The sequence below is a fragment of the Lissotriton vulgaris genome, chromosome 6, assembly GCF_964263255.1.
Source record: "Lissotriton vulgaris chromosome 6, aLisVul1.2, whole genome shotgun sequence".
In the NCBI taxonomy this organism is placed as follows: Eukaryota; Metazoa; Chordata; class Amphibia; order Caudata; family Salamandridae; genus Lissotriton; species Lissotriton vulgaris.
In genome coordinates this window covers 1800386711-1800886416 of record NC_141694.1, presented here as the reverse complement: position 1 = coordinate 1800886416, position 499706 = coordinate 1800386711, and the positions used below count along the sequence as shown (strand labels likewise).

Genomic DNA, 499706 nt, shown 5'->3' with positions numbered 1-499706 from the left:
ATTCTAAGTCCTCTACACACTGCTTCTTCCTGCTTCTCTTATATCATCAATAATTCATAATTCTAAATCATCTATACAGTACTGCATCTTCTTCAGAACCAACTTCCTCATTCTATATGCTCTACCAATACTACAACAATGTGTCTATTCACACATCCACTACTCTCCAAAACAAAACACAAATATAAAAACACATCATCAGTTACAGTGCCAATACCTCTAACTTGCAACAATAGCTCTAACTCTAAAACAACAAAACCTATTGCATATCAACTCCAAAACACAATCAGCTAGATTCATCAAAGACCCGTTTTGCGAGTCTTTAATAGCGATTCATAAGGAATCGCTATTAAGGACTTGCAAAACGGGATTCATGTAGGAATTGCAAAAAATATTGCGATTCCTACATCTTCCTTATTTGCGATTAGCAAATTGCTAATCGCAAATAAGATAGCGATTTCAAGGGTGCCAGGGGTGTCCAAAGGACACCCTGTAGCACCCCTGAAATGCAAATTTACACAGGTGTTGCGCACACACATGTCCAAAGGACATGTGTGTGTGTGTAACATGCAACAGAGAAAAATGCACTAAAGTGCTTTTTTCTATATTCTCGCTATTTACCACGAAGTCAGACTTTGTGGTAAATAGCGACCAAATATTGCGAATTCGCAATTTCTTTTTTTTTTTTGTCCTCATTGGCCACCCAAATTCTAAACAAGCAATCTGTTGAGTTTAAAAAGCTTTGTGCTGCCACAGTTATATCAACTGGAGGGGACAATAGTGGAACCTGAACCTAGTCCCTCAGCAACTAAGCTTCAACCACAACGATCACACCGGGATAAGAGCCATACAGAGGTAACCGTAGTACAGCCAGAATGTTGGTGTAAGCATTTATATACAGCTTTGCCATATTTCTGGGCTTAGTGGCTTAATCATTGGACCTGGGAAAAAAAAACCAGATACTCAATGATCCCATTTCAACAAACGCCAGAAGGATGTTTTCTCTGGGTTACATGCTCTGTCCAAGTCCAACTTAGAGACCTGCAAGGTGGCATTATACCAGTCAGTGATAGTAGGGGGAGAAGGGTCTTTCCATTTCGTGCATATCTCCCTCCTAGCAAGCAAAATAGAGTAAAAAATGAACTTCCTCTCAGAAGGGGGAACTCCTTCCACAAGACCAAAAATTACTGATACAAGACTCAGGGCAATATTGGAGCCAACCGATGCAGAAAGACAGCTGCTTATATCATTCCAAAAAAGAGACAGATGAGGGCAGTCGAAAAACATATGAGTGTCCGAGGCGGACAATAGCCCACATCTCACACAAGCCACTGTACTTCCAGATGAAAATTTTGACAACCTAAGTGGTAAATAGTAAGCTCGATAAATGGTAAAAAAGATGGTTCCTGCGAAGCCATGCAGGTTTCACAATGTCCCACATCATTCTACATGACGTGCTCCAAAGATCTTGCAAGTTAACGTTGAGCAGAAACTGGGACCAAAGTGTATCCGGCAGTATGAATTCACCGTCTATTTATTCCAGAATTAAATTATACCAGACTGAGATCTCCATTTTGATTGGAGGTTTATCAACTAATAGTGTTACAAGATAACTATATGCTCCCAAAGGGGATTTATTTCTCTGCTGATTCTAAGCAGAATATGCACGAGACCAGCTGGAAATTTGCAAGTATTTAAGCCTGGAGAAATTCGAGCCAATTCTATTGCTTAAACTGTCCCAGGGGAGCAGATTGCCTTCATGGAATAATTAGCCCCAGACCTCCAAGCCTGCCTCTCTTATTGGTATAGCAAGGGCGTCATCTTGCCAGGAAGGGCCAACTGGGAGGTCCCAAAGAGGTGTTCTACTGCCATAATAGCCTAATTTGATTGCCTTAGCTATCTGGGCCCAAGTTCTAGCCATACCTTGCAAGATTTTTAGTTTTAATTTTTTAAAGAACTTGGGATCCCCAAATTTAAAAAGAAATTCGGACTGAGCCACACCTTCTGCCTTCAGCAACATTAGATAAAGGGACCCTACTCCATAACCTGCTGGTTTTTTTAATAACACCCTGGCGTGAGATAGCTGAAAAGCCCAGGCGTAAGCCTGAAGATCGGGGGCAGCAAGACCTCCCTTTTCCCTACGTCTCCTGAGTTTCTTCCAGGAAATTCTTGGGAGACGTTTGTTCCAAATAAAGATACTAATATCAGACTGAAGTTTTTTAATAAGGGAAGTATCAAAATATAGCGGGATAGTATTAAACAAAAATGAAATTTTTGGCAAAATGGACATTTTGACAAGGTTAACTCTTACTCAGCCCAGTAAAGAAAGTGGCAAATGAGCCCATGATTGAAGCAGCTTGCGGCATTCCATCGCCACTTTTGAGAAGTTTATAGAAGCGATCTGATCTAAATCGGTTACAATATCCAGTCCCAAATACCTCAGTCCTTTACCCGGCCGAATGCTACAGCATAAAGAGCTCTGGTCGATGTTCCAAATCAGCATTTCGGTCTTTAGTGTATTAATTTCATACCCAGACACCTCCCCGAATTCTGAAGCCAACTTAAATATTTCAGGAAGGGTCAACGATGGGTCAGAGGTGTAAATGAGAATATCATCGCCATAGAGTGCCACCTTTCTCTCCCACCCCCTGTGTGCGAACATCTTGATGTCAAAGTTACCCCTCAAAGTCCGGGCGAAAGGTTCGGCATACAAGTCAAACAGGAGTGGAGAGAGCGGGCAACCCTGCCGCGTTCCCCTGGTGATGGTAAAAGAATCCGATAATGCACCATTGACCAAGACAGAGGCACTAGGATTCTGGTAGAGAAGGCGAATGGCCTGTCAAACCTTCTCGCCTACGTTGAACTTGGCCAAGGCCTCCGACAGGTAAAGCCAATTGACCCTGTCGAAGGCCTTAGCGGCATCCAACGTGAGCACCGCCAGTGGGAGAGAATGTAATACTGCAAGATCTATTGCTCCAACTAGATCAAAAGTTAACTCATAGAGCTGCCTTCCCTTGACAAATCCTTTCTGATCACTATGTAAGATGGAAAGAGCGACCAGTGCCAATCTCTTAGCCAAGATTGAAGAGAATATTTTATAATCCCCAGAACGCTGTTACAGTATCTTCGAGATTCAGATGCACATTTGATTCAAGCTGAGATTGATGTTTTACTGAAGGCGAATAAATGGATCGATTTTGCAATATCAACATCGCAGTCTCTGACCTCTAGAGGAGTTTCTCTCCTGTTTAAGAAGCAACTTAGGGTTAGAGTTTTGGATTCGATGGTGGATCCATTAGGAAGATGGGTTATTGCCTCTTTGTTAATTTTGGGCGCTCAACTGACTATTGTCGGGTACTATGGACCCAATCAAGATGACCCATCATCCTTGGAAGGCATATTCTCGCATCTCTTGTCGTTTCCTGAGCCAGTGATATTTGCTGGTGATTTTAATATTGTCTTAGACCCACTCCTAGACAAATCACATAATAACAGATCCCGGATACCATCTAAATCAAGGTCTTATCTGTTGGATCCTATGAAGCAATATGGCTATGTGGACATTTGGAGGTTAAGAGCAGGGCAACAGCAGGTTATCTCCTTTAGAAATTATAGATATCATCACCAGTCCAGGATCGATTTTATATTAATTAATCAGAGATTAGTAGATGCTGTTAAAGACATCCAATATCCCCCGCAGCATTTATCAGATCATTCTGCAGTCTTGTTGGATCGCACGATCACTTCCTTTACTACGATTAGGTCTTGGTCATTTGACCGTACTCTCCTATCTCATCCTGAAGATGTTACCTTTCTAAAGACTGAGGTGGCCTTTTTTCTAGAAACAAACATAGGCTCATCTGGCATGGCAGTAGTATGGGACTCTTTGAAGGCATTCTTGAGAGGCCTTATAACTGTTAAAATGTCCTATAGGAGGCGGGTGTACAGGGAGGCTTTGGCTTCAGTAGAGGCAAATATAGTTAGGACTCAGTTGGAAATTGATGCCAGCTCTGCCTCTGCCTCTGTGGAGGTTGATCAAACTCCCTTGCGGGGCAGGCTACTTACTTTAAAGGCTCAACTAGCTTCGATACTCAATCAACGAGTACAAGAAAGGTGGGATGCCAGTAAAATTGCACATTTTGAATATGGGGAGGGAGCTGGGAAGTTACTGGCGTGGAAAACAAAAACGGATCAAGTCCGTAACAACATAGACCTGATCAAGGTTAATGGGCTCCCTCTTTCGTTAGACGTCGATATTAGGTCAGCCTGTAGGGACTTTTACCAATCCATTTATTTAGAGGACAAGAGGCCTGAATTAGGTAACATCAAGAACTGGCTTAGTAAAATAACCCTCCCGAGTCTCTCAGAAGATCAAAGTGCTATGTTGGAAAGTAGAATCACTGAGGATGAAGTGAGGGAAGGGGAAGGCATCAGGGCCGGATGGTCTTCCGGCTGAACTATATAAAGTTTTGGAACAGGAGTTTGTCCCCTTTCTAGAAACTTTGTTTAATGAGATCTTACTGAATGGTATGCGACCTCCAGTCTCATGGAATAACGCTTCCATAACAATAATTTTAAAACCTGGGAAGTCGTCATCTGCTTGTGCCTCATATCGACCTATTTTGATATTAAAAGCTAATTCGCAATTTCAAATTGGAGAATGAATTGCATTTAAGGAATCTCTAATAGAGATTCCTTAAATCCAATTCCTCGCAAATATGTGATTTCGCAAATAGCGATTTTTGCATTTGGGATGATGAATCCCAAATGCAAAAAATTGCACTCGCAAAGGGCCAGATTCTCAGAATCTGGCCCTTTGCGAGCGCAATTTAGCTTGATGAATCTGGCTGAATGCTCCACTCAATACACCCCAATATACAACAATACATCCCCGTATAATCCAAAAGAACATACCACTACCTAAAAACACTAAAATAATTACCAACATATTTCACCCTATTACAATCAAATGTGCTTCACATGGGACGCCAAATGATAGGTTTTCTAGAAACTCAGAGTTTCGTTTCCTAGTCCCTCTGGCACTAAGGACTAAGTCAACATGCCAGTCCAAAATAGAAAAACAGTTGTACTACAACTATCCCACAAGCTGCTAAGAAATGTTTGTTATGAGCTAATGATCAATTCAATGGGACATTACAGGTATAATTTGTGACACCCGAAGCCTAACCATCATGAGCAATAGACCATGAGCGATACATTTTAAAGATTTATTTTAAATTACACACTAATTGAACTGTAACTACAACGAAGACAAATAAAATGGCAACAGCAACATTTTAGTTAGATGAATGATTCCAAGAGGATTGCTGTTAAACATTTATAGCAATTCTACCCTCATTCTTCCACGCCTATGCTCTTCGCTAATTCCATCACAGCAGAAAAACAAACATATTTCAAGTTTCACAGCCAGGGCACACTTGCATTCCTGTATGAACAATAGGGCTTATGTTTGGATAAAACCAGTTGCACTCATTAGTTAGCGAGCAAATGATAAGTGCATCCCTTCCAGGAGATAGGATTCTGCATGGCATGTCTGTTGTCACCTGATGCAAAGACCTCTTGTATAATCTTTCTTTCACTTGTTCAGCTTTTATAACATTATTTCACTGTTAAACTCTCAAAGTAAACAATTCAACAACAGAGAGTGGTGAGATGCCCTTTCACTCATTTTCATTCTGCAAGACTGTGTTCTTTTGAGCAATAACAGTAAACAAGACACCTAGTTATCAACCCTCTGCCAACTTGTCAAAAATGGATTACAAATAATAGGAGACCAAACAGTCAAAATTAAATATTGTGAGTATATGCAAGAAAAACGAGATTATCACGGTGTAGAACATAATACCATATGCTAAAGTGGATGACCTGAAGGAGGGAGCAGACAGGGGGTACACACAGGCATTGGTATTGTTCGACTTGTCCACTGTGTTAAATACCGTGGATCACATCATAATAGCGGATAGAACTGCAGCGATTTCATTCTAGGGGACCGCACCCAGTCGGTTAGGCTAGCATCCATTAATTTAGCCAGGGTCAATACCATCTATGGTGTACCTCAGGGCTCATCCCTCTCCCCCCACCTGTTCAACATTTATATCTGCCCTCTGATTCCTTCCTTCCAAACCAGGGGAGTAAAGGTATATAACTATGCAGATGATATTTGCGATTGACAAGACGGAGGGGTCTAAGGCCTTCTTCCAAAATACCATGCTTTTTAATAAAGACTGGGTGAGCCACAACCATCTTAAATTAAACTCTGACAAAACAGAGATAGTCATTTCTAATAACAGACTCCATTACTAGACACCAGGGCACTGGCCAGCTGCATAGGGCACTTCACCTATCCCTAAGAACGTTGTCAAAAGTCTGGGGATCAAAATCAATGCTAACTTATCCATGCATGTACAGATCAGTCTGGTCACTTCCTCGTGCTTTTACCCTCTAAGGACTTTCAAGAAAATCAGGAGATTTTTTACTAGGGAGCCAAGCATGGTGATCATGCTGGCCTTGATCCTGTCCAGGCTGGATTATGCCAAGGAGATCTATTTGAGTCTCCTTGCCAATCAAACCCATAGCTTGCAGCTGATTCAAAATCAGGCGGCCAGATTAGTTTTTCAGCAACCGAGACACTGTCATGCTAAGCCACTAATGAAGCAGCTTCACTGGCTTACTGTGACCCAGCTGTCCATGATAAGACAGGCTGCATGATTTTCAATGCACTCCATGAGACGGGCCCTAAAATTATCTCCACAAAGATTTCACGGTACCTTCCCAACTGAATCTCAGATCAGCCTCTATGAACATTTGGACTATCCCTAGATTTAATCGTAGGAGAATGGGTGGTTCTCGTTTCTCTGTACTCAGCCCAAAACTCTGGAATTCCCTACCAATTGATATCAGACTAACGTCCGAGAACATCAGTTTCAGGAAAAAACTGAAAACTTGGCTGTACACCCAAGCCTACTGTAAGAGCATGCTTTAGGACGGTTCCCCTATCTCCAATAGCACCAAGAGACCTTTCAGAGAACGAGAGCTTAATAAATCCCCCAAACAAACATAATTTGTTTTTTTGTTGATCACATGTATTAATTTTTGATTAACTGACACATGCAGGGGAGAAAAGACATAATATTTATACCAATATTATGTGGTTTAAAAAATAAAGAAAATATAAAGCGAGAATATTTTGTTGAAATTTATCAAGCTTAAAACACTTGGAAATACAGGCATGGATTCAGGGAAAGCCACAAACTACCAAGCCAGTCCTGGGTGAACTTAGATTATTCCAGGAAGGCACTGAAGGGCTGGATGAGAGGCAGCAAAGTGAATGATTTTGTGAGTTCTGAGGGAACACATGCTCAATAGCTGTGTTACAGAGCTGCACCAAAACCTGGCAGATAGCAAGCTGACTGACCCCAAGAAGCTTGCTGAGGAAGCAGACCTCTGGGTCAGCACCAAAGTGTCCAAAAAGGCATCGGGAGAGGGGGGCTCTCTGAAAGGTGGTCAGGGTTCCCACCAGAAAAATGGTTTGGGGGAAACCCTGCAGAGAGGGGCAGGTGCAACAGTACTCAAACCAATGTCTACAAAAGCACTCAGTGTAAGTCATCTTCATACTTTGAGGAAATTCACAGAGAAGAAAAATTGTTCAGAAAGAGTCGTAGGGTAATTCTGTTACAAGGCAAGAAGACAATGAACATTTATCTACATGCACTGAATGAAGACATTTGTTGATTGTAAAAAGTCATTTGAAATTCAAACACATCATTGTAATATACATTGTTTGACAAATCAGTCTTCAAGCTAGATGGGCATTTTTTCTGCAAGCTTTGACTTTACTCGCTCGTACAACCCTAGTTATAAAAATCTGTTAGCAGATGCTCCATCTTGTCGCTATCCCAAGTCATCACTGAACAATAATCAGCATGCGATTCCTTTTTAGTGCATGGTTGGTGTTTTCCAATACTTTTTAAGACGAGGTCAAGACGGCTGGAGAACAGATAGATCCCAGAGAATTCGAACAGCATCTCAATGCTCTGTCTCATTGAAATGAACTCTATTAGTCAACAAGCAATCCTTTTTCCTAAAAGGGAATTACAAATGGATGTCATAAACATGTGTCATTATTAAGCAAATTCTGCTCGTAGAGGAGTTAAGACTAGATTGGACTTAGTTCCACAATCTTTTTGGTAGGCAACAGTTCATTCTAATGTGCAAGAATAGGACCTTGTCCAATACGGCTTCAGCATAATTCTCCACATTCTAACCTCTTTGAATATTTCTAATCATTACCAATGGCTTAGGAACCTTGGCTTACCATCTCTACAAATTTCATAATGGAACTTCCATCCCCAGTATATGGTGTGCTAATGTTTATGTAGCTAGCTCTTTAAAAATGTCTCACTGCTCTCCTGTGCCCACATTAATATCAGCTGGAGACATGGCCCATGTTTTGGACTTGCATTTTTTTATTCTATGGATTATCTAATGCTATCATATTGAAAGTACTCAACATCTTACACATGTTTAGAAAACTTTATGTAAGGCACGGTGAGTTGATCAAGCGCTTTCTTATGGTTACCATCCTCAAGCGAATGGGCTAATAGAGTGAACAATTCAAAGACAGAAACAATACCTACGTTGCTACTGTAGAGCTACTCAATATAACAAGCTCATACTTGCCCACTCTAGAATTTTATTGCAACAATCAACTGAGTGTTCTCAAGGTATCACCATTTATTCTGTAAGCAAGGATTTCATTCGAGTTTTCTATCATCTCCTTGTATTGATACTTTAGGTCCTGCTGTTGCTGATTATGTTAATTAGTTAAAGGAAATAGTTTGTCCCTGCAAGTTTTTGTCATGCAAAGGTGAAGATGAAGGTGTGCGCTAAATCAAGATCAGTTTCTGCTTTTATTATTCCTGCAAAGAACATTTGGTTTTCTTCTTGCCAATACCCATCTTACAAGTCAAGTTTCAACCAGGATTTAATGGTCCATTTATGATAACTCATCAGCTTATTCCTGTTATTTTTAAACTGAAGTTTCTCAAACATGGAATATCCACCCTGTATTGCATTCATCTAAATTAAAGCAACATGTATAAACAGCTTTCGTCTGCACCTCCACCAGTCATGATTCAAGGTGAACCTGAATATTAAGTTCACAAAATTTGTAATTCTAGGACGTTTCTAGGTTAAACCTCAACTCTTGATTACTGCAGTTTATTCTTCCAATGATTAATCTCAGTCCATGCTCCTTTGCAGACAGCCCGATAAGCCAGGAGGTTCTGGAGAAAGGCATACTGTTACATCCATTCCAAAGAGGGACTTAGAAGCTTACCAGTGGCACTGCGCAGGTTGTAAACAAAAATGTATTTTACGGGTTGGTAGCTGCCATATTCTGAGACTCCACCCAGTACATGGATGAGAGCCAGAGCTGCCCTGCTACTCAACCTGCTGCCAAAATGCAGCAGCCAAGATGGATATTCCCCAAACTTTTCAGAGCACAGATGATAGTAGTTTGATAGAGGAATGCAGCGCCAGGAGAAAGTGGTCTACCTAGGGCTTCTTCTTCACTTCCCAAGAAAACAGCAGGATTTCCACGAAGAGGCTGTGGTAAAGCCAAATAACAGACCCTTTCCAATAACTTGGTCAGTCAAAATGATGTTGTCCGAGGATCCTAATCTAAGCTGAAGTTTTTCCTGTGAATTCATTAGCTATCAGGTCATTTATAAGGAAGCAGTTCAAGAGAAAAATCGCACCGCAACACATTCACGGTTCCTTGACTCAATCTTTTGCCCTCATTTGGGCCCCTTGCAGCTAGATCTTCTGCTTCGTTATTCTCCTGAACTTGGTCAGTCAAAATGATGTTGTCCGAGGATCCTAATCTAAGCTGAAGTTTTTCCTGTGAATTCATTAGCTATCAGGTCATTTATAAGGAAGCAGTTCAAGAGAAAAATCGCACCGCAACACATTCACGGTTCCTTGACTCAATCTTTTGCCCTCATTTGGGCCCCTTGCAGCTAGATCTTCTGCTTCGTTATTCTCCTGATAGTTGATGTGTATTTTTTTTTCCTGCCTGCTCTTTCAGGAGTTTGGTGGCTGTCATTTTTCAACATTTCGGTTTATCTTTTAAACTTATGATTCATAAGATTGCACTTTGTGGGCTAGTCCTCCTAATTGGGACCCTCTTAAGGGAACACTAGACACCTTTCTTGTACAATATTCTCTGTAGAGTTCCACCTCAGCTTCTGGGAGGAGTTTCTCTTTGGTTGGGTAATGTAAAACTGTGCTTAGCAGACCATTTAGACCAAGGTTAAGTGGCTGACATCCTATTTGCTTACTCCAAGGATGAAGAGAGCAGACGTATTGTTAAATTTAACAAAGCCTGCCTAACCATTGCAGACTGATCCATGCAAAACCCATGTCTGGCAAGAGACCCAAGAGGGAAGCGGGAGAAACACGGAGAAAGTTTTGCAGCAGTTGGAAAAAAGCAGGACTTAGTATTTTGTTACCAGCACCAGAGGACTTGACAAGGTTATGAAGTTTGCCCAAGAAGGGCATATCTTTAGCAGGCAGGAAGAACAAGTTCCTTACCTTTGGTAAAGTTCTGTCTGGTAGAGGCTCTATCTAGCTGCAGACTCCAGATGTCAGAATGGATCAATAAACTTCTCAGCAGTACCTCTGTGCACTAGAGAATGCACTGTGCAGCTCTGCCCTAATGGAATTCAACTTTTGAAATGACAGATGAAGCCTATAAAGGTGCTACTGCTGCAGGCTATCCAGCCTGTCTGCATCACTAGACACAGCTCCAAAAGCCAATTAGCAGACATTGTACCGATTCCTAGACTTGGGATCTTAATTACTGGATAGAATTCAATCACAAAACGGGGAGGATGGGAGACTTCCAGCTGCAAATTTATCACCTTTTGAACAGATACCAAAGCAATAACTAATCTGAAGTGGGTCTGTGAATGGGCTTAAACCGTAAAGTCCTGCAGGACTAAGTGTTCAGGACAACCTGTTCAGGTATTAATTCTTGTGATCACTATGTGCGGCTCAAACGGAGTGCACATCAGAAAAGTTAGACCAGATTAAGGTCCGATTGGAACATGGTAAAGGAAGATGGGCAAAACGTGTTGCAGGTTAAAAAACAAAAATATACCCAAATAAATCGAATCAGCCCAAGTGACTTAAACAACTGGAGCTGATCTGGCAACAGTAAGGCGGCTTAAAAGGCCGCAAGTTAACCCTCAACTGTGCTCCAAGTAAAGCCTTCCGGGAAAGAGACAGAACAAACAAAAGAACACCAGAGAACTTGGCCTAGAAGGAGCCAATCTGCTGTGTGCCACACCAAACCATACATTTTTCCCAACGGTAGGCAAATAAAGTTTTCGTTTAGGGACGCCTGGCTGCCAAGATGACACCGACCAACTCTGGAGGAAGGTTGAAGGTGTTCAACTGTCACAGCTCAATCTCCATGCATGAAGGTGGAGATTGTAAAGGCCTCGATGCGGACCACTGACCTTCTGTCTCAAAGGGAAGCCTCATCGGAAGATACATGATTAAGCTCAGAAGTGCTGAAAACCATACTTTACGTGCCTAATCCGGAGCTACTAGGATGACTTTGTTCCGGTTGGCATACAGGAGTCTGGAGTTCACATTGAGGCATAACTTATCTTCGAGTGAGAGACACCTTGGAAACTCAAACACAAAGGAGTACTTTTAGGCAGTGGTGAACAGATTGAGCCAAGGTTGTCATCATTCGTGGACGAGACCTTGCACTGCTGGGTGTAACCGCCATTCATGATCAGCTAGGCAATGATGGCTGACCTCATCTGCTCGGCACTCAATGGTTCTGCCAGGTGGTTCACCACCAGGAAAATTCTGTGGTGCACCAGGCATTTGCAGAGGCATAAAGCCTCCCGGTAGAGGGTCCGTGACCCAAGCATACCCTGTTTGTTGCAGTACCACATGGTGGTGGTGATTGATCACCTGTACCAGCCTTTCTTTGATGGATAGAAGGAAGTTTGTCGCCAAACGAATGACCAGCAGCTCCAGATGGTTGATGGAGAACCGGGACATCACTGGACAGTGGCCTCTGATCTTCACCTCTCCCAGATGGCCACCCCCACGCAGAAGTAATGAAATGTTCACCACTGTCAGTTCCTGGTAGGAAGGTAAAGGGGTCTGCCGCTGACCCAATTGTGGCCCAGTAACCACCACTGCTGATCTTCTGCAATCTCCACCAAGATCTAGAAGTGGTCAGAGATCATCTTGATGTAGGGCCCAAAGGGACTTCGCATCCCACTAGTGACCCAGCATATGTCACCGGCAGCGCTCGACTAGCAAGATGCAGGAAGCCATCAGTCCCAGAAACCTAAAATTGAACCTCACTGAAAACTAGGAGTGAGGTTGAATAATCGGATTCATAGACTGAAGGTCCTACACTCTCTTGGTCAAGTTGATATTGATTACAAAATTGACAGGAGATTCACCGAAGCCTGGAGGCGGTTGACAACTGCCTCCAGGTGAGCAGGCCTTCAACAGCCAGTCATCAAGGTAGAGGAAGACTGGCACACATGGCCTCCAAAGGTGTGCTGCCACCACTTGTGGGGCACTGGTGAGACCAAACGGGAGCACAGTGAACTGAAAATGCTCCTGTGCCACCACAAACCGCAGGTAGTGCTGATGGGCCAGGAGGACAACAATATAGAATTTGGCATACTGCAGGTCCAATGTCACCATACAGTTTCCATGTTGGAGGGCAGGCAAGACTTGAACAAGAGGGAGCATTTAGAATTTCTCCTTCCAGAGGAAGGCGTTCAGATGACGCAGGCCTAGAACAGGCTGAAGACCTCCATCCTTACTGGGCATCAGAAAGTAGCAAGAGTAACAGCGTAGCAGGACTAGTAATCATGTCCTTCTTTTGTCGATGGCACTCTCTCAACGCTTCTTATGGTCAAAAGGTCTTCCACTTCCTGCTTCAAAATAGAGATGCTCCTTCGTCAGGCACCGGGGCAATGGTGGAAGGTGCGGTGGGGAAGAAAGGAAGGGTAAGGCATATTCCCTGCAAACAATCTGTAGGACCCGCTTGTTCGACGATCACTTATCATACCAGTAATCCAGCACCCCTCAAAGTCCTTACTCCCCATCAAACTCCTGCGGCACCGGTGTCTGACAACCACTCTTTGATAAACGTAGTGGTTACTAGGTGCCACAATTCTGCCCCTCAGAAGAGCTCTATGGCCATAGCATCCTGGAATATAGCAGGTTTGGCGTCCAAGGCTGTATCAGCCGACTGGTCTTCCTACATTGAAGGTGTAGACATTTGGGCATTTCAGGAAACATGGACAACTGTTCCTGTGTTTCACGCTGGCTATTTAAATTTCTTCAAACCAGCAATAAAGGGCCCATGGGGGAGATCTGTGGGAGGACTATCCTGTTGGGTAAGGCAAGTAGTGGGGTTAACCATTGAGGCGATCTATCTGGAGAAGTGTGGCTCACTGGTTAGAGCAGGCAGACCCTGAAGCAGAGGTCAGACCCGGGACCAGGGTTCAATTCCCGACGCGGCAGGGCCTTGAGCTCAAATGTCCACGGACTCGATAATTCTCGCTTCGGTGCCTGACCTAATCATGGGTTCACACTCTGCAACTCTGGGCATTAAGCTTGCTTAATCTCCACAACGGCCCCCCCGCGGCGGGATGCCTGGCTTTCACCTTGGGGATGCCCTGTAGGGGCTATCTCACAGGGAAAAACCAGGACGGGTTCCCAAGGCAAGCGCGGAGATACCCCTTCGGGGGTCGATTCTGGCGCTATATAAGAAATGCAATAACAATATCTAGACAACCCACATATCCTTGTCATTAAAGTTACATCTTCAAAAGGCCTTGACCAACTCCTACTTAATGTTTATGCAAGGGGACAACCGGGTGGTAGGTGCTCACAGGTCATAGCAGCCCTCGAGACCCACTTAGCTAAAGGAGCACACAATGCAATTCTATTAATTGCAGGTGACTTTAATACCTGCTTTGAACCCCTGGACATGGAAGATGGCAGGCTTACTGATGAGGTGGATACGCTCTGGGGAGTGCCACAGCTGGACCTCCAGCCTATTAAGAAATGGACTGAGGCAGCCCTACAAGTCAAAGGCTTGTGCCTCGATTGGGGTCTCAGGGCAGTGAACGGAAGGACAATGTCCGATGCTTTGGGTACTGCAACCTTTGACAATGGCCGCTCTAAAAGTTGTATCGATTACATATTAGTGAATCTGGAGACATGGCATTGAGTTCTAGATATGGAAGTCCAAGGTCACCCCGAAAGTGACCACAATCCTCTGGTTCTTAATCTGAATGACAGGAGCTTTTGTGGTAAACACCCATTGGAGGCTGTTACCTGCCCCAACCAAGTAATCCTGGGAAATGATATGAGAAGGGTCAGATGGCCCAAGGTGGCTCTTAATGAAAGGAAGGTGCTAGAGATTAGGGCACTAGTACAAGGGTCATTAAAGAAACTTAACGAATGTGGCTCACAAGAGGTCCTGAAGCCAAATTACCAGGGATCCACAATGAGCTCTTTAACAGGCTGAAAAGATTTTTCATTGACACCAAGCCAATTAAGAAGATAACCGTCCTTAAACCTAACTCATGGTATAACGAACCATGTACTATCCAAAGTCTAGAACTGCTTATAAAATCTCCCTAAAAAAGGCAAAAAGAGAATGGGACGAGGGCCGCTGGCAGGACCTGTTACTAGCATGTAAAGGCAGGAACATGACCCAGTTTTGGGACTTGATAAAATGGGGAAATGGGCAGAGGTCTATTATTCCAAATAACAACGTGGAACCACAGCAGTGGTTTGCCTTCTTTGAAACCCAATTCCAGAAGGGCACGGAAAGCGAAACGCCAGCCCTGCAATTGACCTCAGAAGTCCCCTTGCTATTTAGCACTAAAGAGGTTGAGGCTGTCCTGAAAATTATGAATTTAATTTATTCAATAGCAGGGGGCCCCGATCCCTGTATCTTGGCGCGGCTCGGAAATCATTCCGATCTACAAGAAAGGCGATTGTTCTGTGCCGGCCAACTACAGGCCCATAAGCCTTATCGATGCCTTGCTGCAAAAAATCGTAGCAAGAGTTATATTGGGAAGGATCCAGTGTTGGATGCTTGAAGCAAACATCCTATCCCCACTACAAGCAGGGTTTCGGGTCCACATGGGGACCCTGGATCAAGCCTTTAGACTTGTCCTGCTCTATTGGAAAAAGGTCCTCTTGGGTAAGGGTATGATCTTTGCTGCTTTCGTGGACCTAAAATCCGCGTTTGACCTAGTCCCAAGATCCAAACTGTGGGACGTCTTGCTAGGTCTGGGGATGCCCAAGGAACTGGTTGCCTTCGTGGTAAGACTACACAATTCTAATTATGTCCAGGTCCGTTGGGGGAAACCGGGGGAGGAAATTTGTAGTGGGGAAGGGCGTCCTCCAAGGGTGCGTGCTAGCACCCACCCTATTTTCATTATTCATAAATGGGGTGGTGCGGTACTTTGACAACCACCCTATGGACGCGCCTGTGCTAGCTGGCCAAAGGGTGCCCGTGCTCATGTTCGCAGACAACACCTTGATTTTATCTAAGACAAGACAGGGGCTCCAGCGGGCTCGGTCTTCGTTTGAGGAGTTCTGATGCTATCATGATCTGGTGGTCAATGTACAGAAGACCAAGTTCATGGTTCTCCACGGGGTTAGGCCCATTACTTCAAGTGTTTTCATGAGCGGGAAGCTCTTGGAGCAGACCAACGTATTCACCTACTTAGGGGTTACCTTTGGTGAAAAACTGAGCTGGGCTCCCCAACTGAAGTTACTGGCACTGAAACACTTTCAGCTAGCAGGTGCAATGATTAAGGCACATAGGCAGTCACAAACCAAGCCTATAGCCCCGGTTGTTAAAATGTTCTCCATGAAAACCATTCCTGCAACCTTATACGACGCTGAGATATGGGGAGCAAGTAATCTTTACCAACTAGCATTAGCCCAGAACACATTTTTAAGATCAATCGTGGGCCTCCTCAAATCGACCACGCATATCCCTATCCTGTTAGACCATGGCTGTCATGCAATTGAGGATATAGCAAGTTATAGGATACTGGCTTTATGGAGAAGGCTCTGGATTACTCCAGAATTACATTTATTTGCAAGCGGCCTGAAAGTAGTAAGGGGTCTGGACTGCTCGAACAAAATAACATGTTCGATTAGTATCAAATCTCTGCTCACTGGCATGGGGATGGGAGACCTGTGGGATAGTCCAGAGTCTGCAGAATTCCCACCTAAAATGACTTACAGAGCGGCATACTGGAAACTTATTAAAATCAGGAGGTACTCTGCTTTGACTAGCTCATCCCTGTCTAGAGACTTTTGTGCGCTCAAAGATGAACCCAGTATGGAATGTTATTGGGATCTAATAACAAAACCTAGAGATCGTAAGCTTTATCACCAGTTCCGAGTTGAGACACTCCCACTTAGGAAGTTCACATGTAAATGGATATCAGGCACCAGAGACAAATGCCCCGACCATATTGAAGACACTGCCCATCTCTTATACTTTTGCCCTGCCTACCTGCAACCCCGAAATATGTGGCTTAAACCGCTATGTAGAACTATGGGAACCATTTCCGCGATTGTCGCCAAAAGGTTATTGAAAACTGGTTGCAACGACATCGCAGTCATTGGGGTGGCTAAGTTCCTGAGTTGGTCTTGGGCCCTTCGGGAGAAAAACGGGGGTCCTTATAGTCTGTTGTAAGTTACCCTTGAGTATGGCATGGTTTGAAATAGAAATGTAGTGGTTTTTATTCCTTGCTGTTGTAGATGAAGGAAAAGTCTAACGTGTAACATATTTATTCAGTCTTAATTAAAGGTTTTAAAATAGTAAATATATGAATTTATATTCTTATTAGGATAGGCAAACTTCTTATTGTTAGTTTTATGGCGTAAACTCTGCTTGCGCCCACCTATATTATGTATTTCATTTTATTTGATGTCTTTTAAGATGAATAATCGAAATAAAGACTTTTCTGAACTGAACATACCAGTAAGAATCTGTGGATTCTGCCTCCCACCTGGTGGCTGTCTCTCTGCAAGAGCACGCTAAAGAGGTTTGACAGATGGGGCTGTGGGGGGGAGGGGACCATAGACACAGCGACACACTGACCTTTGCTGTGGAGGTGGCATGAACCTGAGCCTAAGCCACAAAGAAGCAATGGAACTGTTGCAGTTGTCGTGGTGGGGCATCATGACTTATCGAGCGAGCTGTAGCCCTGCTCTCCTTAAAACGCTCGAGAGTGGAATGAGCTCTGTCCCCATAGAGAAGAGCTCCATCAAAGGGCATGTCCAACAGGGAGGACTTGACATTGCTTGAGAACCCAGACGATGATAACTACATATTGTGGAGGCATAGACAACGGCGGTGCCTAGGGCTGATGGAAAGCCACAACCAATCGCAAACTTTGCTGCATCCAGATCATCTTTTTTCTTTATTGAAATTTTCATAGCCGGAGAATATTCCATAATATTACAGAGTAATGGATAATAGCATGACTGACAAGTACTGATATAACAACAAAAAGGCGAGGGGAACAAGGGGGATTGATACAAATCACATACGGTGGTTAATAACTCAACATCACAGATTAGTGAAAGATAAAAGCAGTCAGTAATAATATGAACAGAAATTCAATTTCTAACATCTCAGATTGCAGCAGTGAATTCTAAAATGGTTTCCATGACGCATGCACTTACCTGCAGCATACAACAATCACTGCATATGGCTGTGTTATGCCAGTTATCATGCTCAGCGTAAGGAGTAGTTAGCGTATGTGGTCAGAATGGCACTAAGGACGTTACAGGCGGAGTGGAGGCACCTGACCCTCTCTGTCGCAGCCAGTCTATGAATGGAGCCCAAATACCTTTGGGTCTGGACTTAGGATGCATTAGCTCCCGATATGTGGACAGTTGTTATTGGCAGAATGTGATATCATTTATCCATCATTTGGGGGGGGGGGGGGGGGCAAGGGTATGCCCAGATGTGGGTCCCTTGCTCGCTGGGACACTGGATTCAAGCTAGCCCGGCTGAGAGTTAATACCCAAAAACCAGTCCCGGGATGTTTGTTTCCGGTCCAGGGATGAACTGGCCTGGCATTTCAGGCAGGACTGTTCGCATGAGGAACAGGGTCAAGACTGATTTGATTATGGCTGGGTCTAAACTGGAGTGGCATAGTGAGTGGTTAGAAAGTTTCAGCAATGAGTCCCTCGTCTTGTGTTCATCATTTATCCATGTGTCAGTTGAGGCGGTGTAACATCTGCCCCAATTCATGGCCACTGTGTGTTTTGCCAACAAAAGCGCCATGCAAGAATGTGGTGATCTGCAGGAGGGGCATCTTTAACATAACCTAGCAAGCCCACCAGCGGTGTGTGTTTCGGCTCCGATCATGTGATATCCTAGATGTTGTACACCTTACCCCAAAATCTCGCTATTGGCGGGCACTGCCATGCTAAACGTTGGAATGTGACTTATGGTGTCTGACATTTCCAACATTTAGCATCTGCTATGAGACCCATGCGATAAAGCTGCGGTGCGGTACAGTAAATGTGATGCAGGAACTTGAAGTGAAAGAATCTTAGACTGTAGTTAGGGGAGAGGTGTCCTAACTGGCTGCAGCAGAATAACCACTGCTCGCCTGTGATAGGTGGTTCCAATTCTGATTTCCAGCTCTCCAGTGCCCTCAGGACGATTACTGGGGAAGTTTGTTGTGTGTTGCTATGAAGACGCATAATTAGTTTTTGCGGGGATAGGTCAGTTAACTTGTTCAAGTGCAGAAACAATGGAGGGAGGGGCCGGAAAAGTGTTGTGTAGCTCTCAACATGTGGGACGCAGTTGATAAAATAAAGAGTCTCTGAGAAATTGGGAGGAGTGTCCCCATCTGTTTGTGGAGGAGTGATAAATTCTTCTCCGGGGTATAGATCTGCAAAGAGTTTGATGCTGAGCTTATGTGCCCGCTTGACCGCCCGCTGTCTAATAATGGGGGAAGTTGCGGAGTATATGCTAGTGGAGCGTAGAGCATGGAAAGACCTGCCCTTTTACGTAATCCATCCCACGCCATCTCATGGTTTCCCCTGTGTCTATTTTCCTTCCCGGGTTCCTGTAGGCGTGGTAAGAGTAAAGTGTGTAAAGCACTAAGAGCGGCTCTGTCCAGTTCCACTGCAACGTGGGGCTGGCATGGGAAGGGATAGAGACAATAGTGTTGAAATTGGGCTTGCACGCAGTAATCATATGAAGTCAAATTGATTGCTGCTATGCCCCTTATTTCAGCGGAAGTGTATGTATCTCCAAGGATATTCTGGATTGCTTACCTGCCCAGACTAGTGTCACCATGTTGAATCGGACGCATTTGAAAAATGCGGAGTTGAGCAATATGGGTAGGTTAACAAATTGGTACATCAATTTAGGCAGAACAATCATTTTCGCTATAGCTATCCTGCTCTCTAGTGATATGGGTAGCTTAGACCAGATGGCCACTCTTTCCTCTAGCCATGTGAATGTCAGGCCATAGTTTATATTCCAGTGTTCCTGTGTGCCTCTGCTAAGCCAGATTCCAAGGTATTTGATCGCATCCCGACCATTTTTAATCACCTGGGGCACATAGCAAAGGGCTTCAGGCACACCAGGGAGAACTTGTGCCATGGAATGCCAAAGGGCATGGGAGGGCCGTCCCAACAGTTTCCGTTAACAGAGCTGGTGGCCAAGATCGTTGAAGAAAATATATTTTTTTAATGTTTCCCTTAGATTCCCCATCAGTAAGAGTGGTTGGAAATGTTTTTGGATTAGAGCAGCTCCTGAAAGCCTGAACTACTAGGTTTTCCAGTTAGGGGTGCTCCTAAAAAAAAAGTCAGGTTGCCTGGAGCAGGGTGAATATGCCTTACAATTTGTTGACTGACTAGTGGGCCGGAGCATGGTTTGGCCCAAGCCCCAAATAAGATTTCCATCAGTGCTTTGTTGAAAGGAAGGAGCTCCGAAGAGGTCTGCCGGGCAAAATGTTTGTCCTAATCACAAAGGTGGGGAGCTGGAGTTCAAGAACTTTGGCTGCCCTACGCATCACCATGCGGGGGACTGTGTACAACTGGTTTGAGTCCTTTCTTGCTGTCCGGTGTACAGCTGGTTTGAGTCCTTTCTTGCTGACTGCCGACAAACGGTCTGGGCCCCCCCTTTCTCTGCTGTAGTGCCATTGAGGTTCTGTAAATCCTATCTTGTCCCGTGAGGTTATGGTTCCGTCACGATTTTGGTGATGTCGTACCGTAGTTAGTAAGTTCGGCTAATATGGAGTGAATTCGTCATGTTAACTAGCGAGTTCATTACGTATTCAGAGATTTTGTCTCAAATAGGGGTTCCATTTTGTCGGTGCCTCCATTTTGCGTTGCCATCACGTAGGCCGATGAATGTGGTCGAACGAATAAAGCGACCTGGCCTTCTCGTACCGGTATACATTAACTAGGGTCCTTCTTGACTCTAAGGTGAATTGTGAGGTGACTCCTTCACCTGAAACTGACCCTGCTAAGCCAATTTCCTTGGTTGATCGTTGTCTGAGATTGCCAATCAATGTTCAGGACATCGTTAACTTTTAGTTTCTTTACACATGCCTTATCTTGCTCGTTATCTGTCATTGTTTCCTTTCTATGTTTCTTCATTTCATGCATTGTGCTTTCAATTATGGGTTTGTCCGGCTTGTGGAGATTGAATTTGGGACGTTCCTAATAATTAACTTTGGGTTGGGTTATTGCAAACTGAGTTTTCTGTCATGTGATACTTTGTTTGAAAATGTACCTTATTGGCTAGAATTTTATGCAGTGGGTGTCCATTTATAATGTGAATATTGGGTATAAAAAGGGATGTTTCGCCGTACAAAATGAGCAGTCTCCTGAGAATTTACACTGTGATGTATTTCTGGGATCACTGTTACTAGCTGCAGCTAATAAATTAGGTCTTTGACGCCACCCAGAAGTATTCCGTGTTTCTGTATACCAAGACAGGTGAATCCGAAGACTTTGGGCGTGCCCCTGGCACTGCTGGGTTTAAAACCCGGTTCTTCAACTGGCGCCCAACGTGGGGCGACTTCAGTGTACCGGTCCAAGCCCGAAGATTGTGAGGAGCTTTGTGAGGAAATTCTGGAGGAGGGCCCCCACTTCATCTTCCCCTGCATGTCGAACGTGGACTGAAGGTTTTTACTGCGAGGCTTCCCCTTTCCAACGGCTACGAAGGACTGCTGCCCTGACTGTCGCCCTGTCTTGGACCCTCTTATGATGATTTGTAAGGAGAGACATTAGACGGTCTTCTGGTGGCATGACAGACATTTTGGTTAAGTACAAGTGGGTCGCTCCCACGACTTTTTGTTTCTTGGGTTTCTTTGATTCAGTCTTTGCAAATACCGAAGCCGAGGGGCTCGTATATTTGCGAGTATATCGTTTTTGATAACCCCTTGAAGTTTGAAGCTAGATTAGTGAGCTATAAGATGCCTGGTCTTAGCAAATTTAGGAAATGGTTTTGTTGTAGTTGTAACAGGGATTCCCGATTGGAGGACTTGTGTCCGATACCTCCGGTTGGAACTCCGACTTATGAGCTCTATTCAAAGCATGGCGTCGGTCCCATTACGTTTAATGAAGTATGGGTCCGCTATAAGAAGAAAGATGGTGTCTTACGATGGCCCCAACATGGTAGTTTCGAATCAGATGTTTTAGACAATCTAGAAGTTGCGCTATTTAAGAAGAAAGCCCAGCCGGCGATGTTTGATGCTTTCCGCCTCTGGCGTAAGGAAGCCAAACAGTGAGAAATTAAGCAAGCTAAGAGAGATAGGAATGAAAAGAATATATCTAAAATAAAAGCTGCTAGGCAGTTTAAAGAAGACGAAGAAGATCGTGTGATTGAGGTGTCAGATAGACAACATTGCATGGCCATTGACAAATGTTACCCGGCTTTGCCACCTCTTCTTCCAAATGTGACTAATGACCCTGAAAAGGATCCCTTGATGTCGCATTTGTTGAGATTACCACCCCCTTATGTGCAGAGTGCTACGGCACCTCTGCGACCCCCAGCTGTTCAACCCCTTGGTGTTGTCCAGCCACCCGTTCCTCCACAGTTGGTTCTTCCTCCCCCTGCACAGCCCCCTCCAGGGCTGCAAGCTTTGCTAACAGTTCTGCCTCAAACTCCTAAGCCTTACTTTCCTTTAACTTCGACTTCCTTTGCTTCTGACCCTACGTCTCTATCACCTCAAAACACTTCGTGTTAGATCTCCTTGCTCGTAGATGGGTTTTGAATGCCTCCAAGTATAGTCCACAAATGGTTTTGGATGTCTTCCTGCAGTGGTGACGTAAATAATTAATTTACTCTCTTAATTTCTATGCAGGTAAGTACTTAATCAATAATAACTCAATCGGAAAGAAAGAAAACAGAGTCCGTGGTGTTAGAGTTCTTAGGGGTTTTTATTCCTTAAAAAGGAATGGTCTTGACCAGGATATCATGTTCTGACCACCACAGGGGTGTCAGAAGGGATAGAGCAATGCTTTATTACATTACATAGCTTATATACTTAATCTATGTCATAAGAAACAGTTGTAATGGGCGTAACAGCTGAGAGAAGACAAGATAACAGTATACACGTGTTACAAGTGCGTAATCAGAAGGCGTGAACTAGAGGTGTGTGCTAGAAACGTCACAGGTAGGTGTCACAAAAGGGGTGGCACTACCAGAAATGTTGCAGTGTCAGCAGAAATCGGAAGCTTGGATGCGCGCGCAGCTGTATGACGTGTGATTGACGTGAAGCTGGGGGTGCAGGGGACTTGACATTTACACTGACGGAAAGAGACAGAAGTCTGGCATGTCAGATCAACTTGTGCTTCTATCATATCGGATATCTGATGTTTAGGAACTAAGCTATCTGGGCGGAAAGGTCTCTAGGGCAGAAGCTATTCTATACTTGCTGTGAGTGCGTGTATAAGCGCCTGAGTGTCTGTATGAGAAGCGTGGGGGCATGGGCCTTCCATGGGAGCATGGCAACAAGGGCTATGAATTACTTGAATTACTTGCACAGAGACAGGCCGGCCCTTTGGCTCTGCAGCTGAGGGGAATGTTTACTGAAACTAGCAGGCAGGAATGTATTTTCGGGGAGCGGAACAGATAACTCGAAGGTTATAGTCAATCTTGGCAGGCAGCAGGCTGAGCTGAGCGCGAGGGGCCGCGCTGAAAGTAAGTCAGAGTTCACGGGTACAGAGGCAGCCTGGGCAGAGGCCCTTGGAGTCAGAAGCCAAGGAAGAGGCTCGGTGGCAGAAATTCAGGGCCTACTCAGCTAGAGCTGAAAAACGTAGAAGTACACTACAAAAAGACGTTGGCATAGCATACTTAGGAACGGACCATTCAAGGTGGGTCTGAAAGAGGACATGTTAACGTTGGACGCAAATGTATTTGCGTCTTCATAGCTGGTACAGGAGGGAAGTTACATGCACCTTAATTCGTACATGGAGACGGTGGGGTGCGCGCTAGGGAACACATCTTGACCATAAAATTTATATTTCCTCAGTGGGAGGCACCAAAACAAAGGTATGTTTTTGATGTTATGTGTACTTTCCTCCGTGAAGAATGGGCAGATAATGAATTGGGTCCAATTCCATTGGAACTACTTAATGTTCAGTCTGAATTTGCTAAAGGGACGATAGTGGGTCCCGATGTTGAGGAAGCGGTAGAGGCGCTTCTTGCATTTAGGTGTAGACTTCCTTCTCAGTGGTTGTTTGAACCTGATCCTTCTGTTAGGAGAAAAGTGAAGCAGTACCCGATGAGAGGTTCCCCCTGTATGGAGAGGCAGTTTTGGCTGATGTGTTATGAATTTAGCTGACATAGATATGTTGTTGGGTAATGTAGTCCCTCAACCTTTGTGGGCAAAGATCCGTCACAAGGATCATGCGGTAGAGTTAGGAGATACGTGGGTTAATATTGCTGCTGCAGATGGGCAGCAGGTAGGAGGGGCCAAACCCGAGCCTTTAGTTGCAGATCTACCCGGTAGGATTATTAATTTAATGAAAACCTTGATGCCTCCTATGCGAGTGAATTGGGACAAGTTAGCAGCATGCAAACAAAAGAAAGACAAGAGTGTGTCTGATTTCTTCACCAGGTTTGAGGAAACATTCATCGATCATAGTGGTCAGGACATGAGTACAGAAGGTGGTCAAAGGTTGTTCGTAGATAAGTTTGTCTTTAATTTGCTTCCTGAGCTTTCTAATAAGTTAAAGGACTCAGAGTTCATGGGCTGTTTCTTCTTCGGCCCAGATATTGGCTACTGCACAATATTATGAGAACAGAGATAAAGATGAGAAGGATAAAGCAGAGAAGAACACTAAAGAATTAAAAACAAAGGTTCTTCTACAACAGGCGTATCCGCCTCGCCCTAATCAGCGTCAGTTTCAGCAACCTTCCCAGTTTCAGCAGCCCTCACAGTTTCAGAGATTGTTGCAGAAGCCTGAGTCTTTTCCTCCGCGACTTCTGCTAGGCCCTAATCCGTGCGCTATTGTAGAGAGGAAGGTCACTTTAAGAATAGTTGCCAGATTCTGCTACAGCGTGCAAATGGTATTTCTGGGTTGAGAGGTCGTAGTGGTTTCCAGCAAGTACCTAGGGGTAGAGGATGTGTTGCGTTTCCCCAGAATGAACGTTCCCTTCCCCCTCAGAATTCTATGAATTATTTTGATCAACAGAACGTTCCGTCTGTTCAGTCTGCTCAATATTACACTGATGATTATTATGTTGAAAGCGAGAGGGCTGGTTTTAATGATAGCTAGGACAGCCAAGGACAAAGGGAGGGAGTAGTGTTAGTTCCAGTAGACCAGAGTGGACCTTATGTTGAAGTAATTACATCAGGTGTGGCAGAACCTTTTCTTTTGGATACTGGTGCAGCAAAGAGTTCGATCATGCACTCTAAACTCCCTGGCGCACCTTTGTCTGGCTTGATGAATGTCTCGGTAGGATTTTCTGGCACCCCAGTTCGTAATCCGGTTTATTGTCCTTTGCCTCTTTCTATTGGGCCTTGTGAATTGGAAGCACCCCTTATTCTAACGACAGGTTGTGGTGAGAATCTGTTGGGTTTGGATTTGTTTAAAAGATTGCATGCGACATTACATTGTTCTCCTTCGGGAGTACATCTTACGTTGGGTAAGAAAGTGATTTCTCTGATGTATTTGTCTAAAGATCAGCTTCCACTGGAATTGCGTTCTCTGCCTGATACTCTCTGGGCTACAGGTCCTAATGATGTTGGCCTTTTGCAGATTCCACCCTACGTTGTTACCCTCAAGTAGAATGCTAAGCTACCTCGCATTCCCCATTATAGGATCTCTAGTAATGGGGAAAGAGCTCTTTTAGCGATTATCTATGATTTGGTTGAGAAATGTGTGATTGAAGAAACGAGAGGTAATGTGTGTAACAGTCCTGTTCTGCCTGTTCTTAAGCGTATTCACTCTTCCCAGCCACCTGTGTATCGGTTTGTGATCGACCTTCGAGAGGTCAATAAGATTGATGTGCCACAGTTTCCTGTTGTCCCGGACATTACTTCCTTACTGACTATGATCCCTGCCTCAGCTGCTTGGTTTTCTGTTATCGATCTGAAGAACGCTTTCTTTAGTATTCCGATTGCTGAAGAAAGTAGGGATATTTTTGGCTTCTCTTTAGGAGGCCGAAGTTTCCGGTTTAAGCGCGCTCCTCAAGGTTATTGTGAAAGTCCCTCCATCTATAGTCAGGCTTTGAAAACTCAGCTTGATACTTTTGTCTTGCCTTCTGGTGCGACTCTTGTTCAGTACGTGGATGATTGTGTTGGTCGCTGCTGATGATGAAGAAATTTGTAAAGAAATTACTCTTTCTTTGTTACGACACTTGTCTGACCTTCACCATAAAGTGTCACCTTCAAAGTTGCAGTATTGCCGCCAAGAAGTGACCTACTTAGGTCATCTCTTGTCGAAGGAGGGAAGACGATTAACCCCAGAGCGTATACAAGCGATTGCTCAAATGACTGTACCATGCACACAGAGAGAGGTGCGTGCTTTCTTAGGTATCACCTCGTATTGTAGACAGTGGATTCCGAATTTTTCTTTGCTAGTGAGACCTTTTGTTGGCACTTACTCTTAAGGACACGCCAAACCCTCTTCCTTGGTCTGACGAATGTCAGAAGGGTTTTTCTGAATTGCGTGATGCGTTGTGTTCTGCTCCGGTGTTGGGTACTCCTGACTACAGTAAGCCTTTTACACTCTACGTACACGAGAGAGAAGGCTGTGCGTTGTCAGTGTTGACGCAACGATTTGGAGACAAGCAGCACCCATGTGCGTTCTTTTCAGCTACTTTACATCCGGTAGCTAAGGCGTTGCCTAGTAGTTTGAGAGCTACAGCGCAGCGGCTGTTTCTATCTGACAGTCTGCTGGTTTGGTATTGGATAATACATTGATTGTGATGGTCCCACATGCAGTGGATACCTTATTGAATAAAACAAAGACTCAACATCTTACTAGTGCCCGTTTGTCAGGTTATTAGTTGACGCTTTTGGCTAGTTATGTGCACATAAAGCGGTGCAACACATTGAATTCAGCTACATTGTTGCTGATTTCTGTAAAGACAGATGCTCAGGAACAGCATGATTGTTTTCTCCGGACAGAGGAGGAAACGAAGGGTAGAGTTGATCTGAAAGATACTCCTCTTTCGAATCCAGATGGTACCTTATGGGTAGAAAGTTCATGCTTTAAGCTTCTGAATGGCGATACGACTGCAGCGTATGCGGTTACGACTTTGCACACGATTGTTGAAACTGCACGTATTGCACAGAATTCAGCTCAAGCAGCAGAGTTGATTGCACTGACGAGAGCGTGTGTGTTGTCGAAAGGAAAGAGAGTGAATGTGTATACAGATTGCCAATATGCATTTGGCGTGGCTCATAGCTTTGGACGTTTGTGGAGAGAGAGAGGATTTCTTAATTCCCATGGTACGAAAATTCAGCATGGACAATTAGTGAATGAACTTCTTGAGTCACTTACTTTGCCGACACAAGTTGCGATTGTGAAATGCAGTGCACTTGGAAGGTTACGGATGATGTTGGTCGTGGCAATGCGTTTGCAGATGAAGTAGCGAGAGAAACGGCGAAAGATGCGACGAGCCGTATATATGTTGCAGGTCCTGCTAGATGGGTTATGGCAGGAGGAATGTGTGAAGACACAATAGAAAGTGTGAAATCGATTCAGGCAAAAGCTACTGAGAAAGAATTGAGTGTGTGGAGAGAGACTACGGGAAGGTTAGATTCAACTGGCAGTTGGGTTGACTTGTCACAACACCAGCAATGGTTGTTGCCTGATGCGTATGTGCTTCCAGTGGTTACGATGGCTCATGGATTGGCTCACATCAGTTCAAAAGGGATATGTAAGTTGTTGGCTCCAGTATGGCAGAATGCTGGAATTCCTAAATGTGCTGAGAATCTGGTTAAAAACTGCATGATTTGCTTGAAGCATAATCTGGCAAGGGAACCCAAACTCCAGCGGGTCATTTCGCTCCTCCACGGTATCCGTTGGAGGTGCTACAGTTACTTTATTCACATGGAAAGCTGCAATAACATGAAGTATGTCCTTGTGGTTGTTTGTGCCTTTTCCAGATGGCTAAAGGCCTACCCCCTCAAGGATAATACTGCTTTATCTACAGCCAAGGTTTTGCTCAAAGAGTTTTTCCCTAGGTATGGATTGCCAAGGATGGTATGGAGTGACAACGGAAGTGAATTTGTGGGTCAGATTATGAAGAAAGTGTGGGCGGGTTTTGGAATCAGGCAGGAATGTCATGCTGCGAATCACCGCCAGTCAGCTGGCTAGGTTGCTACAATGGCACTCTTAAACTTAAATTGGCCAACATACAAGCAAGCTCTGGTCTTACATGGCCAGATGCTGTACCACTGGCACTTTTGTCCACAAGAACGACAGTACATTCTCGTGTGGGACTTAGCCCATACGAGATTGTTGTTGGTCGCTCGGCAAATGTTTGGGGTGTGCCGAGGCCAAATAAATACAGTGATATCGAGTATCCTATGTTGGTTGATTACTTACATGACTTGACTGCTAAATTACGTGTTCTTCACCAACAGGTGCATGATACTTTACCTTCAGCCTCTGTGGATGCAGGTCACTCGATTCAACCTGGCGAGTGGACCCTCGTGAGAAACTTTCAAAGGACAAATAATCTGGAACCGAGGTGGACAGGCCCGGATCAAGTATTATTGGCGACTCGGACTGTCGTCAAGGTTTGTGGCAAGAAAAACTGGGTGCACGGCACCCATTGTAAAAGGGCACCCTTACCCTTACCATACGATCAGTGGGTCAAGGATGGTATGGCCGATTCTGTGACTGAAAGGGTTCCGAGATTTGTACATTTTAGTGATGCACATTTGAAATGGACTCAGTCGGAACGTGCGGATGACAACGTGTTGCAAGAAGCTGTGCCGCCGCATTTGAGACTTGATACTACGCATCCAGAGACACTCTTTCAGGATCAAACTGTGCCTGGTAAAGAACGCTACAACTTAAGGACCAGAATGGATAAATAAAATTTGATTTTTTTTATGACTTACACTCTTTCAGACAAGAGATTTTTTTTTCCCTTTTTCTTTTTCGAGCCACCATCCGGGTTCAGCTGCAGGGTCACGGTATAAGTTCTTAAGGGGTGACCCGAGTATTGATGTAAGGTCTGCGGTTCTAGGGACGTCTAGGACGCCTGGAAGCACACTTAAGTGAAGAAGGAAAATTGCCGTGAGCAGCACGTTAGAGGATGGAGTCTTTTGTAACTGAGTTGTTGAAAGAATTGATTTTAAGATAAGATTTTGTACATTGATCTATAACAAAAGTTTTATTATATTGTGTTCTTTTATGTTTTTAAGTATCACATTAACTTGTGTGGGTTGGATTGTTTATGCTACACCACTGATATCTGCACCCAACTCCCAACCTATGCTTTCCTCTACTGTTTCTTTACACCAATTTTATACGTTGCCTGAACATGAACAGACAAGGAGGTCAGAATTTGTCAACAATTCGTTCATACAGCCGTTGCATCAGCATCAGTTGGTAGTAAATACCACTAATTGTTGGGTTTGTGGTCTTATACCTCATACGACAGATAGAGGTATGCCTTATCTGGTTTTGCCTTTTTCTTTCAATGGGTCTGTATGGGCTTTTCAGACTATGTTCATCTATGCAAATGAGGTATATCCCTTACGTTCCGTGAAAGACAATCTGAGTAATATTGCCTTGATAAAGGGAATAGTGGATATGATCCGAGATATTGATGCATATAATGCTATCCCTAAGGATGAGGCACAGGCTTATGTTGGTTGGAACGTGACTGGATATAGTACCAGTTTAACAGAGAAGGAGAGACGAAAAAGGTCTCCCCCAATTTGGATTGTACCCCATCTAGGCCACTTTTGTTTGCAAGGTAGTGGTCAAAATTCGAGAGCTCAGCTAGGTAAGAGTGTGTGTGCTCAAACCTATGTCTATTCATCTCAGACTTCTCCTCCGTTCGTGCCAGCTAAAGGCACATATTTTGTTTGTCACGACAGAGCCTACACATGGTTGCCGCCTGATTTTTCAGGAACATGTTATGTGGCGTTTCTGCTTCCCCCTACATACACTACTACTTCGGACTATCATAGAACAAGATATGGTAGAGGTGTCTTCGATCAGGAAGATACTGCAGCACAAGAAGTAGACTTTTTCAAGGGTTTCCTACGGTTTTGGGGTTCTATGGCCAATAGCAGGAATATACATCAACTTACGAGAGTGGTTGAGGCCACTATAAATTAAACTGTAGGTGCCCTTAGTAATGTTACAGCTGAGCTTCAAGCGGACCGTCTTATGGCGTTGCAGAATCGTATGGTGTTAGACGTCATACTTGCAGATCGAGGAGGGGTATGTAAATTGATCCAATCTAGTTGCTGTGTTTTCATACCAGATAATGCCCCTACAGTGTACCAAGCCATCTCTAAATTGCATAAGATACCAGAGTCTATTCAAGATAGGTGAAGGAGACTGGTCATTGACTGGATGGTTTTGGGGACTACTGTCCAAATGGGGATGGAAGATTCTGATGTTCCTTGGTATGGCTTTAGCTATCCTCTTCTCTTTGCATCCAGTGTGGCCCCGCCATTTGTAGTCTTTGTGCTACAATGTGTGTGCGGAGAACTGTCTCGAGAGAAGTGGAGAGTAACAGGATGATGCTCCAACGACACCTTGCCTATCTAATGAATATTGATATAGACCTAGATTCAGATTAACGTGAGTTTAGGGCTATTACCTACGTAATGGCAAAAGGAGGGTCTGAGGTTCTGTAAATCCTATCTTGTCCCGTGAGGTTATGGTTCAGTCACAATTTTGGTGATGTCGTACCGTAGTTAGGCTAATATGAATTGAATTAGTCATGTTAACTAGCGAGTTCATTACGTATTCAGAGACTTTGTCTCGAATATGGGTTCCATTTTGTCCGTGCCTCCATTTTGTGTAGCAATCATGTAGGCCGATGAATGTTGTCAAACGAATAAAGCGACCTGGCCTTCTCGTACTGGTATACATTAACTAGGGTCCTTCTTGACACTAAGGTGAATTGTGAGGCGACTCCTTCACCTGAAACTGACCCGGCTAAGCCAATTTCCTTGGTTGATCGTGGTCTAAGATTGCCAATCAATGTTCAGGACATCGTTAACTTTTAGTTTCTTTACACATGCCTTATCTTGCTTGTTATCTGTCATTGTTTCCTTTCTATGTTTCTTCATTACATGCATTGTGCTTTCAATTATGGGTTTGTTCGGCTTGTGGAGATTGAATTTGGGACGTTCCTAATAATTAACTTTGAGTTGGGTTATTGCAGAGTTTTCTGTCATGTGATACTTTGTTTGAAAATGCACCTTATTGGCTAGAATTTTGTGCAGTGGGTGTCCATTATAATGTGAATATTGGGTATAAAAAGGGATGTTTCGCCTTACAAAATTGAGCAGTCTCCTGAGAATTTACACTGATGTATTTCTGGGATCACTGTTACAAGCTGCAGCGAATACATTTGGTCTTTGACGCCACCCAGAAGTATTCTGTGTCTCTGTATACCAAGACAGGTGAATCCGAAGACTTTGGGCGTGCCCCTGGCGCCGCTGGGTTTAAAACCCGGTTCTTCACCATCAATGGAGGTTGGAGTTCCCCAGGGCTCAATTCTGAGCCATAATCTTTTTAACATCTACTTAGCCCCTTTGGCGGCACTGGCGGAGTCCCACGGTGCCCAGATCGTTTCGTATGCGGACGACACCCAGCTCCTCTTCTCCTGTGATAAGAACTCAGACTTCAATGGAGAGAGCATCAGAAATTATCTTGGGGCGTTTTTTGACTGGTTTCAGCTCAACTGCCTCAAGTGCAATTCTGATAAATCAGAGGTGATTTTCTTTGGGTGCCCTTCTGACCCGAGATGGAAGTCTTGGTGGCCAGCGTCCATGTTTCCACCCTCTGCCGCCTCGTCGGCAGCCAAGAGACTTGGGGTGAAGGTAGACAATGGTCTTACCTTGAAACCACAGATCCTTGGCCTAGTCTGCAAATGTTTCGGTCTCCTAAAAATGCTTACGAAGTTCCTTCCATTATTATCTCTGGCCCATAGAAGAATTACTATGCAGGCGCTGATAGGTTCTCGCCTGGATTACGCCAATGGGCTTTATCTCGGCCTCCCGGAATTCCTTTTATCACGTCTGCAAATTGTCCAAAACTCTGCTGCACGTGCCATTTTAGGTCTTCATCAGAGATCCAGTGCTAGAGACCTTTTAAAAACACTCCATTGGCTTCCAATTCAGAAACGCATTGTTTTTAAAGCGCTCACTCTGGCCTTCACGGCACTTCATGGCTCTGGTGCCAAATACATAAGAAAACGGCTGGAATTTTATCTCCCATCTAGGTCGCTCAGGTCTTCCTCCCTGGCCTTGCCCTTTGTTCCAGCAATCAGGCGAGCCCGTATTGGAGGCCGCTCTTTCAAACGCCTGGCGCCACAATTGTGGAACGCCTTGCCTCTGTCTCTGAGGAAGAGCATTAATCTTTTAGCCTTCAGGAAAGACCTCAAATCGAAGCTTTTTGTTCAGTAAGTCTGTCCTCTCTCGCCTGCTCTGTACCGCTTTGGGTTTTTAGCGCTGGGACACTCTTCGGAGTAGCTGAGCGCTATATAAGACTCAAAATACCATAACATGTCATAGGAAGCGTATTCTTCTCTGGCTGGTCCAGGAGGAGCAAAAGAATACCTCTTTCGGGAGAGTTATCAAGGCCATTAGCCTTCTGTAAGTCTTTGTACCAATTGTCAACCTGGTATGGCTGAGCGAACTCATCACCTGCGTCACATTCATTATCCAAATCAGTCCAAATAGGGAATGCAGTGTTGCCAACCTTTTGGTAATTCAAGGTGGGGAAGCGGTGCCTCAGAGAGATTTAGGCGGTAAGTTGGTTGAGCTTGAATTACAAGGATAGTCAGACATTTTTGTACGATTGATTTATTTGCAACAGATATTGTACGATGAGATAAATATGTAAAAGGTAATAAAATGTTTAAAAAAAACGTTTGAGCTTGGACTGGCGCAGACGAGAACAATCGGGCTGCCTCCTCAAGCTGCGAAGTTGCCATGACAGTCCAAGTGCCAGATGCCCGAAAGTGGGGTCGAAACAAGAGCTGACTGCAAGACAGGCTCAAAGGATTCAGCTGATGTAGAGGGCGAACCTGCCGGTGGCATCCAAGGTGGAAGGCCTCTTGACTCCTCTTGGCCCAGAGGTGTGCCAAAGGAGTCAGTAGAGATCTAAAGAGTCTAGAGAGCATACCTGTGTGGAACTCTTCAATATGATGCTGAGTGGCTGGAGGCCCTGGACACTTTGTTGTGCAGCAACGCGCTGTAGGATTGGATCTGAAGTTGCCCAACTTCAGGAGTAAGATAGAGAAAGGTAGTAAAACCCCCATGCCTGGTCAGACAATTGAGAGATCTGTGAGGAAGTGAAATCTTGCTTCTATTTCTTGTTCTTCTTACACTTGCCTGAGGACTTGGAGAGTGACTAAGTTCGGCCTCTGGATCGGCTCCGTCAACTCTGGGAACACGACTTATCAAAACCTTGGAGGCGGAGTGCGACTTGCAACAGTACCTCAAGGCATTAAGTTTCACCTTGCCTTCCTCGATGGCCTGGGGTTTATTGATGCAGTCACTGCACGCCTTGAAGTCACAGCTCAACCCCAGGCACTAGAGTCACTGTGATGGATATCTGTTAGACATTTGTTTCTGATAGTCCTTAGTGGGATAAAAACTTGCTGTTTTAGGAAGTGACATCCTTTGCACACTGAAGAAAAGTTGTTGAAAATATCAATGATAAGTGTCTACGAGAAGATGGGGAGCTCCGGATCAGCGTCTTGTGGTGTGGAAAGAAAGAAATTGATGCCAGGGTGTGGGAGTGGACCCTGTATAGTCCCCGCACGTCATTTCTGAAGCGGAACGTTGTCAGTGTGGAGCTGTATGGCACCACCTCTGGGTGCACAGGGGTACTACTGAAAAGTTTCCGGATCCATGCTGCCTGGGGAATAGTCAAAAGGTGAGGAATCTGCGGCTAGAAGTCTCTCTTAGAAAACAAGTTTTTTCTTGATCAGGGCTTTTTGCCACTCTGAAAACTGGACCTCACAGTAAAGGTATCTGACCTTCCCAGACTACAGCTTTTATCCTTGCTCTGCTGGCGGATGCTGAGAACTAAAAACGTGACTAAGCTGAAGGTAAACCCTTGGATCGTGCTGAGGCAGCAAAACTACCCCAAAGGTGAACAGCTTCATCTGGAGCTCAATGACAACATATCACTGAGGGACCCTCGTATGCTTCAGCAAAAATGATAGTAATTCCCAAGGTACAAAACTTTGAGCTGTGATACCTAGTTAGCTCGTCTGACCTCTACTCCATCATGGTCGGCCTGAAATCAAATCTAGGTCCCAGTAAAATAAAAACGGATTATATTTACATTGCCTCTTCTTTTATTGAGGCACCTTTTGCCTTAAAAGTTCAAAAGTTCTTTGGCTCCAGTCATCTGACTTCATTGTTTTGGTACATTTCTGCTTATTCAATTTTCTCTATTTTTCTAAATTGATTTGAGAATTTTATTGAACTGTAGTCTGGACTTTAAAATGGTTGGGGGCGCTTGAACTTGACACACATTTCTCAGAGGAATTGCCTGATGCTTGTGCAACAGCTACAAATCGTTGAGCAAAGTTCATGAAGGCCTACCAGGGTATGTTGATTAAGTTGCTCAGAGTTCCACCTTTCTAAAATTATCTACTTTCTGACAACATATGACCACGAACGTGACAATAAGAGAGTTCTGCTGAAAAATATATTAGAGCAGGCTTCAAAGGCAGACTATAGTCTTGAGATTAAATGAACATTTTAGGAACCAGTTAGCCAGGCATTGCATCAAGACCCCACCCCAGAACGGGTGCACCATTTTAATGCCCCGCCCCCTTTCGGGGTGTGCGTAGGGGGTGTTTACCCAGAATCTGCTCCTGGGGGACAGAAAAGCAACTAGACACCAGGTATTTCAACATGGTACAAAAAAAAAACAGAAGGATGCAAGAGGCCATAGTGAACATTGAGCCATACCTACATCCCAGAATTAGCAGTAGAGTCATTCTGAGTTCCAACCAGGACGGATAAGAGGTTTGTCACAGGGATTCATAAGCTTTCTACCACTCTGCACTTCCCTACTTGTCCTGATAAAATCGCTACCCTTTGAGTGGCTGGTTGCAGTGCCCGAGACAGGAATGGATCAAACCAGTGAATGAGAGTCCCCCAAGCACTTTTCCCTCCATCTTTCACCAGACATTTAACTAAGTTTTGGCTATTTTCTCAGTCGCGCCCAGGGAAATTCCTGTACACTGGGTACCCCCAGGATTTTGGAAAAAAAGGACGCAAATATGGTGTGGATGCCTTATGTGAAGAAAACATTATTAAGGCATAAGCGAGAAGTAACCCAAATAGCAAAAAAGGGCTTAGCATTCTAGCGGTCTACCCTCCGTTTACTGAAAAGAGGAAAATGAATGCAAACAAAAAATTTACAGTAAACAGCAGGCTTAAAAGAGTTTATTTAGTCAGCATTGACAATACCTAAAAACGTATTAACAATTTCAGGATCATTTTTGTCTTTGTACACCTATCCTGTTTCAAAACCAAATGCTCCTGGTAAAGTTACAGACTTCATATGCCCTATGGCTCTAGCAACAATTTCAATAAGCTTCATCATACCAATGCCCCATCCTAAACATTTTATATTCATCAGGAATCTTCAGAAGCTTTATGACGGTACAACTTTGCAACAAAGTTTTAATTAGCAGCCAACGCTGGTTCACATTCACTGCGTGATTATGCTTCATTGTATGTGGAGGATAAATCTTAGTTCTACTGGCAAATCCAAGTATGGTTGTCTGTACTCTTTACAAAAAAAGAAAGTGTCACCAACAATGGTGGTTGAAACCTCTTCTGCTCTAAAAATACAATGCTACCACCATAGGAAATAGTTAAATATGTCTTTATAGCAATCCCCATATTGCTAATGGGATATTCCCTGCAGCTACATCGGTTCAGTCTGATGGAACAAAACACTGATGAAGTGTTCAACAAGAGCAACTTCTAGGTCACGTTCATGAGACTGTTTCTCATGTCACATTACATTACTTAGAAGGCTTCAATTACCTTGAGTGAAAGCAGAAGGTTTACTGGAATGGTATACTTAAGACATTCACTCTCATCCACATATAGATTTAAAGGAAATACATTTTACAGACACAATCTGTTTAGCATGATCTTTATCCAAGGCTTCTATACTAGTGGTGTCATACATTCCTGAAAGTGACCTCTCTCCTATTGTTCTTACAATAACACTTTAAACAACATATTTTTTAAGCAATCTGTTATGTGTGTTGAGATTATTTCTTAAGGTTATTAGTATGGACAGTCTATGATTCCAGTTCTAAGAGTGCCTTATATAACGTTCAACCAGCAATGAAGCATTATTTACTAGAAAAGTAATACAACAGAAGGTCACAGAAATCACTCGGAAATTATTAGACAATCAATTATTTTAATGTCCTCTAGGAAACGGACAAAGATTTGCCAAAAGGGTCCTATGAGATTTTTGCATTCATAAAATTTATCTTTAAAAAAGGTTCAAAGGTGTAACAATAGTGATTAGGAGTGCACCTTTAAAATCAACTAATAAGTAGAAGTACCTTGGTCCAATCACCAGGGGGCACAAATGCACCATGGATGAATAATAGATTGCTATATCAGAAAAAAAGATTGTACAGAGAAAACTGATATTCAACTCCCCTCTAAACAAGTGACTAAGAGAACCTAGGCTCTGGTTTACAGATTAGCAGATAGGTTGTTTCATAACAAACATTACTAATATGCTCTCTGCCTTATAACAAGTGCATTAGATTATTTGGCATTTATAATAAAGCAGACAGGATATCAAATCTGTGATGAAGTAACTCGACCATCAAACTCTAAATTAGGCACTTAGTTGAATTTTTGGGCATGCTACAACGTTCTTCTAAACGGGTCTGTGAAATAAAGACTTTATTTACATAAATAATTTAAAATGTTTTTTGTTATTTCAAGTTCTACTGTACCAGTGACCGCACACCCAAGTAAAACAATCAGTTCGGCATAAGAACCGAAGTCAATCAATCTGCTGTTGTGATAGGGCACAAATACCTGCACCTGCATTTAGGAAAAATGACATTTCAGAAGAATTAGAATACAATGTTTCTAACCAAAGCAGTATGGGGCCTCATTATGAAGGAAAACTTTTTCCTCTAAATTTCTCTCCAGTTTTACTATTGCCGTGTGAGAACTCTTCGTTTGTGCAATCATGTACAGAAGGCTAACATACTTGATGTTTAAAGGGTTTCTCCTTCCTCCAGAACCAGATTCAGAACTTCAGATCTGCTTAATTTACATTGTAAGCCGGTCTTATGTCCACTTCATACTAGAACTATATCTTTTTTACACATCACCTCTAAGTTAAACACAATCTACTGATGGTGGCAGCAGCAGATTTGAGGATGGCATAGGGTTAGTGTTAGTGCTGGATGAAGGACTACTGGATTGAGAGTGTCATAACTACAATTCATATCCTAAACATTATAAATAAGACTGTTTTTCACCTGACCACCATGCAGAAGACATTTGGGAAGAGTATTTTGGAGCTAGGCAAAACAGGATTGATTCAGAGTACTACATGATCAAATTTGGCATCTGCTTACTGCAAGGGCATGAAGTGCTAGCACATATGTTCAGGCGAATAAGCGGCCCACATTGCATATCTCAGAAAAGGTTATTTGTCCGGAAGGTTATGGATTCTAATATCTCTGGGATTATGTAATCACCTGGAAAACAGGGGACAACATTTTTGGATGCACATTTTACCACACAAGTCACGAAAGAGCTTTTTTTGGTGTAGCTGCGACGTGTTTCCATCACTGGAAAAAGAAAGGATATCTGTTTCAAAATCTGGTAGTTGATATTAACATCTGAATAAAATATCCAATAATAATTTTTTTTCTTTAGTTCTTATGATATTTAGAACATTGTTGTCATCGCGTCTTGTTCGTTGGACCTGCGCCAACACATGTTTCAGTAAAAGACCAGCGGATATGGTCACACCTTCTCAGGGCACTTAGAGGATCAAAACTTTGGGCAATAGTGAGGGGGCTAAACATCCACTGGTGTCTCTGGTTCCTGGCGTTCGATAAAATCAGGTAGGAACACTTTCACAGATGGAGAGAAAAAAGGGTCCGGACAAGCAGATTCGCCTCACTATGAGTGCAAAAATCCTGAAGTATGTCAACAAACGCGTACTCGAAAGAGACAGCGTGATGAGGTAAGAGAATGGCACAACTAGGCATCCATCAATTCTCTGGCGTGTAGACTCTGACTTGATTTAGATAAGTTGAACCAGAATGAAAGAATTAACATTTTGTCAGTATTCGCTGAAGAGTCCAGTATACAAGATTTCCATCGCCCTGTACCTGATGCATAATTGTGCCATTCACACCTCATCACACTTTCTCTTTCAAGTATGCGTTTGATGACAAGCTTGAGGATATTTGCGTTAATAGTGAGGCAAATCTGCTTGTCCACCCCCTCTTTTTTTCTCCATCTGTGAAAGTGTTCCTACCGGATTTCATCGAACGCCAGGAACCAGAGAAGTCAGTGGATGTATAGCCCCCCTCTCTGTTGTCCCAAGTTTTGATCCTCTAAACGTCCTGAAGGTGTGATCATATCTGCTAGTCTTTCACCAAAACACGCGTCAGCGTAGGTCCAATAAACAAGACGCAATAACACAGTTCTAAATGTCATATAAGCTAAAGAAAAAAACTTGAATTATTGAAAAAACTTACCTATGTAAAGGAATTGTATTTTGAAAGAGATTGTGCTGCTATCTTATGCATATATGTTATCTCATTAGTACTCATTGTCGTCAATAGTAGTTTTGTTCCCTTTGTCTTGTTCCGTGGTTGTACGCTGGTGTGATTGTAGAGTACGGTTTGAATGAATGTATGGGGATCAGGGGCACATTAAATCGCGTATGAATTAGGTATTCTTTTGATATATAGGGGCACTTTTTCCTTTTATGAATTTTAGTCACATTTCGGCAGGTTGATGTGTACAGATATAGGTATCTTTTATAGGACAATACGTATAATAAATCAACTATATATGTTTTGATATTATGAAATCATGTCCGATATCGGATTATTCATAGCCCTGGCGTCTAGATATGTACACTCATTAAGACTTCGTGGATGAGGCGGTAAGCATCCCCATTATATGGCGAGATAGTCTGCCAAGGTAAAGAAATTGTTTCAGGCAGTTTGATTTGTTTTCTAGATAAATGTAGTCACTTTCCCCTGAATCTCTGCCTATGCATTAACCCAGTGCCCCCTTTTTTTACTTGTTTAATGGGGTCTATTTTTTAACAATTCAGTCTGGATGAATGCACAGAAGCACATTGTTTTTTTTAAAGATTTGATGGGTGAGTATTCTCGCTGTAGCTTTTATGCAGAATACAGGATTGGCATGAATAAAGGTACTCGGCCAAGACCTAAATATTTGTAACTGGTAATCATTTTACACAGAACGATATGATGAGCCCACTGAATAGAGGGACATCACAAAATCTTTTTGGTAAGACCCCTTGGCTCTTTTTACATAAAACGTGGGGAACAACCGGACCTCTTAAGGGTGAAGTGAACCAACATTTTTACTGGATTACCATCCTTTCAAGTTAGCTGTTTAAGGAAAAAAGATTTAAAAATAAAAAACAGCAAAATAAGTAAATACTGGCACATACTCCATTTGATTATTTTCTGCTGCCTATAAAAAGTGCTATGTCATTTATTACAAGTTAATAAATGTTCAATGGACTATACTAACTGTATTAAATGTAGTAAATGATGGATTAGAAGCAACTGTCTAGGTTTGCATTAAATAATATGCCAAATGTAAAGAATTGAAACATAAATAAAGTGATATAATAGTTGTGCTGGGACATAATTTGCCATTGAAAACTTAAATGCAGTGTAAAACATTGCAGTGTTGTCACTCCATTTATTGGGGTTCTCTTCAGCCAGTGCATGACCATCATCAATGGGGAGTTTAGATTTTAACACCTTGGCTGCTTGGTGTTTTCCCCTCCTATGCTGACTTATCGTCAGGTCCATTGATCATGACGAGCTCAGCTCGTCATCAGCACAGCTCAACCGTGCATCATGACGAGCTGAGCTCGTCAAGAGCATGGAAAGGGTTAAGTAAAGACATATGGTGGTCTGGAACGACCCAAATAAAGGCTGAAGAGCATAACATTTACTAACATAAGTTCCAATCCCAGGCAAATAGAGGCTCAAGGACTTTAGAATGCCCGAGTGTTTTAATAAAAAGTTTTTAAAACTTCATCTGCCAGCATTTAGCTCCAGTAGCAATGTGCATAAACTAAGTGGAAAATGCAAGTTTTATATGAGCACAAATCATGTTTCTTGCTCAATGCAAATGATTATGCCTACTCATGTCACACATTTAGAAACTGCCATCTACACCATAATGCCCCATTAGACTGGAACAAACTGCTACAAGCGGTTGTAAAGACTGAAGTTTGTGAACCGGTTTCATACTAAAATGTTTTTACAAAAGAAAAAATATGTGGCGATGTCATGAAAAAGTTGATCTTAAAAAATAAAGGAAGTAAAAATTATTTTCCTATCATAGTTCACCTTACAAAAGCACATGCACTTCCACATTAATGTATTGTACTGCTACAAACATCTTTTGAAGTTCCAACACACCTCAGAATATAGTTGCAAATCTTTTCCTGAAGAAAAGTTGGTGAAGGTATATGAAAGTACACACAATACGCTTTGCGTCATACAGACATTAAGATTAATTACCTTCTGAATCATTTGTCAGCCAGGCAGTGCAATCAACATAAATAATCTACAAAATGTCATGTCATTTTCATAAATGAAAGGGGAGCACAACTGCACAATATTTATGAACATACACTTTTCTCACAGCTCCAACTCACTGAAGACTGAAAGCGCAGATAAATAACATTATTAACGTAAATCAATGATGACTGATCATCACTGGGAATTCTCTTTACTGAACCACAGATTGCACAGTTATCCGTAGCAGGCACATCAATGCACAGAGTAATATTTCAGGCATGTGCTTTCATTATATTATGAGTGTTTTAGTATAAGCAGTTTGTTGGGGTCACAGTACACTTTTATGCACATGTGGCATGATTCACCCTCATCCTCTTTTGATACAGTGCTAATCTAGCCCTTTAATAATGGACATAGCAGGCATCTGAGAGTTGAAGATATCAAAATGAACCTTATCAGACTATAGACCGAATTAAAAATGGTAACCACCATGAGCAGCAAACATTCATCTCATAAGGAAAGTCTATCACAAATACATTTAGGCTTAGGCTGTCTCAAACACAACACAAACTAATAATCTATACAGTATTCATTGCAACAACTGTGTAGAAACCAGGTGATCAGCTTCATAGGAACAGTACATTGTGCAAGCATAAAAGGTGCACACCACTAACAATATTATTGTTCCCTGATGAGTAAAAACACAGAGCAGGCCCACATAGACAAAGGGATATTGAATAGAAAAGGGTTCTAGCTTACACAATATAACATTTCAATGAATATGCTAATTAAGACTTCTATCGGGTAATAGTTCCACTTTTTTTTTATTTTACTGAAGAACAATACACATTTTTGAAAAGAGAATTATCATTTTTCAGTGCATTTCATGAACCATTGTAGCCCAAGGATATCCTGGAATCCTAACATTGACTAGCTATGTACTCTATATGGTGAAAGAACGGAAGAGCCGAGACTCACTGTAATCAAATTCCATCTTAAGCGTCTTTTCCTTAAAGTGGGAAATCATGCTAATCAACATCTGCCCAATGAATGTAGGTTCATAACTATTTTTTGCTGGGGTAGTGAACAAATCTACTCTTCAGCTTAACATTTATGGAAGAAGACACTTTTGCAGCAATACTCCTAAAAACTTTGCCCTACTCTTTTCAAAACACTATAGACCCTACGGACATTTTCAACAGTGGTGTAAGAAATTCCCACAGGGAAAGTGAAACAGGAATTTTTCCCTTTTTTCTGCCTGTGGAATGGAATTGGCTGCAACGACCTGAGCGGACAGCGCAGTTGCTTTTTGAAGCACTATGAGGGGATAGGTAATGTATTTACCTTAAAGCTTACTGCATTAAGGTAATTACATTGCCCAGATCCTCACAGAGCACTTCTGACCAACTTCCCCAGCAACAGCAAGTCTGTGTACAAGGTCTGCCTGTAGGATTGTCTTGGCATATTGGCGGCACACTCTTGCTCGCCTGCTGAGGAAGTTCTTTTCAAGAGCTCCGCCAGGGGCCAGCTATTACAGGCAACATAAAAAGATTTTCATTACGTAAAGAAGGCTGGCTGGTCCCCGACAGTCATGTGTGGTACAAGAAATCCTTGAACCTTGCATTCCTCAATGCCCAGAATGAGAAATATTTGTTTTGCAGGCATTTCTCTCGAATCCCTACCTCTTAGGAATCCACATAGCGCAGGTGGGAAAAAGGACATTTTGTTCACTCCTAATTTTCAACACAAACTAGCACAAATCTTGCCATGCAAGGATCGTTTTTCCTTTTCAAGGTGAAAAAAGTGACTTTCAGCCAAAGGCTACAACCGCAAGAAACATGCATTGCAATTCCATTTCCATTAGGTATAAACATGACTTCAGAAAATCTTTTTTTTTTAAATGAAATTAATGTAAGAAATGAGAGATGTACCTATTTAAAAATAATTGTGGGCTCGGCCATAGACTGTGCTGATGTAATGTTAATACATTTCAAGGAAGAGCCTGTGGTGGAGTGTAGAGGTGTTGACAAAAGCTAGCCAATTACCCCTTTGGGAACAATGAACCTCGGAAACAGCACAGACTCGTCAATTAATCATTTGATTTGAAAATAGCTACTATGTCCATGGCTTCTGAAATCCTTTCTGAAGGAAATGCAACCCTATTATATCAACATCTTGAAATACATTTTTAATTACACATTTAAACTATTTCAGGGATCACATTCATCTTTCCTATAAATGATGGAAAATCTAAAAAGAACAGCATCAGACTATTATTCTCAACATTGACGATGTTGACCAGGAAGAGCACTTCCAAAAAGGAAACCATACATGAAAGTGTTTTTCAAAATAAATGCTCTAAATACAAGTGTCTATTATACACCAAGTACGGTATTACTGTAATAAAAAGATCATTTGCAAAACCATATAAAGCTATTGATCTTTGTTTAATGAAGAAGTATTTATGAATACAATTAAATGAATCAAAATATTAATGATGTCTTGTCCTTAATATTAGATTTTCCAGATCTTCTCTGCCACTGAAACCTTGAAATGGACACATCTCCCCTCGATCTTGCTATGTTATTATGACTAGCATATTTCTACAGAATCTCTACTGTCAATAAAACAAAGGAATCATATTCTTAGCTTATGTTATATTTGTTTGCTTTGGTGCAAACAGGCTAAGGCACCAGTTTCTGAAACAGCAAAAGGCTTTTTCCATGTATGATTCCGTTTCCAAAAGAAAAGTACATTGAATTGTACAGAACAGATAAATGATAGTAATGTATAAAATAGAAGACAGACCAATAATCAGAATATAATTTATGTGTGCTGCTCTCTGTACAGATGAAAGAAAAACAAATAAATTAATGGTCTCCTACATATATTCGACTACACAAATGATCAAACTATTTTTTTTCGTTTTTTTTTCGTTTTTTACAGTTGATACTTTGTCTTCACAGAGTTCAAAGTGATAATGACTTATCCAGAGTCCAGCAGGTATTTCATATTACATTAGGTAATGCATCAAGTATCACAGAAGGCTCCTGGAATGGGGCAGCTTGAAAAAACTAAAGGATGCCTGTTCTATGTTAACAAGCAGGTGATACATAATTTTCTATTCAGACCCTTTACAATTTGCAGACAGACAATTTAGATCCACGAACAAAACCAGCCACATAACTGCAAAGCAGGAAGACCCTCAATATTTAAATGTGATTTTATGTAGGTGTAATGAAACACCATTTAAAAGATGCAAATGTAATCACTTACTTCTGAATCTCGATGGAGACAATAAAATGTTAGAAAAGAAATACAATTCCCGCCATTTGCAGCTAAATACAGATCATTTAGAAAATTAGTTTGATAACTTGCATTGCGCCGTTTGGACCAAGTTCCATTTAAAAAAAAAATAATATTTACAGTTATTTTGAAATCTGGCTTATGGATTTCATACCTGACAAACTTGAATACCAATGATTACAATTCCCCAAAAATACAACAAATATCAATTTAAATAGTACATACTGTCCTCTTGCATGTCTAATACGGCTGACAGGTCCACACCAGACGAGGGAACACTGTTTCAAACTAGCAAGTATTTGACAAAAAATATTAGTGGTCTGCATGTTAAATTATACGTAAAATACATTTCAGAACCGTGCTTGTTACCTCCAAGTGTACCCTGTCCAAAATTAAAAGGGTTTAGATACACTCTTCATTCAAGCTCGGGGAAAATACAAAAATAAAACTGAAGAAAGAAAAAATCGGCAAAAGATTTGCACCACCACCACCACAGCTACCAACCTTTTAACAGAACTAACATGAAGTTTAAAAAACTGCAAAACGTCTTATTACAGCAGCTTAGATAACTTGGCTTAAGACTCTAGTGTGCACTGACAAAAGCAAATATGACTGACAACTGAGAGAGAAAATGTGCATAACTGGTATTTTCTGCCATTTAGGAGAAATTATGGTTTATGCCATCTCCGTGAGTAAGAGCAAATATTTGAGAACATGTGAAATATCTAAAATGTGTTTTTCAAACATTCATGAACAGATCACAAGCTTAACAAAGTACTGGAATGATCCATGCTTCATGAAGTGCTTTTTTTTAACAAAAAGAACTTGAACTGGAATACCTGGAAACATGGACAATAGTCATACAAACAGATCTGTGTTTGGATCTCTGAGTAATTCAAATATAATTACATATTTTAGATCTGGTATGTAGATGTGTTTTCATAATCGGTCAGCCTGAAACACAGAGCTGAGAAGCACAAACTGATTTAAAAAATCCCCTAAAATAAAATCTTTAAAAGGTTGTCTCTTTAGATGCCAAAACATTGGAGGTGTTTGAGTAACATATTCAACCTTTGCTTTAATAATTTGAAATCAAAACCTTAATATTCAGAAGTATCGCACAGAAGATTAACAGTAACCGGACTATACAATTATTGATCATCCACGTACCGGTTTCCTCAAAAAGCACAACATGAGCATTCTCCTATTTTGCTTTCATTAGTGAGAAGCACAATGACAGAGAACATTAGTTGCTCTAGAATATACCTTCTACAGTGGTAATTTAAAAAAAAAAAAAACGTCGACTGGGTAACTGGCTATGGAAAGCACATTTGGGTTTACCTGTTGCACTCTTGAAGACACTGATAATAAACCTTCATCGATATGGGAGGATTGAATACTCCAGCTGTGAAATAGCACGTACGTGCAGGAGATAAGCGTGAGCGAAGAAGATTGTTTTTAGAAAACCACTGTATTTTTAGAGAGAATTCAGCTGCTGAAGAGCAGTGCAATGAATCCCATTTTGAATAGGAGAAACGCTGGGTAGTAAGAGATGGAACAAGATTCAGAAGCCAAGCCAGCCAACAAAGTGTTTTTTGTTTATAAGTAAAAAGGTTTTTCTACATCCCAGAAAATGCAATCTACTCTGATGACGAATAGAAATCAAGTATGTTTCTATTTTCAATCTGTCAAGAATTATTACAATTTGAGTTTTGGGAAACCACCCCTGACTTTCGATGAAGCAACACAAGGAAGGATCAACCAATGAGCCAGTTGAGACATGTACCTACCTCATACATCGCAAACTGAGAACGAACACCGTTTCTTAATTGATAAAGGTAAGTCCTTCATTAATGTCAAAGCGATTGGCTCGGTCTTGGAACTTGATTGAAGGTAAGCCATATAAGTCTTATAAATGTAAATTTCCTTTTCCTTTTTCTCAAAAATGATAACATTTCGTATTAGAAACTAATGTAGTTTTCAAGTAAACAACAGCTCAAAAACACAATACCTCAAGACCATATTAAATGACTACGTTTTTAAAACCATCAAATACTTCAGAAGACCTTTAAGGGTGTTTGATGACTGGGAGGTGGTTTCCTCTCAGCAGTACAAAAGGAAGGTGAAGAAAAAGTACAGATGGACAAGGCAACTGAAAGCCATACTTGTGCTTTGGAAATCCTCTATTTCATGAATTAAATTCTTCCTTTGGCTTCTGTTATATTATATATAATTCCAGTTTATGCTGCTGGTGGTGACTTAACTGGCACATGAAACACAACTATTCTGCACGCTGAACAATGAGCTTTGTTCCCAAACCTGCTTCATGAATAAAAGAAAAATAACTACACTAAGGAAAAATGCCCAAAATGAATCTTCAAGAGGACATTCAGTTGGTCTCGTACATACAGTAGTAATGTATCCTTTGAAGTTGCTCCCATCAACTAATTTTGCCAACAATTTTTCATCCTTTCAAGTCCAGTGTTCCAGTGGAGAAGTGTTTTGTGCACTGTAGACTAATGACTGTTTAGGGAGTATCTGGCATATGTGGTGATGGCGGAAGTATTTACAGGCATCTTCTTTTACACTTCTTCCGAAGTCTTTAGGCCGATTTTCTCCTCCTCCTCTAGTCAATCTGTGCTTGGTTTCTTGAGCGAGAAGGGTAGAATCTTGAAATGCTTACTTAATTGGTTCACCTGAAAATATATAAAGCAGGAGAGTCTTAAGTAAAGACAACTTGTCACAAGACAAAAAGTCACCAACTTCAAAGGCCTTCTATATTCTTTGGTCAGATTTAGGAATAAACTAGCATTTGCACAAAATGAGCGGCACGTTCACACACAAGAACTATCCCATCCTTGCCCAACCATGGTAGCAGTGTGTAGCCCCAGCCTCACGCTTTGCGCTCAAGGGTCAGGTTTATTTCTTAAAACAAATATCACGCCTTGCCCAGACAAGGGGAGTCTTTGTCCCCATCCTTCTATCCTCATCTTGTCGAGCAAGGGAATGTCCAGTTTTCAAAATAGCCCCATTTTTTAATGAGGGGAACAGTGTGACATCTTATGCCTAAAGCGGGTAGACTACGGAGAGGTTAGCTTACAGCTACCAAAGCACTTTGTTCAAAATGAAGACTAGATGATCTGAACAGATCTACATTACCCTGCTTCCCGTTCTTCTGCAGTATTTTGAGACTACTATACGGCATGCCAGGTGAACCTGCTTTGCTGTGGCTCAAGGAGCGTATGAGGGGGGCCGCCACAGGTTTTGAGGCTACTCTGTCCTACTGCCCATTTGCAAGGCAAGCGGAGTGGCGTGAACATAGTGAACCTCACCCTTAGGCAAGACAGTAGGTACAAATAATTGCCATCCTCAGTTTGGAGATGCAGTTGGGGAGGGTGATGGTTGAAGTAATAGCCTCCACCAGTACAGGTCTAAAGCTCGCCCTTCTGCCTTTGGGAAAGAAAGGACGAGATTTGGTAAATCTACCTCTCTCCAGCTCGTGGGCAAAGCTTGAAATGCTCAGAGCACCCCTTAGCAGATGACATACATATCTTAAAAAGAAAGCGGTCTGCCTAGAGCAGAACATGGTGAGGGCATGAGTTCTGGTGTGAACTGTGAACTATACACTATAAGAGGGGGCATTAACCGCTTTGTTTTCTGTGCTCGCTGAATCTATACCCATCCCTTATTAGGGTGGACAACTCTTGCTGCGCACTGCCTTCAAATGTGCATAGCGGAGGTCTGCTCCTGGGCCAAGTATCTGTTCAGGCCAAACATCCAACTCCCAATTAATGGCAAAATAATACTGCACCCAGCCAGGGGTGTAGCTTAGTCAATAATATTAGAGGGGCGCGAGTCTGAGATTTTCCAACTAGCAAAGCGGTGTACTCAACTAAATGGCAGAAAGGGTACGCTGGGAACATGGGGCTTGGTAATGGGTATGATTAGGGGCAGTTGTTTAGAGCTATATGGAAAAGAAAGGACATTCTCTGTAGCATTAATCTATACGAAGAGGCATTTGCAAAGTAGAGTATATTATGTCCTACACTGTATTTTTCTGCTCACAGGCATCATTCCTATATAGCCCTAATAGCTCAGCTGCCTGGTTTACTATTATTTCATAGATTGTGGTAAAAAGTATAAAAGAGGTTGGACACAGCTGTCAAACAGCCACAGGGCATGTGCAACACCCCAAGTCGATGCTGACTTTTTAGCCAGGTGCACTTTACTTTGCATGCCGGTGTTTTTAAGTCAAGTAACAGTAAAAATGAGATTACAAGCTGCAGGATGGGGCTTATGCTGGCTAAAAAGCCCCTTTATGTTCTAAGTGACACACGTCTTAGTACCAAATGTCAGCTACAGCTGAATAATGCAATGCCGCATCATGACACACTCAAGTACCATCTGAATTGTGTTCTAATTTCAGCAATACCTGTGGCATAACACATTGGTGATTGTACCAGGCGAAGAGAACTACAACCCACCATAATTACCAGTCACACATTATCAACCCTTATATTATGTATAACATACATGCAGTGAGCTAAAATAAATGCGGACCGTTAACATATTATGTAGAGCGTGTTCACTGAAACACATTTGTATATTTTTTAGTATAGTACAAATGGTAAAAATAAGATTATTACCACAATGGTGCTTAAAGGAGGTGAGAAAACATCTTTCTCTCACTGTATGTATACCAATAGTTCAAATTGAAAAATAACTCTGAGGCCATGTAAGATGTAGTTATGTGTGCGCTCTGGGGGGTGGGGGGGGGTGGGGGGGGGGGGGGGGGAAGGGATGTATTTAATCTTATGCCTTTGTATAGAGCACTCCCGCTATTTGCATACAGGCACATGCATCAACATTTTTTGCGAGCGCAAACGGTGCAATTCGCATAAATGGGCTGTTTGGGCCCGTAAAAAGGGCTTTTGTGATGCATCACAGTTTAAGGCACTTGCAATTTAAGAAATCATAATTTATTGAGATTTCTTAAATTTGCAATTGCATTTAAGGAATCGCAATTTGCGATTCCTTAAATGCAATGTATGTACCCCTTAGAAATCGCGAATTCGCCATTTGGGGCCGCAAAATACAGAGAAATTACTCTGGTCTGTATTTTGCAAAAACCTTGAAAAATGCACTAAAGTGCATTTTCCAAGGTTTCAGGTTACACACACGCGTGCACTTGGGGCATGTGTGTGCGCAACGGGTGCATATCACAATTTGAGGGGTGCAACAGAGTGTTATTTTAACACCTTTGCACCCTTGAAATTGGATGCGCAATTTACAAGTATCTATTAATACTCGCAAATTGCGCATGCAATTTCCCATTCATTCCTATGGGCCAGTAGGCCCATAAGAATGAACGGGAAGCCATTACTTAATTGCGAGTCGCAATTAAGGAATGTTTAGAAAACTCTATTTTAATAGCGATTTCTACATGCATAGCCTTCGGAAAGTCCCTAATTGCGATTCCTTAATAATCGCAATTAAGGACTCGCAAAAGCCTACTTTGATGCATGTGCCCCATAGTATCATAAAGTATTCAGAATATGGGTGGTGTTAGGAAAATGCACCTAACCCATGAAGACTCTTAGAACAAACTTGAGAAAAACACCTAACAGTTTCAAATGGATACTTCACGTAACAAAACAGGCTGCTTACTTCACTGAACAGATATTGAAGAGCAAGGTTAATGCAAGCCACTGAGCTAAGAATAACTAGTTTATTTTACAGTATTTAGCTCTCATCGTGTCATTTCAGATCACAGTCATAATGTAGCTTCCTCTAAATCTGGTCAGCGTCACATGATGGAACTTTTCTGTGATTACATCATAAATCCAAGGGTCATATTATGTGATCACTGGTAATTAATGAGCTAGTTCAATTTTTCTTTCTTTTAAAAGCTAAAATAAAAAAAAGAAAACATCAATTTTTTGGGTTACAGGATGTTGGGTATGCACACTCACATCAGGCATTTTATCTTTAAAACAGACCCTCTCACTAACATACCTAAACTACCGATGCCTTTCCCTCACAACCCCTATCAGCAGAATTTCACCCAAAGCACAGAAGGATAACGTTACTTACCAAGCAAGCATCTGTTCTTGGCATGTAGATTCACATTATTTGCATACCCCTGCCATCTAGTGTTGGGTCTGGATGTTTTCAAGTTGTTTTTCTTCAAAGAAATCTTTCCAGTCACGAGGTAAGGATCCTCCTCCTTTCGGTGATAGTGCGCATGGGCATCGACTCCATTGTTAGATTGTTTTCCCGCAAGAGGGTGAGAATGGAGTAAGTGAGTGTAGTAAAGAGATGTCCATGCGTAGTTGACGTGAATGAGAACTGCAACAACTACAGTTGCCCGGTGGGTAGGGTGGGGGCATGTGAATCTACATCTCTACATGCCTAGAACAGATGCTTACTGGGTAAGTAACATTATCCATTCGAGGCATGTGTGCAGTAGATACACATGCTTTGCATAGACTATATAGCAGTATTCTTCGAAAGCGGTGGCTAACCAGTAGATGTTGCAGTTGTCTAGAAAAGTATTTTTAGCACTGCCTGCCCTACCTACATTGACTTGTTGGCGTGCTAACACATCCAAACAATAGTGTTTGGTAAATGTGTGTGGTATAGACCAGGTTGCTACATTATAAATGCCAGCTAATCGAATGTTACCTAAAAAGGCCATAGATGCCCCTATTTTGTGAGTGGAATGCACTCTAGGGGTATAGATTAAGTTCTTTTGGGTTTTGCATAAGAAGTTGAAATGCGCTTAACAACCCATCTTGAAATGCCAGATTTAGAAATAGGATTGCCTTTGTGAGGTGGTATAAATAAAACAGTTGCTTTGTTGTACGAAAATCTTTTGTCCTTTCGATATAATACAATACAAAGTGTTTGAAGAGCTTGTTCTGCTTCTGAATCAGGTTGAGGAAAGAACACAGGTAACTCAACTGATCGGTTAATACGGAAATCAGAAACCACTTAGAGAAGGAGTTTGGGATTGGTGCGAAGCACTACCCTATCTTTATAGAGCTGATGCCTGTAGCTCACCAACTCTCCTTAATGAAGTGATTGCAATGAGGAATGCAACCTTCCAAGGGCACTTTATAATCCATACAGGACATATACTTATGTAGCGCTTCAAAGAGTGGACCCAAAAGTCTTGTAAGTACAACATTAAGATTCCACACTGGTGCCGGTGGAATTCTTAGTGGTAGAACTCTTTTTAAGCCCTCCATAAATGCTTTGATGACAGGAACTTTGAACAAAGACCTATTTTATCTGTTTTGCAAATACAAGCTACTGCTGCAAGGTGCAACCTAATAGATGTGTAAGCTAGACAACATTGCTGTAGGTTTAAAAGAAAACCGACAATGCTCTGAACAGAAGCATATAGAGGTTGAATTTTGTTGTTGCAGTAAACAACGAACCGTTTCCATTTTGCTGCATAGCAAGCTCTGGTAGTAGGTTGTATTGCTCATTTTAGAATAGTCATAAAGTCTGTGGTAAATTTGAATACCCATACTCTATAGATTCAGGAGCCAAATGGCTAATTTGAGCTTCTTGGGATTTGGATGCTTCATTTCTCCATGTTTCTGAGTGAGGTGACTGGAGGCGAGATGTAGCTTTTTGATGTTGAAATACTGAGCGCTCTGACAGGGTGGTGTACCACGGTGTCGGGCCCATGTGGGGGCAACTGGAATGGAGTCCGTTCCATCGGCAGAAGCCTGGCCCCATGCGGCAAGGGCCGACTTCTGCCCCCTATTTTTTTTTATCAAAAATTGAGAGTTTGTCGAGCGATCCGATACACGGAGAACACCGAAATGTGTGCAGAAATAATACCGTAGAGTGGATTTGGCACTGAGGGGAACCCAAAGAACGTTTTTCGAACCGGAGCACAGCAATACACGTCCGAACATGATGGTGGAAAATGGAGTCGATGCTCATGCGCACCATCACCGAAAAGGAGAAGTCACCTTACCTTGTGACTGGAAAGACTTCTTCGAAGAAAAACAACTTGCAAACATTCAGACCCAACACTAGATGACAGGAGTATGCAAAACGTGTATCTACAGCACACATGCCTCAAACACCACTTTACAAGAAATAGCAGAGGAGCTAGAACTATTGCTGGACAAAGAAGGTGCAGCGGCCATTACCCTCCTTGATTTGACGATTATTATTATTATTTAAAATTTTTATAGAGCGCATAGTCACCCTGAGGTATCCCAGCGCTAAAGATCCCTACACCTGTGGGTTCGGGGCTGAAAAAAAGGGGGGGGGACAACAAGTTTCAGACGGAAGAAGGTTAAAATTAAGGGAACAAGTGAGTTTTAAGCCGTTTCCTGAAGCGCAGGTAGTTGGGTTCTTTCCTCAGGTCTCGGGGGAGAGCGTTCCAGAGGCGTGCTGTGTGGATCGAGAAGCGTCTTCCACCCGTGCGGGCTTTCTTGAATCTGGGCAGGATGATAAGGGACTCCTTGTCCGATCGGAGGGATCTAGGGGCTTTGTAAGGTTTTATAAATTTCCTCAAAATAGGGGGGCCTTGATTCTGCAGTAGCTTATGGGCCAGGCATAAGGCTTTGAAAATTACTCGTTCCCTCACTGGGAGCCAGTGAAGGAGCTTCAGAGCAGGTTTGGCTGACGCTCTGGCAGGGGTGTTCGTGAGGATCCGGGCAGCCGCATTTTGGATTTTCTGGAGTTTGTTTAAGGTTGCTTCGGGTGCGCCAAGGTAGATAGCGTTGCTATAGTCGAGCCTGGACAGTATGAGGCCTTGGATGAGAAGTCTTTGCGATGTGGGTGGAAGTAGGGGCAGGATCTTTCTCATCGATTTGAGTAGCCCGAAGCAAGTACCGGCTACTTTTTTGGCTTGCGTGGTGAATGAAAGGTCTGTTTCAATCTATACTCTCAGGCTTTTTACTTCCTGTTTGGGGACAGGGGGGGGGGCCCAAACAGGGTGGCCAGATGTTCAAAGGGAAGGTGAGTCCTTTCTGACCCAGAAGGAGAATGTCTGTTTTAGAACCATTCAGCTTTAAGGCTGAGTTGTTCATCCACCCTTGGATCTGCGTCAAGCAGTTGAATAGGTCCGCAGGCTGTTGACTAGGGTGGGATAGGGAGACAACTAGTTGAGTGTCATCCGCATAACTGACAATGCTCACTCCGAACGGGGTGACGACCTCCTCCAATGGGGACATGTAGATGTTAAACAATGTGGGGCTCAGGGAAGGAGCGTTGGGCCAGAAAGGAGGAAAGCCAGGATAGAGCGGTGCCTTCCACTCCTACCTTCTTGAGCCGTTTGATCAGGAGTTGGTGGTTGACGGTGTCGAAGGCCGCGCTCAGGTCGAGGAGGATCACTGCCACTGATCCTCCCTCGTCTAAGAGTGCTCTGGCCTCCTCCACTGCTGCCAGGAGGGCGATGTCGGTGCCCTGTCCTGGGCGAAAACCTGTCTGCGAGTTTTTTAGCAGATTATTGGATTCAAGAAACTGGGAAAGTTTCTTGTTCACCAGTTTCTCGGCAATCTTGCTGGTCCCGGGGAGGAGGGATATTGGTCTGTAGTTGGCCAATTCCGCTGGATCCAGGGAGGGTTTTTTTAGAAGCGCTTTAACGACTGCCGCTTTCCAACTAGGGGGGACGACTCCCTGTTGAAAAGACGCGTTAATCAGATGGGTGAGGGGGGAGTGATGATGGGAGCAACTTCCTTGAGGATCCGTAGCGGTGCGGAGTCTCTAGGAGAACCGCTTTTGATGGATTTGAGCGCATTCTCGACTTCTTCGATGGTTATTTGTCCCCAGGAGGTTAGGTGAGGGGAGATCGGAGTGTCGGGGGGATCGTCAATCTCGCTCGGATTAGTAGAAGGGATGGAGTCTAGAATTTTTGGGATTTTTTCTTGGAAGAAGCTGGCTAGCTGATGGCATTTTTCCTGGTCTGCCTTTGGGTCTGGGGGTTTCTCGGGGCGGGGTCGGGGACCTTGAGAAGTTCTTTCAGGATGGTATAGGTTTCTTTGCTAGAGCAGGCAGCTTTTTCGATTCTTTCCTGAAAGAATAGACTTTTTGTCTTGCCGATTAAAGATTTGTATGCTGATAGGGAGGTGGAGTAGGCGTCCTTATTAGCATTGGATTTCTCCTTCCTCCAGGACCGTTCAGCTCTTTTACAGTCCTGCCGTAGCGACTTGAGCTCTGGAGTATACCACGGGGCTGAGGGTATACGTTTGGTGTCTGAGGGTGGCGGTTTTGGGGAGGAGTGTGTCCAAAGAGGATGTGATCCAGGAGCAAAACTGTTTATCGGCCGTTATAGCGTCAGAGGAAAGCGTTGGAGTAGAATTGGAGAGGATGTCGGACCATTCGGATGGTAGAAGTTTGTGCCACCGTTTGTCGGTGACTTTGATTTTCGCAGACTGGGTGGTAACAGTAGGAGCCTCCCAGGAAATGGGGATTAAAAGGTGATCAGTCCATGGCAGTGGCAAAGGTGGACTGGTGGTGATATTGGCGACATTAGTGAGAACGGGATCTAAGAGGTGACCCTTGTCGTGGGTAGGCTCGTTATTGACCAACCGAATATTAAGTAACAGAAGGTCCACTAGTAGGTCAGAGGCAGACCGGTCAGTGGGATCTGTGAAGTGGAGGTTAAGGTCGCCAACGATAAGAAAGTTGGAAACGGAGGCGGTTAGTTGGGAAGCCGTTTCGGTGACTGCGTTGAGGAATTTCCCAAGAGTACCCGGAGGGCGGTAGATAAGTAGTCCCGAAAGGGAGTGCGTCGGGGAGGTTTGGAGGGAAAAGTGACAGCTTTCGGAGTCTTCAATTTTGGCGTCATTGGTTCTGCAGGTGAGATGTTCCCTGTAGATTATAGCCAACCCACCTCCTCTTCCTCTGAGTCTATGAAGGGTTTGGATGAGGTAGCCTGGGGGAAGGGCGGTGACAACGTCCCCATCGGTGCTGTCAGAAAGCCAGGTTTCCGTAAGAAACAATGCGTCAAAGCCTTGATCTTGGATCATCTCATTGATTTCGAGTGCGTGCTTGGGGAGGAAGCGACAGTTGAGAAGACCCAGCTGTAATCTGGGGTTGGCTGGGGTCTGAGTGGTTGGGTAGCAGCGCGTGCAGCTTGTAAAGGGTTTACCTGTATCGTGAATGTAACGACAACCTAGGTTTTTTTCAGGTCGGAGATCCAGAAGCGTGTTTGCTGGGTACATCAGACGACTGGGGGGTGGATCTAGCAGAGTCCCTGGGCCTGGGTCCGTCCGGACCATGACATTCGATACGTTTGATTACAGACCCTTGCACCCTGGATTACTGAAACAGGAATAAAAAGTGATGCACTGAACTAGCTTACCTCATTTTTAAAAGAAAGATCTTTTCAAATCTGTACACTTCCCTGCTAATCAGATGTCTTCCCCTTGAAGTATGAGGTTCCGCAGGGATCTGCACTCAGCCACACACTTTTTAGGACGAGCCTAGACAGAGCTTAGCAACCTGTTTTATATGGTTTGTGAAGTTCAACTCCGCCCATTTGCTTGCATTCCTTTTCATTTGTCTACGTCACTGTCCTTTAAAAATCCTTGCTTGCTAGTGATCAGTCCTGCCTCTATTTCCTTCCTTTTTTTCATCCGTTCCCAGAGCAGGGACTAAGAACTGTTTCATTAGGTTGATTATATGTTCTTTGAAGGACTATTTTTTTGGTTGGTTTCCTGCTTTATTTCCGTTTGCCTGTGTTCATCTCCGGCGCCATATCGGTATACAGTTTAATATAATAATATAATATTCCTCCCTCCCACCTCCTGTTAATGCCACAGTTGTGTTAGTTCTGCCTCCTGCTCCGTTGCGTGCCTTTTTTTAGCCTGTTTTTGAAATTTCCGATGTCGATCGTAAGTTGGGCTTTATTTGGTCTGATTTTATTTAGTTTTGAGCTTCCTTTTAAGGGGGATTGGGCTTATTTTAGCCTTTTTTCACTTCTGGATGTCGACCTTGTTTCTTTTTCCTGTCCCAACATCGTAGTCCCATTTCTACAGGCCCAGTCAAAGAGGATATGTAAGGGTGAGCAATATTGCGGCCATTTCAAAAGCACAGACCGGTCCCATGTGGCTCATCCATACTCTTTGGGGTGCATGAAGAACTTAGCAGTTTCACTAACATAAATCTTGATTTTAGAATCAGCAGACACTACCATATGGGCAGTGTACCGAGGGACTTAAGGATGAATTAGACCAGCGCATTAATCAACCTGCTATGCACGTGTTTACCATTTAATCATTTTACTGACACTCCCATGTTTGTTCTAACTTCTAGCTTATGGTCGCGCAGTTTCAACATTCGTATTCGCCATAAGCAATATCATACGCCTCAGTAGCGTACTAAAACAGACGGGCGCACTTTAAGTTTTGCTTTTTTTCAACGTTTGAATGAACTGCTAGTTTCAAACACCACATTTGCTGAGTGATGTGCCCTTATGACGTTTTCACACACAAGCGGGCTTGATTTTATTAATACTATGAGTTAAATCACACATCAACTTCTTTCTTTCACCAGTGAGTTTAAGCTGACACTGTGGTGCACGTGTTATTTGTGCGCTTTACTACCTCAGCGTAGGTTTATCTACACACCCGCACCAACCGCGAGTTTATGGACATTTTGGCCAAAATCTACATATTACATCGCGTATTGACATAAATTGGAATATGTCAAGTTCTTCTGTATTTACACGTTTGCATGAACTACCAGTTCCAGACCCCGTATTAGCAATGAGTGTATCACCCCCACCCCCACCACCTGTGCATTTCAGCAGCGCGAAATACACTCACCTTGGGGAAACGATACAGATTAGTGTTGCTTGGCTACCATTATCCCACCCTCTTAAATCTTGATATATTTAAATACTTTTATTTGGTGATGTTTGACCTGCTAGAGCGGACACTCTGTAAAGCCATGAGCACCCACCATTCCACCGTGGAAAACTAGATTTTCCAGCCCGGAGCATCTCTGTTGAGGTAATGATGACAGTTCATTGCTATTGTTTTTTACGTAATACAGGGGGTGGCTCTAGTGCAGTCGTAAAGAATTGTTTCAGTGATTTAACAAAGTTGTGATGCTGAGGGCGGCTCCTGACAGCATCCTGTGTGCCTGTAATGTACAAGGCTCCTCTTTTCATCTTTCTCTATCCCACTTTGCGCCTTGTTCTAGAGAGGTTTCTTTGTCAGCTACTTTAAACTACCAGCATCAAGTTAAACAGATAAAATTCAGGCTCCGTCCACTAGCCTGATTCATTAGAAACAGTCAAACCCAGCCAACCTTGCACTGCATACCAAGTGTCAGTATGCAGTATGTATTGGCGCTCACAGGTACAGATTGTTGCTTCTTCCATTCACACCCCAGCCTTGCAATTAGGGCTTATCTCCTCCAGTGTCTCATGGTTGCAGCCGGGCCGCCTGCATTCCCGAGACAAGAGGAGAACTGGGACGCCATTGAAAATCCGTCATTTCTTGCGGACAGGAAATGTCTGGAACGGAACACAAAAGAAGGGCATGGCAGTCAAATGTCAGATGCCTGCTACAGCAGCGAAGATTGGATTGCGAACATCCAGCACGGGTTCTTTGGTTTGCTTCTGATAATTGGGAAAGATCAAAAATGAAACCGAATGTTCAGCATTTCAGAATTCTGAAATCAGATGTGCAGTTACTGAGCAACTTGCAAAGTGGCATGGCATTATTAAGAGCCTTTGTCCTGAATCACTGACTACAAACAATAAGACAAATTTATCCCGCATTTACTTGCGCATTTCAGAGAGAAGCTGCAAAAATAAGTAAGCTGCATCTTGTCACTACTGCCATTAATCAATATAGGCTTGTTTTCATTGCGTCACCATGTGATGCAGCTAGTGAGGGCATTATTGGATAACACATTCTTTTAAGTAGTAGACTTGTGTTTATTTTAATAAGATCTTGCTTGAGACAGTGCATACACTGTCACTTGCGAGAAAATTTGCTTAGCATAAGCTGGCTTTAGCTTCAATTTAAAGTCCCTACTTCTCTTTGGTCAGTAAGTACCAGCTCATTTTCTCTTCATGGGCTTGTCTCTCCCTTGGACAGTGACCAAGAACTGCTTTCTTACCAAGTTATATTCCACTGCTCACCCTTTCAGAGTTACTTTTTAAGTTTCGCCTAGCGGTGCAGCGCATGCGCTGCTCGCTTTGCGAGGCATGCAGTATACACTATAGGTGAGGGAAGCCCCGCCCTTTCCCCCACCCACTTTTTCATTGGCTTGGGGCTTTTTCCTTTCTAAATGCTGACTTCTAATTGGTTTAGAGGCTGCTAGTCCCGCCTTATGACAGCCATGTCTCCTTCCACGGCTATTGGCCCCTTTACTGCATGTTTCCTGAGCACTACTTCGCAGTCCATAAGCATTTAGGCTTCTTTTTGATAGGATGGTAGTTAGTTTTGGGCTTTGTTTTAAGGGGGATTGGGCTTGTTCCTCTTGTGACAGCTGCTGCTACAGCGCGCTCTGTGTACAGGCAGCATGCTTAAAAGGCACACGCACTGGGCACCTCGTGATTTGTAACTTTTAATTACTCCTCACGGCGCCCGCTTTCACTTTTAAATATTCAGCGTGAGGGCAGCCTTTACTTTAAAATAGTAAGTAAGAGCCCGCCTTCACTTCTACATCTAAACGCGGCGGCCGCCTTCACTTATCCCACATTCACTTTTGTTTCTAACTGTCACAGCTGCCTTCACTTTTAATTGTTAAGCACAACGCACTCCTTCACTTTTAATTTGTTAAAGCATCCGAGGCATTCTGCTTCTTAACTCACATTCCATTCAAACATGGCCGTGAGCTTTGCTGCCTCTAAGTCACACCCCCGTTTGCAGCTCCCAGTCTGTATGTGCTCCCCCCTTGTTTGTGCTCATGCTTAATATCAAAAGCATGCGCACGAAGTTTGGTCGTCCCGAGCCTCAGGGTGAAAACAAGTAAGACACTCCTCCCACAGAAGAGCAGCGTTAGTGCCGTGAAGTGCTTCTCGAGCTTCTTTGTGTTAATTTTACGGTCCATGTACTGTCTGCAATATAGATAGAGCAGCACCGTTGAGAAGTGCAGGTACTGTGCCATTATAATATTGCAGCTATATTAAGACGTGTCTAATGTGCGACTGTAGCCATTTGCATCTTAAGGTTCGAAGTCATAGGTACGGGAGCTTAGCTGGGGGATGCCAGTACTGTGATATAATTACAGCAGCACTGCTGTGAAGTTATGGTACTGTGCATTATAAACATAGCAGGATCACTAACTAGTTTCAGCGCGGCCCCCTTTCACGAGTGCCGTGCTGGTTTTGCTTTCCCTCTCAGGTCTCTCTTCCCTCGCTCCTTCACCACACTCGCTCTTCTGTCTCACCCCGCCCCCTCCAATCAATCATGGGGCTCTCTCAGGCAGTTACACATGAATAATTCTCAAAGCTTGCTCCTTTTGTGAGTTTGCACTCTTTTGTTATTCGCAGTCTGTACGTGTTTGTTTTGAGAATGTACTTGTTTCTGTGCCGCTGTTTTGTTACAGTTGGTTTTAAAATGCAGCCTGCACTTTTTTTTTTCAATGGTTTTCATTTGAAGTGCTGTAATATATTTAAGGAAAGTTCACGCTGCACCGCAGCAGAGCTTTGAAGTTAGCTCCCCTCACCTTCGGCGCGATGTTTTTGACGTGCCAAAAAACATGTCCTTTTCTAATATATGAAATAGACACGCAGCTCAGCTGTGTGTGCACAGCTTTGAAGTTAGCTCCCCACACCTTTTCCCCGATTTATTTTATTTTATTTATAAAGTTTTATATAGCGCGAACAAGATCCCGCACCGCAGCATGCATAGAACTTTACAGCCAGCTCCCCACACCTTCAGCGTGTTGCAATTCATTTGCAAAAAATGTCCTTTTGTTATACAAGTTGTACTTATATAAAGCGCTATACAATTGGTTTGCATATGAAGCGCTGTCATTTTTTTAGGTTAAGTGCACGCTAACGTCCTTTTGTAATACAATTGGTTTTCATATGAAGTGCTGTAATATCTGTAGGTTAAGTTCACTAACATATCCTTTTCTAATACACCTGATTTTGAGATGAAGCGCTGTAATACTAGTCCACACTATATAAAATTGATTTGCAGCACTGTGGCGTGTACAGTGCTTTAAAGCCAACTCACCACACCTTTGGCGCGATGTCATCCTTGCAAATTAAACAAGAGAATTATTTTGACAGGTGTCTTTAAGGCTATTTTAATGAGTTCCCTGTTCCCTAATCAGTTAATTTTGCATCTTTACTCATCTGGTCTAGGATCGAGAAGTAGCTGTTGTTGATGTATGTGGTCATAGTGTCTAACAAGCACTTAACATATAGATGCAGAACTTTATTACTTTTTATGTTTTCCTAAAATGCCTTATGCACGTTCTAAGCGATACAAAAGGGGATGATGGAAGGAGCGTTTGAGCAAATAAAACACTCACCCCCAGTCAACTGATCTGGGTTTAATCCATCACCATTCTTTAGCTCACTCAGCCACCCCAGTTCAGATATGGCCATATGCAAATCAGTCTGACCCTGTGCCTCATGGGAACAGTCCGGCCAGAACTGCCAAGCCATGTCTTCATGTCTTTGGGGTGAGTGATTGATTTGCTCAAACGCTCCGTCCATCATCCCCCTTTTGTATTACGTACGTTCTATCACTAAAAGAAATATTAAACGATGGTTTACATATTTTTCTACATCATCATACTGAACCTGCCTTTAGGGGGCGGCGCTTTGGTACTGAGAGTGCATAACAATAGCAAAAACAAGGCATTAGAAACGAAAATAACGTTTTCTATAGCCTGGTTTAAAAGAACAGAAGGTTTTCCTCGGGTTGGCAGTGGAAGATCATGGCATGTAGTTCGCAGGGTTCCTGGTGTACTTTTGGGAAGGTCATGCAACTTTTGTAAAGCTGTCTATTACCTCTGAGCTGAGTTTTCCACAGCTCAGAACGCATATGCACATTTCTTTTATCTACAAAGTGAAACATGTTTCCCCCATTGAAGAAGCTTTTCCCTTGCCCCCTGCCAAATCTGAAGGGGAGTGTTTACCTTCCAAACCTGGAAAGGCAGTTACTCCAGCCATTTGCTGGAGTACATGTTTGACCGTTTCCAGGGTGGTAGGAGGTCTAAGGGAAGTCTGAGGTTGCCCAGAAATATGCAAACTTCCAAGGCAGACCACCGTGGAATGCAGATTTCCACCCCTTATGAGTGATTAATTATTCTAAAGTTCTTTGGTAAATCTCCAGTAGTAAATCCATTTATGCCCGCCAGAAATTGCTTTTCTAATAATCTGTAAATTCAGTTCTGAACCTATGTTTACAATCAAATTTGCCATTTGGAATGGGGCCATTTGATCCTTATATTTAGACCACGGAGCTGTTATCAAAGGTGTGAGCTGTCTTTTTGTTTCATCAATGACACTCAAGGCCATATCTAAAATAAAATGCTGGATGTGACATTTCCTTTTGTAATACAACTGCATTTTATATAAAGCGATATACAATTGGTTTTCATATGGAGCACAGACAAACTTTAGGTCAAGCTTTCGCTACATGAAATTGACATGCAGCACCACGGCGCATGTAGAGCTTCTAAGCCAGCTCCCCACACACAGGCCCTGCTTGGAAACTGCATCTCCCTGCGGCTGCTGCTCCTATGTGCGTAGTGTTTGGGAGTATTGCATGTGTGGGGGAACGTTATGTGCTTCTTATGTAGGAACATATGTAATATGTGTGCATTCAGTTGGGGTATGTCTACGGAGGTTTTTGTGCTTACAGTTTTTTTCCTTTTATAATGCAACTGCTGTTCATCTGACAATGTCTAATACCTTCGGGTTAACTTGCTAAACGTGGGCGCAAAGATTTCCACATGTTTGTTTTCGGCCCACAAGCGTGGGTGTTCACCGTTAATACATTAATCACGTTTTTTGCAAGCCCATTCCAAAGCAATCTAAGGCCCACTTAGAGCACTGGACAATATAACCAAAAGATGCAAACTGAGTCCCGCAAGCAGATGGCTAATGCAGTCAACAAGCATTCAACTCCACATAATTCAAAACACACAATTAACTGCCATGCAATTCCATAACACACAAATGCACACCACATAATTACACTACACATCACATTTCAACATCCCACAACTCTACACCATGCAATTGAACTCCATGTCATGCAACATAATTACAATACATCAAATACAACTTCAAAAAGGTCTACTCTGCTCCATGACACATAATTCCACTTCACATACTAAAACTGCATGCAACATTACGCTCCACGCAACACAATTCAACTCCAGATAATTTCACTATCTATAATACACTCCAACCTACATAGTTACACTTCACACCACATAATTACACTGCACATATATACTCACAGCTCCAAAACACTTAATACTCAACAAAATTCACCTCCACAACGTGCCCCATATTTACACTCCACATAATTCCAAACAATGCCACACCACACAATTCAATACCACACAATACCATACCACACAACATAAATACACTCCACACCACATAATTTCTCACATAAATCAATTCCATCCCACATTCAAACACTCCACCTAAATACAATCCACACCATGCCATATAATTCTGCTTAACATAATTGCATTCAGTGCCACACAATTCAACTCAACACAATTCTATCCCTCAGTCACAAAATTCCACTCCACAACACATTATTCCTCTACACACCACATATATCCAATCCACCCCACATAATGCCACATAATTCAACACTGCGCCACATAACTCAGTACATGTCACTTCACCACACACAGTACCACTACACATAAGTCCACTCCACTTAATTACTATCTCCATAATTCCATTGCACACAAACGTACTAATCCAGCATTTCTCATATTGGTTCGCATCAGGTCTTTCAGCACAGTTTCTTTGCCATAACCTTTCAAAAAATCCAAATTTCAAACACACACTTCTCAGGCCTTCATTCTCTCTTTTTCACACACTCTTTCTACTACTCTATCTAGATTTCATGGTTGTAAGTCAGAACCCCCAGGCGTTAATCACACCTGCCTTAACTCTGTCTGAACAAGAAATGTGTCTTTACAATGCATTCCGCTACCACATAAATCGTTACAATGACTTGCCTTAGGGCAAGCACTGGAGTTACAATGGTATAATTTACTATTCCAACTCCAGTCTGTGCAACAGTAGGAAAAGTGTTGAACTTGAAGTCCAGCATCAATCCAGCGATGTTTTCCTTAAGGCAAGTCATACTAACTACTTGCGTAATAAAGGAATACGTTGGAAAGATGTATCTGTCGTTCAGGCCGCACTGTTTAAGGCACAGCATGGCTTGAGCTGTAGTAATAAAAAGGCTGTTTCCCAGATTTCATTCACGACTTCATACACAAACAACCTATCACTCTTAATCTTACTTTCTATCTATTGTATACAGCTCCCGACCCAATATATTCACCATACCACATATTTCCAAAACACAAATACACCACAAAATTCAACCCCACACAATTCTACAACTAACAATTCCAATTTCAGCCACATAATTCCACTACAAACAACATACAACTACTCCACTACAAACAAAAAACAATAACATTTACAATGCCAATAGCTCTTAACTTTAACAAATGCAAGAGCGATTGCATTGCAAATGCTTGTTCATTTAGTTTCAGCACTATATAAGATTGCATGGGTTTGCTGGTCATCACCCCATCCTGCTCTAAATTGCTGCTTACCCCGTCCCATTCGGTTGCTTGTTTTTACTTCTGTTACCCTACCAGAAAAAATAAATGCCTCTAAGAACTTTGTTACCCCAACCCCTTACCTTGCTTGCCTATTCCTTGCAGTGCTGGCGGCGTCATATCGCATTTTTTCGAACTTGACTTTTAGCCATGTGCTGAATTATATGACTAAGACCTTGGCAAAGCCAAAAGCTCTTGCATAGCTGAAACCTATCAGCTTTGCCAATGCTTGATGCTGCTTGTTAATACCCAGAGAGCAACAATTACCAACTGGTAAGGTTCCACTAGTATTTTGAAGTGTTTGGTCTTGGAATTATATTCTTTTTTCCCTCCTCATTTTGAACGTGTAAGCTTTTGTTTGCAGGCCCTCCTTGCTAAGGATTGAAATTGAAGAGATATTTGTGAATTTCTGACATTTGTAGTTGGACCCATAGTATTTTAGTTTTGTGAATTTGTGCGCAATGAAAGGCCACCTTTCTTTGTAACTATGGTTCATCATTTCTAGGCCGAGCCTAAGTCAGCGTGCATGCACCGCTCTGCGAGAATGATGCAGTGGAGTATGAAAAAGAAGCCCCGCCCACTCTCCGCCCAGATTTGTCATTGGCTTGTGCCTTTGGCCTTTGCAAATTCAGGCTTCTGATTGGTTAATAGGCTTGTTAGTCCCTCCTTAGTACCGCTTTGCATTAATTTGTAGCCTCCCATGACTACTGGCCCCTTACTTCGGCTGTTACACAGTAAGAGTTATTTAGTCTTGTAAGCACTATTTTCTTCATTGAGTTTCTCTTCCTGCAGGCACAACGTGCTTTACTTCCATTCAGCAGGCCATACGTGCTTTCACTTTTAATTTTATATTGTCTGCCCCCCACGACTTTCGCTGCATTATCCAGCATCCGCCCTGCTGCTCCTCTCCACGTCAGTACTGCTCTTTCCCCATTTAACATGCACGTCTCTGGCCTTCAGACTCTATTCCTAGCCAGCCTCGCCCATGCTTTCGTGGCATTTGCAGTGCTACTACCCTTTGCCAATGCTTTGCCCTCCCTCTCCCTTATGCCTCTCCCTCCCCAGACACTACTCTCTGTAATGAGGTACATTAGTAGATTGTCACTAGGGTTGTAGGAGCTGTCGGGGACACTGTTTATGTTCCTGTGTTGAGGCTTTTACTGGAATAAATATAAGGGCTCAACGGCTCGTATGGGGTAGAAAGCGCTATACAAGGAAAATGCTACTTACCAGTATTCATCTGTTCTTAGCATGTAGAACTGCAGAGTTACATACTGTGCATAGATGGCCACCTAGTGTTGGGCCCGGATGTTTGCAGTTTTTGTAATAAAAAAGTCTTTGGAAGTCACGGGATAGGTGGCTCCTCCTTTGGATGATACTATGCATGGACATCGGATCCATCCCCAGATTGTTCGCCATTAGGGAAGTGATGGAGCTGTACAAGAAGTAGTGATGTCCATGTGGTTTGTATCTAATTAAGATAATACTGGAACAGATAAAGACAGGTGGGCATGTGTAACTCTGCAGCTCTAATTGCCAAGAACAGATGAATACTGGAAAGTAGCATTTTCCGTTCGAGGCATATGAGCTGCAGATTACAGACTGTGCATAGATTGTATAGCAGTACCCACCATAGCGGCGACCACCCGTATCTATTGCAGTTGTTTGAAACAGAGTTTTTGGTACAGCCTGGCCCACAGTGGCTTGTTGCTTAGTTTGCACATCTACACAATAATGTTTTGTGAATGTGGGCGGTGTAGACCATGTAGCTGCTTTGCATATATCATCTAGGGGAATGCCATAGAAGCCCCTATTTTTCTTGTAGAATGGGCTTTTGGAGGAATTGTTAAAGTAAGTTTGGCTTTCTGGTAACATATTTGTATGCATTAAACAATCCAACTAGCTATCCCCGATATTGATATGGCGTTGCCTTTATGTGGTGGTGAAAAAGACACAAAAAGCGGTTTGGTTTTCCGAATATTTTGTGTTCTTTCGATGTGATACAGTAACCTCTTTTGAAATGTAAGGTGTGTAGAGCTCTTTCTGCGACTGTTTGTGGCTGCGAGAAAAATGCGGGCAGCTGAACAGATTGATTTAGATGAAATGGTGAAATGACTTTTGCAAGGAATTTAGGATTAGTGCGATGAACCACCTGGTTATGATGCATTTGCAGAAAAGGTTCTTGAATGGTAAATGCTTACAGTTCACTAACTCTTCTGAGAGAAGTAATGGCTACTAGGAAAGCTACTTTCCAAGTTAGGAATTGTAATTCACATTTATGTAAGGGTTCAAAGGGAGGTCCCATTAGCCGTGTGAGAACAATGTTTAAGTTTCACACTGGTGAAGGTGGTGTTCTGGGAGGGATTATTCTTTTAAGTCCTTCCATGAAAGCCTTTATAGCTGGTACTCTAAAAAGAGATAGATGTTGTCTACTCTGTAAGTATGCTGCAATGGCAGCAAGGTGTAGTCTGATAGAAGTGTAGGCTAAATTACACTTTTGAAGATGTAAGAGGTAATCTATGATGTGTTGAATTGACACATCTAGGAGATTTATGTGGTTGTTTTGACAGTTTATGACAAACCGTTTCCACTTAGCAGCATAACATCTAGCTTCTTTGATAACGTTCATACATTCTTGAGGAAGGTTAAGGTAACCAAACTATGACTGCAGGAGCCAGATCGCTAGGTTGAGCTGAGCTGGGTCCGGGTGTCTGATCTCTCGATCGTTCTGTGTTAAGAGACGTGGAGATAGGCCTAGTTTTTGGTGTGGTACCACAGATAGTTGCAGCAGCGTGGTGTACCACGGTTGTCTGGCCCAAGTTGGAGCAACTAGAATGAGTGTTAGGGAATGTTGCTGTAGTTTGCGTACCACTAGCGGAAGTAGTGGGAGAAGAGGAAAAGCGTACGCTAATTGTCCTGACCAGTTCATCCATATCGCATTGCCTTTGGACAATGGGTGTTGGTATCTGGCAGCAAAGTTTGGGCATTTTGCATTTTCATGGGTGGCGAAGAGTGCTATCTGAGGTTGTCCCCATGTTTGAAAAAACGGTTGAAGAACTTGCAGATGAAGTTCCCACTAGTGGATCTGCTGTGTTTGTGGACTTAGCAGATCTGTCATGGTGCTTTGTATTCCTGCGACATATTGGGCTAAGAGGAAGATCTTTAGTGGTATAGCTCATCTCCATATCGGCTGTGCTAACAGAGAGCTGCAGAGAGTGTGTTCCTCCTTCTTTGTTTATGTAGTACATGGCTGTCATATTGTCTGTGCGGACTAAGACAGCTTTGCCTGATATTTGTTTTTGGAATGCTTTTAGGGCTAGAACAACAGCTAGCAACTCCAAGTGGTTGATGTGGAGTAACTTTTGTTGCGCTGTCCACCTGCTTCGCATGGTATGATGCAGTAGGTGAGCTCCCCTGCTGGAGAACGATGCGTCCGCTGTCATGATTATTTGCGGAACTGGCTCTAGAAATGGTGGGCCCTTTGAAAGGTTTTTTTGTGCTCCACCATTGCAAGTCAAGTCAAGTCATAGAATTTATATAGCGCGCTACATACCCAGAGGGTCTCAAGGCGCTGGAAGAGGGGTGGGGAGTTACTGGTCAAATATCCACGTTTTAAGTTGCTTTCTGAATGCTAGGTGGTTCTGGGTAAGGCGAAGGTGAGTGGGAAGTGAGTTCCAGGTTTTAGCTGCCAGGTAGGAGAAGGATCTACCTCCCATGGTGGTTTTGTTGATGCGAGGTACAGTGGCCAGGGCTTGGTTGGATGATCGTAGCTGGCGTGAGGGGGTGTAGAAGGACAGTCTTGTGTTGAGGCATTCTGGTCCGATTTCGTAGAGTGCTTTGTGTGCGTGGGTTAGGAGCCGAAAAGTGATCCTCTTGTTGACGGGGAGCCAGTGGAGGTTTTTCAGGTGACCAGAGATATGTTCTTTGCGTGGGATGTCTAATATGAGCCTGGCTGAGGCGTTCTGGATTCGTTGGAGTTTTTTCTGGAGTTTAGCGGTAGTATCGGCGTAGAGGGTGTTTCCGTAGTCCAGTCGGCTTGTGACCAGAGCGTGGGTGACCGTTTTCCTAGTTTCGGTGGGGATCCAACGAAATGTTTTTTCCAGCATGCGAAGAATGTTGAAGCAGGATGAAGAGACGGCGTTGACTTGTCTATTCATTGAAAGTGAGGAATCCAGGATGACGCCCAGGTTCCGTGCGTGGTCCGTCGGGATGGGTGCTTTTCCAAGGGCTTCTGGCCACCAAGAGTCGTCCCAGGCGGAGGGGGAGGTGCCTAAGATAAGGACTTCTGTTTTATCTGAGTTCAGTTTCAGACGGCTGTGTTTCATCCATTCGGCTACTTCTTTCATTCCTTCGTGTAGGTTAGTTTTGGCGGTGCTAGGGTCATTGGTGAGTGAAAGGATCAGTTGAGTGTCATCCGCGTAGGAGATGATGTTGAGGTTGTGTTGGCGTGCGATGGCCGCGAGGGGGCTCATGTATACGTTGAAGAGGGTGGGACTGAGTGAGGATCCTTGGGGTACGCCGCAGATGACTTCAGTGGCCTCTGAGATGAATGGTGGGAGGCGGACTCTCTGGGTTCTTCCGGTGAGGAACGAGGTGATCCATTCCAGTGCTTTTCCTTGAATTCCGATGTTTTTGAGGCGCTGTAGAAGGGTGCTATGGCAGACTGTGTCGAAGGCTGCGGAGAGGTCAAGGAGGATGAGGGCGACTGTGTCTCCGTTGTCCAGGAGAGCCGGATTGTGATGAGTCGAGGGATTTGTTTGTTTCAAGGAAGGCGGCGAGCTGGTTGTTGACTGCTTTCTCGATGACTTTGGCCGGGAATGGGAGGAGTGAGATGGGGCGGTAGTTTTTGAGTTTGGTGGGGTCAGCTGTGGGTTTCTTCAGGAGGGCGCTGAGTTCGGCATGTTTCCAGCTTTCCGGGAAGGTGGCGGAGTTGAGGGAGCAGTTGATGACATCTCGGAGGTGTGGTGCTATGATGGAGTCTGCTTTGTTGAAGATGTGGTGAGGGCATGGGTCAGTTGGGGATCCTGAGTGGATGGAGTTCAACAGGCGGATGGTGTCCTCAGTGGAGATTGGGTTCCAGGCGTTGAGGGTGTTCAAGGGAGGTGGGGGTCCTGCAGGGGGTTGGGTGGGTTGGTCTTCGGGTTGGTTGTCGAAGCTGTTGTGGATGTCTGCAATTTTGTTGTGGAAGAAAGAGGCTAGGGAGTCGCAGAGGGCTTGGGAGGGGGTGATGTCGTTGGAGTTGGCCATGGGATTGGTAAATTCCTTGACGATATTGAATAGTTCTTTGCTGTTGTAGACGTGAGCCTGGTTCCATTGGCGCGCTAGTTACTCTTGAAGTGGACGCATTTGCAGTCTTGCGTGAGGTGCTATAAATATGCAAGATGCCATCATTCCTATGAGCTGCATGAACACTCTAGCTGGAAGCAAGTGTTGCGGTTTAAATTTTGTTAGGAGAGTTTGTACACTTGTTATCCTGGCTGGAGAGGGATAGGCTAGTGTTAATTGTTTGTTTATTGTAGCACTGAGGTATTGTTGTATGTGTGAGGGTTGCAGATGTGACTTGGTGTGATTTACTGTGAACCCCAAGTTGTGGAGCAGCTGAATTGTAGCGTGAGTGTGTTGTACACACTGTTTGTATGAGCTGGCTTTTATGAGCCTGCCGTCTAGGTATGGGAAGACGTGAATATGCTGTCTTCTTAAGTGTGCTGCTACCACTGCTAGGTATTTGGTAAACGCCCTTGGTGCTGTTGTGACTCTGAATGGGAGCACTTTGAACTGGTAGTGCTGCCCGTCTAGCACAAAACTGAGATATTTTCTGTGCGCTGTGTGGATGGGAATGTGGAAGTAGGCGTCCTTGAGATCTAGAGTGACAAGGAAGTCGTTTTGTAACAGGAGCGGAAGGACTTGTTGAAGTGTGACCATATGAAATTGATCCAACTGTATGTAAATGTTTAGAGGTCTGAGGTCTAGGATAGGTCTTAGAGATCCCTCCTTCTTTGGAATTAAGAAATATAGGGAGTATACTCCTTTGTTTTGCTGATGCCTTGGAACTATTTCACTCTCTCTCTGAGCAGTGTCAAATGTTCCTGTGACATAGGACGCGGTCTGCGTGGAATGTTTGGGGGGAGAGGGTGTTAGTTCTAGACAGTAACCTGACTGAATTATTTGAAGCTAACTCCTGTCTGATGTGATGTTTTCCCAGGCTGGTAGATATAGTTGTAGTCTTCCCCCGACAGGAGTGGAATGGGGCTGGGGAAGGGGAGGGGAGTCATTGGGCAGGGGTGGAGGCAGAGCGGGAGTTGTTTTTCTCTCTGACCTTGTTGTTGTTACCTCTGTAACCACCCCTTTGGTAGCCCCTACTATAGGTGGATTGTGTGGGGGCTTTATACGAGGTGGAAGGTGTATCTGAAGAGTATCCTCTGTTGGCGCCTCTATAAGATGAGTGTTGAAATGAGCATCAGGGAGCCTGCGACTGCAAGGCTCCCATAGATTTGGCTTTATCTGTATCCTCCTTAATTTTTTCAAGGGATACATCTACATTGGGTCCGAATAAGTGTTGCTCATCGAAGGGTTGGTCGAGCATAGCACTTTGGACTTCAGGTTTGAACCCTGATATGCGTAGCCAGGCATGTCTATGCAACAAAACACTGGTGTTAACTGCTCTGGAGGCAGTGTCTGCTGCATCAAGTGCACAACGATTGGAGGTGTTTGTAATACTTTTCCCTTCTTGGATAAGCTCATTTGCTCTATCTTTATACTTATCAGGGAGGTGCTGCATTAGTGATTCCAATTCATAATAATGTGCCCTGTCATATCTTGCCAATAATGCTTGTGTATTGGCAATACACCACATGTTTGCTGCTTGGGAGGCAGTTCTCTTCCCTGACGCGTCAAGGAGTTTAGACTCTTTATCTGGTGGGGGAGCCTCACCTGACGTTTGTGAGTTTGCTCTTTTGCGTGCATTTGAAACCAAAAGCGAGTATAGTGGAAATGGGCATTTAATGTATGCTGGATCTGAAGAGGCAGCCTTATATTTTTTCTCTATTTGTGGGTTAATGACCCGAGTTCTTTGAAGACTTCGGGAGCATGCTTAATCACTCCTTTGAGCATGGGTAAAATGGATGAGGACTTTTGTTCATTATCAAATGTATCCATTAGGAAGTCTTCATCTACAGGGTCTGTATGCATGTCCACCCCATGATACTGCGCAGCTCTGTGTACTAACTGATTAAAGCCCATAGTGTCTTCTGGTGGGGAAGGCCTAGAGGAGTATATGCCATCCTGAGGGACATTTGGGACGTCTGGGGTGTTCTAATCATCCCACGGGTCAGGTGAGCCTGGAGGAATAGATAGATCATCTGCATTACCCCCTACGTCATCAGAGCTATCATCCCTGTTGTCATTATCTGGTATGATAGAGGATGTAGGGGAATGTTGTGGTAGGGAACAGGCGGTGATGGCATAGGTGGAGGAGAAGGGGGAAGGAACTCTTAGCGGGGATGTAGCTATGTCCTTCATCTTTGGGTGAGGAGCCGGTGCAGGTTTATCCAGTGGTAGTTTTTTCTTAACTTAAAGTTAGTCGACCAGTGGTTGGATATTTAAACCAGAGTCTTTTGTGCAGGGTCTGGGTGAAATAAGTCCTCTGCAGGAGGCTGATCTTTTGGTGCGGAGGAAGGTTTTGGCACCGAAGTGGCTTCTTTTGGTTTTTTGACAATGTCTCTAACAGGAGAAGCAGGGGTCTTTTTTGTCTCCGATTGTTTTTTCGGCTCCAATGATTTTTTCAGTTCCGACAAAGTTTTCGGATCCGGTTGTTTTTTCGAATCCGAAGCATGTTTGATTGGTTCCGACCTTCGTTACGGTGCAGAGGGAGTAGCGGAATGCTTCGGTACCGATTGTTTTGATGTTGCTGTGGTAGCTTTTTGTCTTTTTCGGTGCCGGTAGGTGTGAGCCGGCACCGTGGGGAGGTCGATTCGAGCCCGAGTCGCCTGAAGCCTCAGGTAGCTTATAAGCCGGGCCCGAAGGTGGGGCAGTAGAAGCAGTGTCTCGGTGTGCACCCGAGCCCGAGGGTGAGGGTGTGACCGGAGCCTTTTTTGGGTGCGTCGAGGAAGGGTCGGGGTTGACGGTCCTACTTACGACCCACTGTGCTGGAGTGGCGTCCGCGACATCGGAATCTTCCTCCTCGGAGTTGCTGGCGACACTATGTTGTTCTGGGACATCGACGCCCTCTGCGAAGATGTCGTCTGGAAACACGTTTGAAACTAAATTCTAGAAGCTGGTGAGGATTGCGCGCCGAAGGAAATCTGTTCCAACACGGAGCACTGGAAACACATCCGAGCCCGGTGGCGGAAAAAAACTATCTGGGGATGGAGCCGATGCCCATGCGCAGTATCACCAATCAATCAATCAATCAAGAGTATTTGTAAAGCACGCTACTCACCCCCGCTAGGGTCTCAAGGCGCTGGGGGGGGAGGGGGGAAGAGGTTTACTACTGCTTGAAAAGCCAGGTCTTGAGTTGCTTCCTGAAGGAGAGATGGTCCTGGGTGAGTCGTAGGTGGGTGGGGAGGGTGTTCCAGGTCTTGGCTGCCAGGTAGGTGAAGGATCTTCCTCCGGTGGTAGTTCTGCGGATCCGTGGGACAGTGGCGAGGGCAAGGCTGTCGGAGCGGAGCTGGCGGGTTGGCGTGTAGAATGTGAGGCGGTTGTTGAGGTATTTGGGGCCCAAGTCGTGGAGAGCCTTGTGTGCGTGGGTGAGGAGTCTGAACGTGATCCTTTTGCTGATGGGGAGCCAGTGCAGGCCCCTCAGGTGGGCGGAGATGTGGCTGTGTCAGGGGATGTCCAAGACGAGTCATGCTGAGGCGTTCTGGATGCGGTGGAGTCTTTTCTGTAGTTTGGCGGTGGTCCCAGCGTAGAGGGCGTTCCCGTAGTCCAGATGGCTGGTGACAAGGGCCTGGGTGACCGCTTTCCTGGTTCCAGTGGGGATCCAGCGGAAGATCTTACGGAGCATGTGGAGAGTGTTGAAGCAGGAGGAGGTAACGGTGTTAACTTGCTTGGCCATCGTGAGGGAGGAGTCAAGGATGAAGCCCAGGTTGCGTGCGTGGTCCGTGGGCTCAGGTGGGGGCCCAGAGCAGGGGGCCAACCAGGAGTCGTCCCAGGCGGAGATGGATGGGCCGAGGATGAGGACTTTCGTCTTGTCTGAGTTCAGTTTCAGGCGGCTGAGCTTCATCCAGTCTGCGATGTCTATCATTCCGTTCTGGAAGCTGGCTCTGGCTGAGGTGGGATCATTGGTGAGGGAGAGGACCAGTTGGGTATCGTCAGCGTAGGAGATGATGTTGAGGTTGTGCTTGCGTGCGATGGCGGAGGGGGCTCATTTAGATGTTGAAGAGGGTGGGGCTGAGCGAGGAACCTTGAGGTACGCCGCAGATGATCTTGGTTGTTTCTTCGTTGAAGACTGACTTTTTGGGTTCTGTCGGAGAGGAAGGAGGTGATCCATTCCAGGACCTTTCCTTGGATCCCGGCGTGGCGGAGGCGGGTTGTCAGGGTGCGGTGGCAGACCATGTCGAACGCAGCCGAAAGGTCGAGCAGGATGAGAGCGGCGGTTTCTCCGTTGTCAGGCAGGGTCCGGATGTCGTCGGTGGCCGCGATGAGGGCGGTCTTGGTGCTGTGGTTCGCTCGGAATCCGGACTGTGATGGGTTGAGGGAGCCGTTCGTCTCCAGGAAGGCTGTCAGCTGTTTGTTGACGGTTTTCTCGATGACTTTTGCAGGGAAGAGGAGGAGTGAGTTGGGGCGGAAGTTCTTGAGGTCTGAGGGGTCTGCGGTGGGTTTCTTCAGGAGGGCGCTGATCTCTGCGTGCTTCCAGCTCTCCGGGAAGGTGACGGATATGAAGGAGCAGTTGATGATGTCCCGAAGTTTGGGTGCGATGATTGAGTCGGCTTTGTTGAAGATGTGGTGTGGGCAGGGATCGGCTGGGGAGCCCGAGTGGATGGTGTTCATCGTGTGGGTGGCATCTTCCGTGCTGACTTGAGTCTAGGCGCACATGGTGTATGTTCGGTGGTGGGGTACGTTTTCTGAGCGCTGAAGCTGTCGTGTATGTCGACGATCTTACGGTGAAAAAAGGTGGCCAGAGAGTTGCAGAGGTCTTGAGAAGGCGTGATGTCGTTGCTGGTGTTGGGGTTGAAGAGCTCTTTCACGACGTTAAAGAGTTCCTTGCTGTTGTGGGTGTTGTTGTCCAGTCGTTCTCTGAAGGATGACCTTTTGGTGGTGCGGATCAGCTAGTGGTGTTGGCGGGTGGCGTTCTTGAGGGTTGTCATGTTGTCAGTTGACTGGTTGTGGCGCCAGGCTTTCTCGAGGTCACGGCAGGATTTCTTGGAGTCTTTGAGATCGTTGGTGAACCACGCGGCTTTCTTGCGGTTGAGGTTGCTGGGAGGGTTTTTCAGTGGAGCAGGGGTGTCGGCGCAGTCGGTGATCCACTGTGTGAGGTTGCGGGCTCCTTCGTTGGGGTCCGTGGTGTTGGTGGGAGGGTTTAGGGGCAAGGAGGTGGTGAGTTAGTCGGTGGTGATCTTGCTCCAGCATCTTCGGGGGTTTGTTGAGGACGGTGGTGGGTCGTTGTTTTCCTGAAGTTGAAGTGTACGCAGCTGTGGTCGGTCCAGTGGAGCTCGGTGGTGTGGCTGAAGATGTGGTTGCTGGAGGAAAAGACCGGGTCGAGCGTGCGGCTGGCGTAATGGGTGGGGGTGTTGACCAGTTGCTTGAATCTGAGATTGGCGAGGTTGTCTAGTAGGGCGGTGGTGTTGTTGTCCTGGTCGTTCTCAGGTGGAAATTGAGGTCTCCTAGGAGGATGTAGTCGGGGGAGGCGAGGGCGAGCGGGCTGATGAAGTCTGCGATGGCCTCGCTGAAGTGGGAGCGTGGTCCCGGGGGTCTGTAGATGAGGGTTCATCGGAGGGTGGTCTTGGGGTCGGTGTGAATCTGGAAGTGCAGGTGCTCTGCAGTGGCGAGGGTGGCGTCTGTATTGGTCGTGATGCGGATAGTGTTTCTGTGGGCGATGGCGATGCCTCCTCCGGTCTGGTTGGTGCGGTCCCTCCGAATGATCTTGTATAGCGGCCCGAGATGGCAATGGCGATGTCGGGGGCTGAGGAGGCGTTCATCCAGGTTTCCGTGAGAAAGGCGACGTCTAGTGCCGTTTTGTCCAGGAGGTCCCATAGTTCGACGGCGTCCCTTTGGATGGAGCGGGTGTTGAGCAGGATGCACTTGAGGTGGTTGTTGTTGGCGGCTGTTTTGGCTGGCACGGTGCAGGACCCAGTGCAGGTGAAGTAGCAGGCGTGGCAGGTGAAGGCTCCGTGGGTGCGTTTCGGGGTGGCTTGGTAGCAGGCTGGATGTCGACCGGTGTTGAGTGCGTGGAGGGTGGCGGTGTCATAGCTCAGTCGGGTTGGATGGCTCTGGCGGGGTCCATGGGTTCTTGCACTGGGCACGGTCGGGCGTAGACGGACTTGCCTTTGGCGCACTTTTGGCGCGCAATCGGCACGTACGCGAGGTCCCCGCCGCCGAAGTGGGACGGAGGAGCAGCTGGGAGGCGGGAGCGGGCGGCGGATGGGGAGCGGGAGACAGGAGAATGGGCGGGCCGCAGGAGAGCAGCGGCGGGGAGCAGAGCGGGGGGGGGGTGGAAGAAGCAGGAAAGCGGAGCGGGGAGAGCGAGGGCAAGCCTGGAGAGCAGGGCCCCTAAGGAGAGGCGGCAGCAAGAGGCAGCAGAATCCGGGCACACGGGGGTCGTGCGATAGTAGAGTGACCGGGTCAAGGGTCATCCAAAGGAGGAGTCACCTATCCTGTGACTTCCAAAGACTTTTCTACAACAAAAACAAACTGAAAACATCCGGGACCAACACTAGGTGGCCATCTATGCACAGTGTGTAATCTGCAGCTCATATGCCTCGAACTTGCAATTTACAATTATACGACTGACACGTGTGAGACCCATCTTTACACTCCCCTCTATGGCTGCCACTATTATCCCAGCAGCTCTGCACAGCTTGCTCCAAGTACGTCTTACTTCACTCTAGTTCGTTGCTGCTCTCCCCGTAACCGAAACCTTCCTTTCTTTCTCAGCCGCTCCACAGCCCCCTGCACCGCCCCTTCCCTGCGGTGCTCTCTGGCCTCCTTTTTTTTGTTGCATTCTCCACCTCCTTCTTCTGTAATTGCGCCCAGCTTCCTATGCATTGCCTTCTACATATGTTTGATGCCAGCAATAAGAGAGTCATGGAAATGGGGTAGCAGTGCATAGGTTTCAGCAGGCATATTCAGTGTTAACACCGAACAAGCAAAATACCGGCCACTTACAAATCACTCGTGGAAACCATAAAGTTTTAACCTCAATTGGAGTTCACAAGTTGGAAGAAGTCCATCCCTTCATACCCTGTAACTTACTTCTGCAAAGGGGAAGCAGTACTGTTACCTGAATGCAGGCAGATGCCTGTGGCAAGGCCAACACTCCTGGATCTGAGCAAGGATGAATGCAGGAGGATTCGGCGTAAGTTGGGTAAAATAAAGCGTTTTATATTTTTTTAGCTGCTTACTGTTGGACATGTAACTCTTTGTACGCTCCTTGTCTCGGCTGTTTGTTGTAATTCAAGGGCAGCAATTGTATGTAATCTGAAGTGCCATGTTCCAGAAAAATCTGTTTCAATCCAATGTCATACACGAGTAGCTCACAATGCATTGTGTGCCTCTCCGCAGGTGTTACAATGAAAGAGTTTTGATAAGCCTTTGCCTGGTGTTTGGAATGGAATGCAAATTATTTTGTCATATCAACTCCACGGCCGTGGGTAGTTTTGTTTTTTTCGAGTTCCCTGCCAGTTAAATGAGCAAATACCTGGGGTGCAGGGCTGTGGTTGGGCATCCAACCTCTTGTAACCCCTTCCATGCTCATGACAAGCTCAGCTCGTCATGCAGTACAGTGCTCCTGTGCTCATGACGAACTGAGCTCGTCATGATCCCATCCATTGGCATTGACCTCCAGCACAGCAGAGGAATATCTCAAGCAGCGATGTGGTTAAAGCTTTGTATAAAACCTGGCTTCTGGCGCACTCAGACGATACGCAACTTTTGAAAATGGGATGTGTGTGTTAATAGAACTGGGGAAGAAATTTGCGAAATGCTTTGCAAGCAGGTGTTTTTGTATAGTACTAAAGGATATCTGGCTGCAAATCAGATTCCCACTGACTTACTTTAAGGTTATTTTAAGCATTGTTGATTGCCTAAAAGTTTCTGTAGCTTTTGAAACGCATGTTAGCTGCCTTAGGTTTGCACCAAGTTATGGGCTAGCAGCCCTTTTTCTGGATGCAGTTTGATATCAAATTGAACCTGCTGTAATTGAGTGAGTACGGTATTTGAACATTGGTGTTACTGATGCGCCTTCAAAGCTGTTTAATCGTGTTCTTGTGCACTTCTGTAATTGACCACTTCCTGTCAACATTATAGAATCTGTAACATGGTGCAACAATTTGAGGTGCATGTGTTTCGTTTTTTTATTTTTTGCTTTCAAAGTCAAAGGAGACAGAAGAACGATGAAAGACGTGGGTGTTGGGAAGAACCTATTCAACCATAAACTTATTGGCGGCTTACACTAGTCATGAACTGCTTATTTGTATACATTCCGTTAGAGAATCTTATTGGTGTCTTTGATTTCGGAAAAATTGGCAGGGCTCGTTGTCTTTGAAGATAGATATTTGCCTTTTAAGTTTTGTGTTACCTAGGACTTTTTTCTGAGTAGGCCACTAATGGCCAGTCGGGCACAAACAGATTTTTGGGCCACATTTTTTACATCAAATGCTCAAATTTTGTATTAACCACTGCAAAAATGAAATGATGCAGTGTGACAAAACTCCTCGTTCTGAGTTTTGTGACTTGCATAGTGTTAAAACATGAATAAAACTATAGGCACTTTCTTATGCATTCCTTGAGCATTTTGGTTGTTGTGTCAGCACCTGGCCCTAGGTATGTTTTTTACTAAGCATTTGCAATTAAATTGGTCTAGTATTGCCACTGTAAATTACAAATCCTTTTATCTAGGAGTTTTGCAAACCTGCACGTGGTGCATAAACGCACTTTGTACTTGTAGTCCTTGCTTATAAGAAGCAAGGCTGGCAGTAAAAGAGGCATAGTTACTGCCAGCCTAGCTTTGCATAAGCAATGACTAAGTACAAAGTACTTGTTTATGCACCCCTCGCAGGTTTTCAAAACACAAATAAAAGGCATTGCCATTTACAATGCCAATAGCTAATTCTCTAGCAAATACGAGACCTATTGCATTGCAAATGCTTGTTAAACTATGTAACAATCCACACAAATACACTACAGCATGCCACATAATTCCAATCTCATCGCTGAAAATCACACAACCACTTCGGTAGACACGAGCAAACCGCGTCCTGAGTTATTAAGAATTTGGACTGCAAAAAGGAATTAAGAGAATTTGATTTCTATTGGACTCATACAGAAAACCACTAAACAGACACTGCGCACAAAAGTAAAATGCAGCTTCTCAATTGAGGCGCTTGACGCCAAGAAGACCACAAGGAATACATGCCAGTATCCTTAAGAGAACATGCCGAATGACTGATAAGAGCTATTTGGTCCTGAAGAGGGTTCCTTTCCATAGGAATTCGAAACGCGTCGGCCACGTTTTTTGCTAGACCATTTTAAGAATTTTTTGTGTTGTAGTTTTAGATGTGAACAACAAGGAGGGACAGGGAAGGGACAATATTTAAAGGGGTCCAGTGTGCACGTCCCATCAAACACTATCCAAAAAGATGCACAAAGTTCCCCTAGGGAGTAGTATTAATATAGTGGAGTGGTATTGCTTCCTCTCTCCGAGTGTGGTTGTATGTGAAAGTCAGGGGCAGGTGTCCCTTGTCGGAACTAGGGATGCCTCACACAACAGGCTGGTTTAACGGCTGCTGTCATATCACCAGCCAATTGTAATTCTTTTGAGACGTGTCGCTTAGCAACTAGCAACTTGACACACCCCCACTTACGATCACGAACTCAGAGATATATATATCGCCAGAGAAGTCCCATCTACATCATGTCCATTCAGAACACTGAAGTCGGACCAGATCTACTTTGTACCGATAGAAACACATTATGCTTGCTTGCGTTCAAGGCTGTACGCTTCCTCACCAGTCATAAGAATTATATCTTTCAAAGCACTTTGCATTACACAACAGGCAGTACATGTGGCTTGCAGACTGTACAATCAAAATCAAATTGAGAATGTCCACACCAGATTCCTTTTTTTTTTAACTGCATAGACTAAAGCTCCTATGCTGTACAGACATTCAAGCTTTGGAATACACTCCCAAACAGACTTCAAGGCCATTTAGAATTTAAAGAAGCAAGTGACTTATAATACAACTTTGATGTGTTTTAAGCAGCATGCAAATTAAAACCCAAACTCCCTTTGACTGCAACTGCACGAGTAAGAGTCTCCGAAATTCTGCTGCAACAATCCTGGAGCACACATTCTGGTTTCTAAGATTGAATAAAGTGATTCACGTACCGATAACATTAGCCGCTGGTACCCCAGTGTGGGTTTCTAGTGAATGTATATATGGTGTATGTAGGAATGTGTGAATGAGTTGGAACACTAGTATGAATGGTGCGTCACTTGTGTGTCTGAGGAAGAGAATGTTGTTGTGAATTTATGAAGCCATGGATAAGAATGAGGTTCTTTGTATGTGTAAAGGTTTTCTGTGAGTATTCTTGTAATGTTTGTTGTGATGATTCTTGTAAAGGTTTTTTGAATTGAAATGATTTGAATTGCATTATGAAAAATAAATTGATAAACTCAAACTGAAAGAGTGGTTTAGAAGGGTCAGTTTTATTCTGTCTCATCGTGTTTCAATTTGCTAAACAAGCGGCAGTACTGGCAATTGGTAGTTGTTTTTTGCTATAGTGGCATGGCTTTACTGCAGAATAGCTAAACCCTCTCATTGTTAACTCTACATAATTCCAACAAGCATAATTTCACTCAACGCCACTTTCCATTCCACACCACATAATACAACAGTCCACATAATTCAGCTCAACACAATTACATAAACACTCTACATACATCCAATCCACACAACAGAATTCCACATCATGCAACAAAATTCAACAGCACACCACATAATTAAACTCCACTATATACCACTCCACAACATACCATTTTAGATGATTAAACTTCATGTCAGAAAATTCCAGTACTCTCAATACCACATAATTACTATCCACATCATTCCATTGCACACCATGCCAGATAATTCCACTACAAAACACTCCACAAAATTCCACCCCACACAGTTCCAGAACTAAGAAATCCAATTCAACCTACATAATTCCACTCCACACCACATACATCCACTCCAAACCAAAACACATGGGCAAAAGTTATCGTCATTTACAATGCCAAAAGCTCTAACTCTCACAAATGTGAGATCTATTGCATTGCAAATGCTTGTTTTCATTTATATGCGCTGACAGGCATTGTCAAAGAATTCAGAGTCTCGACTGTCTCATACGTTGACGACTCGCCACTGGTCATTTCTATCCCGCTGGGGACAGGTGCCCAATAACGACTGGCCCCCTACCCAGAGAAAGTTGCCTGGAGGATGGCTAACTGTTCGCCTAAATTGAACGGAGACAAAACTGAGCTGATGATTCTGGGGGAACAGGCCATCATGTGGTTCAGCTGGCACTTTATCAATCACTAGGCTTTCAGTTTTGTGATTATTAAATGTTACCAGAACCCTATGATAGCAATATAGGCCCATAAGAAAAAGTTAACCATTATGTATTCTTTACATATGTGTGTAGACCGCTAGATATAGACAGTAAAACAGGGAAATAGGAGACACATAATGTGTAACCATGTAATATGTTCCAATATTGCAATATATATTGGATCTGGTGCCATCAAACTGGTTGTGTGATGGAACCACATGTCTTTACCACGCATGTCTTTGCAACTAATTATGCGTTGTTAAGGCATGTATGGTAAAGGCATAGTTGTGGTTAAGACTTGGCAGGTAAGTCTTAATCCCCCGCCCCAAATCCTAAAACCACCCCCTCCCTCCTGAAAACCAACCCCCTACCCACGAGCCCTATAAACTTCCCTGCCTCCAGTCCTAAAAACGACCCGCACTCCCCTAAGCCCTACAAACTACCCGACCTCCCCAGAGCCTTAAAAACGACCCCACCTTAATTCCGAAAAAATTACCCCGCCGAGCCCTAAAAAGAACCCTGAGACCTAAAAAGTATTACAATCCCTGCCCCCTGCCCTGAGCCCTAAAACGCACTCCCAACCCCCTGCCCCAACACCTAAAACTATCCTATCCCTGCTAAAAAATAACCCCCTCCCCAGCCCTAAAAACTACCCCGACCCCCCCAGCCCTGAAAACTACTCCAAACCCCCTAACCCAGAAAACTACCCAGAACCCCAGAGCCCTGAAAACTACCCGAGCCCATGCCCCCCTCCTCCATCCCGGCCTGGAAAATTATCCGAAGACCCCAGCCCTGAAAACTATCCCGTACCCACCCCCCCAGCCTGAAAACTACTCCCAGCCCTGAAAACTACCCCACCTCTGAAAACTACCCCCCAACCCTGCCACAGTCCCACTTACCTCACCACGTCACGTCCTCTCCTGATAATTCCTGCTGCTTCCAGCAGCGAGACCGCGCACTGCCTTAACCATGCATATGTATGGTTAAGGCAAGCGTGGTAGCGCTTGTGTAGTCGGAACACACATAGCTGAGGCCACGTGTTCCGACTGTTTCCCCATCCAAGTATGAGGACCAATGATTTGTTAAAGTCATCAGATTTTGAGATAGCAATATAGGACCACATTGCACATTATTCATTACGTATTTTTATATTGCATGTTTATGAGGTAGTTAGCGTTCAACGCTTTTTTTTTTCAAAGAGTAATTAACAATGGTCACTGATTGGATTTAAAATGTTTACGTTTAGCTTTCATGAATAACTGTGGATAAAACAATGGACAATGTTGACTTTACTGTATAATTATGGATTTATGATCCTTGCCCCATAATTTTTAGATTTTACAAAAATGTTGTTTCTAGCTTAAAGGGATTACCACAATACTGCCAGAAAATATGCTGCATAATTAGCCCTTTTGCTACCTAAATTAGCTCACAACCATAGTAGCATTGATAAAAGAAAAACACTGTCCTCGGGGCTGTCCTTAGGACGATGAAACCCATATTTCCCAGGGATGACATATTTCCCAAAGAAATGTTGGTACTGCTTTGAAGTTTTCCGAAACTCTAACTTCTCAGTGAGTGTTCAAAGGTGAGGAATCTGCAGCTAGACAGTCTCTATCAAACAAGCATTTGCAATGCAATAAGTCTCGCATTTACACGAGTTTGAGCAATTGGCATAGTAAATGAAAATGCCTTTTATTTATGTTATGGTTTTCAAAACCTAAATAAAAGGCATTGTCATCTACAATGCCAATAGCCCAAACTCTCCTAAATGCAAAATCTATTGCATTGCAAATGCTCGTTTAAAAATGTGAGTGGGAACCCCTCCAAGCAGATGAAAGTAATTATACTTCTATTGTGATAGGATCACCTTTTTAGGTCTTGGCTTACGCGAGTTTAGGCTATTGGCGTTGTAAATGACAATGCGTTTTATTTATGTTTCAAAAACCAAAACATAAATAAAAGGCATTGTCATTTACAATGCCAATAACTCAAACTCGTGTAAATGAGAGACCCGTCGCACTGCAAATGCTTGTTTTAATTTAGATTTGGAAAAGTTTATTTTCCTCCGAAACGGACTTTGTGGGTTTAATGTTTTGAGATGTTTCCAAGCTCGGTGTGAAGGTTCCCAGACAGATTTAGGACCAATGGCTCGATGTTTGGTGCCAACACCATTCACATATGCCGTCTTGTTGGCTTACCCTTGCTGATATTTAAACAGTTTACAAACCTAAAACACAAACACACTCCTCCTTTCTACAATGTTAAAAAGCGGAATCTCGAGCAAAGCGCATTGTCCGTTACTTGGAGAGGTGTCTTCTATTTGTCATCTTTAAATGAATTAGTAACAAGTGCAGGTCAAATGTATTCTATTTTATTTGTGCACTTCTGGAACAGCTGGCAAACTTCAGCTAAGTCCTCTTAGTAAAGCCTGAAAATACCCCCCCCCCACCCACCTAGTGAACTATTGTCGAGAGTCACATGGAGCTGAGCTGGCGCCGGGATCGAACCAAGAGCCCTGCGCTCAGAGTCAGCCTTCTGGCCCGCCAACATACTTCACCATGTGTCTTTTTCACTGCTTCGATTGTCCATGATTTCGATCACTTCACTCCGCCTTTTCTTTGCTTGCCTTTCCTCTGTGCTCTTTCCCCTTGTTTTTGGGGTACCTCCTCCTTCAGTTTCCTTGCTTTCGCTGCCTTCTCCTCATTTTGCATCTCTTCATTTAAAGTCCTTCTCGTTGTTTCGCCCTTGCCCTTACAGCATGTGCATTCCTTCATTGCAACATGTGGGCAGTGCCACCATGTGCCGCATGTCTTGGGCGCTATGCTTTAAAGCAAGCCCTGCTGAAAGGATGTTTGGGGCTCCTTCACTTCCACAGAAACCTAATGCACATATTTAATACAGTTTATTTTCGACACCTGCTGGACGTTTTTTTAGGTGTTTATCTTCATATCACTTACATTTCTTATGAGAACCTTAGTGTAGGATACATTATACCATATAATCGTCCTAAATGGAGATGGCCAAGCTCAAATTGAATGGGTAACTGGAGTTAGAAAGTAAGAAATTGACTCTAGAAGAAATGAAAATGCAGTTTGAGCAGGACTTGATAATGAGGAAGCTTGAAATGGAGCTCGAGAGGCTTGAGGCCATGAGGGTCTCAGCCCAGCAACAAGAAATGTGTGTAACTCAGAGAGTGAGCTTTGCTGAGTTGGAGGTGGAATTCAGCTCAGATGGTGGCAGCAATATTCAGTTATATAGTGCTGGGAGAGGAGTACACACACCCAGACATGTGGTACCTGACTTGGAGGGGGTTAACATACACCAGGAGGTTCAAGGACATGAGGTAGCTCCAGTAGTACGCAGTGTCCCTGAGGGGAATAGGGTAACTGGCGTAGGGGTTCATGGTACTAGTAGTGGGAGGGACACTCTACTGACTCTAGATGAGAGTTGCAGGGAGAGGGGTTTCCCAAAAAGTTGAAGTCCTGGTATGAGATTGTAAAGACTGCCCAGAAGAGTGGGGGTTGTGTGACAGAGACAGTCAGATACTGTCTTGCCAGTCTCAGGAGAGTGGTGTGGAGTATGTATGTGAGGCACAGGATGGTGAGGTGAAGGTTAGTTTGGTTAACACTTGTAGGGGGCTGTGTGATCCAATTCTGGGCGAGCATATTGTAAGTCCCTGTTTTCCAGAGCTATGCCAACACCTGTTGGAGATGGAGTTCTCTGACCCCAAGGAGCTCACATTGGAGGCTGACCCTTTGGTGGATTCCAGAGGGTTTGAAGAAGCATTAGGGAGTGATTCCAACAAGAGAGGCTTAGGTATCTTCCAGTTCTGTGTGATGGAAGAGGTTCAGCGTAGCCCAGCTGGGTCCCAGTGTAGTGGGAGGTGTGTAGGGGCTCACATCCTGTCTTAGAAGGGGAGGAGTGAGTGTGGGTTCTGTCCCAAGGCACCTGAAACCCAGTCTCAGGGCCTGGATGGTTTAAGGGAACATCAGGTCGGGAGACTAGGCTGTACTTGTAGGCCATTTGAGGAGGATCTATCAGTGTCTAGAGAACGTGGAGCCTCTGTAAGCAGAGCTCTAGTAGTTCTGGTATCTGGCAGTGCCGCTCCAGTTGGGAGGGTGCAGAAGTCCAGATGGAGGGGCGAGATGGGGAAAGAGTCCCCAGTGGAAGAACCAGTGGGCCAGGGGCCAGCCAGAAGGGCTGTGTCACCAGTGAATGACCATGGTGACACCACTTCTGTCCTGGGGATCTTCGCGCACTGTCAGATGGACAGGGGTCAGGAGATCTGCGCCAGGCAGACTATCACACAACACAGGAGTTATGTGTTTCCCTCAGGGGGGCATGCGTGCTCTCAAAAAAGTCCTGGTGCGCCAGGCAAATGTTCAACTGCAGGGTTTGGTCCCTGAGTTGGGAAGGCAGGTACAGGGGTTATCTGACCAGGAGGGAGGGACATCTGTAATCAGTGTCCCTACTAGTCTGTCTTCTTGGTGTACCACTCTAGGTGGGAGGGTACAGCCTTCTGTAAGGGGGTGCAGAGGGAGGGAGTCCTCGCCTTTGACCCAGGTCCAGCCTGAGGGTTTAGATCCTAGGTTGGAGAGCCAGATTGAGGTGCGGTCTGGCCAGGAGGGAGGGACAACTGTAAACAGTGTCCTGACCGGTTGGACTTATAGGTGTACCACTCCAGTTGGGAGGGTGCCGTGCTCTGGAAGGGGGTGCAGAGGGAGGGAGTCCTCGCCTCTGACCCTGGTGCAGCCCGAGGGTCTAGACCCTGGGTTGGAAGGCCATGTTCAGGGTGCCCCCCGACCTGGTTGGCCAGTTGCAGAATAGAACCCCTGAACTGGTGGGCGAATTGTGCAGGACACCTGCCACAGGTGCCCTGACAATTCTGAAAAGGTTTACCGCTCCAGGTCGGAGGGTACAAAGCCCCAAGGAGGAGGACCTGGTGTGGGAGAGCCCACCCCAGTCTCTGGTCCAGCCGCTGGGTACAGGCCTAGGGCTGATAAGGTAAGTGCCAGGATGTCATGCCTGACCTGACAGGAGGGAGAGTGGACAAAGGGTGCCCAGCACCTGGGGCTACTGCCCCCCGCTCTCTGACGCCACAGAGGTTTGAGAGCCCTGAGAGGCATAAGGCCTGGGTCTCATCCCGGACTACTGTCAGTGGCCACTGTGACTTGCTGTCTGTCCGTTGGGGCACACCTGTGCAAGTTAAGGTTAGATGCTGCACAGGTGGTGTCCACAGGTGAGGAGAAGGATTACCCATGGATTAGCTTGGTGGGCCCCGAGAGTAAGGTCAGGGGAATTGAAATGGGTTCAGATTGGCGTAGAACTGGAATATGCCCCTGCTGTTGCGGGCCATGTCCATGTTCTATCGCCCTAAGCAGGGAAGCCCATCAAGGTAGTGATTGGTCTACCCTGCGTTTTGGCTGGAAGGGGCTGTATTGGACTTGGCCCTTTTTGCAGGGTCATCCCTGAACTTTTTGCCTTCCTCCTCTATTTGTTCTGACTGGTTGTTGGCTATTTTATGACTCTGGGCACTTTACCACAGCTGATAAGTGCTAAAGTGCATATGCTCTCCCTACTGTAAATGAATGTATTAATTGGTGATTCCATGATTGACTATTTGGTTTACTTGTCAGACCCTAGTACAGTGCACTGAGTGTGCCCAGGGCGTGTAAATCCAAATGCTGCTAGTGGGCTTGCAGCACTGGTTGTGCCACCCACAGACGCAGCCTTGTAAAACGTGTCTAAGGTCTGGCATTGCAGAGCCTGCGTGCAGTCTGGTACTGTCATGCTGACTGGGCAAGTGCACCCACTTGCCAGTCCCTAAACCTTCCCTTTTCTGCATATTAGTCACCCCAATGGTAGGCCCAAGGGCATGGTGCATTGTAAGTATAAGGTAGGACAAGACGTGATGTGTGTGGCATGTCCTAATAGTGAATTACAGCAATTTTCGTTTTTTTCACTATTGCAAGGCTACCTGTCCTCCATAGGCCAGAATGGGCTGTTAGAATTATTATATTTCATAATCCTAACTGACTCAGAGAACATGGTCGAAATTAGAGTGTAGTATGCCTGAACTCAGAATGATAAAATACATCTTTTAGTAAAGTGTATTTTAACATTCTGTGTTTGCAAATACCACTTTTAGAAAGTAGGTATTTGCTTGCCTAACCTTTCAAGCCTGCCTTCCACAATGCTGGCTTCCCCCTCCTGGGGAGCAGTTGATGTCTCTACCCTGAACATTGAAATAAGAGAAGGAATCCTGTCAAAGGGGCGCTCCAGGGTGTACTTGCCTTCCATAATGTTGGATCCACCTCCTGTGGGGCGTCTGATTGTTCTGCCCTGCACTGTGAAAGGAAAGGAGAAGTCTGGTAAACAGAGTGCTTCCGAATTGGTTTGTACTGGGCACAGGCCCCTGTCCTCTCAGAGAACAAAGGATTTTGGGGTATAAATATTGGGACCCTTATCCCAAGAAATTAGATCACTTTTGGACTACAAGAAGAAACCTTTGCTGAGGAGAGGAACCTGAAGAAACTGAGGAGAGACTATTCCCAAGCTGAAGTGCGGCCTGGGGGATTGGCCTGCAGTGGTTGCCTGACTGGCAACGAAAGGAGAAAAAACTTTGTGTACTTTGCTTTCAACTTGTGAAGGATCTCCCAAGGTCTTGGAAGAGAGCTTGCCCCCTGACCGAAGCCTCAGGACCAGTAGACTTCAGCCTTTGTGGATTGCTTCTGGAAACGCTCTTTCAGTGGCTACAGAGGCAGGGAGCTGCGACCGTCTCTCACGACCGGCCCGGTGTCCTGTAGGCACCGCATAAGGTCAGTCTCGAACAACGCAAGCTCTGAGTTCACCGACTCCGTCCTGACGCCGTCACCGAGCTGTTGCCTGTCCCGCACCTGGTGGACACCACGGTGTGCCACGCCTCGCTACACTGACTCGTACTGGTCTGACCGACGCGGTCACTGCTTCGACTCCTGTGACACACCAGAGTTGGGCACCGCCTCGCATGCTTCGCGACGCACCGCCTGATTCGCATCGCTATCCGGACTGATCGACGCCAGCTCCCAAACTCCGGCTCAGTCGCCGCACTGCAAGCTGGAAGCACCGCACTGAAACACCGTCTCCCCTGCAACGCACGCCTTGGATCCACCGACTCCGTTAACGGGCCGCTGCCTGCACCGAGGGACAACGCGTCCTGCAACTCTTTCTTTTCTGCACCGTGACGAACACCGGAACCGGCTCACACGTCCGTGCTGACCGCATCAAGTAAAAGGTACTGTGACTGAGTCTATTGACATTTGAGTGGGCCCGGACCAACGCGGTCCGCTGGATTTGTTAGACTCTGTTATTTCAGCAGCACTGTAGCCGGACAAGGCTACCGACTCGCACAGAACTGTGATTTCAGCCTTTTTAACCATATCTTGAATAGTATTGTGGATTATTTTTGTTGTTAATGATGTTGTGGTAACTATATAAAAGAAAACAATTTTTTATACAAAACCTTGTGTGGTGTCCTGGGTTACTGTATGTGTTCACAAATGCTTTACACACTGCCTTTGAGATGAGCCTGTCGGCTCGTGCCAAGCTACCAAGGGGGTGAGTAGGGGTTATTTTAGGAGTGTTCCCCCCATTACCCTGACTAGAGGAGTGGGTCCCTATTTGTCACAAGTACCTACCTGTGCCAACTAGAGACCCCCTATTCTAACACTCAGTGCAACGTCCTAAAAAAGGCATGCAGAGTCCCGCAGTCAGTTTACAGTTGGGACCAAGCTGCTGATGAGCCCACATCGGCTGAAATCAGTCTAAAAGCGCTTGTGTTCTGTTTTTAATAAGGTGAAAGTGTCTGGGATTAAGTCAAGCATTTCACCCAACTTGTTTGTGTATTCCATTGGCTATACACACCATGAAAGTACCTCAGTCCTTATACTTACCTTATTTTAGATAAAAAAAAGTTAGATAAAAAAATATATGTTATTTAAGAAGTACTTAGCGGATAAAAAAATATGTATACAGAAAATGATTTTCTGTACGTGTTCGCTGCGTGCACACAGTACATTTTAACCCCTTCGAGGCTATTGACGAGCTGGGCTCGTCATCGCGCTTACCTGTCCTGCGCGGATGACAAGGCCAGCTCGTCACGTAACGCGGTATTTTCGAATTTGCCGCGCACAGCGGGAAAAGCCGCCGCAGCGATGCGGTTAAGGAGTTACAAACCAGATTTTGGCAGTAAAGGAAGCACTGCAACCAAACAACACTACGTGACTTTTGAACCATTTACAGAAAACGTGTAGGTTTAGGTTAAAAATAAATCAACCCAAGAATACGCGGCTGAAAAGGACAGATTGCTTTAAAATGGATAGATAATATTTGTGCTATCTCTCAGACGTGCCTATACTGCTCTCTAGTGGTTTTACAAATAATTACATGATTACTAGTATTACATAAAATGAAAAATGTTTTTTAGAAAGAAAGAACATTGCATACTATTGGTTTAAGTATTGCCAGTAGTGGTCAATCAGAAACTAAACGTTTGAAATACCCCGTATTAAACAAGGCATTTCCTAAGTAAATACATTACAATGTAATCCATACTAATATAATAAAGAGAGAGCCCAAACCTTTGAGGCGGGTAATCTCAGGAACCACAGCACCAATCACAACACCCAATACAGCGTTGGAAAGGGCAGTTGCAGCAGAGGGACATAGGCTATGCGGACGCCCACCATATACATTTAAAAGGTAAAAGAACCGTGCCAGCAAAGTAGTCCCTTGTGGGTGTGTCTGCGTTGTGCTGTGGGCGTGACAAACGCTGGGGGCGTGTGGTACGTTCCGCCCTTCATGCCATATCTCATATTGTGTGCTAATCCCACCCTGCTCCCTTTAAATACCCCTGCACCCCATAATCATAACCCACCCGTACTCCTAAAAAAATACCCCAACACCCTTAAACACTAACCCATCTTAACCCTATAAATATACCCCGTACCCCAAAACCCAAACCTATCCCTAAACCCTAAAAATACCCCTGTACCCCAAAACCCAAATCTAGCCCTGAACCCTAAAAATACCACTGTACCCCAAAACCCAAATCTACCCCTGAAACCTAAAAAACCTCTGTACCTCAAAACCCAAATCTAGCCCTGAACCCTAAAAATACCACTCTACCCCAAAACCCAAACCTATCCCTGAACCCTAAAATACCCCTTTACCCCAAAACCCAAACCTAGCCCTGAACCCTAAAAAAGCATATAAAATGTAATGCCATGCGTGTTAATGGCATTGCGGTGTCATGGTACTTTCGTAATGAAAGTAAGCAGAGTGATGGTATGTGGAAAGAAAGTTGCAGAATAATGGGTGTTTACCCTCACCCAGTAAGTACATTGGTGGCACGGCGGCCCACATCTCTAGCAACATACTCATATTTTTTCACCACCCATTTGAAAAATGCACAGGTCTATCTCATTGATGGCCAGCACTGACCTACACTTTAGGCACACATCCCGCCACAAGTTCTAGAATTGCGAACTTTAGAGCTGGGGAGCTACGTTCGAATCTCGGCATCAGCTCAACATACTGTGATTCCAGGTAAATCGCTTTGTCTCCCCATGCCTACCACAAATGAATGTGTTCTTCTGTAATGTAAATTGTGCTCATGCCATGTTGTCGAGTTTGCGCAATATAATATTGCAAGGAAAAATTAAGTAGGGAAACTCGAGTTCACACACTACTGAACGCGCACTCTTAAGTGCATCAGCAGTGCACTGTGAATCGGAGCGTTTCACAGGCCTGTCACAGATAAGAAATGCTATCAAAACGAAATCCTACAAAACAATATACTACTGGCCAGCAGCAATTCATACCAGGACAACGGCGGGACGGGCTGCTAGTTTATTACACACAAGGATAAGGTTTCAAAGTTTGAATGAAAAGACATTCAGAGACCACGTTGGAGACACTCTCACTTGGTGTTAATTTTTGTTGTTGTTGTGTTTTTCAAGCAACTGTTAAGGATGCCATGAGTGGTGGTGACAGAAGGTTATTAAAGGATATTAAAAAGGCATAACAAGGGTTTATCTATGATACACACAATGGTTTGTATTATGTTATAATAACCACTCGTAAAAAAACACAGAATGCCCTCATAACGAATCTCGGCATTGGAGATCAGACTGATCTTGTTGCAATGTAGGGGTGTCCCGTCGCTCATGGCTTCTACCGGGTTGGGAACGCTCCCTGGGTCAGGATGGAGAACAAGAATCTCCCACTTAAAACAGAATATCACAGAGGAACCCCGGTTATGCCAACACTGTTGGAGCAAAGCGTGCGTCACAGCTGCCACCCTGTGCGACGCTACTCACTCCGAGGCAATACTCCATGGGAGTGAACTTAAGAAAACAGGTGGAACATACACCCACCATTAGCCATTTGCAGCCTCCAATTTTTACATAACACCCAAAAGCCAATCCAAAAGCGTGGGAGGAGTCAGACCCCACAAGTACATACAACAAACAGATCGCCACAGCACAAGCGCTTTAAGCTTGACCTAAAAAGGAGATACCAAAGGTAAATAACTTCTTCTGATAGAACCTCTATCTAACTGCAGATTCTTCACCTTAGAATCCATACCAAAGCAATACCTCCTAGGTGGTGAATCTGTGAACAGGCTCAAACCAATAAGTAGTGCAGTGCAAAGCTAGCAAAATGCCCATCTCAACAGACAATAGTGCTCCTTGAATGTGTAGAGAGACGCCCATGTAGCCGCTTGGCAAATGTCCATGACAGACACTCTGTGAGCCAAATAAGTGGCAGCAGCCTTGGCATGGTAGAAATAGCCTGCAAGCCTACTGGAGGCTGTTTAGTCCCAGCTTAACAGATCTTAAAACTAAGGGTCTGATTACGATGTCGGGCGGACAGTCACCGACAGGCCGTCAGTGATGGTCTGCCCGATAGACCGGCCATAGGTCTAACCATGTTACTACAAACCAGTTGATCCTGGCGGGGAGGCAATCAGAATCGTACTCTCAACAATAGGCACTGCCGAGGCCAGCACTACCGTCGGAATTATGATCTCCCTTTCAGGCAACATTTCCATGACGGTCCACCACCATGAAAAGGCTGTCGGAAAGGGACTTTGGAATCCCCAAACACGGCTCCCGTCGCTTGTGAACCACTGGCAAGTGGCCCTGGCGGTACATGTTGTGCCCCATGCACATCCTGCACCGTGTACAAGGCACACGGTGCATGGATGTGCATAAAGTGCTCATTTACCCTGTGGCTTGTGCAACAGCCCTTTTCCTGGGCCGCAGCGCAAGCCGCAGTGTAATGCGCCATTTCCAACTGCCACTACGCCGGTTATATTGCAATTGGGCACTCTGACCGCCAACTAGTTGTTGGGGGCTGAGGTAGGGGGTGTCTCCTGACTACCACAACAGCAGACAGTATCGCAATCGGGCCCAAAAGTATGATCAAGGGCAAGATGCTCCATTTCTGCACTGCCATGCCTTTTTTAGCTTCTGCAGATCCGACGGAGAACTTATCATCCAGTTAGGCTTGGTACAATCCATTTAGACGATGTGAGCCCTTTTTGGATCCAGCCAGTGTAGTCTTTCAGCCTCCTTAGAGGGGTGAGGTGGAGCAAAGAACATCGGAAGGCTGATAGATTGTCCATTATAGAAAGCAGTCTTCACCTTTGGCAAAAAGGAGGCGAGAGTTTGAAGAACGAGCTTTTCTGGGTAGAAAGTAGTGTGTCTGTTTGTGGGAGGTGGAGGTTTAACTGGTATAGCCGGATACTCACACACTCTTGTCACCAATGGCACAGCAACCAGGAAGGCTGTCTTAATCGTCAGCAACCTGAGAGAGCAGCTTTGCATAGGTTCAAATGGAGCGCATATAAGAAATTCAAGCCCCACTGGGGCATGATAAAAGGAGAATGTGGACACAAATGTTTTGTCTCTTCAAGGACCCTCATTACAACCGGTGACTTAAAGAGGACTGATCTAGCAAATGTAAAAATGGCACAAACAAAACATAGAACAGCTTGGCATGGAGTGGGTCCACCTACTTGGCAGCGCAGCAGGCCAAAAACCTGTCTTACTGGTAGGTGCATACAGACTTGGTTGAGGAATGCCGGGCTGCTAGAATGTCATCTATGATCATCACAGGAAGGAGGTCAAAGGCAATCAACTGCCGCTGTTCAATAACCAAGCATGGAGGAGAAGCAAGTTCAGGTTGGGTTGCTGCTTTGACAGTAGGTCCTCTCTGAGGGGCAGCCTGATCGAAGGACAGACGCTCAACACACAGTAGTTCTGGATATCACACTCTCCATTCCCAATTCAGAGGCACTAGGGGGACTTGAGTCTGGTCAGCCCTGCTCTTCCTCAGAATTCGGGGCAAGACACAACAGGTCGCAGAAATTCAAGAGTAACAACCTGATGTCCTCGCCAATACCTGTTTCGTTAGGCGTCCCCCAAGGATCCTCCCTATCACCAACTTTGTTCAACCTAGTTATGGAACCTCTCACTACCCTGCTACAAGCATCCAATGTACTTTTTCACATGTACGCAGATGACACCCAACTATATCTCAAATTACAATCCCCCAATGACATTTTACTCCTGAACTCAACGATCAGAAGCACCTAATCCTGGCTTGCCGATAATCATCTCAAACTCAACGCTCTGAAAACAGAGTTCCTTCTGATCTCACCTCCCGCGAAGATCTCTACCACTCAATCCTGGCTTAAACAGCTAACTGCACTCAATGTACAACCCATCATAGTAGACTCAGCAAAATCTCTAGGCATAACTCTCGACTTCAATCTCAACATGCAGCATCATATCAGCAAGGCTACTAAGGGAGCAAACTTCCAAATCAATATCCTGAGGAAACTTAAACCCTTCCTGCCAGCCAAAGACTTCCAAACTGCAGTACAAGCACTAGTAATCCCGCGAATTGAATACAGCAGCATCGCCCTCTGCGGTCTTCCGTTAACCACTACTGCACCCCTAAGAGCTTCTCTAAAAGCTGCAGCGAGACTCATCACGGGGTCAAGAAAACACTCGCATATCTCCCCTGACTTGAAATCCTTGAACTGGCTGCCTTTGGAAGCCAGAATTCACCTGAAAATCACCTGCATGACACACAAGGCTGTACATCTGAGCTCTCCCGGATACCTCGCTCAGAAGCTGTAAATCTCTGGCGGCTTCAGAAACACTAGAGGCTCAAACAATCTTCTGCTAAAACCTCGAAGATTCCGTAAGGAAAAAACTTATAAACGCTCTCTCTCAGGAATGGCACCCAGGATCTGGAACTCACTTCCTCCTGAAACCAGGCTCATCTCCTCCATCTCACTTTTTAAGAAAGAAGTAAAAGCTATTCTCATGGCCAAATACACTTGACCTATTAACGTTATCCGTAAAGACTCTGCACCAATCTGTATTATTCTGCTTGATCCCTACGACTATGTGTTTTACCTGTATTATTGACTTACCTGACTAGCTATGCACACATCTATCTGTAATACTTGCATTATTGATGTACCTGTTTTGCTGTACTCCCTAATGACCTGAGTTTCACTCTCTTGTTGGTATTCCCTGCTTTGTAAAGCGCTCTGATATCTGCAAAGATCTTGTTCGCGCTATATAAAACTTTCAAAATAAAAATAAATAAAAAAGAGAGATACTGGTGGCAAGATGTACAGGAGTACACTTTCAGCGGAATAAGTTTCTGAGCAAGAGTCGCTTTGGAAACTTCAAAGAGCTGAAGAGGTGACAATTTGTAATGGCTGATAGATTGAGCCAAGGTTCTACCCATTCGTGATCGAGCCCATGTGCCACCTCCGGATGTACCCACCATTTGTGATCCACAATTTGTGGACGGCTGAGCCTATCTGCCCTGGGGTCAAATATCCTGCAAGGTGCTGCACCGCAAAGAAAATCTCCTAGCTTTCCAGCCACATCTAGAGGCGCAAGGCATCCTGCCATATAGTGTACTACCCCCACCCGCCCTGCTTGTTGCAGAACCGCATAGCTCTCTTTGATGGATGGCAGGAAGGCTTTCAAAACCAAATGGATGGCTCGCAGCTCCAACAGAATGGTGTTGAGCGGGGCTCCGCCAGTGAGCAGATGCCTCTGATCTTCACCTCTTCCAGGTGGCCTCCCAATCCCAGAAATCAGGGCTTAATTTGAGCCGGAGCTTGCCGGTGCTCAGCACCGGCACTTAATTATGGGGGCCGGGTCTATCGCGCGGCATTAAGTGCACCTGTGCTCCTGCCTTAAAACTTGATTTTTTAACTCGTGACTCGTGCGTGTGTGTCACTGGTGAGTCAGTGTGGCGGTGCTGCCTACTGACTCACTCACTGATCAGGTCGTCGATGAAGATGATGCTGCTAGCGCTAGCTGCTTTGCTCATGCTGCATGCAGTACTACTTACTGCTGTTGGTGGTGACGTCACAGTCTTTCCGACCTCTACTCTCTCTTCAGGCATGTCAGAGTTCTCGGCCTGGCCGCGGCGCGGATCAGGGCCCCAGTGGGCGGGACACTGTTTGTGTCTGACTCATGTTGCAGGGGCCAGGCCAGGCACTGGGCAGGGCTTTGCTGCGGGGGTTGGGCAGTGGGTTGGGGCTATGCGCACCAGAGGAAGCGACGCGTGCGCAGATTGCATGAATTTGAATGCACGTGACGCGCATTTCCTTTGCCAGTCTGCCCGCCCCAGCATACCCGCACCACCTCTCCCCTCGCCCTGGCCTCGCCGAGTATCTAGGAGATTCTGCCAGCCAGCCGGCCTTTCAAAGTTGCTGGACTCACTGGACTCGGTCGGAGTTGGGACTGGGAGCGCTCAGACAGCAGGTGAGGGCGAGCGAGGCAGGGGCCACGCCAGCCAGGGCGTTACGGTTACGGGGTGATTAATTTACTTACTGGTGTCAGTCAGTCAGGTTTATATTTGCTGGTGTCACTCAGTGGGGGGGGGTGAGGGGGGGGGGGGGGTGCGGCGGCCGAAATTATAATCATGAGCTGCACTGGCACTGGCAGGCAGGTGAGGTGAGGCAGGGCACTGAGGGCAGGGCAGGCAGGGCCTGGGCCCTGGGGGCGGCGGGGTCTGCAGGCTTACGTTTTTTTTAAAATTATCATTGTTGATTGGTTATCTGGGATAGGCGGCGTAGGCCGGCCCGGCTGACATATCATGAATTCAAATTGAATTAAGTAATAAATCTGCGCAGCAGCGCAGGTGAGGCCTACAGATTTACTTTATCGGTTCATCATGGTCACTCACGTCACTGCCTGAAAATGTTGTTCAAATGCCCTAGTTTGATGATCATCGCCATGTGCACGATCATGTTTTGTTGCCAGCACTCTGTGACTGCACTGGCTACTTGTTGCGCAGTTGCGGGCCGGACTGGAATCAGTAGGATTATTTATTTATTTTATTTTATGCAGCCAGGCCCAGCCAGGGCAGGATTCAGTTTCGTTTTAGGCCAGGCCAGGCCAGGCCGGGCACGTGACGCTCATAAAATCTGTCAGTGGGGGTTGGGGCTGTGATCATAGGCAAGCAGTGTCGCAAATGTTCTTACACAATCATACATTCATCGCTGCCAAGGTTTCACCCACCGTTTCAGATTGCTATGTGTGACATTTTCATTATTACAGTACAAATATGAGTGCCATTTCAACGACCATGAGTGACACTCGCACAAGCAAAATAAAGCAACGCAGAAGAGGGAAACATGATATAAATACCAGAATTTACAACATCCATTTAAGCAACTAGAAAAATATTTTAAAACTACTGCAGATCATCTGAAATTGAAGGGCACTTCCCTTGTAACCTTATAGCACTGTTAAGGTGGGCGGGACGGCCAAGTTCTGCTAGAAATATCGCTGTATTGACCGGCACCGGGCACTATAATTGCAAGCAGTATTAGCCAACTAGCGCGGCTCCTTGTTACACCTCCCTCTCAGTTAAACTACAGTAATGTCCACACGCGAGTCATTCCTCAAGCAAAGACACAATTGCTTGAGTATAGGGGCAAGGAAGGCAGCTCGGAATGAAGTCATTTTTATACCATTTGAGTGCAACTAGATACCAGGCAGGCACAGGACGTGAGAAACCTGTCCGTGCTGACCAAAGTATAAAGGTGTGCACTGAGCAAACAGCAAGTGATTTTAAGTGCTTGTCTGTGCTGCAACACCTGCTCATGCTCGTTGGAGTGAATACGTTGTCACTGTGCAGTGTGACAATTCGGTCTTCGGCCGTGGAAGCCTCCAGTCCTAGCCACAACTCCTCTTCAAGCGTAGGCAAACCGGCAATGATTCACAGTCAGTGAATAAGTGGTGTACTGACCTGCTCTGGGCTCCATCGCGGCCGCTGCGATCCCGGGAGTTCAGGCCCCAGTCATCACGGGATCACAATGTAGGATTTATTTAAAATTTCTTGCAGCTTCCTGATTGAGCGCTGTCATTCTTTATGTTAACTTAACCTTACAGAGGCTGATACTTACTTGGGCCGGGGCCGGAAGCAGAGTCCCAAGGAGTGCGGCGATGAGGGCTCCAATAATGACTAAGGCAGCATCTCTTTGCAAGGCAGTGGTTACAGGCTCAATTAGGCCGCGAGCCACTGATGGCCACCGTAATAGTTTGTCGGCCGCATCAGTGATAGTAGCCCTCTAGGCTGGCTCCAGTCCAGTGAGTCCCAGGAGCTGCCGTCCAGTGACAGACCCAGGGTCACCCGGGTCTTTCATTATCCTAATCTTGCAAAAAGGGTCTAATGTGGGTAGAAAATAAATCACTTTTTATTGAAGAGAACCCCTAACATCGCTGGTATGTTTTGAATTCCGCATGTGCGCTTTTTCAGACTTTGAACTCCTAAACTATATTGCTACAATGACAATCATGTAGGACATGTATGACATGTGACTCCTATACCTTGTATTCCTGTCTGATGTAACATTCCCTCTGACTTTTAGCAGTGCCAGTTGAAAATGTGGGTGGAGCTAATAAAGTAAGTGGGTGGAGCCAGTGGATGAAGTGGGCGGAGCCAGAGAAAAGTAGGTGTGGCCTCTGACAAACATTTGAGCACCTGCACTTCATTTTTTACAAATTAAGCACTGCCATAAATGATGCATCAATGAACACTGTCAGCTCTGGGTGGGGAAGGGAGAGAACCAATCATCGTCTGGTATCCACCACTGGTTGACAACTGCCAGCCTTCAACAGCCAGTTGTTGAGGTATGGAAAGACTGGGAACCCTGACCTCCAAAGAGGACCTGAGACCACTGCAATCACTTTCGTGAGGATCAGAGGGGTGCTAGGAAGGCCAAAAGGGTGAACCGCAAACCGGATTTGTTCCTAGTCCACCATGAATCGCAGATACCACCTGTGGGGCTGCAGGACACGAATGAGGAAATAAGCGTCCTGAGGTCCAACACTACCATCCATTCTCCGGAGTCAAGGGCAGATAAGACCTTGGCTACGGTGAGCATTCTGAATATGTCCTTCTGCAGGAAGGCGTTGAGAGAGCAAAGATCCAATATCGGACGGGGGCCTCCGTCCTTTTTCTGCACCAGAAAGTAGTGGGAATAAAAATCCTACTTCTGATGATGTGTACTCTATGGCACCTATGGCCAAAAGAACCTTCCCTTTCTTTCATAAAAGGGACAGATGGTCTTCCACCAGCCGTTCTTGAGATAATGGCAAGGGCAGTGGGGTATCCAGGAATGAAAGGGCATAACCCAGCTGACCGATTCGTAATACCCAGTTGTATGAGGTGATGGCATCCAGTGTCGGATCCTGCCTTCGGCTGGGCGGCTGTTTCTCGGGAAGGACATGTCAAACAGGCTTGGGGCTACGGATCCAGATGGCTGGAAGACTGGGCCGCACGTTGTCCATGTGCTCTGTGGGCCCCCCCCCTTGTCCGCGCAGCCATAAAAAGGCTGAGATGGCTGCTGAAATAGCAGCATTTGGTGGCAATGCTGAAATTCCCTGCCAACGCCACGGAGAGGGCAAACGAGGGGAGACGGCTGAGGTGGTAGGGCAGACAGCCAAAGGAAGTGGGCCATGGGTCTGCTATCCTTGAAACATTCAAGCACAGAAGCAGCCTTGCCCAGAGTCAGGAACTATCAAAGCGCATGCATATCCAGGATGCTGAATAGAAAATCACACACAAAGCCAGTAGAGCGCATACAACAGCACCGTGAAAAGTAGCCAGGGGCGCCACGAACAGATGAGCACACAGTTTGGGAATCAGTAACAAATCGGATGTTGCACTTATGTGCATCTAAATTCAACACTGATCCGTGTGACCAGGCCTGCAGTGGTTGCCCTGGGCCACAAGAGGGCAGTGCAACCTCACTTTCAAGGCGTCTGGTATCAGGACAGGAGGGAGACGAGGATATTTCAATGCATTTGCTTTCGCGCTGTCCTTTGAGGTGAAGCTCGCTGTCTGACCGACCGAGAACTCATCACGCAACCTGTGGGTCTTTTTACCCTCAGTAACGCATATTGACATACAGTGGGAGACATTGGTCTTCACTGAGCTCAGCTGTAGGCGACAGGCTAAACAGGAATTGCAGCATAGCTCAACCCAGACTCTACTAAGGTCTTCAAAATCTTAAACCTGCTGCTGAGCGCTTAGCGCCAGAGATGGGCAGTAAGATAAAGTATCTCTATGCAAAGAGGCACATGTATTATTTATGAACGTGTTCAGAAAAAGGTGGAGGTGTGGAGCAAGGGATATGAAACAGCGTGACTTACAGGTTACAAAAAACATGCTCCGATCTCAGATAGATAACTCAGAGGGTTGAGAGCCTGCTGCAGTCATAAGCGTGCAACAGACCTGCAGGTCACAAGTGCAAATGCCAGTAGAAACCTTTTGGATTAACGTTAAATTAACGAACAGCACAATATAATATTAGTTTTTACACTGCTGTTTTTTTATTTCAAATATTTACAATTTAGGGAGCTTAGAAACACAGACGTTTGTCCACAATTGCATGTTTTTTGAGCTGATCGAAACCAGGGATAACAGCCAGGGCTCTAAATTCCAAGGCTGCTTTAGGATTTATTTATTTTAGGTGAAAAAAATCTGCTTATTCACTTTAGAAAATAAGTTTCTGTTATGCGCCTTTACAGTCTGACATACGATTGTAAATAAACAATTCTTCCTCACGCCTTGCCTTTGGCTCCCTATTGTGCCCTTCTTATTCTCTTTCCTGAATCTAGAACGATCAACAGGAAGGAGCCCAGCACACAGAAGCAGCTGTGACCATCAAATCAAATGAGATAACATGGAATTTGCAGGAAAACCACGTGCATCGCCTGCGCCCTATCTAATGTTTTTTATTTGCCTTTTCTGTTTGACAAAAATTGCTGCAGACTTACTCCAAACCTTAATTGTGCTAGACTGTGTCTAGATCATGTTCATTTAATTTTTTTTTTTATTGTCCTCATTTTACACATTTTATTTAAAAGGAAATGGGAATAAACAACCAGAGAACAGTGGTCACTATCAATTGTATAATCCAATGTATATTTGTTTGCAAAAGAAAGTGAATATTTAGTTCGGCGAGCTATGGTACATTCTGTGTCTCACAAGCGTTTGTAATTCATTTGTCTGTCCAACAGGCCGTGGTGCGCATGCCAATGGGTTGCAGGCATGCACACTGACGTGCATTTACAGTTCACTTCTTTGAGAACACTATGTCCCTCCAATGAGTCCGATCAGTCGTTGACACAGCATGGGGCTCTGCAGTGGCCAGAATAGGATTACATCTATGATATATAATACCATCATCACCTTCAGCCCAATTATTTTCAGGGAAAAACTTCAAAGTACTACCGACAATGAGCTTACATTCACCACCCGCCCAAAAAAGGTAAAATAATAGGGAGCCGCGGCCATCAGTCAATAGGTAAAGGGAGCCGCAGTTCGGAAAAGTTTGGGAACCACTGGCATACAAGCATGTCTCGAGGTGGCAATACTGGTACCATCAGTTCTGTCAATGAGCCGGTAAGCAGTGTTAAGACCGCAGTGAAATGTAAATTTAGCAATCCTTTATGGTCACACAGTCCAATACAGCATGGTAGCGGCCCAAGAGTCATGTGGTATTCACTGAACACAGGGTGAGACTGTTGGAAGAGAAAATACTGCATCCAAAAGCGTCAATCCTTTTCAATTTCCTATCTGGAGAGAGGTAAGGGAACGCGTATTGGGGTTGACTTTAGTGGCCGAAGCCTGCACCACCAGAGGAAGGATATTGGTAAGAAAGTCAGGGTCCCCAGGTGCAGGATAGTGACAGCGGGCATTCTGGCAGCTGATTGGGGCTGCAGAGCAGGGCTTGGCCCAGGTCCTCAAGAGATCATCAGTCAACGTCTAATTATGAGGAGGGGCTCTGAAGAGGGTTGGCCAGGCTGGAGGACCTCAGTCAGCACATTCGTGTTGACACCTTGTGTATAGGGGGGTTGGGGGCTCAGTGTCGAGGGACAGAATAAGACAGCGTTCAGAGAAGTATCCAGACTACTGGCCTTTTGGAGGCTATCAGAACAGGCTCTGGCCAAAAGAAGCATCATGCTGACAAGTGCTTTGATTTCAGCAGAAAAAAAACATTAGCTGTACTAAGCCGCTCTGTAATGGGCCATCACTAACTTCTTTTGTCATTTATATCCTGGCTGGGAGTATGTGTCAAAAGGGAAGGGACTCCAAATATTCTTCATAGCCCCCACCCCCATTTTCTATTAATCACACTGTGGATACGTTTACATGTTAGTAAGGCCTGTCTGACCAAAAAAGTATGTTTGGCAATCATGAATTTGATTGCATTTTTAAAACCGTAACAGAACTTAACTGCAATGTTTAAATAAGTCTAGACATAGTTAAAAATTGCCAGTTTAATAGAATAATTGCGAAACATTTTGAGGGGGCGTGTGAGCATATGAATGCGGGTTTTGGTTGTTTGACCAAAAGTGTGGGAGTGTACAGTGCGGTTTATGTGGACATAATGGTTGTTATGTGGTAAAATATGGTGTTGTGAAAAATGGCCATATGATGCTTGCTGAATTTTTAGAGACATTGTGCAACAAATAGGTAAAAATACAGCTAAAGTCTCTACAAACTCAAAGTGTACTTACCTAACATGCAGAAAGTGTTGCCTTAGTACATCAGATTACACCTCTGCATTAAGAGGCATTTATTAAACGTTTTCAAACATGTACTGAGCAGCCTTAGCTGCTTTTATACATGAAACAACATTATAGTCTATTAAATCAAACACAAGGGGTTTCGTACAGTGCACATCCTAAACTCATTTATTGAAGCTGCTCTTATTTGTTATAATGAAGACAGAACAGGCACAGTGAAACAAAACAACTACCTAGGACTACGCAATTTGATCACGTGTGAAAGCCGGGACCGATTCCAGGCATCTGGCTCAAGCTTGGCTTGAGCCTTCAGAGGCTCGTCCACCTCTATCATAATGTCAATTAAAAGGACTCAGTCATAGGAAGTTTATGATGTGACCATCAGCACAAGTTTGTTGAAGCAGGAGTACAGCCACAACAGTGCAGAACTCCTGGTTTCAAGATTCATAACTTTTTTACTACACCACACGTTAACGAGTGAACTAGAAGATTGAATATTCTCTTCAGCGAAGGCAAAATCAAATGACTGAATTTCAGTCCTGTTTTCTTATCACATTTTTAATACCAGGGTTTAGTTCGATTTAGGGTTTTCCTATAGCTGATAAAAAAATAAAGAAGCAGAGAAATGTTATGTTTAAACATATTTATTACTCCTTCCGTGCTCATGACGAGCTGAGGTTGTCATGAGCCGTGGAACGCTCACACGCTGGGCTAATTCCCCCGCTGTGCTTAGCGTTCCATTAAATGGGCGCAGTCATGACGAGCTCAGCTTGTGATGAGCACAGCGCCACCGTGCTGCGTGACGAGCTCAGCTCATCACGCGCAACGTGGAGCTGTGCGTGCCCCCGCGCCCAGCGGGGGAATTACCCCCGCTGCGAAGGGGTTAAAGCGCACGTACACCAAATGGCGCTAAGGCTGAAGGGGACCGAAAGCTTAGTCATAAACAGGTTTGTGGCCTATGCTCAGAAAGTGATTATTCAATAGAGCACAATTTGTCACAAGTGGAGGTGGAGATTAATAAAGAAAAAAAGAAAATGCCTTCTGGTTCCACAGTTTATCTTGTCTATTACTCAACAACTAGGATGTGAGTGGTTCTGATTGTGAGACTCAGGGACTAGTCTCAACAAAGAAACGCCACTGTACAGTGGCACCTGCCCAGACTAAATACAGACTTCACAACCAGTATATTTTCACAAAGCGATGATTAAACGACAAGTCTCACAGTGCCATAGCTAAAACCTTCCCACTGTCCCATATCTGGTGGCTGAGATTGGGTCTTTGTGTGCGCCCCCTCACTAAATTGCACGCCTTGTTAGGGGGTCTTTATCAAGGATATTTGACATCACTCACTACCTTAACTGTGTCCGTTTCTATGCACTACGAATGTTTACAGATGAGACCTAATGCATAATAAGATTGTGGCCTAACATTATATTTAATCCCGATATAATAATTAAGTTCATTCTATTGTACACTTGACTCGCCAAAGGTAGCGATAGCATGCAAAGAAGGCTTACTGTAGGGAGCTGCAGAGGGACAGCAACTCAGATACTGCAGAACACAGTACTGTCATGTATGATTCTTCTATAGAGTAGGGGGTTCATTTAGAGGGCAGTATGGAATTAAAACCTCAAAATAACTCACAAATCAGTGTCCATACCATGTAAATGCCTAACTTACTCTTATTTCTAGCTGGGACGCTTTCGGGCAGCCATGCGCTTTATAAATCTAATTTCTTCTTCTTCTTCTTCTATTTCCAACTTAAGCAACCCTCCCACACACACACACACCAATTAAACCCTCGGCATTTACCCGGCAGTCATCAATGCAGCCCTCAGTCACATTACAGACTATTGTTTATGGTCCATGGGAAAATGTTTGCGAGTACCAATGAGTATATAATGTTATTGATTCTGTTGTGTAGTATATGCTAGAGGTACGAGCTAAGGGAGAAGGCAGTACCCTAAATTGAGATTTTCTTGATTTTTTTTATTGGCAAGTCAGTTACCATTTTATTCAACCTTAGCTCCCGTTCCACTTTAATTTTGTCGTGGACCTTGTTTTCCTAATAAGTGAAGTGTTTTAAAAATACTTTAAACAGGGCTCATATTTTTTCCAACGTTCATTTGATAGTTGAAATCAAAATTGGAGAATTCAAAGTTAGTGATGCAGTGCAATTAACTCGGTATCTGAGCAGAAACAATCAATGTACTTAATTTTCCTGCCATTTCTTGTTAACACTTGAAAGGGAGACAATTATTTTGTTTTTTTTTATTTAAATACGTTATTGGTGTAATGCTCTTCTGCACAGTAATTACGGTAAAACGTAAGTCTACACCATATCTTTTGCTTAATGTTTTATATTTTACTCACAACTGAATGCAAATGTTTATTTTTTTAATGTATAAACGCTTGCCAACTTCAAAAGTATTTGTTTCTAAATATGATCCCACCAATTTTGTTTGCGGTTTGTAGCACAATTTAAGTCACGTGTATAGCAAGTCAATAATGAGTTGCTGTTTTTACAAATAGCCTTTTTTAAGAAAAATATTTTCATTGACTTATAGAAAATGGAGCGTTCCTGTCACAAGTAAGAAAACTAGTTACTTACCTGTAAGAATAGTTTTGCAGCATAGACGTTTCCTAGATTGACATACTGTGCATATTCCGCCATCTAGTGGTTGGATCGGAAAGTGCTTTGCTTTTTCCCCCCCTCTTTGATGGTTGTGAAACCTGATCCCCGTGGTCAGGCTACAACCCCCCCGTGTTGTTGTACAAGCTCTCAGATTATTTTTCCCGCCCTGGAGATCGGAGGTTCACGGACGATGTCTGAGAAAACACAGCAGCAGACGCAGGCAAGGAGGAAAACCCACCAGAAACCCTGGAGAGAGAGGTGGCACCAAGGAAGTTTGCATGAAACGGAGCATACCTGTCAGAAGTAAACAGTGTTATGGGGACCCATTTGATGAGTACTACTTTGGATATATTTCCCTTGCCAGCATATGATTTAACAACAGACATTGGTTTTGAAGAGAATGTTAATTTTACTGGCCGTGTTATTGCTACATGTATACGTAATCCACGAAGTGCTGTGTATGGTGCATCTGTCTATCTACCTAAAGATTTGTGAAAGCTAGCAAGAAGGCATAGGGTGCTGGACTACCTTATAGACTGAGGACGTCAAAAGACTGGAGTCCTCCTAAGGGAAACCTAAAAAACCCGGAAAGAATGGCCTTCAAGAAACAGATTGAAGCAGTGCAAGAGTGGTGTGGTTCCCCCTCACATTGGCGGTACAGCACAAGAGATCCAGAGACCGACGACTGGGCATATCAGCACCTGGCAATGCTTTGAGGGGGTAAAGCATGACAGAATTAGAATAGGAAGATTTAGCACTGATTTTGGCTTGAGCTGCTTGTTTGCAATTATGTCACACAATAATTCCAACGTGTATGCTTAGTGTATAGTATAGGCCACACCTTGCTGGGACTAAACACTTGGATGGGAGTGGATGAAAAGTTTGAGGCAAGGAAGGACAAATGGAGTCAACACATTTTGGAGAATCAAACCCACTGCTTTTACCTAAAGCACATGGCAGAAAGAACACTACCACTCAACAAATAAACAAGCAGACACGTACAACTAGGCCTAACGAACACCAAGATCTGAAGTCTACTCACCACTTGGATTCCATAGTGAATGTGTGCAACAGCAATAAAAGTCGTTATTGCGAAGAGTAGAACTGTCTCGCTGTTCTGGGCAAGTCCTGTTAGGACGATGAGGACGACGAGAGCCAGTGGCAGCAGCAGCCAGTTCAAAGCTTGGCAGCGGGTGTTACTCATCTGACACACTATCAGCTTGCACTGCAAAAAGAAGAGGAAACATGCTCAGTGTTAAAACCCGCGACACATTGCACTATAAGGGGACTCTTTTAAATTGGCAGAGCCTCATAATGACTAACAATGCAATCCGCACTCACAATATTAAAGAAGCTTCATCTGCATTTTATAACCGAGGTTACTGACCTGTGGATTTGTCACTAGACCAGGATAGCGAGACATGTGATGTAGTTGCACCACTAATAAAATGTATGTTGCCTGGAGTGGGTCACAGAACATTCACATTTCTGAATGTAATGTTCTGTGGTGTACTTTTGTTTTTTTTGGTCACCGATGAAAGCTTCTTCCCTATGATGATCAATATCCCTCTAGATCAGAAGCGTGCATATACTACCTGTATACACATGAAAAGATGCTCAGTACTAAGGAGTTGTGCCTTCTGCAACAGTGAGATATCTGGGAGGCGTCCCACATAAACCACTTTGTGGATCTCTGATGCCAGCGGATGCAGTGGAAGAGGAGCGAAGACCCTGGAACTGCTGATGGTTTACAACAAATAGCCGCAGATAGCTGGGACTTTTACTGCAGAAAGTTAGCCTTAGACCGGTCAGCCTCAGGGTAGCCTTCCCCCAAACGTGTTGCTTGCCTACCCTCCTCTTTTTATTTATTTATTCATAAAGTTTTATATAGCGCGAACAAGATCCCAAAGGATATCAGAGCACTTTACAGTACGTTGGTGGAGAGGACAGAAGGAAATATACACAGCAATTGTGGGGAAAAAACACCCAAAAAACAATGATAAACAGTAAGCATGGTCCACAAAAAAGACTCATTCACACACTCCGGCCTCTCTCAAATGATACCGGCATAACTAGCACCAGAGAAGTCCCATCTACATCATGTCCATTCAGAACACTGAAGTCGGACCAGATCTACTTTGTACCGATAGGAACACATTATGCTTGCTTGCGTTCAAGGCTGTACGCTTCCTCACCAGTCATAAGAATTATATCTTTCAAAGCACTTTGCATTACACAATAGGCAGTACAGGGCATGCAGCACTGAACATCCCACCTACGCAAGTAGCCTTTCAAACATGTCTCAAGCCGGCCATTGCAGGGCCTGTGTATACAGTTTATTGCCACTTCAATTTGGCATTTAAGACCACTAGCCAAATCTTAAGCTCCCATTTTATTACAAGCAAATTACTCCTAAGGTAGACACTAGGTAGACCATAGGGCAGGGTGCTGTGTAAGTAAAAGGTGGTGCATGTACTTTTAAGTTTTGCATTTCATGGTAGTGACTAACACTCAAATATGTTTTTCACCGCTGTGAGGCCTACTTCTCTTATAAGTTAACATTTGATATTCCTTAAAACTCTTTTGAGCTGTAATTCCTAATTGGAAAGGAGTGGCTGCATCATGCTTTATATCTTTGCAAAGGTAATGATACATCCTCTTTACTGGTAAAGTTGGATTAAACACTAATATTTTAGAAATGCCACTTTTAGAAAGTGGACAAGTTTCTGCTCTTATTGCTATGTGTGCCTGCCGTCCGTCAAAGCCTAGAGGTCTTTTATTATTATAAAAGCTAGCTCCTAGCAAGGGGAGGGTGGTACAAGGCGCTATAGTCCTGGTTCCACTGTCATTATGGATTTGTAACAATGCTGATTATTATGCATCTTTTTATTAGTATTGGCGAAAGTACTGCATCTTAGAGCACTTAACGACTGGTGTTTAGAAGTACTACGTTTTTGTGAATTCATGAACCTTACGGGCCATTATGTGCCTTTGAGCACAGTCCAAGTGTTTAAACTACTAGTCCTGCTTCACAAGTGGAATTTGTGGCTGATACTGTTCTAGTTCCTTTGATCGTTTTGATGAATTAGGTCTGATTTATGCAATACCTAATATTGGGTTAATATTACTTTACAGATAGACTTTACCCCATCACCTTCTCATTATATGGTTACCTTGCCGGGTTGGAATTAACCCCGGATGTGGGGTAAGAATCTCCTTGATATGACGCTTTGCCCTCTCGGGCGTTACCCTCACCATATATACTGGCGGCAACTAAAACCATGCTCTTTCTGTTTTCTCCTCTTTCCCCCGCCGGATTTTCCATTACATGATTAGCCCTAATATAAGGATCCAGCCATCGAGGTAGCCTGTAAATATATTTTTTTGAATAAATGAGCACTACACGTATGGGGTTGCTTGCGGTTGATCTGTCACGCCGCTTTCTCTAGTTCTATTTCTTGTTTAATTGTTGAAATCCCATGGAATTTGCTTATGTATTAATTAAATCTTGCATTTGTTAGAGGAGGTATTCATGCTATCATGTATGAATTTTCCGTATTAGAGTTAACACAGGTGTCTTTGCACTTTTCCTTACCACAACGAACAATATTGTTGTCCAATTAAATTATATACTTATTTATGCATGACGGAACATGACTTTCATATCACTTATGGGTTCCTTATGACATGGTGTTGTCATCTTTCAAATTCGGTTTATGTCTCATCTATTTGCATTGTGGCACATAGATTATAAAATTTCTGTTAACATGGTCACTACAGATCATATCTTTCTGTATTTTTCCAGCCCTGAAGAGTTATTGCATCTGTGATTGTACAGACCTATAACGAAACACGTGTCGGCTGGCTGTAAAATTACCATTGACGTGATGATCTAATAAAAAGAGATATACACCAAACTCCTGGAATCTACGCTTGACATTTGTCTCTTTTAAATTACATTTAGCAGTATTCTACTGGTTATATTGAATTTGAGTGCGCAGGATTTTGTGTTTAAATCTTAGAGCACGTAGTTAAAATAAAAATTTTAAACCAGGGGTTTTCAACTGGTTGATCGGCAGCTACCGGTATTTATTTATTTATTGAGTTTGTACAGCGCATCAGCTACCCGAAGGTTTCCCGGTGCTTGGGATCGCTAAAATACTGAAGAACAAAAAACATTAACAGAATTATTGATTAAACAACCATGTTTTAACTTCCTTCCAGAATTTGAGAAAATATTGCTCAGTGCGCAGATGAAATGGTAGCGAGTTCCAAATCAACGGAGCCAGACAGGAAAAGGAATGTCCGCCCATTCTTACTCGTCAACCCTGGGAACTTCAAAAAGATGCTGATTGGATGACCGGATCATGCGAGATGGGCTGTATTGATGGACCAAAGCCTTTAAGTACTGAGGTGCATTGCCCGACTTAATCTTGTGCATATAGCACAAAGCTTTAAACTTCGCACGATTTTCAATCCGAAGCCAGTGAAGATCACATAGTGAGGCTGAGATCGGGGTTCTGTAAGGATGTTTACAGAGTAAACGGGCAGCAGAATTTTTTACAACCTGTAACCTATGTAATACTTCCTTACTTGCCCCCAGAAATAACACATTACCATAGTCCAGCCTAGATGATATAAGGACATGAACTACAGTTTTCTGGGTAGGCTGAGGAAGCATCCATAGGATTTTACGTAGCCACTTAATCACAAAACAAGTAGAGGCTACTTTAACAGCCTGTTGCTTCATCGTCAGCTGATCGTCAACATTGACGCCCAGATTGCGGGCGGAATGCACGGGAATAGGAGGTAGTCCCAGCTTAGTGGGCCAATGTTGAGGGCCCCAGAGGGATTTGTCATTGCCGAAAAGAGGTAGTTCGGTTTTACCCCCGTTAAGCTTTAATGTTTATTAGCATCCATCCAATCGGCAATGCTAGTCAGTCCAACACAGAGTCCAGAAATATCATGCTTGGTTTTGGCCGAAAGTGAAAAAATAATCTGGGTGTCATCGGCATAAGAGTACACCGTGAGCCCAGCTTGCTCCGCAATTCTAGCCAATGGGCTTACATAAATATTAAAAAGTAAAGGGCTGAGTATGGAGCCCTGAGGGACTCCATACCGAGAAGCATGGATTTTGGAGCTAGAAGTGGCCGAGAAAACTTGAAAAGTTCTCTGCCATAAAAAGCTAGCTAGCCACTCAAGTGCCAATCCAGTAATGCCATAAGATTGGAGGGTATTAAGCAGGATGGAGTGAGAAACAGTGTCAAATGCGGCACTTAAGTCAAGAAGAATAAGTGCCACAGTTTCACCTCTATCTGCTAATAAGCGGATATTTTCCGTAACACCCAGCAGAGTGGATTCCGTGGAGAACCCTGCCCTGAAACCAGATTGTGAGGGGTGAAGGACATCATGAGACTCCACAAAACTAATCAGCTGGGTGTTGATATGCTTTTCCAGGATTTTTGTAAATATAGGGAGAAGAGAAATCGGACGGAAATTAGATGGCTCCTCAGGGTTTAGATTAGCTTTCTTTAATAAAGGCACAATCATGGCATGTTTCCATGCTCCCGGGACCGAAGCTTCCGCTAAAGAAATGTTCAATAACTCTCTAATGAGATTAAGTGAGGGCTGATTCAGAGCTTGAAAGACTGACGGAGGCAACGGATCCTTCGGAGATCCAGATTTAATGCCCCTTAAGATGTTGCAAAAAGTGGTAGCATCAAGTGAAGGGAGTAGTTTCTGTCCTGTAACTCCAGTTCTGTAGTAGGGGTATCTCTGTTATAGTCATAATCTAGTGAATAGTCCCGCCCATGTGCGTGGACCCCGGCAATCAAAAAGAATCTCTTAAGTTGTCAAAATCATGCAGAAACTGCAAAGACACTTAAGAGAGAATTAAAGACAAATAATGCAGCCTGTATCCACAGGCTACACTGTCCAGTACTTCAACTAGAAATTCCACCAAATACCACCACACATAATACAGCCAGCCCAGTTTCTACCATAGAGAAACTTGCCTCCACCATTAAAAAGACTCTGGAATGATAGAGAGGAAGGCATGGACAGACAAGCCCCATAGGCTGCCATTATGTGGCTTAAATAGGATACTGTGCCTTTAAGAGAGCCTTCTAGAACTTTCTCCCAGTATCCCAGAATGCATAGCAGGTCCCTCTACTTTCAGTTCTTTTTGACAGGCGTAGCACGCCAGACCTGTAGCATTCCTTACATGAATATATATATATCGCCACCGGGGAGGAGGGCGGGCGCTTAAGACTATAACAGAGATACCCCTACTACAGAACTGGAGTTACAGGACAGAAACTACTCCTTCTGTAGTAGGGGATCTCTGTGTATAGTCATAATCTAGTGAATAGAATGGCAAGCCCATCCCCACACCAAAGCGGCGGTGGAGAAAGAAATTAACGCCACTACAGTGCGAACATGTTCCGCAGCGAAGCCTGCCCAACCAGAGCATCTGCTCTGGCATCAGTGTCCAGACAATAATGCTTAGCAAAGGTATGGACCGACTTCCAAGTGGCTGCCTTGCAGATTTCAGCAATCGGCATGTTACCGAGCAAGGCCGTCGTGGCAGCTTTGCCCCTGGTGGAATGAGCCTTAGGCTTACCTCCTAAGGTCTTATTAGCCTTTTGGTAACATAATTGTATGCAGGACACAATCCACCTAGAGATGGACTGCTTAGAGGTAGCAAGACCCGTCCTGACTGATCCATAATTAATTAACAATTGGTCAGACCTACGAATATCTTTGGTTTTATCCAGATAAAATTTCAACACCCTCCTAACATCCAGGGAATGGAGAGACCTTTCCGCTGGAGACGAAGGATTCTGAAAAAACGTAGGCAAAGTTATGGTCTGGTTGACATGAAAATCAGAAATAACCTTGGGAAGAAATTTAGGGTGAGTACGCATAACAACCTGCATTCAAGGACCGGCTGGACAACAACGCACACAACTGCAAGGAACTCTTCAACATCGTGAAAGAGCTCTCCAACCCCAACGCCGGAAACAACAACATCACCCCATCGCAAGACCTCTGCAACTCCCTCGCCTCCTACTTCCACAACAAGATCGCGGACATACACAACAGCTTCAGCACGCAACCGACGCACGCCACGACCGAACCACCGCCCCCCACCACCACCCTCCGCGCCTGGACTCGGATCAGCACCGAAGACACCGTCCGCATGATGAACTCCATCCACTCCGGATCTCCAACCGACCCCTGCCCTCACCACGTCTTCAACAGAGCCGACGCTGTCATCGCACCCTACCTGCGGGACATCATCAACACATCCTTCGACACCGCCACCTTCCCGGAGAGCTGGAAACACGCCGAACTCAGCGCCCTACTCAAGAAACCTACAGCGGACCCCACCGAACTCAAGAATTACCGGCCCATCTCGCTCCTCCCGTTTCCAGCCAAAGTCATCGAAAAGACAGTCAACAAACAGCTGGCCGCCTTCCTCGAGACGAATGGATCCCTCGACCCCTCACAGTCTGGCTTCCGAGCCAACCACAGCACCGAGACCGCCCTCATCGCTGCCACCGATGACATCCGAGCCCTGATGGACAACGGAGAAACAGCGGCCCTCATCCTCCTAGACCTCTCCGCGGCATTCGATACTGTCTGCCACCGCACCCTAGTGCAGCGCCTCAGCAACGTCGGAATCCAGGAGAAGGCACTGGAATGGATCATCTCCTTCCTCAACGGAAGAACGCAGAGAGTCCGTCTACCACCGTACAAGTCAGAGGCCACCGAAGTCATCTGCGGCGTCCCTCAAGGATCCTCGCTGAGCCCCACCCTCTTCAACATCTACATGAGGCCCCTCGCGGCCATCGCACGCCAACACAACCTCAACATCGTCTCCTACGCTGACGACACCCAGCTGATCCTCTCCCTGACTAACGACCCCGCCGCCGCCAGAGCTAACCTTCACGAAGGGATGAACGACGTAGCCGAGTGGATGACGACCAGCCGCCTGAAACTGAACTCGGACAAGGACGGAAGTCCTCATCCTGGGCTCCTCGCCCTCCGCCTGGGACGACTCCTGGTGTCCCCCCGCCCTGGGCACCGCACCCAAACCGACAGACCACGCACGCAACCTGGGCTTCATCCTGGACTCCTCCCTCTCCATGACCAGACAAGTCAACGCCGTCTCCGCGTCCTGCTTTAACACCCTGCGCATGCTACGGAAGATCTTCCGGTGGATCCCCACCGAGACCAGGAAGACGGTCACCCAGGCCCTCGTCACCAGCCGTCTGGACTACGGCAACGCCCTCTACGCCAGAACCACCGCCAAGCTCCAGAAGAGACTCCAGCGGATCCAGAACGCCTCAGCCAGACTCATCCTCGACATCCCCCGACGCAGCCACATCTCCGGACATCTGAGAGACCTGCACTGGCTCCCCGTCAACAAGAGAATCACCTTCTGTCTCCTCACCAACGCACACAAAGCCCTACACGACCAAGGCCCGAGCTACCTCAACAACCACCTCAACTTCTACGCTCCCAAACGCCACCTCCGATCGACCAACCACGCCCTCGCCGCCGTCCCCCGCATCCGAAGAGCGACAACAGGAGGAAGGTCCTTCTCCTACCTGGCCGCCAAGACCTGGAACTCCTTCCCTCCCGACCTGCGCATGACCCAAGATCACCTCTCCTTCAGGAAGAAGCTCAAGACCTGGCTGCTCGAGCAGTAGCAGCACCCCCCCCCCCCCTTCACCCCCCCCAAGCGCCTTGAGACCCTCAGGGTAAGTAGTGCGCTCTACAAATGTCTTGATTGATTGATTGATTGAACCTTAGCAGCATGAAAGACAGTATAAGGTTCAGTACAACACAACGCCTGAATTTCACTCACCCTGCTGGCCGATGTAATGGCCACGAGGAACGCCGCCTTCCAGGACAGGTGCTGCAACGAAGCCTTATGAATAGGTCCAAAAGGCTCCTTCATGAATCTGGACAGCACCACATTCAACTCCCATGAAGGCGAGGGAAGCCTGACAGGAGGGAATACTTTCTTCAATCCTTCCAGAAAATCTTTGATCACAGGGATCTGGAAAAAGGAAGTCTGAAGGGCATTTCCTGTAGGCAGTCAATGCAGCAAGATGAACCTTAATGGAATGAACATTAAGGCCAGACTGCGCCAAATGTAAAAGGTAAGGAAGGATGACATCTTCCTTGCAGGTCGTAGGGTCATGGTTCTTAGACTGGCACCAGATACAAAACCTCTTAGCATATGAAGTCCGAGTGGAAGGCCTCTTAGACTCCTTCAGTATGTCCATGCAATCCTCGGGCAGATTCAGATGGCCATATTGCACTCTCTCAGGAGCCATGCCGCCAAACTCAAAGACGAGAGGTTGGGGTGTAACATCCGTCCCCCGAACTTCGTGGGGGGGAGAGACCGGTGAAGCAGGTCCGTGAACCACCACTGCCTGGGCCACTCCGGGGTAATGAGTATCATCCGAGCCCTGGACCGGGCCAGCTTGATGAGCACCGCCGGAATCAGGGGAATGGGAGGAAAGGCGTACAGAAAGCTGTTCGTCCAGTTGATCCATAACGCATTCCCCAGCGTCCCCTGCTGGTAGTACCTGGAGGCGAAGTCTCTGCACTTGCTGTTTTCGGCAGTGGCGAACAAATCTACGTCTGGAGTTCCCCACCTTGCGAAGACTTCTCCTAGTACTTCGTCGTTTATGACCCATTCGTGGTTTTCCTGAACCAGTCTGCTTAGTGCGTCTGCCTGAACATTCTGCACACCTGGCAGATGGGTAGCCGTTATCGTCAGTCCTCTGGCTAGGAGCCAGTGCCAGATCGTCTGCGCCTCCTGTGACAGAGTGCGTGATCTCGAGCCCCCCTGCTTGTTGAGGTAGTACATCGTGGTAGTATTGTCCGCCTGTACAAGCAGGGAGTTGGTCTGGAAGGACGGAAGAAAGGCCTTCAGTGCCAAGTGAACAGCTCTGAGTTCCAGGAAATTGATGTGATACGTGGCCTCCGTCGGCGACCACGTTCCTTGAATCTGTAGGTTCCCGGAATGCGCTCCCCATCCCAGGAGAGAAGCATCCATCACGACAGTCTGCGAGGGAATGTCCTTGTGGAAGGGAACCCCTCTCAGTAGATTCTCCGCCGAACACCACCACTTCAGAGACTGAAGAGCATGCAGAGACAGTCGTATCCTGTCGTCCCAGGATCCTTTCCTCTGATCCCACTGGTCTTCCAAGCACTCCTGCAGCGGTCTCATGTGCAGTCGTGCGTGTGGCGTCAGGAAGATACAAGAGGCCATCGATCCCAGTAGAGAAGACACCGTCCTCACTGTTGTAGATGGAGTCGTCATAAGAGCCTGAGCCTTCCGAAGGAGAGATAATCGTCGCTCTTCCGAAGGAGACACGCTTGCTGACAGCGTATTGATGGAGGCTCCCAAGTACTGTATGCATTGGACCGGAGTCGGGACAGACTTGGCCATGTTGATGTGCAACCCCAGCTTGTTCAAGAGAACGCACGTCTTCTGGAAGTGTGCTCGCGCTTCCAAGAAGGAGGATGCCTTGATCAACCAATCGTCCAGGTACGGGTAGACAAACACCTTGTTCTTCCTCAGGTGTGCTGCTACCACCGCCATGCACTTCGAGAATGTTCTCGGCGCAGACTTCAGTCCGAATGGGAGTACTGTGTATTGATAATGATTGGCGCCGACTTGGAACCGCAGGAACTTCCTATGTTTGTGTGCAATGGGCACATGGAAGTAAGCATCCTGTAGGTCAGGGGTCTCCAACCTTTTGTGTAGTGAGAGCTACTTCTGACCAGTGAACATAGTCGTGAGCTACCGAACCCGAATCAGCTTGTGCATTTTTCCGCGAGACCCCCCCACGCCTCGTTTCATTGCCTTTAAGCCTAATTTCATCAGAGCCCATACTGTGGTTTGAACAAAATACCCAAGACAGGCCTAGAACACCAAAAGGAATGACTTTGGATTTGTGACGCTTCAAGTCATTTCAATTAATAGGTCCAAAATTAAGGTCCAAAATTAAGACCTTCCAGTAATAGTGGTCATTGAAATAATCATTGTAATGCGGCTCAATTAACAAACATACATGGAAAGCGATCTTAACTTCAATGTGGAACTGATTCGTTTTTATGCTGCAAATAATCATTTGGAAACGTGCTCAAGATTCTTCTCTCCAGCTAAGTTTTATTGTGTTTGTAATACAGGCCTGCAGTACACATTGCATTGTTCTTGTTCAAATACTAAAAAAGCTTTGCAGGAGGCTGAAGATTCTTCTCTGCAGCGACTTTAATCTTGGTTTTAATAATTAAACAGATTTGTCATTTCCCCAGGAAGTGCGACTGAAGAAGTATTGATTACGACTACATACAAATAATTTCAGTGAGAGACTTGACACTGAATGGTGTCCAGTAATGCCTTGTAATCTGGGGTGTAGCTTGAGAGGGCAACTCTTATGGAGTCATTTAAATGTTCATCAGTCAGACGTGTGCGAAACTTAGATTTTATGAAGTTCATATCGGAAAATGCAGATTCACAAAGATAGGTAGAGCCAAACAGGGAAAAAAGTTTCAATGCAGCTGTGTGGATGTTCTTAAACTTTTCTGCATCCACAAGACTCCAGAAATTAATGTCAGATTGCCTTGATTTCAATTCAATGTCATTTTGAAGTGAGACCATCTCCATTTCCATGGCGTCAGAGTCAAGGTTCAGAAGAACACAAATTTTCTCTGAAATGTCACTAAGATCCACTTCCATGAAGGGGTTTGAAGTGAACATCACACAGGGCTCCAGTTGCTCAAAATCACTAAACCGGTCACTGAACTCTTGATTAAGCCTCATGAGGAGGTTGCTGTATTTTTGTATGTCAAGGATCTCAGCCTCAGTTTTGTTTTCTGACAGGATTTGGAGCACAGAGGGACAGAGCTGCATCTTTCTTTTCTGTACATGCTGTATGAAAAGATTAAGTTTTGTTTTGAATGTTTTCACAGAACTAATCATGTTGGCTATTGTCTTGTTTTTGCCTTGCAACTCGTAGTTCAATAAATTTATTTTCTCTGTGACATCTGTCAAAAAAGCTAAATCAAGCAACCATTCAGTGTTTGACAGATGTGTGGTATCTTCATTTCTAGACTCCATGAAAGCTTTGACTTCTGGCAATAGGGAAAGGAATCTTCGCAGTATTCTTCCTCTGCTAAGCCATCGGATCTGAGTGTGCAGTAAAAGGTCACCATACTCAGCTGAAAGTTCTTCAAGGAACAATTTGAAGGTTCGGTGCTGCTTGGCCTTTGCACGAATTGAATTAATAATTTTAACAACAGGAGTCATCACATGATCAAACCCCATTACCTTTGCACATATTGCCTGTTGATGTATAATGAAATGGTAGTTTAATAACGGAGGGAAATCAGGATCTGCTTTACAATTGGCAATGAAGCCAGAATGACGCCCTATCATTGCGGGCGCACCATCAGTTGTTATCGCCACTAACTTTTTCAATGGTACATTTTGTTTCGCAAAATAATTTTTCACCTCATTGTGGATGTCAGATCCTCTGGTTGTGGTTTTCAGAGGCAACAGAGTTAAAAATTCTTCTTTAAACATGAAATCTTCAAAAACCATTCTAACAAAGATAGCCAACTGTGCAATATCGCTTGCATCAACAGATTCATCACATTGCAGAGAAAAATATTTACATGTCTTTAAATCCCGCTCCAACTGCTCTGTCATGTTGCCCGATAATGCAGATACCCTTCGTACCATAGTGTTTGCCCCCAACTGCACATCTGAAATGCCAGACATAACTTCAGGGCTAAATTTAAAGTCTTTGAATAAGGAGTGGGCCATTAGAAGCATTGCTTCCTTCATAATTGCTCCATCTGAAAATGTTGCTTTGTGCTTGATCAAGTGATGAGTAACTACGAAGGATGCTTCAGTTGCTGCAGTGGCTTTCTTCGTTGGCTTTATGAAAAAAGATTGCTGTGTCTGCAATGCAGATTTCAGTTCATTTACTTTTTGTAACCTCAGCCTGCTTCCCTTAGGGAACTTCCTCTCAAAATGCATGTGCTTTGTTGTAAAATGCCTCTCAACATTGCCCTTTTTCCCCACTGCAACTTTTGCTCCACAGATTAAACACACACAGTTGTCTTTGATTTGTGTAAATAAAAATTCGTTCTCCCACTCTTGATGGAAGTTGTAAGTCTTCTGCCTTTTGGAGGGACCTGGCTCTTCACCCATCATTGGCTGTTGATGCTGTAGCAAGAGTAAAAATGTTGATGAAGTCCACATTCAATCCACAAAAGGCAAGAATACCACATGGACAGTTTTAATAATGCTGTAATCAGGGGCGGCTGGTTACATTTGAAAGTGATGAGGCGTAAGTGATTGTGGTATTGCACTGAGGCGAGTGAGCGACCTCTAACAACCAACAAGGAGTTGGGGGGGGGGAGAAAATTTTGAAAAAAGAGTTTCAAGCAAATTTGAGGAAGCAGGAAGATTGATAAAGCACTTGCGAAAGTGTTATGACAGGATCTGTAACAACATCTTTATATCCATCAACTTCACCCCAACACAAGTACAAACACACACTCAAACACTATCAATTACACACATAAAGCAAGATTTCAAGAACATTTGTTTAGGCTTAAAGACCTGTACTCAAAAAAGTACACAGAGGCTTCTGCAGTGGCAAGCAGACGCTGAAATACTCGATTTGCTCACATGGTGACAAACACAAAACCCGAAGCCAGACATACTGCGCCCTGTGCCACCTCACAAGCACCCCCCTGGTCACACCTTCCCCTTTCTGGGAGCTTCCATGAGACTCACTGGGCTGGATGAGGAAATACTGAGTGCTTGTCCCAGCAAGTCGAGTGTCTACTTGTGTTAAAAAATGACCACCTTCCTTTCTCTGCATCACATATTTCTGTGTTTCAGTGTCTTTGTGTCTCACACCCTTCACCATCTCCGCCACCCTCTCTCATCTGCATCTCTGTCACACCCTCTCATTGCCACTCGTTCCCCTCCCCTCTGTCGCTTTCTCCTCTGTGAACTTCTCTCTCATCTCCATCCCTGTCACTCTCCTCTCATGTGACTCTTTGCACTCCCCTTTGCTCCCGCCCTTTCCATTTCTTACTTCTTCCCACTCTCCCTTTCCCTCTCTCTCTCTCTCTCTCTCTCCTCTTACCCCATTTCCCCACTCTGCATATAACATGTCACTCCCTATTATGTTTACATTTTGTTTCTTCATCTACTTTTCTCAGTCGCCAACTTTTTCACTGACATTTTTTCTTCTGTGCCTCTGCTGCCCTATTCCTTTCCTACATCTCCTTGCTTTTCATCTCTCAGCCCAATTCTTTTTAGTCCGTCCTCATCCCAGCTGCATCTCGGTCAACCCTGATTAGTCAAAGTACACCTTTATAAAATCTTCGCTTTATAGCCCGCAGGACAGCTCATGCTGGGACTCCCAAGCCCACATTTCTGGCCATCCAATAATGGATTGCCTGCCCCAGGTGCGGTGTCTGCTGTAGTGAACGTAATTCATTTGGTTGATAGCTTGCGTGTGTAAGTAACATACCTACATGCACATGCTACTTTGAACAAGGCAAACATACAACTAACCACAAACTACCCAATGCTCAGAAGCCTTACCAAGGTTATACCACTCACTAGTTCGATATAAACTGTGCAATCGAGTGCATGCATTACAAAGGAGCAGAACTTTATGGCACCAACTTGCAAAGTTATTAATAAATGCGCAGTACAATAAAATAACAATACGCCTTGTAAACAAAAATACATTTCACTCAAGCCTTCCTCATTAGGGGTATGTAATATGAAAAACATGCAAATGAAGCCCAATAAATGATACAAAAGCACACTAGTTTACTTTACAGACGGCTCTGTGTACAATGTGACTATAAGGTGAGGGAACAGCAGCCCGGGAAGGGAAGAGGAGCGGAGGCAAGGAGGAGGCCAAAACAGCAGCCTGGGCTGGGGCAGAGTGAGGGGGCCCTGGCTACTGGGAAGAGAGGGAGCGGGGCATGGCAGGAGAGCAGCCCGAGCAGGGGTCAGCGGGAGGAATGTTAAGGCTTTAAAGGTGTTTAAAAGCATGTATAACAAGGCTGATTATTTATAACCACGGCACCCTGCCCCAGCCCCATTGAGATCACTTCCCATTTCAATCACAAATACTGCTCTCTGGGGTGGGGTGGGTATTGATTGCACGGCTACTATTTGTGCGCTGGTGCAGGGGAGAAGAATAGAAATGCTTGGTATCTTGTAGATACGGCGCATTCCTGCCCTTTTTTTGTGCGCATGGTAGTGCAGCAGGAAGGCTCGCTGCACTGCTGTGCCCGTCGAAAGATTGTAAGGGAGGTTCAAAATATGTATTACACAGGAATAATTTCAGGAAAATCCTGATTATTGGGTTCCACATATTTAGCAAAATTAATAAAATGTATTGCGGTGATTTACTCTAGCAAGAGACTGGTTTGAGCAGAAAACATCTGGTGGGAACTTTGACACTGGATGTGTGCCGTGGCACCCTGTGCTGAGCTGGCAACATGGAAGCTGTGCGGCCAAAACATGGAGCAGGCAGCCTGTGTGCCTTTTGTACCCAAGGGCAATCTTTGCTATGATTTTACACATGGACAACTGCCCCACAGAACGCCACGTAATACTCTAGTTCTCACGAGAGTTTACCTGGTGCATTATACATAGAAAAAACACAATTTCACCAGACTTAAATACTGAGGTGTTAAGCAGAGACGCTTTAAGCACAGGCACATTTCCAGGACCCCCAACTTCCGAGGCAGGAGACCTGAGCGAGGGTCAGCGGGAGGGGGTCTGGCGAGGCAGGAGACCTGAGCGGGGGTCAGCGGGAGGGGGTCTGGCGAGGCAGGAGAGCAGCCCGAGCGGGGGTCACGGGGAGGGGGTCTGGCGAGGCAGGAGACCTGAGCGGGGGTCAGCGGGAGGGGGTCTGGCGAGGCAGGAGAGCAGCCCGAGCGGGGGTCACGGGGAGGGGGTCTGCGAAGGCAGGAGAGCAGCCCGAGCGGGGGTCACGGGGAGGGGGTCTGGCGAGGCAGGAGACCTGAGCGGGGGTCAGGGGGAGGGAGTCTGGCGAGGCAGAAGAGAAGCCCGAGCGGGGGTCAGCGGGAGGGGGTCTGGTGAGGCAGGATAGCAGCCCGAGCGGGGGTCAGAGGGAGGGGGTCTATCTGCTGGGAAGAGAGGGAGCGAGGCAGGAGAGCAGCCGGAGCGTGTTCAGCGGGCGGGGGTCAGAGGGGCACCAGATGTGAGGGGGGGGGAAGAGGCACGAAAAGAACGAGCTTACCTGCAGCAGTGGCGGCTTCTGGCGGTGGAAGTCACTCTACAGCTCCGCGCTGGCACCCGTCGCACAGTGGCAGAGAGTGCGATGCCAGCGCGCGTTTTCAATTGGCGATGACGTCAGACTCTCACGAGAGGAGTCTGCAGCTCCCGGAGAGGAGCGTCATCGGAGGAGCGTCATCGGGTCATCCTCTTCGCCCGGCCCGCCCCATCCACAGATCTGCTCCAATCAGAGCAAGGGCCAGGCGAGCTACTCCCGGGGTCTCCGCGAGCTACCGGTAGCTCGCGATCGACCGGTTGGAGACCCCGGCTGTAGGACTATAGCACAAAGCCAGTCTCCCTGTTGCAACTGAGGATAAATCTGATGCAACAACAGCATGCAAAACTTTTCCCTGCGAATCCATTTGTTTGCCTGTCGCAAGTCCAGAATGGGCCTGAACTCGTTCTTGTCCTTCTTGCGAACCAGGAAGAACCGGGAGTACAGACCTCTTCCTCTCTGGGACAGAGGTACGTCTTCCATCGCCCTTTTCCTTAACAGGATATCTGCTTCCGCCTGAAGCTCGCGCAGCTGAAACTGCGAGCTGACCGGAGGGATCGCTGGAGGCGGGCTTATGAACCGAAGACTGTATCCATTGCAAACAATATTCAGCACCCACTTGTCCTGAGTAATTTTTCTCCACTCTGCCAGAAAAAATTGAATGCTTCCCCCTACCGGAGTGGGTAACAGATCCGGGGGAAGTAGGTTCCTAGGGCCTAGACCCAGCCTGGCCCTTGGGCGCCGGAGCCGACTGCTGGCCTCCTCTGCCCTTCTGGCGCTTCTGGAATGGCTTACGGAACTGTTGTTGGTGTTGCGACTGTCCTGAAGCCTGGCCACGTCCTCTGCCTTGCCCACCAAACCGCCGTTGGAAAGGGCGGTACGTCTTCTTCGTATCTTTAGGCTTCTCCAGGCCCACAGCCGTGAGCGTCTCGGCCTCCGCCTTCATGCGGGCCATCTCATCGTCCGCATGCTTCCCGAAGGGGGTCTCGCCGGAGAATGGCAGGTTGGCTACCCTCTGCTGTGCGTCCGGTTTCAGGGATATAAGACGGAGCCAGGCGTAACGTCGTTGGTTGACTCCATGGCAAAACCCATGAGCAGCCAACAGGGAAGAGTCCGCTGCAGCGCTGATAATCTGGTTCGGCACCAGCATCCCTTCATTCAGCACTTCCTGGAAGTCCTCGCGCTTCTCGCGAGGTAAGTGCTCCGCAAACTGCTCGAGGGAGTCCCAGAGGGCGCGGTCGTAGCGGCCCAACAGCGCCGTGGCACTCGCAGCTTTCATAGAGGTAGCGGATGTTCCACACACTTTCCTCCCTACCGAATCCATCCATCTGGACTCCTTATCCGGGGGAACCGTGGATGACGGGGTGGTGGCATGTTGTTTGCGGGCCGCCGTCACAATTACAGAGTCCGGAGGGGGTTCCGCCCTCAGAAAGGCCGGATCTGAATCGGGAGCCCGGTACTTTTTCAGCAACCTCAATGGGGCCGCCTTCGACACCGCAGGGGTGAGAATAAGGGCCATAGCCGGTTCCTCCAGGCCCGGCACCAGAGGCAGGAGTAGACGAGACAGGTGTTTCTGATGCAATGTCTCAAAATGACTGAAGTCTTAGGGGTAGGCACCGTCAAGGATATGCCCAACTTCGCAGCGCCCCTCAAAAGGACATCATGAAAACGCCACCAGGTCATCAATCGGGGACACCCTCGTGTCTGGTGACCCCGACAAGGTCGGAGACTAGTCCCTTGTACCAGAGGGCCTTGTGCGAGAGCGAGAGTCGCGCCTCCTATGGCAGCGTCTCGACCGCGTGGAGGATCTGTGTCTCGATCTCTCCCTCCTCCCAGAGCGAGAGTGAGACCTGCCAGCCCGTGGCCGCTCCACCGGTTTCCGTGGTGGGGTCTTCCTTGGTTCCTCTCGGGGTTTAGGTTTCGGGGTACCCTTAGGAGGTACAGGTAGAGACGTCGACCTCCTCTTCTTCGACGTCGAACGCCGTCCCCGTGACGTCGACCTCTTCCTCCGTGACATTGTACGCCGCCTCCGCGACGTCGAACGTTCCGTCCTCGACGACGAGCGTCGATACCTCCGTCTTGATGCTCTCGACGTCGAGGAGCCCCTCGACGTCGACCGGTGCTTCGACGGCGATCGGCGGTGTCGCCTCGACGGCAAGCGCCGATGCTTGTCACTTCGTCTCCCACGTAGATAGGATGACCTTGACGTCGACGGTGGCTTCGACGGCGACCTCTCCAGGCCCTTCGACGTCGAGCCGTCCTGCCGTCTTGACCCGGAGCCCCGGGGAGAAGGGGAGCACACCGCCGTCATCCCTCTCGACGTCGACTGAGACCGGGACCGTTTGCTGGACTTCTTGCCTCTGGGGAGCCCCCCAGAGGCCTCAGCAGAGGCAGAGGGAACCTTTCCAGCCTGCCCAGACCCACCTGCAGCCTGCAGACGCCTCTCCTCAACGCCAGAAAGCCTAATCTTCATCCTGTCCCTCAGAGTCCGAGCAGTAAACTGCTGGCAGATGACACAGTCCTCAGGGACATGATCTTCAGGGAGGCAGACGATGCAGACATCGTGGGGATCACTCTTGGCCTTCTTCCTCCCACATGCTGGACACTTATCAAAAAGACCAGGCATTTTAGAGCCCTAAAACGCCTGAACCAGCATACAAAAGAGAAAGAGAACACCAAGAAAGTAAACTGAAACACTTTTAAAACACAAAAGTGCCAAAATATCCAATAAACCCTTGAAACAAGGGAGAGCTCAATGCCAGGGTCCTGTAAGCAGGAGCCGGAAAAAAGAACTGAAAGTAGAGGGACCTACTATGCATTCTGGGATACTGGGAGAAAGTTCTTGAAGGCTTTCTTAAAGGCACAGTATCCTTTTTAAGCCACATAATGGCAGCCTATGGGGCTTGTCTGTCCGTGCCTTCCTCTCTATCATTCCAGAGTCTTTTTAATGGTGGAGGCAAGTTTCTCTATGGTAGAAACTGGGCTGGCTGTATTATGTGTGGTGTTATTTGGTGGAATTTCTAGTTGAAGTACTGGACAGTGTAGCCTGTGGATATAGGCTGCGTTATTTGTCTTTAATTCTCTCTTAAGTGTCTTTGCAGTTTCTGCATGATTTTGACAACTTAAGAGATTATTTTTGATTGCCGGGGTCCACGCACATGGGCGGGACTATTCACTAGATTATGACTATACACAGAGATCCCCTACTACAGAACCCATTTATCTAAAACCATAGTATTAATGGTTGATGTAGGAGCCTGCGAGGAAAGGTCCTTACGGGAGTCGTAGGTACAAGAGCTTGTAGAAGATATATCAATCTGTTTATCAAACTCATCATAAATATTATCTATTTTATTAGTGAAGAACTCAGCCAGCTCTTCACATTGTTTAGAGTCCAGATGGGTGGGCTTAGGCTGACAAGCAGCTCCAGAGAGTTCTTTAACCACCTTAAAGACCACCTTCGGGTAGTTTTGAGCTTCCAGGATAGTCGAATTTACGTGCCTTGTTCGCGCTTCACTACAATGTCTATGGTAGGCACTAAAGGCGGATTTATAAAACATTTTAGTTTTGGGATCATAATATTTGCGCCATTGTCTTTCCAGATTTTTACATCTACTTTTTTCCAGCTTTAAAGTCTCAGAAAACCAAGGAGCCGGTGGAAGATAATGAATGCGCTCTTCTTAACGGAGGGGAGACAAGCATCAGCAGAGGAGCTAAGCCAGTGATGAATGGCCGCAGCTTCCTTTAGTGTAGTAATAGTAGATACTGGTCTTGTATTATCAAGGCAGAGATTTAACTTATTAGCGTCCAGATTTTTCCAATTTTTGCTATTTTTAGGCACTGACGAAACAGAAGAATTATCAAAAATCAAGAAAGACTAGCTAAGTTTATGCAGGTAAGACTCAATGGAGTACGTATGTCAAGGAAAACCAGTAGGTTTTATTAGAAAGCCCTCACCCACCAACCTAGTTGGTGGCATGCTTCATCATCGGGCCCACCACAGTGGCACCTAACGTGCCCCGGGTGTGCTTCGACGCCAGATTACTGCGGAGCTGGTATAATTACTGAGTGTGCAGTGTGGTGAGTATGAAGGTGAAGATTAAAAAGCCATACAAAAGTCCCAGCACCCGAGGGTAAAAACTATTTTAATAAAACTGGGTATCTGTTGGCACGTTAAAAAGGCAAACGGACACGGTGGAGTATGGATTATGACCTCCAGTGTCCTGTGTGGTCTACATGTTTCAGCCTGGCCTTTCTTAATTTGAAACAGGCTTTCCTCAGGACCAAGTGAGTATGTGTGGGTTTATAAAAATAATTTACAGTGAGTGTTTTTTGGATTTTATGTGTAGCACGCACTAAGGTGCTATATGGGTGAGAAGGGGATTCCCTCTCGCTTTGACAGTATTTAGCTGTTCAAAGCCTCCTTGGGTCGCCTGGCAGAGAAAAAGACCGAAACTGTCGATCTGGTTCCTCCTTGGACCTGTAATCCTTCTGCGGGCGCCGCAGAAGGATTACAGGCTTGTAATCTGCCACTCCGTCTGCCCTATCTAGGTGAGGTGCCAGTGCCACATTAAAATCGCCTCCCCAAATGATATGTTGGGATCCTGCATCGAGGATCTTACCCCACAATGTGGTAAAGAAAGTCGGTTGATCTATATTAGGTGCATAACAGGTTACCAGTGTAACAGTTTCGCTTCCAAGACGCCCCCACACCACAACAAAGCGACCTTCTGCATCCAAAACCTAACCAAACATTTGAAATGGTAAGCTGCGTCTCACCAGTATAGCTACTCCCCTAGCGTATGTGGAGTAAGACAAAAAGATGCGGATACTGGCCCATTTGATTGCGAATGTGGTGCGTGTCTGAGGTGATATGTGTGTTTCCTGTAGCATAGCGATTTGGACGTGGTGACGGTCCAAATAAGCAATTACATTTCTACATTTTCTTGCATTATTAAGACCCCTGACGTTCCAAGACAGACAATTCAATTGCGCATCAGGCCCTATCCCCGCCATACATCAAAAATCATATCATGATATCTTAACATGCCACAGTGTAGTCTGTGATATCTTTCCTCAGGCGAGGTGTACCACCTTACAGTCCATACAACAGGCCCTGCCCCTCTGTAAAGAGAAAAACCTTTAATAACAGAACTCCAACCCCCTCCCACTACTGCATCCCAATCATGCCAGCACCGCCTGTACCCTCCCAGTACCATCCCTCCACTCTCCGTATCAGCCCCAAAGCGCCAAAGAGGAAACTCCTACCCCCACCCGCATTCCCTCCCAGTCCGTCATTCCCCGATAAGCAAAACCCATATGTGGGGTATACCCGTAGGGGGAACAGCATAGAAGGGCGCACAACCACGACTCCCTCCTCTTACCTCTGAACCTGTACCGCCCTCGAGTGGGGCTGAGGAGGGTTAGTGGACCCTGGAGTACATTACCACTGGAAGTATGCCACAGCCCCACGGCCAAGCATCAGTTCTCGTCCGTCATGTACAGGAAGTGTTGTCCCAACGATTCAGGGTCGTCGTATATCAACCGGTAATCGCTGCCACAAGGATAGGTCAAGCGCTGTCGTCCGAGTCGGGCGGGTTGTCTTCACGTGCTGCACCATGATCGCGCGCCCCCCTCTGCGCCTTCTTGATTGCCTTTAAGTATTCTGCCACTTTTTGAGGGTTAGTGAAGAAGCGCTGCTTCCCCTGGTGTGTGACCCTGAGTTTCGCTGGATAAAGCAGGGCATAGTCTATCTGCGCGTCTCGCAGTTTTTTCTTCACTTCGATAATAACTTGCGTCTCTCATCTTGGACCATTGGAGTGAAATTGGGGTAGATAGAGAAATTCACCCCATTATAAGAAAGGTTTTGCTGGGTGCGCGCAGCTCTCAATGCAGTGTCACGGTCACGATAATTCAATAACCGGGCTATTATAGGCCTTTGCGGCGCACCTGGCTTGGGCATCGGCCCCAGAGATCTGTGCGCCCGTTCAACGATGAACTGAAATGAAAAAGCACTTTCTCCAATGGATGTAAGTAGCAGCTTCTTCACATACAGTTCCATTCTGCCCGAGTCTGTGGATTCCGGTATGCCCGTGACGCGAATGTTGTTGCGTCTGCTGCGAGCCTCCAAATCCTCATTCTTAGTCGCAATGACCCGCAGCAAGTTGTCCATCCGGGCAAGTTGGGTGGCATGAGATGCTGTGGCGTCGTCACTATCGGAGATACGCCGCTCACCAGCCGTAATACGCTCTTCATGTTGATCAACTTTGTGCACCAGGGTATCCATCCTAGACGCCATCCTGTCAACTTTGTCCACTACTGTGGCAAAGCCCTGCCGCACCTCCTGCAGGAGCTGCTGCAGATCCTGGCTGTCGGGGGGAGGGGCACCACTGGCTGCACTTGCATCAGCCACACTGGGTCTCTCAACCGTCGCTTTTTTCCCTCTCTTCGCGGCCTCGAAAGAGAGTTTCTGTTGGCGGTTGTCCTGCCGAACCATCTTGCCTCCACACAATGCCCAGTAAACACTCTCCCAGTCCGTGTGCCCACTTGATCCCACCAAAATGCACCTTAAATCTGGAGAAGGGCAGCCACGGGGGTAGCCGCCGCGATAGCGTGGGGGGCTCTGCTCGAGCCGCGGGTACTCAGGCAGGGAGAAGGAGGTGTTCGTGCCAGGTCACCAGGTCCCCTCACCTTGCACTCCGCTCGACACTACCAGCAATTCGAAATACAAGGACGTAGCACTGTAATCAGGCCCTCCGCCAAAGCCGGTACTGGGTGGCGCATGGGCCCAGCAATGCGAGGTCCGACGTCCCCAGTGAGTAGGTCCAGTTGCGAGTTCAATGCAACTCCACAGCGCCCCAGCACAGCCTCTCAATTATGTCCCCGGGACAGTATTACCAACCATGAAAGCGGGTCTCCGCAGACACCAAAGCGAAGACGCGCGACAGGACACGCACAATGATGGTGGCAGAGGTCTTCTATGGCGCCGTGGAGACACCACCAACGCCGTCGGCCGGCACAATCCCTGGGGCACCCTCCGGGAAGAACAGACGCCGAATCTCACCACAGTTGTCCCCCGGCTAGACTCGCCGAGATCACCAGCCGGTTTTCCGGCAGCAGGGGGTTGTCGGCGCTTCATGGACCGCAGCAACACCAAGCAGATCTCCGGGACAGCAGGAGCAGCGCCCGTCGCGCTGGGAGATAGGTGAGCACCAATATCGGCAAGCAGTCCAGAGCAAGGATCAACGCAACCACTTAGTGCCCAGGAAAGTCGTGCCGAGTGCGGTCTCGACCAGGGCCAACCACCGAGGCCCACCGCCTAGTGGCAAACCCCGGCCTCGCCTGATCACAGCAACCCGGCCTTCCTCACAAGGCAGCTCCAGTGGCAGTACCGGGTGAAACAGTCGGGGCTCAGTGTGCATGCGCCGCTGCACGGGCTCGCTCCAAACTTGAACTGAGACGGGAGGATCGCTTTAGCAATAGATACAGCAGGTCGTGAAACCAGTCAGACCCCAGTAAAGAAGGATAAATGCAGGATGTACGCTCCAGGGTACAGGAGCCTCACCGTTAGGCGGCCATTCTGTGTACGTGCCCTCTAGCGCCCCCACTCAAACTACAACTTTGATGTGTTTTCAAGCAGCATGCAAATTAAAACTCAAACTCCCTTTGACTGCAACTCCACGAGTAAGAGTCTCCTAAATTCTGCTGCAACAATCCTGGAGCACACATTCGGACCTCACACAGGACAACAAAACTCAAATGCAAAAGTTGACACTGCAATCAACATTCTCTCATGGAGTAACAACCTACTTAACCAACTGGAAAGCATTATAGAAATACTACAATACAATGGTCCTGGGTGACTGTTTTTAAGTCTATGAGAAAGCCAGTTGCAACATACTATAGGTTTTCAATAAAAGAATGGTATAATCTTACTGTGATGTTAGCGAAGGCTGTTCCGACCATAAAGTAGAACACTCTGGGGTGAAGCTCGAGGATGTTTGATGGAGATAAAAAGACCCACACGGTTGAAAATGTGAAGAGCAGCAAGGGTGATATGAAGGGTAGCATGGACTCATAAAATGACGTATGCTTCAAAGTGTTACTTCGATATGATCTGTAAGTAAATAAAAACACGATAATATAAGAACGTGTTCTCTTAATATCCCCAATGCTGACAAAGGAGGAGAAATGTTTTGAAAGCTTTTGAAATGAGTGGCTTTTATAAGCAAACAATGTTGCTTCCCTCAATTATTCAAAGAGTCATAAAGTCGGCAGTTACAATAAATCGCTCCAGAACCACCCATGCACAAGCCTCCTTTTCCATGCCATTGTAAAGGAGAAACCTTAATTTCAGAAGTTACTATGGCGAGGAGGGAACAATAGCGTGTAGGTAGGGGTAGATCCAATAAGTAGTGATAACTGGGTAAATAAATGTTGAGAATGAAATTCCAGTTTCTTTATATTATGAAGGGAAATCATACCTGGTTGGTAAATCGAGTGTAGGGATTTTCTTTGGCAAATATTTACTTCAATACCTACAGCCCAGACCAAAGATTTGAGCAGACACAAGAATTTTCACATTCTGTGGAGAAAAGGGCAGGATGTGTTGTCTCTTTAGAGTGCCCCAATGAGCAGACAGAACAATGATGACTGGCCCTCTAAAACACTCCGGCAGCTTGTAAAGTAGAACTACAAAAAATACCAGTCAAATGCTGGTTTTAAAAATAGATTTGCTAGGACTGTGTGTGTGCACCTCATCCAACAGCCATTAAGGAGGCTTATATGAAGCGCAAGGGAACTCCAAGTATCCATGACAACTATTATCTCCTAAACGAGCACAATTTCACTTCCACACTGCTTCACTTCTCTATGTCATCCCAAAGGGAATGTGCACATATAGGGCCAGATGCCCAGAACAAGATCATTCCACCTACATTCCTTACCCAATCCATGCAAAAAGTGATAGTTTGAGGTGCACTTTGCACACTTTACAGTGTGTTATGATTAGATACAATTGTACACAATAACATATTTTCGTACTAAAAGGAGCAACTGCTATAATATTGAGAACTGTCACTGTTAGTATCAGTGTTTAGTTTAGTGTCTCTGACCTTGTTTCCCCTCCTGATTCAGGTGAATATGTTACTTTTGGAAGCACTGTTTGTGGTGTAAACTCAAATCATAGATTCCTCACCATGTAAATTTTCCTAAATACCAGACTGGATTGGGAAACTTTTTACAATAGCTCCTACACACCAGCTGCTGGCACCATCACCATCAGCCTCTATTGTGACTCTTTCCCACCTCCAGACAGGACAACACAAGACGAGGAAACACCTCTGCAAGCTGAAATCAAATGATCTATCCTGGCTTTGGCACCCTCAGACGTGTGGCACGGCAGACAGATAGAAATGAATCTAGTTTTGAACCTTATTCCCTAAAATCCACTCCACAGAACAGGTAGTTTGTTAGGTGGCAAGCAATTATTGCTTAGATTAAATATTTACCAGAAAGAGCGTTACTGAAGGTAAGTAACTTACTCTTCTGAGGGATATTGTGAATCAAGACCACAGTAAAGGAAAATGCTACTTTCCAGTATGCATCTGTTCTTGGCATGTAGAGCTGCAGAGTTACACACTGTGCATAGATGGCCACCTAGTGTTGGGCCCGGATGTTTACAGGTTGTTTTGTTGTAGAAAAGTCTTTGGAAGTCACAGGATAGGTGACTCTTTCTTTGGATGATACTGCGCATGGGCATCGGCTCCATCCCCAGATTGTTTTTCGCCATTAGGGAAGTGAATGAGCTGTACAAGAAGTAGTGATGTTCATGTGATTTGAATCAAATTAAGATAATACTGGAACAGATACAGGTAGCCGGGGAGGCGGGTGGGCGTTTGTAACTCAGCAGCTCTACATAGCAAGAACAGATGCATACTGGTAAGTAGCATTTTCCGTTCGAGGCATATGAGCCGCAGATTACACACTGTGCATAGATTGTATAGAAGTACCCACACCTAGCGGCGACCACCAGTATCTGTTGCAGTAGTTTGAAACAGAGTTTTTAGTACAGCGTGGCCCACAGTGGCTTGTTGCTTAGTTTGCACATCTACACAATAGTGTTTTGTGAATCTGTGCGGTGTAGACCATGTAGCTGCTTTGCATATATCATCTAGGGGAATGTTCCCTAAGAATGCCATTGAAGCCTCTATTTTTCTTGTAGACTGGGCTTTTGGAGGAATTGTTAACGTACGTTTGGCTTTCTGGTAACATATTTGTATGCATTTAACAATCCACCTAGCTATCCCTGATTTTGATATGGGGTTGCCTTTATATGTCTTAGAGATCCGTCCTTCTTTGGGATTAGAAAATATAGGGAGTATACTCCTTTGTTTTGCTGATGCTTTGGGACTATTTCTATTGCATTTTTCTTCAGGACGGATATTACTTACTGTCTGAGCAGTGTTAAATGTTTTTGTGACATTGGACGCTGCTTGGGTGGTATGTTTGGGGGGGTGGATGTTTGCTCTAGACAGTAACCTAATTGATTTATTTGAAGCACCCACCTGCCTGATGTGATGTTTTCCCAGGCTGGTAGGTATTGTTGTAGTCTTCCCCCGACCGGAGTGGAATGGGACGGGGGAGGGGAAGGGGAGTCATTGGGTAGGAGTAGAGGCAGAGCAGAGGAGTTGTTTTTACCTCTGCCTTTGTTATTGTTGCCCCTGTAACGAATATGCTACTTACCAGTATGCATCTGTTCTTGGCATGTAGGGCTGCTGACATTCATATCTGTGCATAGATCGCCGCCTAGTGTTGGGTCCGGATGATCGCACATTGTTGTCCTGGAAGAGTCTTCGAAGTATCACAAGATAGGTGGCTCCTCCCCTGGACTACAGTGCGCATGGGCATCGACTCCATCCTCAGATTGTTTTTAGCCATTGTGGCCAAGATGGAGTGAAACTAAGTGAATGATGACCATGCTAGAAGTATGTGTGACTACTGCTGCTGCTACGGGCGCCGGGGAGGAGGGCGGGCGATATGAATGTCAGCAGCCCTACATGCCAAGAACAGGTGCATACTGGTAAGTAGCATATTCGGTTCGAGGCATGTGGGCTGCTGAATTCACATCTGTGCATAGAATACATAGCAGTCCCTCCATTAACTGCGGCCGCCCGTGCCAGCTGCAGCAGTTTGGAAAAGTGTTTTGAGACCAGCCTGCCCTACAGCTGCCTGCTGTTTGGAGTGCACATCAACACAATAATGCTTTGTAAATGTGTGTGTGGTAGACCATGTGGCTGCTCTACATATGTCTTCCAAAGGAATCTTTCCAAGGAACGCCATAGAGGCCCCCAACTTTCTGGTGGAGTGGGCCCTCGGTGGAATGGTGAGAGTACGTTTGGCTTTTAGATCTGGATACATTTAACGATCCACCTAGTGGTGTGGTGCAAAGGCAACAAATAGTTGCTTAGTCTTCCAAAAATCTTTGGTCCTGTCGATGTAATACATCAGGGCCCTTTTGACGTCAAGGGTGTGGAGCATTCTCTCCGCCAATGACTAAGGATTGTGGAAGAAAACAGACAATTCAATAGTCTGGTTGAAATGGAATTGAGACACGACCTTAGGAAGGAATTTAGGGTTAGTGCGAAGCACTACCCTGTTAGAATGAATTTGAATAAATGGCTCTTGGATAGTGAGGGCTTGCAGTTCACTAACTCGCCGTAGCGATGTAATCGCTATGAGGAAAGCCACTTTCCACGTCAAGAATTGAATCTCGCAGGAATGCAGTGGTTCAAAGGGAGGACCCATCAGCCGGGTGAGTACCACATTGAGGTTCCACTCCGGAGCTGGTGGAGTCCGCGGAGGAATGACTCGTTTGAGTCCTTCTAGAAAGGCCTTAATGGCAGGCACTCTGAAGAGTGAGAGGTGCTGCCTATTCTAGAGATAAGCGGCCATCGCAGAGAGATGTATGCGAATGGAAGCATAGGCCAGATTACATTTGTACAGATGGAAAAGGTAACAGATGATATTCTGAATAGACGCATCTAGCGGGTTAATGTTGTGGTCTGCACAATAAATGATAAACCGCTTCTATTTCGCCGCATAGCATGCTCTGGTGGTGGGCTTCCTTGCCTCCCAAATGATGTCCATACAGTCAGAAGGTAAGTGCAGGTAGCCAAACTCTTAGACTTCAGGAGCCAGATCGCCAGGTTGAGCTGTTGCGGATCTGGATGCTGAATGTCGCCATGGCTCTGGGTCAGAAGGCTGGGTGTGAGACGTAGCCTCTGATGCGGTACCACGGACAGTTCTAGAAACGTGGTGTACCATGGTTGGCGAGCCCACGTTGGAGCAACCAGGATGAGAGTCATCGAGTGCTGCCTGAGCTTGCGTGCCACCAGCGGTATCAGAGGTGCTGGGGGAAAAGCGTATGCAAATTTGCCTGACCAGTTCATCCATATCGCATTGCCCTGTGACTGTGGGTGTGGGTGTGGGAACCTGGCGGCGAAGCTTTGGCATTTTGCGTTCTCCCTTGTGGCGAACAGGTCTATCTCTGGATGACCCCACATTTGGAAGTACGGTTGGAGTACTGATGGATGTATCTCCCACTCGTGCATTTGGTGGCTGTACCTGCTGAGCAGGTCCGCCATCTGATTGTCCTTGCCCGGGAGGTGTTCTGCCATGAGGAAGATGTTCCTTTGAATGGCCCACTTCCACATGCTCTGAGCCAGGTGAGACAGCTGCGGAGAGTGTGTTCCTCCCTGCTTTTGAATGTAGTACATGGCTGTCATGTTGTCCGTCCGGATAAACACAACCTTGTTGCACAGATGTACTTTGAAGGCTTTGAGTGCCATGAAGATCGCCATCAGTTCGAGAACATTGATGTGCATCTTCCGTTGCTGGTGCGTCCATAGTCCCTGCACCGTGTAATGGAGTACATGAGCTCCCCATCCCTGGAGAGAGGCGTACGTTGTCAGGATGATCTGTGGCACAGGCTCTTGGAACGGTCGGCCCTTGCAAAGGTTTCGTGGATTCCACCAATGCAGAGTTGTATGCCCGACCGCTCACCAACACTAGGTCTTTCAACTGCCCGTGAGCCTGAGTCCACTGACGTGCTAAGCACTCCTGAAGCGGGCACATATGTAGTCTTGCGTGCCGGACTATGGAAATGCAGGAGGCCATCGTGCCTATCAACTGCATGAACACTCTTGCTGGAAGCGAGTGTTGAGGTCTGAATTTTTGTATCAGCGATTGAATGCTGCTGACTCTCACTGAATTCGGCTGTGCTGTGGCCGCCAGATTGTTTATGGTCGCACCCAGATACTGCCGTATGTGGGCGAGCTGGAGGTGGGATTTTGGGTAATTCAGTGAGAATCCCAGATCGTGCACACACTGCTGGGCTGACTTTGCTTGGATGAGCCAGTCGTCCAGATAAGGGTAGACGTGGGTGTTCCGTCTCCTGAGATGCGCCGCCACTGTCGCCAGGCACTTTGTGAACACCCTGGGTGCCGTGGTGACACCGAAAGGCAAAACCTTGAACTGGTAGTGCTGGTTTTGTATGGTGAACCGGAGGTATTTCCTGTGTGAAGGGTGCAGTGGAATGTGAAAGTATGCATCCTTTAGGTCTAAAGTTGCGAGAAAATCCCCCCGACTGAGCAACGGGAGCACTTGCTGCAGGGTCAGCATATGGAAGTGCTCCGACAGGATGTAGTAGTGGAGTGGTCTGAGGTCCAGGATGGGCCTGAGGGACCCGTCCTTTTTCGGTATTAAGAAGTACAGGGAGTAGACCCCTGTGCCTCTTTCCTGCACTGGCACGAGCTCTATTGCTCCTTTTTGCAGCATGACGGTGACCTCCTGCTGCAATAAGTGCAAGTGCTCGTCCGACATAGGACGGTGTCTTGGCGGCATGTTGGGTGGAGTGGATGTTAACTCCAGACAATAACCGTATTGGATACGTTTTCTGACCCACCTGTCCGTGGTGATGGACTTCCAGACGGGCAGGAACTGCTGGAGTCTCCCCCCGACCGGTGTTGTGTGGTCAGGGGGCAGTGACAAGGCGTCACTGTTTGCTGGTGGCAGAGGATCTGGAGCTGTTATTTCCACGTCCTCTGCCCTTGGTGCTGTTGCCACGATATTAACCTCGACTCTTGTTGGTGTAAATGGTCTGAGTGTTGCCCTTGTAGTAATACGTGGACTGGGAGAGCTGGCCCGTGGAAACGCCTCTAGTGCTGGAGCGACGAAAAGACCCACCCCAAAACTGCTGTGACTGTAAGGCACCCATGGAGTTTGCAGTCTCAGTGTCCTTTTTTACCTTTTCTAGGGTGGTGTCGACTTCTGGGCCAAACAGGTGATCTGGGTTGACTGTTTGGTTAAGGATGGTGGTTTGGATTTCTGGCTTAAAGCCAGAGATTCTCAGCCAGGCATGTCGCCGCAGCATAACACTAGTGTTTATAGCTCTGGCAGCGGTATCAGCTGCGTCCAGAGCGCACTTAATTGAAGCGTTCGAGATTAGCTTCCCTTCCTGAATCAGCATCTCAGCCGCCTCCTTATATTCATCAGGCAGGAACTGCAACAAAGTCTCCAGTGTGTCGTAGTGTGCCCTGTCATAGCGCACCCGAAGCGCTTGTGTGTTGGAAATGCGCCAGATGTTGGCTGCCTGTGCTGCTACCCTCTTCCCCGAAGCCTCAAAGACCATGGATTCTTTGTCTGGGGAGGAGCATCACCCGTAGTCTGAGAATTAGCCCTCTTCGGGGCATTCGAGACGACAAGGGAGTCCAGAGGCAACTGTCAATTGATGTAGGTAGGATCAGTAGGCGCCGACTTGTATTTTTTGTCAATCCTAGGGTTTATCACCCTTGCCCTGGTAGGTTCTTTAACCCTTTCGATGCTGATGACGAGCTCAGCTCGTCATGATGCACAGTTGAGCTGTGCTGATGACGAGCTGAGCTCGTCATGAATCAAGCACTCAATCATTTTCCAGCACAGGGGGGGAAAACGCCTAGCAGCCAAGGTGTTAAAGATCTCAGCAGCATGCTTTAAAACACCTTTCAGCATAGGCAGAGTCTTAACCGTTTTTTCTGAGACTGAAAAGGTGTCAAAAAGGAAATCGACATCCACAGGTTCAGTATGTAGCTGGACGTTGTGATTGTTAGCTGCCCGCTCAATGAGGGCATTAAAAGCTGCAGAGTCTTCTGTAGGGGGCGTTTTAGCAGAAAAAAGTTGAGGGTCTTGCCCTGATTGAGGATCCCCAGGGTCACCACCAGCTGCCCAGGGTTCAGTGGTATCCTCAGGGTCTGTATAGACAGGATAACTGTATTCATCCTCATCATCCCCCTCACCAGCGTCCACATCCGAGTAAGTGGGCGAAACATTATGAGTCTGTGGGGAAAGTGGTTCCACCAAGATGGGAGAGCAAGCAGAGTCCTTCTTTTTCTTGAGAGGGATCTTTTAGGACTCCAGTGGGCGTTCTGGGGCGATTTTCCGCTTGAGGAGGGAAAGCTTGCCCGTTTCGGCGTAGATGAAGTGTTCCTGACGCTCGTCCCCCGAAGGTCGTCGAGGTCGCGGGCCAGGGACCACCGATGACACCTTCAGCGCCGATGAGACCTTATCGGGCACGCCAGCCACAGCCTTAGGAGCGAAGGCCTTCGGTGCCAACGTGAAGTGGATGGGCGTGGACGCCTTAAGTGGTTTCTCCACAGGTTTCGCAGGCGGAGGATCCTTTGAACCGACCGACGCGGTGCCGTCCCTGATGCGCTGCAGGGAGTCCGTCACCTTCTTGGTGAACGCGGCGGATGGGCGCGCCGGTTCAATGGAATCCTTCGAGGTCACTTTCGGAGTCGACTCTCGGGGCGCGGCGCCCTTGGCCTTGTCCTGCGGACGCGGGGTTGTGAGGACCTTCGGGTCATCCAGCCGCTTCTTCGGGTCACCGAGAGTTTTCTTCGGCTCGCCGACAGTCTTCTACGGGTCGCCAAGGCTTTTGCCGGTGTCGACCGTCTTCGGCGCCGACGCGCCCGGCTCGACCACCTTCACTTTAGTCTTCGGCGCGGCAGACTTCATCTCGACGCCCTTGACTTGAGCCCTCGGTTCGACAGCCACCTTCGGCTTCTTCGGCGCCGATGCCTCCGAGGCCTTGGAGCCGACCAAAGCGATGCGCACTTTCGGTTTCGAGGCTGGCACCTGCGAGTATCTGGCATCGAGACCGTAGGTTTCGCTTTCGGTTTCGTTTTGCCAGGGAGTGGCTCGGCCGCAATGTCCGTGGCCGAGCCCGAAGGCGGGGCCGTGGAACCCATAGCGAGATCTTGGGTAAGGCCCGAAGGCGATCCCTCGACCTGGGCATTATAAATTGGCACGGCCCCAGAGTAAGTTTGAGGAAGCTCCTCATCCGAGCTATCCTCCATGGCCCTGAGGGCCCCGTCGTCGTCCCCTACCTCGTCGACAACTTCTTCGCCCTCGAACATCTCAGCATCCGCGTCGTAGTCATAGTCGACGTCCGACGCAGGGTTCGACTCAGAAATGTCCTGGATAGCTTCGTCCTCGACATCCTCTGCATCGAAGATGTCCACAGGCGCCGGTGCAGCTTGCTGGGCCTCCTGGCGCGCAGCTCTTCGAAGCTTAAGCGTCTTCTTGGACCTGAAGCGTGAACAAGCCATACACTTGTCCTCATCGTGGTCCGGCGACAGACACTTGTTGCACACCGGGTGGACGTCGATGTGGGGATACTTTGAGTTGCAGACCGGACATCTCTTGAATGGACTCCGGTCCATGATGGACGGTCGATAGGTCTGGAGCGTCGACTGGGCCTTCCGGGCCGAGAGCACGCGGGAGTAGAGAATCCGGCTCGGAACCGAGCTAGAAGAAGCAATGCCGAATGCAAGACAATACCGACGTATTAGACTAAAGACCTTTTGGTCTCAAGAAAGTTTTCTATTGATTACGACAAGAGGGAATTAAAGACATCCGAAACCAATGGCGGAAAAAAACAATCTGAGGATGGAGTCGATGCCCATGCGCACTGTAGTCCAGGGGAGGAGCCACCTATCTAGTGATACTTCGAAGACTCTTCCAGGACAACAATGTGCAATCATCCGGACCCAACACTAGGCGGCGATCTATGCACAGATATGAATTCAGCAGCCCACATTCCGCGAACCCTCCCTTTTGGTAGCTCCTACTATATGTGGATTGTGTAGGGGCTTTGTGTGAGGTAGAAGGTGTGTCTGAGGAGTATCCCCTGATGGCGCCTCGATAAGATGAGCGGCGAAATGAACGTCTGGGAGCCCGAGACTGCAGGGCTCCCATAGATTTGGCTGTATCTGTATCCTTTTTCATTTTTTCAAGTGATACATCTATATTGGATCCGAATAAGTGTTGCTCATCGAAGGGTTGATTAAGTATAGCACTTTGGACTTCAGGTTTGAACCCTGATATGCGTAGCCAGGCATGTCTACGTAATAAAACACTGGTGTTAACTGCCCTGGAGGCGGTGTCCGCTGCATCAAGTGCACAGCGAATAGAGGTGTTTGTAATATTTTTCCCTTTTTGAATAAGTTCATTTGCTCTATCTTTGTATTTATCAGGGAGGTGTCACATTAGTAATTCTAATTCGTCATAATGTGCCCTGTCATATCTGGCCAATAATGCCTGTGTATTGGCAATACGCCACATGTTTGCTGCTTGAGACGCAGTTCTTTTCCCTGATGCGTGAAGTAGCTTAGACTCTTTATCTGGTGGGGCAGCTTCACCTGATGTTTGTGAGTTTGCTCTCTTGCGTGCGTTGGAAACTACAAGTGAGTCTAGTGGTACTGGACCTTTAATATAAGCTGGGTCTGAAGGGGCAACTTTATACTTTTTCTCTATTCGAGGGTTAATGACCCGAGTTCTGACTGGGTCTTTGAAGACTTCAGGAGCATGCTTAATCACTCCTTTAAGCATTGGTAACATGGATGAGGACCTTTGTGCATTATCAAAGGTATCCATTAGAAAGTCTTCATCTACAGGGTCTGAATGCATATCTACTCCATGATATTGCGCGGCTCTGTGTATCAACTGATTAAAACCCATAGTGTCTTCTGGTGGGGAAGGCCTTGAGGGGTATATGTCATCTTGAGGGACATATGGGACGTCTGGGGTGTTATAATCATCCCACGTATCAGGTGAGCCTGGAGGAATAGATGGATCATCTATGTTAGCCCCTATATCATCAGAGCTATCATCCCTATTGTCATGTCTGGTATGATAGAGGATGCAGGGGAATGTTGTGGTAGGGGAGCAGGTGGTGATGGTATATGTGGAGGAGGGGAAGGAAGTCTTAAAGGCGCAGTAGCCATGTCCTTTTTCTTTGAAAGAGGAGCTGGCGCTGGTGTATACAGTGGTCACTTTTTTAAAGCTTAAGTTAGCTGCCCAGTGATTGGGTCTTTAGCTAGAGTCTTTTATGCAGGGTCTGGATGAAATAAGTCCTCTGCAGGAGGTCGATCTTTTGGTGCCGAGGGAGGTTTCGGCACCGAAGCGGTCTCTTTTGGTTTTTAGGCAATGTCCTTAACCGGAGAAGCAGGAGTCTTTTTCGGCTCCGAAGATTTTTTCGGCTCCGATGATTTTTTCGGCTCCGGTATATTTTTGAGATCCAATGGTTTTTTCGGTTCCGGTGATCTTTTTGAATCCAAAGCAGGTTTGCTTGGTTCCGACCTGGGTTTCGGTGCCGAAGGAGTAGCGGTAGGCTTCGGCGCCGGTGGTTTGGATGTCGACGGGGCCGGTGGCGTTGTCTTTTTCGGTGCCGGTAGGTGTGTGCCGGCACCGTGGGAAGGCCGACTCGAGCCCAAGTCGCCTGAAGGCTTAGTTAGCTTCTTAGCCGGGCCCGAAGGTGGGGCAGTAGAAGCAGTGCGTCAGTGTGCACCCGAGCCCGAGGGAGAGGGTGTGACCAGGGCCTTCTTTGGATGTGTCGAGGACGGGTCGGGGTCGACGGTCTTACTTATGACCCGCTGTGCTGGAGTGATGTCCTCCACGTCTGAATCTTCTGCCTCGGAGTTGCTGTCGACCTCGTGTTGTTCTGGGACGTCGACGCCTTCTTCGAAGATGTCGTCCGGAATCGGACCTGAAGATAGAGCCATTGTTCTCCCAGCTCTTCGGTCCCGGATAGTCTTTTTGGAGAGGAAAGAGGCACAATCGGAACAGTCTCTGGCCTCATGCTCCGGGGAGAGGCAAAGGTTACACACTTCATGAAGGTCGGTGTGGGGACCCACATTGAGGACACTTTTTAAATGGCGTCCTTTCCGTGAGCTGGAGTCGAGGCCTAGTTAGGCCCAAAGGCCGTCGACTATGACCGGAATCAAAATCTTCGGTGTTGAAGAGTAGCGTCGACTGTGAAAGCGTTCGAAACTGATTTTTTGTAAGTTCATGAGGATTGCGCGCTGAAGGAAATCGGTTCCAACAGGGAGCGCTGGAAACACATCCGAGCCCGGTGGCGGAAAAAACAATCTGGGGATGGAGCCGATGCCCATGCACAGTATCATCCAAAGGAGGAGTCACCTATCCAGTGACTTCCAAAGACTTTTCTACAACAAAACAAACTGCAAACATCCGGGCCCAACACTAGGTGGCCATCTATGCACAGTGTGTAATCTGCAGCTCATATGGGGGAGCATCCTTTACAACGCAACTATTACCCCGCACTACCATTACAACGCAGGGATTACAACGAAAGTCGTTACAACGACTTTTACTGGAGGGCGCTGTTGGATAGGTAATAGTTTAATTTTCTATCCAACACCTTCCCTACTATCCACGGGGACTGGAGTTGGTATAGAAAATTAAACTATTCCACTATCCAGCGCCCCCATCGCAAGTCGTTGTAACAACTTGCGTTGCAATCCCCGCGTTGTAATGGCATGCGGGGTAAAAGCATGCGTTGTACTGACATACAATCGCTCATATGCCTCAAACAGTTCTTTCCAAGGATGTGGATATAAGGAGTGGGTTTTACACCTGGAAGCCCTACAGGACAAAAAGGACTTTGAAATTGATACAGTATCACCCGTTGAAAGTAAAGACAGATGACCATGGCAGGTATCCAAAACAGGAACACCAGGAACTAAAGCAGTAGATGCAAGATGGCCGTTTGGAAGATCTTTTTAAGCAACCCAACACTTAATCATAGAAGCAGTTCTCCTCTGTTCTATTAATGTGGAAAGTAAGAGCATGCCTTGGGTCCAATTCAGTGAAGTATCTCCTGTTCTCTGGGTACATGTGGCAGGGACAATGTTGGGACATTGATGGGCTGCCCACACAGAAAGGAACAACATTTTCAGGTGAAAGGATGCATGCTCCCAGAGTAGCAGTTTACCAGGTTAAAAAAATACAATACAGATGCTGATATGATTAAACTTGTAGCTTGCTGACGCAATGTGCAGAAATGATGGTATAAGACATACCGTTTTCAGTTTCATGGGCCTCAGAATACAACTGAGCATGGGTTCGAAAAACATCACACGTTAAGAAAGCCAAGACCAAATTAATTTCCTACAGTGGTAAAATAAATGGAGCAGAGAGAAACATATGTGAATGCTCCTGTAAGAAAACCATCAAAACAAGTGACTTGGATAAAGAACGTTGATCAGACAAATCAAGGAAGGCTGAAGGGGCCAAAAAATAGCCTTTAACAATGCTCACAGCAAAGTCTTACTTGGCCATAGACAAGACAAAGAACATAAGGCAGTTTATTGGGCATAAAATAGACTTGTTTTTCTTCACATCGTGTGGCGAATTTAACCAAATGGCCTGAAGGCAGACTTGGTGGAGGGGAGGTGAACCTCTGATTGACATGCATCACCTTCTAGTGAAAGATTAAAATCTCTCATTTGGTTCTGTTCAATAATGCTGCATGGAGATGGAGATTTTGGAGGATGAGGTCAAGTACTATGCCCTGCTGTTGGGACATTAGACCCTCCAGCAGAGGCAGTCAAATTTGACAGCATATGCTCAGAATCCAGATTTCGTAATACCAACTCCTCCGAGCCCAGTCTGTGCTCTCAGAATGAGCTGTCCTCAGCTTCGCCTTACCTTTTTGAGGAACCATTGGATCAACAGCAGTGGGGAGAATGAACACAGAAGACCATAGTACTGCGGAAGGTGTCTCTTAGAGACCCTTGGAGGAGAAAGGCTGATTTGCATATAATCATTGTCTGACCTAGGGTGGTGTGGAGTGCAAAAAAAACGATGGATTTAGGCCCAGATCCTTGTACTGGGGTGAATGTAAGACATTGTTCTGCATTCTGTCCATCAACTGTGTTTTTTGCAATTTTCACCCCGAGTGGGCTGGATATGGTCAGACGTGAGTCCCAGGCTCTCCACATCACTGGAGTCAATCTATCCAGGCAGAAACCGGTCCTTGGATGCTTGATTCCGGTCTGGGAAAGACATGGCTTGGTAGTTCGGGCTGGACTGTTCCCATGAGGCACAGGGTCAGAGCTGATTTGCATATAGCCATTGTCTGACCTAGGGTGGTGTGGAGTGCAAAAAAACGATGGATTTAGGCCCAGATCTTTGTACTGGGGTGAATGTATGACATTGTTCTGCATTCTGTCCATCAACTGTGTTTTTTGCAAATAACCAAAGATGGCAATGACTACATTCCTCATTCCATGTCTAAAATAAAGAAGTTGAAGTTTCTTATACACGAAGTCCACCACAACCGGAGGCATTCTTCCACCTACTGTGTAGACTTCCCGGAGCCATAGGGAAATGGGGGATGCAGAAGTGTATAATCTTGCGCCCTGCGTTTCCTGGGGATCGGTTCAGCTCTAATTCAGCCCTGCTGACCTATAGACAGCCTGCCCTCTCGGGAGGAGCACTGTAGCAGATGCAAATGATAGGGCAACTCCTTCTTTCCTCCACGTCAATTTACATCAGCAAGTGGTACATGGTTAACCACAGCCACCCCCTGGTCCTGAGCTGTCCAGGAGGCCATTTGAGAAGCAAACCTCTAGAACAGAACAAAACGCATGGCCAGGCAGAGGTAAGCCCTTTCCTGGAAGTAGACCTAGAGTAATTTACAGGGAACCTCTAAACCTAACTTCTAGGATGGGCTCCCAAATGGAAGCTCATTTTGACGTATACAAAATTGCTTCAGGCTCTGCATTAGCCACAGCTGAAGTAGCTCTAGGTTATATATATTGATTAGAGTCATGTACAATGAAACGTGAGTGCTACGACACCTGGAAGAGACAAGGAGTTAGGGGATTCCTTTGACACTACAAAGCAAAGGGATGTTCTTGGCAAATAGCATGACTAGCATGGTGCTATTTGAACCCCCCCACCCTTTTAAATTTCACTGGTTGGCTGGCTATCATGTAAATTGAATGCTATGGGAGGGGAGCACAGAGGAACACATGAGAGCTTGAGTCACTGATATGTGTTTCTAAGTTAATTTGTTACTTGAATTCACTATATCTAGAGATATGAATTAAGAATGTCAATTCTATTAAAACCTGCTCAAAGACTGAAGTAAGTTACCCACGAGGAGCCTACTGCCCCTCACATCCACAACTCGCACTGGTTGTAGCAACCTGGCCGTAATCTAAAGTGAAGTCAGTGGATTGACTAGTATATTTGCACACCTCAAGCATTGCAATGCATCCTCAAACTGTACGTAGGCTTGACTGGACATCCTCAAAACAGTCCCCTCTAGTTCCTAAACGCATATTGCATGTACTGCAGAGTGGATAGACGTTCAACTGTATTGACAAGCATATGAAACTGCAAATGTTATCTTGTTCTTCACTGGCACTGAGTGGATAGATTAGATTTAGCTTCCAGCATATTGACCTTAAAAATGCATTTTCAATTCAAACATTTAATGATGAAAATGTGCAAGGATATAGAAAAATACTCACTTGTAGACATTATACAAGCTCATGGGTAGAGTTACAGTAACAGCACATCCTAGAAGGGAAAAAACAAAACCATCATCTACTGGAGCAAAACATACCTGTTCATTGCGCATGTGCATGTTTTTAGAGATGAATGTTCATGTTTCACAGTAAATTGTAACTAATATACTAGGTACCAGCAACACAGGCTACGATAGAATACAATTACTTGCTGAAATACTAAACTGGTATAATCATTTCAGCACAATATTTTAAGTCAGATACATTGCCGCAGGCTTTGAGATGCTTAAAAACATCAATTTCCAATAGTGAAAATGTTTTAGCTGTTCTTTGTGTGTTGTATTTATCTGCCAGGTATAGTACCAGATGCTTGGAAGAAGCAATTCAGTGGCATTGGCTCTTAACCCAAAGTCGGGCTATATCTGCTCCAGGCAGGCTTTTCAATACGCTGCAGGTGACTGGTAATGCTCCCCCTGCTACTATGGATACTAACGGGGTGGGGAGTTGGAAACTCAGTTATTAGGTCACAGCAGCGGGTTGACCCATTTACACGTATGTGGTTAGCTGTGGTGTGTCCACCTACACCACTGGTGCTTAGCTTGCTTTTTACATAAATTAGGAGTCTTGGTGGTACCGAGGTTTCTGGTTAGTTGGTGCAGCAACGACAGCTGCCAAAAGGGCTATTAAAGACAATCACACCTTTCCTACAAGCTAAATACAGAGGTCCTTAATGCAACTTTATCAGATCCAGGTGTACAACTTTTAGTGCAACTATATCCTTCTTTTTGTGCATCTCATCCTTAAAGTTGATCCAAAAAGAGTAACGCCTGTCAAAGGGAGGGTCATATGTTTTTTGCTGCTCAAACCAGTTTAATACTTGGTTACGACTGCCACCCTATAGATTGGCGAATTGAAAATGTTCTGGCAGTTGCCATCAGCTCACAATCCCACGATAGCTGCCACAATGCCTATAACCTGGTTTAACACCAATAGACCCACACTGACCACTTCAGTTGTCTCTTTTCTCTAGGATGGTCTTCTGAGAACCTTGGCATAGATTCCTAGAGAGTTACACCTCACCTGGAGAACAGCTGAATTTGTAGCCAACGAGGTTGGGCAAGACTCGTATATTTTCCATCAGGCCCTGCGTTGTGGCCAGAGCAAGTGTAATGTCATTTGAACATTTTATGAAATCTACCTAGAACAAGAACATGCCTGCGAAGGAGCCCATGGTTGTACTGTCTCTACCCTTGCAAAAGATCTGGTCTGAGAGAAATCAAATAGATGCCACGATTATAGCTTATGCTAGGTTGGATAAGGCAGTGAAGAATATTCGCCTCCGGAATTTTGTTTTTTATGGTACTCTTAGTATAGTAAGGGTATAGGAGATTAACAGTGATTAATGCTGACAGGGACACAACAGGGACACAACAATTTGTACATTCATGGTATCAAGAGGAAATGTAACAATTTAAGCATCAATAGAATGTCTATGGTTGCAACGTGTCACCTTAATGCAAATGCTACTTACCAGTATGCATCTGTTCTTGGCATGTAGGGCTGCTGACATTCATATCTGTGCATAGTCCGCCACCTAGTGTTGGGTCCGGATGATTGCACATTGTTGTCCTGGAAGAGTCTTCGAAGTATCACGAGATAGGTGGCTCCTCCCCTGGACTACAGTGCGCATGGGCATCGCCTCCATCCCCAGATTGTTTTTAGCCATTGGCAGAGATGGAGTGAAGAAAGTGAGTGATGACCATGCTATGAGCATATGTGTATATGAATAAATACTGCAGCTGCTACAGGCGCCGGGGAGGAGGGTGGGCGATATGAATGTCAGCAGCCCTACATGCCAAGAACAGATGCATACTGGTAAGTAGCATTTGCAGTTCGAGGCATGTGGGCTGCTGAATTCATATCTGTGCATAGAATACATAGCAGTCCCTCCATTAACGGCGGCCGCCCGTGCCAGCTGCAGCAGTTTGAAAAAGCGTTTTTAGAACAGCCTGACCAACAGCTGCCTGCTGTCTGGAATGCACGTCTACACAGTAGTGCTTAGTGAAGGTATGTGTGGTAGACCATGTGGCTGCTCTACAGATGTCTTCTAAGGGAATGTTACCTAGGAAGGCCATAGAGGCCCCCAACTTCCTAGTGGAGTGGGCCCTTGGTGGGATAGTGAGAGTGCGCTTAGCCTTAGCATAACAGATCTGAATGCACTTTACTATCCATCTAGCAATCCCCGCTTTGGAGATTGCATTTCCCTTGTGTTGTGTGGCAAAAGCAACAAAGAGTTGTTTGGTTTTGCGGAAATCTTTTGTCCTGTCCACATAGTACATCAAGGCCCTTTTCACATCAAGAGTGTGGAGCATACGCTCCGCCAGCGTCTCTGGGTTTTGGAAAAACACCGGCAATTCAATTGTTTGGTTCATGTGGAACTGTGAGACTACTTTGGGTAAGAATTTTGGGTTAGTGCGGAGCACCACCCTGTTAGCATGTATTTGGAAGAAAGGTTCTTGGATGGTGAGCGCCTGCAGCTCGCTCACCCTCCGCAGCGATGTAATTGCTACTAAGAACGCAACCTTCCAAGTCAAAAACTGGAGCTCACAAGAGTGCAGTGGCTCAAAGGGAGGACCCATCAGCCTTGTAAGAACCACATTGAGGTTCCATTCTGGAGCTGGTGGGGTCCTTGGTGGAATGACCCTTTTGAGTCCTTCCAGAAAGGCCTTGATAGCAGGGACCTTAAAGAGTGACAGGTGCTGCCTATTCTGGAGGTATGCTGCCATGGCAGACAGGTGAATGCGGATGGAAGAGTACGCTAGATTACATCGATACAGGTGAAAGAGGTAACATATGATGTTCTGAATGGAAGCATCTAGCGGGTCAATGCTGTGGTTCACACAGTAGATGACAAACCTCTTCCATTTAGCTGCATAACAAGCTCTAGTAGTGGGCTTTCTTGCCTCCCGAATGATGTCCATGCAATCGGGAGGAAGATTGAGGTAGCCAAACTCTAGGACTTCAGGAGCCAGATCGCCAGGTTGAGCTGTTGCGGATCTGGGTGCTGAATGTCGCCATGGCTCTGCGTCAGAAGGCTGGGAGTGAGATGAAGCCTCTGATGCGGTACCACGGAGAGTTCCAAAAACGTGGTGTACCATGGTTGGCGAGCCCACGTTGGAGCAACCAGGATGAGCGTCATCGAGTGTTGCCTGAGCTTGCGTGCCACCAGCGGTATCAGAGGTGCTGGGGGAAAAGCGTACGCAAATCTGCCTGACCAGTTCATCCACATCGCATTGCCCTGTGATTGGGGGTGTGGGAATCTGGCGGCGAAGCTTTGGCATTTTGCGTTCTCCTTTGTGGCGAACAGGTCTATCTCTGGATGACCCCACCTTTGGAAGTACGGTTGGAGTACTGATGGATGTATCTCCCACTCGTGCATCTGATGGCTGTGCCTGCTGAGCAGATCTGCCATTTGATTGTCCTTGCCCGGGAGATGCTCTGCCATGAGGAAGATGTTCCTCTGAATGGCCCACTTCCACATGCTCTGAGCCAGATGAGACAGCTGTGGAGAGTGTGTACCTCCCTGCTTCTGGATATAGTACATGGCCGTCATGTTGTCCGTCCGGATCAACACGACCTTGTTGCACAGATGTACTTTGAACGCCTTTAAGGCCATGAAGATTGCCATCAGTTCCAACACATTGATGTGCATCTTCCTTTGCTGAAGTGTCCATAGTCCCTGCACAGTGTAGTGGAGTACATGCGCTCCCCATCCCTGGAGAGAGGCGTCCGTCGTCAGGATGATCTGTGGGACAGGCTCTTGGAATGGTCGGCCCTTGCAAAGGTTTTGTGGATTCCACCAATGCAGAGAGTTGTACGCCCGACCGCTCACCAACACTAGGTCTGTCAGTTGCCCATGAGCCTGAGTCCACTGACGTGCAAGGCACTCCTGAAGCAGACGCATATGTAGTCTCGCGTGCGGGACAATGGAGATGCAGGAGGCCATCATGCCTATCAACTGCATGAACACCCTCGCTGGAAGCGAGTGTTGGGGTCTGAATCGTTGGATCAGCGCCTGGATACTGGCGATTCTCACTGAATGCGGCTGCGCAGTGGCTGCCAGAGTGTTGATTGTCGCGCCCAGATACTGTCGCACGTGGGCGGGCTGGAGATGGGACTTTGGGTAGTTCAGAGAGAATCCCAGATTGTGCAGGAGGTGAATGGTGCGTGACACGTGGTCTACGCACTGCTGTTCCGTCTTTGCCTGAATAAGCCAATCGTCTAGGTATGGAAAGACATGGACGTGCTGGCGACGGAGATGCGCCGCCACAGTCGCTAGGCATTTTGTAAACACTCTCGGTGCCGTGGTGACCCCGAACGGCAGGACTCTGAACTGGTAATGCTGGTCTAAGATCTTGAATCTGAGATACCTTCTGTGGGAAGGATGCAGGGGAATATGAAAATAGGCATCCTTCAGATCCAGCGTTGCTAGGAAGTCTCCCTGCTGAAGCAGGGGAAGCACATGCTGCAATGTGAGCATATGGAAGTGCTCCGAGTTGATGTACTGGTTCAGGGGCCTGAGGTCCAGGATCGGCCTGAGTGATCCGTCCTTTTTGGGGATCAGAAACTACAGGGAGTAAACCCCCGTTCCCCGTTCTCTCAATGGAACGAGCTCTATTGCCCCTTTTTGCAGCATGACCAGAACTTCTTGCTGCAACAAGGTCAAGTGCTCGTCGGACATAGCACGGCTTCTTGGCTGTATGTCCGGTGGAATGGACGTAAGTTCTAGACAGTACCCGTACTGGATAAGAGACCTCACCCACCTGTCCGTGGTGATGGATCTCCACGCCGGCAGGAACTGCTGGAGTCTCCCCCCGACAGGTGTCGTGTGATCGGGGGGAAGTGACAAGACGTCACTGCTTGTTGGTGGTGGTGGACCTGGATGCATTGTTTCCACGTCCCCTGCCTTTGATATTGTTGCCTCTGTAGCCACCCCTGCCCTTGTTGTTGTTATACGAGGACTGGGTGTTACCCTTGTAGTATTGTGTGGATTGGGATGCCTGTCCCCTCGAGGTGCCTCTTGAATTGGAGCGGCGAAAAGAACCACCCCGAAACTGCTGGCTTTGCAAAGCTCCCATAGATTTGGCAGTTTCAGTATCTTTTTTCATCTTTTCTAGGGAGGCATCCACCTCAGGGCCGAACAGATGGTCAGGATTCACTGTTTGCCCCAATATTGTGGTCTGTATGTCGGGTTTGAACCCTGAAATTCGAAGCCAGGCATGACGTCTAAGTAGAACACTTGTATTGATAGCCCTGGAGGCAGTGTCTGCCACATCTAGGGCACATTTGATGGATGCATTTGTAATGAGTTTACCCTCCTGAATGAGCATCTCCCCCGCCTCCTTATATTGGTCAGGCAAGTGTTGTAGGATGGCCTCTAATGTGTCATAATGGGCCCTATCATAACGTGCGAGCAGGGCTTGAGTGTTAGAGATCCTCCAGATGTTTGCTGCCTGTGCAGCAATGCGTTTGCCTGATGCCTCAAAGATTTTGGACTCTTTGTCAGGGGGAGGAGCGTCACCAGTAGTTTGCGAATTTGCCCTCTTTCGAGCGTTGGAAACCACCAGGGAGTCCAATGGCAAGTGTCCCTTAATATACGTGGGATCCGTGGGCGCCGCTTTATATTTCCTGTCGATGCGAGGATTGACCACCCGCGCCCGGGTGGGCTCCTTGAATACCTCCTGTGCATGCTTCAGCACCCCTTTAAGCATCGGTAGTGTCTTGACTTGTTTTTCGGCTACCGAGAAGGTGTCGACTAAAAAGTCCGCATCCACTGGGTCTGAGTGCAGCTCGACGTCATGGTTCGCTGCAGCTCTCTCTATCAATGCATTGAATGCCGCCGAGTCCTCTGTCGGGGACGTCTTTGCGGCGAAAAGTTGACTGTCCTGCCCCGACTGCGGGTCGTCTGTGTCGCCTCCTGCTGTCCAGGGCACCTGCTCCTCGTCCGGATCCGAGTACGCAGGATAGGTGTACTCGGCCTCTTCCTCGTCGACATCAGGCACGGGGGAATGGGCCGGCGAGTGTTCCAGGGCTTGTGGAGACAGAGGTTCCATCAGAGCCGAAGAGTCCGCAGAGTACTTTTTGTTCTTGAGTGGAATCCTAAAAGGTTCCAAGGCCGGCTCCGACGTAATCTTCCGTTTGAGGAGCGACAATTTTCCGGTGTTGGCGTCGATGAGCACCTCACGACGTTCCTCCACCGCGAGCGGCTGGAGCCGAAGCTTCGACACCACCAAGGCAGCCTTCGGCGTCAATATTTCCCGAGAGTGTCCGCTCTGCTTAGGCGCGAAGGCCTTCGGCGCCGACTTGGGAGGAAGGGTAAAACGAATGGGCGTTTGTTCCTTGGCAGGCTTCGGCGTGGGCCTAGGCACTACAGTGTCCTGGCTGGGAACCACAGACTGTTGGATCCGCCGTAAGGATTCTCCCACCTTCTTTGTAAGGGATGCCGAGGGCTGAACCGACTCGAGCGACTCTTCGTCTTCGAGAGCTTGGTCGACGGTAGGCCTCTTCTTCGGTGCCGACGCCCCATGGCCTGGCGCACTGTCGGCGTGACGCTTCTTCGAAGCCGTCTTCGGGTCCGCGACCCCTTTCGGTGCCGACGCCGCCGCGTCGGATGCCTTCACCTTCGGCGCCGACCCAGAGGGCTTCGGGTCGGCCATTTTGGCGCGGCTCTTCTGGTCAGCCATTTTGGCGTGGCTCTTCAAGTCGGCCATTTTGGGTTTCGTGGAACTTGACGCCTCCAGAACCTTTTTCACCAGCGCCACTTTCGGTTTCGCATCCGAGGGTGCGAGACCAGTTGGCTTCACTTTCGGTTTCTTGTTAGAAATGTCCGTGACCGGGCCCGGAGGCGGGGACGTAGGACTCATTGTTAGATCTTGGGTAAGGCCCGAAGGCGATCCCTCGACCTGGGCCGTATAACGGGGAGTAACCCCGGAGTCTTGTTGGGGATGCTCTTCGTCCGAGCTATCACCCATTGCGGGACAAGCCCGGTCGTCGTCCCCTACCTCGTCGGAGACTTCGTCGTAGGCCTCATCACCCGCGTCGCCGGTCTCTTCTTCGGACGCGGGGCCAGAGTCCGACTCTTGTACGTCGTCTTCTCCCTCAACCGATTCCTGGAAGATGTCATCAGGTGGTGGTGCCGAAGCCGACAATTGAGCCTGGAGCCGATTAGCCCGGCGAATCTTTAAAGTTTTCTTACTCCTAAATTTCGAACACGCCATGCAAGTGTCCTCACGGTGATCCGGTGACAAGCATGTATTGCACACGGGGTGCACGTCAAGGTGCGAATATTTAGAGTGACACAGCGGACACTTCTTGAATGGCGTCCGCTCCATAGCAAAGTGTGTAGTGTAGGCCCGTCCGCGTCGAAAGCACGTGGAGGGGCAGTAGGAGATCGGAGCTGAGAGTCAGTAAGAAACCCAAACGCAACTATACCGACGCCCAGCCTAAAGACCTTTTGGTCTCGAGTAAAAGTAGAACAACTATCGGTTCCGATAGAGGGAACCGAAAACACATCCGAACCCGATGGCGGAAAAAAACAATCTGGGGATGGAGGCGATGCCCATGCGCACTGTAGTCCAGGGGAGGAGCCACCTATCTCGTGATACTTCGAAGACTCTTCCAGGACAACAATGTGCAATCATCCGGACCCAACACTAGGTGGCGGACTATGCACAGATATGAATTCAGCAGCCCACATGCCTCGAACCTTACAGTTCCTGCACCATGTGACACCCTGTAAAAAGGGCGCAGAGACAGGGTATATACTCACCACAGTGGAAAACAAAATAAACACAACATACAGTAAGAATCTGTGATTTTATAATACACACCAACTGAACAGAAGCATGTTTTGTTGTGGCCATCTTGCTTTCCATACAGAGACAGTTTACAACATACTTTCCAACTTGGGACTTTGTTTACAGTTGGTCTTCAGAATCATTTATTCTGTGTACCTACTGTGTTGCTGCCAAGGTGATCATGAACCCTCTTTTTCACAAGAGAGGTGAGTGTTACTTTGTGGAACTGTAAAGTGACCTGAAATCTTACTATATTTTGTAAACTTGTGGACCATTATTCTGAGTAACATTGTTGGCATGTGCTATTCATTCATGCTGCAGACTGTAATGGTAATTTGAATGTGAGGCAGTAAACAGATTAAATGATCTTCATAGTTCTAGATTGTTTTAAACATTCTAAGGATTAGTATCTTAAGTTAACGGTAAGGCAGAAAGATGCGGTTTGCATATTTTGAACAGCCTGCTTTCTTTTCTTTCAGATACATATCCTGTCTAGTATCTACTTTCAGTAAGCATTTAGTTGAGTCCATTTGAAAGCTTGAGCAAGATTAGACAAACAGCATTTTTTTATGTCAGATCAAGGGGTTGTCGTTTAAAGGTTTGTAACAGTATCCTTTTTGCATATTGAAGGCAATGTCAAAAACAATATGCCTGTCCAAACCCAGAGAGAAGAGGATCTGGGGTGCTTTCCTCTAAAGAGCAGTTGTGTTCTCTTCCTTCCCACTCATTTCGGACACCAGGAATTTCAACTACTTAGAAATCTGGTAATAGTGTTCACTCAAGACGGTGGACGAGAAAAGTTGAGGAATAGCACCAGCATAATAACTAAAATGCTGTGCCCCTTGTAGAGTTTTTTTGCTTGGTATGGCCACAAGTGAATACTTCCTTGCACTATGTGCATCTGGTGTGCAACCCCTCAGAAGTATCATTCTCGTACATGCAGGTCCTGGGGAACTCCATCAGGTGCTTGTCTGATATTTGTCAATCCTGCATGACAATTTCGATGATTAACAGTTTGAGTGTTTCTTCAACATCATTGACCTTAATGTTATACTCAACATCTATTTGGAAAGGGGGTGAGGCAATAGTGACAGGAACGGTGTTACTGGAACTGCTTTCTAATGCCTTCATAGGGGAAGGGGGGGTTACAGCAATGGATCACCGATGCTATACAGCGGGACCAGCAGCAAACTCTGCCCTATAACTGTTCATACTTATGAGCGGATTCCTTCTAGGTCTTCCCATGCCCCCCCCCCCCTCCCCCCCAAGACATTTCTGGGCAATATGGATGCTCCTTTAGTAGCATTACTGATTGGGAAACAGAAGACACACAAGGCATGTGAATCTTGATTAGATATATTTTTTCATTTATGGAGTAAGTTCACAAAAGGAGAAAACAAGGTATTTCTATGGAGATACAAACTACATTTTAGGCACAAAGTAGCTAAAAGTGGATTGAGCACATTTCTAGTATCATAACTGTTGGGATAACAAATGAACAGCTTCCAAAGTTTGCAAACAATCTGCACTGGGGGCAATGTCTGGTGTCTCAGAGAAGGGCCAGGAGCTAGGATGAAGCAGACCTGCTTTAGAGGCATCTCGAGTAGGGAGCCCTGGGGCTGTATAAAGCAGAGGACAGACCAGCCCATGTAAACACACATGGACTCATGAAGGGACCGATGGGGAGGGTGGAGGAGGGGGGGGAGCAAAGGTGAAACAGGGTGGAATGTAGCCTGCCTCAAAATTGCCATATTGGCTCTGAGAAATTTAGCCATTTAGACTCTTTAGCCAAGAACTTCAGGTACACGAGCGTCGGAGCAGCGAATGGTACATGTGCGGCTGCCGCAGAAGGTACTGAATAAGGTGGATCCACAAGAGGAAGCTCCTCAAGTAGAGTGATGTCCACAAGATCTGGATCCTAAGAGGAGTCTGCAGTAGGTGGAGTATGGTGCGGTGACTTACCTCTCAGCTTGGACAGACGTCAAGGAGAGTGGTCATCATGCTTTCTTTCGTGCGTCGTCTTCTTTACTTTAGAAGAATTTAATGAGTACAACGGATGTAACTTCAAGAGAGACCCTAACCTTTAACACAATTGGTGTTGACTCCGATGGCCACTGCGAGCCATAAATGGTTAGGCCTCCCAGTCTTTGACAGCCTTGAAGAGCATAAGGCTGCATTTATCAATTAACCTCAAGTTGTGAGGCGACCTCCACGCACCAGAGACATACCTGAAGAGGGTCTGAAATGGACACTTGTCCATTGCAAGTGTGGCAGGCTGCGAAGCCTAATTTTTTTAGCGATTACATTTGTTAGGAAAAAAAGAACATTTAAGAGACAAAGGACTGATAATGAAAAGAGGTGGGAGAGCAGCTCCGGATACATGTAGAACGGAGTGGAAAAAAGGGCATCAACGTCCGTGTACCACGGCGGGCACTCTGTGGCTTCCGTGACTTTACCCAGTAATCACGTCCAGTGGCAGGATGGAGCCAGCACACTCTACCAGCACAGGGCAGGTATGGGAAAGTTTGCAGTTTCAGTCTTGTGCTTGGGAATAGTCAATAGTTGACCAATCTGCTGGAAGAAGTATACATCAAAAATATATATGGTTGTCCACTACCTGTAGTGTACTGAGAATATGAGACAGTCCACTGCAGAAAGTTATCCTGGATACATCAATTGTATTTACTCATGTCCTCTGTGCACTATGAAATATCATCATACATAGGAGGGACGAGGGATTTTACTCGTACTATAAAGAACTCAGTTCAATTACCTTGGACAGAGGCAAACCAGGAAATATCTGGTTTTGAAATTAGGATAGAGAACCCATATAGGGCCTTCAAAAATCTGGTGTTAATTAAAAGAATCTGAAAATTCCCTTATAATTAACAGTAGGGAAGATTGGGATACAATAGTGTTAGAAACCCTGTTCCATGTATGGCTTTAATGTGGTGCCACCACAGAAGCCGACCCAACATATTACTAATAAACCAAGTCTATGTTTCACTGAAGACAGTCAAATACAACAGCAGCAAAATGTATTTAGCTAGTTAAGACATGTTTTGTTGTAATGAGTATATATCTAGGACACAAAGAATGTATATGTTGACTTCATGAAGTTTCTTACCAACTATCATCGATGTGAAAAGATCCCTGTATAGCAAATTGAACACAGCAGGCTTATACCAGGCTTCCACTCCAACCACTGCAGTCACCAAATAAACAATAGAAATGGTCTAGAAGAAGAGAAAAGAGGAAATGTGCATTAAAAGGTTGAAGGCCCTCTTCTTTTATCCAAGTACTATGATCTGAGAGATAAAATCATCCTTAAATGTAAGTCTATTATTCATAGGTTCTTTAACTTTCCGTAGTTGTTGTAGGTACTATTGTCTCTCTCTGGAGCCTGCAGCTGCTTCAACAAGCAATTTGAAAAACAGGAATCATGAAGGGATTAGAGTAACGGTAACCAAAAATCACACTTTGACAGCACACACCTGGCTATACATCCCTGAAACTGATTCTGGATGGTCTCCTTAGAAGCATTGGCCTGCACGACAGTTAATCAGAGAGAGCCAGGGATGAAAATGGGTTACTTACCTGCAACTGCAGTTTTACAGCAGTGGTATCTTTCATAGATTCACAAGCTTGCATCTTCCCAGTCGTTGAAGTAACACTCGCCAGGGCACACTGAACAGCATAGAGAACTGATGCCCATAGAAACAACAACAAAACAGTGAATGTTATATAGCCATTCAACCTGAGTTTGAAAAGACCTAACTTCTGCCAAGGAGGTTGAAGGGTCATGAACTTCACTCCTCCCAGAGGTCATCTAATCATAAATGTACCAACAGGTGAGTCAAAAGCAGTGGAGGAGGGATGGCCTTACGTGAATCTATGAGACCAAACATGGATTACTGCAGTTCTAAATATGTAACTTTTTTTCTCTTCTCCAGCACTGGATGTTTTACAGATTCCTACATGTGAATCAGAAGAGCAAGTGGGAATAAGGCTCACTTTATTGAAAGAGGTTGTGAAGTAAAGTTTGATCTACAGTCAAGTATGTCGCTGTTGCTGCTTTTGCATCTAGTCAGTAGAAATTCGCAAAAGTATGGTGATCTCTCCAATCTGCTGCTCTGCAGGTGTTCATGAGCATACAGAGCGGACGTTGCCACCACTCTTCTTAGCATGAGCCTGCACCTTGTTGGGAGCGGCCTGTTGGTCTTATGACAAAGTTATTGATTCTGCAATCATCATGCAATTCCTTATTTTGATAGAGGCCTACCTTTACTGGAGTGGCCAAAGACAATTAAAAGATAATCTGAGTTCCTAAATTGTTTGGTCTTGATAAGGTAAAATTTCAAACACCTACTCTCTTAGCACCATTAGATGGGGAATGGAAGAGAGAGTTCAAAATAACATGCTTATTTAAGAGAAGTCTGTCTGCACCTTTGGCATGAAGGACAGACTTGTATGTAAGATTACTCGGTCTTTTACAAATGTGAGATGCAGTTCTTCGATGGTTAACACCTGAAGAGCCAGTAGCAATGTTGTTTTCCAAGAAATGTACTTACATTTCGCCTTCCGTGGGAAATCTTTATTATTTAAGAGAGTACAGTGTTCAATTCTCCAGGCACTGGTGGTCTTGACTAGACCTCTATGGAACTCGTTTATGATTCTTTCTGATAAGAACAAAGATGGCCAATTGGAGCACCGAATTCTGGTATTACATATAAATGGACTTTTGATGGACCTGTAGAAAAGGATATGCTCAGTCAGGTGTAAAAGATATGGGAGCACTTGACGTAGTGCAAAGCGTAATGGGTAAAGTCCTTTAGAAGTACATCAGACAAAGAAAAGCTTTCACATTGCATGTTGTTTTGTTTGTGGATGGTGGTCTAGCCTTAGCAAGACTTAAACAGCCTTCCGAAGTCTAATCTAGAGAAGTCCTGGTGCACAAGTTACTACTTGTGTAACGATATATCTGTAAGAGACATTAGTTAGTGATAGATTCCTTACCTTAGAATATCCCCAGGTGTCAGACTGGATCCGGAAACTTTTGCGTAGCAGTACCCTTGCGCGTCGGTAGGCGTCGCCTGCGGCTCCGCGTCCGTCGTGATGACGTCGTCTGAGTACTTGGACGCCACCTCCGCGTGCTGACGTCAGTTCTTAGACACAGCTTTTCCGCGCCAGAAACGCAGAGCTATGCCAAAAACCAACACTGGTGCCTTGAAACTAGGGCCCTGAAAGGGGATGACCTTAACCCTAGATATTGGTTCGCAGAACGGGGAGGATGGGTGGGTCGGTAAGGAATCTATCACTAACTAATGTCTTTTACAGATATAACGTTACACAAGTAGTAACTTGTGCATCTGAAAGAGACACATTAGTGATAGATTCCTTACCTTAGAATAGATACCCCAGCAATACCAACCCCGGTGGTGGGTCTGCGAACCAATAATCACACCAGAAAGTCCTGGAGGACGGAACGGCCAAAGAAGCCATCCCTCCGGACTTGGCTGTCCAGGCAATGGTGTCTTGCAAACGTGTGCAGCGAGGCCCCCGTAGCCGCCTGGCAAATGTCCTGCAATGACACACCTCGGCCCAAGGCAGTTGTAGTCGCTGTGGCTTGAGTGGAATGAGCCCTCAGCCCAACAGGGGGTTCATTCTTTTCCAAGGAGTAACACGCCTGGATACACAAGATGATCCACCACGAGACGGTCCGCTTGTGTACCACTTTCCCCCTCTTAGCGCCCACGTAAACAACAAAGAGTTAGTCATCCACCCGGAACTGGCGTGTGCGATCCAGATAAAACTAGAGCGCACGTTTTCGGTCCAGACGGTGGAGCCTCTCTTCCTCTCTCTAGGGATGCGGAGGTGGAAAGAAGGTGGGCAAGGTGATCTATTGCCCAATGTGGAAGGCAGTGACCACCTTGGGTAGGAAAGAGGGCCTTGTCCACAACACAACCTTGTCCGGATGGGCTGAAAGGAAAGGAGGTTTACAGGATAGAGCCTGGAGCTCACTCACTCTCCTGGCAGAGTTGATGGCTACCAGGAAGGCAGTCTTCAAAGTAAGAAGGCGAAGAGGACAGTTGTGGAGCTCCTCGAAGGGAGTGCACATTAGAAATGTAAGAACCAAGTTCAAGTCCCACTGAGGCATCACAAAGAGAACAGGTGGGAACGTGTATGTGATGCCTTTCAGGAATCTATTTACAATAGGGGATTTGAACAAAGATGCTTGATCAGGTAACCTTAGGAAGGCTGAAAGGGCAGAAAGATAGTGCCCAGAGCAGAGCCCTGCTGGGCAAGAGAAAGAAGGAAGAGAAGAATCTCAGAAAGAGGGACAGAGAGAGGATCCACAGCCGTTGCTGTGCACCATGCCACAAATCTGTTCCACCTGCAGGCGTATACCGACTTTGTGGGCAGAAAGATAGTGCCCAGAGCAGAGCCCTGCTGGGCAAGAGAAAGAAGGAAGAGAAGAATCTCAGAAAGAGGGACAGAGAGAGGATCCACAGCCTTTGCTGTGCACCATGCCACAAATCTGTTCCACCTGCAGGCGTATACCGACTTTGTGGAGGGACGCCTGGCTGCCAGAATGATTGTACAGACTTCAGGAGGCAAGTCAAATGGCCTCAACTGTCGCTGCTCAATCTCCAAGCATGGTGGAGGTGGAGACTGGACAGGTTCAGGTGGAGGACAGTCCCCTGCTGCTGCGACAGAAGGTCCTCCTGAAGAGGCAGACGAACCGGGGGATCGACTGACATACTGAGTAGCTCGGGATACCAGTACCTTCGTGCCCAGTCGGGAGCCACAAGGATGACTTGTGCCCGGTCGCGCCTCATCTTCTTGAGCACTCTGGGCAGAAGTGGTATAGGCGGAAAGGCGTACAACAGACCGCAACTCCACTCGCGACGAAAAGCGCCTCCGAGCGAGTGCCGCCTTGGAAATTCCAACGCGCAGAACAGATGACATTGCGCGTTTTCTTCGGTGGCGAATGGATCTAACCAAGGCTCTCCCCACTGCACAAAGACCTTTCGCCACGTCAGAGTTCAGACGCCATTCGTGATCCATCATGCACCGCGGCTGAGTTCGTCCGCCCTGGCGTTCAGAGAACCTGCCAGGTGTTGAACCACCAGGGAAATGCCCTGATGTTCCAGCCATTGCCAGAGGCGCAGAGCCTCTTGGCAGAGGGTCCATGACCCCACCCCGCCCTGTTTGTTGCAGTACCACATGGCGGTGGTGTTGTCCGTGAACACCTGCACTACACTCCCTCGGACAGAGGGGAGGAATGCCTTCAGTGCTAGACGATTCGCCCGCAGCTCCAAAAGGTTGTGGAGCCGGGACTCCGCCGGACACCAGAGGCCTCTGATCTCCGCCTCTCCCATGTGGCCTCCCCAGCACTGGAGGGACGCGTCCGTCACAACTATGTGCTACGGTTGGGGAAGGGAGAGGGATCTGCCGCTGACCCAATCGCGGTCCGTGAGCCACCACTGCAGCTGACCCGCAGTGCCCTCCGAGATCAGGTCATGGTCGGACAGGTTGCCCTGATGATGGGCCCACTGAAACTTCAGGTCCCACTGCAGAGCCCGCATCCACCAACGGGCGTGATACACCAGAAGGATGCAGGAAGCCATGCCCCAGAAGCCGCAGCGTCAACCTGACCGAAACTCAGGATAAAGGCTGGAAGATTGGAATCAGAGCCTGTATATCCCGAACCCGCTGTTCGGGTGGGTAAACTCGAAACTGCGCCGAGTCGAGAACCGCTCCGATGAAAAGGAGCTTCTGAGAGGGGCACAGGTGCGACTTCGGCACATTGATGGAGAACCCCAGTTGATGCAAGAGGTCTGCCGCTGTCTGGAGGTGGTTGACTACTGTCTGGGGCAAGCCCGTCTTCAACAACCAGTCGTCGAGGTAGGGGAAGACTGAAACCCCTAACCTGCGCAGATGAGCTGCGACCACCGCCATCTCCTTCGTGAACACCCGTGGGGCGCTGGTAAGGCCGAAGGGGAGCACGGTAAACTGAAAGTGCTCGTGGCATACCGTGAACCGCAGGTAACGCCGGTGGGCCGGCAAGACGGGGATGTGGAAATAAGCATCCTGCAAGTCCAACACTACCATCCAGTCTCCTGGGTCCAGGGCAGCTAAGACCTGAGCCAGAGTCAGCATCTTGAACTTCTCTTTCCGGAGGAAGCCGCTGACGTTCCGTAGGTCCAAGATAGGGCGTAGGCCCCCTTTGCCCTTCTTGGGTACCAGAAAGTAGTGGGAGTAGCAACCACGTCCTACTTCTGGCCCAGGAACGCGCACGATGGCCCCCTTGGCCAAGAGGGCCGAAACTTCCTCCTGAAGAAGCCGCAAGTGATCCCCCGATACGCGGTGGAATTGCGTTGGCATGGCTTGAGGGGTCGTCTCGAAGGGGAGGGAGTAGCCCCTCCGGACGACCTGCAGCACCCACCTGTCCGAAGTGACAGTGCGCCAGTGAGAGTGGTGATGGCGAACCCTGCCCCCCACTGGCGTCACATGGGCCGAGAAGCACGGAATAGGAGGGTTTAGAGGCGGATGCTGCGGGGGAAGGTGTGGACTGGCCTCGCCGTTGTCCCCGATCGCCTCCACGGCGATTTCCACAGACGCCACTGTGCTGGATGTTAGTCTGCGGCGTGTGGCTGGCAGCACGTGTGGGGACGCCCTTCCTTGTCCACAAAAGGAGCGAAAGGCACCCGATTGCTGGCGCGGGTCCGAGAGGCCCAAGGACTTGGCCGTAGCCCTAGAGTCCTTAAAGCGCTGAAGCGCATGGTCAGCCTTGTCGCCAAAAAGGCGACGGCCATCAAACGGCATGTCCATCAGAGTGTTTTGGACATCTGCCAAAAAGTTGGCGGACCTCAACCAGGCCTGGCGTCTAACCGCCACCATCTTTGCCATCGCTCGACCTAGTGAGTCGGTGGTATCCAGCCCACACCGGATAGAATATTTGGCTGCATCCCAACCCTCCACAAGGGCTTGGCCGAGTTTGGCCCGTACCTCCAACAGACACTCTGGCAGCACTTCCGCAACCGTCTCCCACAGAGAGTGGGTGTAGCGGCCCAAGAGGCATGCGGTGTTGGAAGACCGCAGTCCCAGACTAAGTGAGGAGAAGATCTTTTTCCGTACTGCTTGTACCTCTTGGATTCCCTGTCCGGCGGAGCCGACGGGAATGCGGTCTGGGAATTGGAGGCCTGGATGACCAGGCTCCCGGGGGTGGGGTGGGTGGACAGGAAACATGGGTCGCCTGGGGCCGGGCGGTGGCGTCTGGCCACGTTCCTATCTACGGGCGAACCCGTAGCGGGCATGGACCAAGTGCCCAAAATAACGTCGCTCAAGGCCTCATTAAAGGGCAGCAGAGGCTCGGCCGAGCTTGACCGCGGTTTAAGGACCTCAGTGAGGAGGTTAGTCCTCACGGCCACGACGGGGAGCTCAAGGCCCAAGGCCTTGGCAGCCCTCATCAACACCACACTATAGTTCTGACGTCGGAACAGGAGCGAAGGAGGCATCGGGGCGGCGCCGCCCGAGGATGGCGCCGGAGGCGACACCTGACGGACTGACGCCGGGGGGATCGTAAGGTCCACCAGCGACGATCCAGATCCCGAAGGAGGTCCAGTGGGGTTCCGCGACACCGGGCCCGAAGGCGCCGGCGGCGTCGGGACTGCTTGACCCTGCGGCGCCGGGCCCGAAGGCGCCAGCGGAGCTGAAGCACCCGACGGCGTCGGGGCTGAAGCCCCCGATCCGCTAGGGGCCCCAGATGAGTTCGCTGGGCCCGAAGGTGCAGCGGAGCCCGTCGGAGGAGAGAGGGACCTCATGGCCATGAGGAAGCGCTCGATCTCCTCCGGCGTCGCGTCTCGCCCAGGGACCGGAGGGTGTGGAGTGGGACGCGACGCCCGCGACTCCGAAGGAGCCGCGTGGGCAGTGTCACCCGAACCCCCGGCCGCATCGCGCGAGCGTCGGGGGGGTAGGGAGTCAGAAGAGCGATGACGCCTCTTCGACTTCTTGTGCTTCTTACCTGACGACGACTTCAACCCGGAGGAGTGGTACCGACTCTCGGAACTGTGGTGGCTCGGAGCCCGCGACCTGTCCCTCGACCTACCGTGTGACCGGGACCTCTCACGGCGCGGGGCCAAACTGCCGGAGTTAGAGTCGCCTGCGGGACCGCTCCCGCTTGGCTTTCGAACAGAGGGCCCGCCAGTCGGAGCAGGCCTTATCGTCGTGGCAATCCTCGCAGTGCTTGAAACCAGGCATCCCTACGGCACCGATCGGAGTCGCAAGACTTCGAGAAATGATCAAAAATGATCCAAAAAGTTAGTCAAAAATTGACTAAGGGTTACTGCTTTTTCCAGATCTGCGCTTGCTGGTGCGGAAAAAAGAAGAACTGACATCAGCACGCGGAGGCGGCGTCTAAGTACTCCGAGGACGTCATCACGGCGCCCACGACGGACGCGGAGCCGCAGACGACGCCTACCGACGCGCAAGGGTACTGCTACGCAAAAGTTTCCGGATCCAGTCTGACGCCTGGGGATATTGCAAGGTAAGGAATCTATCACTAACGTGTCTCTTTCAGATGCAAATTTACCTTTGTGCAAATCAGGCACAGTCTTCCAGTTTGTGCAAGTTCAAACCCACCTTACTTGCTCAATGGCCTTACGCATCTGTAGTGGGGTAAAAACTTTGAATGTTGCGAGCAAACAATGGCTATGCTCTGAAAAGGCAGTCAACAACTTCTGGGTTCTCCCTAGGCGATGAACACTCTGGGCATCTGACTACTGGACAGTCTATCCTGCAGTGCAGAGCTGTCTGGTAGTAGTAGGCTATAACGTTTACTTCAACCTAAAAATGAGTTTGTAGTCTACCACAACACATAGGTAGGTGTCAGATAAATGGCTCAAACGCCCAGCATTCAAAGCACGTTCCATCTATAGGACATTCCACATAGCCACGTTTATTATTCGTCAGGACGGTTGCTTAATGGATTAAGTGGCAAGGGCACTACCGCTGTTTGCTGCTAAGCTGGCAGCTTTTTATTGGTAAGCAGGAAGCAACTCCTGCATACAAGAAGTAAGCCACTTTAGGAGGGTTGGAAGGGGTGATGAATGTGATGGCAGGTAGGCCCTTAGAAAAAAAGGGCTATTTTCCCTACACACTGAGACTTTTCTCCCAGGATGGACATTAGTGTGCTTTTTCTATTGAGCATCACTATGGCTTTCACCAGTACCAGAACAGAATGGATGCCTTCGCCCATTTCTTTCTTGGCTTAACAGACTTTGTTCTTAAAGACTTTGCTATATTTTCCATTACATTGCATAGCGGGCATCATCTGAATGCCCCTCCTATGCCTCATGTACTACATGGTTTACATCAACACAATTTGCTGGGGAATATTCTCTTACCCACCATTCTTTCTCTGCACACAGAGTAAACTATGCATATGTAGACTTGCATTGCATTTCTTTTGGATAAGTTGGTAACTGACTTTCTTGTTCCTCAGTAAGGATGTAGAGTGAGTTTACTATTCAATTGCAGGGCTCCAACTCATTCTTATTGGGCATCCCCTCACTCAGTCATCATGCAATCTGTGTTAGAAGCTTGAATAGGACACTAGAAAAAGTTCCCAATAATAAACAAAAAGAAAAATGCTACAACCCAAAAAAGGGAAAACTTGGAAATATACTGTACAACAAATATCAAAGATGCATCTTAAACGACTTAATAAAGCCCAGGTCTTTGAACGGATTATAAATTAACTGTGCCACAGAAAGGTATTTGGTTTCATAGAGGTTATGAGATTGAGGGCAGTGTATGTCACAGTCACCCTGACCCAGCTGTAATAAGTTAAGGACGGCACTTTTCACTAGTTAATCTAAATTAAAAACACAACTAGATATATCTTGTTTGCATTCCTAATTGCCCATATGATTGAACATGGGAGTGACCCTTAGTGGGCCGTTTATTTTCCTTTTTTTTTACAGGATAAGGAACACAGTGCTGCATATAACTACCGGAACCACAAGCATGTTTTTTATAAACACGAGATACAGGGGCGTTCACATTCAAGACCTACAAAGTGTAATGAGACATAATGGTCGCCATGTACAACTGAGTATCTTATTATGATGTATGAGCACTGATCCTAACATGTTTTGACACAATAATTGTACCGGAAACTTATGCCTTGTGATCTCTAGCATACTACCGGAAAGTGTATGTAATTTTATGATTCCAATTGACCCATGTATCACTAATGTAACAATCAAAGCCATCAAAATGACAAAATGCAATAAACATTTTTTTTTAAAAGGATTTTGTAAAATAAAGTATTCCGACGTCCTTCAGTAGGTACCGGGAGGCAATTTAATGAAGGGAGATACTGTAGTACTTTCCTACAACTAGGCTCCACTCAACCAAGGGAAATAAGCACTGTCTTTTGGAAAGCTTCAGAAGCAGCTAATAAAACAATACACACCTTAAGCCATTAATACTTCACGACAGGCAGCAGACTGATACTGCCATTCTCGTTTGGTTTACAAAAACATTGCTTGTTTCCAAGATGTTCTTTTTCCATGCATCCTTCTAATTTAACCTTTGAAGCTCATCGGACACTTCACCTTCATTGAAAGATATTGTCTTATCCTGCTATGAAGGTGTAAAACTGATTCAAATCTAACTCGAACAACCAGTAGGGGCGAATTAAGATACACTCGCTATGCTATTTTAACGTAAGATTTCAAAGTAAAACATTTTCATTTTTAAAAATTAGACTTCAGGGTCAGGCAGGTCTGATAGCAGTGGTACAGGACAAATCTAACCCTTTAGGGAAATTGGATGCATGGAAAGAACATAAAAATACTGCTTATGACTATAACCAGTTGCTTGGGAAGACACTGTCAGGGACTTGCAGTAGTTTAGGTTAAGAATTCACATGGTACATTCTTGAAAAAATAACTAAGCAGACGAGGTGGCAGCATTGAGGCCAAAAGAAAAAAACGAGAACAATGGTTTATATGCCATCTTGACACCATTGACAAGGGCCTTAATTCTAGGGAAGAATGGACAAAAAGTAATATCAAATCTGTAAGATTAACATGTAAAAGAACTATCATAATAACACTGTATGTGATAAACATAATCGCAGTCACGACATGCAAGATTAAGTATGGGGTGCAACAGAAATTGTGTATCTATCATAACTAGTATCCCAACAAGGCCCCACGCGCTATAATATGACCTCGTTGCAAATAGTGTAGATAGCTCAAATGCTTAATAAGGTAGATACAAACACCTTCCCAAAACGAGGCTTCATGCACGCGTAAACGAGCTCAAAACAAAGCGTGCAAAGCAAAAAACTCAAAACGAGGCGCGGAACGCGGAAGTAACTAAGAACGCGATCCGGAAAGGCATAACAATGATCCCGTTTAGACTTAAGGGGACTCAGCTGCAACAACTTAGAGATTGGCCAATAAGATGCCATAATCATAGTTTAAAAAGACCTGCAACTGCTAACTCAAATTAACACTTTTCCGGAAGACCGCGAGGAGGACGGACGCACACAGACGGGTGGAACTCAAGGATCGGTCGTACTCTAGGCAAGGAGATACAACCCCAGGAGGGTATAGAGAAAAGCTTAAGTGGGGGAGAGTTAACTAATGGTACTTTCATACTTTATCCTCTAAAGCAGAGGTCTTCAAACTTTTGATGCCGAGACCCCCTTGTAAAACCTTTTTAGGCGTAAGGACCCCCTTACGACAAAAGATTCTAGAAACTGGTACTCCTCATCATCAACAACTATCGACAACCATAAATGCGCCTGTTAGACCTCATCACATCCATCCATCCATCCATCATTCATCCACCCACACTTTCACACATCCATCCACCCTTTCATCCTTCCATCCATACGTCCATCCTTTACCTATCCACCCATCTATTCATCCACCCACCTTTTCACACATCCATCCATCCATCATTCATCCATGCAACCTTTTACCCATCCATCCATACATCCATCCTTCATCCATCCACCCTTTCATCCTTCCATCCATACATCCATCCACCCTTTCATCCATACATCCATCCTTCATCCACCCACCCTTTCATCCATCCATCCACCCATCATTCATCCCCCCACCTTTTCACACATCCATCCATGCATCCATCATTCATCCATGCAACCTTTTATCCACCCATACATCCATCCTTCATCCATCTACCTTTTTGTCCTTCCATCCATACATACATCCTTCATCCATCCACCCTTTCATCCATCCATCCTTCATCCATCCACCTACCCTTTCATCCATCCATCCACCCATCATTCATCCCCCACCTTTTCACACATCCATCCATACATACATCCTTCATCCATCCACCCTTTCATCCATCCACCCACCTTTTCACACATCCATCCATCCTTCATCCATCCACCCTTTCATCTTTACATCCATCCACTCATCATTCATCCACCCACCCTTTCATCCATCCATCCACCCACCTTTTCACACATCCATCCATCCTTCATCCATCCATCCATCCATCCACCCTTTCATCTTTACATCCATCCACTCATCATTCATCCACCCACCTTTTCACACATCCATCCATTCATCCTTCATCCATCCATCTACCCTTTCATCTTTACATCCATCCACTCATCATTCATCCACCCACCTTTTCACACATCCATCTATTCATCCTTACATCCACCCATCCATCCTTCATCCTACCTTCCATCCATCCATCCATCCACCCACCCTTCATCCTTCCATCCACCCATACATCCATCCTTCATCCATCTACCTTTTTGTCCTTCCATCCATACATACATCCTTCATCCATCCACCCTTTCATCCTTCATCCATCCACCTACCCTTTCATCCATCCATCCATCCATCCATCCATCCATCCATCCACCCATCATTCATCCCCCACCTTTTCACACATCCATCCATACATACATCCTTCATCCATCCACCCTTTCATCCATCCATCCACCCACCCACCTTTTCACACATCCATCCATCCATCCACCCACCCTTTCATCTTTACATCCATCCACTCATCATTCATCCACCCACCCTTTCATCCATCCACCCACCCTTTCATCCATCCACCCACCCTTTCATCCATCCACCCACCTTTTCACACATCCATCCATCCTTCATCCATCCATCCACCCTTTCATCTTTACATCCATCCACTCATCATTCACCCACCCACCCTTTCATCCATCCATCCACCTACCTTTTCACACATCCATCCATCCTTCATCCATCCATCCACCCTTTCATCTTTACATCCATCCACTCATCATTCATCCACCCACCTTTTCACACATCCATCCATTCATTCATCCTTCATCCATCCATCTACCCTTTCATCTTTACATCCATCCACTCATCATTCATCCACCCACCTTTTCACACATCCATCTATTCATCCTTACATCCACCCATCCATCCTTCATCCTTCCTTCCATCCATCCATCCATCCACCCACCCACCCTTCATCCTTCCATCCACACATACATTCATCCTTCATCCACCCACCTTTTCTGTGCCTCTCTTATGGTGGTGGGGTCAGTATCTCTCTGTGTCTTCTTCCTTCTTCCTCTCTCATGGGAGGGCATCTCTGTGCTTCCCTGCTTGGGGGGGGGGGGGGGGGGGGCAGACAGGCTGTATAAACACCTCACGGTGAAGAACAGTTTCAGGCACATTTCTCCTGCACAGGCGCCAGGTATGTGGGACTTGAACAAATGACTGTAATGTCCTTCTGCTGTTTGCTATGTGTGTTTGTAAAGCGCTCTGATACCTACGGGTTAAGCTAGCGCTATATAAAACGTTAAAAATAAAAATAAACCCCACAGCTAAGTCCATTGATTGAACTCAAAGGGCTACAGCCTCCTCCCCCAGACACCCCCCCCGCACCCCCCCACCCCCCACTCCCCAGCACGTGTAAGTGAGCCCGGCTGAAACAGCTTCGGGACACACAGAAAGGCACACCCGAGTACTTCACAGGTCTTCAGAAGACCTTTACTTGTTAATGAGGCGTGAATTAGGCCTCCAGCGTGATCACCCGGCCTCAATCAGCCTGACGCCAGGAACTGCTGCACGCTCCAACAGAATCTGCGACCCCCTTCCCAGGACTCCACGACCCCCCTGGGGGTCGGGCCCCACAGATTGAAGACCTCTGCTCTAAAGGAACGCCAGCCAAATTCGGTGATAGAACACGACGCCCGTTTTTAAACCACCCCATCCCAGGACCCGATTACAGCAACCACTAGGTAAGGGATAAAGAACTGCTGGGTTCGTGTAGAATAGTTTAACAAAACAGAGAACACTAAATAAAATACATAACAAATCAACCTATATTCCAGGCTACAACGTGGAAGCTGGAACCTCAATATACAGTGAGGCGATAGCGGAGTGTAACGCAAGAACAACGCATAGGACAATAACAATTGAGGTATTTTGTCTAAATAAAGCATAATTTAATAGGAGCTTTTGAAGTAGCTTTTAAACAATCTCCTAATATAACCTTCAAAAAATACCCCTATCTATTTTATAGGTGATAGACATCCGCCTTAATTTCTTCATATCCCCTGACCCACTATAAAGACTGCATGTGTGTCTACCAACATCGAGGGTGATATAATTTACAGGTAATGAAAGACCCCAATCTGTTCAAAATTAGCTATGGGATAATAGGATAATATCATGGCTTAAACAAAAAAATGTTTTATAACATTCATTCCAGACCTGGCCCAAGAATGAGTGAAGAGTATGAGCAATATTTCTCAAACCAAGAGTTCCAACACAATGAATTATAAAAAAAACATGTTTTAAGGTAAATTACCATACCCTCTAACGCATTATTAAGTGGGAGGAAAGGGTGGGACATTATCAGGACTGCCCCCCCATGTATACTCATGGCGCTATTTATGTTGGAATAACAAGGGACAATTAAGAACAGAAGCCCACATATTGGTAGGACTGGAAGATGTGACTAATATGAATATCTTAACCGAATTATGCGCACAGATAAAGTAATGCTGCTAGAAAATGTGGTTGGGCGGACAAATGTTTGAAACCTTTTAGCTGTAAAAATGTAGCACAACGGTGTACGCCAAAAAGAATAGCAAGATGAAAAATGAGTAGCATGACTAATAAGGTGAATTAAATGAAGACAATATGCAATTTCCTGCCATGCATTGCTTCGAATATATTTGCCAACAGGATTTTCGTACAAAGGCAACCATCCAGTGCCAACATAGGAGAGTACAATATATAGAAGTCTTGATAAAGATGGCACATATCTAACGAGTCCATTGAAACGTGCCGACGCATACTTGTGCACAATTAAACAACCGAACTCGCCCCAAGAACAACGAAGACAAGTCGAGTTTGGGTTTGAGTTAAATGCAGGAATTAATGTGCAATATTGGATGACAAATTGTGAATGTCTGTGTTTGTTTCCCTTCTCTCCCCCATTTCTCATTTCCATATTGAATTAATTTGAGTAGGTCTTCCTTTAATGAAAATTTTTTTTTTATTAATGCTGTCTACATGTTTTGTGTATGAATTATATGAGTTATGTGAAGAGTCTTTTAAACTCTACTTTTATATTCTGTGTATGTGTTTTTTAATTGACAAAAAAATTGTTTTAATAAAATACTATATAGTTTTATACAAGAAAGTTGTTTATGTTTGTACTTCTATCTGGTAGAGTCTTGTGTCCAAGATCAGTATTTGGGCTTGAGTTTTCATTAAATTCAGCCAAGGGAAAGCGTTGATCACACTGTAGTTAAGGTTAAAGCTGTGACTTAATCCTCTTTGCTTATTTTCAATGAAGTTGAAAATTGAATAAATGGCACCATTTATAGAGGAAAGCTAGTTCGGTCACAGACAATATACCAATTAGACTGATGCAGTGCAGTTTGCTGAAACATAAGGTGACATACCTAACTAAAGTCGCATCACGATGAGTAGCCCGGAAAACGGGCCAATTGGTGGAACCACTATCTTTGGGGTGGAAAATCCGACCTATCATGAGTTGGACCCTCAGGGTCCACTAAAATGAGCAATTACTTGGGGAAATCAGTAATTCAGAGTCTGATGCAGAAGCAGTCGAAGTTTCTGTTTTAGAGTTTAAAAAAAAACCTAAAATTCTAACAGGAACAGTATAACAAGTGACCTTCGGTAACGATGTATCTGTAAGAGAACGATTAGTTATAGATTCCTTACCTTTAGAATTACCCCCAGGCGTCAGACTGGATTCAGAAAATGTTTTCGTCAGCAGTACCCATGCGCGTCGAAAGGTGGCATCGGTTTGCTCCACGTTCGTCATTGGCGTCGTGGTCGCCGGGATGACGTTGCGGAAGCTACTTAAACGACGCCTCACGTGCGGACATAAGTTGTTTTACATGACATTCCATCCCAGAAGCGCAGAGCCATTCAAGACACTGACCATTGGTGCACAAAACTAGGACCCTGAAAGGGATTCCCTGACCCTAGAAGTCAGTTTGCAGAACAGGGAGGATGGGTGGGGCGGTTAGGAATCTATAACTAATCTGTGTCTCTTACAGATATAGCGTTATCGAAGGTAAGCAACTTGTTCATCTGGAAGAGACAATTAGTTATAGATTCCTTAACTTTAGAATGGATTCCCCAGCAATACCAACCCCATAGGTGGGCCTACGAACCAAGTTCACACCAGAAACTCCTGGAGAACAGAACGGCTAAAGAAGCAGTCTCTCCGGACTTGGCTGTCCAGAGAGTAGTGTTTTGTGAATGTGTGCAGAGTTGCCCACGTAGGTGCCTGACAGATGTCATTGAGGGGTAATCCTCGTCCCAAAGCAGTGGTAGCTGCCGTCACCCTAGTGGAATGGGCACGCAATCCCACAGACAGCTCTTTCTATGCCAAAGAGTAGCAAGCTTTAATGCTCAAAACGACCCACCTAGAGATGGTCTGTTTGTGCACGGCCTGATCCTTTTTGGCGCCCACGTAGCCAAAGAGCTGGTCATCCACCCGGAATTGCTTGGTGCTATCCAAATAAAAGGACAGCACACGTTTTGGATTCAGACGTGAAGACTCTCTTCCTCCTAAGAAGGATGCGGAGGCAGGGCAGAGTGAGGGTTTGACCAATGTGGAAAGAAGTAACCACTTTAGGAAGAAAAGAGGGTCGAGTTCGAAGGACAACCATGTCCGAATGAACCGCCAGAAACAAAGGTTTGGAAGAAAGAGCCTGGAGCTCGCTCACTCTGCGAGCAGAAGAGATGGCAACCAGAAAGGCAGTCTTTAAAGTGAGAAGTCTGAGAGGACAGTTATGTAGCGGCTCAAAGGGAGGGCACATAAGAAAAGTAAAAACCAAGTTCAAGTCCCACTGAGGCATTACGAAGAAAACAGGAGGAAAAAGATGAGTAATATCCTTAAGAAAACGATTTACAACAGGCGACTTGAAAAGAGAAGGCTGAACAGGAAGCCTAAGACAAGCTGAAATGGCTGAGAGATAGCCCTTATGAGTGCCCAGGGCAGAGTCCTGCTGGGCCAAAGAATGGAGGTACAAGAGAACCTCAGAAAGAGGGGCAGAAAAGGGAGCCACAGCCTTTGCTGCGCACCATGCCACAAATTTGTTCCATCTGCAGGCGTATACAGTCTAAGTGGAGGGACGCCTGGCTGACAAGATAACATCACAGACTTCGGGAGAAAGGTCAACTGTTGGCACTCAATCTCCACGCAAGGAGGTGGAGGCTGGACATGTTCGGTGGAGGATCATCACCAGCTGCTGCGAAAGACGATCCTCTCTGAAAGACAGTCTGATCGGAGGATCGATGGCCATGTTTAACAGCTCGGGAAACCAGACTGTTCGTGCCTAGTCCGGAGCCACAAGATTGACTCTGGCCCGATCGCGCTTGATCTTCAGTACTCTGGGCAGAAGTGGTATAGGTGGAAAGGCGTGTAGAAGACCGCAACTCCACTCACGATGCAGAATTTCTGACATTGCCCGTTCTCTTCGGTGGCGAATACTCTAACCAAGGCCCTCCCCATTGCCGAAAGAGACCTTGCACCACCTTAGAGAGAAGACGCCATTCGTGATCCATCATGCATCTTCGGCTGAGTTCGTCCGCCATGGCGTTCAGTGAACCTGCCAGGTGTTGAAACACCAGGGCTATGCCCTGTTGTTCCAGCCATGTCCAGAGACAGAGAGCCTCTTAACATAGGGTCCACAACCCTGCCCTGTTTGTTGCAGTACCACCTTGCAGTGGTGTCCGTGAACACCTGAACTACTCTTCCCCGGACAGAAGGAAGGAATGCTTTCAGCACAAGACGGACCGTCCGGACTCCGCCGGAGACCAGAGGCCTCTGATCTCCGCCTCTCCCTTGTGGCTGCCCCACTCCAGAAGTGATGCATTGGCCACCACTGTGAAATCCAGTTGGGGAAGGGATAGGGATCTGCCGTTGACCCAATCCTGGTTCGTTAGCCACCACTGCAATTCACATGCGGTGGACTCTGAGATCTGAAAAACAAACAGACAGATTCCCCTGCTGTTTTGCCCACTAGAACTTCAGGTCCCATTGCAGAGCCTGCATATGCCATGTGGCATGAACCACCAGTAAGATGCAGGAGGCCATGAGGCCCAGCAGCCTCAGGGTTATTCTGACTGAAACCCGGGATAGAGGCTGAAAGATCAGAATCATAGCCGAATATCCCGGACTCTCTGCTCGGGAGGATAAGCCCGAAACTGCCATGTGTCCAGAACTGCTCCAATAAAAAGGAGCTTCTGAGAGGGAATCAGGTGTGACTTCGGCACATTGATGGAGAACCCCAGCAAATGCAGGAGGTCTGCCGTAGTCTGGAGGTGGTAGACTACTGCCTGGGGTGAACCCGCCTTCAACAGTCAATTGTCGAGATAAGGGAAGACTGGAAGCCCTGATCTGCGCAGATGAGCTGCGACTATCGCCATCACTTTCGTGCTGCAATCATCGGGTAAGGCCAAAGGGGAGCTGTTAGAACCGGCTGTCTCTAGTTGGCAGAGGTATGCACTTCTGACAAATAGGGACACACCTTTTCTAGTCAGGGCAAGGGGATCACACCCTTTGATAACCCCTGCTCACCCCCTTGGTAGCTTGGCAGAGCAGAACAGGCTTATCTAAGAGGCTGTGTGTTAAGCATTTATGACCACATACAGTAATAAAGTGAATACACTACAAATGGACACGACACCGTAGTATTATAAAAATAAGTATTTTTTTATATAAGGCTTAGCACAAGACCAAATAACGACAAAAATGTACACAATCTTAATAAATACTCTGGGAAGGGGAAAAAGGATAGTTCAAAGGTAGTTTCTTCTTTAGCACAAAGTCTTCGGTATCAAAGCATATCTTCTTGGCAACACAGTTCTTAGCAACAAGGTAACCCACACGGGGGCTACACGACGTCGAGGCAAAGTTAATCCAAAGGTTCGGCGTCGACCGCGAGGAGCGCTACGTCGAGCCCGGAGTCAAACGGACCCCCAACAACACAGTACCTTCGGAAAATGAAGCACACGAGGATCAGCGGCGTCCAGCAATCCGGCGTCGCGTCTTCGGTGTCGATCGGGCCTCAGCAGTCGTTGATGATGACGTTGCAAAGAGTGAGCAGCGCTCACAGCGTCGAGAGGGCACGAGGGCGATGCAATCAGCAGCGGTGCAGACACGAGGTCCCTTGGAGCTGGAGCCGTACTCCCACTCACTGGCGTTGCTGCTGGCATCGGTCGGGCCCGGCGGGCGGTCGTCGAGGGAGCGGGACACCGGGGCCGTTACCCACTATGTCGAGCTGGATTCGGCGACGTCCGTCGGCGTCGAGATTGCTGGCTCTTTCAGAGGTGCTGGATTCACAGGTTCCAGCAAATAGCACTTTCAGCAGATGAAGTCCTTTAGCCCTGTGACTTCAGCAGGAGACTGGCACTCTTCCAGTCCTTGGAGATTTTCTTAGCAAGCGTGAGAGTACACACACAGTTCCTCTCTCCTGGTTCCTTGGCAAAAATAAAGAAGCACTGCAGGATTCCCCCCAACAAACAGCACACTGGCAGAAGGGGTAGGCAAGTCCTCAGATCAGCAGGCCTCTTGTCCTTGGTTACAGGGTTCCTTGTCAGAAGTGATCTGATTTCCTAGTTCAGGGGTCCTTCTCTTATACCCCTTTTCGGCTTTGATCCCTTTGTCCATGCCGGGGACTTTCCCAACATCCTGGGTCTGTTGTGGGTGGAGCCAGGCAGAAGCACCTGGCCTATTCACTGAGCAGGGCTGGGTCCTCAGACACCCAGCAGGAGGTGGAGTCAGCATTGACACTGGCAGGAGCAGAGCTATCGGCCTCCTGGCAGGAGGTGGGGCTAGGATCGCCCATGGCAGGCACAGAGCCATCAGCCGCTTGGCAGGAGGTGGAGCCAGCATTGCATCAGGCAGGGCAGGCTATCAGCAACTACTCTCCCCCTACTCTCAACGCAAATGTCCCACTCATCCCACACTGACTCACTCAGACCTCTGGAGCCACCCAGCTCCTGTCACACACACGCAAGACCAGCAGAAACCAGAAATGGTTAGACAAGAAAATAGACACTTTCTAAAAGTGCAATTTTCAAACCCAGAGTCCAAAAACCATCGGCACCAACGGATGCGTAATTAAACCCCGAGTTCAGGGATACCAAACTCGACATTGCACCATGCTCCCCGAGCCAGCTAGGATCATAGCATTAATAATCCCGGCGGCCCATTCTACCCAACGGAGAGCAGGCTACCTCGCAATAGTGAAGAACGAAGATGGCGGTAATTCACTATTAGGACATGCCAACTTGGTCAGGCGTGTCCTACCTTATACTTACAATGCACCCTGCCCGCGGGCCTACCATAGGGGTGACTAACATGAAGTCAAGGGAAGGTTTGAGGGGCTGGCAAGTAGGTATACTTGCGCAGCCTGCGTGACAGCACTAGGCTGCACGTGGGTCTCGCAATGACCGACCCGTAGACATTCTTTTACGAGGCCGCTCCTGTGGGTGGCACAACACGTGCTGCAAGCCCACGAGCGGCATTTGTATTTACAAGCCCCGGCACTCCTGGTGCACTAGACTAGGGACTGACAGTAAACCAAATAAGCCAAACATGGATACAATTGATACATCAATTTAACATCGGGAGCACTTGCGCTGTGGCACTGATCAGCAGTGGCACGCCGCCCAAAGCATATACCAGCAAAACATCGAAAAAACTGTGGAGGCAAACAGAAAAAAATGGAGGAGAGACTCAAGCCAATGAGGTCAGGTCTAACAGGAGCACAGTAAACAAAGTGCTTGTGGCCTACCGTGAACCTTAGGTAGCGCCAGCAGGACGGAAATGTGAAAGTAAGCGTCCTGCAAGTCCAACGCTACCATTCAGTCTCCAGGGTCGATGACAGACATGACCTGAGCTAGCGTCAACATTTTGAACTTCTCTTTTCGGAGGAAGTGGTTGACGTTCCTGAAATCCAAGATAGGACGCAGGCCTTTGTCCTTGTTGGGCACCAGAAAGTAGTGGGAATAGCAACCACAACCTACTTCTGGGGCAGGAACTCACTCGATAGCTCTCTTGGCCAAAAGAGCCATAACTTCCTGTTGGAGAAGGGCCAGATGATCCTGCGACATATGGTGGTACTGAGGTGGCATGGCCGGGACGGTAGTCTCAAGAGGAGGGAGTAGCCCCATCGGAATATCTGCAAAACCCACCTGTCCGACGTGAAGATGCGCCAGTGGGGGAGGTGATGGCGAATTCTGCCACCCATTGGCGATCAGTGGCCCTGAAAGGTCGGGCTAGGAGGGTTGGGAGGCTGCTATAGAGGGGGCACTCGTGAACTGACTCGCTCGCTGGCCCCCAGACCCCTGATGGTGTGTCCCACATTTCCGGCCGTGCAGGGGCCGAGCAGCCTGCAACGACCTGTGGCTCTGAGTGGAACGTGGCTGGACACCCCTTCCCTAGCCACAAAAGGGGAAAAAAGCATACTGTGCAGGGCGGGTGATGCGGAGGCTCAAGGACTTGGCCGCAGCCCAAGAGTCCTTGAAGCGCTCTTGCGCGTTGTCTGCTTTGTTGCCGAACAGGCGACGCCCATCAAAAGGCACGTCCATCAGGGTAGCCTGGACGTCCCCGGAAAAGCCAGTCGACCTCAGCCAGGCGTAGGGCTACCGACGTTGAAATCCTTCTGCCTATAGAGTCAGTGGTATCCAGTCCACATGATCCGGTAAACTATGCTACGGCCTTCCCGTCGGCTACTGTACAGGAGAGCACAGCCGGGGCCTCCTCCAGGCACTGGGGCAGCACCTGCGCTACCGTAGTGAGTGTAACGGCTCCACAGACATGCAGTGTTTACCGACCGCAGTCCCAAACTGGAGGAAGAAAGCATCTTCTTGCCAAGATGGTCCAGCTTTATGGATTCCCTATCAGGTGGAGCGTTAGGGAATGTGCCTTTTAATGTCGAGGCTTGGACCACCAAGTTCTCAGGGATGGGGTGTTGGAAGAGGAAAGTGGGGTCGCCTGGAGCCGGGCGATGGCGTCGGGCAATCATCCTATCCACAGGAGCCCCAGTGTTGTGCCCACACCAGGTGCCCAAAAGGATGTCAGTTAGGGCTTCATTGAATGGCAGCATGGGTCTGAAGAGCTCGGTGCCGGATGAAGCACCTCAGTGAGCAAGTTAGCCCTGACTGTCACCGTAGGTAGCTCTAGGTTGAGAGCCTCGGCCGCCCTATGCAACACCACTGCGCAAGAAGCTCCCTCCTCCGTAGCCACGGTAGGATCAGACAGCATACCAAGGTGAGGTATCCAGACCACTAACTTCCACAACTTCTCTCTCCAGTCCGGTTTACCCAACTAGTCAGTTAAAGGGTCTCCAGACCCCGCCCAGTCATCCTCACTCTCCTCTGGTTGCCAATCTGGCCTGAGAGGAACACCAGGGTAGCACAGAGGTACAAAAGTACCGGCCGGATCCGGAGTCTGTCGGGCTCCGTGGCCAAGTCAGGGTAGTGGCCAGAGTCGACGCCACTTGGGGACACAACCGACGTCGGCTGCGGACGTGGGGCCAGTGGAATTGGCGCCGGGGGGGGGGGTGTTATCAGGTCAACCGGCACCGATCCGGACCCAGGCCTGGATCCAAGGGGACCCTGTTGTGCCGAGGCTGAAGCCGCCGGAGTCGAAGGCACTGCCCAAAGATGGCATGCATGGCTTCGTAAAAGCTGAAGCTGGGCAGGGGTCGCTCCGGGTCCTGGAAAAGGAGAGAAACTCGGAGCCGACCCTACACATGCTCCGCACACGGTCCGCAGGAGGGCACCATCCGCATCCCTAGTTGCGTCAGCCGACGAATGGGGAGAAGTCGAACAGCGACGATGCTTCGACTTCTTCTTGTACTTCAACTTACCTGAGGAGTGCGAAGACTTCGAGAACGAGTGGTGGTGACTCCGCAACTGGTCCATCAGGGACCTTGAACGGAGCGGACTGCTGGGCCTTGAGAAGCTGTCGGGACCGCTCCTGCAAAGACTTTGGATTCATGGTCCAGCATTCGGAGCATGACTTGGGCTCATGGTCGCGCTCGAGACACCACAGGCAATGCGAATCCGTCACCAACATCAGCTTTCTGCAGGACCCGCAAGCCTTGAAACCGGGCATCCCTAAGTGCACCAGGAGTTGAAGACTCAAAAACGATGTTGACAAAAGTCGCAAAAAGAGCAGTCAAAAAAGTGACTGGAGGTACCACTCTCTGTGGGTCTGCGCTGGCTGGCGAAGAAAAAGAAAGAGCCGACTTCAGCAAGCAAGGGCACGTCTAAGTAGCTACGGCAATGTCATCCCGGCGACCACAACGCCATTGACGAACGCTGAGCCGACCAACGCCACCTTTCGAGGGTACCTCTGACGAAAAAATTCTTCGGATATAGTCTGATGCCTGGGGGTAATTCTAAAGGTAAGGAATCTATAACTAATTGTATCTTTCAGATACTGCCGTTGCCAGCCTCATCAGAATAAGGAATACACTTGTAATGAGCGCTTTAGTGTTTATGATCAGGTTTGCAGAGAAATATTGAAACTATAAACGAGGCAATGTACTCACCACTTGGCTGATGTCATATCCCCAGGGCAGGAAGAGAAATCCTGTGTTGTATTTTTCCCAGTGAGAGAGTATGAAGGAAAATAAAACCACCCATAGGAGAAAGTAAAGCACAAAGACGCTGACGCCATACTCTCCCCTTCCAAAGATGGAATAAACAGTCACAACAAAGTATATGCAAGCCCAGCTGTCCAGGCCGTGGTCAAAGAGCTCTCCCAACGGGGTGCTGGAATTTGTCCGTCGAGCTTGTTTGCCATCAACGCCATCTGTAACCACAAACAAGGAGCTTAGAAAAGGCATTTAAAAAAAATCAATTTGTATTAATAGGATTGAAAATGACACATAAAAACATGAATAAGCAAGGTTTTAACTAACCGCCTACAGAATTGCTTTATCTGTTGTTCAACATTTCAAGCTCTAATAACTACTTCTCTTGAGAAGGTTGGCAATGATCACAAGCGCTTTCCTCTTCCAACTCATCATAAATAGGTCCTTTGTACAAAAGAACCTAACATAACTAGCAACTAGGTCAGTTAAATATCAGCTCCCAAAAAAAACTTAGAACTATGATCTGAAATAAATACTTCTAAAAAGCACTGTGAGGTTATGTAAAATGGCACACAAGCTAAAATGATACCAAATTCCTCATTGAAGTTGCAGAACCACAGAGGAACATTACCTCAGTGTTTAATGTTACTTCCATAAACAAGTAAATACTTGCCACATTCTGCTGCATCTTTTTTAATTGTTCCCAAAATATACTAAACACAGGCTGTTTTCAGTAAACCAACTAATGCTTTCAATGACTAAATAAGGAGTTGCATGCTGCCATGGGGGCCAAAATCCAAACATTGCCAGCTTATGAGCGGCATTCTGGCAACTCAACATACAATGTGGCAGGCATGGTGGTAAAATGGGGTACTACTAGCACGGAGAAGACCAACTTATCCCATAAATCTAATCTGCTGTGAACAGTATACCAAACACACCCAGCTTGCAGAGTTGGGGATAGTAACAGAGCATAAACCAGTCTTCATGTTATCCAGACTTACATTTCACATGGCTGAAGCATTGGGACAAGTAACAACTCTGTTCAAACAAACAAACCAATCGAAGCAAATTAACAATATCCTTTGCCCTCTCAAGATTGAATCTTTGTAGTATCAGCAATGGGCTTCTTCCTACATACCAAATCAGGGAATTAAAAAAAATCCAAAATAAGGTGAGTAGAATGTGCCTGAACCTCAGAAAGCTCAAGTTCATTTCTCCCACCCTGAAGCACTTTCCCTGATTGCCCCTAGAGCCAAGACCAATGGTATTACAGGTATCATAAACAAGACAATCCACAGATAAGACTTGCTTACCCTGCAGAAGCTGGTCACACAATATCAACCAATGAGAAATCATAATTATGTTTATGCTTCACACCTCGGCCCCAGGGATGTTTTTTCTCACAGAAATGCCTCCAGGGGATCACTCAACACTGCTTTCAGAGGACCAAACTTCAGCTATCACCGGGACCGGACCCTAATCTCCATTAGGATTTCCCATGTCCAGACTTCTGAGGCATATCCCAATGGATTTGGACACCTCATCTTGATATCTGCAACACCTCGCTGTGTATGGCATCACCCTAATAAGTGTGTTTGCATCTGGAATCCAGCACTGAGCTAGTCGACTGTTTCTACCACCACCTAACTCAATGAAATGGCAACAAGGCCACATGTTGGAATTATATAAAGTGCCTTAACTTTTTTTTTTTTTTTAAAGTCTTGCAGAACTGCCTTCCAGTCAATAATTCTTGAAAAATATGGTAAGAGTATCACAAAGCACAAATGGGGATTCCTTACAAAAAAGAAAAAGCAAGCCATGCACAGACCAGTTAGTAAAAGCAGCACCAAGAACCATTCAGCCGATGTAGACACCACAAGGTAAATGTACGGTTGATGCGATTTGATGGCACATTTCTTACCAAGAGTGTAGGCAGTAAAGTTCAAGATTCCCACTACGATCCACACCCAGTTGGGAACATGATGATGGCCTGGAGCTGCAACACAAAATCAGAAACGAAACAAGTAGCCAAAATGAGGGGATCTGATCTTAAAATAACATTTTTAAAAAAGAAGACTTTGCCACTTAACAACTCTGTCCAAGAGAAGTATAGGTCAAGCGATGGGTACTGAATTCTAGCTTTCAAACATCTTAGAAGTAAAATGCCATATCACTTTCTGCTAGACACCCCGGAAAGATCACATTTATTTCTGTGCAGTACTTCAATCTGTTTTGATCATGTTTGGTTAATGAGAAAAGCTCAGAATTAACAGAACTGGCAACAAGAGTATTATTTAAGTAAAGGAAAAGAGTAGCAGCTCACCGCCCATCAAAGATCACAAATCTGGCTCACAGCACAACTCTTGCAGTCAACAAGAGGTTAAAAATTTTGTCATCTCCATTCATGAACACAAAAAAAAATTAAAGACTATCTTAGTTATGATATTACTGATGTGAAGGACCTATATTTTTGGAGACTGATTGCTGTATATTAAAACCGCCTTCCAGTGGTCTGATTCAAGAAGAAACACCAAATGCTTAAATAACTCAATAAAAGATGCAACCAAGATCTTAGTGAACTGGAAACATCTCAAATTCGCTTGGATGAGATGCTAGATGTGCCCGTCATGCAGCACCCAGCATTTCTGTAGACAACTTACCTCTTACTGGTAGCAAAAGTACAATTTGAGGCAAAACGGTAAGCTAAGTGGAGAGGGAGGAGGTAAGCTGAGTTAAGTGCTTGAAGCGAAAGACTATCAAGAAGCTCCTTTGGATGAGGATTTCGGGGAAATGTTCTCTATGCCTTACAATGAGAAGTACGCAAGCACAAGATCGAGGATAGACCTTACATGATGTCAGGCCCTTGTCTCAAGACAATTGAGAGAACCTAAATGAGGATCAGGTGCTTAAAGCGGGACCTTCAAGACAGAACAATGACGCAAGAATCATATTACCGCCAAATGAAGAAACATGGAGAAGAAAAAGCCCACTTATATTCAGAGGAAGGGTTCTGAAAAGGAGAAAAATCACGAGCATAATAGGCTTTGTTATGCCTGTCAGAATAAATACTTTCCAAGCGAGGCAATGGTTTTTTGATGGTGCAGGGGTTACTAAAGTGGTCGTGTACTGAATGTGCGTGAGGTAGTCATAAGAACATATTGTGGGATGAAAGTGTCTACACAAAACGGATTACTCTGCCAACCTAGGCAAAAGATATGAGGTGGAATCAGTCTGGGTAAAAGCTTGTTCACAAATTAATGTTTTAAAAAGGAGATACATGTTGCTTTCAAATGCTATAATTTTACCTCTGACTAAGTAGCTGTTAACAGTCCAAAACAGAGACCGCATCAGAGCCGGATTTAAAATCTGTGTAGCTACGAAAAGTTTAGAAATCATAACGTTGGTGCATGCAAGACAGTGGCTTAATGGCAGAGTTGGGAGCACCACTCAGTGGAGCCATTCTGGTCTGGACTGGAGAAGATGGCTGCACTTCACTTGCACCGGCCCTACCTTAGCTGGCGTGAGGAGCATATATATAAAGAAAATGTTTTATACTCACAGAGTATATACTTTAAGCAATGCTAAGAAGTGTTTGGGTGGCTGAGCTATAGAAATAGGTGTTCAAATCACAACATTTACAGACACGGGATATGCTATACTGAAACAGTTTCATGAGTGAGTAATCTAAATTTCAAAGGTTATGCAGCGACTAACATTTCTCTTAGATCCTGCAGAGACCGCATCTTTCTCTTGTCCTTTTCTTCAAGTATTTCTTGCATTCTTAATGGACTTATGTCACAGAACTTTGCTGGCTCCTTTTTCTCAATTGCAGTATCAATTATACAAAATGACTCAAGCCAATACAAGGCACTAAAGGAGGGGAAGTGATCTAGTTCTAGAGTGAGGGGACCAACTTAGAAGAGAAGCGATATCCCCATGGGCTCACGTATCGAATAAAGTCCTAGGCAACTAAGACCTATGAGGAGTACGACTAGGAGAAACCTGCCCAGGTCCCACAAGGACTTGCAATCCAGCTTTTGAGGCCCAAACCTCAAGTTTAGCTTTATCACTGTGTCAAGTGCACCCAGGAGAGGGTTGAGACACAGCAATAACTAAAGGACTGTGTCTGCTGACCAATGTGCCCACTGGACTCCCACCTTAAATCAGGTAGTAAGTACCCTTCAGGGACAGCTCAAGATACTCGCCACCTACTGGTATGGGCTAAAGCAGAAAGCGTTGCATCGGGAGGAGACACTGGACATTTGCAGACTCCCTATTGCCATAAACTGGGAAACTATAATGCTTGATGTACAAACATACACAATGCCGAGATAGATTCGGGTTTGGGAGGCGATAGGACCTGTGAAAACGCACATACGGGCTGATGTAATGCTCATTGCGACTGTGGTGCATTACCGCTAACAGGTGCGCACGTATCATCACGACGGCGCAGATCTTAGATTATGCGCGGATTCATTCACACTGATGGGTGGATGGGTCGGGTGGAAGCGCGGTGAGGGTTGAAAAAGTGCTCCAGTTTGACATGCAAACACTGCCTTATGTTTATGTTGTCCCGGTTCGTTGTCTTCCGCTTCCCCTGTTCCTGGACCATTACTTAGTGGACGTTTACTAAAATCGCTATTAAAGTGTACCTGGATGCTTTAAAATTGAAATTACCTTCTGCAGTTAACTGTGATATGCTTCTACTTTCATGTTGCTCACTGTGGCATACTGTTGGACAAAGATGCTTGTTGATATATCTTCTTCTCTGTACCACTTTACGCTTTCCATCAATGCTACGTGCCCCCTATGTTTGGGCCAGCAAGCATATTATGCTGTACGAGTCTTTGTTGTTATTCGAAAAATAAAAATTCAATAAAAACAGATTCAAAGGTAGTAGTCCATCCCCCACAGTGTGATCCGGTCACCCTTTCCTGAATGAACTTTAGGCATTCACAGTATTCACCTTAAAACTTCAGGGGTGTTCTGCTGACTGAGGCCGCTCACTAAAGATCACTAGTTGAACAACCATCATGCTATGGCCAATGGTTCACATGCTATTCAGTTTGAAGGCCTTGTTGTAACCCAACGCTAAACTAGAAGTTCATCGTGAACGCGATCATATGTTCCAAGATCCAGGCACCCACATAAAGTGGAACATTAGGTTCCAAATGCAAAGTAACAAGCTGTCACACTAAATCTAGAATTGTGGTGTCACTACTGGTTGTTTTTTTAATCCTAACACTAGGAATTAACTAATAAAGTTTTTCTTACATTCATAGTAGTTAGTTTTCACATCACGTTACTCACATCTTGAGATTTTCTTTGTTTGCACAGCGTCCATTACCCAACCTGTCCTGCTTCACTTCGCAGGGATTTTAGGATATCCTTTACAACAGTAGGACTCTGAAAATATCCCTGAGCTCATCCCTCACAGTGAGGGGGTTGTAGCCCTTGGCGGGGCTAGGTGTCTCCGTCAAGAGGAGAATCCCAGATGATGAAGCATGCCACTTCGGTGGGTGATGGGATTTCGTCTTAATTAAAGGACTCCCTACTAACAAAAATACTTCTTTTCTATAGTCTCCATTCGCTGGTTCTTCAGCCATTTAGACTCGAGGATTGTTTGTGTAATACTGGACTATTAGTTGCCGAGATTGAGACTTTTTACAGTATACCTTTACCAACCAGTAGTATCCCTTTTACCAGTGAAGAATACAGGTCAATTTTAGTTTACTGGGCTTTGGAAAGTCTCTGGAGCAATGGCCATGCCCACTGAGCTGTCTTGGTTGATCCCCCATCTGCACAGGTAACTAGAACAAAGGACAGACTATATAAATTTAGATAGATTGTTACAAAGCCCTAATAAATTGGCATTGATCATTCTAGTAGTAGGCCTCAGGTTATCCGAAGAGACAAAACTAAATCACTAATTATTGTTTAAAAAGATCAATCAATGCACCGTAGAAGTCCTCTTTAGCTCTAAAACTTAGCAGTCACTGTTAGAACTTTTAAGCACTACAGCAAACTTTATGGTTGTATGTTTGCATAAAAAGCGCCAAGGTCTTTGGTTTTCGGAGTCCAGTCGTATTTCAACGGTTCTACCTTTTGAAGTGTAAATAAAACAGGCAATAGCCATAGCTGATAGTGTCTGTACTATGTGGGATTACTGTGTCAAACTGTGCTCGAGTTTCAGGCCTAAGTACGAGCTACTAAATGAAGCTTAGGCCACTCATCCAAGTTTCCACTGGTTAATAAGAAACACAAAGGAGTCCCTGGCCATCCACCACGAGTGCATCATCATCAACGACTGTGAAGCAACCACAAACACCCACATATACACACACTCACTACCATCAACACAAAAAAAGTGTTACACGCAACAGAACAGAGGGCAGAGGCTAATGGAATCCGCACTCAACACCTGAACAGTGTCCACTATTAAGTTCAAGGTGCACGAAACCAAGGAGTATTTCCCTCTATTCTCTTCACTATATAGGAACTAGTCCTACACACTTAATACACAAACAAGGTGGTTTCAGCACTCTATTGGTGAAATAACAATATTTTAGAACATATTAACACTTCCAGTGTGTGTAGAAAGAACAATTGCACATAAGAAAAGAGTCAATAGAATCAATAGATGTGTTTCTTCTTCCAATTTTCTCTTTATTTATTCATAACACAGAAAAATATTGACAGTTGGGTTCATCATAGCCAACGCGTTTCGTCTCTTTAGGAGACTTCTTCAGGGCTTAAAGTATTTAGCAATGTTTGTGTTCATCAGGCAACGTGGTATTTCAGAAAACAGTATGGGTACTGCATCCAATATAATATTTTGAAGGTCTCACAACGGCATAGTAACCGCACCAATTTCAGTCATTGTGTATGCTTCAATAAAGTGTTATCTTACCAGATGCATAGAAGTCAGGGTCAAAGAAAGCCACGAGGAAGAAGTTGAAGACGAGCAGGAGAAAGCCAGAGAACGTGATCAGGTTTGGAGCCAACCATTTAGGGACAATCTATGCAAGAAAAGGAAACATTACTAATCAGCGATAACACTGTCATTCTCAGACCATAATCCCTTTTCCATTTCAAACTAATGGCACTGGAATCATTCCCTTACCCATCCTAACAATATTTCCAAGAAGTGTCCTCCAGAACCCCATATCTTCTTAAATGTTTCTGCAAGACTTGCAACTGAAAAAACAAAGTGAGATGAAAGCACTAATATTTCAGATTGTGATCTGGCTAGGAAGTCTATAGCAACCCATTCTCATGATGCATTGACTGGGTGGGTAATACATTCCACAAAGCAATGGAGTTGAAGCCCTTTGGAGCTTTCCTACCATGCACATATTCACCTTGAATAACCAAGAGACAAGGTTTATAACTGAACTGCAATCATCAAGCAGCTGGGGTTTCAGAGACAGAACACCCAATTTATCTACAGAACCTTTTCTCATATTTAGCCCTCCTAGAAGGTCATATGTAACTCATTTAGCCTGATATTAATGTACTTGGAGATGTGTTGTAGTGTTCGCCAGAAGAAATGTCTCTAGTCTTAGTTAACGAGGAGTGTCTCTTGGATAACAGACAGTAATTTGAGAAGAGGCCTCCTGAACAGTGTGAGCTATGGTGGCTGCTAGGTCAAGAATTCATTTTCTCGAGAATAAATATTGGTTGTGTCACGGAGTCAGTTATATAACTACATGTAAGGTGATTTAATCATTAATGTTATTTTCCAATAAGTTTGTAGATATTTATTTGTTCCATATTATTAATTGAGAATAAGTGGGAAGAAAAGCCACATTAAATTTGTGAACGGGGATAAAGCTAGACAATATAATAAAGCGTGTGCATTTTAGCTGAGGAATTTTGGATGATGCAGGCAGGCCATTCAGTGACGTCTCCAGCATCGGTGGGTGGGTACCACAGGAATCCTGGGATCAGCACAATGAAGGACCAGAAACAACCACTCAAAGAAAGACAAAGGGACAGTGGCTAAATGCACTCGGATTAATGTAAAAATAATAATGACCACCCTCCCGTTCCAAATGAAGAGACGAAAGATGGAATGGAACAGGGAGTTTAAGTGGGCAGAGCTACACATACATCCAGGTTTCTAAAATAATCCAAAATATACTATGCTAGGAAAATTTACTCTGGCTAGTTGATATGCTTGCCGGTTCCTGGTATTCTAAGGATCTGTAATTAGAAGGGCTGGACAAAGCAGACAATCATATCATAAGTAAGAACTCTGCTCATCTGATAGTGTTATATGGAAAACATATATACAGAGATAGCACAAAGCGTTTCCAGTGCCCAATGACAGCTTCACAGTGTTTGTTCCCCAGCAGTCACAGAACTAAGCTTTAAACCATTACCAACTCACCATGTGGTGGGACTGACAGCTGTCTAACAAGAGGCTACATAACAAAAGCAAATTTGGTAGAGATCATGCACCCCCTAACTAAATGTGCAACTCACTTCAGTGGTCTAGCTGAGGGCCCTCTAGTACCTTCCAGCCAGTTAGAGAGGCATGGTCAATGGTGATAATAGTATGCAGAACATCTTAGTAATAAAAGCCAAGGCTTAGCATTCAACTACTGCCAGATTAGGTGGGTGTAAACAAAAATCCCTCTAATTTGTGGAGCCGTTACTAAATCCGGGCAAGAATCCACAAGCCAAATTTCTTCTGCAATAGGGATAAATCAGTTGACAGACTTTTGCCAGAAGATTCTCCTCCAAATTAGCACTTCCTTCGAAATGGTTTTCATTACCTCCCAACTCTAAATCAGGTTCTCGGAGTAAATGAAATGTGTAGGTCACCACCTTGACATGCATCTGTCCTGACAAAGTAAAGTGTCTTACCTTCACTATTGAGTTCCAAAATGGGTGCATCACATACAAAGAGAGCGGGTTGGTGTCCACGGCACTATACTAAAAAAACAAAAGAGAGGAAAACGTTTTAAGAAATGGAAAGCTGCTAATCAAATAAATCTGATTAAATCTCAAACTACGGGCATACTTGATACAAATTGGTTCCACCACACAAAGGTAAATTACAATTCAATATGTGACTGCAGCAGCCAACATGCTTGCACTAAAAACAAAAGGAAACTCAAGAAACAGAAAAACCAAAAGACTGAAAAAGGATACGGCAGACGAACGTGTTAAGGGATCTCTTAGCACATTAGCTAGTACACGTGGTTGTGGCTGTTCTATACCATGTACATCCCATGATTATGAGGCTGGCTGATTCACCCTGGAATAAAGGGCATCATCATGGTCAATGTCGATGCTGTGGCGATCCAGGCAGTCCATATATCATGTTTGTTCATCTATGGAATAACGCGGTGTGTGATGCGTCCATCAAAAGGTGCCCATACGTTGTGCGAGTTGTCAGAGGGATAAGTGCAGCCTACATGCTCAAAGGAGCTGTGCAACCTTCAATGGCATCAAGATGGAGATATGCTCGCTAGGACACTTTTAGCATCAATACCGCTAGGAACCCAGGGTTCATTGTTTGACTTTTGGAGTTATGAACCTGTGCTAGTTGGCCACAGTGCTAAACCATGCACTGAATAGAAACCCGGTGCAGGCCCTTAAGGTTCAACAACTGTGTTTGTACCATCAGACACAGTGCATCGCCTCCACGACAGCGCTGCAAGCTCCCTGACATGCTGCCTACATGCTGAAGATGCAGCATGTAAAGTTCACCCTGCAGATGGAGGTCACGTGTTCTTCCAAGCCAGGTACGCCCCCAGCACAGGTCCACATCTCCAGCGGACTAGCATAAGATCTGCATATGGGACTGTGAGCAGTTAAACTGCCATGCTCATCAGTGTGTGTAGATTTGATATCTGCCTACTAGAACCTAACGATTGAAGTGTGGCCATGGTGGAAAACATTGCTTGGAAGAGCTTAGACAAAGCTGGAGGCAGCTGGAAAATGGTGGCCAGGTTGCATTGAAATATTTTCTTGGGGTTTACTTTTTTAACTTACCCGCTTAGACACATTCTAACCAAGGGACTGCTGCGGCCACTACCAACACTATGTTAAATATGTTAACATTATTTAACTGGTGCATCCTTGACAGCGATATCTACTTTAAATTGGTTTCTTCTTTAGCTGTTCAACACTGAGATTGGCTACTTTTAGTGTGTAAAATTCTCATTACAATTGCAGAAAGTTATATTTCAGGAAGTTAGTGTTTTAAGACATTTAGGAGCGGGGAAAACATGTCACTGCCATCATGGTGCGGGCCAATTCAAGGAGGGGGGGGGGGGGGAAATCAGTGGTGCCCTAGGAGGAATGAATGGTACTGAAAGTTTATCTTATAGCATCAAGTGTGGAAAGACAGGTGGTCACTGAATTGCCTGCATACGGGGGTTTATGCGATTTCTGGAACAAGCCAGAACCTCAAGACAGGGATCCTAACGAAGAATTCTAGATAAAACTATATACTTCTTGGGGTAATCGGAAGACCACTTTAGGTGAAAGTTGAATACTGGACATGAAAGGTACTTACGTTTTTTTCTCCATTGAGCAGAACATATGACAGGATTGGTAAGTATGTGTCTAGATTCAGAGAACTGTTAGCAGGATGCAAGCCAATGGATGTACCTCTTCAATACTTGAACAAACCAAGTAATAGTACATGCATCAAATAAATAACATACAGCAGAAATTGTTACAAGCGAAAGATCCCACCCTGCCTCAAAACACCTTTTGCTCAGATCGGAGGAGAATGGTAGAACTGAGAAAGCAGAAAAGCGAAATAAACAATGGGCAGTCCTGCAAGTATAGGAAGTGGGGTTACCGGACTTTGATGCACTGTGAAAACAGAAGGGGTGGAACAAAGATGTGAGTGGATAAAACTGCAACTTGCTCTCTCTTAGGTGATGAGTCCAGGAGATAGTGGAAGAATGAAGCAAATGGGCCACAATTATCGATATCACTTGTTGTTCTTAAGGAGGCATTTAGAGAATCCTTTAAGAAAATGTCTATTCTGGGTGAGAACATCACAAATATTGTTATACATGAAACTGGGACCAGAAACCAAAAAGACGAATCACTCAGTGGGAAATTGGGCAGGCTTGGTAGTGGTGGAGGAACTACAGCTTGGGGTATTTCGCAGCAGAGGGAGAGTGAAAAGCGTTTGGCGCAAAAAAAAAAGCTGTGAAAAACCACAGGCGAGGCCAGGGGTGCATATGGTGCAAAATGTCAACGACCAATTCAAATCAGAAATAAATCAATTGTATTAAGTGGGGGTAAATAGGAAAATCGAGGAACCAGAATGGTTGGCATCCATAGTGGTTAGCCACAAACCAGAAGCTAAAATGGAAGAGTAGACTTGAGACCTGCATGGAATATTTGGAACCTGACAAAGTGGTTTACTACCCTCGATGTATTGTCTTCCGTTCACCACATATGGTGCACCAGTCATTCTGTCACCTAACGTCCTGTATTGGCGAACTTCAGTTTCTGCAATATATATGGCACTAAACGCAAGCACTTGGCATGGGTTGTTTTGTGAATTTGCGATGGATTGCCATGGGTGGGTTCAGAAAGGATTTGAGATTTGCATTAGCTATGGTTGCTAATCAATTAAAATGGCTAGTGGTGCGATTTATGAAGATTAACACTACACCAACAATTAATATCACATAACAGATATTTTTGGAGGAGTGTCTTACTTCCACAGTGATAACTAATGGCACTCAACACACTTCTGCCGAAATGCAAGAATGTTGTTGTCAAGTGGCATTCATTACCACACTGTACTATATAACCCCAAAGCTAGCAGTATTGTTGAACAAGCCAACAGAATGGTTGAGGGAGCCACTGAAGTTGCTGTGACATGGAGAACACTGTGGCAGAAATGGGATGAGCTTATGGCACTACCTACAACAGTGTTACCAAAGAATCACAGTTTGTGTTGATGAGAGGCTGCAAACCAGGCACTGAAACTGTCCCTGCAAGGATGAAAGAGATGGTATCCGGTGGAAATATTGAGGAGAATGTAAAGAGGAATTCTGAGGGCAAATTGAAAACTGGTGATTGGTTGACAGTCAAACCTGACCACATAAGAGGGGGATATTAAATTCCGGGGACCATTTAAAGTTGAAAAGGAAAAAAAAATTCATGTGATTTTGGAAATGGTGAGAGATGGAACAAAAAAATAGACTGATAGCACTTTACAGGCGGAGAAGGGGTGTAAAGAGGAGAGAAATGAAAAGTGACGCGGTTTCATGTTGATGGCTAGCTATAAGTTAGGTTTGTCTCAACAGGCAGGATTGAGTAGTGAGGTTGAAAGTGGATATTAGTCTGCTGGAACTGTGTACGGTTCTCACGGGGACATGTTGAGGGTATAGGGCTGCAGATTCAAGGCAGGAATGGAGACCACCAGGCTTCTTCCAGGATTTGTCAAGATCTTTAACTGACTCTTTTCAATACTATTTGGTTCATGTATTATTCTTAGGTTTTCTCCATTTTCCAAGCTTACCTTTTCTCTTGTTGGACTACTGATCTGCCCTCTGGGCTGTAGATATAGACGGGTGGCAATGTGTTACGCTTTGGGAGCTTTATTTGTCTTTACAATGTTCTCTACACTCTATGATTTCCCTTGAGTGAGGACACTCCAGGCCAGCCAGTAGCACTCGGCTAGACTAGTCTGAAAACAGTGTCTCGTTTACACAGACCTTGAAGTGCCTGAATAAATGTATGATTAAATCAATACAATGCAACAAAAAAAAACGTGATGCACTGGAGATACCGAACGCACAAGCGTGGACTGTGGACCCAATGTTGAAGTGACTGAACAGCTGCAATTGCAAAAGAACAAGATTGGTAACTTGCACAAGGGATGAGTTCATAAGTCAGGGGCACGCAGAGATGGAAAATCACAGCATTCCCAACCCAGCTTCCCTGCCTCGGAAAACAAACAGAAAATAGTGCATTAAAAGTGTGTGCTGAGACTGATGGAAACCAAATATGATAATTGTAAGAGGATGAAAGACAGCGCTAAAGAAAAAAAACAACCAAATAAATACAACTTTGCAACTCTTGCAAGCTAACACAACAGTTTCACAGTCATCCATTGCTGGCTAAAATACATAAGCTATCTATACTAAACAGGCAGGAGCCTGGTCTTTCTACCAAAGCGCCCTCCAATGGCAGCTTGGGAGTATATTGAATAATCAAATTATGCCCGTTTTAGGTATACTATTAACAAACCAGAAAATTGTATACCACAGCATTATAGTCGCTGGCAAGGATCACAAGCATCCCTAGAAGGCCCTCAGCGCTGTGGACCTGAGCTGAGGGAAAAGGCCTATGAAGAGGGAGGGGGATTTCACCAACTGGTATTGCAAAAGGTAGAAGGGCTACAAAGCCAATAGATCATTACATCCACTATAATAATAATAAGGCATTTCTTAAGCACACAGCTACCCCAACGGGGTGTCCCGGCGCTGTCACAGACAGAGAGCGGCTGCAGCCTCGCTGAACTAAGTCCTGGCGACTAAATAGCCCGGTTTTGAGAGATTTGCAAAACACGGGTTCCGACTGAATTAGGCACAGGTGAAGGGGTAGTTTGTTCCAACATTGAGTGGCACCCACCTCAAATGATTTGTCTCCAGGTCTGGCTTTTTGGAATCTGGGGGTGACAAGCAGGCGTTGAGTGTTGGACCATAGGGTTCTGGACTGACCAAATGGGCGAAGTCTCCTACCGAGATAAACCGGCCCTAGACCTTTGCCTGCTCCAAAGGGTATTGTCAGGGCCTTAAATTCAATTCGCTTAGCGATGGGAAGCCAGTGTACTTGTCGCAGAAAGGCGGAAATGTGTTGTCTGAGCTTAACGCCGCAGACTAGACAGGCCGCAGCATTTTGTACTGTCTGAAGTCTGTGGAGCAATCCTAAGGAGAGACTCATGTATAATCCATTCGCGTAGTCCGGATGTGAGGTTATCAGAGCATGGACCAAAGTTTTACGAGTAGGGTTGGGCAGGTAGTTGATACATTTTCTAATAGTTTTGATTTTGCCAAAACAGTCCGCTGCGACTGTTTGCACCTGCACCCCAAGGGAAAGCTGTTTGTCCCATATAACACCCAAATTCTTGACCGATTCGTTAGGGAGTGGGGCCATGCCCAGTTCCTCAGGCCACCACAGATTAGAGGAAAGAGGGGAGGGTTGGTTACAAAATAAGATCTCGGTCTTATTTGCGTTAAGTTTCAAGAAGTTGCGGTCCATCAGGCCGCAATGTTCTTAAGACACACTTTGAGGGGATCAAAGGTGGTGACAGATACTGCATTAAAAGGTGAACAATATCGTCAACGTAAGATATAATTTTGATCCCGGTTTTAGAGATCATCTCCGCTAGCGGGGTTAAGTAAACATAAAAAAGAAGCGGGCTCAGGGCAGAGCTCTGTGGCAGACCCCATTTTAGAGGTTTAACAGGAGGCGTAAAAGGGTGGGTCCGGACCTGTTGTTTACGGTCAGAGAGAAAAGATGTTAACTATTTCAATACTGTGCCCTGAATTCCTGTGGCCTTTAGTCGATTCAGAAGGATAGGTTGTGAGACGGTGTCAAATGCTGCAGACAAGTCTAACAGCACTAACACTGCCTTTCAACCTCCATCTACCAGCCAGCGTATTGAATCCGCCATTTCGATTAATGCTGATTCTTTACTATAGCCGGACTGGAAGCCGGATTCAGAATCATGAAGAAGGTCATTAGACTCAATGAAGCCAGCCAGTTGCTGATAAGCTAGTTTCTCTAAGACCTTTGCGGAGGCGGGCAGTAGAGAGATGGCTCTGTAGTTACAAGGGACTTCTGGATCTGCATTGACTTTTTTTAGGATAGGATGGAGAAAGGCATGTTTCCAGGCCATCGGATAGATTCCCAATCTGAGTGATAGATTCCATATGGAATTAAGATGAGGGTTGAGGAATCCTGCAAGGGATTTATATTGTTTAGCTGGCCAAGGGTCACTCGGGAGCCAGATTTTGCACTTCTGCAGTTCCAGGAGAGAAGCTTCCTCCGATATTTCCACAAACTCAGAGTACTGCGCTAGGCGCCTTCCCCAGATCCTGGTCAACAGAAATCTGGGGTTCTTCCCATGGCTCAGGAAAGGAAGCATAAATCAAGGCAATTTTGTCCTCGAAGAACTCAGAGTTTGTTCCATAAGCTCTGTGGGGTGAGCATTCTGCGGTATTCTTTAAGAGCTGCCCGATAACCTGACTTGCTCTCCGCAGAATACGTCAGTCACCAACTGCGCTCAAGTATTTTGCACTCTGACTTTTTATGTCTAAGCTCCTGGGAAAACCATGGTGGGGAAGATCTAGGCGATTTTACTACTTTCAAAGGAGCCAGGGCATCAAGCGCACCACTGACCCACTTATTCAAGTTCGAGATGCTAACCTCAAGATCGTTGGAGGGGGCAGGTTTGGAGTCCTTCATATTTTGCGTTACTGAGTCCAAGGTGATATTACTCCAATTCCTTCTAAATTCTTTAGGATTAGAGGTGGCTTTCTCTGGGCTGGTCAGCAAAAGTTGAAAAGGGATCAAGAAGTGATCTGACCATATAACCGGTAGGGGTGCATGTACGGTGATATCGGGAAGATTAGAACAGATCAGGTCCAAGGCGTGGCCTGCTTTATGGGTTGGAGAGGAGACGTATTGTGTCAGGTTACATCCTGTTAAGGTGGCAAAAAAATTAAGAGCTATGTGAGCATGAGATATCATCCACATGTAAATTCAGGTCCCGTAACATTGTAAAATTGGCGTACCGTATACTAGCATGGGGGATGTAGTCGGCAAAAATCGAGATACGATTAAAACTGGAGCTTGGAGGTATATAGAGCAAGAGGTAGACACAGAGAGCCCGATACAAAAAAACAACCCCTCAATAGAGTCAACCTGCTCAAAAGGGAGACGCTGTGATCCCCCATGGTGTTTTATAAATAATGGCCACACCCCCTCCCAGTTTACCATTCTGCATGTTGGCACACACTATGCCATAGCCTTCCGGGATAGCTAGAGACAGCAGGATTGGTGTCCTCATGAAGCCATGTCTCTGTCAAAAATAACAGATCCCAGTTATTGTCTGTAAGAGACTGGAAAATATCCAAAGCATGTTTGACCAGAGACCTGCAATTTATCAACCCGGCTTTTAGAGTCACTTTCGAAGGGGCAGGGGAGGGTTGTAAAAAACTAGGCGAATTAAATCTATGAAGACTAGCCGTGTTTAAGGAGAACCCACAACGCAAACATGTGTATTCTACCTTGGTGTCTCCGAGAGTCAGGATGGGCGGGTATGGCCAAGGAGGGGTCATAAGAGAAATCAGATCTAAGTGGCTATAGGTATGCCTACTAGTGATGCTAAAACGGGCAGCGTCTCTGGCCCTGGCCGCCGTCCGGCCGCGGACGGGCACAGACTGGCTTGCCTTTGGTGTGCCAGCGGCGCGCCGGTTGCGCATCGGCGCCATGCTGGGGAGAAATAGGCTGGGGATCGCGAGCCACTAGAGCGTCACCCTGCCACAATGGCCGCTCTAGTGTGCCTAATCAGGAAGTCAGTAAAAAAAACCCTGCTTGGATAGGTCAATGAAGCTCCCTCCACACAAACAGCATGAAGTAGCTGCGGTGGACCGGGGAGACAGCAAAGTCAAAAGCAGCCTAGGTAGGATAAGAACACACTGCAAATACACAGTGAAACAGTTTAAAAGCAATTATTAAAAGCCAGAACAATGAAAGCGCTAGTGCAGCTTAGCAGCCTTACGAGCCTCAGGCTGTCTGTCCGCTGCGCGGCGGGGCCATGCTGGGGAGAAATAGGCTGGGGATCGCAAGCCACTAGAGCGTCACCCTGCCACAATGGCCGCTCTAGTGTGCCCAATCAGGAAGTGAGTAAAAACCCCTGCTTTAATAGGTCAAAGAGGCTCCCTCCACACAAACAGCATGCAGTAGCTGCGGTGGACCGGGGAGACAGCAAAGTCAATAGCAGCCCAGGTAGGATAAGAACACTCTGCAAATACACAGTGAAATAGTTTAAAAGCAATTAAAAGCCAGAACAATGAAAGCGCTAGTGCAGCTTAGTAGCCTTACGAGCCTCAGGGGGTCTGTCCGCTGAGTGTAGAATGTTCTAAATGGTACATTACACTGCAGGAGTATCATTGGGAGTCACAGCGTCACAGGAACGTTTTAAGACCTTGACAGCGCAGCTTCTTACTTTGCAGGTAAGTTCATCTTTTTAAAGTCATCTAATGTTAACATTATCAATGTAAATACGTATATGTTTGGGTATTATCAATGTAAATATGTATATCGTATTTACATTGATATTGTTAAGATATTTATATATTCTCAAACATATACATACTTACATTGACAATGTTAAGACTACAAGACTTTAAAATGATGAACTTACCTGTGAAGTAAAATATATATATATATATATATATATATATATATATATATATATATATATATATATATATATATATATATATATATACACACACACACACACACACACACACACACACACACACACACACACACACACACACACACACACACACACACACACACACACACACACACATACACACAAACACACACACACATACACACAAAAAGACACACAGACCTCTGGGTAGTTCCCATGTTTAGGTGGAGAGCAGTACCTGTACAGAGCACCCTAGAACACCAGCAAGACCTTGAAAGTACTCACCTCAAATGTCTGCTTTTCTAGAAAAGGTGTTAGGCATACACTAGTACAATGCCATCCACGAAAAGCTAGAAAGGGCCAAAGTATTTTGCTATTTCTACAACAAAGTCTTTAAGCAAAGGATTAGCACAGAGCCAGCAACATCGAGCTGTAAAATGACAAAAGCCCTTTTCCACTCCAGGGACAGTATTACAGCTTTAGATTGGTAAACTATTATTCAAGTCAACCCGGAACGAATAAAAGCGACGCCTGGCATGTTTCGCTGTCATTATAGCTCTTCAGAAGGGTTTAGCTTTGTCCAGAAACAAGGCAGTATAAGCCTAAGCAATACCCTTTCAGGCTTAGTGTCGCATACATTTTGGAATATATACATACACTTACTGAAAATCCACCGTTAAAAACCAAGCTATGTTTGCGGTAAAACCACAGAAATTCACTAGTTACATTTGTAAGCACACTGAAAACACAACATAACTCACAGTCACCTGCCATGTTGCTCTCCAGTGAACTGTGTTTGTGTGTTTGTGCCATAAGCAAAGAAGTGTTTTGTGAATGGAATGCAACTGAGTTAAGTCAAATTGAGTGCACTCACAAACATAATTGGCAAATTTCAGTGGTTGTATGCAATTGTTATTTTCCCTAGTGAATGTTTTGTTTTTAGGATTTGCTCGCTGCCTGTGGCAAAGCCCTGCGCCCAACCTGCAGTGGCAGTCCATGCCCTGCTGTGTATGGCCTTTGGATTTGCCCAGCGGGGTTGAGCACAGGGCGTGATCTGCCATCAGGCCCTGTACTCTACCTGGAACTTTCCAACCAAAGCCAGACATTCTTTTTAGTGTCTAACTGTAGTGGTAATTTTTCAAAACGTATTGTACACTGCTTAAAACACGTATGTCGACCCCAACCCAAGAATAAGGGACATAATTGTGGTTGAAAGAAGAACCTCAAATGGCCACTAGTGAGCATATGAGTCGACTTGACTTGCCTGCCGAAAACCCTGCTTTTTCTCTTAGGAGGGTCTTATATTTTACATGGATCTAGGTACTCTGTTTCACTGCTCTAGGATCGGTGTCTTTTGAGGTTTTGGTTTAAGGAATGGGTAAAGTAAAATTAAATCAAACTAATTAAATGAAACAAGAATTAACGACCAAGTTACATACCTACGGTAATGCCTGATCAAGTAGAGACTATCTAGCCACAGATACCTCACTTTAGAATTATACCAGGGGTCAGGCTGGATCCGGTAGGTGGAGTTGTTTGGCTCTGTGTGGCGTCGTCGGCGCCACAAGTGATGTGTGCAGCACCTATATAGACACCACCACCCCAGTGCGCTAACTCCAGTTTCTTTTTGTGACTTTTCGTGCCTGGAGCACCGAGCCACAAAGAACACTGACCACTGGGGAGGAAAACTAGGGCCATGTAAGGGGGAAGCCCTATTCCCAGAAATCCATTCACAGAGCGGGTAGGATGAGTGGGTCAGTAATGAATTTGCAGCTCGAGTCTCTTCCAGATAAGTGGTTACCGAAGGTAAGTAACTTGTTCATCGATAGACTTTGGAGATGGTCCGGTTCTGCACAGCCTTTCGCTTCTTTACTCCAACATACCCTGCGAAGAGTAGGTCGTACACCTTTAACTCTTTTGTGCAGTCAAGGTAGAATGGAAATGCTCTCTTTGGGTCCAGACTGAGAAATGCCTACTGTTCCTTGGAGGGGTGTGGCGAAGCATAAAAAATAGGCAGGGTGATGGACTGGTCTACATAAAAGGGAGTGACAACTTTCGCCAAAAAGGGGAAAAACAAGCTAGTCTGGGTAGATGTTCAGGTACAGAGGCTTGGATGACAAAGCCTGAAGGTCACTGCCCATCCGGGCAAGTGTTTTTGCCACCAGGAAGGCAGTCTTGATGGTAATGAGCCTGAAAGGAGATATGTGCAATGGCTCAAAGGGAGGGTACATAAGAAAAGTTGAGGCCAGATTAAGGTCCCACTGACGCATGATAAACAGCTAAGGTGGAACAGGTTTCAAACCTTTCAACAAACTATTTACAACAGGGGATTTGAAGAGGGATGGCTGATCCGGCAACCGCAGAAAGGGTGAGATGGCAGGTAGATAGCCCTTTAGGGTGCCAAAAGCAGAGACTTGCTGGGCAATAGATAAAGAGAAGGGCCTGTCAGATAGGAGCATAAAAATAGTCTACCTGTTAGTTTCTCTGCACACCATGCTACAACTTGCCCTAATGGCAGGCATGTACAATTTGGTAGAGGAACGCGTGGCTACCAAGATAACATTGCAGGCCTTCGGCAGAAAGTCAAAAGCTGCCAATTGTCGCCGCACAGCCTCCACACATGAAAGCAGAGCATTGACAGGTTTGGGTGAAGAACTCACCTCCCCTACTGCTGCGACAGAAGATCCTCCCGAAGAGGCAGCCTGATTTGAGGACCGATGGTCATGCTCAACAGCTCGGGATCCCCAACTCTCCGAGCCCAGTCCAGAGTCACAAGGATGACGGATCTGGTAATTTCTGATCTTCTTGAGAACTCCGAGCATGAGAGGTGTGCGCATAAAAGCGTACATGAAGCTAGAGCTCCACTGAAGATAAAGAGTCTCTGAGCAAGAGCCGCCTTGGAAACTCTAAAAGGCAGAACTGCTGATATTGTGCATTCTCGGCAGTGGCATACAAATCTAATCAAGGCTCTCATCACAGCTGAAAGAGACCTTGCACCACCCCCAGATGGAGATGCATCTTCGGCTGAGTTTGTCTGCCCTTGTGTTCAGAAAGCCTGCCAGCTGTTGAACCACCATGGAAATTCCACGATGTTCCAGCTATGTCCAGAGACGCAGGGCCTCGTGACAGAGGGTCCAGAACTCCACCCAGCCCTGTTTGTAACACATGGCGGTGGTGTTGTCCATGAACAGCTGAATTTGCCTTTCCTTTGTGGGGAGCAGAAAGGCTTTTAATGCCATCCAGATCAGTTGGAGCTCCAGTAGGTTGATGTGGAGTCCGGATTCCACCAGAGGTCTCTGATCTCCACCTCTCCCGGATGGCAGACCCATGCAAGGAGTGACATCTGTTACCATAGTCAGATAATAGTTGGGAAAGGGAGAGGGATCTGCTGTGGACCCAATTGCCGCTCGTTAACCTGCTGTGGACCAAATTGCAGCTCGTTAACAGGCACTGCAGGTCTTGTGCAGTTCTCTCTGAGATCCGGACCATGTCAGAGAGATTCCCTGATGCCGCGCCCACTGGAACCTCAGGGCCCACTGCAAATCACCCGTATGCCAAAGGGCATGAGCCACAAACAGGATGTAGGATACCACGAGGTCCCGCAGCCTCAGAGTCAGTCTCACTGAAGTCCAGCATAGAGGCTGAAATATCAGTATCATAACCTGAATATCTTCGATTCACCGTTCGGGAGGATAGGCAGAAGCTTCACCAGACATGAACAGCTTTGATGAAAGGCAGCAACTAAGAGGGATTCAGGTGTGACTTTGGCATTTTGATAGTAAAACCCAGCAAGTGCAGGAGGTCCGCTGCAGTTACGAGGAGAGAGATGACAGCCTGGGACGAGCTAGTCTCCAACATACCAGTTGTCGAGATAGGGGAAGACTGGCACCCCTGATCTCTGCAGATGAGCTGAAACCACTGCCATCACACCCAAGGGGCGCTGGTAAGACTTAAATGAAGCACGGCTAACTGAAAGTGCTCATGGCCCAACGTGAACAACAGGCAAAGCCTGTGGGCAAGCAGGACGGGAAGGTGGAATTATGAGTTCTAAAAGTCTAACACTACCATCCAGTCTCCCAGGTCCACTGCAGACAGGTTTTGAGTAAGCGTGAGCATTTTGAACTTCCCCTTCTTGAAGAAGTAATTGAGAGGGTGAAGGTTTAGGATAGGGTGAGGCCTCTGTCATTTTTGAGCACCAGAAAATAACTGCAATAATCACCACAACCTGCTTTTGTTGCCGGCTGCATCTCTATGGCTCCCTAGGCGCAGAGAGCCATCACTTCCTAAAAAGCAAGAAAAGATGGTACTCCATCAGCAAATGGAAGGCATGGGTGAAGGGGTAGACACAAAAGGGAGGGAGTAGCCCCTTCAGACAATTTGAAGAACCCAGCAGTCTGGTGTTATAGACCTTCAGTGTGGCAGGTGATGGCATATCCTGAAGAAAGCAGGGCAGAGACACCAGGCCTGCCCATGCTTGCTAGTTTTATCTACAACAATCTGCAAAGCTTCTCCATTGCCTTCTTCATGCTCACTCGCTTCCATGCCTACTCAATTTATAATAAATCACCAGCATTGGAAACATAACCGGTTTGACTTCTGCTACCTGGTGCGATAGTTACGTTTTTTTCTAATTATTTTTCATTGCAGAGGCGACAAAAAGAACAAGCACCCACCATATATTTGCAATAAAAAAATGAAAGTAAAGACAATTACTCATGTAGCCGTTTCACTAAACATATTTATTAAATAACAAACCTTTCAGCTGCGAAATGCCCTTTATTATCATTTGTGTTTGAGATTTGAATATAACTCCACTGACTCAGGTATTTTAGTTGGATGTGAACAATGTGCCCAAGCTTTCCGCAGTCACTTAAAGAGAATGGAACCAATAGGTGAAGTGGGCTGACTCACTGCCCCATGCAATACGATGGAGTGGGTGGAAGCAAAGCGAGAATGAATCCATGAAAGAAGCCCACTGACCGTATGCCCCACTATGTACGAATATTTTATATGATTCTATGAAAAACAATCTGAAGAAACAGCTAAAGCTACCCAAAAGGCCAGGCCCATCAAATCCCTCAACAAGGCCGCCAGGCACCATCAGAGTTGGAAGCTTCAAACAGTGTATGGAGCCATGGTCATCCTGCTCCAGATCGATGCCAGGCCAGATAATAACAATCTGACTATATGTAGGGGGGGGGGGGGAAATCTATGAACGGGTTTATTTTTAGGAGAAAAGGACATGGCTCGGGGACAGAGAGTCACAGAAAATTCCACGAGTGTCTCCATACCAGAAGGAAAACTCCAAAATAAGGCAGTCTCATAGGCTGCCCACATCACAAAAATCGATACAGAGTCCACCTCCTGAATAAATACATACAAGTATCAGACGAGAAAGTAAGTTAATATAGTATGTCTGCATCACTATGAATTGGTCTGTAATTTTATTTGTGTGTACATTTCGGATTTTAAATACCCATGGCTACTTTTATTCTTTCTGTAATTGCATTTTTGTGTCATTCAAAGGCAAACAAAAAAAACAATTTCAGGGTGCTAATATACATTATTCAAATTCCCACATCAGAAAAACAAAGATTGTAGCTCAATTCAAACTGTTCATAGAGTGTAGCATAATAAAAATATTCATTTCCTTCCTCTTCTTTCCAATTTCTATTTTGACCTAAAAAAAACGCTCTTGGTGCCAAGAAAACGTAATAAAAAGGAAATGTGTAAAATTAAAAAACACCGTGTGTTACTCATCACAAACAGAAATGGTTTCCTTCTCACCTAAATCAAAGCAGGGGATGAGAATCAGAACACGGCCTGCAAACCTGCAACGTGTCAATATGGGAATAAAGTTCAAAATCCTTTTGGCTTGAGACCAGGCCGTGTTGCTTTTGTATAAAATGAACACAGGAGCCAAAATCTGACCCAGTAGCTCGAGTAACAACCAAAACCACAGGCGAGTAATGGTGCTTCACACGCTCTTCAAAAAAGCAGAAGACCACTCAAATCACCCATTATGATTCCTATGGCTAGGATGGACTAGCAGGATCCAAGCATGATTTTAGAGATACCATATTCGAATATTTATCGATTGTAGATCTACATAAAAGTGGTTAACCTCTTAAAACCTACCGGTACACCTAAAAAGTGCACGCCCAGTTTTAAGTCCATTCATCCATCTTTTAAATACCATTGAAAATTCAAACTGACTACAGGCGTATTTCTTTTAATATATTAATGCTGATTAGAATAAAGTTAAACATCCTGAGGCATTGAAGCTCCAGGACAGCACAGTGAAGTGCAAGTTCTATCCTTCCAGACACCGCAAATCGGACAAAAGAATGCAAACAGGGAGGGGCGTCTAACTGCACTAAATCTGTTTTTTGCCACGTGTATGAGTTTCTAGTTTCAGCAGATAAGGGAATTGAGGCACAGGAATAAAAAGGAATTTGAATAGGATTGTCCAAGGATCATTCAAATGAGTCAACTATGGTAACAATCACCAGTACCAGATGCACAGCCGACAGTTTAGCCCTTAGGCATCCAGCCAAGGTCCAAGTAACAACGATGGGAAGAGGCGTTTTGGCCAATTAAAGCAAAGGAGACAGTTGTTTTCCAAAGACAGACATGAGAGGGCTCCTCAATAAGGGAATGCATTCTGATCAGCTACAGATTGCTCCAAGGTCTGTATGCACATTAAGAAATGTGCATTTCCAGCCAAAATTGAAAATAAAGCATTTAACGTTGATGTTACTCTCAGGCACATTTGAGAGTTTTGGAGATTTGGAATTTGGAGATCCTCCAGCCAAGACACAATTGCAGATCTTCAAATATTTAGATCTTCCCCAATAAAGGATAAGCTTAGTGATGTCATCTAAAGAGAATACAGCTCCTGAGAAAAATGATGCCAGATGTGCTACGAAATCGGATTATAGTCTGCGAGCGGCTTTTCTAAACTCTGTTTTAGCTGAATGACAGTAGATCTCCCTGTTGGAAGGAGTTAAAGCAGAGTTAATGCGAATGTATAAACGTTATACACTTTGGAAATGATCAGCAGAAAACATCAGAAGGATATCCGGTGAAAATGTATATATCTGAAGCTTCAAACTAGCCCACACTGGCTAGATGCCTACCAAAGGACTGGAGAAATTAGGAAATGTATTAAGTGTATTGTGGCATCACATTGGGTATCTTGTACCAAGAGGACCTGGCAGACAGCATATCAGTGTAGAAAGAAGAGAGGAAGAAGGGTTGAGGTACTCGAGGACTGCAGAAGGTCAAGTCAAGTCAAGTCATAACATTTGTAAAGCGCACTACATACCCAGAGGGTTTCAAGGCGCTTAGGAAGGGGAGGAGGATTATTTGTCAAATATCCACGTTTTAGGCTGCTTTCTGAACGCTAGGTGGTTCTGGGTGAGGCGAAGGTAAGCGGGGAGTGAGTTCCATGTTTTAGCAGCCAGGTATGAAAAGGATCTGCCTCCCATGGTGGTCTTGTTGATGCGAGGTACAGTGGCGAGGGCTTAGTTGGAAGAACGTAGTTGGCGGGAGGGGGTGTAGAAGGACAGTCGAGAGTTGAGGCAATCTGGTCCGATGTCGTAGAGTGATTTGTGTGCGTGGGTGAGCAGTCGGAAAGTGATCCTCTTATTGACGGGTAGCCAGTGGAGGTCTTTAAGGTGACCAGAGATGTGTTCGTTGCGTGGGATGTCTAATATGAGCCTGGCTGAGGCGTTTTGGATTCGTTGGAGTTTCTTCTGGAGTTTAGCGGTGGTACCTGCGTAGAGGGTGTTTCCGTAGTCCAGTCGGCTCGTGACCAGGGCGTGGGTGACTGTTTTCCTTGTTTTGGAGGGGATCCAGCGAAATGTGTTTCTGAGCATGCGAAGAATGTTGAAGCAGGAAGAGGATACGGCGCTGACTTGTTTGCTCATTGAGAGTGAAGAATCCAGGATGACGCCAAGGTTCCGTGCGTGGTCTGTCGGGATGGGTGCTTTTCCGAGGGCTTCCGGCCACCAGGAGTCGTCCCAAGCAGAGGGGGATGTGCCTAAGATGAGGACTTCTGTTTTGTCTGAGTTCAGTTTCAGACGGCTTTGTTTCATCCATTCAGCAACTTCTTTCATTCCTTCGTGTAGGTTAGTTTTGGCGGTGCTGGGGTCATTGGTGAGAGAAAGGATCAGTTGAGTGTCGTCCGCGTAAGAGATGATGTTGAGGTTGTGTTGGCGTGCGATGGCCGCGAGGGGGCTCATGTATACGTTGAAGAGGGTGGGACTGAGTGAGGATCCTTGAGGTACGCCGCAGATGACTTCAGAGGCCTCGGACTTGAATGGAGGAAGGCGGACTCTCTGGGTTCTTCCGGTGAGGAACGATGTGATCCATTCAAGTGCTTTTCCTTGGATTCCGATGTTATTGAGGCGTTGTAGTAGGGTGCTGTGGCAGACTGTATCGAATGCTGCAGAGAGGTCGAGGAGGATGAGGGCGACTGTGTCTCCATTGTCCAGTAGAGTTCGAATGTCGTCTGTTGCTGCGATGAGGGCGGTCTCAGTGCTGTGTTTTGCTCGGAAGCCAGATTGTGAGGGGCCGAGGGATTTGTTGGCTTCGAGGAAGGCGGCGAGCTGGTTGTTGACGGCTTTCTCAATGACTTTGGCCGGGAATGGAAGAAGCGAGATGGGGCGGTAATTTTTGAGTTCGGTGGGGTCCGCTGTTGGTTTTTTCAGAAGGGCGGTGAGTTCAGCGTGTTTCCAGTCTTCTGGGAAGGTAGCGGAGTTGAAGGAGCAGTTGATGACGTCACGGAGGTGCGGTGCTATGACGGAGTCTGCTTTGTTGAAGATGTGGTGAGGGCATGGGTCTGTGGGGGATCCTGAGTGGATGGAATTCATCAGGCGGATGGTGTCCTCAGTGGAGATTGGGTTCCAGGCGTTAAGGGTGTTCACGGGGGGAAGATGGTCAGCAGATGGTAGGGTGGGTTGGTTTCCGGGTTGGTTGTCGAAGCTGTTGTGGATGTCTGCAATCTTGTTGTGGAAAAAAGAGGCAAGGGAGTCGCAGAGGGTTTGAGAGGGGGTGATGTCGTTGGAGTTGGCCGAGGGATTGGAAAATTCCTTGACGATGTTGAAAAGTTCCTTGCTGTTGTGGGCGTTGTTGTCAAGTCGATCCTTCAATGCTGTTTTCTTGGCTTTTCGGATCAGTTGGTGGTGAGTGCGGGTGGCGCTTTTGAAGGCGTCCTTGGTGCTGGTGGTTGGGTCTTTTTTCCAGGCCTTTTCAAGGGAGCGGCAGAGTTTCTTGGACTTCTTGAGATCATCGTTGAACCATGAGGCTTTCTTGCTGCCAGGTTTACTTTGACGTTTTTTCAGTGGAGCTAAGGTGTCGGCGGTGTTGGATAACCATAGGGTGAGGTTGGCGGCGGCTTCGTTGGCGTTAGAAGAGAGGGCTGGGGAGTTTCGAAGGAGCGATGCGGAGATTTGGTCCGTGGTGATTTTGTTCCAGTTTCTTTGCAGGGTAGGTTGGGAGTGGTTGATGGGTTTCGGCTTGTTGTAGGTGAAGTGAACGCAGCTGTGGTCGGTCCATAGGAGATCCGTAGTGTGGCTGAAGGAGACATGTTTGCTGGAGGTGAAGATAGGGTCGAGTGTGTGACCTGCGATGTGGGTGGGGGAAGTGACTAGTTGTTTAAGTCCGAGGTTGGCGAGGTTGTCCACGAGGGTGGCGGTGTTGTGGTCGTTTATCTTTTCAAGGTGAAAGTTGAGGTCTCCCAGAAGAATATAGTCTTTGGAGGGGAGCGCGTGTGGAGAGATGAAGTCTGTGATGTCTTCACTGAATTTTGCGCGGGGTCCTGGTGGTCTGTAGAGGAGGGTGCCTCTGAGTGTTGTTTTGGGGTCGATGTGGATCTGGAAGTGAAGGTGTTCGGAGTTGGCGAGGTTGGCGTCGGAGCTGGTTGAGATGCGGATAGATTTCTTATGGACGATAGCGATTCCTCCTCCTGTGTGGCTGGTACGGTCTTTGCGGGTGATCTTATAGTCTTCAGGGATGGCAATGGTGATGTCTGGTGCGGAGGAATCATTCATCCATGTTTCCGTAAGGAAGGCGACGTCTGGAGAGATGGTGTCTAGTAGGTTCCATAGGTCAATGGCGTGCCTGTGCACCGATCGGGTGTTGAGAAGGATGCATTGTAGGTGGTTGGGGTCGGGAATCTGTGGTGTGGTCGTAGCGGAGATGTTGTCGGTGCCGCTGAATTTGCAGGAGTAGCAGGAGAAAGGTCCATGGGAGTGTCCAGGAGCGGCTTGGACGCAGTTGGGGGCGCGACCGGGGTTAAGGGCTAGGAGGGTGGCGGCATCGTAGGTAATGCGGGAGGGCTGGATCTGGATGCACAGTACAATGTAGGGAATAATACACAATTCAGCATGGGAAATTGATTATATACTGCTTTAGTGTTACATCTATACAATCGTGGGGCACCTTAGTCTTCGACTAAAGGTCTAAAGTGATCATGAGCCCTTGGTAATGACGCTGGAAAGCATCAAACAAAAGAGAAACAATATATCACTGGCTTGTTTACAGAGAGGTGAAATGGGGAGGCATAGTAAAATAGCAAAAGGAGAGGTTATCCGGAATGTGCTTTGAACAACTACATGCAGTACACAAATGAGATCTTATCCAGAATACACTTTTAAATACTGCCCTGACGGTCTCCTGGTGCATTACAGTGACAGTTATGAGCCTAGAAACAGGGCTTCAGAGTAGCAGGAGCATCAGTAAAGGATTACATTAAATCATTGTTGGGGCAATGCCTCACACCAGATATTACCAAGGGCCTTAAGAAAGTAGTTTTAGAAACAGCCTGTTTGAGACATGGTGTTCCTTGTAGCTTAGCAGTGAATTAATTTGAAACAACATCTTGGTTAAAGGATAACATGTATCAGAACCCAATTGGGGGATACGGGACAGACCGGGGTTCCTGGGTTGAGGTTGTTTGCCGCTGGTGTACCGGGGTACAACTTACTATAGCTCAGAATACTTGAACAAGTAAGACCCTTTCCGCCACTGACCCTCAGGGCACCAAGGCGAGCAATCAAAGGCATTCACATAACAACTTAACTTTACACAAGAGAGGCCAGTAGGTCACACACTCATTGATCCTGCTAAAAAGCTCTGGTCACATTATCAATCTCAAAACACAGTACACGGCCATCTTGCTCTTTGGGGAGAACAAAGAATTGAATGTCTCTCACGCTTCAATGCCAAGGATATCCTTCACTCAGGAGAAAGATATTAAAATTCCTTGTTCCCCACCTTAAACTCAATGGCGACTAGACAAAGCTCATGTAGCTTGGTAACCAAGCTATCTTCAACCCACTTACCCTGTGGCCGTCGTGTATGGGACCTTCCCCAATCCCCCAAAAAAAGAAATAAAGAGCCTGGGGTTCTGGCTTGACCATGAACTTACTTTTAGAGCCAAAGCCAGAAAAACAGCTGTCGTTTGTTTCGGCCTGTTTAGGTCAACACGCAAAAAACTGCCCCTCCTACCTGATAGCTCCAAGAAAATCCAAATCCAAGCGCTCATTTTATGGAGGTTGGATTATGGAAATGCCCTTTATCTAGGAGCCCCCCACTTCAGTCATCCACAAATTCCAGGTAGTCCAGAACTCGGCAGCAAGACTCCTTACAGGCACACACAATCGTCCTCAGCCAAATCGGCCCTTAAAACTCTCCACTGGCCCCCGATGCAAGAACAAATTCACTTTAAAGCTCTGTGCATCGCACACAAAAATTTGCAGGGCAAAGGTCCTCCTATTCTTAACAACCTTTTCAAACCCTATAAAGCAACCAGGAGTCTTCATTCTGATGTATTACATCAGGCCGGGGTAACCAGAATTAGGAAGTCCCACACAGGAGGGCGCCTTTTCTCCTACCTCACATCCAAGCTCTGGAACTTCCCTGCCTCTTCCCATCCGTCAGGAAATCAACCATCTATCGTTCCGCAGAGAACTGAAGACAAGACTGTTCCCATAAAAACTCCATCTACTCCTTACTGCACGTCTGCAGCGCTGGGATGCCTCCGGGTAGCCATGCGCTATATAAGAGCATATTCTATTCTAATACAGCATTAGAACTAGAGCAACATTTGTCAACAATGTGTTCGTAGATAATGCAAATTGCACAGTAAGAGTTTTTCTAAATTGCAATGCAACCATGGAAAATATGGAATTAAGTACGCTTTTGTGCTTCAAAAGTTTCTCGATTGTACAATTTTTTTTTAATGTGAACAACAGGATTTTGATGTTACTTACATTTTAAACTTTTTTTTTTTAATGGAGCAATCTTAAAACATTATTACTACTATCTCACGAAGAATACTCTGGACCTTTTTGGACCAAACTTGAAATTTTGAGTGGCAGTCCAAAAATACCCTCAGACTAGATGTGACAGAATGCAAAACACACATTTTTTGTGGCGACACGGTGGGGGAGTGCATCACAAGGGACCTTAAAAAAACAATATTATAAATATTATTGTAAGAAATTATTATTTTCTCCCCCCATAGTTCCCCAGTTTTTGCATGTCTATTTGCTGGCTTTAAAATTCTTTGCACTTTATCACTTATAAACAATAAGACAGTGCCTGTGAAACAAGCGCTGTACACCGGAACCCCTTATTTGGCCTATTAAACATCACTGTAGGTCCATTGTAAATAGTACACCTATGGCATGGAAAGTAAAAAGTTAAAGGTCAAATGTTATATGGGGACTGTAGTGTGCATTAACACCACCCATATATATGGTAAAATATATTTATGCCTAGGCTGCAGTTCAGGATTAAATCGTTTTTTGTTGATTTTTAAATAAACGGGTAACAATCACTCGCCTACATCCTCAGGCCAGCAAGGAAAAAGGATTTAGGATTGGTTAAGAAGGAAGATAATAGATAATAATTTGAAAGTGAGGAAGAAAAAGGAGGAAGGAAGAGAATGAGTGATAGGAAAGGGGAATGAAAGTGGATGGGTGGATGTGCTTACAAAGCAATTTCAAATGGTCATCTCCAACTTTCACTCGACTTCGTAGATGGATTAAGGGGTGTCATGTGTCCATTTTAAGACAGAGCACAAGCGAGTACGTTGAGGTAGAAAGTTCACGAAAAGTGGTGTATAGGAATTTCAAACAATGGCACCAAGACCTTTCAAAAGTAGGAATGGCGTGTTTCACAATGAAAGCTGGTTTCTCCATACTGAGTAAGTCTCAAAGTTTGTGCAACCAGTCAATGTGAATAGGTATGATGTCTGTGCCCCATTTGGATAGCAGAACATATTTAGCCGCGCAGTGGCTAAAGTAATGGCTCTTCCCTTCGTAAATCGTAAGTATGTCAGTGCGTTAGACCGAGAAGAATATAGCTAGGAAACAGGGTATATTTTAAATGCACCACAGTGACACATGGCAGGACAAAATTTCTTTATTAATGTAGGAATGGCCTATTTTTATACATGCATACGTCATCCCTTGATAAGCCCACACAGTAGGTTGCAAATAAATAACAAGCATTGGCACCTTATAAGTGTTTAGCCAGAGATATTGACTATGCCTATGTTTTTAAACTGTGCTGTACATTAGTTTGTAGAATGCTGCAAAGTTATAATAAAGAAGTGTTTAAAGCATTTTTGTTACGCAATATATGACCAAGAAAGCATTACGTACAAGTGAAAGACTAGATTAAAAAAGTATTACCTATAAATATTGTCTTTATCTAATTGTGTTCTTCAAATGCTGGCAACTTGTTTCTGCGTGTGCCAATGCTTGCTTGTTATGTTTTTTTTTTGTTAACCGCTTCTGTGCGGTGCAGATTCTTACCCTGTGCTGGACATTCCAGAACAGGGTGCGGTAGTGACGGAACCATTCTGTCATCAGCACAGCTCAACCGTGACTGATGATGGAATGGTTCTGTCACCAGCATCGAAGTGGTTACGGCAGGGGGGGGCATAAATAACAGGAGGCTGAAGCTTGGGAAATAGTACCTGTGTAACACTTAGTGAGATAGTTAGTGAGTTAGTTAGTTTGTTAATGATAGAGTTGGTTAGTTAGTGAGAGAGTAAGTTAGTGAGAGAGTGAGTAAGTAAGAGAGAAAGTTATTCAGTGAGAGTTAGTTAGTGAGAGTGAGAGGTAGTTAGAGAGTTAGTTATTGAGAGAGAGTCCGAGAGAGAGAGTCCGTGAGAGAGATAGTTAGAATTAGTGTTTTTAAAGTGAGTTAGATAGTGAGAGGGAGTGAGATAGTTAGTGTGAGAGTAAGTTAGTTAGTGAGAGAATGAGTTAGTGAGAGAGTTAGTGAGAGAGTTAGTGAGAGAGAGAGTTAGTGAGAGAGAGAGTTAGTGAGAGAGAGAGAGTTAGTGAGAGAGAGAGTTAGTGAGAGAGAGAGAGTTGGTGAGAGAGAGAGAGTTTGTGAGAGAGAGAGATAGTGAGTGAGTTAGTTAGAGGAAGGAACATACACCAGACCTCTTGTGACGAACATAACTGTGCAGGACACTACACAAACATTGCAGTATGCACAGATGTCATGGACACACAATTACAAGTGAAGATCACAGCAAAAACGTAAACTACGTGGACCAAGGGACATTGCAACATGCCAGTAGCTACTACGGGCAGTCAAACATGCAAGGCAGGTCCACGGCAGTGAACTTGATGGACGACATACTCACAATGCACCAAAAGTCATGCTCGCTGCATGAAGAATGTCCACATTATGGAAGAGTGGCATTTCAGATGCCTGTTACATCTGCATTGCATTGACTGTATGTCTTTCATGGTTCGTGCTGCCACGTGACTGCCGGCCTGTGTCTAATATCAATGGTAGCCCACTTTGCGTCATTAAAATGGGGAGTTCACCTATGAACTTGTAGGATAGGATTCATACGAGGAAGGCATTACTGATTTCACTGGTGTTATGCTCTTGCATGATCCAGCAGGGAAGCGGGTGGGTCTGTCGTGTTTATCACTGTAGGACAGGTGCTGTTCTGCTGCCGACAAGCCTACAGCTGAGCACCACTGTAGCCCTATGCTGAGCTGCGGCTGAACGTCTAGCAGTGGTGCATGGTAATTCCCTCAAGGGGCGGCTTTGGACGGGGTCTGCATCACACTTATTGACCGGGAAGAGGTTAATTAGGCCCTCAGCAGCCAATTACTCCTCACCAAACTTCCTTTGTCTAGCATCATTATTATGGGGAACGGTGTCAGTAATGCAATCGTGACCAGCATTTACTGGCACTGGATTCACGAATTTCATCGGTTGAATTAATCTGAAATGTGAAAAGAAAAACAGTGGAGTGAAGGCTTAGTCAGGAAACTGATGGTGTAGGCTGGGAATATCGAATCCGGTTGATCAATGCATTTTAGGTAAGCATTTCCACATGTTTAGAAAGGTCAGTCAAGTAATTCAACTGTGAATATGTTTGAGAAACTATGACTTTTGCAGCTTCCGAAGGGATACTTCTGGGATTTAAGGGTAATCCAAAATATATAAATTTGCTCAAAATTTAGGTTTAAATCGATGGAAGTAACCCTGTTTTTACTCAGCATGCCCAGCGTTTCTGTACTCTGTAATGGGCGCGCTGCAGACTGTGGTACACAGGGCTTTAATGTACACTCGTTTTAAGGCCCCTTCAGCACCTACCACCGGACCCCACCCTCAGCAGGGAGCCTGGGAGCGCAGGCATGCAGAGAGCATTCCTGGGAGCCCAGGCCAGTAGCTTCCACTCCGGAGGAGCCTCCCCGGGACGGGCATCTGTGCAAGGATCCTGGGCTCTGCAGACATCAGGCCCCGGAGCCCTCAGTCACCGCGGAGACCCCGGCCCTGCCGCGACCCCTCGTCGCTCGCTGCCGCCTCCAGGAAGTGTCTGCGGCTCCGCGTCACCAGGCGTAGGTGGAAATAACTTCAACAATCGGGTCTGAGCGAACTCAGGACGTAAAGACTTCTGGGAGGAGGAGGACGAAGAAAGGGCAGAGAGTTGTGTATGGGATGGATGGTGGAAGGAGAAGGGGAGGGGAGTAGCACGGAAGAGGGAGGCAGTGTGGCGCTGGTGAAGCCAATAGCCTGTCACTCCTCGCAGACACTCTGCAGCCCTTCCCGGGACCGGTGCTCCCAGCCAGATACCGAAAAAGTGAGGACAGAAAACACTGATTACTTAAAAGACTGATGCAACTGCAACTACACACATACACATAAATTGACTCACGCATGTACAGGCTACTGGTCACGCACCATCACGCTTACAGCTGCCTCCGTTCCCCCTACCCACGGCCACTATAAAAGCAGATATCTTGGTGTAAATGTTTTGCGTGAAATCCCAGGCCGTCTCCTCCCAAGGATTGATTGAAGCAGTGCAAGAAAATCTGACTAACTAATCCGAGTGCTCCTTAAACCCCTGCAGGCGAGAGCAGGGGGAGGAGAGCGAGCAGCATCATGAAAGAACAGGAAGTGTGGCAGCTGTGAATCGAGCGGCACACACGTTCAAAAGGGGATGAGACACGCACAGCGTTTCCCTTGTGGGAGCGAGCAGCAGCACCATCTGTTTCAAAAGCGCAACCAAGATAATTAAATCCAGATGGGGCTGCTGCTCGTTCCGGCAAGGGAAACGCCAAATGTGCACAAGTGCTAATACAGAACAGTGCAAAACATGCGCGAATTTGAACCAAAGTACTGAGCGATTCCAAAAGGTCCTCTCCTAAGCAGCACTTGCGCGCTGCATAGGCCAGACCTAAAAATAAGAAACTACATTTTGGGGTTAGTGTGCTCTCACAGTGAAATGAAAAACAAAAGCTATTTCACTTTATAAGCCTTGCTAAGCTTTCCCCTATAGGTTCAGATGAAATTTAATAAAAGTATTTCCCACAACCACCTTGGAGGCAATTAAAAATGATTTCCTGCTTAGTTTTTTAAATCTGATTTAACGGTTAAATCAAAAATGTTTGATAAAGTAAGCAGAAAAGCAACTTTGTAAAAATTTACTTTACACTACCTGTGCCAGAACAGGCCTAAAACTAGTTCCGCAGTTCATCACACCTTAAAAAGCTAGAATCCACATCCTTGTCTGGGAGAGTGATCAACACTGGCTCTGATGACAATGACTTGCGTCTAGGCCCAGAAAAGGACAACTGGTGCTAACCGCTAACCAATATGCATGAATTAGCTATCTGGAGATGGACAGGAACTGTTTGCAGGACAAAGGGTAGCTTTAGCACCATCTCATTTGACTTTGAGACGCCGAGCGATGGCTTCTCCTATTCATCCCAGGTCAGGCTTCAACCACTTGGAGGAGGGGAACAAGACGGGTCTGCTTAGTGGCAGATGGATCCGGCCACCTTGAAATAGGGCCTCTGTGTCATACAGTAAGTGAGTGGGGACTGCAAGAAAATTGTTAGGACTGGGTGACAGAATTTCAAAATCATTGGCTAGTGTAGGGAGAAAAACTGGTATGTTCACTACCACTTCCGGAGATCAGCCATGGATCTGGGAATACTCTACCTGAAGATGAAGGACCTGCTGGAAGAAAAGAACTTTTAACTCCTGATTTCCGCTGGAAGAAGCATTATGGCGCAAGAATTGATAGAGAGTCAGGTGTGACTTTGGCACATTGCTAGTGAACCCCAGTGAATGCAAGAGGTTCACCGTCGTCTGGAGGTGGGAGACAACTGTTTGGGATGAGCCTACCTTCAACAACCAGTCGTCGAGATAGGGGTAGACTAAAACCCCAGATCTCCGCAGATGAGCTGCGACCACTGCCAACATCTTTGTGAACACCTAAAGGGCACTGATGAGGCCAAAAAAGAACACCGCAAACTAAAGGTGCTCGTGGCTCACCGTGAACTGCAGGTAGCACCGATGGGCAGGCAGGATGGGTATATGGAAGTAGGCATCCTGCAAGTCCAGCGCTACCATCCAGTCTCCTGGGTCCAAGGCAGACAGCAAGGGTGAGCATCTTGAACTATTTTTTTGAGGAAGAGATTGAGGGTTCTGAGGTCTAGGATAGGCCTCCGTCCTTCTTGGGGACCAGGAAGTAGCAGGAATAGCAACCACTGCATACTTTGGGCCCCCGGACACTCTCTATAGCTCCCTTGGCCAAGAGAGCATTGACGTCTTCGCGGAGCAAAACAAGGTGACCCGGCATCAGCCGATTGTATGTTGGAGCCATAGAAGCAGGGGTTGTCTCAAAGGGGAGGGAGTAGCCCCTTCGGTTTATTTCCAACACTGACCTGTCCGATGTGATGCTTCGCCAGTGGTGGAGCTGATGACATATTCTACCACCAACTGGCCGCGAATGATCCTGGGGGATCTGACTAGGAAGGTTTTGCGACAGACGAGGGGATGGTGGCTTGGCTCAACTTCTGGTTCCCAGACCCACGAGGCTGGGGTGAGCCGCGTCCACAGCCCGCAGGGGTTGCTGAACTTGCAGAGCCTTCTGGCCAGAATGGGGTTAGTGCGCTGGTAGTCCCTTCCGTAGCCACGAAAGGAGCAAAAAGTAGATGCAGCTGGGGGGTGGGGGGGCAGGAGTGAAGTCCAAACACTTGGTGGTGCCCCGCAAGTCTTTAAACGGTTCAAGGGCATCATCCGCCTTGTCTTCGAAGAGACAGAGCCATCAAAGGGTATGTCCCATTGGTGGTTCCCGAGATTAGCTTGAACATCACCCAAAAAAACACATGTTCCCAGCCAGGCGTGGCGATAAACTGCAGTCAGGGAAATCGCTCTACCTAGCGAGTCCGTCATGTCCAAGCCACATCTAATAGCGAACTTAGCTGCATACCAACCATCTGATATAGCTTGGGAGAGTAGGGCCCAGTCCTCAGAGATTCTGGGCAGCACCTGTGCACTGTATTTCTTATAGAAAAGGAGTAACGGCCCAAGAGACATGCAGTGTTCTCTGACCGCAGCGCTAGGCTGGCGGAAGAGAACATTTTCTTTGCGAAGTTTTGCAGCCTCTTGGATTCCCTATCTGGGGGTGCGGAAGAGAATGCGCCTTGGGGCATGGAACCTTGGACTAGCAAGCTTTGGGGGGATGGGCTGGGTGGTAATAAAAAGTGGGTCCCCAGGTACGGGGCGATGGCAGCGGGCGATCGCCCTTTTCACAGGAGCCCCTGTGCTGGGTTTGGACCAAGCTCCCAGAAGCACTTCAGTCAAGGCCTCATTGAAAGGCAATAGGGGGTTCCGAACTCAAGACCCCAGGCTGCAGGACCTCTGTCTTTGTCTTGACTGCCACTATAGGAAACTGCAGGTTGACGACCTCCACAGCCCTACGCAGCACTATGGCAAAAGATGCTCCCTCCTCCGTAGCCAGAGTAGGAGAGGAAAGCATGTCAGAGTCTGGCGAGGTATCCAGACCACTGGCCTCACCCAATTCCTCATACCAGTCCAGGTCTTGTAGCTGCAGGATTTCTAAGGGATCCTGCTCCCCCTCCCATTCCTCTTCCTCCAGCCCTAACCCTTCAGAATAGGGCAGAGAGAATGGCATGGAGCCAATAGCTCCATCGGCGCCGGTCTCGGGGGATGCCCGACCGGCTCAATGTCGTCAGGAATAATAATCAGGGAGGCGCCGACAAGGACGCTGTGGAGATATGACCGGCATCGGTCCGGTGACGGGTCCACGCAGAGGACGTGGAGCCAGGGCCAGAGCTGCCGGCACGAAATTATAAAGCTCCTCCATCCTCTGAGTCTGGGTACCCCTAAGGTGCGCCAGCTGGGTCAGGCCACCTAAATATGACACACATGGAATCATAAAAAATCCTTTAAATGGGCGGAGTTGCCTCTGGCACATGGAAAGGGAAGGAAACGCAGAGCGGGGCGAAGTTCGGCGAGCTTCGCAGCTGACACTTGGCAGCAGGTAGCTCATCCTCCGACACCAGAGCAGCCCTTCTTCCCTGTATGCCCAAAGCTGTAAGCTCCAATTCAAATCTGCAACCTAATTTCTTCCAACAGAAACTAGTTTGGTCTCCGTTATTTCACTGTAGTTTCTCTCACTTCTAATGGAAGTATTGCGGTTAACGTGGCTGTGGGATATCAACACTATCTATGTTGCAGAGCAGACACTAGGCTCCACGAAGCCTATCCTCTGAGGCCAGATGTTTTGCCTATCTTCACCAGCACACACACGGACGCACCTCGCCTGGCCTCAGATCACCTGATCTAGACTTCCTCCTCAAGCTTGAGGAGCCAACTTCCTAAGCATTGTTGCACTCGCTAATTGCTCCATGCGGCCCGACTCCAGCCTGCAGCTGCTCCGGTGTGCTTTCTTGTATTATAGTTGTAACAAATTATTGCTTCAGGCGTATGTCGCTAGTTACCTTTAATTTTTGTAAGGTCAAATTGTGCCGATCTCACATCAGGTCTTAAGCTATGCCGTGTGGCAGGGAGGAGCGTCTCTAACACAGAAGTAGAAACAGGTGGCCCCCTCGGAGGATATGAACTAGGTATTGGGATTTGCTGCTGCCCGGACTGTCCAAAGAAACCAGGCTTGTGGGGTTATACCCCTAGAAACCATCCAGGTAGAAGAAAATATTTTCCTAACACATATGTTCTGTCTAGCTTTCTCGACTTCATCCCAGATTGCCAGGTTCAGCTGCACTATCTGGAGGTTCTGCTTTTATTACAACCTTTATTAGTTTGGCCTTCTATATGGTCTAAAGAGGAAACAAGTTTTACGAAATCGATTACTTAGACAGTCTTTCTTTGGCTGTTTCTAATATCCCTGGACTCGTTTATGAGTGCATCTTTTAGCACTTTACTTAATGTCGGTTTTACACAATCCACGTAAATTTTTCACTCTCGACAAGAGTTTTATTAAAGGTAATCCTAAAGCATAGACATGATTGCAGAATGTATGAACAGTTGCAGTAACCCACTGCTGCCTTTTATATGTCGTTCAACCCTTTTATATGTTGTACTGACCAGATTACTAGCAGGTACAGTTCATCATTTGGTTGCCTTTCCTTATATGAAGATTCGCCCACCGGACATAACGCCCTGACTCTGTGACGGGTTGTCTAAGCAGAGCACTCAGCACTTTGTTGTTCTGTGACTTCTATCATTTCCTTTGGCGTTATTACCTTAAACCAATTTTCTTGCAAAGAATATTAGACATTATAAAAATGCACAGAGTTATCTGTTTGCACTTGGAGATCCCTTTGTATGTTTTAATGTTGCTCTTATTTTTTAAGGGGGAGCAATACACCTCAGGAAAAGCATTGTGTGCGTTTGATATGACAGTGGGAGGAGTGTAGAACTGCCTTTTTACCATTTTATGCATCTGTGTTATGTTGTACATTTATTGTTTCTACTTTTATGGATGTGTTTAAACCTTCTGAATAAAGTTTATCGAACCAACATTGTCAGGCATTGTTTGCTGGAATACATGGCAGATGCTCAAAGCCACAGTGAAGGATTTGTTAGAAGTTACAATGTTTTCACTTTAAACTAACACAAACAAACAAAGGACAAAATGATAAAAAGTTTCCGTCAATCTTTAACTCTACTTCAAACAGGCTAGGGAAGTGTGCCCAAACTGTGTGCCGTGGCTTGGTGGTGAGCCGCCAAACCTAGCCGGTTGAGCCGTGCACCAAGCACCTTAATGCATTTAATGTTGGAGGGTCTGTTGGTTTTAGTTAAACTAATTAGACTTAAACGCATGATGTTGATGATGTGTAAGTGACATGCCTACAGCTGTAAACATAGTGCTTAATTGATGGCAAGTCGAGGGAGATGACCTCCAAATTTCAATGGATACCTACGTTCCAACACTCCCAAAGTAAGCAGAAGATGTCGGATTTATTTTGTTAGACTCGTTAATAGGTTTGTTCTTTTCCAAATGCATTTTACACCAATGCAAGTTATCAGGAAAGTACAGTTGTCCTGTCAATTAAACACACAACGTAATATTAAGTATTGACATTTGTACTTGAATCATAGGTACGTCAAGTACACATTTCTTGCAGTATACACACTTTTCTAGACAGGCCTGCTCTCTCCTGGAGCACAGGGAAGTAAACACCATATATGGCTTAATGCCAACATTTGGAAGCAAGAAAGAGGGATGTTTTGGAAAAAAACCAGAGGAATTTACTTGCATTGTTTTGGAGGAAATTTTAGGGCGGAGGCAGCAAAAATAAAGCTGTATGTGGTTTACAAAACCGTGAGTCACCCTGCTGAGACAGGTGTGTTGGCACGTATGACATGGGTAGAAATGGAACTGTATGCAAATATTCTTCAAGAGCAGAAACACTTAGGGCAATGGGACCTGCATGCATTGGGGTGCGATCTTAAGGCCTGGCCAAAAGAAGTGTAACTAGGAATATTTTATTAGAGGTGCCGCCTTAGTAATACGAAACACCCTGCGTATATGATTAGAATACCTTCATCAGCTTCAACCCAATCATTTTCAAGGAGAAAAATGCAAGTACTCCTGAGGTCAGGCTTGCAGCACCACACCCTCCCCCCAAAAAAATAACAGTGGGGAGCCATGGGCAATGGCCAATGGGTCAAGGGAGCTGCGGGTCAAAAAAGTTTGGGAACCAATGGGCTAGAGGTTTCAGCCCCATAGACACTGGTAATGTATTGACCAGCAATGCTCACACGCACTGGCGTCAAAGCCTTTGGCATTACCCTACTCTTGTCACGATTAAACCAGGCACTTGATGTGCCTCAAAACACTCCTGAGGCAAGAGAACCAGTGTCTCTGGATATCCCAGAGGGAACTCAAGACGGGAAAAGATGAAATCACATGGTTGTGTTAATTCATAAAACGGTGAGGCAACAGGGAAGTCTAGATAGGCCCTGGTGGGATCCATGATTCCCTAACCAGAGATGAAAGTGAAGAAAACCAAACTGGATGAGGTTGGTGTTTCCCACAAACAAGCGTCATAACAGTGTGCTCTGGTTGCGTTTGGAACCATATTCAGGTTCACTGTGGAAACCAATACAGTAGTGCATCATTTTGCAAGACAACTTTTACACATTTTCACAGAATTCAGAGGGAAAAGCAAAGGAACAACCATCATTTAGGAGCAATGAATTTGTGAACTGAACAGTTCAATATGCCATCATAAAAGACCATTAACTGTGCATTTTCCATTCCTAACCCTTTCCATTCGGCTTAAAATCATACTGGGCCCCTGTGGCCTTGGTTGTGAACCGCTCCCGTTGTTTTAAAGTATCTTAGCCTCTTCCAGCTGAAGCTCCCATGCCCTAAGATAGAAGTCTCTAAAACAATTAATCAATGGCTTGTAAAGCGCAACGACTCACACATAAAGGTCTCAAGGCGTTGGGGATGGGAGCTGCAGGACCACCAAAGGCGCTTTGGTTCAGTCTAAGAGCCAGGTCTTGAGGTCCTTCCTGAATTGAGGCAGTGACGACGATTGTCTGAGGTGGAGAGGCCAGGTGTTCCAGGTCTTCGATGCTAGGTAAGAGAAGGATCTTCCTCCGGCTGTGGTCTGGCGGTTACGTGGGACGGTAGCCAAGGCCATTTGGGCGGAGCGTACGTCTCTGGTGGGTATGTGGAATGCGAGGCGGTGGTTGAGGTACTCAGGTCGCACGTCGTGTAAGTCTCTGTAGGCGTGTGTGAGTAGCTTGAAGGTGATTCTTTTGTTGACTGGGAGACAGTGGAGATCTCTGAGGTGGCTGGCAATGTGGCTGCGGCGGGGGATGTTAAGGAGGAGTCTGGTTGAGGCATTCTGGGTGTTCTGCAGTTTCTTGAGAAATTACTGGGTGATGCCGGCGTAGAGTGCGTTGCTGTAGTCTATTATGCTGCTGAAGAGTGCTTGTGTGCACATCTTTCCGTACTCGGTGGGAATCCATTTGAAGATCTTTCGGAGCATGCATAGTGTGTGGAAGCAGGATGAAGAGACTGCTTTGATCTGGTGGTTCATGGTGAGCAAGGAGTCAAGGATGATGCAGAGGTTCCACCTGTGGTCTGTGGGAGTTGAGCTTGAGACAGCTGTTCTTCATCCAGGTGGTGACAGTCTTTATCCCATTGTGAAAGTTGTTCTTGGCGACTGAGTTCGTAGGTGAGGGAGCGACTCAGCTAGGTGTTGTCGGCGTAGAAGACTATGTTGAGTCGGTGGTTTCAGATGATGGCTGCGAGCAGGGCCATGTAGATGTTGAAAAACATGGGGCTCTGGGAGGAGCCTTGAGGTACTCCGCAGCAGATCTCGGTGGGTTCTGAGAGCAACCGAGGTAGTCTCAATCTGTGTTCGGCCAGTGAGGAAGGAGCGGATCCATTCCAGGGCTTTGTCGCAGATGCTGGTGTCGTGGAGTCCTTCGCATAGGGTGCAGTGAGAGACGGTTTCGAAGGTGGCCTTTGCTTGCGCCTTCCATGTTGATACCACTCAGCTGAGCTAGTGCCTTGAGGTATTCAGCTGCTGTGCGTAATACACACAATTATTTTATCATCCCACATGCATTTAACAAGGGGATATGGTGAGGAGGGATGTTAACGTGAAGTTCCATGTTAGGGTCTGGCAGCAAAGCACATTAAAGGTGCTGCAGTGAAGAGGGGTCTAGCCAGAAAACATTTTTCAAGCACACTACAAGTAAAATACATTATTTGTGATGTGTTATGGTCTTAAAATGAACAGGTGTGTCTATGTCACAGGGGAGAGAAGGTGCACGTTTGGTGTCTACAGACCTTATCCACAGTCCCACATTGTACAGCATCATCAACACAGACAGCCTCAGTCTTAACCAGAATGAACAGATAACACCAGATGTATTTCTACGGCTCTCAACACTGACGATCACGCAGTTTCCATTAAACCCTACCACTCGACCCCATTTTGGGGCGGAAATGACAAAGTATAAGGTATTGGCCCGGATCACACATTTTCATCACAGAGGTGAATCCAAATTAGAAACAGAACCAAGGTCTCCAAGTCAGCATTTTAGTTACACCACCAACTCTTTCAATAATGCATCAATGCGGCTCTTCTCTACTACTTTTCATATCCCCTAGATTTTTTCATGGGAATTAGGTTAATGGATAGGTTTCACACATTGCAAAAATCGAAATATTTAGTAGTGATGGTCTGAGTGTGTGAGTGGATAAATGAACACCTTCCATGAATTCATTCATTCCAGGCTTTCCCACCCTATTAAAGCCGCACTCATCAACAAATCACATGTAATGGCAATTTCAACACTGCATTTATTCCCTTGATGCGATCAAACAATGCTGCAAGCCCGGCCAAATAAAACCCAGACACACCTTTGCCAAAAACAGCAAACCGCTATGAAAATCTCTTTCCAAACTAGGGCATGGCTGGCACACAAGTTAAATTCAATACACGATTGTTAACGCAAAAGCAATAGATCATTTTACAACTCTGTTTTATGGCCTGAACCGCCAGCTGTTATTGTGCAATAAGAGACCTAAGAGAGCAAAAATTCAGACCGATGCCCCAACTCTTGTACACATTGTTCGAGCCCAGGGGAGCCACAGGCACTATTACAGGAGGTACCGACACGGTCCCAAGGGGGCATGCAGTTGTTTGGATAGGGGTGTGCCCCATGCCACTGAGAAAATCCTTTTATCCCATACCAAACTACAAGCGCAGAGCCTAAGCCCATAGGAGTGCACCGACTCTGTGCCACATGCCTACAGGAAAGGTACAGTCCGTTTGCACCTCCAAGGGCGCCTTTATTAAATGGCCCCAGGGACCCCCATAACCCCAGCACCCCCTGCTTGTAAAGCGCAACGACTCACACATAAGGGTCTCAAGGCGTTGGGGGTGGGAGCTGCAGGACCACCGAAGGCGCTTTGGTTCAGTCCAAGAGCCAGGTATTGAGGTCCTTCCTGAATTGAGGCAGTGACGATGATTGTCTGAGGTGGAGAGGCCGGGTGTTCCAGGTCTTCGATGCTAGGTATGAGAAGGATCTTCCTCCGGCTGTGGTCTGGCGGATACGTGGGACGGTAGCCAAGGCCATTTGGGCATGCAGCCGTAGGTGCATGCCCAAATGGCCTGGAGGCGCATCTCTTCCTCTCTGAAATGGAGGTGGGGCCACCACCTCCAGTTAAAGGCAGACCAGCAGCTTCAAACAGCCAGTTCGCCTTTCACTAATGCATTGCTCCCTTTGCATCAGTGGGGTCACGCCTGCACAGGGACAGCACATTTTCTATGGTGTGGTGCACTGTACTGGTTTGCACCTAGGAGCACAGCAATCTGTAAAGCTAGTGCTTTAAGTTGGCAGGGTCCTCCCTGTGCTGAGCAAAGGCAGTTCTAAAATGCAGGTGCCGAGTCAGTCCCTATCGGGCTCTCCATTTCTGCTCTTTCCCTCGGGGTGAAAGAAAATCTTAACTCTGCAGCAGTACCACTGTTCACTGCCTTTAGTGCAACATCAAATAGGATAATTTCAGACCTGAAGCATTTTCAATATGCTGTACAATGAAGCCATAGTTGTTGCTTATTTATCTCATACAACTAATAACCATTGACAAAGCCAAAAGTCCTGGCTTGCTGTAGGTGTGATGTTACTTGTTCTATTATATAGATGGGTGCATGACAGAAGCAGCAAAATACCATTCTAGCAGCACACTATGCTGAACACAGATTTTTAGCTTACAGATTTTTAAGCCACACCCTTAAAAACATTGGCCATGCCCCTTTAAGAGACCCCCAGTTTTTTCATCCCACTTAAAGTCCTTTGTAAAGCAGTCCCAGATTGCTATATCCTTTACACTGTTGTACCCAATATATATTTGGTAAAACTCAGGCTATGTTATCTAGCCATTGTGACTGTCAGAGTCCAGTAACCATATTGCGCTGGTGCCCACAGCTACATCGTGGAAACAGATGGTCTTACACACATGTTTCTTACATATCCCTTCTAGTCAGTAACGAGTACAGACAGTTGCTGTGTGGTCAAGCAATAATATCTATTAGATCTTCTCCCGAAAACGAATTTGTCCGGTCGGTTTAGTAAATTGCCCCAATTGTATATACATGGTAACTGAAGATGCTGCTGCTTACCTAAAAATTGCTATGGCTATTAGTTAAAGTAATATTGTAAATAAAAATATTGTGTGTTGTCCAAACTAGGAATCTGTGCTCCTAAGAGTGAGAAAAACTAAAGATTCAAGAGGCATAAAAAACAGCGATAAGCATGCATGTATTATATATATGTATAAAGTGCAAACCTAGCTGTGACGAAACGAAGTGCTGTACACTAAATGAGGGGTTGAGAGGCGATCTTATGTGGTCATGCACAAAGCGAAAGAGGTATGAGGCAAAGATGACTGCACCTATCATTTAGTGGGGTTGAAGTCAGTGCTACTTTTTTGGGTGCCGAGAATCTGAGGTTCAATACCTCTAACCCTCCTAGGATCTAAGATCCTATGAAACAAACAAAACACTGTGAATCAGTACTCCACATAATCATTATAAAGTACAGTATTACACATTGCAAAAATATCATTCCATTCAGCAAGTCTGGTTTCAAGTTTCTTTATTTTTAATTGCAATGTTTTTGCTCCTTACACCCACTGTTTGCGATACAGAAATCAAGTTTAATTTATTTTTAAGGATCTACTGTTTCTCCTTGCCCTGTTATAGTAACTTACCTGTCCAACAGTCATTTCAGTGATTCTGCTTACAAATTCAGCAATGCAGAGGTTTCTCCTCTTCACAATTCCATTAGTCTGGGAGTCACTTCAGTGCCTTTAAAAGATATGATATGAAGTGTTGTTTTTACTTCCCATCTTATTACTTGGCTATGTTAATAGTAGCATTCTCTTGTCTGGAAGCCAGTGAGCTACTGTGCAGGCTAGACAAGCAGGTTCCTTAGGAATAACTGAAGCCCGGCCTCTGCATCCTGGCAGTAGTCACCGAAGGAGATATGTCACCTCCATTCCGAGACAAAGGTTCAAAGTCAAGTAGTCTATAGCCACCCTCTTTTTATAGCCTTCTCAAGATAGCCCTAGCAAGACCATGACATTTTTGTACATTACTGCTGACTCAGGACTTCATTTCCATCAGCTATCAGTGGCTAGAAAAAGCCAATTTTAATGTTTTGGTACATTCCAACTTCCCGCCTTCTTACACGTCATGTTTGTCAATAAAGTGCTTCCAAATCATCACACAATATGATCATCATCACCGGTTTAAATTGCAAGCACTTTCACTTTACTATCTCGATGATTATATTTATCTCATAGCAGCCAGTGCAGCTGTGACCAAGATCTGACCAACGTACCACAAATTTCCTGATGGGAAAAATTCAAACAATCCTAGCTCACCACCTTAAATCCATCATGGCATTACAAGTCATCCATCCCTTTTGACCTTGGATTTGTGTAGAAGTTACAGCCACATTAAAATTGTTTTGGGATCATCCAAAAGGCCCTCGGCATTAGCGGAAAAGTCTAACCAACAAAAAGGCCTAACCAGTGGACAAACTCAACCCACTTTTAACCAGAGGACAAACTCAACACAATTTCCAAAAGATCCACGTGGGGGCCAGAGAAAAAGATTCCACTTTGATCCTTCACCATAAATTGACGGCACAAGGAAATATGTGTTTTGGAACTTTTATTCTCACTAAAGAATGTACCTATGTACGACCATTGTTAAGTTAGACTAGATAAAGCTTTGCTTTTCATTCTCAATGGTAACATCCCTAGGCAGATTTAGTAAACTCTGGACAGCTTCAAGAGTTAGCAGTACTCTGCATGGAACAGAGTTCTTCACATCTTTTTACAGAGTTCACCATCTTACCCAACTAAATCAATTTGAGTACCCTGGCGCCACAATGTCCATACTAAAAATAACAGTATAAAGTAGACTCTAATAATTCACTTTTTGTGTGTAGTATTTATTACCCTCTCCACTGCAACCCCTCCTTCTCCGGCTTCAAATGGGACCTCAAATTTCAGCTGCTCAACAACTACTTCTGTACGAACACAAACTGATCTACGGTTCAAAAAGATGCCTCCCACACCGACTTTACCCATAGAGGAGGTCCTATGACTTGTTCAGTAACTAATCTGACTCCAAATCCATCACCTAACGTGCTATTGGTACATACTTTTATTAATATCCTTGACTACCTTACTGCTGCGTTGTTTTATACTTTATCTAGGACTGTCTCTCCCTTATGAATGCCCCGCATGCACTTAGAGTCAACGCATTCTCATAACATGTAAAGCTCTTCGACACCTTCGGGTCTAGCTAGTGCCATAGAAAAAGCAAAACTAAATAAATAATACAGTTATTCATTTTGTTAAAGTCGAAAGAATAAAAGTCTTTGTCGTCCCTGCCAGGACTTGAGCCAACGCCCACAGAATTCACGGCCCTACCTCAAAGGCTTATAACGTAGTCTACATTAAGTGAAGGCGCACACGCTCCTCGGATTGAAGGCGCACGCACTCGCTTTCAGTGGCAGTGAAGGAAACCTCCAGGTAATGCAGTGGATCAGAAGGTGGTGTGAGCTGTGTTGTAAGTGGGCAGCACCGGAGGGGCAATACCTGCCCATACTTTAATGTAAGAAAACCGGTTCCCTACTTTTCATGTGAACGCAACCATCCCGGGACAGTTAATTATGAGAGGAGTAGGTACGGACAACGGCGGACGCAATGACCGCACTTTCCGGCTGTGTTCCCTTTACGTGAAGATTTACAATGATTATTCGGCTTGGGTGTGCATAAGTTTCTCCAGCACCTGCCGTTGTTTGGTGCTAACTGCAAAGCAGAGAAATGCTGAAACCAGAGAATGGAGTGGTGCACCACCCTTTTGTGTAAGAAGATTCTTGTACAATAAGTCTTATAGCCTTTGTAAAGTTGTCTTTAACAGTTTTTTATTGCAAAGAAAATCCAAAATAAAAAATTGTCAGCCAATAAAGGAAACTGTCAGCTAACGCGTTTCATTCATAACAATGAACTTCTTCAGGGCATAAGGTTAAGTTGCATCAAACTATCAGTAAGCTTGACAGTGCGGTTGCATGGACCTCCGTGATAAGGGCTAGCAAGCGGTAGATCATAAGGTTAATTTGCATCAAATTATCAGTAAGCTTGTACAATGCGGCTGTGTGGGCCTCCGTGGCAAGGGCTAGCAAGCGGTAGATCGGTATAGTGGATAACTGCAGCCGTCTACTCCGTCCATTAGTATGAGCCACATAATTCATGGCCCTACCTCAAAGGCTTATAACGTAGTCTACGTTAAGTGAAGGCGCACGCGCTCCTCGGAGTGAAGGCGCAAGCGCTCGCTTTCAGTGGCATAGACAGCAGTGAAGGAAACCTCCAAGAAATGCAGCGGATCAGAAGGCGGTGTGAGCTGTGGTGTAAGCAGGCTGCACTGGAGGGGTACGACCTGCCCATACTTTAATGTAAGAAAACCAGTTCCCTACTTGTCATGTGAACGCAACCATCTGAGAGTTGAAATGCTTCGGCTGCAGTGTAAGGCAGTTTGTCTCTTGTGCTGTGAAACCGAGGGAGGGGCAGACAGTTTGAAACAAGCCTTCCTAACAGGTGGAACAACTGGTTACTCTGCAATTGTGAAGGGTGATGGAGGCTGGCACGGGCCAACTGAGGTAATCACTTGAAGCTTCCTGGTGACAGATGTTTTCTTTGTGAGTAGTATTGCAAAGTAGTTACCAGCTGAGCTGTGAAGTGTGTGCTTTTAAAGGACATAGATACAAATAATTCACTATGTACGGTCTGGGCATCGCTATAATCTTTATTTTAGAAGCCCTTTTTGATGATAAACCTTTTTGCCTATTTTACAGCAGCCTATATTGTACGGTGTGCATTGCAAGAATAACATAATGACTTACATATTCATAGTGCTTTATGTCACAGGTGGGACCTCCTAGCACTAAACATACACAAGTCACTATTCTCCATCTCATCAACCAGCGTCCCATGCTGTGGCTCTCCGGTGAGACACAGACCTCTGTAGTGCATGAACTGATAGTGGTTTGATCATGTACGATAGCGCATTTCCCACTAATTAACTTGCTTTTCTTTTTTTCTAGTAAACTGTGCCTGATTTTATAGCCGCGCCTTGAACGTCGCTCTCGCTCGCCCCCCACCCCCCAAGAAGTTCGAGATTGAATAGAACAAAAGGGAGGCCTCTTCTTAAAAGGGAGGCCTCTTGTTAAGGGGTGAGTGTGTCGGGTGGGAAAGAGATCGGATTTATAAACACAACATTTGCAGCCTGGCAGAGGAAGGCACATACCGAGGTGAGTGGGAAGGGGCAACAGGAAAAGCTGGTATCTGGGGAATGTGAGCAGCTAACTTGTGACCTGGTGGGCGGCCCTGCTTTCCAGGACAGAGCTGCCATGTCTCCAGAAGGAGGGGGCTGCACTCACTACTCGTCCACGTCACGGAAATACGGTCCTTTCGGCAGAGTTTAGACTACTCGCCATTTTTTCTCAATTGCAGATAATCTGCGCTAAAGTATTAATGAACCCCATAAATGTTTAAACAAACTTACAGAGCATGACGCAAAAGTGGAATTTATCGTCGGAAAGCACCTTTTATGTTTTTCAAACAATGGCCGCAAAACTAGCTATAATCGACAGAATAATATTGTCTGTACATGGTAAATCAGGAACATGAGCTGGATTTAAGCCAAAGTCCGGAAGATAAATGGCACATTAATTAGTTACAAAAAAATTCTCATGCATTCATTTTATGCGAGAGCTTTGGGATTCACCAAAGATGCCATCACAACTGCCAAACCTGAGGTCGCCCCTATTACGTTAACTTTCTTGCACCAGCAGGCTAAGAGTGGGCACATGTACTCCAATATCCGTGGAGCTGGGAGACGCACACACACCAGAAGGATCCTGTGCCGAACACCCCAGGGCTCCGTTTACAAACTAATTTTGGAACGCGTTAAGTTACCAGACAAGCTGCAGTTGCACATTTCACTAGATTTCATTTCTGTTAACCAGCCTTGGTGCTTGGTCTCAACGCCTCGGTTCCACCGTACATTTTCTATTTCCTGATTACCAAGTGCCCGCTTTTCTTGATTACACTGTGAGAAGTATTCACTTTATTTTTGGAACACTTCCTACAGGTGATTCATGTGCTTTATGACAGATTGAGCGCCTACTGTTTAGCATCTTGTGATTTATGCTATAGACCACTCACCGGCTGCCGTATTGGTGCAAGGCATGTGAAGACATCCCCAGGCTGCCATCTTGGTGCAAGGCATGTGAAGACATCCCCAGGCTGCCATCTTGGTGTAAGCCATGTGAAGACATCCCCAGGCGGCCATCTTGGTGTAAGCCATGTGAAGACATCCCCGGGCTGCCATCTTGGTGTAAGCCATGTGAAGACATCCCCGGGCTGCCATCTTGGTGTAAGCCATGTGAAGACATCCCCAGGCTGCCATCTTGGTGTAAGCCATGTGAAGACATCCCCGGGCTGCCATCTTGGTGTAAGCCATGTGAAGACATCCCCGGGCTGCCATCTTGGTGTAAGCCATGTGAAGACATCCCCGGGCTGCCATCTTGGTGTAAGCCATGTGAAGACATCCCTGGGCTTCCATCTTGGTGTAAGCCATGTGAAGACATCCCCGGGCTTCCATCTTGGTGTAAGCCATGTGAAGACATCCCCGGGCTGCCATCTTGGTGTAAGCCATGTGAAGACATCCCCGGGCTGCCATCTTGGTGTAAGCCATGTGAAGACATCCCCGGGCTGTCATCTTGGTGTAAGCTATGTGAAGACATCCCCAGGCTGCCATCTTGGTGTCAGCCATGTGAAGACATCCCTGGGCTGCCATCTTGGTGTAAGCCATGTGAAGACATCCCCGGGCTGCCATCTTGGTGTAAGCCATGTGAAGACATCCCCAGGCTGCCATCTTGGTGTAAGCCATGTGAAGACATCCCCGGGCTGCCATTTTGCTCAGTGGTCTAGTCTAGGCTTCCTCTCCCCTGTAACGCACAGGCGGCTGGTCATTACCAATGAGTACTCGCTCGAAATCCATGAAGAGTACCGGGCACACATCGAAGGCACATCTAAGGAGATCGTATCCATGACCGATGCTGCCAGTCATGCTTTACAACCAGCTTCACTTACACTGCCATTCCTCAGTGATATTAAATAGCCAGTAGCCACCACTGCAGTTACTAGAGCTCATAACTTTTATTACTCTACCCTCTTGCACACAGCTTCCTCTATCATTTGAAAGCCATGTGGTCATGTATATGCAACAAATTAACACAAACATTAAAAAAACACCGACCTCGTTGAGTTAAACGGCTTAGATCCCCGGATTTCCACCGAAACAAGGAGCTTGGAGGACAGTGTCCCTTTGTTGAAGAGTCTGGCCACATAAGCGTTAACATTTAAAGGAAAGATAGTCCAGATAAAAATTGAGGCTGGGTGGTAATTATTTCCCATGAATCAATCAGCATTAAAATTCTCCATGCACAGCCGGACAAACAGAAACTTTTCAGTCAGTGTCCCCATCACAACCTAGATATTAAACTTCATACTGGTTTACAGACCTCCAAAGCTCGCCTCTATTACAAGAAGAACTGCCAACTTTACAAATAGAAAGGCACAATGCTGTGCTTCTTGGAGATTTAAATCTGTGGTTCAAGACATCCATAAGCATTTCAACTAATTCTATAACCAACATGTCCATTCTAAACCTAGAACTGTTGCATCATGAGCCCACTCACACAGCTGGACTTCTGCTTGGTGGCATTTTCAGAGAACTTGATCATGGTGGCTAAAACTCTCCTTTTAATGTGGACAGATCCTTGCAGGTTCCTGTTCCACATTAAGATTCCTAACCACTCTTGTGACTGAAGTCCCCCGTGATTATTAACAGAAAGAAATGGAAACTTTTTAAACTAGACCTGGCTGCTCTAAAGATACGAAAACGAATCCAAAAGGACATACAATAGCTCAGCCCACTTACTGCAGCCCTAATGCTTTGGTAGAACACTTTAATTCTTCCCCAATAGTGATCCCAGAAAAGCGCCTACAAGCCAAGACATTAACACTCCCCTCCCTCACCCAACCCCCACATAGGGGATAAATTGCACTTGGTTCTCTCCCAATCTAAAAATTAACACCTCTAATTGGAGATTCGGAGATGCGAGAGAAATGGAGAAAATATTATTCTACTTTATCGAAAAGAGGGCTATTTTCTCCATCAAAATTAAATCTGCAAAAACCTTTTACTTATAATAGATTGAAAATTAGTACCCAGCCACTACGTAATCAAATATTTCCCTCATGTTGAAAAAGTAAAAAAATAAAAATAAATGAGGAAGGAATATGCTACTTACCAGTATGCATCTGTTCTTGGCATAGAGGGCTGCAGAGTGGTACATTATGAATAGATCGCCATCTGGTGTTGGGCTCGGATGATTGCACTTTGTTTTTCTCTTGGAGAGTCTTTTGTATCTTGTTGACTCCTCCTTTGGTTGGTAGTGCGCATGGGCATCGGCTCCATCCTTAGATTGTTTTGCCATAGTAGGGTTAGATGGAGTAGTATGATAGAATACAGATAGGAATGCCCATGTAAGTTTATCTAAATAAGATAATGTTGGAACAGACACAGGTTTCCGGGGAGGCTGGGAGGGCATGTACCACTCTACAGCCCTCTATGCCAAGAATAGATGCATACTGGTAAGTAGCATATTCCGTTCGAGGCATATGGGCTGCAGATGGTACATTATGAATAGACTATACAGCAGTTCTCTCCCTAGCGGTGGTCTCCTGTGTCTGTTGCAACTGTCTGAAATAAAGTCTTTAATACAGCTTGTCCCACTCTAGCTTGTTGTGTTGTGTGCACATCTACACAATAGTACTTTGTGAAGGTGTGCGGTGTAACCCAGGTAGCTGCTTTGCATATGTCATCTAGTGGAATGTTTCCCAAAAATGCCACAGATGCTCCTAGTTTACGTGTAGAGTGAGCTCTAAGAGGAACAGTTAATGTTCTCTTTGCTTTTAAGTAGCATATTTGAATACATTTTACAATCCATCTGGCAATGCCCGCTTTAGAGATGGGATTGCCCTTATGTGTAGGAGAAAACGCAACAAATAGCTGTTTTGTCTTTCTGAAAGCTTGTGTTCTTTCTATGTAGTACAATATTGCCCTTCTGACATCTAATGTATGTAGGGCCCTTTCCGCTACCGTCTGTGGTTTTGGAAAGAAAACTGGTAATTCCACTGACTGATTGGTGTGGAATGCAGAAATTACCTTTGGTAGGAATTTTGGATTTGTTCTAAGAACCACTTTATTTTGGTGTAACTGCATGAATGGTTCTTGAATCGTAAAAGCCTGCAACTCACTTACTCTAAGTGACGTGATCGAATTGTATTTCACACCTATGCATAGGTTCAAAGGTGGCCCCATTAGTCTGGTAAGTACTATGTTGAGATTCCAGACTGGGGAAGGTGGTCGTCTTGGTGGAATGACTCTTTTGAGTCCCTCCATGAAAGCTTTAATTGCTGGTACTTTAAACAGGGAAAGATGTTGCCTGTTTTGTAGGTACGCCGCTATAGCTGCGAGATGAACTCTGATAGAGGTGTATGCTAAGTTACATTGCTGCAAGTGTAGTAAATAGCAAATGATCTGTTTAGTGGATGCGTCCAGAGGGTTGATGTGCTTACTGTTACAGTGTATAGCAAACCTCTTCCACTTTGCTGCATAGCATGCTCTGGTGGTAGGACGTCTTGCTTGTTTAATGATTTCCATACATTCTGGTGGTAAATCTAAATATCCAAACTCTATGACCTCAGGAGCCAGATCGATAGGTTCAATTGTTTGGGATCTGGGTGCATTATTTCTCCATGGTTTGTGTAAGGTGCATGGGTAATAATTTTAGCTTTTGATGTGGCATCTGTGAGAGTTGTAGTAGCGTGGTGAACCACGGCTGTCTTGCCCACGTTGGTGCCACTAGTATCATTGTCATTGAGTGCTGCTGCAGTTTCCGAACCACTAACGGAATTAGTGGGAGAGGGGGAAAAGCGTAAGAAAATCTGTTGGACCAATTTATCCACAGTGCATTGCCCTGGGACCGTTGATGTGGGTACCTGGATGCGAAGTTTTGGCATTTTGCGTTCTGATGATTGGCAAACAGATCTATCTCTGGTTGCCCCCATCTTTGGAAGAATGGCTGCAGTATTTGGTCGTGTAGCTCCCATTCGTGTACTTGTTCTGACTGTCTGCTTAGGATGTCTGCTATCTGATTTTGAACTCCTGGTAGGTGTTCTGCTAGCAGATAGATCTTTTGAGGAATGGCCCATCTCCAAATGTCCTGTGCTAGTTTGGATAGTTGGAGAGTGTGTCCACCCCCCTGTTTTTTAATACAATACATTGCAGTCATGTTGTCTGTTCTGATTAGGACTGCCTTGTTCGTTATTTGCATCTGGAAAGCTTTTAGTGCTAGAAATACCGCTAATAGTTCCAAGTAGTTGATGTGCAGTTTCTTTTGCTGCACACTCCACTTCTCCTGCACTGTGTATTTGTCCATATGCGCTCCCCATCCGGAGAGCGATGCGCCGCTGTTATTATCACTTGTGGAATCGGTTCTAGGAACGACCGTCCTTTGGAAATGTTTGTTGTGTTCCACCACTTCAGAGAGCGATGCGTACGGTCGTCCACCAACACCAGATCTGTAATCTGACCTTGAGCCTGATTCCACTGTGTCGCTAGACACTCCTGTAGTGGACGCATTTGTAGTCTGGCATGTGGTATTAGCAGTATGCAGGAGGACATCATGCCTAACAGTTGCATAAACACTTGTGCTGGTAGTGAGTGTTGTGGTTGAAATCTTTGTATTAATCTGACCATTGTCTGTATCCTGATCGGATTGGGGTATGCTATTGCTCTTTCTGTGTCTATAGTAGCCCCCAGGTATTGCTGAATCTTGTTTGGTTGCAGGTGTGATTTTTTGTAGTTCACCGTAAACCCCAGGTGGTGCAGCAATTGAATTGTCTTCTGTGTGCTGTGAAGACATTCTTCTTGTGACTTGGCCTTTATTAACCAATCGTCCAAGTAGGGGAAGACATGTATTTGTTGTCTTCTTAGGTGTGCTGCCACCACAGCTAGGCATTTTGTGAACACTCTTGGTGCCGTTGTGACCCCGAACGGAAGGACTTTGAATTGATAATGTTGTCCTTCCACTACAAACCTTAGGTATTTCCTGTGGGCTTTGTGAATTGGGATATGAAAGTAAGCGTCTTTTAGATCCTGTGTAGAAAGAAAGTCCCCTTTCCTCAGTAAAGGGAGTACTTGTTGGAGCGTGACCATGTGGAAATGTTCCGAATTTATGTATGCGTTGAGAGGTCTTAGGTCTAAGATTGGTCTTAGAGACCCATCTTTTTTGGGGATTAGGAAGTATAGAGAGTATACTCCTGTCCCTTGTTGATGTTTTGGAACCTTCTCTATTGCATGCTTTTGTAGCAGTGATAGTACTTCTTCCTTTAACAATTTTTGATGATCTTGACTCATTGGACGCTGTTTGGGGGGGATGTTTGGTGGGGTAGCTGTGAGTTCTAGGCAATAACCATTTTGGATAATTTGTCTCACCCGCTTGTCTGATTTGATGTTTTCCCAGACAGGTAGGAACTGTGATAGACGTCCCCCGACCGGTGTTATGTGGTCTGGGGGAAGTTCTATTAAGTCACTGTTTTGGGGTTGAGGCGTTGCGGTTGTTATTATTTCCGCGGCCTCTACCCTTGTTGTTGTTACCCCTGTAACTACCTCTTGAATTACCTTTGGGTGATGTAGGTGTGAAAGAGGTGGATTGTTGATTTGTTCCTGTATTTTTTGAGCCTCCTCTATAGGTGGATCTACGAAAGGAACCTCTTTGTGTTGGCTGTTGCAATGCTCCCATTGATTTAGCCGTTTCTGTATCTTTTTTCATTTTTTCTAAGGTCTCATCTGTGCTTGAGCCAAAAAGTGTTTTTTGGTCAAATGGTTGGTTCAATAAGGATGTTTGTACTTCCTGTTTGAATCCTGAGATTCTAAGCCATGCATGTCTCCTTAACATGACACTGGTGTTGATTGATCTTGCTGCAGTGTCTGCTGCGTCTAGGGCGCACTTAATGGAAGTATTAGTTATTATTTTCCCTTCCTGTATTAACTGATCTGCCCTTTTCTGATGTTCTTTGGGGAGATGTGTGATGAGTTTTTCTAACTCATCATAATGTGCCCTGTCATAACGTGCAAGTAGTGCCTGTGTATTGGCTATACGCCAGCTATTTGCCGCTTGTGATGCTACTCTCTTGCCTGATGCATCTATTAATTTTGACTCTTTATCCGGTGGAGGAGCCTCTCCTGTAGATAATGAGTTCGCTCTTTTACGAGCGTTTGAAACTACAAGCGAGTCCAGAGGTATTTGCCCTTTGATAAATATTGGATCCTTTGGAGCCGCCTTATATTTTTTATCAATTCTTGGGTTTAACACCCTAGCCCTCACTGGGTCTTTGAATATTTCTTCTGTGTGACTGAGAAGACCCTTCAGCATAGGTAGAGTACCTGATGTTCTTTGTGCATTAGGTAGCGTCTCTAATAGGAAGTCCTCTATTTGAGGTTCTGTATGTATATCTACCTTATGATATTTTGCTGCCCTATTAATGAGCTGTACAAACCCTGTGTTATCATCAGGTGGTGAAGGCTTTGAGGGATATAACTGTGGGTCGTTGTCATCATCTGACTCTACGTTATAATTTTCCCATGGGTCATCCTTATCTGGGATAGTTTCATCATCCCCTTGAGGTTCTCCCTCCTCTGGATCACTGTCTACATCAGACTGAGGTGTAGATGGTCTTGGTGTAGAAGGTGCAGGAATATTTGGCATAGTGTGAGGAATAGGAGACGAGGGTGTGACTTTGGGTCGAGGAGAAGTAGGAGGAGTTGTATTTGTCCCCAGTGTTCTTTTTTTTGAAGGAAGAGATTTGTCTTCTATCTGTTCATTCTTCCTCTTCTTCGTCACTACTTTGCCAGTTTGCGGATCAATAAACAAAATCTTTTGTTTGGGATCTGTTTGCTGCTCCTGTATCGGTACCGAAGGCCTTGGTTCCGAAAGGTGCCTTTGTTTTCGATCGTCAATGTTCGGTGTTTTCGGCACCGAGTGTTTACTCGATTCCGACTTTCTCGGTGTCGAGTGAGTCTTCGACGTCGAATCATGTTTCTGTTTCGACATGGAATGTTTTGATGCCGAACTTTCCTTTGCATGGATCTTCGGCGAAGTCGATGTCGACCTCTTCTCGGATCCGACATGGTGGGAGACCGAGTGTTTCGGTTTCAGTTTCGGTTTCGTTGCCGGGCCCGAAGGCGGGGCGTCGGAAACTTTTTTCTGCGGTTTGACCGGGCTCGAAGGCGGGGTCGTTACCACACGGGGTCGGTTTTTTGGTAAAGGGACGTCGTCACTCACGTTTGTTGCACGTCGAGTTCTTCGACATCCGACTCGTCCCCTTCCGACCCCGACTGATCCTCATGATCCTCTTCTTCCTCAAGTTGCTCGTCTCCGAACAGCTCCGGGATCGCCTCCGACTGCATTCTGGAAACCTCGTGTCTTCGAGCTCGACGATTTCTAATTGTCGACTTGGAGGAGAATGCTGCGCAGGCTTTGCAGTGCCTGGATTCGTGTTCAGGCGATAGGCATAGGTTGCACACCTCGTGTAGGTCCTTGTGTGGGAACTTAGCACCACACTTTTGACATTTCTTGAATGGAGTCCTTTCCATGGACTCCGGGCTTGACTGCGTCGCGAAAGGCCTCCTGTTCGTCGACGTAGATCAAAGTTTTTTCTTCGATGTTGAAGTCGAAACGCGCCGGAATGGAAATGAAACGTGTTCGATAACAATACCGTCGAATTGGAAAGGGAATACGCGCCGATAAGTCACTTCTTTTCAAAGTCGATCTGGAGCGTCTCAATCCTCATCCGAACCCGATGGCGGAAAAAAACAATCCAAGGATGGAGCCGATGCCCATGCGCACTACCAACCAAAGGAGGAGTCAACAAGATACAAAAGACTCTCCAAGAGAAAAACAAAGTGCAATCATCCGAGCCCAACACCAGATGGCGATCTATTCATAATGTACCATCTGCAGCCCATATGCCTCGAACCTTAGTTTCCAACAACCTGGCCCCCAACCCTGCACTTGCCCTCGGGTGCCATGCAGGGGCAAGCTACAATATTTTATACTATCACCCAAGAGCATCCTGTGCATGTTATAAACAGCAGTCACTCTTCCGGCCCACCACAACTGGGCTGAAACAAATGGCCTTAACCTGGCTTTTGAACAGATCATAACATCAAGCTGGTGGGCTTATCAGCTCTTAATGATCTCCGCTGGTACACTGATGGGTAAAATTGGTATGCTATTCTTCTTAGATCGGTCAGTTGATTTCAGAACCAATGATCATTGCAGAATGTATGATGTTACTTAGCATGCCATTACTTAGCATGCTTTTTTAACGAAGTTTTTACTTCGCAGGTGCCTTTATTTAGCAGCATTTTATAACGCATGCCATTACTGCGCAAAATCATTGAAAACCGTTGAAGTGGCATTACTTAGCAGTACATTATTTCGCATATTTTTACTACGCACACAGATTATTTTTTTTTTAAATAGCTTTAGGATATGAATTACATTTCTGATCAAACAGTAACCCTCAAACACTACTCTATCCTACACTACTCTAACATCACTACCCTACCCTAAACCTTAAAACTCTACCCCTACACAACCGACCCCCTTCCCCCAGTCTGTGCACTTCACTCCAACTACTCTGTATGACCCCCGACACTACCCTAAACCCTAAAACACTACCCTACACAACCACTACCCTAAACCACTACCCCTACACTACAACCCTACCCTAAACCCTAAAACACTACCCCCTACACATACACTACAACACCACCGTAAACCCTAAAACACTACTCCCTACACTACACCACTCCCCTAATCCCTAACACTACCCCTACTCTACATATATACTACAACACTACCCTAAACCCTAAAACACTACCCCACACTACAACACCACCCTAAACCCTAAATCACTACCCTAGACTACAAAAACACAACACTACCCAGAACCCTAACACTACTCACAGCACGACCCCCTACACTATAAAAACACACTACCATGAAGCCTAACACTACTCCCAGCACGACCCCTACTCTACAAAAACACACTACATCCCCCTTGCCTCACTCTCCTCGAGGTTCTTCGTCATGCGGTGCACGTCGTTGTGAGGAAACAACCTCAGTTTCCTTACAACAACGTGGATTGTTTTCTTAGAAAGCATACCATTACTTTGCATGCGTAGTAACCACTCTTGCGATATAACAACTTGCGTACTAATGGTACGCGTTGTAACATCGCAAGCGTAGAAATGCTTGAAAAGTAATGGAATGGGCAGTTTCATCCGTGCAGTAAAAGCGGTTTACCATCATTGCATCTCGATAACACATTGCAAGTAGCTGGCATCCTAAAGTAGATTAAGCCCTTTATCTCTGGGGGATCTCAGCCTGCTGCTCTTCCACCTTATCACTCCATTGCAAACAATTAGCTATGGTGTTAAGGAGGTTATATTCTTTCTTCATTGTCAATAATCTGGACATGCGGCCATTGGCTCAACTACTGCATAAGACAGGCATATCTTTTACACCGCTGATTTTCAGCTTGCCTTGTATCCAGCTCCAGGACCCTCAGAACCAAAGTCTTGCACCCCTACATACATTTCTTGACATAGGATGGTAGTGCATGGCCAACAATTTCCTGAGACTACATCCAGCAAAAACCGAGATTCAATTTAAATATACTTCAGCCAGTTGAGTGGAAAAAATTACTTGGCCAGATATAATGTCTCCCTTCTACCACCCTCCAATGTAGTGCACAATCTGAGGGGCCTCCCTTAAAACATTCTTTCCTTAGAAGTTCAATCCATCAATGTGCATTGCACCTGCATCCCTCAGCTGTGCCGCCTCAAAGGGATTCTCTAATTGATCCTAGTCTTCAGCTCACAGTAATAAAGACCCTTGACCTGGCCTCGTCTGGACTATGCTAATTCCATCTGTCTAGCATAACCATAGAAAGTCTTCCATTGCCTGCAACTGGTCCAAAATATAGCCGGCCGGGTGTTCATAGGGACATCACCGAAGCTGAGATCCTAACACTGATTGCTCAAACGAGCTCATGAGTCTTTCAAGGCCTATACGACTGAACATAAAGAGCATGTTTGAGACAGTCAACTTTATGGCAATACATTTTCTGTTTACTGACATAGGTAAGCTCTGAGCTCCTCAAATCCATCTCTGATTTTTATTCCCACAACTAAAAACGGCGACCTCCGGGGACTGAACCTGCTTGATGGTCGCCGCTTAACTATGGAATGTCTTACCTTTAGCCCACTGCACTGAAAAAGCTTCAGAGGCCTGTTGAAAAGCTAGCTTTTTAATAGCTAAACTGGACATTGTTTTATTCCTTTTCTCACCAAGGTTTTAGTTCTATTATGTGTTTTCTTAAACACCAAAAAGCTCTAGGATCCAGCACTCTATAAGTAAATATAACATGCTACCACCAAATATTTTTAAAAATAGTGGGCACTCTGCAACACAATCCTTCAACAATATCCAAGGCAGACAATGTATCATTTCTAACAGCATATTCCAAATCCCTCAATGTTCCCCAACTGTCACCTGAACCATTTACAATGGCAGCATTCCAGATTGCATCATCACAGACTCTCCGTCAAACACTGGTCACTTCACTTCCCAATCCTCATTCATATTCAGATATCAAATAAGGATCTTCCACATTGCAACCTGCCAAAAAACAGGGGCTGCACTTCAAAGAAATGTAACTGTTAGTGGTCTAAGAAAAGAACAGCCATCATATCTTAGCAAGCTCGATCAATCTTGAGATATCAACTTCTCTTTAAAACCTACAACCACATCATAGCTGATATTATGGATTCCATAACACCACATCAACAAAAGACCTATGACCCCCCCAAAAAAAATCCATGGAACAAATCAATGGCAAAGAATCAGATTATAGACAATATCTGGCTTCATTCTAAATGGCTCTATTCCATATCAATCAGAAACCACAGGGACAACATTACTAACAAACCAACTCAGCAGCAAAGCCAAGCACTTACACACAACAATCTTGTCCTTTCTTAATTTTGCACATAAACACATTCAAACCCAGTTTGCCCCTCTGCTAGCCGAAATATTTTCAACGTCAAGAGTCGAATGCTACAAATTTATAGTATTAACAAAATCATCTACATCGGAGAGGCCTTCACACACAACTTAACCCCAGCAGAAACGCTACAACCCAGACTAAGACGACCAGATTCATTTTAAAGACTGTCTCTAATAAAGATCTTGCCAAACTGATAAACCTATTCAAGTCTAGCAACTATTTTCTGGATTTATTGTTGAATGTCATGAAATTACCCTTTCAAACACAAAGGGTGGTCATTAATGTTCCCTGGCTATTTAAAAAAATTGTTAAGGTCACTTCAGTCATATAAAAAACAAATGAATACCTGCGCATTCTTGCCAATTACAGACCAGTCTGTGCTCTTCCCCAGCAGGGTAAAATAATTAGGAAATGTGTCTCTGTATAATTATTTACCTATATCCATAATAATCACCTGCTTGTGGCTACCAGTTCAGTTTCCTCTCCAGGGCTGCAGGCTGCATTGACTGGAAATGCACATAGACAGGTTCCATATATTGGCCAGCGACTAAAAGCACTTAAGAGAAAGCTATTCAAATAAAACTTCAACTTATAGACTGACTTTATCAGGCGCACCACATTTGTCCCTCCTACGTTAAGGAGTAAGCATTTTTCACCATTTATAAGTCCTCCTTAATTCAGACCTACGACAATTCTGGATGCAAGCTTCCGATATCGGCTCTTTTCCTAGGCACATACTGCAAAGCATTACTAAGTGACATGCTAGGTGAGATACAAATCATGAATATAACAAACAAAATGTTGTAGGGTGCCGCAATACATGAGACAAGGCGTGTTTCTATGCCACGGTTACATTCTGGAAGAGGAGGAGAATATTAGGTCCAGCAGTGAGCAGCTCAAAAAGTCCCCTTCCCACCTAGATCCCCAATAAGTTGTGGTAAAACAACCTGTAGTGCATTTCCTTCTATAACGAGAAGTGTGACCCAAGTTAATGCAGATTGGAGCACATATGGATAACATATAAAAAAAATACGCCTCTCCCAAAAACACAATCATCTTATACCAACTCCAGCTTACAATGTAATGCCTGGGACAGGTTGGTTCTGGCTTAACATTATGGGCTACTCTCTGCTCTTTTGAAGCTGCCATGGATCGAATTTAAAATGCAAAGAGAAAGAACAATTGATGGATAGAATGCAGAACAATGTCATACATTCACCCCAGTACAGAGATCTTGGCCTAGACCCATCGTTTTTTTGCTCACCATGCCATTCCAGTTTGGTCCCAGCCATATGCAAATCAGTCTTGACCAATGGGAATAGTCCAGCCCGATTTGCCAGGCCAGGTCCTCCCTGGACTGAAAACAAGCAACATGGGACCATTTTCGGGCTTTCAGCCCTCATCAGCCAGGATAGCTTGACTCCAATGGCATGGAGAGCACGGGACCCACGTCTGGGCATACTGGTCATTCTAGGAGTGACAAATGCAAAAAGAACAATGGATGGACAGAATGCAGAACAAGGTCTTACATTCACCCCAGTACAGATATTTAGGCACACAACAACATGGTCTATCAAGAACTTCACAAAGAGGGGAAAGAAAAAAGCAACACTGGTGACAAGAAGTGGGAAAATAGCAAGACAGCTAGAAGCGAGGCATGCAGCTGTCTAACAGTAAGGTTACCTCCCATTTTTGAGCTAAACACACACAAATGGACACATATCGCCAAACAGGCGTACTCCAAGCTCTCCCCTACTAACATGCCACAACACTTGTATTTTTAACGCAGAGAGAACTGAGAGGTTCCAGACAATATCAACCTGCAAGGATTCCAAAATGGAAGAGAAAACAAGCCCCCCCTCTAAAAGGGCGCGTACTAGTCCTTCCCTTTTCAATATGGGTGCAGAAAAAATATTGTATCACTTACTTGAAATCAGCTGCCACCAACCTAAGAGTGAGCACGCATAGTTTTACGCCATTGGTATTCTGAAACTGTGAAATTAGAGCCTGAATAATAGGAAATGCAATGCTCACTGGTAGGAATAGTTGTAAATCCGGATACAACACATGATATAGAATAATCATGTCTTCTTGGCACGCTGGTCTCTGACATGATTACAAACTACACTTTCGTCTAATGAAACTGATGTCTGTTGAGAATTATCTCACATACGGAATGAAGCTAATGCTCAAATATCCTAAAGAGGAGAAAGGGGCGGAGTGGTGGACTGTGTAATTCCTTTAGGAACTTTGATTTGTGAGGGCTGAGGGGGGTGTTGCCTCAAATACACTACGACTCCTTAAAGCCAAAAGACGATCATAACAAGAAGGCAAATTCAAACATGATCGGCAAAACAGAGATAAACATAGAAAAACAAAGTTGAAGCGAAAAGGCTTCAGAAACGTAAACACAATTGGGACAACTCAAAGGTTCCTTCTACAGTCTGCAGAAAAATAACCTTCGGTGAGGAGCACAGAAAATCTCCATGAGAGAAGTGATGGAGCGTAATTATTTTAGTAGGATTTTCTCGGTTAGTTCCTGCTCATTGAATAATATATTAATACATACTTAAGAAAAATGATTAACAGTGTGATTCGTAAAGCACATGAGAGTTCAAGCTGCATCGTAAAAGCATGCAGAATGATTGCAAAACAGTTCGAGATGAAAATGATTCATGAGGGAAGGAAAATGTATAATGTTAATGAATTCACAATACGCATGTGCTATGGAAACCTATAAATGCTAAAATGTGTGATGTTAGGATGTAGTTTTTTTAACCAAATGATTATAAAAAGTTATAAAAAGAGTACTCATTTAGTAGCAAAGGTGGATTAAAATAAGTTGTTTGAAAAATTAAATGAGAAATGTCTTGTTCACGTAGCAATACTTACAAGAAAATCTACAATTTCAAAATGTCAAGAGAAAATGTTTTGCTAATTTATAAACGATTCCACAAATTAATCATTGCTTGATGGGATACAAAATAGTGTTTGATTATTAATTTTTATGAAGAATATCAATCGCAAATCAAATCGCTATATCTAAATTCAATTAAACGTTGAAAAGTTAGTACCTTTTCAGTATATAATAATGCTTTACTACGATTTTCTGTGTAGGCCTCAACATGCATTTTCATTTTTTCCTCCGAATAGAACTAGAATGAGCCGACATGATTTCACTACCAGGGTGAGAAATTATGCAAAAGTTTCTGTCTCTAGTTTTGAATAAAGGACACTCTCTCTCTTAGTACAAAATTGTGTCCACTTTGGTACAAGCCCAGAAGAGCACTTGGGAGCGGACATAAGATACTAATTAATTTCCTAGTTACGAGGAGAAATTACATTGCTTTTCATAAAAAGATGAACAACGGACAATGATATTACATATAATTTCCAGATCAATTTGGTAAGGTGACAATCACCCCATAGACATACCATAGATTTTGACCAATGGGAATCGTGCAAAACTGCGTAAAGGATATTTTTGTGGGATGGAGCTATGTATAATTGGAAGTATAACTGCCATGTAGAAAAAAAGGGCTGTTGGCTGGTTACATTTGAAATTTCCTAAATGTCTGGCATGCTGTCGGACTAAACTTTCTTGATTTCCTGCACTTCGGCAGATGGTGAAGTCGAGCAGGCAAAACTTTCGACAGAAGGGTAAATGACTCCAGCTATTGCAGGCTGTGCTCTAGGGGCTATTTGGGCTCATCTTTGGGTCACTGTATTCCTAACAATCTGCAACTGATCTTTGGTTTGTATGATTCATATCTCTATTCTGACTATCGTGTTTATATTCTCACCAGGTATTTGAAATTGAAATGTGTTTGAGTCTGAACTGTGATGTTTTGTGATCTCATCTGTACTAAGTTGGAAAACTAAACTTAAATGATTCTAAATGTATTTTTGTGCTTTGACTATTTGATATTTGAAGATTAGATAAAGATTTTCTGATTATAACCTTGATGCATATGTCATTTCATAGTGTATACGTTTTTGAATATTTATGTCTGAAAGTTAGGCATTCCTTTGCTCCAGGTCCTCATCAGGGAGTGGCTGTTCGTCTCCAAGTTATCCTAGTCCCCATTAGCTCGATTCAAGATCCATTGGAGTAGCTGGACTGATTTGTGATATTATAGACATTGGTGTTGTAGAGTTCATTTGGGCCCAACTCTGTGATATGGTAGATGATGGGAGCTGAGGTGAGTATACTGAGGGGTTTTTGATGTAAAGGGGGGAAAAAACTTAGTTCACGCTGCATCCGAAGCATGCACCTAGTGGGAGTATTTCAGAAGAACAATCCCTAGCATCGATGTATTCAGTAAAATGATGTAGTAATTCTACTCAGGGAGTAAATGATACTTTGGAGTTCACTTCACCTATCTGGAAATACACCATCATTACGCGTTCTGAAGCTCAGAAAGGGGATAACATGGCAATTTTGCGTCTTTTACCCCATTTTGACCTGCAAAGCCCTAAAACAAAAATCCAGTGCTTTTTATTGTGCTGCAGGGACTATGCTGAAAATTAACAAGTTACAGTCCAAATGGCAGCCTAAACTGCTGTTTGTGCCAAAATGTGGTTCGCGGGTCAAAGAGAATCATGTGGGTCTTTCCAGCTCGGTTTGTACTGCATGAAAGTGCATGAAATAAGTTACTTCGGATTCATAAACATTTTCCATACACCCACCCGATCAGACTTGCAATGCTAGAAGAAAGGCCTTCTGGTAAGCATCATCCAAAGAAGGGAAACATTGATGTTATGTAATTGACGACAAATCACAAGCATCAATTTTTCACGGTATTTCAAGTCCTCCGTTATTCTCTTCCAGACATTCCTGCTTCGGTCTCCTCCCAACCACCGATTCACGCTTACATTCTTTTTACTTTTTTAACACAACTTTAAACCTGTATGTTATTACCTCGGTGTCATTATCTTACCTTTTCATTGTGGGCTGCCTCACAGTCCTGTGGCGGGACTGCTTAAAAGTGCTAGGGTTAAGCGAAGAAGGGAGTGGGTGAAGGAACAGACTTTAGCTCCAATGCCCTTTCATTCTGGACAGGATGCCAGGGCAGTTCTTTAACAATGTCATCCCTCTGTGCCATCTTTTTGTGCACTCGTATACTTGCTGAATTTTAAATTCCCATATTCGATACAGTTTGCAGCCCCTTGACCCATGACCTTCGGTGAGCACTAGATTATCACGCAGGCCGAGACCTCATCTTCTAAACATTCAGACAGTGGAAATAAATGACCTGATAGAACTTGTTCCAAAATCCCAGGCGCTTTCGTTCCAAGTACATTGTGCACAGATGAGCTGGAATCAGAACATTCTTGGGGATATAAAACTAATGAATCATTCAGTAGCTAATCTGAACGGTTTACTCAGATCCCTCCCTGTGGCATGACTAACTCATGAGGAGAGATCAGTGTGTGTGTGTGTGTGGGCGTGGCCCTCCCTGTCTACATATCCTTTATCCACGGGTCCTTGTGACTGTACCGTGTTTGCATTTAGTACAATACAGTATGCCTTCCTTCAGTCTACAAAACAGCATCAAAACAATACATTTATTCTAACAGACATGACAAATGAAAACAAGAGGTACTCGGGAATTCATTAGGAATCGATATAGGGGAGATGGTGTAAATGGGTTACTGTTTAGGGGATTAACAGCTAAATAAAACAGGCAGCCCAATTGGCTTATATACTGAATGGGTGGCGCCTAAGTACTCACTGGATCAAAATGCATCAGATTGGTTGTCCATCTGCTGATAAATGTAATGTTTACAACAGAGCGGCCAACAGAACCCATTACACTTGTAAATCCAACTGCAAACCAAGCAGCACAAGGGTAAGGTTCTAGTAAAACTAGCCCCTTACAATACTTAGATGGGAGTTTAACACCAAATGCAAACTTCCGAGTGACTAGGTGGAGGCAACAAAGAAGAGGAGTATACATCATTCTTGAAATAAAGACAGTTCATCCGAGAAAAACAAAAATCTGCATTTGCACAGCATCTAGCTGCACTCACTACTGTGCAGGGTTTCCAAGCCTACGTTAAGACCCAGATTTTGATGAAGTAAAAAGTCTATTACAATTGTCTGCAATCATCAAGTGGATCTACAAAAAGATCTAGCTGCAACCGCAGAGAATACAACTGAGAGGCTGTGGATGAGTCAACCCTAGTTCCTGATCTGATTCTTTGGACCAAGGCCAAACAACACCATGCGAGCCACCCACAGGGCATTTACTTGTACATAAGACAGGATTGCTCGTGGCATCTGCAGTGGGGATGGTGTCACAACAGGTGTTAACAGTTCACTTGGTTAGGCATCTTAGTAAATCTTACCAATAAAACTTGAATGCCCACTTATTCTGCCTTTTATCCATTTCTTGTTCTACAAGACGGCTTAGAAATGTAGTCTCAGGCACAATTCTGAGAGCGAGAAATGCTAAATCGGGTTACATATACCATGAAGTGACAAAATGAGATCCGTTTTCTATGGTTCCATATTAAAAGTATATAGATAGAATCAACTCAGCACCTAAACTAAGTTAACAGCATGGGGTCTAGGCTTTGTATCCCCTTCAGATTTCATAATGTTACACACCTGCTTGCCGTACAAGCCAGACGCCACGCTGACCCACCTGAAGGCATCCTACATACTGCATTATGTCACACTAGAGGCCTTAAGAAATAGGAATACATCACCCCCAACATGAGGGAGCTTTCATGACTTCCCTTGCCATCCCCAAACAGTCAAACTAGCTGCATCATCTACAAAGTCAACATGACTGGCACTTCTGCTTACTTTGCTGACAAGTCACAAACACTGGCACTGTGTTTGTAATGATAGAGTATATTACCAGATGCCTAAACGGCCATAGTGCTGTAATTAATGGACGGGAGAATCCTCCTAGAGCTCAGGAGTTTGCTAGAGAATGGCAGAGGCAGCATTCAATTTGCCAGTGTGGTTGATAATGTCCGAGAGTCTTTCACAACTTCTCAGCTAATATCTCACCGATTTTCCATTGCTCTGTTGGCTTAGGCACAACAGGGACGTTGGGGTGCTGTTTATGCTAGAGATATTTGGTCTGGTGCCAAGTTTCAGATATGAGATCTGGGGTGGGTTCCACAGATCTACTCTGGTGGCTGCTGTAGGAGCCACGTTGTTGTCTCTTAGGCCTCTTCCTGCCCCTTAGACTTTCCCTTTATAGGGTGTGGGACCTTGGGCCAACTGAAATGGATCCAGTTGGGGATCTTAAAGGCCTTTCGTAGTTTTTCAGCAGAGAGAAGTCTGCTACCTGTACCACAGTCACTTTTGGAAGGAACCAGAATACCAAGTTCAGACCAATGAACTCCCCAACTTATTTAAAGTAGTAGGGTACTCTGCGTGCTGCTTTCCTGAGCGGCTGGTTGTGGAAGACAATAGTGTCTAGAAGTACATGCGACATGGTAGCTGCAGGGACTAAGGAGAACAGACAAGCTATAGGCCACACTGGAAGCTTCTGCTGCTGGATTGCCAGAGCGAGTCTCCTGTTCTCTGTTTGGGTCTGTGCGGCAGAGGTGGGTCTGAATTTTTCTGCCTAGTTTGCGTTAATAACAGTTAACAACCACTCCATGACTAGATTTCCTTAGGCGGTATACAGTACTACAAAGCTGTAACAAGTGACCGACTGCCAAAGAAAGTTCAGGGATTATTACCATTTTGTCTTAATTTTCAATGAAGTTAGTTTAAACTTTCAATATCTTAACATTTGAAAAGAAAGGTGGTTAGATCTCTAGTATCTTTGTACCCATGACAATTCCGGAGAAGACTGTGACATCTACTTACTCTAATAAAGAGAAAGAGATTAATATTTGCTTCTAGAGAGTCTGTGGCCAAAGAGCACAAATAGCAAAAGGTGCATCAACTATCGAATTATTTGTCACAAACACACAAGCTGTTGCGTGCTTATCTAGGTTCCTGATCGATACTGTGACCTTATGCCCCTATTCGGCTATAAATCCATTTATTCCCTATATTGGCATAACCGTTCAAGTGCGATTTTCTGAAAAGTCATCTCTGGCCTCACACGAACAGAGCCACATTCCAGCATGACTCTCTGCTACTTCCTTTGCGACCAATTAGTGCAATGACAGAGCAGCAGTCACTATCTGATATTCCTAGATAACACTCCGAGTTCTTCAACAAGATAAAAACTTAGCAAACCTGGAAATCCCCGCTTGCTATGTTTTGATTAGTAATGGAACTCTAATGAGCAACTGATAACTGTCACTTCCTAGTGACATCTTTAATTGCCGTCTTATGTCCAGCAAACTTGCGTCAAACCCGGCACCTGACCAACGTTGCCTTAAGCAATGTGAGCTGTGAGCTACAAGCTACTGTTGCTGATGCTGGCTGCCTGCATGACCCTGTGTTGGTAAATCTAGCACTCTGTCGCTGCAGCCTGCTATCCTGTGGTGGTGAAGCTGCTGATTACCATTATCGCCGCTACAGCGCGAACTATGGTGCAGTACGCTTAAGGAGCTGAACAGCCGTCCTCTGCGAAGACATCCAGCCGATTCCAGCTGCCCGCGGACGCTGTCCCCCCTCCTTCCTCGACGCGCTGAAGAGAGCCGCTGCCTTTCTCGTGCAGAGAAATCCAGTCCCGGCGCTTCCGGTTTACCCTCGCGGGTGACTGGGATATCGAGAGAAACCCCTGAAGGAGATACCAATCCTCCATCATTCTATTCAGAGGTATGGTGTTGACTAAACCCTTAGACGAGAATTCTTGAAACAAACCTTGGCAAAACCAACTTAACTTAAAGCTACTTACTTACTCCCCTTTCACGTGTTAGGCTTAGGTCAGGCACACTGGGGTAGGCTTAGTTAGAAGCACCAGTTGAGTATGTTAGCCTAATGTATATATGACTGTATATATGTTTTATTACTTTTAACCATTGCATGGCTAAGAAACCATATCAATGCTTTTACAGTTCTATTTCGCAATTCTTATCTTACTGTACGTACTTTTTATGATAACAGTTATTGCAATTGTGGCAATACATTTCTCTTGTATGAGAAGAAAGACTGTTCAATAATTGTTAACCCTTTATTGACAAACGCCCGTCTCTCTATTCTCTACATCTCGTGAAAGTAAACTGCACTAGACTGACTGAGTGAAATACATGTCTATTGTTTCACACGACCCTAGAGATCAACTCTTGATCTGAGGAGCAAAGTTGTCATGTTGCACGGTTGTTGGAAAACTGAATCCCTTCTTGTCTGTGCCAAGGAAGCTGATCACTTCCTATGCAGAGAAGAAAGTTTCCAGTGACCTCTGAGCTAGTTGGTAACACAACCCAATTAAGTTTAGCATAGTCAGTGGAGGCCTGGAATATCTGCAGTTCCACGTCGATACTACTGTTTATGTTATTCCAATGCGCAGGGCCTAGTGGGAAACTAGGAACTACACTACATGGCGCCCAACGTTTGGTAAGGCGATAAACTAACGTAAGACTTATAGAGTAACTCAGTCGTGCATATTTCACAGACCCCTTTCTCCCGTAAATACTCCAATAGACGTCTGGAGTGGGTGAAAGGTTAAAATCCGCCCGACCTTAGTAGGAAGAGATTCCTATGTAAAGCTCCGGTTTATTCAACGTTGAAGGATACAGTGTTCCAAAATATTGTGCACCTAATCTTTGTCTCCTTGGAGACCTACTCTGCAAACCTGCATTTTTTAAAATGTCAGTAGAAAACAGAACCTCTGGGGCCGCAGTAGATGCGACTCAGCAAGGTCCCGAACAAGCAGACCCGGATGCTATTATCATCCCGGTTCACTTAAGAAGATCTAGAACTTTAAAACTTATAGAAAACGGACTGACACCTCAGGGTGGTACAGTAATTTTCGTGATAGAGGCTCACGAGTATCGGCAGACAGAGGTATTCTATTCATGGATAAACTTTCCAGCGGCAAACGCTGCAACACAAGAGTTTCACTATTACAAAATAGAGGAACCTCCGGGAGAGTACGCTCCTTTCGAGGAGATTGAAATCCCACTTAAATTTCAAGAGCACCTGCTCTGGTTTAATGGCGCCCTAAAACACAATCACATAACTAGGCTCGGTCCACTAGGTAGACCAGGAGCAACGTGGCCGGTTCTAGCCAGCTACACACCACATCCTGACATTGCAAGAATGTCAAGAGAAGAGCTGTTAGTACAGCTAAACACATTAATAAAAATACATAGGCAATTAGTCCAATATGTAATGCGGACTGCAACAGTCCAGCCAGCTGTTAATTCACACCAGCTGACCCCTCATCAGGGAAACACAATTAAAATTACACCACAGAACATACAGTCATGTCTTGGTAAAACACCCGTAAAACGGGAACAAATTCCTTTCTGGTTAGCACAGAAAATCACTCAAATAGAGGCAGTATTTCCTGATACTACTCCTATAGAGAAACACAGAATCTTGACCATCTGCCTTCCGATGGGAATCGCACCACACGTGGAGGACTGTGACACTTGGGGTACAGTCTTTGCTTCCACTTACACAAAAACACACGGTGTGCCGTCTATGGCGGTAATACCAGAAGTGCTAAAACAGATTCAAAATGAATTCGGTCCAGAGCCCGCTTTAAATCTAGGTATGAAATTACTGAAAGACTTCAAGCAGGTCACGGCTATATTATTAGCCAACATAAAGGGAGAAGCAGCATCTGTGGCGATTCGCCAGAAGTTGAGGGAAACAGATATAAAAGATCCTGTTGAGCTTGCAAAAATCATAGAAAAATGCTATGAAGAATTAGGTAGAGACAGCTTGGGTGGAAAACCAGTTAAGCCCCAACTGCTCGAAAATCCTGAAAAATTATTTATTAAAAATAATTTAAACACTCCTAAAAAGAGCTGGGATGGAAATAAACAATCCACTCCCAAGGAAAAAGTTTTCCAGACCAGAGGAAGGTCTCCTCGACGGAGGGAAAGAACTCCGACTCGAGAACGCCAGTCTCCCCAGAGGGAGCCCTCTGAGAAAAGATATAACTTTAGAAATAGGGATAATCTGAAAAAACCTGATAGATATCAAAGTATTGATACACGTCCCTCTCGATCTTTTCCACAGAATTCGGAAAGAAGAGGACGGTCAGACCCAGGAGAGCACACCAAGTCCAAAGACAAGGAACCTGCTCAAAATAAGAAATCTCAATTTCCTAAAAAGAAGGTAGCCAGTATTAGAGTAATCAACCATGCCGAGAATACTGAGGACACAGTTGAAAAACGGGGAGTGGGCATTGACAATGTTGGACAGTGCAGCAGAAATCAGTATAGCGCGCAAGAACTTGATGAGTCATCTGGAGACAGTGGACACGAATGAATACATTCAGGTTGAAACTGCCGACACCAGACTTAGCGAGCCCCATAAAATATACGAAATAACATTGCGTATGGAGGGTGATAAGACTAGGAAAATTAAGGGTCTGTTTTGGGATAAGCTCTCAAAAGGCTATGATATTCTGTTAGCTGAAAAAGATTGGCCCCCGGAGTTTGTCAGGGAGTGCCCTCGTGGCGAAGAAGTAATTATGCCTGCCTTCTCGAATCACATACCGATTCATAAAAAATATACATATGCACGGAAATGGGCTGTAGCCCAGGCACCTGCATTATATAAAAATCATGTAGGATGGGATGAGGACTCTCCTCCTCACAAAATCCAACTAAAAAGTGAACCAACTGCCCAACGGCAGTATCCCATAAAGCAAAAAGCTAAAAAACAAGTCAGGGAGATCTTAGATCAACTTGAATACCAGGGGGTGATTGAAACATGCACCTCTCAAATGAACAATCCTTTGTTTCCTGTCTCCAAACCAGACAATTCATATCGTCTAGTTTTGGACTACAGACATCTAAATACATGTTGCAAAACTTTTGCAGTACAAAACTCGCATAGTGCAGCCCTAATGAATAACATAGTTAGGAAAAAATATAAAACGACATTAGACATATCTACCGGTTTCTTTTGTCAAAACATTGCACCAGAAAGCAGATATTTGACCGCTTTCTCCGCATTTGGGTCGCAGAAAAAATTCTGTCGACTCCCACAGGGGTTCAAGAACAGCCCAGGACTATTCTCAGCTAGGGTAACAGAGTTACTACAAATCTATGATGATGAAGCATTATCTTACGTAGATGATATTTATCTCACAGATGACGACTTGGATACTCACTTGAAAAGAGTGAACACCATTATACTTGGGTTCGCAGCAGAGGGTTACAAATTCAACTTTAAAAAGTCCCGAATTGCCCATCTGACAGTACTATTTTTGGGGTACGAATTATCAAGTGAAGGGAAAAGCCTAGCGGACAACTTCTTAGAGAAGTGCGCTGTACTCCAAGCTCCAAAAACGCTGAAGAATTTACAATCCATTCTAGGTTTTCTAAATTTCGGAAGAACTTACATCCTAAATTACGCAGAGAGGGTTAAACCTCTCTACGAACTAATAAAACCTGATTTTAAACAAATCAATTGGACTCAAAAACACACAGAAATTTTGAGATCACTGCAAACAGACATGTTAGCAAAAACAAAATTAGACACACGTGACAACACGATCGATCTTGTAATCCGAGTCATCCCAGGAAGATGCGGATTCACGTACCTAACCTCTAATGAGGGAGAAAAGGTACCAATTTCAATTAAATCTCACTTGTACACACAAGCAGAAAAAACATTCAGTCACACAGAAAGAACTGTGAACGCAGTGCAAATCGCATTAGCAAATGAAAGAGAACTAGCACACGGCAAACGGATTAATATCCTCGCAGCGGAATCCGCCTTCGAAGCGCTATTCAGCCCAGTAAACCTGCCTACAGTGTCACTGGATCCAAAATGGATACAGTGCATAGATTCTCTAGGAGCGGAAGACGTGAAATACTATTTCGCCCCGCAATACGAAGAACTGAATGATTTAGAGTATGAAGAAGAATATCCTCTGCCAATCGAAATTCTGCCTCTCCCACTATATGCCTGTATAATCTATACAGATAGCTCTGTACAGCATTTCAACGTAGAGAGAAAATCCTACGATGCAGCATGTGCGATCATTAAATGTCGTTGGCTGTGCGGTAAAATCAAACCGAAAATAACAAAAACTGAATCAGTAAAGTACTGTTCGGCTCAAAGAACTGAAATCAGATGTTTAAAGATGGCGCTCGAAAATGCAGAACGCGAATTCCCCACACTTATAGTGTGCGATTCTCATTTTTGCGTCAACTCTTACAACAATAAACTGCAGAGTTGGATCGAAAACGACTACAAAGATGACACAGGTGCCACAATAAAGCATAAAAAGCTCTGGAACGAGGTAGCTCTTTTACACAAAGAACTACAAAAGACTCACGTGATTCACGCACAGAGTCTTCAACGTGATGGCGTTCACGTTGCAGGGAATTCATTGGCTAAAACAGCCACCGCGGAAGCAACTAAACCGGCTTCCGTAGCCACAAAAAAGCGTACAGATAAATACATAGACGGGGAAACCATGCTGGCAGTAAAAACGACCGTAAAAGGCGACTGTGCAGCACTACCCGTAAACTATCCACTCAATTATGCATACATAATCGATGCAAACTCCGTTCCTTTTGCTCGAATCCCTGGAGTGGGGGATAGAGTAATTCCAAACATGAACAGGAGAATATTTTTAATAGCAGACGCACATATGGGTTTGGGTCTGAGACACAAAACAATTAAGGAGTCACTGACTGAATTGCAATCAGTTTTCTGGTGGCCGGGAATGAGTGTAGAACACCAAATATATGCAAACAACTGTGAAAACTGCAATAGGGATCGCAGTAGCGAACCTTGCTACCGGCTACCAGTCAGAAAAAGCGTAACGCTGCCTGCACCCCAACCTGCGTCCTATTAATTAGTTAAGACGAAAAGCACTTTAAAAATGAGTCCTCCAGCACTCGGCTGACGCCTAGAACTGTTATAAAAGATTTGCGAGTCTTTATCGGCACATACGCAATTACCACGTTCCATTCTGACCAGGGTCCTGCTTTCAGCTCTCGAGCTTATAAGGAGGCCATGGCCAGCATGGGAATTGGGTTGCGGTATTCTTGTCCGTCGCATCCCGAAGGGAATAGTGTGGTAGAAAGAAAAAACCGTGACATAAAGCAATCTATAACAGCGAAGGTATTAGGTTCAGGCGCTGGGTGGGTCAAACATTTAATAAGTGTCCAGACTAGTCTTAACAACATGCCAAGAAATTCTCTAAAAGGTTTCAGCCCATACGAACTATTGTTCGGAATTAGAATGCGCGTTCAGGACCTCGATAGATGTCAGTGGTACAAGAAGAAACAAAGCACTTTGATGTAAAGGATCGTTTGGCTGTTTTACAGGAACTGAATGAAACAAGAAAATCATTAAGCAACATAAAGTTAAAGCAACAGCCAAGTACCACTGACGAGGCACCACCCGCAACAGCCCCAGCAAGGCCTGTCTGGATTCCAAAGATTGGGGATCTAGTCAGAGAAAAGATCGCGGTTAAGAAGGAATTTGGGCCTTCTTACAGAAAAACAGTACCTGTCTTAGCAGTCACCGGAACAAGATCAGTTGTGCTACCGCCCCTTGCTGGTAAAAAGGAGAACAGAGTTGTGTCTATCGATCTGGTAAAACCACAAGCATGTGGCCTATAATCAACAGTAGGCCCAGTGGACTCCCAAGAAACAACAGAATACCCAAACTTGCAACAATCCAAGAGGTTCAAACTGAAAGACTAATCACATTCGATCAGCCTGCAGTGCACAATGAAGGACTATGCAATAATGCCATGGAACTCGTGCCTCTTGAAACACAGATTGAAACAGTTCGTCAAGAAACAACACCAGTCTACAATGATGTGGCATCAGAAAGTGCTACCGAGAGACAGATTGAAAGAACAATCCCAACAATTGACAGAACTGCCTCTGGTTATTTCATCAACTTCGACAACTTCTCTGAAGATTTAAGCAACCCCGAAGTGATGCCAGAAATAAAAAAGACTTTTAAAGAAAAAGCAACGGAACTCTTTCATCAACTGAAGGAAATCTACCTTATTTCCCCATGGTTAGAGTTCTGGTTCGGTCTAGGTGTATTTTTCCTCCTGCTTTGGCTCATCATGGTACTTTGTTTGGGAAAATTAATTGAGGGAAAATATAGTTCAATGGACACAGCAAGTCAGAACATCAACCTAGTCCTGAAACCACACAGATCATCCCACGTGAAGAAAAGAGAACTGTCAACAGTAAATGTCACAGCAATTCCAATACCTGGTGGGGTAGTATGGGAGAAAACAGACTATGAGATATATGGTCCGGTCGAAATCCTGAAGTATCCTCATCAACTAAAGGTTTCCTTAAGTGACTTTGTGACTCCTAGTACATTCTCTGATGATTGGGACTTTAACAGTATTAACGACATGATGTCTGATTTAGTAATGTCAGCTAGATTCACAGATCATGATTATTTACAAGGTTCATCTAGTTATGAGCAATTATTCTGTTACACCCACTATGGGGATCATTACTTGCATAAATCTGCACAGCCTAGAAATGTTTTTATGTATAATCAATGGGAACATTGTTCTACACCACCTAGAAGCAGTTCTAAAGCATTTTTTGAGAAATTCAAATATTTTTCAGGGTTTAATACAAGTGATGCAGAAACGTTTTATTATAAACTGTTAGATAAAACAGGAATGAAAACAATGCTGACAAATTCTAAATTGATATATTCAGAAACATTTTATGACAAAATGATGACATTTGGTTTTGATTATTGGAAAAATAATATTGAAACGAAAACAATTTGGGGTACAAAAGATTGGCAGGTGCAAGGCATAGAAGCACTATTTAGAACCTGCATGATACCAGAACAAATGTTGTTTTTAAATGACACAATACACCAAACATCTTGTCTTGGCCTAGCTAAGAACAAAGACCTTAAAACACCGTCTATACCAAAGCAAATACCTGAAAATGTAACCGCAGATATTGAATTAGACGTGTCACAAATTTTACATTTCAACAGAACACATCCTGATTGGAAAAAGTGGTTAATCTGGCCTACAGACACAAATAGCTGTCAAGATAGATTCCTGAATAAAACACAGGGTTTAAAAATGACCAGATTAGACCCTAGATACTCCCAGAGACAACATCCAGGGATTATAACAACATACAGTGTAGGGAAACTCTGCCTAGAATGGCTAACTTCATCCACACTGGCTGAAATTAAGCAACACTTGTCTTTACTAAAAGATGGTGCTGATTTGCGCGACTTCATTCTTGGACCACGCAAACAGCGTCAAAAGCGTTTCATAGCGACCAGTATCTATGCTGCTTACAACGAGGCTTGGAAAGTAAAGCAAATTGAAACTGCTGAAAAAATACGAGAAATTGATCGTATTAATTTGGAGAAATCACTTTCTGTGGTAGACAATGGGTTAACGACTCTGTCTTCCAGAATATATTCATTGGACAATATTGTATCCTCTGCCTTTGATGTGATAGACAGAGATTTGCTAATGTTACAACATGGCCAGTCTCAATTACGCTCTATTATAGAACTAGGCTGGACGCTGCAAAACCTTCGTTCAGGCTATGTGCCTTGGCGTTTAATCAACACAACGTCATTATTTTCCAGTTTTAACCTTACTGATAAACAGATCAGTTTGGCACAGAAAGGAGCAGACTATACAATCCTGAGCATCGAAAGACTCGAGAGATTACCATTGACAATGTCAGAGAGTCCTGTCATTGAATGGATAATACACGGAATTATCACAATTCCGATAACAACTTTCCGATTTAAAAAGTGCCTTGAGTACATACCTGCTGGCCAGTATGAACATTTGGGTAAAGGATATGTAAAATCCGAATGGAAATTACCATACACTCATTCTTGCTATAGTGACAGCGACAGAAATGTATTTCTTAGTGGTGAGAACTGTAAACATTCACTAAGCGGTATACTTTTGTGTCAGGGTATTAATTTACACGGAGCATGTGATGGGAATTCAAACAACCTTTCATGCCACCAGCTAGTCACACCTGCAACTCAGATAGAGCCCTTCTTTATGCAACTCGCAAACGGGAGTTACATTCTTAGAACGGATCACAGGTGTTGTGGCCTCGCGCCAGGGACAAGTTATCTAGTACAAGTTACGTCCATGGTCAAATGCTGTATGCAAGCATTGTTCCCGAGCGGGCCTCCAGACATAGTGACTCCCCTCTGGCCTCGTCTGAATCTCTATTCTATACGAATTTGTACATTAAGCAAAATGAAATCTGTGCTTTTACAGACAACAGTGCCTATAACGTCATCTAAAGAGACGTATGATCTTCTAGTCGCAAGGACGGCTACTGAAGTCCATGACCTTTTATCAACAAATTGCCCCGTGCATTTCGTAGAAATGTTCAGCCAACTCCTTAACATGTCTAGTGCAACAAGCATCCCAGGCATATTTAAGACAGTCTTTACGGGACTGCTAACACCCTTCCAGGCAATTTTGGGAATCTTTCCTAATTTTGTGCACTCCATTTTTGGCGGCATACCACTATTTTTGGGACTCGTTGCAGGGATTCTATTTTTGACCCTCCTGCTACGTTATGGCAAGCCTCGGCTCAGACATAGCTCCCATGGGAATGGAAGAGACAATCCTAGCAATGCGCTACAGGGACAGGATAACTGACGTCCTCGGATTGGCCAGGCTGAGAGATCTAAACATGACCTGGTTCCTTTCATTCAGACCGATATGGCAAAATTGCATTTTACCTGTGCTGCGGTGTATGCTTTGCGGCGATGAATGCGTGTTGGACATCTGTCTTTCACTTCCATCAGCAGTACCAATGGACGTCGATACTTTGCTCAGTCCAATAACGGCTCACGCATTGTGTTGTCCCCAGCGGCTACCAATCCCGATGACGGCATTTGTGGAGACTCCTGTACTACAGCCAAGTGGTAACAGTGGAGCGAGTGACAAAAGCAACATCATCCAGGTACAACGTGCTGTGAGCATTGCTGGTCCTGCCTTCGATGACAGCAATCATTCTCACACCTGCCAAGTTACAGCGCTATCTAATTTGGTTGAACTATCACCTGAATTTGTAGACCAATTCTTTGCGAGCCTGTTTGATACGATGTTCTCACCCACAGAGAAACAATAACTTTTAGAAGCTTTCCGACACACAGCGTTCCCATGAACTCTGAATTCGGCCTTCAGTTTTGATCAACAAAAACTTCCAGGAGCTTTGGAAATCTATTTTTTTTTTTTTGAATTGGACAATTTTTCTAATATTGACCTTTTTTGGCACGAACAATTCTTTGCTTAACGTAAAAACTATTCTTAGAGAAAAGAAGCTTCGCACTTCTATTTCTAAACACATCAAGAGACATAACAACATAACACCAGCCTCTAGCACACATGTTATTACAATGCATTTTTATGTGATGATTTATCTCGCATTTCTTCTGTCAGAGATACTTCATGTGTAATTCTCTATGCATAATCGTTCATTGATTTCATATGCAATAATATTTTGAATGATTACTATGCTTTAAAAAACGTACAGTACCTAAATTCCATGTATTACAAGTACGCCTATTTCAAATGCATTTATGTATTTTGGGGTGGGCAATGTTACACATGCATCTAATTGCTTAGTTTTAGTAATTTTGATGGACATTAACCCGTGGAGTGGGTGTTGCGTGCTTATCTAGGTTCCTGATCGATACTGTGACCTTATGCCCCTATTCGGCTATAAATCCATTTATTCCCTATATTGGCATAACCGTTCAAGTGCGATTTTCTGAAAAGTCATCTCTGGCCTCACACGAACAGAGCCACATTCCAGCATGACTCTCTGCTACTTCCTTTGCGACCAATTAGTGCAATGACAGAGCAGCAGTCACTATCTGATATTCCTAGATAACACTCCGAGTTCTTCAACAAGATAAAAACTTAGCAAACCTGGAAATCCCCGCTTGCTATGTTTTGATTAGTAATGGAACTCTAATGAGCAACTGATAACTGTCACTTCCTAGTGACATCTTTAATTGACGTCTTATGTCCAGCAAACTTGCGTCAAACCCGGCACCTGTCAGGTATAAATATTACCAACGTTGCCTTAAGCAATGTGAGCTGTGAGCTACAAGCTACTGTTGCTGATGCTGGCTGCCTGCATGACCCTGTGTTGGTAAATCTAGCACTCTGTCGCTGCAGCCTGCTATCCTGTGGTGGTGAAGCTGCTGATTACCATTATCGCCGCTACAGCGCGAACTATGGTGCAGTACGCTTAAGGAGCTGAACAGCCGTCCTCTGCGAAGACATCCAGCCGATTCCAGCTGCCCGCGGACGCGGTCCCCCCTCCTTCCTCGACGCGCTGAAGAGAGCCGCTGCCTTTCTCGTGCAGAGAAATCCAGTCCCGGCGCTTCCGGTTTACCCTCGCGGGTGACTGGGATATCGAGAGAAACCCCTGAAGGAGATACCAATCCTCCATCATTCTATTCAGAGGTATGGTGTTGACTAAACCCTTAGACGAGAATTCTTGAAACAAACCTTGGCAAAACCAACTTAACTTAAAGCTACTTACTTACTCCCCTTTCACGTGTTAGGCTTAGGTCAGGCACACTGGGGTAGGCTTAGTTAGAAGCACCAGTTGAGTATGTTAGCCTAATGTATATATGACTGTATATATGTTTTATTACTTTTAACCATTGTATGGCTAAGAAACCATATCAATGCTTTTACAGTTCTATTTCGCAATTCTTATCTTACTGTACGTACTTTTTATGATAACAGTTATTGCAATTGTGGCAATACATTTCTCTTGTATGAGAAGAAAGACTGTTCAATAAATGTTAACCCTTTATTGACAAACGCCCGTCTCTCTATTCTCTACATCTCGTGAAAGTAAACTGCACTAGACTGACTGAGTGAAATACATGTCTATTGTTTCACACGACCCTAGAGATCAACTCTTGATCTGAGGAGCAAAGTTGTCATGTTGCACGGTTGTTGGAAAACTGAATCCCTTCTTGTCTGTGCCAAGGAAGCTGATCACTTCCTATGCAGAGAAGAAAGTTTCCAGTGACCTCTGAGCTAGTTGGTAACACAACCCAATTAAGTTTAGCATAGTCAGTGGAGGCCTGGAATATCTGCAGTTCCACGTCGATACTACTGTTTATGTTATTCCAATGCGCAGGGCCTAGTGGGAAACTAGGAACTACTGTTCGGCTTGTGTTTCTTTTGCAAACGCAGCTATGCCCTACTAAGAACGCGGATTAGGAATGATAAATACACATAGGAATAAAAGAAGGACAGCCCATTTCTCACACAGTTCCAAAAAGGCAATAGATTAGATCACCTAAAGATCTGAAATGAATGAAAGATGTTGTTACCGGTTTCGACTTTCTGAAAGGGAACGCAGCATTCCTTACACTGCCGATGTAAAGCATCCTGCACATTCCGAGCGTCTAATCATAGCACCCACGTGGAGAGCTTCTCGAGTTCTACAGATCTACTTGTGGATGCAAATTCTCGAAGAGAGACGGGAGGTCTCCAAATGGCAGCACTCATTCCCTGTAAGTGCATAGAAGTCTGAATACATGGATAAATGGCCCCCAAGAAAAGGCATCAAATAGCTGTCCGTTACAAGCACATTCTCATAAATACAGAATAGCTACCAATGCATCCTCTTTTGAGTCATTATCCAGAGAGCATACCTACATACTCTAAATATGACAATATTATTGTGGATGCAATGACAATGGTTTATAGTAAATATTTACTGTATGCAGATGGGCAAATAAATATTGTCCCTATGTATTTAAATTAAATCACAGAAACCACTCATTTTCTAGTTTTCTTTAAACAGTTCATGAATTGCAACAGAAACAGTCGCAAAAATGTAAAAATTTAAGGATATTTTCATGTGTTATTTCTTTTACACAAAATGATCACAAAGATATAAGATAATAAGAACCTATCAATGAAATCTTCGGCGGACGGCGCCAAGCATCCTGTCCTCACCGCCAGGCAATGTCTCCATCTCATATGAAAGCATCACTAATTTGATGTCAGCTCACTAAACCTCTCAAACCCGACATCAATATGCTCCTAAATACAATTAACATCTCAAGAAGAAAACTGCCTCTGAACAAACATCTAAATGTATCCAGGTCAGCTCAGGATAGATAGTAGGAGGCAAGATGCCCCATGTATCATTTGAAATCGGAAAAATCGCATCGTGGTCCTTTCTCTTCAAACTACCAGTACTTGGAGCTCTCTGACTCAGAGGCACAGCTCTTTCACACCATGACCCTAGTAATCATTGCACATTTAAATGAACACACACTCAAATGAATGCTTCTAGATTTGCTGCTCTCTCAGCTCAACTACACAAAAGAGCCCTCGACGACTAGACTCTCACTCAGAAATGGTTCAACCTAGCACCACACTTTGTAACAGACGGTACACTACATCGCAGATGTAACGTTAAAAGAAGGACAGCCCTCCCAAAGTCAGGAGAGGCCAGTGCACGTATTTACAAACAACACAAACTGCACTCTCATCTTCCTGCTTTAAGTGCATTACTACCAGCATTCCAACCAAAAAGAACAAACTCTTCAGAATACACCTAACTTACTACCCTGTAGGTAAACCATCCCCTTCATGGAAATTCGACTTGAATTCATGGTCGACCAAGTTCTCCCCCCCCCCCTCACAACAACTTATTCATCAGTGACGTCACTTTTCATTGGACCAAATACAACGACAAATCCACCTGGCAACTGCAGTCATTTCTGAAAGATAATTCATTCACTTCAAACCCTCCAAATCTCACACCCATGAGAAAGGATACACAATTTCTTTTTTTTTAATTTTATTTATCAAGTTTCTTCATACAACATACAGTCACAGTCTCATCTTAAACAAGAAAACTGCCTGTTTGTATCACATACATTACTACACTTGGGCACAGTCACTCAGCGATTACATGTTTGACCTCCTAACAGCCCGACCACCCACCGGTTAGAGCACAGGAGTTTATACAGTAAACTCAATTATGACACATTGGAAGAGGATGACAGATGGGCGGTAAGCGGCGTCATATGTCCTTCGGTAGGGAGGATACTGGCAGTTCTTCTGTAAATAGTTCCAGTTGTTCTTGGGAGTACACCATATCCTCATTCGAAGGCTTAGGTGCACACCTGTTCCCCCAGTACATAGTCGCTCTCCATTTGGCCAGCATCAGCACCACTGCAACAAAGCTCTTGCTTGCCGGCCAAAGCACTTTAACGCGGCCTAGTAGACACAGTTTTGGAGCATGTGGACCGGACTCGGATATCACAACCGTGAGGGCAGTTGTCATCTTAATTCAAAAGAAGTGAACATAAGGGCACAACCAGGACTATGTAGGAAGTTGGCTCGATCAGCTCTGCTGCGTACAGTGTGCATCTGTGCGAAACCCGTACCTGAACAACCTATCTGGCGTGTAGTACATATGTTGCAGGTATGTGAAGTGTATGATGCAAAGGTTGCACTAGGGAAAGAGCATCAGCAGAAGTCCTGCTCATCTACTGTTGGGGTGTATCAAGCACAGCGTTCCATCGATCCAGGGTCTGTTTGTGTCAGTGCGTCTCTCTCGGAGCCGCTGTGTATAGGATAGCAATGAGGCGCCTGCGTGTTGGATTGATAAGTAGTCAATAAACAACGAAGAGTTTGCTCATAATCAGTTAGGCTGAGCATTTAAACATAATAGACCAAGAGATATGCCAAAACTGATATGCGGATTCAACATAGAATTTTGCTCATAAGTTAGAAAAACGCATTCCAACCTACGATGTTGCTAATAAATAGCAGTTTATTCAGTCAATTGAAATTAACTGAATAAACTGCTATTTATTAGCAACATCGTAGGTTGGAATGCGTTTTTCTAACTTATGAGCAAAATTCTATGTTGAATCCGCATATCAGTTTTGGCATATCTCTTGGTCTATTAGGATTGATAAGTAGAGCACGGAGGGGTCCAAGAGAGGTGGGTTTGGATGGGAAGGATGGATATAACTTTCTCATAGCTACTCGCAGGCGGTAGTATATGAAGGTAAGGAGTGGGGTTTGCGGCTGAGCAGCAGGAAGCTCCGCAAATGTTATGAACGACCTGCCCAGGAACATCTCTCCTAGTGTCGGCAGGCCAGTACCATTAAGTAGGGCAAGGGTCCCCATATCACGTGTCACGGATAAGTCCGGGTGGTGTGTGAAAGGGAAGGCAGGTGCACGTGGAGAAGTGTGGCTCACTGGTTAGAGCAGGCAGACCCTGAAGCAGAGGTCAGACCCGGGACCAGGGTTCAATTCCCGATGCTGCAGGGTCTTGAGCTCAAATGTCCATGGACTCGATAATTCTCGCTTTGGTGCCTGACCTAATCATGGGTTCACATTCTGCAACTCTGGGCATTAAGCTTGCTTAATCTCCACAACGGCCCCCGCGGCGGGATGCCTGGCTTTCACCTTGGGGATGCCCTGTATGGGCTATCTCACAGGGAAAAGCCAGGACGGGTTCCCAAGGCAAGCGCGGAGATACCCCTTCGGGGGTCGAATCTGGCGCTATATAAGAATATAATAATAATAATAATAATAATAATAAAGTGGTGTCTTTTGAGCCCACGCCCCAAAAGTCTGCTAAGCTAATGTTGTACACTTCACAGTGTTAATCTCTTATCAAGAAATGTTGGAAGGATACACCATTGAAGTTCTCATCACCAGGTAAAATCTTACACAGGCTACTGATCGCCTTCCTGTACACTACTCTGATCATTTGTAACCCTCTCTTCTCTGTGACTGCATTCCTCTCAAGGAGACCAGCCCAGCCAATAGACTCATGAGAAGCACTAGGGACTACAAACTCAGTTAACCACCTAGAAGACCATGTCTACAGCAACTGAAAGAAGAGAGAGAATATCCAAAGGAGTGACACCCTAATAAAACGTCAAAATTCAAAATACACACTCAAACAACTTCTGTACAAGCCGGGTGGACTCTGAAAATAGGCTACAGCGTGCTACAAATCATAATAAAAAGTTATTAAGTACCCCAAAGCAGTGCTTCCCAAACTTTTTAAAACCATGTTTAAATGGATAGGAGGAGGTGATGTTTGTGTAAATAAAGCATCGTGTGGTAGTGCATTGTCATTTACAGGCAGGAGAGTTTCATTTGAAAGGGTCCCTAAATTTGCACAGACACAGTATTACTGACCCAACTATACTGCACACAAATTATAATGCATGGAAATTGGGGTCAGTGAATATTTATCATTTGTGCATCACCACATAAGGTATCTCGATGGGTTTCCATCCTAATCATTGTTTCCATCACACTTCAGAATCATAAAAATGTGCTTCACTTATGCAACTGCTGAATGTATGCAGTTAACTTAAAGGTATTTAAAAGTTATTGTGTGTTACGAAAAATTGAAGCCCTACAGTCTTTCCTCTCGCACTTCATGTACCCCTGCAAGAGTGTCACAACGAGGAGTGTGTAAAGACCAGACCCATGTTAAAAAACATAAGGAGCAAAAGACAACCTGACATTTGCCTTCTGTCCCTGAAGTACAGCAAATGTGGCAAGATAAATACAGAGTTTGAAGGCATAGGCTCGGTGCCTTTAGCCTGCAGTCTTGGGCGCACTGTTGTTTACTTTGAATAGATTTCTACTATCCTCTTACTTGTTGGCATAACATCCTATTGGCATTTTCATGAAATGAGAATATATATACAATGCCATAGGAGGAGTGCACATTAATTGCTTGAACGCAATGGTTGATTGCTAGAGAGCTGGCGGTCGCTGTGAGGTTTTCTCACTGTTGTCTTTGTGGTTTGTTTTCCCTAAATATTAGAGCGGTGCCCCTATTTTTCCTGAGCTGTGGCCAGGCGAGGAGCGGCGCCGGTCTCTCATACTCTAGGTGAGTGAGAGGCGCTTGGTAATTAGTAATGGTTGGGTATTGTGTTTGCAATATGCAAGAACACAAAAATGTTAATCATTGGAACTCATGATGGATAACATTCACTAAAGTGTTTTTCTCTGTTTTCTTTCATATATGTCCTCCGCACTTGATTCCTTTTGCCTATGATCAACAGCTTCTACTAAACAGGAGCATTGAGAAGGCCTAACCAGGTGATATCCTGTATGTTTGTTTGATTTATGTAACACACACACTCACTTTTTTCAGCAGTAGCAGAATTTAACCTTTGGTCCTGAAGAAGCAGGTGATACACATAACTGCAGAAACATGTCGACCTTTATATAACAGGCAGTAGATATTTGTTTGAACTACTGTTATTTTGCACTCCTCGTTTTTAATCTTGGAAGTGGTTTGCTCCTCATTAAAGTCATTTTTGCACCCACTATCCATTTTTAATCACTCACTCTCACTGATCTTTTGTGCACTGCTTTTCAGTTACCTGTATTTGAGTGTACTGACTGTACGCTGTGGACATACCACTTGCTGAGACTGACCCAAATGATGACATACAGGGCGGTCCAGATTGTGTAACTGATGGGATTCTGTACCACAGAGTGATAGGTCCAAGCGTATCAAGTAGTGGACACAACATTGTCTGAACACAGAGTTTTGAGTTTCTTTAGACCCACAGTTATTATTTGTGTATACAGTATCTTCTTAAAATCAACAGTCTTCCATCTGAATCTTTTTTGCTATTCTTAACTAATATCCATTCAGGAGGTTGCTGCCTACGCTGAAGCATGCATGTGAACAGGGCAAAAAATCCACTTAAATATTGGTATCGCTAGTAGTGCTTGCATGAAGATGGAGCACTGTAAATTGCAGCAAGAACCCAATAGCAGTTCTTGGGTGCTGCTGGGTCATTGCAAAAAATAAAATAAGTTTACTAAAGGGAAAACACATTGGCACAAGGCTTGGGGCGAAATTTTAATTACACCAAACTAACTTTGGTAATTTCATGTGACTCTTTTAAACCAAAACTACCAATAAGTATGGGAGTAGGTCTTTTTGCTTTACTGTGAGTAATTTGGCACAGATAATCTACCACTACAAGAATCAATTTAGAAGCACAAGCTGCTGTTTGTGTTGTGTTACATTTAGTGCTATTTTCTTAGCGCACAATGCATTCTGTAGTCCATTTGGGATGAGAGGGTGCATTTTACCATAGAAAAATAGTGCTAAATACTGGGGTACATTTTATGTAATTCTGCCCAATCTGACTTCAGTTTGCTGTAAATTCACGTAATTACGCAACAGCACATTACGTAAGTTGCACCCACCCCTAATTGATACATCAGTTTCTTGCTCGCCCTAAATTGGCAGGGTATGCCCAGAGGTGGGTCCCCTGCTCACTTTGCCACTGGATTCAAGCTAGCCTAGCTGATCAGGGGCGTTACCCCGAAACTGGCCCCAGGACGCTTGTTTCCTGGTCCAGGGAAGACATGGCTTGGCAGTTCGGGCTGGGCTGTTCCCATGAAGCACAGGGTCAAGACTGATTTGCATATAGCTGTGTCTGAACTGAGGTGGCGAAGTGAGCTAAAGAATGATGACTGATTCAACCCAGATCTGTGATTGGGGTGGAATGTTTGAAAAGTTTCAGCACTCGGCCCATCATCTCCTTGTGTTTGCTATGTGTGTCTAAAATGCCATCACTCACAGATAGGGGACACAATTGTAGAAGTGGCCTGGATAACTGCTCTTTGGGGTATGTTGTGGTGGGCAGAAGCAAAATGAGCTAGTCACCCGACCAAATAAAGAATCCGGATTACCTCAATCCAGCCCAGGAATGAAAAAATGCTACAATTGCCCTCACTGCAATAATGTGATGGAAGGATCGTTCATAGTACATCCTCAAAGCGGCAAAATAATTAAACTGAGACAACGGACTGATTGCAATTCTGCACAAGTCATTTACAGCAAGCTTTATGTAGGAAAAACCGAATAAGAATTACAGAACACAAAAGTCGAATAAGAAATAAAACTTTAACATCCAGTTTGGTTTTACATTGGACCGAAATGAAACATACCATTCCACAACTCAGATTCCAGGTTCTTGAATAAATTCAAAATTTGCCAGATCGGAACAATGAAAAATGGTTGTCTCAGAGAGAGATATGGTGGATAGACTTCTTACAGACCCAAACGCCAAAGGGTTTGACTGACAAAATAGATATGGCATGTTTTTTGTATCTTTCAGTATATCTCCTATTTCCAGGTCACACCTGCCAAATCAAAGATGTCCTATTGAGTTACAGTTCCAGCAGATGAACAAATCAAGGTTTAAATTCAACTTTTCAATCACAATATTAAGCACCCACAAGATTCGTCATCAATAGAGAATACAAAAAATTCATTTTAGATGCAGAGAACCAGGTTATATTACCTAATTGATAGTAATTGGCAGTTATTTCAGATTATACATATGCAGGTACCAGTAGAACCAGAATTATCAATACCACACAAGGAGTCCTTCACAGGTTAATTACACATAAGCTTCAGTTAAAGATCTTATTTACACCCATGTTTACATTTCTTCACTTTAGCACATTAACATAACCGGTCTTTTCCGATGCGACCATTTTTCCTTAGATATTTTTTAGTTTGTTTACTTTGATGGCCACTTCCAACTTTTCTCTCACATTTCTTTGGTATTTCTATTTGGCTTGTTTCTATGGCCACAATTATCACACAATGATATAACGTCAATGGTCGAATAGCATAGGAACTCAGTTTGCTGACAACAGACTTTAACTCAAAACGACGCTTGAATTTATTTATTTTCTTGAATTGTCGAACTTTAGAACCTTCTATTTCCTTTAATCCATACTTTTCATCATGGTTCAACACAGTAACCGGGTACTTTCGAAATGGCGGAACTTTTAGTCCCATATTAATCCAGTCCGTTTTTATTTTTATTGTCTGTTCCCGTTTCCTTGCAATCGCGCAATATGGAAACCTGCATTAAAATTAAATATTTGGTTATCAAGCTAGGAGTAATTCATCATAAGGTCATATCTATACTACTATTATAAAGAGAGAACACAAACCTTTGAGCCAGGTAAACTCGAAAAGTACACCACCAATCAAAACACCCAAGACATCTTTGAAAACCTCAGGGCAAGCAGAAGGGCATAGGCTATTAAAAATACAAAATATACGTTGTTTAAAAAATTTCGAAATAAAAATAAAGTAGTCCCTTGCAAGTAGCGCCGGCCGCGTCGTCTGCGTGATGACATCATTTGCGTTTGTGCTCTCTGGCAACACTTCCGGAAATGGCGCCGAAGATCGCAACCTGCTGGGAGGACTGCCGCGGCCCTGCTTGCTGCTGGGCGAAGTGGCGGCCTGTGCGGGAGGGGCGCATGGAGAGTGGCGACCTGTGCGGGCGGGGCGCCTGGAGAGTGGCGGCCTGTGCGCGCGGAGCGCCTGGAGAGTGGCGGCCTGTGCGCGCGGAGCGCCTGGAGAGTGGCAGCCTGTGCAGGCGGAGCACCTGGAGCGGGACCGGCGGCTCAGGTAAGGATCAGGCTCTCCAGGACACGGGCAGGAGGGGGACGGGAGGGGGCGGGAGGAGGCCGGGGGCAGAAGTGCACGCAAGCCTCAAATGCTGCCCCCAGCCCCTTTCTGCCCCAGGCAACGCTGGGGCGGGCTGCTAGTTTAGATATATTTTGACTTAGTTTGTGACAGTTACAATAGTCCTTTCTCTAGTATCTTTTCATCTCGCGATATTTACAATAAATAGATCGCTTTCGCAGTCCGTCTTTTAACACTCACTTGCGTCCCTACGCGGGTCGTCTCATAGACTTCGACATTAAGATGGACGAAACCAGACGCCAGTTTCCAGCTCCTATCTACTTTTCAAAGGTATGTTCACCAAGAGAATTTCGGAAGTAATCATGTTCGGGATCTCTGGTTTAAATCTAAATCCTTGTCGCTCTCTCTATTTCTCTCAGCACTTCTCAGTAACTTTCCGCCCCTTGGAGAAGACTTCGCTTCAGCGTAATTTCTGCAGAAGAAAACGTGTGGCTTAGCTGCATTACGCAGGTATAATTCCGTTTTAAATCTAGGTCTTTGAGAGTACATTCACGGAACCCAAACTGGAGTTGTCCCGCATCTCGTGCATTTCCCCCTTTTTTTGTTTCAGCCCTAGAACCAGTCACAGTTTAGCGTGTTATCAGCACGTGAATTTTCATGATTCCCCTACACATTTGTTAGTATGTTGAACTTATTCCTTTTAAAAGTGCATTCAGTTAATCACGAATTCTACACCTCTATTTTCAGGTTCTAATTACTTAGCTCCTTAAACAATCAACTCTGGCAACATATTTCGGTATCTACTATCTTTGAAAGTGACTCACGTTTAACCACCTGCCCACGGTCTTAGATAAATGGTACGCTATACGCACTTTTTATTATTGAACTCTGTTTCTATGAACGTCTTGTTAGAAACAGGAAGCATAGATTACCATATCTACCCTTATCTTTTATTCATTTTTACACAGAGCATATATTGAAAGAAACCACGTCGTCGAAAACGGGTTAGCATTCATCAGTAGTCCTTGGTCAACATCAGTGCACTTATTTTTCAAACCAAGGCATTCTTTTTGGTATTCACAATAATCAATCTATCATCACAATTGTCAGAACAGCTATTCAAACTAGTTGTACAATTTTTGTTCTCCATGCAGAATTTATGCGTTGTGTCTGTCAGCAAGCTTATTGTCTAATCTTTTTCAGTAAACTCATGGTAAGGAGTCTTTTCAACTTGATTCGAGTCCAACTGTATCTATTTTTAGTTAAAACACCACATCAAAAATTAAGGTCCTTATAAGACATGAACAAGCTAACATTTCACTAAACTTAGGAGTCCTGCTTGACCTGAATTCATTGTATTCTTTCACTTGTTTTTTAATTTATTAAATTGTTGTTGCATTGTTTTTTTCCTGTGTCTAACTGGATATGTATGTACTTTAAGAGGCCATGATCTACAAGAGTTTTTGATGAATTATGTATGATGTAATGTAATTCATTTGAATAATGTAATTGATTTGAATATGCATTGTATGTGCTGAATGACGGTTTCTAAAAGGTCATTACTTTATGTTTTTCAGCTGGGAAATACTCCGGAAATGCATTGGGATTTGATTATGTAGTTGTTTGAACTTATGTTTCATTTTTTGTTTGGATAGCACTTGCTCTGTCTAGAACAGAACTAAACAAGATTGATTGTCCATGTAAAATGTATATGTTTAGATAAATTGTGAATAATGAAATACTTTGAAAGTATACCAAGCATTAGAAATGTTGTAGTTTACACAGGCAGATGGATATCTGCCACAGGTAGTGCGAGTAGGGTCTAATGACCTCTGTCACAACTCAGTGTCCGGCACCTCTTCAAGTAACACATTCCCTCAATTCGTGTGCTCATGGCAAGGCAGACCCAGAGTTTCTGTGGGCGCACCCTCGGTGCCTGGCAATGCTCCAAAAGCAGATTGAAGTGTTTATGGGCTGCACCCCCGTCCCTCCATGTGCCCATTCAGTGCCCATCATTCTCTCGGACTGCCGTCTCCAGCTATGCAAACTGTGCCTGCCACCCATATTATCTACCTCCCCCGTGTCCCTCTGCGCCCACACAGAGACTGGCACTCAGATTCTCCTCCTTTTGATGTGTTGCGTGCACCCACTCACTACGTGGTACCTCTCCAGGCCATGCCCCTCTTGTCGAACACACAGTTGGCTGGCACCCCTATCACACATGCACACTGTATCAGGCACCTTTTTTGCCATCCGTCCCTCTACATGCACCAATCTGTGAGCAGAAAGTGCCCGGCACCTCTCTCGATCACCCTTCCGTACATGGTTTGTCTTTGCCCTGTACCTGCTGTGTGTTTTTGCTGCTGTTCTGGTGCGCATTGAGTTTTGTTGCTCTGCGTCTGGGTCTGTTTATATGCATTTACCCAGTATCTGCGGGGTTCGAATAGGGTCAAGATTTTTTGTATGACTGCCTGAGTGCACTCTGCATCTGTACTGCATGTTTGCCCGTGGCCTTAGCCCACTGATTAAAAAGCTCCCAAAGAACCAGCATGCCCCCCAATATCACCTCCAAAGAATAATTTCTTTTAGTGTCAATTTGTTTCATATCCTCCAGTCACAGCCTGGGATGTGGGTGAGGAACCTCAACCTGTCCCTAAAGAGGTTTTGAGTACAGCTATGGGTCACAGGAGACTTGACAGATGTGAAGACAAAAGATAAGTAGTGACAGTATATGCTGCAGCACCCAGGATAATGTGTTGCATGGTCAAACACAAGGTCCCAAAGACGAGACCTATTGACCATGCCAATGCGTGTTAAATAAACACAGGGTCACATTTATGTTTTAAAGTTAAGGAAAAGCTATGATTATTTTACAATACTATCATTAGGCAGCAGATAGCAGGGCCTGATAATGACCAGTGCTCAGTTAGACCCAGTCCAGGGCATACAGGTGAAGAACTAAAGCACTGAGGTATTGTAGTTAACTCTTAAACAAAAGTCCTTTTCAACTCAATATTGAAGCTGAGAACAAAATCTGGTCCCTGGACGCTTTAAAATGGGAGAAAATTAAAATGAAAAGCTACCTTTAGGATTAAGTTAACTCTTCATTTATATTTTCTTTCATTTCAAAGTGTTGTATTTACAAACAGCAGGCATCTTGCTCCAAGACTAACTGGTGTTGCCAATGCTGCTTTTCACAGACTGCGGAACCCCAATGGCACTTTGTTTTTATGTGTTTCGACTTTAAATAAGAACCTCTCCCTCTCACACACACATATTATTGCCCAAAGCGAAAACAATTCAAGCAATATTTGTTATGATAACTGCATTGCCAAATAAACAATATGATGAGCAAATTCTGCGGTGTGCTCTATAAATATTACTGTATTCGTTCACCTAGATTTTACAAATTAATTCAGTGTCAACCCAGCTCAGTCTTCAGGATGTACTTGAAAGCTGCTGTAGCTTAAGTGAATTACTGCTGAAGCCAAAAATTGTATTCAACCCAACAGTGGTGTCTTTTTTTGTCTAAAATTCGATTTATAATTTTAGTTATGATGTTTATGCCACATTTGTCATGGCAATGGTAAAATGCAGCCAAATATGGCTAAATGCCACCACGCTAGACCCATACCTGCTTATCTGCAAGCCCCTCATACAGGTGCCTCGCCCCGCGAAGACTTGGAGTTCCAAGACACTGAGAAGTCACCAGGCCTTAAAAGGCTTACTTTTTGGCATTGGCATGTTCTCCAGCGAGGGCCTTTGCTTACACGTTAAACAATATATGCACGACCTGTCGGCTGCACACTGTGTTCTGGATGGAATCTAAAACACAAAAGTGTGTAGTTTGGAGCTGAATTAAACACGAGACTGAACAGTAAATTATATCAGCTAATCGTGTCAGCACTTTAACCATCAGTCAACCATCCGAATTATGCAGACCCTCCTAAACCATCCTAATGTATGCAGACCATCCTAATGTATGCAGACCATCCTAATGTATGCAGACCATCCTAATGCATGCAGACCATCCTAAAGAATGCAGACCATCCTAAACCATCCTAATGTATGCAGACCGTCCTAATGTATGCAGACCGTCCTAATGTATGCAGACCGTCCTAATGTATGCAGACCGTCCTAATGTATGCAGACCGTCCTAATGTATGCAGACCGTCCTAATGTATGCAGACCGTCCTAATGTATGCAGACCGTCCTAAAGTATGCAGACCGTCCTAAAGTATGCAGACCGTCCTAAAGTATGCAGACCGTCCTAAAGTATGCAGACCGTCCTAATGAATGCAGACCATCCTAATGTATGCAGACCCTCCTAATGTATGCAGACCCTCCTAATGTATGCAGACCCTCCTAATGTATGCAGACCCTCCTAATGTATGCAGACCCTCCTAATGTATGCAGACCCTCCTAATGTATGCAGACCCTCCTAATGTATGCAGACCCTCCTAATATATTCAGACCATCCTAATGTATGCAGACCCTCCTAATATATTCAGACCATCCTAATGTATGCAGACCATCGCAGGCCATCCTAATGTATGCAGACCATCCTAAACCATCCTAATGTATGCAGACCGTCCTAAAGTATGCAGACCGTCCTAAAGTATGCAGACCGTCCTAAAGTATGCAGATCGTCCTAAAGTATGCAGACCGTCCTAAAGTATGCAGACCGTCCTAAAGTATGCAGACCGTCCTAAAGTATGCAGACCGTCCTAAAGTATGCAGACCGTCCTAATGTATGCAGACCGTCCTAATGTATGCAGACCGTCCTAATGTATGCAGACCGTCCTAATGTATGCAGACCGTCCTAAAGTATTCAGACCGTCCTAAAGTATTCAGACCGTCCTAAAGTATGCAGACCGTCCTAAAGTATGCAGACCGTCCTAAAGTATGCAGACCGTCCTAAAGTATGCAGACCGTCCTAAAGTATGCAGACTGTCCTAATGAATGCAGACCATCCTAATGTATGCAGACCCTCCTAATGTATGCAGACCATCCTAATGTATGCAGACCATCCTAATGTATGCAGACCCTCCTAATATATTCAGACCATCCTAATGTATGCAGACCCTCCTAATATATTCAGACCATCCTAATGTATGCAGACCATCGCAGGCCATCCTAATGTATGCAGACCATCCTAAACCATCCTAATGTATGCAGACCGTCCTAAAGTATGCAGACCGTCCTAAAGTATGCAGACCGTCCTAAAGTATGCAGATCGTCCTAAAGTATGCAGACCGTCCTAAAGTATGCAGACCGTCCTAAAGTATGCAGACCGTCCTAAAGTATGCAGACCGTCCTAAAGTATGCAGACCGTCCTAATGTATGCAGACCGTCCTAATGTATGCAGACCGTCCTAATGTATGCAGACCGTCCTAATGTATGCAGACCGTCCTAAAGTATTCAGACCGTCCTAAAGTATTCAGACCGTCCTAAAGTATGCAGACCGTCCTAAAGTATGCAGACCGTCCTAAAGTATGCAGACCGTCCTAAAGTATGCAGACCGTCCTAAAGTATGCAGACTGTCCTAATGAATGCAGACCATCCTAATGTATGCAGACCCTCCTAATGTATGCAGACCATCCTAATGTATGCAGACCATCCTAATGTATGCAGACCCTCCTAATATATGCAGACCATCCTAATGTATGCAGACCATCGCAGGCCATCCTAATGTATGCAGACCATCCTAAACCATCCTAATGTATGCAGACCGTCCTAAAGTATGCAGACTGTCCTAATGAATGCAGACCATTCTAATGTATGCAGACTGTCCTAATATATGCAGACCGTCCTAAAGTATGCAGACCGTCCTAAAGTATGCAGACCGTCCTAAAGTATGCAGACCGTCCTAAAGTATGCAGACCGTCCTAAAGTATGCAGACCGTCCTAAAGTATGCAGACTGTCCTAATGAATGCAGACTGTCCTAATGAATGCAGACCATTCTAATGTATGCAGACCATCCTAATGTATGCAGACCATCCTAATGTATGCAGACCATCCTAATGTATGCAGACCATCCTAATGTATGCAGACCATCTTAAACCATCCTAATGTATGCAGACCGTCCTAAAGAATGCAGACCATCCTAATGTATGCAGACCATCCTAATGTATGCAGACCATCCTAATGTATGCAGACCATCCTAAACCATCCTAATGAATGCAGACCATCCTAATGTATGCAGACCATCCTAAACCATCCTAATGTATGCAGACCATCCTAAACTATCCTAATGTATGCAGACCATCCTAAAGAATACAGACCACCATCTATGTACCAAAATGCCTTATGGGAGCATAACATCAAAATCTTAAGAGCGAGCGCTTAGAGAGGATTTCTCTCACATTCTCTGCAATCCGAATCCAACTCAAATGCAGGAGGGTATAAAAATGAGCACCAAAAAAAAGATACGAAGGGCTGCTACAGGAACATTTAAAGAACAATAGTATTAAGGCCCACGTTTAACAATGGCTAGTAGGGATGCAGGCCATACCATACTCACCTCCCATCAAAAACCTATCACTCATTACGCAATAACAGCGATGAGAAGAGGTGTGTACTGTTCACTGTGGATTAGAAAGAGCTGCATAAAAGACCTTGGACTGCCAGTACACAAGTGTGGCAGATCCTTTTCATTTCTACAGGGTTATTTTACAGGTAGAACTATCCCACCTCCTTCTCTACTTTCAGAGTGTCTACTAAGTTCTGTGTTCCTCTATGACAAGACTGCATTTGGAACATCTTAATAAAAAGAAGTGCCTGGTGAATCCCCAGTTGGAGAACCTGAATGGCAAACATCTGAGATCATTATTAAAACGTTTAGTCCTACATGTTATATTCTTTCACAACCATTACATGTAATGGGTGATGTGCTACACTTTGGGCGTTATCATTGCAAGACCCATGTTCAGCATTAATCATCATTATAGAAAGGTGAGACTTAGAGCAAGGCTGGTTTGAGCATTTTTGCCAGGGATGCGTTTGGATGCCCAGTCCAGGCCAAGGCCTATGTATGTACGGTAGCACCTATGTCACCAGTATCTGAAGACATTGCAACGCCGTCCGCTCAAGTCTTATTTTGTGTCTGGTTCAACCCAGTCAAGTTAAATGCACTGTTCCGAGACTCTAAGGATTGAACGGGTATGTTCATTATATTTTTATAGTGCAAAACTAATCCCCTGGGAGGGTTTCTGTTCGCTATTGCTCATTAAAAGGAAGGAGAGATCAGAAGAGTTAGAAGAGCTAGGTTTTAAGAAGTTTTTTTAATAAAGCTAAGTCAGGGAAGACCGCATATGGAACTGAGCATGAATGAATACCCTGCATATTTAAGGGGGCTGAGCACCACATGAGAGAGGGCAAAACAACACAAGCACTCACGGAGTGATCAATGAAAAAGAATAAAGTAGGGCCCAGATGTATCAAAGGGCTTTTACCCATTCTGTCTCTATAGGAAAATGTGTTCATACATATGGCCTTTAATCCCTATATGTGGGTAGCCAATGGAAAGAAAAGAATCCATGCTGTAGATGAGAAAAAAGAGGAAGGCCATGAAATAATAAGCAGGCAAATAAGAGCGAAAATTAAGGCATGGTGAGCAATGGAGGGGCCACAGTATGGTTTTGGTGTGGTTAACCTCAGGTCTCGCAAACAGCATTATTTCAAGTGTTTCAGAAAGTCAAATCAGACAGTCGCTTGAAGCAGGTTTTAGTCTCAGTGTGATGGAAAGGCAGCTCTTCTGAATGTAGGTCTCTCGGATAGCTTCCACCTATAAATCTAAGCCACTCTTTCAGCATAACACACAAATGAAACCTATTTAATGTGAGTCATAAACCAATAAAGTGGCACAAGCAAAATCCAGACGTTTTTATAGTGCCTTGTCATAGCTCCCTAAATAACAGTTTAAAGAAATCCTTCAAATACTTATTGCCTCATAAGATTAGATAACTTGTTCTACATAGTTCTACTACAAAACGTGTATGTTTTTAAAAAACAGTGTTACCATTACCAATATGACAGGTTCCTTTTTTTCGATCTTAGAAAGATACAAGAGTGAGTAGGACGGTCTTCATTTGAACCTGCAGCCAGCATGTTGGTGAAAGGTTTCAGCTGGTGAATATTCACCCGCAGGTCCTTCTTACCTGCTGGTATCTTGTTGACCAGTTCAAGACCCATGTACAAGCCTTGCTTCAGAGCGTTATAGAGGGCACCTATGCTGGACCTAAGAGGTACAAGTCATGCCACTGCGAAGCCAATGAATACTCAGCGTTGGTACTACGGCTGTGCTCCATCACTAGTCCAAAAGCCTTAACAATCATTGGAACTTTTGCCATTATGTGCTTCCACAAAACACTGTGATGATTTTGATAAACATTAGCTTGACATTTATATGCAAACTGGCTTTCTGTCACGTCTGTAACAAAAGGACGGACAGCTCTGAGTCTACTTGAACGACGCAGGCTCAGCAGAGACATCAGCACAACCTGAGGGAGTCTAGTCAACACTATGAGCCACGGGCCACTATATATTTTGTGTAAATGGGCACTTCTCAAAAGGCCTTGAATCTTGGGTTACTCTAGTTATACTAATTCTTCTCTTTGAAAGGGCAATCACTTTGTCAGAGCAGAGTGCATTTCTTGATATTATTTACATGCATACAACAGAATAGCTCTACTATCAGCAGGCAATCCCTCCCCCACCGCCCCAATCCAAGCATGCACCGCTCTATATCTAGACACACCCACACAGCCTAAAAGGCATGTCCAAACTGTGCAGTTCTCCCATCTTCTGCAACCATGAAGTCTCTACATTCTGCTTCCAGTTTCATCGGAGATGCTCATTTGCTCCAAGCCAGTGACATTCCAAGTGGAACTTTGAAGCTCCGGAAAAACTCTCTTCAAAGAAGTAGTAAAGTCATAAGGATTTTGTAGTCTTTGTAACTCTCAGCTATTCCACTTGAGTTTGTGGAGAGAACATACTCAATTGCTCACTTTAAGTAACTACCATCGCACACCCTAAGGGTGTGTCTCCTTGCCCATTTCTTCCTGACAATCTGCAGATAAAGTATTGCGGTTGAATTGAAGGTCTCAATCCAACAACCAAAAAAAGTGTTGCCAAATGTAATACAGGTTCCAAAGCTGTAGGTGTCTCATTTTTGGATAACACAAAAATGAATCCAGCAAGTGCGGTAGATTGAAGGGTCTATTCAAGGGGAGATGGGGGAAGGGGTGGGGGGCTGACTTTATTGAAGTAGTAAGGGTGTGTTTTCCCAGCTCCCATTTGCAGATATACAGTACCACAAACTGAATACCTCTGACTGACGGCCAGTAGAGACTTCCTAGGGATGTGGGTACCACCCACATCTCTCCAATTTGGATAGGCTGTATGTCTACAGCCAGCTTTCAGCTCCTGACGGAGGCAGTGGAGTTCGTATTCTGGGAGCCTGTTGTAGCCCTTTAACAAAGTGTAGTCTTGAAATATATTCAACTAAGCTCACAAAAGATTTTATGCCAATGACAGTTTGAACCTGTTTAGTGCCAAAGAGAGATGGGGTAGAGGCACTGGATACTGGTTCAGCACTGACCATCTTCACCCACAAGCCAGCATCACTGTGAACTATCTGCAAAGAGAGTGGTCATCTCTGACCGTAGCTTCCCAATGCCTCCACAGTAAAGGAATTCTCCACATGAGTCCCAAGGGAGTCACAATGGCCAGAAGATAACAATCCAGAGACACGTGCCCGAAATCTTGAGTACATTCCCACCTGATCTGAGATTAGCACGAGAACTAGCCCACTGCAGCGAATATTTCGGAACATTTCTCTAAATAATACTCCAATACTAAGGCTTGACAACCAGGAGGCCATTGAGATGAGTCACACAACCACATTTACATAGAAGCAAAGTCAACTACACCCAAAATGAGATCATGGATATATTCTGCTCAACTAAAATTTCATGCATAAATGATTGTTCATTGCCAAGTAGATATTTCCCTAAACTGATGCTTGAGGACTGAAATATGTGATCATTACACAAGTCACTGTTCAATTTCACAGAGGCAGAAAGGCTATGGATTCAAAAATTTGATTAATGAGGTTACTGATACCAATATCTTAAGGAGTATTTAGGTTTTTAAAAGTCCCGCCTTTAATAACACACCGAATAATATAGCTGATTCAAATATAGCCAGTAGTCACGAAACATACCTAAAGAATAACTATAAATATTCTCTTAATAGCCACATAATGCAGGAAGATGTATCAGTTTATAGCCAACCCTTCATGAATTACAGATGATGTAGCTATTGCGCATCAACATATTTATGCTGTGCACAATAATGTACGATTACTTTACAAATGCATAGTTCTTAAAAAACAATGTATGTTTGTTAAAATATATGCCTAAATTTGACAATGGATGTAGGAAAAATATCAACATGGTTGTGTCATCGGTTTAGAAAAAATGGTTAGTACTCTGACACAGCGAGTGTCTGTATTTAAAGAGCAATAAACTATGTGGTTAAAATACAACATATAAATATATAGTCAAGCTCACTGATATTATGCAGCAACTAAGGATCTAATTATGTAGCAAGGATAGGCAAAATGTGTTGCATTATACAGCAAAATCGGTGGTCTTATTGCAATATTTTGATATTTTAGCAACCATGAATACAAAATGGATCCCGAAGCCATAGAATTATAATCATTCAACATCCGCAACTAAAAATATTTATCAACAAGTAATGATTTTGATTTTGTATATAAGCATAAAAACAGCTAACTCCTACAGTAACATTTCTTCTATAAAACATACCATGTTTAACACACACAGAGAAAAGAGAAACTATTCCCACAACTGTAGTCACAACAATTCAAAGTGATCACCTCTCAATCCTCCACCGAAAGCCACTGCTACAGCCGAACACTGAATCAAGCCACCCGAGAATACACCGGAGGTATACGAAATATTCTACATTAGGAACAGGATCACGTGCCACAGTATAAAAGGTGCAATCAACCCGTGGCTGAAGTCCTCTACATACACTATTAAAACATAAGCAAAGGAAAATGTCAGAAACAGCTGCCAATACTGGAAATCCATTTCTACTCCAAAAATACCCTCCCTCCTTTCCATCTCACTCTGGTGGTCTGACAAGCTCCTAGAGTCACTCCAACTGTACTCTAGCTACTGTGGCAATTCTGCAAACATATTAAAGGCCTGATAAAACACTATAATCAGTGCTGATTGCTGCACTCTTATTGGAATAGTGTTACAATGGAAATCATTCACATCAAAATCACCGATTACGACAAAGGCACTAAGCAGCTTTTTATATTTCGCATCCAGAGTTTTAGCTGTTATCGTCGAACACCTAGGGTGACCAATACAGTACTTCAAGTGGGCTTTGGGCCAGCACTTTAGTTATAATTGGCTGTTTTTGTCTCACTTCCCTGATTCCGATTCAATGTTTTTAGCTATACTGTTATTTGTCTTGCTCAGGAGTATTACTGTCTCACTGTCTTTTTTTGAATGGGTGATATCATCCTACTATAGACGTCAGACCTTGCATTGCAATTCATATGATAGATTATTGTTTCACCCCTTCCCTCTACTTCTCCCTCATACCCTCAATCTCCTCTATTTATTAAATACTAACTCCACAGCATCCGCTCACCCCCAGCCCAGTCACCCAATAAGCACCGCTCCCACCTGCATAGAGCTATCTTAAACTGTTATTATTTTTGTGTTATCATTCATTATTAAAACTTTTACATAAAATGTCATCATGAAAACAATAACCTACGTTGCATTTTACAATAAATAGGTAGGTAGATTAATCGGATGCAAATGTGACTTAAGTGTTTTAAACTGTTATTTTAAAAATTCCAAGGAGGCAGTCCATGCACATGCGCACATACACACTGTGGGCATTATTGAACGAATTTGCTAAGGCTTCAATAAACTTCATTCAAAGATGGCCGATGTGCATGCACACATCTATCTAGGGGAAAACATTGGCAAAGCCAAAAGGTTTCAAAGACAAGCCCTACAGGCTTTGCCAATATTGGTTGATTCAGAACTTGAGGCTAATCTGCCTATATCGAGGACAATAACTGAACTTTTTGATGTTGTATTAGGAATTGCCATACCTAAAATAGCAGCCTGTTGAAAATCTAGTGATCCACACACAGTCACCCACCTGTGGAATACAGTTATGTTCCGAGAAAGGATAACGAGATTTCTGACAACAAGCTAACAGATTTGAATTCGGAGATTACATGTGCACAGCTAACAGATGTTCTAAAACAACTGCATTATGTTCAGAAGGAGAAACAAAGCAACATACATGAAGCTGAAGACATCATCAAGTGCCAACACCAACTACATCACAAAATTGAACTCTCCTCGTTTTTATGGCCTGGCTTGACAGTGCAGCTGTCGCAAAACAATTATGAGACCATCACTATAGACAGGCTCTGGCTCCGCACACTTGTTGGGAGTCAGGAGCACATGTTTTGATTGGGCAGAGGTTGTGTGCTTTCACAACAAAAGTGCTTCCCCTCCTGAAAGCTGTCATCATTTTGTTTATTTATCATACAGCCTGAGGATGAACCTACAGGCAGACATACACATGGTAAAGTGTCTCAAGATAACTGAATCATTTATGGTGTTGGTCTTTCTCTGGCAGCAGCTCTAATGGGAGGGCAGTCGTTAACCTACATAGATTTGTAGGTCTGTCTTAAAAGAGCTACTGTCACCTGACCTTTTAACCTACACCAATATTATTCTACAGTTCTTTTGCTTTCACACAGATAAATATTAATTCATATGTTATTAACTTGTAATGTTCCACATTACCATACAACATTCCTTTAAAGCCAGACCTAATGCCTTGCCAATTCTGGTCTTTCAACCCATCTTACTCACCCTACTACACACTCCACTATAACTCTATACATTACCATAATGGAATAACCACCACATGCTCAAGTACACCTGACCGCAATCCAACAATTCCCATCCCTTCCACCCGCCACCACACTTATGGCTTCTGCTCCATATGCATGGTCAAATGCATATTTCTCACCTGTTTCTCTTGTGGACTAACGAGGAGCTTGGGACTGCGAGCAAGCAGGAGCTGCTCTTCCTTCAAACCTTGCCTTTGTGAACTAGTGAGGAGCTTGGGATTGTGAGCACGCAGGAGCTGCTCTCCTTTCAACTTCTACTCAACTTCTTGCGGAACCCGCTTCGCGGGTCCCGCTGCGCCTTTGGTTCTGCTCTAGCGCTGCTGAAAGTGCGCTGTATCTGCGAGGACTGCAGGTAAAAGAGCCTCTGTGGCGGTGGTGTGGGCAGGGCTGCGAGCGTGGTCAGGCGAGGACTTCAAGTCCCAGGAGCGCCTGACCCTCAGCATCACCAGCAGCTGACCCGCTCTCCCTGCTGGCTCCTCCCCCGCCTCAGCGCGGCTAAAACCAGCGCGTCAGTTTCCCTGGTTGCTTTCTCACCTGTTTCTCTTGTGGACTAACGAGGAGCTTGGGACTGCGAGCAAGCAGGAGCTGCTCTTCCTTCAAACCTTGCCTTTGTGAACTAGTGAGGAGCTTGGGATTGTGAGCACGCAGGAGCTGCTCTCCTTTCAACTTCTACTCAACTTCTTGCGGAACCCGCTTCGCGGGTCCCGCTGCGCCTTTGGTTCTGCTCTAGCGCTGCTGAAAGTGCGCTGTATCTGCGAGGACTGCAGGTAAAAGAGCCTCTGTGGCGGTGGTGTGGGCAGGGCTGCGAGCGTGGTCAGGCGAGGACTTCAAGTCCCAGGAGCGCCTGACCCTCAGCATCACCAGCAGCTGACCCGCTCTCCCTGCTGGCTCCTCCCCCGCCTCAGCGCGGCTAAAACCAGCGCGTCAGTTTCCCTGGTTGCTTTCTCACCTGTTTCTCTTGTGGACTAACGAGGAGCTTGGGACTGCGAGCAAGCAGGAGCTGCTCTTCCTTCAAACCTTGCCTTTGTGAACTAGTGAGGAGCTTGGGATTGTGAGCACGCAGGAGCTGCTCTCCTTTCAACTTCTACTCAACTTCTTGCGGAACCCGCTTCGCGGGTCCCGCTGCGCCTTTGGTTCTGCTCTAGCGCTGCTGAAAGTGCGCTGTATCTGCGAGGACTGCAGGTAAAAGAGCCTCTGTGGCGGTGGTGTGGGCAGGGCTGCGAGCGTGGTCAGGCGAGGACTTCAAGTCCCAGGAGCGCCTGACCCTCAGCATCACCAGCAGCTGACCCGCTCTCCCTGCTGGCTCCTCCCCCGCCTCAGCGCGGCTATAAACCTCCGTCTAGTTACCGCAAAGCGGGAGCGCGCGGGAGCGCGCCGGGAGAAGCCCGGGACAAGGGCGGGACCGTCTGAGGCCGTCAGAGGCCGAAGGAGGCTGGGCTGGGCCCCCTCCCTTGGTTCCCCAGTTTCAATTTAAACTGTTTGTTGCATCCATAGGCTGATTCTGTATTTTAATGTTCTGTTAATTTGGTATTATACTTTATAATTGTTATTTTCTTAACTTTCCTCCCTTTTTTAAGATAGTCTCATGACGGCTAAAAAATTACGCTCTGGACGAGTGATTGTGGGGAGATCTGGGTCTAAAACTAAATCAAATCCCTTACGAAACAAAATAGCGTCTACTATGCAATTGAAGGGTCAATGCCAGCTTTTTAATCTTTGGGATAAAGGGAAAGATAAACCCACTGATTTACAGTCCACGACCGAAACCCCAGGTTTTAATGTCGCGGCGCCTGTTAATGGGGTCATTGATGTTTCTTCTAGTTTAAGCTTGGTGGCCAGTCAATCTCTGCCAATTTTGGTCAGCTCGGAAGAACTAAGGGGTTCACCTTCGACACTAAATAATGTACATCTGAACCAGAATAGTCATCTTAATTCTTCGGGCAATATGCCCGCAAAATCTGAAGATATTACTCCTTCCACAGCCATATTAAGGGATGCACCTAAAGTTTCAATGAATACTGATTTTCTACCAGCTTTGTCAGTTACATCCCCTGTAGTAGGGAATGAATTCACCCTACCTGATATTGATTTAACAGCTCATAGAGCGCGGGTGGAATTGGTTCTGGGGAACTCTAATGGTGTGCCTTTGGAGGAAGTTATAACGATTTCAAGTACTGGTCCCTTAAGTAGCACTCCCTCTAATAAATTAGATTTTTCCCTCCCACAATTAAATCTTACAACCTGCTCAGGGCCAGTGTTGAACAATTTAGCTGAGGGTTCCCCAAATATTAACGGGAGGTTAATTTCTAACTCCTTGTCCTCTTTGGAATCAATCTTGTCTTCGATCTTAAGATTGCTGGAAAAGTTTGTGGGAGGTTCGGAATGTATTTTTGATACCGTAACACAGATTTTGCAAGTTCTCCTCTTAAACAAAAACGAGTTAGTATCAGACCCTCCTATTCATCAGAAAATAAGCGCTCCTTTCTCTTTAGCAGATTTGGATTTAGCGCTTTCTTCTCCTTCGATAGAAAGTCAAAAGGAAAGGCAGCCCATAGTACTTTCAGCTATCCCTAAACCCCCCAAAGTGGTTTCGGCTGGCGCCAATTGTATAGCCCCACTTAGTGATAAGATAGAGGTAATAGCAACTCCCCCTCTTAATTCTAAATCCGATTTGCCTTCCCTCTTTCCCATATTTTCCTTGCCATTAAATAAGGAAGAGGAAATTCCTAAAGGAAAAACGGGATTGATGGGAAATACGAGTCCCCAGAAACATAAAAAGATTAGAATGAAGAAGAGGAAACCTATCCGTAGGTTTGCCAAAAAAAGACAGAGGAAACTTCTCTTTGATAAGAATGTGGAAGTAAATATAGTTGATTCTCCGCAGGTGGAGCAGTCTCTCACCCCCAAGGTTGAAATTAGGGTGGTATCGCCCAAAGATGACGCCCCCTCCTCTGATCTAGGTCCAGTAAATTTAACTAATCCTTTTCTTCCTAAGGTTTTTTTCCCAACCACTAATCCCTTTTCCTATTGTAAGGCTAATCCAGGTCCTAGCCAAGTTGTATCTAAGGTTACCTCTCCATTTGTTATTCCGCCTCCGGCTGATTTAAATCCTACAGCAACACCCTTTCAGGCTCCATCTTTAATGACAGTTGTCCTCCCAAAAGAAAAAACAATTGTGGATACGTTATATCTTGATTTTTCTCCCCTTTTTGAACCAGATTTAATCTTGAATAGATCTGCCCTATTGATCTGTTTTAAAGAGATCGAAGGCTTGAAATTAGTTCAAACCTCCGATTTAGATCTTGTACTTCTCCGTAATTCTTATGCGGGGAAACCTTTAAAATCAACAAGGGTGAAATTTTATTCAAAAGTTGTGTTAAACCTTGTTTTACAATGGGCTGAGGAATTACAAATTAGAGGGATAGATGTGATGCCACACTTGGGGGAAAAACGTATTTTACACAATGCTGCTAATCCCTCATTATCATTTTCCTCCAATTCGGATGTGCGAGTGTCAGATTGGTCTAATCTTGGATCTGAGAACCTAAAAGTTTGTGTGGCTAGAAATGAAAGGCTGGTTTCTTACAAAAACCCTCCCCTTAAGCAAACGGTGAAGGATGACCAATCCAAATGGAGTTGGCTTCCTGGAGTCCTTGCGAGTAAATCTACTCCCCGTTCTATTCAGGATTCCAATTTTTAACAGGGAGCTGAAATTTATCTCATGGAACACGGCCGGATTCAAAGATTATAAGGAGAAATTGGGTTTCCTTCATGCTCAAAAGGCAGATATAATCTGCTTGCAAGAAACCTGGGTTGATGGAAGTTTCGTTTTGGATAAAGATTATTTTGTTTTGGATTTTAACGCAACCAGCACTAGAAGAGGTCATGCTAAGGGAGGTTTAGCATGCCTATTATCTAACAGATTGCAATGGAACTATTCACACTATTTGGATCCAGGAAAACTGTTTCAAGCAATAACTCTGAAAGATGTATTTGAAGATTGCCCAAATAGATTGCTGATTGTGCTAAACATTTATATTCCCCCCAATTGTTGTTTTAATAATGGTTTAAAAACTTTATTCACTTTTTTAACTAAAGTCTTGGAGATCTCGCCAACTCCGCATGTGTTAATGTTTGGGGACCTAAATTGTAATGTATCTAACTGTGGGTTGGAGTTGTTTAGAAATCTCCCATTGGAAGAGTCTCTGAATATACCTTCAGCCCAGTTTCCCCCCAACTTAAAAACTAACAAAAAAGAGGTAAACTTATTTTAGATGGTTTACTTAAAGCGGATTGCTTAATTGTAAATGGGAGGCTTCCATCTGATATCCCGGCAGCTTTTACTCGTAAATCTAATAAGGGAAAATCTATTATTGATTTTATCATGATAGATTATGCCGGTTTTCACCTATTAAAGGATATGATGGTCATTGAATCGAATCTTAGTGACCATAATGTATTGACGCTTTCTGTTTCCATTAGTCTTCAGAAAGTGGTTCCATGGAGGCTGGATATAGATTCTGTGAATTTTGATTCCAGCTCAGGGAAATGTTTTTGGAACCTCAGTACTGTGGAAAACCTAGTGCCTCTTTTGTGTGTTACTGTCGAGAATCTTCCACTCTGGGAGGGGAGAGAGCTGTTTTTTTTTGTTAAGTTTTTAGATTCTGTAACCGCTTGTGCAAAGGAGAAATTAGGGGTGAAACAGTCCTTTGTAGCCCCTTACCCTCTGCGGGCTATAAATAGAGAAATAAATAAAGTTGTAAGGGGGCAATTTTTATGTTTTACCCAAGAAGCTAAGTCTAAGTTGTCCATTCTGAAAAGAAGGAGAGCTAGGCTTAAGGCTCGTTTAAAACGCTCTGAGGAAGACGCCCTCTGGATTCAATTGAGGGAAGCTTCTTTTAATCACCAAACTAAGACCTTTTGGTCCTTAATCGGCAAAGGCTGCGGTACTAGAGCCAGTCCTACGCCCATTGCCATTGAGGAACAGGTGTGGGTTCACTATATTGAGAAGTTGTACAGTAACAATAATTCTCATGGTAGCTATGTTGAATTCGATAATTCTGCTGTTACACTTGACTGTCCAACAGAAAAGGAAATTGAATGTGCCATTAAGAATATGCGTTCCTCTGGTGCGATGGGTCCTGATAATATCCCAATTTTAATATTAAAAAACCAGAGTGAACTTTGGAGTAAAATACTCTTTCCAGTGTTTAAATTCTGTTTTTTTAGTGGAACAGTCCCCCCCTCCTGGAAAGGAAGCATTATTGTCCCTTTGTATAAAAAAGGGGCAAGAGATCTACCACAAAATTATCGTCAAATTGCCTTGCTTGATGCCATTGGTAAGGTGTTTGCAAAATGTGTGCTTTCTTTAATTAACGATTGGGTATCTGAACATAATATCCTTCCCCTGGAGCAAACAGGTTTCAGACAAAATCATGGAACCTTAGATAACCTGACCGCATTGCAAGTTATCAATGAAAAATATGTAAAAGTTCGGGGTGGTCTGGTATACGGCGCCTTTATTGACTTCTCCACCGCATTCGACAAAGTAGATAGAAATTTGCTGTGGAGAAAGTTAGTTAACCTTGGTATGCCTGCTTCCCTTATTAAGTTAATTCGTGCCCTATATTCTGACACTTGGTGCAGAGTCTTACTTGGAGGTGATCGCGGCGTATCCAAATTAATCCCAACATCTAATGGGTTGAAGCAAGGTTGCCTTTTGGCTCCGTTGCTTTTTTCATTATATACTGTTGATTTACCCATCGCTCTTTCTGCCTGCGCCGGTATTGCCCCATCTTTGGGGGGTGTTCCAATTGCATGCCTTATGTATGCAGACGACATCCTAATTTTGGATCTCACCCCAAAGGGCCTAAATAATCGGTTGCATGCACTTTATGAATATGCGGAAAGTCATTTTTTATCAATAAATACAGCAAAAAGCAAGGTGATCTGTTTTTCTGGTAGAATGAAGCCTAAATATTCTAAATTCCCATGGGTTGTGGGGGGGGAAAAACTAGAATGTGTGAAATCTTATACCTTTTTAGGTAAAATCGTCACTCATAATCTAAGTGACAAATCACACATAGACAATAATTCCCGGAAGGCTATTTCTCAGGGAAAGAGCTTAGTTTCCCTATATAAAGCCACAGGTAGAAGGCATTTTTCTATTCTCTTAGATGTTTTTAGAGCGAAAGTTCCTGCCTCCCTGTTATATGGAATTGAATTAGTGGATCTAAAAAAATGGAGTTTTTTAAACTCTGCGGAAGGAAAAATCCTTCGGAGTTTAATGTCTGTAGGCACCGCAAACTCGACTGCTTCCTTGCGACAGGAATTGGGTTTACGTAGCAGCAGGGTTCAAGGTCTTGCTAGTGTTATACGCTGGGTAGTAGCTTTATCTAAAGGTGAACCCAATACCCTAAGATTCCTTATAAAAAATGAATTATTAGGATCTTTTAATGACTTCTCATCAATTGTAAAAAACTTTAGACTTGTTGTGTCACAATTGAAATTGGATGAGGAGACTTTATTTTTATTGTCCCCTCACCAATTAAAATCAGTTTTGAAGTCAGCCTCTTGGGAATTGGGGTTTTGTCTTGATAGAGACTTTTGTCTAGCGAAAAAAGGTTGTACGCCTGTTATTGAATCTTATACCTTGCGGAAAGCACAACCATACATGTACTGGAACATCTCCCATGGCGTGAGACGCCTGGTGTTCCTATTAAGACATAATTTGCTTCCGCTAAAAGTTATACAAGCCAGCTGGTCTGGTTGTTCGGCACGCTGTGATCTTTGCCAATTACATGATCAGGATCTAGATCACGTGATGTTTGTCTGCCCTACACTGATGCCTTGCAGGCGTAGATGGTTAAGATCAATCTGCTTACAACTTAACATATTATCAGCGTCTTCGTTTAAGGCAGCCTTGATTAACCCTCCTAATGAAATGTTTGTTTTTAAACTGTACAACTTTTTTAAATGTTTTTTGGACCTGTATTAAGTTATCTTATGTGATTGTGATGAAAATATCTTTTTTCTTTTTCTTAAGTATTTGTGCTTTGTATGTATATGTTGTTTTATGTGGACCTCATAAAGAGTTCCTTATCATAATAAATAAACTTTGAAACTTTGCATGGTCAAATTTAGATGCTATTTTTTCTCTACACATTGAAAAATTATTTACAATTTTAAATACAAAAAGAAAATGTTCAATGTTACAATAAGCAGAAAACAAGCCTACATGTACTTTTTTCTTGCACTAAATGTAATGCCCAATTTATTTTACATACCCTGCTTTAGTTTTATAATTGGTTTCTATTTTGCTTACTCCGTGTGCACATCATAGGGCCTCTGGAAGCACCTACCTCGATGGAAACAGTAATCTACATTACAAGTTTAGCATGTAGAATATTATTAGGAATATTAAAATTGTATTTGTAAGGATTGTTTGAACTCTGCAGACAAATTTCTTTATTCAGTTCACCAGGTGGGGACGTTGAAATAATCAGAGAAAAATTTAGACTTTTTGATACCTGCTTTTTACCTGAATTCAGCATTCACTAGCTTAAGCGAACACTTAACTTTTACAGTCTGCCGCTTTGCTGTACCCCGCGTGATACTTTTTTGTGATTTGTTGCCAGTCAAACAAGTTTTCTTTAGGGGAATTCTGAAAAGTATGCAGGAGATAGTGGACCGTGTAGGAAAAGTGATAAGCCCATAATGTGAGATAACACAAAGACACAGCATTGGGTAATTAGAGTGGCTCTGTCTGAGGCAGCGTCAAGAGTTTGTACCCTGCCCTTTAGTTAGCCTCCATGTTAGTTACTTATTGTGTGTTGCAATGCAATTTAGAACAATCATACACTTACCCGTTGCCAGCTAATTACAGTCTCCAGACAGGACATTTTCCCTGCGTGTCCACATCAATAAATGTGGGAAGATGGACCTTAAAACTGACCAGTAGGCATTCGGGTTGCTCAGCTCACACCAAAATTACACTCCAGAAATGTATGTTTAAAAGCTTACATTGGACAGATCATTGATACTGAAGTTCTGCCAGGGACTTCACGATGAGCATACCTTCTTCGAGCCCAATTAATAAACGAACACATACATAAATAGCTTTCTGTCTCAGGCTGACACTTTTCAGATATCTATGTGAAGCCCAGAGCACTATGGACCATGCAGCTGAACCTTGATGTGGCGCCTTGTGCACTTTCACAGACAAAGGTCTCTACAGGGATTCAGTTTTGGTTAGAAAAACAAACTCTGATCAAAGCCAACTATGCGGCAAGTGTTAACAAAGAAAAGTGCCCTTGTGATAAAGGTGAGGTGTTCCTTAATAGGTGCTCGCGGATCCAAAATAACGGCAAAACGTGGGTGCAGTGAAGATGATTGACCATTGCAAAACGATTTTGAAGTGAGTGACTGACTGAATGAGTGCAGTGGTTGTAGGAGCAGAACCAGAAGAGTGCTAGGCAGTGATGTGCCATAAACTCCTTAAAAGGACTAGAAACAGAAGAGTGTGAGGCAGTAGTGTGCCATAAACTCATTAAAAGGACGCGCCATCAGCCCGACGAGATAGTGCAGTGGATTAATGAATTAAGTGCTAACATTATTTACAGGGTTGACTTCTAGGAAATCCAGTCACCCTCTCATCCTTTACAGATAAAATGGAGTTCTATGGACACGGGTAATACCACCTAATATTAAAACACTCAGAGCCATTGATATTGTGTGCTATAAAGGGCCAATATTTTGAGTAAGTGAACTAGTGAGTGATAAACTTATAGAGCACGACCTACTTCCCAACGTATCACAAAGGAAAAAAAATGAGCCTTAAGTGCCCAACGCGAAGACTGCTGGGTAGTGATCCATTCTCGAGCTAAGAGGTCAGGTCCAAGAAGTGCCTTCCTCCAAGCCATACAAATCTGAGCCAGGTTACTGCATGGAGAGAAGTGTCTTTCAACGCAGCAATGAGGTTGGGCCCACCAGCTCCGTCTGCTGTGACTACAATTGAACCGTTATAAAAAAGTTGCCTTCCTGTGAGGAGCCAATTGCAACCGTGCCTGGCTTCAGAGCTATGTAAGCTGAAAACAAGTCTAATTGCGATGTTTTGGGCAAACCAGCTTCTAAATAGTCCAAGAAGAGAGCCCTAAAAAGCAGAGGATGGCATCATTCAGTCTAGAAAGATTCTTGCTACCAAAACTGGGACTCCCAGATAGTAAAGCACGAAGAGTAGAAGCGTTCCCAACATCCTCATGGGATAACACCACCAGTGAATTCACCACATCAACAAAACGCAGCTCTTTGTCAATCCAGAATCCCAGGTGTTTGACATTAGCACTAATGGAGCGAGTTTCAGGAATAATTTTATTCTGGCTCGTGAAGTTAACCTTCCATAATTTGATTAATCATATTAATAAGTTTTTGCATGATTTGTATTACTAAACCAACTTAGAGTAAAATTGCATTCAAAAACATGTGGGATTAATGTTATGTGCTCTATGTTGCATCTGCAAGTATGTTTTAAAAATAATTAATTAACATTGTTTTGTTTGTCATATGTCCTGGTCAACAATAATGCGGTTGTTTAATTAATGGCATGCGTTTATTTTAAGTGTGCTTCAGTCTATGTCGGGTTTCTTTTTATTTTTGCACAGGTTCGTGGAAAATCCTGCTGGCCTTAATCAAGAATGGTAGATATATTCTCACTGCATACGTGTGCTTTTCTGCTAGATAACTTATACTAATGGGTTAATATTAGCTATTGTGGGTGGGAAACAGAATGGGTCTCAATTCCCTAATTAATTGCTGTCTTGTGTTTATTTAAACATTAGTTAATTGAGTGGGCCTTTATTGAAAAGAGGCCTGGCTGGCAGTGCTGCTGGGGATGTGTTCCCACTTGACATAAGCGAAATTCTTGCTTTTGGGCAAAAAGAATGTTTCCTGCTCGATGAATAAAAAGAATGATGTGCAGGACATTTGACGTCGAGTCTTCACGTTTCTTCAAGTTCATCAGGGACACAAAGCCTGCTTTGCCTGCCAAGATCAGGATGTCAATAGTTTGCTTCCCGGTTAATGTTGTAATTTGGAGGAAGCTGGGACGTTCATTTTAATAAACAATAGGGGCTTATGATGTGCCCCGGACTTTGGTCACGAACGAGTGACATGTAGGTGGACTCACATGGCTTAGCCAATCCTGAGGCTGGATGTCTGGTGTTCTTAGTAATTTAGATACATAGCTAGTTAGAAAAACTATAAAAACTGACCTCTTCTTAGGAGCCCGCCCCGCACTTCCTGATTCCATGAGACGATGACATGCTGATGGACAATTCTTCATGTAAGCATTAATAGGGCTTTATCTTGCATTTTCCCCTTTAGGCTGTCAGTTAGGGAAATAGATTTAAGGATTGAAAAATGTTTACTTAATATTCATGCTTCTGATTATTTTGAATTGCCATGATCAAAGTGCCTTTATTAATAAACTGATGAAAATAAAAAGATTTCCTATTAAAATGCTATTACTTTAAAAAATAAAAAGACTTAAATAGTCAAGCTGGTCTTGATTTATTTCGTCGTTACCATCAGTTAATCTATCGACCTGAGTGGCTTTATCAAATGTTACTGTCAAAATACCATGGTTAAAAATGTTTTACTGCAGTTGTATATATAGTGTATATAATCTGGTTGATTAGGCCACATGATTCAGTTGCCTAATATCTGTCTCGGTTACTATGGGCCTTGTGAGAGTTTTTATATAATGGTGAGTATTTAGTAGAGAGTGGTGTAGTTTTAGACAGAATCTCTTTAGGGGTGCTGGATCAGCACTCAGAAGGGTGCAGCTCAACAGCAGGGAGCCAATAAAAGGCGTTCCACAGGCTGTCCTGGCAAAGGATCAACACGAGCCTCTTGCTGGCAATGAACTTCAATGTCTGTCTAAATAAATATCTTTAGTTCATGGTTAATTAAAACAATTCTAGGTTTTGTAAGACACACGCATTCCTTATTTCTCAGAAAGATGCTCATATAGAACAAACAAAACAACAAAAGGTCCTGAGCAAACAAGAATAAGGAAAAATTGATATATATAGAACACAATGGAACTCTATATAGTCTCAAAATTCCATGACCAGCCGGCCACGGAATATTTATTGATTCAAGTTTTTTAGATTATCAAAGTTACAGCAATTAACCCAAGTAATAAGGGTTAAATAGGGGCACAGTCCTGTGCCATCCAAGAGAGGGGAGGGCAAGAGGGTAAGGGTAAGTGGGGAAAGTTATCAGGCAAACAAAGTGAGCTGACAGGTCACTGGCATTTAGTATACATTTAGCAGTGTATCCTGAAGTCATTCATACACATAATAGTATTTAAGTAAGTACATGTATGAATTACTTTAAGGTCGACGTTTCGATCCCTAGCTCAGATAAAACGGGATCATCATCAGGACAAGAAATTAATATTGCCTGGACATAATTATTAATAACACCGAGTTGGTGAGCCGGGAGGGTATTGGCTTCAATTCAGATGGCCCTCTTGGCGGGGGTGCGCAAGCCAACGTGATTCTTAATAGGTTCACTGTACTTCAAACTGAGGTTGGGTTGAAGTTTTGTCGAAGCGCTGGTTAAGGATTAATGGCACGTCCTAATCACGTCCTAATCTTAGGGCGTGCCATTAATCCTTAACCAGCGCTTCGACAAAACTTCAACCCAACCTCAGTTTGAAGTACGTCGACCTTAAAGTAATTCATACATGTACTTACTTAAATACTATTGTGTGTATGAATGACTTCAGGATACACTGCTAAATGTATACTAAATGCCAGTGACCTGTCAGCTCACTTTGTTTGCCTGATAACTTTCCCCACTTACCCTTACCCTCTTGCCCTCCCCTCTCTTGGATGGCACAGGACTGTGCCCCTATTTAACCCTTATTACTTGGGTTAATTGCTGTAACTTTGATAATCTAAAAAACTTGAATCAATAAATATTCCGTGGCCGGCTGGTCATGGAATTTTGAGACTATATAGAGTTCCATTGTGTTCTATATATATCAATTTTTCCTTATTCTTGTTTGCTCAGGACCTTTTGTTGTTTTGATAAATACTTGCCACCCATGGTCCCGAGTGATTAAATGGGTTCCCCTTGTCCTTATTAATCATATAGAACAAACAGCATATCTCAAATCTTTAAACTTTGAAGGATAAAAGTCCACAAGATAGACAAAAATGCAAGAGTGTGGTGAGAAAAGTCACCGATGTACTGCACCTAAGGAGATCCTGGAATTTACCAATGAAGCGGTTCTAGCAGCAAATCTTACATGAACTTAATGAATGACGCTGTGAGACTGCAGTACCTATCCTGAAAATAGTGTTCAATTGCCTCCTGACATAGGCGAATATTCAATTCTCAAAATAATTACTTTAGCCCAAATTGCCTTTCTACTCAAAACCGGGACATATGCACAGTAGGTGGGCAAGTGATTCCTTCCGGTACCACCAGAAGCAACAAACAGCATCTGCATGTGTAAATATCCATCTTTCAGTTACTCCCCTACATCAATTACTCCCACCCGTGATCTTAGGAACTTAGTTTGTAGAGTTTTATCAGAAAAAGCATCAGGCAGGTTTGAGGGTTCAGCTCACCTTAAGTCACTAGTGCAAACCGGTCGTAAGACTTAGCTTGTAATGTTAGGGTATCATTTTATGCTGACTTGCTTTTGAAGATCCTCAGTAAGAGACATCTGAATGAGTCGTGTGGAATGTTTAAAGCCTAAGGGAGGGTCATTTGTAAATCAATCTAATTCTTCTGAATAAAAGCTTGCCAGGGTGATGAGGACAGATTGAAAATGCCTTCACCAAAGGCACGTCGAATCGGAGAATAAGGTTCAACATATTTCTACTATTTTAAGCCTGGATGGCAGAGAAACAGGACTTGAGATTATAGCATAGGATCTGCTCTGTAGCATGCGCACTAGAAGATTCCTCCAGCATGAAATATCTTTAAATACATGTGTATGCTTGAATATGTTGAAAATAAGTAGGGATAAGAAAGACCCCTGTTGAACTCCATACTAGACAGGCGTAGGTAGGCAGGAAGAGAATGACTACACCCAGACAGGAAGCATGAGGAGCAGTACAAAACAAGGCATTAAAATCCAATCTCTGCCGGATGGTGGATTACAATGGCATGGCCTACCATATCAAAGGTGGCAGGAAGTTCCAGGAGGATGAGTTCAACCAGGCATAAAGAGTCAAGGCTTTTTTTTTTAAGGTCATCGAACACTCTTACCAAATTGTTTTGGGGTCCAGTCCTGGGCAGACACCGAACTGAGTAGAATCCTGCAGGTCAGGTGTGGTTTGAAAGGCAGTGTAGTATTTTCCTCCCAATCTCAGTAAATATATGTACTAGGTAAACTGGCATATTATCAGATTATGCAATAACATCCTGGATAGACTTCTTGAGCTTTTGATGGATAACTTTTTCCTTCCAACCCATACCAAGAAAGAGGTGATCGGCAGGGAGGTTATGGCTGAAGTGAACACGAAGACCACAGAAACCTCTCAATCAACAGGTTCACTGAAACAAGACTCAACTCTAATGCGGTCATAAATTAAGTGCAGTTTCCATCAGGAAAAAGTAGCCAGCTTGCTACAAGATTCATGAAAATATGGGGCAAAAGTAGCAGCAAAACAAGTCGTCAATATCCCTGCCCGCTGTCCGTGGAACAGGGCCACGGCCCAGTTGACAGCCTAAGAGATGGGACGGAGTTAAAGGTAGAGGCAGATCTTGTAATGTTCATGCTTTTGTCAGTAGGCCAAGCGAGTTTCCTACACACAATGGCAAAATCACACACTTGTAGTCTGTCAAGCCAAAGCCTCTCAGCCAGCAGAGCAGCTATGAATCATTGTTTGCAGGGTTTCCTACACTGCTCAGATGATAGCAAAGGGTGCACCATCAATGGACTGAGGGGAAGAAGTAGTGCTTTGGATCCGAGGATGCTGTTAAGCCCATAAGAGAGAGAGTGGTCTGAGTTAAGGGTTTTTTAAATAAAAAAGGGGTGGATTCAAACATGGACAAGGCAGAACACAAGCAATGAGGACAGTACTACGGTAACCAGTTTCAAAAAGAGGGAGATTAAAGCTTCATAAACCTTCTAATTACAGCCAACTCGTGCCTGTCATGTGCCAGGCACCTCCTGTGCCTATGTATGAGACCTGCAGTCTTCCTATGTAGCATGTAACAGGAGAATGAGTGAGTGTCACTGCAGACAAATGCTGTACTTTCCTGCTAGTTTCGTGGACAGTCTATCTGATCACCAATAAGCAGGGCCACTGCAAGAATGCGATTGTGTGGCCTTTTCTGAATATGAGTTAGCTGCACTTGACTTGGGAACCTCCATGTATTGTATGATATTAGAGTTGCTGAACACTGAATCTATTACTGCACCCTATGGTTGGGTTCTATAACAATACAGGCAAACTGTGAATTTTAGCCAATACAAGCACCAAAACCCGATCCAACTGCTGTTCCCTCACCTGAAAGAGCTATCAGCATATCAACAGTTTTATTCAGAGCTTATGGTAACCAAGTGAAAGGCTTTTGCAACTAAATAAATGTATATTTACCATGAAAACTTCCCCTTCGTTTAGTCTTATCAAGACTAACAGTGAATATATCTAACCTCATGTAACAAACACAAATTTCACTTTGTCATTATCTATTTTTTTTTTTAACTGGCCAACATTCAGTAACCTTGTGCAAAAAAGTGAATGCAGCCTGTAAATCAATAAAATGCAACATTCCCTTTAACTGCATTAGTTTGAAGAAATTAGAAATCCTGCCTATTCAATCTTTCAAAACTGATTAAGCTGGGCACTATTTGAAGAAGTTTTCTTGTGCACATTTATCTTTATGTATTCGATGCATTTACACCGCGGTTGAGTCAGTGATTTCAACTCATCAATTCAAAAATCTAGATTTTTTTTCAGCCATTAAGTTGGAGATTCAGTGGTGTGTTTTATTTAGATCACCGTCACAATGTTTTTCTCAAACTATTCGTGAATTAAAACAGGAGTTACAAGACATAGTCAAACACCAAGAATGATCATGGAAGTAAATTTGTTTATTTGGTTTAATACGGATTTCATTATGGGAGCCTGTTTGTGAATAAGTACGGATTATCTTCATGGATTTCCTTTTTCAATCTGGAAATAAAACTGTGATCCTAGTTTAATGATTGGGAGAAATCGGAATAAAAGGTCATTTTTCTTTGGAGAGCCCCAATAAACCTTTAGATTTAGTCAGGACTCATCGAGACTTGGTATTATGGCATTTGACTATGTTCTGTGACTGTTTTAATTCAGGAATGGTTAGAGAGAACACACTGAATTTTGTATATACATTTGGAGCCTGTCCAACTGCGTGACCCTGTGTCGATATTGATACCTAGAACATCTTTGATAGGGTGGACATAAGAGTGAAAGGTATGAATTAGTTTGATCCTACTAAAATAAAGGTGAATGACGTTCAACAATTTATTTAAGATTGTATATGGAAGTTGTAAATAAATAACAATGTCAACTTACATTTGTAGGTTCTAGTTGAGGATCACTCAGTTCTGAAGTAAGTAATCCTATAGTGATATGTGTTTTTAAATCAATAACCTATAACTGATTGAGCAACTAGCAGGCTCTAGAGTAACTTCAAATTAAAAGTGGCATGTCAGGTTTTTATTCTATCTTTATAAGTGGCATGAAAGCAAAGTCCACAGTTCTCTATTCAAGTTAGAGTTGACAGTTCTGACATCCTGCATACAATTAAATAATCTGAGGAAATTGAGTCGGTCTTCTTAGTTGTAATTTTTGTGTGAAATATGGTAATTATTGGATTGATTATTTTTAGTAATTACTGTTGGCCAATAAGAAACAATAGTTTATGTAAATAAAATGCAATGTGTACTTTAATATATATTTAATATACTTTTGAATATAAATATTGTTTTTTCCCCTTTTTGTTTTTGTTTTATTTTTGCTTTTGACTATTTATCTTGTAATGTTGTCTTTTGTTTACTTTCTGTTTTTGTTTGTGAAATTCAATTCATTCTCCTCCAATTAGTGAGATTCCCACTTAAGCCCTGAAGATGAATAAACATGTGAAACACAAGTCGGCTTTGGGATCCTAACATTTTTTCGATTGAGGGATTTGAAAGTCGTGCAGATTGTAACAATGTTCACATGATATGTATTAAATTGTGTTAAACATTAAGGGAGTCTTTTTGGGAGAAGAAACTGTTTAAATGTGTGTATCAAACAACTATCATTTTTTCTATTGTATGGTACACTCTAATACATAAATGTGAATGTCTGCAAAAGCTTTAAAAGTATTTCATTACTTCTTTGTGTTGATGTTGCTCCCTTAAGAATCTTGTGATCATTTGTAACTTCTTAGGGCGAGTTGCACAGGGCCAATTGGGTCTAAAAGAATCAATTGTTAAATGTATTGGTTGGTACCTTGCAACCCAGACCTTTGCCCATCCACATGGAGCATAGATGTGGCCTGCGTGTACCTTACTTGTATATGCAAAGGAAGCATGTAGAGCACATATGACTTTAACTAAACTGGGATTGATTTTATATTTGCCTCCTTTTGGTAATGCCTAAGATAGACTATAGGAAGGAGAACCGAGAAAGCAAATGATAATTATAGGGCTCTACTGAGGACATTCCAGGAATCATTTGCAGAGTCAGACTAAAGAGTATTAAAGAAAGGAGACAGAGTGCACCTTTAAAAGCAGGGAGCTTCAACCTGCCATTTCCTTTACCATTGTTCTCAGGGACGCTGCCCTTCTCTCTATAGGTTAACAGGTAGTGATGCAGGACATCCTCCCTTGCCTTTGTTCCCTTGTTGTGGGTCTCTCCTGAAAGTAGACTTCATCTCCACTCCACCTTCCTACTAATCCCTAAAGACACAGGCTATGGCTGGATGTGTCTAAAAAAATAAGCAAAAGGAGGAACTACCCGAAAAAACAGTCTCAGAGTTCAACACTGGAATCCACAAACCCTGTTTGCAAACTTGGTATGAGGATGGGACAGAAGCCTAAAGTTAGTGTGCCAATATTTATTTTTACTGTACCAAGGGTCTTCACACTAGTAGTAAACGAGAAACTTTAAGTTCAATGAATGGGGTAACTAAAGCCAACTTCCCCTATCAGAATGAGGAGAAGTAGCCTGTGGAAATTCACCCAGACTGGCAGAAAGTGCTGTCTGGAGCCTTCTTCAAGGGAGAGAACTGAATGCTCAGGCGAGGTTTTGAATGTGCCTTTGCACGAATAGAGGCTACTCTGAAAGAGAAGGGGTGCAACGGAGCTCAGGAAAGACCAATTTCATGGGCCTTCAGGTTTTCTCCAGAGTACTGGGATCTACATCAACACCTGAGCATGAGGGGGTTTTGAAAATCCTTCACAAACATACAGCGCCCAGAAGCAGCAGGGCAATAAATAAATGTTGACCATGTTTAAACTATGAAGAAATGCCAAGAGAAGATCGTCATCAACAGAGGACACAGCACCAATAAGAAGTATTCACGACTGTGACCCAAGGTGAACTTGTTTGGGTGGAATATCTTGTGACCGAGTCTAAGGAACAGCCAAAGTAACTAGATCCTGAGGGCCGCAAGCACAGCAGCAACAGTGAAACCTACTATCAATTGCTTCCAACGCTATTTACCCGAGTTAATGAGTGTTGGCGCTCTCATTCCAAACTGCAACCACGTTTGCTGGGTTTGGGCAAGAGTCTGGACATTTTTGCTTCGTGGGCCAATGAGGCTGTACCCCACCCACAGCAGCACTGCTCCCAGCAATCAGCAATGACTGCAGGCACAACCTGCCAACAAAAAGTAAGAGCACAGACCGAAAGGTATTGTGCACACAGGCGAGGGAACCTACCTACCGGGAAATAGATGGGGGAAAGGCGAACATGTACTGGAAACGGGTAAAGCCGTCATAGAACCCCAAGGACATAACCCTCAGAGATCATTTTTGTCTTATACAAAGAATACCAGTAAGAACTGGACCACTAAAAACTGCTGTACAGCCGTCCAAGTACCTTTAGTAGTAGTAGTCCTCTCATAATATGCATAGTATTGTTCTGTATGAAAATGTAAAGTATGTTTTCTACTAAAAGCACTTGCAAAGCTCTGATTTGATTGTTGTTCAATGGCTTTGGAGTTCTGAGCTCCGAACTCCATGCTACCTCCCTTAAGTAAACCTTGAACTGCTCAAATTTGCTACCCTGGGAGTCAAGTGCTAAAGGGATATTCCTTTGTGCTCAGTTTTTGGGCTCTAAAGAATGAGCATACCTGAGGAAACCATTGGTTTTGATTATCACAATTTGAGCCAAGTAATCCATGTCTACCATGAGACTTCTAAAAAATAAGTTCTCACACCAACAATACTAGCCAAAAGTCACCACAAAAAAATCAGACCCTTTAAACAGTTCAGTTACATCAAACACAGCTGTAGTATGCTATATACATGCTTCAATGAATGACCGATGTAAACAGAACTACATAAACATAGATAATCTCTTAACAATTGCCCACAGCATATTTTTGACCTAAGAGTCAACTAGTACATCCCTCTTGCCTCTTGATCTGACAACAACACCTTACAACCACAGTTCGGGTATTTCTGATTGCTTCCATCTAACAGAACTGTTAGGAATCTCTTCATATCAACTAAGGCTCCCAGCTCATACCCGATCAGTGCAATGTGTGTGGTCTCAGCATAGAGGTGGAAAAATTGTGTAAACAGATGTTAGTGCCATTTGGGTCCAAAAGAAGTCCTAGTCTTAAACTACTTGATGACATGAATATAGGAATTCCACACATTACACTTTCAATGGCATGTGGGTGCAATATGCCCAGCCTTTCCCATGAAAATAAAGGGTATGTGCATGGGAAGTGGTGTCCATTAGTGATATAACCAACCCTTGAATGGCTACGAAATGACTCGAATGCATCAGGGACACTACTGTCCATCCCAGAGTTTTCTTCCACATTTCCCTACAGTTGAGTACCTTTGAAGAATCAGTTAATTAGAGAAGACCCAATAACAGAGCTGCCAGAATGCAGTAAATAAACACAACTTTAGCATGGAGTCTCTGGCCTGGTGACACAGAGTCAGCCATTACCTGTCAGTGACATATTAACTCGAGACCTGGCCTCTCTTGTGTGAATGGCATGCGCAGGGCTTTAAGTGGGTTGGGACTTGCCTGTGCTAAGCACCAGCAGTTCTAAAATGCAAGTGCTGAGGCGGTCCCTATAGGGCTCTCCATTTTTGCTCTTATCTCAGGGTGAAAAAATTCAGAATCAGCAGAGCATGTCATCAGTTGTTGTCCAGCATTGGTAAGCCTGGAGGCACAAATACTTAAGGGCAATGTTCAACCTAAATAAAGTAAGAACATGCAAGGAGGCCTTAACGCACATACATACCACGACAGTACCAACGGAGCTGGCACGTGCCGGGAAGTTTTTTGCCGCTGCTGAAAGATCTTATGTCAAACTCAAAGTACGAAAAAATAACAGCATAATAACAATCTACATGCCGACTGTCCATGAGCATCTACATCATCATTAGGGACCCTGTGCCAAATCCAATGTCCAGAACAGTGCCATTCTCGTTGAGCAAACAATAAACAAAGCACTTTATGGCCATCAGTGATCTTGCACCAAGCCCGACAAGTTAAGATGAACCAACACTAGGGCACTGACTAACTAACCGATGTATGTCTCTAGATGTTTTTTTCTCTATTAATCCCCCCCGCATTTGCGATCCTTTTTTTAAGTCTACTGTTTTAACTATGATAGTAATATGCATTGCTTTTGTAAATGATTTTAGGTAATAACACAATATTCATTCATTCATTAACAGTACCACTCTTCACTGCCGTTGATGTAACTTCGAAGACATTCGTTATAGTTCTTTCACAGCCTCATCATGTCAGAACTGAAGCATTTTCAATCTTATATACAACGGCCATAGTTCGTATTTATTTATCTTATGCAACGAACAGCCAGTGCTGGATAGTTGTAGGTTTAATGTCAGTTGAATTTTATATCTGGATGCAATTACAGAAAAAGCTAACTTCCAGTTGGGCAGAACACTATGCCAAGCACAGATTTTTAGCTTAGGTGTTTTAAGTCACGCCCTTAATTATGTTGGCCATGCTTCATCAGAGAACTCCCCTAGTTTTCACATTCCACTTAAAGCCCTGGACGTGCAGAAAAGGGTCCAGGTCCAGAAGTCTGAAAATGATGCGTTTATAAGAACCTCCTACCGTTGAAATTAATGTGTGATCTAGTGCCACCTAGATGTCATAGTTCTACTCAATGGCCACTGATGTGCATACAAGTGGCCCCACTCACCTATGCCAGTGGCAAAGATTAACCTGTGATCTGGCATTCCTAAGTGTCATTTGTGAACACGCAGTTTAGTGCTTTGTGGTAAATATAAGCATACACTGAGCACCATCCTTTGCCGGCGAAGGCATAAGTGCCATTAAGACACGTGTTGATGTTCTGCCCACCTCCCATCAATGGTGCGTCTGAGCCCAGGCTCTCAGCACCCTGCATGCGTGTCCTGTGTGTACATTGAGCTCGTGAACAAGTGGCAGCATCCCCGGACAGAAGGCTGCTCCCCATCACGTGGGCAACGCCCCGGCCGCTCCCGTAGCGGTTGGACGCAGCAGCAACCGCCCCGCAGGCGCGCGCCCCTGCACCCGCGCCGTACCTTGTACTTGTCGAACCCAGCCAGCTGCTCGGCCGTCACGTACTCGTAGCACGAGGCCATGGTTCCGGTGCGGTGCAGGCGAGCGCGAGACGCACACCGGGCGCAAGGCACAGGCGGCAACCGTCAATGGAAGAGTACTGTCAGTGTCTGAGCCGGCACGAACAGCCGGCGTAAGACGCCCAACACAAGCCCCGCCTACACATCGGTGTGGATGGGCCAGGAAGGACAACGGCTAACGCGGACTCAAACCACTTCAGGCAGAGTACTATACCATAGAACCCCAATATAATATCCATAAAGCTATGAGTTGCGTTCTTTAATATAAGTGGCGCGTATAGAAGAGGGATTAATTACACTCTCCCTTTCACTACTCGAGGAAGACGTTAAGGCACGGGGTTTCCTTGAATACATTTGCATTATTTATCGTTAAAATATGTAGAGCCCCTTAAAATATTTTTTATTAACAACGTATTTCAGGTTTTAAAATGTCGTTAATCTCTAAACCACACGCCAATGTTTTTCAACAAAGGCGCGTCACTAGATGGTCAGTGCCAGCCTGGATACACTGGCATTGACCATCCTGTCAGACTTGACGGACTGGACAATGTGTTCTCTTCTCACGCCCTCTCCGGCTGCTGGTTCTTCCTGCTTTAAAGATGGCAGCCGTTCTATGCGATTGATGGGGCACAGCCCTGACCGTCGACCATCTTATCGTCAGGCAAAGAATAATTCACACTATTCTATTCACTTAGATAACGAAAGCGAGTCAGAGCGGGTTAAACGATCTGACATTTTTATTTCCAAACTGATAACTTGTCAGATGGATAGTTACTGTACAGGATCAGCTTCTCAGCTACCTTGGTAATAGGGTTGTAGACACACGTCGTTTTATCAGAGATGAGGAAGCTAGCGGAGGTGTTACTTCCGGTTGTCATTTCCTACTATTTGAAGATTGGTGATCGAAGTTCAACTGCGTAGTCTGTTGGGGTGCACAACGTAGATAGGAATTTTCCATCTACGCAGTGTTCTTCTGCTTGGTAGATTAGGTTTCTTTCTAGCCCAAGTCTTGCAAGAATGTTTAGGCACCTAGTTTCACACAATAGGGAGATGCAGTAAAGTGGATGAGAACATACAGGAAGGAGCAGCCAGGGCTTCAAGTGGGATGAAAAAAACTGGGCTGGCGGTCTCTAAAGGGGGCGTGGGCAATGTAATTAAGGGTGTGGCTTAAATACACATAAACTAAAAATATGTGCTTAACATAGTGTGCTGTCCGACTTGTATTTTGTTGTTTCTGTAATTGGATCCAGATATATGATACCGCAAGTAACATCATACCCAGTGCTTTAAATGGGCCGGTAGTCACCGGTACTGAGTACCGGCACTTCTTTTTTTTACCCCCAAGAGTACCGGCACTTTTTCCTTACAAAAGGAGAGTACCGGTACTCATGAAATGTGGTCGGCGTTTCAGGTTTATGTGAGCATGCGTCATATTTTTCACTGTGACACATGCTCACATAATGGCTGGAATGCGTGCCGTTGCGCGGTACTGACGAACCACAGCCAAGCAACGTCTAACGTCACCAGCCTTGTAGGTTTTGGCGCGAAGGGTCTGGCGCAAAGGGTCGGAAGGCCTTTTAAAAGGCCAGTTTAAGCTGGTTTTCCTTGTTTCGGTTTCCCAGCCATCGCAGGACGGAAAGCAGACTAGCAGAGCCACAGGATCGGCACGGTCGGAGGAAGAGCTACTGTGAAGGGATTTCGCCAGCCAGACCCAGCGAGGACCCCCCTACCAACTCCTCGGTGCATACGAGCCACAGGATCGGCACGGTCGGAGGAAGAGCTACTGTGAAGGGATTTCGCCAGCCAGACCCAGCGAGGACCCCCCCCACCAACTCCTCGGTGCATACGAGCCACAGGATCGGCACGGTCGGAGGAAGAGCTATTGTGAAGGGATTTCGCCAGCCAGACCCAGCGAGGACCCCCCCACCAACTCCTCGGTGCATACAGGTTAGTACCATGCACGCGCACGCCTTTGGTTGTAGAACGATGGGCCCCTTGGAGATATGTAATGCAGGGAAGTGTAGCCGCCCCTGCATTACACAAGCGCAGTCCATAATGTGCACACATAATTTGGGGCAGTTTATGACTGGAGCCGTTTCTGTTTGCACGTTTACTTGGTGACCCTTGTGACTTGGCGCCTCTCTCTCTCAGCAAAACATAACCATTTAAAAAACAGACTCCTAGCTGCAATTTACTTAACAGGGCCTTTGTAAAAAAAGAATGACATGTTCTGCTTCAGGAAGAGGGAGGGCAGATTCAAAATCTGCAGCGCGGAAGAAATACAAAAATAGGGTCGGGGCATGTAAGTGATGACTCCGGCTAGTGTAAGGCTTTGCACAGGAATCATAATGTTAAGTGGACGTTGTGTAGAGCGCACACTTTTGTTTTTAAAGGATAAATGAAACCAGTGGCAGGGAACATGAGTGATTGCAAACAAAACAGGTGATGGACCGAATGTGGATCAATGTCACACGTTCATCCCAGTCCAAAGATCTGGGCCCAAATCCATCGTTTTTTTGCACTCCACACCACCCTGGGTTAGACAATGGCGATATGCAAATCAGCTCTGACCCTGTGCCCCATGGGAACAGTCCAGTCCGAACTACAAAAGCCATGAGTGAGGCAGCGCACTATGGGTGACAATGTATTTGCATTATTTTGTTCGGGTGTGCCAATCAATCAATCATTATTACGATTGCAATGATCTCACACTAGTTTACTGCTTGTCACCAACAATGCCCTGTGTGCCCTTGCAAATAAATTGAACAATAGAGGGGCCAGTCCATGACAAGGGAGCAAGGCTGGGTTCTCCGGTGTTCCAACAGGTTGAGGAAGAAGGGAAGCTTAGCGCACAGAGGCTCTTCTGCGCTTCTAAAGCGCTATATACACAAAAGGTCCTGGTTTGCAGTTAAGTTAAAAAAAAGTACATGTAACCCCCGCCGGCGCACCCCTAAATACTAATTTTGTCGTTCTATTGATTATAAAGACAAAAACAGTATTTTGCGCCGGCGTGGGTCACACTCACTTTTTCTGCTGGACATATGCCATTACCAGCCGCCTCTGTGGTAATCCGGTAATGGCTTGATTGCTTATAGGAAATATTCAGAACTCTATCCGACTTTTCATAAGTCAAGTCAAGTCAAGTCAAGAAATTTGTATAGCGCGCTACATACCCAGAGGGTCTCAAGGCGCTTGAAGAAGGGTGGGGAGTTATTTGTCGAAATCCATGTTTTGAGTTGCTTTCTGAATGCTAGGTGGTTCTGAGTGAGACGAAGGTGAGTGGGAAGTGAGTTCCAAGTTTTCGCTGCTAGGTAGGAGAAGGATCTACCTCCCATGGTGGTTTTGTTGATGCGAGGTACAGTGGCAAGGGCTTGGTTGGAGGATCGTAGTTGGCGTGAAGGGGTGTAGAAGGATAGTCGTGAGTTGAGGCATTCGGGACCGATTTCGTAGAGTGCTTTGTGTGCGTGGGTTAGGAGCCGGAAGGTGATCCTCTTATTGACGGGGAGCCAGTGGAGGTTTTTCAGGTGATCAGAGATGTGCTCTTGACGCGGGATGTCTAATATGAGCCTGGCTGAGGCGTTCTGGATACGTTGTAGTTTCTTCTGGAGTTTTGCGGTGGTGCCGGCGTAGAGGGTGTTTCCGTAGTCCAGGCGGCTCGTGACCAGAGCGTGGGTGACTGTTTTTCTGGTTTCGGTGGGGATCCAGCGGAAAGTTTTTTTGAGCATGCGAAGAATGTTGAAGCAAGATGAAGAAATGGCGTTGACTTGTCTGTTCATCGAGAGTGAGGAGTCCAGGATGACGCCCAGGTTCCGTGCGTGGTCCGTCAGGATGGGTGCTTTTCCAAGGGCCTCTGGCCACCAAGAGTCGTCCCAGGCGGAAGGGGAGGTACCTAGGATGAGGACTTCTGTTTTGTCTGAGTTCAGTTTCAGTCGGCTGTGCTTCATCCATTCGGCTACTTCTTTCATCCCTTCGTGAAGGTTGGTTTTGGCCGTGTTAGGGTCTCTGATGAGTGATAGGATCAGTTGAGTGTCGTCGGCGTAGGAGATGATGTTGAGGTTATGTTGGCGTGCGATGGCCGCAAGGGGGCTCATGTAAACGTTGAAGAGGGTGGGACTGAGTGAGGATCCTTGAGGTACTCCGTAGATGACTTCAGTAGCCTCTGACTTTAATGGTGGAAGGCGGACTCTCTGGGTTCTTCCGGAGAGGAACGAGGTGATCCATTCCAGAGCTTTTCCTTGGATTCCGATGTCTTTGAGGCGCTGTAGAAGGGTGCTATGGCAGACTGTGTCGAATGCTGCGGAGAGGTCGAGGAGGATGAGGGCGACTGTGTCTCCATTGTCCAGTAGAGTTCGAATGTCGTCTGTTGCTGCGATGAGGGCGGTTTCGGTGCTGTGCTTAGCTCGGAAGCCGGACTGTGAAGAGTCGAGGGATTTGTTGGTTTCGAGGAATGCGGCGAGCTGGTTGTTGACAGCTTTCTCGATGACTTTGGCCGGGAATGGAAGGAGCGAGATGGGGCGATAGTTTTTGAGTTCGGTGGGGTCAGCTGTGGGTTTCTTCAGGAGGGCGCTGAGTTCGGCATGTTTCCAGCTTTCCGGGAAGGATGCAGAGTTGAAGGAGCAGTTGATGACGTCTCGGAGGTGCGGTGCAATAATGGAGTCTGCTTTGTTGAAGATGTGGTGAGGGCAGGGGTCTGTGGGGGATCCTGAATGGATAGAATTCATCAGCCGGATGGTGTCCTCAGTTGAGATTGGCTTCCAGTCCTGGAGGGTGTTCAGGGGGAGTGGGTGTCCTGCAGGGGGTTGGGTGGGTTGGTCTCCGGGTTGGTTGTCGAAGCTGTTGTGGATGTCTGCAATTTTATCGTGGAAGAATGAGGCTAGGGAGTCGCAGAGGGCTTGAGAGGGGGTGATGTCGTTGGAGTTGGCTGAGGGGTTGGTAAATTCTTTGACAATGTTGAATAATTCCTTGCTGTTATGGGCGTTGTTATCTAGACGGTCCTTGAAGGCTGCTTTCTTGGCATTTCGGATTAGTTGGTGGTGTATGCACAGTCTGAGACACCATCTCCTGCCCGTCACCCTCTGGCAGCATATTATAAGGTATAAAAGGTAGTGCTGATGGGACGATTTCCCTTCATGGGTTCACATGGAAATTCTTTTTTAATTTAACTGAAAATGTGGTTGCAAAGAGTTTCGAACAGACAGGTTGCCTCACTTGTTTAGAACTGGGCCTGGAATGCTGAACACAGCATAATGCATATTTTTCACACACAGGATTTTTTTTGACAAGGGTTCGCTTTTTAATGTGTTTAAAAAAAAACATTTTCATTTGATAAAGGGAGGACTTCGAAAGGCTTTGCCATTAGTACCCAGCAATCAGAGCTTTGTCTACAATTTGATTTCCATACATCCCTTCTGACTCCTGAGCCCTCAGTCCTGTGTGCTGTCTTTGTGGCCTGAGGAATGGCTTGCATGCAGCCTACATAAAATGGTTTGCTGAAAGCGGTCACTTTGAAATGCAAGCAGTAAAACTCGAGCAGGAGGCTCCACTTGCCTTTGATACACTGTACGCTTGTGAACAGTCCACTGCAGGATGCAGGAAGTTAGCTGGTATGTTAAGAAGATTCGGATACCTGTGGAAATTGGGTTTCAGTCGCACTTGAACATTGCCAAAAAGTGCTTCATTTGTTCTTCCCTAACTCATGATATGTTTTTAACTATTTGTACTGAGTTTGCTAGTTGGTATTTACAGTTTATTGAGTTAGAAATGTGTTTCGTCCTACAACCTTTCTCTTTCCACTCCCTGTACCCCAGCAAAATGTTCGCACACTTATCATTACAATAGTAGCACTTCTGCCAATGCCTACCATTGATTTGCAGACCCTACAGTGGCAGCTGGTGGCATTTGCATATGAAATCTCTTTATTGATGTCATAACTACACTTGCGCAAGTGCTTCATTAACCATCTTGCTTTCTCAAATATGCTTGAAAATGCACCATTGCAAAATGTGCTTGCAGATAGAATTCCCCGAACTCTACTTATGTTGCTCAACCTTAATACGTGTGCTCGCTCGCCACCAGGCACTCATCCAGAACTTTTACGCCCCACCACTTTCAAATATCACCAGCCCCCACTGAAGCACACAATTTGGGAAAGTGGGGAAGCCCGGATTAATCCCAGGTTTTCTGGTTTCACATTGTCCAGTTGACCAGAAATCAGAAAATCTGGGATTAATCCTGGCTTCCCCACTTTACCAAATTGTGTGATCCTACGCATCTGTTTATACTTTCCCTCCCTTTACTTCATTATCACATATAGGAGGCTTTACAAAATCCTCCCATGTGTTTGATTGATAAATTATACTGATCATGTATAATGGGAACCCAGGCCGCTCAAGAGGATGAACATAGGTTCAATATTGGCATTGTTGTCAGGGTTGGGGTTAGTGTTGTGGTTACTCAGTGGCCTCATGCATCCACAGTAGTGTGATCATGCTACCCAGAGTTGCAGTGTGAAAAGCGCACAATAGTGAAGTGATACTGCCACAGACTGTGCTGCATTACACTGCAATAATCCTTTCTTGATGCATAATTGTGTTTTTGATGCATTATTGTCATCTTGGTGAAAACACTGACGTGTAATTTGGTCCTCCCATGCCTCAGAACTCTACAGGTTCTATAAAGAACCTCACACCTGTAAGCAACCTTGAACGTTCTTGCTAATGCAGTGCCATAATGTAGGAACAGGGTCATTCATCTTTCAGTACAACCAATCTATGCAGCTTTTATTGTGCTGGTGCTTTGCAAGTTACAACAACACGCTCATTGTAAGTGAAATAGATCTCTGTGCACAATGCAAATCAAGACTTGGTTAGGGGAACCTACATCTTCCTTCAAAGTGAGGCTTCTGCTAGGACTCAATTATGTAATCCTGCACAAGTTACCTCATCTCTTTAACTCACTTGACTTATCGATGGGACTGCTTGCTGGAATTTCAGAATTCGCCTTGTGTGCAGTTTATCAAATCAATATCAATTCATGCAAGATTTCATCTTGACAAGTCAGTTTACATCATCGGTGCCACATTTGTGTATTGTCATTGCAGATCAAAGCACATTTTTTTTCTTTCAGTTTAACTGCGCCGGGCTTCGTGAAACATTGTGAACAGGGAGAGGTCGGTGTCAGACGTTAGGTTGCTACAGATCCAAGTTCAATCTACGTGGTGAAAATGAGTTTGCTGAAGTGGTTGCAAAAGGATGCCTCTCAAGGCACTAAAAGGAAGCAAATGGAGCCGGAGCATGCTGACGATAGTGAATGTGTTGTATCTGATGGTGGTAATACTAATCATAATGCAGATGAATATATTACTGTGGACTCTGCTGTGCCTCAATCCAATGAGAATTTGTCCTGTTTGCCGGACAAAACACAGCTTTTTACCACATCTGCTACGACGGAGCTCAAAGAGGGGGACATACCAGACTGCTGGAATATTGAGCAAATGCAATATTTCTGTAAAGAATATAGCTGGCTAACTGTTGAAAGTAAAAAATTAGGCTGCTCAACATGTAGATCGCTAACAACACTAGGTGCAAATAAAACCCAAGGCTTAAGATTTGCACACGAATGGGCCAATTGCAATGTAACTCATTATGGAAAAGAGAAATGTAAGCAGCAGCTGTCCCTACGTAAAAAAATCAGAGAGCATAAATTTTCAACAGCTCATGTCACTGCAGAAAAAATTGCACAGGAGTCCCTGAGACAGAGCATGGAAAATCATACACGTTTAATGTACATGGCAGAACAGGAAACAACATGCTGCGTCAGGGGTGTGGAATTTAATGAAATATGTACTTGTCCATGGGACAAGTAGCTTCATAAATCTACATGTCCTGTAACAAAATCCATTTGTCCCTTTGGTGCCATGTAGAGCGCCGTGAAATAATGGCTGCAATCTCTTTATATTAGACCTCTGATAATAAATAGCCTCTCTGGTTATGGCAGGCTAATACTATAGAAGGATTTGAATTTTGGAGTTTTTCCACCAGCTCTTCTCTAATCTTTTCCCATACTTAGAAATGTCGGCAATTTACCCCTGACAATGGCAGAAGTAAAGTTTCTTCCAGGGCTGGGAAAAAGGTGGTTGGAGAAAAAGTGAACTTGTAAACACACAACAGATTTCTGCTGGGGCATATTCATTTTGCTCATGCTAAGATGCAATTCACAAATATTTTCTAGGACTACGGTTTCCTTGCCTACTTAAGGAAATTCATGTGATTTCATGAAAAACGTAAATCTGCATTAATAGGAGGACATGTCTCATGGGTGCACTTTTGTGACTTTTACCATTTGAGCCCCTAATTACATCTGAGTTAACCAAGACATTTTGTTTTTAATAAAATGCTATCTCTTCCTATCTGTGAGCTGGCTTCATTGTGTCACAGCATTCTGCTCTTTTACAAAGTAGTGTTGTTCAGTGCCAGGAATTTCTATGGCAATGTGGCCTTTATGAGACCAAATACTAGCGGTCTAGTAAGAACGCGCTGGCATACAGCACCACACCTACCTGATAATCCCACGGTAGAGAAAGGAGCATAGTGTAGGCCAAGTGAGTAACCAGAAAATTAAAATACCCCCATGTTGATCTAAAGTTCTTATGACACCAAGGAAGCAAAAAAAGTCATTGGAATCGTCAACAGAATAGCTCGTTTGTCTCTTCCATCTAAGCATCTATCCATTCATCCTTTCACCCACTGATATCTAAAATTTCACCTTTACATTGGCACCCATTCATTCTTTTATCCATTAGCCTTTCACCAATCTGTTCGTCAATCTGTTCATCTGTCAGTCCATCCTCTCATCCATATCCAAACCTACCCATCCATCTCCCAACCTATCCATTTCAACCATCCATCCATTCTTTTGCTCATCCATACACCCTCCCTATCACTCCTCTATCCACCCTCCCTTTCACTCATTCTGCCACCCTCCCTTTCACTCATCCTTCCACCCACCCTTCGACCCATCCATCAATCCTTCCACTCATCCATCCATTTATTCTTTACACTCATCCATCCTTTCCCTCTCTAATCCTTACACCCTGTAACCCATCCACTCATTCACTCTTTCCTTCATTATAACATCCTTTGTACATCCACCATCCCTGTCACCCAACCATCCCGGTCAGTCATTCATCCATCCATCCATCTAGCCAGCCACACTTCCACTCACTCATCCTTTCACCCACACATCCGTTCATCCTTTCAAATGAATTACGAATCTTTGTCTGCTGAGCTGCAGACAGAAGAGGCCCATCAAGAGCTCCACCTCTACTGTAACTGCTAATCCTGCCATCTCCAAACCTATTGATCCAACTGATCGAGCCCGCCTTCCTTTCACTCATCCATCCTTTTGCTCATCCATCCATCCTTTCACTGCACACATCCTCCTTTTCACTCCTATTCATCCACCCTTTCACTCATCCATCCATCCATCCTCCTTTACACTCATCTATCCACCGACTCTTTCACCTCCTCCATTTATGCTTTCGCTCGTCCATCCACGCTTTCACCCGTCCATCTTCTGTTTTGCTCATATATCTATCCACCCTTTCACTAATCCCTCCATCCACCTTCACACTCAACTGTCCACCCATCAACCCTCCTACCCACCCCATCCATCCCCACCCACTCAGCCATCTATTCATCTACTCTCACCCATTAATCCACCCTTTCAACAAGCCGTCCATCCTTTCACTCATCAATCCACTTATAACCTATCCATCCACTCACCCATCCCTTCATTCACCCTTGCAATAATCCCATTCACCCTTGCACTTATCCTACCATTCTTTCACACATCCATCCTTACTTCCATCCACTCATTCATCCATGCATTTACCGTTTCACTCCACTCTTTCTTTCATCTATCCATCCAGCCTTTCACTCATTCATCCATGCATCTATCCATTCACCCTCTCACTCATTAATGTAAGCAGCCATCATCCACTCTTGGGCGTATTCATACATGCATCTATTCATCCACTCATTCATCCATGCACTTATCCATCCACCCTTTCACTCATTCATTGATTCATGCATCTAAACATCCACCCTTTCACTCCACTCATTCATCCAAATATCCATCCAGCCTTTCACTCATTCATCCATGCATCTATCCATTCACCCTTTCACTCATTAATTTATGCATCTAACATCCACTCTTGCACGTATTCATCCATGCATTTATACCTCCACCCTTTCACTTATTCATACATGCATCTATCCATTCACCGTTTCATTAATTTATGCAACTATCATCCACTCGTGCATGCATTCATCCATGCATCTGTACATCCACCCTTTCACTTATTCATACATGCATCTATCCATCCACCCTTTTACTATTCATCCATGCATCTATTCATCGACCCTTTCACTCACTCTCCCACCCACCCTTTCAAGTCCATTATGGGCCCCTTTGTCTGCGGACTTGCAGACTGAAGAGGCCCATCTAAAACTCTACAGCTGCTGTAGTTACTACAGTGGTGTGTTCACAATGCCCCTGGTGCAGGCACAAAGTGAGATGAGAGGCCTAATTTCAAGGACAGAATTGGGGGTGGCCTTAGGCCTGCATGAAAGCCCATGGGAAACTAATGAGCTTAAATGTAAGCCCTCGATGATATGAGAGGTCGAGGGGAGTGGGTCAGGGATGGTAGAGTAGGTGGCGGAGGGTGGGGTAGTGGGGTGGGGTTAGCAGGTTAAGGCACCAGGTGTAATAAAAGGGGTACAGGAAACGCAAAGTGCCAAGGAGGGGGTGCATGAGAAGGGAAATCAAAGTGAGTTGAAGATGAGCAGGGATATTGGAGCCCTATGAGGCCCAGGAGTGGAGGAGAGAATACAAGGTAGGGGTCATACAGTTCAAGTCAGAGCAAGGGGCCAAGAGGCAGAAAAAGCAGCCTCTTACATGCCTTTGCTGTCAGTGTACTGGAGCTGCAGAAGCTCGATGTGTGTCTCATGCTTGAAGAAAATAAAAAGACCAGGGGAGGGCCTGGAAGCCACAGGAGCTTATCGAGCTGACTCTAACTTTGAGCTCTGCTTTATCATTTTGCTGTTCTGCTCTGGGGATATTAAACTGCAGGCCCCAGCTTTTGCATTGACCCTTTCACTGCCAATAAACTGCTCAACTGCCAAGGTCACTGGCTGTGACCTACAGGGTTGAACAGCTGTGTATCGTATTCCCATAAAACTGTCTACTTGTCCTTTGGACAAAATGCAAATTAAAACCTCTTGCCCTCCTAAAAAATCTAGATGTCTCGGGCGTCGGGAGATAGGAATTCCCCACCCCTGCCGCGTGTTTCGTACAGCATATAAAATAGGGAAACATGGGCGGCCATTTGTAGATATGTCACTTGATTTTGATGTGCAACAGCTGAATGGATTACATATGGGCCGTGTTCTACACAGTAACAATTCATGTGCTGACATTTTAGACCATATAGCTTCAGGCATGAGGAAAAAACTTGTATAGGACATATTGGAAAAAAACGTAAAATATGCTTGTTAATTGACGAATCCACCACATTTAGTGGAAAATCTGTACTTGTCCTTTGCTTGTGTGCTGCGGTCGCAAATGATTCTGATGTGCGTACTTTTTTTTTTTACTTACTTGAACTTGATGGCACCAGAGCTAAAGATATTATCACTGCTCTGACGGAGTGTCTACACAAGCATGGCTTGCATGAGGACTTTCTTCGAGAATGTTTGATCGCCTTGGCCTGCGATGGTGCATCAGTTATGCTTGGGAAGCAGGCCGGAGTTGCAACACAGCTTCAGGTTCGCTATCCAGGATTATTTGTGTGGCACTGTAGCAATCATCGGTTGGAGCTAGCTGTGGGAGATGTTATGAAAGAAATTTCAGGCATAAATCACTTTCAGATTTTCTTTGATAAACTTTATTCTTTGTACCATGCTTCACCAAAAAATCAAAGGGAACTGAGGCAGTGTGCAAAAGAAATTGAGCAGCGTTTTCTTGTGATTGGATGGATTCTTTCCATTCGCTGGGTTGCTTTCAGTGAAAGGAGTGTAAGGGCTGTTTGGCAGAGCTTCCCAGCACTACACCAGCATTTCACAAAAGCTGCTGCTGACCAAAAACGTGATGCCAGAGATAGAGCAAAGTATGCTGGTCTTAACAATATTCTGACCTCTTGCTCATTTGTAAAGAATGTTGGTGTCATGTTAGACGCTCTTGCAGAATTGAGTGACTTTTCACGCCAGCTTCAGCGCAATGACACAACTCTTCCTAATGCTGAAAAATTGCTGACCAGGGCAGTCAGGGTCTTTGAATCAATGGTTAACACCCCTGGTCCATACACTGAGGAAGCCATGGAAGCCTGCAGCAGCCTTAAATTCAGGGGTGTAGAACTGCATGAAAAGAGTAAATTTCCAATGATAAATGCAGGTCAATTCTACAGGAGCTTAGCTGAAAACCTAAAAACAAGATTTTCCACTACAAAATCGTCCCATGTCAGCACTAAAATGACAGACACTCCCAAAGCAGACAACTTGCATTTGTTTACGCAGCACATAAAACTGCTTTATCCTGAAAACTGGCCAGAAGACAGCATGGATATACAATATGGTGACAAGGATGTGAGGCAGCTCTGTCAAATCTTGAGAGTAAATGTGGTTGATAGCATCAGGGGATTTAGAGAATACAAGGAAGTAAAAGCCGCCTACATGCCTCTAGATTTTATGCCATTGATGAAAGCTGTTGAAACTATTGCTGTATCCACCAGTGAATGTGAAAGAAGCTTTAGCTCTATGAATGATCTGCTTACACCCAAGAGAAATTGTCTAGCCACAAATCGTCTGTCATCCCTTCTGTTCTTGAAATGTGAAGGCCCACCTGTTCAAAGGTTTGAACCCCTACCGTATGTTAAAACATGGTTGCAACTAGGAAGGAGATCAGCTGACGAGACAGCTTGTCGTTCACGCAACCAGGGGGTAGAAAAGTCCCCTTTTGAAGCTATGTGGACACTTTTTTGATGAATGACAAGATTTTTATAACATTTAATGGCAATTTCCAAGCTTCCAAATGCATTCCCACAAGATTTTCGATTTTTGTATTTATCCAGTACTTTAGCTCGTATTTGCTGAATATGTTGGGCTTTAACTAAACTGTGTCCGGTAAGATTAATAAACGTAATTTTTTTTTTGCAATTGATCTTGGTAGACTGAATTCCAGACTGTACTTCATTAGACCAATGCCTCTGATAAAAAAGGAAAACCTGATGGCTCCCTATTCAATAATCTGTCAACTAGTATTGGTTGGTTGTCTGCTTTTCTTCTATAAGCTGGCCATGCTCGCTGAATCGGTGCATAATAAAGGTGATTCATGTACCATTTGTGCACCAGCAATTTCATATGCAGCATTTGAAAGAGAATGTTAACAGTATCTTTAATACATGCAAGGGTATCAACAATATATTACAGATTTGAAGCAATTTGTCAGTATCGCACCCCAAAAAATTCTTGCGCCTTTTAACGTGACATTAGCCCCGCCCCTTGTCCCGCCTCCTAGCTCCGCCTTCTTGTCACGCCCCCAGGTCACAGCTCAATTTGATGAGTACCTGCACTTTTTTTTCCCATTTAAAGCACTGATCATACCTACAACAAGTCAGGAGTATTGGCTTGGTCAGTGGTTGTTAGTTGTATAAGATATATAAGCAACAACTATGGATTGTATTATAATATTGAAAAAGCTTCCACTTAAAGCCCTTGTGACACCACAACAATGTTGCTATTCCTGAGTTTCAAAAAGAGAAGGGAAATCTATAGAGAAAATGACTCTCTTTAAAGGATTTCCCTTCTCCTACAACGATTACCTGGCATGACGTTATGCCGTCTCTTCTCCACTAGTAAGAAGTAGGCAGAGTGAGCACGCGCACATCAATGTGCTTGCTGTCACTGCAGTCCAGTAAAAAATGGACCGCCTGTGCCAGGGTGCAAAACAGAGCCTGAGAGAGACCCGTTTCGAGCCCCCCTTTAAAATACTGCTGGTGCTCAGCACCGATGAGACCCGGCCCACTTAAAGCCTTGGGAGCAGCTAGTGTGACGCATCATTATCCCTGCTCTGCCAAGTGCCAAGCATCACAGGTTAAAGTGAACCAATCAAAACATTTTAGCTTAATCCCCACGTTACCACAGGGTAACATGTTTGTCACATGTATTGGACGCCCTCTGACCAGCACAGTATTTTTTTAACTGCAGTGTATTTTTATTTAATTTATATTTGTGGATATTTATAGCACAGACTTGGCCCTGAGGCATTAGAGTGCTTTTCAATAGAACCGAAACATGTCAAGCACAAGTGGATAATACAAAGATACAAACCAGTATGAAAGAGCGCCCGTATACCCTTCCCAGGAGGTAGTGCGCTTTATAAAAACCCATAACTTAAAATTGTGATGAAAAAAAGTAATATGATCAATGAGCAGAGACTTACAACATAAGGGTCATCACTAGTTGGTGCAGGGTGAAGTTGAGATTCCACAGGGAGCGGGAGAGGCTAGAGGAATTTAACCCTGGTGTCTTTCAAAATGAAGAGCTATGAATTTCTTTTTTTTAAAGATGTCATGACAGGTGGAGGCTAAGAGGGAGGAAAATCCTAATTCTTGTGTCGCATCCTGAGAAGGATTGGCTCATGCAGTGCTTCTGATTTTCGGTGGGAGTAGTGGAGGTGGGGGCATTCAAGAAGAAGAGTTTGAGCATTTCTTGAGTCCCTGTTGGTGCCCACAATTTTCAATGTCGCAGTTAAGTATGGGAGTGAAGAGGAATTTAAGTGCTTTGTGAGTGGTGCAGGCAGATTTAAATTGAGCTCTCGCCTCTATGGGAATCCACTGAAGGGAGCATAGGATGGGGTGATGTAGTCAGATTTCTTGTGTCCAATCACAAATTGAACAGAAGCATGTATGACTGCTCTGAGCGGTCCCAAGTGGCCTCTGGGTATGCCTGAGTAGAGTGCGATTCCACAGCTTAGTCTGGAAAAAATGATCGCCTGGAAAACTGATATTAAGTCCTGTTCTGGGATGAGGTGCCTGATTCCCCATAGCAGCCTTAGCTGGAAACGCACACTCTTTGCCATGGATATTGCTCTGGAGGTTGAGGTGTCTGGAAGAGTGAACACTGACTGGTTTTGAGGTCTGAGACTGAACGAGTGGTACTCAGTAATCAAAATTTAGTTAGTCAATCATGAGTTTATTCAATACTTATTAGGTCAAAATGTATGCTTCACAGGCCAAAACATGTTTCGTGACATGTCACTTTATTAGGGTATAGAAATGTAGTTATTCATATTTAATACACTTGGAGAAGCGCATATGCTCAGACGGTGCTATGATTATTACCAAAAGTAATGGGAAGCAGCCAATATTGTAACTGTGGGACCCTCTTCTCTTGTAAGTACCACCAATTTGATTGACCTAGGCCTCACAACACTATGGGAGAAAAGAATCACTCAATCCATAGCAGTGAAACTGTAATGTGTTTAATCATGTTGGTCATGTGGGCTTAAGTGTGAAGGATATACAACATGCAAAGAAAAATGACAACAACTGAACATAAAATCATCATTTGGTCTGCTGCCTAAGCACAAATTTAGTAATTCACTTCACAGAACAAGCATTGGCAATCTCAATAGGTCTGTCTTATGAATGCTCTGTCAAGCCAGACCTAAAAATCTATGTACGTTTATGACTACCTCCTCTCACCTGTGCTGCTGCCAGAGAAAAACACCGCACAAGAACCAGTTATCTAAGACACTTTAATATCATTACAATGCCATGTGCGTGCCCCTGAAAGTTCAACCTCTGGCAGATGGATAAATAAACAAAATGATCACAGCTATGTAGAGGGCGAGCACTTTTTTGTGGAAGCACACATCTTGTACTCCTGGCACCCAACATGTGGGCAGAACCAAAGCCCCTCTCTAGTGATACTCTCATAATTGTATGGCAACAGCTGCGCTGTCAAGCCAGACCATAAAAAGCACACTGAGAATTAGTTAATTTGAACAGTAATTGAGAAACTAAGATTGAGAGACAGACAACTCAAGTACTGTCACACAATTGTTACTTAAGAAAAACATAAGTACACATGTAAGCTAGCTATACATATCAGGGCCTTAGTGATGAAGTTGAGTGTGGTCAAATGTTGGGGGCACTTTCGTTTGCAAGTAAACTATACACAATACTGCAAATAAACATGTTTTCTCCTTATAATTCTGGGGAGTTCCAGAGACGCTGAGCCCTCCTGATACAAATGAATGGTTCTGGCAGACAACAATCTCTCTAATGTATGCAAAGTTTGTGATGAACCAAGAGTTGCTTAGGCACATCTTGTTTAAATGTCTCTGTATAATGGATCTGTGTAAAATGTAAAGAGTATGATGGTGACTAAACTTGGAGATGGGACCCATCAATAGGAGCTACATTAGTATTACAATATGCCTTGCTACTTCTTTAAACAGATAGACAAAACGCAAATTTCAAATTCATACTTTATTGTTTAAGGTAATAAAAACCATAACAATATCCTACGGCACTGAACATCAAGACAGAACAGCTTTCCAGTACTACATCAGACATACAAGTAATCAAAATGGACCAATGGTCTAACTACCTGGCAATAATACTGATATTAATACATGTTATAATAATACATCTTTATTACATGATTTAAAAAGAAACCTTTGTAAGGTACACAAGATAAAATTATGACACTTAATAAAATTGATAAAAATATAACACTGATTAGGCTTAGTAAAAATAGAACCCTGGTTCCAGTGATTTGAAGCACCCACCCCCCCCCCCCCCCACCCCCCACCCCCCCATTTACGATCTCTCTTGTTGGTGCGCTGAACATGATCCCTTCGAGGCAATTGTGTCCAAAGTTGTATTTTGAGACCCAATGGTGCCCACCCTGTGCGCACATCTCTTTGTTTATATCAATTGTGCTTTAACGATACTGAGGATTTTCATGTATCAGGGTGCCTAATGTCAACATTTTCCGCTATTGTGAAGGACCATGTGTAGGAAGGTGGATATCGGGCTATGGTTACCCCCAAACTTTTTGCCTAGTGTCTGTATTATAATATTGAAAAAGCTTCAGCTTAAAGCCCTTGTGACACCACAACAAATTCCTGAGTTTCAAAAAGAGAAGGGAAATCTAGAGAGAAAATGACTCTCTTTAAAGGATTTCCCTTCCCCTACAATGCTTACCTGGTAATGACGTTATGGCGTCTCTTCTCCACTAGTGAGAAGTAGGCATATCGAGCACGCGCACATCAATGTGCCTGCTGTCACTGCAGTCCAGTAACAAATGGACCGCCTGTACCAGGGCGCAAAACAGAGCCTGAGAGATACCCGTTTCTAGCCCCCCTTTAAAAAACTGCCGGTGCTCAGCACCGATGAGACCCGGCCCACTTAAAGCCTTGGGAGCAGCTAGTGTGACACATCATTATCCCGGCTCTGCCAAGTGCCAAGCATCATAGGTTAAAGTGAACCAATCAAAACATTTTAGCTTAATCCCCACGTTACCACAGGGTAACATGTTTGTCACATGTATTGGACGCCCTCTGACCAGCACAGTATTTTTTAACTGCAGTGTATTTTTATTTAATTTATATTTGTGGATATTTATAGCACAGACTTGGCCCTGAGGCATTAGAGCGCTTTACAATAGAACCGAAACATGTGAAGCACAAGTGGATAATACAAAGATACAAACCAGGAGGAAAGAGCGCCCGTATACCCTTCCCAGGAGGTAGTGCACTTTATAAAAACCCATAACTTAAAATCGTGATGAAAAAAAGTGATATGAGTCAATGAGCAGAGACTTACAACATAAGGGTCATCACTAGTTGGTGCAGGGTGAAGTTGAGATTCCACAGGGAGCTGGAGAGGCTAGAGGAATTTAACCCTGGTGTCTTTCAAAATGAAGAGCTTTGAATTTCTTTTTTTTAAAGATGTCATGACAGGTGGAGGCCAAGAGGGAGGAAAATCCAAGTGCTTGTGTCGCATCCTGAGAAGGATTGGCTCATGCAGTGCTTCTGATTTTCGGTGGGAGTAGTGGAGGGGGGCATTCAAGAAGAAGAGTTTGAGATTTCTTGAGTCCCTCAATTTTCAATGTCGCAGTTAAGTATGGGAGTGAAGAGGAATGAAGTGCTTTGTGAGTGGTGCAGGCAGATTTAAATTGAGCTCTCGCCTCTATGGGAATACACTGAAGGGAGCATAGGATGGGGTGATGTAGTCAGATTTCTTGTGTCCAATCACAAAGTGAACAGCAGCATGTATGACCGCTCTGAGCGGTCCCAAGTGGCCTCTGGGTATGCCTGAGTGGAGTGCGATTCCACAGTTTAGTCCGGAAAAAATGATCGCCTGGAAAACTGATATTAGGTCCTGTTCTGGGATGAGGTCCCTGATTCCCCCTAGCAGCCTTAGCTGAAAAGGGACACTCTTTGCCATGGATATGGCTCTGGAGGTTGAGGTGTCTGGAAGAGTGAACACTGACTGGTTTTGAGGTCTGAGACTGAACGAGTGGTACTCAGTAATCAAAATTTAGTTAGTCAATCATGAGTTTATTCAATACTTATTAGGTCAAAATGTATGCTTCACAGGCCAAAACATGTTTCGTGACATGTCACTTTATTAGGGTATAGAAATGTAGTTATTCATATTTAATACACTTGGAGAAGCGCATATGCTCAGACGGTGCTATGATTATTACCAAAAGTAATGGGAAGCAGCCAATATTGTCACTGTGGGACCCTCTTCTCTTGCAAGTACCACCAATTTGATTGACCTAGGCCTCACAACACTATGGGAGAAAAGAATCACTCTATCCATAGCAGTGAAACTGTAATGTGTTTAATCATGTTGGTCATGTGGGCTTAAGTGTGAAGGATATACAACATGCAAAGAAAAATGACAACAACTGAACATAAAATCATCATTTGGTCTGCTGCCTAAGCACAAATGTAGTAATTCACTTCACAGAACACGCATTGGCAATCTCAGTAGGTCTGTCTTATGAATGCTCTGTCAAGCCAGACCTAAAAATCTATGTAAGTTTATGACTACCTCCTCTCACCTGTGCTGCTGCCAGAGAAAAGCACCACACAAGATCCAGTTATCTAAGACAATTTAATATCAATACAATGCCATGTGCGTGCCCCTGAAAGTTCAACCTCTGGCAGATGGATAAATAAACAAAATGATCACAGCTATGTAGAGGGCGAGCACTTTTTTGTGGAAGCACACATCTTGTACTCCTGGCACCCAACATGTGGGCAGAACCAAAGCCCCTCTCTAGTGATACTCTCATAATTGTATGGCAACAGCTGCGCTGTCAAGCCAGACCATAAAAAGCACACTGAGAATGAGTTAATATGAACAGTAATTGAGAAACTAAGAGTGGGAGACAGACAACTCAAGTAGTGTCACACAATTGTTACTTAAGAAAAACATAAGTACACTTGTAAGCTACCTATACATATCAGGGCCTTAATGATGAGGTTGAGTGTGGTCAAATGTTGGGGGCACTTTCGTTTGCAAGTAAACTATACACAATACTGCAAATAAACATGTTTTCTCCTTATATTTCTGTGGAGTTCCAGAGACGCTGAGCCCTCCTGATACAAATGAATGGTTCTGGCAGACAACAATCTCTCTAACGTATGCAAAGTTTGTGATGAACCAAGAGTTGCTTAGGCACATCTTAATTAAATGTCTCTGTATAATGGATCTGTGTAAAATGTAAAGAGTATGATGGTGACTAAACTTGGAGATGGGCCCCATCAATAGGAGCTACATTAGTATTACACTATACCTTGCTACTTCTTAAAACAGATAGACAAAACCCAAATTTCAAATTGATACTTTATTGTTTAAGTTAATAAAAACCATAACAATATCCTACGGCACTGAACATCAAGACAGAACAGCTTTCCAGTACTACATCAGACATACAAGTAATCAAAATGGACCAATGGTCTAACTACCTGGCAATAATACTGATAATAATAAATGTTATATTAATACATCTTTATTACATGATTTAAAAAGAAACCATTGCAAGGTACACAAGATAAAATTATGACACTTAATAAAATTGATAAAAATATAACACTGATTAGGCTTAGTAAAAATAGAACCCTGGTTCCAGTGATTTGAAGAACCCACCCCACCCCTCCCAATGTACGAACTCTCTTGTTGGTGCGCTGAAGATGATCCCTTCAAGGCAATTGTGTCCAAAGTTGTATTTGACACCCAATGGTGCCCAGCCTGTTACGCACATCCCTTTGTTTATATCAATTGTGCTTTAACGATACTGAGGATTTTCATGTATCAGGGTGCCTAATGTCAAAATGTTCCGCTATTGTGAAGGACCATGGATCCGCGTCCCTAGCTGAGGTGGTGATCAACATCTCCCCTCCCCTAGCGTATTTGCTGCGCAGTCCATAAACCTCACCAGTGCGCAGTATAAGTATGTATTGCGTGGGTCAAAGCAGGTCAATACTGCAGTTCTGCACAATCTAACTTGTTGTTCCAGTCTCTCCGTAGGATCGACCTTCTTTCTTTCAGGAGGCTTGGACACAGGCACAAAACATGAATTATGTCTTCCCTATGGTTGCCGCAAAATCGACTTGGCTCCGAAACTTGTTCTCTTTTCTATTTGGGAAGATGGCAGGACAAGTTGATCACCCCCAATCTTAGTTTTAAGAAACAGAGTTTAGTGCGTGCGTTAAAAGTACAAGTTAAGTAGCTCTGAGGTATCAGCTGATCGTATGAAGTGAGGGTCATCCAGCCATGGCTTCTTCTTGCGAGACTAGCCTTGTCTTCCATTGAGGAGAGCTTTTTTGCACTTATTTTTGCTAGCCTTTTGAACTCGTTTTGGTTGACGTGTAGGTCCCATACATCGCTCGGACCTAGGGTTTTTAGCCCACTTAACAGATAGCGATGCTCGCTTGCCATCGTTTTGTATTCAGATTGGACCATAGGTGTTCCGTTAAGCTGCCCTCTTTTGATGACCTCAGCTTATGGCAGCACATTAGGAAATTCATCATAATGTTTGTATACAAATGCCCAATTCCAGCCTGATTTGTGCTGGTGACGTGAAAGGTGGTGTGAGGAAGACCCCGCACTTACCCGAAACATGCAGGGACGACTATGGTGTCCGGAAACCTTCCGAGGACGACCACGCCCACATGCTTCTCCTGTATCTTCACAGGAGAATGCCGATCACTCACGTAACCCGGAAGACCAACCCCCCATACCCCGGAAGTGAGAGGCGCGAGCCAATAAACTGCACGCAGGGACAGGTAAAAAGGGAGAGAGCAAACGCGGAAACGGAGAGGACGAGTGAAGACGCAGGACGCAGCGAGGAAGACGCGGGACCCGGTAGAGAAGACGCGGGACCCGGTGGAGAAGACGCGGGACCCGGTAGAGAAGACGCGGGACCCGGTGACCAGGACGTCGGACCTGACGACCCTGAAGAGGAAAGCTGGTCGGAGGACTGGTGGTGTCCGGAGGAGGCTGGAAGGCGGCCGTAACTCGGAGGAGAGTTACGGTGGGGTCGGTGAGTTAATTGACTCGGGGACACAAAGGGAGGGGGCGGGAGTAAGCATAGTGGGAGGGTAGAGCACCTTGGACATCAAGTGAAGCTTGGCAGACTCACATGTGCCACACTGTTTTGCAAAGTATGCTAGTGATGGTACACAAAATCTACCCTACTCTAGGTATCTATGCTCATTGCTGAAAGGTGTTTGAAATCATGCACAAATCTCTCCTGTTCTAAGCACTTACAAATTCACAACCCCATACTCTTTCTAAGACCACTTGCCATTTTTGAATTATCCTGACAAACACGGGTGTGGTGAAGGAATCCATTTTGTTATAAAAGAGCTCCATTGTGACGGTTCCCCTTTTGTTTATTTCCATCCTTCTATGAGCCTCCGGAGTAACCAACCCGGTCCAGAAGACCTAGAGGGCACGAGAACAACTTTGCAGACCTTTGGTTCCTCCGACTCATCTCAGGAAACCTCGGAAGAAGAAGAAACTCTCAATCCCCATCCATTTTCCCTTCCCTCTAATATCAATAAACCTATTTCCAAACCTATATTGCAGCCTCCACGCCTGTATATCAAGCCCTCGCTCTCACAAGTGGTGTCAGAAGTGGGATTGAAAGGCGAAATGGAGGCTGCCCTTGCAAAAATGGCAGAAAATCAGGATTACCTAAGCAAGGTTATGGAACGTTTCTTAACGGTCGTGGAGGAAGACCGAGGCAAGTTCCAACAAGCCATAACAGGACAGGGACAGACTCATGAAGCTGCAATGGGTAAACTTACAGAAGCCTTGGGCCACCAGAGAGGCCCTACTACCTTACCATCTGTAGTATTACAGCGTTATGTTGCAGGAGAGGATCCCGATTTTTTTCTTTAGTAACTTTGAAAGGATGGCGACTGCAGCCTCCTGGCCTGCCGAGAAATGGGGACAGTATTTGGGTCCGTTGTTATCTGGTGACTTGCAAGCAGCCTACCAGGCGGCCACTTTACAAGGGACAGTGCCTTATGCAGACATAAAGAAATGTATCCTGGAAAGACTAGGAGTCGATGACGAAACTTATAGACTTAAACTGAGACAAATGTAGGAGGGTCCACAAGAAACTCCTCGTGCCTTATATTTTAGAGTGAAGGACATGGCAGACCATTGGTTGAAACCCACTACCACCGACAAGGATGGTATCATGGCTAAAATATATTTAGAACAGTACCTAACGTCCCTCCATCCTCCTATTCAACGGTGGGTTAGACAGCAAGCCAACCTTACCCTGGAAACGGCTGTGGAAATAGCCAGTGCATACAATAGGGCACAAGACTTCCAGAAAACCAGGGACAAAACCATGGGGAAAACCAGTGGGCATATGCCAAATCGATCTCCTAGACCTCCAATCATAAAAAAAACGGAACCTTTGGCGCTTGTTCCCAGTAACCCATTGCCCAGTGTCCCATTCGTACGATCTCCTATGTCAGGACCTCAATGTTTTCAGTGTGGGGGAATGGGACACATAGCCAGGTTTTGTCCCCAAAAAGAAGAGCCCATGGAGATAGGAATGGCTCGTAATTATTTCTGTTCACCCCAAGAAGACCAAAGACTACCCCCGTATAAGTGTACTGTGTCCATGAATGGACGGCCTGTTACTGCACTGGCAGATACCGGTTGCTTACACAGCGTGGTTAGACCCCAGGATCTGGGGAATAGCATTGGCCCTATAGAAGGTATGGTGGCCATCAAATGCGTTCACGGGGATGTTAAACCCTATCCCACGGCTCGAGTGCTAGTCCAGCATCCCAAAGATTCAGGGACTTCCTTAACGGTGGGACTCATACCCCGATTACCCGAACAAGCGATTCTAGGAAACGATTATGCCAAATTACCCCAGTTGTTACAAGAGTCTTCCCTGGCTACAGAGGACCGGTTATCCTCTGCACCATTTTCTACAGAGACTAATAAGGAATGGCCAACTCCTAAGTACCGGAAAAGTCGCAGACAAAGAAGGGCCGAAAAGGGTAAAGAGCCCTTGGTAATACCTGTGATTCCGGTAGAGAATCCTTGGGAAACGGATCGTAACTTTCATGCGGCTCAGCGGGAAGACCCTGTTCTTCGGGAAGCATGGAACAAGGCCCTTGATGGAGAGGACCCTCAACATGTAGGTCCATATTTTTTTGTACAAAACGGCTTGTTATACAGGAAGAATCACCCACACCAGAATGCCCAGTTGTTAGTCCCAAATCCCTTCCGAGACAAAGTACTGTATCTAGCTCACAGTCATCTGTTAGGGGGTCATTTTGGTTCAGACAAGACAGAAAAAAACTATCCTGGAAAATTTCTATTGGCCAGGCATATATCAACAGGTAAAAAAATATTGTAGGGAGTGTCCTGTGTGCCAAAAACACAGTCTCTATCAACCCCCAAAAGCCCCATTGATTCTCCTCCCTGTCATAAATGAACCCTTCTCAAGGGTTGGTATGGATATCATTGGTCCCTTATTGCCATCTCGAAGTAGGTGTAGATATGTATTGGTTCTGGTAGATTATGCTACTCGATTCCTAGAAGCCATACCCCTACGCAGACCCGATACCACCAATATCGCCAAAGCAATGGTTGGTGTTTTTTCCAGAGTGGATTTTCCAAAAGAAATTCTAACTGACCAGGGAACCCCCTTTACCTCTAAAATGATGAGAGACATTTGTACACAGCTAGGTGTGAAGCAAATCCGTACATCAGCCTACCATCCCCAAAGGGATGGGTTGGTTGAAAGATACAATGCTACCATTAAAACCACTCTAAAAAAATTATTAGACTTGGAAGCCCGTAAATGGGAGGACATCCTTCCCCTAGCTCTCTTTGCCATCAGATGTAAAGAACAAAAAAGTACGGGTTATTCCCCCTTTGAGTTGTTGTATGGACACAAACCGCGCACCCTATTAGATATGGCTAAACAGCAGTGGGAAACAGAACAAAATGATGCCAGACCACTTCCCGAGTACGTTTCTAATCTTCAAACTCACTTGAAACAAATTCTGAGTATTGTCAGAAATAATTTAGAGAATGCCCAGATGGCCCAGAAAAACCAATATGACCGAGGGTCAAAACCTAGAACCTTTCAGGTAGGCGATCTTGTATTGCTTATGATGGCCTCTTCAGACCAGAAGTTATTGGGTCAATGGCAGGGTCCCTATAAAGTAATTCAACAGATAACTCCAGTAACCTATAGGATAGAGACAGATTCCCAGAAGAAGATATCGCAAATATACCACGTGAACCTACTAAAGAAATGGGAGGGACCTGCACCAGTGGCAGTGAACAGCGTGGAACCCCAAACACCCCTGTTTCAAACATGTCTTGATACCGAATTGCCTGTTGGGTTAACACATGAGTTAATAAAGGTTTTACAACCTTTGGCTTCGGTATTTTCCACCACCCCTGGAAAGACCACTCTTATCGAACATGCTATAAAGACCCCACCAGGTAAACGAGTGAGACTAAGGCCCTACCGTATACCTGAGTCTCGCAGGCAGGTTATACGTGAAGAGGTAGAGAGGATGTTACAGCTAGATGTCATAGAACCATCTAAAAGTGAATGGAACTCGCCCATAGTACTAGTTCCAAAACCAGATGGGTCAGTAAGATTCTGTATTGACTTCAGAGAGGTGAACAAAATATCCGAATTTGACACCTATCCTCTCCCAAGAGTGGACGAGATGGTAGAAAGGATAGGAAAGGCCAAATATATCAGCACACTAGACTTGTGTAAAGGGTATTGGCAGATCCCTTTAAAACCTGAGGACAAAGAAAAGACTGCATTCTCCAACCCAGATGGGTTATACCATTTCAAAATGATACCCTTTGGTTTACATGGAGCGCCTGCCACGTTTCAGCGAGCCATGAATACAGTACTCAAACCTCATGAGGCCTATGCTGGAGCCTATATAGACAATATCATAATATATAGTGACTCTTGGGAACAACATTTGGTCCATCTCTTTCAAGTAATAAAAACTCTAGGAGTTCATGGGTTAAGAATTAATCCAGCCAAAAGCCATTTGGCAGCTCAGACAGTCATGTACCTTGGATACCTTTTAGGTGAAGGAGTCATAAGGCCTCAAAACTCCAAAGTGTCAGCCATTTCCCAGATACCATTACCAAAGACAAAGAAAGACCTACGAGCTTTCTTTGGATTGTTGGGATATTACCGGCGATTTATCCCTGGTTTTTCACAAATAGCAGCCCCTTTAACCGATCTTTTACAGAAAAACATTCGAACGGAAGAGGTATTACAATCACCTCCCGCTGAGATAGTACGTTCTTTCGAGAACTTAAAAAATACCCTAACTTCTGATTCAGTGTTAATCAGTCCTGATTATTCCCGTCCTTTTATTTTACAAACAGACGCCTCTGACCTGGGTCTAGGAGCTGTGTTGTCCCAAGAAACTCCACAAGTTCTCATCAATACTCCTCATCAATACCCCAAGATTCAAGAAAGCCCGATCAGGAGGAAGACGCTTTTCGGTCCAAGCTGCACGCCTCTGGAATTCACTCCCCCGTGACCTGCGACTTGAATCACCATATCTGCGCTTCAGGAAGCAGCTAAAGACTCATCTCTTCCCCTAATTTTTTTCTTTTCGATGCCCTCCCCTACTCTGAATCTTCATCCCCCCCCCCACCTCCTGTTCTCTCTGCCCCTGGCCCACTGGACTGTAGAATTAGGGTTCCTAGCGCTGGGATACCTCTGGGTGACTACGCGCTCTACAAAAATAAATAATAATAATAATAATAATAAAGGAGAAAAGCCCATCCTGTATATAAGCCGCAAACTCTTTCCTAGGGAGAAGAATTATGCTACCATTGAAAAAGAGGCACTTGCTATTAAGTGGGCGGTAGAAACCCTCCAGTATTACCTAGAAGGTAGAGAGTTCATCCTTTTCACTGATCACGCCCCTCTGGAGTGGCTAGCGAGGAATAAGGGCCATAATGAGAGAGTCCTGAGATGGTTTCTTTCTCTACAGCCCTACCGATTTCTTACTAGGCATAGAAAAGGGAAGGAAAAAGGGAATGCTGATTTCTTGTCTAGATATCCCCAGAATAGTTCCCCTAGATGAAGGACAGCAAGGGAAAGGGGATGTGAGGAAGACCCCGCACTTACCCGGAACATGCAGGGACGACCATGGTGTCCTGAAACCTTCCGAGGACGACCACGCCCACATGATTCTCCTGTATCTTCACAGGAGAATGCCGATCACTCACGTAACCCGGAGGACCAACCCCCATACCCCGAAAGTGAGAGGCGCAAGCCAATAAACTGCACGCAGGGACAGGTAAAAAGGGAGAGAGCAAACGCGGAAACGGAGAGGACGAGTGAAGACGCAGGACGCAGCGAGGAAGACGCAAGACCCGGTAGAGAAGACGCGGGACCCGGTGGGGAAGACGCGGGACCCGGTAGAGAAGACGCGGGACCCGGTGGAGAAGACGCGGGACCCGGTAGAGAAGACGCGGGACCCGGTGACCAGGACGTCGGACCTGACGACCCTGAAGAGGAAAGCTGGTCGGAGGACTGGTGGTGTCCGGAGGAGGCTGGAAGGCGGCCGTAACTCGGAGGAGAGTTACGGCGGGGTCGGTGAGTTAACTGACTCGGGGACACAAAGGGATGGGGCGGGAGTAAGCATAGTGGGAGGGTAGAGCACCTTGGACATCAAGTGAAGCTTGGGAGACTCACATGTGCCACGCTGTTTTGCGAAGTATGCTAGTGATGGTACACAAAATCTACCCTACTCTAGGTATCTATGCTCATTGCTGAAAGGTGTTTGAAATCATGCACAAATCTCTCCTGTTCTAAGCACTTAAAAATTCACAACCCCATACTCTTTCTAAGACCACTTGCCATTTTTGAAATATCCTGACAAACACGGGTGTGGTGAAGGAATCCATTTTGTTATAAAAGAGCTCCATTCTGACGGTTCCCCTTTTGTTTATTTCCATCCTTCTATGAGCCTCCGGAGTAACCAACCCGGTCCAGAAGACCTAGAGGGCACGAGAACAACTTCGCAGACCTTTGGTTCCTCCGACTCATCTCAGGAAACCTCGGAAGAAGAAGAAGAAATTCTCAATCCCCATCCATTTTCCCTTCCCTCTAATATCAATAAACCTATTTCCAAACCTATATTGCAGCCTCCACGCCTGTATATCAAGCCCTCGCTCTCACAGGTGGTAACTGAAAGGCTGTTCTAAATATTTTTGCTACGATTGTGTCTAGTTGGGCGCTGTCCAATCCTTTTATTGCCTCGCTTCCATATGTTAAGGTTGGGATGACACTTGCCTGTGCCAATTCGAGTGTAGGAGCAAATGTTGGGCTGAGTAGGTTCTTATGAATGGAGCTAAGAGCAAATGCTAACGCTATTTATTTCTTTTTTTGCACTCCCAGGTGACCTTTGTATCTTCCGTTGTTGTTAAAGAGGACTCATAAGTAATTGTGGCATTTGGATTCTGTAATGTTTTCCGAATTTAGGACCCATGCCAGCTTTTTAGGCCTTCCCGGCCGAACCGCCAAGATTTTTGTTTTATTGTTGTTCATTTTGAGCTCGTTATTATTTGAGTATGCAGCAGTTGCATCCATAAGCCTTTGTAAGCCACCCTTTGTGTTACTTAGGAGGACCACCTCGTCGGCATATAATATATTAGACAGCTGTAGACAGCCTAGTTTAGGAGCATGAGAATTAACTGTGTTTAGGGCTTCCGGTAGATCTGATAAGAATAGATTAAAAAGTGTATGCGTCAAGGCGCATCCTTGTTTGAGTCCTTTTATTGTGAAACTTGGTCCTGACAGTCTGGAACCATCGCCAATCTTAATCCTGACCCATGTGTCCTGGTACAGGAGCTGTAGGGCTCTCAGTAAACCAATTGGGATGTTCAGTGCGAAAAGCTTCTGCCATAGCTTGCCCCTATTGATTTTATCAAACGCCAAGCTATAGTCTATAAATCCCATGTAAACCGGTCTGTTGCTAAGCTCCGGCTAATCTATCAGACACAAGAGAGTCATGAGGTGAAACGCAGTGCCAGTTCCGCTTGTATAACCAGTTTGGTTTGGGGGGATTATTGAGTGTTCCTCTGCCCAGTCCCGCAGTGAATTCAGCAAAGTCCCTGCAAAGTACTTCACTTCATTATCGATGAGAGCAACTAACCGATAATTGCCTGGGGATTTTTTGTCCTCTCCTTTGAAGATTGGAAAAGAATTGATCCTCGCCAAGATGGTGGAATGTTGTTCTTTGCTAGAATAGAAGTGAAACATGGAGCTAGTTTAGAAGCCCAGAAGGCCGGATCCTCCTTGAACAAAGCTGGAGGAATACCGCCTGGTACTGGGGCCCCATCTTTCTGACCCCTTATTATCTGCCTTTCAATTTGGTCCTCCGGAACTGAGCTATGCTCAGTGCAGTTATCGTGGTTTTGTCTCTCTGTTCCCTTTTTTGTTGCTGGACTTCGTTGAGAAAATGTGTTCGTTGTTAGCCCTTCGCGAAAGCGGTCTGAAGGTGAGGTCAACTCAGTCAGAGTGTTGCTGCCCTTTAAGCCGATGGCCTGATTTGGGATATGGTCTTGTCGGTCGTTGAAGTGTCTGTGCAGGAAGAGGTACCATTCGGACTCTAGTATGTTTGACGAGGCAACTTTCGGGACACAACCTCAAAGACTGTTTATGGTACACCAGAATCTCGTGGAGTTGTTTGACCTTATATCTTGGTATAATTTGGCCCAAAAGGAGTTCCAGAAGGCCCTTCGATGTTCTCTTTTTGCTTTCTTTAGATGACTTCGAGCTCCTCTCAATTTAGTTATAATTTATATGTCCATTGGCTTTGTTTTTAATTTCCGCCATAGCCGGTTCATGCTTTTTTTCTCTGATCGTATCACCGGATCCCATGCGATCGACTGTTGAGACGGACCCTGTGGCTGTCAGTTTGCTTGCAAAACTTGTTGTGAGGAAGAGCAGTCCGGGACTCCCGAAGTGGGACACTTTCCCCATTACCTTTCCTCGTCTCCTCTCCTGTATTTACAGAACTCGCCTGAGGAGTGCTGGTCCTTTAAGACGACAGGCTTCCAAGGTCAGCTGTCGGGGTCACATGGTGCAGAGGGCTTCAAAGTGGAAGCCGTGAGAGACAATGGGCGTTCACTGGGACCAACGGACGAAGAACGCCAGGAGAAGACGCTTGCTCGGACATACTCGGTGTTTCCGTGGGACAAAGCAGGAAGCCTTCAGGGGGGGCATGAAGTCTCGCCAGCCGAGGAGAAGAACCAGAGCGGAACAGAGCCTGACGACGTAACAGACGGGCAGCCAGACCCTACCTGGCAACGCGACAACTCGAGCCACGGCCCTGGAGGGACGTGGCTCCACAAGGTACGGGGATAAATTTCCTCGGTGTGGGGTCGCGCATTAGAGAGACCTAGAGGGGGAGTAAATAGGGGAGACAAGGAGCCAGGCCCGTCTTCAGCATATTAAGCGCATTGCAAGGCATGAGACACTGGTGATGGTAGAGGTGGCAGTTCCCTACACTTTCCCTGATTCCCTGCGCCAAATGTTGTAGATTGCAAACAGCGCCCTTACAGGGTTCTTTTTGTTTCTTTCCTTTTTGGTAACAACGGCCCAGACCGCCAAGCATAACCTACTGGACCCCGATGTCGCTAGAAGTACAAGAGAAGCGCCGGAGCCATACTACAACATCCAGAATCCCTTGCACCAGAGAGTGTGTTTAACCTTCTGTTTCCCAATGTCTGGCGCCCAAAGACTCTATCATCGTAAAGACTTTGTGTCTGTAAAAGCTTGTTGACAATAAATCCCTTGAATAGAACTAGCGCTTTCTGGTCTGCTTCTCCACTACTCCACACTTGTCCAGTTTGCAATTTGATCTTCAATTGTCTCGTCGCAGTTCTCCATCATATGCTTTGCCTCCTTTGACACTTGCTGTAGGTTGTTGACCGAGCACTTGATGTGTTTTAAATTGATCGTAAAGCTTTCAAAAGCAATGCCCTGCCTCATCATGTTGGGCCGGTCTGGTGCTAAGCAAAATTTCTTGAGGGCTGTGATCACTTTCAGGTCTGTTGCCAAACCCGAAGGTGATTACTTGATTCAAGAGAGAAAGATTGACAAAAGTGTAGTCGATTAAAGATGCACCAGTATTTGATAAGAATGAGAGGCCAGGAGGCCTGTCCGGAGTAAAACGCGCTGGACAATTAAGGACTCTAAGGCCAAGATGTTCCAGGTTTCCTTGTAAGATGCAGCCTTTCTGGTCATCCTTGCACCATCTCGGGCGATCCTGCGGTGGTATGACCCAAACACTTTCCTGTAATGTGGTGACCTCAGTTTTTTCGTAGGTCGGACATTAGCCACATGTTAAAGTCTCCAGATAGTACGATATCGGCATTAGAGAATCCTGATCTTATTCTTAGCACTGTCGTTATCAACTCTTCTGAGAGTGTTTGCCTGGACTCGGAGTTTGGTTGAATGTAAAAATTCAATAAGATTATGGTCCTGGGCTGGCCTTGATGGGTGTTGAAAGAGATTCCCACAGACTGGAGAAAGTAGGAACGGCTTGCTAGGTCCCATGAGGTAATTGCATTATTTGTTGATACATAAATAGCTAGGCCTCCGCTACCACGTCCTGATTATTTCATTTTGATAGCTGGAGTGTGGTGAGTTTTGAACCCTTCCAGATGCTGCGGCTCTACGAGCCATGTCTCTTGTAGTAATGCGATCTCAAATAACCGTAAGTAAGAGATTGTGGCTTCATCTCCCAATTTGTTTGATAGCCCTTTGATGTTCCAAGAACAGACCCTTAGTGGGAAGGCTTCTTGTTCCTTTTGACTGCTGTTTTGTCAGCATAACAGCTGGGTTGAGTTTAATGGGCCCGCCAGCCATGACCATGTGCAGGCCTGTTCCATTCCTCTGTTTGATGAATGCTGGCCATCTCTTACTTTTGGTTCTTCCAAGTCGGGGTGGGAGTTTTGTCCGGGGCGCTCCTCAGAACCGAATAAACCTTTCTCCATCCAGCTCGCGGACGCTCGGTAGCTCGTATTTTCTGCAGAACATACCGGTATCCTGGTTCCCTGCCGGGGAGTATGGTAATGCCCCACTGATTGAAGGTATCAGAGTGATTTAAGATCTTGTTCATTACCTCACTCGAGCGCCAGGTGACCTTCGAGGCTTCATTTGTTTGCCCCTGGCCTGGTGCTATAAATACTCTGTCGAGATGATGTCTTGTGAGGTTACAACATTAGACAAACCAATGGCTTCTATCAGTTTCATGATGTTCCCGCGATTTAGTATGTCACAACGCCCTTTCGACTTATACTCTGGATGTAAAAGTGTGAAGGTTGTAGCTCTGTGAGAAGGGGCCTTGTCATCCCCGGATGGTAACTCAGGTCTTAGCACACCGTGGGTGTGGACAGGTCCTGTCAAAGGTCCAAGTATTCCCCCTTCGTTATTTTGTGCTCAGTTGTGGGAGTCGGCCTGTTCAATGCTCTAGGACTCTTTTGGATTGTGTCGCTTCTGTTTTGCCCTTTACCTCCATTGTCATGCGCCAATGTTGAAAAGTTGCCCTGATGAGCATTGTGCTAGCTGCTGACTTGGGCCTGATTGAGTGCTTTAATACTACCAGGTGGCTCTATAAGCCTGCTCCGCCTACGGCCCTATTCTCTCGACGATGGCGTGAGGTCCGGAAATTCCATTTGCCTGTTGGTGCTTGGCTCAGTTTTCCCCCCTTTTCTTGAATGTACCTGGTCTGCTTCTGCAGCTTCCTTTTCCTTCTCAGGGGATGAAGAGCCCGTTCGATGCTACTTGACACTGCTGGATAAATTTGTTGGGGTCTCTGTTACCTTAATTTCCTCGTCTGTTCTTGGTGGGTCGTTATGCCCAATTGAATTTGCTAGTTTGTAAGTGTTGAACAATGGGTAGAGGCTCTCGTCTTGACTGGACCGGCTATTCTTATTGCAGCCTTTTCGCTTTTTTTGTCTTTTCCCCTTCCCGTTTAGGTCTTCTAAGTCTTGATGGTAAGGTGGGGTCTGCTTTGCCTGCAGCTGAGAGTTTTTGTTGATCGGTCGTTGTACTGCTGGTGGCCGGAATTTCATTGATATTAATAAATGTTTACATGCATCCAAATCTGATGAAAAAATAATTTCTATATGAAAAACTTTATTCAATAATAACTGCAATTAGATTTGAGAATCCTGTTTGGAAATAATAACTGGGGATTTTAACTCAAATCTAATTTACACCCTGGACGTAGATTATCAATTAGCAACGGCCTATGAGTTCTGGTCAGTCCCTCCACAATCATCCTCAGCAGCAAAAAAAATTGGGGGCAAAAGATAGTTCTCGCCTTGGAACATGTAGGCCTTAGAGTAATAAACGGCAGAACTAAAGATGATACTCCCCCACAATGGACATATTAGGGAGTAAATACCCAGTCAATAATAGACTATACAAACCTAACGCTCTCACTACTGAATCATGTGCGAAAATATACAATTAACCATACAACTTGAAGTGACCTTTCATACCAGCATATTGAGCTAAAAATAAATCCTCCAAAACACCAGCTAGCCCCCGTAGAGATGGGCCACTTGACAACAGTTAATTTGAAACACATTCAATGGTCGGCAAATACTCTCCCGGATTTAACACAGCTAGCTAAAGCGATATATGAAACAAACACAGTCCGGAAAGTATTTGAGTGGTGAATTCGACAACCTTCACTAAAAAATTACTAAAACAGACACCCAAAAATCAATTATGCGCGGAACACAAGCGACAAGCACACTTTAAGCCTCTCAAAAAAGGATGTATGACATTACCACGCATGCTTTTACATCACAAGTTTTACAACGCATGCCTTTACAACGCATAGTGTTGAGGGGCGCTGGATAGTGAATAGTTTAATTTACTATTCCAACTCCAGTCTCCGTGGATAGTAGGGAAGGTGTTGGATAGTAAATTAAATCTATTCCCTATCCTAGAGCTCCCCCCAGCGCAATGCGTTGTAATGGTTTGCGTTGTAAAAGTTGCAATGTAAAGGCACTGCGTGTTAAAAGTTGCGTTGTAAAGGATGTTTCCCCTCAAAAAAGCCTATATGCTAAGAAAAGCAGTCAGAAAAAACAAGACACCCAAAGTCTCAAAACACACTTGGGATCTTATAAATAATTTCTGGAAAATTTATAAAAAGCAAATTTGGAATGATCAAAAAACAAAACGTGAGATGTTTCGGACAAAGCTACTGTTCTGTGCGAAACGAACCAACAAGAGGCTCTTTTGGGAATTATATTATAAAGAGGGGAAACCCAATACACCCTTGTAGGCTTGGGCACTGTATGATTATAGTCACGGTGTGCTACAAGGGACTTGTTTGAGAATACTCAGTTTGATTAGTGAGTTGTACAGAAGTAACACACTCAATGGTGTCCAAAAGATCACAGTCTTATTTTACAACAGTCAATTTATTGACTGCTGTAAGAAAGACTGTGATATTTTGGACACCATTGAGTGTGTTACTTCTGTACAACTCACTAATCAAACGGAGTATTCTCAAACAAGTCCCTTGTAGCACACCGTGACTTTTGGGAATTAGTCAATGGGACAACTAGATCAACTCAAATTATAAATAATGCATGTGTGACCGAGCAAACATGGGTAGCTCACCTAAATAAAACATTTGAAGATGCTACTATACTCATTAATAGAGAGATGGACACCAGCCATAATAACAACCCAAGACTCCAGCCTCACCCTTCCATCGCCAACCACCCAGGTAGACCAATGCTATGTGGTAGAAAAAGTATCCAGAATATTAAAAGAGAGGTGAAGGGATTGTGCTCCTGGGCCAAACGGAATCCCGCAGACGATCTCTCTTTTTTTTTTACTTTATTAATTTTCCAAAAGAAACGGACAATGTACAAACAGAGGTACAATCGATTCTCACATTTCCCTCATCTCCATAATTACAGGCATATACTAATACATACAACTTATTCCTTCTCCTGCACCGCGGACGTGTCCACCTTTTTAGTTATTTTATGTATTTATGTCTGTATCCGACTGGGTATCACTCAGCTTCGTGACAAATAATAACTTAAAGGGCTCCCATATGTCTTTAGGCCTCAAAGCTATTGGGAGTTCCTCTGCATAGCAGTTCAGCTGTTCTTTACAATACGCTATATCAGCTATCCAGCGCGCACATTGTGGTGCCCTTCTACCACTCCACCATTGTGCTACCTTCCACTTAGCCAGTAGCAGCGCTATAGCAACCAGCTTCCGACTCTTCGGCTGCTATTCTGGTATCAGTCGCAGCCATATATGTGATGTGCACTCTACTTTCTCCATCACCGTTTCAGTAACCGCTTGTGTGACCTGCTCCCAGAAGCCATATACCTTCCCATAACGCCACACTAAGTGCATAAAGTCAGCCTCAGGTGTACCGCACTTTACACAATTAGCTGAGTCTCGCAGCCCATAGTTGTGCAATTTCTGTGGAGTGTAATATAGCTGCTGTAGATACTTAAAATGTATTATGCACAGATTACAATTTGCTGTCAGCTGCCCCGTTAGCCTGCAGCAAAATTCCCAATCTTTGTGTGTAAGAGAGCTATCCAGCACTGTGTTCCATTGCTCCATGCTTTTATCATGTTGGGAGATAATCTCGAGCTGTGTTGCATTATATAGCCGGGTAATGAGTTTCGCTCATGATGGGCGATCCAGCATCACTTGCAATAGCTTTAACACTTTCGGGGCCGCTGGATGCTGTGGTTTTACTGCCTTCGGCGCTACCTGCAATTTTTGGTATACAAACCTGTAAAAAGCAGGTAAAGGAGTATCAGCACTTTTGCTAGTGGCGGCCTCCATCATGATGAACATGCTATTTGGATATGCATCCCCCCATGTGGTAATCCTCATGTCTGACAACATCTGTAGCGACTTGGGTTCGCTCGCCACAGAGACCTCAGGTTAGTGCGCCTAGCGGCAGCGCAGGTGCGAACAATGGAACTTTATCCGCCCATCTTGCTATTATCTGCCAAGTCTTAACTGTGCTACTGGTAGGATTCATTTACCCTCTAAGGCCTAGTCTGTGTGGCCTTAGCAATAGCACCGTGAGTGGCAGGGGATGCACTCAATCTGCCTCTACCGCCATGTGGGGGATGAATGGGGGAGGAAACCAGTAGTGCACAAAATGTGCTTGCGCACACTAGTAGTAAAAGTACACATCAGGGGCTCCAAACCCTCCCCTCGAGAACTGCCTTGTGAGCTCCTCCCAACTGCAACGGTGTTGCTTCCCTGCCCACACTAATTTAATTAACAATGTGCGCAATGCTAAGAAGAATGCCAATGACTGTTGCAAAGGAACATTGTTAAATAGATGTAAGAATTGAGGTAAGATGACCACCTTTATCACTGCCACCCCGTCAGCCAAAGTAATCGGGAGCTGTATGCACCTATCTACCTGCTCCTCTGTTGCCGTCAGCGCCCACCTATAATTGTATTTTAGTACCACCTCTGGATCTCAGTGTACCCACCCCTCCAAATATTTCACTGGTTCCTCACTCCAAGTCAGCAGGCCGCAGACGATCTTTAGGGCTGACCCTAACTACTGGGTGTGAGAAGTTGGCCTGGTATATAATGCTCACTAGTTCTAGTGATCACTTTGTACCATGCCAAGCAACCCTTATGATGATGGTTGTAATTCAACCTTGTAGACCAGTTATCCTAGTGGTAACGTGGACAAAGCAGTCTTAGGCTAAACTCTGAAAGGCATGTGAAGCCAGCTGTTATACCATACACAACCCCCTTGACTACCAACTGAAAGGGACACCACACAGATATATATTGAAAATATATATTGATTTATTAACTATAAAATCCCCTGGACTCTTTATGAGCACAGAAGCACAAGCGTTAAATCACAAGACAGTTTAAAATACACAAAAGTTGCACAATATGGATGAGCCCTAGGGGCCACCTAAACCATATACTAAGAAAGTGGTATAAGAGATACCAATAGGAAAGTGAAGCGGCCTAGGGCCTTGGGAATCGCTGGAGCTATTCGAGACTGGAGTTAACTAAGTCGGGAGAGGCCCACGGGACTCGGGTGCAGTGTTTAAAGTGCACGCACTTTCCAATACAAAGTCTATGGTGCGTAAAAAGTACAAAGTTAGAAAGTTAGGAACCTTCCGAGTGACCTACGGAGCTGAAACTTAAAACACAGGCCCTTGGGATGTGTACCAGTGCAGGAGCACCGGCGGAGCTGAGTTACCTCACCCACAGGAAGCGGGTGCACAGGGTCGAAGATGTGTCGGGTTTCGTCACGCTGGTCGATGGTGCTTGGAGCTGAAGATGCTGCAGGCGGCTCGATGAGAAGAGTTCCGGTGGATCCAAGGGTGGATCTGAAGATGTGAAGACCTGAAAGCAGAGGGGACAGTGTTCAAAGTCACTAGCCAGTGACTGCCGTGGAACCAGAGTGGAACCAGGTGATGTCGGGTGCAAACAGGCGTTGTCGGGTAGCTTCTTTCTGCAGCCACGTGGATACCCGGGGTCGAGGACGTCCAGGAGTCGGTCACGAGCTGTCCCACGTAGGCTTCTCGCTGTTGGCGGTGTCGGCGACCTGATCGGAGCAAACAGGCCTTGGCAAATGCAAGCCACGCAGAAGTTGAAAGATGCTGTTCACTCGGACCAGCAAGGTCAGAGCGGGTGCTCCTTTTCACAGGAGCTTGGGTAGGTCTGGAGCAACCAGACCTGCTGTTTAAATCTTCGGGTTCGTCGCCAAGATGGCCGCTGACCACGTGGCTAGTGGCCGGGATGGCGCGTCGAGTGGCACAAAGCAAAAGGGCCCCACGCAGATCGTGGAGATGCTGGAGGGCTGATCTTTGGTGCAAGGGCTGCTCGGTGGTGGGGGTTCTCAATCCCCAAAGCACAACGTCGAGGATGCCTCAGAAGCTGCGCAGTCAGCTTTTCGGGTGTCTTCCAAGAGGTCCGGTCCCACGTCACTCGGTGCCTCCACGGGTCCCTTCTTTGCAGGGACTGTGGATCGGGCTCTGAGAGGTCTGGGAATCTGGTTCTTGTCGGGCTCTGGGCTCGGGCTCCGGCGGGAGGCGGCGGCAAAGCAGACGTCGAGTTGCTGGTTGGTACCTGTGTTCACAGGGTGGTCACTCCTTGGCCACAAGGGAGATTCTTCTTCAGTCTTCTGTGCAGCAGAATGTCGAAGTCCAGTCTTCTTCTTAGTTTTAAGTTGATTTCGGGATGATCTCCTGTGCAATGGCACTGCTCCCTCTCTTATTCCAATCTGAGGGGTGGATCTCCTGCTAGGTCCCTCCCCTATGGGTGGGACCAGGAAGGGGGGTGGTTACACCCCCTCTCCTTTGTCCAGCTCCTCGCCAGGACTGGGGCTGGAAAGCCCCAGAACCGGTTTGGGCTGGCTTATGCACAGGGACACCTTGTGTGCCCCAGGCATGTCTCAATCTATTCAGCCCTGTCCTACCCAATACACAAAACCCTGTCTGGGGTGGTGCTCGCACCTCCCCAGGCAGGAAACCCTTTGTCCAGGCCCTCCTCGCTGGAAGGACTCCCAGCAGCAGGAGGTCAGACATGTGTCTGTGGTGGCAGCATCCATTTTGTGATGCTGAGGCTCTGTTTAACTTTAACCGGGGTTAAGGCTACACACATGTCGTGTCCCTCTAGAAGGGTGGAATGCTATCCCCGTCGCCAGAACTGGCGAGGGGATAGTATTCCAATTCGTATGACACCTTACTCGACATGTTTTGATAAAGCCAAACCAAAGATAGCATTTAACCGCGAGGATTATAATGCACTTAAGAGTATATGGTATGGCAATATCCCGGAACAGCTTAGGGAGTGGTTCCCGACAGCTGCAGACAGGCTCAGCTCATGCTAGAGCACCATCTCACATATTTCCAAGCACTCTGCCTCCAGGATTGATGAGGCCTTCCATAGGAGTGGCTGATAGGAACATATGTGTCCAGTTTAGGGTTAGGCACAGGCATACTGTACCTAAGTAAGAGGTGATTACACCAACTTACCCCAGCTGAGTGATCAGCCAGTTGTGTCAAATATGGAGGCCAGGCCAGGGGTGGCACAATACATGCTGCAGCCCCTGGTAGGCCTTGGCTACACCTATGCCCTGGGTACCTATGGTACACTGTTACAGGGGCCTATAAGGTGAACCAATTCCAATTGTGTTATGCACCTAAGGTACATGGAGTCCATTTTAAGGAGAGAGCAATCAGCCTGGGGCCCTGAATAGCAGGATCCCAGGCCAACTAAGTCAAAAACCAGCTAAACACCAGGCAAAAAGTTTGGGGGTAACCATAGTCAGATATCCACCTTCCTACATAACCCCCCCCCAAACGAAAGGAGATAAGGCTATCCTTGACCAGGTAAGCCTATATTGCCTAAGTGGCCATATAAGGAAGTACCAGCTCTGGCTTGGTAACCCCCTGTCTCATGGTCCACTAAGCAATCCCTCACCCTAAGGGTATCTGAGGGTCTCCACCATAGGGAATCTCTACCTGTGGTGTGTCTTTGCAAAGTCAAAGGCTGGTGTTGAGATGGAGTACTGAAGTGAGTTTCCTCTGTAGGGCTCAGCTTCCTCCAATCACTCTCCACCATGCGTGCCTTTCTTTCTCTGACTGAGTTGCGCTGTGCTCTCAGGGTCAACCTCTGGCTACCTAAAGCTGGAGGCTGGGTCCCTCTGTTTGGCTTACTGGAGGGACAGTTCAGGTTTGGGCCCTTAGGGTCCCAGGTTTGGCTGTGCCCAACAATATCCATCTGGGGGAGGTCCCTAACTACTTTTAAGGGGGATCCCTCAGGAGTTTTTAAAGTTTTCACCTCACTAGGGCTACTAGTTTCGGTGCCCCTAATCTGCTGATGGAGGTGCTTTATTTGACAGGGGGCCCTTTGGGTCTCACTGTCCTTCTTGTCCTCTGCAGCCCTGGGCTGAGTAAGGCAAGGTAGAGAGGGGCAGGTTACCTGCTCCAGACTGGGTCCCACCTGAGAAGGGTCCACTGCCATCAGAGGCTCTGTTAGGCCAGGCCTAACAACCTCTGGGACAGTTCCTTCATCAGGGGTAAGATCAGTTCCCTGAGGAGGCTGATCCTTTCCTAAAGTCTGGTGGGAGGGAGATTTCTCTTCCTCCTCAATGCTCTCTGTTTGGGTGGAGTGATCCATCATTTCAGGCTTCACTACCCATGTATCAGTTTGAGTTTGGGCTGTGGCCATCACAGCCCCACCAACCTTTTCAGGAGGAGACTCAGTTTGGGTATGGGCTGTTACTAGTACAACTCTGCTACTCTTTTCAGGAGGGAGGTTATCTAAAGATGGGGCTGAGGTTTGCTCAGCCCTCCCAACCTTTTCAGGAAGGACATCTTGGATTGGGGCTGTAGCCATCACAGCCCCACTAACCTTTCCATGGAGATTTACCATTCTAGAATGGGTTTGCTGTTCAACCTCAGCCCAGGCTGAGATTTCCAAATCATTACCCAGTAGGCAATCTACAGGCAAGTTTGCTGACACTGCCACTCTCTTTGGGCCAGTGACACCTCCCCAGCTAAGATTGACTACTGCCATGGGATGATTGGTTTCTATGCCATCAATGTTTGTCACCTGATATCTGGCATCAGGTAAAAGTTGCCTTGAGGGGACTAGACATTCAGCCACCATGGTGATGCTAGCCCCTGTGTCTCTGAAGGCCTCAACTTTCAAGCCATTGATGAGGGGCTCCTGTCTATACTTGCTCAAAGTGTTTGGGCAAGCAGTGAAATTGGCAAACCCCATGCCAGTCTCATAGACAAGAGTATCTGTGTTAGGGGACCTGGATAGGCCAGAGTCCACCTGTCCTCCAAAAGTAAACCCACCCAAATTCTTGGGGGTGTTCCCACCACCTGGGGGACCACTGCTAACAGTGACAGGAGGTGTTGGAGCCTTACCTGGAGGTATATTCTCCTTATTGCCATTCTTGGGACAACAGCTATCTGTTTTGTAATGCCCCACCTGTTTACAGGTATGACAATAAGGCTTTTTCTGGGTTGTAGAAGTGTCTTGGGACCCACCCCCATTCTTGGAGTTTTGGGGCCCTGGGGAAGTCTTTTCCTTACTTTTATCCCCACCCTTCTCTTGAGGCTTGGTAGTCTCTTTCTTTTGGTCACCACCCTGGTTCTTAGGCCTGATCCTGGTTCTGACCCATTTGTCTGCCCTCCTACCCAATTCTTGTGGGGAGGTCAGATCAGAGTCAACCAGGTGCTGATGTAGAAGCTGATTTTGACAATTACTTAAGATTTGCTCTCTCATAATTAAATTATACAATCCTGTATAGTCAGTAACCTTACTTCCCAGCAACCAGCCCTCCAGAGCCTTAGTGGCACATTCAACAAATTCAGACCAGTCCTGAGTCTGTGTCTTCTGAGTATCTCTGAACATTAACCTGTACTGTTCAGTGGTTAAGCCCAACCCATCAATCAGAGCACTCTTCAGGAGCATGTAGTTTCTAGAATCCTCATCACTAACTGTGAGGAGTCTGTCTCTGCCTCTACCTTCAAAGGAGAGCCACAAGATTGCTGCCCACTGCTCCTGAGGGATCTGCTGTACCATGCAGGCTCTCTCAAGTGCAGTCATCCATTTGTGGATATCATCCCCAGCTTTGTAGGGGGGCACAATCTTACTCAGGTTTCTTGTATCAAAGGACCTGTCTTTATCCTTCTGGATAGTGCTGCCACCAGTGGATCCTAATCCACTCTCTCTAGGCTGTCTTGCTCTAGCAAGTTTCTCCTTGGCCAGGGCAACCTCTAACTCTTGCCTCTGGATCCTAAGCTCAGCCTCTCTCATCTTGGCCTCATGTTCCCTTCTCTGAGGGCTAGTCATCTCCTTCCTGGAGTGACCATGAGAGCCTCTAGAGACATGGGAGGTATTGGATTCACCTGAGTGATTCCTCCTCCTCCTATGCCCCTGGTTAAGTCCATTTGGGTGGCTGGGCAAGGTCAGCCTTGCGTCAGTCCCAAACACACTTAAGTTAGCCTGGTTCAGCCTACTGACCAGCACCTGACTATTTCTGTCATCATCTGACTCACTGCTTTCCACCTCCTCCTCCTCTTCCTCTTCCTCTACATCTACCTGAGGAGCTCCAGTGGTGGAGGCTTCCTCATCTACCAGGATGATAGGGGCAGGGGTGTCTACAGTGTCATCCTCTGAAGGATGGCCTCCTTCAGCCTTCCCTGTGGGGTTTGCTTTAGAGGGCTTTAGAGTCTCAGACTGGTCTAAGAGCTCTCTTAGGTGGTCTGTAGTAGGGGAAGGCCCTGTCTTCAGACCCCTTAAGACACAAAGCTGTCTTAATTCCTTAAAGGAAAAAATAGCAAATTTGGATGGTGCCCTTGGAGGGTCACTCTCAACAGGAGTAAGTCCACTGGACCCCTCTGCTCCAGACATTGCTCTAGTGTGGGTGGATGTGTTGCAATCTACCTACACTGGTGTTTACCTACTAAACCTATCTAGTAGTTGTAGCTAGGGTGTGCTACTCCCTTTGCTCTACAACAACTAAGTTCAGTAGAACTTAAGTATACTAGTCTTGTTTTATATGTACCTAGCAGGTACCTGTATGATCTTTCAAATGATAATCTCAAAGATTGTAATGGTAAAACAACAGCAAGCTCAGATCCCAATCCGCTGCTCACCAATGTGAGAAGTTGGCCTGGTATATAATGCTCACTAGTTCTAGTGATCACTTTGTACCATGCCAAGCAACCCTTATGATGATGGTTGTAATTCAACCTTGTAGACCAGTTATCCTAGTGGTAACGTGGACAAAGCAGTCTTAGGCTAAACTCTGAAAGGCATGTGAAGCCAGCTGTTATACCATACACAACCCCCTTGACTACCAACTGAAAGGGACACCACACAGATATATATTGAAAATATATATTGATTTATTAACTATAAAATCCCCTGGACTCTTTATGAGCACAGAAGCACAAGCGTTAAATCACAAGACAGTTTAAAATACACAAAAGTTGCACAATATGGATGAGCCCTAGGGGCCACCTAAACCATATACTAAGAAAGTGGTATAAGAGATACCAATAGGAAAGTGAAGCGGCCTAGGGCCTTGGGAATCGCTGGAGCTATTCGAGACTGGAGTTAACTAAGTCGGGAGAGGCCCACGGGACTCGGGTGCAGTGTTTAAAGTGCACGCACTTTCCAATACAAAGTCTATGGTGCGTAAAAAGTACAAAGTTAGAAAGTTAGGAACCTTCCGAGTGACCTACGGAGCTGAAACTTAAAACATAGGCCCTTGGGATGTGTACCAGTGCAGGAGCACCGGCGGAGCTGAGTTACCTCACCCACAGGAAGCGGGTGCACAGGGTCGAAGATGTGTCGGGTTTCGTCACGCTGGTCGATGGTGCTTGGAGCTGAAGATGCTGCAGGCGGCTCGATGAGAAGAGTTCCGGTGGATCCAAGGGTGGATCTGAAGATGTGAAGACCTGAAAGCAGAGGGGACAGTGTTCAAAGTCACTAGCCAGTGACTGCCGTGGAACCAGAGTGGAACCAGGTGATGTCGGGTGCAAACAGGCGTTGTCGGGTAGCTTCTTTCTGCAGCCACGTGGATACCCGGGGTCGAGGACGTCCAGGAGTCGGTCACGAGCTGTCCCACGTAGGCTTCTCGCTGTTGGCGGTGTCGGCGACCTGATCGGAGCAAACAGGCCTTGGCAAATGCAAGCCACGCAGAAGTTGAAAGATGCTGTTCACTCGGACCAGCAAGGTCAGAGCGGGTGCTCCTTTTCACAGGAGCTTGGGTAGGTCTGGAGCAACCAGACCTGCTGTTTAAATCTTCGGGTTCGTCGCCAAGATGGCCGCTGACCACGTGGCTAGTGGCCGGGATGGCGCGTCGAGTGGCACAAAGCAAAAGGGCCCCACGCAGATCGTGGAGATGCTGGAGGGCTGATCTTTGGTGCAAGGGCTGCTCGGTGGTGGGGGTTCTCAATCCCCAAAGCACAACGTCGAGGATGCCTCAGAAGCTGCGCAGTCAGCTTTTCGGGTGTCTTCCAAGAGGTCCGGTCCCACGTCACTCGGTGCCTCCACGGGTCCCTTCTTTGCAGGGACTGTGGATCGGGCTCTGAGAGGTCTGGGAATCTGGTTCTTGTCGGGCTCTGGGCTCGGGCTCCGGCGGGAGGCGGCGGCAAAGCAGACGTCGAGTTGCTGGTTGGTACCTGTGTTCACAGGGTGGTCACTCCTTGGCCACAAGGGAGATTCTTCTTCAGTCTTCTGTGCAGCAGAATGTCGAAGTCCAGTCTTCTTCTTAGTTTTAAGTTGATTTCGGGATGATCTCCTGTGCAATGGCACTGCTCCCTCTCTTATTCCAATCTGAGGGGTGGATCTCCTGCTAGGTCCCTCCCCTATGGGTGGGACCAGGAAGGGGGGTGGTTACACCCCCTCTCCTTTGTCCAGCTCCTCGCCAGGACTGGGGCTGGAAAGCCCCAGAACCGGTTTGGGCTGGCTTATGCACAGGGACACCTTGTGTGCCCCAGGCATGTCTCAATCTATTCAGCCCTGTCCTACCCAATACACAAAACCCTGTCTGGGGTGGTGCTCGCACCTCCCCAGGCAGGAAACCCTTTGTCCAGGCCCTCCTCGCTGGAAGGACTCCCAGCAGCAGGAGGTCAGACATGTGTCTGTGGTGGCAGCATCCATTTTGTGATGCTGAGGCTCTGTTTAACTTTAACCGGGGTTAAGGCTACACACATGTCGTGTCCCTCTAGAAGGGTGGAATGCTATCCCCGTCGCCAGAACTGGCGAGGGGATAGTATTCCAATTCGTATGACACCTTACTCGACATGTTTTGATAAAGCCAAACCAAAGATAGCATTTAACCGCGAGGATTATAATGCACTTAAGAGTATATGGTATGGCAATATCCCGGAACAGCTTAGGGAGTGGTTCCCGACAGCTGCAGACAGGCTCAGCTCATGCTAGAGCACCATCTCACATATTTCCAAGCACTCTGCCTCCAGGATTGATGAGGCCTTCCATAGGAGTGGCTGATAGGAACATATGTGTCCAGTTTAGGGTTAGGCACAGGCATACTGTACCTAAGTAAGAGGTGATTACACCAACTTACCCCAGCTGAGTGATCAGCCAGTTGTGTCAAATATGGAGGCCAGGCCAGGGGTGGCACAATACATGCTGCAGCCCCTGGTAGGCCTTGGCTACACCTATGCCCTGGGTACCTATGGTACACTGTTACAGGGGCCTATAAGGTGAACCAATTCCAATTGTGTTATGCACCTAAGGTACATGGAGTCCATTTTAAGGAGAGAGCAATCAGCCTGGGGCCCTGAATAGCAGGATCCCAGGCCAACTAAGTCAAAAACCAGCTAAACACCAGGCAAAAAGTTTGGGGGTAACCATAGTCAGATATCCACCTTCCTACACTGGGCAATTCAGTTGTCAGCGCTCTATAAGGGGATAGGTACGACTGATACCAATTCCCATGAGTTGGAAAGGGTCTCTAATCAATTCGACTTACAAAGGGGGCAACAGATATGTTCCAACAAATTATAGGTTAATTGCACTCATTGACGTTGAAGCCAAATATTACGCATCACTAATCATGAAGGACCTGGTAGAATGGACAGACAACAACTTGATTCCATTCAACCAAACAGGATTCCGCAAAGGGTTTGGAACTACTACGAACATTCTATCCCTGGCCATAATAGCAGACAATTGCAAACACTTGCAAGCAAGTTACAACTCTGTTATATAGACTTTAAAACAGCATTTGACCGTGTAAATCGTGGCTAGCTTTGGTCTAAACTAAAGAAATGAGGACTCCCTGAATCAATACTATAAGCCATAATACAACTGTACATGGGCACTTGGGTCCTTGTAAAAGTAGCAAATGGCACAAGACTGTCAAGGGAAATACAGACAGAAATAGGACTAAAGCAAGGCTGTGTATTAGCACCCCACCTATTCAATTTATTCATGGCGGACCTCTCACCAAGATTGAATCAGGTTAATTCACACCCCGCACCTGGCCCCATTACCTATAACTCACCTTTCGTGTGCAGACAACATAGTTCTGCTCAGCTGAACAACAGTTGGCCTCCAAAGAGCACTCAATGAGTTAACAATGTTTGCTAAGGCCAATGCCTTGGAAATTAATGTCACAAAAACCATGTCAATCAGGAATCTAACTGGACATCAACATCCAATAAAGCTGGGAGAAACAGCCTTAGAGGTAGTCAGCACATAATATCTGGGGGTATTTATAGATGATCGATTGAAATTTCAATTTCAAAAACAATATCTTGAAAAAAAGGAAATGTTCCCAATTACGCATTTTACCCTTGCAAAAAAATTACAAGGCCCATCATTTAAGCCGATAGTGGCAGTGATGGCCGCCAAACTACTGCTGACGGTAACTTATGCAAGCATAGCTCTAAATGACAATGATGGATAACTTTTAGACACTTGTAAGAAAGTGGCTCTGTATGTACTGGACCAAAGTAACGTACAGTGTGCACAGAGTCCACAGTCCCCAGTGGTATGGCAGAGGCTAAAGTTCGATATAAACTTACTCTCTAAAGTGGTAGCTTGGTCGAGCAGTAAGGCAGTATCAGAGGACAGTGTAAAGCATTTGTTGTACACACTCAGTCAGCAAATGGTCTCACACTCAAGAACTGAACTGTAGGCCATTTGTTTTGCATATAAAAATATATAGGTGTTTTAGAACCACAAGTAGGTATCATAAATACTTTTTCAGAATAAGATGATGCAATATAATACGTATACGTTATAATAGCAATAGACTTTGAATGCAATTGATACAGTTGTTAAAATATGCAACACAAGTTAAACACAAAATAGCATTGAGATCAATGGGAGTTTTTAAGTAAATGCAATAAAATCACTTTACGTATGTTTTTCTTACTCGGGGCTGGATCCTGGATTCAGCCCTGGTGCATTTCCTGTAAACAGTTGAAAGAAATCGTTTTTGTTACACAAGCGATTTTTAAGGAATATTTGTAAGTTTATGAAAATCGACACAGAAGAAATTCTGGCAAAAACCAGGCTATATATTCCTATGGAGGAAAATTGGGTGAACAGTAAATCACGGTTATAATTACTTTTGAAGGTCATGGCTGGGCACAAAGATCCAGCACCAGAGTCTCTCCTGATACCAGGTGAGTAATTTTGAGTTTGCTGTTCGGATGGTTTTTAAGGAATATTTGAAAGTTGAAAAACTCAACACTTATCAGTGAAACCCAGCCAATGTTACCCTATGGAGAAAATCAAGTTATCGGTCTTTGGGTTAGTACTCGGCTGGCAGAGTTAAGGTCCTTCGGGTAGACTCAGGGGTCTCCCAGGTTCAGGTAGGTACAGTTGTTACACCCTCAGCGGCACAGGGGCAGCCGGGTGCAGAGTGAGTAGGCCCAATGTTATCCTATGGAGGATAGGGGGTCTTCGGTTGGTGGCTGCAAGCAGGCAGGCCACGGGGCTGTGGGAGCTGAGCTCCTGGTCACTTACACAGGGCAAGTGGGAAAGTAAGATAGGATAGTTGCTGCACTTCCAGTGGCACTCGGTCAGCTGCGTGCAGGGTGCTTTTGGGCCTTCGGGCGCCCAATGTATTTCAATGGGAAAGCTGGTTGATGAACAAAGGCTGCAGACTCGGGGACGCAGATTCTTCAGGTGCGACCACCACTTCGAGAGGTAAGTTGGATTGCTGGAGGTTAGGTAGCCACCCAGGAGATGGGCACAGGGGGCCCTGGGGCGCCGGGAGCAGGGGTGTCTTTGGGTGTCGGGAAATCTTACCCTCAGCTGGTTGCGGTTGGAGGGGTCCCTTGTTGTGAGGCTGCAGGCGGCGTGAGGAGCGTCAAGGAGGGTCCTTGGGCACTGGATTCGTGGTCACAATCGCCAGGGAGACATCCTCAGGGTCTTTGTTCACTCAGGCACAGGCCAGGCTCGGCAGGTGCAGAGTGTGCTGGATTCGCAGTTCCTGGCTGGCACCAGGGGTTGTTGCGGTTAGAGCAGAACCACTGCTCATTGGAGTTGCAGTCTTTGGATGAGCAAGGCAGTCAGATCCTTCTGGGTTTTTGAGGTTGCTGACCATAGGAGAAGCCGGGATTTAGCAGGAGCAGGTTCAAGGATCAACAGACCTGTAGGGCTGGGGCCAAGTCAGTTGGTGTCATCCTTTTGTTAGCAGCTGCACAGCAGGTCTTCTTTCTTCTTGTTCTCTTTGTTTTGTTTCAGAATCGGGATCTGAAGAAGGAAGGTTCAAGGTGCCCCTAAATACGAAATTATGAGGCATTACAGGTAGGGCAAGGATAGGGACCAATGGGTCCCTGTCCTGGGGTGAGTACACCCCCTAGCCTGTCACTCTCCAGTGGGAGGGTGACGGAGTGTAGCTCTGATTGGGTAGGGCTCCCATTCTCAAAATGGCGGGAGCCCGGAGTTGTTCTTTACCTCGCCTCCCGCACCTGAGGGGTGGGGTTGGCAAAGGCTGGCACACCCCCTTTGTATTTTCCCACCTATCTTTCCGCCAGAGTGGGGGGCAGAACTGGTGGGGGCAGTTGCTGAGTACAGCAAGTGGGCTGGAGAGGCTCACAAAGGTGGCATTCCTATGAAGCCTCCCTTGTCCATCCTGGGGGAGGAGACCTAGCACCTCATCCCAGGATGTGCTCTGTTGCAGGACCAAGAGAGTGGAGGGCTACCCAGGGGCCCAGCAACATGTCTGCTGGCTGGCAGCCTAGGCAGCCTCTCAGTCAGGACGCTGGTTGTGGGTTAGTTTCAGGGGGCAACTCTAAGTGGCCCTCTGTCGTACATTTTACATTAAATCCCACACTGACATCAGTGCGTGTGGAAAAAGGTAGGGCCGATGCTGGTCAAGAACCTTTTTCAGTATTGCCCGGCGCTAACCGCCTCTCAAACCACTCGAATCTTACAAACAAAGAGGCAGGCGCTGGAGACTGGAAGGCAGGAAACAGAAGTTTTATTCCGACGGAACAGAACACGTCAACTCAGACAACAGGGTATCTTCTCGAGGTGCTCTAACCGCATCTCTGAGGCCTGGCCTCTTATACACAGGTTTATGGCTTTATTGCATGAAACACATCTTTGTCAATACTTTGATGTACGGAAAGACATCCTCGGAATCCCCGCTCCAAGCCCCTTCCCACACACATTTACAGTAGAAGTCCCCCCCCCGGTCACAACAGGTGATGATTGTCACGCAGCTGGGCATTCCGCCGATTCCCGGAATGCATGTGGTCGATCGGATCTCATGGGGTGGGGGCTTTGATCAGTTGTGGATCCTTTGATGGGGGAAGCTTCCTACTGTATGGGGGCAATAAACAGCATCCGCAAGGCCAGGTGGCGGCCTGGGAACGAGCAGGACAATCGGGCACAGAGGAAAGGGGGTTTTATCAAAGGGATACGGGATCATGAAAGGGATGGAGGGAGGTGTTGAGCTGGGAACAGGATGGGGTTCCGAGGCAGGGTTGCGCTGTAGAGGGGTTTTATGGCCCGAGCATGTAAGAGCGGGGGCTGTCAGCGTGCGGGGGATGCTTGCGGGGTTAGGAGGGAGAGAGAGAGAGAGACGCGCTGGCTATCGGCAGTGGGCAGAGAGGCCATGGCATTCAAAATGGCTGCCGCTTACGCACACGGATGAGTCTAGAATGGGACAAGATGGCGCCGATAATGTTGATGTCGCAAACTAGATTTTAACAGTCCTCCCTTTTCAACATATCTAGCCAGCTTGTCTAATCGATATCTATCTTCATCAAATTCCTAACCTCGACATCGTACAATACTCTCATGCGTTCTTTTTCGAAGTCCAGAGTCTTAGGGCAGATACAATTCGCACATAGTGAACACAGAGGCGGCAGGCATTGGATTCCTAAACAGAACCCACATATCACAACAACAGGTATCAGTATAATTGTAAACAACCTCCACCCCAGTTCTTTACAGTACTCCAGAACCAACCACCAAGCGACCATTCTTCTTGTTCCTGGTTAACTTCTGAGGAAAGTCTGTGGAGATGTTCGATGGCTTTGTACACTGAGGGTGAATTGTCCGGTATATAGGTGCAGCAGCTGGACCCAATGATACGGCATGCTCCTCCACGATCCGCTAGAACCACATCTAGAACAGGGCGGTTCTGGAGAGCCACCAGGCGGACCGCTTGAAGCTCGGCTGTATTGTTCGAAAGGATGCCAGCTGTAATGTTTATCGTTGTTTCAACTGCCTGGGTCAAATGTCGGATGGCACGGCTGTTTGCCATCGGGCCCCAGAGTGGAACAAGTCCCTTCATTGCATCGAGGAACTGTGCTCCGGTGGAGTCGGCTTGCTCAATGTCCTTGGCTCGTTTTTGTCTGTGATGATTCGCTGGAGCCACATAGGTCGGAGGAAGGATGAAGGCGATATAACAGGTGCCCCCCAGCCTTTGGGGAGCCAGGTGTAAGCCTTTGTACCACAAACAAAGTACATGTTCGGAGAAGAGACAAAAGAGGGTGGATCAGTGGAGTCCAAAGTTCTGGTGATGCGGCAGGCGCTGCGGCCTACCAGCTGTGTCCCAAGCCCTTCGATGCACATAAGGCCTGTGACGTTGATGACGGATAGGGCCACAGTCAGGGTGGCAGCTGTTTGTTTCCGGAGGTAGGAGAAGGTGGGTCTGGTCAGATTGTTAAACACCTGCATTTCAATCCGTTCTTTGACGGGGATGTCCATGAGGATAGAATCGTTGGAGGTCTGCGGCAGAAGTGTGCAGCAGTTTTCTTCGTTTTGTTCTGCCAGACCTCATGAAAGAAATGTGTCATAGTTCTGCTGGAGGTGGCATTATCCCTATAGCTTTCTTGCAAGAGGATCAGCCAAGCAAGGCAGGAGCCGTGAACTGAGAAGGGTGAAGGGATGAACAGACCTGTGGCGTGGGGTAGCAACCCACAGATCCAGCAGTTGTTGGCATTGGTAGCGAGATTGTGTTGGTGCAGCAGTTGCACGAAGGAGTTGTTCCAAAACTCCTTACGCCTTTCTCGGAGTTGGGGTGAAAGAGAAATCAGATAATGTTCTTTCATTGTGGTAGGCTGTGCAGTGGTCAGAAATGTCTCATGAGCTGGTGCGCTCTCTTCCACAATCCAGAGGGTGGTCATGAGGAGGAGGCAAAAGAGAAGGGCAATAAAAAGTGCATAGTCTTTGAACTGTGGATTTTGTCAGTCTTTGGGTTTCTGTAGCGAATCTTCGGATGTCCGGTTGGTTCCATCATCTTCGTGTCGGGTGCTTCCATCATCTTCAAGGGGGCTCGGTAGCGGGCAGAACCACAAACTTCGTCTGGCTTCTCTCCTGACAGCCTTAGTAGTGTTAGGCCACCGCTCTGAGAATTACGACTTAGTCAGTGGTCTGCTTAGCCGAAGCTCCCTCCTTTCGTCGCAGGTTATACCCTTCTCTGGATGGCACAGTGGGATCAGGAAATTTTGCCAATTCAAGTGTCTCTGTATCGGGATAGCAGTTCAGTGATGGCCGGTCTTTGTTCAGGAGCTCTTCCTGGGTAGCCACGTCTTTGGTTGTCTTTAGAGTTGATGTTATTTTTCTGCAGTGGTGTGCATGCACCCAATTGCGTTTCCCTTCCACTCGAAGAGCTGTTCGGGTGGTGATCAGGACTTGCCAGGGGCCCGTCCACCGGGGCTCCAGACTCTTCGCACGCTGAAAGTTTCGGATCAATATGAAATCCCCAGGTTGGATGGTGTGCCCGGGACCCCTGGAAACATCGGGAATGGCATGCAGCACCTGTTGGTGGATAACAGACAGTGTCTTAGTCAATTGGTACAAGTAATCAGACATTAGGACGTCCGGGACGTCCTGAATGAAAGTCGGTTTTGGTGCAGACCAGACGCTCATGGGCCGGCCGAAAACGACCTCGTAAGGTGTCAAGTGGTGTTTGGTGGGGGTGGAACGCATTGATAGCAATGCCAGTGGGTGAGCGTCTGGCCATTTCAGTCCTGTAGTAGCCACTATCTTAGCTAACTTGAGTTTCAATGTGGCGTTATGTCGTTCAACTAGTCCAGCAGATTGGGGGTGGAAGACTGCGTGGAACTTTTGTTTTACACCCAACCCCTTCAAGATGAGTTGGAGAACTTCGGCTACGAAGTGGGGGCCATTGTCGCTCCACAAAATTCGACAAAGGCGGTAACGAGGGAAGAATTCCTTTAGTAGTACCTTTGCAGTGGCCATGGCAGTGTTGTCACGGGTTGGATAGGCTTCCACCCACTTGCTAAATGCGCACACTACAACAAGTACATACTTCAGGCTTTGGCACCTTTCTAACTGGATGTAGTCCATCTGCAGGACTTCAAACGGATGATTGGGAACCCCAAACCCTCCCCGGGGTACTATAGTTCCTTTCCCAGGGTTGTGTTGTAGGCATATCAGACATTGTTGGACCAGACGTCTGGCGGAGTCTGCGATCTTGTCATTGTGCCAAACTTTGGAGACAAGTTCGGTCATAGGGGCTGATCCTATGTGCGCAGGGGAGTGTGTCATGGTCAGTATGGGGATCAGGTATGAATCGGGTAGCAACCATTTGTTCGTGTCTTTTGTCCGCCAGCAGCCTTCATCGTCTTTCAGTCCCACCCGTGCCCATTCAGTCAATTCGAGTTGTGAGCTAGCCATTTGGATGTCCCTAATAGTTTCCCTAGTGTCTGTCCATTTCTCTGCTTGTGACCTGGTCACTGGTGTCGTCGTCCAATTCTCAACTGTGGTTCGGGCAGTGATGTTGGCCAGTGCATTCCCCTGTCCAATGATGTCTGTCACCTTTTTGTGTGCCTGGCATTTGATCACTGTGAGTTGCTTGGGAGGGAGGACTGCTTCTGTTAAGGCGGAGACTAGATCTCCATGTAAGATGGGGGTGCCGTGTGAGGTCAGGAATCCCCTCTCCTTCCAAAGGAGCCCAAAATGGTGAACCACCCCGAAGGCGTACTGGCTGTCGGTGTAAATGTTTGCTGTGGTTCCTGCTGCCAGGCTACATGCTCATGTGAGGGCAATCAGTTCTGCTGCCTGTGCAGATTGCTGTGTGATGCGGGCTGTCTCTACTACAGTTCGGGCTGTGGTAACTGCATAAGCAGCTGAGGTGGTGCCATCGGGGAGTTTGATGCAAGAACCGTCCACCCATAGCTCTCCGTCGGGGTCAGGGAAAGCTGTGTCTCTGAGGTCGAGCCTACTCCTAGTCTGTTCGTCCATGAGAGTCACGCAGTCATGTACAGGGGACACATTGGGATCGTTCTCCGGTAGGGGTAACAAAGTTGCTGGGTTCAGTGTGGTGCATCTTTTCAGGGTGATGTGGGGTGCAAGCAGAGTCAATTCGTATCCAGTCAGTCGTGCACTCGTCAGGTGTTGCGTCTTAGTCTGGTTCAGGAGGGTGTCAACCGCATGGGGTACTAACACCGTGAGGGAGTTCGAGAGCACGATCCCCTCACTTTGTCGGATAGAGATAGCAGCGGCAGCTACAGCTCGAAGGCAGGCAGCCAAAGCTCTGGCTACGGGGTCAAGAGTGGCAGAGAAGTAAGCGCATGGTCGTTGCTTTGGGCCAATGGACTGGGTCAAGACAGACAAAGCACATCCCTCCCTTTCGTGAGTTTAGAGGGAGAAGGCCTTCGTATAATCGGGGGTTCCTAGAACAGGGGCCGAGCAGAGGGCATCTCTTAGTTCTATGAAGGAGGATTGGCATTCGGGGGTCCAAGGGAGTGAGAAAGGGACATCCTTAGCTAGCAGAGAAAGCAGAGGTTTCACAACGAGGCTGAAATTCGGTAACCACTGTCGGCAGAAGGAAGTGAGGCCTAGTAGGGAGCGAACTTGTTTCTGGGTTTTAGGGACAGGGGTCTCTAGAATGGTTTGGATTCGGTCGGGAGTAAGTTTCCTTCCGTCTTTGGACAAGAGGTGGCCTAAGTAAGTGACCTGAGGTTGGCAGAATTGCAGCTTCTTTTTGGAGACCTTGTGGCCATTTTCCGCAAGGAAGTGCAGGAGTTGGATGGTGGCTGTGACTGCAAGTGGAGTGGTGTCAGCTGCCAAAAGGATGTCATCGACGTATTGTATCAATACCACTCCATCTGGTAACTGGACTGCGTCCAGTTGTCTCTTGAGGGCCTGACTGTAGATGCTGGGGCTTTCAGTGTAGCCTTGGGGTGCTGGACAGAATCTATTTGAGCGGGCTTTTAGGGTGAAGCCAAAGAGGTATCGGCTGTCTGGGTGGATGGGGATAGAGAAGAAAGCGTTCTTTAGATCAATGACAGTGAAGGTGGTGGCAGTGGAAGGAATCAGGGTCAGAATAGTGGTGATGTCTGAGACCACAGGGTACTGTGGTACAACTACTTTGTTGACCTCTCGTAGGTCGATGATGAAGCGGTACGCTTTCTCATCTCCCTCTCCTTGCTTCTCTATGATGGGTAGGATAGGGCTGTTGCAAACATTGCTAACTACTTCCTCCTGCGTCTATCAGGGACTGAATAATCTTTACCAATGCCTTCTCGCCCTCGGGCGATATCCGATATTGTGGAAGTTTTGGGAGTATTGCGTCCTGTCAAACCGTTATGTGCACTGGGTCGATCATCATGCGTCCTACGTCCGAGTCAATTTTGGCCCACAGATACGGAGGCAGAGTGTCAAGTAGGGACGAGTCAGCGTCAGTGATGGAAAACATGCGTCGGAAGGACAAAGTCTGAGCAGAACCGGGTTGTCGTACAGAAAGACCCGAACTCCATCTTGCGAACACCTAATAGTGGCTCGGAAATGCTTCAGCAAGTCAAGTCCCATAATGGCGTCAGGGGTATTTGAAGAAAGCAAAAACGTTGTGTCAGTGATGTTATTTTCTAAGTCAAAGGAGATCGGTGAGGACAAGGGGTTAGTGGAGGGCGTCCCATCGAAACCTATCGATGTTACAAGTGAGCCAGACAAGGGTGCCCTTGGAATCAGTCATTTAGATAACGCACTACGTGTCGCACCAGTGTCTACCAGAAATGGAGACTTCGTACCCAGGACCTTAGCGGTGACATAAGGACCTTGCTGGTCAACATAGAGCTCGACTGGATCCCTCCCTTGCCCTAGGCAGTCCTATGCGAAGTTGTGGGTGTCGTCACAGTCAGACTTTTGGTACTGGTTCTGTCGGGGACGGTCAAATGTGTTCGGTCTGCCTGATCTGTCGGCATTCGTATCGTTCGTGGACCCTCGTTGCTGTCCTCTATTTCTCGGTCCACCCGCTACGTCTTTGGGGTCCCTATTCTTATTCATCTCCAACAGAACCGGACACTGGGATTTCCAGTGGCCGAATCCCTTGCAGAATGCACACTGGTCCTCGCTAATGTCTTTACGTCCAACATAGGGCGCGGGAGTACGGTCTTTAGGGGGTGGATTCCAAGGGGCATTCGTCTGGTAATTTCCCTTGTACTGCTCTCGTCCTATATTCACCCCTTGCAACTGTGCAATCATCACCCTCTCCTTCAAGTCCTTTTTCTTCTTCTCAGTCGCCCTGTCATTTTCGTTTTTCTGATGTTCATAATATTGGGCCATCTGGAGGATAGCCGCGGGTTTGGAGGCTGCCCAACTACTCTCGCTGGCCTGCAGTTTCTGAGAGACCTCCTGTGACAGACCTTTGACATAATTCTGGACAAACAGATGGTGTCCGGTTGCAGTGGTCATGTCCTGGCCACTGTAATCGGAGAACACCGTTTCAAACCGGGAGAAATATTCTGATACGTCTTCCTGGGGTTTCTGACGACAGGCCGTTACTATCGACCAGTCTACTTTCTTTTCTGGGATCAGGGTTTTTAATTTCTGCACAATCTTGTCTGGGAGTTCTAAAATGGATTTCAAAGGCTTCTGTCCAGGCTCTCGTTGTCTATCTATGCCATCGAGTTGTGACCAGGTATGTCCAAATAGCTCAAGGTGGTCGACTTTCCGGATTTGCTTCCACACATCAGCTGGCAGACATAACCCGAAAAACAAATCGATGTCAGCTAGGGTCATAATCGTTGAACCTAGGGCTGTACCTAGTTCAGTATAGAAGGCATTGGGGTTTTTACGTAAATCGGGCAGAGATTTCCGGAATGTCAGAATATCTTGCCGATCCCATGGTTGGTAGACCCAGTTATACACTACCCTCCCTCTTGCATCTTGGTGGTTGACGTCATCGTGTGTTCCCTGACCTCGTGGGGGGACCCAGTAGGGAGAAGCCTCTCTTATTGGCATCATGGTGCTAGCTTGTTCTACTCGTGGTTCGGTTGCTACAGAAGTCGTAGGCTTAGCTTTCAACCCTTGTTCAGTGAGGTAACGGAAAACCTCGAGCGTACGCACAAGGAGGTCCATCACATCACACTCACCCTCATCCCCGATATCGACCTTTCTATACAGAGTCGTTAGGCTCTCGGGACCTTTGTCTCGGTATCGGTCCTCATACGCATTTAGGGCATGATAACATAATCGTACAACAAAGTGCCGTCTGTGGCTCCCAGCATATGAGTTGAACATATCCATGATGTGTTCCTCACTCTCCTTACGCTCCTCTAGTGTCCTTACTACCTTGTCAATCCCTGCTCGCTCATCTTTGCTCAACCTGTTCGTTCTGGTGGAATCTGTCTTTCGGACCTCAGGGTCATCTAACATTGTTGCTTGTGCTGTATCTAGTACAAGGGGTTCGGCCGGCGCAGAGGCCATGGGGACCGAAGCCCTGGCACTACTCTCACCTGTGCTTGGGGGTAGCGGGTGCTGTGCTAAAGGGTGGGAAGGGGCATATGGAGGGGGCATGTAGATGATCGGAGGACCTAATAAGAGATCATAGTTGGCTCGCTGTTTCGAGGGTAATTCAGGGTAGAGCGTAGAGGGTGTTCTGACAGGACACTGACTCGATGTTTCGGATTCTTGTTTCCGTTTGGCTTCCTCTCTCTCCTTTATTTCTTCTTCTAATTTCTTAGCAGCTAGGTGGGCTGCCTTTCGTAGCTCTTTCTCTAATCTAATTTCGTTTCTCTTTTTACGTTGTTCCGTTTCTTTGCGCCACATGCCGAGACTATCAAGCATAGTGGGCGTTGTCTTATTGTTACAAAGGGCTGTTTCTAGCGCGCTTATCTTATCTTCATCGAAGGATCCTATCAGTGGCCACTGACTTTTCTGATCCTTTTTCGTATATTTATGCCATAGTTTGCTATAGGCTATGGCGATTAATCCATGCTTCATGAACATGTCCTTATTAGGGGTGCCTTCCAGTGGAGCTGGATGGTTCATCTCTAATAAGCGGTCCGGGCTGAACCAACTAACAATCAGTGGGGAGAAGATAGGCATGACAGATTACAACAGGGGACAAAGGTCTGGCCTACCTATCCTTTCACTACTTGCAAAGACTTGACAGAATATTTCTATTCTTCGTTATTTGCAAGCAGAGAATATCTCAAAGAACCAATATCGAACAGTCAATGTTCGGACAATCAAACAATCAGTGGGGAGAATGAAATTGGCACGACGGGTTACAACGGGGGACAAAATTCCGCGTTACCTAACCCTCACTATCTGCAAAGGAAGAGAATATTTCTATTCTTCCTCGTTTGTAGACAGAGAGAATCTCAAGAGAACAATCCTCGAACAAACAATGTTCGGGCAAAAAATCAATCAGTGGGGGAGAAAGATAGGCACGACGGATTACAACGGGGGACAAAAGTCCACGTTACCTACCCTTCACTACCTGCAAAGGAAGAGAGAATCTCTATTCTTCTCCGTTTGCAGACAGAGAATCTCCAAAAAGAACCAACAATTCGAAGAGCAATACTAGTATTTTCCAAATAATCAAACAATCATTTTGCAATTTGTCGTGTTACACGACCTTACCCGGACCACATGGACAGTTTCTTGTCTTCCGAATCCAGCGCCCAATCGTCCTCTATTCTCCGTGACTTTCGCGGCATTCCTGATGGTTCACAGTCAGGACCGTAGATCACTCGAGAGAGAGGTCTGTTCGGAACCAGTGAAGTTCGGATGATCGGCTGTCAGACGAGGGTCTATCGGACAGGAGCTCTCCCGATCGTTGCAGTCGTTCACTCTGTCGTCAGGACCTCTCCCACTGGATCCATGTGTCACTGATGGGCCCCACGTTTGGGACGCCAATTGTGGAAAAAGGTAGGGCCGATGCTGGTCAAGAACCTTTTTCAGTATTACCCGGTGCTAACCGCCTCTCATACCACTCGAATCTTACAAACACAGAGGCAGGCGCTGGAGACTGGAAGGCAGGAAACAGAAGTTTTATTCCGACGGAACAGAACACGTCAACTCAGACAACAGGGTATCTTCTTGAGGTGCTCTATCCTCATCTCTGAGGCCTGGCCTCTTATACACAGGTTTATGGCTTTATTGCATGAAACACATCTTTGTCAATACTTTGATGTATGGAAAGACATCCTTGGAATCCCCGCTCCAAGCCCGTTCCCACACACATTTACAGTAGAAGTCCCCACCCCGGTCACAACAGGTGATGATTGTCATGCAGCTGGGCATTCCGCCGATTCCCGGAATGCATGTGGTCGATCGGATCTCATGGGGTGGGGGCTTTGATCAGTTGTGGATCCTTTGATGGGGGAAGATTCCTACTGTATGGGGGCAATAAACAGCATCCGCAGGGCCAGGTGGCGGCCTGGGAACGAGCAGGACAATCGGGCACAGAGGAAAGGGGGTTTTATCAAAGGGATACGGGATCATGAAAGGGATGGAGGGAGGTGTTGAGCTGGGAACAGGATGGGGTTCCGAGGCAGGGTTGCGCTGTAGAGGGGTTTTATGGCCCGAGCATGTGAGAGCGGGGGCTGTCACCGTGCGGGGGATGCTTGCGAGGTTAGGAGGGAGAGAGAGAGAGACGCACTGGCTATCGGCAGTGGGCAGAGAGGCCATGGCATTCAAAATGGCTGCCGCTTACGCGCACGGATGAGTCTAGAATGGGACAAGATGGCGCCGATAATGTTGATGTCGCAAACTAGATTTTAACATGCGGGTTTAATGTGCTGAGAAGTTTGATACCAAACTTCTCAGCCTTCAGTGTAGCCATTATGGTGCTGTGGAGTTCGTAATGACAACCTCCCAGCACCATATACTCTTAATGTCATCACTGCACTTACAGTGCCCAGGAATGGCCCTGGGTACTGTAGGGGCAGAGGGCTCATGCACCTGTGTCCACACCACTGGCATAGTGCACCCAGCTAGAGGGGTGACTGAGGTATGCCAGGGCAGTGTGTTTGTGGGCATGGCACACAGGGATGTGTGCCATGTCGACTCTTTGTTTTGTTCTGCACCAAGAAACTCAGCCTGCAAAGGCAGTGTGTGTGTGTCAGGGCACTGGGCATCTAAGGGTGGCACAATAAGTGCTGCAGCCCTTAGGGGCCTTCTCTAGTCACAGTGCCCTGGGTACTATTTACCAGGGGCTGATCTGTGGCCAGAGATACCAATTTGGTTGTAGTTTCGGGGAAAGAATACAAGCCCTAGGAACCTGATTGGCAGGGACCCAGGGCACATCAAGTCAAAGTGCATCAGAAATTTAGCACAAAGGCAGGGGGGTGGTACTGCAACAGGATCCCCCTTTCTCACAACTCTCCAAATGAAAACGTACAAAAACGTTTTTTGTCTTCATCAAAACGCTTCTCCAGCTCAGGTACAACTGGAATTCAATTTCACCCAACAGGAGATTCGGATAAAATATGCTACACTCAAAATCTGGTACAAATTTTGGCTAAATCGATCCAATGTTTTACATGATGCCTTGTGGCAGGCCTATGAAGAAGATCCCAGCTCATGCTACGGTCATTTCTTGAAACAGCATTGAAGGAAACAAAAATAACCAAACTCTAGGCTCAGAATCCATACTTCCAAATCTTTCGTAAGGTGATAAACAAAACGGCCAATTTCCATTCATTTCTAGAAGATAAAAGTACATTAACAAAGCAGTCCCACGCGGGAAACATCCTTTACAACGAAACTTTTTCCACACAGTACCTTTACAACGCAGGATTTACAACGCAAGTCATTACAACGACTTGCGCTGGAGGGCGCTGTAGGATAGGGAATAGTTTAATTTACTATCCAAAACCATCCCTACTATCCACGGGGACTGGAGTTGAAATAGTAAATTAAACTATTCACTATCCAGCGCCCCCCAACGCAAGTCGTTGTAACGACTTGCGTTGTAAAACCTGCGTTGTAAAGGCGTGCATGGAAAAAGCATGCGTTGTAACGACATACATCCGTCCCACGCCTGTATGGCCCTCCAATCATATCCGCATCGCTGCAGCGGCTTTTCCCGCTGTGCGCGGCAGATTTGAAATTACCGCGTTACGTGACGAGCTGGCCTTGTCATCCGCGCACGACAGGTAAGCGCGATGACGAGCCCAGCTCGTCAATAGCCTCGAAGGGGATATACAACACTACGTCTGTCAGAATACCTAAACTTAACGTACTCACTTTATCTGAAACGAAAGCTTATGGTCATCAGATTTGGGGCATTACCAAGTTTGGCAGACCAACCATCATGGAAGTACAATGGACCCAGAACTAGTAATTTATGTGGTGCAGAACGGCAAGATTTTTCTATGGCAAAATGAACCCCCTCATTTTGTTCCTTTGCAAATTAAATGTTTTAAGTGTTAACACTTTATTCCAATCAAGATGACTTCAGGTGTGCCATACTTTTGTCATAAGTAAGACTGTTAGCGCTCTAGTTGTTCTTTAGAACACTCTGGGACATTCTGTCACTGGGCTATAGTTGGGCTACATCTGGCTGATATTTGGGCTACATTTGTTTTTTTTGTCTCTGGTGGCCATCTTTGGGCTACATTGGGCTACATTGGGCTACATTGGGCTACATTTGGGCTCTAACATATATATAGCCCAATGTAGCCCAATATATATTTTTCAAAGTTAATTTTCGTAAAAACCACTGGAGCATATATCTTGAGACATAGCAAAGGCACATCGGGCTACCAGTCCCTACAATTTTGCCAAGTTTTGTGGAAATCCATTCAGCCGTTCGAGCTAAAAGTGAGTCCAACCGCCCTATGGAAAACTCAATATTAAAAACACGTTTTGGGACCCCCTTTTTTTCTCGGCCCCCCCTTGACGAAACCCCCCCCCCCAAACTTTCAGGGGACGCTCAGAAACAAAATGTGCCATTTTCCTGAAAATTTCAGCCAATTCCGTCCATCAACGCCAAAGTTATTCAACATAGAATTTTCAGGGGAGTAATGAAAGTGCCAATGATTTTATACGTGACATCAATGTAAATCAGATGAATCTTAATTTCACTTCAAATATAAGTTGTAATGAAGTAGATTTTTTGGACACAAGAGTATATGTAGAAAACGGTGGACTGAGAACAACTTTACAAAGAAAATCTACTGCCGGTAACTCTACGTTACATGCCTCGAGTGCTCACCCGAGACACTTAATTGACAGTATTCCCTACGGAGAGCTTCTCAGAATTAAACGCATATGTAGTAGTGAGGAACAACAGAACATATGCATGCGAGAAACAATTGAAAGATTCCGTAGAAGAGGTTATTCGGCATACAGTCTACAAAGGGCTTTGGATAAAGCCAATAGCAGATCTAGGGAATCATTGCTGTCAAATATGGAAGGAAATGAATTGCAGGAAAGTGAGGAAACCTCTAATACACCTAGGTTAATCCTAACTTATAATAACCAGCATCGCCAAATTCGGTCTATAATTAATCGAAATTGGTCGATAGTACAGACAGATGCAGTCATGACACCAGAGTTGCCTGAAAAACCCACAATAACATACAGAAGAGGCATCTCTATGAGAAGTGAAATAGCCAAAAGCATCCCAGATCTTAGTAACAAAAGGAAAAGTACCCTTTGGTTACCTGAAAAACAGGGCTTTTATAAATGCTCTTCATGTCGGGCTTGTAAGTTTGGCGTAACAACCAAGAAATATACTACACCCTTTAGCCCGAAGGAACTTAAAATTCAGGGATGCTATGACTGCAAAACTGAATATGCAGTTTACATTCTGACGTGCACTTGTGGGCTTAGGTATGTGGGTAGCACCAAGCAGCAAGTGCACGTCAGAATCCTGCAACACCTGCGGGCTATCGTTAATAACGATAGCACGTATCCGGTCGCAAGACACTTTAAAGCAATCCACCAAAACAATCTAGCGGATGTAAAATATTTTGTTATCGGAGCTGTGAAGGACAATCCGCGAGGTGGAAACAGAGAAAAATGCTTGCGGCAGCTGGAATCCAAATTCATTGTAGAACTGGATAGTAGACAGCCAAATGGATTGAACAACACTGAGGATTTGCATCATTTCCTCTGATGTCCTATCCACCAGCTATATGTTCCCTACATGTTCCCTAACTCCTGTATCTCAAAATAACCTTGATAATATTACCGTGGCCCCTGTTTCTTTTCATTTTGTCTCAATACTGTTTTTAGTCTTTCACATTATAAGTGCAATCTATTTTTGGCTTATAAGTTTTAAAACACTTATCTTGAAAGAATCAAAATTTTCTTTGGTAAGAAGCACAAATTTAGTGAAATTTTGTAATTATCACATCACTTTTTTGCACTTTATTCGAGGAAATACTTTCATGCTGCTATAAAACAATGCAAAGTTTGCACTTGGTTTGTATTTTGCACATTGCGTAGTTTTGCACATTTAGTCATTTGACCAATTCAGGTCAATGAGGTTAGCCAAAATGTGTGATCAGGAATTTATTCCGTGATATCCATGTATAAAATTGTAGAGTGTCAATATTTTAAATAGCATATTTCTATTTTTATATTGTATCCAGTATATATGAAATGTTTATTTATTTGTCATTTTTTACTATAAGAAGAATGATAGATATATATTTTCAATAATATATTTTTGTATGGCATATTTTATCAATGTATATATTTATTTATTTATATTCATTGAAAAAATATACAATGAAATTGGCAACCTATTTAAAACAAAACGTGCATTTGAAATAATGTCACGATAATTGTGCATCACACCATTTTATATCTTTCATGAAACTGCATTTATGCGGTAATGTTATGCAAACCAAAAATGCCAGTAATCAAATGAGGCTTTTTTTCAAAACAACTACAAGTCCCAGCATGCATACCTGTTTAGTATTTCCTCTATTTCTACATATCACATAGAGGAGGTGAAAGCATCACACAAAAAACTGTATAAAAACTAAAAGTGGACTACTTGTTTGTTAATTGAGAAAGAATACAAAGGTATTCGAAACGCGTCTGACAAACCTGAATTAAAAGACCTGCATTTTCCACAATACTTGGAGTCTGTATTTCGTCCTTTGGTTGTATTCCGGCTGGGCACTACAGAGAGGTTCGGAGATATCCATATATATATATATATATATATATATATATATATATATATATATATATATATATATATATATATCACACAAAAAAGTCCCCAGAGGTAGGATCGCACTCCGCAGCAGATAAGTTTGCACAAAACTCTTCTCTTAGGCATGTGGCTTCCCTTCCCCACACATTGTCCACAGACCTGACGCGTTTCGAAGCTTCTTGCTTCTCTTCAGAGGCCGGTAACTGACAAGACATTTTGTATACATACATACATACATACATACATACATATATATATTCACTGAAAAAACCATAGGTTTCACACCAGTTATAGTTAGGAATTAGCATTTAAAAAACCTATTAAATTCACTGAAAAAACCATAGGTTTCACACCAGTTATAGTTAGCTGGAAATTTTACTGATATAAAACCATTGAAATTCCCACGTTATAGTTAGATGGACTCACTATAACTTGCGCGTGCAATGCACTGCTGATGACATCACATATTACATCACTCATGACATGGTCAGTGACATCACTCATGACATCACTGATGACACCATCCAGTGAATGTGTGTCTTTCTGAAAAATAAATATATTTTATATATGTATATGTAAAAGTTGATGGAAGAATAAATGTTTAAATAAGTGTCTAAATGGATGGTTTTTAAAAATTGATTGGTTAACTGGCTTAATAAGACATCATCAGCAGTGCATTGCACGCGCAAGTTATAGTGAGTCCATCTAACTATAACGTGGGAATTTCAATGGTTTTATATCAGTAAAATTTCCAGCTAACTATAACTGGTGTGAAACCTATGGTTTTTTCAGTGAATTTAATAGGTTTTTTAAATGCTAATTCCTAACTATAACTGGTGTGAAACCTATGGTTTTTTCAGTGAATTTCATAGGTTTTTTAAATGCTAATTCCTAACTATAACTGGTGTGAAACCTATGGTTTTTTCAGTGAATTTCATAGTTATTTAAATGCTAATTCCTTTGTATATCGAGTTTCTAACCTTTTTTTTTTTTACAATTTGCTGTTTTTTTTTAAGTATTCATTTTTTTTATAATTTTTTTCTTTTGCGCTCTGGGTGCGCGCTCCCGGAAGCTTTCAGCTAAGCTCTCCTGTAAGCTTCTCCGAGAGCTCATCTGAAAGCGCACCCAGAGCGCAACTGTCGTTCGTGAAAAAAAAATATGAATGAAAAGTTAATAATAATGCAAAACATTTCGTACCATACAAATAAAATTTGTTTTTTTTAATATGGAAAATGATTATGCATTTCTATTAAAGATTGATGACGACACTTCGGCGCGCAACGTACGTGCCCTCGGAAGCGCCTACGTGCGCGGCGCCTAAACGCACGCAAAAGCGCCTACGATCGCGCCACGTTTGCGCCCCGGAAGCGCCTACGATCGCGCTGCGTAAACGCACCCGGAAGTGCACCGGAGCGCGCAGCGTAAACGCGTCGGGTCATGTGACCCTAAAATAACACTTTTCATTGGTTGCTAACAGTTTTTTTTTACAATGAATGAAATCCCCACCCATTTCCTTCACTTCTTCTTTCACTTTTGTGACTGAAAGACCTGCCTTTTTTGCTGCTCCATATTCCTGGATTCATTATGGCTGCCAGACCATCCAGCAGTGAAGATGACTCCAATGATTTCATTGATGAAGAGCCTCCTACCCGAAAGGTGAAGGAACATTTCATCTGGAAATTTTTTAAGTTTCCAGCAGACCAGAAGAAGGTGAATGCACCAAAAGTAGAGTGCAGGATCTGCAAAAAGGTCCTGTCACGGGGTAACCCCCAAAAAAAATACTCTTTTGGCAACTTCACCATGATTCGCCATGTGGAGAGCAGGCACCCCCAGAATTTTGCCCGGGAAAGTGTCAGGGCTCTGGCACAGGAGGTTCCCAGAGATGGGGCCTCTACATCAACAGGAGGAGCAACTTCTTCTGGAAGAGAACAATCTCAGGGGCAGGTAGCAAACATTCAACCTGCATTCAACCATGGGGTCGTCAGATGCAGATACTGCAATCAACTCCTCACCTATGGGGAGCAAAGTGTCCTGCTCATGGTTCGGGCATTAGAGAACCATCACTGCCCTTCCCACCCCTAATTTTTTTCTTTTCTTTTTGCTCCTGTTGAGCAGTTTCTATTCCCTGTTTTTGTTCCTCTTCAGTTAAAAGAAGAAAACCAAAAGTTCTTTTCAGAACTACCTCCAATTCTCATCAAAGAGCTATAATCTTAAAAAATGAAGAGTAAGTGAAATATAGTGCATTGATAATTGAAAGGAGAATGAGTAAGAAAGAACAGAAAGGTATGAGAGGTGAAAGGAAGTGAAGTAGGAAGACTGAAAGAAGGTGAGTGTTAGAAAAGAAAGTTATGACACAGTGAATAAACTGGAGGCCTCATTTCTGAAAAGTGACGCATCGCTACGTGAAAATAGCGATGCGTCACTTATCTGGACGCACTCCTTATGACATTCCACATATGTCATATTTAATATATGACTAATCAATTCGCAAGGAGTTACAGATATGTCAGTATTTCTGACATATCTGTAAACACAAAAGTAACGCATTGCAGGAGTGCGTCACAAAAGTGACGCAACTCCAGTAATGTGTCCTTTCACATGGAAAAAGCACCATGTGAAAGGTTTGCTGTGAAGCAGGCGCAAGATTTTGGCGCAACTGCATCCTAAAAGTGACGCACTGCGTCATTATTACCAAGCTTTTTGCAAGGAACACCCCCTCTGCATGCATTATACCTGACACTATTTTTTAAAAAGTGGCGCATCTAGGTACATGGGTCACTTTTTAAAACTCTGCGCCATATTGTATCTGCATCAGGTATAATGTATGCAGAGGGGGCAATCCCTCGCAAAAAGCTTGGTAATAACAACGTACTGAAATCTATGAGATTTCCCTGCGTCACTTTTAGGATGCTATTGCGTCAAAATTTTGCGCCGGCCTCGCATCACTTTTATGTTTACACATATGTCAGAAATACTGACGTATCTGTAACTCCTTGCAACATGATTCGTCATACATTAAATATGACACATCTGGAATGTCATAAGGACTGTGTACAGAAAAGTGACGCATCACACCAGCAGTGTAATAAAATGTGCCTCGTTGCACTATATTTAAAGGATGCAACAGCATCCTAAAAGTGACGCAGTGAAATCTCAAACATTTCACTGCGTCGCTATTACAAAGCTTTTTGTGGGGGAACACCCCCTCTGCATGCATTATACCTCACGCAGATATAATGTGGCGCTTGATTTTAAAAAGTGACCCATCTACCTAGATACCTCACTTTTTAAATATAACGCAACGCAACACATTTTTTTACACTACTGGTGCAATGCGTCACTTTTCTGTGCGCACTCCTTATGACATTCCAAGTAACGCATTGCTGGAGTGCGTCACAAAAGTGACGCAACTCCAGTAATGTGTCCTTTCAAATGGGGAAAGCAGCATATGAAAGGTCTTGCCTCAGTCTAACACCTGCTGTAAAGCAGGCACAAGATTTTGACGCAACAGCATCCTAAAACTGACGCAGTGAAATCTCAAAGATTTCACTGCGTCGCTATTACAAATCTTTTTGCGGGAGAACACCCCCTCTGCATACATTATACCTGACGCTATTTTTAAAAAGTGACGCATCTAGGTACATGGGTCACTTTTTAAAACTCTGTGCCATATTGTATCTGCAACATGATTCGTCATACATTAAATATGACACATCTGGAATGTCATAAGGAGTGCGCACAGAAAAGTGACGCATAACACCAGCAGTGTAATAAAATGTACCTCGTTGCACTATATTTAAAAAGTGACGCATCTAGATAGATGCGTCACTTTTTAAATATTGCATAACAATGCGCATTTTTTTACACCGCTGGTGCGTCACAAAAATTGACGCACAGGAAGCGCAAAACTAACAGCGCAAGGCCTTCATAAATATGGTCCTGGATTTTCCCCGTGCTTCCGGTGCGCGTACCATGCGCTTCCCCCGCGCAAAACGAAAAAAAAATTTTAATGCCCTGCAGGACCCTATTTTAGTCCCTACATCAAACCTAGGGGGTCAGAGGGGGTCTACTCTTCCCCCTTATGGTCATTTGCCCCTTTTTTTTTCAAACCCCTTGTGTCTCGATTTTACCGAGACACAAGATGGCGGCCGCTCTGCACTGTTTAGAATGTTTACAGACAACTGAGATCCAATCAGCTTCCTGCGCGCAAGTCGCGTGTCGCGCCTGGAGCGCACTCCCGTGCGCGCACGGGAGAGCGCCTATAGATATATATATTTTTTTGAACCTAAATTACTCAAAATCCACTGGAGCACATATCTTGAGACATAGCAAAGGCACATCGGGCTACCAGTCCCTACAATTTTGCCAAGTTTGGTGGAAATCCATTCAGCCGTTCGGGCTAAAAGTGAAATCGACCGCCCTATGGAAATTAACATGGGGAAAACGTGTTTTGGGACCCCCCTTTTATCTCGGCCCCCGCTTGACGAATCCCCCCCAAACTTTCAGGGAAGGACCGGACCGCCATGAGACCATTTTCCTGAAAATTTCAGGCAGATTCGTCAACCGGCGCCAAAGTTATTCAAAATAGAATGTTGAGATTTAACATTGAAAATTATCCTAACTATAACTACCTACTGGCGACCGCCAGTAGGTAATATATATATATATATATATATATATATATATATACACATATTATTTACAAAACATATACAATATTTTTACAGTAGGCTAGCGAAAGGGTTACATTTACTGTAACGACTCCAGTGAGTGCAAAAGTAGGGAAAGCATTGGATACCGTAGGGGTAAAAATTACTATTCCCACTCCAGCAAGTGCAACAGTAGGGAAAGCGTTGGATAGCGTAGGGGTAAAAATTACTATTCGCACTCCAGAGAGTGCAACAGTAGGGAAAGCGTTGGATAGCGTAGGGGTAAAAATTACTATTCCTACTCCGAAGAATGCAACAGTAGGGAAAGCGTTGGATAGCGTAGGGATAAAAATTACTATTCCCACTCCAGTGAGTGCAACAGTAGGGAAAGCGTTGGATAGCATAGGGGTTAAAATTACTATTCCAACTACAGTGAGTGCAACAGTAGGGAAAGCGTTGGCTAGCGTAGGGGTAAAAATTACTATTCTGACTCCAGAGAGTGCGACAGTAGTGAAAACGTTGGATAGCGTAGGGTTAAAAATTACTATTCTCACTCCAGAGAGTGCAACAGTAGGGAAAGCGTTGGATAGCGTAGAGGTAAAAATTACTAGTCACACTCCAGAGACTGAAAAAGTAGGGAAAGCGTTGGATAGCGTAGGGGTAAAAATAACTATTCCCACTCCAGCGAATGCAACAGTAGGGAAAACATTGGATAGCGTAGGGGTAAAAATTACTATTACCACTCCAGAGAGTGCAACAGTAGGGAAAGCGTTGGATAGCGTAGGGGTAAAAATTACTATTCCCACTCCAGTGAGTGCAACAGTAGGGAAAGTGTTGGATAGAGTAGGGGTTTAAATTACTATTCCAACTCCAGTGAGTGTAACAGTAGGGTAAGCATTGGATAGGGTAGGGATACAAATTACTATTCCAACTCCAGAGAGTGCAACAATAGGGAAAACATTGGATAGCGTAGGGGTAAAAATTACTATTACCACTCCAGAGAGTGCAACAGTAGGGAAAGCGTTGGATAGCGTAGGGGTAAAAATTACTATTCCCATTCCAGTGAGTCCAACAGTAGGGAAAGCGTTGGATAGCGTAGGGCTTTAAATTACTATTCCAACTCCAGTGAGTCTAACAGTAGGGTAAGCATTGGATAGCGTAGGGGTAAAAATTACTATTCCGCCTTCAGAGAGTGGAACAGTAGGGAAAGCGTTGGATAGCGTAGGGGTAAAAATGACTATTCCCACTCCAGAGAGAGCAACAGTAGGGAAAGCGTTGGATAGCGTAGGAGTAAAATTACTATTCTTACTCCGAAGAGTGCAACAGTAGGGAAAGCGTTGGATAGTGTAGGAGTAATAATTACTATTCCAACTACAGTGAGTACAATAGTAGGGCAAGTAAATACTTCTTATTTAAATATAAATAATATAAATAGTAACACCAATTACAAATTAATAAAAATATTTTAGCATTGTGTTAAATATATTAAATAATCATTTTAAAATACAAATAAAAATTATTTAAATTAAATTATTTAAATGATTTAATAATAAAAATTACCTACTAATACTAATTATTTACATATTAATAATAAAATAATTAACCATTTAAAAGTATTTTGAAAAATTAACTGAATACATTTTTTTATTCAAAAATGTAATAACTTACAAATAAATTACTTCACAAGCTATTCCCCTAAAAACACACAACCCACTTCGGAAATAAATTTAATAAAAGTAACACAATTATCAATTAATCAATTACAATAAATTACAAAATATATTTTAATTAATTACAAATTAATAATTATTTTACAATTAATTCTAAATAAATACCAATAATTAAAATAACATATTTAAATAATTATAATGAAATTACTTCCCACCCTATTCCCCTATAAACCCACAACCTGCTACAGAAATAAAATTAATAACATTAACATATTTATCAATTAATCAATTAAAATTAATTACAAATGATATTTTAATTAATTACCAATTTTTAATTAATTAACAAATAATTCTAAATACATACCAATAACTAAAATATCATATTTAATTTATTATAATTAAATTACTTCCCACCCTATTCCCCTATATAACCACAACCAGCAACACAAATATTTATCAATTAATCAATTAATTAGCAATTATATTTTAATTAATTACCAATTAGTAATAATTTAACAACTAATTGTAAATAAATACCAATAAATAAAATAACACATTTAATTAATTATAATTAAATTACTTCCCACCCTATTCCCCTATTAACCCACAACCAGCTACAATAAATAAATTACTAAAAATAAAATATTTATCAATGAATCAAATAAAATTAATTAACAGGTATATTTTAATTAATTACCAATTAATAATAATTTAACAATTAATTCTAAATAAATACCAATAAATAAAATAACATATTTAATTAATTATAATTAAATTACATCCCACCCTATTTCCCTATAAACCCACAACCCGCTACAGAATTATATTAGACAAAAATTAAATATTAATATTAACTTACCTTAAATTCGATATTTCTGTTGTCTATATTCTTTCTAGTCGACATTATGCCCATTCTATAATTTTGATTCGATATTATTGCTATTCTAGTCGATATTAATTTTTTTCTAGTCAATATTTTTGTAGTCTATATTATGTCTAGTCGATATTATGTCTATTCCATATTTTTAACTTGATATTAAGTCTAGTCGAAATTAAAAACTCGATATTTTGACTAGTTACCACTGTGAGCCTTTTAGTAGCCAATAACATCCTATTTATGTAAAAGTTTAATATAGTACAGGCACACCGACTGAAAAAGTATATTTGTGCTTTTCAAAGAACAGTAACCACGACACAGGGCCTTAGAATGAACGAAAGAAACACACGAGAGGAAGTAAGAAAACAATAGGGACCGCAATGCAAAACACGTTAGTACTGCCACAAGGCAGTCTCATCTCTAATAGTATAAGACCACTATTTCATTTAAAAAAATAAATGTTACTGCGACAAACAATATAAATATCACCGAAACAGCGAGAATTCTAAGTGCAATTCAGTCATTTAAACCTACCTTGCTGCTGTTTGACCATGGGAATATTCCCGATTCTGGGCTATCCGTGTGACCTCCTTCACAACAGAGCTTGGCAGCATTGATCACCCTGGAGCCTCCATGGATGTTCTTCTCTGCTTGGCAGCCCTGGAGGCGGTGTTGAATCGCCAAGCATCTGAATCATGTGAGGAGCTGTACTGTCCGAGGTTCGAGTTGTAAGGCATACTCGACATTTGAAATTGGCTCGCCCCAAGAGCCCTTCCGTAGCTTTGTGGATGCTCAGGCTCGGGCATATACAACCGCTTCTTAATCAGAGAGCGGCTTTGAGGGTCATTGGAGAAGCGGGTGCCTTTGATTTAAAGTAGTTTGTGAAACAAGAGGTGCATGTAGTACAAAATTATGGTCAAACCTCAGACGATTAGAGTCTCTGTTTATGGTAAATGTTTCTACTCTGACTGGTGCGTGGCTCTTCGGATTAAAGTCATTTTGTGTTGCTTCTGATTCCAGGCAGGATGTTACTTCATGGTCATTGCTAAATTCAGGAGGAGGTGGTATCAAGTCTACATTATAGGCTTGTTCATTGTTATCATTGGCAACTGAACATGGAGTGGGAGAAGCAAAGGAGGAGACTTGCAAGTCTGCGGCCCCTTTTTAATGTAGCCCACTAGAAGACTGTGGGGAGTGACAGATGCAGGAAGGAGATTAAGTGAATATAGTGGCAAGAATGGAAGAAGAAGAAGGGGCAATAAAGGGAAAAGAGCGACTAGCCAATGAAAACAGGAAAGGGTGACAAACAGAAAAGAATGATAAGAGGACGAAAAGGTGGGGCGAATCGAACGAGAAACTAGAGGGACGCAGGAAGTATGGCAGAGAAGGAGGGAAAAGAGTGGATAAATCAGTGATACAGGTAAAAGCGTGTGGCTGGCGCCGGCACTATTGGTGACGTTACATAATGCTGGTGACGCGAGTTGTGCGCACGCGTGCGTGCAACGGTAAAATGTGCTGTGCACGTTGCGCAAGCTTTTGCACGTTCTACAAGCTGGTGGCCGCCAAGGTAGCGCTTTTTGAAGAAGCTACTAAATGTCTCGCAAGACAGCACATGCGCTGACTCTAGCGAGACCTAAAAAGGATTGCTTTCTGTAATGAATGCACACAAAAGATAAAGAATAAAATGTGACAGAGTGATGATTTAGTTCACTTTTCAGTTGTAAAATATTACCTGATGCAGTTCAATGGAAGCACTGCCCGGAAGGCGGTCTGATACTCCGAAGCTGATAGGATGATGTGAGAGAGTAAAAGTCTGTGCTGAGCCAAACTCTACTTTATGTATATTTTAATAAATTGGTATTGGACATGAGCCTCTCTGCAGGGTCACCCTCAAACCTTTTACCCTAATCCCTCCATGTTTTGCTGAATTAATTTTGTTGGCCTTAGACTCCACTACTGACCAAAGCTATAGTGCTTTTGATCTCCCCCTAAACATGGTGTAATTGGCTAAAACCTAAGTGGCATATTTAATTTACTTTTACGTCCCTTGTAGAGTGGTATACCATATACCTATGGCTTGTAAATTAAATACTACTAATGGGCCTGCAGCACTTATTGTGCCACCTACTTAAGTAGCCCTTGAAAACATGTACCAGGCCTGCCATTGCACCCTAAATCCAGGGTTACACAACTATGGCGACTTGGCTTGAAAATCCCCTTGCACTTCCTTAAACTCCCCTTTTAATAAGTATAAGTCACCCTAAAGTAGGCCCTAGGTAGCCCATAGGACGGGGGCTGTGTAATTAAAAGGTTAAACATATAATTTTAAGTTTTTACCTGTCCTGGTAGTGCAGAGCTACAATTAAAAATTTCACTACTGTGAGGCCCCCTCCCATAGGATAACAGTGTGGATTCATTATTATTATAAGCTTTCATTTCTAATTGAGAGCATGTAGCTATATCATGTTTGGTGTCTTTGGAATTGTTATAAAAAACCCTATTTAATGGTAAAGTCAGATTTTTGATTGTGATTTTGAAAATGCCACTTTTGGAAAGTTATCATGGGTAAGTGCGTCCACAGTGAGGTGGATGCTTCCCAAGGTAGGGCACACCTTGGGTTCTTGGAATAGGACTCCTTGTAAGATAATATAGTTTTTAAATTTGCAAGTTTTTTATTTCTCAATCTTCAATTATTCATCATGATTCAAACGTTGAAATTCAAATTAATTTCCAAAAGTTTGATAACAATCGCAATGTTGCGCAAATGATCCTAAACCCTCCAATGCATTTCGGGCTTAAGAGCCCTTCATCTGGGAGCTCTAAAACATGAAAGATATAGCAGTCAACAATAGTATCCACAATTTTTCGACATAACTTAGCAAAACAAAACTTAACAAAACACAACATGCACATGTTAGAACGGACGGGTGAGGTGAAATGACGCCAGACGGAAAAACCGGGTTAAAAAAACCGAGTGAAATAAACGGGTGAAGTGCCGTGTGTCCCCATGTGAGCGGTCGTTATGCTGCGGGTAGTGTGAGTAAATGTATAAAAACACTTACTATTGCATGACCGAGGGTCATGAAGGCGGTGTGCTGAAAAAAAGAGGTTATATTCACTATCAGCCAAAGCAGAGTTACAATGTTAGACGCAGCATCACGCCGACTTACTGGGGTAGGTTAGGAGATTCAGTGACCCATAAACGGTGAAAGCTACCGTGTTAATCCGCTGGGTTTTAGCACGATGGTTCAAACAAGGGGATTTTTACGGAACTGGGTATATCGCCATAGCGGTGTTGGTGTTCTCGCGAGACGCGAGTGGCTGGTAACATAGAAGACGGACTATAAGAGCGAAACGCTGGGTCAGCCATGATGGGGGAAGACGAAAAAATTTGAAAATGTGTTAATCCCCGACGGGGTGATGTTAACGGTTGGGTACAATAAAGTAATGTTGCAAAGTAAAAAAGTGAAAAAACAGCAGCACAAATAGAGTATAGGCATCAGGCATGCAAGCCACATAAGGCGTATTAAATAAAACATGAAAATTCCAACCAGTCATTAAGCCCGAAGGGTTTCATAGACTGCAATTTGTAAATCCAAACAATTTCACGCTGTAGAAGTTGTTTGTTATTGTCTCTTCCGACTCTTTTGTTGACAGTTTCAATGATCATAAATTTGAGCTGGAAAATGTTGTGCCGAGCTTCATTAAAATGAACAGCAATGTTTGACTTGGCATTTTTGGTCCTGATATTAGATTTATGTTCATTTATGCAAGTTTTAATTTTCCTTTCAGTTTTTCCAATGTAAATTTTACCACACGGGCATTTGATCAAATAAATGACATTTGCAGTGCCACATGTAGCGTTGGCATGAAGTTTGATATTAAACCCTTTCATGGGGTGGGTCACACTATTTCCACGTATGACATTATTGCAGTTACTGCAGTTCATGCAAAGGCCTCGTGCCTTTGGCTTTTCCCACTTCGGTGTTTCCTTAGCCAATACCTCTTTTAGGTTAGCGTTTCGAGTATAGGCAATGATGGGTGGGTCTTTAAATATTGTTCCAAAATCAGGCTCCATGCTTAAGATAGGCCAATATTTTAGAATGATCTTTTTGTAGGTTGGGCTCAAAGTGGAGAATTTAGAAACAAGCATCATCCTGGTGTCCTTTTGTTTGGTGGATCTTGTGAGTAGTTTTTCTCTCGGGATAGATAAGGATCGTGTTTTAGCTTGTTCAATCAAGGAGTTTGGATAACCTCTGTCCATAAATCTTTTGCCCATCTCATCAAGGCGTTGATTGGTATGTGTGGCGTTGGATGTAATTCTTTTAACACGCAGCATCTGTGAAAATGGTAGATGTTGTTTAAGTGAGGCCCGGGTTAAACTGGAAAAGTGCAAGGTGTTATTTCTATCAGTCTTCTTGCGGTGTAGGTCAGTTTCAATGCCAAGTCAAACATTGCTGTTCATTTTAATGAAGCTCGGCACAACATTTCCCAGCTCAAATTTATGATCATTGAAACTGTCAACAAAAGAGAGGGAAGAGACAATAACAAACACCTTCTACAGCGTGAAATTGTTTGGATTTACAAACTGCAGTCTATGAAGCCCTTCGGGCTTAATGACCGGTTGGAATTTTCATGTTTTATTTAATACGCCTATGTGGCTTGCATGCCTGATGCCTATACTCTATTTGTGCTGCTGTTTTTTCACTTTTTTTACTTTGCAACATTACTTTATTGTACCTAACCGTTAACATCACCCCATCGCGGATTAACACATTTTCACATTTTATTGTCTTTGTAACGGGGGTGAGGTCGGAAGGCGTACCCCGGGGGAATGGTGGTATCCGTGCCCCGCTGACCCTGAACCTCCTCCTTCGTTGCAGACTGACCCCTGGAGGAACGATCAGTTCAACAGCAGCGTGGACGGCGATCACAGCTGCCCCTTTAACTGGGCGTTCGATTCCGAGAAGGAGGGCCCGCCCCCTGTGGACGTCAGCACTACCGGAATGGTCAAAGGCCAGGATGTGATGTACGCGGGGTGTGTTTTTTTCACCCCGGAGGAGCGGAAGGAGGAAGTCGAGACGGAGACAAGCGGAGAGAAGGACGTAACCAAGGAAGAAAAGAGCCCTGAGGGAAATCGAGGAGGCGAGGTGGAGCCGGTGGAAAGAGGAGAGCCAGGAGGCCAACGACCCCGTGAACCGCCGTGCCACACTCCCGAGGGAGGAGTGTGGCTGTCACAGGTACGGCGGCGTTGGGCAGCCTGGGTAGGGAGCCGGAGTGCTCACGTGTAAAATAGTGTAAAAAGCCCTTGTTTGTTTCCTCCCTAACGTGTCTCCGACCCTCCCCATTCCACAACCCGCTTCCTTCCCTGTACCTCACCTCCTATCCCGCCCTTCGGTCACCATTGCACTAAGACTTATGAGCACTGCTGAACACTAGGGCTGTCCTCACTACCCCGGTCCCTGAAGGTGCATAAACTGAGAAGAGCATACAGTAACGGCATCCCTCTCTCTTTGGTCTCTTACATGTGACGGAGCTGGTCGGAGTCCCGCTAGAGCGTCCCCAAATACCATCAAGAAGCTGACGAGACAACAACCACGGATCCCATCGCTTTTCCCCCGAGACCGCCTGACCCAGAGGAGGAGAAAGACATTTGTGTATAAAAGCACCTTAAAAATAAAACCCTCTTTGCCCGCAATACCTGGTGTCAGGTCGTCCCTGTAACCCCGCCTACAGTCTTCCCCCATCATGGCTGACCCAGCGTTTCGCTATTGTAGTCCGTCTTCTATGTTACCTGCCACTCGCGAGACCACCAACACCGCTATAGCGATATACCCAGTTCCGTAAAAATCCCCTTGTTTGAACCATCGGGCTAAAACCCAGCGGATTAACACGGTAGCTTTCACCGTTTATGGGTCACTGAATCTCCTAACCTACCCCAGTAAGTCGGCGTGATGCGGCGTCTAACATTGTAACTCTGCTTTGGCTGATAGCGAATATAACCTCTATTTTACCTTCTGTTTTTTAGCACACCACCTTCATGACCCTCGGTCACGCAATAGTAAGTGTTTTTTTACATTTACTCACACTACTCGCAGTATAACGACCGCTCACATGGGGAAACACGGCACTTCACCCGTTTATTTCACTCGGTTTTTCACCCGGTTTTTCCGACCAGCGTCATTTCACCTCACCCGTCCATTCTAACATGTGCATGTTGTGTTTTGTTAAGTTATGTCCAAAAATTGTGGATACTATTGTTGACTGCTATATCTTTCATGTTTTAGAGCTCCCAGATGAAGGGCTCTTAAGCCAGAAATGCATTGGAGCGTTTAGGAGCATTTGCGCAACATTGCGATTGTTATCAAACTTTTGGAAATGAATTTGAATTTCAACGTTTGAATCATGATGAACAATTGAAGATTGAGAAATGAAAAAACTTGCAAATTTAAAAACTATATTATCTTACAAGGAGTCTTGTTTCAAGAACCCAAGGTGTGCCCTACCTAGGGATATGTCCACCTCACTGTGGACGCACTTACCATGATTACAGTTCCGACGTGCCAGGATGGACACGTTACCTAAAGGAGCACCCAACCATTTAAATCCTTTTTGAATTTTGACATTTACGACATTTTCACTATCATATCAGCAATTAGATTGTGCACCCCCCTTCCCAATTGTGTTGTCACTTTTGGAAAGTTGGCATTTTCTTATCCTTATCCCTTTTGTGCATGTAGCCTGTATTGGGTGACATGACTGGTTGTAGCTGACAGTTAGACTTTGTGATTTCCTTCCAGACAGCCACACAATAGAAGAACTTGGTGTGCCTCAATGGGCAATCTGCTGGCAGGATGGGGGGGGGTGAAACTGAGTACAGCCCTACCTGCAACTGAATGCTCTCCCTACATGCAAAGGACCTAATGGCTTCACGTTGCACCAGCTTGGAGCTGGGGCAGGGGAGTCAGGAAATTCCATGCACTTTAAAGAACTTTTTTAGAAGCTTCTACTTTCCAGAAGGACAGCAGCAGGGTATAAAATATGACCTCCAGAGCCACTCTTCAGTTCACTACTGTACCTGAGGAAGGACTCTCAGAGGACTGCCTGCTGCTGTGACCTGCTACCAGCTTTGCACTCTGCAAGACTGCTGCTGATTTGCTGTCTGGAGCCTACCTTGAACAGTCAGGGGTCAGCTCTGCTGCTGAGCCTGACATCTTTACCTGAACCCAGTACTACCGGAGTGACTCCAAGGGCCAGTTTAGAGCCACAGGGACACTATCAGATAGTCAAGTACCAAGCACCTTATGACTTGGTTTCTACGGGAGCAGAAGAGCAAATCCCAAATCCCAGACTCTTCTGCCAGTGAAAGATTCACTCGTAGTAAAGTGGGGGAAAGGGGAATGGGAATAACAAGAGAGACTGCCACTGCTGTGTTCACCTCACCGGAACCCCAGTTAGGATTGTCACGAACACCTGTAAACACAAGAACAGTGTTACCTCATCCACACTACTCTTTTTCTGTAACCTAACCAACCTCCTCCTACTACTACACTAAATTACCTTTTAAACACAGTGGTTTAGCTGCTCTCCTTAACCTTGCTAGTGGTGACAGGCCTGCCTTCAGCAATGCGTGGTATGTTTTACGCTCTGCCTCTTCTGCGCAGTAGTAGATGAGTTTGCCGAATCTTATTATTGTTTAAAGTCTTTTAACACTTTTCCTTTTTTGGGGGCTGGGGAAGAAACCTTTCTCAGATCAGGTGGATTTCTCTTTATCAAAGATACTTGGAACACTGGGTGTATTTTCAACTTAGAGGGGAGTTGAATCTTTACACTGACTGGGTTGACCATCTTTTCTACCTGAAAAGGCCCTAACAATCTAGGTTGGAATTTCCTGTTCCCTTTTAATCGCATATTGCGAGTGGAGAACCACACCAAATCACCTGACTCATAAACTGGATTCTCTCTTCACTTCTTGTCAGCCTGCTTCTTAAATTAATGTTTTGCCTTCACAAGATTGTCAGTGGCAATCTGATAGGCCTTCTTGGAATTTCACCACAATTTGAGAAGAGAACTCCTAGAAGACACTTGGAAGAACCTCCCAGGTACAAAGTGGCATCTCCGACTAAGTAAGGTCCAAAACACCCTCTTTTTCCTTTGCCCTGAAAGTGGTTGTTTACCCACTAATCGCACATAGAATTGGCCAGTCCTGACAGACACAAAAGGCTCCAATTATCTTGAGCCCACACTTAGACCCAACCTAAGGGAGTCCTGAAACCCCAAGAGTTGTTGGGCCCTTGGTTGTGATACTAAAGGTGTCCTGGTGGCCAAATCCCAAAACTGAGGACATAGAAAAGTTTTGGCCAAAAACTGTTCTGAGAACCAAGAGAAGACAGGGACCAACATGCTCGTCTATCCGCTCGATGTGAATTGCCAGTCGTATTGATTTTGTGGTTTCTCCTGCAGCGTTCTTCTCCGCAGCAGCAAATCCTTTTCAGTGGTCCTTTGCCAAAAAAGTATCCGACTTCATGGAACTGTCTTCGGCTGCAGCCCTCTGCCTCGTCCCGCTGGAGATTTTCTGACTAATTATGAATGTAGGAATCTTCACCCCAGCTTCGGCCTAAAGCTATCTGATGACGACGCTCCCTCCTTTGACACCTCTTGCAGCCTTGCCCCGCTGAACTTTACCTTCTGAGAACATTTTTCTCAGAAATTCTTCTAAGTTCACTTCTTGTATCCAAAGTGCCCTCAGCCATACTTTTCGACTATGACTCAGTCTCACACAACTAGATGTCTGCGGTAGGTGCTTTGATCTTTTAGGCACTACTTTTTACAAAAAAAATAGAACAATTCACAACTCCGGTTCTACTGGTTGGATTTTTGTTGTTTTGGTGCCAAATAATTTATTAAACTTTACTCAATTTTTCTACATTTATTTGGGATTGTTCTTGTGTTGTGTTATCACCTTATTGCTGTTTGAGTGCTGCATAAATACTTTACACATTGCCTCTAAGTTAAGTTTGATAGCTTTTTGTGTCAAGCTACCCAGGGTGAAGCTCAAGTTAATTTAGTGACTTTTCGTGGTTCACCCTTCTAGGGATTGTGGCTGTTGCTCGACCAGGGCTCACACCCCAGGCAACCAACAACCCTATTTCTCAGAATTGGTAACAATTTGTCTTTCAGATAGCAGTGTTGTCAAGCTAGACCTAAAAGAAACTCAGAGCACCATGCGAGGTAAGGTTGTATCAGCAAAGACAAATATCTCTGCGGCTCAGGGACCCTACACTACGCACTGCCCTTGCACCTGAAGGCAACATTTGTACCAGCTCGAACAAATATTCATATGACTCAGGTACTCTACACTACACACTACCCTTGCAGTCTGGAGGCAGGTACTCAGGAAATGAAAAACACATTCTAAAGTCCCCCATTGTAACAATACGTAAATCACCATAGTGGGTACCAAATACATTGGAAGAAATAATAACAAAGTGTTCTTACCTGTCCGGACCACCTGATTAGGAATGGGGCATTGAAATCTTTTGCTGCTTTAAGAACAGAATTCATTCTTTCTATATCATGTCACTGGCATTGTTGCCAATTTACATCTGTCTGCACAAGAGATTTAGAGACTCAAAATCCCACTGCTGCCACCTCCCATTGTAAGTTACATTAGGACATGGAGTTCTCATTGGGGCGTTTTAACTAGGCTCCCTTTCTACTTTGAACAGACCCTATTCCAGACTAGGGCGTTCTAGCAACCCAAACTGAATGGCGATTACATGCAGGGGGATTTCTTTTGTTAGAAACACACAATATGTTCACCAGAGAAGCAAATTAAAAGTCTTATATTTCAAGATCATGCATATCTGGTACTGGGTGCCCAGCAAACTACACAAGACACAGTTGTGCCCTATTCAGACTGCTGGCGATTTAGTGTCACTTACCATGGTCTGACTCATATTCTATGGCAAACCTAGATGCCTACTGGATATCTAGATACCTACTGGCCGAGTGTATGGAGGAAATTATCAAACAATCTCAAAGTATCCATGATAGCTTCACTATACCTAGGCCTTCTGCAGAAAATAAGCACATTGGACAGAACTTCAAATTCAAGAAAGCACTGATTTGCTACAGCCTTGGTAGTTGTACAGTTGTACATTCTGAGGCATTGAAGATGACTAACTCTTCCCACACTGGTGGAATGGCACATGGAAATGATTAGAATCGCGCACTGTGAACAGGTGGTATACAAGCTCCAGGACCAATTAAGCATATCAATGGAAGTGTGGTGCCATTATTTTCAAACAGTAATACCACAGACACAAAATAATGATACCTTTCTACAGCCTCGACCACTGAGGGCAAATATAACAATACAACACAGACAGAGCCCTGTTTCTTAAACAGACGTCAACGATTGGAATTGAATGATTGAAAATATTGCTACCCTTAGCCAACCACAATGTAAGCCCTCAAGCAGCTACACACCACCCCTGTAACATAAAAGCATACATACAGATAGGAGAGATACTACTGGAAGATCACCTGCACTTCCTGTTGCTTCACCTGCATTTTACAGTGTCATACCCACTGCTCCTACTCCCACCACAATTACACAGACACCACTCAACACCCCACACACCTAAGCACCCAGGAACCAACGTTCACCCGCACTCCAATCCTCGATATCATGTATGCTCCTCAACACCCGCTCACTCAGCAAATATGCCTCAGAGATCTAGGACTTTCTGAATGATGCCACCCAGGACCTCCTTTTCCTCAATGAAACATGGCTAACTGTAGCATTAACACCAAACATCGCTACAGCCAACCCTACAAGTTACAAAATTGTCAAGCATTACTGCCAACTCAGACCAGGAGGAGGAACTGCCATCATATGTAAGCACACTATCAGCTACACCATCAGGAAAGAAGCCAGAACCAACTACATGAAACACCTCAACTTCAAACTGCAAATCACAGCCAATATTATCCTGGGCCGAACCCTGGTCTCCTGACCCCTACGTCCCCTGGGCCAACCTTACCAGAAATGTCCTAGGCTTTGTTGCCCCACTAGTCATCAACTGCAGCACCTGCATCACCCTAGGAGACCATAACCTTCACCTAGAAGTCCTGAAGGACCCCAACTCAAACTCATTCCTTGAAAGCCTTGAAAACCTCTGACTCACCCAACACATCTCAGTCCCCACCCACACCGCCAGACACATCCCGGAATCCATTTTCACCTCATTCAACATTACTTTCAAAACACCCACTTTCTATCACCTGGACCGACCATGCCATTGTCAGCTGACCAGTTAACATTCCCCACCGCAGAATAACCAGCACGACAGGCTTTGACTGCTAACACCAGAACAACATATTTGAGGTGGTTTGCGCTTCTGTAATCCACAAAAACCTACAAAAGCATATAGGCCACCTAGCCAGTGTCATCAACAACTTTAGCGACTGGATCACATCCTGCACTGATATCCTGGCCCCTCAAAAAATAAGCCAATTTACAACAATGCACATGCAGGCCAGCTGGTACAGGGAGGAACTCAGAATGAGCAAACAGCACTGCAAGTGACTAGAACGGAGGTGGAGAGCGAGCCAAGATGAATCAGACAAGTAAATATTCAAATCCACCCAGAGACAATACCACAGGCACTGGGTGTCATACCTGCTGGTCAGAAACACACCCGGCGAACTACGAAGATGGCCGGACCCCGCTAACATGCTTGGGCGGGTACCGGCAGACGAATTCAAATCCTCTCTGATCATGAGTGGGGAAGCTTCGTGTTCCAGCTTTGGGATAGAGTGTTACTCTTCCGGGTCACTTACCATCTCTTCTGGGTTGCCGTCCATCCAGCGTCCTCCCTCGACGAGTTGTTATCTTCGGCTCGGCAGTTCCCCTCCTGTTCGTTCCTGGCCGCTCTCCTGAACACGACATTACGCCGGCAGTAATCTTCAACTCCCGGGGATTTTTTATTCCTGCAGAGAAAATAAAAGAGAGAAGGAGAAGCTGCTTAGTCTTCTACGGTAACAGGACTTGCAGCGCTGAATTGATGATATCTTCTAAATAATCTTCCACATTACTTATCTGATGCAGGCTCCATGTCTGTGGAGATCTGGTTTGTTCCAGCTGCTGTTTAGAACATTAGTATTCCTGAAAGTTAAGGAATATTGTTAGGTCTGCCTGAAGTTAAAGTGGATATTATACAGTGTACTATAGAGTATCACATGAACCGTATGATATTTTAAGTTGGAAGTCACTTTTTATTCAGTCATCATATGTTCATAGCTGGGTTTCAGTATAGTTTGCCTTATACGTTTTCCTGTTCCTTACTCATAACTCTGAGCACTTTATTTCTCATTCTTCCTTTTCCCCTATGTAGACGAGAAAACCCCTTCGCTCACACCAGTTGCCAGAATTCGCGGAAGAATGAAATTATTCAGGTAGTTTACGAACATGCATAGAAAATCTTAGACTTTAGGATTAGAATTTTCCTGTATACTTACCTTTTTCTGTTCTTTTATTTGACAGAGAACTCTCTTGGCTGACTGGTTCTATCTTAGATTGGGGTGCGCCATGAGACCTTTTGTTTCCTTCCCTGTTTTCCCTTCTTCCCCGGGTTACTGTTGGTACTTTGACTCAGTTGGGTACAATAGGTGACCAGGAGAGGTTGGGGACCTATCATCCTTTGCATGACGTTCCTGTTGACACGTGAGTAGAAACTGACACTGGTAAACAAAAAGGAAGATCCTAGCCAATCGCATTGACAATGGCTGCAACAACAGTAAAGACATTTTCTCCGTCATCAAGGACTTCACCACACCAGCAGCAACCACCAGCAACGTCACCCACACCAGAGGAACCAATATGTACTTGCTGGAATGGCTCAGTTGAAAAGCCAGGTCTGAAGTCACTTTCTGAAGTCCACCGGAGAGGATGATGTACGGAGGTGGTGGGATGGCCGTGCCAGGACTTTGTGGCAAGGTAAGAGAAGGAATGGTCTCTGCTGTGGCTTTGGCGAGGGCGGCAGATCGAAGATTTCTGGGAGGTTGGTGGAAATGCAGTGTTGATGTATGCTGGTCCTAAGTTGTAGAGGGCTTTGAAGGTGTGTCAATAATGTTGGCATTTTTTCTGGCTGTGCAGCGGTTTCTGAGGTGTGGGAAAATGTGGGTCCATTTGAGCAGGTTGAGGATGACTCTTGCAGCTGAGTTCTGTATCATCTGTAGTCTTGTCATGAGTTTGGAGGTGGTAGTCCAGCGGCTGGTGACAAGGGCTTGAGTGACGGTTTTCCTGGTGCCGAGGTGTAGCTATTTGCAGATACTTTAGAGCATACAGAGAGTGTGGAAAGAGATGGAGGAGACTGCGTTGATCTTCTACTTCATAGTGAGCTTGCTGTCCAGGATGATGCAGGGATTGCGGGCGTGGTCTGCCAGTGTTGGCGTGGGTCAGACTTCTGAGGGCCACCAAGTGTTGTTACACGAGGGAAGCGCAGTTACCAAAGATCAGTACTTCGGTCTTGTCAGTGATGGGTACAAGGCACTTGGTCTTTATCCAGTTCTTCATGCAGTTGTGGAAATTGGTCTTTGTGGTGTAGGAGTCTGCTTAGAGAAAGAGTGTGAGAAGCTGACCTGGTATATGATGTACACTTATGTAAGTGGACACCTTGCACCAGTCCAGACAAACTTTATGGTGATTTAAGACGTCTTAAAAACCTTAAAAAGTTCTCTAATTGGTAGCTGTGGAGAGCAGCCTTCATGCTTAGTCCAGAAGGTTTGTAAAGCAGATTATTTTACCAGATTGCAATCTTTTACTATAGATTACGGGAAAAAGAACCACACAAGGTATTTATAAAAATGTGTATTTATTATATTATACTCTCTAACACATACAAATATCTCCTACCCGGAGATATGCACAATGCAGACAATGCTTAACAAAGAAACACAGTAAATAGCACGTAATACACAGTGGACCCCGGAGGGGGAACCAAACCATATACTATGAAGGTGGTATAAGAACCACGACAAGGGTCAAGACAAAGTAGAGGGGGCGTAGAAGTGTTGGGGACCCAAGGAACCATACATGATGAGTGACTAGGAACCCCACTGAGAATGTGTGCAGTGTGGAAACACGACTGCGTGCTCCGTACAAGTCTACGTGTTAGTCCCGGTTGGATTTTTAAAGATTAATGACCCTTTCCCGTAGACCCTGAAGAAACCCAGTGGAAGACAGAAGGTTGGCGAGCCGCCCCTCCCATGGATACCCTAGTGCCCAGGTTACCTACACCAGGGAATCCGGGTGCATACGTGTGAAGTGGTGTTGGAAACTGCCTTCGAACCCAATGGAGGACTTCAGGGAAGGGTCGCTGCTGCAGAAAGAGAAAGTTTCCGAAGGTCGGTTCAAGTTGAGAGGTACCTGCAAGCAGAGGGGACAGAGTCTATGTCACTCAGGGTGTCCAGGAGACTTGGAAGTCGAATGCCCCTCAATGTCGGGTGTTGCAGGATAGGTAACGAGGACCTTGAGTCTGCAACTGTGAGGACCAAGCGATGCTGAGGATGTCCATGACCCTGGCATGAGCTGTCCCATGAAGAATGTCGAGTCCTGAGGGGTCGGTGTCCGGCGGGAGCACCAACATGCCTTGGCAAATGCAACCAACGCAAGAGCTGAAGATGGAGCAGCATTGGGACAAGCAAGGACCAGGGGACTCACCACAAGCAGGGGAGTCAGGGCAGGCCCCGGCAATCAGGGGAGCCCAAGAGAAGCAAAGGTGACCCTCAAATGGACCCACAGGCCAGAGGCACTGGAGTCACGAGAGGACCTCAAGCAGCTCACCAAAAGGGCAGGCCACGATGTATATAATGTGGTGTGGCTGAAGATTCTGGTCACAGAAGATGTTCCAGATTGGGGCTACTTGGAGCCCGAAGATCTTGGAAGGAATCCAACAAGCCTTTGCAACTGCAAGTTGACGCTGTATACAGGGGTTCGGTTATTGCAAGTCCCTCGAGGGATACTGGCCTCAAACTTGGTGAGAGGGCGGGAAGGCTCTGGGAGCTGTGGAGAAACACCACCTGTGTTGCAGAGCCTTTCGGAGTCTGGAGGATTTGAGGATCAGCAAACCGGTAAACTTAGTTGCGGTGCCTGCGAATGCAGGAGAGTGACTCCTTCACTCCAAGGGAGATTCCTTCAGGTGTCTTTGATGCCCACAGGCCTTGGAAGGTTCCTGTATGGTGCAAAGGCACAGACGATGCAGCAGATTGGAAGGGAGACAAAGTCGAGCCCAAAAGAATCCCAGCAAAGTCCAGAGTGCCTAGAGGTAGAAGAAGAAGTGGTGTCTGATCTGAATCTTATCCCATGAAGAATCTAAGGACCTACACCCAGATAAGCCCATACGTACCCTAAGGAAAGGGTTGAGATGATTCAGGGGACCCTCCCAGGGGAGGGTCTGGACAGGGGGGAGGTTACTCCCATATCCTTTGTCCAGTTTTGCGCCAGAAGTGGAGCCAACGGCTCCCACAGCTGGTTTGTACTGGACTATGCATGGGGACACCTAATGTGCCCCTTATGCAGACTGAGTGGCGCTGGCAAGCGCACCCACCCTGCCCCAATACACTAAATCCTGTCTGAGAGGTGGTCACACCTCACTGTGACAGGATGCCTATTCTTCTGCCTTTCCCTGCTCAAGCTTGACTCAGCAGCAGGAGGGCAGAATCGTATCTCTGGTCGGAAGCAACTGTTTTGTGCTGTACCGGGGACATGGAGAGCCTAACGGAGGGCTCTTCCAGTGTTTGGAATCATAACTCCCACACCATTTACGGTGAGTTATGATTCCAACATGTTTGAAACCAAACATGATAGGATTCGTTGCAGCCATTTTCGAGATGGTAATCGCGTAATTATGCGGTGCCCCTCCTATATAGTATATAGTTGCTTCACTGACAACCCGGGAGAATGGACTCCGTAGGTTGTAGGGATGTCCTGCTCATGCAGGGGGACCCTCTCACTTAGAACCAAGCACCCTGCCTTCAGGATTGCAAAGGCCTGCTATAGGGGTGACTTATAGGTTTTAAGTGCAGTGACCCTAGATATAGGAAACCTATATCTTTAGTAAGTGGTGCTAACACCTGTGTACACAGGCTGCAATAGCGGGCCTGTAGTTCCATTATGAATGGTTTCCCATGGGTGGCATAATGATTGCTTCAGCCCATGGGGGACCTCTGGGGTACCTATGCCATGGGTACCCAGCAGTACCATATACTAGGGACTTATGGTACCCCAGTATTCAATCTGGGCTGTACCTAAGTACTGAACATGGCAATTTAGGGAGAAAGCAGGTAGGCTGGGGTCCTGATTAGCAGGATGCGCGCGCGGACGCGCACAGTCCATGGGTGAATATTAGCGCTGCTACTACACTTAAGGCTTGGCATTTCTGGAATTCCTTGACCAAGCGTTGTGGCTATCTTTTTAATATTAGTAGTGTGGCATTTTAACTCTGTCTTTCATCGGACGCAGTACACAAGTCTGGGGCTCCTCTCATTTACCCAGCTGCCCTGCTTGTTTGTTTTAGTTCGAGGGCTTTGGTCTGAGCTTTGAGTCTCTTGCTCAGCAGCCCCTGTGTTTTGTTTTTAAAAATAGTTTGTCTTACCTTCCCTCTCGCTGTGTGCAGCCACCCCCTCATTGTCGGTGCCTCATCACCACAGCCTAATCCGATGCCAGGTTTTCCCGTTCGAGCGGAGGGCCTGTGGGGATACGAATCACCTGACCTCGCTACACCTGTTCCTGGGGGGCGGAGCTTCACCTAAGACGTCACGTTGGTGGACTACAAAGCCCACATGTCATTCTGGCCACGCAGCGGACGCGCACAGTACATGGGTGATTATTAGCGCTGCTACTACACTTAAGGCTTGGCCTTTCTGGAATTCCTTGACCAAGCGGTGTGCCTATCTTTTTAATATTAGTAGTGTGGCATTTTAACTCTGTCTTTCGTCGGACGCAGTGCACATGTCTGGGGCTCCTCTCATTTACCCAGCTGCCCTGCTCATTTGTTTTAGTTCGAGGGCTTTGGTCTGAGTTTCGAGTCTCTTGCTCAGCAGCCTCTATGCTTTGTTTTTAAAAATAGTTTGTCTTACCTTCCCTCTCGCTGTGTGCAGCCTCCCCCTCATTGTCGGTGCCTCATCACCACAGCCTGATCCGACCCTGGGTTTTCCCGTTCGAGTGGAGGGCCAGTGGAGATACGAATCACCTGACCTCGCTACACCTGGTCCTGGGGGGCAGAACTTCACCTAAGGCGTCACGTTGGTGGACTACAAAGCCCACATGTCATTCTGGGCGCGCAGCGGGCGCGCCGGCAGCGCGCTGAAGGCGCACCAAAGGCAAGCCCATCTGCGCCCGTCCGCGCCCGACCGGGGACAGGGCCCAGTTTTCCACCTACACTCCTTCAGAGTTAATGGCATGTCAGGGTAGATGGCCTATCTCTGAACGTATACAGGCCAAGTTAGTCACTTTGGGTCTTTTTTGTCTCTTTGACTCTCCCTTTTTGATCCCTGTAGCTGGGGAAGCCGTTGACCACAAAGATGGCGTCAACCTGTCTACAGTGTCCTCCTCTGCCTGTCCTCCCGTGGCATTTTCGACATGTCTGCTGAACACTCGGTCATTAGTCAAGCACCAGCTAGAGACTTTCTGCTTTCTTGATCAAGTCCAACCTGATTGCTTATTTCTTACCAAAACTTGGCTCTCCCCGGCCTCCTCTGCTGATATCTTAGCGGCCCTCCCTGAAAATTACTATCTCCTGAGCTCTGATTGTGCTGCAGGTAAAGTCGGGGGTGGAGTGGCTGCCATTATTCATTCTAGATGGTCTTTTTCTTTAATGCCTTCTGCGGTGATCCCTGCTGTAGATTATTTAGTTATGAAAACCTCATCTGTCTCTCCCCTGTTAGTTTGTGTCTTGTTCTATCGTCCCCCTCAATCTATGCCTGCCTTTCCTTCTCTAGTGAGTGAGATCTTGGCCAACTTGATAGTTAACAACTCGCGTATAGTGATTTTAGACGACTTTAATTACTGGCTGGTGATCCCATGGAGGACTCCCACACTAAGGAGTTCTCTGGTTTGCTCACTGATTTGAACTTGATACAATTGGTACACTCACCCACCCACAAGTTTGGTCACATTTTAGAACAAATTTGGTCTGCCAATTTGGATATTTCCTTACTTTCAGTCTCTCCCTGTTTGTGGTCTGACCACTTTATGGTCTCCTTTTCGTTGCTGCTAAAACCGATGCCTGACACCCTTTTTTACCCACCAACGTTAAAGTGAGAAACTGGGGACGAGTTAATATTAACTCCCTCTGTTCCTCGCTTTCCACCTCCAGCCCGACTAATGCTGATAATTCAGATCCTTCCCTTCATGACCAGGCCTTGGCCATTAATTGTTGGCTTACCTCGTCTTGTGATGAACTGATCCATTGGAGATCGGTTCGTCTTAAACGCCAACATGATAAACAGAGATGGTTCTCTCCTTCCTTACAAGCTAAGAAACTTCAGCTTAGGCAGGCAGAACGTAAGTGGCGTCGGCATTATGATCCCTCTGATAAGATCATTTACTCCACCATTCTTAGGGAATATAAAAATGACATTCTTGCAGCTAAAACCCAATATTTTTCTGCAATGATACTTTCATCTCCCAAGAAGTCTAAGGAATTTTTTTCTGTCCTTAATAGTCTCTCCAAACTTGATTGAGTAACCGTCAAACCCTTTCCCTCTTAGGACCTGTGTGATTCCCTTCATGATTATTTTTTCACTAAAATTCCTACTATTAAGTCTCACATTCTTCCTCCGTCCCCCTCTTTTTTCCCTCCTTTACCTCCCCCTAGTGCACATTCCTTCTCACATTTCCCGCTTATTCTGAAAGAGAATTTTCTTAGCTTGGTGAGCTCCACCAAATCTGGCTCCCCCACCGATAGTTGCCCTTCACATATCCTCCGTGAAACTTTTTCGATCTGTGTCGAGCCTCCGCTTACCCTCCTCAATAAATCATTGACATTGGGTGTTGTTCCTAACCTTTTCAAGTCAGCCATGATTGTTCCAGTGTTGAAAAAGGTGGAAGCCGATCCGACTGTTTCCTCCAACTTTCGTCCCATCTCCCTTCTTCCCTTTTTGGGTAAGGTTTTGGAGAGACATGTCACCCAATGCCTTAGCACCTTCATAGAGGCCTCTGATTATTTTAATCCTTATCAAGCCGGCTTTCGCCCTTCTCATTCTACGGAAACGGTCACTCTGGCAGTGCTAGATAAACTGAGAGTTAGTGCTGACCGTGGATCCACTTAGGCCCTCGTTCTTCTCGATCTGTCGGCTGCCTTTGACACGGTCGACCACTCCCCTTTGGTCGACCGTGTCAGGGCGGCCGGCATTTCTGACGTGGCCCTGAGTTGGGTCTCCTCATTCCTGGAGAACCGCCAACAGGCAGTTCAGCTTTCCCCTTTTTCCTCTGCCCCGCGCACAGTATCTTGTGGTGTTTCCCAAGTCTCTGCTCTCTCCCCTTTTCTTTCCAATCTTTATATTCTTCCTTTAATTTTTGCCTTACGCAATCGGGAGGTCTCAGTGTTTAATCACGCTGATGACCTTCAACTTATTTTTACTTTCTCCTCTTCTTCTGACTCTATTTCCCACTTCCAGAATACTATGATTTTCATCCAGGACTGGATGAATGTAAGCCATTTAAAGTTAAACCCCGACAAAACGAAGTCAGTCTTTTTTGGAGGATCTTCCAATCCCCTGTCCTCCAAGTTTTGGCCTTCTTCCTTTGGATCCACCCCTTCCCCTGTTAAGTCGGTGAAGAGTCTAGGCATCAAAATCAGCGACGATCTTTCAATGCATACCCAGATTAGTATGATTGTCTCTTCCTGCTTTTTCTGTATTCGGACTATTCACAAGGTTTCTCGTTTTTTTAATACTGATGCTCTAAAGGCTATCCTCCTTGCCCTAGTTATTTCTTTTATGCCAATTCCCTTTATATTGGCATTCCGGCCTATGAATTACGCCGACTCCAGCTTATTCAAAACCAGGTGGCTAGGCTGATTTATAATCGGCCCAGATTCCATCATGCCCTTCCGTTGCTGAGGCAACTACACTGGTTACCGGTTGCTCATAGATGCCTTTTTAAACTAGGTTGTCTTATTTTTAAATCATTAGTTGGTTCAGCTCCCCTCTATGTAGCTTCTAGGCTATCAAACTACAATCCCTCCAGGTAATTACATTCCTCTTCCAAGAACCTCCTGGTTATTCCTCGTTTTGTTAGAAAGAAACATGGGGGTCGAGCTTTTCCTTTCAGGCTCCCCGTTTTTGGAACTCCCTCCCTGATCATCTCTGATCTTCTCAATCTTACTTGGAGTTCCACAAGGGTCTGAAGACCTGGTTGTTTACTAGAGCTTTTGCTGTCTAATTGTCACCCCGCATTGTTGCCGTCTGCCTAGCGCCATGAAACCTTTTGGTATACGCGCGCTCTACAAATTTCCCCAACTTCAACTTCAACTTCAGGATCCCAGTCAGACTAGTCAATAACAGCTTAGCACTGAGCAAAAAGTGGGAGTAACCAAAGAAGCAGATCCTAATTTCCTACAGAGAAGATGAGCTGTATTTCGTCAGAGTAGGATATAATGTTGATGTCATGGGTTCTGACGATGTGGCTATGGTCATTATGTAGGTGTTGAAGAGGGTGGGGCTGAGCTATGAGCCTTGAGTGGCGCTGCAGATGGTGCTTTTGGGTTTGGAGGCGATGAGGGGTAGGCGGATTATCTGTGTTCATTCTGCGAGGAATGATGTGACCCATATGAGTGCGTTTCCCTGGATTCCAATGTGGTGTAGTCTCTTAATGAGTGTGTGGTGAGATATGGTGTAAAACGCCCCAGAGAGGCAGAGAAGGATCAGGGACTCCAACTCTCTCTCCGTCATGTAGGATGCAGATGTAGTCCATGGCGGCGGTCACAGCAGTCTCGGTACTGTGGTTGGGGCAGAATTAGAATTGGGAGGCATCTAGCAGGTTGTTTCTGTCTAGGTTTTCGGTGAGCTACGGGTTTATGACCTTCTTGAGGACTTTGGCAGGGAACGGTAGCAGTGTAATGGGGCGGTATTTCTGGAGTTCGCTGGGGTCTGCGGAGGGTTTCTTGAGGAGAGATCTGACCTCAGTGTGTTTCCAGGCATCGGGGAAAACGGCTGTGGCGATGGATATGTTGAGGATGATGGTGAGTTGGCTGCTGATGTTTTTGCCTCTGAGGTTGAAGAGGCAGTGGGTGCAATGGTCCAAGGGTGCCCCTGAGTGGATGATGTTCATGATGGCTGTGGTGTTCTGAGACATGTGGAGAGTGGCTGAGCGTGGGAGGCTTGCATCCGGGCTAGGAGGATGTGGAGGTCCATGGGTTTTGGCTCAAAGTTCTTGAGGATGGTGGATATCTTGTTGTGAAAGTGGTCCACTAGAGAGTCACAGAGTTCCTTCCTGTGAGGGAGGGGTGGTGTTCTTGGTGGCCGTAGGGTAGGAGAACTCTCTGACGATGCTGAAGAGTTTCTTGGAGTGGTTGGTGCTCGCTTCAATGTGTTTTGCTAGGGCTTCTTTTTTCGTCTCTTTGAATTGTTGGTAGTATTTGTTGAGGGATGACTTGAAGAAGGCACACTCTGTGGTGTCTTTGCTCATTTGCCAACCTCTCTCCAGTTGTTTTTAGTCACGTTTCATTGCTCTGAGTTCTAGTGTGTACTAGCTGGCTTGTTTGGTGGATCTGCAGGTCTTGGCCGGTTTGATGGGAGTAACTTGGTCGAGGCCTGGTGATCCAGGTATTAAAGTTCTCAACAACTTGTTCCAGGTTGGTTGTGGGAGCGGGCTGGGAAGTGTTGAGGGCGTCCATAGGGTCTTTGGGCCTGTTTCAGCTGCGAAAGGGGGCATTGGGGGCACTGAAGGTGGTGCAGGGTGATCCTGCAATGGTGAAGTGGATGATCAAGTGGTCGGTCCAGGTGAGTTCTGTTTCTTGGCTGTATTTGACTCTGCATGAATTTACTAGTATAATTAAGTGAATTATTGTATATAGATGTATTTTTATTGTAATATCAGATAATGATTTTTTTCTCTTTCTGTATGTATGCTTTTATGATTTTGTTACCTGAAATCGAATAAAGCTCGTTTTGATTTGATTTCATTTGACTCTGTTGCTGGCCGTGAAGATCGAGTCCAGTATGTGTCCTGCTCTGTGTATGGGGTCGGTGACCAGCTGAGAGAGGCCAATGTTGCCCAGGCGTTCCAGGAGTTTTTGCGGAGTTAGTGTCTGTGGGGTCATCCAGGTGGAAGTTGAGGTCTCTAAGGAAGATGTAGTATTTAAACATGATGGCTAGTGGGGTGATGAAGTCGGTGATGGTTTCGCAGAAGCCAGTGCATGGAACCGGGGTCTGTAGGCAAGGGTGTCTTTGATTGTCATTTTGTCGTTGGTGTGAAGTTGGAATTTGAGGTGTTGCATGATCGGGGTGGTGCAGTCTTAGGTGGTGGTGCAGCAGATTGTTAGTGGACGATGGCGATACCTCCTCCGTGTTTGTTGGTGCAGTCATCTTGTACCCATTGGGTGTTGCAGTGGCGATGTCAGGGGTGGCGGAGGGGTTGAGCCAGGTCTCTCTGATAATGAAGATCACATCGTAGGCAAGGGTGGAGATAGTGTCCAAGACTTCGGTGGCGTGTTTGCAGAGAAATCGGGTATTGAGCAGGAGGCATTGTAGTGCTTCCGGGGTGGTCACGGTCGGCTGACAGGCAGGAAGTCCAATTTCACTGGAGAACAAACAGCTGTGGCAGGTGAATGGTCCTGTCATCTTGCGATGTGATGCGAGGCAGTTCTGCAGTCGAGTATCTGTGGGTAGCTTGAGGACTAGAGTTCCTAGCAATGTACTGATGAGCTTGCCTTTGGTGTACCCCAGATTAATTTGTAGCCCTGCATTCTAAGGCACCTGACAATTGATGCTTTACCAGTTTCCCCGCTGCTTTTCTACACTCTTTGCCTGACTACATCAAAGTGGTGCTTCTGTTGTGTGGATATTTATAGGTGCCAGGTGTCCCCATGGCAGATGACTCACTTTGAGTCAGTCCTGACCTTTTAATAGATATCACATTGTACTCTGGTACTTGAACATTTGCTGTTAACATTGTCACTATGGGCTCAAAAACCCAGCAGTAAAGTTCAGTTGGGTAAAAAGGGAGGATTAGCTGAAGGGATCACACACAACAATTGAACACCATACAGCTATGAATTTTGGTATGTGTGATATGTCGAAATTCTTGTATCTTGTTTTCACCACTGTTGGGCTTTTCCCTCTCTGCAGCGTCGCCTCCAAACGTTTTGTCTTGTTTCCTCTTGTTTTGCTGTATTTGTTTTTTTGGTTTTAACACACTGTGCACTTTATCACTGTTAACCAGTGATAAAGTGTTGTGCTCACTCCCTAAAACAGGTAAAGTTGGGTTTGCACCTAATTGGCATATTTAATTTACTTATAAGTCCTCTGTAGAGGTGTATACCATATACCCAGGGCTGTAAATTAAAAGCTACTTGTGGGCCTGCAGCATTAATTTTGCCACCCGCTTAACTAGCCCTTTATAACATGTCTCAGGCCGTCATTGGAGCCTGTGTGCAGTTTTAAACTGCCAATACGATTTGGCAAAAGATAAAAAAAAACTGTTTTTAATACACATAAGATACCCCTGGGGTACACCCTTAACAGCCCCTAGTGCATTGTATTTAAAAAGCTGGACATGTAGTTTTAAGTTTTGCATGTCCTTGTAGTAAAATAGAATCATAAATGTGTTTTTGCCCTACTGTGAGGGCTGCCTCTCCGATAGGTTCACATTTAGCTACATTATTACATTTAGTAAGTGAATACTTTTGTTTGGGAGCAGGTAGAAATATCATGTTTGGTGTCTAAGGAACTATCGTTCAAATTTCTATTTAATGGTAAAGACAGATTATAAGCCACAATTCTAAAAATTCCACATTTCAAAACTTGCCATTTTTATCCTAACCATTTGGTGCTTGCACCATGTTTCCTGGGTCACATCATTCATGTATTCCTCCTAGAGAGCCACACAATATGGGGGATGGATGTTGGCAGGATGAGCTAGTCTAGCTGGGTATGGTGGGTTTCATAGTGCTGTGCACAGTCCCACTTGCACCTCAAAGCAGTTGTCTCAGCCAACACACAAAGAACTTCACACCCGCCTTTTGTGCTCTCAGACATCTTGGTATTATGGGTGGGTGATAAACTCTGCTACGCCAGCAGAGTTCATGGAGTTTTGCTACTACGCTCTCTGTTTGGAGCGCAGAGTTCAGCAAAAACTCTGTCCAACGCCGTGTAGCGGGCTTTACTGGCACCTGGATCTCCTTCATGGCTCCAATCTCACCTTCGCTCTGCATCAGGTATTCATTGGCTCATAAAAGTGACATGAGAGGTTGTCTAAATGGCGTCACACTGTCTGGCCTCTCCATGGCCGCTGTTCTGTGAAATTGAGGCGTAAAATGCAAAGTTTTCCTTGCGGTCACGCACCCAACTTGAAGTGGTGCTCTTCCTTCAAGACTAAGTCCAAATGTTTTGAGGATTGAGGGCAGCGCATGGCTGTAGAGTTCCGCACCCATGGACTGTAGAGCTGGACCGGGAGTGCAACTCCGGGAGTGGTTCCTTAATCGGTGCGGAAAGCTCCAACAGTTGCAGCGCTAAACTGTGGCTGCTGCCGGACTTCTTCTATGAAGCTAGGAGCACCAGTGACAGGACTGCTAGAAGAAACACAACCTGCTGTGTAAAGGGGTCAGACAGCCTGGTGGTAAAGCTATCAGTCCCACCTCTAGCACCGGGGGTCCTGCTACCCCAGTTAACTGGGGCTCCCTCACTGGGGTCTTTCTTGACCTGCTGTCATGCACGGATAAGCACAGCATTTGTGTTCTTGATGGATCACTGACATAATATCGACGAAAACAATATCGACGTACCAGAATATAGTGTTAAAAATATTGATGTCCAGAATATCGTCATCCTACCTACAACATGGTAAGTGCAAAAATATTGGTAAAAAATGGTGTTGTATTAAATATCGAAGTTACATATATCGTTTTTTTATGTTAAAAAATTGTAAAATAAGGAAAAAATGCTACTAACTTAAAAAAATCATTTATTTGTAAATGTAAACTTTTATACATATTACATTTCATCAAAAAAAAGAAACATACATATTTACAATGTAATATATATATATATATATATATATATATATATTTACTTTAAAATAATTTATAAATAATATTTTTATTTAATTATAACATATAAGAACTATATCCAAAAATATTATTAAATATATATATATATATATATACACAAACACCTGTAACATAAATATTATGAATACATTTTTTTTTATAATTTTAATATATAAAATATTATTACATTTTAAATAATAATTTAGTACAAAAGTAGGGAAAATGTTGGATAGCGGTGGGGTAAAAAAATACTATTGCCACTCTAGGGAGTGCAACAGTAGGAAAAGTGTTGGATAGTGGGGATGTAAAAATTACTATTCCCACGTCAACAAGTGTAACAGTAGGAAAAGTGTTGGATAGCGCAGGGGTTAAAATTACTATTCCCACTCCATTAAGTGCAACAGTAAGGAAAGTGTTGGATAGAGGAAGGGTAAAAAATACTATTCCCACTCCAGCAAATGCAACAGTTGGGAAAGTGTTGGATAGCGGGTGGGTAAAAATTACTATCCCACTCCAGCGAGTGCAACAGTAGGGAAAGTTTTGGATAGCAGGTAGGTAAAAATTACTATTTTCACTCCAATGAGTGCAACAGTAGGGAAAGTGTTGGATAGCGGGAAGTAAATAGAATATTCTCACTCCAACGAGTGTAACAGTAGGGAAACTGTTGGCTAGCGCAGGGGTTAAAATTACTTTTCCAACTCCAGTAAGTGCAACAGTAAGGAAAGTGTTGGATAGCGGCAGGGTAAAAATTACTATTCCCACTCCAACGAGTGCAAGAGTAGGGAAAGTTTTGGATAGCGGAAGGGTAAAAAATACTATTCCCACTCCAGCGAGTGCAACAGTAGGGAAAGTTTTGGATAGCAGGTAGGTAAAAATTACTGTTCTCACTCCAATGAGTGCAACAGTATGGAAAGTGTTAAATAGCAGAGAAGTAAAAATAAATATTCCCACTCCAACGAGTATAAAAGTAGGGAAACTGTTGGATAGCGGAGGGGTAAAAATTGCTATTCCCAATCCAGTAAGTGCAACAGTAGGAAAAGTGTTGGCTAGCGGGGAGGTAAAAATTACTATTCCCACACCAACAAGTGTAACAGTAGGAAAAGTGTTGGATAGCGCAGGTGTTAAAATTACTTTTCCCACTCCACTAAGTGCAACAGTAAGGAAAGTGTGGGATAGCGGAAGGGTAAAAAATACTACTCCCACTCCAGCGAATGCAACAGTAGGGAAAGTGTTGGATAGCGGGTGGGTAAAATTTACTATTCCCACTCCAGCGAGTGCAACAGTAGGGAAAGTTTTGGATAGCAGGAAGGTAAAAATTACTATTCCCACTCCAATGAGTGCAACAGTAGGGAAAGTGTTGGATAGCGGGGAAGTAAAAATAAATATTCTCACTCCAACAGTGTGATAGCGGGGGCTAAAAATTACTATTCCCACTCCAGTGAGTGCAACAGTAGGGAAAGTGTTGGATAACGGAGGGTAATAATTTATTATTCCCATTCCAGCAAATGCAACAGTAGGGAAAGTGTTGGATAGCGGAGAGGAATATTTTAGTATTCCCACTCCAGCTAAATAATTAACTTTAATTAACAAATAATTAATTATTCAAAAATAATTTACCTCCTACCATATTCCCCTATAAACAACAACACCAATATTGTAAAACAGTGACCCTTGACCCTGTTCTGGGCCGGTCGCTCCACGCACCGCGCACACTCCCCGTTAGTGAGCCCAGGCTTCCCCCGCTTCTGCTGAGTTTCGCCGCTGCCCTGCAGCTGAGTTCCTGGGCCTCTGTATTTTTTATTCTGCCTCTGTATTTTGGTCTCTGCCTCTGTATTTTTTTTCCTGCCTCTTTTTGTTTCTGTGCTTGTTTTTTCTCCTTGTTTACGCCGTTACTGTGTCCTGCCCCTGCCGCGTTTCCCGTCCTTCTCCCCGCCGCTGCTCCTCTGCGGCCCGCCCGTTTTTCTTCTGTTTCCCTTCCCATTCGCCGCCCCGCTCCCGCCTCCCAACTGCTCCTCCCTCCCACTTCGCCATTTATGGCGGAGTACACACGTACGTGCAGCGAGCAAGCGCAGCGGGCGCGCCGAAGGAGCGCCAAAGGCAAGCCCATCTATGCCCGTCCGCGCCTGGACCGCACCCAGCGCCAGGACCCCTGGCCCCCGACGATGCCACACCACATGACGGACCTACGACGCCGACACCTTCTACGCACTCAACGCCGGCTGATCCCCCGCCTGCTACCGAGCCACCCGAAATGCACCCACGGACCCTTCGCCTGCCAAGCCTGCAAATACACCTGCCTCTGGACCTGCACCGCACCCGACAAGCCGAGCACCAGCAGCAACCACCTCAAGTGCATCCTGCTCAACACCCGCTCAGTCCACAGACACGCCGTCGAACTCTGGAACCTGCTCGACACAACATCACCAGACGTCGTCTTCCTCACAGAAACCTGGATGAACGCCTCCTCAGTGCCTGACATCGCCATAGCCATCCCGGTCGGATACAAGATCACCCGGATGGACCGCGTCAACCAGACTGGAGGAGGCATGCCATCGTACACAGGAACACCATCCACATCACAACCAACTCCGACGACACCCTCACCGCCGCCGAACACCTCCACTTCCAGATACACACCGACCCCAAGACCACCCTCAGAGGCACCCTCATCTACAGACCCCCGGGACCACGCACCCAATTCAGCGAAGACATCGCCGACTTCATTAGCCTGCACGCCCTCCCCTCCGCCGACTACATCCTCCTAGGGGACCTCAACTTCCACCTGGAGAACAACAAGGACAGCAACACCACCACCCTGCTGGACAACCTCGCTAACCTCGCTAACTTCGAACTCAAGCAACTGTTGAACACTCCCACCCACTACGCCGGCCACACGCTTGACCCCGTCTTCTCCTCCAGCAAGCACATCTCCTTCAGCCACTCCACCGGACTCCATTGGACTGACCACAGCTGCATCCACTTCAGCTTCAGAAGAACCATGACCTACCACCACCCGCAACAGATTCCTCGCAGGAGCTGGAGCAAGATCACCGCCGAGCAGCCCACCACCTCCCTCCGCCAGAACTCTCCCGCCAGTACAACGGACCCCAACGAAGCAGCCAGCAAACTCACACAGTGGCTCACCAACTGCGCAGATGACCTCGCACCACTGAAGAAGCCTCCCAGCAGACCCGGCAGCAATAAAGCCCCCTGGTTCACCGACGAACTCAAGATCTCCAAGAAGAACTGCCGCACCCTCGAGAAAGCCTGGCGCCACGACCAGACCACGGACAACATGACGGTCCTCAAGCACACCACCCGAAAACACCACCAGCTGATCCGCACCACCAAGAAGACAGAATTCAAAGAACGACTGGACAACAACGCCCACAACAGCAAGGAACTCTTCAGCATCGTCAAAGAGTTCTCCAACCCAGCGCCGGAAACAACGACATCACTCCCTAGCAAGACCTCTGCGACTCACTCGCCTCGTTCTTCCACCGCAAGATCACCGATTTACACAACAGCATCGGCGCACCAACCACGCACCCAACCACCGAACCAATGCCCCTCACCACCACCCCTGCGCCTGGACCCCGGTCAGCACCGAAGACACCACCCGCACGATGAACACCATCCACTCCGGATCGCCAATCAACCCCTGCCCCCACCACGTCTTCAACAAGGCCGACTCCATCATCGCACCCCATCTCCGGGACATCATCAACACCTCCTTCAACACCGCCACCTTCCCGGAGATCTGGAAGCACGCCGAACTCAGCGCCCTCCTGAAGAAACCAACAGCGGACCCCACCGACCTCAAGAACTACCGCCCCATCTTGCTCCTCCCTTTTCCTGCCAAAGTCATCGAGAAGACCGCCAACAGGCAGCTCGCCGCCTTCCTCGAGACGAACATATCCCTCGACCCCTCGCAGTCTGGTTTCCGAGCCAACCACAGCACCGAGACCGCCCTCATCACAGCCACTGACGACATCAGATTCCTGCTCGACAACGGGGAAACAGCGGCCCTCATCCTCCTGGACCTCTCCGCAGCATTCGACACTGTCTGCCACCGCACCCTAGTACAGCGCCTCAGCATTATCGGAATCCAGGAAAAGGCACTGGAGTGGATCATCTCGTTCCTCGCCGGAAGAACCCAGAGAGTCCGCCTCCCCCGTTCAGATCCGAGGCCACCGAAGTCATCTGCGGCGTACCACAAGGATGATCACTCAGCCCAACCCTTTTCAACGTCTACATGAGCCCTCTCGCAGCCATCGCACGCAAACACAGCCTCAACATCATCTCCTACGCCGACGATACCTAGCTAATCCTCTCCCTCACCAACGACCCCGCCACCGCCAGAACCAGCCTACACGAAGGGATGAAAGACGTCGCCGAATGGATGAAGAACAGCCGCCTGAAACTGAACTCAGACAAGACGGAAATCCTCATCCTGGGATCATCACCCTCTGCCTGGGACGACTCCTGGTGGCCCCTGCCCTGGGCACCACTCCCAAACCAACGGACCACGCACGCGACCTGGGTTTCATCCTGGACTCCTCCCTCTTGATGACCAGACAAGTCAACACCATCTCATCATCATGCTTCAACACCCTGCGCATGCTCCCGTAAGATCTTCAGATGGATCCCCACCGAAACCAGGAAGACGATCACCCAGGCACTCGTCACCAGCCGACTGGACTACGGAAACACCCTCTACGCCGGAACCACAGCCAAACTTCAGAAAAGACTCCAGCGCATCCAGAACGCCTCCGCACGACTCGTCCTGGACATCCCCCGACACAGCCACATCTCCGGCCACCTGAGAGAACTGCACTGGCTCCCCGTCAGCAAGAGGATCACGTTCAGGCTCCTCACCCACGCACACAAGGCTCTCCACGACCGGGGCCCCAAGTACCTCAACAATCGCCTGACCTTCTACGCGCCCACCCGCCAGCTACGATCAACCTGCCTCGCCCTCGCCGCTGTACCACGCATCCGCAGAGCCACCGCTATGGGAAGATCCTTCTCCTACCTGGCAGCCAAGACATGGAACTCCCTCCCGATCCACCTCCGGCTGACCCAGGATCATCTCTCCTTCAGAAAGCTCCTCAAAACCTGGCTCTTCGAGCAGTAGCGGACCCCTCCCCCCAGCGCCTTGAGACCCTTCCGGGTGAGTAGCGCGCTATACAAATGTCCATGATTGATTGATTTAACATAATTAATTGACAATTAATTAATTAGCTAATACCAATTAACAAACAAATTAAAAACAATAACTTATAAATTAGATCACACAATTAACACTATCAAATAACTAAATTAATATAAAAAAATAATTAAAATGTTATTAAAATGTAATTACTTCCCACAGTACTCCCCTATAAATCCATAAAAAAACTCTTAGAAAAGGGACCCAATTAACATATTTATTAATTAATTAATAAGTATTAATATCCAAATAATAAATACTTAATAATATATTATTAATCACATTTAACAATATAAAATATCAAAAACATAAATATTATTTATTAAAAACATACATTAACGAATTATAATTAAATTACTTCCCACCCCACTCCCCTATAAAACCACAACCCACTCCTACAAAATGAGACAATTAACATATGTAGCAATCAATTAATAATGATTAATAACCAACTAATAAATCATTAATATAAAGGAATTACCAACAATTAACAATATACATTATTAAATACATAAATATTAGTTAATAAAAATGGATTAAATAATAATATTCAAATTACTTCCCACTCTCTTCCCCTATAAACCCACACCCTGCTATGGAAATAAAAAGCCAAATGTAATAAAGAAATTATTAATAACTTCTAAAAGTGATTAATACATGTATTATAAATAAATTACTTCCCACCCTATTCCCCTATAAACCCACAACCCGCTACAGAACTAAAATGCAAAATGTAACAAAAAAATAATTAATAACTTCTCAAAATATTAATAAATGTATTATAATTAAATTACTTCCCACCCTATTCCCCTATAAACCCACAACCCACTACAGAACTAAAATGCAAAATGTAACAAAAAAATAATAACTTCTCAAAATTATTAATAAATGTATTATAATTAAATTACTTCCAACTGTATTCCCTTATAAACCCACAACGCGCTATGGAACAAAAAAAGCAAAATGTTCTTACATTTTTCTTTTTATTACTTATAAAAATGTAACACATATATTAAAACACAAAGCAATACTTACACAAAAATATAAACCACATACATTTCAATTAAATACTAACATACATAACAATAACTAAAAAATGCTATTTTTAACAACGATATTTCTTACCTTCAACTCGATATTCTTGTCACCGATATTCTGACAGTCGATATTCTGGCATGATGACATTCCAACATGCAATACTCTGGAAGGTCGATAATTTGAACTCAATATTTTGTCTATTTACCCTTCTTGAGGACTTCCTCGGTCCAGTGGCACTCACTATCATCCCCATGGTCCCCAGAACGGAAAAATCCACAACAGAGACGTCTCCCACACAATGCATGCTCATAAACTTCAGATCAGCCACCAAGCATTCCACAGAGCTAGCGGATGCCATCCTCACCCACGACATTGACATAGCATTCATCACCAAGACATGGCTAAATGACTGCTTATTTCCACTCATGGATACTCTTGTACCCCCTGGCTTTGTAATCACCAACAAAGATAGAAAAGATCAAAGAGGTAGAGGCATAGCAATCATCCACAAAAACAATATTTCCGTGACGGAATAGACTCCTCCAACTACAACACCTCTGAGTGCCTAACCGCCAACATCAACACTATAAACAACAAAAAATGTATCTGCCAACTTAATTACCACCCCCCCAGGCAACACCACCACATTCACTGAACACCTGTCCGACGTGATTGTCCAGTGGCAGGTGAGGGCATCGCGCAGGGTGGAAGGCAGCAAGCCCAAATGTAGGGCCATTGGGTCCTGAAGAATAGCATGGACGACCTAATCCAGCACTGTACCGGCAAGCTGGGCAACTTTAGGTTCAATGGAAAGACCAAGGTAAGTGCCACCTATGTAATTAAGGCAGGAACAGTTCATTTTAGTCTCACTGTGCATGCTCATGTAAAGCGATGCAAAGGATGTTTGATGTAATGGAAGCTCAAATATAGTATATTTGAAAAAACATGCCCCTTTAGGCCACTCTTTAGTCTCTTTGGTTCAAGCAGAACTTCATGGAACTCCACAGAGTTGTTGTGCTGCTATGCTGAATTCCAAGGAGTACAACCCCTTGAACTCCACCCACCCCTACTTTGTACCAGGGCAGGAAGGCAAAACATTCTAACACCATCTGTTGGGGTGGGTGGAACTCTAGAAGTTTCTTCCATTTCAAAGCTGACACCAGGTACCCACTCAGACTCACTATTGAGTTCACTTCTGGACCCACAGAGAACTCTCATAGAACTGCTCTGCTGCCTGGGGCCTACTGTGTACTTCAGACTGCCCTGTGCCCACAGATGCCTGCTCTTCTGCTAGAGCCTGCTTCTTTGCTTCTACCCAGGACGTCCAGAGTAACTCAATGGGCTAGTTGGCTGGTCTCCTAGTCAGAGCCTCAGAGACAGAAATGGCTCCAACCTTATGGAACCCTCACTTGGGCCCACCCTGAATGAGTTCCGACCCTCCAAGTGGTGCCTTCCAGTCCTGAACACTAGGAAGTGGTGCTAAAGTTGCCCAGTTAGGCCAATACTAAAACTTAGAACATTTTGAGCCAAAAAGTGTCCTGACAATAGAGGAAGGCTGCAGCATACCTGCGTGCCGATCTGTCCAAGGTGCATCAATGGTTGACCTGACTTTGTGGTAGCTCCTGCTACGTTCTTCTCCAGATCAGCAAATCCTGTTTAGTGACTCCTTGCAGAAAAGTTATGCGGTCTAATGGAGCCCTCGTCCGCTACAGCCTGCAGCTTTGTCCCACTACAGATTTTCTACTTCCAAAAAAGAGACTAAGTTCAAACAAAGAAATCTTCACTGTCACTTCGTCCTGCAGCTAAAGGACGATGACGCCTCTTCCTCGGACACCACCGGCTGCATTGCCCGCTAAACATTACCTTTTCAAGACATTTTTTTCAAAATTTCTTATAAGCCCGAAGGTAAGCGTATGCTAAACCCAATGCACTTCTTGACTCTGAACCATGCGCCATAGCTGTCGGACATAACTTTCAACTTTGCCACAGTCTTGCGTGACTAGATGTCCGCAGTTGGCACTTTGATCTTTTAATCAATATTTTTCACTTTAAAAATTCATAACTCTGTTTCTACTCATTGGAATGTTGTTGTTGTGGTGTCAAATAACTAATCAAAGTTTTCTCTATGTTTCTAAATTGGTGTGGGATTTTCTTGTCTTGTGTTTTCACTTTATTACAGTTTAAGTGCTGCATAAATACTTTGCACATTGCCTCTAAGTAACGCCTTAATGCATTTGCGCCAAGCTACCAGAGAGTTAAGCATGTGTTAATTTAGTGAAAGATTTAAAAACTAATTGCTTAGGGTTACGAAACAACGTCCCTCCTGCCACTATCACCAAGTTACATATTTCAATTTACATTAGGTGCACATGACCTGAGGAAGGCAGTCCACCTTATTTGAATAATTCAAACTACTATACAAAATGGGTCCTGCACTCTGACTTATTACCCAAATAGTTATACTGACAGAGTCTCATATATGATCCAAATATATATATTGTACATTTTATCGCTGAGGAACATCACATTCAGTTATATAATGTGATGTCATCTTCAAATACCTTTATAATCACAATTTTCATGAATGAATCCTCCTTTATTGATTTATAATTCTCCAAACATAGCTCTGTCTACAGATTATAAACTATGTTTGTAGAATTATTCATCAACAATGAGGATTAATTAATGAAAATTTTGGAACATCATGAAGTTCTGTGAAGATTATATCACATAACTGAATGTGACATGTTCCTCAACCATTATATTTGGACTATATATGTGTAAATCATATATGATACTCTGTCAGCATAACATTTGGGTACTAAGTTAGAATGCTGGGCTATATTTTGGACAGGTTAATTTAGTGACTGTGATTCACCCTGACAAGAATTGTGACTGCTGCTTGAGAAGGGTTCACAGCCCCTCAACCAACAACCTATTTCTCATATCCTTTAACCCCTGTGCATGGTGAAAGTGCTCTGTTCACATGTACTCACAAAAGGACAACTTAGCAATGTTAGGATCTCCCCCCCCAGGTTTAACCTTCCCACCCAGAACACCTACACGAAAACAGAGACTCGGCAGCGGCTCGCCGTGCTTGAAAGCCAGATAACAACCATAATCCAGGGTCTTAGTGAAATCCTTACCAACCTCACCCCACCTTTAAAGCCACACCATTTCCCTTCCTTCCCCTCTCTCTCGCAACATAGGCTTTCCAAAGCTCCCCACCCAAAATGGACCTCTACCCCCACTCTAATCAGACACAGAGACCGAAAAGAACTAGAAATGAAATGTCTGCAAGTGAAGCGGCAGCTCTCGCTTCCTCGATCGACAATCCTATTACTGCCACACTCCAATCCAAAATACAGGTGATCACCAGACTGGGAAGAGAACAGGCCCCTCCGAAATCCCCCAGACAACCGACCACACTCACTATCATCCCCATGGTCCCCAGAACGGAAAAATCCACAACAGAGACGTCTCCCACACAATGCATGCTCATAAACTTCAGATCAGCCACCAAGCATTCCACAGAGCTAGCGGATGCCATCCTCACCCACGACATTGACATAGCATTCATCACCAAGACACGGCTAAATGACTGCTTATTTCCACTCATGGATACTCTTGTACCCCCTGGCTTTGTAATCACCAACAAAGATAGAAAAGATCAAAGAGGTAGAGGCATAGCAATCATCCACAAAAACAATATTTCCGTGACGGAATAGACTCCTCCAACTACAACACCTCTGAGTGCCTAACCGCCAACATCAACACTATAAACAACAAAAAATGTATCTGCCAACTTAATTACCACCCCCCCAGGCAACACCACCACATTCACTGAACACCTGTCCGACGTGATTGCCCACTGCTCTCTCTGAGATATGAACAACCTTATTCTGGGCGACCTCAATCTACTCTGGAATGAAGAAAACAACCTGGTAATCTAGAACCTGATGGAACTACTTCACAACAGCAACCTTACCCAACACTGCTTAGAGGAAACCCACAACAAAGGAGCAATCCTAGATGCCATTATCACCCAGCACAACACTGTCACGAAAGACCGCACCCTGCCCGTGGACTGGTCCAACCACCACTTAATCCTTTTCCACCTCACTCAGCCAATCACACTTAAACCTCCCACCCAAATCCTCCGAAATGGACCAGAAACTTCACTCAGATTAACATGACTGACCTAGAGGGAAGGGTCAACTCTCTCCTCACTGCCTCCACGGACGATCTATCCAACACAAGAACTCACCTCCCACTACAACACAAACATGACATCCATTCTTGATCAAGTAGCCCCCTTGAAACTAAAAAAAACCAGGAACATCCCATTCAGATCTTGGTTTAACATGGACATTAACAACGAAAGAAGACAACTAAGAGGTACAAAAAGACTATGGAGGAGCAACTCCTCCTTAAGCCTACTCAAACAACTCAAAGCAGCCCGAAAGAAATACAAAACACATCAGCAGCGAAAAATCCACCTTCTTCTGCGCCGCCCTGGACAACGCAAAAAAACAAGCCCAATGAACTGTTCAAAATCATCAGGCAACAGACCTCCACAGCCTCTGAATCCTCCCTACAGGCCTCCAAAGACTTGTAGAGAACTTTGCTAACTTCTTCGAAGAAAAAATCACCCAGATTGAGCTCTCACTGGACATCAATGTCAACACAGTCTGAAAAAGCCTACCCCCAGTGACAGTAGATAGCATGCCCAAGTACGCTACAAAAACCTGGAAGTCCTTCAACCCCATCCTGGAAACCGAGATCCTCAAACTGATCGCCACCTCCAAACCAGCCTCTCACGTCCTTGACCCGTTACCCACCGCACTGACCAAGAAACTGAAACACTCCATAGCCCCGTTCTGGTGCAAGATCATAAACGGTGTACAGACAAAATATCGACTCCAAAATATCGACTGGACATAATATCGAGTTTTAAATATAGACTGGACAAAATATCGACTGGACATAATATCGACTACAAAAATATCGTTTTTCAGGTAAGTGAAGTAATATCGACTCTATAAAATATAGATAGCAAAAATATCGAATTTTTAATAATATATAATATTTTTTAGTGTATTTTTATGTAATAATATGTGTGAATAGTGTGTATTAATGTTATAAAATATTTTATTAAATGAATTTTGTTTTTATAATAATTGCGTAATGTAATTCTGTAGCGGGTTGTGGGTTTATAGGGGAATAGGGTGGGAAGTAATTTAATAATAATTAATTAATTAATATATGTTTGTTAATATTTTTAATTAATTAATTGATAATTAATTAATATTAATTAGTTAATTAATTAATATAATTTTGAACATATTTTGTATTAGTAATTAATTGTTAATTAATTATTTGTAATTAGTTAATTACATTAATTAGAGTAAATTTTTAATATATTTAATTTTGTGTTATTTTTAAGTAATTAATTTGGAAAAAATAATATTATTTATTAAAATAATTACAGCTAATGTTCTAATATATTTACTTTATTGTTATTGTTAATTAATAATTAATTGGTAATTAAATAATATTGATACATTTTGGGTAAAGGAGCATTTTTAGGGTTCAGGGTCAGTTTTCAGTTTTAGGGTAAAGGGGTATTTTTGGGGTTCAGGGTCAGTTTTCAGTTTTTGGGTAAAGGGGCATTTTTAGGGTTCAGGGTCAGTTTTCAGTTCATGGGTAAAGGGGTATTTTTAGGGTTCAGGGTCAGTTTTTCAGTTCATGGGTAAAGGGGTATTTTTAGGGTTCAGGGTCAGTTTTCAGTTCATGGGTAAAGGGGTATTTTTAGGGTTCAGGGTCAGTTTTCAGTTCTTGGGTAAAGGGGTATTTTTAGGGTTCAGGGTCAGTTTTCAGTTTTTGGGTAAAGGGGCATTTTTAGGGTTCAGGGTCAGTTTTGGGTTTTTGGGTAAAGGGGTATTTTTAGGGTTCAGGGTCAGTTTGGGGTTTTTGGGTAAAGGGGCATTTTTAGGGTTCAGGGTCAGTTTTGGGTTTTTGGTTAAAGGGGTATTTTTAGGGTTCAGGGTCAGTTTTCAGTTTTTGGGTAAAGGGGCATTTTTAGGGTTCAGGGTCAGTTTTGGGTTTTTGGGTAAAGGGGTATTTTTAGGGTTCAGGGTCAGTTTTCAGTTTTTGGGTAAAGGGGCATTTTTAGGGTTCAGGGTCAGTTTTGGGTTTTTGGGTAAAGGGGTATTTTTAGGGTTCAGGGTCAACTAATAAGATTGTAAAAAATTATTTTTATTATTTTCATTTATTATTTAATTATTATAATTTAATTTAAGTAGTTTTAAGTATATTTTAGTAATTTAAATTTAATATTAATTTAATTTAACACTGTTTTTAATAAAGTCGATATTTTTTACATCTATATTATTGTTAACGATATTTTGTACTCGATATTTTTGTACTTACCTGTTTGTAGATACAAACTCGATATTTTGACTGTCGATATTTTGTCCACGATATTCTGGCAAGTCGATATTGTGTCCGTCGATATTATTTCAGTGATCCATCATAAACAGGTCCCTGAGAACCGGCATCAGACCTGAATGCCTCAAAGTTGGCCATGTCACGCCACTACTGAAAAAAACAGGCCTTGACTCCAAGGAACTGAATAACTTCAGACCCGTCTCAAATCTCCCCCTCCTATCAAAAATCCTTGAGAAATGCATCCTCCAACGACTGACTCAGCACATGGATAGCATCAACCTTCTTGATCCCCACTAATCAGGTTTCAGAAAAGGCTATAGCACCGAGACTGAAATCCATAACATCACAGACGATATCCGCAGATCCCTCGTTTCCGACCAATGTTGCCTCCTCATTCTCCTAGACCAGGGGTCTCCAACCTTTTCTGTATTGAGAGCTACTTCTGATCAGTAAAAATCGTCGTGAGCCACCAAAGGCCAAGCAACTCGCGCATTTTTCGGAGACACCTCCAACGACTTGCTTCATTGTCTCTAAGCCTAATTTCTTTGTGGCCCATACTGTGGTTTGAACAAAATACACATAGATAGACCTATAGAGCTGTTCAAAGCTGTCAGCAGACTGAAAATCATAACATAATAAACTTAATATCTCTCTCACACCTCATTCACCACACTCCTTCCTTAAAACAAAATGTCAAATCCGACCACACCTCGTGCACGCACACACACACTCCAAATCACTACTGCACTCACCAGCCTGCTTTCCTCCTGCCTGCATAGGCCATGAGTTTCTGAATCAGTGTAATAATCGAGTCCTTCATTTAACATTCTTCTAAGTAGCACCTCAAGAATCAAGCTATATATACAGAACATCAATGGGAACAAAGTACATGGGTAAAATCAGGAAAGGACTAATGAGCCTCGTTCAGAAAAATCCCACACTAAAAGAAATGGCATCATCTCAGCCACTAAAATTGTAAAGTGCCTGTATTAAATGCATGCCTATAAAAGTACTTAACAAATCAATTTGTTTGGCGTAGCTGTGGTGCAGCAAAACACAGCTCCATGTCACACGAGCTGAGTTGCCTTGCCACAAAGGAAGAGCGTGGGAGACAGGGAGACTGAAAGTGACAGGACAGATAAGCATGGGCCTGTTTTGGGAGGATCGGGTCAATACATGTAAAGCGCTTTGATTTCAACAACGGCTGCCACTGCACTTTAAAACTGAAAGAAGATATAATAAGGCACAGAGGCACCCGATGTTAAAATCAAAGGGACTTGCATGCACTGAGCTGCTTTCACTGATTACAACACGAAGGCAAATTTAAAGCGTGCTGTATCCAGTGAAAGCAGTTTAGTGCAGGTAAGAATCTTAAACATTGCCGGTCACATAGAAGGCAGATATAAAGCATGGTGCCAGCCGAGGTTAAAATCGAAGCACCTTACATGCACCTAGCCTCTTTAATCTGTAGTAACCACAGTTTAAATCTGGTAAAGCACGGTGACAACCAACTTTAAATTAAAGGGCCTTGCAGGCACTGAGCTGCTTTCACTAACTGCAGATACAAAGCGTGGTCAGTGAAAATGGCTCAGGGCACACAAGGCCCTTTGATTTTAACATCTTCCCCCACTGCTGTTTACTGAGTTTTATGATGCAGAAAAATCAACCTGTGTAGATTTTATTTTATCATTTTTTATTCAGATTTTTAAAGTTTAACACGCAGCACCTGCCAGTATCCCATAACATGTACATACAGTAGTGAGAACATAATAGAAATAGTTGAGGAAAGTGGCAACCCTTGCTGAATGGCAGGAGAAGGCATATGTCAGGATTGAGAGAGAAATGCATGTGGGCCGTAGCACTTCAGCAGCAGAGTGTGCAGTAGGTCAGTATTGAAATTTGTAGTTGTTTATTGTTGTGGTGGAACAGGAATAGCCGACAATGTTGCATGCTGCATTCAGCTGCAGTAACACAGACTTTGACCTGGGGTGTGTTTCAGTGCTGCAAATGCTTTTTTTCCCTTTTTTGCAACAACGGAGCTGGTTTACAAATAAACTGTGCTTTAAATCTAGTAAAGCACAGTGGCAACTAGCATTAAAATCAAGGGGTCTTATGTGCACTGAAATACTTTCGCTGACTGCAGGAAACTCGAGATGTAAAAGTGCACAAAGGCTTTTTGATTTTAATGTCGGCTTCTACCGCGTTTTACTGTGGAAGGCAGATATAACTTGCGGTGCCAGCTGATACTAAAAACAAAGCACCTTGCATGCGTGGGGCCGATTCACTAAATATGCGGCTATGAAACGAGGAGTTCACTTACCAATCCGCTTCTCTGCTCGTCATAGGAGGATCAAAAGGCAGATTTCGAATGACGCAGCAAGCCTGGACAAGGCAGGCAGTGTGGTTTCCACTTGTGCTAGACAGGAAGAACGTCATGTTCTTCGGCTTGCCCCGCCCCAGCCAAGCTCATCTCAGCCAATCTGAGCAGCTATTTTGAGTTAGGGCGGGCAAACACGGCAAAAAGGCTAAAAAACCGACAAAGACAGTGAAGAAAAAATAAATTAATGCTAAAGCTCCGAAAGAAAACATTTATTAGATGCCAGCGCGAGCTACTCCCAGGGGGTCGGCGAGCTACCGGTAGCTCGCGATCGACTGGTTGGAGACCCCTGTCCTAGACCTATAGGCAGCCTTTGACACGGTTGAGCACCAACTTCTCATCAAGGCTTTACAAGAAAGGGTAGGAGCTGATTAGGTGGTCCTACGTTGGTTCTCTTCCTTCTTAAACAGCTGCTCATAAAGGATAAAAATAAAAAACTTTTCCTCCGACCTATACCCCGTCAACAGGGGCGTCCCCCAAGGTTCAGTACTCTCACCCCAACTGTTCAACATATACATGGAACCCTTCACCACCCTACATAAAAATGCTAACTTCCCTTTCCACCTCTATGCAGATGACACCCAGATCTATCTGTAAACTTCCTCCATTGATGGCATTCACAGACTAAATGGCACTCTAAAAGAAATCCAACATTGGCTGTCGCTTAACCACTTAAAACTCAACCAAGAAAAAGCCAAAATACTTCTCGTCTCCAGCAAATAAGAGAACCCTCACATCTCAGAATGGCTAAACGCTTTAGATGCTCTTAACAGCAATCACAGTCTGACCCACTCCGTTAAATCATTAGGAATCACCCAGACTCAAATCTAGACATGGCCAAACACATCAAGAACTCCGCAAAGAGCGCCTTCGTCAACCTGAAGCTACTTAACAAAATAAAACTATTCATCTTAACCAATGACCTCAAACAAGCCACCCAATCACAGGTGCTATCCAGACTTGACTATGGGAATGCCACCCTCACTGGTACAACAAAATCTCACCTAGCTCCCCACAAAACTATTCTCAACGCAGCAGCTAGAATGGTCACTGGAATCAGGAAATACGACCACATCTCACCAGCACTCAGAGAAGTAAAATGGCTCCCAACCGAACTGCGTGCCAGTTTCAGAACTGCCTGCCTCACACACAAAGCCCTGCACACAGGAAAACCTGAGTATTTGGCTGCTAAATTCAAAATGGCTGGTCAGACAAGGAACCTCAGGAGCTTCAGCACCCTACTACTCCCTATGAAAACACACAAACAAAAAACTGCTGCACGGTCCTTCGCCGGAAACGCACCCAAAATCTGGAACACCATCCCAGCCGGTATTAGGACTATCTCATCCTTCACAAAATGTAAAAAACACCTAAAAGTCCTTTTCCTCAACCGCTCCCTCCTGAATGGAAAGCTGCCATCTAAACACAAGTCCCTGCTTGTCGTCTCTCCCAGACATTGTACCTCAAAGACTTACCTCCTTCCTGCTATTTGACCCCTTACTGCTCCTCCCCCCTAAGTGGTTCAACTCCAAGACAACGAGCACTTTATGAGGTTATCTCAGGACTCACGGACTACCTCAATGCTGCTCAGCACACTTGGACTTCCGAACCTATACGTAGAATACTGCTTTATTGTATGAATCCTGTTCAAAAACTGTTGTGAAGCGCTCCGATACCCTCGGGTCAGGCTAGCGCTATATAAAACTCCTTGATAAATAAATATCTTTCACTGAACATTGGATTGAATATTTAAAGCCTGGGGTATTGACCTACTATCAGTACTGACTGGTTAGGAAAGGGGCTGTTATATCAAAGGTTTTTACCCATTCTGTGTCTGTGGGAAAATGTGAGAGTACATATTGGGCAGGATTCGTATGAGCCATCCATTTAATCAATCACTGAAAGAATTAAACTACCAAAAAATCAAATATGATTTTAATTCTCAGATTCTCTACAGAGTATAAACTAATTAGATCAGACCTAAAGCATGCTTCTATACCCTACGCCTTTAATTCAAGCACACAAAACTGGAGTAAGCAATAGGAAGGAGAAACAATATTTTAGTGCCATCCCTAAACAGCAGACTTCAAGCAGAATAATCTTAGATCAGTCTTTCATGCTGCCATCTTCTACAACAAAGTTGCATTGTGTTGGCACCGTTATGAAGAAATAAATAGAACTCATTTTGTCTTACTTTCCTTTCAATGAATAGCATTTTAGTTTGTGGTTGAGGAGGTGTTTATCAGTGTTGATATGTTTTCACTGATGAGAGCTTTTCCATTTCTGTGGAGTGGGGTGGGGAGGGTGGCTATCAGTTGTGAAAACTAAAACAGAATAGCCTAGCCAGCCTTCGCACAAGAGGGATTGTGGTGTGGTTTTCACCCCCCGCCCCCACACAGGTGGTATAGGGAAGGAGATTTTCTCAGTAGATCACTTATTGCGTCATCTGACACATGATTATCTATAACGCTGGGTATAGCATGCCACTAACTATCCATACTAATTACCTTAAGGTGTATGCCCTTCGGACCTAACAATGTTTATTCTGTGCATATTGTCATAACAATATGATGTGACTAATACAGTGTTTTCTTAACAGTGTTTTCTTACAGAAAAGTGCCGATTCTAACTGTCATGAATCTAACTATAATAGCTCTTACTAATGTATGCTTTACTAACAGCTTCTACACTGAGTTCCTGTGCGGGTGTATACATTAGCATTCTTCATTTACAATGTATGCCTTTACCACACATAAAATAAAATGCAATGCCTTTACCATGCAAATAGTTACGTGCCTATACCTTTACAACGCAAGGTAAGTATATGTAAGGCAAGTGGTTACGAATGCAGGTCTGGCTACTAGGCTACATAGAAAGCCAACTGCAGGCAACACCATTTTGCACACAACTAGTCAATATCCCCAACATCTAATACGTAGCATCCCCTTCGGGGAAATGCTACATATCAAAGGAATTTGTAGTAAAGATCAGGAATGTCATGTGGCTCAGGAAGAGAGCAAGAAAAGGTTCTTGTCCCGAGGATATTCGGACAGGATTATCCAGAGGGCAGTTAACCGATCCAAGGGAGTAACTAGGGAAGAGGCACTGACTGTTAAAACTAAACCCACAATAAAAGCAGAAAACAAATCAATCATCTCCCCTAAAGTGATCATAACATATAACAAACAACACAAGGAAATCAGAAAGATTTTTTTATAGAAATTGGAACCTGGTGACAGAGGATCCTGTCATAGGTAGATATATAACAAATAAACCAGACATTACCTTTAGAAAATCGATTTCTATGGCTGATAAACTAGTGAGTAACACTCTTGAGGCACCTGTATCCAACACCTGGATAGCTCTGAGTAGAGGATTTAAGAAATGCAACATTTGCAATGCTTGCAAATATGGATGCAGCAAGACACACTACACAGTTCCATTCAAAGATACTGCAGTACCTATTAAAAAACGTCTGACCTGCAAAACTGACTATGCAGTTTATGTGTTGCAGTGTCCGTGTGGGTTACTGTGTGTGGGGAGTACTCGACTGCCCGCCCACAAACGGATACTGCAACACACAAGAGCTATCATGGGAAAAGACCAAGCATACCCGGTAGCCCGTCATTTTGAAAATGTTCATAACAGTGATCCCGCAAATTTACAATACTATGTCATAGATTGTATCATGCCTTTAAAGAGAGGAGACAATAGAGAAGGATCATTGCGCCTTCTGGAAACCAGGTATATATTAGAATTGGACAGTAAGACCCCAGGGGGTCTTAACTCGAGTGAAGATCTGTATACATGTTTATAGTTTTATACTACAGCAAGGTCGAGGTTTCCAATACTATTACATGGCATTTTATTTTTTGACATAGGGGCAAGGGACACTGGATTCTCCATTTTATTAGCTGTAAGAACTAATGATCTCTGAATAATCAATGATAAAGGATTGACCCCCGCCTCCTCCCTTCCCCATGATTTTAACATATGCACAAATCACTTTATAGCAGAATTTTGCACAGCACTTGCACTTTGGGGTCTTTTTACTGATAGAGACAATATAAAATGTGCATTAACAATAGAAACAATGTGAGCTAACAACAGGACATAAGACCCACTTGGGTTGCACAGGCATTTTATATGAATTTTTACCCTGAAACTGTTTTGTATGAAGATGATTTTAGACTTGTATATGATAGTATATTTAATCGTCTATATTGCGTAATTTGCAAATTTTTATGCTGCTATGCTTAAATGCTATAATGAAGTTATATGAATTTTAGACACTATGGGCCCATGTAGGTGGCAAATACCGGTCTGAAACGGCCGAATTCGGCCGTTTCCGACCGGTATTTGGCATCTTGAGATGTAGGGGGCCAGATTTGACAGATTCTGTAAATTTACAGAATCGGTAAATTTACAGAATCTGTAAAATACCGAATCAGTATTTTTACCAATTCGGTAATTCCCAGATGTAGGTGGGACTCTCCTGAGTCCCAAAGGCCCTACAAATTTGGTATTTTACCACCCAATCCAATTGGGTGTTAAAATACCGAATTCAGGTGTGCATGCACATGTGTGCATGCACACCTAGCCATGTGACAGACAGACATGCCCTTAGGGCATGTCTGTGTGCCACATGGCGCACATGCCTATTTTTGGGGTGCCAGAGGGTGTCAAAGTGACACCCCCTGCACCCTTGTGAAATTCGGTATTTACCGATTCGGTAAATACCGAATCGGTAATGCCCATTCATTCCTATGGGCTTCAAAGCCCATAGGAATGAATGGGCATTACCGATTCGGTATTTACCGAATTGGTAAATACCGAATTCTTCCGATTCGGTATTCCAGCACATCTGGAATACCTACATACCCACCCCTTAGATTTACCGATTTTTAATTACCGAATCGGTAAAATTCGGTAATTAAAAATCGGTAAATCTATTCTACCTACATCTAGCCCTATGTCTTTTATTTTTACTTCTGCACAAAGATAAGGTTTGTGACGCAATATGTTTACAGTTTCGAAGGGTTAAATGCCAGGAAGTTAATTAGTTAACTCCACCCTTTATTTTATGCACTATAAGTATCCTCATCAGTTTCAGCAGCACATCATGTGATCAAGGGCCCGATGTAGGTGCCCTAATACCGGTCGGAAATGGCCGAATTCAGCCGTTTCCGACCGGTATTAAGGTTTTCTGATGTAGGGCATGCATTTACAGAATCGGTATTTTACCAATTCTGTATTTACCGATTCGGTAAAATTACTGAATCGGTAAATACAGACTCGGTAAAATACCGATTCTGTAAATGCAGATGTAGCTGGCACATGTCAGAGTGCCACAAAGCTTTAAGAATCGGTATTTTACCACCCAATCCAATTGGGTGGTAAAATACCGAATACAGGTGTGCATGCACATCTGTGCATGCACACCTGTGCAATGTGACACACAGACATGCCCTTGTGTGTTAAATAAACTTGTTGCCAAACCTGGAGTGCTTTCATCCTCTTTCCGTGACGGGAGGGAGATTCAGGAGCTTGTGTATATATATATATATATATATATATATATATATATATATATATATATATATATATATATATATATATATATATATATATATATATAACCTACTGGCGGTCGCCAGTAGGTAGTTATAGTTAGGACCTAGTTTCCATAGGAAATCCTCAACATTCTATTTGGAATAACTTTGGCCCTGGTGGATGAGTCTTTGCGAATTTCTCAAAGAAGATGGCTCGGTCCGCTGCGCTCCTTCCCTGAAAGTTTGGGGGGGATTGGTCAAGTGGGGGCTGAGATATAAGGGGGGTCCCAAAACGTGTTTTCTCCATGTTATTTTCCATAGGACCTTTAGACTCGGCTACAGGTCGAACGGCTGAATGGATTTATAAGAAATTTGCCAAAACTGTAGAGTCTTGTTCGCAGATTACGCTTTTTTTGGAATGGTGTAAATCCGTTCAGTAGTTGTTGAGAAAATTAAAGTTAAAGTCAATTATATATCTATAGGCGCGCACACGTGCGCGCACCCAAGCGGCTGCGCGTGAGCGGAATTTTTTTTTGCTGTGTGACGTCTGTTAACGTTCGATTCGAAGGAAATCAGGAAGTTTTGTCCGCCATTTTGTCACTGCGAGTAAATATATTGTTCATTTCAAAGCGTTGAAACATGGAAAGGGGAGAAGGTAGAGATTGTCTTGCTGCGTAGGTTTTCTCGGGGTGTGCAGTAAGGCCCTTGAACGTGAAAAGATATATTTTTTTCCGGAAAAAAATAACGGGGTGCGCGCACCCGGTCGCGCACACCTATTCACAAGAGTGTGAAAATGGAGATAAATCAGAAGTTTAAGTGCTTAGATAAAAGGTGGCTCTGAAAAGAGCCAATGGGTTAATTGAGTGTTTTCTGCATTTATAAGTAAGTACCAATGCAGAGCCTGATGTTGCAGAGGAAGATTCTGTTTCCCTCATTCGTGAAATGAACACCGTCTCTCCTATAGACGTCTTGCATGTGGTATCGCAAGTTGTTGTGGTAAATAGAACCCATGCTATAATCTCTGAGGAACGCAGAAACAGATTTATTTACATGTCTCCTTGCTTTCTCAAATTGTGCACAATGTTGATTGGACCAATTCCATTTCTGTCTTTGGCATATATTGGAATATACCAAGGCAGATCGAGGAAAAAGTGTCATCAATTGTCGAAAGGTGTCTTTTAGAAGCATTTCCAGACCTACCCCTGTGATTGTGCCTAGATCGTTCCCACCACAGTGCACAATTATAAGGTCTGGTTCTGGGAGATGCATAAAAGTTTTCACCAATGGAATCAATTGGTGACATTTCAATCCTCTTTTGGAAATCCATGTTATGTGTACATTTGGTAAGCTGAGGTTGCAAATTCGTCTGCTTACTGCATATTTTTCACTCCAGTGAATATAACTGTGTCCTATTAGCCAGACCTTCATTTTCAAGGGATTTGTAGTCGTCCTCCGATCGGTTGTGGAAGTGGAATGGTAGTTAGAAGTTGAAATTCTAAATAAAGAAAAAGGAAGAGGCTGGGTGTGGTTTAAAAAATAAAAATGATTGGTTGATTGTAACAAGTGGAGATTGAACAGTACGTTCCATGTTACTGTTTATGTTAAACGAAAAGTACTATTGGGTGTGAAAAAACAAGATATGTAACAGAGCTGTGTATTGGCAGGAGTTTCTGGAGGGAAAATAGTGTTCTTAGTTTGTTGTAGAACGTTAAGACATGAACTTTTGACCTGTGCCTTCAGCAAGGTGCAGAATGAGGTGTAACCATGGAAACAGCCGGAGATGGCAGTTGGTGATGGGTTCACTCTTTGGTGCCTCTGCATCTGAGTCTGTTCTCTGGTGGCTGGCGGAGAACTGTTTGTTATTGTGGAGATGAAAGGGTGATAAGGAGAGAAATACGACAAAGCGTCTGGCCTGTAGAAGCGTGGGAGCAGTGATTAACTCTGAGTGAAGCGGAACTGTGTCGGTGCTTAGTAACAGTAAAAAAAAAATGTTAACAGTGGTATAACTGTCTTTACGGTGCGCGACCTACTAAGAAAGAGTTCACGGGCCGTAATTGGCTTGGAGGTTCTAGTATCAGTAAGTGAGCTCGAGAAAAGAAAACATTCAGGACTTTATTTATGAAGGCCTTGCGCCACCGGTGCGTTACTTTTTCCCATTTTAAAAAATGAGGCCCCGGCGGCGGAAGGTCTTTATAAATAAGGTCTTCAGTGTCTACAGTTAAGGTTATGTGGAACCCATGAATAGTTTTTCAAAATGAAATCATTTCAGTTGAGATTATGGATTAAAAGAGAAACTGTGAATATTTGAAATGTTTATTTAGAAATGTACTGTTTTAAAGGCAAATCATTATGTAATATGAGTACAGAAATTGCAAAAAACACAGTAATTGGTATTGTCAGTAGTACATGGAATACAAACGCTATAGTTGAAGAAAAATGAATATAGTTGGAAAAAAACATTGTACACTCTTATAAGGAAGTATATTATATTTTAATTAATGGAAGAAGGTCTCTGGCCTTTCAGTTTAGGAATGATATATGAAAATGCAAGTGGTTATACATCATTACTTTATGAATCAGCTGTCAAACAACACGAAATCATAATGTCCATTGTTAGTAAAGCAAATAGGTCTGTTCTTCAAAAGAAAATATGGAAAAGAACGTGAAGAATATAGAAAACCAAAAGGAAATGAGGACGTCAATGGCTTGTATAAGAGTTATTGAAGCATTGTTTAGGCAAAATAGGTAGCTTCTGCTTGTAACAGGAAATCAGTTTTATCATTTGAAAGTATGTCAGCTATCCAATGGAAAAGAGTAAAGCAGTACTGATAATCTGTTATAATCGGAGCCTCTTTTACCATCAGAGTGCAGGTCGGTGGGTTTTCGATGTAGCTCGCTGTTAGGAAAGAGTTAACCGTCCATTGTGTAGGCAAAGTATGCAGCAAGTGCCTCTAACATAAAATCATTGTTATCATCTGAAAACATGTCAGCCATCCAATTGAGAAGATGAAAGGAGCATTCATGATCTGTCATTATTGGAGCGTCTTTTACCATCATTGGGCAGCTCAGTGGGTTTTCGATGTAGCTCTCTGTTAGGAAATCTTGCGCCGCTGCGAATATATTCCAATGACCCAGAACTCCTTGTATCGCTGCAAAGGCCATAAACCCTCCGTTGTAACAAAGCTGTTCATGACCAAGTAACGGATTCATGAGGTGATTGTAATTCGGTTCAGGAGGTACCAAATTGCAGAGACATAAATCCAGGGCCCACGTGAAATCACAGCTCAGGCAATGAAATACAGGCTGCACACAGGTGAAATACGAATATCGAAATGATAATCGATATGAAGTATTCAAAGTTGAGAGTGGTAAGGTGCCGTAGTACAGAAGCATTCTCTGTCGAAATAGTTCTAAGTGGCCCGGCTCGTTTGCGAAGGCAGGAGGGACATCCATTTTGAATTTCCCAAGATGGTAAAGGAAACGGCGCAGCACCGCTGGTTGTATAGCAACTCCACAGAATTAGGTCGCCGGCTATGCAGTGGAGAAGAGCAGAATGACTTGATACATTTTCTAGGAGTCTAGTCACTTATATTTTGCTTAGTGGTTATCAAAAAAGTAGCTTTTTTTTAACTGGAGGATGCGTTAAAAAATAAGGGAGTGATTTGAGGGAGTTGTAAAGCAAGGTCAATTTATTTTTACATCAATGATGTTTTCTGTGAATGTTAGCTTAGTGAAAGATATGTGTGTGAGCAGATGCAACGTTCAGTTTTAAATGTGACAATGGCGGTCTTGTTCATGTCTTCCAATTCAAGGTCGGTATTCGCTGCCAAAAATAAAGATCAAGAAACGCATGCGTGGGGTACATAGTCTGCATTCTTAAAGGAAAGCAAATGAAGGGTTATTTTTACCGCGTTAGCATTGTCGTTTAAAAAGTTATAGTGATTTCTATTATATGTTAAGAAAGTGTCACTGATGAAGACTGAAAATAAATCCTTATAAATGATAGGGACTGGTGTATTTTAGAAAAGGTGTGTAACATTACATGAATTGTGGAAAAAAAAATAATGTAATTGAAAGTGTATGGTTTGAAAATGAAAAGTAGAGGTTTATAGTTCACGTTTTGAAAGCAGTTGTAGAGGGTCAGATGAAAGTGTATGGTTTGAAAATGAAAAGTAGAGGTTTATAGTTCACGTTTTGAAAGCAGTTCTAGAGGGTCAGATGCATGATAGATTTATAAAAAATAGAACATGTTTTCAAATAGTATTATGGAAAAAATATGTGCCTTTATGTACTATTTACATTATCTGCCTGTTGCGTATTCTTTGAGTTTTAGTAATCCTGTGTCTTATAAGTTTTCTAGGGGTGGTTTGAGGTTCATGGTGGGTTTGGGCAGGGAGGGTAGGTTGGGGGTTTGTAATAGGGGGTCCGGGTGGGGTGGAGTGCGGAGTTTAGTGAAAAGTGAGGGGGGCGGGGAGTTACGGTGTTTGGTAATGCGGCAGAGTCAGAGGACGCCACATTTGTGTTATGGGGTGCCACGGAAATATGTATTTATTCTCAGAGGTTTATTATATTAAGGATATATATCAACATGGTGGCTCTTGTCGTTTTGTGGTTCTGTGCATGTTTATAATGCTGGCCCTGTAGTTTTTGTTTATGGACCTTATTACGACACACAGGGGAGCTACGTTGCACAGTTGGAGATCAGAGACTTAGGAAATAAAACTTTATAATTGTAAGGGCTCTAAGCGATAGAAATCGCCCGTTGTCGGTGTAAAAAATATCACCGCTATTGGTGGTATTTTCTACGGTATTAGTGCTCCAAGGAGAATAGTAACATATATGTGAAAGCAAATTGTGTAACAGGCTCAGCATTTCACATTATCGCGTGAAAACAAAAGTTGCTTTTACATAGCAATAAGTCTCTTATAATTAAGCGACGGAGTGTATATAGTGCTATTTAGTACTCTGCTATGTGATTGATGTCGAATATTTCATAAGAGGAGGCTTTAAAAGTTTTTCGATAAACTAGTTTTCTAGGGAAGTGGGTGGAGTGTTCTGTGTAAATTGCAGAATAGAAACTAGTAAGAACCAATTGGAAGTGTTGTTTTAAAGTCACATGACTGCACATGCGTGTCTCGACGCCTGTACGCGATAGGTGGGTGCGCGCACCCGGCCGCGCACTATAAGAAAGCGGCGAGAAAATATCAGCTAATATGCTCTTGAAGCTTGTTTTGGTACAAAGAGTTAGTTCTGAAAAGAACTTTTTTTTTTTTTTTTTTTTGGGAAACAAGTGTTATGATGCTTTTGATTTCTTAAAGTTGCTACGACATTTTTCAGTATGTTATACTATCCAAATAAAGTGAAGAAATTTAACTTTTCTTGGAGCATTTATGACTCTCAATTTTGTGTTTAATTAGAGTAAAGCTTTGCTCTCCGTATACAAGAAGTTCTCCACAGTTGTTGCATTTTATGTGCACCTTCGCCAGACATGGTTTCAAGTCCATTTCAGCACTCGATGGAGATACAGGTCGTCCACCGGAAGATGTGCTGATTACTTCTGATGGTAATAGCGTGGCCTCCGTTTTTCTTGTCAAAGGTGGTCGCTCATTTTCTTCAGATTCGGAAGATGAATGCGGAACGGTAGCCATTGTACCGAAGTCTTCGGGAAGATGTTCGACGTTGTTGTCTCTTGAGAGTAGAAAAGAAAGTGATGGAAGTGGGTGGAGTGCTGCGTGTAAATTCCAGAATAGAAACTACCAAGAACCAATTAGAAGTTTCGTTTAAAAGTCACATGACTTCACATGGAAGTGTCAGGTCCTGTACGCGATAGAAGGGTGCGCGCACCCGGTCTCGCACTAAAATAAAGCGGCGAAAAAACATCTTATAATATGCTCTTGGAGCATGTTTTGGTGGAAAGAGTTAGTTCTGAAAAGAACTTTTTTTTTTTTTTTTTTTTTGGAAACAAGTGTTTTGATGCTTTTGATTTCTTAAAGTTGCTACAACATTTTTCAGTATGTCATACTATCCAAATAAAGTGAAGAAATGTAACTTTTCTTGGAGCATTTATAACTCTCAATTGTGTGTTTAATTAGAGTAAAGCTTTGCTCTCCGTATACAAGAAGTTCTCCACAGTTCGTGCATTTCATGTGCACGTTCGCCAGATATGGTCTCAAGTCCATCTCAGCACTCGATGGAGATACAGGTCGTCCACCGGAAGATGTGCTGATTACTTCTGATGGTAATAGCGTGGCCTCCGTTTTTCTTGTCAAAGGTGGTCGCTCATTTCCTTCAGATTCGGAAGATGAATGCGGAACGGTAGCCATTGTACCGAAGTCTTCAGGAAGATGTTCGACGTTGTTCTCTCTTGAGAGTAGAAAAGAAAGTGATGGAAGTGGGTGGAGTGCTGCGTGTAAATTCCAGAATAGAAACTACCAAGAACCAATTAGAAGTTTCGTTTAGAAGTCACATGACTTCACATGGAAGTGTCAGGTCCTGTACGCGATAGAAGGGTGCGCGCACCCGGTCTCGCACTAAAATAAAGCGGCGAAAAAACATCTTATAATATGCTCTTGGAGCATGTTTTGGTGGAAAGAGTTAGTTCTGAAAAGAACTTTTTTTTTTTTTTTTTTTTTTGGAAACAAGTGTTTTGATGCTTTTGATTTCTTAAAGTTGCTACAACATTTTTCAGTATGTCATACTATCCAAATAAAGTGAAGAAATGTAACTTTTCTTGGAGCATTTATGACTCTCAATTGTGTGTTTAATTAGAGTAAAGCTTGATGGTAATAGCGTGGCCTCCGTTTTTCTTGTCAAAGGTGGTCGCTCATTTCCTTCAGATTCGGAAGATGAATGCGGAACGGTAGCCATTGTACCGAAGTCTTCAGGAAGATGTTCGACGTTGTTCTCTCTTGAGAGTAGAAAAGAAAGTGATGGAAGTGGGTGGAGTGCTGCGTGTAAATTCCAGAATAGAAACTACCAAGAACCAATTAGAAGTGTTGTTTAGAAGTCACATGACTTCACATGCAAGTGTCAGGTCCTGTACGCGATAGGAGGGTGCGCGCACCCGGTCTCGCACTAAAATAAAGCGGCGAAAAAATATCTCATAATATGCTCTTGGAGCACGTTTTGGTAGAAAGAGTTAGTTCTGAAAAGAACTTTTATTTATTTATTTTTTTTGGAAACAAGTGTTTTGATGCTTTTGATTTCTTAAAGTTGCTACTACATTTTTCAGTATGTAATAGTTTGAAAATGAAGTGAAGAAATTTATCTTTTCTTGGGGCATTTGTGACTTTCAATTTTGAGTTTAATAAGAACGAGGCTCTGCTCTCCATACAAAAGAATTTCTCCACACTCCTTGCATTTCATATGCACCTTCGCAAGATATGGTCTCAAGTCCATCTCAGCACTCGATGGAGATACAGGTCGTACACCAGAAGATGTGCTGGCCACCTCTGATGGTAATAGCGTGGCCAGGGCTCTTGTCGATGCTTTTGCATAATGCTCAGGATGCCTTTGTTTAACATGCCGCTGCATGGTGTGTATAGAAAAGGAATATTTTTTATTTGGATTTCCCCTTGAGAGCTCCGAATTGCATATCGTGCAGGTTACTTTTGGCGCATTCACTTTCTTTTGATCTTCAGGATAAGTAAAAAATTGCCAAATGAAAGATTCCTTTTTTCTTCTTAATGGTGGTCGCTCATTTCCTTCAGATTCGGAAGATGAATGTGGAAGGGCAGCCATTTCAGCAAAGTCTTCCGGAAGATGCTCAACGTTGTAGTCTCTTGAGAGTAGAAAAGATTGTAAGGAAAGTGGGTGGAGTGCTTCGTGTAAATTCCAGAACAGAAACTACTAAGAACCAATTGGAAGTCTTCTTTTCAAGTCACATGACTTTACATGCTCTTCTCAGGACGTGTAGGCGGTGACACTATCTAGTTACGAACGTGATTACATATTTAGGAACTAGTATTCAAAAAAACTATGAAATTCACTGAAAAAACCATAGGTTTTACACACGTTATAGTTAGGAAGTAGCATTTGAAAAACCTATGAAATTCACTGAAAAAACCATAGGTTTGACACCAGTTATAGTTAGCTGGAAATTTTAGTGACATAAAACCAATGAAATTCCACGTTATAGTTAGTTGGACTCACTATAACTTGCGCGTGTAATGCACTGCTGATGACATTACATATTACATCACTCATGACATGGTCAGTGACATCACTCATGACATCACTGATGACAGACCTCCTTTAAGTGTAATGTAACCCTTAAAACACATATTGGAAAATAGAAATTAACATTTTCAAAAAAATGGAGATACCCATACCAGTTACAACAACCAATTCAGTAATTCCACCATCTATATACTCATTCTCTCATTCACCAACAGTTCTATATAGTCACTCATACATATACTCACTCATCATATGTAGTGATACACCTATACATCCTGTTACACACCGACAATCATCCAAAAGTTACTCACACACATACTCACACATGCAAATAAACTATTGAACATCCATTTATTTGCATATAAAACTATACACACACTACCATGTTACTTCTAAAGAAACTTATACATACTTACTCTCTTAAACAATCACTTATAGAAACACATACTTATTTAAACAGGAACTCTTTCTATCTCTTAGTCTCACATATACTGACTTATATATATCAATACTCACATATACTAAATTAAAACATATCTCGTTACTGATAAAGACACTAGTGAGGCAGGCATTCATTCACTATTACACACATATACACACTCAACCACCCATACAGTCCTGCACATATGGTGTCTTCTAAACACATACAAAGAGAGAGTTAGTCATTCATGCATCTATGTGATTAGTAATATCCCCACAAAACCATACAAACACTCATACTGATACTAAAAAAACATCTAAGAACCCAAATACCTACACATGTAGGTACTCATCAACCCATGCAGCCACTTATTCACAAAGTGAAACACTGATACATATATTTAAATATATAAACATTACTCGCTAATATATGTATTCACTAAGGTACACTTAATAAGCCAGTTATCCAATCATTTCTTTTTGAAAAAAACATTCATTAAGACAATAATTTAAACATTTATTCTTCTCTCGACCTTTACATATACATATATAAAACATATTTATTTTTTAGAAAGACACACATTCACTGGATGGTGTCATAAGTGATGTCACTGACCATGTCATGAGTGATGTAATATGTAATGTCATCAGCAGTGCATTACACGCGCAAGTTATAGTGAGTCCAACTAACTATAACGTGGAATTTCATTGGTTTTATGTCACTAAAATTTCCAGCTAACTATAACTGGTGTCAAACCTATGGTTTTTTCAGTGAATATCTATATATATATATATATATATATATATATATATATATATATATATATATATATATATTCCGCTCCGTGGGGTTGTCCAAAAAGTGGGTAGCACTCGAGCCTGCGTGCGCCTTCCCCAAGGCGTTAGTTGGTATGGGCAGTTGCGTGCTTGTAATAGGCCCGACGCGTTTCGGAAATTTATTTTCCTCATCAGGGGCCAGCAGTAAAGTGCACCTACCATCTCCCTTGATTAAACCAAGCAAGTGCTTGTGGGAGATGTAGTCCATATTATCCTGGATGGATGCACTTCCAAATTACTGCTCGTTCCAAAGGCTCTAACATGAGCCCCCAAACATCACTCCTGTCCTCATCCATCTCGCAGCTCCACATGTGAGACTCCTTGGATAGAGGGTCTCGTGGCCCCCGTTTCTTCGGGGTGATGCTACCCAGCGGCAGGACCGCCGCTAATACACTCCGCTCCGTGGGGTTGTCCAAAAAGTGGGTAGCACTCGAGCCTGCGTGCGCCTTCCCCAAGGCGTTAGTTGGTATGGGCAGTTGCGTGCTTGTAATAGGCCCGACGCGTTTCGGAAATTTATTTTCCTCATCAGGGGCCAGCAGTAAAGTGCACCTACCATCTCCCTTGATTAAACCAAGCAAGTGCTTGTGGGAGATGTAGTCCATATTATCCTGGATGGATGCACTTCCAAATTACTGCTCGTTCCAAAGGCTCTAACATGAGCCCCCAAACATCACTCCTGTCCTCATCCATCGCGCAGCTCCACATGTGAGACTCCTTGGATAGAGGGTCACGTGGCCCCCGTTTCTTCGGGGTGATGCTACCCAGCGGCAGGACCGCCGCTAATACACTCCGCTCCGTGGGGTTGTCCAAAAAGTGGGTAGCACTCGAGCCTGCGTGCGCCTTCCCCAAGGCGTTAGTTGGTATGGGCAGTTGCGTGCTTGTAATAGGCCCGACGCGTTTCGGAAATTTATTTTCCTCATCAGGGGCCAGCAGTAAAGTGCACCTACCATCTCCCTTGATTAAACCAAGCAAGTGCTTGTGGGAGATGTAGTCCATATTATCCTGGATGGATGCACTTCCAAATTACTGCTCGTTCCAAAGGCTCTAACATGAGCCCCCAAACATCACTCCTGTCCTCATCCATCGCGCAGCTCCACATGTGAGACTCCTTGGATAGAGGGGGCCACGAGACCTTTGGAACGAGCAGTAATTTGGAAGTGCATCCATCCAGGATAATATGGACTACATCTCCCACAAGCACTTGCTTGGTTTAATCAAGGGAGATGGTAGGTGCACTTTACTGCTGGCCCCTGATGAGGAAAATAAATTTCCGAAACGCGTCGGGCCTATTACAAGCACGCAACTGCCCATACCAACTAACGCCTTGGGGAAGGCGCACGCAGGCTCGAGTGCTACCCACTTTTTGGACAACCCCACGGAGCGGAATATATATATATATATATATATATATATATATATACATTTTTCAAGTATATAGGTTATGCTGTCATATGCTGATGATGCATCCAAAATGCAAAAATACCGGTTGCAAAGGGGCAGATTCTGAGAATCTGCCAGTTTGCGACCGGTTTTTTCTTTGATGCATGTCGGCCATGGTTTATTAGCGTGCAACGACGCTAGCTACTGGCGCATTATAACCATATGAGAAGCATAAACACACAAAACTCATTTTTTTAACAGCTTGTCATGACGCTAGCTCACAGGCGCGTGATAGTCATACCGGCAGCATCCTTGGGGTTGTTGCAATCAGTGAAAGCCGGGAACAATAAAGTTTTGACAATTGCAATGAAGAGGCAGATAAACATTTTCTTAAGTTGCTGGGACTCTGTTCATTTTTTTATTTCCCCACTCGTATCTGAAAGTATGTATTTAAAAACATGTCAAACCAATATGAATCAATATTGAGTTTTGAGAAAGTTTATTTTATTTGTTGACACTGTCAATTAGGTGCACACGTTAGGTGATGTTATTTAAATCATTTTAAGCTGCAACCTCAACACTCGTGAGCAAGGGAACTTGTTTCCCGAAACGCGTTGAGTGCATTACCGCAAATAAAATTCTGCGGAAAACATTTGGGTTCCATGGATCAGACCCCGGACCTACTACAGATGTTCCCCAGGGTGCAACGGGCATTTGCAAGTGCTTTGCGCCCCCCCGGGGCGCTTTGGTATTACAGAAGGGGCCACAGTTGCGTGTGCGTCTCTTTCTGTAATAACAATAGCTCTGGCTCACATAAAGCACCAGAACTATCATCACTGGGCTTTCCCACATTTGAATGGGGGCGTGGGGGAATCCCTTCGCCTCTGAGCCCGCGCTGTATTACTGACACGGGTGCAGAGGCAAAGAAGCTCGCAGAAGGCACACTGACGGCTGTGGCGCACTGTCCGTTTGCCCGCTTTTGCCAGCCCGCTGAAGGGGGGAAAGGGAGTCCCCTGGACCCCCCCAACACCCCCTTGCAGACATTCACTACACCCACCTGCAAGGGTATCTCTAAACCCTCTTAAAAGTGCCGGCAGGTTGCCGCCTGCACTGTAAAACACGGTGCGGCTTCAAATTAGCCGCTCCATTTTTCACATGAATGTGCTGCCCCGAGGGCAGTGTGAATTTGTAGATGTCCTGGGGACAGGCTATTCTTCCTAATACGGCACATTTCTCTTGTTTGTGCCACACATACCTTTTAAAAGTTGCGCCTGGCGCAAACAAGGAAATTGCGCCCATTGCAAACAAGGAAAATGCTCCGTATGTTTGATACAGCCCCAAGGGTAGTATTACAGAAGTGCCTCAGAGGGGCAATGGGCATTAGCACTTGCTTTGCGTGCCCCTGGGGCACTTTGGATTTACATGGGGGTCGCAGACGCTTGTGCGGCCCCTTCTGTAATACAAGTAGCGCTAGCGCACATATAGCACCAGCGCTATCACCAGAGGGCGTGCCCTCATTTGCATAGGGGCATGGCCACATGCAAATAAGGGCATCCCTTTGCCTCTGCACCTGTGCTGTATTATAGGCGCAGAGGCAAAGAAGCTGTCAGGAGCCACACTGATAGTGTACCACCTAAAAGGTGGCACATTGTTAGTGTGTACCCTGATGACAGCCCTCTGGAGAGGGGAAAGGTTGTCCAAAGACCCCCAGACATCCCCTTGCAGGCAAGTCCATTCACTCACTTCACCTGCCTGCAAGGGGATCTCTAATCCCGTTTAAAAGTGCAGGTGGGTTGCTGCCTGCACAGTGAAACACAGAGCAGCTTCAAAGCTGCTCCGTTTTTCATTCGAATGAGCTACCCTGGGGGCAATATGAGTTTGCTGCTGCCCTGAGGGCAGTGTATTCAATGTAATAGGGTGCAATCTCCCTGTTTGCGCTCGACACAAATGTTTTAAGGTAAAAAGAGAAAGTGCACCCTATCTATAATATGGCAGCTGGGGAGCCTGGTAAAGACTGAGAATAATCTGTGCTGGAGAGATGCATTGGCCCGTGAGTCAGAGTGGGTGGGAAATTGCACATGCAAAATCCTTCTGATTTTGAGCTCAAGCCATTGTTTGGACAGGAGTCTGTGAGGATGGGACAGTTAACGCATAACACTGCAGGGAGCATTCTCCGATAGGTCTATTGTTGGGAGAGGCGATGGAATTGGTATCAGAGTGACACCTCACATTGTCAAATCACACACCATGTTCTAAACAGATGAGTGATTTTGAGGGAGACCTGAGAGGTCTGCTAAGAAAGCAGCATGGGACGCTGGAGAGGAAACATAGCCGGTGCACCTGTATCAGGCCCTAGTTACATGTAAAGTGCCATAATATGCCACAGACCAAGTGAGCTACATACGTTTGTTAAATAAATAAATGGGTAAATTCATGGATGAATGGTTCAATATTAGGTGTATGAATGGATAACTTGATACATGAGTGAGTGCATGAATGGGTTGGTAAGTGCTTTAACTGAATGCAGAGTTTGTATACCAGTTTTACTCAATGAAGCCTCAGACAGCAATAGTAATAATTTTATAACACCCCATGGAATGAAATATAGCAGTGCTACATTATACCAAATCTGACACAGACATAAAATAATAACCACTAATATAAAAGTGCAAGCATTACAATGATGTAGGCACCACCCTGCCAAAGATGCTCACACAGTTTTAAGGCTTAACCACCATTAATCATGTTTAGATGTCCCCAATCACTCAGTATTGTATGTTAATTTCTGATGGTTCTTGACTGCAGATTGGTCACCTTAGCTTAGACTATACCGCAGGTGCTATGCTCGATACAGAGAATATTGTATCGCCTCTCCGACAGATACTCCATGGTGCCTCAGAAGTGACAGAGCGGAGCAACATACATGCTCACTCGTGCAGGGCCGGACTGGGAACCAAAACTGGCCCTGGCTAAGAGCTTTTCCGCCCCCCACCCCCCCGGGGGTTGGGGTGCGGCCGAGCTGTTTGTCAGGGCCGGTTTTGGACAATTTCGTTACAGCGGCTGATATTGCAGCTAAGCTGCAAAAATGGCCCTGTAACAAAATCGACCCCCAGCGGCCCAAAACAGGTCCTCAACCCTGGCGGCCCATCTGGGAAATGCCAAGTGCCCACTACGGCCAGTCTGGCCCTGCACTCATGCACATTGATGCCAGTTCCTTTCTTTCCACACCTTTCGACACAGATCCGGAGTGCTGCTCCTACTTTTTCGGTTTTCTGATGACGTCTAAAATAACTCTTGAACAGGGTGCTAGGGAACAGAGGGCCCACCGAAAACAACAGAGTTCAAGCCACTCCAGGTATGCCTGGCTTCGGACACAACTCACAGGAGAACTTGATGATCCATGGTTGGCTGTTCTTGGGCAGGGCCGGACTGGGAACCAAAACCGGCCCTGGCAAAGAGCTTGGCCGGCCCAGGCCCCCCCCCCCCCCCCCCCCCCCCAGGGTTGGGGGTGCCGCCGAGCTCTTTGCCGGGGACGGGTTTCGGCCGATTTTGTTACAGGGCCGATTTTGCAAAACAGCCCTGTAACAAAATCGCCCCCCAGGGTCCCAAAACTGGCCCCCACCCGTGCGGTGCACCGGGGGATTGCCCGGTGCCCGTTACGGCCAGTCCAGGCCTGTTCTTGGGAGTGGCACGATACTCGGTGACCAACCCTCTGTCCCCACCTACAGCGCTTCATTGAGCAATGGCAGGCAACCGATATTGCCAGGCAAGGGGAAAGCTTTTGGGGAATGGTGCAGCTGGGAAAGAGACCTGCAATAAAAAGAACAGGAGATTGTTTAAGGTCTTAATAATGCTTCTCCCAACTCCCTTTCCCTCCGTTCTATTGATCAAACCAGTTAGGCTGCCTACAAGGGGAAGTGATTATTCCAGGACTCCCAGTTCCTTCTCTTCTCAGCTGGAGGGAGGGGGAGAAAGGGAAGTTGGCGACATAAGATTGTTACCTGGGAAATCGTTTATGCTAATGGCTAAAGCAAACACAGAACTGGTTAAACAAGTTCACTTTAGACAAAGGATTTCGTTTTTATAATATGCAACCCATTAATCCCAACATACCCTTGCTTTGTCTTTTAGTTTGTGGGTCAGTTAATCTAAGGTTAATTCTTAATCGTTTTTTGTAGAGGCATGGCTCTTATATCTGGATAATCAGTTTGTAATTTGTTTACTTTCACAAAGTGTGTTTTTCAAACAAATGACTTGTATACTTTTTCCTAGCAGTTTGAATTCTTAAGACTGATGAATTCTTTTTTCACAATCAAGAGTTCCTTCCAAATAGTATTCCTCTTTAACTTTGTGATCTTTTAGGCTCTCTATCTTGAGGATTGGGATTCCAAGAAAACTACTTTTTCTGTTCTGAAGATTCTGAGTTCGAGTGCGAACTCGCCACAATCCCAAAGAAGACTCGGGAAGTTGGAAAAGGTCCGTGGATCAGGACTCGGGGGTGGAAAGATTCCAATCCACCAAACAAGAGGAACAGGTCCACATGCTCTGATTCAGTTTTAGCCTCAGCACTAATTCATGGACGCAGTCGCTATTTATGCAAAACCTCACCCAGGATGGCCGCCACACTGGGGATTCTGGGATTTGTAATCCTGTTTCGCATGATCCAGTCTGCAGATGTTGGACACAAACCTAAGTGTCTGCAATATATGCTTGGACTGAGAGGAAGCTCCAGGGTGGAAAAGCACAGTCTCATGGGTGTGTTAAATGGTGTAACGCTCTTAGGTTGGAATTTGGTCTGCGCAGTAGTTGGGTTCAGGGCCTTGCAGGGATAGTGCGATGGGTTACAAGCCTTGTAAAGGGTGAGCCTGGTACATTAAGATATTTTATTCAGAAAGAATTATTAGGAGCCCTAATTGAGCAATCATTAATTGTAAAAAAAAAATAGAACTGCGGTTGACCTGCTTCAATTGGACAAATCTGTACTTTTTACTTTATCATCATATCAGCTAAAGGCCATTTTGAAACAGGCCACCTGGAAATTAAGTTTCACTATGGACAGGGAAGCTCGTATTTCAAAGAAAGGCATTTATCCGGCTATTGACTCCTGTCTGATAAATAAAGTACAATCTTATATTACTTGGAACCTCCCCCATGGAGTACGCCGTTTTTGGCTTTTATTGAGGCAGGGTCTTCTTCCACTGAATAATGTATTGTTCAAATGGTATGGTTCCTCCCCAGTCTGTAATTTATGTAATAATTCAATCCAGGATGTTACGCATGAGCTCTTTGTCTGTCCGGCTCTTTTTTTACATTGGCGTAAGTGGATGAGGCCAATCTGCCTACAACTATCCATTTTGTCTGCCACCGCATTTATAAACACCATTTATAATCCACCAAATGAAATGTTTTGCCACAGGATTTTTTACTTTTTTAAATGCTTTTTGGATATATATTAAAATTTCACACGGATGTTACGATTTTTATCAGTGATTTTATCTGATGTTTTACAAGACTTTGTGAATTTGTAATCCATACCCTATTGTACGAAAATGTATGTTTTATCTTTTGTCCTTCTTTTTATGTGGATCTCATTTGAGTTCGAAAATCATAAATAAATTGAACTTGAACTGTGTAATGAAATGCCAAAGATCATCACGAGCTCCAGACAGCCCCTCGAAGTTCTGTGATAAATGAGCCTTAACGCACCTGGAGGCAATTCAAGACTAGGAGAAGTCATGGTCTTCAGCCAGGTTCCCCTCCCACTCCAAGTCTCTGGCCCAGTCCTAGTCAAGGGGCTGTTTCTGCGTACGCTCCACTAAACACCATAAATCTTTAGCTAAGTCCAAGAAAGTAAAGTGGGACTCAATCCCTTCCCGCCAATCTGACTCCACAGAATAGGCACAAAAGCATGAGGATTTAAGTCTCAATCCCTCGTGGTCACCGGCAATAAAACCAATTCCTCATTTAGTACTGAGTTCCGAAGAAGATCAGGAATGACTGCCCAATGTATCCTCGTGGTCTGGATCTGGATTGCGGCTGGAGAGTGTCCTGGATAGCAGCATACACCCACCAAGCATGCTACAACTTTGGGATGCCCTCCTCCCTCAACAGCATGCTCCACCTGAATCTGTGCAACTTACATATTCAAATATAGAGATTACAAAAAGCAGTTGACTGCTGTGTGAAATTGGGCTGTTAAGTGGGGCTTTAACCCTGTTCAAGCAACAACCACAATTCCGGTCAGGGTGATCCACAGAAGTCTCAAAATTAACCTGTGCTTAACCCCTGATAGCTTGGCACAAAAAACAGTCCAGCGTAACTTAGAGGCAATGTGTAAAGTATATGCAGCACACAAACGTAATAAGGTGAAAACACAACACAAGAAAAATCCCACTCCAATTTAGAAAAATAGAGTACATTTGAGGTAAAAACGAGCTCTTAAAAGATCAAAGACATCTAGTCATAGGAAAAAATATGGCCGACCAAGATGAAGCACGAGTCAAATACAAAAAAAGTGGATCAGGCCTGGTCGGTCTCTGAGAAGGTAAAGCTCAGCGGGGCAAGGCTGCAGGCAGTGTTCGAGGAAGAGGCGCCTTAGTTTTCATCGTCAACGGGGAGCAGCTGGCTGAAGTGACAATGAAGATTACTATGTTCAGACTTTGGGGCATATTTACAGTATTTTGGCATAGAGCAGTGCTTCAAGCTTTCTAGCTGAACTGCCCTACACCAAAAGAAAAGGGCAGAAATGTGCAGTGTTTAGAAGATACGCTGCATTCCTGTCCTTTCTGCCAGCGCACAAACTGCAGCTGAGCGTCAATGCAGGCACCCTTGCACAATGGTGCGAGGGTGTCTCTGTTACTGGCATGATTGTTTTTGTGCAGGAAGGGGCTGATTTCGGCACCAAAACAATCAAAGGAGGGTTTTTTCTTGTTTTGTGTGCGCTGCAGATTGCAGAAAACGTGGAAAGAGGAAAGAACGTTTCACCTCGTTCACCTGCTTTGGGAAGGCTTTAGTTTTGGGGTTGCCCCAGATTTACACTGTGTTGTAAATCTGGAGCAGTGTAAAAAACCATTGGTGTTGCATGGGAACACCCACAGCAACACTCATGGAATGCCCGTTCCACACAGCATAAGGCATTGCCTTACTACACATTTACAAGGCCATGAAAACCCATGCAGGGTGGCTTTGCGTGACCTTGTAAATATGAGCTGGCACACTGCGCCTTCAGACTGTCACAAAAGAGACGCTCCAACGGGATAAAGGTGCCATGGGGCATTGTATATATATGTCTCTTTTTTTAAAGTAAAAAATTACTAGCGGGACAAAGCAGGAAGGTATGGCCGACAAGATCTCCACAAGGATACCCTTTGGGCTAAGGATCGCTGAACAGGATTTGGTGCTGCAAAGAACATAGCGAGAGCTACAGTGAACTCAGGCCAACAGGTGATGCACCTTGGGCAGATAGACTAGCAGGTTTATCCCGGTGTCCTCTTGGTTCTCAGAGCAGTTTTTAGCCAAACATTTTCTAAGTCCCAAGTTTGAATTTTGGCCATATGGGCATCCTTAGTACCAGAACTAAAGGGGAACCACTTGGGGTGTTAGGACTCAGGCTGAGCGTTTTCTGTCTCTTCTGTCCATGATCAGGAGGCGAACCAACTAGCCCTTTGTCACTGTCTTACTCACCTGCACATCCAGTTAGTTCTGCCCGAAGGATAAGATGATAATTCGCACCCTCTCTCTTACCTCAATCCCCACTACACAGCTAAAAGCAATATGCAGTAGTGAAAGAAGCCCAAGGGAAGGGGGAAGTGGATAAAATAACAAAAGAGAAACACTGCTCCTTTTGACTCTCGCAAACTTCCTATCACTCTGTCTTCTGTATTGAGGAGCGAGGAAAGTCTTGTCTGTTTGAACGATGTCTTCACCCAAAAAATGAGAATATGATACACATTACTTAACTGCTTATGTATGTAACACATTACAGAATAAACAAGAAGCAGATACAGTAGCACACATATCAAGAGCAGTCCAACAAGAATGTACCTCTCTCATCTGGCGTTTTCACTGTCACCAGATAGGGCGCCTTAAGGAAGATATAATCCTCTCTTCCCTAAAGAAACTTGAGCAGAAGAAAGAGAAACAAACAAATAAACCTAACTGTACAATCTACTTGACATACGTCTAAATCTAAATGCCTTTGTACTTTGCTTACTTTCTTATCACCCTGAAAAGCTGTCCAATAATATAATTTCACGTAAGTATTAACAGGTTTTGCTAAGTCATGAATCCTCCAAGACAGTTAGAATCCTGTGCATAAAAATAACTGTTTTTAAAGTCTCATAACCAAGTTTTTCGTAATGTCTTTCTGACAGCTTATTTTCAAAGTTTCTTGAATCCAAAGTCGACTTTAGCAGATGATGCTTTTGCGCTTATTTTATCTGGTAAAGTACTTACAGTCTGATGTTACTACTCGGAGCTTCGTTTTACCGTTCTTTGTGTTTAATTTGCAGGGAGCGGGAACGGTTTCAAGGGATGCGAGCCGGAAGGGAAAAGCCGAAGAAGGACGAGGGAGAATGAAGCCGGAAGACGCCGGGTAACAGGAGTCGCTCGGGACCCAGGAGCTGCCTCGGCCGAGGAATGCTGCTGGGAGAGTCGCCGGGTAAGTCTGAATGGTCGCGGAACTGGAGCGCAGGTGAGCTGGATTACCGATGACGAACACAAGCATTGCCTTGAGACCCGCGCTGCCTTTTATAAGCCCTCAAGGGTGGGGTCGGGTTTCTTGCACGTGTAAACGGTGGGGAAGAACTTTCTGTTTAGACGTGAGGTAGAGCGTTACCAAACCGGGCTTCTGAATGCGATTGAATCCTGAGGCCTGATGTTGTAGTAAGAAGTAGCATGAAAAAGAACGTGATGTTTTTCTAATAAATATAACAGCATACATTTGAAGGATATTTGTACTTTGCATTGTCCCAAACAAGATATCCATATTTCTGCTTCATATTGGCACATGATTCTGCTTTATATTGGCACATGAACAGGAAGTAAAGAAAACATTATTACATGTTACTTACTAGATTCAATGAGCTGTAAAAAGACAGGCTCTTTGCTGAGAACACACCCTAACACCCTTGGAGTCACTCTGGTAGTCCTAGGTTCAGCAGTTGAACAGGGCTCAAACAGCAGGGCAGGCATCTGAGGGTTCAAGGTAGTCTTCAAGCATAAGGCAGTCCTTCCAGGTCCAGCAAAGCAGTCCTCTAAAGTACACAGAATGCCACAGAAGCCGAGGGGCATGGCCAGCCAGGCAAACATGGCGGACGCGACTCTCTAGAGCTCCGTCCGGCGGGCCCTGAATTATCCTGCAATTCCCCTGCCAAAGTGTTCCTAACTCCTGATTGCCGGGTGGTGAGGCTGCGGAACCGGCTGTGGAGTCTGCGAGAAAGTGCTGCGGCGTGGAACGAGCCGCCGGTAACGGCGGAGCGGACATTCAGCGGCGGCGGCATATCGGAGCAGTAAAGGCGCGAAACTCACCCGCGATTCAAACTCTGCGGGCGGCGCCTGGTGAGGAGCTGGCAGAGCTGTGTGAGACTGGGCTTGCCGGGTGCCGAGCCTGCCTGTTTGGTGTGGCGGCTGCTGGAGGTGACCAAAAAGAGGAGAAGCAGACGGCGCGAGGCGACTGGAGCGGTCGTGTGAGGCTCTGCGCTGGGCGACGGCACTGACCGGCGCTGAGCAGAGACGGAGGTGCAGCGCGGGAGGACGGAGCCGAGAAGAAGCACGAAGACCCGCTCCAGACGCGCTGCTCATGCCGCCCGGACACCAGTGAGAGAGGCGGGGACTCGGCGGCTGGCGGACCTGGCCCTGGAAGTGGCGGGGCAAGAGGTGGCGAAGTGGACTGAGGCAGGCTCCCCCTAGCATGCACACGGCCTGGAAGACTCTCCAGCACGGGCAAAGGCGGTAAGCCTGTGATATACTGAGGCGAACTGTAAAGCGGAGCACTGCCCTGGCGAGGGGAGACTGACTGCTGCTGCCATTCTCTGGGGGTTGAGGCCGTCACCACTCGCTGCCACGGGGTAACACTGTTGTCTCAGGGGACACTGCTGGCTGGTCGTCTCGAATACCGAATACTGCATATGAACTGGGGGGGGTCCCCGGGGCTTCGCTGAAAGCTGGGAGTCCCTGCACAGAGGCAGAGAGCAGGCTTTGCGAGACAGAGGTGCTGTGCCTAGCCAAACAAATCAACTACTGAGGGGCCATTTTGACATAGGCACCATTTTGGACAGTGCTGTGGTGTGCAGTCCCTGCTTCTGGACTGAGCTGGCCAATCCTTACGCGCCGCTGCTGCTGGACACTGTGGTGGAGCCTGAGGTGGGAACTGGACAAACCCAACATCCCCCTGCGTGGCTGAAAGGGGGGTGCTCCTGAAAGCGGACTATAATCTGCGCCCGCCTGCCTCTCTGCGACGGGGTGAGCACTATCTGACAGAGGCTGGGCGGAGTGGCTACTAGGTCCTGGCTGTTTTGTGCGTGTCGCTGGTGGGAGACCGACGAGGCGGCCCCTTCTCCGCCTGCTTGAAGCGCATCGCCACCCTATCGTACGAGGTGAACTCCCCTCTCCAGCGGCCACTAGACACGGGGACTGACAAGTTAATGCCTACGGCGCAGCAGTTAGCAATGGGCAGGCTACGGGACAAGATCTCGGGGAAGCAACATGAAACAGGTGGCTCGGATCTCATGCCAGTACAGGGGCGAAAAGTCGCCGGGCCTGAGGTCACCCTGGCAGCCAAGCTGGACTCTGTTCTGACCGCAGTGGAACGCATAGGCGCCACCTTGGCGCAAACCAAGACCTCCCTGGAAGCGCGCCTGGACAAAGTCACGTCTGACTTCACGTTACTCCACGCGGACCATCGCAAATTGTCGGACTCTGTCAGTCAGTCAAAATTCTTTATTGCGATAACTTAATATCATACAAAGACAATGGCATAAAATCACAGACAACAAACAAATAGCATGAATAAAAACAGTTAAAAGCATTTAAAAGAAAACATTTTAGATAAAAATCAATATATCAAGTTATAATTCATTGATACATTGTAATTACATAGTATTAAAGTGCAATAGTGCTAAAGTGCATAATACAGTGCAATATTCCAGGGGTGGATCCCCGCATAGATGTTGTAATAAGGTAACTACAAGCCCTGATACACTGTGATCTAGAATTCTTAACCAAAAGTTGCCAACAGCCAGACTAGTTAATAAACGTGTCCGGGCTTCAAGAGGAGGTAGATACATTTTTAAGTCTGATATTCCTGCTTCTTATTGCTCTCACCAGGAAATTTGCCACAAAAAACATGATCCTGGGGGTTTGCAACATTTGTAGGTAAATAAGAGCAGGTCGGACCAAAATAAATCCCGCTTCCTTAAGTATAGGAACGAGAAACAACCTCCGGGCCTCGTTATAATAGCTACAGAACATTATAAAGTGCATTGTACTCTGTTCTGAAAAAAGATCACAAGGACAGGGCGGGGCCTTTTCAGGGGTACTCCACTCAGAATAAAAACCCAGGTTAAAATGAATCAAGTTAAGTCTAAAACGGGTTAAAATGAACCTATGATAGGGATTAGTCACCACATTGAGATAGTTGTCAGGACCACTAGGTATAGCCAGCAAAAGGCTGGCCCTAACGCAAGGTTTCTTTAGTTCTATTTCTTCCCTCTCCAAGGAGAGGATCTCCTTCATAGTAATCTTAATAGAGACGACATCATTAGCTGTTATGGAGTCAGTGACTGCGTATAATTCAGGCCTCCCCAACCTACAAAAACTGTCCTTGATGTACTTTAGCCATCCTATCCTATGTACATTGTCTAGAGTCAGACAATCCCTTATTATAGTATGGTTTAAGGGAATTTCAGGATTGAGCCATATCTTAAGCCATGCGATTAACGGTGCAGTTCTAACCAAATCGGCGATGAAGCCTTCTCCTAACTCCTGGTGGACAGTATAGGATGGGGTTGACTGCGGAACGCCCAAAACAGATCTAAAAAATTTGTTTTCCGCGGTCTGAATGGGATCAACTCTTTTATACCCCCACAGGGAGCCACCATATGAGGCTACAGAGATACATTTAGCTTTATATATTTTTCTAATAGCTTCAAAAGGTCTACCCCCCAGTCTTTTTGAGAACCCATGAAGGGCAGCGGAAGTTCTTGCCAGTGTGGCTGCTCTACCTTTTACATGAGGACCCCAGCTACCTTTCTCATCAAAGGTGATCCCCAGGTAAGGGAAAGAAGTCACCCGAACAAGTTTTTCCCTGCCACAGAAAAAAGTTTTATGGAGGGATTTCCTTGAAGCCCGGCCCATGAGCATGACCTGAGATTTTTTCGCATTTATTTTCAGGTCTAAAGAACCCATGAAGGATTCAAAAGCGTCCAGAAGCCGTTGAAGCCCCACACCTGTTCGGGCCAGTAGCACCGCGTCATCCGCGTACAGAAGAACTGGTATACCCTGTTCCCCTGCACGTGGAATGTCGCTTGTGACCCCACTTAGGGCGGGCTCTAGTGCATTCACATACAGCGTGAACAGTAATGGTGCCAAAATGCATCCCTGGCGGACTCCCCTTTCAGATACAAACACTTCAGTACACCTTCCATTGGTGGAAACTCTAACTTTAGCAGACAGGCCAGAGTGGAGGTCAGACAGTAAGTTAACTATGGATCTGTCCAGGCCCATGTCAACCAGTTTACCCCAGAGCTTGGATCTATTGACCATATCAAATGCAGAGGAGAGGTCCATGAACCCTAGGTACATGGACCCATCCTTGGCTCTGGTGTATTTCTCTATCAATAGATGGAGATTGAGACACTGGTCCAAGGTGCTTCTCTTGGGTCTAAACCCGTATTGCACGTTGCTCAAGATATTATTCTCGGAGGCCCAATCATTCAATTTCGCTAATAAGACTCTCCCTAGAATCTTAACTGAGGAGTCTATCAATGAAATGGGCCTATAGCATGCAGGGTCCTGCCTATTGCCTTTTTTGAAAACCGGGATGATAGTTGAGGTTTTCCAAGACTCAGGAATATTATCACGTTTTAAGGCGTTAAAAACCCTGCAAAGTAGTCTTGACCAGAAGTTAGGGAAACATTTAAAGGCATCAGCCGGAACGCCATCCGGTCCCGGAGCCTTTTTTGTCAAAGTGCAATTGATAGCGACTAAAACTTCCTCAGCTTCAAAATGCAGGTGGTTTCCCAATATAGCAGTAGACTCTTCATAAGCACTATTCTCGACTAAAGACTGGCCTGAATATATATCTCTAAAGTGTTTGATCCAGTCCTGATCTGGGATATTAGTTTCTAGGGGAGAGTTATCCTCGCCTGTAAGAAGGGGTTGATTAACAATCCTCCAGAACTCACCGCTATTTTTTATTATGGCTGGATCTGTCACAGAACAGCGTCGCACGGTTCAAGAGCTGCAGCCAGTGGTGCGCAGTCACGCCTCAGCTCTGCAGGACCTGGTCGACAGAGTGCACGCGCTAGAGGACCGCGCGGACGATGCAGAAGGGCGCTTTCGTCGTAACAACGTCAGAGAGGTGGGCCTGCCGGAAGGAGAGGAAGGGACAGACCCTGAGAGGTACACTGAGAACTGGCTGCAGTCACTTCTACCGGCTGAAGCGCTGTCTCTGCACTTTGTGGTGGAAAGGGCACACCGAGTGCCGGCACAGATCCAGAAGCCAGGAGCCAGACCTCGTCCGTTTCTCTTCAAGCTACTTAACTACCGTGACCGTGACACGGTGCTCCGCGAGACCAGGAAGCTGAGCGACCTCAGGGTGGGCAATAGCCGTGTAATGCTGTTCCCAGACTACACGGCGTCGGTGCAGAAACGGCGCAGCTCATATCTGGCAGTGAAGCAACGACTCCGCGAGCTGGACCTTCCCTACTCCTTGCTGTTCCCCTCCCGCCTGCGAGTGGTCATTAAGGAGGGCACGCGCTTCTTTGATGCTCCATCTGATGTCTGGGACTGGCTGGAAGAAACTGGACAATGGTCAGGGACAAGACCGGCAGGCCCAGAAGAGGGCGGATGGCAGGAGCAGCGTTCCAGGAAGCGGAGGAGGAAGCGGGAGACCCGGAGGACCGTGGGCCCAGGACTGGCAGCGCCCAGCCCGGAGAAGATGAGGCAGGAGAGGCAGGAGGCGCTAGCACGCTGGGAGTAGTGGACGCTATCGAGAACACGGACTATAGACTGCCGGCTGAAATGATTGCAAGCCGATCGTCCTCGCCGTCCACTGTGCTGTCAGAGCACGCTGCCCTGCCCACTGTGACGCCGCAGACAGCTGATTATATAGCGTGATTGACAATGGACTCCTGCTGGACTAGTGTTCTGTCCATACCTCTCAGAATGTTTGATATATCCTTTACATGTTGGCTGTGGCGCGCTGCTGGGGATAGAGACAGCCTTTGGCGCCCTACGAAAGCCTAGACTGCGGACTTGTTAAGGCATCATAGCTATGATGCGGTGCGCTGGCTGGGGAGGTAGATGGGCGCCCGCCGCGTAGTGAGGCCCCTGGAGGGTGGGCCGAGCAGCCCTGGCACATCGTAGCTCTTCAGTTGTAACAAACACATCTCATTCACTCTAAGGGCCCAGGACAGGGGAACATGTTGGAGTGCTTGCCGGCCGCAGGATTTCGGGTCGTTGACAGCACACCCATCTCATCAGCGGCTGACCTCCTACCTCTACTGAGGGTGGATCCTGTTGCAGTTTGGACGTATGCTCCTTTGGAGATGCACCCTTTGGGTTCTTTACGAGTTCCTTTTCATTGTTTTCTGTTTCATGTGCGGCACGTTACCTTTCTCCCCAGACCCTGTCCGCTGCTCCCCCTTGGGGCGCCCGCCTGGCGATGCGCGGGCCAGACACGCGCGACAACATGGCACACACTAACATATTGACATGGAATATCCGCAGCATGCATACGCCGACACGACACTACTCAGTATTTTCTTATCTGCAGCGCCATGGGGTGGGGATTGCCCTTCTTCAGGAGACACATATGACACAGGTCGAACTAGACAGGCTTCGGAAGCGCTGACGGGGGCAATTACATGGTACTACCTTCTCGGCGCATTCGCGAGGCGCACTAATATGGGTTAGAGCGGGTGTCCCGTTCAGTTGTGCAGACACAAAAATAGACCCAGAGGGCAGATATTGCCTAGTGCGGGGTCGGCTAAATGGTCAAGACATCCTGCTAGGCTCCCTTTATGCCCCCAACACGAACCAGGTCACCTTCCTAGAGTCCCTGAACCAGATCCTTCACCCATACGCTGGCCTTCCATGGTTGCTCGGTGGGGTCTTTAACATGGTGCTGAATGTCGGGCTGTACCGCTCCTTCCCCCCGCTCCGAGCTATGACGGCGATGTCCAATGCGCATGCGTTCGGGGATTGGCTTGACCACTGGGGGATACAAGACCTATGGCGGGTTCAGCACCCTGACGACAAAGTGTACTCATATTATTCCCCAGTACATGGCTTACATGTCCGACTGGACCGGATACTTGGCACCCAGTCGCTGCTCCCTATGCTCGCTGAATCGGACTACCTTGGGCGGACACATTCTGACCACAACCCCCTGCGGTTTAAGCTAGCCTGGGGGGCAGATCGCTCGCCCGTGCCCACGTGGAGGCTACAACCAGCTGCGCTTGAAGACCCAGAGTTCCGCTCCTCACTGGGGGCGGCTGTTCTGGACTACTTTGAAAATAATGTGGGTTCTGCAAGCAGCGCTACGGTGGAGTGGGATGCACACAAATCGGTCACACGGGGGCACTGCATGGGAAACTCATGGAACATACGTAAGCAATTGTCAAATTCCCTCACGCGCTTGGAGAAGAAGTTGTTACAATACGAAAGAGAGGGCAAGGGGACAGGGCCGCACACACAAACACTGAGCGATATGCGCGCTACTCATGCAACCCTCATGGAGCAGTTGAGGTGCCATAACTTTGCGGCGCATACAGCTAGGACACATGCCAGGGCGGATAGGGCCGGGCGACTCCTAGTCTGGCTGATACAAAAAGAGAGCAGGGGGCACCAATTGGAGCACTTCGCACGCCGGAGGGAGGGATGCTATACAAGCCGCGCGAGATTCACCGTGCCCTGGTTGCACACTACACACAGCTATATCGGGCCCGGGGCACTGGTCCTAGACACACGTTGAAAAGCTTTCTGGACTCGGTCACCTTGCCGGTGGTTCCTGAGGACCACCAAGACGCCCTCAATGCGCCCCTTACGCTAGAAGAGGTGGGAGATGAGATCTAGGCCCTAGCGACCGGGAAGACGCCGGGGCCTGACGGACTGCCAGCGGAGTATTATAAAGCCTACCGTGACTCCCTGGCCCCCTTACTCCTGCGCGTGTATAACACAGCTATCGATGAGGGCTCGCTTCCTGCATCCATGCTGGAGGCGTTTCTGGTCTCCTGCCCAAACCTGACAGGGATCCGTCGGCGTTGGGCTCCTACAGACCTCTGGCTATGCTTAATGTAGATTATAAGATTTTAGCTAAGCTGCTGGCTGATTGGCTGGCGCCAGTGGTCCCGCACCTTGTACACACTGACCAAAATGGGTTCGTGCCGGCGGGGTCCACGTCCTTGAATCTCAGGAAATTCTTTAGGGTAGCAGATGGGGCGCAGGGGAGGTGGCCCAGGGCGGGATGCCTAATCCTTGACCTGGAAAAGGCATTTGACAGCCTTGAGTGGGGGTATTTGGCTGAGGTGTTGGTGCGCCTTGCGTTTGATGTGGACTTCCTGCAAATGGTTGACCTCCTCTGGCGCGGGTGCGGTTAGGCCCTTTCGTCTCGGAGGCAGTGGCGGTGGGCAGGGGCACTAGGCAGGGTTGCCCCCTGTCGCCCCCACTGTTTGCACTGGCAATGGAGCCTTTGGCGGCAGCACTGAGGCAGACTTTGGACCTGGGGATTCCTTTAGGGGATGCCACGCATCAGGTCTCATTGTATGCTGACGACCTGCTCGTCTTCATTAGAAATGTGCACTGTATACTGGGGCAGCTGGCCCAGCGGCTAGACGAATTTGCTACAATCTTGGGACTTCGGGTAAACATGGCCAAGTCCTGTTTATATGCATTTGACAGTGGGGTGGATGACCCGGAGTACAGCCTAGGGGGCACCAGAGTCTTATGGAAGGTTGATACCTTTAAATACCTGGGAATCCAGATCTATCGCCAACCGGCTGACCTGTTCGACGAGAACCTGGGGCGAGCGGTGACTGCGCTTAAGTCCCAGATAAACTTTTGGTCCACGCTCCCGCTGACTATTACCGGTAGGGTGGCGTTGGCCAAAATGATCATGCTTCCTAGGCTTCTATACTACTTCGTTAACCTGCCCCTGTTCATCCCGAGCCCTTTCTTCTCAAAACTTAATGTGGTTCTCCGAGACTTCATCTGGGGCACATCCCGGCATCGGCTAGCGCTGCCGAAACTGTTCCTGCCAACGGATGGGGGGGTTTGGCTGCCCCTTGCTTTGAGCACTACTACCTTGCCGCGCAGCTGCAGTGGATTGCCCACTGGCTGGCGGACAAGGGAGGGGAAGACACAGCCACAGCTGAGCCACCATATTCCCTGAGCTGTGTCACCGGTATACAACCTTTACAACGAAACTTTTACAACGCACTACCATTGCAACGCAGTCATTACAACGCAAACCATTACAACGCATTGCGCTGGGGGGCGCTCTAGGATAGGGAATAAGTTTAATTTACTATCCAACACCTTCCCTAGTGTCCACAGGGACTGGAGTTGGAATAGTAAATTAAACTTTTCACTATCCAGCACCCCAAAGCGCTATGCGTTGTAAAGGCATGCGTTGTAAAAACCACGTTGTAAAGGCATGCGTGGTAAAAGTATGCGTTGTAACGTCATACATCCGTGTCACCGCACTCTTTCGCCCACTGGCGCGGCCTGAGAAACCCACTCCACCGTTGCTGGCGGTTGCATACAAATGCTTTCGTAGAGCCCTATTCCTCACCCGTAAGGTGTTCCCATATGCGCCTGCCATACCCCTGGCGGGCTCCCCAGGGAGCGGGGGGGCTATCGCTCACCCTCGACTAGATCAGTGGGGAGAGGCAGATGTCCAGACACTGGGGAACTTATACCGGGACGGAGAGCTGGTGGCCTACGAAACGCTGATAACCGACAACGGGCTACCGCCCGGGGGATTCCTGCTGCACCGCTTGCTAGAGGCGAAAATGGCGGCTCGCTGGGGCGACATGGCGGCAGAGCCCACGCAACATCTCACTATGCAGTACCTGCACGTCATGGGGAGGGGCAGACACCTAGTCCGCTGGTTCATCGCATCTGTTAGGATTTAGGTCCGGTCCGCTTTCTATGGCCATGCCTTGCCATCACATGACCTGCCTTGCTGGGATTTAAGACTGGCCCAACCCATGAACCAGTGCTTGGTATCTTGCTACGTTGGGTTCCAGGTTCTGGGTTTATTTGTCTCAGTCTTGTTGGGTTCACGGGCTCGTGTTCCCTCTCCTATCCTTTTCCTTGGTTTTTGATACCCGTTTTTGTCACTCACTTCCCTGAACCCTTGCCCCTTCCCCCCTACTTGTTGGACTTTGTTTTGTCCTCGTTAATTCATCCTACCAGTGACCGTGCCTCTGGAGCTCGGTTTTTGTGACACTTGTGGAATCGTGAAGAGAGGGATTGCTGGGGCTCCAGCCCCCTCGGACACTCACTTGAAACTAAGCACAGCTCATTGGAACCTCTGGTGAGAAGAGAGGAGCCACCCGGAAGACGCTACGAGACTGCAGAGTAGCGCGCTTGGCTTCCGCATTTTGCGTACCTGTCCACGTCGTTGTGTGCTGCTTGGTCGTTTTCAGACGCGCTGGCAGAACAGGAACAGCGCGAGTTTGCGCCGGACGCTGTGCTTTAGTTGTTGGAGTTTTTTTGTCCTCGTACCGGGTATTGTTTGCTAAATCTGTCCCTAGGGGGTTTTTTATGCCATTGATTTGGCTTTTTCCCCCTAAATCCGTTTTGAAAGAGACCTGTGTACAGAAAGCTTTACTGGAGAATCCCCTTAGACAAACGAAGACCGTCATTGGAATTCCATTGTTTTCCTGCTACCTGCACTTCCCGAGGCCAATCCTGTCTTTGATACAAGTAGGGAGGTTATATACTTTATATGCAGAGTGTGGTCATGGATTAAGGGGGAGGTTGTCTACTGGGATTTGGGGACACAAGAAGTAATTGTGCATATTATTCCTTCAGGTACAGAAGCGTGGAGGTGGTAGCAAGTAATTGGTCTGCTGTCCTGTTCTGAGGTGAAGCTGTCCTGTCGTCTCTTTCCCGTGTTTTGTTTTCCCACCCCCTGTCCCGTACTCAGGTGTTGTCTCATGGTTATATGTCTTATGAGTAACATTTGAGTCGGGGTAGTGGATTGGGCCATACTACGTTCCTGCAGTGTTTGGGCCGGTGGAATCTAACAGCATCGATACGGGTGCATACAGAGATTAGCCTGATCCCGCTCAGAGGCAAGTGGGAACAGGACTTAGGCAGGGCGCTCACTGATAAAGAGTGGGCGCGGCTGCTTAAGAGTCCGGTGCGCATACCCCGAAATATGCGCCTACGCCAAATACAGCTCTTTAATGTCCATAGGGCCTACTTCACCCCTGAGCTCATTAATAAGTACTTTCACCGATCTGACTCATCCTGCCCCCGGTGTGATGAGCTGGATGCAGGGCTGATCCATCTCCTATGGAACTGTCCCAGGCTGGGCACTTACTGGCATGCGATCTGTGGAGCGCTTAGGGAGTGCACGGCCGCGTCATTCCCTATGGCTGGCCCGAGTGCCTTCTGCACCAATTCAAGAGAAGACCCCAGGACAAGGCGTCTTCTCGTTTTCTGGATCTGGGCTTAGTGGTAGCCAAGCGACTGCTCACGAGACGGTGGAAGGCACGCGAGCCGCCGGCTGCGCAGGCGTGGGTATCCTCCCTTAAGGCGTGGGCGCAGGCGGAATGGATAGCCATTCGGAGAGAGGAAACGATTGGGCACCGTAAGGATCCCATGGCGGAGCAGTGGGAATGTATGCTCCGGGCTCTACGCTTGCCAGGGGAGTTGGATGAGCTGGACGTTGGAGTGACCTAGGTGGCTGCCCTGGGTGGTCGGGCACACAGCGGACTACCTCATTGTTGAGACCCGATGCCATACTAGGCTTTACCGCCTCTAGGTGCGTGGGCCTGTGCTACACGCAGACTTACACAAGTTGCTGCACGTTGGGGGAGGAGCTGTGGGGGGAGGGGGCGGGGAGACGCACACACATGTGAATGTATTTTTGCCGCAATAGTTTGAATGTTTGAATAACTGTTAGATGAATGTCATCTCTATATGTGGCTATATAGCAGCGGGATTCACTCTGCAATTAAGTTTCTAAGCCAGATTGGTCTGTAGGGAAAATGTACTGTGCCTCAGGACGCTTTGGACTGCACCTTGGGTGGGCAGGGCAGGCCATAATGCAATCACCCCTACATGTGCTATCATAAATGTGGCTACATGCCTGTACACCGATTTGCTCTGTGACACCATAATGCTGTACGAACGTGTGTGCTTTGCCAATTTATGCTGATTGACTTTTGCACTGTACCCTGAACCAAGCTATATAAAATGCTAATAAAATAGATTTGACAGAAGGCCACAGCAGCCGACAGCCCTCTGAGAGTCCTTCTGCTGGTCCAGGAAGTGAACTGGTCTGAGGGTCCTATTTTTAAACGTAGTGCTGTCTTTTTAGTAAGAGAAGTTTGTAGAGAATTTCCTTTCAAATTTTGAAGATACTTGCTTCCCCTGCCCTGGATCTCTGCATTAACAATGCAGGGGGTGACAAGTCCTTTGTGTGAAGGCAGGGTACATCCTATTTAGTTGCAAGTGGGGCTGTGCCCAGCTTCAGCCCCACCCATCCTGCCAGTTGGTAGCCCATCCAGGCACATCTCATTCGTTTATTGTGTGGCTTTCTGGGAGGAATAAACAAAGTCCAACTATTAACTGCACCCAGTCATGTGACCCAGGAACAGGCTATGGGCACCAAATAGGGCATGAGTTTTTTAAAAGTGGCATTTTCAAAATTGCAACTTAAAATCCGACTTCATCACTAAAGAAGATTTTAATGACAATTTCTAAAACACTAATCGTGAAATGTTCACCTGTTCCCAATTAAAAGTTAGCAGTTATTGAAGGTAATATGGCAACACAATGTTATTCTATGGGAGAGATAGGCCTCAAAGTAGTGAAAAACGGATTTAGGAGTTTTTCACTGCCAGGCTATGTAAAACTATAAAGTACATGCCCAACCTTTTAATTACAATGCACCCTACTCTACAGGCTACCTAGGGTCAACCTTGGGGGTTGCTTACATGCAATAAAAGAAGAGTTTAAGGCTTGGCAAGGGGGTTATAAGTTGAATTGGCGGTTTAAAAAAACTGCATTCAAGCTGCAATGACAGACCTGGGACATGTTTAAAGGGCTACATAAGTGGGTGACACAATAGGTGCTGCAGGCCCACCAGTAGCTTAATTTACTGGAACTCAGTATGTGGTATACCACTTTACTAGGGACTTATAAGTAAATTAAATATGCCAATGAGGTTTAAGCCAATTTTACCATGTTTTTGGGAGTGAACACAAGCATGTTAGCACTGGTAAGCAGTGTTAAGGTGAACCAACAAAAACGAATTCAGCAAAATAGAAGGGTGAAGGCAAAAAGTTTGCGCGAAGATCAGTCTAAGGCGGACAGATCTAACAACTGCATCCAATTTGTCACCTGAAGTGGTGGGAGTCGTCTTGCCACCAGACACACCTCCACAAAATCTATCTACACTCAGTGCAGGGACAAGTTTGTAATCTTGTGAGGCACCTGGGAGACTGGCCCCTTATAGGTGAAGCTGTCAGATAGACTTTTGTTTCTTTTGTCTTTAGCTGAGCAAGCCATGACAGTGGGCACTGCAAAAGCAGTGGTATAGCTTTGGTGGGGTGGGGTGTATGACATAAAACACCCTCAAATATTTGATCTTTCAGTTCACTCAAGCAGCATAGTTGGGTTCCATTGGTTGCGATCATGCGTTTTTTAAAATTAGATTACTAAGCTCAGATGTAGGGAGTGAGTGAGGGGTCAGACAGGGCCTCAGTTGAAAGCACATCTATATCTATACTACTATTATAAAGAGAGAACTGTGTCCTTTGAGCCAGGTAAACTCGAAAACTACACCACCAATTCAAACACCCAATACATCTTTGAAAACGTCAGGGCAAGCAGATGGACATGGGCTATATAAAAAAAATATATATACGTTGTTTAAAAAATTTACGATAAAAAAAAGTAGTCCCTTGGAAATAGTGCCAGCCGCGACGTGCGCGCTGACATCAGGAGTGCGGGGAGGAGCGGCGTACAGGAGCGCGAGGAGGAGCGGCGGAAATGAGCGCAGGGAGGAGTGGCGGACAGGTGGGAAGGAGCGGTGGTGAGGGGCGGAGAGGCGGGGAGGAGCGGTGAGGAGCGACGGACAGGCGGGGAGGAGCGGCGAGGAGCGGCGGAGCGGTGAACTCAGAAGCACGGGGAGGAGCGGCGGCTAACGTAGGGGAAGCAGCCTACCTTCTCGGCGCATTCGCGAGGCGCACTAATATGGGTTAGAGCGGGTGTCCCGTTCAGTTGTGCAGACACAAAAATAGACCCAGAGGGCAGATATTGCCTAGTGCGGGGTCGGCTAAATGGTCAAGACATCCTGCTAGGCTCCCTTTATGCCCCCAACACGAACCAGGTCACCTTCCTAGAGTCCCTGAACCAGATCCTTCACCCATACGCTGGCCTTCCATGGTTGCTCGGTGGGGTCTTTAACATGGTGCTGAATGTCGGGCTGTACCGCTCCTTCCCCCCGCTCCGAGCTATGACGGCGATGTCCAATGCGCATGCGTTCGGGGATTGGCTTGACCACTGGGGGATACAAGACCTATGGCGGGTTCAGCACCCTGACGACAAAGTGTACTCATATTATTCCCCAGTACATGGCTTACATGTCCGACTGGACCGGATACTTGGCACCCAGTCGCTGCTCCCTATGCTCGCTGAATCGGACTACCTTGGGCGGACACATTCTGACCACAACCCCCTGCGGTTTAAGCTAGCCTGGGGGGCAGATCGCTCGCCCGTGCCCACGTGGAGGCTACAACCAGCTGCGCTTGAAGACCCAGAGTTCCGCTCCTCACTGGGGGCGGCTGTTCTGGACTACTTTGAAAATAATGTGGGTTCTGCAAGCAGCGCTACGGTGGAGTGGGATGCACACAAATCGGTCACACGGGGGCACTGCATGGGAAACTCATGGAACATACGTAAGCAATTGTCAAATTCCCTCACGCGCTTGGAGAAGAAGTTGTTACAATACGAAAGAGAGGGCAAGGGGACAGGGCCGCACACACAAACACTGAGCGATATGCGCGCTACTCATGCAACCCTCATGGAGCAGTTGAGGTGCCATAACTTTGCGGCGCATACAGCTAGGACACATGCCAGGGCGGATAGGGCCGGGCGACTCCTAGTCTGGCTGATACAAAAAGAGAGCAGGGGGCACCAATTGGAGCACTTCGCACGCCGGAGGGAGGGATGCTATACAAGCCGCGCGAGATTCACCGTGCCCTGGTTGCACACTACACACAGCTATATCGGGCCCGGGGCACTGGTCCTAGACACACGTTGAAAAGCTTTCTGGACTCGGTCACCTTGCCGGTGGTTCCTGAGGACCACCAAGACGCCCTCAATGCGCCCCTTACGCTAGAAGAGGTGGGAGATGAGATCTAGGCCCTAGCGACCGGGAAGACGCCGGGGCCTGACGGACTGCCAGCGGAGTATTATAAAGCCTACCGTGACTCCCTGGCCCCCTTACTCCTGCGCGTGTATAACACAGCTATCGATGAGGGCTCGCTTCCTGCATCCATGCTGGAGGCGTTTCTGGTCTCCTGCCCAAACCTGACAGGGATCCGTCGGCGTTGGGCTCCTACAGACCTCTGGCTATGCTTAATGTAGATTATAAGATTTTAGCTAAGCTGCTGGCTGATTGGCTGGCGCCAGTGGTCCCGCACCTTGTACACACTGACCAAAATGGGTTCGTGCCGGCGGGGTCCACGTCCTTGAATCTCAGGAAATTCTTTAGGGTAGCAGATGGGGCGCAGGGGAGGTGGCCCAGGGCGGGATGCCTAATCCTTGACCTGGAAAAGGCATTTGACAGCCTTGAGTGGGGGTATTTGGCTGAGGTGTTGGTGCGCCTTGCGTTTGACGTGGACTTCCTGCAAATGGTTGACCTCCTCTGGCGCGGGTGCGGTTAGGCCCTTTCGTCTCGGAGGCAGTGGCGGTGGGCAGGGGCACTAGGCAGGGTTGCCCCCTGTCGCCCCCACTGTTTGCACTGGCAATGGAGCCTTTGGCGGCAGCACTGAGGCAGACTTTGGACCTGGGGATTCCTTTAGGGGATGCCACGCATCAGGTCTCATTGTATGCTGACGACCTGCTCGTCTTCATTAGAGATGTGCACTGTATACTGGGGCAGCTGGCCCAGCGGCTAGACGAATTTGCTACAATCTTGGGACTTCGGGTAAACATGGCCAAGTCCTGTTTATATGCATTTGACAGTGGGGTGGATGACCCGGAGTACAGCCTAGGGGGCACCAGAGTCTTATGGAAGGTTGATACCTTTAAATACCTGGGAACCCAGATCTATCGCCAACTGGCTGACCTGTTCGACGGGAACCTGGGGCGAGCGGTGACTGCGCTTAAGTCCCAGATAAACTTTTGGTCCACGCTCCCGCTGACTATTACCGTTAGGGTGGCGTTGGCCAAAATGATCATGCTTCCTAGGCTTCTATACTACTTCGTTAACCTGCCCCTGTTCATCCCGAGCCCTTTCTTCTCAAAACTTAATGTGGTTCTCCGAGACTTCATCTGGGGCACATCCCGGCATCGGCTAGCGCTGCCGAAACTGTTCCTGCCAACGGATGGGGGGGTTTGGCTGCCCCTTGCTTTGAGCACTACTACCTTGCCGCGCAGCTGCAGTGGATTGCCCACTGGCTGGCGGACAAGGGAGGGGAAGACACAGCCACAGCTGAGCCACCATATTCCCTGAGCTGTGTCACCGGTATACAACCTTTACAACGAAACTTTTACAACGCACTACCATTGCAACGCAGTCATTACAACGCAAACCATTACAACGCATTGCGCTGGGGGGCGCTCTAGGATAGGGAATAAGTTTAATTTACTATCCAACACCTTCCCTAGTGTCCACGGGGACTGGAGTTGGAATAGTAAATTAAACTTTTCACTATCCAGCACCCCAAAGCGCTATGCGTTGTAAAGGCATGCGTTGTAAAAACCACGTTGTAAAGGCATGCGTGGTAAAAGTATGCGTTGTAACGTCATACATCCGTGTCACCGCACTCTTTCGCCCACTGGCGCGGCCTGAGAAACCCACTCCACCGTTGCTGGCGGTTGCATACAAATGCTTTCGTAGAGCCCTATTCCTCACCCGTAAGGTGTTCCCATATGCGCCTGCCATACCCCTGGCGGGTTCCCCAGGGAGCGGGGGGGCTATCGCTCACCCTCGACTAGATCAGTGGGGAGAGGCAGATGTCCAGACACTGGGGAACTTATACCGGGACGGAGAGCTGGTGGCCTACGAAACGCTGATAACCGACAACGGGCTACCGCCCGGGGGATTCCTGCTGCACCTCTTGCTAGAGGCGAAAATGGCGGCTCGCTGGGGCGACATGGCGGCAGAGCCCACGCAACATCTCACTATGCAGTACCTGCACGTCATGGGGAGGGGCAGACACCTAGTCCGCTGGTTCATCGCATCTGTTAGGATTTAGGTCCGGTCTGCTTTCTATGGCCATGCCTTGCCATCACATGACCTGCCTTGCTGGGATTTAAGACTGGCCCAACCCATGAACCAGTGCTTGGTTTCTTGCTACGTTGGGTTCCAGGTTCTGGGTTTATTTGTCTCAGTCTTGTTGGGTTCACGGGCTCGTGTTCCCTCTCCTATCCTTTTCCTTGGTTTTTGATTCCCGTTTTTGTCACTCACTTCCCTGAACCCTTGCCCCTTCCCCCCTACTTGTTGGACTTTGTTTTGTCCTCGTTAATTCATCCTACCAGTGACCGTGCCTCTGGAGCTCGGTTTTTGTGACACTTGTGGAATCGTGAAGAGAGGGATTGCTGGGGCTCCAGCCCCCTCGGACACTCACTTGAAACTAAGCACAGCTCATTGGAACCTCTGGTGAGAAGAGAGGAGCCACCCGGAAGACGCTACGAGACTGCAGAGTAGCGCTTGGCTTCCGCATTTTGCGTACCTGTCCACGTCGTTGTGTGCTGCTTGGTCGTTTTCAGACGCGCTGGCAGAACAGGAACAGCGCGAGTTTGCGCCGGACGCTGTGCTTTAGTTGTTGGAGTTTTTTTGTCCTCGTACCGGGTATTGTTTGCTAAATCTGTCCCTAGGGGGTTTTTTATGCCATTGATTTGGCTTTTTCCCCCTAAATCCGTTTTGAAAGAGACCTGTGTACAGAAAGCTTTACTGGAGAATCCCCTTAGACAAACGAAGACCGTCATTGGAATTCCATTGTTTTCCTGCTACCTGCACTTCCCGAGGCCAATCCTGTCTTTGATACAAGTAGGGAGGTTATATACTTTATATGCAGAGTGTGGTCATGGATTAAGGGGGAGGTTGTCTACTGGGATTTGGGGACACAAGAAGTAATTGTGCATATTATTCCTTCAGGTACAGAAGCGTGGAGGTGGTAGCAAGTAATTGGTCTGCTGTCCTGTTCTGAGGTGAAGCTGTCCTGTCGTCTCTTTCCCGTGTTTTGTTTTCCCACCCCCTGTCCCGTACTCAGGTGTTGTCTCATGGTTATATGTCTTATGAGTAACATTTGAGTCGGGGTAGTGGATTGGGCCATACTACGTTCCTGCAGTGTTTGGGCCGGTGGAATCTAACAGCATCGATACGGGTGCATACAGAGATTAGCCTGATCCCGCTCAGAGGCAAGTGGGAACAGGACTTAGGCAGGGCGCTCACTGATAAAGAGTGGGCGCGGCTGCTTAAGAGTCCGGTGCGCATACCCCGAAATATGCGCCTACGCCAGATACAGCTCTTTAATGTCCATAGGGCCTACTTCACCCCTGAGCTCATTAATAAGTTCTTTCACCGATCTGACTCATCCTGCCCCCGGTGTGATGAGCTGGATGCAGGGCTGATCCATCTCCTATGGAACTGTCCCAGGCTGGGCACTTACTGGCATGTGATCTGTGGAGCGCTTAGGGAGTGCACGGCCGCGTCATTCCCTATGGCTGGCCCGAGTGCCTTCTGCACCAATTCAAGAGAAGACCCCAGGACAAGGCGTCTTCTCGTTTTCTGGATCTGGGCTTAGTGGTAGCCAAGCGACTGCTCACGAGACGGTGGAAGGCACGCGAGCCGCCGGCTGCGCAGGCGTGGGTATCCTCCCTTAAGGCGTGGGCGCAGGCGGAATGGATAGCCATTCGGAGAGAGGAAACGATTGGGCACCGTAAGGATCCCATGGCGGAGCAGTGGGAATGTATGCTCCGGGCTCTACGCTTGCCAGGGGAGTTGGATGAGCTGGACGTTGGAGTGACCTAGGTGGCTGCCCTGGGTGGTCGGGCACACAGCGGACTACCTCATTGTTGAGACCCGATGCCATACTAGGCTTTACCGCCTCTAGGTGCGTGGGCCTGTGCTACACGCAGACTTACACAAGTTGCTGCACGTTGGGGGAGGAGCTGTGGGGGGAGGGGGCGGGGAGACGCACACACATGTGAATGTATTTTTGCCGCAATAGTTTGAATGTTTGAATAACTGTTAGATGAATGTCATCTCTATATGTGGCTATATAGCAGCGGGATTCACTCTGCAATTAAGTTTCTAAGCCAGATTGGTCTGTAGGGAAAATGTACTGTGCCTCAGGACGCTTTGGACTGCACCTTGGGTGGGCAGGGCAGGCCATAATGCAATCACCCCTACATGTGCTATCATAAATGTGGCTACATGCCTGTACACCGATTTGTTCTGTGACACCATAATGCTGTACGAACGTGTGTGCTTTGCCAATTTATGCTGATTGACTTTTGCACTGTACCCTGAACCAAGCTATATAAAATGCTAATAAAATAGATTTGACAGAAGGCCACAGCAGCCGACAGCCCTCTGAGAGTCCTTCTGCTGGTCCAGGAAGTGAACTAAAGAGTGGGTCTGAGGGTCCTATTTTTAAACGTAGTGCTGTCTTTTTAGTAAGAGAAGTTTGTAGAGAATTTCCTTTCAAATTTTGAATATACTTGCTTCCCCTGCCCTGGATCTCTGCATTAACAATGCAGGGGGTGACAAGTCCTTTGTGTGAAGGCAGGGTACATCCTATTTAGTTGCAAGTGGGGCTGTGCCCAGCTTCAGCCCCACCCATCCTGCCAGTTGGTAGCCCATCCAGGCACATCTCATTCGTTTATTGTGTGGCTTTCTGGGAGGAATAAACAAAGTCCAACTACTAACTGCACCCAGTCATGTGACCCAGGAACAGGCTATGGGCACCAAATAGGGCATGAGTTTTTTAAAAGTGGCATTTTCAAAATTGCAACTTAAAATCCGACTTCATCACTAAAGAAGATTTTAATGACAATTTCTAAAACACTAATCGTGAAATGTTCACCTGTTCCCAATTAAAAGTTAGCAGTTATTGAAGGTAATATGGCAACACAATGTTATTCTATGGGAGAGATAGGCCTCAAAGTAGTGAAAAACGGATTTAGGAGTTTTTCACTGCCAGGCTATGTAAAACTATAAAGTACATGCCCAACCTTTTAATTACAATGCACCCTACTCTACAGGCTACCTAGGGTCAACCTTGGGGGTTGCTTACATGCAATAAAAGGAGAGTTTAAGGCTTGGCAAGGGGGTTATAAGTTGAATTGACGGTTTAAAAAACTGCATTCAAGCTGCAATGACAGACCTGGGACATGTTTAAAGGGCTACATAAGTGGGTGACACAATAGGTGCTGCAGGCCCACCAGTAGCTTAATTTACTGGAACTCAGTATGTGGTATACCACTTTACTAGGGACTTATAAGTAAATTAAATATGCCAATGAGGTTTAAGCCAATTTTACCATGTTTTTGGGAGTGAACACAAGCACGTTAGCACTGGTAAGCAGTGTTAAGGTGAACCAACAAAAACGAATTCAGCAAAATAGAAGGGTGAAGGCAAAAAGTTTGCGCGAAGATCAGTCTAAGGCGGACAGATCTAACAACTGCATCCAATTTGTCACCTGAAGTGGTGGGAGTCGTCTTGCCACCAGACACACCTCCACAAAATCTATCTACACTCAGTGCAGGGACAAGTTTGTAATCTTGTGAGGCACCTGGGAGACTGGCCCCTTATAGGTGAAGCTGTCAGATAGACTTTTGTTTCTTTTGTCTTTAGCTGAGCAAGCCATGACAGTGGGCACTGCAAAAGCAGTGGTATAGCTTTGGTGGGGTGGGGTGTATGACATAAAACACCCTCAAATATTTGATCTTTCAGTTCACTCAAGCAGCATAGTCGGGTTCCATTGGTTGCGATCATGCGTTTTTTAAAATTAGATTACTAAGCTCAGATGTAGGGAGTGAGTGAGGGGTCAGACAGGGCCTCAGTTGAAAGCACATCTATATCTATACTACTATTATAAAGAGAGAACTGTGTCCTTTGAGCCAGGTAAACTCGAAAACTACACCACCAATTCAAACACCCAATACATCTTTGAAAACGTCAGGGCAAGCAGATGGACATGGGCTATATAAAAAAAATATATATACGTTGTTTAAAAAATTTACGATAAAAAAAAGTAGTCCCTTGGAAATAGTGCCAGCCGCGACGTGCGCGCTGACATCAGGAGTGCGGGGAGGAGCGGCGTACAGGAGCGCGAGGAGGAGCGGCGGAAATGAGCGCAGGGAGGAGTGGCGGACAGGTGGGAAGGAGCGGTGGTGAGGGGCGGAGAGGCGGGGAGGAGCGGTGAGGAGCGACGGACAGGCGGGGAGGAGCGGCGAGGAGCGGCGGAGCGGTGAACTCAGAAGCACGGGGAGGAGCGGCGGCTAACGTAGGGGAAGCAGCCGCGGGTGCGCTCCGGGGGACCCACGGACAACGTTGGGGCGGGCGGGGGCCTGATGCCTGATTGCTCCCAAGCCTTTTGCTCCCGGACAACGTCGGGACGGGCTGCTAGTATCAGAATAAAATTGGGACCAGCCCAATGGGCCTCTGTCTGTAAATCCTCTTCAGTGTGCTGCTGGGGTGGCCTTTCGGTGACCTGGCTAACGGTTATCCCTTCACGCCTTTGTCAGGCTGTTGGTGTGGTGCAGCACTTGGGTGCTCGAGCAGCTGGGTCTTTCAAGCCCCCAACATTACATACAAAGGGCATGCCAGTGGCAATGGAATTGTACATCATTATCTTCCTTTGCTTTGGTAAATTCAAGTTGGTCAGCTGCAGCACTGCAGCCTGCTCAGATGATCAAAAAACCTTCTCTGCAATAAGACAGTGGTCGACCTCGAGGCCTATATCTGTGATGTTCTAAATATGAGACTCACAGCTAAACAGGTACACTTTTTTCTCATTAAGGTTTCCACTTTTCTCCGATAAAATAGTGCCAATTTTTTTATATTTGCTATACTGGCAGGGCCAACTGCAGATTTGTGAAAAAAGTTGTGTAGAACTTTAACACCCTAAAGATGAGTGGGTCAGTGTATTTCTATCCCTGCTTAAACCCCAGTTTGAGCAGGAGTTGGAATTGAGTTAGGTGGTACTTACAGCATCCAATAATTACTGGGTGCATTAGCTATCTCAACATTCATTAGATTTCTGTAGGTCAGACCTCCCGGAATTTAACTCGGGAATATGTATAGCATTTAGCGTCTGGTGCAGCATTTTATTCCCCAGAAACTCGTAATACGTGTTATTTATCGCCCCAGAAAAATAACAATCCCTTAGGTATCGTTCTTAATTTTGTGGGGTAAAAAGCATTCGTAGAGTGATAATTGTGACTTTCTGAGACAAACTAATTGTTTACAGTGTTATCATTGGAGAATCTGACTACAGCTTCGAATATCAGTCCACACTCGAAATTGTGTGTACTAACAGCACTCAATGTTTACTGCTGATGATCTTGCTGATGCTTGTTTAACTGTGTAATGCTGTGCCCAGTTAAAATTCAATAGTGAAAATTTGTCTAAAAAGCATTTGGATTCTAAAAAGCTCACAATCAGTGTCTTAAGTATTCTTTTGTACCTTGGAAATCATCTATCTCTTTCTTTTATAATCATTGGACATTATTTAGACAGCTTTCTCAATCATTTTGTAAGTGATTTACTGGTTGGGACATAGAAATACAGGCCAGTCAGGTGAAAATGCAGCCAAGTGGCTAATCTACTCACAAGTACAAAATATTACTTCTTATAGCACTTCATGCTGTGTCTAAGGGCCAGATGTATCAAGATTACATTTTGCGAGTCTTTTATAGCGAATTTTACTGATTCGCTATTATAGACTCACAAAATGGTTATATAGGTTTGCACAAAGTTTTTGCGATTCCTATCTATTCCTTAATAGTGAATCGCAAATTGCGATTCGCTATTAAGGAGTACCTTCTCATTCATTCCTATGGGCCTCGAGCCCATAGGAATGAATGGGAAGATATTCGCAATTTGCGAGTACCAAATAGGTACTAGCAAATTGCTCATGCAATTTCATGGGTGCAAGTGGGCCAAAAGGCCACCCTGATGCACCCCTGAAATATGCAAAAAAGTACAGAGAGGTAACATAAACATTTCAAAATGCACAAATGCACAGTAGATAAATCGATTCGGACTCTTCTGCTGATGATAGATTTAATCCTTTAAAGGAATCTTGGGCCATATGTGATGGAATGATAAACACAAAGTACAGCCAACGCGTTTTGCCCTAAATAGGGCTTCCTCAGGGCAAACTTCAAATGCTCCAATCTTATGTAGGTCTCAGAAGTACCTGGATCAATACTTCTTTCACAATGGTGCGTATTATATTCCAAGAAGACAAATATTCCAAACGGAGACCTTTCAGTTCATCGGCCAACTCATATAAGGAGTCTGTAGTAACTCAACGCCACAATGTGATAACTCTCCAAATGTCAGTAGAGCAAACCAAGTTCAAAAATATTGTGATCACTTTGATAGGTGATCTACATAAGGTTATTGTAGGAAGGGGGAGTCTCTAGTTGGCGCAGTGCAACACTAGCGACAAGCAGGGACTCTCCTCTTCCTCGTCAGGGCTGAGGGTTACCTTCCAGACAACCTCTGCTTACCCTCTAGGTAGTGTGGCTTAAGCAGTCGCAGGCTAATCTTTGGGGCATATAGGTTAAACACTTGCGATAGTACACCTTTACAACCAACCCACCACACAACGAGACCAGACTGTATTCTGTAAAAATATATATCTTTATATAGATTTTAAGCAGGCTTGTGAATACATTCAACGTACTTTATGATAACGGTGGCAAATTACTCAGTTCAGGTTACCACAGTTCTTATAGCAGTTCTCTTTGGGCCCGTAGGCCGGGGTTAACCAAAGTTCTTGTGGAACCGGCGGCTTCCAGGGGATCTGTCCCACGTCGCGTTGCCTTCCCGGGGTCGCTGATCGTTGCGGCTCTTCAGCCGAGCAGGTCACTGGTCATCCGGGGCAGCGGTGTTCTGTGGCGGCAGGGTCCTCTCCTCGTCGTCCGCTCCGACCCTGGAGGCGGCGGCTGTGCGGTGGTGGCAAGTGGCAGTACGGTCCCCAAGTGCAGGACGTACCCAGCCAAATGCCGGTGCAGCTGTGGGCTCACAGCTGGGCTGTCGGGCAGGCTACCGACCTTGCGGATTCTCACAGGGCAACTGTCCGTCTTTGCAGGTGAGTGGCTGCTCGTTATGCAGTCACCTCGAGAGCTCGGACCGGACGGGTCCTCCTTCGCTTTGCTCTCGGGCTCCCGGTGCAGTTGCGGTCACGGTGTTCGGGCCAGCGGCGGCTGGTCCTTACTTTGTTCCCGCTGTTGCTTTGGGCCCCGGTCACGGTGGTCAGGTGGATGTCGTTGCCTTGGAGGAGATTCCTCCGTCGGTACTGCGGCGATGGTCAGCACCCGCAGTCGCTTTCTTCCAAGGGGGTAGCGTCCACTGGTCCTGGGACGCTGGTCAGGGGGCAAGTTCAGTTGCAAGCCCTTGGAGATCTCTTTAGCAGAGTTTGGCACAAAGCAAAGCAAAAGTCTTCTCGTAGTCTTTTTCTCCTTCCTCTCCTTCGGCAGCAAGGCACCAGACACAGGCAAGAGTCAGCACCCTTCCTTGTCTCTCACAGTCCTTCTCGTCGGGCAGAGTCCTTCTGTGGCCCAAACCGGATCTAGTTTTCAAGGAGCAGGGCTCCTTCTTTTATAGGCCAATTCTTTTGTTCTCGCAGGCCAGGGGGGCCTTTGCATAGCCACTCTCAGTCCTTGAGTACCCCGGCGGGTGTATTCCGGCTTCTGCTTTCAGTGTGAGGGGCAGGCGCATCAGACGCCCCACATGGGGTGGAGCCAGCATTGTGCGGACAGGGGCGGCCAGAGTACCTTGTTGATGGGGGCTTCGCCCTTCCTGGGCCAGGTGCCGGCAGAGTCATCCGCCGCTCCCCAGGAGGGTGGAGCCAGCATTGTGGTGGCCGAGCACAGCTACAGTTCGAGTCAAGAGGCACTCCTACCTCCCACTAAGGTGTAATCTGCGCATTCACCACCTGTCATCCCTCCAGCCCTGTCACTCACACATCCCAGACAGTCAGATACACATACCAGCAGAGGCGGGCTGAAATGGTTAAGCAAGCAAATGCTAACTTTCTAAAAGTAGCATTTGCAAACCCAGGACACTAAAATAAACTTGACTACCAGAAATATTTTATCATCCTGAGTTCAGGCATACTAAACATGACTCGCTACCGTGCTCCTTGAGCCTGCGGGAATTATAGGGTGTAATAATTCCAGCAGCTCAGTCTGGCCTAATGGAGCAGGTAGCCTTCAATAGTGAAATACGGTCTCGGTTGTAAGTCACTACTAGGACATGCACGCACATCAGGGCTTGTCCTACCTTACACCTACAACGCACCCTGCCCGCAGGCCTACCATAGGGGTGACTAATATGTAGTCAAGGGAAGGGTCGAGGCTGGCAAGTGGGTGCACTTGCCCAGCTAGCGTGACAGTACGAGACGGCACGCGGGTTCTGCGGTCGCAGTTCCCAGACACAACTTTACGGCTGCTTCGGTGGGTGGCGCAACCCGCGCTGCAGGCCCACCAGCAGTATTGGCATCTACAAGCCCCGGCACTCTCTAGTGCGCTTTACTAGGGACTGACAGTAAATCCAATGCACCAATCATGGATACCAATCGTATGTACAGTTTTTACAGTAGGGAGCACTTGCACTGCGGCACGGATCAGCCGTGGCGCAGTGCCCTGAGTATCGGAAAACCAGCAAAACATTGGAGGCACATCAGCAAAAAGTGGAAGGGAGACTCACGCCAAGGTGCCAGGTCTAACATGTGTCCCCTCCAGCTGAAATGTGGGGGGAACTACCCTTCCCCAGGGAGTTCCACATCACTAAGGCGGAAAAATCTGGACAGACCGTCAGCGTTGGCGTGATCGGTGCCAGGGCGGTGTTCCACCGTAAAGTCCATACTCTGTAGAGAAATGGACCACCTCAACAGTTTCGGGTTCTCACCCCTCATTTGCATCAACCATCTGAGGGGCCTGTGGTCCGTCTGAACTCGGAAGTGAGACCCAAACAAGTAGGGTCTTAGCTTCTTCAGTGCCCAGACCACAGCAAATGCTTCACGCTCTATTGCACTCCACCTACTTTCCCGTGGAAGTAACCTCCTACTTATGAAGGCTACGGGTTGGTCAAAGCCCTCCTCAGTCATCTGTGAAAGAACAGCCCCTACACCATGCTCTGAAGCGTCTGTTTGCACAATGAACTCCTTGGAGAAATCAGGGGCCAGGAGCACGGGCGCCGTGCACATGGCAGTCTTCAGGGTGTCAAAAGCCTTCTGACAGGTGTCAGTCCAAATCACATTCCTGGGCTGCTTCTTCGAAGTCAGCTCTGTCAAGGGGGTCACGATCGTGCCATAGCCCTTGACAAACCTCCTGTAATACCCAGTGAGCCCCAGGAAGGCTCTCACTGCAGTCTGGGTCTTGGGGGGTTCCCAAGCCAGGATGGTCTCGATTTTGGGCTGCAAGGGGGCTACCTTGCCACTCCCAACTTGGTGTCCCAAGTACACCACGGAACCCTGCCCAATCTGGCACTTGCTTGCCTTGATTGTGAGGCCTGCTCTGCGCAGGGCCATCAACACTTCCCAGAGGTGTCGCAGGTGTTCGGGCCAGGTACCGCTGAACACTGCGATGTCATCCAGGTAGGCGGCACTGAACTCGTCCAGTCCAGCCAACACCTGGTTGACCAATCTCTGAAAGGTGGCAGGGGCATTCTTCATTCCAAATGGCATAACCCAGAACTGGAAATGCCCATCTGGTGTAGAGAATGCCGACCTCTCCTTTGCCCCATCGGTCAAGGCGATCTGCCAGTCCCCAGACGTTAGATCAAACGTGCTGAGGAACCGGGCAGCCCCTAGCCGATCAATGAGCTCGTCAGCTCTGGGGATGGGGTGCGCGTCAGTCTTCGTGACTGAATTGAGTCCTCTGTAGTCCACACAGAACCGGAGTTCGGGTGTGGCTCCTAGGGGCAGCAGCCTTCGGAACCAAGACCACGGGGCTGGACCAAGGACTGCTGGAAGACTCAACCACCCCGAGGGCAAGCATCTTGGAGACCTCCTCCTTGATGCAGGCCCGGACCCTGTCAGTCACCCTGTAAGCCTTATGCTTCACAGGTAAGCTGTCTCCAGTGTCCACATCATGGACGCACCAATCTGTGACACTCGGAACCAGGGAGAACAGGTCTGGAAACTGCCCCAGCAACTGGCGGCAGTCCTCCTGTTGTTCGGCGGTCAGGGTGGGTGAGAGGTTAACTCCATCCACTGACCCATCTTTCTCACAGGCCACCAAGAGGTCAGGAAGAGGCTCCGACTCCTCCTCCATTCCGTCATCGGTTGCCAACAACATGCCCACTTCGGACCTTCGCAAGTGGGGCTTGAGGCGGTTGACATGAAGGACCCGCAAAGGGTTGCTGGGCGTCTTCATGTCCACCAAGTATGTCACGGGGCTCTTGCGCTCCACGACCTCAAATGGTCCTGTCCACTTATCCTGAAGGGCACAGGGCTCCACTGGGGCCAGGACATACACCTCTTGTCCAGGCTGAAGCTCAACCAGAGTGGCATTCTGATCGTACCACCGCTTCATTTCCTCCTGGCTCGCTTCCAGATTTGCCTCGGCAAGTTGTCTGAAGCGTCTTGTCTGGTTTCTGAAGGCCAGCATGTAGCTATATACATTCTGGGGAGGTTTCCTGGGAGATTGCTCCCAGCCTTCCTTTACCAAACTCAGCGGTCCTCTCACGGGGTGACCGTACAGTAGTTCAAAGGGGCTGAACCCTAGGGACTTCTGTGGCACCTCGCGATATGCAAAGAGCAGGCATGGTAAGAGGACGTCCCACTTACGCCTCATCGGACCTTCCAGGCCCATGATCATGCCTTTGAGGGTTCGGTTGAATCTTTCAACCAACCCGTTACCTTGGGGATGGTAGGGCGTGGTGAACTTATACGTTACGCCACACTCCTGCCAAAGGAACTTCATATACTTCGTTATGAAATTGGTCCCCCTGTCGCTCACCACCTCTAGAGGGAATCCTACTCGAGAGAAAATTCCCATCAGTGCACGCCCCACCACGGGAGCCGTCACTGTCCTCAGAGGGATGGCTTCAGGGTACCGGGTGGCATGGTCCACCAAGACCAGGATGAACCTGTTGCCCATGGCTGTCTTGGGGTCCAGAGGCCCAACGATGTCAATACCCACTCGCTGGAATGGCGTACCGACCACAGGGAAGGGTTGGAGGGGAGCCTTGTTCTTCCCTCCCGTCTTCCCACTTGCCTGGCAAGTCGGACAGGTTCTGCAATAAGCATCTGAACTCCTATGCATTTGGGGCCAGTAAAAGTGGGTGACAAGCCTGTCATAGGTCTTGTCCATCCCCAAATGTCCTGCTAAAGGCACATCATGAGCCAGACCCAGTAGGAAGGCTCTGAACTTCTGGGGTACCACCAGCACACGGGCTGACCCAGGTTCAGCAGCCTTAGGCTCCGAATACAGGAGGTCGTTCTCCCAGTACACGTAATGTGTTTTGGCCTGAACACCATTGGCCTGGTCTGCAGCCTGCTGCCGCATACCCACGAGAGAAGGGCATTCTTTCTGCTCCTTGCAGAATTCCTCCCTGGAGGGTCCTCCTTCTTGCTGCCAATGGGTCAGCTCAGGCAGGTCCCCCAGTTCGGCGATCTGTTCCCCTGTAGGCTCCAGGGCATCCCCCTCAAGGTCTGCTTCCTCCTGGACCGTGGGAACTTCAGGAGCCGGTTTCCCGCGCCCCCTGCGCCTTCTCCCTAAGGCCGGTTCCTGGGCCTCTCCTTCAGGCCCCAGGACCTCTTGATCACCCCTACTGGCTGCCATTGACCGGGTGGTTACGCACGCCCAGTCAGGCAGACCCACCATCCGCAGGTGAGTCGTCTTCTCCACCTTTTCCCAAGGGGAGTGCTCCAAGTCGTTCCCTAGCAAACAGTCAACAGGCATGGTTTTTCTCACACAGACCTGCAGAGTACCAGAGACCCCCCCCCCCACTCGAAGGGAACTTGAGCCATCGGACACTGACTCTCTGAATTATCAGCGTTGATAACCCTACAGTAGGCATGGGGTACAACCTGCTCTTGAGACACCAGGTGCTGCCTCACTGCAGTCACACTGGCTCCTGTGTCTCTAAGAGCCTCAGCTTCCTTACCATTGATGATCACCACCTGCCCATATTTCTTAGTGTTAGAGGGCAGGTAGTTCGTAGGGATCATCTCGCTGTCTCCTAGCGAGACCAGGGTCATGTGAACGGGATCTCCACCCCCGGGACCATCATTTCTTCTCCCAGGTGAACGCTAGTCACTTGTCGGGGCGGAGCACCAGTGGGTGCGGGTTTTCCAAACAGGCGACACTTGGGGTCACTGGATATGTGCCCAGGCTCGCCACATTTGAAACAATTGAAGGGCCCCTTTGGAACAGGTTTACCTGTCGGGGCCCCATTCTGCTTCGGAGGTGGGGGAGGCTGAGAACCCTGCTGCGGGCTCCCTTGGGAACTACTTTGGGGGCCTTTTTGGAACCCTTTCTGTTTTCCCCCCTTGTCCCCCCCCACTCTTCTGCTGGGGACCCTGCCCACTCTTGGCGGAGTCTCCCACGGGACCCTTGTGGACCCTGGTGCTGAGCCAGCGGTCCGCCTCCTCAGCAAGCTTCCTCGGGTTGGACAGCTTGCTATCGATCAGGTGTTGGCGTAACTCAGGAAAACAGTGATCAGACAAGTGCTCCCATGCAATTAAATCAAAGAGACCTTGAAAATCATTAACTTTGTTACCTTTCACCCAACCATCCAGTGCTCTGCAAAAGTAAGTCACATACTCCACATACGTATTCCCAGGCCGCTTAGTACATCCCCTAAACTTCTGTCTATACATTTCAGGGGTAAGCCCGTACCTGTTCATTAAAGCTTCTTTCATGTGGGCATAGGATCTCTGATTTTCAACGGGCAAATCTAGCAAGGTATCTCTCCCTTCGCTAAGGAACCTTCCCCACAACCCCGCTCCCCAATCCTTGTCAGGGACCCGGTGGGAGGACATGGCTACTTCGTATGCCCTAAACCACTGTCCTATGTCATCCCCCTTAAAGAACTCCTTAACTACGTCCTTCGGGATGTGCACTCTTGACTCTACCTGCACTGGCGATGCGCTGCCACCAGAGGGAGGACGATCCAAGTCTCTCTCCTTTAGACTTATCTCCCTCATTTTTACTTCATAATCCATTTGGTGCTTTCGCTCTTCCAGCGCCATTCTTTTCGTTTCAAGCTCCAGTTGGATTTTCAATTCTGCCAACTTTCTTTCGTGATTCCTCGTTTCCTTCCTGTCCGCCAGCTCCTCTGGCGACAGGCCTTTACCAAAGCTGTGCTCGCTGTCTTGCCTCTCGAGGTCGATCAGATCCCCAAGTGCATTCTGCTCCTCCGTTGCATTCTGCTCGGCGAGGGCGTCTTGATCCTCCGGGGTCTTTCGGGACTCTATCCAGGCTTTCAGGGCCTTGGAGAGCTGTGTCTTGTTTTTGCAGCCAGCGTGCGGGACCTTGAGTTTCTTGCAAAAGAACTTCAGTTCGTCCTTGGAATATTTATCCACTTTGGCGGGGTCCCACTCCACCTCCAACACTTCGGAGGTCGTGGACTCTGCTCCATCCAGGCTCTTTGTGCCCGGCATGGTTTCTGCACTCGGAATCTTTCTTTCGGCAAAATTCAAAAGCAAAGTCTGTGGCTACGTAACTGGACCGTAATCCTTGTGTAGTGGTCAGAAGCTCAGGTATAGATATCGCAAGTGTAAATTCGAAAATCCTCACCGCTGCGTCTAATGTAGGAAGGGGGAGTCTCTAGTTGGCGCAGTGCAACACTAGCGACAAGCAGGGACTCTCCTCTTCCTCGTCAGGGCTGAGGGTTACCTTCCAGACAACCTCTGCTTACCCTCTAGGTAGTGTGGCTTAAGCAGTCGCAGGCTAATCTTTGGGGCATATAGGTTAAACACTTGCGATAGTACACCTTTACAACCAACCCACCACACAACGAGACCAGACTGTATTCTGTAAAAATATATATCTTTATATAGATTTTAAGCAGGCTTGTGAATACAGTCAACGTACTTTATGATAACGGTGGCAAATTACTCAGTTCAGGTTACCACAGTTCTTATAGCAGTTCTCTTTGGGCCCGTAGGCCGGGGTTAACCAAAGTTCTTGTGGAACCGGCGGCTTCCAGGGGATCTGTCCCACGTCGCGTTGCCTTCCCGGGGTCGCTGATCGTTGCGGCTCTTCAGCCGAGCAGGTCACTGGTCATCCGGGGCAGCGGTGTTCTGTGGCGGCAGGGTCCTCTCCTCGTCGTCCGCTCCGACCCTGGAGGCGGCGGCTGTGCGGTGGTGGCAAGTGGCAGTACGGTCCCCAAGTGCAGGACGTACCCAGCCAAATGCCGGTGCAGCTGTGGGCTCACAGCTGGGCTGTCGGGCAGGCTACCGACCTTGCGGATTCTCACAGGGCAACTGTCCGTCTTTGCAGGTGAGTGGCTGCTCGTTATGCAGTCACCTCGAGAGCTCGGACCGGACGGGTCCTCCTTCGCTTTGCTCTCGGGCTCCCGGTGCAGTTGCGGTCACGGTGTTCGGGCCAGCGGCGGCTGGTCCTTACTTTGTTCCCGCTGTTGCTTTGGGTCCCGGTCACGGTGGTCAGGTGGATGTCGTTGCCTTGGAGGAGATTCCTCCGTCGGTACTGCGGCGATGGTCAGCACCCGCAGTCGCTTTCTTCCAAGGGGGTAGCGTCCACTGGTCCTGGGACGCTGGTCAGGGGGCAAGTTCAGTTGCAAGCCCTTGGAGATCTCTTTAGCAGAGTTTGGCACAAAGCAAAGCAAAAGTCTTCTCGTAGTCTTTTTCTCCTTCCTCTCCTTCGGCAGCAAGGCACCAGACACAGGCAAGAGTCAGCACCCTTCCTTGTCTCTCACGGTCCTTCTCGTCGGGCAGAGTCCTTCTGTGGCCCAAACCGGATCTAGTTTTCAAGGAGCAGGGCTCCTTCTTTTATAGGCCAATTCTTTTGTTCTCGCAGGCCAGGGGGGCCTTTGCATAGCCACTCTCAGTCCTTGAGTACCCCGGCGGGTGTATTCCGGCTTCTGCTTTCAGTGTGAGGGGCAGGCGCATCAGACGCCCCACATGGGGTGGAGCCAGCATTGTGCGGACAGGGGCGGCCAGAGTACCTTGTTGATGGGGGCTTCGCCCTTCCTGGGCCAGGTGCCGGCAGAGTCATCCGCCGCTCCCCAGGAGGGTGGAGCCAGCATTGTGGTGGCCGAGCACAGCTACAGTTCGAGTCAAGAGGCACTCCTACCTCCCACTAAGGTGTAATCTGCGCATTCACCACCTGTCATCCCTCCAGCCCTGTCACTCACACATCCCAGACAGTCAGATACACATACCAGCAGAGGCGGGCTAAAATGGTTAAGCAAGCAAATGCTAACTTTCTAAAAGTAGCATTTGCAAACCCAGGACACTAAAATAAACTTGACTACCAGAAATATTTTATCATCCTGAGTTCAGGCATACTAAACATGACTCGCTACCGTGCTCCTTGAGCCTGCGGGAATTATAGGGTGTAATAATTCCAGCAGCTCAGTCTGGCCTAATGGAGCAGGTAGCCTTCAATAGTGAAATACGGTCTCGGTTGTAAGTCACTACTAGGACATGCCACGCACATCAGGGCTTGTCCTACCTTACACCTACAACGCACCCTGCCCGCAGGCCTACCATAGGGGTGACTAATATGTAGTCAAGGGAAGGGTCGAGGCTGGCAAGTGGGTGCACTTGCCCAGCTAGCGTGACAGTACGAGACCGCACGCGGGTTCTGCGGTCGCAGTTCCCAGACACAACTTTACGGCTGCTTCGGTGGGTGGCGCAACCCGCGCTGCAGGCCCACCAGCAGTATTGGCATCTACAAGCCCCGGCACTCTCTAGTGCGCTTTACTAGGGACTGACAGTAAATCCAATGCACCAATCATGGATACCAATCGTATGTACAGTTTTTACAGTAGGGAGCACTTGCACTGCGGCACGGATCAGCCGTGGCGCAGTGCCCTGAGTATCGGAAAACCAGCAAAACATTGGAGGCACATCAGCAAAAAGTGGAAGGGAGACTCACGCCAAGGTGCCAGGTCTAACAGTTATTAATTCTCCGTAGTCATTAACTCATTTCTTTTCCACTAATAACGCCGACCCGTTGGGTTGAGAGGCACAGTGTTATTAGTGGAAAACAAATGAAGGCAGGTAAAATATAAAAAGATGTATTGAAAGCCGGAGCAGAGTTTGTACTGTGCTACAATTTGGCCGACAATTTGAAGACTCTTCTGCTACAAGACTTCAGCACTGGGGCGATTTGTCTTCAATTTAAAAGAGCCTGCTCATTTACCTTCTAAAGAAAATAATCTGCTGTATTCTACTTTACTGGATTTGTACTTGACGTTTATTTGGTTTATTACTCCCTCGCTGTACATTGAAAATCCCTCCAGAATCAACATTTGGTAACTATATATTTATTACTTGCCCTGCACTGTTCCGTTCTTCGTGAGCGGTTTGTTGTTGCCTTTTAAATCTTCACTGTGTCTGCCTCTATGAGCCACCATGTGGGCATTCCCTTTGTTGTAAGCTCCTGCATTCTATTGCGAGCTTCCTCTGTGTGAGTCTCCTTCTTACGCACTGGGTGGTGACGTGCATTAACAAGTAATTGCCATTGCACGCAAAAGAATGCTGCGTATGCGTGCTCATTCCTCCTGCTACAGGCTGACGTGCTGACACCTCCTAAGGATCTTTCCTCAACTGCACTGGAATGCCAAGCCTTCACAGTCAATTACAGTTACATACTGTTTGCTTCTCCCGTCAAGGAGCAGTGGAAAACTGTAAGGAGCATTTTACAGGTCAACTTTGTGTGAGGAGCATCGTCCAAGTAAGCACCTATGTTAAAAGTGGACATACATTGTTTTATATATATATATTTATTTTTGTTAACAGTGCACATTTCTTTTGGGCAGTAATAAATCATTATTTTTATTATATGATGAAAAAAAAATGCCCAAGTATTTTAACTGTAGAAAGTGTTAAACTGTGGCACAAGAAGGAATTTATTTATTTTAACTATGGAAAAGTGTTATACTGCACAAGAAGGAACTTATTTATTTTAACAGTGAAAATTCTTTTTTTCTGTCACTATGCAATTTGACCCTCCCTCCAAGTTTCTGCAAACTAAAGGAGAGCCTCCCATACCTTGGCCCAGATGGAAAGAAGAATCATTGACCTATCTCAAGGACATTGATGGAGAAAGGCTGCCTGCTGAAAGAAAAATACATAATATTTTACATTGTTTAGGCTCAGAAGGGCAAGTTGTTTTTAGAACCCTACCACAAGCTGATGGTAGTGGTGACAGAAATGTTTTTGAAGACGCAATGGCTCGTATTGAAATCAGATTTAAACCTTCTTCTAGTGTTGCTTTGAATAGATACACATTTTATACAAAGGCTTAAGAGGATAATAAGATATTCAATGACTTTCTCACAGCATTGCCCGCACTATCTGTGAATTGCAACTTTGGTCCCATCACCGACAAAATGATTAGGGACCAGATTATTGTCCACGTCAAAAGTAAGAAGATTCAGGAACACCTTTGGATCATGGGGTATCCCAACTTGAGAGACGTCATAACTACTGTTAAAGCTCTGGAGCAATCAGAAATGTGCTCTAAAATCTAATGCTACAAAAACTGAACCTTCAGGTAGTGGACAAAGGGTATTCAAGAAATATGATCAACATTTTCATTCTTTTCGGTGTGGGAGTGTTAGCCACAGAGCATATTTTCCTAGGTGTCCAACTTTGGGTAAGGAATGTAAGAAATGTGGACGTCATGGACATTTTGCTGTTGTATGCAGAGATACCAAATCTTTTGGTGTTGGGTTTGGAAGAGGTAAAGTCTCTTATATCAATCAAGATTGTGTGGATGACAGAGTGAGTGAGTGTAGTGGTGGTATGTTGCTGTCTATAACCAATGTTAACAGTGATAGAAACAGCTCCACTTGCTTTAAACCACTGAAGTGTCATGAACATATTTTGGGTTTGGAAGTAGAACTCATGGTGGACTCTGGGTCTCCTTGGATGATTATTACTAAGGATGTTTTGGTTGATTGCTTTAAGGATCTCCTGAGCTTAAAGGATTTGAAATAGTCAGAAATTGTTGCTAAAGCCTTTGATGGTTCTAAGATTTACATGGAAGGGTATAAAAAAGTGGATATAGAATTCAAGGGATGTCATGCCCATATCAAACTTAATGTTGCAATCAAGGGAGTGAATGTGCTGGGTTGGAGGGACCAGTGGAGTTTAGGAATTATTCTCAACCCTAGAAGTTGTGATTCTGTGTTATTAGTGTCTGAAGTTGAAGTCGAAGATAGTTCTTCTAGTGAAGACAATAAGAGTGAAGTCAAAGGTAGTTCTTCTAGAGACAGTGACTGAAACTGGTCCATTCGTCCCTCAATCTCAGATCGAACCATCTCCGGCTCCTACTCCCCCCCAGATTCCCCCTTGTAAGGAAGGGTGGCAGAGCATTTGAAGTAGTCGTATCAAAAATATGGAACACCCTACCCATCAGTCTCCGTTTCGCTGACACTGAATCTCAATTCAGGGGCAAACTAAAAACCTTTTTTTTTCTCTGGTGTCTAACTCCTCCTCCTGTTCACTTGCAATCCTTAGCGCCGAGACACCCCCGTCGGGGGTAGCCGTGCGCTCAACAAATGTCAATAATAATAATTCTGGTAAAGACAATAAGAGTGAAGTCATTGTCATTATGAATTCCTTTCCCAAGGTATTCTCTGTCAAATTTGGGAGACTTAATAACTTCACCCATGTGATTAAACTCAAAAAAGGAGCTATACCTGTCAAGCAAGTCAAGTCAAGTCAAGTCAAATGATTTATATAGCGCGCTACATACCCAGAGGGTCTCAAGGCGCTTGAAGAAAGGTGGGGAATTACTTGTCGAATATCCAAGTTTTAAGTTGTTTTCTGAATGCTAGGTGGTTCTGAGTGAGGCGAAGGTGAGAGGGAAGTGAGTTCCAGGTTTTAGCTGCCAGGTAGGAGAAGGATCTACCTCCCATGGTGGTTTTGTTAATGCGAGGTACAGTGGCAAGGGCTTGGTTGGAGGATCGTAGCTGGCGGGAGGGGGTGTAGAAGGAAAGTCGTGTGTTGAGGCATTCGAGTCCAAGTTCGTAAAGTGCTTTGTGCGCGTGGGTTAGGAGGCAGAAAGTAATCCTCTTATTGACGGGAAGCCAGTGGAGGTTTTTCAGGTGACCAGAGATGTGGTCTTTACGCGGAATGTCTAGTATGAGTCTGGCTGAAGCTTAGGGTTGTGTCTGTGAGGGAAGATCTTAAATTGTTGTTACAAAGTCTCATCGATGAACATATTATTGAAGAAATAGAGTAATCAGAATGGGTTTCTCCCATCGTTTTGGCGAGGAAGGCCGGCAAACAGAAGCTGTGTGGAACTGAGAGCGTTGAATGCCAATTTTGGTAGACTGCCACCCCTTCCCAAACATAAATGAGGTTGTCTGTATGTTAGAGGGAGCCAAAGTGTTTCCACATTTGATTTACAATCTGCTTATCATCATATTGCCGTAGCTGATAGCTCCAAACACCTCACTGCTTTACTCACACCACAGGGTCTGTTTCAATATAAAAGAATGCCTTTCGGGTTGGCCTCTGCGGCATCCGTTTTCAGAGGGCAGTGTATCAAATTTTTAAAGATTTGGACGGTTTTGTTAGATGTTTTCAAGATGACATTCTGGTATTTTCTCCAAATCATCAAAAGCATATGGAACATGTTGTGGAAGTGTGCAAGCGTTTAGAGGCAAATGGTCTAACTCTTAAAGAAAATAAGTGCAAGATGTTTTGCAAATCTGTCAAATATTTGGGCCACACTCTGTCTGGAGATGGCGTAGACCCTAAAAAGTCCCTGGTGGAAGCCATTGTGAAAGCCCCAGCTCCTGATAATAAAGGAAAATGTTTATCATTTGTGGGGCTTTGGGAATATTATAGCAAATTCATCAAGGACTTTGCCACAAAAATGGAACCACTCAGAGAACTTACCAGACATAAAGTAGTGTTTCATCGGAAAAAAAAGAAAACAAGATGCTTTTCAACAGATCAAAGAAGAGATTATTAATGCTCCCACTTTGAAGCCTTTTTGCATGAACAAGTTGTTTCTTGTTAATGTTGATGTTGGTCTATGTGGTATTGGTGGTGTATTATCCCAGAGGTATTTCAAAGAGGAGTGGTGTGTTGCTTTTGCCTCCAGAACTCTCAATGATACAGAAAGACGATACTCCATTATTGAGGGAGAGCTTTTAGGTTGTGTGGGGGGCATTAAGCACTTCCACAAATACTTATGGGGAAGCAAGTTTGTTCTGAGAACAGATCACAAACATCTTGTCTCAATTTTGTCACCTGCTGGAGGATGGAATACCACTGCCTGAATAGGTAGACTCATATCTAGGCTACAAGAATGTAGTTTCAGTGTAGAGTATGTTCCTGGAAAGCACAATGTTACAGCTGATTACCTCTCCCGTCTGCCTTGTTCAGGCGTAGAAGGAAGCGAGTGAGTGAGGATTTGGAGATGATTGCGTCTGTTTCTGATTCTGTGTCCAACAAGTTCTCTGCCATTTCTGAGGAGGAATGGAGGAAGAGTGTAACTGCAAATGATAATTGGAATTTACTTAAGAATTGTATCCTCAGGGGATGGCCAAAGGGTAAAAGTGTTCCTGCTGAAGTGAGGCTTTTTCTACAGTTATTCACTGAATTAGAAGTGGAAGGTAAGTTGATTTTCAAAGATGGAAAATGTGTACCTCCTGAGTCCATGCAAGATGCTATTCTTAAACTTGCACACGAAGGACATCCGGGAATGTCATCTATGAAAAGATTGCTGAAATCTAGTTTTTGGTGGCGTAGTATGGACAAGATGGTCGACAGGACTGTCAGAGAGTGTGTTGTGTGTGTGAACAGAGACAAGATGTTGAAACCTTATCCTGCTCCTTTGAAACGTGTGCCTTGGCCCAAATCCCCATGGCAGAAAATTGCATTTGATATCTCTGGGCCATTCCATTGCTTAACTCGAGAAGTGTGTTTTGCTTTGATGATTGTGGATTACCACTCTGAATAGCCAGAGGTTAAGTTTGTTGCTCATGCCACTACACAGACAATATTAGAGTTCTTCAGCGAAATCGTTTCTCGTTAGGGGAGTCCCGAAGTTCTTATGACAGATAATGGCTTGCAATTGAAATTGCGTGAGATGGAAGAATTTCTGAACTTGTGTGGCATTAAACATTGCACTACTACTCTTTATGAACCACAAGGAAATGGCCAAGTTTAAAGGTTCAACCGTGTACTTAAAGATGGTGTGGAATCCGCTAGAAAATCAGGTAAAGAGTGGAAGGTTGTGCTGAGAGAAAGACTATGAATGTATCGTATCACTCCCCATTCAGTTACTGGTGTCAGCCCTTTCTGCCTTTTGAGAGGGAGAGACCCTACATCCAAACTATGTTCTTGGTGGATAAAGAAACGGTTGAGGTTGATGGGAATTTATTCTAGAGTCCAACAAGAACAAGATAAGATAAAACAATTTTATGATCCTAAAATAGAAGCGAGAGTTCCCACTGTTGCTGTAGGAGATTGGGTGAGGATACGCAAACCTGGTCTTGTCACAAAGGGAATTTCCAAGTTTGGCCTTCGCATTAGAGTTGGGAAAGTTAATTTTAATAGTGTTGTAACTCATAATGGAAGGGTGTGGAACATAAGATGTGTTGTCAAATGTCAAACCACTCTCAACAATGTCAACCTGGATGTTTTTATACCTCTCCTGTTGGTTCTGACACTGTTGCTTACTGTGTGAAAACAGATGTAAGAAGTACTAAACCTCCTCTTAAAATGAGAGACTATATTTAATGCTTTTGTTTTAAGGGAAGGGATGTGTTACATTCTTTATTGCTTGTACACTGTTTCTTTATTTCCCCTCTTCAGAATTATTTCTATTTGATTTGTTTCCTGTTCTCTGTTACCATGGTGTCATGGTTCTACCTTCTATCTCCTTGTCCCTGTAGCATTGGTCCAGAGCAGACGTTTGTACTGTGCTGGCTTTCCGTAAATATTTTTATATTTTACCTGCAATAAAGAATGTAACAATTACCTTAGCAGCACGAACATGGGTGGATGAATCAAAGACGGTGTAAAACCTTAATTTCATGAGGCAATATATCCCAGAGACAAGGCACATTACAGCATAATAAAATACAGTATATTAGGCAGGGACTGACTCAATAATTGAGTTCTAGAGCAAGAATAAACATTTTAAAGATTTATAACAGAAATTCAAAAGGTGTGGCACAGACATTGTAAATGCAAATGCACAAAGCCATTGCAATTGAGGATCTCAGCACATAGAGCAATACTGAATAAAGTGCAATATTAGAAAAAGTTCTAAATCCCATGTGAGTAGCAAAATCAATAAGAAAATAGACAGCCTCTCTAGTAGCATTGTACAGTCTTCTGGCTCACCCTCCAAAATCTGGGGTTGGTATTAGTTTTCTTGCATAGGAAATCATCAGTTTCTTCAAAATGAACATGATGAGGACAAAAGAATTATACTCTCAGAAAATCAGAACATAGTACTATAAAATGCTGTACAGCTTTACCATCTAAGCACTATATGATAATATCATGCAGAGATTGCAAGATAAACTAGTTACAAGAACAACAACCGATAATCATTGTGAATTAATGCAGTACAGTGAGCTAGCGGCACAGCTTTGGAAAAGTGCCACACTACTGTGTCCATGTTTGAAAGTTTTCTCAAAAACAACAAGAACACCATCTATGATTCTGCTTGAGTGCGTACTGCAGAAATAATGAACAGTGAACATCCATGAGGAGACATCCATTTTGAACGACATGGCATTGAGGTCAAATTTGAGGTTGGGATGGGCGGAATTGGTGGAGTTTTATTCTGTTGAATTACATAAAAATTCAACGAGATGGGGGTAGTGGCTTTGCCAGAGCAAGATGACGGATGCGCCTTAAATGTCCTCCCAGCCATCCCGAGTATCCGTTGACAACCATGCAGACCTCTGGGCTGAGGTCAGGAGCTGTCAAGGCTTGGCGAATCATTAAAAGGAGACTAGGTGGCCCGGAGGTTGGAGGTGGCCCGCGTGTAACACTAGTCAGCCTTGGCTCACATCCGCATGCCGGCAGAAGGGGTGCCAAGAACTGCTTTCTCTGCTACCAACCATGCAGCAGCTGGAGCGGGGGCTGCCCACGTGGCTTGGGGGCCATGAGGAGGCCTGGTTTCGGCTGGCTCTGTCCGTCCCTTGGACCAGAGGGGCCTGGTGCCCGGCATCCCTCACCCCATGGAAGTTTGAAACAATGGCAGGGGTGACAGCCTGAGCGCTGCATTTAGGGACTGCCCCAAAGGAATTCTGATGCGTGGGATGCCCCCCGGGTGCTGGGATAACCGGGGGACGGAGGCAGCTGAGCCGCCTCATCTGGGGAGGGTCATGGACCTCCTCCACCCCTGTCCTGTGAAGCTCTACGGTCCTGGCGAACGTGCTGGGACTCCTGAGTCTTCCTTTGGAGACCTACCCAAAGTGAGTGTGCACAGTGCTTGCCTTGCAGTGCTGGTGGGGCAAGTAGCCCTGAACCATGCTGATGTTTACCTAAGCCTGACCTTATATGCGCACTGCCTTTCCCGATAATATCTCTCGAGGTATGCTGCTAAGAACGTGGACCACCGACCTTCGGGTAGGGGAAAGGATAACGGCTCCCCCCTTTTGATCCTACCAGCATCTGCGGCAGGAGAAGTGGCACTGTGGAGAGTTGTGAGCTCACCATCCACTAACCTGTTATCTCCCTCATCCACAGGTTTGGTAGCCACGCAGACATATGCTAAATGCACACCTGGCTGCTTGTGCTGTCCCACTTGAATGGGGATAAACAGGCTAGGCAAAGCTACCTCTGCCACATTACCGGGGTGGTTTGCCTTTGGAGATCTGGGGCTTCAGCCGGGGACCGCCATGCCATGTGGAAAGATTAAGGACTAACAACACATGCCCAAATTAAAATGGATAGATTCACTACTCATCCCGGTGGTACCACAGGTCCTTCAGGTACACCCACCACCCAGCTAAACCCACCAACTAACCTCGCGTACATATTGCAGGCCATCCAGGCCTCCCGCGAGGTGGTCCAAACCAGGATAGTGGAAGTCAAGGTTGATGTCAGGTCATGATTTACGAAACATGATGTTAGAGTTGTGAGGTTTCATGGCTAACATTCTGCTCCCCCGACTCTCCTCACTGGGCCGGGAAAACCTTGATGGGAACATCACGATGGAGGAAATACGAGCAGCCATAATTGAGCTACAGTCTGGGTAAACCCTACCAGAACGCGATGTGGCCACGACAGTGGTGAACCTGAAATCCGATTAGCCTTTGTTGTGCTGTGGCTCATATAGGCCCATATCTTTTATAAACACAGAAGTGAAAATCTTTGTGGAGATCATCACGCTCAGGCTTGGCAGCACTCTTGCTTCTTGACATTGAGAAGGCCTTCGATTCAGTGAACTGGTGCTTCCTGTGGGCAGTCTTGGTCAAAATAGGCTTCAGCCCACGGATACGAGAATACATTGACTTTCTGTTCTCCCAGCCAACAGCCCGGGTATAAGTAAAAGGAGTACTTTCTATAAGTACTATAGGCAGGGTACTAGGCAGGAGTGCACACTGCCGCCCCTCATGTTCGCTCTTACTATTGAACTGTTTGCCTGACTAATAGGAGGATTGCGGGGAGGATTGAATTGCGCTTTATGCTGATGACCTCCTTCTCTACCTGGCTGAAACCCCAAATGGCACTCTAGGAAAAGGCTTCGGGCCTCACAGTGAACTGCTCCAAGACCTTATTGGTCTTGATCCATGGTGACAAAGAGAAAATCATCTGGCAATCCCCCATACCCCTGAACCGACCAAGTTTCAAGTATTTGGACATTCACATAGCCCTCCTCTCCAAGTTGAACGGGAGCTAAATCTGACACCCCTCCTGTCCCCCACGAAGGTGGATCAACAACGGTAGTCCTCTCTGTCTCATAATATACTGGGCTGAGTGCCCCTCTTCAAAATTATGGTCCTCTCACAATGCGTTTATGTACTTCAAACCTTCCCACTGAAGATTCCGGACTGGTGGTTTAGAGATCTCACCTCCGTAGTCCGTGAATTTATATGGTCTGGCAAACCATCCCATATGGCCTGGTCTAAATTGAGGCTTTCAGTATACGAGGGTGGTATGGCAATGACTGGCCTCCAACTATTTTACCAAGCCAAACAACAACTTGTGTTCAGTAACTGGCTGACTGGTGGGTGGAGAAGTGTGGCTCAATGGTTAGAGGCGGCAGACCCGGAAGCTGAGATGGGCCCGGGACCAGAGTTCGATTCCCAACGAGGCAGGGTCTTGGGTCAAAATGTCTGCGCGCCTGATAATTCTCGCCTCGGCGCCTACTCTAACCTTGGGTCCCACTCTGCAACTCTGGGCAATAGCTTGCTTAGTCTTCACAATGGCCCCTTCAACGCCGGGGATGCCTGGTCTCACCTTGGGGGTGCCCAGAAGGGACCATCTCACAGGGAAAGCCAGGATGGGTTCCCCAGTGGTATACAGCGCCGAGACGCCTGCGGTGTGGGCAGCTGTGCGCTTTACAAGTATACAACATTTAAGTGGACTTCGAAGAAACCCCTTTGAATTTAGGAGGTTGGAGAGCCACTCCACCTGTGGATACCATTGTACCAGAGTTACCTATCCCAGGGAAGCCGGATGCATAGGTCTGAAGTGGCGTCGGAAACCGCGGTCGATCTCTATGGAGGACTTCAAAGAAGAGCAACGGCTGGGAAGAAGAAAAGTGTCAGTCGGAATCAAAAGGTGGATTCTTGGTGAAGAGTACCTGAAAGCAGAGGGGACAGAGTCTGGGTCACTCAGGAGTGACCAGGGCCTCGGTAGACGAATGCCCACGAATGTCGGGTGCTTCAGGTGCGTTGAGGGGGTTCCTGACTCTGCAGCCACCGGGACCAGGAGACGTCCAGGTTGACCAGGAGCCGGATATGAGCTGTCCCATGAAGGATGTCGAGTACTGAGGGGTCGATGTCTGGCGGGAGCACCAACAAGCCTTGGCAGCAGCAACCCACGGAGGGTCAAGAAAGGTTACGGTTCGGACCAGCAAGGTCCAGGAGACTGACCACACACATGGAAGTCAGGGCAAGCCTGGAGCAACCAGGGAAGCCCAAGAAAAGCAGTGTTCACCCTCAAGAGGACCCACAGGCCGGAGGCACAGGAGTTGTGAGGAGACCTCAAGCAGTTTCCCAAAGCAACAGCCCAAGAAGCACTCGTGTGAGGAGGAAGAGTTCTTTGGTACAAATGTTGCCAGAGGCTGGGGCTACTTGGACCCCAGTGCACTTGTTTTGGAAACACCAACAAGTATATGCACTTGCAAAAGTACGCTGTGCACAGGTGTACGAGTATTGCAGCCCCCACAAGGGATCCTGACCTTAAACTTGGTAAAAGGGCAGCTCGGTCATCGAGGTACTTGGAAACCCACCTCCTGTGTTGCTGGAGCCTTTGGAGTCCGTAGGAGCTCAGGAGCAGCACACTGGTCAGTTGTGATGTGGTGCCTGTTGTTGCAGGGGAGTGACTCCTTCACTCCAAGGGAGATATCTTCAGCTGTCCTTGATGCTTCACAGGTCCTGCACGGAGCCTGTATGTTGCACGGGCACAGACAATGCTTTGGGAGACGAGGTTGGGCCCAAACGAAGTGCAGCGAAGTCCTGAGTGTCCAGACGGTCGAAGGTCAGTGGTTTCTTGTTCAGAATCTTGTCCACGTCAAATCTAGGGTCCCACAGCCAGGTAAGGCCTTTTGTACCCATGGGAGAGGATTGGACAGATTCAGGGGACCCTCCCAGAGGAGGGTGTGGACAGTGGGGAGGTTACTCCCATGTCCTTTGTCCAGTTGCGCGCCAGAGCAGTAGCCAACGGCTCCCAGGACTGGTTTGAACTGGACAATGCACTGGGACACCAAAGTGCCCCTCACGCAGACTTTTGGTCGCTGACAAGCGCACCCACCCAGGCCTAATACACTAAATCCTGTCTGGGAGGTGGTCACACCTCCCTGTTACATGATGCCTACTGTTCTGCCTTCCCCTGCTCGAGCTTGGCTCAGCAGCAGGAGGGCATCAATGTGTCTCTGGTCGGCATTAACCCTTTTGGGCTGCCTGGGACTAGAAGGCTGGTATCGGGAACACCAGGGACCTCACAAAGCTCATTTCTGAGGGGTGGAATAATACCTCCCAAACACCAGTTACGGGTGTGGGGGTATGATTACACAATGTTTGACCCCAAACATGCTAGGGTTACTTTCTGCCGTTTTGAGTTGGTCATCACACGGTCGCATAATGCCACTCTTTATGTCATAAATGGCCGCAGCACTAACAACCCGGGAGAATGGACTCTGTTGGCTGCAGGGGTGTCCTGCTCATGCAGTGGCACCCTCTCACTTAGAACCAAGCACCTTGCCTACAGGATCATTAAGGCCTGCTATAGGGGTGACTTATAGGTTTTAAGTGTAATGACCCTTAGATATAGTAATCCTATATCTTAAGTAAGTGGTGCATACACCAACTTACACAGGCTGCAATAGCAGGCCTGTAGTTCCATTTTGCATGGCCTCTCATGGGTGGCATAATACATGCTTCAGCCCATTGGAGGCCTCTGGGGTACCTATGCCCTGGGTATATGGGTACTATATACTAGGGACTGACAAGGATACCCCAGTATCCAATCTGGAGTGTACCTAAGTACATAACATAACAGTTTAGGGAGAAAGCAGATATACTGGGGCCCTGATTAGCAGGATCCCAGTCAGACTAGTCAAAAACAGTATAACATGAAGCAAAAAAAGTGGGGGTAACCATAAGAAGCAGATCCTACTTTCCTACAGCTGCTGATGTCCTCACACTCTTGCAACATAAATAGAGGCCTGGATTGTCATCCTGGAAGATGCAGATTGGCAATTTGCACAAATGGAATCTCACGAAATAGCAATGTCCCTCCTTCACGGGCTGATCCAGATGCACTACTTTCACTGTAAATACCTAACCCCTTGTAAGCTGTGGCCGACGGAGAAGCGAATCCCAGCCTGTTTCTGATGCCCCTATCCAGACGCTGATTTTTTCATAGATTACCCCATACTAGGAGTGCATAACCTCTATCCTTTCCCGGATTCTAGGATGCACCCAGGACAGCCTTATTTGGTATATTGGACGACCTTGGCATTACGAGGAGGGTGAGGTAATTTGTCGGTATGGCCACACTAGTGGCGAAAAGAGTTATAGTCCAGAAATGGAAAGGGCCCACTGCACCAACATTGACTGAGTGGGAGACAGGAATGACCCAATGTACCACGCTGGAAGAACCTCTTTACGTGGCTCAATGAAGCCATCATAAACACAGGCATATATGTACAAAAAGGATGGACTACTACGGCCTATGGGCTTCACCGTAGAACTGTTCATGTTTCCTTCCTTGGAATGTGTTGGGGCAGGTAGAAGGTTGCGCTTGCAAAGGAGGTATCGTGCTTGGCTTTTTCTTTTGCTTTCTTTTAATGTATTACCTGTCTTTGTTGAAATCAATAAAAACAGGGTATTAAATAAAATTGAAAAAAATCTGAGAAAGTCTGCGTAATTTCACAAAGGGCCAGTATGGGTCTCGCAATGTTCAGTGAATTTCCCTTGGGCCCTTACATACTTGTGTAAGGACACTGAGGGGTATGCACTGCATTTCACTCATGGCCGACACATAGTTATGTAAGGGGAGCGAGAGGTATGCCCTGCAGTCAGGGCTCGAATCCGGGTACCACGCGGGTGGACGGCATCCCCCCACTTATTTTACTGGGGGGACACCATCCCCCCTGCCAAGCAGTTGGACTTAACTCTTAGGCTCCTCTGGGACGAGGAGCTTGGCACCTTTCGTGACGTCACTTCCTGTCGTGACGTCACTTCCGGTGACAGCGTCCCCCCACTTCTTTTTTTACGACTTGTGCCCTGCCTGCAGTGCAGCGCATGCCCCTTGGCGCCCGTACATTAATATGTAAGGGCGCCGAGAGGTATGCCCTGTTGTGCAGTGATTTAAACAGGACTGGAAGAGGGAGCAGATTAAACGTTATCTGCAGTAATTTTTAAACACAAAGGGACTGCTTTCTCTTCCAACCCTCTGGCGAAATTTAATCAGTAATTCCATGTTGCAATAGTATGCAGATTTACCCAATTCTTTCAATTCCGCCGGCAGAATTAAATATCCGAGCATCCCTAATTTGAGGCATTGTTACTACGAGCCAGAAGAACACATGTTAACAAGACGTAACATATTTGTTTCAAATGTAATAGCGCCTTCTCAGTGTGTACATTTAAATTCAAAAGTGACTCCACAATCTACCTGTTGTTCATAATGCACAAAAATATAAAATGCAAAAACAAGTCCAACATAAGATACTCATATGAACTCACTCAGCACATGAATTGATAGTTGTGAGGGCTTATGTATTATGAATATGAAACACTCGACAAACAATGCAAACAATCATATGTGAGAAAAGTGTTACCCAAGTCTGGGTTCACTGCATCTCTTTAGGAGTTTGGTCTAGCAATCACATTGTAGATTTGACAAAGCAAATTCATGTTGTTATTTATATCGAATAGGAAATCTTTCTCTGGTCAGATTAAATTAATCACCAAGTAAATTTGGCTGCTCTAGACCCAAAGCAGCTTCAGTAAATGCACCGAAAATATAAATGTTATGGGAGGGAACTTTGACTTTAAGGCAAATGACTTTAAAAGTCTTAATGACGCCCTCCTCCTCATGTAAAATAGATTCATCATCCCCCAACCCCAAATTGCAAGTTTTCCCACAAGTATTTTATTATATTTTCAATACTGCAAACAAGCTTAAGAATGTTATGGGGCTTGGGGTTCTTTCTCTTGAACATTCAGACAAAACTGGTTTTCGGTAGGCCTTTCAATCCTTCACATTACAGTGGTCATTAGGATCGCGGACGGACTTGCGTCCGTCCGCGACCCCAGAGCAGGAGGGAACCTCCGCATGGCATGCGGAGTTCCCTCCTGTGCAATTGGGATGTGACCGCAAGGGTTGCGGTCACATACTCTATTTTTAACATTGCTGCGGGTGGAGCTTCAAGCTGCACCCGCAGCAATGTGAAAAACGCACGCATTGCATTTGTATGTAGAAAGTGGCAGGCACCGCGCGGTGCCTGCGCTTACTGCATACAAATGCAGGGGGGTACCATAGGTACCCCCCATGTGCACCCCCCACCCTCCCTTCACCTAGGGGGCCTGCAACGGGCCCCCGCAGTGAAGTTACACATGCTTTTCCACGGCGGAAAAGTATGTTTCCATGCACATCCTAATCTGGCTGACGGTGTCTGAGAGACACCGTCACCATATTAGTGTTTTTCCGCCGCGGTTGTAAGCCAACCGCGGAGGAAAAGCTGTGGACGGAAACCAGGACCCACCAGCCATCCTAATGTGGCGGTGGGTCTTGGTGGGTCCGCAGAGGATTTTCCGCATCCTCCAGGCCGGCGGTGGCTTCCACCGGCCCGGAGGATGCGGAAAATCCTCCATCCTAATGAGGCCCTAAATGTATGCAGAGTAAAGCAAAGTGACTGAGTTGAACATGTCATGGAAGAACAAGGATCAAAGCCCCAAGCAATGTTCAATGTTACTTTTTCATACAATAAATCACATGTGAAATTGAAAAATATTGTATACAAACAAACCAAATTACGAAGGGACTTCCCATCAAATAAAAAATTTTAAAGACAAAATTTTCTTACCGGTTATTTTGCCCAAGTATCACACCCAGTTGGCAACTGGTCCCATGGCATGTGTGACACCTTGAGACAGTCCTGGCTTTTTCGCCTAAAGCAATATTTTGCATTGTGGGATTGTCCACCTGTGGAAACTAGCAGAAATCGCTGTTAGCATGAGCTGAAGCCATTTTGTTTGTGGCAGTCATTTTAGTTAGCCATGTGCTCACCATGTGCTTCTCCCTCTTCACTGTTGCCTGCTTCTCTATTACGTCTGAGTCATCATCTATAGTTAACATCTTCAGCACTGAGCCAGAGCGCTGCACATGCTCAGAAAGGCCTGTAGCTGCTAGAATGCACCTGCTCTTAAAGTAACTGTCAGGCTATTTTAACTAATGTCAGCAACTCTGTTACTCCTCCTACTTTGTTGACTAAGTATTTTCTGTTAGTCCTTATACGTGAATCACTATTCTTGTGTATACTTGTATCGCCTCTTTTTGAGTCTTCATGCTAACTCAGCTGCAAACTGGGCATAAAAGACCCATGTTTTCTGTACTCCAAGGGCTACATCATACAGTGGCCTGAGGGTACATATTGATGTAGTCACCCTCATGTGAGGTTAATATATCTATTTTCTTGAATATTGCAGCTTCTGTGCCAATCTCTATTTTGTCAGTCTAAAGGACCAGTGCGCAAAGAAGGGCTAAACCCTGCAACGGTGAGCCTCAAAAAGGTTCTCCCGCACAAATTGGCGCCCGTCGTGGGGCTCATCAGGAGACGCAGTGGTCCAAAAGAGTGGTCTCAACGGAGGATTGGAATCTCGCTGAGGATGTACGCTGCATGATGAGACCCTTGTCTTTGCAGATCAAAGTGCTTTTCCGATTTTCCCGATTTGACCCTCAAGGTGGTGAGCGGGCCCCGACTGAGATCCCTTTGGCGTTCGTCTCAAAGTGACCATTAGGTCGATTCAGAACTTGGCAGTTGGAAGCTGAAGACTTTTGTTTGGTAAGGTCGCTAATGTAACACTTTTTGGATTTTCTTGGCCAAGATTTTGGTTTGGTTTGGTTCTTTCTATTGCAATAAAAAGGGGCAGCTAATGAGGATTTTTGGTATGTTTGGATCGGTACTATGGGGCTCATTAGGATTGCGGTTAATCCGCATCCTCCGGGCCGGCGGAAGCCACCACTGGCCGGAGGATGCAGATTAACTGCTGCGGACTGAAAAAAGCCCCCCGCCAGATTAGCATGGCTGGGAGATCTTTTTTCCGTCCGCCGCTTTTCCACCACCCCTTGTTGTAAATATTTTTGTCCACCCTAAGCGTGGAAGGGTATTCTCAGATGTGAGACCCTTGCTCATTGCACCATCAGGATTCAAGCAAACCGGGCCGAAGACGGCTGTAATGCCAGAAACCGGTCCCCGGGAGTTTGTTTCCTTCCCAGTGTAAGAATTGGCTTTTGTAGTTTGGTTTGCCCTGTTCCCATCATGCACTGGGACAGGAACAGACTAATTTGCATACAGCCAGGTTCTGAAACTGGGATGGTGCAGTGAGCTAAAAAACGGTGTTGGATCTAGCCCTGATCTCTTGACTGGGTGAGAGCTTTCTGCTTAATTCAGAGACTCTGTCCCTCACCACCCCTTGTTGTAAATATTTGTGTCCACCCTAAGCGTGGAAGGGTATTCTCAGATGTGAGACCCTTGCTCATTGCACCATCAGGATTCAAGCAAACCGGGCCGAAGACGGCTGTAATGCCAGAAACCGGTCCCCGGGAGTTTGTTTCCTTCCCAGTGTAAGAATTGGCTTTTGTAGTTTGGTTTGCCCTGTTCCCATCATGCACTGGGACAGGAACAGACTAATTTGCATACAGCCAGGTTCTGAAACTGGGATGGTGCAGTGAGCTAAAAAACGGTGTTGGATCTAGCCCTGATCTCTTGACTGGGTGAGAGCTTTCTGCTTAATTCAGAGACTCTGTCCCTCACCACCCCTTGTTGTAAATATGCTTTTCCGCCGCGGTCGCCTTCCGACCGTGGCGAAAAAGCTCTAACATGGCTGACTGTGTCTATCAGACACCGCCAGCCATATTAGGATGTCAGCGGTCCTATGCCTTTACACTGCGGCATTTCCGCCGTGGAAAGGCATACAGACTTTTCTTTGGGGGCCCGTTGCGGGCCCCCAAGGGTGAAGGAGGGGTGCACATGGGGGGTACCTATGGTACCCCCCTGCCTTTGCGTGCACGAAGCGGCAGGCACCACGAGGTGCCTGCAGCTTCGTGCACGCAAAGGAAAACATGGTGTTTTTAACATTGCGGCCTGTGCTGCTTCAAGCTGCACCCACCGCAATGTTAAAAATACAGGATGTGACCTCCAGGGTGGGGGTCACATCCTAATAAGCACGAAGGGACCGCCGCTGCCCCTGAGGACGGTCCATCCTCCTCTGCGGTGGTGGGCGGATGCAGGTCCGTCCGCCATCCTAATGAGCCCCTAAATTTGGGGATGGTACTAGTTAACTGATAAATATTATGCTTATTATAATATTTTTAGCATGCCTGCTAGTAGCGCACTTTGTAGGATGTGTCGCTGTCAATGGATTTAAAAACAAAATCAGCCGGCTCCCCCAGAGGGGATACCCAACAGACATATGTATCTTGAATACGGTATTTCCTCCATAATGTATAGTAAACTGTGGAACAAATATATTTCAAAAAAACTAAAAAAAAGGATCCTGTTCTACGTACAAAGTAAAATTCATAAGTTGTGATACGGAGTGCTTTTGAGTGTTCTGCCAGCCCAACTGGTAATTTGGTGTATTTTGGAAAAGGTCTGGGTTTAGAGCCTGTCTTCTTGAACATGGAACAGTCTTTGGGCTGTTTTGGTAATATGATTTACAATTGGTATTTACTATTGGTTTAGTTAGAGTGTAGTCTGTGGGCTGCCTCTTGCTTTTGTCCTAAATGTTGATTTGTGGGTTGATTGTTTGTTTGAGTGTCTATGTGGTTTGTGGACTAACACCGGTTGTGATGTGTGTGAAGTACTTTTTTGGGTGAGTGCAGATTGTAATTCACTCTTTGTCACAATTTTCTGATTCTTTCTATATTTTTTCTAAACACTTATATCATCCCTTTTCACGTCTGCCTTTGCACGTCCTCTATTGGGGCATAATCACCCTTGATCAAGTTGCTGTACTAATGTACTGAGTTGACATTCAGAAAATTGTTTTTTATGAACTAAAAAATATCTATTGGACTAGCAATGAATTAAATTGCTTGGTAATAAATAAGTCTGTTGCGTTTGCTGTACCACATACAGGATTCATCTCATAGAGCTGTAGAATTATGATATGCTCTGAATAATGTTTTGCCTGAGTAACTAAGTATTGACTAATGCAATGTTTGATTGATGGTAAGGACCATTGTTTCTCTTATCGCGGTCATAAAGCACAGCTGAGTAAACAACACATGGCTATGCCCGGCCACAAGCTACAGAAAAAAAACGCTGGGTCAACTAGGTTCTAAGTTAGTACAGCATGGTATGAAGGCACATGCATTAAAGGTCACTGATTTTAAAAAGTTACAAATACAGCTTCATTATTTTGGATAAAATTGAAAGGATTAAAAGTAAGGACTTTCTTTCTTGTTGCTTTTCTAAATAAGCACATCTGTTGATCTGATGGTAAATAATTACTGCTCTTTAAAAAGTGACACACACTTTTTTGTTTCAGTAATGCTTCTGTGCTTAGTGTTATAAATAAATGCATTTAAAGGCAAAGGGAAAAGAATAAGCCTTGCTTTTCATATGTGGAATCAAAAGGGTTACTGATAATTATTCAAAGAAAAAAATGTTAAAAGTCATTGTATTAAAATCGTTTTTGCACTATTAGGATTTTCATAATGTCTAATACCACTATTGTGAAATTTCATTAATATTTAGCACTACAGAAAATTACCTTGAGCAAAGTCTGTGTCAAGATTTCAATGACTAAATGGTTGAAGTATGTTGTTGCACCAAATTAAAAAGGTGAACATTAGTTTCTCTAGCAATGACAATATTACTGAATCTTAAGGGACAAACTTAAAATATGATTCCTAGTATGGCCTGCTGGCTGCAGTCTGAAATGCACTTACAACGTTATGCAAAGAATAGCTCTACAGACATGAGAATTACATTGCGCGCCTTAATGCATGATAGTTCTGAGTAAATTATGGCATTCTGAAAACTGACATTTTTAGCCAATTTTTTAGGTGCTGGAATGCACAGTGCACACGAAATAAATAAATAATAAAGAATAAAAGTGCATCTTACCTTTAAATTATCAGCACACAGGCACGGAACAGGACTGCTTTTCAGCTGTGCTTCTGCAGAGTTACTTTGAATTGTAAAGACCGTATGGAATAGCCTTACTCAGACAGGGGACAACAGGTTTAAGGGTCAGAGGCCAAGTTCTGTATTTAGAACCGACCAGCTCTACTGAACTTAAAATATCCATGCAAGGACCCACTGTGCCAGTACGTTTAAGAAATAGAAGAATTTACTTTGTTATTTCAATGAACTTATGGACTTGATTAAGCCTTCCTGGAACAAGATTGGACACCACAGATCTGTTTTAGGTAACATTAGCTACAGGAAGTATTGCATATTCTGTTAGGAGCACATGAGGATATCACTGTTTTCTTGAGAAATAATACAAGTGTAGGAGATATGCAGGTGGGGTTTATTCTATTGAATAACATTATCAAGGGGTAACAGCGTCTGTAGGCCAAATGCAGATAATAGATCTGCCATACATACGGACTTACTGGTTTTCACTCAAAATTGTTGTGCTAGGGCCAGATCAAAAGGCATGAAATAAAGTTTGCATTAATGTGCTAATATGTTACACAGCTCAATAAGCTAAAGAATTGGTAGTTGGTTATTAATGTTTTCTAGTTAGCTCAATGTACTATTTACCTCCTACAAGTCTGTTTGTGCCCAGCTGCCAAAAATGGGGGTAAATATTGTCGACATGAGGTCACCTGTTTCGGCTACCTACTGTCCAATGGGGGACGAGACTAGCTCCTGGGCAAATTAAGTAACACATTGTCATTTTTTTTTCTTTATGTGCTCTCTCTCTCTCTCTCTCTTTCTCACTCTCTCTTGAGCCTGTCTAAGCTATCTAGAAACAGCAATGAGACATCTAATTGGCTATTCGGTAATACTGTTTTACAATTGTTAAGATTAATAAAATGAATTTAAAAAATACGCCATGTTACTGCCCATCCTGTCTGATGAAATTATGAAAGGATGAGTAGTCTAGATTGATGTTCCCTTATTTGACCTTTAAGGGGAACTATATGTGGGTAGTGTTTGTTCTGAAATTCTCATGTGATAACACCATTAATGTTTATGTTATTCTCATGCTATATACAGATTTGCAAGGACATTACTAGTCTCTTATTAGTTAATCTGTGTAATTGAGCTGACAGCCCTTATTAGAGCTGGTGAATAGTTTTTTTTCCCTAAAAATGATGTTACCTAGTCCAGATCAAGAAAAGTAGATGCACAAGGGTTCACAATGTTAGGAAAGACGCCCGTGTGATCCTTAGCAAACATTTTGAAGGAAAATATTGCTTTTTAGGAGTTTGTTTGCCACAACAGGTTCTGCTGGAAAAATTCCTGTACCCACTATGTTGAGGTTTTGTTAGTTATTTATGTAATAAGGATCCCTGTTAAATTAGCAGTTTTTAGTAAGACAAATTATTTTAGAAGTGTCTGCAGTCTTGTACAAGTAGTGGCAGGTTCATAAGTAGAAGTGTAGTGAACTATACGTTTCACTCTTGTCATTTCACCATAAGTTCCTTTTATACTCGCAGGACTCGGAGTACTTTCAACAGAAGCCGGAAGCTGTAGAGAGCAGAGGAGCAGAGGAGCAAAGGTGGAGCACGGTCGGGTGAGCAGGGAGTCAGCGAGTACACCTCTCCCGCCATCCGCCACCCGCCACAGCTGGGCCAAAGCTCAGCTCAGCGACAACTGCAGAACCACCGTTCCCGCCACATTGCATTGCCACCGCTACCACCGCAACCGCTGCAGGCAAGCAAGGGGAAGGCTTGCGCGGCGGAAGGCAGCCGGGGGACGAGCCGCAGGCTGTGAGGGAGAAGCTCGATGCAGGGCAGGGCACCGGTGGAGGCTGCCGCAATTGGGGTTGAGAGCTGTGCGCCGCCGCCGCAGCGAGACTCACCAGGACCATCGCAGTCGGGTCCTCTAACCACCCCTGCCACCACCATTACTGGAATGCCAACGCCGTCGCCGCAGGGAGAGTGATCGCGGCTGGAGGTGAGGCGAGGTGGGGGGTGCGCTGTGGGACAACCGCGGGTCGAAGACAACCTGCCTGTGGAGTTGGGAGTTGAGTTGGAAGCACAGAGGGGGTTGTGAAGAGGGATTGAGCTGGGCAAATTGCACAGGATAGCGCCTGCTTTCCCACCCCGGACCACCCACACCCTCCCCCCCCCCCCCCCACACCACCAAATAATCAAAAAATGTATTAATTAATAAATAATAAAAGAATCAAACAAGAACAACAGAATAAGCAGAGCCTCACACCACAATGCGGTCTGGTAGGCTAAAAAAAGAAGCAGCAAAAATGCGTAAGAAGACGAACAAAGACCTCATAGAATCCACTGGGGAGCAGGAGACGTTGCAGGTGCTATCTCTTCACAGCACCATGGTTACGAATCTGGCCCTTCTGGCATTACCACTAAGATGGAAACTTCAATTCCCCCTGCGTCTTCCATCAAACATCCCAATACGCAGGAAGAAACTTCCAATAACGCAAGAAAGAGGACTATCAGAGACTTTTTTAAGAAACCAGGACTCAAAGTCCAAACTTTAACTAACCACAAAGAATTATCGCCTTTACCAGCTCAGTCCTTTCAAAAACCTCTTGACGCTACTCCTGTTTAGATTGAAGTACAGGTACAGTTCCACGAACAGTCATTATATTCCGTGTACCATCATATCCCTAGACAGTGACTATGCAAGAGACGAACCCTGGACGTCAGAACAAAAGGGGTCAACACCAGCTACTCAGCCCGGTGGCATATTCTCCACTAAACAGCAAGCCGATCAACCAAACAAGGATCAATGCCTATCGCCAATATCAATTTCAAGTGAAGACGCCCCAAACAACACCGGATCACCCCTGCAGCAGGAAGCCAATCTACAGGTAGATATCCCATTATCTTTAAGAAACAAAATACAACTCACTCCACAAGCAGCACAGTTTACCAGGACAATTCCGGGCACTATCAAACAATTAACACCAACAACACCACCAGTTCTGGTCCTTCAAGAATCACCAATAGGCAAGAAAGGAGAGCCTAACGATCGCTCCCTGTTAGACCAATCCTTTTTTAAAACAGAAGCAAACAAAATAAAAATTTAGACTGAAGGCTGCAGTCCCACAGCGGTTGACTGCATTACCGTCTGGCCCCAACTTCTGCAAACCCTACATTTTACAGTATCCGCATTAAACTACCACTCAGATAAACTTGATTTACAAGTCGACCTTTTAAACACATTAGCTGTTTACACAGCAGGGATCGACAACAAACTGGAAGGCCTGAATGCCCTAATCACAAAAGCACAATCCAAAGTTAACCTGACCCAAGCGATATGCTGCTGTTCTCCAATTATAGACAGCTTGTCTACGCTTCCCCAGTTTCTCACCATGGTTTTGACAGAAATAAGGGAATTACCTTCAGGTACGCATGAATGCTACTTTTAATATTCTGTGATGCTACAAACGGATGATTGTAATGATTTTAATTAATCAAACAATAAAGTTTTACCTATACTCGCTAATAGGTCCAGGGTGTTTTTGTTTTACTCTCAGATTGATGAAGTGGTTCTTAGGTGCCCTGCTAATGTATGTGGTGCCCCAAGACTAAAGACGTTTTCTGAAATAGAGTATCCTCTCTGTTGATAGATTATTTGTATGCCTTGTCTAAAGATTTTTTTCTGACCTCCAATAGATATCTGATGCCCTACAATCATTGCCAGAGGGGCCCGGACATCAGATCCAACCTGGAAGTCAGCACCAGTCCAGCTTGGAGCCAAGGTAAAGGGAACCAGCACAGGCATCGCTGGCAACTAGGGCCGCAGTGAAGGTAGAAGGCTGGAAGCACTGTGCGATTAAAACAGAGAAATGTGTACCCTTGCCACTGTCTTGGATGTAAGACAGGGTCACAAATCAGGACGGAGAATTCTTTGAGTTGATCTAGTTTCTGATGCCCAGCTGAGATGACAATAAGGCTTTGCTTGAGGTGATCCCCTTTGAAATAAGGGTTGCTTCAGATACTCCAGCATGAGTCCTGGTCCCTAAGTGAATGCAAGTCTGCACCTCTGTTTGTTGATCAAGACGTGCCTGGCATACTGGGTACAATCTGTGCCCCGACAAAAGAGCAGTGCGCCAGCGGAGTAACACAGGAGTTAGGGAAGGACTTGAGTTGCTGTATCTCTGGTGCCTGTTAGATTAAAGTGAAGAAAGCTGGTGCACTGCCTGAAACCCTGGACAGGATCGCTGAGGGCATTTGCCCCGGAGGGTGGGTGCCCTATCCTGAAAGAAAAAAGTAACTAGGCCGTGATTGTTTTGTCTGGGTTGCAAGTTGTGCAGCTACACCGTTGGAAAAGAACTTTTGATGAACGATAGGAGCCTGCCTGTGAGGTCAGACAGACACAGGGAGAAGACTCCCCTCTGGCTGGTTGTACAACGGCTTATATTCTTCAAGTACTTTTTGCAATGTACCCCCTTTGGTCGGCCCATTTTTGAAGAGGTGGCAGCCCTTTGTGGCTCCTCGTCCTAATTCCCATGGCCCCATTTGGTCCTCCTGGTACCCTGAAGTGAAAATTGTTTTTGGGTTAATCTGTGTGTTTTCTTTAATACTGGTATTTGGGGTGATGTTTACTCTGCAAGAGAAACGTTTTGTGAACAGTTTGATAAATACTACCCTGCCCTCCTCCTGAGCATATCAATTGGTTCTCTAGCCCTCAAAAAAGAACACTGGAAAGGTCTTTTAAATTTTTTTTAATTAAGATATTATATTAGACATGTGCTGTTGGCTATTCTGAAGTTGAAATAGATGGTCACTGAAATACATCGGAGCCCTGAAACTTAGAATTGGACTGGATGGTTTTGGGATTTACTTTCTGCTTGGGGTTGAAAAATATTGATAGTTCTGTTTGTAATAATAGCCATTATTTTCTCCTACTATCTGTGTGTTCATTATGGCCAAATGCTCTGTTCCCTTTGTGTTCCTGGCTATACCCTATATATACCCGCTTAACGAAATGTTTAGGATATAAATGCCCACCTACCAATGGATCAGGATATTAATGAATATAGGAAAATAAATATGCAAAATATTTTCTATATTCCTTCTAGATCATAGAGATGTCTTCAGCTAATGCTAAAACGGCCATCTGTGGAAACTAGCAGAAATCGCTGTTAGCATGAGCTGACGCCATTTTATTTGTGGTAGCCATTTTAGTTAGCCATGTGCTCACCATGCGCTTCTCCCTCTTCAATGTTGCCTGCTGCTCTATTACACCTGAGTCATCATCTATAGTTAACTCCTTCAGCACTGAGCCAGAGCCCTGCACATGCTCAGAAAGACCTGTAGCTGCTAGAATGCACCTGCTCTTAAAGTAACTGTCAAGCTATTTTAACTAATGTCAGCAACTCTGTTACTCCTCCTACTTTGTTGACTAATTATTTTCTGTTAGTCCTTATATGTGAATGACTATTCTTGTGTATACTTGTACCGCCTCTTTTTGAATCTTTTTTCTAAATGAGCTACAAACTGGGCATGAAAGACCCATGGTATCTGTACTTCATGGAAAACCTCATACAGTGGTGTGAGGGTACTGTATTGACGTAGTCTCCCTCATGTGAGGTTAATAAATCTATTTTCTTGAATATTACAGCTTCTGTGCCAATCTCTATTTTGTCAGTCTAAAGGACCAGTGCGCAAAGAAGGGTGAATCCCTGCACCAGTAAGCCTCAGAAAGGCTCTCCCTCACACACCCTTGCAATGTTTAATGTGAAACTACAATTACCCTAAAAGTGTCCATATTATGATTGTTTACCAGAAATGAGAAGAGGCAGATTTTGTGGGTTAATTGGAGGCCCCATTTTACAAAATTTCGAGCCAAGGATGACAAAATATTTAATGATGATCCTTACAAAGTGGCTCCGCACCACTCTCTTTTCTTTCACTAAAATTGCAGCACATTTTTCAGAAAGATATTTCTTTTGTTTCCTAGAGCCAAACGTAAATGCTCCTCTTGGCCAGAGCTTAGCACCCCCACTTACATTCATTACCTACCTAAGGAGGCCCGACCCACAGTTGGAAGACTTATGCACCAAGGGTGCATGACCTGCAAGGTAGTCCATGGAGGATAACTCACAGAAGCCTTTAAAGGGAAGACTTGAGTCCGCCAGAGTTGTTTGCTCTTGCCTTTTCTCTTCCTGCTGGCCATAGACTGGATCATGAAGACATCCACAGCAAGGAGAAGAAACAGGATCAAGTGGACCCCTTGGATGCAGGTTGATGACCTGGACTTGTCAGATGACCTGGCCCTACTCTCCAAATCCCATCTGCAGAAGCAAGAGAAGACCGACAAAGTAGCAGGCACATCAGCACAAATTGACCTCAACATTCACAGGGGGAAAACCAAGATCCTGAAGGCTAACACCGCCAGCACAACTGCAGTCACTCTTGTAGGCGATGCACTGGAAGAGGTTGAGGCCTTCACCTACCTGGGCAGTGTTGTAGACAAGCAGGGCAGCTCAGACGCTGATGTCATGGCAAGAATCAGCAAAGCAATGACTGCCTTCCTTCAGCGAAAGAAGATCTGGAGCTGCAAGGATCTAATGCTGCAAACTAGGATCAGTTTTTTTAACACCAACGTGAAATGTGTCCTTCTGTATGGAGCAGAAACTTGGAGGACAACAGTGACCACCACCAACAAAGTCCAGACCTTCATCAACACCTTTCTGAAGAAAATCCTGCAAATCCGCTGGCAACCACCATCTGCAACAACGACCTATTGCAGCAGACTTTCCAACTCCCTGCTAATGGAAGAAATCATGAAACGATGCTGGGGTTGGATAGGTCCCACACTCCGCAAGCCCGCATCAAACACCACCAGCCAAGCCCTAACCTGGATCCCTCAAGAGAACAGGAAAAGAGGAAGGCCAAGAAACATCTGGTCTCAATGCCTCAAGGCTGACTGATTGTAGGGAGATGGGCTACACCGGGAGTCAGATTGAAAGAAAAGCCCAGGACAGAGCTGGATGGAGAGTCCTGCTCTATATCCTAGATGGGATAGTAGGCATAAGTAAGTAAGTAAGTAGCACTAAAGGTAGGTTATATGGTAAAATATCAGGTTGCTGATACGAATAATGGGTGAGAGAGAACAACACTGTCTCCTACCTTAGTTGTGGTCAACACATGTCCAGGACTGCACGATTAGTGCTAGATTTCTGGATATCAAAATAAGATAAATTTACATACTTAAATGGTATTGGATTTCTGGAATGGATCTTACTTCCTGGACTAACATCATACACTTCTCTGCTAGAATAAGTGTACCATATGCTAATGACAGAGAATTCTTGTCATACATATGCACCCTCTCTCACTTGCATTAAAGAACAAAGAGACCTATTTGCCTTGCCAATGCCATGAGCTATTCTGTACCGCAGAGTGGGTGTCAGGAAAGGGCAGCAGCAGCATTCAATGGAGAATAGTGGGCAGATGAGAGGTAGAAGCACATGAACTAAAAAGCAACTGGGGGAAGTATATGAGGGCAGGTCCAACATGGAAGAGGGAGGGGAGAAGCACACAGGCATGAGAGAGCAATTCAAAGTGTGGCAGATAGATAGGAAAGAGAAGCACACGAGGAGTACAGAGGAGTACAGCTAGAAAACATATGCACTCTAATGGAATGCTTTGCCCAACAAAAAGGTAGTGCCTGAAAAGTAAGCAGTGGAAGGACACAAATAAAGAGGCTCTCCTCCAGAGGGAGGGACAAACAGAAGAGGAGAAAGCAAAGCAATTACATAAAATTCAAGCATAAGAGTGACAATTAAGCCACCCAATAGTAAGTCATGGGCGGACTTAGGCCCACTGTAAGCTGACAGTAGGCCTTTCACAAAGAGCTTGCATTGTCTGGTAGGTGAGACCTGAAAATAAGCAAAAGAAATCTATTGCTCACAAAATCTCATGGCCAGCAAATAAACAGGAGGAAAGTCTTCCACCCATCAATGGATTTCAAAGAGTAGGTAAAAGTAGAAAATCAGTAAAAAAAACAGTGCGCAATAGCTAATAATTATGCCGTAATTTACAGATATACTTCCTGTTATGATGGCGCCACAACCTGTTTGAAAATATACATATATTTAGTATAGTCAGGCTCAAGAGATTCAGATTTCAGGACTTTTTCCTCTTTAGCTCTCTGGATTTTACTTCTGTCGGAGAATCGCAAATTCGTATTGTGAAATGTTGCTTTTTATATTCAGTGAGCAGAAGATACAAATGCAGGTGTAGGTTGGTTGAAAGAAAGAAGGCAATGTACAGGCTGTGCACCACATTAACAGGCCTACATTATGCATATGCAAGGTCGTAATTTATATTAGCTACAGTACTAAAGTCTCTGCCTCAGCCACTCATAATCATTGCGCTTGCCAGTTGTGGGTTCAAATTAGTGGATATCACAAATAAAAATTATGTTTGCCTGTTTTCCTAACCCTGTCTGTGCATACTTTAGTCACAACGCAAGGCACATATACATAATGTTTGCAGATCAGAGTAAATTTCTGATGTAACAGATTGGTGCACCTTTTGCAGCACATACACCTATGTGAGAAATTGGATTGTTGGTTGAGAAGGGGATGAGCCCTTCTTAAGCAGCAACCACAATTCCTGTCACGGTAAACCACTAAAGATACTAAATTAACCTGTGCTTAACCCTCTAGTAGCTTGGCACAAATGCAGTAAGGCTTAACTTAGAGGTAATGTGTAAAGTAAAGTAATAAGGCAACACACAAACAGTAATAAAGTGAAAACAGCACACAAGAAAAATCACACATCTATTTAGAAAAATAGAGTACATTGTAATAACATATTTGACACCAAAATAACAAACTTTTAATCAGTAGAGCCGGAGTTATGAATTTTTACATTTTATAGTGAAAACTAGCGCCTAAAAGATCAAAGAGCCAACCATGGACATCTAGTCGCGCAAGACCGGATCAAATTAAAAAATTATGGTCGAATGCAACGAAGTACAGTTTGGATGGAAAGAATGTATTGGGCCGGGTCTTGGCTTAGCTAAAGCCTAACAAAATCTTTTGCAAAAAAATTGTCTGGGAAGGTAAAGTTCAATGGTATTGGAGATTTCTACGTTTGGACTTAGTCTCTTTTTTGGAAGTTGAAAATCCCAAGTGGGACGATGAGGGCTCCACGGGGTCAGAGACCCCTTCTGTATGGAGCCACTAAACAGGACTTGCGGCTGCAGAGAAGAACATAGTGGGAGCTGCGGCAAAGTCAGGCTGACGGCGATGCAGGTTTGAACAACCAGCAGATAAGTCTTGGTCTCCTCTCTGTTCTCAGAACACTTTTTAGCCAAAAAATTTCTAAGCCACAAGTTTTGGGTTTTGGCTATCTGAGCACATATAGCACTACTTCTAGGGTCCAGGTCTGGAGAGGCACCACTGGGAGGGTGAGTACTCTTTTCTGTGCCTGAGGCTCTGACCAGGAGACCAGTCAATTAGCCCTTGGAGTCATTTCAGGAAGTCGTAGATTCAAGGAGAAGAGCAGGACTCAAACATCAGGGCAGAACTTTGCAGCTCAGAGCAGGGTTCAAGCAGCAAATCAGCCCTTCTTGGTACATCAAAGCAGTCCTTCTGAAGTACACAGCAGCAGGCAGTCTTCTGAAAGTCCATCTAAGGGTCCAGGAGTGAACTGAAGAGTGGTCTGAGAGTCCCCTTTGTATCCCTGATACCTTCTTTGATTTAAGAGAAACTTCTGAAGGCTTAACTCAGAGAAGAGGCTGGAATTTCCTACCTCACAGCCTGGCTACAGGCACAATGGGCTAGTGTGAAGTTCTTTGAGTGAGTGAAGGGCTCAATCTGTTGATGTGTAAGTGAGGCTGGGCCCAACTCCACCCCCCTCCATTATGCCAGACATGGCCCAACCAGGTACACCTAATCCCTCCATTGTTTGGCAGTCTGGGAGGAATATACAAAGGCCTACTATCCCTCGTGCCTAATCATGTGACCCAGCAACAGGTTGCAGGCACCAAATGGTTGAGGCAAGAAAATACCAACTTTCTAAAAGTGGCATTTACAGAAATATGACTTAAAATCTGACGTTAACTTTAACAAGTATTTTGAATTAGAATTCCTCAGATAAAAAGCATGACTTTCCTACCTGTTCCCTATCAAAAGTTAGTACTTATTAAATGTAAAAATGTAACCCAATGTTATCCTACGGGAGAGGTAGTCTCTTAGTAGTAAAAAAATAATTTGTGAGTTTTTCACTCCTAAGACATGTAAAACTTAAAAGTACATGTCCAACTTTTTAGGAAGAATGTACCTCGCCCAATGGGCTATCTAGAACTTACCTTATGGGTGACTTTTATGTAAAAAAGGGAGTTTTAGACTTGGAAAGAGGGTTATATTGCAAAGTCGAATTGGCAGTTTGAAACTGCAGACAGACTGCAATGGCATGCCTGAGACAAGTTTTACAGGGCTACTTCAGTGGATGGCACAAATAGTGCTGCGGGTCGACTAGTAGCATTTAATGTACAGGTCCTGGATATATATGGTAGGCCACTTTACTAGGAACATATAGGTAAATTAAATATGCCAATCATGTGTAAGCCACTTTTATCGTGTTTTAGGGAGTGAGCACATGCACTTTAGTACTGGTTAGCAGTGGTAAAGTGCCCAAAGTCCTAAAGCCAACAAAAACTAATTCAGAAAAATAGGAGGGTGAAGACAAAACGCTTGAGGGAATATCACCCTATATCTGACAGGTCTAGCAATCTCTTAATTTAGATATCTTTTGAATGTCATGTAGACTGAAAAAGCACTTTATTGAATGCTTGTTAACACCTACTCAAGGATGGGTTCACCACATTTGCTTAGGATTTCCCTGATACTCCTACGATATACTCAAAAATGTCCCCAAATTTAAAGTAATCTGGAAGCTAAATATGAGAAGTTGAACTCCATGCATGAGTTTGTGATCTACTCTGTTTAATCTTACATTAATTTACACATGTGCCATGCTTTCTGAATTACACATGAGCTACATATTGAAATGCTACATCGATTCCCAAACATGTCAGATTTATGCCTGGAAATGTACTTTGTAAGAACTATAGTGTAGTGTAGTTCCTAGTTTCCCACTAGGCCCTGCGCATTGGAATAACATAAACAGTAGTATCGACGTGGAACTGCGGATATTCCAGGCCTCCACTGACTATGCTAAACTTAATTGGGTTGTGTTACCAACTAGCTCAGAGGTCACTGGAAACTTTCTTCT

The 499706-nt window shown here is 45.4% G+C and overlaps 1 protein-coding gene and 1 pseudogene across 1 annotated transcript; both read right to left on the bottom strand.

Annotated features, from left to right (window-relative positions):
• Positions 1-43013: 43013 nt before the first annotated feature.
• Positions 43014-300598, bottom strand: SELENOI (selenoprotein I). Its single transcript, XM_086928070.1, has 10 exons — positions 300392-300598; positions 186318-186386; positions 184357-184465; positions 179368-179442; positions 177399-177661; positions 154413-154521; positions 143433-143481; positions 128491-128671; positions 105228-105410; positions 43014-46587 (listed from the first exon to the last, which is right to left on the bottom strand). Exons 1-10 carry the CDS (start codon positions 300449-300451, stop codon positions 46474-46476), a joined length of 1212 nt encoding a protein of 403 aa, XP_086784196.1. The 5' UTR covers positions 300452-300598; the 3' UTR covers positions 43014-46473.
• On the bottom strand, positions 129086-141616 carry LOC147709530 (uncharacterized; annotated as a pseudogene).
• Positions 300599-499706: the final 199108 nt, after the last annotated feature.